Consider the following 576,716-nt stretch of genomic DNA (forward strand, 5'->3'; position numbering starts at 1 on the left):
TTCGTCCAATCTATTCCCAGCATACCCTCTTTCCATCGCAGGATATATCTTCCTCTTTGAGCCCAAGTGTTGGACTTGGCCCTTCTGGCAGGTTCACCCCTGAACTTTTTTTGCTTTTATTGGTGACTTGGTGATAGTGGTTTTTGGTTTCTGCGCACTTTCCCTGTGTGCCAGGGTAAAGTGCGTGCGCACTCTGAGTGCATGTGGTGAGATAGGCCTGCCGTCCCATAGGAATGCATGGGGAATGTATGCATCCCTGGTAGTTCCTGATGCGTGGGGTGTGCATGGTCGAGTCTGGTATGTACAGATTCGTGTGGTTAAATGCTGCGCACTGATGCGTGCGGCGTGCGTGTAGCTAGTATGGAAGTGCCACTTCTAGAAGTGGGCACTTCGGTGTGCAGTGTAAAATGTGTGCCTTGTCGTGTGATTGGCTGGCTGAGGTCATGTGACGGGCTAGGGATTCCCCAGAGTCAGGAGGAGTCACCCGGTGGTGAATAGGGAGATTAGCATGCTGATGGCTGGGGAGGAGTGCACCTTGGACCTGAATAGGGCAGGGCTTTCCCCACACAATGCTGGCTCCGCCCCCTGTGGTGCGACTGACGACCCTAGCCCTGCCAGTGAATAGAGTGAGGGGCTGAGCACATCAAGGGTGCTCCCCAACCAGCTGCGACTGGTTTTCCCCCTCACCCTGAACCAAGAACAAAGGGCTTTACTGTATAAAAATGGGGCTGTGTCCCCACAGAACTGTTCACTTCCAGGATCCTGAGGGGGGCCTGCTGCTGCTGGAGGCCAGGAGGAACCGCCACTTGGGACTGCCTTCCTGCCCTGGAGGGCCCAGTGAGCTGGCCCCTGGCCCAGCCTTGTCCCCCTGCCTACCTTCCTAGAAAATTGGCTGGACTTTGTGCCTATTCTCTCCTGCGCCCCTGGAAGCGCTCTTTGTTTCACTTATAGCGCTAGGAGCGCTTTAATTGTGGCCAGCAGCGCGGAGCTTCAGCTGATAGCGAGGGAACCCCGACGTAGGGATTCCCTGCTATTTTTCCACGTTGCGGGTGCCCACCCCGCTTATTGCCGTGCACTTCGCGGGTGCCTACCCCGCTTATTTGAGTATTTAATTAGCGGGTGCCCACCCCGCTCTTGGTGCCGCATTTTTGTGGAGAATTCAAGTCGCCGGTGCCCACCCCGCGACTTAAAAACTACCTTGAAAATCACCGCTGCGGCCCCGTTCGGCCGGACAGGAAGTCAGGCAGTGTTCGTGGTGACGTGGGCGGGGCCTCGTCCTAATCCAGGAAGTCGACGGGAGCCTACCCCGCGCTTCCCAGGAGAGCTCCTGTGAAAGTGAGCCCGACAGCAGGAGGAAGCAGAGACCGAGGCTCAGCGGGAGCCTACCCCGCCTACCGGAGGAGAAGAGAGCCGGTGAGTGGGGGCCGCGTGGGACAGAGCGCCTGACGCTCCAACGTAGGGGCAGCAGGGTGAAAGAGTCCCCCGTGTGGGACTCCGACGTCTGGGGGCCTTTGTGATTGGGAGCCTGCGAGGCTCCAAGGCTCTAGGGGGCAGTTCATTTGGTTCTTGAGCCCCGAGAGGGCTCCACCGGAGGTGGGGGCATTTCTGTCGTGCCGGCAGGCACCAGGGCAGTGCAAGTGTCGGGCGGCCCCGGAAGGCAGCGGGCCGCCCCAACGTGTCCCCGAGCCCCGAGCGGGACTCCAACGGTTACGTGTGGCATTCCTTTGCTGTTACGAGCGGCCCCGGAAGGCAGTGGGCCGCTCCAACGCAGGGCACATTATTGATCAGAGCCGGCGAGGCTCAGGGCATTTCGTGTTGCAAAGCCCAGAGGGGCTCAGGGGGCCACAAGTGGTGCATATTTAGAGTCCAGGAGAGGCTCCAACCCCTGCCATATTGTTTAAGAAGGCACAGTGGTGCCCCAGCATCTCTCCAGTTGCCCAGCACTTAGTGGGCAACTGCTACGTGTAGGTTGTGCTTTGTGCGCCCTGGTTTGCGCAGCCTGCGCAGGCGCGCCCTGACTCTGCTGGACATAGGGCGTCCTTGCCCCTACAAGGCCAGTTGGCCTAGGGACTGCCACAGGTGGTGGCTTATGTGAGTTCTTGCGCAGTTGTGTTTCCCTGCACCTCTGAATGTGTTTTTATGCGTCATGTGTTTTCCTTCCCTACACCTGAATGTGATGCATCATGTGTAACGTTCTATTACCCCTACAGGTATTGTGATACTTAGGTGGTTGTTTGTTTTCTCCTAGTACAGGTGGTGCTAGTGAGGTCCTAGTTCCCTGCGTGACATTTTCCTAAGGTGGTTAGGGTTGCGTAGGTGGTACTTACCTGTTACCAGTAATTACTGGTTGTGTGCTACATTTGCTATTTTGTACTACAGTATTATTCCTATGTTCTAAAAGTGCTAATTCCTGACAGTGGTCCATGTGGCCCTGTCCCCTGTACATATAATCCCTTGTAAATTCTGCCCGTGCCTGTTGGCACATTGTAAAGTGTGTGTTTTATCTAATGTGTTTTGGTATAATATAAAGGCTATTTTTGTAGAATACCTTGTAGTTTCCTTTGTGGTGGGCCTTGGGTGTTGTTGCTGGGTGCGCGCGCAAACGCTTTACACATTGCCTCAGAGATAAGCCTGACTGCTCGTGCCAAGCTACCAAGGGGGTGAGCAGGGGTTATCTTTGGCGTGTACCTTCCTTGCCCTGACTAGAGTGGTGGTTTCTGCCTGGCTTTGGCGCAAGCCCTAGCCAACCAGAAATCCCATTTCTAACACCAAGTATAAGAACCAATCGCATCTTTGGGTTAACAACAACAACATTCCATAACTGATAGATTGGAATATGAGTCATGCCACTCGATAACCACATGAGACATAAGAAGTGATTAGGTACCACAATATACTCAATAAAATTTGACAAGGTCTTTCCTTTTAGGTGTACCAGCTAATCATGAAAACACTCAGAACAATGATACTTCTCATTTGCATCAGAAAATCCTGGAGTTATTATCCCCTGATAATCCTTTTTACCATTACCTGCCACTGACCTAGGGATTACTTAACCAACCTCTCCGCTACAGTACACTGAGGGCTTTCTATTAGCAGCCTCACTTTCACATTGAAATCTAATCATAATACTCACCTTGAGGTAGCCATCCTTGAGCAGAGTGCCGTATATATGATCTAAAGATTCTGTTAGAGCAATCAGACGTGGTGAAATATATGCCTCTGAAAAAAATGACGAGAACTATTAATTTAAGAAGAAGGATTCCATACCCAATCCAAACTCAATAGAAAGAAAAAGACTAGGATAATGTTTAATAGAACAGTGAACACAGGAATACAAATGAATACAAATTAAGCAATACAAATGCCAGTAGAATGTTTAGTGGATGCTCCCCATATACATAAAATGACTGAGATTACATGGTTGTTGCAAACTAATACTTTCTGATTACTTAATAAAGGAGACCCAATAAATTCCATATAGCGTCACCTTTAAGCCACTGACATAGAAAAGGAATTGTGCTAACTGAGTTACTGGAGTCTCTCCCCTTCTCCTGGGTCACAGCAAAAGTGCCAAAACAAAGACTACTCCATCCATTATTGTATTCCTTCTGAAATCCATATGGTTAAAGAATGCTCAGGTTCCTCTAGAACATCTGTAGGCAAAGTAGCATATAGAACATTTATCAATACCTCCCCATTACATCAATCATTAGCATTTAGAGTAGTTAAAGTATCAAACCTTTTCTGTTAAATACATTTTTGCACCTCTTGTACCAAACCCACTCCCAATGCATTGTCAGCATTCCGTCTATCATTTGTTTGCTGTAACACTTTTTGCCCTAAGTAGGATGGGTATGCCCGGACGTGGGTCCCTTGCTCACTGTGCCACTGGATTCAAGCTAGCCTGGCTGACGAAGGGTGACATACCGTGAAACCGGTCCCAGGATGCTTTATTCCGGTCCAGGGAGGACCTGGCCGGGCAGATCGGTCTGGACTGTTCCCATGGGGCACAGGGTAAAGACTGATTTGCATATGGCTGGGTCCAAACTGGGGTGGCGTAGTGGGCAAAAGAACGATGGATTGAACCCAGATCTTTTGACTGGGGGAGAATGTTTGCATTGTCAGAATTCCGTCCATCATTTGTTTGCTATAACACTTTTCGCCCAAAGTGGGATGGGTTTGCCCGGACGTGGGTCCCTTGCTCACTGTGCCACTGGATTCAAGCTAGCCTGGCTGAAGAAGGGTGACATACCCTGAAACCGGTCCCAGGATGCTTGTTTCCGATCCAGGGAGGACCCGGCCTGGCAGTTCGGTCTGGACTGTTCCCATGGGGCACATGGTCAAGACTGATTTGCATATGGCTGGGTCCAAACTGGGGTGACATATTGGGCAAAAGAATGATGGGTTTAACCCAGATCTTTTGACTAGGGGAGAATGTTTGCATTGTCAGCATTCTGTTCATCATTTGTTTGCTGTAACACTTTTCACCCTAAGTGGGATGGGTCTGCCCAGACATGGGTCCCTTGCTCACTGTGCCACTGGATTAAAGCTAGCCTGGCTGAAGAATAGTGACATACCCTGAATCCAGTCTCAGGATGCTTGTTTCCGGTCCAGGGAGGACCTGGCCTGCCAATTCAGTCTGGACTGTTCCCATGGGGCACAGGGTCAAGAAAGATTTGCATATGGCTGGGTCCAAACTGGGTTGGTGTAGTGGGCAAAAGAGCGATGGATTTAACCCAGATCTTTTGACTGGGGGAGAATGTTTGCATTGTCAGCATTTGGTCCATCATCGTTTGCTGTAACTCTAGTCTAACATTCTACTTGTGCACAGTGACAAGACAGTCTCTAAGTAAATTGGAATCACCTCAGCACATTAAGTGTGAGGAAAGAGGCAAACCACTTTACAGTTTATGTTAGATTAGTTGGTGGAGAGAAAATAAAAATGGCAGTCATTCCCTCTTCATGATGTCAACTGTGAGGCTGTAGAAACCCTAGAAGAGGTTTAAAAAAGATCCTGAGAGAAGTATTCCCTTTCAATTCTGTATTTATCTTGCAACATTTACTGCCTCTTAAAGACAGAGGTCATATGTCAAGCTATGTCTTTTGACAAGTTGTTGCTTATGCTCTTTAACATGGGGGTTGGTGTTAACAAACTCCTCTCACTTTGCAGTCCTGGAAAGGAAAGGAAAGTGAATCTTGCTGGGGTAGATGGAGTGTTAAAAGAACGTCTGTAGCATGTCATTTCTTTGTAACGCACACCAAAATGTAAATACCTGTCAATGAAAAGTACTTAGGAAAGCAAAACGTTAAGCCCATTGTTTTTTTAATTCTGAAGTGTTATGGAAACAAAGATTTAAATAGGATTTTTTAAAAAACAAAACACTTTACTTGGTGGTGCACCAATGATAAATATTCACTGAAACATGCTTGCTTTTATCACATTATCTTTTGAGTGCAATATAGTGTTATCAAAAATACAATATTTTGGAAAGAGATAACGTCCCAAAGGTGTGATAAAACATGTTTATCTCAGCACTTCAGTTACAGTCATCCAAACCCTGGCAGGCATCCACTTTAATTGAGATTCTCAAATCTCCTACGTGTACTTGGAACTCTGCCAGTGCTTAACTTCTAATGAAAACATAACACTATGGGGCTTATTACGATGTTGGTTGGAATTGCCTCCGACCGACACCGTCCCGGCCTCGGGACCGACTGACCTGAGGTCGCCCGTTCCGACCGCCTGATTACAGTGCGGCCGAACACTGTTTGGTTGGATACTCACTTTTCTCTATGGGAGCTTGTGTTACGGCCGTAAACTGGCCATAATACAGGCTCCTATGGAGTAATGGGTGTGTGTGTAAAACCCTGCATCCTGTGGCAGGCATTGCATGGTGCCTGCCACATGGTTCAGGGATTTACAGGGGGGCACCCTAGGTACCCCCTCAGCCACCAACCGTAGGCCACAGAGGCAAGGGGGCACTGCTAGGGGCCCTCAAATTTGCTTGCTGACAGCCTTTCTGTGTTGAAAAGGCCAGCATGGAACACTGTCCATTGGGGATTCCGACTCGGTTCCAACCGTCTGGATGACTCTGAGTGCCGGTCGGAACCAAGTCGGAATGGCCGGCCGGTTTACGTTCTGACCACCAACATCATAATCGGGCGGTCAGACCGCAAACTGATCGTGTCGGTCGTAAAGCCTACGATCGCGTAATCTGCCCCTAAATGTCTGTGCAAATTTAGTGGCCATTTTAATGGAAAATGTACTGTCGGGGAATGATGTGGGTCACCATACAGTGTTTTAGTTACATTAAAAAATTGCCTGTCTAATGTCTAGGCCTGGGTGTAGTTCGCGGAGTTTTGCTACGCAGGACTCTGCGAAGTTACAAAAAACTCCTCAAAGTTCTGCGAGTGGCGGAGTGCAGTGCGAACTGCAGTTTGTGCTGGTATTCCTGCCTCTCGGGTAGAAAGTCTACCCAAACAGCAGCTCGCGCTTGCGAACATACAGTTCGCTATTGCGAACTTACCGTTTGCAATCGAGAGCGGGGAAAAAACTCCGCTGCACATCGCAAAGCAGAGTTTTCCGCACTCCGCGAGCTCCGCAGAGTGCGGAGTGCAGAAAACTCTGCAAACTCCACGAACAGAGCGAAGTTCACCGCCCAGGCCTACTAATGTCCGTTAAAGGTAGGTGGATAATGAAAATGTGTTGCTTTAATAATTGAGTCATGGTTCTAAAAAGTTTGGGAAGCACTGCTCAGGGGAACCACCTAGACACCCTTCTGTCCAATTGAGTTATAGAATTAGTAATCTTTTATGGGGATCCCAGAGTAAGAACGGTACAGACCCCTTAGTTTGAAGGACCAAACCAGGTAACACACTGGGCTATTCGAATGTCACACCTGTTGATAATTTTCATTTGTGTATCACAGCATAACCAACAAAGCATCATATTCAACAGAGACAGCATATCTTCAGTATAGTTACTTGGTAAATGGGGAAAGTTCTTAAGAATGACTACAAATAGTGTTGCTTATGAAGGAAGAGAGTGAACAGAAGCCAAGGGCCAATTAAAACAGAATTCTTCAGTATATCACACCTATCAATGGTTGAGCTCAACATACATTTCATCCCCAGTATCGTTATAACACCAGAAAAAATAACCCATGCATCCACCATGATCATATCTGCATTTTCCTCCACTTTTAAACCAATTTATCAATCTTTCATAAAACAATCCAGTTTAATCTTAATGATGAAATTCCATTAAAAATACTGCTTTCAGTGACTCTGGGATTAACAATAAAGTTCCTTGGTTCAACACTCTATCAGTGGCCTGTAATGAAGAATTGGTACATAAAATCTTTTCATTCAAACACCAACACCTTTAGACATAACATCCTGAATGTAGGCCTCAGAAATAACAATATGATTTGATTATTTTATAGCTACTATACCAGGCACTTTATTACTCATTATTGGAGCCCCACTATGGGCACTAGATACAAAGCTGACAGAGGTGGGTAGTGGATGTGGTGGTGGGCACCAAGATTGAATATTTAACATAAAAGTTTACAAAATCAATCAAATGTTTTCAATTGAATCATATAATTTAGTTACAGATGTCAATGTCAATCCTGGATTACGAATGGAACCTGCAAAATGTGTCCCAACCCAGTCACTCAGGTATACATCATACATGGTGAATATCAAAACACAACTATCCTTTTTATATATGCCCAACTAGCAAATAAATAAAGCAGCACTCACTACGACTAGGCCTGGGCAGAAATGGTGGGAGAGTTTCATTCTGCGGAATTTTTCAGAATTACATTAAAATTCTACAGAATTCTGAGTAATTCCGTGGTGGGGCAGAGGGCACGCTGCAGACACATAAACAATAGATCCCAGCATGACACAGTGAATTCAGTGTCAGTAAAAACATGCAGGCTCATGTGGCATGGTTTGCTAGCACTGTCAGCACTGCAAACCCAAAAGAAGGGCCTCCCGCCACCCCGGTCCATCACAAAGGGAGGGAATTAGCCCTACAAGTTAACCAATAATGGACATATGTCCTATGCTTGTTTCCATAACGGTAGACTTGGCTACACAGGACAGATCCCGAGCAGTCAAATATGCTCTGTTTGTACAAACGTCTCTAGATGCCACTCAATAGAGAAGCAGTAACTTTTCCAGTGCTGACTGACCCGGGGGGATCATGGCGGGTCCTCACGTGATAGTGACAGAGGCTGTGCCACCATCTTTTCCTTCTTTCTTCACGGAGGCGCCATTTTGATTTTGTGAAGCATGCAGACTAAATACCAGCAACAATTACACAACCCTGACATCACCCTATCCGCACTCCCTATTGGACAATCTGTCAGAGTTCTTTGTTGTGATTGGACAAGCTTCCTGTGTGCATGCTCCAGATATATGTTAGTACCGAGATATTTACAGCCCTCTTGCTACCCACCTGCCTCTCGTCTTGCCAGAATTTGAAATCTCTCCACTACAGATTTTATGATGGTAGATATTCAAATTAAGATTTGTGAGTTTAATCAGTTTGGTGAAAAAGTAATAGAAATGGGCAAATGGAATTTAAATCTATCTGAAAATGGAATAGAACATCTAGTGGAATAAAAGGCACCACAATACTTTCTGCTAAAGAGACACATATCTGAGCCCAGCCTCATTAGCGAGTAATCCCCTAGGCCAGCACCTCAACTGCTTGGAGGCCAATATTCCACAGCAGCAATAAAATATTAAAAATAAATCTAAGCACTGCTCGAGCCAGAGTAAGCAACTTGTATTGTGTGGACCCTGTCTGACCCTGTGAGGCAGAGACATAGCTGCTAATTCATCACTTAGAGCTCCACCGCTACCTCCTGTTCCACTGGCCCCTCCCCTCAGCCCAGACTAGGTGACTCAGAGACCACAAGATGCTAACAGAGATAAACACCCCAGATAAGAACATTTTCCACATAATCACAAAAAAACAGCAGCTCCACTTCCCCCTGCAGTTCCCTCAACCTTGCAGCTAGTGGACAGTTTGGGTAGAGGCAGGGCAATGGGGCAGAGTTAGGGGAGAAATGAGAAGAGGAGTAGTCAGAGTAGTGAGTGGAAGTAGCAGGAGAGATATGCAGAGTAGGACCCAAGAAAGTGTGGGAAGAAAGGTAAGGTCTTGCAGGGCGGATTTTTAATTCCACCGTCAGGCGGAGTGGCAGAATCCTTTTGTAATTCCATGCTACATGAGTAACTCAGAATTACTATATTCCTCCAATTCCGCAGGCGGCATTAAAAATCCAGCCCACCCCTAACTACGACCTTTTAAACCACATAAAATGTAAAACAAATAACTATTACCCCCAAAAAGTAATCATAGACTTTGAGCAAGCCATTATTCGAACCATTCTACAAATATACCCCCACACAGCCATACAAGGCTGTTACTATCATTTTAATCAAAGTATATGGAGACGCCACCAGAAAGCTGCACTAAATGTAGAATATGCCACAAGCAACCAATTGGCCTTTGAAATAAAAAATTATAGCACTAGCCTATGTCCTTGTCACAGACGTTGCCAATCACTGCAATTTACTAATAGAAAGCCCTTTCAACCAACAAAATAAATACAAACTTAGTTCCCTAATGGACTATTTCAAAGACACTTGAGTTGGCAATGCAGATGTCAACACAAATTTCAAATACCATGGTTGAATGTATATGACAGCACCTTGGCACAGGAAGACCAAACAAAGAACGCAGTGGAAGAATGGCACAACGCCTTCCAATCCACACTGGCAGAACTCAACCTACACTATACAAATGTATAGAAGCATTGCAAAAGGAGCAAAGCTACCAAGAACTATGAATAAAAAATCTCTCAGCCAAATTGCCCCATAACTTTGCAAACCAACAAAAAAGAATGTATGACATGCTACAATTTAAAGTCAAACTCTTCATAAATAACACAGGAGTAGATTACTTAAAAATCATAGACGAAAGCATATTATAAAATAAATTTTAACCTACCTAAGACCTCAAAAATGAAGAAACTCTAAACCAACACACCAATTCTTATTTTTAATAATAAATATCATATTTTCTTAGATCAGTCATACATTTATTTAAAATCCCAATGTTAATAAAGACTGATATAATACAAAGATATATATAAATATTTTTTTTTAAATGTAACCTTCACCAAAGAAGATAGTTAAAAGCAAAGTCAAACTCAGTTAATCACATAAAATACTTACAACACATAATCCAAACAATTCCACATAAAAATCACATAAATCTGACATAAATGATATATCAAATTTTCCACCCAAAATAAATGAAAGAACTAAAATTCACTGTTCTGTAGCTGCAGATCTTTTTCTGCCTCCACTTGATAAAAAATAGTAATACACCAAAAATGAGGTGAATAATAACCCCAAATCCTCCCAAAAATGCAAAAATTTAATGAATGGAATAGAAGTCCCTTGAAGCAATGCAAAGTATCTAGGTTCCATAAAAAATCCAAAAACTGTTTTAAAAAAAGAAATTCTCAAGAAACCCCCCCCCCCAAAAAAAAACAAAAAAACATTGGCTTATTATAAACCAAAATGTGATTTCCTTTAAAAACTGAAAAAAGGCGTAGTTACCAAATGCTCATAAAACACATTTGTAGACAAAAACATGTAAAGGTACTTTTTAAAAAAACCCTCAAAACACTTCCATTTCCAAAAATACATATACATAACAGTTAATCATCAAAATATAACAAAAATCACACAATTTAACATAGCAGAGTGATACAATACTAAAACAGTGTACAAAATGGAAAATTACAAACTAGTGAAAAACACCAACAATAATATATCCAGATATACAACAAACCCACAAGCAACACTATAACTAATTTTTAGACCTCCTAATAACCCCCCACACAAACCCCTATAAAAATCCTTAATAAAAGGACTTACCCGTTCTGACAAATAGCAGCATCTTACAGCAAACTGGTTCCGGAAACATAGACTAAAGATAACACAAATAGATTACAAACTAGATGATAGCGGAAATAAATAGCAGCTAAATGAAACTATGAAAAGTTACACCCCTCTAGCAATGAATGTAAAGTATTGTAAATATGTTGAATAAATGAATAAAAAAATGTAAACAATTATTAAGCATGTAAAACATATCAAACAATGTTATAAACAATGCTGAAAAAATTGTATAGACTAATCAAACATGTTAAAATAATGTTGAAAAAATGTATATAGAAACAAATGTATATAAATATGATTTACCTGTTTTTGTATTATGAAAAAATAATACAGAATGTTTTATTTACTTAACTTTATGTTTTATTTTTACTTGACGTTTATATGATTAAAATGTGAAACTATACAATGAACAAAAATGGAAAAATGTATGAGGTGTCTTTATTATACAAAGCAGTGCAATTAATAATATTATTGATTACAATGAACATTTCTTTCCATATGTCATATTTCCAACAATGATAATAAAATAACACTAAGGATTTCTACTACAAACAAATACAAGTAAAATAAATGCTTTTTTGAATCAAATTATAACATTAAATGATCACACACCAACATAAATCATTAAAAAAAATGTTAGACACTAAACAGGTGATATTTACTATTCACCACTCTAATCTAAACCAATTTGGGGGACGATGCTTGACACTAATGGGGTAACATATACTATTCACACTACCGTCTACACCAATTTAGGGAATGCATTCAACACTAAAGGGGTGGCGTTTACTATTCCCACTCCAATCTAAACGAATTTGGGGAGGGATGTTTGGCACTAGAGGGGTGCCATTTACTTTTCCCACTCCAATCTAAACCAATTTGGGGAAGGTGTTGGACACCAAAGGGGTGACATTTACCATTCCCACTTCATTATAACCATATTGAGGGAAGGTGTTGGATACTGAAGGGGTGACATTTACTAGTCCTATTCCAATTTAAACTAATGTATGGAAGGCATTGGACACTAACGGGGTGACTTTTACTATTCCCACTCCAATCTAACCATATTGGGGGATGGTGTTGAACCATAAAGAGGTAACATTTGCTATCCCCACTCCAATCTAAACCAATTTGCGGAAGGTGTTGGATGCTAAAAGGATGACATTTACTATTCTCAATCCAATCCAAACCAATTTAAGTAAGGCATTGGTTACTAAAGGGGTGACTTTTCTATTCCCACTCCAATCTAAAGCGATCTGAGGGAAGATGTTGGACACTAGAGGGGTTACATTCACTATTGTCACTCAAAAATTAACTAATTTGGGGAAGGCTTTGTAAAATAAATTAGTGACATTCATTATTCCCTCTCCAATATTTACCAATTTGAGAAAGGTGTTGAACACGAAATGTGTTAAATTTACTATTCCCACTCCAATCTAGAGCAATTTGGGGAAGGCCAGGACACTGAAGGAGTAACATTTAATATTCCCACTCAAATCTAAACCAATTTCAGGAAGGCGTGGACACTAAAGGGGTGCCATTTACTATTCCCACTCCTAATTTAATCAATTTGGGGAAGGCGTGGACAATAAAGTGATGACATTTACTATTCCCACTCCAATCTAAACCAATTTGGGGAAGGTGATGAACACTAAAGGGGTGACATTTACTATTATCACTCGAATCAAAACCAATTTGGAGAAGGCGCTGGACACTAAAGGGTTGTCATTTACTGTTCCCACTCCAATCTAGACCAATTTGGTGTGAAGATGTTGGATACTAAATTGGTGACATTTACCATTTCCTCTCCAATATTAACCAATTTGGGGAAGGTGTTGGATACTAAAGGGGTTGAATTTACTATTACCAATCCAATCTACAGCAATTTGGGGAAGGTGTTGGACACTAAAGAGGTGACATTTACTATTCCCACTCTACTCTAAACCAATTTCAGGAAGGCGTGGACACGAAAGGGTTGATACTTACTATTCCCACTTCAATGTAACCATATTTGTGGAAGATGTTGGACACTAAAGGGGTGACATTTATATTTCCTACTCCAATCTAAACCAATTTAGGGAAGGTGTTGGGCACTAATGGGGTGATATTTGCTATTCTAAATCCAATCAAAACCAATTTAAGGGAGGCGTTGGCCACTAAAGGGGTGACGTTTCTATTCCCACTCCAACCTAAACCGATCTGAAGGAAGATGTTGGACACTAGAGGGGTTACAATTACTATTCCCACTCCAAAATTATCCAATTTTGGGAAGGCGTTGTACAATAAATTATTGACATATACTATTCCCTCTCCAATATTAACCAATTTGGGGAAGGTGTTGAACACTAAAGGGGTTAGATTTACTATTCCCACTCCAATCTAGAGCAATATGGGTAGGGTGTTGGTCACTAAAGTGGTAATATTTACTTTTCTCACCCGAATCTAGAGCAATTTGGGGAAGGTGTGGACACTAAAGGGGTGACATTTACTATTCCCACTCTAATCTAAACCAATTTCAGGAAGGCGTGGACACTAAAGGGGTGCAATTTACTATTCTCACTCCTAAATTAATCAATTTGGGGAAGGCATGGACAATAAAGTGGTGACATTTACTATTCCTACTCCAATCTAAACCAATTTGGGGAAGGTGTTGAACACTAAAAGGGTGACATTTACAATTATCACTCAAATCTAAACCAATTTGGAGAAGGCGCTGGACACTAAAGGGGTTTCATTTACTGTTCCCACTCCAATCTAGACCAATTTGGTGGGAAGATGTTGGACACTTAATTGGTGACATTTACCATTTCCTCTCCAATATTAACCAATTTGGGGAAGGTGTTGGATACTAAAGGGGTTAAATGTACTATTCCCAATCTAATCTCCAGCAATTTGGGGAAGGTGTTGGACACTGATGGGGTGACATTTACTATTCCCACTCTAAACTAAACCAATTTCAAGAAGGCGTGGACACTAAAGGGGTGACATTTACTATTCCCACTCCAATATAACCATATATGTGGAAGATGGTGGACACTAAAGGGGTGACATTTATATTTCCTACTCTAATCTAAACCAATTTGGGGAAGGTGTTGGACAGTAAAGGGGTGACATTTACTATTCCCACTCCAATCTACCCATACTGGGGGAAGGTGTTGGGCATGAAAGGGGTGACATTTACTATTTCCACTCGAATATAAACCTATTTAAAGAAGTTGTTGGATGCTAAAGCAGTGAAATCTACAATATTCACTTTAAAATAAAACATTTGGCAAAACAGATTACAAAATTAAAATATTTCATTTACAATCAATTCTCTATATTCACACATAATTGTTTTTATGTAAAACTAACCAAAATGTTTATATTCATGTTTAAATTTTAAATTATAAAATGAATATTTTAATTACAATTAACAATTATTATATTGTTGAAAATGTTTACTACTTTCATAAATTTTAAACATTAAAATAAAAATACTAACATAATGCAAAATGAACAGTTATACATGTAGATAATACATAAATACGTTTTAAAATATTAAACAATTAACTTAAAATGTAAAATCAATTTTTAAAACCAGAAATAATAGTTTTATACAATTTTGAATATTTTTAACTAATGTAAAAAAGGTAAATATAAAAAAAATTCTATTACACGTTATTAAAATATTTAACGTGTTCAATATTTTATAATATTTAATGTATTCTTATTTAGAAAAATGTATACCATTACTGTATATCTTAAATAACATCAAATTAAAATATATTAATAAATTAATATAATAAAATACATCCACAAATTCTAAATTTGTATCTTGCATTTCTTCAAACTTTTTAGTCTAAAATTTTAATTTAAATCATACTCTTTTTTTAAATCTACCATCCATTGTTCCCTAAAAACCCAATATCCCACTACTAAAAATAAATAACCAACAATGAATTATATATTTGAATACAGCTAAAAATACAAATGTACAGAATTTCATATGTAAAAAATTATCATACTAAAAAACAAGTAAAAAGGGCATGTGGACATCCCTAGACAAGATACTGGACCCATACAAGCCGCCATGAACAGCCACGACAAAAGGTAGACAAGAGGTTCACAGCCTCACTCCCAACTAGTTTCACAACTCCTCCGAGAGACTATCATTCTCCAGGTGTGCTTCCCTCTTTCCTTCCCATCTTGATCTCCCACTTTTTCCCCCTCTCACTCCCTCCTTCTCCTTTCTCTAGGACAGTAGATAGGGGGGCAACCTTGCAGAAATTGTGTTAACCAACTATACCAGCAACATAACCAGGTGGGGCAGCTACCCTATACCAAGAAAGCGATGATTGGTCATGTTTTATGTTTTGTGTTGGTACGTATAAAAATACCAATAAAAACATTTGTAAAAAACAAAAAAAGCAGTCAAATACAATAGATACTAATTACCACTTTAAACGATAATTCATACAGCAATATTTTTTTATCAATATTTTTTCCAACAATATTAAAAAAAACAGTAGAAACAATATTTTTCCTTTGATATGCCTGTGTACGATATTTTTGATGTCCTAATATTCTTGACACAATAGTTTTGTATCACAATATTTTTTGCTGATATTTTGTCCAAACACCTGCAGCTGTGCCATTGCTGTAGCCTTTATCCTTTTTTTTTTTAGGTCTGGCACAGTGACAGCTTTGGCTTTCACCAACCACATGCTCTCCAAAAAATGTACAGAAAGACATACATATGTGCATAGAGGGGCTTTCAGTAAACCCTCTTTATCCACTGGTCTGTTTTAGAGTTAATCACATTTTGCTTCCACCCACCATACTGTACAGTATAGGGCACTGGGTCAGCTCCCTTCAGCTATTGAGTGAGCCACGCCATTTTACTCTTGCATATGAGCACATTCACCGAAAAAGTAATCAACTTCAGTGCAAAATTCGATAGGCCAATAACTGCTTTCAATCCTACTTTCATTACTTGTTTTTTTTCGATTCATTTTTTAGATGAATCGTTTTTTTATTTTTTTTTATTTTTTTTCAACCGTATGAATATCATGTATAGATGGCTGTATTTTTACTTTTTATTACTTTTACATTTTTTATGCTTACTGCATATGTTTTCAAAGAATAAAAAAATGCAGACCAGACCCATTGGCTTTGCCATTGCTTGTGTATATTGAGGTTGCCATTTTAATTTACACCCAGTCTGCAAATACCACAGTTGTGGCAAATTGTAGTTTGATTTATAGGCCTCATATTTTGTGTCACCTGAATCCCAAAATGGCAATATAGGACCATTTTGCACAGGGTGTCCTTATTGTATTTTCAAATTATAGGCTTATTTTGTAAGGTGATGTATAATATTTCATTGTGACTAAAGAATTGTATTATTGAACTTATGTGTGTATAATTTGCAACAGACCACTAAGACTTCTCACAAAACCAGGAAAGGTTCTGTAGAGTTCAGTTTATCTTTTTTGTAATCTGTGCTGCTGTGGGAATATTATTGGAAATTTATACTGAACCAACTCGCAGACAGAAGAGAATCATTCCCTTTCTTTATTAAAGTGTTCTTCGGGGGGCTTTGTTTCCAATTCCGTCGGCTTGTTGTTATTGATTGCTTAAAAGTCAATCAGGCACCATAGTTCACCGTTTTAATAGCCTGCAAGAAAGCCCTGGAAACCATCCTCACGTGTGCTGTTTTTCACTGCATGCCCGAAATATGGAAACCACAGTGATGTCGCGTTTAACGACGAGGCGCAAGAGTTATTGGGCCCCATAGGTCCAGGCGTTAAAAGGTAATTTGTTTTAATGAAAAACAGCTCATTTTATGGCTAGCTTTTCTCTGCAGTGTGTTTTAATTTCACAGAGATGTACTTCCACAAAAGCAGACAACCCAACCCCTTGTACAAATTAAATAGCGTGCATTAAAACTTCAGATGTGTTGGTGGGCTTTGAACTCTCGTGCCGCGCTATATTGCTGAAAGATTGCGGCTCTGTGCACTACGTCTGGCTGGATGGTTGTAACACTTCAAAGCAGCATTTTTATTCCTTATTGATTTTCCACGGCAATACCTCCAGCTCCTCACCAATGTTCTGCTATTTTTCTCTCTGAGTCTATTGATTAATCGTTTGGAATGCTATTAAATATCTAAGAAAACATTCTCGGATCTTAGCCTGGCTGTTTCAGTGGCCTAACCTGTGCACACACGACAGAGGAGGAAGAATGGAACACAGGATGTACATGTTTCATAGTATACATTGGGCGAGAGGTATAGTAAAATAAAAAACACGAAAGGAATATTTTTATAATACAGCTACATAGCGCAGCCCCCCGCGAGGCTGCGCTGCGCGACAGGGAGGGAACAGGAGAGCGCCATATATTAGCGCCGTAGCGTTAGGGTGTGTGCATGAGTGTAGCATAGGTTTTGTACAGGAAGGATACCCTTCCTGTACAAAATACTATGCTAGGCACGATGCAAAGCTTTACCCACTTTGCACACGTGCTGCACAGTGCAGCACGCATGCAAAGTCGGAAAAGGAAGGAGAAATGAAAGCATTTGTCCTTCCTTGCGCCTTGTTGAAAAGGTCGCAGTTTTATCACCCTAAACCCAATCTACTGTTTGGAAAAATTGGGTTTATTGTGAGAAACCCTGGGACGATGCATGGGAACGCAGATGCTCTACCCTTGGTACGCCCCCATGGCGCAAAGTAATACGAAGCAGTGCAATGCGTTGCTTTGCATTACTTTTACATTATTTCCGTTTGTTTAGCGCTGGGAAGAAAATTAGGAAAAAGAGATTTTGCGTCGTTTTGCGTCACTTTTGTGACGCAAATATAGTGCAAAATCTTAGTAAATCTCCCCCTTAGATCTTAGTGCTCAGCTAAATTTTGATACCTGTACACAGTTTGTAGGGATCAGAATCATGAATAATCCAGTAATAAATGAACCATTAAATTTCAGCAGCTCTAACCTTCCAGAATTAACAGGGGATAAAATGGTCCATAAGACCGATACAAGCGGAAATAGGTGCAATAAGTACTGAGGAGCTCATTTATGAGTCCTTGCGTCACTTTTGCGCTGCCGGTGCGTCACTTTTTGTGACGCATCAGCGGCGTAAAAACTGGACCTTGTTGCACCATATTTACAAAGTGACGCATCTAGGTAGATGCGTCACTTTGTAAACCCCTGCGCTACATTATACCTGCGTCAGGTATAATGTATGCAGGGTGGACGTTCCCACGTAAGTAAGCATCGTAGAAGTAACACAGTGAAATCTACGAGATTTCACTGCGCCACTTCTAGGGTGCAAATGCGTCAATATCTTGCGCCTGCCTCACAGCAGGCATAGGACTGACGCAGGCCCTTTCACATGGGGCTTGCCCCATGTGAAAGGACACATTGCTGAAGTTGCGTCACTTTTGTGACACACTCCAGCAATGCGTCACTTTTGCGCCTACAGATACGTCAGAAATACTGACGTATCTGTGACTCCTTGCGACATGATGCGTCATACCGTAAATATGACGCACCATTGGAGTCGCAGGGAGGGCGCAGTGAAAAGTGACGCATCACTGTTTTCACGCAGTGATGCGTCACTTTTCATAAATGAGGTCCTGAATGTCTACTGTAATTCCCATTTTTTGTGTGTCAACTCGGAATGCCAGGTATTTACCACGCACCATAATTAGAGCACCCCGTTATATATGTATTTTTCCCCCCAAAATCTGAACCACTCACAATCAGGGCCTAAGATGATATTTATTTAAATGGGCTATATGATGGAGATGGACCATTGCAAACCTGATGTAAACATGCTCATGTACAGTAAATACCTGCGTTCGGGCCAACATTGAAACGTCTACACATCGCTGTATCAAAGTTTCACTAGAGTACTGTGGGTAATTTTCAGAATTATGCCTAAAACTACAGAACTAGTTTGGCATTAAGGATCCCTCCGTTGACTACAATTGACAAATGCTGCTTTTCTCTCAATTCCAGCCATGATCTGTGTCAGGGGTACCACTACCCGCCACAACTGAGCAATTGCATTTGAATGCAATATTAAATTTTTGGGAATGAATTTAAGGAAAATAGAATTAGAATAACAAATAGGAAATGGAGAATTACAATCAGCTATCCAAAGTAATACATCTACTCTTTCTGTCAATACAAGGCTGAATAGGGTGGGTGTATACCCCACATGGTTCATGTCATTACCCCAGTGTAAGGCATTTGCGACAGGTGGTAAACCTTTCCCACTCCGAGTTTTGAACTGGAAAATGAGGCATAACATACCTCATTGGTTTTTAATACACCAAATTATGCATTCTTTGTCTTTTTTTCTGGATCTTTTTCCCCAGATACATTTTTGCTGGTTAACCATTCTGGAATCTATAAGGGGACAAGTACAAGGGTGTGATAATTATCACATAAGTCATAAGCGTATTCCATGTGCAAGCCCTTGTTTGCACAGGGACCGGAATTTAGCCCTTATCCCACTTGAATTATATGTATGTTGGGAATTGAGTTATTATACGAGATTGGTTTCCAATATAATTAGAATTACAACATTGTTTCCTGCTCAGAAAGTCGAGTAGACACTTTCTCTTCAATGTCAATGGACCACTTAATTGCACCCATTTTAATTCTTTGACTACAGATTACATCCCCAAATATTTTTTTTATCACATTCTTAGTTCACAGCTCTCATCCAGAGGTATAAACGTATGGTACCTGACCATTTATAATTTTTCTTTTCACAAACAAATTGTTTAGTTATGTGTTATTATTTGCATAATTATTTGTACTATATTGTTCCATATTCTTATGCTTTATTATGTTTTAAATAAACTCACTGTTAAACTTTTAAAAATAAAATAAGTCTCAACTTATTATCATCAAACTCAGGTCTTAACGAAGAGTCTGCTGGGCTCTTACCTTATTCTGACCACCACATAAATCACTTAAGATCTTACTAAAATCAAGCAGGTCGAATTTACTCTCAATTAACTCCTTCTTCCTGATCGAAAAAGGCTCTGGCTGATGTTTGACTTCGGCCTCCTTTACCATATTGCAACTTCCTTTTTAGGACCTTGTTAGTCTGTAGCCGATCCCCCCCACTTCCATTCCGCCTCTTCTCCCCAAGCCTGTGATGCCCACCATGCTCGTAGCTGATAATATTTCAATCTAGAGATCATACCCTCTTTAAGTGCTGCCAGCTTCTCCCAGCCCATTAGTCCTGTCCCATCCTTAAGATCTCTCCAGCAATTCACACCTGCTTGTTTCAGGGGCTGGCTAAGGTAAACTTTCAGGCAATCAGGGATCCCAGGGGAATCCCAAATTTGAGGCGAATGCAGAACAGTATGGGAAATTGAAAATGCTCTTAACACACACCCATGTCTTTAATGCAGCCATAAGCACTTTCAGTTAAGTTTCTTAAAATACTTGGGGTCTCCATATTTGCACAGTAAATGGTGGTGTCCCACCTCCTCTAACATAGCCTCAAATGTTGAGTTGTCTGGCACATTCAGTGACATCCAAATGTTCTTAAACTGATAGGCAAGGCAATAGAACTGGAAGTCAGGGACAATCCTCGTGCCAACAGTTTCCTCCTAAACTTCTTCCACAACAACCTAGCTTCTGTGATCCTCTGTATCCCTGGTCAGATTTTTCTTCAATCTGGAAAAAAAATCATTGAATTCACCATGCCAGTATCACAGATTATTTTAGGTCTTGGTGGATATGTCTAACAGGGGTTTGAAAGATGTTCTGGCATTTTAAGGCTGAGGTTAGCATTTGTAAAAAATACCATCATTCTATTTGTTCCTTCTATGCTTTCTTTTATTTCTGCACTTTAGTTTTGGACTCTATTGAAGCCATAAGCCTATTTATCAGTCTATTGCTCTTGTGCTTCTGTAAAACAAGTACCTATTTTCCCCATGTACAAACAACACCAGTAACATGAGCAAGGTCTGCTCAATAGGTGAGTGTATGAAGACGCTAAAATTCCACCTTTATGGAGGTGTGGTATCCTGAAAGATGGTTACCACTGATTTGTGCTCCTAGGCATGTCTCGTTGAATTCCACTTATCCTGCATCAACAAGCCATAGTTTATTATGGTTTTATTATGAAATTGTGACATGGCCGGGATGACTGCTTTTGTCACAGTTGACAAGACTACTAAATATGAGTTGCTTGGTTCCTATACAAGTTGCTTACCTTTGTGAATCACCTTGGAGACTCCTGCAAGTGTAGCCCATATGCTAGTGTTTGCACACAGAGATTAACTAAGTCACTGAAAGCAGGATGGTTCTTAAATTATCAGATATGATCATCAGCGAATAAAGGACAAGAGACACCAAGAAAGAAGAATGGAATTCTGTACATTTACCCTTCAACAACTATTAACTATAGTCCCCTGTTTGCAAATGCTCCCCTAGGATACCCAAACTCTCCGTCCATGTATACCTTATCTGTGGAGCTTGTAGTGTGTGGGGCAGTCAAAGAAAGCCTAAAAATGTAATAGGTAGCTCTTAGGGTGATATCGACATAGCCCGAGGCAAGGAACGCTTGCTACCATTGGTGTTTATTTACCTCCTTTGCTTTGCTAGTGGTCACTAAAACTCTCCTTTCATGTACTACCTTAGCTGTGGAGCTTGTAGTGTGTGGTGCAGTCAAAGTAGGCCCAAAAAATGCAATAGGGAGCTCCTTGTGTGATATCGACATAACCCCAGACAGCAAATGCTTGCCACCATTGGTGGTTCCTTCCTCCTTTGCTTTTGCTAGTAGTCTGTGCTGGATGTCCGAGCATCATTGTCCTGGTTCCCAAGACAATGTCGTGGTATCCCGTACCAAGAGGGGATCAAGATCTTCCTTCTCACTCTTAGACATAGGTGTGATGGATATTGTTAAAAAATGGGTTCCTGGTTGGCCAAGATATATATCCAAGCCAGGTAGAACCCACCACTCAAGAGAAGGTAAGTCAGATACACCCTAAATGAACCTGTGCTCACACTCTGGTGGAGGCAATGTGTAAAGTATTTGTGTAACACATTAATTACAGTAACAGTGACAACATCACAAAAAGACTCAACACCATGTTTAGAAAATCAAAAAATATGTATTTCATTAAAATAAGACTAAAATGAAAAAAATCCAATTAGCACTTGTTAAGATATCGGTATTTCAAGTATGCAGATTAGTACAATGTTGGAAGCGCCTGTGCGTTTCTATTTAGGTTGTCACTGTAGTTTTCGTGGGATTACAACGATCCCCGTTGCGGATCGACAGATGGACTTCTTAGTCACTGGAGCACGAAAAGCAGTGATCCACATGTCTGAGGGATTGTTCTGATTGTACAAAAGGCAAAAACTCAGGCTGCTCACAAGAGACCTTGCTCGGTCCCTTGCGCCCATGCCTCACTTCTGGAGCATGCGGGGGTGACGGCCCCTCTGTTCAGGCCTGTGCCACCAGAGGTTTCATCTAACAAAAAGGAGCCATGGTGTCAGCCTCATGGGACCAATCTTGGCAGTCTTATAATCAAACGGCACTTGTCAGCAGTAGCGGCTCATAGTGGGAGTGCTGCGGGGTGGTAGGGCGGGGCGGGGCGGGGGAAGGACAGGATGGGGCGTAGTAAACTCTGGCAAACGGCCGACCGGATGTAAGTACATAAATAAATAAACAAAATGAATTACATTGCGTGCGCTGCAACACAAATGGCGCAATTGGCGTACCGATTCAAGTACAAGTATCAGCTCCTCCCCCCCAATCTACCTTTTGAAAGACCATCAGCTCCCTTTATGTGACTGTCTAGCGGGAATGCACAAAGCCCAGCTGTCACCTTAACCCTATGTGTATTCAGAGACAGGCAGATGTACAGAATAGTTTAAGTAAGAAAATGATAACTTTTTAAAAGTGGGATTTTCAGACTTACAATTTAAAATCCCACTTCACCATAATTTGTGATTTTAAACTGTGAGTCCAGAGACAACAAACACCAAATATCTATCTTTTCCCAGTTACAAATTACACTTAAAAAATGCTGTAAGCCAATTCCGATATTAACCTATGGGAGAGATAGGCCTTGCAGTATTGAAAAATGAATTTAGCAGTTTGTCACTACCAGGACATGTTATACTCAAATGTACATGTTCTACATTTTATATACACTGGACCCTACACATAGGGCTGTCTATGGCCTCCCTAAGGTGTGACTTATTTGTAATAAAAGGGAAGGTTAACTTACCAGGTCAAAATGGCAGTTTAAAACTGCACACTCAGGCTCTGCAGTGGCAGGCCTAAGCCATGTTTAAAGGGCTACTGAAGTGGGTGGCACACACAGTGCTGAAGGCCCACTAGTAGCATTTAATTCACAAGCCATGGACACATATAGTGTGCTGTACTAGGGACTGATAAGTACATTAAGTATGCCAATTGTAGATAAGCCAATGCTACCATGTTTCAAGTACAGAGTGTATACACTTTAGCACTGGTTAGCAGTGGTAAAGTGCCCAGAGTCTTAGAGCCAACAAAAACAGATTCAGCCAAAAAAGGAGAAGGAAAGCAAAATGTTTGGGCGGGTGACCGATACTGAAAGGGCTGTTTGAACAGATATGTTTACACTTAAAGTCTAATTGATCATATGAAAAGCATTGACATTTTGCTGGATTGCTCATTTTGCCAAGGGATTCCACTTTACGTCTGCTGCTTGGGGCGTTCCTTCCTTTTGCAGTGGCAAGTTCAGCATTAATGTTTAATTCTAAATTGTACCGCTGAAAAATTCACGGATGACTAACACCTAATGTGGTACCTTTTGCAAATATAGCTCTCTTTGACTTAGCCGCCAGTTATTTCTTACTGCCCAAACAGCTTAGGTCACATAATTCAACAAGATGTCCACAGGCGAACCGTATCATCCTCAATCACCACTCTACGTAATGAGAAATCCTACAAGAAGGGCAAATTGATTTCTTATATGGAATACCTTGATTAAGTAACAAAGCTCAACATCTCGACACCCCTAAAAATGTATATAAAAAACTGAAAGTCTCAGTAGGATCCTTGATACTAGATGCAGACACAAACCTATACTTAAAAACTCAGTGCCATATTTATGACCCGGTTTGCATTTCTCTTGCACCACACAACGTGGTGCAAGAGCGAACTAAACCGTAAGTCAAATTTTCGAAGCCATGGAAAATCACTATGCGTGGCTTTGAGTGACTCCAAAAATCTGGAGTAATGCAACGCAGTGCAAATTACTGTGTTGGTTTACTCTGCCCTGGGTAGGCAATCCATGGGCACTGCACGGGTGTTTCCATGCAACTCCCATGGTTTGTGATGCATTCCCTGATTTACAAGACCTTGTATACCTGGGAATGCGCCAAAAAGATACGCCTCCCCAGAATAGGCATAAGGAGAAATATCTTTCATTCTCCTCGTTAGTTCCTCTTTCGATGTGTGCTGCATTCTGTAGCACACATCGAAAAAGGAAAAAGCCTTTCAGGAGGAAGGTGCCCCTGCTGCATAAAAACAATTTGCCTTCAACACAAGCACCCTTGCATCATGGTTCAGTGGTGCTTCCATTGGTGCTAGGCTGCCAAAATGGCATCGGCGCAAGGAAAAAGGGCAGAAATGCGCCATATTGGATAAATATAGCACATTCCTGACTTTTCCCTGTGACGCAGGGCAGCACAGCAAGGTGACTTTCTGCGCTGCCCGGCGCCACAAACTTCAGAAATATGGCCCTCACTCTTTTAGGAAAGCACTACAATATCCACGTTCTACTGAATACATGCTCCAAAAAACTGGAAGTCCATCCCACCTGCATCAGAAATGCTGGTGCTTTCTATATTTTTCAAGAAAATTCTCCTTAAAAAGGCAGTACCTGAACTTTTCACTCCCTGATCGATTTCATATCCAGTGTTGAACCACTTACTATTCTTGTCTCTAGCACACACATTCAAAGAACGATGATATAATTCTATTATTCTTTAACCCTGGAAATTACCCCACTATTACTGTGGTAACTGTACTGTGAATAAAATCACATTCCAGATGACGTGTTGCTAGTGAGAACTGCTGAATCTATAAGTTTATAGAATCGAACTGTTAGTGGAAAAATGAGACATTAAGTTGTAAACTGCATTTAAATAGTACAAAAGGTGATGATATTGTTAAAAGTTACATTAATCTAATAAGCAAAAAATAAAAAAATATATTGTAAACTGCTGTTTTGATAGACAAATATATATGTTTTGCGTGTATGAATGTAAAACCTAGCTTGCTGTAAGCGCAGATCTCTGAAACCCACTTGATGACATAGCATAAACATAACCTATCTGTAAAGTGGGCATTCACACATGTACTAGGTCTCTTGGCACTGAAATAACAGATATTTACTGTTACACAACTCAATGATACACATGTTATAAACCTCAGAAGGATGAAAGGCTGACTGAAAAACCTGCTGGGATTCACACCTATGACCATGAAGTAAAGCATTTTTCCACTGTGCCATGGACCTGGTTTTATATATAGTTTTCCTACTGCTTGTGAGTGCTTTCTAGGTAGTCTGCTTGTATGATTTCTATAGGGTCTCATAGTCGTGGCAGACTCATGGTCGTGGAGCTCTCCGACTGGCATCTGGTTGGTGGGCGAGCTTAGAGTCCATAGATGGAAGGGTGTTGTTTGTGGTTTGGCCTCTATGGGATAAAGAGTGAGTTGCTTGATGTTTGTTCAGCTGGCTGCAAGCATGGCATGTTGTTTGTTGCTGAACATAAACATGGGATGCTGCCGGAGAGTATGTCCTTAGAACTCCATTCACACTCCTGGTAAAGGCCCTCCACGTATGTATCTCATTTTATTACACCAGCCCTAGGAAGCACTCACCTCTGCCCACGGGGCACTAGACACCTACTAGGAGACAAACTACGGGGCTTATTTATGAGAGCCCTGTGTCACTTTTGCACAATGTAAAGTGGTACACGCTTGATGCAGGTCTCTCAATCTGATTTATGAAGCCATGCAAAGCATCTCTGCGTGGATTTGCATTGCCTCATAAGTCTTGAGCAGCACAAATCACTGCATCACCTTACTCTGCACCTGGTAGGAGTTCCATGGATGGTGTGGTCGGTTTTCCGACACAACACCCATGGATTTTGACTCTGCCCCAGATTTACAAAATCATGTAAACCGGTGGAAATGCCAAATCCGTACGCCTGCTGAGGTGAGGCGTAACAAGGAGAAATACATTCTTCTAATTTTTTCCTCTTCCTATGTTTGCTGCATTCTGCTCTACACATAGAAAAACACCTTTTAGGATTGTTTTTGTGCAGGAAGATACGCCTTCCTGCACAAAAACATTCCTGCACCCTTACACCATGCCTGAGTTGGAGCCAATGCAGAGAGAAAGGACATGAATGTATTGTATTGCCTAAATACAGTACATCCCTGCACTTTCACTTTGGCATAGGGCAGTGCAGCAGGGTGACAGGAGTACGCTGCCTTATGCCAAAATCCCATAAATAAGCCCCTATGTCCCAAGAGAAGGGATGAGAACAAGAGGAAGTTGTTGCAGGAAGGTGTAATTAATTGTAAAAGGGGAATAAAAGACGTTAGGGCAGGCGATAAAGATGGTAAAGCACTGGGGAGTCATATGATGATCATGGGGGGGATTGAGACAGGTGGAGAGTGTGAGACTGAAAAAGAAGGTAGCAGAATGAGAAGAAATACATGATTTAATAAGACAGTAAAGAATATGAAAAAAATATGATGGAATAGGAGGCAAGAGAGGTAATAAAGCAAGCAACTGAGGGAGGATATATACTGGGATAGAGAGGGATTGAAGAGCAGGGAAAGAAAGAGAAATATAGGGTGCAGAGAGATGACATAACCTTGTACAGAGAAGATGATAGAGCATGGGTCATAGAGAGATGATGCAGCAATACTAAAGTAAAGGAGAACAAAAAGATACACAAACTGGGAGTGAGAGATTGAGATTACATAGCAGGGAAGGAGAGATGACAGAGCCTGGAACAAATGGAGAATGTAGAGAACCTCCTTGGGTCAGGATATGTGATAAATATATAGTCTGATTGTTCTATGTGTGTTTTATGTGTGTTATATATTTATTAATTAAAGAGTCACACTGCCACACAACAAACACAAATAAGGCAAGTGTGCAGTATTTGAGTCAAAAATTGATCACCCAAGAAAATATTGCACACTGGAAAAGAATGCTGACTTGTAGCCCTCATTTGGTGCCGTTAATTGTAACATTGTGGGTTTTTCGCAATATGTAATATGTATGTGTATGTATGTGCACGCGTCAGATACTAGGCGAGTGTGTGTATTGTATGTGTATGACTGAGAGTATTTGTGACAGTGTAGACCTCTATTTACGAATGACCCACATTCCTCTCTGGACATACCCATTTCCCAGTATGTAGTTTTTGTGTTGTAGATATTATAATAAACTAAACAACCCATCCCCCTAACAAATCACCAACCAACTATATCCCAACCACCCCCCTCCCCCCAGACTCAGTTCTACATTTTTATATGCTTCTGTCAGTCGGCATAGCAATACATATCAGTTATTAACACAATACCAGCAAGTAATTCCAGTAACATGTTATAGTAATACCGCATCCGCATCTCTCCCTCCAGTACGTTGTGTTGGCAGTATTGAGAAGCTTACATCACCCATTCTAGGATGACTGTATGTCTGTTGCTATAAATTCCTCTAACATCACATTCCATCCCATCGGGATAGGTTTCTTTCACAATCCCCTATGTTCCTCCCGCTGTAGCTCCACATTCCCTGCTTTACCCCACCTAATAACTTTGTTGTACCAGTCTAACACTGATGGCGCTTTTGCGGCCTTCCATCTCATGCTTATTTTTACTTAGCTAGTATCAATGCCAAAATTGCAAATCTATGTGTGGGGCTTCCCTTCTTGCATCTAGGATTTAATCCCAGTATGAAATATTCTAACAGCTCTCTCTCTCCCCCCGGGGTAACATCCCTTAATATTGTTTGCACTGCTGTCCAGTAATGTGCCAGTGGTGGGCAAGCCCATAACATATGTAGTAAAGTTACATTTGAGGTACGACATCAGGGTCATACTTCCACCGTAGCTGGAAACATCAGACTTAGTTTGTGGGGGGTCAAATAGGCACGATGTGCTATCATGAGCTGAATAAATTTCAACTTTGGGTTTCGCGATACCTTCCTCGGGTATTCCATTATAATTCCCCGCTCTTTATCAGTCAGCTCACAGCCTATTTCAATGTTCCATTTATCATGGGTTGTGTGTAGTGATACTGCAGCATGCGTTTGAATCTCCTGATACAACCACCTGGTCAAATGACTACCATTACCCATTAAATATTGTATGTGGACCAGCTCGTGCGTCGGGGGTTCTGTCCCTTCTGGGGCACATGTGGTCCGCACATATCTTGTAATATTCACATGGAGAAGAAATAATGTATTTGGGACTCCCTGTTCCCTCACAAATGTGTCGTGATTCATTAAGGTGTTATCCTTAAATAACATTCCCACCGTGCTTACTCCCGCTTCCACCCAGGCGGATATACGCTGTAATGTTACTGTCTCTAGTGGCAGAGGGAGTCCTAGTAGGGGAATATTGGGGGCAAATGGAATCAGCACCTTTGTATAGCTCCTTCTCCAGTACATCAATGCAATGTTTAACAATGGAGTCACAACCAATGATAGCCTGCTGTTGGGTAACAGAAGCGTGTGAAGCATCCCCCTTTCCCATTCGTGCCAAGACATGGCAATCTCTTGCAGATTACGGCCTGCGATCCAGTACGCAAGCCATTGCAATTGTCCTGCACAGCAGTATGCCTTTAAGTCTGGGACTCCCAACCCCCCATGCTTGGTATCTCATTGGAGTTTTGATAAGCCTATTCGTCTACGTCCCGCCCCTCACATCAATTCCACTAGTTGGGTATCTAGCGTTTTAAACACATGTGCTGGGATGATGATGGGTAGATTTGTGAAGTAATAGAGTAGCCTGGGGAGCATTACCATTTTGGCAATAGCTACCTTTCCCGCCACAGACAGCGGCAAGGATGTCCAGAATTTTACTTGCGCTTTAAGTGCTGTAATTGCCCGGGTTCTGTCCAAAGGTGACTGTCGCTGTTTGAAAAACGTCCATTGGCCAAAGCATAATGGATCAACCTGCGTAGTGTCTGGGGAAACATATGCATAAGATTTGGTCTCATTGATAGAGAGCCCTGACAGCGATTGGAATTTATTGAATATTGTGGGGATTGGTTCATGATCGCCTTTAAGATTAGTAAAATATAATATTAAGTCATCCGCATACGCCGACATAATGTGCGCGTCGTGTCCCAGTTGTATTCCCTTATGTTCCGCTATCGTGTGGATTTTGATAGAGACTGGTTCTAGAGCTAGAATAAATAGCATAGGTGAGAGCGGGCATCCTTGCCAAGTACCTCGTGCTAAAGTGTATTGCTGTGAAATATGAGCACCTGTACGTGCACGTGGGAACTTAAGGTATGTTTAACTTTACTAATGTATGTAAAATATTTCAACATAATCATAGGATGTAGTCATTTTCTTTGCTAATAGTTCAAAAATAGTTGTAATAGGTTGGTCAATAAACAAATGTAACCATATTTACTGCATATTTATGTTCAATGAATTGTGAATAGTTAATAATATTGTAACGTGCATCTATTCAGATTCTCGTACAACTTAGTTTGACCTTAGGCCTTCGCTGAACATGTTTGCTTTAAACATTGCTACTATGCTGATGTGTCTCCTCTGCATGTGGGCTTTGTTCCTCATTAGCTACAGAAAAGGCTTATTGTCGTGTATGAAATTGACTGTGAGGCCAGAGAAAAGAGAGGAGGAGGATGATCATGAAAGGGACCTTCTGCACTTGGCATACCAGGAAGATGCAACATTCAAGGACAGAAAATGTGTGACTAATTTGTGTGAAGAAGGGAATTCAGGTGTGCGGACTCCCCTCACATGTGGTTACGGGACTGGCTACTGATGGTGGGAATGAGATATGGCTGTTCTGAAACCTTTGATTGCAGAGCCGGACTGGGAACTGAAACCGTCCCTGGCAAACATATCGGTCGGCCCCCCTGGGGGGGCTGAGGGGGTGCGACTGAGCTGTTTGCAAGGGCCTGTTTCAGCCGATTTTGTTACAGGGGGTGGATATTGCCGGCCCCGGTAACAAAAACGGCCACCCAGGGCCCCAAAACTGGCCCTCACCCTGGCGGCCCACCAGGAAAACACCCGGTGCCTGCTACGGCCAGTCCGGCCCTGTTCGATTGTATTTTTTATTGGTGTTTCATTGCTAGTTATGGCAGACTTTAGTCAGACTTAGGGAGCGAGCACTTCTCTCACCCTGTCAGGTTATCCTGAGAGGAAAGCTTTATGCTGAAACTTTTCCTTCAAACTTCTACCGAAGATCAGAATGATGCTGACACCTTCTATGCTTCTCTTTAGAAATCCCCTGCTTGTTTACGAAGCTGAGAATAGAAAGAGAAAGAGAAAGTTTGTGTATGGAGCACCTGTTTGGATAGTTTGCTTCCTTTATATCGTGGCTGTTTCTATAATGTAGTTTATTATACCGAGACTTCGAATATGGGACCATTTTAACGGTTTATTTCCTAACTCTTTGCAAAATTGCTTACCTATGTTTCGACACTTACTTAAATAATCCTTTAAAGTTGACAACTGTTTGGCAGTCTGAAGTGAAGAACCAACGCAGGTAAGTTGTAACTTCTTTATTCACAAGAAAGAATACTGCATCCTCAGCTTGCAAGAGAAGCCAGGTCAACCCTTCTGAAGTGCCAGCCTCATCAACATTCCAAGGCTGCCTTCATGGCAGGGTTCTAGAACTATACCAAAGTGAGAACAAGGGAGGGGGTGAGGAATATACCAAGTGGCTAAATTACAACACAGTCATTATTGTAAAGCCATATTGGTTTCACTGAAGTGAAATGTATCTCCAATGTTATCTCCTCCAAAACGCCTCACGTCAACAATCAAAGGCCCATTCAGCCAGTGGGGGATATTATTTGATGATTTTACTAAAAGACTGAGGTGTAGGTATCACCGCTTCCTCAGCCATAAAATCTGCTGTTATAGTATAGCATATTTTATAGGCCACCATGGCATGTCTTTGATGGAACATTGCAACATTATGCAGTCATGCTGTTAAACAAAAAATACCAAGCACATATTTAGACAAGGCAGAAAACTTTCCTTAGACAGTATAAATTCTCATTCCACCATGTCATACATTTACATATAAAAATCTGCATTTGATTTAAGACTTGAGAACTATCGCATTTAAAATGCATGTGGGTGCTGTGGCATAGCAAGGGTGGCGTGGCTACGTCATAGCAGTGAATTATTAGAATTAGAATCTAGCTGTGAGAAAATGGATTGCTGTTTGGGTAGGGGTGAAACCCTTGCCAAGCAGCAAACATCTTCTCAGGGTGAAGTAACCAGCAAGTCTTACATTAACCTGTGCTCAACTTTCGGTTTCTTGACACAGAGCAGTCATGCTGAACTGAGGCAATTTGTAAAGTATTTGTGCAATTCTATAAACTGTAACTCTGTTAAAACACACCACAAAAGGAGCCCACAACAGTATCAGAAAAATAAAGTGATTTTTACTCAATAAAACAAGACCAAAGCAACAAAAATCCAATTAGAATAACAGGAGAGACTGCATTTTAAAATTTCTAGAGAAAAGTGTGCCACAATGCGTGATGCAGAGACTGTTGGTTGGACTAGTTGTTCCGGACCAGGACAAAGTCACAAGTGTATGCCGTCTGCAATGGACCGTGGGCCGGCTAGAGGGACCCATTTAGGCCCGCTGAACAAGAAGCACCTTAAATCCTGGTTTGAGGATCATTGCATGGGTCCATGTTGAAGATGTGTTGCACAGCCGAAGCAATGTGTCAGTTCCGAGATGTGGTGATGTTGCAGGCGAAGTCCTATTGCATCATCGTCGAGGATCCTGTCGACAGCAGCTTGTGATGTGATGTCCTGAATCTGAGATGCATCACTCATTCGGTGTGATGAATTGGTTCCGAGGACATACGAGGCTGTGATGCGGAGACGGCATTGAGACTGCCATTCATTCACAAGAGATGCGAGGTCCTGCACCAAGGGTGCTTTGTGCAACAGCGGTTCCGAAGGCGATGCAGGCTGCGGCAGTAATGTGAGTCAATTACGACAGGTCCAATCCACACAGCAGCAGAGATGCGTCAGTTCTGCTCGGAATTGCGCTGTGCAGCAGAGGAGAGGCACAGAGTGTGTTGGTTCACAGAGGCTGGTAAAGCATCATAAGCCTACTTCTGAGAGTCCAGGATAGGGTGGCACCACTTAGGTGCAATAGCCTACATAGCTTAGATGTGCCAGCGGATGCGTGCAGCGGACGTGCCGTTGGCGTGCCAAAGGCTCGCCTAAGGCAAGCCCGTCAGCGCCCGTCCACGCCCGGATGGGTCCAGGGGCCAGAGCCCCTCCCGGTTGGACACCCCATCATAGATTGAAATACACATATAATTAATTGATGAGTTTGATGCCACCTATTAAAGATGCATGTAAGCAAAACATTCATGGAGATAAGGAGACACTTACATGTGGAAACTGCAGTAAGGACTTCACACCTATGGTAACTAATATTCAACAGGGGGGAAAATTGTCCTTCCTCCTGCTGAATTGTCAGTCCCTAGCTAAACATAAACATGAAATCCATGATATATTGAAGGGAGAAAAGCCCAATGGCATGTTCAAAACGTGGCTTAGCGATAGCTCTACCCCAGATATCCCGAAGGCTATGGGATAGCAAAACAGGATTGGGTTGGACAAAGAGGGGGGGGGGCTGCAATAATCTATAAATCACCAATGAAATGCTACATGAAGGAAGCCCACCTAGAAAAATGTGAGGGAATCTTTTTTACGCTCTGCATAGCTGATAATAACACTATAGCTGGCTTTTTAATTTATCGCCCAGAAACACAATTTATTACTAGCCTATGGGAAAAAGTAATACACACAGCGATACATCACAATAAACTCCTCATTCCTTCTTCAACATACACTTTAATGAAACTGAGAAATTAGAGGTACAAATTGTTTGCAAAGACCTCATGATGTTTAACTCAGCAGAAAAAGTTAACGCTCCAACACATCAAGATCCAATTTTTACGAATATAACTGACATTGAGGTGGGAGCATCTTGGCCAGTCCCCTGGTCTGACCACCACATAATTCCTTTTCATATTCCACTCCTGGCTCTACTAGTCAGTAATCCTAAACAGACATTAACCCGTAGGAAATGGGATAACTTTAATTCAAATTCGTTTACACAGGCACTACTAAAAAATGAGCCCAATTTGGATAAGGACATCAATTTAGCCAACAGACAAGTGGGAACTTGGATAAGAGAAGCACTGAATGAAGTAGCACCATGGACCACTAAAAATACCAGGACTGTGAAGGCTTCAGCACCATGGTTTACTGAAACCTTAATGAAGGCAAAACAAAGTGTAAACAGTTGGAACGTAGATTGCGTAAGAATTACTGTACTAAAATGAAAGGGGAGTATAAACAAGAGCATAAAATGTATTACACATTGATAAAGAAAACTCGCTGTGATTTCTATGCTGGAAAAATTTAAATGGCTAAAAACTCCTCAAAAGAAATGTTTACCATACTAAAATCCCTACAGTCAGCAGATAGACTTACGGAGCCCCCCTTTACATCAGTGGAGTCCTGCAATGGAATCGTCAATTTCTTTGCAGAGATAGTGGCAAAGACCTATGATACCTTCCATATGGAAGCACTTCACGGCATATGCACCAAAGGCACTGCGGACACATTAGTTAAAGGAGTAACCTTAGATGAATTTAGAGTGCTAGAGCCAGATTAGATGAGGAAGCAAGCTAATGGAATCAAATCTGGCTCCCTGCGGGACCCAGCATGCCCCAAAATTCTGTTACCGGGAGAGTTGTGCCACTCATATCGGAACTAATCTCCCACTCCTTCCAATCAGGAGAAGTCCCCTATGAATGGAAGCAGGGCATGGTCCGCCCACTAAGGAAAAAACCGCAAATAGATCATGAGGTACTAGAGAACCTATGTCCCATTTTGCTCCTACCTTATTTTGCAAAAATTGCAGAAAAAGTTGTTAAAACACAGCTCACTAGCCACAGCGACAGCAATGCCCTACTGCACTACTCACAATCAGGATTCCAAGCTCCACACTCCACTGAAACTGCTCTACTCCTGGCCACAGAAACCCTAAGACAGCGGGCAGACGGAGGACATACAGCGGCACTGATCCTGCTAGACCTCAGTGCAGCATTTGATACCGCCTCCCATGGTCTCCTTCTCCAGAGATTGGAGTCATGCGGGGTTAAGGGTATGGCCCTTAGATGGATGAGATCCTTCCTGACGTCAAGGGCTTTCCAGGTCATACAAAACACTTTTACATCTAAGAGATCTCCCCTACTACAAGGAGTTCCTCAGGGCTCAATATTGAGCCCCACATTGTCTAATCTATATATGGGTCAACTCGCCAGTAGTATAGTGGAAGGTCACATGGTGTCCATTGTATCGTATGCTGACAACACTCAGCTTATCGTCACACTATCCCAAAGCCCGGAACGCACTGCCCACCAATTCTCCCAATGCATGGAGGAGGTAACAGCATTGATGGCAAATCACTGCCTAAAACACAATGGCAGTAAATCAGAGGTGATAATAGTGGGAGGGGCACCATCTGTCTGGGCATCTGCATTGTGGCCTGAGACACTTGGCCAACTCCAAACCCCTAAAGCAAAAGTCAAAAACCTTGGAGTATGGCTTGACTCCAACCTCACATATGAGAGTCAAATTCGGAAAGTAACAGGTAAATGTTTCAGAACGCTGACAATCTTGATGAAGGTCCTTGACCTGCTACCAGTCAAGGCCAGAAAAACCATAGTACATGCCGTGGTCACTTCTTAGATTGACTATGGCAATGTTCTGTACTTAGGCGCCTCCTAAAAAAGGCTAATGAAGCTACAATCTATTTAAAACTCAGCTGCCCGCCTTGTGCTGAATCTCCCTAAAAGATCATCTCACGCTTGCAAGGTTATCTGCAAGGTTGTCTGCGTTGTGGTGAGCATAGCGTTTGAGCAGGAGGGGGTCTCTTCCTATTCAAAACCAATGCTGAAAGACAATGTCCACTTAAAATGTGTGCTACATTATGCAAAGAAGATAAAGAGCAATAAAAACACTTCTCCTCTTTAGAACAGCCTTAGGAAGGACTTCCGGTTGTGTTTCAGAGTACGCACGGACAGCGAGGAGCGAGAGTCGGCTGGATTCTCGGATTGCCATGGCAGCAGATTCTCGGATTGCCGCGGCTGGTTTTTTGGCTGGTTCGCGGCTCCTGCTAACAGTGGATGACCATCGCCGACGTTGATAGCAAATGCGCCGCTAGCACACCGACAGTAAATACCCCCCACCCCGGCTCCCTGGGCCCCTGGCTTCCATCCCTGTAAGCCGCAACAGTATTCTACTGCTGTTTTGGCACAGTGATAGTTTTAAGGCAGAGTTCTGAAGCAGAGACTACATTTCCTGGATTTATCCGACCAAAGGGCCGCAGCTGATTGTGGGCTGTAAGCCGATCATCACGGACTATAGGCGGACCAGTGAGTGCTTCAGTTGGCAGTAAGCACTGGGGCCAGAGGGAACAGCGAGCACACCACCATTAGTTGGCGGTTGCTAAGAGTGTGCACGGGCGGGGGCGGTCCCACGGAAGCGGCCCTGCTAGGTAGGGTGTGGCTTGTGGTAGCCTGAAGGCCCGCTCGTCTGGTTTCCTTTAGGGTGAACTGGCCAAATACAACAGCCAGGGGCAGCCTTGGGTGCCTGGAGCAGTCTGGGGCAGGACCAGGCCAGGCCAGAAACCACAAATAGCGGGGCTGTGTAGTATACTGCTCTGTACCCCGAAAACCCACGGCAGCGGGAGAGGCTGGAGCTAGGAACTTGGTTCAACTGGCACAGTTGTCACACTTTTCCATATTGTTGCGCATCTAGTGCTGGGCTTCGGTCCTGGCAGCAACCCGCAGCTCAGGCACCGGCACATGGATTAACGTGGATGCTGGGGGACATTTCAAAGTAAACCCTAGGCAACCCAAGAAGACTTTAATCACGGGCCCAGGGGGGAGGGCAAACGCTAGCATCAGTCAGGAGGTGTGCTCCGCTCTGTTACCCCTTAGTATTTCTAGATGCCAGTGAATAAGAAGAAGAACAAGCCTAAGAAATAGAGTACTTCGCTCAAAGAGAAACTGTTACATGATAAGGAACTAGACCCGGCAGAGGCCGAATATATAATACTTACTCAAGGGAGGATAACAAGATGTATAGCTACCCTACAATCACAAGCATTAAACAACTGTGACATCTCCCACCAAGGGCTCATTACTCATTTCTTCCAGGCCTCCGGTGGTCCAACAGACATAACAGATACACCGGCTAGCCCCTCGTTAGGGGAGAAAGGCAAGGCTGTGTCCCCTCTTACATCGTCAGGTCCCACAGGGGACAGAAAGGTTTGGAGTGGCGCTCATACCAGAGAGCTTGCCGCCATCCAGATAACAGGAAGCCCTGTGAATACCTCAACACTCATAGCTAAGGCCAAAAGTCCAATATGGATCACAGCAAAAATTCACCAATGGCCGACAGAGGAGGAGGAGGACAAGGCCAAAGAGACCAAGGTGGGGTTTGTGGCTAACCTCTTGACAAACACAGAGATTAGATCTGCTTCAACAGCGACAGCCCGGAAGGACTGTCAGGCCAACTCTCCAGTTATGGAAGATGCAACTACCTCCTTCTTGCAAAAACTAAAGCTGACCATCGAAAGAACGTCACATGCCACCCTAATAAATCTGGGAAAGAACTTGGAAGCGAGAATGCTCCAAACAGAGGGCAGAAGTCCGATGGGACAAGAAGCCCAGCATTATGCTCAGCAATATGCAACGGAAGCAGTAACTCACAAAGAGTTAATCTTGTCAGCATTGAGGGAAACCCAGGACACAATTGTCAGGGTCCTCTTATGGCAGTCCACCAAAATGGAAGTACTAATTGATTTACTTCAGTCAATTGCACAGCACTTGGTGCGCCAAGATGACAAGCTGGCTAAAACAGAGGCTTCTCTTGATACTCATAAAGCCAACTCATCTCGCACCAATTCCTATGCTAACATTATCGACAAGTGGGCAGGCCTACCTGCAGTTCTAAAGGACATCTTGGCATTAGCCAGGGGTCACAGGGAAATGACTATTTTAGAACAAAGTACCCCAACATCATCAGGGGGAGATTGGGAAACTAGACAACTTAATACTTCATCTCCCTGAAGAGATCAAAGCAATCAAGGATAAACAGGCAGGGCCAAGTAACAGGAGTGATAAGAACACCATTGAAGCTCTTGGGAACGAGGACAATGAGGCCCACTTGCGTGACACAACAACCCAAGTCCCCAAGAAGAAGCAGCCCAGGTGGCAAACGTGGAAGGAGATGTGGCAGGGGCGGAAGCCCCACTGCTAAGGAGGGCCAAGAAGAAGCTGAAGAAACAATAGAATAAAAACAAAACTACACAAAGAAGATCACTACTAGTAACAACACCGAACCTTGGCGGCAAGGAGACTACCAACAACTCAAAACAACTCTTTCCTATTTTTAACCTCAGATAGACAACTACATTTAAAACGACAAGTGCGGTATACATCAGGACAGAGGAGGATCAAAGCTGACAGAACTCTCCTCCAGAGGAGTGCCCACAATTACCACGACAAATAACAGTGAAGACCCGAGAAGAGGCCATCTGGCAGCCCACACCTCAGGAGATTGCTACACCATCCCTGGCTCAGAGCCTCAATACAGCGCGATGCAACATTCCATTACTAATCATACTGTGCAGTATGCCGATCAATTACGGGCGGGTCAGCCTAAATGGGCAGCAGCTAGACTCCCGGCAAGTGATGCCACCAATAATCAACCGAATCTGAACCTCCCGAGGCTCGCTCCATGGAATGACATCACGACCTTGTGCACCCTCAAGAACAATGATCAACCAATTTATGAGGTGCTGCCCACCGCCAGATATAATGCCAAAGGCTCCTATGATACTTTGAATTGGTCTAACATCTTACGGCTCCTGGGTCACCTTGACGCTTTGGCAACGATCACCTCAGACAACATAGAGTGGGTTGAGTTCAGAAGTCTGGAGAGGGATTCCACCATAGTCGGCTTTACTCAACAGCAAGTTCAACAGGCCGTCCTTGGTGAAGCCCCACGGCTTGCAGAATGGGGAATCGAAGTAACTGCACTTAGCATGCCAAAATAACCTCACATTCTTATACCCAAACACGTTCAGGGGAAATCCACATCAATCCTCAAAGGCACTATGGATAAAAACTTAGGTGAGAGAGAGAAGACCGGTCGACCAAGAACCCCAATAAAAATGCATATCACGCACAAGGATTCACACCGCATAGTGCAGCCGCCTCAGCACGAGCAGGCCCACAAGGTGGAGTCTTTGCAACAGCGTTCCTAACCAAAGAAACGAGAACGGCAGTAGAGGAAGTCCAACCCCATGTAAACTAACCCACATTTCATGGAACATCACCAGGCTAAGTACAAACCTCAAGGATAAGGTTACACAAGACTATCTCGCAAAGGGGGACATTTTGTGCTTCCAGGAGACCTGAGCCAAGTCAAATACCCCAACATTTTCCGAACATCACAAACCTGCTACTAAAAATAACATCTTTGGTTGTCCGTCTAGTGGTGTTTCCATATTCCTAAATCATGCACACAAATTCAAAATGACAGTCATAGAAGTAGAAATACCAGACCTCCAAGTTATTACAATCGAAGTGCTGAGAAATGGACAACAGCCCCAGTTTCTACTATTAATTAATTGTTACATTAATCGAACAAAACTTTAAACTCAACTGGCTTTGGAATCCTTCATTAGCATCTTGGAAGATATGCTCATAAGATTTGAAAAAACGCACTGTGATAATTGCGGGAGATTTCAGCACGAGGGGTCTATAGCAAGTCCCAGTGTCATTTAGCTGTGGGAATAAGTCTTCAATTGTTGCCCTCCCTTCTCAAAAACTTCAAGCTTCATTCCAACCATGAAATAAAAAAAAGCAGTTGTCCCGCTTGGAGCCCACTGCCGACTGTATCTACTATAAATTACATTTTAATTAAAAAAGAGGAGGCACTCAAACTAAGTAATTTCTCAGTGGATGACAGAGATGAAAGCGACCATAAGCCACTTCGTGCCAACTTCAATCTGGCCCCGGAATCAGCGGATGTCCTGGAATCCCACTGTGGACACGTGAACATATTACTCCAAGACTGTAGGGGAAGCCCAACATAAAGAAAAGTCAGCTCATTTAGAAAACTCATTAAGACTATTCCCAATTGAACATACAGGGAAAGTCTCAGGTAATAGTTACACTAAGTCCTAAGTCTCGTGACGAGGTAACCGTGGGTTGTCCAAATTATATAGCTATTACCGGTAAATCCCTCAATCAGATTCCTAACAGAATATAACAGGAATCCATAGGTATAGGCAAGCCTAGCATCGAGGGTTGAAATGGAGAATATCTACATAAACAGTTACCAAGTTTTAGTAATATTCCATTGAATTTCCTCATTAAGGCCATGTTTCACACTGTCAAAAGTAAAAATCCAGAAAGTCTCTCTCCTTTTGCGCAGGGTTTCCATAGGGACCCCTGCTTGGCCCTTCACTTTCTCCAGAATGCACCATTTAATGTCTTGTTCAGTGTGATGTTGAGTACAAAAGTGTTGAACAAGAGGAGCAGAGGCCTTACAAGTACGGATCGCAGATTTATGTTCGCTAAAACGTACCCTGAACTCACGTGCTGTTTCTCCTATGTAAGCTAGATTACAAGGACATAGGAGGATATAAATGATGTTACGACTTCTACAGTTTGTGAGATCTTTCAATTTGGTAGTATGTCCCTGATACACAAATACGTCTGTAACCAAAGCAGTGTTACAAGCGTGACAGGAACCACAGGTATGGTTTCCCATTATGGCTGGTAGACCCGTTAGGGTAGTTTGACGCATAGTGTTGTTTAAGCTTGATCGTGTATGTACTAATATATCGCGAAGATTGCGATTTCTGCGGTAGGCTACCAAAGGTTGCTCTAGCTGAGTTTCAGCCGTGTCAGTATTCAAGATTTTCCAATTTTTTGGGATGATGTTTTTAATCTTGAAATTAAGGGGGGAGTGATTGATCACACATACCACTTGTTCTTTAGGGGTGCGTTTGGTTCCCTCCAATAAGGCATCACGATTATAATACTTAGCCCTCTTGTATGCGTGACACACTAATCTCTTTGGATAACCTCTTGCTAAGAGTCTTGATCTAAGGGCATCACCATGAGCATGAAAGTCCAGCATGTTAGTACAATTTCTTCTTACCCGTAGGAACTCTCCGAATGGAATAGAGTCCTTTTGGATGTTAGGGTGATAGCTCTGGTACTGTAGAATCGTATTCTTAGCAGTTGGTTTCCTGAATAAACTGACCTCTAGGAAATGATTAGATCCCGAAATCAGGATGTCCAGGAATTCCACAGAATGGACACTACTCTTTACTGTAAACTTCAAATTATCCATCGCTTGCATTCAACCATAAGATGTATTCATTCAGAGATTCATTGTCACCCTTCCAAATAAAAAAAATATCGTCAATGAAGCGTCTCCAACTCTCTACATTGTCAGAGAAGGGGGCCGCCTCATTGAACACATGCTTCATTTCCCATTCACCCATATAGGTGTTGGCAACGCTAGGAGCAACCGAAGCACCCATGCTGGTGCACTTAACTTGTTGGTATAGGGAACCCTCAAATTCAAAAAAATTATTCAAAAGGACAATTTCCAAGCAATTTAAGATGAAGTTATCTGGTCTGTCCTCTGGAAACCTCTGAAGTAAGGAGGAAACAGATTGCAACGCTTGACATTGAGGTATGTTGGTGTACAAGGCCTCGATGTCAAGCGTTACTAGAATTTCAGTCATGGGATTGAATGGTCTACCTTCAAGTTTGCTGATGACATCACCAGTGTCGCGATCAAAAGAAGCATACGTCTGGGTGAGAGGACAAAGGAAGGAATCTACATACTTAGAAAGGGGTTCAGTGCTAGAGCCTATAGTTGATATAATAGGCCGCATAGGTGGATTATGAATATCCTTATGAGTTTTAGGAAGCCCATAGAGAGCAGCGGTCTTCGGACAGGTTTTGTTTAGAAACAGGTATTCCTGCTGACAGATGTCACCAACCTCCAATGCTCTAGTTGTTAATTCTTGAATTGTCTTTTTGAGATGGTGTAGCTCTCTGGGATGCGATTTTTTATAGTGTTGGGGAACAGCTAGCATATTAAGGATTTTTTTATCATAGTCACTCTTATCCATAACGACTATTCCACCACCTTTGTCACATGGTTTCACAATAAGATTGGTGTTAGATTTGATCTTCTGCAAGGCATTATTTTCTACATATGGTGGGTGTTTGGTGCATCCTTAGGTGAAGAACGACATCGAGTACATAAAGGATTCAAATGGACCGCTAACCTAAGCACCAACCTCTTGGAGGACGTAGTCGGAAGGGAAGTGGCATTCCAGACTCAGCAATCTAGGGACATCATTGAACTCTGGGAAACGCTGATACTGGACTTACAACGCTACCTGGGAAATGCCAACGGACCAAATAGGAACCATAACCCTATGGAATCTGTGCAGGAATATAGAGCACCAAAATGCCTGAAAAAACGCAAACATGAGCTCAAAAATTGAGCCCCTCTGTCACAGTCGACCTCAATCTCGGCCCTGTGAACCGCATATAAAAAATTAAAAAAAAAAGTGTAGGAGCTGAAGAGATCCCGCATGGAAAGGAACTGGCTCAAAGTGTTCTCAATAATCAAAGGAAAAGTTAATGGCAAGCTATGGAGCTTTATTAACAGCCTGAGCTCCCGTAGCCTGCCCAAAGAAAGTAACATTGCGGGTAGTGTATGAGAACAGTATGTGAAGAGGCTGTATGCAGCCGCATCGACCAAGGAGGGCCCTTCCAGCTCAGAGTGGGCCCAGGCCGCAGCAACAGTTAACAAGCCACAGAAGGTGCAGGGAGAACCCATAGCGCCCACTGAGTTCGATGTATATACAGTGGGTGAGACCGCTAGGACCATCAAGGTTACTAGAACCAACCGGGGCCATAGGACCAGACGGTATTCCAGCCCAAGTCTTTAAATCAGCTCCAGCATTTTTTGCATCTACCGTTACTTAACAGTTCCACAATCTTGTAAAGGTTCTATTATGTTTCCATTATACAAGAAGGGTGATCATTCGAACCCTGCTAATTACAGGCTCATAGCCCTGCTTGACATTGAAACAAAGATCTACGCCCGCCTATTATTAAGGGACCTAGGAGACTGGGTGGATAAGAACGGCATCCTCACGTCCTATCAAACTGGCTTCAGGGCAAACAGCTCCACTATGGACATCTTAGCGCTATCCTACCTCTTGAAGCAAGCGATAAAGAGCAACAAGCTGCCCCTGTTTTGCTGCTTTATGGACTACTCCACAGCCTTCGACAGAGTTAATCGTGGACAGCTATGGGCAAAGCTTGAAGCCTAGGGGATCCAGACCTCCCCTTTAAAAGCCATAAAAGCCCTCTATGAGGGGACAAGGGTCGGGGTCAAACTAAGCCCAACACCAGTAACCTCAAGAATTGACACTAACACCAAGCTAAAGCAGGGTTGTGTTTTGGCCCCTCTATTATTTATTCTGTACACAGCAGACTTGGGGCCCGCTCTGAAAGGTGCTTGCTTAGTACCTCCAAGATTGGGTCACATGACCTTGGGCACCCTCCAATATGCAGATGACACAGTGATTATGGATCACACTAGGGTGGGGCTCAAAAGAACAATAAAATGTCTGGCAGTATACAATCACGAAAATAGTCTGCAAATCAACGAAAATAAAACAAATATAATCATCTTTGGTAAATACCCCCATAAAAAGCAAGCAACATGGTCCATTGGCGGGCATTTAGAACATCTACTGCCTATAACTATTTGGGGGTATGGTTAACAGAGCGGGCCACAGCATCGAAACATATAAGGGAGCTAAGGCCGAGAATTAACAAAATAATTCTGGCGCTTAGACAACTAAGCTATTGCTAGCAAGTCCATCGATAGAGCCCATGTTGACTGTACTCAGGGCCAAACTAATGCCCGCAATTACTTACGGTCACTTAGTCTTTCCAGGCGCCCTAACAAAAGTTATCAACGCAGCTCAGGTAAAAGCAGACAAAACAGTGCTGCAGGTGTCCAGACATGCTAGAAACACAAGGTTAAGGCTGGAAATAGGCCTAAACAGACCGGATTTGGTTCTTCAGGGGGACCCAATAAAATATTACATCAGAGCATTGAAAGCTCCAGAAAAGAATCTTAAACACTCTTTAAAGCTTATCTTTAGGACAGAGGGTTCCCCGTGGCACGTTAAGCTGGACCAAGCTATACATCGCTTAAAAATAGAGGCAGGGAGCATGTCCATCCATGAAATCCCTTTTTCTGCTTGGGCTAAAGCCGTGAAGCACCAAGTTCAGACTCTCTCCTTCTAACTGGATTGATCCTCACTCCGGTAAGATCCTTTCACATTATCGCTAAACAACTCATACACCCCCGGGAAAGCTCAACCTTACATGTGCGATGCTCTCTCAGCTCAAGCTAGAAGGAAAATCCATTTTTTTCACCTCACCACCCTCAGGATTTTGGACTTCAACCCCAAATGGGCGAGAAAAGACAATATTGTCTCTTACCGGCTATGCAATTACCACAGGGAATCCTGGCTACACCTTTTATGCTGCAGCCAAAAACTAGCTGAGGACCTTCGTCGTCTGTTATGCCCAGCCCTAGAGGAAAAGGGCCTGAGAAGAACATGCAGGGATGCTTCGGACTGGTGCTTTTCAGAAACAACTACCTGCCTACTTGCTAGAGTCGGCAAGTTCACTCATCAAATAAGAATAGCACTTGACCCCCAGCAACAGGTTGCAGACCCCAGGGCTTCAACTTCCCAGTAAACAAATCAGCTGGCGCACCCACCTTGGTGGAAGTTATCCAACTTAGGAGCCAGCAGCGTCTTCGAAGGGGGTTCAATTAGAACTGGTAAAAATGACTGATGAATTCTATGTAAACAGGGATTTTTACAGGACTAAGTAAACAGTGGGGTGAACAGGAGTGTCTTCATAATTTTAACTCATTCTAACATAGTCTCTTTTAGGGACATACTTCTAAAAACTGCTCCCATGCAGGCATGGTGCACTCTATTTTATCTATTTAATGTGTTTTACTGTAAAGATTTTAAGTAATCGTATGGTTGATAAAGAATTAATGTTACTTAGGAAGGTACATAATTTTAGGGCAAATCCATGTCTACCAGTCTTTGTAGATAGAAATTTGCATAAAATACCATGGGAGGATGTGGGGCTCCCATGCAGCACCTATGGAATGCCTACTTGATTCAAAGTAACAAAAGGCAGCACATTGCACTGCATTGCGTTACTCGGGTTACAAATCAAAGTGAATTGATTTTTTGCTTTGGATTGTAAATATCAACACTTTGTATCAACTCTGTTTTTAAAAAAAAGTAGAGCAAACCTCATGCAAAGTGTTTGTAAACCTGGGCCGTAGTCACAAGATAAAAACGTTGCCTGTGACAACTTGCTTGGTGTATCCAACTCATGCCTCATTGCGATTGGCCTGAAATTGCGCTTAGGAGCTGTTCAGCTGCGAACATTGACTGTTAATTGGTGCTTTTCTTATTCTTGGCACTATTTTTGCCCTAAAACTTTAAAATTCATATCTCCAGGTCCCTTTATTGGATCTTTAATCACCTTTTCTCATTTTCTTTTATTGAAATGTTATCTATTTTTCATATTTGGTTGTAAGATTATAATTGTATTTTTTGTATGTTTTACTTTTCATCTCTTTTGGTACTGCTAAATACTTAACACATTTTTCTTAAATTGTGTCTGTTTTCTCTTCATGATAGCTATGAGAGGTTGTGCTTAGTTTAATTATTGAACCTGTGGACGTATTACTTGAGAAGAAGCCACATCCTCCCCCACTGTTAATGCATTTGTTTGGACTGGTGCTCAGTAGTCGGATTCAGGTGTGTTAGAATCTGACCCTTAATTTTAAAAGTCAAAATCGAAAATCCCAAAGTGCTGACAGTAAAAATTGATTTGAAATTTTATTTGCCTTAAGGTCTTTGATAAAGTTATGCCCAATTATATTTAGAAAGAAAAATCCTTCACTGTTCCTGTCTTCAGAAAAAATAGAGTATCAATCCAGCGCACATTCAAGCACCCTATGTAATGAATCCATACACGCAATTTGTCAAATTAAATGGGCTATAACCTTATAGGTGATATTACTAGCTTAGTCTTAAATGGACAGACTACTACATTGACTACTACATTCAGGGAAAGAGGCTGAGGTGATGAAGATGTCCAGGACTTTCTTGAGCTCGCTGCCAATCATCTTGCTCCAGAGGTTAAAGCTGTGATGTGGGCAGAGGTCAGTTGCTGCTCCTGAGTGAACAGAATTCATGAGGGCGATTGCGGCTTGGGTTGTGAGAGGGTCCCAGTGGGTGAGCAGGTGTTCAGGTTTTGTGTTCATGGATGGGAGACCACTGACGTTGTAGGGGGCCGTGGGTTGGGGTGATGTTTTCATCGATGAGAGAGATCTTGTCATGAAAGACGTCCATGAGGGTGTCACACAGTTCGTGGGAGAGGTGATGTCATTTACGGTGGCCGTGGGATTAGAGAACTCCTTCACAATGGCAAAGAACTCCTTGCTGCGGTGAGAGCTGGCTGCTATGCGGTCCATGAGTGTGTTCCTCTTTCTTCTTTTATCAGGTGGTGGTACTGCTTGAGTACTGTTTTGAAGGTAGTGAAATCTCCTGTTTCTTTGCTTGTCTGCTTCCTTCCCAGTTAACTGCATTTGCTCTGCGGGACGACTGTGTTGACTCATTCTTATCTTCACTGGGAGAAATTCTTCCCTGCCTCCACTGGGTCATATGTTATGTCTGGGAGGTGGGAGTTGAGAGCGTTGTTCCAATTATTTTCTGAAACCTTTTTCCAATCTCCGCGCATGGAGTTGAGGGACACAGTGCCCGTGTTGGCAGGACCTGAGAGGGTGAAGTGGAATCTGTAGTGGCCGTCCAGGTGAGTTGTGTGACATGGTCGTACATGACTCTGTCGCAGGACGTAAAGATGGGGTCGAGCATGGATCATGAAATGTGGGTGGGGGGAGTGACCGGTTGTTTGAGGCTGATATTGTTCATACTTTCTAGGATGTTGGTTGTGTTGGTGTCGCTGGGGTCATTGAGGTGGAAGTTGAAATCCCCAAAAGAATGTAGGGCTTGGAGTCGATGGCGATCAGGGAGATGATGTCTGTGATGGTGCTGCAGAAGTCCGGGGCGTGGTCATTTTGGTCGTCAGGTGAGGATGCATCTGATGGTACTTTTTGCATCTGTTTGGAGTTGGGAGTTGAGGTGCTCCATTATCAGAGTTGGTTCATCCTGGGAGGCTGTGCAGCTTATGGCATCATTATAGATGATGACAATACCTGTTCCTTGTTTGTTTGTTCAGTCCTGGTGTGTTATCTTTCAGTTTTCGAGGGTGCTGATGGTGATGTCTGGTTAGGAGGCAGGGTTCAGCCAGGTTTCCGTGAATAGGATGATATCCTGGGTGAGAGATACAATCCAGTCCCAGATCGCAGTGGTGTACTTTCTGTGTGATCATGCATTTAGTAGAATGCACTGGAGTTGTGCCGTGGAGGTCGCGGTTGGAGATGTTGACGTGGTCATGTATGCAGTGTCTCTAGTGTTGTTGGTTACGCCAGTGAGCAGGTGAAGCAAGAGTGTCGTTAAGAGAACGGCTCTCTGGAGGTGCATGGAGATGTGCAGCAGCAGTGGTTGTTGTCAATGTGTCCGGGTGTAGTGCTTGGATCTCATCGGAAGCACAGCAGTGTGAGGGGGGAGAACCAGGGTTCCTAGCGCTGCACGTGGTCAAGGTGCAGATGGGTGCAGACAGCCTTGCTTTTGGCGCATCCCCTTGACTGTGTGGCAGAAACCTGTGCATCGCTTGATGCCTCTCGACTCCGGCACCTGTCTTCGTAACTGACTCATTGCCTTCACTGTGTGGAGAATATCGTAGTTTGGTCACTGTGCCGCACGTCTGTCCTGTAGCCGGGCTGTGCTTCCACAAGGTCAGCCCAAACTTTGACTTTGCCCTGGTTCGGCATGACCTAAAGTAGCCTTATTAGCGCCCTTGCTTCTAATGGCTTTACTGCATTTATTCTTTTGTCATTTCTGTCTTGTTTTGTTTATAATATAATAATCTATTTTTATAAACTGGTGTGGAGTCTTTTTGTGGTGCATTCTTTGTGTTACTGTGCGCGTGTGTTGCACATATACTTTACACCTTGCCGCTTTAGATAAGCCTGCCTGCTCTGTGCCAGAGGGTGAGCATAGGCTGTCTTTTTTTGTGTATCTAGCTTTTCTCATCTAGAATTTTGGCTTCTGCTTGGGCAGGGTGCATACCTTGGCCCAGGGCCGGCTCTAGGGCGGTGCGATCGGTGCCACCGCACCGGGCGCTGACTTGGGGTGGGGGCGTCATGTTCATCTTTTTAAAAGCAGCTGATGCCGCGTACATAATAAGCAGTTTTCCAGCATCAATAAAAATGACAACTCCGGTGATTAATATTCTGCCTGGAGAGACCGGAGCTTTATCTAGTGAGAGATTCGACTCCTTCATAGCGCAGAGGGTTTATATGCCTGCTGCAAAGAACGTGTCCCATTCACATCACTAAATGCAGATAATATAAATAAATCAATGGGTTACCGCTTTTGTCAGAGATCCTTTTGTTATTTTCAGTTTATAAGTTAAAATCCTAATAGTGAGCTATTAACTGCCACCAAAGAGCTTCTTGCAAACAGCAAGGAAATATTAGAGCTATATATTTTTTGCCCAGTCTTTCATTGTCCTAATATTTCAAAAGGGGTTCATTTGGGTAGAATTCAATTCTTATTATTAAAGAAAACCCCTAATAATGGTGGTACATTTTAAATTCTGAATTTGTGCTTTTTCAGTCCAATCACTCTTAAACTATACTGCCTACCAGTCACTGCCGGCTCCTGCATGAGGGCGTAGGGGGCGGAGCCCCACCAGTCTCCAGAGGACGGAGAAGGAGATTGACAGGTCTGAGGCTGCGGCACTTACACTGTCCATTCTGGTAGCAGTGCAGCACAGCCCTGTACATACACACGCTGCGCATGCGAGGTGGACGACTTCAATACTGCCCAAATCCCGCATGTGCAGTGTGCGTCTGTGAGGCAGTGGTGAGGGCAAGCAGGCGCTACTTAGTGCAGCAGTTTTTGCAGAGGCCACCCCCAAAGGGTGCCTCGAGGGCCGGCGCCATAACGGCCGCCTGAGCCATGAGGAACGGATCCAGTTTGCGCTGGTTAGCGCCGCTGGGAATCGCCACGCGGCGAAAAGCGCCTAAGGCCCTCTCCTCCCCCTCCCCAAGAACAAAGGGTAGAAGGAAAGGGGGAGGGGGATATAAGGCGACGCTCCCCCTGGGGCAGCTCACCTTTTGCTTCAGGGAGCTGGGGGAGCGGCACCCACAGTTTTTGAATGCGTGGCATGGCGGCCAAGGCTGCCCACGTGAGGTATGGAACCGAGTTTGAGTCTCGGTGGCGGCAGAAAGTTATTTTGGCAAGTTCATCGGTCCGCCACGGCGCTGCACTCCCCAGCCTCCAAGGATCGAGCCATCCTCCACTGTGGTTACCCCCACTGACTACCAGGAGGCAGAACACCCGGAAATTGGAGGGCCACGGCGAAAAGGGGGCTGGCGGCTCGATGTATGACCCCCAGTTCGCCCAGACATCGGAGCTCGGGACCGGAGGCCGATGCACTACCGACCCCCCAGCTCTCCCAGACATCGTTAGAGGAGGATATCAGCTCCGGCTATGAACCGGGCGAACCTGGACAGCAGCGGTGGCAAGGTGGGTTTGTGCGCTAGCTGCAACAAGGCAGGAGCGGGCGCAGACAGGGGTAGGGAATCCTGGAAAGTACTGTAGAGTTGGGCGGCTGCTTGGATCAGGCCCATCTACGCTAGGCAACTAATGCGCATGGTCCATTTGGGGCGGGGAATAGCCTGGGGTCAGCTGTAGGTTCTGGCCAGTCGAAGAACGAACGCTGAACTATGCAATGCTGGCAGATCGCAACTGCTTGGGTTTTAATTGCATTTGAAGGTGGCTGGCAGGATAGCTCAGCGAGTAAACGCCAGAGATGGCGACCACGTCAATGAAAACGTGCACGATTTATTGAATAGTGTGAGGGGCCCACAACTTTGCAAAATTACTGGTAGTACAATGGGATATATAAAAACAATATTTTAAAGGGGTTTAAACTCCCTGGAGCACAAAACACGTAGCGCTCAAGTTTTTGAGAATTGGAGAGGGACTGAGAATGGCCACGAGGATAGAAGGTAGAATAGTAAAACCCGTGCGCGCTATACATATCCCGGAGAAAGAGGCAATTACGCACCATCGTGTTGCAGCTTCGCAAGTTGAGTCGGAGTACTTTAGCGTAAAATGCCGCGACTCGAAAGCAAAAGGGGACGCAGTCGTTAGTACCCGTATCTCACTATAGAATGGGTCCATCTCAAGAGTGTTAACATCTACGGGTGGGGAAGTTGCCTAACGGCTAGGGCAGGGGATCTCGCATCGGGGAACGGGTCTCGAGTAGCTGGGCAAATCACTTCATATTCCCATGCCTAACAAAGAATGACCCCAGCATGAAACACAACCGGGGCTCATGTAAAGCGCTCTGGTAGCTTGACAGATTGACAGGTCTGAGGCTGCGGCACTTACACTGTCCATTCTGGTAGCAGTGCAGCACAGCCCTGTACATACACACGCTGCGCATGCGAGGTGGACGACTTCAATACTGCCCAAATCCCGCATGTGCAGTGTGCGTCTGTGAGGCAGTGGTGAGGTCAAGCAGGCGCTACTTAGTGCAGCAGTTTTGCCAGTACTTTGGTCGAATACGCGGCTCGACCGGATCTATAACGTAACTCATAACATCCTTCGAGGATCCCGCCTCCTCCTGTGACTGGCTGACCCTTGTTACTGTCAGCCTATGAGAATAGGAGGCGGGATTTCCAACACTGCTTCCTTCGGTCTTTGCTGGGTTCCTATTTCCCTCCTTCCTTCAACGAGCTGCATCTGGGCCCCTGAGACACCTATGGGAGAAACCCCGTGTCCCTGACCAAGTTGAAACCGGTGAGTACAAGTGCGCCTTGCCTTGTTTTTCAACGGCCGCCACTGCGGCAAGAACAAATGGCTGAGTTGTCCCTACTGGGCTTGAAATCTGCCCTACAGGTGACACATAGACCTCTGTAGGAAACATATTAACCCCCTGAGCTATCTTGCCAGCGCCTTGCTGCATCAACTGTGTCCTCAGCGGCAGCCCACTTTCGGGTGTAAGTTAAAGCTGGCTGGCGTCCACTTCCAGAAGCAAAGGTGGCTTCGGTTTTCATGACCCTGCCAGAGTAGCGGTGCTCTTTTCAGAACATCACCCTCTGATGTATTCAACCATGACTGTACCAGCCTAGAGCCTGGGTGGCTCCCCGATCACCGCCTGCACCCTCGTCGTGTCCCACCGGCTCCCGTGACACACTCGCTTTATAGCCACGGTACAGAGGAGCTGCGGATTAACCGCAGCCTTTGATTTCCTCCTTTGGGTCCTTGAAACCCGATAGGCTGAGCGCACAGCCAGAACTCCCACGAAAGTTCCCATAAACCCCGAGTGTTTTTTAATGTTTTTGTCTCGGTCATGGGCGTAGGAAGTGTGGGGGACGCGGGGGATATATCCCCCCCCCCCGATTTTGGAGTGGGGGGGACACGGGGGACAAGGGTGGGGGGACGAGGGGACAAAGGAATTTCCCCTCTCCCTTCTGTTATCGCAGGGCCATTAGCACGCGAAAGCGCTACCTAATGGCCCTGCACTTGACCTGCCTGGAGTCAGAGGCCACCTGCCCTCTGCCATTTGTTATGCTGCAGGAAGGCTCAGCCGTTCTGGGAAGGGCAGAGAATGGAGAAAAAATAAACGCTGTCTCTTTTCCTTCATGACAAGGACCGTGTCCACTACTCCTGATCTGCCTCTGGCGGCTGCCCTCCTCTCTTTATTCCTCCATCTCTTTCTGTCTCTGTCTCGCTCCTGCTTACGTGCTGATTTCAAGAGGCAGCTCTTAAGGTACTCTCTCTTGCCTCTCCTTTACTTTATTTGTTCCCCTGTGAAATTGATCCAAAAAAGGCAACACTTTGGCTGTAAATGTCCTCATTTTCTGACCGTTTTCTATTGAAAAGAAAAACCTCGGAATGGAGAGAAATAATAGTTAAATACCTAAAAAAAGCAATACAGAGTGGACAGCAGACAGGCCAGACTGTTATTTACACCCACACACATTAGCGCCACTTTACAGAGTTTGCCAGCGAAAGCGCTACTTTCTTTTTATCTTCTTTCTTTGAACAACATTGTTTTCCCAGGGTGGGTCAGTGCGCCATTCCTAAAGGGACTGCAATACCTGGTTGATGGGTAGAGTGGAAACGTTTAATATGATCGTTTTCAACTTTTTAATTATTTTAGCTTATAAAATGCGGCTCTGTGTTTGGGGATGTGGTCTTTTTTAAACCAAACTGCATACATTTTGAAAGGATATAAGAAATGGACATTGAAAGGGGTCCCTTCCTGGTCCTGTAGCCATGTCTGGAACTTTTCAGGCAAAATCACTTACTGATTTCTGAATAATGAGTTTAAAACCGTTAAAGTAACCATGTTTTTTTCTGATTACAGTTCATATGCTTTGCTTATTCTTGCATTCCCTATGAGTGTTTGCTTTTTCCAGGGTGTTATTCATTTTTTTTCAGGCAGCATTTTACTGTTGTCTAGTGCATAATTTGAATTTAGTCGCAGCACAATTGAGTTGTGCTGAAGGCAGTGCGAGTTTCTCTCAGTGGGGCAGTATGGTGTTCAGTGTGGGAGAGAATGTGGTACTCTGGCCAGAGCTGCTGAATTTGGAACTGGAGAACCATGTTCAGACCTTCATGACCAGTTCACCATACCACACTCCCGACAGAGCTTATTCCGATGCTACACCTTAGAAGGCCCGATAGACCTTGGAAGCCCAGGTGTCTTAGCACCCGCAGATGGACCTGTCCACCACAATCCATACTGCAGTTCACTTCCAGTCTTACGGGCAGGCATATGAAGAAGCACATCCTAGATCAACAGTGAATCTGTCACTGAGGTCACAAGACCCTTGAGGCCAGTCCACCTCACCCATTGGTACCTCCATTGGCCTTTTTCCAGCACTAGCAGTGCAACTTGCCAGGGGTTGGCAATGTAGGATTTGCATGCACACCAAACTTAGGGGGTGATTATAATGGCAGTGGGACCGCCACGTCACCCCGTCGGTGGCGGTCCCACTGCCATTGGTGACTGCATCACAGCCCGCCATATTACAATGGCGGGTGGTTACCTGGCGGTCGGAAAGACCAACCACCACGCACCCGACGGGCTTCTTGAGCCCGCCGGTGTGGTGGAGGGGCTCGTGGTTCCTACAATGCTGGTGGTGCCTACCATGTACCGCAGCAGGGATTACGATGTCCCTTACCCGCCAGCTTATCAATGGCGGTTCACCTGCCATGGAAATGCTGGCGAAAGGGACATTGGGGGCCCGTAGCAGGCCCCTTTACCCCTGGCCCTCAGACATGGGTCCTGGGGGGCATCTATGATGCCCCACAACATATCACTGCACCATGTGGCAGGCACCGATATATTTAACATGTTCCTTTTTTTTTTACTTTGCGGCGGATGATGCAGCCAGCAGCACCTGCTGCAATGTAAAAGATAGGCACTGCAAACACCGTAGTGGCAGTCGCATTGTAATGCCTATCGTGGGGCCTCCACCTTGAAGGCCAGCGGTCCCATTCCCCGATTCGATGGCGGTGGTACTGAAGTCCGCCTGCCATCGTAGTCAGCCCCTAAGTTTGCATTTTATGAATATGATTCAGCGGGAAATAAATTGATGTTTGCAATTTAATTGACTTTGGTTGGCCTCTTATCTATGAGATTTCCCTGTTGAATGTGCCTTTACATTATACATTTTTGGTTGTATGAATTGATTGCATACTACACTCTCCTACAGGTATTAATTTGAGTGTCATTAAGTGTGTCTGGGACCAATTGTTTTCTTAGGAATTGTTTTCTTTACTAACCTTTGCAAAGGGCCCTAAACTTCACAGCAACACAAGTCACATTTCTTTTAGTAATTTGGGATCCGTTTAAGCTACAAAATTGTTTTGGAGGAAATCATTAGATTATGCAGCAGATGATGTATTATGTGGCAAATATGATACAGCCATAGTTAAGTGGAAAACATTTTTCCATTTAATTTTGCCCCAACATTGTAGTTGATCAATTTGTAAGTTGCCCAAACCCAAAAGTCGAGTTTGGGCACAATTTGCATTTTAAAAGCAGCCCTATAACACAGGGCTACTTTTAAACTGACCTCAGGCTTCAGCAGTGCACACATGCAAGCGCAGAAAGGGCTGCTGGCCTCTAAACTGCCATGCCCTATTATATTCTAGGGACTTAAAAGTAGTTCTAATCCCCCTGCCCTTTTATGTACTAGGGCCTTATAGGAGAGGTCATGCCAATCATAGGGGTACCCTAACCCATAGTGCACCCTAGTGTATGTAGGTGTTTTCACTGTATTTTTAAGTGCCTCTTTCAGAATAGCACTGGCTGTTTAGGCAGAGGCCAGGGTCAGTCAGTCAGGTACCACCAGTACCAGTCAGCAAAAAGTTGGGGAGTGCCCAGGGCGGCTTTGCAACACTAGAGAAACACAAACTCAGAATTTAAAACACAACACCATGGTTGGGGGGTTCTCTTCAATAAACAGAATTGATTTCTATCCTAATGAACCCATTTTCCAACATTAGGATAGGGAAAGACTGGGGAAAAATCATAGCGTTCTAATCTATACAGTGAAGTTTTTATGCAGCTCTTTGATGACGGTTAATAGCTCACTGTTCAATGTTAGGATTTTAATTTATAAACTTCAAATACTAAAAGAATATCTCAGACAAAAGCAGTAACTCACTGACCTATTGAATTAAAACTTTCACTAGACAAGCCTTCGATCTCTCTCCAAAAAAGAACATTAATCACCAAAGTTATCTTCACATTTTTATTGTTGCCTGAAAAATTGCTGGAGACCAGGAGTGCAGCAGCAGGTACTTTTCAAACCATAATGCACTTGCAAACATGACGCCCCCACCCTAAGTCAGCGACCTTTGTTTGCTTTGTGCATTAAGATGCAAGATTCATATATATGTTTTTTTTAAACATTTGGTCTCATTACTATATGAATGTAAATAACAATAAAGCATACATGCAAACTGTGACTACATGCGTGCTTTTCTCAATATTTCACTTCGAAAGTATGCGATTGTATTTGTTTAACGGGCGGTGATTTGTATAGGGTCACTGGAAAGTGCACAAGGTTGTCCCTGTCCCCCCCAGAATTTTAGTGTCTCCTACGCCCCTGGTGTCGGTGTTCCAGCATCATTCACAGTGTTCCCATCATGTTTATAAGGATACACACGAAGGTACGAAATAGCATCAAGATAGCTCAGTGAGTTCAGGTGCCGTTGCAGAGCTGCTGTGTAACAGTGACTTTGCAGCATAGAGCTTCATAGCGCTTCAGCTTAAACTTCTAGTTTCTAAGCGCTGTAAATTACAGATGATGCGAGTAGTACCGCATCTATTGAATATATTAAAACATCCATTAGCAAGAGTTAATATCGCCCTCTATTCGGAAGCAAATTGTTAACTTCTAATTAGAGGCTATTTTCGGTGAGATCCCAGACCCTGAAGACCAAGTTGTGTAATTATGGGCGGGAATATGATATGTCGGGCTCTCGGGCCAACCCTGTCTGTTTGGGCTGTGAATGCCTCTCTGGTTTCAGAAAGGACAGAACTCTCTGTGCTATTAATTGGGGACAGAAGCCAGCAGGGTACCAACAGATCCAAGCCACCCCATGGGTCGGTTATTATTAAGCCGTAATGTCATGGAAACAGTCCATTGTCACCCCGTGCTTTATATATTACCTAAAACTGCTCTTTAACGGTTGCTATAGCTAAATGGAGAATAATATGAGAAAATTGTTCTTACAGAACTTCATTCTGCATATAGGCATTTATCATGCATTTTCCTCAAGGAAATATTAGCAGAGCTCGCCTGGTGAAATTTATGTGCATGAAAACTGCAGTTGGGGAAAGGTCGGTAATGACTGCAAAATTCCAAATGCCGATATAAGAAGTGATAAGAGATGACGTCTATTTATGAACTGAATAACCCACTTGTTTTCGGGCCCTTAACATAAACGAGAATGAAAACAGACAACAGCCTAGCACAACTGGATCGAACCACGGGCCCGTTCAATAGGGCATGAGGCTAGTCCATACACTTGGCCCAAAAGTAGAAACGACTGCATGAAACAGCTCCTTGACAACAGCTTTTTACCATATACAGCACTGGAGCGTTAGAGGCCTGGCGCCTCATCATCCGCCTTCCATGACTGCCAAATTTAAAGTGTGCGGGGATAAACGGAACGCCCCTCTACTTTCAAAATTCACCGGCCGCCCCTGCTACCAGTATGGATGAAATGTGACTCATACTCTTTGTAGGCCTCTGTCTTATGTTATATTTCCTATACACTGATTTACACACCGATGATTGATTGTCTCTGTGCAATGTGTGTGTGATGTAAAGTGTATGCTGACATCTTAAACTTTTATGAGTGGCGATATAACTAAATAAATCTAAGAGACAGTGGTTATGGAGACTTGAGGGCCACTGTCAATGGTGGTTGTGAGGGAATCCGTAGTGGAGGTGGTCATTTGGGGGGGAGGGGCGCCAACCATTGTCGCATAGGGCGCCACTAATGCTAAAGCCAGCCCCGCCTTTGCCAACCAGAAACCCAATTTCTAACACCAACCATGACAATTACACTGACTTTTCATTACCTCCAATTTGCTCCTGGTTGTGGCCATGGTCGATGTAATGGTCAGGTATATGGTGTGATCAGTCTGTGTAATGGGGGCCAAAGTCATGGCACACAAACTAATAGGGCAATCTTATTTTCCTTGACCAAAAGACTGTACTGTTCTCCATTTTCAATTAGAATTGTAGGTGAATTTTATTTTCCATGCGCGGACTGTTCTTACAAAATTTAGACTGATCAATATTCTATTTTCCCTAGCTTAGTTAATATTTTTCTCAGTTCCTATTCCTGTATTTTTTCTTTTAAATAGGCGTGTGGATGAAAAATGTTGGGTGAAGAAAAGGTTAGAGACAAATGGAAAAATTAGCAAAATAAAAGAAACAAAGAAAACAATGAGGCCTTTTAAAATTACCAGTAGACTGAATGCAAATTCGTGTTGCTGTGTGGGCGTAAAGCAATTATCATTTTTATCTCGTTATCTAGTTCAGTTATGCAATTTCCTATCCTCCTCAAATTTAATCTAAAGCACTTCACAGAGAGTTTTTTTTAAATTAATTGACATTTCTCACAAGGTCCAAGGATCTGAAATGAGCATAAATAATGATTTATATTCCAAATATGACACACACGAAATACTGTCACAGTAGCTAACACCTTCAGTGTTGTGATCTAAATCTTCAGAGACAGGGGGTTGTATAGGAAGTTGTGCTTGGAATCAGAATTATGATCAGTTATAAACCTCAAGTTCATGACCTAAAGGATCAAAAACCCAAGGTTCAGTTGCTTTGGCACTTGGCTCAAAGAATTGTGTGATCCTAAATTCACAACATCTCCTTGTACTTCAAACTGTTAATATGTATACACATTTGCAATGTAACTATTTAAAATAAGATGAATATTGGTTGCTGTTTATTAGCGTCCCAATTATTTTTCCCACACCCCTCCCCGTGACATGCTGGTTTCTCTAATTCAGCCTGAAGTTGGCTCTACCTCGGCTGCTCCCCGAAATAATACACATAGGCCCATATTTATCAAGGTTTTCTGTCACCGTTAGGCCACACAAGGGGGCACACGGGCGACACAAAATCTAAATGAGATTTATCAAGTCATCAAAGACCACCTTACGTGGCCCTGCGTGGCTTGCTAATTTTAGGGAACTACAAGGCAGCCCAAATCACTGCCCTGCACTAATATGCCCCAAACAGGCGTTGCATGGATGGAGTGTGAGTGTTTCCATGCCCCCACCCCTGGATTTTGGGGCCTTCCCAGATTTACCATTAGGGACAGACCTGGGAATGCGTAAAAATGCTACGCCTCCCCAGGCGAAGGCTTATGAGCAGAAATATCTTTATTCCTCCTCGCTTTTTCCTCTATGTGTGCTGCAGCACACATAACAAGAGAAACATGCCTCTCAGGACTGTGTTTGTGCAGGAAGGTGTCCCTTCCTTACAAAAACAATCCTGCTACATCGCAGGCACCCTTGCACCATCATGCAAAGGTACTTGAGTTGATGCTACGCAGCTTAAAATGAGCCTGTGCTAGTAAAGGACAGGAATGTGCAGTATAATGCTAAATATGGCACATTCCTGCCATTTCACGCAGCGCAGCACGGCACAGCACAGCAAGGTGCCTTGCTGCGTTGCTCTGTGGTAAAGATTGCTAAATCTGCCCCATAATGTTTGAGGTTCCCCAACTGCTACAAAATATTCTCTGCTAATGCTTTAGGCTGCTCCTTTGTAATATGTCTGAACTATCTCAAACGCCTCCTGTCAGAACCCCCTGCAGTATGAAAATAGAAATACAGCACTAGTGTGTATTCATTTATAATGTACTCTATATCATAACAATATATTAGTAATTCACATATCAGCCGAGCATTGATAGCAATGCACAGTGAAAGAACAATGCAATTTTTATGACACCATCTGCCAGGTCTAAGCACCAGTGGCAGCCAGTGCAGGTAAGTGTGTTGGGATGGTGAGGCAGGGCCGGGCGGGTGTGGGGGGAAGTCGACAGACAGAATAGGGAAAAAATATATATATCCTAGTCTGTCATCTGTCGACTTCCCCCCGCATCGCCCAGCCCCGCACCACACCACCCCACCCCACCACGCTCATGTGCACCGGCCGCGACTGCTAAGCACAAGATTATTCCCAAAATCGACAGTGTTGCAGCTTTTCTCAATAAAACAGGGCTCAAGCACTTAGGAAATAAAATGTAGCCTGTCCAGTGCAGTTATTGGAATTCCAAAAAGAGTTTCAATTGAGTATGAAAGTAGAAATATTCTAACCACTGTGTTATATCCTGCTTATGTTATCATTTCTATCCCTGGTTACCTATCTCCTAGCTTCTCAGGCAGTGTGAGTGCTGAGGTTGGAATGTTGGTGTGACTGTGATGCTTGGAATGCTTGGGTGACTGTGTGGATGAGTGGTGACAGTTGGAAGATGAGCTGACCAGCTGGCAGGCTGCTCCTGGTGGGGCTGGAGAAAAAGGAACCCCAGGCTAATGGACTTGTATTTGTACATAATTACTATCCTGCAACTAGAAGTCAATAAAGAAACTTACCAAACTCATCTTGGCTACTTGTGGTAAGATACAACATATTTTTGGCGACGACAAAACTTACAAAACTCATCTTGGCTACGTGTGGTAAGATACAACACACTGCCTCTTCTAAAAAGAAAAAAAAAACAAGATGTCATTCTCAGGAAGTGCTGACCTTGATACTAGTAAAATTGAAATATAGCCAACAGAGCGACTAGTGTGTCCGATTAGAGGGGCTTTTTTGGGTAAGGTAAGGTACGACACGAGATATAAAAGATGGATAAGTTACTGTAAATACAGTTCCTAAAAAGCTAGAGAAAACAGAAACCGAACTGAGCCATGCATGTAAGCTGTTGTCCCAAAAAAGTGAACTCACATGAGTATGGATTATACCCTAGGTGATTAACATTAATAAAAACATCTTAATTCACATGCGAAGTATAGGAAAAAGGTACACAAACTTATAGAGACGGAGAGATATTTCCAGGTTCCTTTATCCGGTTGGCTGTGAGAAGCCTTGCAGTCTGGACTCGTAGCTACTTCGAACTACAATTCTGTTCTTCCACAGACCATTGGTCTTTCTATACTTCCGCTCAGTTGAATATTCCAGTTCTTCTGGGGTATTCCTATTGGCCAGATAGGCAATTAGCCACATAGACAGGTGTCTAAGCTATGTCACTCTTATAGGGAATTTATTTTCTAATCAACCACTTTAATAGCGTTTGTTTTAAAAATGGGTCTCACATAATTAAAATCACTATACTTGTTTTGGAATATTGACTCAAAGCAAGGACATTGACAGACTCCATCTTCACTCCAGATTGGGGTTTATAATTCTGACAGTTCACAGATTGAGCGGTATTGTCTTTTTCCACCCTATGTGGTGGGGCATCAAATATAGCAGGCCATCTAGAGTTTTCTCGAAGTGATCCCTATTTCTTCATCAGACATGCAGTTCCTAATTGACTAACAGCCGGGTGACGCTCCACAGGTAAACAAGAGCAACGGCCAGCCAACCACTAGGTTACAGTCTTTCATGCAACAAAACGTCCACCATATTTGTGTGGTCCTCCAGATGCATATTTTATTTTTCCTGAGCTGATCCACCATACAAGGTGTAGCAGATGCATGCAAGGGAAATCCCTCCTACGTGGTGGGAGAAAGCCCCTAAACAATAGGTAGCCCTGTTCAGAGTCCTCCGCTCTGCCCGGGGAGTGTGCGGAGATTTGCCTCCTCCTCTGCACACTCCGCAGCGTAGCGGAGTTGGCCAGCCCCCGCCTCCAACTCCCTCTATTATTAACAATAAATTACACAACTAATATGTACATTTCTGCTAATTCTTGCTAAAACTGCGCATGCGCGAGCGACCGCGCAGTTTTTACAAGAAATAGCAGAAACGTCGATGAAGAAGAGGAGGGCAGCCTGGGGATGCTGCAGTTTAGGTAATTGGTTTAAATGTACTTATTTACTCATTAGTTGTGTAATTTATTGTTAATAATAAAGGGGGGTGGAGGCGGGTGCTATGCCCAGGGTTAACAATAGGGCCTTAGTGTTTGCATTTTCAGAACAAAAAAAACCTGAATTATCGGTTTGTCTCTGAAAAAAAGAAAAAGACTAAGGTGCCGACTAAAAAAACACTTGCGCCACTATCATCCATTTTGCCAAAAGTACTCCCACTGCTCTAGTGGATACACTTTTGGCACATAGATGGGCACTAGACATACAAAGATCTCTCACTACTGCAGAGTAATTTCTCTGTCAGTTGGAGAGGGGCAGAAATAAAGACCTCCACAGATATAGCAGGTTATAGGCCCACCTGTGAGGTTCTAAATGACCCCAATAGCACATTTACTAAATAAAAACGTATCACTAGACAGACTTAATCATTCTGAGATTTATTGTGAATGTATGTATGTATGTATAGAATTTGTAAAGCGCAGGAATCACCCCCGCAGGGGTATCTCCGCGCTAGCATAGAAAACAGAGCAGACTGGCACATATTTCCATAACTAAAGCGTTGAATAATTCCGTCTTCAGAAGTTTTCTGAAGCGCATGAAGCTAGAACTTTCACAAAGCTCCTCTGGCAGGGAATTCCAATGTTTTGGGGCCAAGAAGGCAACTGTTTTGCCTCCAGTTCGAATTTTCTTAAAACAAGGGACCACCAGTAGCCCTTTGCCGTCCGATCTAAGACACCGGTTCGGGCAATACAGTTTAAACTTATCCGCCATATAACTCGGGCATTTGCCAAAAACGGCTCTGTGGGCAAAGCAGCAGAGCTTAAACTTCATTCTCTGGCGAATAGGTAGCCAATGAAGAGACTTCAATAATGGCCCAGGGGTGGTACGAGGTGGTTTATTAAGAAATAGGCGTGCGGCCATATTTTGAACGATATGTAATCTACTAAGAAGGGCCTCATTCGCAGAGTCCAGTAAGGCATTACAATAGTCGAGGCGACCTATAATCAGAATCTGAACTAGGGTTCTACATACTGCGAGGGGCAGCCAAATGAACACTCTGCGCATCACCTAATTTGCAGGACCAAGTGAATATGGAAAAGTTTGTACACATTCTCAAATTAAGGTCTCAAATTAGACATTGAGGGAATGAGGCAGTAACCTCCCCCCTACAGTGTTGTGTCAATTGATCCTATTGTGACAATAACCAAACTGGGCAAGATATGAGGTTTTGAAGATGGTGTGGTCCAACAAGGAGAGGAGGGTCAATAGAATGCCTTCAGAATGGGGCTGATTTGATCATATTTCTTCAGGCCCTAGATAAGATGTGCTGTATTGTGTCAGATGCTCTTATGGGTTGTCAGTGTAGAGTCAAGAAGGTGGCACAGTAGGGTGTTACACCATCCAGATGCAGGAGTCCATGTCCATGGTCTTCAACTCTAGTTCTGAAGTCACTTCATAAAATAAATAGTTTCACTTTTTTTAAAAAAAGAGAGCTGGTAAAAATGCGTCTTTACAATATGTTTCTTGAGGGTGATGTTGGTGTGCAGAATAAATCCAAGTGACCTTGTATTTGGTGAATGGTGGGGTTCAACGCCATCAAGGTTCATGTCATTAAGCCAGGTTCATACTATTTCTTTCTTATTGTTCTTGGTAAATAACAGGAATTATGTCTTGCTTGGGTTAAGGATCAGGTAAGCACTGGACATCCAGGTTAGGTTGAGGTGCAGGCACATTTGAGGCTTTTAGATGTTTAAAGCAGGGAAGTCTTTCAAGTACAAATATGCATTTTTGGCATTTTGGTGAATCTTGATTCTGGTAATTGTGAGTAGAGCCTCAAGGGGATCAAAACAGATGTTGAAGATGACAGACAACAACATGGAACCCAGAGGGACTCTTACAGTGACAGGAATCTTTTTTGACCGGGAGACCCTCATCTGAACAAACTTTGAAATGTAGGAGGAGAACTAGTGAATCCCTATTGAGACACTCCAGGGCGTGGATGAGTGTGAGATGCTTGACGTGTGTCAAAGGCAACTAAGAGGTCTAACAATGTAGGGAGCAGGCGCCATCTTCATATGGGGTCATGAGGGCATTTTATATGACATGTACGGAAAGTGGTCTCCATGGTCTCCATGGTCTCCAAGCTGAAGTACGATTGATTGCAATGGAAGAAATGGTTAGCAATAGTAGGATCTAAGAGTTGAATGTAGACTGTTATGTCATGCCTATTTGTACAGTGCACCTAAGGTACCCAAGCACTTGAGCAGGTGTGTATGTGGGTATCCCCCCAGAGAAATTCAAAGAGCCAGGTCTTCAACTTCTTGCGTGAAGAGGAGTCTCTGATGTGTTGTCAAAGGCCTTTTCATGTTTTTGATGTGATGTATGGAAATGAACAACCTCTTGTTCTCCTCTATGAATGCATGGCATGTGTTCAAGTTAGTGTGAGACTGAGTGTAGGTGTCGGGTAGGCTGGTGAAAATGTATGCCGTTATTGAGGTATGCTGGATCAGTGTTGTATAAGGCCTTGTATGTGAGCGTGGGGAGTTTGAATTGGTTACATTTGAGAATGGAGAGCCAGTGGAGCTCTCTGAGGTGGGTTTGGTGTGGGAGGTCGAGTTTGAGTCATGTGGTGGAATTCTGGATAGGCTGGAGTCTATGTATGAGCTGCTTGGAGATTCCGGCATACAGTGCCATAGTTGAGTCTGCTAGTGATGAGTGCTTGTGTGACAGCACGCCTGGTGTAGCAGCCTCTTGAAAATATTTCATAGGATGTGGAAGCAAGCGATGCTCACAGTGTTGACTTGTGCTGTCATGTTGAGTTTGTCGTAGGATGATTACCATATGCCTGGCTTGGTCGGTGGGTGTAGGTCCTAGATCCGTCAGCCACCAGGTGGCATCCAATGGGGTGGTCTTGTTTCCTAAGACAAGTACCAGTATTAGGGAGGAACAGGATATTCTCTCTCATGGGCAAAGGAGCTTGGCCATGGTACATTGGATCCTCGAACACTACCAACATATTGCTACCCAGAAGATGGTGCATTAGATACGATGTAATGAGAAATTGGGTTGTTGGTTGAGGTAGTTGAAACCCTATAAAGCAACAGTCACAATCCTTGTCAAGGGGAACCACAAAAGTCACTGCTTAAACCTCTGGTAGTTTGGAATAAAAGCAGACATGCTTAACTTAGAGGCAATGTGTAAAGTATTTATGCAGCACACAAACAATCATAACGTGAAAACACCATTGAAGACAAATACCTCACCAATTCAGAAACATAGGGTAAAATTCAATATTTACTTGACACTAAAATGACAGAAATCCAATCTGTAGAACCGGAGATATGCCATTTCAGAGATTTAAGGTCAATATAGTGCCTCAAAGCACTACTTTTGGTTATCTGGATATGCGAAATTGAGTGAAAGTCATCAGTTTAGGCAGACCGCAATGGAGCGCAGGACACCTACAGGGACCAGGGTAGTCCCGCTGAAAAAGTTACAGTGAGGAACAGGGAAAGCGTCACAGATGGTCGTCGCTGTAGTGCAAAGAGCAGGCAAAGGTGTCGGGCATCTGCTGTAGCGCGAAGATCCTGTCAGGTGTGGCAGATGGTCTCTGCTGCTGCTGCACATTGGCAGTCACCATCGGCTGTCCATGTTGTAGCACAAAGTGGAGATCTTTCATTAGTCATCCCTAGCAGTCGCTGTCGTACAAAGAGTCAGGTCCACCAGAGCTTCTCGTTGGTCATCACAAGGTCTCAGCACTAACGGGCACATTAGCAGTCGTGAAGACCCAAAAATTCAGTATTCATCTTTCTTCTTCAGAAGAGTGCACTTTGATGCCAACAAAGAGCTCAGGACCTTGGGAGTCGCGTCAAGGGGATCATTGACTCACTCTTGCAAAGGATTGGAGGGGAGGAGCTGTCACCTACCACACTTGCACTTCAAAGGAGCTGCCTCAGCACACACACAAGAGCTTCACACCAGCCTTTTATGACTTCCAGACATCATAGGACCAGGGCAGGAAGGAAAGAAATACCACAAGCATGCACTGGGGTAGTCTAGAAATTTCTCAAACTTCAAAGCAGGCATCGGGTATAAATATTGGACCTTCAGACCAACTCTTTAGTAAATTACTGGACCTGTGGATACTACAGAAGAAGGACTGCCAGACCACTGTCCTGTTGCCTAAGACCTGCCCTGCTGTCTGAGATAAAGACTCGACTTGCACCCTTCATTCCAGGTTGAAGGGACTCCAAAGGTCAGCTGACTAACCTCCTGTTCTGAGCTGCAGGGACACAACAACCTCCAGAGACCTCCCTGCTCCTACTCAAATGAACCTGCTGCACTAGGCCAGCGTGGACCTGCAACTGGACCTGCAGAAGCACTGCTCACCTCTGCTTGAGTGAGTTCCTTATCCCCAAGATGTGCCTCCCAGGTCCTGGACCCTTGGTGTGGCATGAGTTTCCTCCTTGAAGAAAAGGAAAGAACTTTGTAGTGAGGAGGTCGACGCAGGTAAGATATATTTAAGGATGTTTTATTCAAGCAGGTAACATGTTGAATAGTTCCAGTATAACAGGTAGTTGAGTTGTGAAGGAGAACCCCACCAGGAGCAGCCTGACTGCTGCTCAGCCCATGTCCAACTGTCACTTCACCTCTCTGTGTCCCAACATTCCGAGGCACATCATGACTCCAACATTCTATTGGGCACAGAGCACAGGCACTGGCTGAGCAGGAGGTGAAAAATACATTTCATTACAAATGCAGGATACTACAAACTTGAAGTTTTGTGCTCTATGACACCATGTATGGGCCTGTTCCCTCCAAGATCTTGCCACTTGCACTGACCACAAATGAGAAGCTCTGGTGAAACTAACTCTTCGCACTACAGTGACTGCCAGCATCGACCCGCAAAGCAAGACCTGCACTTTGAGCTACAGCATTGACAGCCCGTGGTGACAACCAATGCGGAGCTCTGGCCATGACCATCCGAGATGCCCGACCTTTTGCCACGCTTAAACCTTCCTTATTAATACATGAAAGTCACCCCATGGTAGGTCCTAAACATCTCATTGGGCAGTGTGTGTTGTATTTATAAAGATGGCTAGGCTTACCTCTCATATAGGATAACACTAGGGTTACATCATCACATTTATTAAGGTAGGAATTTCATGTTTGGTGTCTGAGGAATTGTAACTTAAAATCCCCTTTAATGGTAAAGTCAGATTTTAACTAGTGTAGCCTAGAAGTACTAATGTCTCGGACTCAATGAGCACTGCCATGTGAATATATCATTCAACATAATACAATTTCACATTCTTTTTTTTTTCATATTTTGTACTTTTTATTTTTAAATCGTGTTCTTGGTTATCCTTCTGTGTGATTTTAGCCAAGATATTCCCTTGTCTCTATACTAATACAGAGACCATTCCTTTAACTTCAAATCACATTTATTATATACAATTCAAATTATAACAACAATCAATTATTGTGTTGTTCTCAATTCAAAAAGCGATTTGTTCACAACAAAATCTTTACATGTTCTTTGAACCAAGTGTGAACATGCAAGCAATGACTTTGTGAACAGTTACGACACCACTGAATTTTAAAAGATTTTAAAACCATCCTGGCTGAACTTCCTACGCCTAATTGACCATGCAAAGAATGACTTTGTAAACAGATACTGTAATTCAGGATTTTAAAAGATTTTGAAAGCCATCCTGGCCATCTTGCTCACGCTTGAAAATAATGATAGACCCTTGTGAAAAAATACTCAGAAAGCAGAAAATCACTATGCCCCAAACAAGTATCTGCTGGGAGATCACGCAGTACATGCTATTGTGCAGTGAGCTGGTAAACAGAAATATGTGAATTCCAATGCCCCTGGCTGACTTACTGATTACTACATACCTCAGAAAAATACCTTGAGGTCTGTGCTGAAACAAACTAACAATAAGCAACATTACTACCACGTATCCCAAGAATCGAGCTAGTCCTCTGTGACTCCAAAAATAAATTAAACATACCTTACTCAAAGCGACCTCTGTAAAGGCTTTGAGAAGTTTACTATGGTAACTGTGCCTCCCTGTAATGCAAAACAAAGTATAAACCTTAAGTATATCTGTGCACTCTGTATTCATAGTAGAAAATATGCCTCAACATATACCCTTGTATCGCATACCTGTCTCCCTTGTCAAGATGCCTCTATCTCGTTTTCCTGTCTGTAACCACAACCCCTGCGTTCAATTTAAATGCCAGCTCTGCCTTGCATGTTGCTTTTATATGCAAATTCGAATTTGGATTTAAAGGTACTGCCAAAGTAGTAGTCTATCTTCTTTGTACATATAGGTCACCCCTAAGGTCTCACCTAGGTGCTCCAGATGTAGGATGCCATGTAACTATACTCAGGGACATTATAAAATATGTTTTAAAATCCCTGGTGAGAGAAAGATGCCATTTCGTTGTTTCCCATTGTAGAAGATTAGCTCAATAGGCCAACATTGGAATATTTTATTTAAACATGAATATTGATAGGAATGAGCTATAAATGTCTTTTAATTACTTAAAATGATAATGATGCTAAAACCAACAAGTTGCCACTGTTAGATTTATTTATAATAACTATCACAGGAAATAAGTTATTCAACTTTCTTTTCTGTAAGCCAAGATCCAGTTACCCAGCTGCCCTTTCCTGAGTGGCTAGCCTCTGCCAGGCTGAGCCAAGCTGTCTCAATGAGGTGCAAAGTGCCATGCTAGAGAGACAACAGGAGGGAGTGGAGTAGCCAAACTGGTCTTTGAAGGGAGAATGAAACTTTAGGACAAAACAGGCTCCCCCTCACAATCTGCAGCCCCAACCACACAGGAGCCCCTGTAATTAGATTAGTGAGAAGGCTGGAAGGGAAGTGTTAGGAAATCTTAGCAATGCCAATAGGTTGTCTTAGCCTGATCTAACCTCCAAGCAGAGACTTTATCCATGTTGGATTTTCAAAGACAAGTGCTTTCTGGGACAAGAATATGCCACACTTTGGAGGCAGTGGTCACACACCTGGGTGGCATCCCGTTGGTCAAGGGTGCCTCCCTGCTTGACACCATGGACCACTGCATTAATATGACAACTCAAATCGGCTGACTGAATCTACAGGGGAAAGAAGGACTGCCCTGCTGAAAACCTGATCTGCATTCCAAAGAATGGCACCCTGAAGGACTGCACTTCTGCACACTTTGAACTACAACCCTAAGGACTTTGCCTTGCTTCAAGAAGGATTAAATAGTAGACTCCCTGCAAACTACAGGTTAACTGAGCTCACCTGCATCATCTCCGCCAAGACGTCTCAATCCTGGAGTCCATCCAGTGTACTTTTAAGGATTTGGCCAAGTGTATTGCAGTCCTTACATCCCAAGGATTATTGTAGGCCTTCTAGTCCCTTGGATTGGTGTTCATGACACTTTGAACCCACAAGAGTAACGTCAGGAAGACGTTCAAGAAATTTGGAGATGTTTGGAGCAACACTAGGTGCATTGTGGGAGTTTTAGTCCTAGACCCCAAAGAGCTAATCAGGGCTTCTGGAACCTTGGATTTGTGTTGTGGACACTTTCCTGCATCAAGACACACTTCTGGAAGTCAGTGTAAACAACTCCTGACTTTGTCCTGGTCCAGCACGACCTTTTTAACTCTTTGAGCGCTAGTCGCTTCTGAGCACTAGTTTTACCTTTAATCTTTAAAAATTCATATCTCTGGTTCCCTACATTGGATTTTTGTTGTTTGGTGTCTATTGTTCATAAAAATATAAACAATTTTGAGAAATTGGTGTTGTATTTTTATTGTGTATTACTTATTTAATGTATTGGTGTTTTAAATGCTTTACACACACCTGTCTGCTCGTTGCCAGCTACCAAGAATTGAGCAAGGGAATAATTTATTGGGACTTTTACTGAACCTTTTATTGTGCTTGTGGCATTATTACTAGTGGTAAGTCACTATTAATAAACCACTTTCCAACACACTTCAAAAGGGCCACCAGGTATAAATATAGGACCCTGGGAATCACTCTTCAGTTCACTTTTAGACTTGCGAAGGATTCCCAGAGGACTACCCTATTGACCGTGTCCTGCTGTGTACTTCAGAGGAATTCCTAATTGCACCAAGAGGAACGCGCTGCTGAATCCTGCCCTGTGCCCTCAGAGGACTGCCCTGCTACTGGACACCTGTTTTCCTGATTGAACTCAAGACTTCCACAGTGACTCTGAGGGCTAGTTATCTGGCCTCCTGATCAGAGCCTCAGGGACAGGAAAGACCCCAACCATCTTGGACCAGCACCTGGACCATGCCTGAGTGAGTTCTGACACTCCAAGTGGTGCCCCTCCTGTTCTGGAGACTTGGAAGTGGTGCCAAATGTGCCCAGATAGCTCAAATCCAAAACTTGGGACTTGGAAAATGTTCTACCACAAGTGCTCTGAGAACCAAGGGGAGACTGGGACCTACCTGCTAGCTGTTCCACAAAAGCTGCATCACTGATTGGCCTGACTTCATAGGAGCTGCGGCTACGTTCTTCTCCACAGCAGCAATCCCGTTTCGGTGACTCATTGCAAATGGGTACCCGGTGTCATGTAGCCCTCATCGGCTACAGCCAGCAGTCTTGTCCTGCTGGACATTTTCGATTTCCCCCAAAAAAGACTAAATCCAAATTTGGAATTCTTTACTGCGTGTTTGTCCTGCGGTCGTCCCCCCAATGGCGTCTCCTCCTGGTACACCGTTGGCTGCCTTGCCCCACTGAACTGTGCCTTCTGAGACATTTTTCTTTAAATGTATTTCCAAGTCTGCTGGTAACCAGAGAACAGGTCTATTCCACTGTGTGTATCTGAACTGCACCCCACTGTCGTCTGCCATAACTTTCGACTTGGCCCACGCCTTGCACACCTCGATTTCATGGTCTAGACTTCACTCAAACCGTTGAAAACTCATGATTCCGGTTCTACTGATTGGATTTTTGTTGTTTTGGTGTCAAATAATTTATTGTTCAAGTCATCACTCTCTTGCATCTGGTTAGTAGTAATGCCCTGTTCCACGGCCGTCCAGGCTCTATACCTGCTTTGCTTGAAGTCCTCGTACATGCCACAACACATCTCACCCTTGCTGGCCTGCAGTCATCTTCAAAACCAGCTGCATTAGTTACAAAACCATCGCAGCCAGCACTCCCATTTATCTTGCAGACAAGTTCAACACCCCAGGTGGTTTTTAGCAAACCTGCAGCCAGGACACCATTTTTTAAAAATGTTTTATTTTAGAGGTTTTATATAGCGCTGGCTGGACCCAGAGGTGTCAGAGCGCTTTACACGGGTAAGAAGGTGTGAACTGTATGAAACAATCATTCAACAGCATATAGAACCAACATGTTAACAAACTAGAAACAGCTTGAATTTACCTAAAGTAAATACACCGATAAAAAGAGCGGGGGCTATATACATAAGTGAAACAAGGAAGTGGGAGATCAGCTTTCGTATGGTGGTATGGGAAGGGGAAGGGCATGAAGGGCAGCAGGGGGTAGGCGGTTGGATAGGAGATAGGGAGGAGGGAAGAAAAGGGGGAACATTTGGTAGGAGGGGGGATAGTGGGAGAGGACTATGAGAGGGAGAGGATGAGAGAAGTGGGTAAGGGGGAAAGCTGAGCCAGTAGAATGTGGTGGAGGGGGAGACTGCAAACTAACAAACAAAAAAAGCAGCAGGCATTTTATATCTAAACATCTAACTTAGTAGCAGCATCCCTGTATCCATCAGGACCTCCCCAGCACTGCTCCAGTTTAGGAAACCCTTGGACATTCACCTCTTGAAAAAACACCATGGCCCCAATTACGATTATGGCGGTCCAAGAACCTCCAGAATCACGGTGGCACAGTGGTGGTGGTGGTCCAGCCACTGCCGCACCAGTGGTCCAATGGCTCTATTATGACTTGGGCGGTCGGACTGCCATGGGACTGCTGCCGCCGTCAGGGAAACACAGCTCCCTGTCGGTAGTGCGGTGGTCCTGAAGGCGCAATATGCTTCGTGGGAGGGCCGTGGTCCTGACAAGCATATTAAAGTTCCCTCTCCACCACAGTTTTCATTGCAGGTCCTCTGCCATGAAAACCGTGGCAGAGAGGAAACAAAGGGGGCCCTACTGGGCCCTCTGGTGTCTAACGCCATGTGGATGCACACTATGGGAACAACATGTGCCCCCCGTGTACATGCACCCCAGCTCCTGCACGGCATGGACGTTACAGTCCATGCCGTGCAGGAACCTTGTGTGGCGTTCTCATTTTGGGTGCCTTTTTCAAAGACATTGCCGCCTTTGAAAGAGGCACTGCCAGGGGACTGTCACGCCGCCCACCCACCAGACCTCTTTTAGGTTGTAATCTGGCTGGTGGGCGGCAGCGACTCTTGACAGTATGGACATGTGGCGGTGGAGTGCCACCCGCACCGCCAAAAGTGGTAATCAAGTCCTGTATCACGATGTGTTACCCACCCATAACCCAGCCACCTTTCCTATCACATAATGACTTTATACTGGTCTTTGACCCTGTACATCTCTCTGATGACCTTTGGCTGGGTTCGCAGTATAGAAATACCGTTTGCATACACATCCTATACGTACTGTATGCAAATATTCCAAGGCAATATGATTTTGTCTGTATAGTGTGGACATTGCCTGTCTATCGAGTGAAGCTCGCGCCACAAAAGGATGGACAGTGACAGGAAAGAAAGACGAGGCGTTAACACGCTCCACTCGCAGAAAGATGCATGTCATTAAAAAATGTTTATTGGATGACTGATTCCCCTGACAGAAAAAAACCCTTTTTCATTTACAGGGGTGCTGCTTTCGCGTGGCTTCCGACTCCTGAGATTCCGTAACAACGCGGTGGGTGTGTATCAGCAAGTGTTCAAATTCACATCCTACACTTTGTTTTATCCATTCCCTCGTTGGAAGGCTTGCACATGCTGCGAGCTCGCTGCGTGCTTTGTGAATTATATTTACATATGTCTCATGTTCGCAGTTTGCTGCCAAACGACTGGGCGTGTCCCATTTCTTGCTTGCCACTTCCATGGCACTTTAATTTCAATAATTCAATTGAAAAGAAGTATCAAGAAACCAATCCGATAAATATTGAAAAGTTTCAGTTTAATAAAACAACATTAGTTTCTGTTAACGTGACAGATGTGAATGCCAAACACTTTCCTGGCATTCCTCGGTGCTTGTGTGGTATGACGTGCTGCGCATCTTTAACGCTCAGCCGCCTCACTAGATAGCACTTTTCATAATTTAGTACATTTCAAATATAAAAGGTTTAGCCTACAACGCAGGCACAATCATTTTCACAGCTCAGAATTTTGTTCTAGGCTATTTCTTTGCTATCTTTCGTAAATACAATCTGACAAGAACTGACATTGACCTTTCATGTTTTCATACAGGGCAATTACAGCGCGCATTAGTCATCTCAGCAAAGTTAACATTTAGCGGTTCTAACCCAATCTCGCAGCCATAGAGCGCGATTTAGCCGAAATTGCTCGTGGAATAATGTACACGGCAGCATCTATTTTCGGTCTGGCGCGCCTCGTGAAGCTACTGTAAATCAGTGTTCTTGTTTTTTTCATATATCACTTATAATGTTTTTCATAATGCAGCTTGAAAGCTCCTATTTTCAGATTGGTATGCGAATGGTATTTCTTCTATTTCCTGTTCCTGTTTACTATTGCACATGAGTGGCATTGCATTCATGGAAAATGTGTCCTTCGCAATTTTGGTCACAGCTAAAAAACAAGCATTTGCAATGCAATAGGTCTCGCATTTACGCAAATTTAAGCTATTGGCATTGTAAATAACAATGCGTTTTATTTGTTTAAAAAAAACAAAATAGAAAAAAAAAACATTGTCATTTACAATGCCAATAGCTGAAACTCGCGTAAATGCAAGACCTGTTGCATTGCAAATGCTTGTTTTTAATATGCCGTCACGTCTGGCTCCTGGTTTGAACATGGTGCGGTGGTGAGATCACTGCTGGATGTGGCAAGGGGTATTGGCTCTCTTGAGTAGAGATGTCCGAGCAGGCCCAAAGCTGCTTGTTCCAAGATGGCAGTAGAGGTGACCCTGCCCCAGCTGCACAGTCCATAGGACACCAGCCCTCTTGTAGGATGGCTACAGCGGGTGGACACTGCTGGTGGAAGCTGCAGGTTGTCGTGTGGCAGAATGGTGGTCAGTGGTGACGGATGCCACTTTTGAGCTGCAACAAGCAGTGACATTTGAAGAATGAAACCTTGAGAGGTCGTACATAGCAACAGCTGGCGCAGCTGCGCAAACTACAGCACAGCAGCTGCGAATGTGCTGAAACGTCATCACAATATTGTGCGGCAGCCACATGCACTTACTTGTAGGTGCCACATGAAATAATTCTCTTCTGCTCTTTTTACCCACTCGGGGATCGTTCCCTTCCGTTCCATTGCTTCCACAGCGCGACGGTTCTTTCTAGGGTTTTCTGACCGCATACGTACATACTACAAAGTGAAGACGTAAGCCCCTTCACTCGACCTTCTGCTGAACTGATTGAACATAGCGTCCCCCTCTGTAACCGGCTGTAATTGTAATTGCATTTATATTGCGCTTACTACCCCTGACAAGGCGTCGAAGCCCTTTTTTGGCGAGTTACACGTGACTCCAGGACCCATAAAGGATTAGTGTTCAATTAGTATAGTGAAATATGAAACTAATTAAAGTGGTGGATAGGTTAGTCAGTTGTGGCTCTGGTGACCTTGGTGCCTGAAGGTCAGTATCACAGCCCACACAGCATCACATTCATAGTGAACACAATGAGGCAAGCATTGACATTTAGGCGATCATGTGCCGCTGTCCATGTGAAATCAAAAATCATGACTTGTGAAAAAAGTTTGAGCTATTGGCATAGCGAATCTTTTTTTTTTCCGGGCCGATGTCCCATTAATATATGTATGAGAACCGATCACAAAGATTGCTCACGCTGTGCCAGTCAGTGGCGCGTGCAGGCCCTCTGGGAGAACCAGGAGATTGTCTGGCAGGCTGATTGATGCCTGTCAAAGGCCTGCGGGGCTGCGGAAAGCCAGTTGAATGCTACAGTCTGTCACAGGGCTTTCTCTGCACCAGTGCTCCGACCCTGCTGGCTGAATCTGGAGTCAAGGTATCACCGCCGCCGGCCCGATTCGGCGCGAAAACCGGAAGTCAGGCAGCGTCATGCCTGTCGTGGGGCGGGACTTCCGCGGGAAGACCGTGCCCACGGAGTGGCTGGCCGAGAGTAGAAGTGGTGACGCGGGGCTTCCATGCCTGAGCGAGAGCCCCGCGGTGGCGGCAGAAGTAATGAGAAGCCCTGTGTCAGAAGTGGCGGCAGAGGCCGCCGATGCAAGTGCGGGGCTCCCATGAGTGAGGGAAGCCCCGCGTGTTCCAGGTCATGTGAGGCGGAGGAGATTAGACCAGGGGAGTCCTGAGACAGAGCCTGTAGCAGCCACAAAAGAGCCCGGTGAGTGGGGCTCAGTTGTACCGTGGGGGCTGGTGCGTGTGTTTGTTGTTCAGTGATCGAGTACGCGTGCACTGGCTGGGGGCGGCTGGTTGTGTTTGTTGGCGCAGTTACTGCATGCAGCTGGCTTGCGTGAACGGAAGGGGGACAGGAGATGTGCACACCTCGTGGCTGTACGTGCGCCTGCACCAACTCAAATCCGCCAAAGCCTGCGCGTGCCCATCTCCTGTCCCACTTCCGAGGCAAGTCAGCAACAATAGATCTCGCTGGCGACAGCAGCGCTTCGCGCTGCGTTCGCCAGGCGAGACCTAAAAAGACAAGCTTTAGCAAAGAGGATGGGTCGGGCATTGATGGGCCAAAGGATGTAAACGATGGTATTGCCAATTGCTTGTTGTACATCTGTTTGATGCACAAATGCTGTTAAAGCCTATCCTGCTGGCTTTGCAAGTTTTTTGGGGAAAAAAGTAGCAAAAAGATGGCTTTCTTTACTGAAAGTATATAGGAGATAAGAAATTGAATGTAACACAAATTATAACAACTTTAAGTTATTATCATTTTATGCTTCCTGCTGATTTGTGGGCAGGCGAGGGAGTGGGGCTGTTCTGCTCTCGGAGAAGGGCAGGGGTAGATTGGTTTGCCTACTCCTAAGTGCGCAATCACTGTTTGGTCGGCACTCCCGGGCTGCCCAAAACAGTCATGCGCACTTTTCCTGTTCTCCATGCAGGGTAAATTACAGCCTGCGTGGAGAACATGCCCATCCCTCCAGCCACTGGCTGAGCACCATATCACGGGGCTCAGACCAATCACAATGCTGCATTGCAGAATTGTGATTGGCCAGGGGAGCCTGGATGTGCTTCCTTTTGCTGAAGGCGGACACAGGAGAGTAAGAGCAGGGACGCGGGACCCGGCGGCAAGGTAAGTTAATTAAAAACATTTTGTTTTTTAGATTGCCTACAACCCCCCTGCACTACTTCCCCATGCGATTCCCCAGCCCTGTACGCGCCCGCACCGCCCCCCACGAGCCATGCCTTCTGCCACTGAATGTAGTGAGTGTGTGATGGATGAGTGTAGTTTTCAGATGTAAAATAACTCCTCATGCGTTTCAATGGGAGCATGTTTTTGAAGGCAGAATAAGTGAAGGAGGGTAATACCCCCATGGGTGGAGCCAAACTCACTCTATGTATATTTTAATGCTTTTGTAACCATCTGTCTTCCAGCTGAACTGTCAAGCCAGGCCTATAAACAAAACTGAAAAAGACCACGAATCACCATATTATGGCTACTGAATCAACCAAACACGTCTATTCCTGCCTATTTCACAGGGTTTCTGCTAACAAGTCTGACTTTGCTGCACCCCAAAGCACCTGGCGACTACCTTTATGGAACATCGTATATAATAACATTTATTAAATATGTACCAAAACCAAGTACACTAGTATTTTTTTTTAAATGTATTAACTAATTAAATATTTTAAAAGTACGTTTTAGTAATTGTATTAGATTCATCAACAATTTATTTTGAGTAGATGCAATTTAGCGAGGCCAGGATTATTTGAACCATGAGTCAATTGGTGCATTTTAAAATAATGTTCTGCATTACCATTATATTGCTTTTTTATAGGGGAGTTGTTTCGGTCACTTTTGCATAAGAATGGCTGAAGGCTTCCACTCAATTCAAGCAACAAACACGGTAGAAAGACTCCCTGCTTATAGCACAGTTTTTTTGTTTGTTTCATGTAGCAGGAGCTTGACCCCAAAGGTATCAGAGCGCTTTACATGAGCACCTGTTGCGTTACAGATGGTCACATTCATTTTGCTGGGCACGGGGAGAATAAGGGATATGCCCAGAATCACAGGATGTTGAGTGTCCCTGCCAGACTGGAACACAGATTTTCAGCTTTGAGATCGACCACTCTAGCCGCTAGGCCCACATCCTCTCCCCATTGAAGGGTGAAGTGCACAAGCGACCTGTTCTCAGGTACATGCTAAACATGTAGTAAAAGTGATATACATTGGATCTTCTACACTTAGGGGCAGATTTATGACGTCTGGCGCATCTCTGCTAATCAGCAGAGATGCGCCTGAAGAGTTGCGACGCATCTGCCCACCCGTGCGCCACCATTGATGCGCCGCATTTACAATGCGGCGCACCATGGCACTTGGATGGGCAGATGCGTGACGCATCTCCTGTCGGAAAGGCGGCGCATTGCTAGAGTTGCTTCGCAAGCGCGAAGCAGCTCCAGCAAGGCTCGGGGGTGCTCTATCCCTTACATGCTGCGTCAATCCTTACGCCTGCTTCAAGCAGGCGCAGGGTTTTGACGCAGCATGGCCTTAAAAGTGACTGAGTGAAATCTTGTAGATTTCACTCAACCACATTTAGGAGGCGTTCCTGCGCCGGAACGCCCCCCCTGCTCCAGAACGCTTACATGTGGCGCAGGGCTTTACAACGTGACGCATCTGCCAGATGCGTCCCGTTGTAAATACCCCGCAGCATGGCGCAGGATTTGCGCCGCCGCTGCGTCACAAAAGTGACGCAACGGCAGCGTAAATGAGGCGCAAGGGGCTCATAAATCTGCCCCATAGAATCACTGAAGCAGTCACTAAGCTCTAAATATATATACACAGGGAATTGCGAAATATGTAAAATGTATCACAGTTTCCCGTGAAATGTGGACTTTGTCATCACAATGCCCCCGAACAACTTTGCAGACCTTTAACATTGTCTGAGCTATTGGGATTATGTGGAATGGAGGACCAAATAATGCAGCAAGTTTTTCTAAATCATGCAGCAAAATGTAAATTATGTGGCACATTTCTGGAAGTATAATTTTCATTAGGTTTTGGTGCTAAGAAGATTTTTGGTGAATTCTGCCTATTTTTGAATATACGTGGCAAATTGGCAGATGTAAATGCAAATTTATGTGGTAAATGTTGCAATCACATAAATCCTCTGGCCCTCACTGTTGTCCATTATTTTTAAATCAACAATTAATTCATGAAAGGTTAGTCTAAATATTCTAATTGCAATCAGTACCAATGCAATTCCACTGACTCTCACCTTCACCCTATGCTTTAATAAAAATATATACCAGGAAGGAAAATAAAAACGAAACATTCTAATTCCATTTGGTGTCTAGTGTTAGATGCTCTTTGAAGCAAAACAGTTTTTCCAACTAACTACCCCCAAAATAAACAAGCACTATAGAAAAAATACATAACAGAACCACATGCATTATGGTCATATAGTGTCCCTTCTTTGATGTCAACATTGGTCTTTAATTGAGGAATCTTACATGACTTCCAGTGTTACGAATTGAGTGACACAGTGAATGAAAAAAAAAAATATTGATTTGGCAGACTTCTGTATCTAAAGTAAGTATGAATTGAATACTTGAATAACCTTATTCCTTTTGTATTCAATGAATGCGGAAGTAACACTGTATTTAAGTGTGAACGATTTGCAATGTGGCTTGTCGCGAACAAGACTCGGACAAGCCGAGACTCATTGATCGCACCTTTTGCCTAATAAATCAACTTAACAAGCTGACGGACTGCTGATCTTCTTTGTGAGGGAAGTGAAGAGGCTCGTAGCATATATATATATAATTATATCTATATACACAACTGAGGCACACACTACAAGACCCACAAACCAACGTGGACTCATTTGAGTCACCCATTGGAGGGCTCATATTTTTAAGTGGGAGGTGCGGCCTCTATGCCAAAATGACTGTCGCGCCTCTGAAGAGTGCAATGAGCACGAAACGCATCAGGCGTGAATCGACAGGCATGCTGTAAACTGGATCCGCCCGCCGATCCGGCTTTTACCTCATGAAGGTTGCTGCAGTGGATGTCAGAGTGCGTCTCCACAGGTGGGAATCTTGGAGACTTTGATTTTTACGCGGCCTCCCAGCCACAGGAGATGCACCACCCGGAAAGTTGGAGCCACGGAGCTCCGAATCACGGAGTCTCAATGTGGAGGCACCCATGGAGTATTGACAAGCTGGATGTGCGAGTGGAGGCCCATTGGTGGGCTTGAAACGTCTCAGACAGCGGCACACAACTGAGGCACACACTACAAGACCCACAAACCAACACGGACTCATTCGAGTCGCCCATTGGAGGGCTCATATTTTTAAGTGGGAGGTGTGGCCTCTATGCCAAAATGACTGTCGCGCCTCCTAAGAGTGAAATGGTCACGAAACGCATCAGACGTGAATCGACAGACATGCTGTAAACTGGATCCGCCCGCCGATCCAGCTTTTACCTCATGAAGGTTGCTGCAGTGGATGTCAGAGTGCATCTCCACAGGTGGAAACCTTGGAGCTTTGATTTTTACGCGGCCTCCCACCGCAGGAGATGCACCAGCCGGAAATTTGGGGCCACGGAGCTCCGAATCACGGAGTCTCAATGTGGAGGCATCCATGGAGGATTGACAAGCTGGATGTGCGAGTTGAGGCCCATTGGTGGGCTCGAAACGTCTCAGACAGCAGTACACAACTGAGGCACACACTACAAGACCCACAAACCAATGCGGACTCATTCGAGTCGCCTATTGGAGGGCTCATATTTTTAAGTGGGAGGTGTGGCCTCTACCCCAAAATGACTGTCGCCACTCCTAAGAGTGAAATGGGCACAAAACGCTTCAGGCGTGAATCGACGGGCATGCTGTAAACTGGATCCGCCCGCCGATCCAGCTTTTACCTCATGAAGGTTGCTGCAGTGGATGTCAGAGTGCGTCTCCGAAGGTGGGAACCTTGGAGCTTTCATTTTTACGCAGCCTCCCAGCCACGGGAGATGCACCACCTGGACATTTGGGGCCGTTGAGCTTCGAATCACGGAGTCTCAATGTGGAGGTATCCATGGAGGATTGACAAGCCGGATGTGTGAGTGGAGGCCCATTGGTGGGCTTGAAATGTCTCAGACAGCGGCACACAACTGAGGCACACACTACAAGACCCACAAACCAACGCGGACTCATTCGAGTCGCCCATTGGAGGGCTCATATTTTTAAGTGGGAGGTGTGGCCTCTATGCCAAAATGACTGTCGCGCCTCCTAAGAGTGAAATGGACACGAAACGCATCAGACGTGAATCGACAGGCATGCTGTAAACTGGATCCGCCCGCCAATCCAGCTTTTACCTCATGAAGGTTGCTGCACTGGATGTCAGAGTGCATCTGCACAGGTGGAAACCTTGGAGCTTTCATTTTTATGCGGCCTCCCACCGCAGGAGATGCACCACCCGGAAATTTGGGGCCACGGAGCTCCGAATCACGGAGTCTCAATGTGGAGGCATCCATGGAGGATTGACAAGCTGGATGTGCGAGTGGAGGCCCATTGGTGGGCTTGAAACGTCTCAGACAGCAGCACACAACTGAGGCACACACTACAAGACCCACAAACCAATGCAGACTCATTTGAGTCGCCTATTGAAGGGTTCATATTTTTAAGTGGGAGGTGTGGCCTCTACCCCAAAATGACTGTCGCCACTCCTAAGAGTGAAATGGGCACGAAAAGCTTCAGGCGTGAATCGACAGGCATGCTGTAAACTGGATCCAACTGCCGATCCAGCTTTTACCTCATGAAGGTTGCTGCAGTGGATGTCAGAGTGCGTCTCCGAAGGTGGGAACCTTGGAGCTTTCATTTTTACGCGGCCTCCCAGCCGTGGAAGATGCACCACCTGGACATTTGGGGCCATGGAGCGCCGAATCACGGAGTCTCAATGTGGAGGCATCCATGGAGGATTGACAAGCCGGATGTGTGAGTGGTGGCCCATTGGTGGGCTTGAAATGTCTCAGACAGCGGCACACAACTGAGGCACACACTACAAGACCCACAAACCAACGCGGACTCATTCGAGTCGCCCATTGGAGGGCTCATATTTTTAAGTGGGAGGTGTGGCCTCTATGCCAAAATGACTGTCGCGCCTCCTAAGAGTGAAATGGACACGAAACGCATCAGACGTGAATCGACAGGCATGCTGTAAACTGGATCCGCCCGCCAATCCAGCTTTTACCTCATGAAGGTTGCTGCACTGGATGTCAGAGTGCATCTGCACAGGTGGAAACCTTGGAGCTTTCATTTTTATGCGGCCTCCCACCGCAGGAGATGCACCACCCGGAAATTTGGGGCCACGGAGCTCCGAATCACGGAGTCTCAATGTGGAGGCATCCATGGAGGATTGACAAGCTGGATGTGCGAGTGGAGGCCCATTGGTGGGCTTGAAACGTCTCAGACAGCAGCACACAACTGAGGCACACACTACAAGACCCACAAACCAATGCAGACTCATTTGAGTCGCCTATTGAAGGGTTCATATTTTTAAGTGGGAGGTGTGGCTTCTACCCCAAAATGACTGTCGCCACTCCTAAGAGTGAAATGGGCACGAAATGCTTCAGGCGTGAATCGACAGGCATGCTGTAAACTGGATCCAACCGCCGATCCAGCTTTTACCTCATGAAGGTTGCTGCAGTGGATGTCAGAGTGCGTCTCCGAAGGTGGGAACCTTGGAGCTTTCATTTTTACGCGGCCTCCCAGCCGTGGAAGATGCACCACCTGGACATTTGGGGCCATGGAGCGCCGAATCACGGAGTCTCAATGTGGAGGCATCCATGGAGGATTGACAAGCCGGATGTGCGAGTGGAGGCCCATTGGTGGGCTTGAAACGTCTCAGACAGCGGCACACAACTGAGGCACACACTACAAGACCCACAAACCAACGCAGACTCATTTGAGTCGCACATTGGAGGGCTCATGTTTTTAGGTGGGAGGTGTGGCCTCTATGCCAAAATGACTGTTGTGCCTCTGAAGAGTGCAATGAACACGAAATGCATCAGGCGTGAATCGACAGGCATGCTGTAAATTGGATCCGTTCGCTGATCCGGCTTTTACCTCATGAAGGTTGCTGCAGTGGAAGTCAGAGTGCGTCTCCACAGGTGGGAACCTTGGAGCTTTGATTTTTACGCGGCCTCCCAGCCGAGGGAGATGCACCACCTCAAAATTTGGGGCCACGGAGCTCCTAATCATGGAGTCTCAATGTGGAGGCATCCATGGAGGAGTGATAAGCCGGATGTGCGAGTGGAGGCCCATTGGTGGGATTGAAACATCTCAGACAGCGGCACACAACTGAGGCACACAGGTGGGAACCTTGGAGCTTCAGACATGAATCGACAGGCATGCTGTAAACTGGATCCACCCGCAGATCCAGCTTTTACCTCATGAAGGTTGCTGCACTGGATGTCAGAGTGCATCTGCACAGGTGGAAACCTTGGAGCTTTTATTTTTACGCGGCCTCCCACCGCAGGAGATGCACCACCTGGAAATTTGGGGCCACGGAGCTCCAAATCACGGAGTCTCAATGTGGAGGCATCCATGGAGGAGTGATAAGCCGGATGTGCGAGTGGAGGCCCATTGGTGGGATTGAAACATCTCAGACAGAAGCACACAACTGAGGCACACAGGTGAGAACCTTGGAGCTTTGAGATATATATATATATATATAAAATTCACTTAAAAAAGCATAGGTTTCACACATGTTATAGTTAGCTGGACATTTCACTCGTGAAAAACCATTGAAATTCCCCCGTTATAGTCAGTGCAGGCAACTATAACTCACGTGACCGCAATCCTCTGCTGATGACATCAGATATTACATCACTGTATTTAGACACTTATTTACCCATGTCTTCTTCCATTAATTTTTAGCTATACATATATTACAAATATTTTTTTTTCAGAAAGACACATATGTCATCAGTGATGTAATATCTGACGTCATCAGCAGAGGATTGCGGTCGCGTGAGTTATAGTTGCCTGCACTGACTATAACGGGGGAATTTCAATGGTTTTTCACGAGTGAAATGTCCAGCTAACTATAACATGTGTGAAACCTATGCTTTTTTAAGTGAATTTTATATATATATATATATATCTCAAAGCTCCAAGGTTCTCACCTGTGTGCCTCAGTTGTGTGCTTCTGTCTGAGATGTTTCAATCCCACCAATAACGGGGGAATTTCAATGGTTTTTCACGAGTGAAATGTCCAGCTAACTATAACATGTGTGAAACCTATGGTTTTTTAAGTGAATTTGCAAGGTTTTTTAAATGCTAATTCCTAACTATAACGTGTGTGAAACCTATGGTTTTTTCAGTGAATTTGTACGGTTTTTTAAATGCTAAGTTATGTATTTATTTAATTTTTATTTTTAAGGTTTTTCACCGTGCGCGTACCGCACTGTGGCTGTGGGCGCGCGGTGCTTCGCGCACCCACGTTACGCAGTTCGCGGAATTTTTCCGTTTCCACCGTACGCGCACGCTACGCGTACTCCGCGATTTTTCGCAAAAAAGTTAAAGGAAATTTTGCACCTTGGGGGTCCTTCTGGGACCCCCTGACTAAGGCTAGGGGTCAGGAACTGTCCACCCTGCCCCCTTTTCACGTTCTCCACCTTTGTTTTTCACCCCCTCAGACTGCGAGAGACAAAATGGCGGCCGACACTTCCTGGTTTCGACCGATTCGAATGTTTACTAAGATCTAACAACCAATCAGAATCGCGCTCGCGCACGGCAGCGTGCACGTACGGTAAGTTTTACCGTACGCGCACGGTGCGCGCTTATAGATATATATATGCTTTCAAATGCTATTTTCTCAGGAAATACTGAACAGATTTACACCAGACCTGCAAAAGGCACATCCCTGACCTGAGGACTACCTCTCTGCCAAATTTCAAGTAATTCTGTTCAGCCGTTCGGGCTGTAGCTTGGACTAAAGGTCCAATGGAAAAATGCATGGGGAAAACGTGTTTTGAGACCCCCCCTTTTTCTCAGCCCCCGCTTGACGAATCCCCCCTAGACTTTCAGGGAAGGAGCAGAGCGGAGCGCCCCACCTATTTTGAAAATTTCGCGAGGATTTGTCAATCGGCGCCAAAGTTATTCCAAATAGAATGTTGCGGATTTCCTATGGAAACACGATCCTAACTATAACTATCTACTGGCGACCGCCAGTAGACAATATATATATATATATATATATATATATATATATATATATATATATTACCTACTGGCGGTCGCCAGTAGGTAGTTATAGTTAGGACCACGTTTCCATAGGAAATCCGCAACATTCTATTTTAAATAACTTTAGCGCCGGTTGACGAATCCTCGCGAATTTTTCAAAATAGGTGGGGCGCTACGCTCCGCTCCTACCCTGAAAGTCTCGGGGGGATTCGTCAAGCGGGGGCTGAGATAAAAGGGGGGTCCCAAAACGCGTTTTTCCCATGCATTTTTCCATAGCAACTTTAGACACAGCTACAGCCCGAACGGCTGAACAGAATCACTTGAAATTTGGCAGAGAGGTAGTCCTCAGGTCAAGGAAGTGCCTTTTGTAGGTTTGGTGTAAATCTGTTCAGTAGATTCTGAGAAAATAGCCTTTAAATCAATATATATATCTGAGCCAGCTTACGGTGCGCTTACGGTGCGCTTACCGTACGCGTACGGTGACGTGCGCGAGCGCGATTCTGATTGGCTCTTAGATCTTAGTAAACATTCGAATCGGTCGAAACCAGGAAGCGGCGTCCGCCATTTTGTGTATTTCACTCAGAAAAAAAAGGGTGATATCTTGAAAAGGGGGCAAGGAAGAGAGTTACAGACCCCCTAACATTTGTAAGGGGGTCAAAGAAGGACAGAAAAGTACAAAGAAAACATTTATTGATTTTAAAAAAAATCACGGGGTACGCGTACGGTAAGCTCAACGTACGCGTACGGTAGAAAAAAAATTAAAAAAAAGAAATGAAATGCAGATTTAAGAGTTTAGATATTAGGGGGCTCTAAAAAGAGCCGTTGTGTTTATGAAGTGATTTTTTAGTGGTACCTACAAGTAAGTACCGATGCAGAGTCTAAGGTTCAAGAGGAAGACTCTGTTCCCTTCATCAGTGAAGTGTACACCATCTCCTCTATAAATGTCTTGCATGTCGTAACGCAAGTTGTTGTGGTAAATGGAACCCATACCATAGTCACGGAGGAAAGCAGAAACAGATTTGTTGACGTGCTTTCTTGCTTTGTCAATCTGCGGACAAAAATGATTGGACCAGTTCCATTTTTGCCTTTGGCATATGTTAGAAAACACAAAGGCAGTTTTAGGGAAAAGTGAAAACAGTTGTGCAAAGGTGTCCTTCATAAGCATTTCCAGACCTACCCCAGTCAAAGTGCCTAGGTCATTGCCACCACAGTGCAATATTATGAGGTCAGGGTGTTGGATTTGCATGAAGGATTTCACCAATGGCATCAATTGGTGCCACTTTAACCCTCTCTGACCAATCCATTTAATGTCTACATTTGGCAAAGCAAGGTCTCTCACCATATCTGTTTTCTCTGCATACTTTTCACTCCAGAAGACATAGCTGTGCCCTACAATCCACACTGTGAACATCTTCAAAGGAGAAGTGGATGCACTCAGGAGGTGTAATTCAGTAGAATGGTAAAAAGAAATGAAAGACAGTTTGGAAATGGAGGCATACATATTTTTTTTATTAAAAAAAAACTGATTGGCTGTTTCATACCATTCTAGAATAAAAACTAGGCTGTATGTGTAAATTTATAGAAGCATGTTTTGTATTGGTACAGAAAAATGTGTTACTAAAGAACAGTACTTTGGATTTGCTGTTAGGTTTGAAAAGTCAAGCACTCCTGGTCTTTGGAAATGAAACATTGTGTTGCGAACTTCTGACCTAACTCCACACAGCAGTGTTCCATGAGCTGTTGCTATGGTAGCAGGCAGAAGTCAAGTTGGGGGAAGGGTACTAGGCAGAAGTCAAGTTGGGGGAAGGGTACTTTTGGAAAAGGTTTGGTTTTCAACCAATAGAAATGTGTGATTACATTTGAAAAAAAGGGGGAAGCACTGAGATTTGAAATTAACATGTATATGTGTGGAAAAAGAGAGGGAAAGTTTGCCATTATCTGGTTCTGCTGAGAGGAGAGAGGTGTAAAGAACAGAGATCCTGGCTCTGAAAATCTGCTGTTTGAGTGCCACATTTCTTTCACAACTAACTAATTTTAAAGGTGAGTTTAGAGTTTGAGAGGGGATGTATATGGTAAATTAAGAAATTAATAATAGAATTGGAATTCCTTTTGTTGAAGTTGTGTTTATTATTTTCTGTTTTGGGAGAAATTTAAATGTGAGGAACATGTAAAATAATATGGACTATGTTTTCACGATAAATTAAGGTGTACTGGTAAAAATAAGGAATACTTTAAGGGTTTGAGGTTGCACTCAGTAATGCAAATACATACAGCATCAGTAAGGCTGGTTGCCCTTGCTGGAGTGTAGGCAGTCACCCAGGTTACACATGGTCCTGGTTTGAAAAAGCAGTTTGGACATGTGCTGTTTTCAGAATCTGAAAAGTGGATTCAAAATGTGTCAGTCTGTAAAAGTGTTTATCACTTGCCAAAAAAAAGAGTAGTAAGTGTGCTTTCAAATTGGCAAAGAAACTTCGTTTTGTGACTAATGTGAAAACATGACTCTGTGTGCAAATAGGAATTACAGGCAGAGATTTATTGCGTATTGCTCTGGAGATTTCACATTTGCATTAGATGGAAAGGGGGAGCCATTTTTTTGTGCAGAAGCAGACTCTTAGCACACACCCAGCTGCTTATCCTGTGGAATCATGCACAGTATTCACAACCGAGTGGGGTTTGAGGTTTCAGTCAGTAATGCAAATACATTCAGCATCACTAAGGATGGTTGCCCTTGCTGGAGTGTAGTCAGTCACCCAGGTTACACATGGTGCTGGTCTGAAAAAGCAGTTTGGACATGTGCTTTTTTAAGAATCTGAAAAGTGGATTCAAAATGTGTCAGTCTGTAAAAGTACTTATCACTTGCCAAAAAAAAAGAGTAGTAAGTGTGCTTTCAAATTGGCAAAGAAATTTCGTTTTGTGAATAATGTGAAAACATGACTCTGTGTGCAAATAGGAATTACAGGCAGATATTTATTGCGTATTGTTCTGGTGATTTTACATTTGCATTAGATGGAAAGGGGGAGCCATTTTTTTGTGCAGAAGCAGACTCTTAGCACACACCCAGCTGCTTATCCTGTGGAATCATGCACAGTATTCACAACCGAGTGGGGTTTGAGGTTTCAGTCAGTAATGCAAATACATTCAGCATCACTAAGGCTGGTTGCCCTTGCTGGAGTGTAGTCAGTCACCCAGGTTACACATGGTGCTGGTCTGAAAAAGCAGTTTGGACATGTGCTTTTTTAAGAATCTGAAAAGTGGATTCAAAATGTGTCAGTCTGTAAAAGTGTTTATCACTTGCCACAAAAAAGAGTAGTAAGTGTGCTTTCAAAATGGCAAAGAAATTTCGTTTTGTGACTAATGTGAAAACATGACTCTGTGTGTAAATAGGAATTACAGGCAGAGATTTATTGCGTATTGCTCTGGAGATTTTACATTTGCATTAGATGGAAAGGGGGAGCCATTTTTTTGTGCAGAAGCAGACTCTTAGCACACACCCAGCTGTTTATCATGTGGAATCATGCACAGTATTCACAACCGAGTGGGGTTTGAGGTTTCAGTCAGTAATGCAAATACATTCAGCATCACTAAGGCTGGTTGCCCTTGCTGGAGTGTAGTCAGTCACCCAGGTTACACATGGTGCTGGTCTGAAAAAGCAGTTTGGACATGTGCTTTTTTAAGAATCTGAAAAGTGGATTCAAAATGTGTCAGTCTGTAAAAGTGTTTATCACTTGCCACAAAAAAGAGTAGTAAGTGTGCTTTCAAAATGGCAAAGAAATTTCGTTTTGTGACTAATGTGAAAACATGACTCTGTGTGCAAATAGGAATTACAGGCAGAGATTTATTGCGTATTGATCTGGAGATTTCACATTTGTATTAGATGGAAAGGGGGAGCCATTTTTTTGTGCAGAAGCAGACTCTTAGCATACACCCAGCTGCTTATCCTGTGGAATCATGCACAGTATTCACAACCGAGTGGGGTTTGAGGTTTCAGTCAGTAATGCAAATACATTCAGCATCACTAATGCTGGTTGCCCTTGCTGGAGTGTAGTCAGTCACCCAGGTTACACATGGTGCTGGTCTGAAAAAGCAGTTTGGACATGTGCTTTTTTAAGAATCTGAAAAGTGGATTCAAAATGTGTCAGTCTGTAAAAGTACTTATCACTTGCCAAAAAAAATAGTAGTAAGTGTGCTTTCAAATTGGCAAAGAAATTTCGTTTTCTGACTAATGTGAAAACATGACTCTGTGTGCAAATAGGAATTACAGGCAGAGATTTATTGCGTATTGTTCTGGTGATTTTACATTTGCATTAGATGGAAAGGGGGAGCCATTTTTTTGTGCAGAAGCAGACTCTTAGCACACACCCAGCTGCTTATCCTGTGGAATCATGCACAGTATTCACAACCGAGTGGGGTTTGAGGTTTCAGTCAGTAATGCAAATACATTCAGCATCACTAAGGCTGGTTGCCCTTGCTGGAGTGTAGTCAGTCACCCAGGTTACACATGGTGCTGGTCTGAAAAAGCAGTTTGGACATGTGCTTTTTTAAGAATCTGAAAAGTGGATTCAAAATGTGTCAGTCTGTAAAAGTACTTATCACTTGCCTAAAAAGTAGTAGAAAGTATGCTTTGCAGTTGGCAAAGAAATTTCGATTTCTGCCTAATTTCAAAGCATGACTTTGTGTGCACACAGGAATTGTTTTTAGATATTTAATTTGTGAAGGTGTTATTGTGATTTTCATTTATAGGAAAGGGGTTTATAGTATTTTAAGATTTCTAAAGATCATAAAAAATGTAGTAATATATTTAAATAAAATAAAGGAATTTGTTTTTAGTTTTTTTCAGGTATTGCTGAAGAGCAGTGAACAAAATTTAAGATGCCTACAAAATCCAGACTAAAGAAAGACCACAAAAAAACCTATATTTGAAGACAACTGGAGGACCTAAGTTAGTTGGAGATGCTCATGTTGGGAAAAAGAAAAAATCTTCTGGTAAGCAGACAAAAGATTTTTTAAAGAGCATATTCAAAAAAAGGAAAAATGTACAAAATGTCTGTACTGGAAAGAATGTTTTCAATAGAAAAAAACAGGAAAAAATTGAGAATTTAGTTAATGCAAATCTACCTTCTGCAACAATAAAGATTAACTTAAACAGAAAAACAGCGTTTAAAGAGATACGTAGAAAAATGTTTCAGAGAAGAGTTATGTCCAATTTGATAAAGGATGTGAAGAAATATAAGCAAAAGGCAAAATATTACAAGAGAAAAAAAGAAATTGAAGCCATTGCAGCAAAGGCATTAGAATTAAAAGGGAAACTATTAATTTTAATTTTGAATAGGATGCGCACATTAGATAAAATGGTTAATGTACTGAAATCACAAAGCAAAAGGAAAAGAGTAGTGAACCGAACAAACTTTTGTAAAGTGTTTTTAGGAAAATGGATGCATAGTTCAAGTAGTGAACCTTTTTTTAATGAAGAGAGCTATTTTCAAAGTAATAGTTTGCTGCATGTAGTTGACACCAGAGGTCGTGCTTATGAAGTGAAAAATGGTTGCATAATGGAGAAGGAGATAATGGTTCCAAGAGATGAGGTACAAGTGATGGCGGATGAGGCTATGGGGAGACGTCCTAAAGCCCCAGTGTACACTTGGAATTGTAGTAGTATTTGCACTGTGCGTCAGGAATCTATTGATAAATTTCGTGAGTTTCTAAGAGAATATAGTAAAAAAAGTGTAAAACAGAAGATTAAGGTGCTTCAAAGTCTAGATCCATGCAGAGTGAGAGAGAATACTGGTTTGCAGGGTCATTCTCTGGCTTGTCTATCTAGAAAAGTGTGTAATAGTGTTTTCCATCATTTTAGGATGCTGGCTGTTCATCATACTGAAATGAGAAAGTTTGTGAGACGGTTGTATTTTGCTAAAAGTCCAGCAATAAAGTTAGATGAATTGAATAGGGCTCTGTTCCGTGGATCGGTATCAGATGTAGAGAAGGTTGTTGATGAAATTCAGTTTTGTTACTTTGGTCCTGAACAAAACAGTGCAGAAAAGGACACAGTAAATGAGGAAGAAGTGGAAGAGAATGTAGAACCCTCTGTAAGTAAGACATTTAATGATCACATAACAAAATTTGCAATAATCTCTAATGAAAGACCAAATATTACTTGTATTTGTTGCCGCAGAACTCATTATAGAAAACAAACTAGGAATGTTGATCTCTACAGAAAGAGTGAAAATGAAGATAATTATAAGTGGAAGGATTTTGCCACATATATATTTCTAGAAAATTGTTTTGAATTGGGTGAAGATCAGCGTATTTGTAAATACTGTTACAACAAGTTAGAGGAAAATAGAATGCCGACCAGAGCTGTACATAATAATTTAGAATTGGATGCTATTCCTGCTGAACTTTCTGAATTAAATACATATGAGTCTATACTTATTCAATGTGTTCATCCGTTCCAGACCATAGTACGTATGGAGCCCAAAACTGGTAAATTACTTCCTTCAGATTTACTGAGAGGTTTAAAAGGTAGAGTGGTGTATTTGCCCTTGGATTTGAAAAAAAATATGGAAACTATTGATGCGGATACTTTGGAAACTGAACCATTAGTTATTCTGGTTAATGGTGTACCTACAAAGAATAAGAAGATTTGGCAGGAGCTGGCAGATGTACGGAAAGTACAAAGAGCAAATTTGTATTTGAAAAGGAATAACAAATGGTATGAAACAATTAATATAGAAGAAGAAGAAGAAAATTTGCAAGAAGACACCGAAACACCAACTGGACAAATTGAAAAAGTGGACAAGTCAAAGGAAGAAGAAATTTATGAACATTTTAGCATACATCCTCTTCATTCAAAAGAAGTTATGGGAGACAATATTGATCTGTTTCAGATGAAGAAAGCAAAAGGAACTCCCGTGAGTGTATGGGAGGAGAGCTTGGAAGCTCGATGTTTTCCCCAGCTGTTTCCTAAAGGAAAAGGAGGACGATACGATGAACGTCCAGAACAGATTCCAGCTTCTGAGTATCGGACTACAAGACTATATGCTGAAGATCCCAGATTTCGACAAAGTATTCCTTATTTGTTCCATCTTTTATTTGAAAGCGACTTGTCTGCACTATCTTATGCAGTAAATCACATTTTAAAAAGTGGAGTACATTTACAAAATGTGTCTGCTAAGGATTTTATGGAGAAAGTGCAGCACCGAGATGATCATTTGGAAACACAACTGATCAATCTGATGGCTTGTCAGCGTGGGACAAATGAATATTGGTACCGACGCCATGGTGAATTAAAATGCATGTTACGGAATTTAGGAACACCAACATGGTTCCTTACCCTAAGCTGTGCTGAGTACGCTTGGGATGATTTACTGGAGTTTCCACGAGAGGCAAAATCAAACATTAAAAACATCGAATACAAGACAGCAGAAGAACTGTGCTCATTGGATCCGGTTAATGTTTGCAGATATTTCAATCATAGATTTGAGGCTATGATGTCCTTCATCTGCAATAAAAAAAATCCACCTCTAGGAGAAGTAGTGGATTTCTTTTGGAGAAAAGAGTACCAGGCAAGAGGTGCTCCTCATATTCATATGCTGTTGTGGATCAAGGATGCCCCAAAGTTTGGAACAGATACTGATGAAGCAGTGTTATCTTACATTGAAGAATATGCAACATGTGCTATACCAAAAAGCACAGAAGAGAAAAAGTTAAAGGAGCAAGTTTTACGTTTCCAAAGTCATCGGTGTGGAAAATACTGTCGACGGAAATACAAGAGCAAAGATAAATACTACACTAAATGTCGATTTGGATTTCCTAGACCTGTTCTTTCAAATGGAAGAGTAAACAGTTTTATGTCATCTGTGAGACATACTATCACAAGAAAATCACCTAAGAATACCTACAACCTAAAAAGAAAAGAAGAATCAAAAAATATAAATGACTACAACCCAGTCATTTTATCCATGTGGAATGCTAACATGGATATACAGTATGTAGCTGACAATTCCATTGCTGTTGCTCGATATGTAACGTCTTACATTACTAAATCTGAAAAAACTGAATTGAAAGAAATGTGGGAAGAGATTTCTCACGAGAAGACTGTCAGTAAGAAGCTGTACAGTTTCAGTTTAAAGATGTTATCGCATCGAGAAATTGGATCCTACGAATGTTCAGATAGGTTATCTTCTGCAAGTCTCTACTCGAAATCAAGAAGAATAATTTGGGCAAGTTTAGGCCTTGCAGCAATGAGAAATCGGGTACTGAAATCTGTTGGAGAAATTGAATATTTGGCCGAGAATGACCCAGAAAGTACAGATATTTTGAAATCAAACATGTTGGACACATATTATCCCAAGAGAAGTCAACATCTGGAGAACATGTGTCTCTATGAAGTGCTGCAGAACTACATTTATTCACGGAAAGCCGCAGAAGACATCAAAAATGGAAAATATAAAGTCATTGGTGAGGAAGGATGTTTGGTGAAGCAAACAAAAGGAAGTTTGATAAATCACCGGAAGCTGAGTTGCGACACTACTGACAAAAAGGAATTTTACTACTTGGCTCTTTTACAGCTGTTTAAACTATGGCGTACAGAGGATGAACTACTGGGAGAATTTCAAAGCTATGAAGATTCATTTAATGCTTGCAAAGACAGCATACAATGCAGTACATTCACAACTTATCTGCAAATGTTAAATGAAGAAATTGAACAGGAAACTACAATTGCAGCAGAAGTAGCTAGAGACAGTTCTCAGGACAGCCAAAGTTCAGGAACACTCAGTCAAGATCCCCTAGGACAACCAATCGTTGAAAATGAAGCATCAATAGCCATGAATGAAGTGGAAACGGCTATGAATCAAGCTCAAGAAGAATTTATAGACTTACAAAATTTGGAAAGACAACTGAACGAAGAGCAGCAACAAATTTATGAAGAGATCAGAAACAAAATTGATCACGGATTTCTACATGAAAAAAAAGAGTGCTCATGCACATCATTTCATCCAATCAGGATGTATGTAAGCGGACAAGCTGGAACTGGAAAAAGTTTCCTAATAAAAGTCATCAGAAGCTACCTACAGCAAAAAACGGATTCTACTTTGTCTTGTGTGGTTACTGCTCCAACTGGGTTAGCAGCATATAACATAAAAGGAATCACCTTACATCGTTTGCTAATGTTACCAGTGGAGCATGAGAACAAAATACAATACAACAAGCTAACTGGAGAAGCATGCTTGGAAGTTTCAAGAGTATTGAAGAAGATGCAAGTTCTCATTATTGATGAGGTGAGCATGGTGTCAAACTTAATGCTTGCCTTTGTGCATTTAAGAATGCAGCAAATTCTAAGGACAGACTATGACGTGTTATTTGGTGGAAAACATGTCATAGTTTTTGGGGATCTTCTACAGCTTACTCCAGTTAAAGGACAACCAGTGTTTAATACTGTGACACATGAAGACACAAAGAAGTCAATGGGAAGCATCGGTAATGCAAATATTTGGTCGTTCTTTGAGTACAAGGAACTTACTACTAATATGAGGCAAGCAAACGATGAAGAATATGGAAGTATTCTGAAAGATATCAGGATTGGACTACTCACAGAAGTTGGCAAAAAAGCCTTACAGAGTCGGCTGCTACATAATTTATTTCCAAAGGAAGAAATAGTTGCAGAGAAGATATACAAGAACATTGCAGAAAAGAAAAGTGTCATCTGCTTAATGCCCACTCTACGTGAATGCTCAATATTCAATGAGGAGCTTTTAAAATTGGAAAAGGAAGATATCAGGAAATTGGAAGCAGTGGACAAAATTGAAGATGGAAGAATTACTATCACATTAACAGGCACACTGAAAAATAAATTGGATTCACTAGAGAAGAACATTTCCAAAACAGCTGGATTAGAAAAAAATCTATATGTTTGCATGAACTGTAGAGTATTTTTAAGGAGAAATTTGGATGTTGAAAAGGGTTTAGTTAATGGAGCTATGGGAAGAGTTGTGGGTTTTATTAATTATCAGAAAAAAGATGGAATTGAATGTTTAAAAATAAAATTTCATCAGATAGAAGAAGTTAAAGATATTTGTCGTTGTTCAGTTCGTTTCATGCTTGTGAAAGACTTGTATGTACGTAGGAAGCTGTTTCCGTTTTCTCTAGCATATGCTGTAACTATTCACAAGTCTCAAGGATTGACTGTAGATTGTGCTTTTGTGAACGTTGGTTCAACTGTGTTCAAAGAAGGTATGGCTTATGTAGCTTTGTCACAAGTGAAAACATTATCTGGTTTATTCATGATAGACTTTGATGACTCAAAAGTTAGTGCTGATACAAATTGTGTAAAGGAGTATAATAGATTAAGAAGAACCTATGCTCCTCATTTAGGTCAGTATCCTGTGTTGGAGAAACGTGTAGTTTCTCGTAAAAGGAGAAATGAGAATATCTGTAATGAAGATGTAGAGAGGAGGAAAAAAAAGAGGAGTGATGTAATTGCAAGCAAAAAGAAAAAGGAAAATGAAGAACAGGTTGTTGGATGTCATTTTGAAAATAGCTCTGGTGTCAACTGCTACGCTAATGTAGTGCTGAATGTTGCATTTTATCTGGAAAGTGTGCAAGAGCAGATAATAGTAAATCAGGGAAAAAGATTCTGTTCTGAGTTGAGTCTCCTTTTTCAAAAGCTAACTAATGATAAAACTCAAATAGAAAGTGCTACTGAAATTAGAAAACTTTTAGATGTATGTTCAGGACGAACACAGTTTTCTCAAAATGTACAGCAAGACGCACAGGAATTCTTGATGTTTTTTCTTCAGGTACTGGAAGAAGAAGGGGTTCCCATTGAAAATTTGTTTGGTCTCTCTTATAAATGGGAACATAGTTGTGAAAACTGTTACAATATATGTGGCTCTAATGTTGATTCTGAAAGGTTTATTTATTTAACATTGCCAGAAAGTAAAACAGTCACTTTTGCTAAATTAGTTAAAGATGCTAATCATAGCATGGAATGCAGTGAGTGTAAATCTGAAATGTTTTCAACGTTAATTTTAAAGGAATACGGACAATATGTAATTTTAATGATGCAACGCTGTAAAGCTGATGGTTCAAAATTAGATACTTTAATAAAGAAGTTTACAGGACAGCAATTATCAATTTCAGGAAAAACTTTTGTAACAGTTGCAATAATTTTCCATGAAGGACCTACTGTAACTTCTGGACATTACACAGTTTATCTTAAATGTGAAAAAGGCTGGACACTGTGTAATGATTCCCAATTGTTTTTCAAGCAACGTTTGCCTTTTGATTTAGCAAATTCCTATCTAATCTTCCTGAAACCTAAATTTTAGAGAGATTTGGCAACATCTGTACAAAACAATTTTACCATTTTATTGGATTACCATTGGAATTTAAAAAAAAAATGATTTTACAAATTATCATTTGGCCTAATGGAAAGGTAACCAATTGTAATGTGGACTTTTTCAATTTTTTATGAAACTTTGGAAAACCAAAAATTTAGACAAAATCGGTAACATCTGCACAATTTTAATTTTGGAATGTTATTGGATTGCCATTGGAAATTTATTCTAAAAAGATTTTTAAAATTACTATTTGGCCATGCGGAAAGGTAAACAATTCTATTGTGGACTTATTTAATTATTAATTAATCTTTCGGAAACCAAAATGTTACAGACAATCGGTGAGATCTGTACAATTTAAACTTTACAATTTTATTGGATTACCATTGGAAATTTAATAAAAAAAGAATTTTAAAATTACTATTTGGCCTAAAGGAAATGGAACCAGATATATTGTGGAGTTATTTGAGATATATTTTTGAGAATATACTTCTGAAACAAAAATGTCAGACGGTATTTTAAAGAAATAAGTATTGATATTAGATGATATTTTTTAAGAATATTATGCATTTCTATAAAGTTATGTTTCTGCAAAAAGAGATTGTGGGCTTTTTTAAAACAATCTTTGAGATTGTTAATTTTTTTTTTGCCCGCTGTTAAATGATGAATGCAATTGCTTTCACAATTTATAGTGAAATGCAATATATTCTGAAAACAGCAAAAAAAAGGCAAATTTTTTTGGGGGAAAATATGTAAATATGTGTACTGTATTATAAAATGTTTTATTAAATATTAATATTTTTTTCTTTTTTTCAGATTGAGATAGAAAATTTTCGAAAACTAGAACCATTTTTAAAGGAATTAAAAATAAATTTAAATTAATAAATAATTTTTTGAGTGGGTATGGTAAGTCAAAAATGTCATGGTCCCTTTTTTCCACTTCACCACAATCACATTTTCAGTTTTTCATTGTAGTCTCTCAAGGACCTTGTAATGTGATAATTGATTTTTAGTGTTTTTTAAAAAAAAAAAAAAAAAAAACGCGTACCGTACGCGTACAGTAAAAAAATAAATAAAAAAAGTTTAAAAAAATATATTAAAAAAAGTTAAAAGGTTAGGTTGGCTCTTAAAAGAGCCGTTGTGTTCATGCAGGGACAGAGGAAAGAAAGAGTGGGAATATTAGTCTCTACAACAAATGTGCTGATCTATTAAATTGTTCACTAGGGCAACACTGGTCTCCCTGTGAGCATTTAGATCATGACAAGTGGCGCACCGGACTAAAACCCTCGAAAACCGATGGTTGATTTCCAGAGGACGAGAAAAAGGAGATGCTCCCCCCACAGATGAAGGGCTCAGCTGACCTGCCGAAGATGGACTCGGCACTGCAGATGATGGACCAGGCTGAGCTGCTGTGGATGTGCTTGGTTGACTTACTGAAGGGTTACCTTCAGTATGTCGAGCAAATGTCCTACCGTGTACATCTTGAAGGTGTCTCAACATGGTGTGATTCCCGAAGGAATACTTCTTGTTGAGATTCCCTCTTGAAAGTACACGGCCACAAAGCTTACAAGTCACTAAGGGTGCATTTACCTTTTTCTTGCCCTCTGGAAAAGAAAAATACTCCCATATGAAAGAGCTCTTTTGTTTCCTCCTTCTCTGCCTCAAGGTAGTGCTGCTAGCCTCACTCTCAGAAGAGTTCTGCTGTTCTGCCATCGTATCACAAAGGCAACTCAGCTCCTTCTTCTAAGGGATCACAAGCAGAAATGAGGGGAATGGGTGTGGTGTAGGAGAGTTCTAGAACTGAAAGTAGTTTCAACCAATCAAAAGTTGTGTTTCATGATCACATGACCCACCGTGCACGTACGTTACGCTTACGGTGCGCTTACGGTGCGCTTACGGCAAAAGTACGCATGCGCATAAAAAAGACACGCGCTCGCGCGCATGCGCAAAACAGGCACGCCCCTTCACTTCCGCGTAACAAGCGCGTGCAGCGTACGCGTTACGCGCTGCGCGCGCGCGACGTACGTCTACGCAAATTGCGTAAATGAACGCAAACAGCGTAGAAATCTAACGTAATGAAAGCAAGACGTGCGCTTACCGTACGCGCACGTTAAAATTTTTTTTTTTTTTTTTTAAAAACCCAATATGTTATACTAATAAATCTTACCTGTTTATTTTATAAAAATGGTTAAAAAAAACAAATTGTAGAATTTTTAAAATTTAACCATAGACTTTAAAAAAGGATAGAAAATTTAAAAAAAAATATGTAAAAAAAAAATGAAAAAAGAAAAAAAAAAAAAAAAAGAAAAAAAAAAGCATTTAAAAAACCTTGCAAATTCAGTGAAAAAAAATATGGGTTTCACACACGTTATAGATAGGAATTAGCATTTAAAAAACCTTGCAAATTCACTGAAAAAACTATGGGTTTCACACACGTTATAGTTAGGAATTAGCATTTAAAAAACCTTAGAAATTCAATGAAAAAACCAAAGGTTTCACACATGTTATAGTTAGCTGGACATTTCACTCGTAAAAAACCAATGAAATTTCCCCGTTATAGTTAGTTCAGCTAACTATAACTCGCGTGCCCGCAATGCACTACTGATGACGTCACATATTACATCACTCATGACATGGTCACTGACATCACTCATGACATCACTGATGACATCTCAAATGACATCACTGATGACATCACTGATGACATCATCCTTGTGATAGAGTGGCAGACCTCCTCTTCCCCTAATATAACCTTTGATACACACATAAAAAAATAGAAACTAAAATTTTCAAAACAATGGACATACCAATATCAGTTACAACAACCTATTCAGTAATTCTAAGAACCACATACACATCCACTCATTCACCAACAGTCCTATACAGTCACTCATACATGTACTCACTCATCATATGTACTCACACACCTATACATCCTGTTACACAATGCCACTCATCCATAGAGTTACTCACAAATAGTCACTCATGCTAATAAAGAAACAAACATACATTTATTAGCTTATACAGTTATACACACACCACTACACTTACTTACTACTGAAACTTACAGTCTAGTCTAAAAAACAATCACTTATAGAAACACATACTTATTCATACAGGAACTCTTTCAATCTCTCACTCTCACATATACTCACTTATATACACCAATAGTCACATATACTAGTTTAATAGATATGTAGTTACTCATAAAGACACTATTGAGACAGTCATTCACTCACTAACACACCCATACACACACTCATCCACCCATACAGTCCTGCACACATGTTGTCTTCAACACATACAAAGAGTGAGTCACTCATTCATGCACCAATGCACTACGTAATACCCCCCACCGAACCATACAGACACTCAGACTGATACTTAAAAAAAGAACAATTAACCTATATAGATACCCATGAAGCTACTCACCAACCCATGCAGCCACTTATACACAAAGTGAGAGACTGATACAGATATTTTCATATTTAAACATTACTCAGTAAGCCATGTATTCACTATGATACACTTAATCAGTCAGTTACACAAAAAAAAATTCCCAAAAAAAGCATCCATTTAGACACTTATATACCCATTTATTCTTCCATTGACCTTGAGATATACATAAATATAAAACATATTTAATTTTCAGAAAAACACACATTCACTGGATGATGTCATCAGTGACGTCATCAGTGATGTCATTTGAGATGTCATCAGTGATGTCATGAGTGATGTCAGTGACCATGTCATGAGTGATGTAATATGTGACGTCATCAGTAGTGCATTGCGGGCGCGCGAGTTATAGTTAGCTGAACTAACTATAACGGGGAAATTTCATTGGCTTTTTTACGAGTGAAATGTCCAGCTAACTATAACATGTGTGAAACCTTTGGTTTTTTCATTGAATAGAAATATATATATATGCCCAAGCAATCCGTCGCAGTACTCCACTTCACAGATGCTGCATAAGAGACGGTACGGACCCAGATTTTCGTGCTAAATATTTTATTTCATTTAAACCGGCACTGCCGCCATGACGCGTTTCGGCTTCAAAGAAGCCTTGATCACATGGCGCCCAGAGGAGTGACCATAGAATTTAAAGTGCCAGTGCAACAATCATGTGATTATGGGTACATAGAAATCGACAAAATACTTCGAAGTTTTACAAATGTGCAAATTACTGTTTTTCTTTGTGCAAAATTGCATACATTGACGAAGAATACCTCAAGAACCTAGATTATAGGTCTAAGTACATCTACAATAAAAGTTGACTAGTGCAAATATTGTTTTATAGATGTGCAAAATGCCGCTCTTGTTTGTGCAAATTCGCATTGGTTAAAATACCTGTCTATTGACTTCATAAACACGTTTAAAAACCAGACCTTCAGAAGCCTAGACATTTGTATATTGCTATCCTGAATGTACATTGCATATGTGCAAATGACTGCAAATTATGTGCAAAGTTGCAAGGATTTAAAACAGTGTCTATTAAAATTCAAAAACACGTTAAAATCAATCCTTTGTCGTTGCTTGAAAGAAAATTTGAGACCACAATGGTCAATCAGCCAACCATAGAATGCACATAAAGACTTAAATGCAGATTAACATTCAATATTAACAACAATCATATCAATTTATGTTGTGTTGTGTCATCGTTATTGACAAAAAATGTTAGTCTTTGTGGACAAACCGGTGAGATGGACACCTCAAATTAATGAGGATGCCTGAAAACAATGTAGCTGCAATCCAGCCCAAGTGGGCTATCATGTTGTATCCCACTTGACCAATCGCCATGTGTTAAACATGCCATCCACCTAGGCGTCCCTATTCCAATGCATTCTATATGTGGTACCCGTATATTCTATATGGTAATATTAAATAGAATATGTGTCTTTTGCATGTTTCAGAGATTGCAGTATGCAATTCAGCCACTCATTTGATAAATCGTTGTCGAAAGAACCCATAATTTCAAAATTTCAAAATAAGTGTAAATGTGTAAAAATCTATTTATACAAGTTTAAAAACTATATACTAACTCACTTACTACATAAAACACAACAAGTTGTTAGAATTTAAATAGCAGAGGAGGTGGTTGAAACTCATCTAAAAGTTGTTGTTTAAATCAAGAATCAAGAATCAATTACTACAGAAAGCATGTATAATCCCTTTATAAACAAGTGTAGAGATCTTCACTGGAATTGAGCCCATTGAGCACTTTGGAATCCAACTCCAGGATATATCTGGTCTCTAATTTTCTAAGAATTGCCTCACGGTTGCCACCTCGTCTCAGTGGTAGCACCGTATCGATCACGTAATAACTGAGGTGGTCAAGACAGTTATTATGGCATTCTTTGAAATGGCGGGCGACAGGATACGCCGCATCACTGTTGTTAATTGCCCGTATGTGCTGGAGTATCCGTTTGTGGACCTGCTATTTGGTACTCCCCACATATTGCAGGCCAAATGAACACTCCAGCACATAAACGGCGTATTCTGTTTTACAAGTTAATCTTTTCGAAATGGTGGTAGGAGTTTCACTGAGTGGACTGATAAAAGTAGTTTTATTTTTGCCATATTTGCAAGCTTTGCATACAGCACACTTGCGAAAGCCTTTTATATCTTGCAGCCATGTTCTAGAAGCTATTATTTCAGGGCTACTCTTGACCAACATGTCGCTCATGGAGCGTGCCTTACTAAATGTAATAGCAGGTTTTTTAGGACAGGATTCCCCTATGACTGGGTCATTGCATACAACTACCCAGTTCTTGTTAATTAACTTACGCAAGGCCAAATGTTGCCTGTTGTAAGTTAAGATCAACATGGGTGGATCATTGTTGGTATTACAATTGTCACTGGGTTGAATGGACTTTTTAGGCGCAAGGGCTTCTGTTCTTGAAATTATCTTAGTCTTATTCATTGCCCTCTCAAGAACATTCCTAGAATATCCCCTAATCAGGAATCTTTTCATACTCTCAGTCTGTGCTAGTGAACATTCTGACTCAACACTGCAGATTCCTTTGATTCGCAGCATTTCCCCATAGGGAATGCTGCGAATCAGATGTTCAGGGTGGTGGCTGGATGCATGGAGTATTGTGTTGCCTGCTGTTGGCTTATGGTGTAGAGTAGTTTCCAAATTACCATGATTAGTGTAAACCTCTACATCTAGGAAGTTGACTCTTTCCTTGCTTACATGTGCGACAAAATGCAAATTAAGCTCATTGTTGTTAATATCGTCTATGAACGTCAAGGCATCTTGTGCATTACCTTTCCACACAAGGAATAAATCATCTATGTAGCGATACCATCTGATTACATTGTTGGCCATCACATTCGCAAATTTGTTGTTGAGGACTTGCTCCTCCCAAAGGCCCATATGCAGACAGGCATAACTTGGAAGCAAGCCCCCATCACAATTCCTCTCATCTGTTGATAAAGCTGATTGTTGAATAAAAAGAAGTTATTGGTCAAGCAAAATAAAATCATATTCAACAACATCCTGTTATGAGTCAACATGCATAATGGTCTTTTGCTCAAGAAATAGTCCACTGCCTTGATGCCGTCACGATGATGGATGCTTGCTAGTATACAGCGTGCTTACATCGAAGGTGATAAGAAGATAATTGTCTTGCCACACAATGTCATGGACCTTCCGTAAAAAATCACTATTATCTTGTTTGTATGATGCCAGGTGTTTAACGTGTTCTTGCAGAAAAAACTCCACATATCTGGACGTGTTCTCTAGGATGCTGTTACGGGCTGAAATTATCGGCCGCCCAAGAGGTTTGTTGGCATCCTTGTGTATTTTCGGGATGAAGTAAATGACCGGGATCACTGGATAATCATTTTTTAAAAACTCAAATTCATCCCCACTGAGTAAACCAGCACATTTCCATCCTACCAGCTTGATATAGAAGTCACTATATATATATATATTCTACAACTCAGCAGCCTTTCTGCAACTGTAAAAACAGAGAGCACACTCGAATAATTTCCTCGCCGGTGTTTATTGTGCAGACTCCCCCCCCTCCTCTGACAAACGCGTTTCACCTTTCGGCTTTCTCCCAAAAAAAAAATATATATATGTGTATATATATGTATTTTATCTACTGGCGGTCGGCAGTAGATAGTTATAGTTAGGACCGTGTTTCCATAGGAAATCTCAAAATTCTATTTTGAATAACTTTGGCGCCGGTTGATGAATCCTCGCAAAATTTTCAAAACTAATGGGGCGCTCTGTTCAGCTCCTACCCTGAAAGTCTCGGGGTGATTCGTCAAGCAGGGGCCGAGAAAAAAGGGGGGTCCCAAAACGAGTTTTCCCCATGCATTTTTCCATAGGACCTTTAGACACAGCTACAGCCCGAACGGCTGAACAGAATTACTTGAAATTTGGCAGAGAGGTAGCCATAAGGTCAAGGAAGTGCCTTTTGCAGGTCTGGTGTAAATCTGTTCAGTATTTCCTGAGAAAATAGCATTTAAAAGCATATAAATATCTATACGCGCGCAGGGTGCGCGCACCGTGCGCACACCGTGCGAGCACCCTAACGTGCGCGAGCGTAATTCTGATTGGTGGTTACATGTTAGTCAACGTTCGAATCGGTCGAAATCAGGAAGTGTCGGCCGCCATTTTGTTTGTTTTCAGTGCGAGAGTGAAAAAGGAAGGTGGCGAACGTGAAAAGGGGGCAGTGTAGAGAGTTCCTGACCCCCTAGCCTTTGTCAGGGGGTCCCTGAAGGACCCCGAAGGCAAAAAAATATATATTTTTTTTTTTTAAATCGCGGGGGTGCGTGCACCGTGCGTGCATGGTGAAAACCAAAAAAAAAAAAAATAATTTTTAATACGTAGTTTATTGTAAAATAAATATATAAAAAAAATAATAATACATAAATAAATTAGCATTTAAAAAACCGTACAAATTCACTGAAAAAACCATAGGTTTCACACACGTTATAGTTAGGAATTAGCATTTAAAAAACCTTGCAAATTCACTTAAAAAACCAAAGGTTTCACACATGTTATAGTTAGGTGGATATTTCACTCGTAAAAAACCAATGAAATTCCCCTGTTATAGTTAGTTCAGATAACTATAACTCGTGCGACCGCCACTCTATCACAAGGATGATGTCATCAGTGATGTCATGAGTGATGCCACTGACCATGTCATGAGTGATGTAATATGTGACGTCATCAGCAGTGGATTGCGGGCGCGCGAGTTATAGTTATCAGAACTAACTATAACGGGGGAATTTCATTGGTTTTTTACGAGTGAAATATCCACCTAACTATAACATGTGTGAAACCTATGGTTTTTTAAGTGAATATATATATATATATATTTCAACACACAGTCTTTGTCAAAAAGTCATACACTTGAAAATGGGCGGTCATGTCTTTTAATATATATATAGCGCAGCGCAATTAAGGGGACCCGCCCTAACGAGTCACAAACATGGAGGAGTTCGAGGGATCGAATAGTGCTTGTTACGCTGCGGCCACGGGAGGGAGATCATTCAGCCGGAATTGGACCGTGACTGCACGGTGAGGCGCGCAGCATTGTTGCGCTGCTTCCTGGATGCGCCTGCAACGGAGGCTGCAGAAGGCGTAGGACACTGAAGGAAGGTCTGTTTAGTCCCAAGGGATTAGGTTTTGGACACTGGTAGCCTCTTCCAGCATCCATCCAGAGGGATGCTGGACCTTGCAGTTCTCAGTTCGTCACCAATGGGGAAGATGCATGAGGCATAAAAGAAGGACTGTAACCGGCACCAGAACATAGAGATTTGGCATCTGAGGAAGGAAGTAATCCGAAACATGTCATGCCAACACCTATTAATCCTACTTATGGTGAGCCGCTGTGTCCCCTGTTGTCCTTTAAGGAGGCGACGTTCTTTGGATATATATATATATATGTATATATATATATATATATAAAAAATATAAAACCAAAGATTACAGAAAATGTATAGTTAGGTTCAGATTTTACACACATCAAACCATAGAAATTCAGCCATTATAGTTAGAGTTATCGCAAGAAACTATAACTTGCGCACCTCACCATGCAGTTTTCTCAAAAGTAATTTGACAGCAAATATTGCACTGATATCAATGCTGACATAAAAGATGTCATGGGTGATGTAATATGTGGGGTAATTAGCAGTGCGTGGCAAGGCACGAGTTATAGTTACCTTAGGACATGAGTTGTAGTTTCTTGAGATAACTCTAACTATAACTGCTGAATTTCTATGATCCTATGTGTGAAAAATCTTTGTTTTTTTTTGTAAATTTCGAAGATTTTTTAAAATCTATTTCCTAACTATAGAGTCCCAGAAACCATTGTTTTTTTCAGTTTATTTCTACGGTTTTGTAATTCTATTTCTTAACTATAACATCCCTGTAACCCTTGGTTTTTTCAGTAACATACTCACATGTACAAACACATTCACAAACATTGTTATGTGCACATACCCATTTAACATACGCATAGGTACATTTCAGGAAAGTGCCCCTATTTGCATGGTTGCCCCCCTTTTTGCCAAACTGTTGATGTACTTTGACTGAGTGTGCCCTGGGTTCCCAACAACCAGGTACCCAGGGCCTATGTTCTTTCCCTAAACTGCACTGATGCAAAACCTAATTGGCACTCTTTGGTCACATGTAAGTTCTTTGTAACTGGTACCATAGGTTGTCAAGGATACTGCGACTACGGAAGGCCTCTAAGGGCTGCAGCACTTATTGTGCCACCCTTAGAGGACCTGTACCTTTACACACACATACACAAGTTAGTAATGCCATTTAGAGTATATGGTGCTGGGAGTTTGTCATTACAAACTCCACAGCACCTTGATGGCTTTACTAAAAACTACGAAGTTTGGTATCAAACTTCTAAACAAATTAAACCCACACTGATGCCAGTGTGGGTTTTTAATGAAAAATGCACTCAGAGGGCATCATAGAGATGCCCCCCGAAAAATGACCTATCTCTAGTGTCCTGGCTTTGTAGCTGCTCACCAGCTGCCACCACAAGACATGTTTCTGGACCTCTTGGTCAAGAGCCTGCCGCTCTCGGTGTCCTGAAACAATGCACATCCTGGGACGAGGTGCCAAGCCTCCTCCCCCAAGATGGGCAGGGTCTACGAAGGGGAAGCTTCAAAGGTTAGCCACCTTTGTCTTTTTATCTAGGAGATGTCTCAGTGTGATATCTAGGCATATCACACTGATTTGCAAAAGTAACTCGAAAAGTAATCTAAGAATTAATGTACATTGTAATCTACAAAGTAACTGAAAAGTAATTCTGATTAATGACTTACCTGTAAATCAACCAAATGCATTTGAACCTGAATTCAACTGAAATTTACTGCATAAATCTTGCAAAGTATTATTTCACTTACCTGCACCAGGCTTGGCTCTAGAAATAAAACAACTAAATAATATTTTTATACAAACAAAATTGGTCTGAGTTCAGTCTTTGAGTGTGTGACATCATTTCTTAACTGAGCGTGTACAATAAATGCTTAACTCTACCCTCTGATAATGCCTTACTGCTCGCCCACACCACCACAAATAGAGAGTAAGGTACTTTTACCTCTGCCTTCTTTTGGGGTTCCACTGGACTCTGTGTACACTATACCGTACTTTGGTATAGTATATACAAAGTCATCTTCTTACATACATTACACATAAGCGCAGAAATTAAATTCACAAACGCACACTTGAACATATTTGATCATGTGTAAAAAACACATGTAAATAGACTGAGAATCAAAAGGATGCACCATGAAAGTGTTTGTGCAATGTGTTTGTTTCTGGGGTAGCAAAGTACAGCCCTTCCATTTGATTTCAGCCCGTATCGTGATGTACTTAACAATTTGCGGCTGAAATGGAACTAAATCTCCTTGGGAGCACTCGGGCTAATGCCAACTGTTTCACATGACTGTGGTATCTGTAGAATACATTTAATACATTGCATGAAACAGAGTGTCCTACTGAACCTTTAAATGTTTCAAACACTTCTAAGGTTCCTACTCGCCCCAAGTAAACATATTATAACAAAAATCCAAGATAAAATTGCAGTGCATTGAGCTCTTAAAGTATGAGTGTTCATGTCTAGCACTGAGCTGGCGTGAGTGGCTGACCGGCACAATATTCAGACTTTCAAAGCTTCACAGGCTCCTTGACATAGTAGTTTCTTCCAAGTCAACCCTGGTCATAGATCTTTGTAGTAGCTGAGAGGAAGAGTGTTTAACAACAATTTAAGTCACAAAGTACAGTATGATCCTTAGGACCACAATCAGTAACTTGAAGTCAAAAAGGTTTATTACAAACTCAAAGCCAGACTGATATATATCAATCTCAAAAACATAGTATAAAAGTATAAAATAACTAAAGGGAGACCAGAGCATCTTACAATATTGGTCGCAACAGCAAAAAAAACATATAAGGATCTCAGTTGCCGGGATACAGAAAATAAAGAAAAGGATTTTATTTTTTTATTTATTTGAGTTTTATATAGCACTGGCTAGACCCGGAGGTATCAGAGTGCTTTACATGAGAAAGTTACATTAGTTACAAGTTACACAATGTTACAAATGATACATCAATTACGAGTTATATCTGTTGGTTGGTGGCGTGTGGAAGAGAAAGGGGAGATGTGTAAAAGGGTCACGAGGCAGGAGATACGGCCGAGAGACAAAGGGAAAGTCTGTCCAATGTCCGGCTGGGTAGGTGGCGGCCGAGGGTAAAGTCCACAGCCCATCTCCACTATAGCTATCAAGGTAGCTCCACCGGACATCAGCCAAAATGTTAAGTCTCAACGGTCGGTGGCAAGATTCACGGGTTCAATGTCATGATGGGTGAGCCAGAGGGGGTTGGAAGCTGGGGTAAATGAGCGAGGTCTGGTCGGTGTCCACTGTAGGTGCTGTCATATTCATACCCTCTGAACGGCATGGACGTCACCCACCGCTACTCAGCTCAACTTGATGACTAGCCAAATTATTTTGATCTTTCTCCCCATACATGCAAAAGGTTTGTAGCATCTACTAAACCCTACACTAACCTAAGAATAGGGAAAACCATATTTAATCAAGGAAGCAAAAAAGTTGTCAGCATCCGAACTTCTGTAAAAGTTGTATAGGTAAGGAGTCTTGTATAGCATGAAGCCACAATATCAGAGATGACAACAGAGGTATGTACCTCTCCAAGACTAAAGGGAATCTGACTAACCCCAAGGTGGATTCCCTAAGTAAAATGTACAAAGAACATTCGAGAAATATGACCTCATACATATCATAGTACTTTTCCAGTTCCCAAGAAAGAAATTGGCGCCTTGAACACTACCATATTCCAGTCTCTACTTCCAATGCGTCCTCGGATTCCTCACTTCGTCTAATAGTACTTACCTGTAACACTCCCTTTGTTCGTCATTAAAATCATTTGACCTTGTCAGTTCTTCCTTGCTTCACTATCTTCGAAACACAATGTGCTTTTCACTAACTAACAAATGCCTTTGGTCTGCACCTGTAGAGGAGAAACACATGCAGGAAAACAACTTTCACATTAATGTTAGATGTCTCGACTTTAAGCTTAAGTCCCACAGTGGTGTTAAATTAACATTTCTCATTAAATGCATATTAGCTCTACAACCTACACATAATCCAATAAATGAAATCTTTTATAAAGGAATCAACTATGTTATACTGTGCTCTTATACGTGGCACAATATACCAATACAAGAAAACATTAAACACCTATGATTCATTTTCACTAATCCCTGACAAATGCACTGTATTAAATGCATTTTAGCACACCACCTTAAAATCTAGACCTATAGAACATTAATATCAGCAATCCAGATGTTTTTGAAAAGGAAAAACGTTAATATGTACACACATAACACATGATATGACATGAACACATGACCCAACACCTGCGAGACCTCCACTGGCTCCCCATTGAGAAGAGAGTAACCTTCAAGCTACTCACCCATGCCTACAAATCCCTCCATGACATTGGACCCAAATACCTCAACGAAAGAATCTCTTTCCACACACCCAAAAGACACTTCCGCTCCGCCAGCCTCGCCCTAGCAACTACCCTGGTTATCCGCAGATCCAGAGCAGGGGGAAGAGCCTTCCCGTTAGTCCCGGCCAAAACCTAGAACAAACTTCCAGTCAACATCAGATGCTCCCCCACCCTGCACACCTTCAGGAGGAGCCTCAAAACCAGGCTCTCCAACTGACCCGGAGCTGCTTCTCCACAGTGCCTTGAGACCCTCATGTGTAAGCAGCGCGCTTAAAAGCCCCTGATTGATTGATTGACATATGTGTCAAAAGACACAGTAGATGCACGTCTATGCCTTTGGTGCACCACATCTCTTTAGTATTAATGTGTCACATGAGTCCCTAAGGCCAAATGTAAATATATATGTGGCCTAGCCAAATGTAAAATGATGGAGCCAAAATGATGCTACTCCAATCTAAAATCTAATTTTAAGAATCGGTGCTAGCCTTCCCATCTCCTGCTCTGCAGCCCCCCACAGGCCACTGAAATTTGGATTCCCTGCTTACTGAAGAAAGTCTGAGCCAAAGTGAATTGAGCCTAAAAGATCCTTTTCAACTAAGTGCTCAACTAGGTGAAATGGCCCCTCCCTGTATACAAAAAAGCCCTGCGATTATTTGCCGAGGCACCCAATACACATTGTGACACGAGACAAGATAATGTGACGTCTGCTGAAAAAATGGGTCCGTTTTATGCTCTGTAAATATTAGCAATGATAAAAGGCAGTCAATTTAACATTTATAACGGTCCTGTTCCTTCTCAAATCTATGGGTTGTCTGCAGTAGCAAAAAACAAAGTTCTATTTAAAATTAAAAACACAAATATTGGGGCAGATTTGTGTTCCCTGGCGCATCCCTGCAAATCAGCATGGATGCGCCAGGAAAGATGCGTCACGCAAGTTTGCCCTTGCGCCACCGCAGATGCGCCACATTTACAATGCGGTGCATCGTGGCGCAAGGACAAGCAGATGCGTGACGTATCTGCCGGCGTAAGGTTGGCGCAGTGCTGAAGTTGTGTCGCAAGCGCGACGCAACTTCAGCACTGTTCCAACCTACCCCATACCTAACATGGTGCGTCAAGCCTTACGCCTGCTTCAAGCAGGCGCAGGGTTTTGACGCATCAGCGTTGGGAAAGTGACTCAGTGAAATCTTATAGATTTCACTGAGTCACTTTTCAGGGGCGTTCCTGCGACAGAACGCCCCCCCTGCGTGGAAACGCCCACATGAAACCTGACGCAGGTTTCATGTGGCGCAAGGCTTTACACCGTGACGCATCTCCATAGATGCGTCACGATGTAAATAGGGCGCAACGTGGCGCAGGGTTTACGCCACCGCTGCGTCTCAAAAGTGACGCAACGGTGGCGTAAAAGTGGCGCAACTCCAACATAGATCTGCCCCATTGTATCTAAATAAAACCTAGCAATATAGAAAAATTGCAATTCGGTGTGCTATCAGCCTAACAAAATGTCCAATATTTAAACTCGTACTGGATAAAACAGTTGTTTGTTGAATCTAAACAGATCAAAAGAAACTTTTATTTGAACAACTGTTTTATTTTAAGTTGCCAAGCTACCTTATTGCTGAAAGGAAACCTCAAGGGAGTCCTTTTAATATTGGTGCAATGGAAATGGAAGAGTTTGCTTATAAAGGCCATACAAACCATGGGCTAAATGAGTATGGGCCAGATGTAGGTAAATGCATTTTTGCAATTCCTTAATAGCAATTTATAGGGAGTCGCTATTAAGGACTCGCAAAATGCCATGTAGGTAGAAATCGCAATATTTTTGGCGATTCCTTAATATTCCTTCATTGCGAATCGCAAATTGCGATTGGCAATCAAGGAATACCTTCCCATTCATTCCTATGGGCCTAGAGGCCCATAGGAATGAATGGGAATTGCGCACGCAATTTGCAACTACCCAATAGGTACTCGCAAATTGCTTGCGCAATTTCAAGGGTGCAAGGGTTCCAGAGGGACACCCTGTTGCACCCCTGAAATGTGCATGTGTGCACATGTGGCGCACATACATGCCCTAAGGGCATGAATGTGTGCCACATGGCACTTTTAAAAAAGCAAAAAAGTGCTTTTTGAAAGGAAATCGCTAATTACCACCAACTTGAAGTTAGTGGTAATAAGCGATTTCTTAAGGCTAAATTGCACTTTCATTTGTGTTACTTACATTGCATTTAAGGAATTGCAATTTGCGATTCCTTAAATGCAATCGCAAAATAGGGAATTGCAAATTTATTATTACTTATTTTGCAAGGGGCTCATTGTGTGCTACATTGCACACTGCTAGTTTGCGAGTGCAAATTGGCTTCCTACATCTGGCCCTAAATTATCTACTCTGCAAACTTACAAACATTAAGTTAGAGTGTGTGCAGTGTGTGCCATCTCACTTGCTAAATTGGTCAAATTTGCCCTCATGGCAAAGGGTATTTAACGAGGCAGTGTGGAAAGGGAACCTGTCACTAATTATGGTAAGCAGAGCGTTGCAGCCAGCCATGGATCACAACATTGTAATGCTGTGTGCATAGTGAGGGTTTCTTCTTGCATGCGTGCTAACAGAAGAGTGCTGAAAGACACTAATAGTGAAGTTTGCAGAAACTTGCAATTTACATCATTTGTCTGAGCAAAGTAGGGTTGAGGGGGTCATGCATGGCTCCAATGCATAAAACACCCTCCTGCTGGCAGAGGCCGCTGATCAGAGCCCAGGATCAAATGATTGTGTTCGACCCTTGCATGGTGGAGAGAGCCTTCCAGCGTTAGGGCCTTTGATTCATAAATATTGTTTTGGGGGTCATCTGGTCGCGGCCTTTGTGCCCACTTCACCACCCCGACAAAGGTTTATTTGCCCGGCAAGGAGTCGGTAAAAGGGACACAGGCTCTGTGTACACTGCAAATCCTGTGACTGGAGCAACACTGGCTGCAAGTCACTGCAGACATACTTTAGGAAAGGGAGGCGATCCCCTACATCTATCTCGTGTTTATGATAAATTAACCCCCAAATACATTCATAAATACACCTCCGGAGACCTGGCCCACCTGGGGGTCATATACACAAAGAAGTGCGGGGGTCAGTGCTTTTTTTTCCCAGTTTTACTGCAGATTCGGGGAACCTCCACGAAATTGCGGAAAAAGTTAAAAACATATTTTCGGCCCCCAGGGGATCCCTGTGGGACATCACCACCAGGCACAGGGGGTCATGGTATCACTACCCTGCCCTGTTGTGTTTTTTAAAAAGTTTTTGGGGGGGACTCTGAATATTTTTTGGTTTGTTTATAATGCCAATACCATTTGAAGAATATGCAAAAACCTTCATAATCGGGGCCCTAGCGGCACTTTTGCACCACTGTAGCCTCATTTTGTTTGACCCTCCGCTGGCGGAGTGTGCCACAGCATATTTACAAGGCCACGCAAAGCCACTTTCCATGGCTTTCCATGGCCTTGTAAATATGTGCCCCTTTCAAGCATAACACTGTATTCCCAGATTTAAAAGCAATCATAAATCTGGGAATGCGTCAGAATCCTATGCCTCCCCAGGGCAGGCGTAGAGGTTGTGCAACGAGGAAAAATATCTTTATTTCTTCTCATTTTTTCCTCTTTCCATGCCTGCTGCATCTGCAGCAGGCATGGAAAGAGGAAAATGCCATCAATTATTGTTTTTGTGCTGCAAGGTGTCCCTTTCTGCACAAAAACAATTATCCCCGCAACGCAGGCACCCATGCAACATGATGCAAGGGTGTCTATGTTGGCGCACGGCTGCTGTTTGTGAGCCGGTGCAGGGAAGAAGGACAGGAATGCACTGTATCTTGTAGATATGGTGCACTCCTTCCCTTTTTTTACGCGCGGCAGAGCAGCAGGAAGACCTGCTCCGCTGCCGTGTGTAAAAAGTTTATAGATGAGGTCCTCAAGGCCCCAAGAGTGACTGGGGTGATAGCATGTCACATTTTGTGAAGAGCAGCATGAGGGGAAAAAGGTGGGGAGGATAAAATATTTGCATTTTTAATGTTATCAACCCTAGGAAACTTTGGACTCCACTGAAGCATAAATGCTGAATTTACATTTACAATGCGGTGCACCATGGCACAAGGATAAGGCAATATGTGTCGCATCCTGTGGCATAAGGGCGGCGCATTGCTGGAATCGTGTCGCAAGTGCGACGCAGCTCCAGCAATGCTCAGGGGCGCCCTATGCCTAACATGGTGTGTCACTCCTTACGCCTGCTTCAAGCAGGCGCAGGGTTTTGACGTAGCATGGACGTAAAAGTGACTCAGTGAAATCTTGTAGATTTCACTGCGTCACTTTTACGAGGCTTTCCTGTGACGGAACGCCCACCCTGCACCGGAACGCCCACATGGAACCTAATGCAGGTTTTACATGGTGCAGGGCTTTACAACATGACGCATCTCCCTAGATGCGTCATGTTGCAAAATAAGGCGCAACGTGGCGCTTGGTTTACACCGCTGCTACGTCACAGAAGTGACGCAACAGCAGCGTAAATTTGGCGCATGGAGTTTGTAAATCTCCCCCCTGTGCACATGTGCAGACCAAAACTGCGTAGTAGTACCGTAGTAGACCTGCTTTGAGAGGGAAAAACTCTCACGCATGCGCAAGAAGAACTAATGCGTGGTCATGAGGTACCATAAGCCCGGCATGTGCTTGCTTGAAACTAAAGGAATGATGTTGCCACTAATGCTTTTGCTCAGAAAAACAAAACTAATATGGGATAGAGTAGAAGTGGGTGGTGAACAGTGAAAATTACATAAGTATGGAATTAATGTTTGTTTATGGTTCTTTTATCAATAGTGTGCATTTGGCCTGACAAACCATGACATTGGAAAAAGATGGCGTCGAATGATCATGAAGTTGCGCATGCCCGAAGAGTGCAGGAGGGTGACCTGCTGGCCAAGGTCCTGAATGGCTGCCAAAGAGCAAGGACAGTTCATGGGCAAAGGAAGACATGTATCCCTTGTCCATTGAGCCTGTGTTAAAAAAGTTATTAAAATTGTAAAACACCCTATATGGAAATTAGGTTATGAATGAGCTAAAGAGGAGGGTTTACAGAACAAAAATAACTTTATAAAATTGCCTATGTCAGCATAGTATTTGTGAACCACCCTTGCCCTGTCCAATCACATACCGAATTTCACCAATAATTGCAACTTATGAGGGTGGGACATACAGAAAAGAAGACTATAACTAGAGTAACTTAAGGGTAATTGCTGCTGCTGTGTACCGATGATGACGACTGATGTAAGTTAGCACGCACGGATTCGAGAGAGAGAGATACGAGAGGCTGCAGATGAAGAATTGCTGCTGATGAGGATAAGAGAGAGCAGACTGGGAAGATTCATACCTGAATGACAACCCAAATAGATTGAAGATTCCGGAAGAATACCGAGGAGGGAGAGAGTGTGAGAGAGGGATGCAGCCCTGTTCATCTGGTTTATAGAGGAGTTTAGTAAGTATTGTCCTGTCCTGATCCTGTCCGGTAGTCTTTGTCTCCTGATCCTCTATCAGGTGACCTCCACCAGCCCTTTTTGTCCAGAGAGTTGTTTTTCCAGTTATCCTTCATGGGTAATCAATATTCTGTCTCAATTTGCATATCACTTTGCAAATGTATGATTTATTATGCCTTTTGTCTCTACATCTATCCACTCTTAATGCACTGAATTGGTGAATGAGTCTGTGATATTGAATATATTTTGTGAAATTAATTTTTCTCTCCCATGAAAGTTGATGGAGTTTGCACTGTGATTCTGTACTAATGAGCTTTCATTTATTTGACTGAGATTTAGATAAAATTAATTGAATCTTACCCAGAGTTTGTGGTTATTTCACTGAAGTTTAGAGATTAGTTAGGTAATCGTTTATATCACCATCAACTAAAACATCTAATGGTCAAGGGACCAGAGGACATTTGTTGATTTATGAAAGATTAGTTATATATCGATTACAGAAGGCTAACTAATCTGAATTTAAGTGAATTACAAAACTTGACCACCCAGCGGAACCAACCAGAGAAAGAAGTGTATTATGTATGGGGCCCACTTGAAATGATTTGAGTCGTGAAGTGTTGGTTTTGTCTTTGGCCTTTCCGCTGGATCAGGGGCACTATCTACATATCCTGGGCAGTGGCGGCTCGCCGAGGGAATGCTGCGGGGCAGTGAGGCGGGGGAGGGGCTGTGTGGGGGGTAGTGGAGTCCGACATACTAAGGACAGGAGTAAGGTAAGTAAATAAATAAATAAAACAATTTACCTTGCGCACGCAGCAGCGCCGAGTTGGTGATGCAGCGCGCGCAAGATAAATTGTTTTATTTATTTAATTACTTACCTTACTCCTGTCCGTCGTATGTCGGAATCCACTACACCCAACCCTCCCCTTCGCCCACCCTGCCCCACTGCCCCGCAGCACGCCCTTGGTGAGCCTCCACTGATCCTGGGGAGGATGTGTTGGGTAGGTCCAAGAGAGGTAAATGCTGCTGTGGGATTTGTGGATCCAAATAAGGGGATGTGGATCTGCGAATCTGTAGGTTAGTCTGTACGTTTTGTTAAAATGTCGATATCCTTTCTCATTTTTTTTTTATAAATTCTAAAACAATGTTTAAACACAAAGACAATTTCACAGTGCAACTATGAGCGGCAAAGATCTTAAATGGGCTCCAGATTTGATGGTATTTATTTTTTTAACATTTACATCTTATCAGTATTTATCCATTTTTTATTTTGTGTTCTGTGAATAAATGAAGTTGTAAATTGGTATATTTCCACATTTATTTAACTAATAAACTTGCACTCATACTTTAACGCCTTTCATGTTTTAGCAAATTGGGCACCGAAATATATCATAACAATAAACCCACAGGTAAATATTAGCATTATACTATAAATGGATGCTGACATATGTCGTTATTTAAGGAAATCTCACCCTTTTTTTTAAATCCCCATGCCATCTATCTGCTCAGCTGTTAGCCTTGAATTGATGAACTACAGTATGAAAAGTCTCTTAAAAGAAGCCCAATTTTCAGTATTTTTCAATTTTTTTAATTACATACAAACAGGAAGCACATTGTTTTCTGTCTGTATTTATCCTTAAAAGTCCGTAAAAACTGAATCTCAATCATAACCAGGGCCACTGGAATTTTGCCGCAGTGGAGGGCCAAATTATGTGGCAGAGTTGAGTAAATTATGCAGCAAGAAAATTCAAATTATGCGGCACATTTTGTGATAGTATTACTTCAGTATTTTGTCAATTGTAAACTTGCTAACACTGCCTGAGCATTAGTTGTACCTCTTAAGTGGCAGTTTAAAATCCAAATACAACAATAAGCAACAGAAAGGTGACCAGTCCAAATTTGCAAAGGGCCTTCCACTGAGCAGTGTCACTTGTCACTGTGGTTTTAGTAACTTTTGAACCGTTTGAGCAAGAGACAAATGTTTTTGTTACAATCTGCATATTATGCGGCAGATGATGAATTATGTGGCAAATGCGCCAAATCTGTAATTATGGAAAATCGCCCCAGAATTACATAATTCCAGTGGCCCTGATCATAACAGACAGGGGGAATACAGAGGCTGGATCAAGACTTGGCAATAGGACAGACCCATTGCCGAGAGCCTACAGTCCATGCTAAAGGTACATGCGGCATGTTTGGGGGTACAGGAGCTGGTGCATTACCTGACCTCCAGCCAGACACTGTTTTTCGAGCACATACAGTTTGCACCCTGGAGATAGGTCTGTTCCACATCAAACAGCTAAAATTCAATTATTCCTTTAATTACGAGAGTTGTAGCTGTAGAATTAAAGAGAGGTTGTGAGGCGAACTGAAATATATATGACATAAAATGAGAAACGTGAAAATACCGCCGGCTTAGAGAGTGCAGAGAGCATTTCATTTTAAATATCCATGATCATGGGCGAAATGGCTACTTAGATTTTCTTCAGGGAAAGAGTTTTTAAAGAAAATGTAAAAGCGTTACAGCTTTACAAGGGCTGCCGAAACACTAATGGGCTGCTGATATATTAATATGTTAAGTACTGTTTAAGTGGTATATGCAAACTGCAGAAGTTCATTTGAAAGCCAAGGGGACTTTTGGAATATTTGTCACCAGTATGCCCGAATTGGTTATTTTTATGCTACTGTAGGCTCCTACAGAGGAATATTAGCTACAAAGTAAAGTACTGCACCGAATAAATCATGCATGAGAGTAGGCTTTTAGAGTTTTAATAACTTTTCGATTTAATTTGAAAACGTGTGTTAGAACGGATACACTCAGCCCTTGTTTCTTGTAAATCCCTTTTAATGTACTCCTCAACAACCAAAGCATGTCAACTTTATAATGTTATTATTTATCACATCTTCTAAATACGTCCTTTATTCACAATTATAGCCTGAAAAATAGTGTTGTATAGAATTTCAAAGCTATAAAGTGCATTTGCTATCCTGAAAATACAAATGGTTTCCTTTGGATCAAATGAAGGCATCTCACTCCTCCTGCTTTCTGAATTTATTTTTGCTGGCATTAGGACTTTACAATTGCTAGCCATGCTAAAATTAGCCAACACCTGTTTGGCACATTTGTAAGTCCCTAGTATATGGTGCTGAACATTTCCAAGGCCTGTAAATTAAATGCTACTTGTGGGCCAGCAGTGCCTGATGTGCCACCCACTAAAGTAGCTTTTTAAAACCTGTTTCAGCCTGCCACTTTAACTGGTAGTACAGTTTTAAACTGCCATTTTGACCTGGCAAAATAAATATGTTGCCAGTCCTAACTGAGACTTTTTATACAAATAGGTAACCCCTAAAATAAGCCCTAATACCACATAGGGCAGTGTGCATAGTATTTAAAAAGTAGGACATTTGTACTAAACGTTTATATTTCCTGCCTGTAAAAAACCTCCTGAACTTTACTTCACTGTTGAGAGGTCTATCTCTCCCATTGACTAAAGCTGGGTTACCTTATTATGTTTAATATGTAATAACTTTGGATTGGGTGCAGATAGAAATGTAAAGTTTAGACTCAAATAAATTGCAATTTGAAATCCTCTTTATTGGTGAAGTTCGATATAAAGTCACAGTTGTGAAAATGGGACTTTTGGAAAAATTGCATGTTCTTGTTCTATATAACACCAAGGGAGAAAAAGAGGCTGAGAAGGGCGCACGCCTGCCTCTCAGGTAACTATAACACACAATAATGTTGTGGTGTCCTTGTGTTGGGAGCATCTGGGGGAAAATACCAGAACCAATTCAGATGGGTCTGTTGTTTTTAAAAAAAAAAAAGGATGCTTGGTGTCTTCTACTAAATATGGCAATTCAGAGAATTGGACAAGGTGGGATGACTCATGTAACATGACAAGCTTCATCATAGGCCACCTCATCCCACCCTGGTAAGGTGATACTACTAAGGTGGACTCAACCATGGGTTAGGCTATCCCAAGGGAGTCCTTAGATATATATATATATTTTTTTCTGGATAGCATGGGTCCAGTTGCTAACTAAAAATATCTCAGGGTATACCACAAAAGTATCCTTTTATTTGCATGGTACCCTGGGTATGATTAACAAAAAACATTGGGTAATGGTTGGTAATGGCAAGGTATAGATGTGGAGCTCCTCCCCAGATGAAAGGTGAAATCCCGAAGTTTGGGCACTTCACAAAGTGAATGGGCCCCTTTACCACGACACTTCATGCTACAGCAGCAGGCAGTGACAATCGACAACGCAAGATCTGCACTTTGCACTACAGCAACAGCAGTTCACTTTGACCAACTATGCGAAGCTCCAGCAATGACCATCCATGGCGCCCAACATGCTGTGCGTGCTAGAGCGATAACAGTCAGCGCCACTTTGACCTTCTCTTCCCACTACAGCAACGACCATCTGTGAAGCTGTCCCTCCTCCTCACGGCCTTCCCCACTGCAAAGGGAATTCTTTGCGCCGAACTTTGAGAAGGTAACTCTTTCAGCAGGACTCACCCTGTCCCTGTATCCGGCTCACGCTCCATTGCGGGTGGCCTGGAATTCTGATTTTTCACACAGTCTGGCATGTCTAGATGACTGCGAGTGGCCCTTTGTGCTTTTAGGCACTATATTTACTAAAAAAAATTAAATTACCTGTCACACTTTCTACTGATGGGATTATTGGTGTTATTGTATGATTATTTTTATTAAAATGTACTTTATTTTTCTAAATAGGCTTTGGATTTTTACTTTAGTGTTGAGTTTCTGTTTTATTACTGTTTGCGTGCTACATAAATCCATTACACACTGCCACTAAATTAAGCATGACTGCTTTGTGCCAAACTACCAGAGAAGTTAATTTAGTGACTTATGTGGTTTACCTAACAAGGATTATGTTTTTATTTACCTTGCGATATATAGGACAGTATATTTGACAACAATCACCTCGAGCCCCGAACCCACTTCAAGACATTTAGCTCACAGCATATGAAGAGTACTCATGTCTTTTCAGTCATGAAATATGTGGCCTAGTCTCCCCAGACTTTACTATGGTTTTCGGGGCACCCCCTAGCATTATGTACATAGCATTTAGTGTTGGCGCAGTAGCCCAATCCGCATGACCATGAATCCATTGTGGGCTGTTTCTCAGCCCTCCATTGGCAGGCAATGTCTTTTTTTGTCAGGATGAGGCCTATTGCTATCAGCCAGTATCTACTACACTGCCAGCACTCGTCCATGAGCCTCAACAGGATTATTTTGGGCTCTGTAGCTCCGGTCGTCCAACGAGGTGGGAGCGAATATTACATATGGTGCACCAATATGTTTTTATAGGCGGCACTGCCAGATTGTTTGGTGAAACGCTCCTAAATGTTTTTGCAGCGTAGGCAGAGTGGGTTTAGGGCATTGTTAATTTTGTGCAGCTTAGTAGGGCTGAAGTAAACACTATGTAGGTATTTCAGTTGTATAGGCCTGATATCACTACCACCCTCAGGGACATCTTGGCTTCACCCAGTCTTCCTCCTTTAGTTTGCCCATGTCTTGTTCCCATTGTTCACTCAGTGCTGTCAAGGGGGTCTGGGGTATTGTTGACAAGAGAGCGGTAAATCTTAGAGATGCCTTTGCCCCCTATCTGGGTAATTGTGATATGTGATCAAGTAGGATGCAGTCCAGGGCTGCCTGCAGACTGTCTCAGTGTCATTCCAGGACATGCTTAAGATGTAGGTATCAATAGAATTGCTAATTGTACATGTCATACAAGTCTACAAGGTATTGTAATGTGCAGAGGCACTGCCCTCTCGGATGCCGCCTACTTTTGAAATACCGATGGTATCCCAGGTGCAGAAGCCCTGCAAGGTGGCCATGTTGCAGAGCCAACTGCCAAACTACAGTGGTGTCTCCCTGGCCGGGGTCCCCCATGGCAGGGAATCCCCAGTAGTCTCCCTTAATGCCATTGCATTGTGTAGACGTTGTAGACAGTGACGTGTGCTATGTTGTGGCATAAAGCTGTTCTGGTCTGGGTTTAAAACCAAACAAATCATTTTATGCAGCCTGTCTCAAAGACCTTGGTGAAGTCTTTCGTCTCCTGGTTGGTCAGGGAGATGAGCCTGTAAGACATACATTGGTCCTTCGGCTTACCAGGCTTTAGGGTCATCGAGATGGTGGTCCACTGCAAGTTGTGAGGTATTTGCCCCGTTTTGGTGTCTCGGGGTATAGCCCCAGTAGAAAAAGAGTCAGTTGTGAGTCACAAATTTTGTAGAATTTGAGTGGTTACCTGTTAGGGCCTGGGGCATTCCTTGTCGGGGGGGACTGAATAGCTGTCTGCAGTTCCTCCTCAGTGAGGGGTAATCCAGTGCTCGACAGCGAGGTCCAACAGTCTGGGTACTATCCTGTCATCCACAATTGGGTGGACAGGTTCTGCGTGAGTCAAGGGAGGTTCTGCATAGAAGTTGGAATAGTAGTCTGCAAATGCGTGGTCTATGGCCCAATGTTCAGTCACGCTGTCATGTGTAGGTATTTGGATAAGCGGTACTAGCTTAGTTCTATGTCTCTATTCGCAAGCCAGTATTGGAGCTTGCAAGCTTTGTCCCCTATGCCATAGGTCTTCTATTGGGTGGCTGCATCTGAGAGGGCGGCCGACTCCAGGAGCTGATGACTCAGGGTCAGGCGCAACATGTCAAGTGTGTGCTGCGTGTATGTGCCCGGTAGGTCCCTCCTTCCTCTCACCGCCTTGGCAATTCCCTTTTCGAGTGCTGTGATTTCTATATGTTTCTGTCACTTGTCCTCAGTTTAGAGTGAAATAATCTGGATTATCGTGCCCTTTTAATTTTATTGTTGAGGCCGTTTACACCCCATGAAAGGATTTGAAAGGTGTTGTTTGAGTGTGCCATTGGGCTTAGGTGAAGCAATGTGAGGCAATCAGTGTGACCCATCCAGCTCATCCTCTTTGTTCCTGCTTGCTGTTCTCGATTTTCAGCAGCCTGCATTACCATTCCAAACTCACCCACTTTTTTGGGTAGGGTGCTGTTTTAGAGGAAATGTGAAAATAATGTGACAGACAAGCCCAAAAACTCCCCTTCTCAACAGAGGTGGCTGGCACAGGTAAGGGCGGTGAGGCGGGGCTAGGCACGGCAGGGGATGAAGCCGACAGACGATGGAATAGATATTACTTTTTTTTTAAAATATACCTATTCCATCGTCTGTCGACTTCTGACCCCTCCCGCCCCGTTCCTGCCTCGCCTCACCGTCTCACCGCACTTACCTGTGCCGGCCCCGGCTGCTTCTCAATTTACAAAGTAGTATGGAGGAATGCTGATGTGGTTTTGGGGCTCACAGGAGATTTAAAGTAGCATGAATGCAGTCTGCCATTGCAGCCCAACCTCAGGGTTGCTTACAACTGGAATTTTCTGTTGCTTGTGGAAGTGGTTGGGCTCTGCCATGGCTTCACCTCTAATGCAGACGGGCGTCATTAGCTAAAAATGGTTACATGTATCTACGGAATTCTGTTCAATGCTGCACAAAATTCAACCTTTATATATCAGACAATTTGTTACAACTTATGGTAAAGCTGCTCCAAGACTGGCATGTCATGTCTCACACATTTATTACCTGATGTATTTTCTGTCCTGTCTTAACTCAACACCTGCTACTGTAATTCGATAAATCGTGTTATGCTAGTAAATTAATTTGATTTGCAATTGATGTGTTGATTTAACAGCTCTGCTATGAGTTCTCTGAAAAATGCCTAACTAGAATAATCTGTATTCATTTCACTGCACTGGTATTTCTCTTTCAGTACCCTTATAACCATACCATACAGTGTCTTAAAATTATGAGAAACAGGTTTAGAATTAAAAAATAAATCACGTCCCAGAAAATGATGTATTTATTCATTAGTACCGTGAACCTATAAAACGTTTTGGGCACGCATCAGAGTTCCACCATGAATTAATGAATCAGACTTAGGAATATATAGGTGTATTTTATTGAACATTTCAAATTTCCCTCCAGAATCAGAGCGGAAAATGGAACAAAAAGGTGTCTTTCTGAAAAATACTATCTCATTGGTCACAAAAGTTAACGAGGACATTGAGTGCAGTGCACCGAGTTTACACCCAAAGGACATGCTGGAAGCGGCCAGAAACACACTGAACACCTTATAATTGCTTCCTCTCAGCAAATGAAGTATGCATAGAAACTGAGCAAAAAACACAGGGAAAAATAATGAATGTATTTTTTTCGAAGCCCGCCTAATTGGCTAAAACTTTCACATTGAATGAATTCCTAATAACTTGGTGTAGTCTTTTCAAATTAGGGATTGATTGTGTTTCTTTTTCGCTTCAGATTTTCCACTGCATGTCGAATATTTTTAGTTATGCAGCTGTTAATTTAATGAGCATAGCGATGTTGACTCATTTAATCTTGCATGGGTTTTCCAGAGAGTTAGAAAAGTTGAACTATGAAACTTCTGCCACAACCTCTGCTTATTACAAGGATGATTGCTTGCAAATATAAGGCATGAAGAATTTAGGTAAACAAGCGTTATGGGTTGTTTAACCTCCTCTCCCAGATGGACCAGGGAGATGACATCACTCACCTTCCAACTCTCTTATTCAGAGCTCTGTTGCTTTGCAGCTAATTTTGTTCTTTATAAATTCCTTACATATATTAGGCCGGTAATTAAAAACATTCAGAAATTTGCAACCACAAATTTCCAAATTTGCATGGGTGCAGATTTCTCCCTGGATTCCCAAATCCTTTTTAAAGATTACTTCAGGGAAGCTTTGGGTGACATAAGTTTCTAAGCGTAACCTAGAGACACCTTGTGAATTTGCTTTTCACATACACAGCTATACAAGCCTACATATTTTCTCCACAAGGACAATATCGTTCCCTGGAGGAAGTTTCTTACCCTAAACCCATCCAGTTGAGGGTGGACCCCTTCATTTCCCCACCCTCGAAACAGGGACACCTTTGGTCTTGACAATAATACGTCACCAACCATTTCCAGGCTGAGAAGGGGTGCAAAAAGGGTTTGTTAATACTCACAAATGCGAAAGCTTGAGGTTGTTTACAAACTAAATGGTAATTTTGTTCCTGTAAGACCTACTTTCCATCACGTTTTGTGTGTTTGATAGCCTAATAAACCCTGGTGTTTTATTAATGCACTCTCATGTTTGTGTTAGGCATATAGAGAGCAGATTGTGATTTAATGGATGGGGCCTGTGCTGTGCAAGCTTTTAAAGGTGGCTTCAGCATAGGGAGTTCAAGATACATTTAAGGGGTTAGCTGACTTCTGTGACCTCTTTTGAGTGGCCTATATATGTTATCTGTCCCTGTAGAAGGTGTCTCAAATGCTTTTTTCTCCTGCAACCCCATAATGTATTTGTTAATTTGTGCATAACATTTGCAGGTAATAAAGGACTTTTGCTTTGAAAAGTAAAAGTGCTGTCTGGACTGTGGTTTGTTAAGAGTTTTTGTCACATTGCTGAGTTCTGGGTCTCTAACCCTAAGCACCCTCCTTGAGAAAGTCTTTCACAGGTCCTCCATGGACACTGAGAGCTAGGGTGACCAGATTCTCAAAATAAAAAACGGGGACAGGTCATAGACATAGAAGTAGGACTATGGTTTGCAGTAACCATCGACATAAAAGTAGGACTATTTGACAGCTGTCATAGACATAGAAAAAGGACTACAATGACAGCTCCCTTCACAGACCGAGATGAAGCATTACAGATGACAAATCTGAGGTCTTTTATTGGCATTAACCATTAATTCCATTTAAACAGACTTTGCCTCAACATTTGCTATAGTAGGTGACCACCCTTGCCTTGAAATTCCAAGTATGTTTTCTTATTAAATAAGTATATATATATATATATATATATATATATATATATATATATATATATATATATATATATATATATATCAATAGTGCACTCTCCACGCTTCCACCTTGCTTTTGCTTTCCAGCGGGAAAAAGGAGAAACGGACCCTCACGGCTCAGGCAGGAAGATATTTTATTCAATGAACTCCCCCTGTGCGACGCGTTTCGAGCACTGAGTGCCCTTGATCACACAAAGAGCGTTACGTCCGCCATTATTTTTAAATGTTGCATCGTGAATCACATGACCATCACCAACAGACATAGTAGAAATACTTCGCTAAATACAGCATTCATTGTTACGAGGTAGATGTCACATTCATTTGGTGAATCAATTGATTTGTTGTGGTTGCTTGTTAACATTTCTAAACTGCATAAATGCATTGTTATGAGGCATATCTTAGCAGGTTATATAAATATATAAATACTTTAAAAGATATGTATAAAATATTTGTATAAATAATTTTTATAAAACCACTTCAAATTACATCATAGGGCTTTGCTACTTGTAAACATAATCAATAAATATGTAAACAAACTACTGTGCAAAATATGGCAAGATGTGCAAACTTTGCAAAATTAAATTGCCCCTATCCCTACTGTTGTGCACCAATATGCTTCCTTCTTTCACACAACTTTATTTCTGCATAAATGCTTGACAAATTTAACCTCGTTAATCAACTTATTATAGCGGATTTCGAATTTCTAATCATTGTCTGATTTTGCTTCTTCCAGCTATTGTCTAAACAGTGAGTTGATAAATGAAATGGTATAGTATACCATTCCATCAAAAATTAGAAAATCTTAATTTATTATTGTTTTTTTATTATTTTTATTTTTTGTATTCATTATTATTTTTTTATATATCTTTTTGTGCGTGTAATCAAAAAACTATTTATTTCTATATACCCTTAATGTGCCAAACAAGTATCATATAAAATACAAGAATTTTTTTTTTAAATTGGAGTGAAAAGATTATTATTACGGGGAAGGATATTGCAGTGCTTGACTTCTTAAATGCTAAAAAGATAAACGAATAAATGAATAAGTGAAAAGTATACCTATCTTGATTTGTGGCTCATTGGTATACTTGGTACTGATCTAGTTATCTTAATCAATTTGAACTCAACGCAGCAAGGTTTTCTATTCATTAATATATTGTTACACCGATGTCTCATTTATACACCACTTATAGATAGTTGTACATGTCTTCAGTGGTGTTTAACCCATTAGGACTTTTACTGTCCAGTTCTAAAATCATGCGCGTTTCTAGTTTTCTTAAGAGCTTCTCTCTTTTGCCTCCCCTTTGCAGGGGGCTTACTGCATTGATGACATAGTATGAGAGACAACTCAACTCATTATTGTGAACAGATCTAAAATGTCTAGCGACTGGATACGCACTGTCATTGTTCACGATTGCCCTGAGATGCTGCAAAATTCTAACGTGCACCTGCAGCTTAGTGCTACCCACATAACGTAAGCCACAAGTGCACGTCAAAACATATACAGCATACTCAGTCTTACATCCAAAACTGCCTTCAATCGCGACAAGGGCATCGGAAAAAGGGGTTTTATAAGGAATTTGCAGGCGCGGCATGATAAGCATTTATGGAAACCTGCTTTGGGTTTGAGCCATGTATTGGCCGTACTGAGTTCCGGACTTGCTTTTACTAGTTCACTTCTCATAGATCTAGATTTCCTATACGTGATGGTAGGTAACTCAGGTAATCTACTGCCTAGAACCCCATCTGTGAGTATAATAGGCCAATTCTTTTTAATGATTGATTTTACTCTCCTCTCTTGTTTACTAAATGTAGTAATCAAGCGTGGACTCTCTTCTTCATTAATAACAATTAGTTCTTTAGGAGCTAGTAGGGATTCCCTGGGTCTATCATCTGTCTTCTTCAGAGCTCTTGAGAGGGTAGAATCACTATAGTCTTACTATCATGTCTTTAGAACACTTCTCATATTCCTGTTGGGAGCTACAGATACGTTTAAGTCTTAGTAGCTCACCAAATGGAATGCTCTCGATCAAGTGTCTGGGATGTTTGCTACTAGCGTGAAGTATACTGTTCCCAGCTGTAGCTTTTCTAAACAATGTAGTTTCTAGTGTACGATTGTTAATTGATACTTGTACATCCAAAAAGTCTACTTTATCTCTGCTAATGTTGGATGTAAAATTAAGATTACTAGAATTGTTGTTTAGTGTGTCGATAAACTCTTGTGCACTTGCCTCATCACCATCCCATATACAAAAAACATCATCAATAAATCTCAGCCAATGATGGACATGGTGTATACTAGGTATTTTCCTCAGGACTTGTTCTTCCCACCAGCCAACATGCAAGCATGCATAGCTGGGGGAGAAACAAGATCCCATAGCCACGCCCCTTTCTTGTTTCCAGGTAGCTTTGTCAAACATGAAGAAATTATTATTAAGGCACCAGGCAGTCAGTTCACATAGCATTTTGTTGTGACTATAATATTCACACGGTCTTTTGTTCAAAAAATGACTGACAGCTTTTAGTCCTGCTGCATGTTCGATGCTGGTGTATAGCGATTCAATATCTAATGTTAATAGACACCAGCCGTCTTCCCATTGAATGGTATTTATCCTATTTAAAAAGTCCCCAGGATCTCTCACATAACTGGGTAAACTTTTGACAAAGTCCTGTAAGTAAAAATCAATGTACTGGGAGATGTGTTCACTAACACTGTTGATTGCAGATATTATTGGTCTTCCAGGTGTTGGGGAGATCATTTTATGGATTTTAGGTATTAAATACAAGATAGGAATCACTGGGTGCTCAATATGGAGATAGTCAAATTCAGCTGACGAAATCAAACCTTGTCTTTTATATTGGCACAGTAATTTTTTAATTATTTATTTTGCCTCTTGTACTCAGTTCTATTGGATTTGTGGTAACATTGTTCATCATTTAGTTGTCTCATTGCCTCTTTGATATAGTCTTTTTTGGGCCATAGAACAATGTTTCCTCCCTTATCGGATTTATTAATGATCACCTCTTGGTTGTTGCCCAATTTCTTCATCAAATTTACATACTGTGTTAGGTTGTAGTTTTTCTTGCGATGATGTTGTTTATTGGCTGTCCGATTCAATTTTTTCAGATCTTCAATTACGCATTCATGAAAAATGTCTATTGCATCTTTAGGCATGATAGGAATAAACGTACTTTTTGATTTGAAGGGACTCTCGCCTGCTCCTTTTTGGGATATGTTGATTCTCTGCAATCGATCCTGAGTACTGGTTTCATCTATGTCATCTACTGGTGACATGTTAGTGGATGAAGCTCCCAAATCATGAAGAGTTAGAAGAAATTTGGCATCTGATGCTGGAACGTCTGAGCATAAGGTATTGCTGTTTTGATTTTCCATTCCCTTATTGCTGTTGGTGTTGCCCGCTTTAATGGTGAAAAACTTTTTAAGTTTAACTTTCCTAATGAAGCAAAAAATGTCCACCCTGGTGCTGGCATAGTTAAATGAACTCTCGGGGCAAAAATTGAGGCCTAGAGCAAGAAGTTGTTTTTCTGCTGCTGTTAACGTAATGTCAGACAGATTTGTAATAGTTAAATCAATTACCGCTTCCTTATATATATATATATATTAGGATTTTTAACTGTGAACAATAAAGAAATTTACACAATTGAAGAGGAGTTTGTGCTCTCTTGTTTTTGCCGCGAGGAAGTGAACGAGTGCATCGATATCGAGTTTGATATATTATATATATAGAACCTGTAGTCAAAATCAGATACTGCTGTTTGTAGAATACTCCTCCCTGTAAAAGCACTTCCCCTACATTCAGCAGAGTTGACTGAAATATAAAAAAGTTTGTTTTATTTAAAAAAAACTTTCACATTTAAAGACATTCTTGATTGAAGAATTATATACACAGGGTAAAAAAGTAGGACCAAGCTGAAAGACAGCTAAAAATGCAGTTTGATGTAAAAGGCCTATTGTTGCATTGCACAGTACTTATCTGAAGAATGGATTTGCTGCAGCACCATTTTGTCTTGCATTAACCGATTGTGGAACTCACTGCAGCTTTGTTCAAAGTTGACCCTTGTGATCAACAAGGATTTTAGAGTCTCCAGTTTCATTCAGTCCACGTGTTATTCATAATGGAAAACATTCTTTCCACTGGAGCATTAGTTCCTGGCTGACATAATGCAAACTGGACCATCAGGCCAATGTTCTGAAATGTGATATTATGAGTTTGGAAATGGGTGAATATTTCCACCCACCGATCATCTGCAGTCTTCTTCTGGTGATTCCATGCGGCAAGTCTATCTGCTGTGTATTTTCGTACACAGGTGATTTCGCTCCATTTCATCCATCTCAAATGTGCTTGATACAGATTGTACAAATAACAGAGACATTTCAACATTATCCCTGACACGAACAGCATCAATAAGGATCCAGGAAAAAGAGTTCAAGTCAGAAAGAAATGCCCCCCATTCTTCCAAGTAATCAATACTGCTATTGTAGAAAGCACATACAGAGTTACAGATTTTTGTTTCTGTGAGAGTCCTTGTTCTTTGAGGGATTTAAGAAGATCCTTCACCCTAAGGCCCATGAAGCAGGCATCTCTCCTTTCCTTCAATTTCCCTATAAATTTTGTCATTTGTCTTGCAATAGCTATGGCATTTGCATTTTGCTTTTCCATCTCCTTTATTGTGTCACTAAAATGAGCCAGTTGGTTGAGCAAAAACCAGAGCCAGATTTCAGCAAGAGGGTTTTCGAAAAACATGACAATTGCTGTTGGGGGATTTGCTTGGGACAAAAAATATGAACTTAGGGCTGGGAACAGTTTTAGCACCCTGTCAACTGCAGGCAGTAGGGAAAGCCAGCGAGTGTTGCTAGTACTTAGGAGTCGTTGATAATCTATATCAACAAACTCACAAAATTCTTTCATTTGTTCAGTTCGGACAGTGTAAATGTGGAAATATTTGTACAATTTTAACATAAAAGATTCGATGTCCATTGGCAGCCCATCAGCAGTGGTTTGCACTGCATTATGGACAATGTGTGCTGCACAACCTATCCCAAGTACTTTATTATGAGGAATAGCTTCCTTAAGCTTGCAGAAAACATTGTTCTTTCCAGCTCTAACCTTTCCCCAAAAGTTTGTATTAGTATTATCTGCACAAACCCAACTTCTTTTTCAAGCATATTACACTTTTGAAGGGCATGGTACAGTTGTTCAAAGAGTATTGCAGATGTTTCACCAGGAACGGAGGCAAACTCTAATATTTTCATCTTAACACCATCAAAATACTTGAAATACCTAATCACAATTGGTATCAATTTATCTTCTTTCCTATTGGAAGCATCAATAGACACAGATATACAAGCAATGCTACTCAAGTCAGAAGTAAGGTCAATCATTGCGAGAGGAGTGAGTACTTTTGTAATTAAGGCTTCAGTCTTGGTGCGAGCACAGCAAAACTTTTCATCATACAGTTTCCGAATCAATGCTGATGTACAGTCCATTGACCGAAAACTGTGGTTATGTTTAGCAAGATGATATGCTAATGTACCTTCAGCAGCAGCCCTACTGAGTTCAGCATGTCCAGGGGTTGCCTTACCCAAAAAAGTGGTAATGTTGCTGTTGCTGCTTGAAGATTCGACCCAGAACTTGTGTTTTTTTGTCTGTACGTGCTCCTTTATATTAGACTTTCCACCATGGCCAATGGAGAATGCAGATTTGCAGATCTTGCAGAACAGGTTGGCATTACTGTTCCCGACCTTGCTCAGAAAGTGGAAAGATCTTTGCATCTTCTCGCTGACGGAACACTGTCGCTTAGGCATCTCTCCGGTAGGTAGCTAGCTATCCTTTCTGTGTTTTAATATGGAGAAGAAAAAAACAGTCATGTAACTATGACGCATACTGACAAAAAACTATATCCATGTTTCATATAAAAAAAAGTTACGTTTACACACATAACATACACATTCTTCTTTTCAAAATATCCATAATTAAGCTCCAGGGACAAAATAGTGCCCGTAAGTTGAAAAATACTTGCGGCAATGTCTTGAACTTTGAAGATAAAAATCAGCCTGAAAAATGTCCAAGAAGTAATTTTTACCATTTTGCCAGTTGTGTGATCATCCGTGCCAATTGAAGATTCTGGTATCAAACACCACAGTGCAGTAAAGTGTTGCCAACTTAGAAGCTCAGTTTATGATTGGAAAAAGTATTTTGGGATGTTACTATTGTTCAATTTGTTAATTAGTTGAGGTATCAGCGATTCATTTGATGGTTTAAGGAGAAGCAGTCAAATCAGACAATTGATTCCCACCTAATATACTGGTGTTACATGAGAAAAATATTGCAGATCCAAGTACAAAAGAAAAGGGCATGTTGAAGCTTTCTTTTAGGCTGAGGAACGCCATGCTGCTTGAGCTTTTGGGTGTTTTGAGTAACCAAATTTTGAAAAAGCTTAACGTAATTCGCTCGCTTTAAGGCAGAGGAGGGTCACACTGGAATCTTGCTGCAGGGAGTAAACGCAGGGTCATGCCGGTCACAGGTGGTTCTAACCACCTGTTGTGACGATGGCTGGCACAATGATGTAGGTGGCACTGCATTAGGGTGACCAGACGTCCCGGTTTTCCCTGGACAATCCCCATTTTTGGAGAAGTGTCCCCGTGTCCCCACACTTTTCTTCAAGTGAATCAAATGTCCCGGTTAAACACAGAAATGTCCCGGTTTTTCATTATTGTTCCGGTTGAGCATGCATGCGTATGTTCGCTTTGCACTGCTTACGGCATGTGACGTCACTGAGGTGAGCGCTGTAGCATGAAGGGAAATCCTTTGAAGAGAGACATTTTCTCTCGGGATTTCCCTTCTCTTTGTAAACGCAGCGCCACCTACGTCATTGTTGCAGCCATCGTCACAACAGCTGGTTAGAACCACCTGTGACCGGCATGACCCTGCTTTTACCGCCTGCAGCAAGATTCCAGTGCGACCCTGCTCTGCCTTAAGGCGAGCGAGGGACTACACCAGAATCCAGCAGCAGCCTCGTGACGCTTCTCCAGCCCTACCAGCACCGTCGGGACCCTGCCTCCGCATCACAGTTGCCTCAGCCATTCTGAAGCCACACAAGACTTGCCCTTCCAGCCTGCAAGCCTGCAACGTCGTGAGTATTTTAATTGCTGTTTTTTGTATTTCTGTTACCTGTTTCCGTGGGTTCTCCAGCGGGAACTTCATCCTCCCTTTTGGCGCTTGGAAAATAAAGGTAGGGCAGGCCAAAAAACACAACCTTGACCTTCTCGGCGCTGCCTGCAGTCCAACATGAATTGGGGAGGGGCAGAGAGGGGGCTGCTGCTGCTCGATTGATGGGTGGGTGGAGAGCGGCTGTGTCTGCTGCCAGAGGTGTGGCACAGTTCTTGTGGTCAGTACTAAGGTACCTAAGCCGAGCCCTCGGGGAGTTGTGTGGCGAGAGAGGTGGGGTGACGAAGATCTGTCGGGGTCTGGGCTGGGATGGAGAGCAGAGCTCTGCCCACCGTGCAGCAACACCTATAGACTGTACACTCTGTTTTTATTGTTGTTTTAGTGGTGATGTATTTTTTTCCTAAAAAAATGGTAGGTATTGTTAGATGAGATTATATTCTCACATATTATCACATGACAGCTCATTCTTTGGTTTGTGATGGAAGAGTGCCTGGAAGCCCAACATGACTTCAAGGCCGTACTACTGAGAGCTATGCAATTAGCATAGAATAACATAATAAAAGATGACAATATATAAACTAAAAAAGGACAGGGTGTCACAGATGTTCTAGTGATTGAAACCTGGAATGCTTTACACGTTGGTGGTATTACTGAGAGGATACAACGTGTTCATTTATTGGACTGTGTCTTATTTTCTATAACATGCCTGGTGTAATGTTAATAATGCTGCAAACCAGCAAGAATCTGACGATTCTGTTGACAGATGCACCACACCGCGGATAGCTGCCTCTCTTGGAAGTGTGCAGGCATCCTTCAGCGCAGCTATTATTGTGCTATCTCTGGGAGACTTCCTCGCTGCCTGCGATGCCAGTCTGGATGGCCTTGCACCTTGCCCTTTTGAGGTCAGTCCAAGCCCAGAGCAAGAAAGGAATGTTCTGCTCACGGCCAGAAGGGATGACAAAGACAGAAGCCCTTTTGTGCAGGTCAGACGTGGCATAGTTGTGGTCTCTTCTTGAGTGCCTTTCAAACTGGAACACCATAACTATCCTCACTTGGGATGTGCCTGCAGTTCTTTTCCTTGACAGCACACATTAACCTTTCTGGGGTTTATTTCAAACTGGCCCCCATTCATACTGTAAATAGTGAGCTAGAGAACACCTCTGTTTTGATCCGAATAAGGATTCGCTCGAGCAAGTTGGAAATCTGTCAGCCGTCAATGTTTAGGTCTCTCCATATTTTTCATTTAAATTTTTCCATATATGTTCTTTTCAATTTTGAATCCTATTATGTAAAATTGACAAATTATTCACTGTTGCTTATGACCTCGGTAATGCCACTTTTAACCCAGTAAACAAATCAGTACCAATGTATGTATGTAGGGACTTGTGCTTTAGTTCTGACATTTGTTGCAGTGCAAACAACAGGATTCACTGCTACCCTATTTCAGTGGTGTTCATTGCTATAAACTCAAAAGGATGAAATGCTCTATAATTTTTCCTGGGATTCGTACCTGTGACCTGCAAATTACAAGCCATAGCCATACACACTCAATCAGTGAGGTGTCTGCACGGCATTACAAAGTGACTGATTCTGTGCAACACTGACAATAAGAGCTGAGTTTTCCTTGCAGGACACTGTCTAAAACTGTGATACTCAAAGTATTGCCCAGTGGGCTCTTGCGGATTCCTGCCCTCTACATGTTGTCTCCTGGTGAACCGCATCATTGGGCTGCTGTTCCCTTGAGAGAGCACTAACGTTCAGAAAGCTGTTCACTAAAGGGGCAAGCATAACTGGAGTAAAAGGAAAGAAGCAAATACAGTGTCCTGTAACACTTAACTTTAGGAACACATTCATTCTTAAAGACATCTTGCAACAAATGTGCAAAAATGGGATTTAGGGCCATATGTAGGTAGCATAACATTTACCGATTCATAAATACCGAATTTTACCGATTCGGTATTTATGAATCGGTAAATAGTATGTAGGTAATTATTCGGTAATCATTACCGATTCGGTAAATATCGGTATTTATGAATCGGTATTTACCGAATCGGTAATAATGCATCCCTTCCCATTGATTCCTATGGGCCTGGAGGCCCATAGGAATGAATGGGAAGCCAGTTACTATTACCGATTACTATTACCGATTCGGTAAATACCAAATCGGTAATAGGGGAGGCATTATCATGGGTGGCAGGGTGTCACATCGACACCCTGATTCGTGCATGTGTGCACATGTGGCGCACATACATGCCCAAATTGCACAAAAATGCTTTTTTAAAGGTATTCGTCATTTACCATCAACTTGTAGATGGTGGTAAATAACGAATCCAGACACCAATTATGCACTCACTTGAGTGCCCCCCTACATAGCATTTCTGGATTCGGTATTTACCAAATCGGTATTTTACCGATTTCTTAAAATTCCGATTCGGTAAATACCGAATCCAGAAATCAGCCACCTACATCTCAAGTGCTTCAATACCGGTCGGTAATGGGATATTTACCGAATTTTGGCCGTTACCGACCGGCATTTGGCTTCCTACATATGGCCCAAAGTCTCTACAAGCATCCCAAAAAGTGTATTTCATGAACACGCAGAAGCGTTTCACCTTAGTACATCAGATTATACCACTAAATTGAGAAGAATATTTTGAAAGTGATAGTTTTCGAACAATACCAATAAAGAACTAAGAGGGAAGTCAATTGTCATGTGGACCCCTCTGGGTCGCCTGGGTTGTTATTATGCATGGACGACATTGTATTTCATAAGTCAACTATGTAGTACTTCACACACCTGGCAAGGAGCTATGAAACTCAACAACCCCCACAAATACAACATCCTCTACCTAGGTTACCATATTCTTACTGCTTCAGCACCTCGGCACGCTAAGCCGTAGTCATGTTGAAGTCCTTGCAGCCATTTCAGAACATAAAGTCTGTTGCAGAATGTTCCAGAATCCTGAAAAAAGTATGGGTTAGCATAGGCAATGCACATTGTTGTTACAGGAAGTGATGTCATAGGAGAATCTATCTATCTATCTATCTATCTATCTATCTATCTATCTATCTATCTATATACACACACACACATACACACATATATACACATATACTAGTTGTCATGTTGTGAAAGGTAGATGTATAGTACTATAGATAGCGGTGAATGACACACTATGCAAATGCAATTTAAAAATGATATGTGTCAATGTGTTCTCTGTGCCATTGTGCGGCATGTCTGGTTACATGTCCCTGTGCCATCTTATGGACATTTGGAGCTCTGGGCAAGACATATTATGGGGCCTCCTGTTCAGGACATCCTTCCACCCAACTTCAGCTACTTCAAGCCTTCATGATGCCAAACAATATTGCATTACATATAGCTTTTTCAAAATTCGGTTACTCAAAACACCCAAAAGCTCAAGCAGAATGGCGTTCCTCAGCCTAAAAGAAAGCTTCAACATGTCCTTTCCTTTTTTACTTGGATCTGCAATATTTTTCTCATGTAACACCAGTATATTAGGTGGGAATCAATTGTCTGATTTGACTGCTTCTCCTTAAACCATCAAATGAATCGCTGATACCTCAACTAATTAACAAATTGAACAATAGTAACATCCCAAAATACTTTTTCCAATCATAAACTGAGCTTCTAAGTTGGCAACACTTTACTGCACTGTGGTATTTGATACCAGAATCTTCAATTGGCAAGGATGATCAGACAACTGGCAAAATGGTAAAAATGACTTCTTGGACATTTTTTAGCTGATTTTTATCTTCAAAGTTCAAGACATTGCCGCAAGTATTTTTCAACTTACGGGCACTATTTTGTGCATGGAGCTTCATTATGGATATTTTGAAAAGAAGAATGTGTATGTTATGTGTGTAAACGTAACTTTTTTTTATATGAAACATGGATATAGTTTTTTGTCAGTATGCGTCATAGTTACATGACTTTTTTTTTTCTTCTCCATATTAAAACACAGAAAGGATAGCCAGCTACCTACCGGAGAGATGCCTAAGCGACAGTGTTCTGTCAGCGAGGAGATGCAATGATCTTTCCACTTTCTGAGCAAGGTCGGGAACAGTAATGCCAACGTGTTCTGCAAGATCTGCAAATCTACATTCTCCATTGGCCATGGTGGAAAGTCTAATATAAAGGAGCACATACAGACACACAAACACGTTCTGGGCCGAATCTTCAAGCAGCAGCAGCAACATTACCACTTTTTTGGGTAAGGCAACCCCTGGACATGCTGAACTCAGTAGGGCTACTGCTGAAGGTACATTAGCATATCATCTTGCTAAACATAACCACATTTTTCGGTCAATGGACTGTACATCAGCATTGATTCGGAAACTGTATGATGAAAGGTTTTGCTGTGCTCGCACCAAGACTGAAGCCTTAATTACAAAAGTACTCACTCCTCTCGCAATGATTGACCTTAATTCTGACTTGAGTAGCATTGCTTGTATATCTGTGTCTATTGATGCTTCCAATAGGAAAGAAGTGAAATTGATACCAATTGTGATTAGGTATTTCAAGTATTTTGAGGGTGTTAAGATGAAAATTTTAGAGTTTACCTCCGTTCCTGGTGAAACATCTGCAATACTCTTTGTAGTTGGGTTTTGTGCATATAATACTAATACAAACTTTGGGGGAAAGGTTAGAGCCGGAAAGAACAATGTTTTCTACAAGCTTAAGGAAGCTATTCCTCATAATAAAGTACTTGGGATAGGTTGTGCAGCACACATTGTCCATAATGCAGTGCAAACCACTGCTGATGGGCTGCCAATGGACATAGAATCGTTTATGTTAAAATTGTACAAATATTTCCACATTTACACTGTCCGAATTGAACAACTGAAAGAATTTTGTGAGTTTGTTGATATAGATTATCAACGACTCCTAAGTACTAGCAACACTCGCTGGCTTTGCCTACTGCCTGCAGTTGACAGGGTGCTAAAACTGTTCCCAGCCCAACGTTTATATTTTTTGTCCCAAGAAAATCCCCCAACAGCAATTGTCATGTTTTTCGGAAACCCTCTATTGCTGAAATCTGGCTCTGGTTTTTGCACAACCAACTGGTTCTTTTTAGTGACACAATAAAGGAGATGGAAAAGCAAAATGCAAATGCCATAGATATTGCAAGACAAATGACAAACTGTATAGGGAAATTGAAGGAAAGGAGAGATGCCTACTTCATGGGCCTTAGAGTGAAGGATTTTTACCCTGTGTATATAATTCTTCAATCAAGAATGTCTTTAAATGTGAAAGTTTTTTTTAAATAAAGCAAACATTATTTATATTTCAGTCAACTCTGCTGAATGTAGGGGGAGTGCTTTACGGGGAAGAGTATTCTACAAACAGCAGTATCTGATTTTGACCACTACAGTATGTATATATATAATATCTCAAACTCGATAGCGATGCACTTGTTCACTTCCTCGTGGCAAAAACAAGAGAGCACAAACTCCTCTTCAAATTGTGCGATTTTCTTTATTGTTCACAGTTAACAGTCCTAAGATATATATATATTTATATATATATACTTATTTAATAAGAAAACATACTTGGAATTTCAAGGTAAGGGTGGTCACCTACTATAGCAAATGTTGAGGCAAAGTCTGTTTAAATGAAATTAATGGTTGCTGCCAATAAAAGACCTTGGATTTGTCGTCTGTAATGCTTCATCTCGGTCTGTGGAGGGAGCTATCATTGTAGTCCTTTTTCTATGTCTATGACAGCTGTCAAATAGTTCTACTTTTATGTCGATGGTTACTGCAAACCGTAGTCCTACTTCTATATCTATGACCTGTCCCCGTTTTTTGTTTTGAGAATCTGGTCAGCCTACGCTGCATGTACAAAGAGAAGGGAAATCCCGAGAGACAATGTCTCTCTTCAAAGGATTTCCCTTCCTGCTACAGCGCTCACCTCAGTGATGCCACACGCCCTAAGCAGTGCAAAGAGAGCATGCACGCGCATGCTCAACTGGAATAATAATGAAAAACCGGGACATTTCTGTGTTTAACCCGGACACTGTTCGAAAACCGGGACTTTTGATTCACTTGGAGAAAAGTGTCGGGACACAGGGACACTTCTCCAAAAACGGGGACCGTCCAGGGAAAACTGGGACATCTGGTCACCCTACTGAGAGCCAAATGTTAAAAGGGGTGCTTGGTTCTCAGTCTGGGGGGTCCGCAGAATGTGGGGCCCGCAGGACATTCGATGCCAAAGACCCAGACGGTACAGCTGGAACCCAGTACCTTCTGACTTGCCTAGGACCCACCCACCCGGATTTCTCACAAAACCCAAAACATGAATCTGTGCATTTATGTTACGAATACAATGTTCCACCAACGTCAGTATATAAAATTGAGGTGCTGTACCAACATTACACCTCCACAGAGGCGTAACAAAACATGGGGGGGGTCTGCAAAGTGCATGGAGGGCCCCCCATGCTCCAGAACCAGTCAGGAGCTCTCAGGTACACCAATGCACAGTGCCAGAGGGGGCCCCCTGGAGCTCGGGTCACCCCGCACCGCACAGACTGCGGGGGCTATTGTTACGCATCTGTACTTCCAATGTTCTAATCTAGGCAAAACACCACCTCACACAGCACAAAGAGATGCCCTTTTGCGATAAAAAACTACTGCAGTTTGGCACTGCAAGGCAATACACAGGGCTCTATAAATAAATCTAACTAACTATAAACACACATGTGAAAGATGAGGCTTATGTGAAATCCATAGGTTCTGTTGGGAAATTAAGCATGCGAAACTGTGAAAACTGTGGTCTAGAAATTCGCTAACAAAGTCATCATTTATACATTAATAATATCTAAAGATAGTATGCGTAGGAAGAACCTTTGGTCTATGGTATTTTAAAATTGCTAAATTATGCGTTTTCCGGCATTGCAAAATGTACAGGGGAATGTGGCAAGGGCACATGACTAAAAAACATAAAATCTTAAAATAAGCCTGTTCAAGCAAACCCTGGCGAGCTTACCTGAACTCCTCTATAAAGGGAGCAATCTTGTAATTCATAAGAAAATGAGATTCAATCGATTGGAAAGATACCTTCACTTAAAAATTCCCTGACTGTTCCAAAGGGACTCTTGTTGAGGAAAAGCCATTTATTGAGCTTAAGAGACTGCTGGGGAATTTAAGTCCCAAAGCTTCAATTTTCTACATAACTGTATTATCAATATCTTTTCTTGTTGGGCCTGAAATTACTGGCACAGTATAACAGTTTCTGAAACGGAGAAAATCTTCCATTTATGAAAGATTGTAAACAAATATTTGAGATTGGTGTGAACCAGATGAGTATATATAACATGTGCACCCTGATTGCAAGTATGAGGAAGCAAAATTAACACGTTTTTATGTGTTCAATTTACTCTGCCTGATTATGAGTTGTTATGTATTACCAAACCTGGGTTTACCGGTTGTGGGTGATCTGCATTTTCCGGCCAGAGTGGCAGCAAAGCTTCATTTCACTTTTTTGCAGACAAGGGGGATATAATTTTCCCCTGCAAGAAAAATGCACCCACAGGGCCACGCAGATACTTACCACCTGCTCACTAGACGAGATAAATGTATTTGGAAAGACACAATGAAATGGCATACTCTGTGTGGTTTTCTGACCCGAAAACTCCGTTCCACACAACACATTCCCCATTTCACCGGGTCCAACTCGTAATTGCAGGGTACTGGGATGAGATTACAAGGCACTAGTGGTAAAATGTCATGCTATCTAACTGTAGCCTCGGTACCATGCAAGTTTTGTACTCACTTTTGTACTCACTTGTGCTACTTGTTTATTAATAACTACTGATGATGGCTGTGTGACAGTGTTGCATAGACTTTGAAATGGGGTTGATTTAGAATGTGATTCACAGATCTCTAGCTAGACCACAGCCATGCACGTAAGAGTGGCGGAGGGGTTAGGCTGACTGGGGCCGAGTGGGGGGGATTTCGACGGATAATGATGAGGGAAAATTAATTATTTATTCAATTTACCCTTGTCATAATCCGTTGAAATCGCCCTCACCCAGCCCCACCGCTCTTACCCAGCGGTGTCACTAGAGTTGGTGTCACCCTGTGCGGGAATCATTGTGTTACCCCATGAGTCCACGATGGACCTCCTCCGAGTCCCCTTGTTGGGTCACTCTAAGAGCATTCACCTCAGTAGTAGCCCCGCCTAAAAAGCCACACAGTTTCATTTTGTCAACATTTGCATTTTTGCTTACCCGAATCATGGGCCTGCTGTCCCACTGCCTCCGGGTGTGCGGGTGTGTGGGTGGTACTCCAGGGTGGTGGTGCACTGTGCACAGCTCATTCTCCCGCCCGGCAAGGCTCGCGGTGCAGCCCATCAGCAACTCCCATCCCAGCCCCTTCATCTGCCTGTGAGAATTAGTTCTGCTGACCAGATACAATTTGCGGACTCCTCATCCTCGTCGGCCCTGGAATCTTTCCCAGCTCAGCCTGGCCATCAATAAATGCAGCCTCGGGGCCCGGCCTTCCAGTCCGTTGCCTTCTGTCAGGTGCGCACAGACAGAGGAAGACCTCTCGCGCTTGTAGTGGTGGGTGTGAGCAGTGGGCTGATGAAAACGGCGGGTCCGGGAGTGGCCACGTCACATGAGTGACGTTTTGAACGTCGTCAACGTCCGGACGCCGAGTGCGGCCATGTGTTGTTATTACCCTACTCTTTGTGAATTGGCCCCAAAACATCTAAAACGGGGATAAAATTGCAACATTTGGGGAATATTCATGTACAATTAACAAGGACTGTGCCCCCATTCCACTATTTCTTATCAGGAGTTGGATTTTTCGAGCAGATTGACAAAGGCATGTAAGAGAACCAAAACAAACTGAAATATTACCCAGCCATTTAGTGCCTTTCACTCATATTAAACTAAAATATTTCAATATGGCTTGGCAGTTCGGGCTGGACTGTTCCCATGAGGCACAGGGTCAGACTGTTTTGCATATGGCCATGTCTGAACTGGGGTGGTGGAGTGAGCTAAAGAATTATGATGGATTAAACCCAGATCAGTTGACTGGGGGTGAGTGTTTGATTTGCTCAAACACTCCGTCCATCATCCCCTTTGGTATCGCTTTATTCGCCCTAAGTTGGCAGGGTATGTCCAGACGTGGATCCCTTGCTCACTTTGCCACTGGATTCAAGATAGCCTGGCTGATGAGGGTTATGAACCCGAAACCGGTCCCAGAATGCTTGTTTCCGGTCCAGGGAAGACATGGCTTGGCAGTTTGGGCTGGACTGTTCCCATGAGGCACAGGGTCAGGCTGATTTGCATATGGCCATGTCTGAACTGGGGTGGTGGGGTGAGCTAAAGAATGATGATGGATTAAACCCAGATCAGTTGACTGGGGGTGAGTGTTTGATTTGCTCAAATGCTCCGTCCATCATCCCCTTTGGTATCCCTTTGTTCGCCCTAAGTTGGCAGGGTATGTCCAGACGCGGATCCCTTGCTCACGTTGCCACTGGATTCAAGATAGCCTGGCTGATGAGGGTTATGAACCCGAAACCGGTCCCAGGATGCTTGTTTCCGGTCCAGGGAAGACATGGCTTGGCAGTTCGGGCTGGACTGTTCCCATGAGGCACAGGGGCAGACTGTAGGCATATGGCCATGTCTGAACTGGGGTGGTGGAGTGAGCTAAAGAATGATGATGGATTAAACCCAGATCAGTTGACTGGGGGTGAGTGTTTGATTTGCTCAAACGCTCCGTCCATCATCCCCTTTGGTATCGCTTTGTTCGCCCTAAGTTGGCAGGGTATGTCCAGACGTGGATCCCTTGCTCACTTTGCCACTGGATTCAAGATAGCCTGGCTGATGAGGGTTATGAACCCGAAACTGGTCCCAGGATGCTTGTTTCCGGTCCAGGGAAGACATGGCTTGGCAGTTCGGGCTGGACTGTTTCCATGAGGCACAGGGTCAGAATGATTTGCATATGGCCATGTCTGAACTGGGGTGGTCGAGTGAGCTAAAGAATGATGATGGATTAAGCCCAGATCAGTTGACTGGGGGTGAGTGTTTGATATGCTCAAACGCTCCGTCCATCATCCCCTTTGGTAACGACTCCAACATGGCGGCAGAAAGCTATGAGAACTGGATTAGATCAGCCATTAATTGATTGGCTCCAGGAAGAACTGTCAAACAGCTTAGGAATAAACCCTCTGCTGCATGGTACAGCTCCGAGCTGAAAACCTTAAAATCCACATGCAGATGCTTAGAACATGCATGGAGGGTGAACTACAGTTCTTAGCTAAAAAGAACTATAACCAAGCACTAACTGATTATAAAGCAGCTATTATCAGCTCTAAAAAGATCTTTTATACTAGCAAAATAGAGGGTGCCAAAAATTCCCCTGGAGAACTCTTTAAGACTGTCACTGCAACAGGGCAATATATTTGCCTTGGATCAAGTGCTCTGTGACAAAATGGCCACTCTCTTTCATTCAAAGGTTCAAATGATATATCAGCAACTAGAGAGTCAGAGCTTTGACCCTCCCTCCCCTCAGGCCACACTCACAGAAGACGTAGCATCTATCACCTGCCACTTGACCAGTTTCTCCCCCTTTACAGTCGACATAGTAAATGACCTATTAATGGCAATCATGTTGGGTTCCCCAATTAACCCGTGCCCGCCGGACATCATTCATGGTGCCTCGAACAAAGTCAGTGCATTACTTGCCCCCCTCCTAAACAATAATATCAGTACTGGTGTCTTCCTGACTTCCTGGAAGAAAGCTTGTATCCGACTCATCTTAAAGAAACACTCCCTTGTTCCTCTCAAAGTTACACACTACCGCCGGATCTCCTGCCTACCTCTAGGAGCCAAAGTTTTGGAAAGAGCTACGAATTCAGAGCTCACGGACTACCTAATTACCAATAACCTTTTAGACTCAACACAACATGGCTTTCGATTGGGCCACTGCACTGAGTCTGCACTAATCATGGCCACTGAGGAAATACAATGGCAAATTGACACGGGTGCCAGGTCTATCCTGATCCTACTTGACTTGTCAGCTGGGTTTGACACAGTTAATCACACTGTACTTACGCGACGGCTGGAGGCAGTAGGAATTGGAGACACCGCGCTCACCCTTCTCACCTCTCTCCTCTCAGCTAGAGCACAGAGGGTGTGCTGGGACACCCTAGAATCGGGCATATCTTACCTCCCCGGGGGAGTGCCACAAGGGTCACCACTCTCTCCAACGTTGTTTAACATTTATGTGACCCCACTGGCCAAACTAATCAGGGATCAAGGCTTCTCGCTAGTATCGTATGCTGACAATGCTCAAATTATTGTCTCCATCTCATCAACCGCTAATTTGGTGGTGGGCAGATTCCATAACTGTCTTGGCCACAGAATGAAATGGATGCGTAGGAAAAATTTTAAATTAAAAATGGATAAGACCGAGGTCATTACATTTGGAAATGATCCTCCTATTTGGAACCAATTATGGTGGACAGCAGTGGCAGGAGTCTGTCTTATGCAAAACCAACAGTTGATGGACAGAATGTAGAACAATGTCATACATTCACCCCAGTACAGAGATCTGGGCCTAAATCCATCGCTTTTTTGCTCACCATGCCATTCCAGTTTGAACCCAGCCATATGCAAATCAGTCTTGACCCTGTGCCTCATGGGAACAGTCCAGCCCGAACTTCCAAGCCAGGTCCGCCCTGGACTGGAACCAAGCATCCTAGGACCGGTTTCGGGGTTTCACCCCTCTTCAGCCAGGATAGCTTGATTCCAGTGGCATGGAGAGCACGGGACTCACGTCTGAGCATACCCGTCCCACTCGAGGTGACAAATGCAAAAACAACAGTTGATGGACAGAATGCAGAACAATGTCATACATTCACCCCAGTACAGAGATCCAGGCCCAAATTCATTGTTTTTTTGCTCACCATGCCATTCCAGTTTGAACCCAGCCATATGCAAATTAGTCTTGACCCTGTGCCTCATGGGAAAAGTCCAGCCCGAACTGCCAAGCCAGGTCCGCCCTGGACTGGAACCAAGCATCCTAGGACCGGTTTCGGGGTTTCACCCTTCTTCAGCCAGGACAGCTTGATTCCAGTGGCATGGAGAGCACGGGACTCACGTCTGAGCATACCCGTCCCACTCGGGGTGACAAATGAAAAAACAACAGTTGATGGACAGAATGCAGAACAATGTCATACATTCACCCCTGTACAGAGATATGGGCCTAAATCCATTGTTTTTTTGCTCACCATGCCATTCCAGTTTGAACCCAGCCATATGCAAATCAGTCTTGACCCTGTGCCTCATGGGAACAGTCCAGCCCGAACTGCCAAGCCAGGTCCGCCCTGGACTGGAACCAAGCATCCTAGGACTAGTTTCGGGGTTTCACCCTTCTTCAGGCAGGATATCTTGATTCCAGTGGCATGGAGAGCACGGGAGTTGATTTGCATATGGCCATGTCAGAACTGGGGTGGCATGGTGAGCAAAATAACGATGGATTAAACCCAGATCTGTGACTGGGGGTGAATGTTTTGCCAATGTGCAACATTCCGTCCATCATCTTGTGTATTTAGGAGTCTGTCTTATCCCTGCAACCAAAATGAGAATCCTTGTTTTTTTCTGTGATGACCAGCTCAACTTTTCAGGGCAGATCAAACAGGTGAAATCAGCTTGCTATTTCCTTTTAAAAATGCTACGTAAAATTCTACCGTTTCTACCTATGGAGTTGAGGAAAATGGTTGTGGTGGCTCTTCCCGCCTAGACTAGTGTAACACCTTGTACTTAGGCGTTGATAAACGCCAGCTGTCTACTCTGCAATCCCTACAGAATGCGGCAGCACGTACCCTGCTAAATATTCCGAAATATAATCAGTTTCTGGAACCATTAGAAATCTTCACTGGCTTCCAGTTAAGCAGCGAACTGAGTTTAAGACATTATGCCTAGTTCATAAAGACCAATATGGCTGTTAAGATCTGCCAATGAAGCTCTGGTTGACGTTCCAAGAGTTAAGAAGACCAGATGGGAAGGCAGATGTCTCTCATTTCTGGCATCTAAACTCTGGAATGAGCTTCCACTCCACCTTAGGCTTTCAGCCCAGTTTAGGAGCCAGGTTAAAACCTGGCTTTTCCCTTCAAAGTAGTGACCAAGCACCACCGACTTCTGTGCCTTCTTGCAATCTCCAGCACCAATCTGCCACGGCATTTGTGCGCTTTTTAAGCCCTTTCCTTACTTACTAACAGTAGATAAAGTGTTGGATGAAAAAAATAATTACATTTACTATTCCAACTCCAGTGAGAACAACAGTAGGGAAAGTGTTGGATAGTGTATGGGGAAAAATGACTATTCCCACTCCAAACAGTGCAACAGTAGGGAAAGTGTTGGATAGCGAAGGGGGAAACAATTACTATCCCCCCTCCAAAGAGTGCAACAGTAGGGAAAGTGTTGGATAGTGGAGGGGTAAAAATTACAATCCCTACTCCAATTGAGAGCAACAGTAGGGAAAGTGTTGGATAGCGGAGGGGTAAACATTACTATTCCCACTCCAAACAGTGCAACAGTAGGGAAAGTGTTGGATAGCAGAGGGGTAAAAATAACTATTCCCACTCCAAACAGTGCAACAGTAGGGAAAGTTTTGGATAGCGGAGGGGTAAAAATGACTATTCCCGCTCCAGTGAGAGCAACAGTAGGGAAAGTGTTGGATAGCGAAGGGGAAAGAAATTGCTTTTTTTTCTGCCCACTATTGCCCCCCCCCCACACCCAAATAGGCAATGAAGGTTACTGGCGCTTCCTATTTAATTACATCTTTTCCAAAATTAACATAATTAATAATCAATTAAAAAAATATTATTAAATAAAAACACTAATAAACGTTAATTGACAACACACACTTTAACTCTATGATATCCATAACACTCACCTAAATTAAACGCTAAAATAATAAAACACAATTAAAACTTGTTTATAAATTAAAAACTATTACTATTAGCAAATAATAATACATTAATTAAAATGTATTTAATACCCACCCTTGCCCCTTGAAAAGTAAAAACAACAGACAAAAATGTAACAATTACCCAAAATACATATCAAATAACATTAACACCAGTATATTAATTAATTAAATACAAATTACTTCCCACCCTTTACTCCTATGAACACTAAAACAAACACCTACCATTAATTACACAATTACCATACTTACTTACCAATCAATGAATTAAAATTAACAGCCAAATATTAATTCATCAATTAAAAATAAATTACTTACTACCCTTAACACCACAACACACCTAAAATAATTGCACAATTATCATAATTAATTACCAATTAATTAATTAAAATTAACTAACTGACAATTATCAATTAATTAATTTAAAATAAATCACTTCCCACCCTTATCACATATAAACACCACAAGACCCACCAAAGATAAATACACAAATACCGTAATTAATTACCAATTAATTAATTTTAAATGAATTAACAATCAATTATTAATAAAATAGTAATAAATTACTTTACACATTAACACTATACCATCTCAAACATTTAATAAATAAAAAATAATCAATACATTTAATATAATTAAATTACTTCCCACCCTATTCCCCTATAAACGCACAGCCCGCTACAGAACTAAAAACGCAAAATTCAAATTAAAACGAAATTAATAACTACTAAAAATGTAACACATATATTAGATATACAAACAATTCTTATACAAAAATCATACAACACATACATATGAAATATGTACTAAAATACATAACATTAACAAATTAACAATATTTTTAACACACATATTTTTGCAAATGACATTAAACACTTCGATATTTTTAACATCGATATTACTTACATAAAACCGATATTCTTGACCACAAGAATCTGTATGTCGATATTTCTGACCCACAATATTTGCAACTCGATATTAGTGCAACTCGATATTTTTGAATCGATATTCTGCCTCTGCACCGAGATTTTGTGGATCAGATGATTCATTTCGTGCTAAGAAAATAGTGCTGAATGCAACAGAACATGAACCGCATCAGCTACTCACACCCACTAAAGTTGTTGTTCCTGTGCTCCTGCAGTAGGATTTGTATGCCAAATTGCTCAAAAGAGTAGCACGAACATTTCAAAATTACTCAGATTACTCTGGTGTAGTCAAAATTTGCCCAGGCCTAATAGTAGGTGCTTCTGTCAGAAGCCTCAAAAGTGAGTTGGGAAATCAATATTTTCAGAGCACTGAAACACATTTGTGTAACTATCAATGAACCAAATTGGAAAACGTTTGGTTCCTCTGGGGTGTACATATCCACCATATCATGTAGAACTGAGTCATCTGTAAATTGCATCAATTTTTAAATGAATGAAGGGTGAAAACCATTTGACTATCTACAATACTTAATACCTTCCAGATTGGGCCAGGGAAATCACAGGACAACATTTCTCAGGCAGATCCCTGTTACTCTTCTGCTGATTCCTGAATGCTACTTACCAAACTATAAGCTAAGACAAAGAGGAAAATATTATCAAGCAAATGTAACTTGCGGGGATAACAGAAGTATGAGTCCTATTGTATTATGTCCCTTTTCTTTGATAACAGAGCAGTCTAAAGTAACCAAATAGATATGTAGAAAACTTGAAGAAACACAGTAGAAACTTGAATCACCTACAATCACCCCCCCCCCCCCCAAAGAGAAGCAAAGATACAGCAGTCAATCAGTGTTATGGGAATACAAAAACTAACATCTTAATAAGCTGTTACTTGGTTGGATAGAAGGGTGGAAGAGTTTATCCTGAAGACCCCTTAAGTTTTGCTTCCTGTAAGACTTAAGAAGTTCCTTAAAACAACAGAGAGATAAATAGATAAATATACTAGAACTAAGCGTGAATGTGAAGAGGGCGCTCCCCTAAATTCATACTATGCCGTCATCTGAATAAGTTTGCAAACATTAGGAGTCAGTGAATACTAATCCGATCAAACTTGTCTTAACTGTATTCTTGTCTTTCTTACGAATGTAACTATTAATGAACTTCCTTTGTACAATTCTCAGCAGAGAAATACATATGTGCTTTCTTACTGGTTTCCTAATCTTTGGCTGAGTGCCCTCTGGCTACTCTGTACAAAATCCTACCTGAGAGTTTGAGAGAGGGGCATATAGTACGGGGGTGCTGCCTGGAACAATGCTTCTAACAGGAAGAGACATGATGGCTGTTTTTCCAGAAACCAAGCACAAGACAAGATTAGACCTCTTTGCTTGGAACAATATTTCCAAAGTAAAGATCCTGTGGCTGGTTGGCAGCCATATAATGGTGATTCATCTACTGGTTGACTGCTTATACATATCAGATGCTAATTAGTAAGAGGTTGGCTCAAAGGAAAGCAGTGAGCATGAGGTCATCTATTAATCTGAACCACCAAAATGCCAAATGCTCCCTGTTAGAAATTGGGTTTCAGATTGGCAGAGGTATGCACCTTGTCCAAACAGGAGCCACTACCCTAGTCAGGGTAAGTCACAACACACCCTAAATTATCCTATGCTCATCCTCTGGTAGCTTGGCACAGACCAGTCAGGCTTAACTTAAGAGACAATGTATAAAGTATTTGTGCAATACTTCAAACAGTAACACAGTGAAAACACCACAAAAAGACTCCACACCAGGTTTGAAAACTAGAACTTATATTTATAAAAAAACCAAGACCAAAATGACATAAATCCAATAGGTAGAACTTGAGATTTGAATGTTTCAAGAATAAGCTATAAAATAGCGCTTATAAGCAATAAGTGCATATTTGGGATATCTGGTCACGCTGGGTCGGGGCAAGTCAAAAGTTCAGGCCAACTGTGATTGAGCAAGGGCTAGATACAGGGATACACTTAGGCTTGCTGAACAAAAGTACCTTGAGCTTGGCTGTGTCGATGTCAAAGATAAGGGGTGCAGCTGAAGCGATGCGTTGGTGTTCCCCACGCAGTTGGGTTGAAGCATCGATTTCTCCGTGCAGCAGCAGTGATGCATCCGTTCGGAAGGCGAAGCGCCGGGTCTGAGATGCAAGGGTTCAGATGTTGATGTGCCAGGTTTCACCACGCAGTAGAGGTGTTATGTCAATCTTCAGCATGCAATGGTGGCGATGCGTTGCTTCTGTAGTGGCGGTTCCGAAGGCAATGCGCTGGTTTCGAGGGCAATGCGCCAGTTCTGTTCCCACAACAGCAGAGATGCATCGATTCTGCTCATGCCACAGAGGATGTGTTGGTTCTGCTGTTAGGCCCCCTTCCTGGGGTCCAGGACTGGGGTGGCACCACTTAGAAGGGCAAACTCACAGATTGTAGAGTTCAGGTGTAAGAGCAGGATGGTTGAGAGTCTTTTATGTACCCGAGACTTCAAATCAGGAGGCAAACCAGCCAGCCCTTGAAATCCCTCTGGGTTCAAGCAATGCAGGTCCAGTCCTTCTCACCCAGGCTGGGGAACAGCAGGCAGCAGGGCAGCACAGCAAGGCAAGAGTTCAGCAAAGCAGCAGTCCAGCAGTGACAGTCCTTCAGCAGTGCAGTCCTTCTTCCTGGCTGAGTCTTCACAGGTCCAGAAGTGTACTGAAATCATGGCGTCAGAGGACCAGTACTTATACTCAGTTGTGCCTTTGAAGTGGCGGAGACTTCAAAGAAGGGTCTTTATAGTGCACAGAGGTCCTCCCTTCCAGCCCTGGCTCCAGACGCTCTACAGGGGGGTATGGAGCCCTCTGTGTGGGGACAGGACACAGCCTATCAGGTGTGAGTGTGAGGCTAGCTCCTCTGTCCCATTTACCATAATGGCCCATCAAGACACTCCTAAGCTCCCTTTGTGTGTGGCTGTCTAGAGGGAGTACACAAAGCCCAGCTATCACCCAACCCAGATTGAACAGAGACAACCAGCAGGCACCAAATCACTGAAGTAGGAAAATGCCTACTTTCTAAAAGTGGCATTTTCCGAATTGCAATTTGAAATCTGATTTCACCATAAGTTGTGATTATAAATTGTGAGCCCATAGAGACCAGACTTGAAAAATCCATCTCTTCACTTTTGGGATTTACACTTAAAAGATGCAGTAAGGTAATCCTAATGTTATCATATTGAATAGATAGGCCTTGCAGTAGTGAAAAACGAATTTGGGAGGCTCTCACTACCAGGGCATGTAAAACTTAAAACTACATGTCCAGACTTTTAGATACATTTCACCCTGCCATCTGGGTTACCCAGGGCCGTGGTTAGGGGTGACATGTGTATAAAAAGGTATGGTTTAGGCCTGGCAAAAGGGTTGGTTTGCCAGGTCGACATGGCAGTGTAAACTGCACACATAAGCTCTGCAGTGACATATGGTTAAAGGGGCTACTTAAGTCAGTGGCACAATCCACACTTCATGCCCACTAGTAGCATTTAAAATATAGGACGTGGGTACAAAGTGTATCACAATACTAGGGAGTTATAAGTAAATAAATTAATGAACCAATATTGCCATGTTTAGAGGAGGGAGCACAAGCACTTTAGCACTGGTTAGCAGCGGTAAGGTGCACAGAGACCCAAAGCCAGCAAAAAAGATTTCAGAAAAGTGTAGGAGGTAGGCAAAATGTTAGGGGGAAGACCACCCTAAGGCTGTCAGGTCTAACACTCCCATCGAGCCTGCAGCCAAATGTAAAGAAAGTCACTCTTCCAGAGGCTTTTGTCATCAACCTAAGTAACCAGAGTCTACTCCAAAAATAAAACATACAGGGATTCTTGTCATACAAGAACATGGCAGAACATACCTAGTTCAATGAGAGCATAGTACTGGCACAAACCGACAAAAGGGCAGAGGGAGCTCCTGTTTTGCCTGCCTGCATTTTTACATGTGAACCAACCCAAAGCTCCAGTACCAAGTTACGATGTCTAAAGTGTAGGAGAACAAAGTCATTAGAGCAAGAAACTCAACTCCTGTCCTTGTGTATTCTAATTTTGTATCCATTTTTCCTACCTGCTGCTTAACAGCTTCAAAAGTAGAAATTAGAGATCCAGGATTGGTAGATCTTCTTAGCAGGCTTTCTTTTGTTAGACTTGCGGAACATTTTAATTATGCCGTAGAAAATCACATAATTGCCAAATTTAGAAACACAAGGGGGCAGATTTACAAGAACGTGACGCATCTGTGAAGATGCGTCACTTTCTCTGCGCCAATTTGAGAAACCCTTGCGCCACTATGGATGTGCCGTATTTATAATACGGCGCACCATGGCGCAAGGATTGACAGATGCGTCAGAAATTCTCACGCATCTGTTGACGCAAAAGTCACGCATTGCTGGAGTTGTGTCGCAAGCACGACGCGACTCCAGCAATGCAGGGGGATGCCTATCCTCATGTACTGCCTCACTCCAAGAATTTGACGCAGTGGTGTCCTAGAAGTGGCGCAGTGAAATCTTGTAGATTTCGCTGCTTCACTTCTACAAGGCATTTTTGCGTTGGAACGCCCACCCTGCATACATTATACCTGACACAGGTATAATGTGACGCAGGGCTTAACAACGTGGCGCATCTCCCTAGATGTGTCACGTTGTAAATGGGCCGCATTTTTACGCTGCTGCTGCGTCACAAAAAGTGACACAACTGCGTCGCAAAAATGACGCAAGGGGCTTGTAAATCTACCCCAAGGTTTGTGAAATTTCTTCAAATTTTGCATAGTTTTAGTTTAAAGATTAATTTATGAAGAAAATGTTTTGCCAAGATAGATTTTATGCTCGAATAAAACTGCATCTGCAATCTCACTAGATTTTGCACATGTAATAAAAATCATCACAAACCACGCTTCACGCTTAAAGTGTAAAGTCACACAACATTATACAATTTCACTTGATTTTATGCAACTATCTCCTATTATTCTTCCATCAGGCTACGAGGCACAAACTTGTCTTTCAGCCGTGTCGAAGAAAACCCCGTGCATGCCAGCTGAACCTCATGCTCTTACTCATAATGACGTGCAGTTAGTGGTAACTTTGAGCCGGTGGTTGCAGGTGGGGCCCAATGTGACTAATTTGTGGGTTCTGTCATTTATTTTTCCTCATCGGACTTTGACTCAGGGAGAGAGAGGGGAAAACACACAAGGAGGAGAGAAGGAGGAAGACAAAGACAGAAAACCCATGACAAATTGAGAGAAGCAGGAAATGGCTGCTGGTGGATAAAATAGTCATGAGGTGACTACACAGCCTGGGATTCATCACCCTCACATTCAGTTGTGCCAGCCGCAAGATTGTTTGCAAATCTTTGGGCCCAGGCACTAGTTCTTTTACAAGTTGAGCACTCTGTGTAGTGTATATCGAGGATGGCTTCCAGTGCCTCCTAACCATTGGTACCGATAGAATCCACATAGCACGGGACGATACATGAAGTCAAAGAGAAGGACCTAGAGACTGCTCTATTGCAGCTTGTGACAGAAGCAGTCTTGAAACATACACATCACTCCAAGGAGGTCTTGCATTACATGCCATTTTATCTGCTGTATCCCATAACCTTTATACAATTATCTTTCTGGCCAACTGGAAAGAAAGTGAATACCTTTCAGATGGGGCCAGAACAACTGATAAGGGAAAATTCTTTGCCAGTCTTACCAGGAGAAACCTCTGAAGAAGTGTTTGGCCCACAGGAACATGTAAAGCCTGTGGGTAGGGTGGTGGACATGTACTTGTGTGCTGTATGCCATTGAGGGTGCAAATGTAATCTTGGTCTTCCATTTATACACTCCATACTGACGTAAATGGCAGAATCCACTGAGCATTCTGGATCCAGTAGCCAGGTGCCATGTGGTGATTTTCCCAGGGGAGAGATAGCCTGGAAGAACAGTTGCTTCCTCTCTTGTGTGGCCTGGATGCTCTGGTGCACCTGCTTACTGATGAATATCTGGGACGAGCCCATGCACGCCCCAACTTTCATGCCACAATTCACATATCCAGCATCCATTCATGTAATGACTAGCAATCTTTGAGTCTAGGACAGATGCTAATTACCAAAGGCAGACTCAGGAGTTCTGGTTGTGTTCCCATTTCCATGATTGCCCTCAACCTCCACCTGTAGATGCTGTAACACATGTCTGGTCATTACCAAGAGGAAGGTCTGCCTTTCTTCAAGGACATAGGCCCAAATTCCATTGGCTCCAGTCCTGCAGTTGACCAAGGAGTAGCTTACAAAAACATGCCAGTCTGAAACGGGGAAAAGCAGTGACTACACGTACATGGAAACAGTGTTGTTTGTAGTACAATGTTAAGTAATAAGGCATGGCCAAGCCAGTACCACTCTCCACAGAGATTAACAAAAAGCAAGAGGAGCGTTGGCTAATACCTTCCTTTTTTTACTTCATCCAAGCTAGCTGAGAGATGTACTTGAGGGTAAAGTCTTTTTTTTTTTTGTTTGTTATGCTTTGGCAATAAGATGCCTGCCTGGGAAAAAGGACACACCTCCTTAAATAAAACATGTAATCAGGATGAAGATGCAGATACAGCCCATGCATTTGCTCTGTGTAGTTCTTAGTCATTAACTGCTAGTTGTTTTATTTGGCAACAACAACAATCTTATGGAGCTACCTTGAAACTTGCCAAATTGAAGCAGTAATTATTAAATCATCTTTGTAAAACCTTATACAGGTGCTTTCTGGGTGGTGTGTTTGCCTCTTACCAGGGGAGGAGCTGTGGTAGCATATGGATGAAATAGGGCAAATATGTTATAAACATCATGCCTGTATTGCCAGCTCACCAGGCAATACTTATTGACAGAAAAAGGTTAACTGATTCTCCCTAGGGTACCCTTGCCTTACAGGTTGTTAGATTAGAACAGATGCAATACACCACAAAAATACAAACGTAACTGCACACTACTGCAATCATTGTAACCAGTAAGATCCTAACTGTGAATCTAAAATGACATGACTGATTGACAGTAAATACTGAACACCTTGACAAGAATGTGAATTCATAAAGATCAAATACCGGGTACCACCCAAGACAAACACATATGCATTTGGCAGGAACATAGTGGCTCTTATTACTTTGACCCATCAGGGACAAAATGAATTGCAAACCCATCCAGACTACAGCTTAAGCCGAAGTACAGGAGTCAAATGCTTATTTCACATTTACCTAAATGAGCCATCATCATTGCCTCAGTGCCTTGAATTTTAGGAGATTTTCTCCTCATTTTTTATGGTTTTGGGCTGGTGACCTTCTGTTTTTGGAGTAGTGACCTTTTGAGCAAGCTCATCTTGTCTGCAAGGCGCTCCCTGTTTGGGGACAATGGTCAAAATGACTCAGGTTTGTTTGATCTTAAAACTGGTGTTTTTGTCTAATCTTTAAATAGAGTTTCAGAATAATTTAAGCATGTCCATCCATTCCATTATTGTGGTATAGGTGGGGCGCCATAAAGGGTGGCATGTTCCAATTGATGGTCCCTTCTCCACTGTGCCATAGGGATTTAGCGGCTTATTTACAAGAAGCTTGCGCTGCGAATGCGTAAACATTTTTGACACATTGGCAGTGCTGTCAGTACTCCATATTTACTAAGTGACGCATCTTGAAGGATGTGTCACTTTTTGGAGTCCTGCCTCAAAAGGAACCTGCATCAGAACTGCCTGTGCCATATAAGAATTAATATATGCAAGGTAGGCGTTCCATTGCAATTTCCTCCATAAAACAGACATATAGATATTTACTAGTTTTTATAAAAATTAAGCATCACCGGCTTGAGTCGTGCAGAGGCCCAATAGCATTAAAATTCCTGGGCCTCTGAAACCCATGTGTAGGAAATGATGTATTGACATTGGTACATAAAGAGATGCCAGAGAGAATAGTGTGCCAAGCACAACTACACCAAGGAGGTGCTCATTTTGCAGCTGGGAGTCTCACGGAGACAATGACCACAACCACCACCACCTCATCCACCCACCCCTTTCTCCCCTCACCACCACAAAGGCAAAACATGAGAAGGGATCGCGTTTATTACCAGTGGACTACACTAATTGATCTCAGAGAGGACGAGGTCATCACTTGCTACCGTTTCAGGAGGGAGTCCATTGTCCAACTGCTACACCAGATAGTGCCAAGGCTCCAGGAACAAACTCCCAGGGCCACCAACACCCCTCACCTGGTGAAGATTATGGCTGTCCTACACATCCTACTGATCACAAAAGCCAGAGTGGCAGAAATCTCCCAGCCATCTGTCCTGGCGTTTCTGTCCTGAATGACATCATCCGCCTAACAACACAGAACCTCCTCTTCCCCAACACACAACAACTGCAGCTGGAGATCAAGCGAGGCTTCTATGCCATCACCGGTAACCCACAGGTGTTGGTTGCCATGGACTGCACACATGTTCAACTGGTTCCCCCTGCAGCAACATACCATTTCTACATAAACTGGAAGCACACCTACTCCATCAATGTCCCGGCCATCGTCGGAGTGTGTTCACCAATGTGCTAGTCAAATACCCAGGGAGTTTACATGACGCATACATCTTCAGGCACTCCATCATAAATGAACACTTCCAGAATAACCAATATGGGAATGGCCTACCTGTAGGTAAGCACAACTCAAGTACCAAACAGACCCACAAAAGGTCAGAAATGGATTACATATTACCAATCCCTGTGTCTGTCAGAGCAGATCAGCCCGTAAGTATGAGGGGTGTGTCACATACATGGGCCATGCATCATACCACATGTTTCAAGGAAACCCACAACTCACACATATCAACACACCTGAAAGTCATCAACATAGAATAACATCCGACCTGGAAAGACACCACAGTGTACTCAAAACACCAATGCCAAAATGAATCCCCCATAGTTATGAGAATAAATATAAGGCAAGGATCACCACCATGGGAATCCTCCACTTGTGACCTGGTGCTTGCCCTGTCCAGGGTTTTCTGCCCCTGAAGTGGAATTTCAAGGTCCTTGCTGCCCTTGATATTTTTATACCGGCACTCCCCATGTGCCTGTACGCCTTGGCAACGTGCCATATATGTCGGTATCTCTCCAAGCGGATCCAATAGGATTTTTCCTGCTCAGGGGTCATGCTGTCTTTTGGAGAGGACGGCAATATGTATCAGACCCCCCTGAATTTGTCCAAATTGACATCAATTACATGCATGAATTACTATTAGCAGCACAAGTGCCATGTTCTGCCCAAAAATGACATCTATGGAACAAATTGTGACCAACCGTCATGAGAAGCATGTACTTCCCCTAAAGTACTGAGGTTGTAGGTACAGGAAATGGCAGTGTCAGGCCTCATGAAAAAATACCCATGTGCATATGAAGACAGATTCTGAACAATGATGTTGTATGAACATTTAATGGTACACATGGTCCATCTAGGTATTCCCTGGGGATTATCATGCAACATGAAAGAGGGTAAAATCTATGGGCAATCAAATATGTGAAATGGGGGCTGTGTAACAAGTACACCTATTGTGCCTCAGCAATGCTTGACTGTTATGGCATATACACAAGGCCACATACATAGCAGCGTAGATTGACTCTGTGCCAGGTGTTGAAGCAAATGCAAATTGTTTGCGCCTTGTAAAAAACTGTGGACATTATAGATCAGCAAATTTAGGCCTTTCCTCCAACTTATTGGCCCTCACCAGTTCAAATTACTTGTTTTTATTGTTTAGAGTTTTAGCATAGGTTAGGAAAGGTTTGGAATAGTGGTAGGTTAGGTTAGTTTTACTGTTTTTATAGCGTTTATTGCTATTTCTGGTGGGGATATGGGTGGGTAGGTTGTTAAGTGGATGAGGGGCAATGTTTAGTATGTGTTTTTAAAAAAAAATCAAAAATATACCAACAAATATATATTTGTTTAGGTTTTAATGTTTAGGTAGTTGTGTATATGTGTATAGGTGTAGTTCCTATTTGTCCCATGTGCAAATATGTTTTAAGGGTGGTGGGGTAGTTGATGTTTAGACTATAAAATCAAAAATAAAACTCCATTTGGCTTGCAAATGCAATTTCAATCTCACTCAACTCCTTTACTCGGTCTCATTACAACATACTTCTCATTCACCCCCGATAGCATTAAGGTCAATACGACAACTGTATGTTTTTATAAACAATGCTTTTCGTTTCATTATCTCATTTGTATATATCCAATCTCCTTTCTTGATCAATAATTTAAAATGTCAACAATACAATGTCTCGATCCTAAACACAGGATGCACCACATTCTCTATTGCAAATTATAAAAATAGAAAAACACATAGACATACACAGGGCAATTACAACAGAGAATCACCTAAGTATTTTATGCTAACCAATCCTTTTAAGATCATTGTCCACATCACAGAGTGTCATGAAACATTAGTATCTACTGTGTTCCTCAGTGTTTTCAAGATTTGGTTTTAAATATGAATCATCGCGTTTCGGTGGGCACCCCATATTCAAGGCCACCTTCTTCAGAATAAATACATTTTTCCCAAAGTCTAATTAAAAACAGTATCGCCTTATAGGTATCCACAGTGTGGCAATCCAGAGAATACGTTTCTGCTCTAAATCACATAGAATTTGTTTTATTAAGTCCAGTCCTATATTATTTCTCAATCTTGTCTGGAGATCAGGTTTTTTCTTTGGTAAATATTAAAAACCTTCCAGGAGGATGCTTATCTTACATACTCTAATTCCCATTGGATCAGTTTGATTGGGTCCAATCTCATATTATTTCTTCATTTTGTGTGAATGTCAACTTTTATTCTTTGTTCAATAGTGAAAGCCTTCTACTTCACAAACTTGGCAGCCACCCTCCTCCCCTCATTCATGTCTAATGCAGAACCTCACGCTTATCGAGATGCGTACGTCATCCTCCTTCAATTTTGTGTTGCCGTTGTTTAACATGTCTGTTGTGGTATATGTGTAGATTGGGATAAGTTATGGTTAGGTAGGTAAGGTAAGTATTAAGATAGGATAGTGTAGGCAAGTTAGCATAGGTTAATATAATCATAGATAAGGATAGTTAGTGTAGATTATATATTTTTAGATTTTAAGATTTTTATGGTGTGTTCAATAAATATTCTTTTGCACTTTCACAACTGCTTACATACTTACTGCATGGCATTTGTCACAACTGCTTAGGTTGGGCTAAGAACATGCTGTAGGATTTTTTGCCAGTGTTTGTAAACATGTGTTACTAGTTGGGGCACCTAAGAAGTCAATCATGTAAAGTCTGCAATGGAGTCACTTAAGGGATCTTCAAATGTGATTGTGCACTGTAAGTGTCACTCTTGCTGTGAATGGACACACAACCCAACACGGGTATTAACCTACTGTTGCCCTGCGTGTGTATACATGATGCTTCATATTTTGGATGGACGATTAATTAAAACGTTTGTGACTGATTTAGGATGTGGTTGGTGCCACACTGATAGCAGCCACTTACATACTCTCCCTAGCACCATTTTGTTGTCACTGTTATTTGCTGGCTAGTATGCATGGAAGTATCCCCCACCTAGGCAGAAATTACATTCAGTCTTACCATTGAGTGATTGCTAATTGTAGCACTTCTTGCATGTGATCTTGGTTAAATACTTGCTAGTTTAGATGCACATTGAGATCACATAAACTATTTTGGATGGCCTGTGCAGATTTACCCCTGTGACAATGAACAATTTCCTTTATATGTTAGGTAGTGTCTTTAATGTCAGCACATCCACCATTGTCTACTTAGTCCAATCATGACCAGAAATATTACACGCTTGTTCCGGTAAGTGGTTTTAATGACACGTGAGCCAAAGAGAAAGGAGCAAGTGGCAACCTCAACATAGTTTGTGAGCCATTGGATGTCCAGACAGAGTCAGTGGGGGATACATGTCATGGGACATGTGGGTTAGAGGAGTGTTCCAGTGAGGAGCAGGACCACATTTTCATTAGGGAAGATAGGCCACATAGACAGCCCACAAATAGTTGAGAGCAGCATGTGGGAAAGCAAAGGGAGGACAGTACCAGTTGCAAAGTACATTGGCATGGCTATAAGCACAGCTAAAAGGGAAACTGGCCATGGGGCACAGCAAAATTTTACTGGACAGTTTTTGGGAGGAAAGGGGGGAAGTCCACATCTTCGTTCTCGGATGTGAGTGGTGCCTCCTGTGAGGGGTGTGTTGTTGGTGCTGGTGGCAAAGGTGGCGCACATACATCAGGGGCTGAAGATGTGGATTCCCTGTCCCCAGTAGCATTTCTTTGTGCCAACAAGTAAGGCAACACAGCACTAAGAAGGGCCTGTTGGTTTGCCAGCACAGCAACAACGTTGCGGTGTAATGCACCCATTGTTTCTATGTAGGATCCTGCTTCCACTCCATGGGTCCAGGATGTTGTGTATCACCCCAAGATGGTTGGCCACCTGATTGGTGCTACATCGGCATGGCAGTTGTTCATGCCTCTGCCATATGACACCAGCGGTATCAGTCAGTGACTGTTCCAATCCATGGAGTGGAGGATCGGTGACTCTTATGGCCTCTGAGGTGCCCTTATTGGGAGTGAGTCACCTGCAGACTCTCTCTAGGGTGTCAGCCACCATCTCTATCCTCACCTGCACCGCATCTACCAGCTCCTGCTGGACTCCTACCACACGACTTTGGAATTCAACTTGGGGTCCTCGGTGTCCAGGTCTGGCTGGGGGTTGGATGGTGGTGTTTGTTGGGTGATAGGCGGATACTCTGGAGATGGTGCGACGCTTTCGGCCCTTCTTGTAACCGGAGATGGTGTCCAAATGGAGTACATGATTTCCTGGAGGGTGTTTTGGTCGAGGATTGGTAGCATGTCATTGTCAGCAGAATGCTCATCCAGGAGAAGCAGCGGGCCAGGAGTTGTCGGTACATCCTCTGCAATTAAATAGATATATGTTGTTGTTAATTTATGTTAGATGGTGACATGAGTAATCTGATTGACATTCCCACTTCCTACTAATTCGCTGTCAATCAACATTGATGCTTAGGACATCTGTTCCTCATAGGATTAGAGACCAAGTTGCAGTGTAGTTGCCTTTTATATGGCAGTATCTCTGAATTGTTCTCATAGCCGCTGTGTGACAGGGCTGACCCGTCATGTCATGAAACACTACTGTGCACATTGCTCCCAGTCCCCAGAGTGCCTGCATTCCCTGTGACCAGTACTCAGCCCACGGCTCCTGTGAAGGTGAAGTGGGTTTGCTCATGAATTAGTTATGATCCTGCAGTCTGCCTTTCACACAGTACACCACGGCACTCTGCCTTGTTGTGCTGTCTTGCATGCACATTGTGCTTTCATGTGGGCACAGGTTTAGTTTTTCACACAAATCCTTTACAACACTACCCAGCTTCCAACCATGCTACACAACAGGAATGTGTGAGGGACTGTACTTATCATGTGTTTCCTATTTGTGTATACTCATGTGATTTCATAGCACACACATTTAGCTAAATTTTTGTGGACAGAAGGATCTGTGTAGCGGCTCTGAGGGGATGGGCCCATCAAACTAGGTAGATTGCTAACATAGACACTCAGCCCATTTCATCATTGAGTGAACAGGTTATCTGCAAAGGTTTACACATCTTTTTACTGAGACCCCCTCACTTGTACGGGTATATGCCTTCTCTGCCAAGCCTGATTTTGTGCCAGGCAAATGATGGTCGGATATGAATTTACCTTGAAAAAATGAAAAGACAAGAGAAGTTTGGCAAAACAGGAGCAAGTAGGTTTAATTAAACGCAGCGCCCAGGAGAGCATTGACAGAGCCATGTCTGAAGACAATCTTAATGTACAGTAGTTTTGGTCGATCATATATACAGTTCGTGAGGTACAATAACATGATTTCACATTCTTGGAGAGCATGTGGGTTCAGGCCTAGTCATAAATTATATGTACAACCATCTGATAACGGGGACACATGTGGCTCTCGACCTCGGGGAGAGCTAGTGCGGGCCAGTGTGTATGAGTCCAGATGTCCGGCATGGGGAGCACGTAATCACTACGTGTGCTGTGTGTGCTGTGTGTGCTGTGTTCCTAACTACGGGTGGCATCTAACTTTGTGCTATTTTGGGAATGTGAGCATTTGCCGAAAAATATTTTATTGGGGTCAATTTCCTCAGACCAGTTTGTGCTGTAGCTGCCTATCTGTCTGCTCGATCAGAGTTTTCCCTGGTTGTGCGTTTGTCTTCGGGCTGAGTGTAACCACACCTTTGACTTATCAATCGTTGGTCTTGGGTTGGCATCGCAGGGCCTGTCTGACCACATATCTCTGACTTGGGGTTGATGGGGAGGTCATCCTGGGTGAATTCAATGATACAAGTTCATTATTGCGTGTATATAGACCATGGCAGTCATTGATATCATATTTACCGACATTCTCATTATTGCGAATACAGTTGTCATAGCATACATTGACATTGCTTTTCCTGGTTTTGACATTGTTATGCGTGCATTGTTTATGGGGTACATCAACATTGCATTCATTGCTATTGCCGCTGTTGTGCCTACATGTATCATGGTGTACATTAAGATCGAATTCACTGATATTTACACATTGAAATTATTGCCACACACAGATGGAACCCTGATAATATAGTAACTCTTGTGTGCCTACAACACCAACAATATGTGTGACCATATCCAATGGACTGATATGGCTGGCTGTTTTTGTGGGCAGTAGGATGAGCTGAAGCCCACATGGTAGTAGTGCCAGACTTAGTGACATGTAACTAGCCAGGTTTGCCAGACAAGTGGGCCCATCCGCCTCAGCCTCCATCCATCCCTGCCTCCTGCCCATTATGAGGGCAGAATAGTTCATCCAATACCTTGACAGATCCCTGTTTCACATACTACAACATTGACATATGTGGCATGGTGCAACATTTTGCCTTCAGAATCTCGCCTGCCATGTACTCCATCCTCATCCAAGGCTACTTCGCATGTAGGATGTGGTTCCACAATGGTTTCTTCTCTGTCAACCCTTCCCAGTTGCGACACAAGTGTGACATTGTCAGACACTCCAGTCCATGTGTCTTGGTAGGGCTATTTTGCAGTACACATATTACTTTGCTCCTCCTTGCTATGCTATGTCTTCCCTTTTAAACACAGTAGCAGTTCGAAATGCTCAGGCAGAACCTAAAATACACTGCACTACCAGGGGCCCGCCAGGCCCACACACCATCTTTTGTTTCAACACACATGGACCTCTGGTGTGCATCATTTGCATTCACCCCCACACCCAATCCAATTTAGTTAATGACAGGAGTTATGCAGGTCCCTACCATGGGAGCTGACACATGTGTGCTCTCACCTCACACGTAAGAGTCAAGCTGTGTGCAATGTAGTTTCATGCAATTTACTATACACATGACCCTTGGCATGTTTCTGTGTTTACCATTTACATGCCCCACACCAGACCCCCCCCTTAGGTGTGCAGCTTCACCTCCCACAAGCCTATTCCATTCTATTTCTTTAGATGCCATATTTGTGTGCATGGGCCCAAGTTAGACACAGTAGCCTCATGGTGAAAGGTGGCCTGCATCGTAACAGTCGAGATGGGCAGGGTTAATGTGTCAATGCATGATGTATTGTTTCATTCCATGTTTTTTGCTTTGTATTCTGGGACTTCTGGTGACTCATGTTATACATTCCCCTACAAGTGCCAGTATACAAAGGTGAACCTGGACTGGTTCTTCACTTCACACATAGGAGGGAGAAACATGAGGGAGCTTGACTGAGGTGTACCACATGTATCTGGGCAGTGTGACTTACACTTATGTGATGTTTAACAGTACATGACCCAGATTCCTGCCCTATGCCCTGCACACAGCACAGTGGAGCACTAGTGGCTAGCTCACTGTGCTTCACTACCTTACCTTTATTCACAAATTGAGCCTTGTAGAGATTTACCCTGTAGGTCTTGTTGTTCATCGTGGGTTGCACTGTCTTGTCCTAGAATTCCTGCCACTCACCCCTCTAGGATGACAGCCGCCACCCGCTCCTCCTAGGCACACAGCTCCTTCTGTGGCAACAGGCTTCTACCTCCAGTCTGCATGGCTTCCTCCAGTTTGTTCACCAGTTTCTCCTTCATCCTGTGCTTATAGTCATATAAACTTTTTTTTGGTGACTGTCCTTTTGTCTGTGCCACACTGTTGATCTTGACCACTATGGATTACCAAATGGCCTCTTACTTTCCAAATGACTATTTTGAGGTGACAAATAGCTGATGTTGGTGCTCTGCCACCTCAGTGATCAAAATTCAATTCTCCTCCTCACTGAAGCTGCACTTACTCTTCCCCTCCCTCGGAGTCTGTCTGGACATCCTGGCTGGTTCTGGGGTTGTTGGGGTTGTTCTCCTGGCTTCTGCTTTGTTCTCTCTGCTCCACGCAGGCCTGCTGTGAAGAGTGCCAATTTTGTTTTCAAAAGTGTCATTTGTTTATATGTTTTTTGATGCATCACGCAATCAAAAGTGACGTCAGGGTGGTTAGCATCTTTTTACGTTGCCTCATCCTTACGCCGTGGCGTTTATAACTGGTGTAGCGAATTGCAAATCATTTTGATGCATTGCTGAAGCAGCGATGCATCAGTTCTTGTAAATGAGGCCCTTAAACTGCATTTCAATTATTAGTTTCAACTGTCCTGGGCATGATTTTGTCTCTATTTAGAATGGACATGGTCCGCAGGTTTGAGATGGACTGTTCCTATTGGAGAAAGACTGCAGCTGCATTATATATAGTACATGTTATGACAAATTGTTAAATTATTGCTACCGTCAGTTAAAAGTCAACCATGTGCTTCCTCTTCATGAGGTTCCCCTATTTAAGTGAATTTAAAAGGGGAGAAAGGAAGCAAGACATGCACCAGTGGTTAATGGATATGAAATACATACTAACATTTTTTCGGGGAAATTCTTGCCATCACTACCTGATTTCTCTCACAGAAAAGTTATACTCTAAGAAAATTGTTCATGAGGTGGGTCAAAGAAAGTATTGTCCATGTACTGTTTCTAGTGTGCTGTTACGCTGCAACTTGTATGTGTTCAAAATGCCAACCTTCAATAGGATATTGTCAGAAATTATGTTTCTGGTTGATTGGGGTGTGAGCCCTGGTCAAGCAGTAACCACACTCCTAGTCAGGGTGAGGCACCAGCAATTCCCAAATTAATTTGAGCTCACCTTTGGGTAGCTTGTCACAGAGCATTCGGCCTTAACTTGAAGGCAATGTGTAAAGTATTTGTACAACACTTCAAACAGTAAAAACAATGGAAACACCATGCAAAAAGGTCAAACACTGGCTTAGAAAAAGAAAGTATGTTTTAATAAATAAAACAAAACCAGTTTTATTAAATAAAACATAACCAAAACAACCAAAATCCAATCAGGGAAGCAGTAGATATTGAATTTTAAAGATTTTATTTAAAATAGTGCCAAAAAACACAAAGCGTCTACAAGGGATATCTGGTCACGCCAGACTGGGACAAAGTCTCAAGTTCAGGTCAACTGCGATGGAGCACGTGCCGGCTATAGGGACCAGGTTACGCCTGCTGAACAAAGTACCTTAAATCTTTAATGCAGGAGCATTGCGTCGATAAGAGACAATAAGTGTTGCACAGTCGCAGCGATGCATTGGTTGTAAGATGCAATGAAACTGAGGTTTGAGGTCCCGTGCATCGTCGATGAGGATCCCATCAACTGGGGCTTGTGGTGTGAGGTACAGGCTTTTAGGATGCGACATGCAGCTGGGGTGCTGTGTCAGTTCCGATGAGCTGCAATGCGAGGCTGCTGTTGTTGTCAAGCTGCCTTCAACAAGGGATCCCTGGGTCAGAGATGCACTGCACTGTCGACGATACACCGGTTCCAAAGATATGAAGAGCGCTGCAATCCTTTTGAGCCTGGCTCAATCCACGCAACAGCAGCGGTGCGTCAGTTCTGCTTGAGGATGTGCCGCTCAGTGGAAGAGATGCATTGGTTCGGCTAAGGGATGCATCGCTCAGCAGAGAAGATGCATCAGTTCTGCTAGTAAACACCGTAGGCTCACTTCCAAGGGTCCAGGACTAGGGTGGCACCACTTGGCAGGGTAGACTCCTAGATGGTAGAGTCCAGGTGCAGATAGAGTTTGTTGGAAGCCTAGTATGTCCCTGAGGCTTCAGATCAGGAGGACAGCCAACTAGCCCTTGGAGTCACTCTGGGTTCTGGGGTCAGAGATGCAGGTCCAGTCCTTTTCACCCAGGCAAGAGTGCAGCAGGCAGCAGATCAGCACAGATAAGCAGGTTTCCAGCAGAGTAACAGTCCGTTGAGCAGAACAGTGGACCTCCTTCCTGGCAGAGTATCAACAGGTCCAGATGTGTAGTGAAGAGGTGGTGCCTGAGGTCCTTCATTTACACACAGTTGTGCCTTTGAAGTGGGAAGAAGCTTCTAGAGGCATGCCTTTGAAGCGTGTGAATGCCCTGCCTTGCCGGCCTTGGCTTCAGACTAACTACAGGGGGTATGAAGCTCTTTGTGTTGGGACAGTACACAGCCTATTTAGGTGTATGTGAGGCTGTACTCAGCTCCTCTCTCCCATCCTGCCAGGATGGCCCATCAAGTCACACCTAAGCACCGATTGTGTGTGTCTGTCTAGGAGGAATACACAAAGCCCAACTGCTGACTACACCCACTCATGTGACCTGAGACAGGCTGCAGGCACTAAATGGCTAAGGCAAAACATTTCAACTTTGTAAAAAGGGCATTTTCAGAATTGTAATTTAAAATCTGACTTCACCATAAGTTAGGATTTTGAAATAGGATTCCGGAGACACCAAACATTAAGCAGTTATATCTTCACATTTAGAAATTGCACTTATAAAAAGTAATAAGGTAATCCCAATGATATCATATGGGGGATATAGGCCTTGCAGCTTTTTTCTATTACCAGGACATTTAAAGCTTCAACATACATGTATAACTGTTCAAATACAGCACACCCTGCAATTGGAGCTGTCCAGGGCCTACCCTAGGGGTATTAAAAAGGAAGGATTGAATCTGGCAAAGAGTTTATCTTGCCAGGTCGATATGGCAGTTTAAACTGCACACACACACAGGCTTTGCAATGGCAGACCTGAGACATGTTTAAAGGGCTACTTAAGTGTTGCAGGTCCACGAGTAGCATTTAATTTACAGACCCTGTGCACATGTAGTGCACTTTACTAGGGACTTATAAGTGAATTAAATATGCCAATTGAGTATCAGCCAATGTTACCATGTTGTAAAAGAAAGCACAGGCACTTTCGCACTGGTTAGCAGTGGTAAAGTGCACAGAGTCCTAAAGCCAAGAAAAACAAACTCAGCAAAAAATGGAGGAGGAAGGCAAAACATTTTTGTGGGTGACCCTGCAGAGAGGGTCAATCCTGATGTTGTAACTTGAAACAGCAATGTGATTAAGCATTTACCAAAGACTTTAATGCTTTCCCTTACGATCATGTTTTCTCCGTTATGTTGACCGAAGTTTGGACTCCATCTTGTGTTGTCATGCTGCCACGTGTTCGCCACGAGGAGAGTCCGACCTCTGTGTTAGTTGCTCTTGTAATCTGCCCAGTAACAGTCTATAAATAGCCCTTCTGTCCATCTGGCGCATGCCCAGACTTGACCACATCTGTTACTAGTTAGCCTTGCTTGACCATGTGTTCGCGGGCTCAAGGAGTGTGTTGGCTCCGCCCATGTATTGATTCAGTATCGAGAATGACCATAAATGGTAATGTTCTTCGGCCTCATGTTGTATCCACCCACTTATGAGCCCCTCTAATGTGTATAAAAGGGGACCATGTACGCAAGTTCTTTGTGCTACTCTATGCAATACTGAAGAGTGTTGTGTGGATTGTAGGACCACCCTTAAGGGTTAATAAATGCTGGTTTGTACTTTGCAGTTTCCGTGCCAACTTCCTTATAGATTCCGTTACAGGAGAGCGAACCCTTGTGTCTTGCGGGCCTAGCTGGGGCCTGAATTCATCAATTGGCGCCCGTCACGTGGGGCTCATCGGCGACTCGGATGCTCGAAGGACTGGTCGCGACGAAGGTGAGGAGTTTGGCCGGGGACGTGATCACTGCCAGCGGCGTCTTAGCCCTGGCATCCCGAGGTTTTTCTTCCTTCCCTTCCGAGCTGACCGTCTGGGTGGCGCCGGTCATCGACTGAGACCTCTTCTGTCGGTCCTGCCGTGAGAGCCGTTTGGGCGATTGTGGAGCTTGGCAGTTGGAATCTGGACTCTTGATTGGTAAGAACCGTTGTACGGTACTTGCTCCGAGTTTTGAAGCCTGATCTGGCTATTTGAGTTTGATTTGTGATGACTAGTCATATTTTGGGTTTGTCTTTGTGAAAATATATGCGTTGCAACACATATAGGCAGGTAATGTGGAGAGATTTCTCCGGAACTGTGTAAACTTTGAACGGCGCAACGATTAAGTGCCATTTTTATAATATTGCATATTTTGCATTATTTCTGAGCATGCCTGCTTTCAGCGCACTTCGTAAGTGGTGCTGCTGTTTTGGAAACCGGTTGAACATCGAGGAATCTGCTCCAGCTCCCCCAGAGGGGACTCCTAATAGGGATATGTATGTGAAGCATGGTCTTTCTTCCATAATGTACAGCACAGTATGGAGGAAATACACAAAGAAGGATCCTGAGTTGCGATGGCCTTTGTATGGATCGTTTGATATACGTAAGATTGAGTATGTGGAACAGTGTATGTGTAAGCGACGTGCTCGTCAAGATATGTTTGAGTGTGTGCGATTATGGGTGAAGGAAGTGCGTGAGCGAGAGAAGCGTGAGAAAGCGCTGTTTGATAAAGAACAGCGGAAGAATGATCATGTGCGAGCACAGGAAGCGAAGCGTCGGGAGGACAGAGAGCAGACGGACAGACAAGAGAAAGAGCGTAGGCTACAAGTTTCGGGTCAATATGTTGTTCGGCAGCCACTTTATCCTGTCCTTAATAATGCTGATGATGATTTTTATTTGCTAGATCGCTCTCCGCCCCCTTATGTTGGCGCATCCGCTCCGCGGCCGCAAGATTCTGACCCGGCTTCGGGTAAGGTAGACACACGGTCCATGCTGTCGGCCGAGCAGATGGCTGAGCTTCGGCAAATTTCCTTCCGAGCACTTAAGGGCAAGGTATCCATGGAGGAATTATTCCAAACTTGGGGGTCGTGGCAGGAGAGAGATAAAGTGTATTTTCTGGGTCATTTCGCGGATGAAGTGATTGATGCTTTCCGGAAACGTTCCGGTGTCTTTGAGCCTGACGAAGTGTCTTCGGATGCCAAAGCATTGCGTAACGGTGTTTTTTCTCCCCCTAAGGCTCCTGATGCGGCTCGGCGGCTGTTCGCCTTGCGGGACGAGGTGCTGGCCCTCAGAGAAAAAGCGCGCCAACAAACAGAGGAGGAGAAGCAGTCGGATTCGTTTGCAGCAGGGGGCCACCCATCCACCTCCCTGTCAGATAAGGATGACGTAGTGCATGTTAAACCAATGCGAGAGGCGGCGCCTTTGTATGTTCCTCCTAAAGGAGCGGGGACTAGCTCGGACATTAACTCCGCCGATGCTAAGGGATATTTCGTGTATAATTGGGTTTACACTCCGTGGCATAGGGCTGATGTTATGGCATTAAAGAATGCATTGCCTGACCCCCGCAAGAATCCAGCGGCCTTCTACGAAGAAGTCGAGGGGGCCCTGAATTCTTGCATCATGACCTTAACGGATATAGACCTGTTCTTTGGCCTTATCCTACCGCCGGATACGTGGCGATCTGTCCGAAGGGTAGATGATACCGTTGCCTTCAAAGCCCGGTGGTCTGAGCTTGAGGATGAGGACAGGGAGAGGAAGCCCGCACAGAATCCACCCCAGAATATTTTGGACCTCCCTGCTGCTATTGTGGCTAAGTTGAAAACAATTATCCCCCCTAAAAAGATTGACTGGAATATGTTAACTGCATGTAAACAGACAGCTGACGAGTCAGTTGCAGATTTTTTCACGCGCTTCGAAGAAACGTTTCATGACTTTAGTGGCCAGTCGCTTATTGACGAAACGGGCCGCCACCTTTTCGCGGACAAATATGTGGCCAATCTGCTACCGGCGGTTGCGGCCCGTCTAAAAGCGAGCGAGAGTTCTTGGTCCTCCGCGACCCCGACGGCGCTCCTGACTATCGCTCAGTATTATGAGCGTCAGGAGCACGAAGCGAAGGGCCAGGAGGAGAAGAAGTCAAAGGATTTAAAAACGAAGGTGATGTTGGCGCAAGTATATGGCCCGCCCCGACGGGGTAATAATAGAGGAAGGGGAGGATCTTATGGTCCCCCCTCGGGCCGATCTGATTTGAATAGGAACCAGTGTGCGTATTGTAAGCAATCGGGCCATTGGGCCAGGGATTGCCCAGTGTTGCGTGCTTCGCGTCAGGGGCATACTTCGGGTGGCCCGAGAGGTAGAGGGGGTTTCTCGAGTTCTAGAGGGAATTTTAACGATAATGTCCGTTTTGACACTGCTGGGCAGCACCGAGATAGATCAAATGTTTTCGATCGCCAGCATCAGTATCACGTGTCGGAGATTGACCGATCGGGATATCATGATTCTCAGCATGCATAGGAATGCGTTGGATGGGGGTACGAATCAGTTGAGGTGCCGGTCGATCAGACGGGTCCTTATGTATCGGCTGAGGTTTTAGGCTCTACTGATCAGTTCCTAGTGGACACAGGAGCGACACGTAGTGCATTGTCTAGGCACTTGGTTCCGGGGGCTCCCCCATCCGGCTCAATGGTTACATCGGTAGGGTTTGACGGTACGCTCTCCCGAAGCCCTCTTTCACAGCCCCTTACATTTACGGTTGATTCTTTTTCTGCGCCCTGTCCGTTTCTGCTTGCTCCGTACACACCGGATAACATTATGGGCCTTGATATGTTAAAGCATTTTAGGGCTACGATCCGCTGCTCCCCTGAGGGTGTGAGGGTGATCTTAAATGACAACTACCCCCGGTCTGAGCGGATGTGTGCGATATCAGAGGATGCGTTGCTAGCTACCCTCCCTCGCGCTTTATGGGCGACTTCGGACACAGATGTGGGACAAATGGTGATTCCTCCGGTCCACGTTAGTGTCCAGGAGGGGGCGGTGTTACCACGCCTCCCGCAGTATCGTATTTCCCAGGAGGGCGAGGAGGCTCTCATACAGATTGTGCAAGATTTGATCGCAGTGAGAGTAGTGGAAGAAGTTCCCTATAATATCTGTAACAGCCCGATTCTCCCCATTCTGAAAAAGGACACGGATGCTAAGGTCTATCGGTTTATAATTGATTTGAGAGAGGTAAACAAGATCGTGATACCTCAGTACCCAGTGGTTTCCGATATCACGACGTTGCTTACCTTGGTCCCGCCTACGGCGACCATGTTCTCAGTGATTGATTTGAAAAATGCCTTCTTTTCCATTCCCATTCACCCCGATAGTCGATATCTTTTTGGGTTCACTTTAAATAATAGATCTTATCGTTTTTGTAGGATCCCCCAGGGCTACACAGAAAGCCCTAGCATTTACAGTCAGGCTTTGAAACGACAATTGGATTCCTTTGTTCTGCTCGAGGGGGTCGCCCTCATTCAATATGTCGATGACATCTTGCTGGCGGCTGACACCCTGGAGTTGTGTGAGAAAAGCACGTTATCCTTACTTTCCTTTTTAGCATCCCACAATCATAAAGTATCTCGGAAGAAATTGCAATTCTGTAGACCAAAGGTGACGTATTTGGGTCACCTTTTGTCTAAGGAGGGGCGTGCACTCACACCGGATCGTATTCAAGTAATTTTGGACACACCGAGACCATCCACACAGAAGGATGTGCGTGCATTTTTGGGCCTTGTTTCTTTTTGTAGACAGTGGATATTGGGGTTTTCACACATAGCTAAGCCATTGCTAGCTCTCTTGACAAAAGACACGCCTATCCCAATCCCTTGGTCAGATGAGTGTGATGCTGCTTTTCAGCAACTGCAACAGGCCCTTTGTTCAGCACCAGTGTTAGGGACCCCTGATTATGCAAAACCCTTTTCGCTGTATGTGCATGAGAAAGATGGATGTGCATTGTCAGTTTTAGTGCAGATGCACGGCGACAAGCAGCGCCCTTGTGCATATTTTTCGGCCGTACTTGATCCTGTCGCCCGAGCATTACCAGGGTGTTTTCGCTCGGTTGCGGCGACAGCTGTGTCAATACGCCAAAGTGAAGGAATTGTGTTATCCCATAAGCTGTTGGTGTTAGTTCCCCATGCTGTTGATGCCCTGCTTAATCAAACAAAGACGCAGCATTTGACCAGTGCCCGTTTAACGGGATATGAGTTGACGCTCTTGGCTCCTCATATTACGTTGAAAAGGTGCGTAACGTTAAACCCGGCCACATTATTGCCATACCCCGAGACCCAGCCTGAGGCGCGGAAAGCGCATGATTGTATTCTTGTGACTGAGGAACAAACAAAGGGTCGTATTGATCTCCAGGATACGCCCTTTCCAGATGTAGATGGAGAACTGTGGGTAGACGGATCATGCCTGAAGCTACCAGATGGTACGACTTCAGCGGCGTATGCAATAACCACGTTGCAAACGATAGTGGAGACAGCACGCATACCACAGAAGTCAGCTCAAGCAGCGGAACTGATAGCATTAACACGAGCATGTGAGCTCAGTACAGGATTGTGTGTGAATGTTTACACAGATAGCCGCTATGCCTTCGGAGTAGCGCACGACTTCGGCCTACTCTGGAAGGAGAGAGGGTTTTTAACGTCACATGGAGTACAGATAATGCATGGAGAGTTAGTTCATAATCTTTTAACCGCATTGACGTACCCAAAGAAAATTGCCATTGTTAAGTGTAGCGCCCATAGGAAAGTGGTTGATAAAGTTGGAGAAGGGAATGCGTTAGCGGATCGAGTAGCACGGGAGACTGCGATGCAGCCCGGTACTACTGCCATGTATGTAGTGAAGTCACAGGTGGAGAGATGGCATGATGCGAAGGAGGAAGTGCGAGAAATGCAGAGGACCGCTTCTGACAAAGAGCGGGAACAATGGGCTAGCGAGGGAGAACTGGATGACGAGGGTTGCTGGAGAAATAAGCAGATGGATAGATGGAAATTACCCACGGCCTTTGTACAACCTATGGTTCAGATGGCACATGGGCTAGCACATGTTGGAGCTTCCGCAATTGTGAAATTGCTTACCCAAGTCTGGGAGCATCCAAAGATTGCTAGCACGGCAAAGAGGGTGGTGCAGACCTGTATGATCTGCCTAAGGTATAACCCAGGAAAGGGTACTCGAACTCCAGCAGGAGGATTTGCGACACCCACTGCACCCTTCGAGGTTCTGCAGATGGATTACATCCAGCTTGAGCGCTGTAACAATTTGAAGTATGTCCTAGTAGTGGTTTGCGCCTTCAGTAAATGGGTTGAGGCGTACCCTACGAAAGACAATACTGCAATGACTACAGCGAAGCTGCTGCTGAAAGAGTTTTTCCCTCGATACGGCATCTGTAGACTTCTGTGGAGTGATGATGGGCCTCACTTTGTAGCGGATGTTATAACGTATGTCTTGAAGGGCCTAGGCATCACTCAGAAGTTCCACGCCGTGTTTCACCCTCAGTCTGCAGGACTAGTCGAGAAGTATAATGGTACACTGAAGCTTAAGATCGCTAAAATTCAAGCTTCGACGTCTTTGACTTGGCCAGACGCCCTGCCACTGGCGTTACTGTCAATTAGATCAGTACCGCACTCCCGAACTGGCCTTACGCCATACGAAATCGTATTTGGACGCCCAATGAACATTTGGGGTCCACCAAGGCCTAAGGCTGTGTATGATGTACCTTGTGTAATGATGAGCGATTATCTGGCACAGTTAACGGATAACTTGGTTTCTATTCATCAACAGGTCCGAGAGGCGCTCCCTGATCGGTCTACCGGCGAAGGACATGGTCTCCGGCCTGGGGACCATGTCATGGTGAAAGTCTTCGACAGGACAAACAGCTTGGAACCGAGATGGGTGGGCCCTGAGCAGGTCCTCCTCGCGACGAGGACGGCTGTGCGAGTCTCGAACAGGAAGAATTGGATCCATTCCTTGCACTGTCGAAAGGTACCGCCCGGATTGGTGGAGCCGGCCGTGCTGACCGATCAACGAGAAATCCTGGCAGCGGAGGCAGGCCGTGCTGGGGAGCCGAACGACACTGAGGAGCTCTTTCCGGACCACGCGACTCCTGGAGGAAGGCGATATCATCTTCGACCAAGGAAGTGAGTTTCCAGTACCGGGACATGCTGTCAGAACGGCCCTTGGGTTAGTGAAACGGAGAGCCGATGAGGCAAGGGGGGGGGGATCAGCCCTGCATTAGTGTAGTGACACCCGTCTTGGCCCGCTGGTGAAGAAATCAACCGCTGCTCAAGGGGAAGAGTTCTGACAGACCTATTAGTTTCAGGAAGATATCAGGGTATTGTTCTTTTTGACATGGAGAAGAAGAAAATCCTTTGTGCATCGGGGTTCATGCTGACAGTAGCTATGGTTGGGATAGCCACATGGTTTGTGGAGGAGGTAATTCCTGCTCGGAAAACACTTGTGTTGACGACTCCAGTGCCTGCGGAGCACTACTTTTATACATTACCATATCAAGAGTTGAAGCATCGACAGTCCTATTTGAATAACACTTTCATTCAGATGCTGCATCATACCCACGTTGCTACGAACGCTACGAACTGTTGGATATGTGGGATGATGCCAGCCCATCAGAAGAAAGGAGGTACGCCATTCATACCACTTCCTTTCTCTCATAATGGCTCTTGTAGAGCATGGTACACTTTGCTGTTTGCCACTCGGAAACCGACAGTGGGACGATTGCTTTTCAGACTTAATAAAGAATGTCATCAGGATAAAAATGGATATCCGCAAGCGAATGGGACAATTTGGGAATGGGAAGAGTACCGACCAGACAATGAATCCATTCCCTATATCTTCACGAATACCAGAGACACTGTGGGGAAGGACAAATTTGTGATCCAAGTGGCACAAGCTCAAGCGGACCTGTGTGTCCAGAGTGTGGGTTTTATCCCTGTTGGTGTCAGTGATTGTATCACTGTCTTGAACATTGATGGGTTGAATAATAGTACCTTCCTAGCGTCCCATAATACCTACTTTGTGTGTGGAAATAAAGGTTATTACCGTTTGCCTGCGGGGTGGTCTGGGGTATGCTATGTATCATTCCTATTACCTCCTGTATTCCTAGCACCCGCATCTTATCATAAAGATTTGAAATTGTTGAATAATGTGACTGTAAATAGGTATAAACGTACTCTATCGATTGATGATGTGGATCAGACTGATACCAGCTTGCAGCAGTATATTGATTTTAACTTAGGACTGTTTTTCTTTGTTGGAGCCGCTTTGAACAGTAGGAAGATCCGAAGATTAACAAGAGTGGTAGAAGCTGTAACAAATCAGACTGCTGCTGCTCTTGGGAATCTTACGGAAGAGTTACAAATCACTAGGATTGTTGCATTGCAGAATCGTATGGTATTAGATGTAATGTTAGCTGATCGAGGTGGAGCTTGTAAAATTATTGGAAGTAGCTGCTGTGTGTTCATCCCTGATCATACGCCATCAGTTTATAACGCCATTAATAAGCTGCATAAAATAGCAGCTGAAATCCACGCAGAAAACGGCACTTGGTCCTTTTCTGGATGGTTTTGGGCATTGGTTACTGCCTGGGGATGGAAGGTCTTAACTGGTCTCTGTATTATTATAGCAGTTCTGTTCCTTTTTTGTATGTGTGTTCAATGTGGACCATTGTTCTGTTCTGTATGCATTTCATTCTGCATCCCAGATAAGAAAGCTATTGCCGATGTTGCTCATCAGAAGCGTCTGGCTAAAGAGGTTGAAGGAATGATGACCATTGACATATATGATGATTATTCTGGTAAACCGGATGTCTTCAGTAAATGCTGAAAGGGTCGTCTGTTGTAACTTGAAACAGCAATGTGATTAAGCATTTACCAAAGACATTAATGCTTTCCCTTACGATCATGTTTTCTCCGTTATGTTGACCGAAGTTTGGACTCCATCTTGTGTTGTCATGCTGCCACGTGTTCGCCACGAGGAGAGTCCGACCTCTGTGTTAGTTGCTCTTGTAATCTGCCCAGTAACAGTCTATAAATAGCCCTTCTGTCCATCTGGCGCATGCCCAGACTTGACCACATCTGTTACTAGTTAGCCTTGCTTGACCATGTGTTCGCGGGCTCAAGGAGTGTGTTGGCTCCGCCCATGTATTGATTCAGTATCGAGAATGACCATAAATGGTAATGTATCTTCGGCCTCATGTTGTATCCACCCACTTATGAGCCCCTCTAATGTGTATAAAAGGGGACCATGTACGCAAGTTCTTTGTGCTACTCTATGCAATACTGAAGAGTGTTGTGTGGATTGTAGGACCACCCTTAAGGGTTAATAAATGCTGTTTTGTACTTTGCAGTTTCCGTGCCAACTTCCTTATAGATTCCGTTACAGGAGAGCGAACCCTTGTGTCTTGCGGGCCTAGCTGGGGCCTGAATTCATCACTGACATATAATAAGAATCCTTTTATTAGATTGTGCTACTGAATATCAACATCAACAATATTGTGGCATACTAATATCGAGGACAAAATATTGAGGGACATAATATTTAAAGATACATGCATATAGGGAGGTGTAGATTTACTATTCCTAATTTGACATCAATGCAACTTGAAGATATAAGTGCCACGTGGGTACCTATATGTGGAGTTAAGTAAAGAAAAACTAGACTTACCTGTCAACGTTTTATTTTTGATATTCAGTTTTCAATATTCTGTATTCTGTCCCATCGATATTGCTGATTGGATATTCAGGGGGCACACATTATTTGCACGATGAGTAAAGTCTACTCATAGAAAAGGTACACCTAAAACAACATTATATGCCCTCTCTCGCTCAAACCAAAAGTCAATATCTTAGACCATGACATAATGTAATCAGGCTTCCTGATAGACAGTGGGCCCAAACTGCGTGGCTATTTCAGTATGTTACCTTAAAACACTAATAGTGTTTTGCTCAAATGCAGGCTTGTTTTTTGGTTCTCAAAGGTTGGTTTTGCTCTGGTAAAATGTGTTAGGTACATGAATGGGCAGGGGGCGCAAGGAGAGAGGGATGGGTTGTCCTATGAATTTTCGCAAAGTCACACTCATTCACAAACACCATAGGGTATATTTATCCAGGGCTTTGTGTCACCCTTGCACCAAACAAGGGGGCACTAAGCAGCGCAAAACCGTATTGAGATTTACCAAGCCACACTAGGCCACCTTGTGTAGCCCTGTGTAGCTTGGTAAATCTAGAGTAATTCAAGGGATGGAGTGTGGGTGTTCCCATGCATCCACCTATGGATTCGGAAGCCTTTCCCGAGTTACCAATACTGGTACGCCTGGGAAGGCGTCAGAATGTTACGCCTTCTCAGGGGAGGCGTAATATCTTGATTTCCCCTCGCTTATTTCTCTTTCTACTTGTACTGCATTCTGTAGCAAACGTAGAAAGTGTAAAAAGCCTCAAAGGATTGTTTTTGTGCAGAAAGTTGTCCCTTCCTACACAAAACAATCCTGATGTAGCACAAGCACCCTTGAACCATGGTGCAAGGGTTCCTGCGTTGGTGCTAGTCAGCAGTTTGTTTACCAGTACAGGCAGATAGCAGGAATGCACCATATCTTGACAGATGAAGTTTGGGTTAATGGGATCTGAAGCTAAAAACAGCAATAACTACACACACAACATATTATCATGGCTTATGTTGCTTAACAGGTGGCAGAGACTTTGTCAGACTATTCATCCAATATGTGAGTTCAGAGCCAGAATGCTTATTTGAACATTTGCGGGAGGGGTAGGGATGTATATTTTGAAACCATCTCAAATCTCTCTCACAATAATAATGATGATGTAGTAACACATGAATGTGTTCCTAGCTTGCTCGGAATGCAAAAGGAGAATGCTAAATAATAGTAAACAAATAACAGTATTCTGGCACAAAATGAAATATTAATATTTCAGCTGAACTCAAATACCTTTTCCCTGCCCTAAACCCTAAAACCCTACTCCAACGCAACTGCCCCTGCCCCCACCCCTGCCTTAAACCCACAACACTACCCTCTGCGTGACCGCCCAGCCCATTCCCTACCTTAAACCCTAAAACGCTGCCCCCCAAACACCCCCGGCCCCCAGCCCTTTCCCTACCCTAAACCTTAAAACAATAACCCTGCACAACCTCCCCTGCCCCCCAGCACCTAAAATAGTAGCCCTCCACTCCAGGCCCAATGGCCCTTACCTCTCTCCTCGTGGTTCATGCAGGCAGCTCGTCTGAGGGGGCGGTGCACATAATTGTGAGGAAGCGGAAGAGTCTCTCTATTTCCTCTAATGATGTGGATTGCCAAACCGGCTATTTCCATGCATATGCATATATTTTTTTACTACACATATGCCTTTACCATACATACCTTTACAACGAAATTCGCTCTAAAGGCATACGTGGTAAAAGCATATGTGTAGTACAAAAATGCGTAGTAAAGTCCATGCGTTGTAATGCCGCATGCATTATAATGCTTGTGTCGTAATGGCATGCGTGGAAAAAACCACATTGTAATTAATGACTCTTTACCCCCTGGCACATATTCACTTTCAGAGTTCCTGCAAGACATTTTCTGCTTAACCTAATTTCTTTCGACTGCATTTGACAAGATTAGAGTAAATAAAAGCAAAACATTTGCCAAATATGGGTATCAAGTCACAGTATTCTAGAACACTAGTGAAAGCAAAAAAAAACATAAAGTCTTACATTAGACTGAATTGATTTTACATGCCTTTCTTAAACACTTACAACATGGAAGACGTGTACCCTTTTTTAAATTTACTTTCACAATGAAACTACAGTAAGTGTGCTGCATGTCTTCTAGTATGACTATTATCTATAAATCGAGTGCACGTGATTTTAGACAGTAATGCATTGTGAAATATGCATTTTTTCTGAATGTCTAATTAGCCACTCTGCGTGTTGGCCTCAATTTTAGCTTTGCCATTCATAGTAAACATATTGCATTCTACAATTATAGGAAGGTGGCAATAGCCCACTGCAGAAATGTCAAACCTATTGAATTAACCAATGCTTTATTTCTTTGTTATGTCCCAAGTGTTTGAATGACTTACATATTTTGCATGTAGTAGAAAATGTTCTTTACTTCACTGTAAACTGTACAGTGAAAATGGAGATATTGCTTTAAAGAGATGCTTCATTAATGACCCTTCTGGTTTCTTCTGTCTTCAAGTTCCCAATTGTGTGTAGAAATGTAAAACAGACACAAAAAAAACGTGCTTTGAAGAATCTAAAAGGCTTTGCATGTGCCTTTGGGGAAAGAAGAACAAAATGTAATCCTCTTTGAAGGCTGGTGCATTCTATATGTGAGGCATATCAGACGCAATCGCTGCATTACAAAGTACTGCATTTACACATTAGACACAGCCATTCATTCGGTAGCTCACCTCAAGGTTAAACAATCTGCTGATGCCAGAGAAACAAAATGGTTGCTTACAGACTACAATATGAGATAAGAACCACTTTAGAGTCAGTAAAGTGACAGCCCAGCACAGAGAACAGAATCCATGCTGTAACAGCGGTGTGTAAAGTCCTACCATTTTTGGGGGCATTACCTTCTCAGTGTTTTTGTGTTTTCTTCCTAATAGAATATTGCCTACAATTGGGTGTGGGTTTTGGGTCTGTTAAGGAAGAAAGATTGATGGAGCACATTAGAGGTAATAAAATACAGTGTTACCCTTTCATATTTGCCTGATCTCCTGCTTCTACGATTTGTAAATTTAAAGTGGATCCAATAATGCACTCCCTTAAATATAGGTTTGTGCAACTGGAATTCTAAAAGGTTGAATTGCTGTCAGTAAATTTGGAATTTGTATTGCCCTTTGTGACTTCCTTTTTCCTACTTTGCTTTACAAGGATGATTGCCAAACAATATGTTGGAAATGAAATCATGTATGTCTCAGGGGTGGGAAGCAGCAAAGAGGCACTTGAAGACTGAGTCAGCCATCGCTCGATATTTCAAAGGGAGGAAACAAACCGGGAGCCCTCGATGGCGCTGGTGAGTAAAACGGGGCAGCAGGGCGTCCATTTTGTCTTCAGTGCTGGCCACAAATGTTTCTGCTCCTCTCTAACACGGGAAACATTCTTTAGACCGAAGCCAGAATCACGCAGTGCCTTCACAATGCCGGCAATAGAACTGTCGTAACAGAGTCAGAGTGTCAGAGGTAGTACATGCACAACCCACTAACCTGAGCCAGCCAGCAGGAACGATGAGGTATTGATGCCTATCCCTTCCTTCCCTCTCCAGCTCCTGCCCACTGCGACAAAACAGCCTATGCAGTGCACGGGACCCAGCGGGGGAAAACAGGGGAAAGAGGGAAACAGAAACGAAGGGGTAGGGATAGTCGTCTGAGGGTGGTCACGACAGGAACAACAACGGGTCTCCCAAGAAAGGCCTCTAGGGACGAGAAAGTAGACAGGTGTTAAAGGGGAGGACCCAATTCGAACCTTTAGCAACCCCAATCCCTCTGTCCTGGTACTCACTGTGGGTCCCCTGGGTTCTGGCGCCTTTCACAGGTCCCAATACTAGTCGCGCGATCTGAAGACGAAATCCCCTCGGGGAGAGTACTGCTTGGGGCGGTGTCAGAGCGGTGAGAGGACAAGGGAGGGTTTCTATCCCCCTACAATCCGGCGTCTTGTCTCTCACCCTCTCTCACTCAAGCGGTGATGTACCTTGGATGAATCTCCCTCCGGGCTCCAAGCGGTTTCCTCACAGCTCAGGAGTCAAAGGGGAAAAAAGGGGGGTATAACGGGGTCAAAAATCATAGATGGCTCGCTCGCCTCTCTTATGGAGGCGCCTTGAAGACTCAAGGCCTTTCGTAGCGCTCGACCGTTGTTCCGGCACAACGGGAGCGGAGAAATGGAGGTAGGACTCAGCTCCGGGTTCCTGCGTCTCTACGCAGCGTTTGCTGAAGTTCAGAGGGGAGAAATCCGGCGAAGCTTCCGTCGGCTCCTCTAGTTTTTTGGAACGCGGGAAACAATCCAGCAGCGAAGGACAGCGCGCTGGGGCTGTTCTTCGTGAATATCAATCCGGAGCAACGTCGGCGTCTAGGGGACGAGCTTCCTCGTCGGGGCTCTCATTCAAAGGAGTTCAAAACGATTGTCAAGCGCCTCCTAGTGGGGGAGGCGTCCTTTTCTACTTCCGGGATGGGCGCGAGTTCGTCCTCCGCGCCCCAGAGCATTCTGGGTGTTGTAGTTCTGCTGCCCTCGTCGAGTGATCGCGACAGAACCCCCTCTCAAGGACTGCCGTCTCGGCGGTCGACCCGGTTTCCCGGGATGTGTGCTATGGAAGGCTTCCAAGAGGTCTGGGCAGTGGAGATTTTGCGCCGGTTCCCAGGTTCTGTCTTCCACTCCGAAGCCTTTCCAATCCACCAAATATTGGACCCTCCCTCTTATAATACGGGAATCTAGGAGTTCTTGTACTTCGTACTCCTCCTGTCCGTCTATGTCTACTGGAGGTGGTCTCACCGGGAGCCTTGTGTCTGCTGGGCAGGGTTGGAGTAAGGACACGTGGAAGACAGGATGTATACGCCAGGCCTCGGGTAGGGAAAGCTTAATCGCTACAGGATTCACTATTCTCTCGATACTGTACGGGCCTATGTATTTGGGTTTAAGCTTCTCTACCCCCTTCAACTTGAGGTTACGTGTTGATAACCATACTCTATCCCCTACTTTGTACTGAGGTTCTTCCTCCCTCTTTCTGTCTGCGTACCGTTTGTGAGTGGCCTGGGCAGCAGCCAAATTCTGCTTGGCTTCAATCAGTACTGCCTGTAGGTGCATGTGATGTTCTTGGATGCTAGGAAGGTTGGATCGCGCTGGCCAGTCAAAAGGGAGCATGTTGGGATGATAGCCATAAAGGCAAAAGAAGGGAGAACACCCCAAGGTGGAGTGATCCGCGTTATTATACGCGAATTCTGCCATCCAGAGTAATGGGTACCACTGCATAGGATTTTGTAATGTGAAACATCGCAAGTATTGCTCAAGGGTCTGATTTAAGCGTTCTGTTTTTCCATCGGTTTGCGGATGGAAGCTCGTGGAGGTTCGCATATCGATGGAGAGGGTTTCGCAGAGTGCCTTCCAGAATTTGGATGTGAATTGTGACCCTCTATCTGTGATCAAGATACTCGGGATACCATGCGCTTTTATGACATGTTGGAGAAACACTTGAGCAAGGTCAGCAGAGGAAGGGAGTTTCCGCAGCGGGATGAAGTGTCCCATCTTCGTTAAGTGGTCGACCAGTACTAGTATTACGGTGTATCCTTCGCAGGGGGGCATTTCGACGATGAAATCCATCGAGATGGTGTGCCATGGTCGAGGGGGAATAGGGATTGGTCGTAATAACCCCACGGGTCTTGTATGAAGCGCCTTGCTTTGTACACAGATCGAACAGGTTTTTACGTAGTCCTGCGTGTCTTTTCGTAAGGTAGGCCACCAGAAGGATCTTTCGAGGCTCGAAATAGTCTTATTGATGCCTCCATGACCTCCCAGTGGGGCATCGTGTGTCCACTGGAGTACTCGATGTTGAAGACGAGGGTTTGGCACATATAAGGCATGGAAGTGATACAGATAGTCATCCTTTTCATGGCGGTGCTCGGGTTGTTCCTGAATCCAGGTTCGTGCATCCACGTTTGCTACTGCTTCTTTCAGGTCGTCTAGGAATTCCCGTGGGGTGATCAGGGCGATTGCCAGGACTGGCTCCTTTTGATCTGGGATGATCAGCGGAGGTGTTTCATCTTCCGTTCTTGTGCAGCTGTCTGTTTCTTCGGGTCTCGATAAAGCATCGGCCTTCCCATGTTGCGTTCCAGGGCGGTATTTAATAACGAAATCATAATCGGAAAAAAAAGCGACCAGCGCAACTGTCTGGGTGTCAGGGCCTTTGCTGTCGTTAAGAAGAGTAAATTCCGGTGGTCTGTATAAATCTCCACTGTGTGGCGTGCCCCCATGAGGTAATGTCTCCATTCCTCACAGGCTCTTTTGATCGCCAGTAACTCCTTGTCGGTGACAGTATAGTTGGTTTCACAAGGGGTCAGTTTCTTCGAGTAATAGGCAACGGGATGAAGCTGCCCGGTTTCCGGATGCCGTTGCGATAGTACTCCGCCGATGGCATATTGTGATGCGTCGGTTTCGACTACAAACGGTAGGTGGGTGTCTGGATGTCTGAGAATCGGGGCTTGCGTGAACTTGTCCTTCAGGGCCCGGAAGGCTTGGTCGGCGTCCATTCCCCATCGGAAGGGGGTGTTTTTTCGTAAGAGGCTAGATATGGGTTTAATGATCTTGGAGAAGTCTCTTATGAACCGCCGATAGTAATTAGCGAACCCCAAGAATCTCTGGACCGCTTTTACGGTACGAGGGGCCTCCCAGTCAGTAATAGCGCTGACCTTGCCGTGATCCATCTGAAACCCCTGCGCGTTTAAGATGTACCCCAAAAAGGCTACCTCTTCCACATGAAATAAGCATTTCTCTAGTTTGGCGAATAAGGAATGTTGTTGTAGCCTGTCCAGTACTGCCTTCACATGTACTTTATGATCCTCTGGGGTGGTTGAATAGACCAGGATATCGTCTATGTACACCACACAGAACGTCTCCAGGAACCCTCTGAGTACCTCGTCCATAAAAAACTGAAAGGCCGTTGGGGCGTTACACAGCCCAAACGGCATCACCAGGTATTCATACAGGCCGAATTTTGTTCTAAATGCCGTCTTCCACTCATCCCCGCTTTTCACACGTACCAAATGGTAGGCCCCCCGTAAGTCCAATTTCGTGAACCATCGGGCTCCCTTTAGTTGGTCTAGTAGTACCGGAATCAATGGTAGGGGATACCTATTTTTGATCGTAATTCGATTGAGCGCCCTGAAGTCAATACACGGCCGTAGTTCAGCACAATCCTTCTTCGGTATGAAAAAGAGTGGGGACGAAGCGGGGGAGGAGGAGTGCCTGATGAAGCCTGAGGCCAGGTTCTCTGCAAGATACTGTTGGAGGTACTGCGTTTCAGGTTCTGTGAGGGCGTATACTCGACTACAAGGAATTGTGGCCCCTGGAACGAGGTCTATTTGACAGTCGTACGCGCGATGAGGGGGGAGTCGAGTAGCCTTTTGTTTGTCAAAAACAGTAAGGTATTCGTGGTAGATTTCTGGTATGGTAGTGGTACAACAAAACCCTGTTTCCTTACACTCGGACGCCAGAAGGCTTGCTTGAGAGATGCCTGTCTCTCCTTGGCGGATAACTTGGTCCGTGCAATGATTCACACAATGTTCTGATTGCAAGGTGACGGATCGTTCTGCCCACTTAATAACCGGATCATGTAAGGTGAGCCAGGGCATACCCAATATGAGCCGAAAATGAGGTGCATCAATCAGATCGAAACAGATGTATTCGTAGTGCGCAATACCCACTCTCATGAGAAGAGATGCTGTCTGATAGAGGACGGGTCCAGAAGACAGTGCAGTACCATCTACCGCCTTGACTTCTTCTGGGAGCGGCTTCTTCACTGTTGGAACTCCAATGGTTTTCGCATAGCGAATGTCGATATAATTTCCTGTTGCACCGGAATCCAACATAGCCGGTACGTCTAGGGGTGTAGTTGAGGATATCCAGAGAGTAACTCCTACGTTGATATGTGCTACTGCTGGCTGGGTAGTGTTAGCGATGGCAGGGGAGATCACAGCCTGTTTGCTACCCGGTCTGGGGATCTCTTCCAGACTCGGGCTTTCTAGTTTTCCGGCGTCTCTTCTTGATGTACTGCGGATACTTGCATGCGCCCGTTGCCCGTTTTGTCGGTGAGACGGGTTCTGGAACGGCACTCTCTGATGAAGTGTCCACTCTTTCCACAGTAGAGACATAGCTTCATGTTTCTACGTCTTTCTCTTTCCTCGGTAGTCAGGGGTCCTTTTATTCCCCCGTTTTGCATTGGTTCAGTAGTATCCGGGAGTTTCGGGGAGTCAACCTGGGCGACTTTTGGTCGTACGTACGGGAAACGGTTTTCCCCTCTGGTTCGATCACCCTTCCGTTCCAACAGTCTGTGCTCCAATTGGACCGTGAGTGAGATGAATTCCTCGCACGTAGGGGGGAGTTGCACCACTTGGGACAGAACGTCTTTTAACTCTCCTCGCAATCCTTGATAAAAAAGGGAGGTGCGTTTCTCTTGTGGCCAGTCTGTCTCCACCACCAGGCGGTTGAACGAGGTGATGTACGTAAGGAGATCTTGTGATCCCTGTTTCAGGGATATCAATTCTCGGTCCAGTGTTAACATGTGCGATTTGCGGTCGAATAGCTTCCTCATTTCAGCGCAAAAATTAGCAAAGTGATGTAGCACAGGGTCATTTCTTTCCATCAGGGGTATTGTCCAACTGGCTGCGTTACCTCCCATGTAGGACATCATGAACGCTGTTTTTGCCGCTTCATCCTGGAAGACCGCAGGCTTACAGAGAAAGTGTAACCTACATTGGTTTAGGAAGGTTTCGAATTTCTTGGGCTCACCATAGAACCTTTCGGGGGGGGCCAAAGGTATACTCGTACTCTGTAGCACATGTACTGTGGGGACTGAATCTGTGACTGGAGCTGTGCTCCGTAGGGAAAATTCCCCATTCCCTTTTAACTGGCCTGCTTGTTGCGCCATACCTGGAGGAGGCAGCGTCCAGTCTTTAATGTATGGACTCCTGGCCTCAGATCTCCCTTGGCGGGATATTCCAGCTACTTCTCTACGCAGGGTACCTAATTCTGTTCTAAGGTCTCTGTTTTCGGCGCGGGATGCCTGTACCTCAACTTGAAGTGCCGTTAGGCTCTCCACCAGAGAGGTGAGGACAACGTTGGTATCCATCGTTCGGGCTGGGATACTATCTTGGGCTTGACAATCTGTCGTAACAGAGTCAGAGTGTCAGAGGTAGTACATGCACAACCCACTAACCTGAGCCAGCCAGCAGGAACGATGAGGTATTGATGCCTATCCCTTCCTTCCCTCTCCAGCTCCTGCCCACTGCAACAAAACAGCCTATGCAGTGCACGGGACCCAGCGGGGGAAAACAGGGGAAAGAGGGAAACAGAAACGAAGGGGTAGGGATAGTCGTCTGAGGGTGGTCACGACAGGAACAACAACGGGTCTCCCAAGAAAGGCCTCTAGGGACGAGAAAGTAGACAGGTGTTAAAGGGGAGGACCCAATTCGAACCTTTAGCAACCCCAATCCCTCTGTCCTGGTACTCACTGTGGGTCCCCTGGGTTCTGGCGCCTTTCACAGGTCCCAATACTAGTCACGCGATCTGAAGACGAAATCCCCTCGGGGAGAGTACTGCTTGGGGCGGTGTCAGAGCGGTGAGAGGACAAGGGAGGGTTTCTATCCCCCTACAATCCGGCGTCTTGTCTCTCACCCTCTCTCACTCAAGCGGTGATGTACCTTGGATGAATCTCCCTCCGGGCTCCAAGCGGTTTCCTCACAGCTCAGGAGTCAAAGGGGAAAAAAGGGGGGTATAACGGGGTCAAAAATCATAGATGGCTCGCTCGCCTCTCTTATGGAGGCGCCTTGAAGACTCAAGGCCTTTCGTAGCGCTCGACCGTTGTTCCGGCACAACGGGAGCGGAGAAATGGAGGTAGGACTCAGCTCCGGGTTCCTGCGTCTCTACGCAGCGTTTGCTGAAGTTCAGAGGGGAGAAATCCGGCGAAGCTTCCGTCGGCAACTCTAGTTTTTCGGAACGCGGGAAACAATCCAGCAGCGAAGGACAGCGCGCTGGGGCTGTTCTTCGTGAATATCAATCCGGAGCAACGTCGGCGTCTAGGGGACGAGCTTCCTCGTCGGGGCTCTCATTCAAAGGAGTTCAAAACGATTGTCAAGCGCCTCCTAGTGGGGGAGGCGTCCTTTTCTACTTCCGGGATGGGCGCGAGTTCGTCCTCCGCGCCCCAGAGCATTCTGGGTGTTGTAGTTCTGCTGCCCTCGTCGAGTGATCGCGACAAGAACAAACTCTCCGTTAGTACGCATTCATTTAGCACCCAAGTCGTTAAGGGGGCGCATAGGTGGGCACATAGGTGGAGTGGTGTTGGATTTGAAGTCCAACACCTTCCCTACTGTGGCACAGACTGGAGTTGGAATAGTAAATGATACGCCCACCGCCCCCCTAAGGCAAGTTGTGCTAAAGGAGCACATTGTAGCAACGCGTTGGTTCCAAAGCCAGTATGGTAAAAGCATGCGTGCTACACGCATGAGGGATAGAGTCCTACAACCCTCTAACACACAGAGCTCAATTACAGCTTAGCTCCTTCACACCAAGTTGTTGGTGAGAGCTCAGATGTTGGGTATGGAGGAGTTGGATCGAGGGGATGATTAATGGGGTTTGCCTTGGTGGGCAGGTTGGGAATAGAAATTGAAGTGAGAGAAATGAAGGGGGTTGATGAGATGTTAAACACCAACACCAGCATCTACAGCATGTGGTTTTATGATATGCGGATGATGCGGTCCTCATTGCGAGATCTGTTAATGATCTATAACTTTTACTTGATTTATTTATGATCTTTATGCAAGTTCTGGACTTAAGGATAAACTTTTCAAAATCTTTTATTTTGACACCAGATCCAAGTTCTTTTGTATGAAGGTAGCCCAGCTAGTTAAGGTTAAGAGTTTTAATTATCTGGGTATTTGTAGTATCTTGATCTAGAATTTTGGTAACTGGAACATTGCCATGGTGGTAAGTTCCAAGTTCCCCTAAGGAATGTTCATTTGAACAGTTGGTCAGTTGCTGCCTAGTGTGTGCTACCCTACCAGCGGCTCACTGTACATTTTCTCCTACACATAAACATATGTTTGGAAGATACTTCTGTGTCTTTATTCTTCAGATACTACAGTATTCTTTTTGATTCATCAATAAACTGGCCACACCTTCTAACTTTAAAGTCACAGCAGTTTTGTAGAGCAATTGCAGTTTTTTTTTTGATTTGCCCAAAGGTTACAGTATAAGCCAGTGAGAGACCTGATTCAAATTTACATGTCATATAAATATCAAGTATTGTCTATTTATATTTTTGGAAGTCATGGGCTGCTACTCTCAAAATTAAAACAATCGATATTTAATAGCAATTTGCATAGAAATGGCCGATTCACAAAAACTTTTTTCTGATTTGAGAAGATGGGAAAGCAGCACAGTTCCTGCACACACATATTCATAAAGAGAATTAGTGCATGCACAAAATTAGATAATTGGGCGTAAATTGGCTTGTACACATGAATCGTGTCAAAAAATTACATCTTGCTCTCTGGGGCATGTCAAGGGGTGTGTGCAGAGACTAAAACATCCCTTACACCTATAAAGATTTCCTGGGATCTTTTACTGCATATGGTTGTTCTCCTGTAACAATCTTGATTTATCACAGGGCTGCAGCAGTAAAAGTTGATTGAAACAGTTGGCAGTGAATTCTATATTGTATGTGTTATTTAAAACCATTACAATTACTAAAAACAAGGGAACGAAATGCACATGTTAAAACAGTACAATCAACATTCAAAACATATAGTGAACACCACACTGGTTTGCTGATAGAAAGGGGTGGACTCAAAAGTGGTAGTGTAGAGATGAATCAGCAAACTATGGGGTCTATTAGGATGGCGGTCGGATGGCCGCCGCCGGGCTGGCAGTGGCAAACACCGGGCAGGCAGCAGTCATCCGCCTGCTATCGCAACCCAGAAAACCGCCGGTCCCATTAGCATGGCGGTGACGACCACGGCGTTGCGATTTTCCGCCCGCCACATTTCCGCCCATAGCAGTCCGCACGCTTGCCTGGCAGGTGGGGCTGGACCGCTAAAATGGGGCCGGTGCAGGGTCAGGCTCCGCCGGCATGATTATGATGCCAGCGGTAGCCAGCCTTTCCGCGGCGGTGGAACCACTATGAAAAGGCATGCGGAGAATGTCTCTGGGGCCCCATTGCGGCCCCCAATGTGTTTGGGGGGTGTGGGTGCACTGGGCATGGGTACCCCCCTACATGTCCCTGTCCCAGGTGGCAGGCACTGTGCAGTGCCTGCCACGCAGTACAGGGATATGCTGCACACGCTTTTTTGGACATTGCGGCAGTGCTGCTTGTAGCAGCAACCGCCGCAATGGTAAATGCCGCAATCGTACCGCCGCAGATACTAATTGGACCGGCGCTACCATGGTGGTCAGAGTGATTTTCCGACCGCCATCCTCATAGACCCATATGCCTTGAACCAGTCACGATCAGAGTTGCAAAACACTGAAAGACTTCCATGCAATGCGGGTACAATTTGTCTTATCAGCTTGACATAAAAACCATTAAAATCACTATAAAAAGCTCCTGACTGATCAAGGAAGGGTGTGCAAAGTTCTCATAAGTGCTAGGGCAACAGGTATAACAGCAGATTATTCAGCGGAGGCAGAAACCATTATTCATAAAAACAATCACCAGCAGCATTGCGTCACACTAAAATCATTTATTACTTTATCTTAATAGATTGAAATAAATATGTGAAAGACCTATTAGACAGCAGAGAAGATTTCAATACCAATAGGAGTAAAGTCCATTAGATCCGAAAGACACAAACACCATTTAAATCACTCTAAAACGCACAGCTTGTTTATCTGCTGAAATTCACTAGTATCCTGGGCATGCTGATGCATGAAATATAGCAAAAGGTTGTTCATAACAACTGTCAGCATCGAAGATTGAACATTCTAAAATCACTAATCTGTGTACACACACAGCCCTGTGTAAATGCCAGCATTGCTTCAATGGGAGGGAAAATAAATCACAAATGTGGGTGCGATGTTAAACAGAAAATTAGTCATTGAGCTGAAGTGCTAGTGGGCAGAGAGAGCTAGGCTAGGCCTCTTGGGAGGCACCCCAGGGATGAAAACAGAACCCCCCAATGAGCCCCCCCAGACGATTGAGCCTGTTTGATGCAGTGGTAACAAATTTAGTCAGCAAGATATTCAAAACCGCATTGTCTGGATTTAAAGAAGCAATGATGGCCTCCTAGCAAGTGTGAACTCCAGTTTGTTCCACTCCCCCTGAAGCCTGGTTCTATGCTCATCCAACAATGCTGGGCAGAGGCACACAACATGTTCGTGGCGCAGCCCCTACAGGTTGTTCCATCAGTGGGACAGGGCCAACTGACTAGATGTTTCAGGAACGGCGACTCCCCCAGGCTGAGCGCCATAAATCTTGCTTTCAGATGAACAGCATCCATGCAGGTAATATACAACATTGGTTGATGCTGGCTGGTACATATTGATGAATGCCCAGGCATGCCTGCGCTTGGCAAAAAAGGCTCTATCTGAATGGTATAACCAAAAGCAGTCACATTTTCTGATGCCCATTTTAAATGCTAATTGACTCAGATTGCTAGCCCAAAGTTCTTTCACGTTCAATAATTGCTGACAGTCCTTGTGGAACTGATTGCCCATAGCAATGCCTCCAGACAACCAGCCCTGGCCCCCTCAACTCATGACACAGGTTAAGGTAAGCACTGGCATTGGAACCAGCTTCCAACTGGTCAAGAACGCCCAGTTCCAACCTGATTTGGGTGGCAGGTGAGGACTTTGACAGCCGGGAAACCCTTTTACATATCTTTATAATGAGTTTATGCAGCAGACAGAGTAACATTTCACTGCCGACAGTCAATGAAGGGGATATTTTCGCCCTTATGACTTCCAGCAGGGGGTAAAGGTTTGGCCCCAGTAATGATTTTGATAATTTTGATAGAGTCACCTGGAGGGTCAGGGCTTTTGCTTCGACTTTCTGTTGCTTCATGAAAAGCCCCTGGCATCAATATGCACCCCTAGATACTTGTAAGATTGGTCAGACACAATTTTATTTCCATAATAAAGCCAGCCACCTTCCTGATATTTTCTCCTACCAAACTTAACAACCTTTGTTTTCTTCAAAGTCACCTCCAGGTTGTTGGTGGTTTTATAGGTGTGCAATTGGTTAAGCAGCCGTTGAAGGCCTACCCTTGTGAAACTGAACAGGGCAAGATTAGCAGCATGCAGCAGCTTAATGATCCGTGCATCTCTGATTCTTGGAGGGTGACTGTTAGCTTGAAGGATCTCTGATAAATTCACAATGAACAGGTTAAAAAGCCGGGGGGCTAACATGCACCCCTGCTTTAGTCCCCCTGATGCGGAGATTTTCGTGGATAATAGAGCACCATCTCCCAGTTTGATGCAAATCCAAGTCGCAATGTAGCTGAATTATGGCCTCCAAAAGTTTTGGAGGTATTCTCCATTTTTTCAGTTTGGTACTCTGTCAAACGCTGCCTTGAAGTCAACGAAGCAGCAGTGCATCAAGGAATGTCGATCAGTTGCCTTATCCATCAGAACTGATATTGCCAGTAAGTTAGTTAATGTGCCAGATTTTGCTATGAACCCTGTTTGGTTCTGCTCTACCCACAGCCGTAGATCCTCCAGAAGCAAGATGGCATAATAATTAGCTTCTTTATCGAGGAGTGCTATTAGCCTATAGTTATTCAGATCAGATCTTGAGCCTCCTTAATGAATGAGATGGATTATGGCACCACGCCATTGTTCAGGTATTATTGAACTCTGCAGACTGTAGTCAAAGATCCTGGTGAGCTGTCCTGCCCAAAATGTGATATCCTATTTGAAAAGGGCTTAAGGCAGGCCATTGGGCCCAGGTGCCCCATCCGTTCTTGTCATTGATATTACACACTTTAGATGGCTTGTGTGAAAGGACATAACCCTGGCTGGTGAATGCAAGTGGTCTGGCTCTTGGGATGAGGCTTGAGTAGGTATTGCAATAATGGTTTGAGTGCCACTATCTGACAGACAGACTTCCTCCTCATTTGCCAAAAAATGCCTAGCAAGGAAGGATGCCCATTCTGATTCTGTAATGTTTGTACAGCCCAGCCCCCTAGGGACATTTATTTGCCTATTCAACAGGGGCCAAAAATTCCTGGAATTGGGATTCTTGCCAGTGCAAAGGAGTGCTGTCCTGAAATGTTCTAAACGTTTTTGTTTTCTGCAAAGATTGCCTGCTTGTACGTCTTCTGTGCCTGCTTGAATACATTAAGTGGCTCCTTTGCTCCTGGGTTCTTCCAAACACTCCTCAGAGCCTTGTTAGTGGCATTATTTAAGTCCTTAATCATGCTTGAAGTATTGGTTAAATTGGAAGGACCATACTAACAGGCTGGTTGATGGAATTTTGGAAGCAATCGTATGATGAGGCTCGCCCACTCCGTAATCGGAGACCGATTATTGGCCCCAGCTTCAACTAGGTGCTGAATACTTTCAGCCATGACAGTGTCACTGATGGAGTCGCGCCTTTTAAGATCCCTAAGATTCTCAGTGCATGTTCCTCGCCAGGGTAGGATGAGATTAATTGGTCTTTTTGATAATAATCTGTGGATGATGATCTCTCTCTAACCGTGGAACAATATAATCATTTTCTATGAAAGGGAACATTTCCATGTTGTAGATAGTGTAGGAAGGAGCGGATTTCCCATCGGTACTCAACCAATCTGGAGGTGTATCTTGCGAAAACCGGCACTTCAATACTTTTTTGCCCACGCTGTTAAATTGCAAGACCAAGTATTCGCCCAGCTGGCTTCGTGGACATCCACTTGACTTATTTTGTTTGGTGATGTTCTGGGCACTCCCTGGGGCTAACCTCTCATGGTCCTCAGGAAGATCTTGGAAGAGGTTTGTATTAAAGGCCCCTGTGATCAACCAGTCTGCCTGGGGGTTGTCCCTGGCTAAATTCCATACGATTTGTATTAAACAGTTAAGTTTTGACCTCCTCTCCCTTTGACTTTTGGTTGGTAAATGTTAATCAACAAAAGGGAGTGCTGAGGTCTCCAGTTGATGATTTTTATTCCTAACATTCAGCTCTCCAGTAATGTTATTGGATCAATGTTACCTTTTAGCTTAAGTGAGGTGTATATGGATAGCCCGCCTTTTGCTCTCCCGTGCCTGTACTCCCTGAGGGAGTGCTCAATGTTATGCTGTAGTGCTCAATGTAGCCTGTTGTCAGGCACCTCAACTCGGCCCATGTTTCCTGTAGAGCCATGATTTCATGGTTGTTTAAGAACACAATTAGATCTAAGGACTGCAATGTCTGAAGAATGCCGTTTATTTTTCAAAAGCACAGGGATAGCAGAGGGATGCCCGGGAATTGATTTAATAAGAGCGTCTGAGAAATAGAGCTGCAGTCAGCCAGTTCCACATAATACAAACAATGGTTCCATAGGGAAACAATTAATTTCAATCAAAATAAATCAAAAACCACAGCATTTAAGCATCAATTGAATAATCAATATTAAACAAAGGATTACAATTTTAGATACAACGATTTATTCTTTATATTTTCAATTCAGTATCAACTCATTCACAGATAAACAAAATCCTATACAGAGAATGTAAAAAATAACAAAGGGCTGTATATACAATATTTTTTGAAAAACGACGCAGTGACCAAGTGAATAAAGTGACTTAGTGCAATAAGTGAAAGTGTTGGTATTTACAATATATGCACGTATCTCTTAAGTGAAACCAAAATATATACAAAATTTCCTATTATAAAAAGTCCTCAGCTTCCTCGTGGGTATGCAATCAACCTTGTAAAGCACACGTCCTATCCTTTTGTTATAGACAAGGAAATCCAATTAAATAAGGGACTGTGGAACCGTCGACGTTTCGACCCTACATCAAACAATATTTTAAATAGTCATAGCGGGTCTTCTTCAGGACACAGGAGGTATATAACAGCCTAAACAAAATAAATAGGTATGTATGAGTAAGAAATCTCAATGCTGTAGTAAAGACTTTGAAAAAGGGAATATTCCCATGAACTCACCTAAGGTGTAGGTGATGGAACAGATGACCCCACAAGTATCACAGTTGCCACTTGTTGTCAATCAAAGGGGGACTGCCGGGTGACATATATGCGAAGTAATAAGAATGTATCAGAAAAAAGGAATAATTCAGGCCATTAATCCAATAGGAAAATATTCTTTTTGAAGTATTACCGGGGTCGTAAAGGGTCTTTTCTGCATAGGGGTTCCTCTTATTCTAGCAGGTTAATTTCTTCTTTACTCTCTCTTCCTTTATTCTTACTGCTGCACTTGGCGGAACTTTCTCTTGAATACTACAGATGTAAGCCCAATTGGGAACAGTCAATACACTATTCATAACGTGCGATACACAGATAAAACCATTATAGGTTATTGATACCCCAAGTGGTAGCTCACCTGGCTTCAAAGTTGAAACTTTACGTATACCACTTCAAAGATAGATGCAGCCATCAGGACACGATTTCAACTAAAATGCATAAACAATACCTATTTAGTTTTCGCAGATGGTTGTGCAATTTGCATTCCACTTAGGTCTATTTCTGTTAGATAATGGATGACCTCAGCCATATATCACAGATTTCAAGAGCTAACAACCATATTTAGTTTCGCTGATTGGTATGTGATTTGCATTAAACTGCGGTCTATTCTGTTGGATAATGGATAACCTCACTAACAAAACACAATTTTTACAGGAGCTCATGGTTATCTCTATTCCCTAAACCACCTCAGCTACTAAAACCAACATATATCTTATTTAGCAAACATAATAAATTAAAAATATTCACATAATACACAACAAATGACGACTATAAACTGATTTTACTCGGTTATCAAATGCATTTACTCGCAAATAAAGCGACAATCCAATTTATGTCACGCTTTATACGATTTAAAAACACTCCTCAGCTGAAAAACTATGTCATCGACTACATCGACAGTTATCAGTCCATGTATCAGCAAACATCCCCACTATCTACGCATAATACTGAACCCACTAGGCCACAAACTTAAAGGTGGAATACGAAAGGTTGGGGCACCTCGTACCTGATGCTCGTCAAATATTTCTCTCACTCGACGGGTTCAATTCATTAGAAGCAGCAAGCCCGAGACACGCGCGTGCAGCAGCTATATTGCTGCTGTCAACAACCATAGAAACGGGACTATTGCTAGCGATGTCAGCTGACATAGAGACAGCTCTCACGGGGCATGCCGATTCTTCGTGGGTGTGAGATAGCGCACAGTGCTGTAATCAAGATGCTTAGTACTTAAGCACAAGAGAGCAGATATTTGGTTTGTACTGATCTATAGTCTGTTAAACCAAAGCTGCATATTGTTGAAATTTGCACAGCGAATTTATAAAAGCATTCATTTCAGATTATGGGTTCAGCTCATTTATCTCGTATTGAACACCTCTTTTAACCAGATTGAGCAAACAGCCGGATGGTACAATCACAGTAAAAAAGAGCAACTTTACAGATATTAACATTTCCTATACACAGTGTATGACACCAAATAGGTTCACTTAAAACACAGTATATTTCCCAGGTCATTTCCAAAAGTCAATTCAAATTACGTTTTAGAGTGAACAGACAGACCATTGTTGTCAAGCAGTTCGTGAACGAGTCTGAAGGTATTGACATTTCTTGTGCACGGTATATACCACCAATTAGCTCTGCTAAAAAACAAAATATATGCACCAGTTGATTTTCAGAAAGGTTTTTTCATTAGACAGACAGAACATTATTTTAAATAAATGATACTGGTAGGCATACATTAATGCAGGAGTGGAATAAACTTCTTTCAGACAGGCAGTGATTTTAATACGTGTCTGTTGATCTTAGCCAAAGCATAATATGCCTAGTTGTTTATTGGTCTCCTCATTTTCGTTTAATCCTGTCTTTACAGAGTCCAAGCGATGGATCCATCTACATTCCTTATAGTTAAGAATGGACTGTATGTTACCACCTCTCGGGTGCAGCCGCACTTTTTCCACCACTGTCCATCTCAAACTATCTGGTGCATGGTTAGAGCTGAGAAAATGGTCCACCAATGGTGCCCCTTGTGTTTTACATTTGATCCTGCTCATGTGTTGTAAAATTCTGCACTTTATTTTTTGTGTGGTTTGCCCTACATGGATTTTTATCACATGGGCAGTATATTGCGTAAATTACATTATTGCTGTTGCAATTCGTAAATGCAGGTCGTGTGTAACTCCTTGTACCATAAACAAAATCAGGACCTTCTATCGTAGACAGGCAGGCTTTGCAGTTGCCACATTTTTTATGGCCCAAGATCGGTGGTAGCGACAAGTGCAAACGTAAGTCAGGTACAGGGGGACTCTGAAGGTAGGCATTGACTACAGCATCCTTAACACTTCTACCACGCTTGAACGCAAACAGTGGTGGGTCAGTAGTCCCTATTTCTGTTGCTGCCAAGTTCCAATATTTAACTATTGTTTTCTTGATTGCTTGGCTATCTGGGTTAAAGGTGGTGACACATACCATTCTGTCATTCACTTTTTTACTTGGCCTTATCTCTAGTAGAGTTTCTCGTGGACAGTACCACGCTCTCTTTTTTGCTCGTTTCAAGAGGGTACTGGGATAGCCTCTACTCCTTAGTCTTTGTGTTAAGACCATTGCTTCAGCAAAATAGTCTGTTCTCTGAGTACAATTACGGCGCAGTCTAAGAAACTGCCCGTAAGGCAGGTTGTCACGGAGGCTACGAGGGTGATTGGAATTGTATCTGAGAAGAGTATTTCTCTCTATAGGCTTTCTATAGAGCCCAGTAAACAATATACCATCCATGGTTTTCACATTAAGGTCCAAGAAGCTTATGACCTCATTACTTTCACTCATTGTGAATTTTATATCATAAGATCTTTCGTCCAAATCATAAAGACGTCATCGATATATCTTTTCCACATATCGATGCTGTCTCTGTACGGGTTGTTATCACCATACAGATGGTCCCACTCAAACTTATCCATATAGAGATTTGCCAGGGACGGCGCATAGCTCGCACCCATAGCAACGCCCTTGCATTGGAAAAAGTACTGATTCTGGAAAACAAAAAAGTTTTTTGACATTGCAATGTCCAGCATAGCTATTAAAAATTCAGTGGGGACTCTATGGGGAGTTGGTCTTGTATTGAGTACCTCCTTCACTACACCAAGTGCTTCATGCTGAGGAATGCTCGTGTACAGGGAGGACACGTCTAAAGTTACTAAGAGTTGTCTCTCCCTATCAAACGGGTAACCCTCTATAAACTGAATCATATGTGTAGAGTCCCGAACATAAGATTTAGTTTCTATCACAAACGATTGTAAAAAATAGTCGATGTATTGGTTAAGGGGTTCTAATACAGATCCACAACCCGATCTAATACAGATCAACAACCCGATATAATTGGGCGTCCTGGTGGTTTCTCGAGGTTCTTATGGACCTTCGGCAAAGTATAGATTGTTGGAGTTCTAGGGTTTGTTTTCAAGAGAAATTTAGACTCTAAGGTTCTCAAAAAACCCAATTCAAGGCCCTGTGTCACTAGTGAGTCTATCAAAATCTTTATCTCGGATGTTGGGTCCTTATTGATCGGTTGGTAACTATCACGATCATTGAGCTGTCGTTGGATCTCATTGATGTAATCAATCCGGTTTTGTATTACAATTGAGCCACCTTTATCGGCAGCTTTAATAATAATCTGCTCATTGTTCTTGAGAGACAGAAGAGCCGATTTTTCTCCTAGAGAGATATTGTAGGGAACAAATCTAGGTTTGTCTATTATGGACAACACCTCCTGCATTACAATTTGCTCAAAAGCTACAATTTTCTGACTCATAGTCTGTGTTGAGGGTGTAAAAACAGAATCCGGTTTGAAAGGTGTCGCGGCAATCGGCCGAAGACACGGTTCTCTATGTGCAAAGAAATATTTTAATCTGATCTTTCTGAAGAACTGCATAAGTTCAAGTTTGGCCATAAATGGATCCGTTCTTTGGGTGGGAACAAATGACAACCCTTTGGAAAGGATATTAGTTTCTTCTTGCGTTAGACTATAGTTGGAGAGATTGATTATTGGATCACTCTCATTCAAAACCATAGATTCATTGTGGGAATTATTAGAGACTAGAGGGGCTCTAGTATCTTCAACCCGAAGAAGACCATTTGAATGTGGCAAAGCTACACTAGTACAGACAGTGGGTAAGGTGACCAACATTGTGTTCAAAGAGGTCGAGGTTACCAACGGTAAGTCTGACGTCTCGTCGAGATTTCCCCGTGATTCACCTGATCGTAAAATCTCACTTGTTGGTTGCCTCTTTGTGGTGGGGGGTTCCGATCTTCCCTGTGAGTGTACGGTTGTTGATTTCCTCCCCTGCCACGATTCCATCCTCTCTGCCTGGGATACCCCCTTCCTCTGTTGGAACCCCATGGTGCGTCCCCTAAAAAAGACTGCTGTTGGGGACCTTGAGATCTCTGTGCTGTACTTGTCGAGGCTTGCTCAGTTTCCCCTTCAGAATTGCTACCGAAAGAGGAATTGGACAAAGTGGTAAACCTTCGTGGTCCCTGTCTACTACGGTTGGTGAAAAATCCTTGACTGTCCTGTTGGTAGTAATCGTCTGAAATGTATGGATATGTGATCTTTTTGTCGTAATTCTGTATATCCTTCTGCAATTTGTCTGCCTTTTAGTGTAATGTGAATATATGGAATTCAGCAAGTGTTTTTTCTGCTTTTTCCAAAGCTTCTTTAGCATTTGTCAGTGTGTTGTCTCCTACTATTTCCCTTTTAAGGTCATTGATTTCTTGTATTAATTTTTTAGAATAATCCAATGCTGTACCTGGAGCAATTGTTTGAAATAAAACTAAAGCCTTCCCTAAATTTCGGGATGTCAATGAAAATAGCAGGTTCGTTTCTGATTTGGAGACCTTTCGGGATAATGTTAGCCTGCAAATACTTAGTCAGAAAGTGTCCATGCAATCGTGTTCTAATTAATTTCTTTTCCAAACGTTCCAATTTTAACAATTTATCATTTAGAGTCGTGTTGATAACAGACGACTCTACTCCAAAGGCATTTGCTTCCCCTTGTTCAGCTATCAATTTTGCTATATACTCTTCCGTATAGGAAAGAGTATCTGACATATTTTACTAAAACTATGGATAATTCTCAAAAAAACCCTCGCAAGCCAGCGCTTGCACAGGACAGAAAATTAAAGAAACAGGGGTAACCCTATAACCCAAGGAACCTGGGCCTCATCAACATAATACAAACAATGGTTCCATAGGGAAACAATTAATTTCAATCAAAATAAATCAAAAACCACAGCATTTAAGCATCAATTGAATAATCAATATTAAACAAAGGATTACAATTTTAGATACAACGATTTATTCTTTATATTTTCAATTCAGTATCAACTCATTCACAGATAAACAAAATCCTATACAGAAAGCCTATAGAGAGAAATACTCTTCTCAGATACAATTCCAATCACCCTCGTAGCCTCCGTGACAACCTGCCTTACGGGCAGTTTCTTAGACTGCGCCGTAATTGTACTCAGAGAACAGACTATTTTGCTGAAGCAATGGTCTTAACACAAAGACTAAGGAGTAGAGGCTATCCCAGTACCCTCTTGAAACGAGCAAAAAAGAGAGCGTGGTACTGTCCACGAGAAACTCTACTAGAGATAAGGCCAAGTATAAAAGTGAATGACAGAATGGTATGTGTCACCACCTTTAACCCAGATAGCCAAGCAATCAAGAAAACAATAGTTAAATATTGGAACTTGGCAGCAACAGAAATAGGGACTACTGACCCACCACTGTTTGCGTTCAAGCGTGGTAGAAGTGTTAAGGATGCTGTAGTCAATGCCTACCTTCAGAGTCCCCCTGTACCTGACTTACGTTCGCACTTGTCGCTACCACCGATCTTGGGCCATAAAAAATGTGGCAACTGCAAAGCCTGCCTGTCTACGATAGAAGGTCCTGATTTTGTTTATGGTACAAGGAGTTACACACGACCTGCATTTACGAATTGCAACAGCAATAATGTAATTTACGCAATATACTGCCCATGTGATAAAATCTATGTAGGGCAAACCACACAAAAAATAAAGTGCAGAATTTTACAACACATGAGCAGGATCAAATGTAAAACACAAGGGGCACCATTGGTGGACCATTTTCTCAGCTCTAACCATGCACCAGATAGTTTGAGATGGACAGTGGTGGAAAAAGTGCGGCTGCACCCGAGAGGTGGTAACATACAGTCCATTCTTAACTATAAGGAATGTAGATGGCTCCATCGCTTGGACTCTGTAAAGACAGGATTAAACGAAAATGAGGAGACCAATAAACAACTAGGCATATTATGCTTTGGCTAAGATCAACAGACACGTATTAAAATCACTGCCTGTCTGAAAGAAGTTTATTCCACTCCTGCATTAATGTATGCCTACCAGTATCATTTTTTTTTTTTTTTTTTTTCTTCAAAATGAGTGGCAATCTTGTCACAGAATTTCTGCGATGCGACCACCTTGTTGCTCGTGCAGACTGGGCTAGAAAGATCCCTAAAGATATTGAAAAGTGCTTTTGTGCTATTTGGTGCTTGCAGAATAGAATTGACATAAAAGTCTGCTTTGGCCCTAGCAATAGACTCCTTGTATTGGGCCTGTGTTAATTTCAAGTCTTTCTTATCTGACTCTGAGTAGGCCCTCCTCCATTTTCTCTCAGCCTTTTTACATGCTACTCGCAGCAATTTCAACTCCTCATTATACCAGGAGGCAGAGTTTTTTTTCCTGTTCTTAAGTCTTTCTACTGGGGCTAGTACATCGAGGGTTCCAGCTATATAATTACAATAAGTTTGATCATTTTCGCCTACGGAGACAGAAGGGGCAAAAAGATTCTGTTTCGGAGGTGTCAGGTATGTCCTGCTTTTCATTAACTTAGCCCACTCTCTTCCCTTTCAATAAGTTGCCGGCCGGTTATTATTATCCTCTGAACTAGATGTCATAATACCAAAGTGAATTAGAGAGTGGTCGGTCCAGTTGTGAGGCAGTATATCAACCACCTCGGTCTCGGTCTGGTTTGCAAACTAAAGATCTAGGACGTGCCCTCCTAGGTGGGTCGGTTGATGCACCAATTGATGTAAATTAGAGTTCTCGCATGTGTGCCTTAGATCTCTCAAATGATTATCTAGTTTACCGTTATCCCATAGATTAAAATCCTCTAAAACAATCATTCTAGAGTGGGTTAAACTCAGGTCGGTGATGGTATCAAATAGTGCTTGAAATTGAGTGTCTGAACTTGGGGGTCTATAGCAGACCACTCCTGTGAGTAGCCTACCTTTAGCCTCTTGAAGTGAGAAACCCAACAGTTCAACACCTATAACATCATCTACCTGTAGAGGTGCAAAATTCCACTTTTCCTTAAAAATCACCCCGAGCCCCCCCTCCTCTTCCAACAGCCCTCGGTTTATGGAATATTGTATATCTATCTTGGCAAGCAAAGCCCATTTCTACCGAGGAGTCAGGGCTAGTCCAAGTTTCTGTTAAAAAGAGAACGTCCAAATCCATGTTCTCTAATATGTTGGACACCTCTTGGTAGTGCTTTATCAGAGATCTCCTGTTAATCAGCCCACAATTTAAGATCTTTTTATCATACCCCATAACAGCTGGGTATTGACAATTCCCCCCCTCATCCCTCCTACCAATATTAAATAGCTCTTCCCTGGAGTATTTTATCCTGCTTCGGTTTAGGCTGCAACTGACAGCGTGGCTGGCGCTGAGCACGCCCGGAGCGCGGAGCGGCGCAGACGGGCTTGCCTCTGGCGCGCCTGCTGCGTGCTTGCATTGCCTGTCTTAAGTAGGCAGGCAAGTGCTAAAGCCCAACCACTAGAGCGCAACCCTGGAAATGCAGCAAACCTGCACCCAAGATGGCGCTGAGGAGAAGCGGCGATCCCCGATTCCCGCCAAAGCAGCGTGATGGAAAGTGTCAAATTTTATGTGCAGGTAAGCGGAGCAAGTATATATTTTAAAAGTTGAACAGAGTTAGCTAAAAATCAGTGTGGCAATTTTACAATGGAGCAGCTCCTAATATCACAAACGACAGGAGTAAAAACAAACTGCTAACAGTATTACAAAAGTGCTATATCACACATACAACAGTCCGCACATAGTGGTTATCTTCAATCTAGGTCTATCTAATTTTGAAGTACGCAATTGCTGTATGCATTGGTAAGCTTGTTCAGGTGGCGAGAGCTGTGAGTCTTTTTGGGGCCGTGGGGAATATTTTTCATCATCAGACTTGGGCCTAGAGTAAAGAACTGGAAATCAGAAAACTTTGAAAGAAATATGAAAGAAAGAAGAACAGAAAAATGGGAAGACAGTGACAGGAAGAAAGCAGTGGGGTGGTGCAAGAAAGAGGTTTGAGGTGCAATCAAGATTTGGCAGCCTCAGTATTCGGGGCCTCATTTAGGAGAAGTGGCACATTGCTGCGTGAAAGCAGCGTTGCAACACTTCTCAGTGCGCCCTCCATGCGACACCAATGATGCGTCATATTTACAGTATGACGCATCGTGTCGCAGCGAATGACAGATACGTCAGTATTACTGACATATCTGTCGGCTCAAATGTGGCGCATTGCTGGTGTTGTGTCGGAAGCGTACCCCAACTCCAAGAATGTTTCTTTCACATGGGTCAAGCCACATGTGAAAGGGCCTGCGTCACCCTTCGTAAATATGGCGCAACATTTGTGCATTATTTATGCCGCCACTGTGTCACTAAAAGTTACGCAACGGCGATGCAAAATTGACACAGGCCTTCATAAATAAGGCCCTCGCAGTTCAGCAGTGTCAATTTAGAGAAAAATTATTGGACCCCTGCAGTAACATTTTCTTTCCCCATATTAGGCAATGGGCGCCTGTGCGCCCTTTACACCAGATCTGTCCTGGCCCAACATCATCCTGGTCAGAACGAGGGCATTTTATGGGCTCCTTGGCAGTGATGCCAACGCAGGCATAAACAATGGTTTGATCCCTGCACGATATTACCTCACCAGTTGGTATATCCTAGCAAGGAATTAATCTATTTTTCAGGATATTAAAATCATCATTTGAAACATAGATAAAGGCTAAAAGCTATTTAACATAATACATTCAAAAGCGTTCTATTTTCCACTGCAAAATAACGTTGCAACTCTTGAAATATATTTCACCTTCTGTAGTTCGAAAAGTGTATGTTGTACAGGGAATTATTTCCACCCAACAGCCATGTACTGATAATGTGAATGCACATTTTGAATATATATGGTGCCGTTCAAAAATATACATTAAATCAAAAGAAACAGTTAATTGGACAAACACAATGTAATCCAATTTACTTCAAAATATAAAAATGACTTATAACAATGCTCTCACAGTTTCGCTTAGTGTTAAAATTCAATTTATTCAACATCTACAACTCAGGGAATGCAAAGTCACAAATCTGAATTGCTGTAGTTCGGCAACATCATATTTGCTGAGATATTCAAAAGATTCACACATAGAAAATTGAAATGTTGGCTCGCTATTTAATCTAGTTAAAGAGCATGGGAAGAAAATTGCACAGCAACTTTTTATGAGCTTATAAATAAGGAAACATCAGGTACATCTGAAAGAAATCCAGGTGAAAAATAATGCTGTTTCGATTTAGAAGCAGCTACCCAGTTTCCTGCGTAATAAGATCATTGAGTGCAGTGACTTCTTAATTGAAGTCCTGGTTGATGGTAAGAAGTCACTCATAATGCAATTTGAATTATAAAAAAAAATATTGGCTCAGCAGAATTTCATCTTTAAAAATGTTGGGAATTAGGAACCTAAAATGTATGTAGAGATACAGTTGTATGTTATGTAGAGACACAGTTTTATATAAAATTCCATTATACTACTTTTCATAAAGCACAGATGTTAATAGGTACATTGAATTGGACCATAAGAAGTAGAACTAGAGTGAACAAGCAAGTGGAAAGTAAAAACAAATCGGATATGTAGACGATATAAAAAAAAAATTAATAGCCATAGGTATGATGCAATACACCAAAGGCGAGCATATACATAAATACCATTAATCAAATCCAAAAAGAGATACATGGGAGCACAAAGAAAAAAATGAACTTAAACATATCTTAGTAAACATTACTATTACTATTAACAGTAGCGGACACCAACAAAATTCATGTATGACACAAGTTCTAGTCCCACTGAACACTACACCACACCCGTTTACATTTTTGCCAAGAACGTGGACCTCTAACTTTAGCAAGAGCCATCTTCATTTCATAAATTTCCCGGAGTAGGACCCAAAATTCATTAATGCGAGGACATGTTTTTTTAATCCAAGCACGAGCAATGCACAAAAGGGCACTCACAATTAAAATTGATACAAGTACTCCCGTTAAACAACCTCGATCCTGTATTACCCCCAATACAATTTCATTCTCTGTCATCTGAATGTCATGACATTGAGAAAACATGATTAACCTCAGACAAAAATAAACTCAGCCCTGGACAAGTAATACACATACGTCGTAAATCGGAGGCATGCACTTCACACTTTGGACAACATGTTTTAGTTAAGAATAATTGATTCGCCGCCCATGATAAGCTCAGGGGTATAGTACAGCATAAATATAACCCTTTGTTGCTGTAATTTCAAATTAACCGATGCTACTGCTAAATCTATAGTTGCCAAGGATTCCTGTAATTCCTCTTTAGTTATACCAGTTTGAAAAACCTGGCTTAGCTTTGCTGCAATCGGTATGCCGTCATCACTAGCAGTAGCTAAAAGTGTTCGATATACTTTACCAATAAACCCTCGGCCAGAGGTCTGAAAAAGTACAGAGAGCACCTCAGAAGGACTGGGCATATGTGATAAACCCAGACCGCGAGTAAAGTAATCCATGATTTGCAGATACTTAAAAAATGTATTCTGCAGCACCCCATACTCTTCTTTCAAAGCAGCAAACGACCAAAACCCTTGTCCATCAAACAACTGCCGAGCTGTACTATACCCCTGCTTTGCCACCTTCTTCCAATAAGGTCATTGAATATCTTGGATAATATAGGATTACCCCATGCAACTTTGGCAGAAAATATTCCTTAGAGATATCTTGCCATATCTTGACTATGTCTCTAACTACCTTAAATCGAACTCTCTTATAGTAATTGGGGTCGATAGTGTTATATAGCTAAAGCCCTGTGTCCGCACCGCATGGCAATTGATAAGAAAACCAGATCATACCGCTATCGGGTCCCTTAAGCGGACTTTGAATTCGGTTGAAAAACGTGGCCCAAAAGTATAATTTAAAATCTGGGAGCATAAACCAGTCTTGTATATATGACAGCTTAATATACCGTAGGGCTCTCCTTGCACGCCAATAACTCCAGATAAAACTGCATATAGCACTATCTAGGCGCTTAAAAAACGCCAATGGTACCCTGAATGGGATAGTACTAAATAAATACAAAAACTTTGGAAGAATATTCATTTTAACAATGTTACACCTCCCGACTATGAAAATTTGCAATCATTTAACAATGGTTTATAATTGAGCGTAATCACCTCATCTACTTGACTACCAATACAGACTCCTAAGTATGTTGCTGTTTGTGTTATCCCCAAAGAAGCCGGAGCCATGCCTGATTGATAATTCAAAATTGTCTGTGTTTTGTTTAGGTTTAATTTGTAGCCTGAAAATGACCAAAAACGCTGGGCATCTAATGTGAGCCAAACGGTCATTGCACTCTCCTGAATATACTCCATGGCGGTTTGCTGACATAAGCAAGTTGAGTTGTCATACAAGTCAGCATAGAATGACTTAAATTGCTCCACTATATCTTCAGATCTAGTATAGGCTAGCCCGTCAACCCCTTTAATAAGTTTAATACTTGATCTAGCCCTTATATCAGCAATCTGGTTGGCCAACAGTCGCCCAACTCTTTCCCCATTCTCATATTGTTTGGATATGAACTTATGGTAGTTATTTGCTACTTCATCCCTTAGGCTTCTCTTAAGTTTAGCTCTGACGTCTATAACCTGCTGATAGACCTGCTGTTCACTGGGTTCTTTTATAACAATGGCTCCAGCATGCTTTTGCTCCAGATCTAAATAGAGCTTATGTTCTTGTTCCATCAGGCATGCCTCCTGTCGATTCTGTTTTATAATATATTGCAATATGGTCCCTCTAGCAAACGCCTTCATACAGTCCCAAACCATTGCCATTGGCGCCCTGCCCCAGTTATTCTCAATAAAATCCCCCAATGTTCCTTGCATAAATTTCACATATTCTGGATCACTAAGGAGGTGCCTGGAAAAAGAAAATTCCCTCCCTGGCCCTTTAACCCCTGACTTAAAGCGTAATGTCAACATCACAGGATTATGATCAGAGGTGATTTTAGGACATACCTCAATCATTGCTTTTTCTAAAGCAGTATTATTGACAAAAATCATACCTATTCTAGAATGTGTTTTGTGCGGATGCAAAAAAAACGTGTAACCCGGCACCGTAGGGATTAATCTTCTCCAAGCATCCTCTAATTGATGTATGTGAAGAAGTTCCAACATAATGGCCCTAGTCCTGCCCATTCTGACATGGGTTAAAGTGTTAGTAGTGTCTTTCTTTCTATCTAAAATACAATTAAAGTCTCCCATGACAATCAACTCGCCGGCCCATTCCAATAGTTCAGAGCATAGATATCGAAATAAATCAGGATAGTCAGTGTTGGGGCCATAAACCGTACAGACCGTAACCTTATGCCCACAGATTAATAACTGTGTGATTGCCCATCTCCCTTTGGAATCAGCCATTGTGCAAATAGAAATTGATTTCGAAGTACTAACAATCAAATTGTATCCAAGCTGCTTTAGGTATGCTCTATCTTTAAAGGCCAGATGTGTTTCGGAGAGTCCCAATATATGGGGTTTAAATACCCGAAGTTTGCCCATTACAAGGCGGCGCTACCCGGCATTATTGAGCCCAGATACATTTCAACAAATATGCTTTACATCTGATATTTACCCATATTTGTAAAGCCAATCCACTCGTTCCCCCTAATTGCATGTCTCTTTCCCTTGTACGCGACCAGTGCTACCTTAACCAAACTGTGGGTACTAAAACCCCTCCCTTCCTGACCCCCTCTCCACCTGTCACTCTGTAAGATGAACCAATAGTGGCCACCTACCATCCTCTGTCCCTCCCCCACCCACCCAACCCGCCCCCTGTGCCTACGGAAAGGAATCGCCCCCTTCTCTGCTGTCCCAAAATAACAGCATAAGGAGGATGCTCCCTCCACACCCCCCCCCCCACAAGCCCCCGGCCACTGCCCCGCCCGCACCTTCAATAGTATGTGTACCATAACAACTGAAAGAGAAAAAAAACACCCTAAAGCCGTGAAAAAAGGCAAGTTTCATTAGCAATCATAAGCAAGCACCATAAAAGCCCAAGGATCTGAGTTTCCTCCCATCCGGGATGCCAAAGACCCTTAAATTCTGGCGCCGTTGCCGGTTCTCAAGGTCTTCAATCTTTGCTTGAATGATCCCCATTTGAGAATCTTGTGCTTTTGCAAGGTTCACTGTATACGTATTAGCCTCCTCCATGGCAGCAACTTGCTCCTGCAAGTCCGTGACCTCAGAGGAGAGCTGAACAACCTTAGATGTAACATCCATCAATGCTTGCTTTATCTCTCTACTATCAGCTTTGGCCTGTTGATAGTACATCTTGGGTCTCAGCTCTCTGCATTGCTACTGCTTGCATTTTTCTGATGGTTCCTCGCACACTGCCGACTGCTGACCCTTAGACGAAAATTCTGTTTTCAATACAGCAATTGTTAAGGATACCAAGCAAGGAGTATTGCATGAAGCTTTCGGGGGCAAGGAGGCACAGTTTCCGCTGTTTGTACTGCTAGTTCTGTTGGTGATACTGGCAAGCTTATAGAACTGCTATTTGATCCATTAGGTGACCCACCATGATTTTCGGTTCGATTTTCAGAGCCTTCATAGCGAGTTGCCACAACCCCCAGAGTCGCTACTAGTTGCTCTGTACCAGCGTCGACTCCTACTCCAGCTCCTATTACTGATACAGCCGCCACCATGTTGCCAGAATTAGACAGCCTTGAGATGATAGCCTTGACTTCGCCTTGTGTAGCTACCCATTTGCGTAAAGGACTTATTGCAGAGCCAACCTTTGCAGTGCAATCCGCCGCCTCCTTAAGCCGCCCCACTGTGCTGGCTACTTGAAGCTTTGATCCACCACCCTGACCTTTACCTCCTTTGCCAACTCTCGCAACTTTAGGGCCTTTTGCTTTTGTACTTTTCCCCCCCTCTAAGAGATTGGCCTTAAGGCTACTAGAAACCCCTGCATCGTTAGTGCGACTTCTCAGAGTGTAATTTAGAGAATCCAGCCATTTCCCAGTTTCTGTCAGGGGGCTAACCTGGCCATGTCCCAGGTCTCGAATACAGTTCGATGGAACCACATCCAAAGCCTGGTCCCCACTTGTTACAGCAGCAGACTCAATACCTGCCAAACTGCCAAACGACGAGTCGCACAAATCTGCTATTCCATTGCTGACACTGATCCCATTCTCTCTCCCTGTACCTTCATTAAACAATTTATCAGTCTGACTCGTCTGGTTAGTGGGTGCTGCAGGATCTTCCAACAACAAACAGCTCATATCTGAAGCAGCCGATGGCTTTATTGCTAAGTATGGACATAATGTAGAAGCTGCGTGCCCCACCAGATCACTGCCTTGCAACCCCGCAACACAGCCTGCGTTCCTTCCCTTATCTCCTCACAGTCATCACAGTCATGACAGTCAAAAGGTATTTCAGTGATTAACCCACCACTCTTGCTGGTTCCTAGACACTCACCAGCCAAAGGTAGTTGAAACTGACATGGTCTCGCTGCTAAAACATTCTCATGACCGGGGTCCTCCTGAACTGGTGCATTTAGTAGCTCGACCATAGCAAAACCTGGACTGGAATTCTCTGTGCCACAAGACAGAAGCAGTTCCGTAGCCTTCCTAGAATGTAATATTCTCAATATCTGTTTCCCCAGCCGCGGCTGCGAACCAGTCTCATTACCCAAGCCTAGATGAGCACCTTCCAGCAAGGCTTCTCTTCCCACCACCTCGCCTGTGGAATTAGTATCACTGCAGCGCCTTCTGTCTTCCTGACTCCCCACAGCTGCTCCAGTCTCGATGGTTACCTCCGCACAACCTCGCCCCCTGGTATTACGCTGCGGGCCATACTTGCAGTTTTCGTCACCCATGATGATACCGCGCCCTTTGCCTGCCGCCTCGATCTCCAACAGTACGTCCAGGCACGAATGGAAGCGCCTGCGGTTGCTGCTGCATGAGCCACTGCACCGCCCGACCAGCATACACAGCACGCTGCAGATGAGTGATCCAGCACATCAGCTATAAATACCGCTGTCAGCTTCTGATTTAATAAGTTATCTTTAATGGGTTTTGTCTATTAACGTTTGCAGTTTATTTCAGTGAGAACTTGACTCTAGGCATCAAACTGTTTTACATGAGCACCAGGTTACATTACACAAGGTCAGAATTGTTTGCCACACAGACATTAAGTGATATGCCCTGAATGAAAATGGGCTGTTGAGCCAACCTCAGAACTCGAACATGGTTGCCTAGGTCCCAGTTGGTAGTGTAGTGTCCTCCCCAGCCTCCGAACATGTAAATGATTATACAACACACTGAGCTTGGTTTTACACATCTTTAGTCCTTGGCATGTTACCTTTAACCAGGAACTGAACATTCTACATCATCAATTCCCACACCCAAGCACATACTTACATCAATGGTCTCCTGAGTCTGTCAGGAACTAAAAGGGTACCATCATCTCTAACTCACAAGACACACCTCCCACTTTGTTAAATAAAAAGTACAAATAATACATATATACATCATAACTCTTCGATAAGTTGTCTTGGTGCTTGAATCAATCACCCAGATCTTGTCATTTGAGGCTGAAGAGATACAGGGGAAGTGCTCATGAATGGCCCTGGCGACAGAGATACAAGTGCATTTGTTGGGCTCTCAGATTTCTCAGGTGAAGAAGTCTCACTTCAGACATATGGAGTTGGTGACTGTCTAGGCAGGTGCTTGAAATGTGAAGAATCTCACATAATGGATTTTCCAGGACAGTTAGCAGCCACCATGTGTCCTTTACTAGTCACAATCCTCAGTGGGTCAGCAGCATCAAAAGGCGCATCAGACTTGCATTTTCATTTCTGTCTCAGAAGGACTCAATCTTCTTCTGTAAAGACAGTGTTCCTCGCACATCGCAATTTGTCTGTAGAGGTCTTTATCTTGTATTTGTCACATGAATGTGCTTGATGAAGTTCATCATCATCAATAACTCTTTTAGTGGTCCATTGTGGCAACTTGGACTTCATGGCTCTCCCAAACATCAAGGTTGCAGGACTTTCACCAAAGAAGCGTGCTTTTCTGATTCTTGATGTTCAGATGAGTAAGAAAGTCTTTGAATATTGACTGTTGAAAGGTGGGCCATTGTCAGACTTCAGAATTGAAGGAAATCCCCATGTTGCAAAAATAACATCTAGCCTCTCGATTGCATTTTCCGGAGTGGTTGACTAAAGGACTTTTACTAAGGGAAAGCAAGAATACTCATCAATGATTACCATTAGCTGTTGTCCATTGTCAAGTGGTCCAAATGCGTCAACAGCGATTCTATGCCACGCATGCTTTAGAAGATCAGACATGTTCAATGGATCCTTGGTTGTTTTGTGAGATAACAGTTGCACAAATGATGTGCCTTTAAGTCCCTTTCAACTATTTCATCAAGATGAGGAAACCAAACTCAGTCTCAGAGAGCTCATTTAGTGGTGAGAATTTAATGACATTTCCCAAACCTTCTAAGACAATACCTTCTTCAGGAATGGAAAGTTAATATTTCACATTTTTGAATTTCTGATATTCACTGTCATTTGTAAGAGGTCGAATGAGCTGTTTCCAGGATTGATGTGCAATAAAGTCTTTAACTATTAGCATATCACTGTCTGTGCTCCTGGCAGTAATGATTTGTTCCACTGACATATTGACAGGTGTACTGGACTTTACGATGAAGTTAATGTAGGATCCAGTCATTTTGGAAGTGGTACTATGACTCTGTACTGTCACATGTGAAAAGTAGCCACGAGGGTTTTGATTTTTCCCGGGTCGGTGCACAATAGTGTAGTCATATTCCTGCAGTTGCAAACCCCTACCTCTCAATGTGAGGAGGTATCTTGGCTTCATGATCTGTGACCAGGGTGAAATGCTTTTCATATAGAAACATGTGAAAATGTTCACATGCCCACACCACAGCTAGCCTTTCTTTTTCCGATTGTGAATAGGCACGTTCTGTTTGTGACAAACTTCTGCTAGCATAAGGTACAATATGCTTTGAGCATTTGAGTGTCCATTGTGTTGGGCAAGGATCATGTCCAACCCTAGAGGGCTTGTGTCAACAACAACTTCTATATGTAGCTTTGGATCAAAATAAGCCATTTCAGTGGAATTTTCAATTGCATGTTTGATTTTCTTGAAGCTTTGTTCACATTCATTTTTTCAGTCTCTTAATGGGGCACTTACTCTGGCAAAATCACGGGTGTACCTAGATCAGTAGCTGGCCCTGTCAAGAAAAGAGCGTAACATGGTAACATCTTGTGGGGAAAATGTGGCTGACAAAGCCTGTACTTTAGCTAGATCTTAAGTCCTTTCCCCATCAAAGAAAATATGGGCAAAGAATTTTTAGTTTCATTTTGTGGAACTTTTCTGTATTCAAAGTGAGACCTGCATCAGCAAGGAAACACCACACTTGTGGAAGAGCTTTATTATGTTCCTGTCATGTGGCCCAAATACCTATATATCATCACTGTAATTGAAAGCATGCATGACAGGCTGTATTATGTGGCAAATTACATCTTGAAACATTTCTGCAGCTGATGACACGTCGGAACGTAATCTCTTATATCTGAACAAACCAATATGGGTAGAATAGGTAGTAATGTACCTGCAATTTTCTTCAAGATCCAATTGATGATATCCTTTGTTCAGATCAAGGCGAGAGAAGACTTTTTGCACCATTCAGCTGTGTGATCATATCGGCAACGTGTGGACCTGGATGTCATTCTCTTTTAATTGCCTTGTTAGCTTGACACATATCAACACAGATGCTTGCAGCTCCTTCATGGCCCTTGCTAGTTCAAAGCTTGCAGGGAAACTTGGGTATTATTGTGCTGGAACCTGCTGGTGAGGCCGTGAAAGACATACAACGCCACAACATAACACAGAACCTTAAGCCATATCTAACGATAACTCAAAAGGCAGCGACAGCCAGGTACAGAGAAGCACTAAAGACAGCAATAGCCAGGTGCAAGGAAGCGTATGAGGAGAAATAGCCAGATACAGAGAAATGCTAAAGGCAGCGGAAATGCTAAAGTGCCCCCAGGCCTTAATTTGCCCCATGTGATTTTTGGGTATCCTGACTGTACATTTGTACCTGGGGCATTAGCTCACTTGGGCCCTATTCTGGGGCTACAGCCAATAGTTGCGTTGACTTTGATTGCCCACCTGGGCTGGATTTTAAGACAATACTGGCCTTACTTTATCAATTGAATGACTATGATTTTCTTTTGCATACATCCAGTGTGTAGTTTTGTTTTGTTAATTGATGATGTACCCCCCTTGCTATATTACAACCAGGGTTTGTCTACCTCTCTCTTTGCAATCTTCTCTAGGAATGGACCCAAACCCCATTATTTATATGTTACAATTTATGTACAGACTATACTATCTACTTTGAATGTATGTACGTTGGCCCAAAATTAACTGTTATTAACTGACATTTTGTTTTCTTGACTACACTTCAAGATGGCATCCGCAGTCATATTCAAATTGTTTTGTCCTTTGTCAATGCACCATGGCTATTACTTATGTCTGTGTCACTTTTGACTATTACTTGTAATTAAGACACCACCGGTGTCAAAACGTGTTGAGTTTCTTGTGAATAAACCTCACTTTGATATATAAGTGCGCATGATTTTTTTCTGTCATTTGTAGTTATTGTTTTCTTGGATTTATTTGGGCCCCATGGAGGCCGAGAGCACTGTGGGACTTCGGTCCGCCAATATTTACATATATATATATATATATATATATATATATATATATATATATATATATATATATATGTTGTTTACATGGAAAGCACTAGCACTTTGTAAACAGAAAAGGTATATGCACTGGCACTTTAATTGAAATCAAGTGTAAAAGTTTACATTGCTAAGCACTAGCACTTTGTAAACGAATTAAGATAATCGTCGGCACTTGCGACTAGTCGTCTTATAAAAGGTTGAGAAGTTGAGAAATTTCGAGGTTTTGATTTTTGTATATAGAAATCAATCAAGGATAAAGAAACTGCATGTAGAAATAACTGCAAGTGATTCACGCCAATGAAAATGTTATGTTGGAATAACAATTCAAAATGTCATTGTAATGATTGGGTGCCAGGCACTGACATGGAAAGACGTTCCAAAATGGCGGGAGCTTTTGACCTACCGTTCACCATGGTTGATAAAATAATTTGATAGTCCCTCTTTTATGTTTTACATGTCACATGTTTGTTTTAAAAAGAGGAACGAATGACTTTTTCATTATCGTGAACAAGGTGGCGAGAGGCCATCGAAACGCGTTGATATGAAAACTCATCAATAAAAAGCCGAATGGAATAACCCCCTGGGAGTGCAGTGTGGTTTTTGCTGAAAACGACTTGAACCGTATGCTGAATATATATATATATATATATATAGACTCCATCCCCCTTTTCCCATTAAAAAATGGGTCCGACACATGCTCAGTGCTGTTAACTGGGTTTAATGCCAAAATTCAGGCGCTTGTGACAAATGTTGATATAAACGCTGGGCAGATGTGTTTCAGCGTGACGGCTTTCCTCAGTGCCATGTTCCATCAAGTGATTACATTTCTACCTGGGGGGCCGGTTTAACAAGAAGTCACAGTCCAGTCCGATTGGAGTTGACTGTAAGCCCAGCCTCCCCACTCACTTTTGCGCTGCTCCTTCCCGATCCACGCCAAGTTTCCATCCGCTCCACAGTAAGTGAAACTACAATCAATTTTCACTTTAAAAACCAAGTGGCTTCCCAGTCCTGCTGGCCGTGGTTTTTACTTTAACCCATCATTTTATAAGGGAGTAAATTGTGAAAAAAAGTCCCAGCTGGCAAACACCTCTCACAGCAAAATACTGCATCCTCTCTCCCCTTATGGCATTTCAACTCAGGTGAGTGTCCTTTCCATACGGGGGGGAGGGGGGGGGGGCGCCATGCTGTAGTTATATACAATACCAAAGTGAGCTAGTCCTGCACGGAGCTCCAGAACGGGAGGGTGTGCCGGAAAACGGTGCCTGCTTCACTGCTCACACATAGAGTCCAGTCCCCTTTTCCCATTAAAAAACGGGGCCGACACATGTTCAGTGCTGTCAACTGGGTTTAATGCCAAAATTCAAAATTCATGTGCTCGGGATCAATGTTGATTGAAACGCTGGGCAGACGCGTTTCAGCCTGACGGCTTTCCTCAGTGCCATGTTCCATCAAGTGATTGCAATTCCACCTGGGGGGCCGTTTTAACAGGAAGTCACAGTCCACTCTGATTGGAGTTGAGTGTAAGCCCAGCATCCCCACTCTTTTTTGCGCAGGGTCAAGACTGATTTGCATATGGCCAGGTCTACACTGGGGTGGCATGGTGAGCAAACGAATTATGGATTTAACCCAGGTCCAGGGAGGGCCTGGCTTGGCAGTTCGGGCTCGACTGTTCCCATGAGGCACAAGGTCAAGACTGATTTGCATATGGCCAGGTCTAAACTGGGGTGGCATGGTGAGCAAACGAATTATGGATTTAACCCAGGTCTCTTGACTGGGGAAGAATGTTTTGAATTGTTCTGCATTCCGTCCATCAAATGTGTGTCTTTTGCTTTCTCACCCTCAGTGCGCCTGGTATGCCTAGACGTAGGTCCCGGGCTCACTGTGCCACTGGATTCAAGCTATCCTGGCTGAAGAGGGGTGAAACCCCGAAACCGGTCCTAGGATGCTTGTTTCCGGTCCAGGGAGGACCTGGCTTGGCAGGTCGGGCTGGACTGTTCCCATGAGGCACAGGATCAAGACTGATTTGCATATGGCCAGGTCTAAACTGGGGTGGCATGGTGAGCAAAAGAATGATGGATTTAACCCAGATCTCTTGACTGGGGGAGAATGTTTTGATTTGTTCTGCATTCCGTCCATCAAATGTGTGTCTTTTGCTTTCTCGCTCTAAGTGCGCTGGGTATGCCTAGACGTATGTCCCGGGCTCACTGTGCCACTGGATTCAAGCTATCCTGGCTGAAGAGGGTTGAAACCCCAAAACCGGTCCTAGGATGCTTGTTTCCGGTCCAGGGAGGACCTGGCTTGGCAGTTCGGGCTGGACTGTTCCCATGAAGCACAGGGTCAAGACTGATTTGCATATGGCCAGGTCTAAACTGGGGTGGCATGGTGAGCAAAAGAATGGTGGATTTAATCCAGATCTCTTGACTGGGGGAGAATGTTTTGATTTGTTCTGCATTCCGTCCATCAAATGTGTGTCTTTTGCTTTCTCACCCTAAGTGCGCCGGGTATGCCTAGACGTAGGTCCCGGGCTCACTGTGCCACTGGATTCAAGCTATCCTGGCTGAAGAGGGGTGAAACCCCAAAACCGGTCCTAGGATGCTTGTTTCCGGTCCAGGGAGGACCTGGCTTGGCAGTTCGGGCTGGACTGTTCCCATGAGGCACAGGGTCAAGACTGATTTGCATATGGCCAGGTCTAAACTGGGGTGGCATGGTGAGCAAAAGAATGATGGATTTAACCCAGATCTCTTGACTGGGGAGAATGTTTTGATTTGTTCTGCAATCCGTCCATTAAATGTGTGTCTTTAGCTTTCTCACCCTAAGTGCGCCGGGTATGCCTAGACGTAGGTCCCGGGCTCACTGTGCCACTGGATTCAAGCTATCCTGGCTGAAGAGGGGTGAAACCCCAAAACCGGTCCTAGGATGCTTGTTTCCGGTCCAGGGAGGACCTGGCTTGGCAGTTCGGGCTGGACTTTTCCCATGAGGCACAGGATCAAGACTGATTTGCATATGGCCATGTCTTAACTGGGGTGGCGTGGTGTGCAAAATAACGATGGATTAAACCCAGATCTGTGACTGGGGGTGAATGTTTTGCCAATGTGCAACATTCTGTCCATCATCTTGTGTGTTTTGCTGTTCGCCCTATGTGGGAAGGGTATGCCCAGACGTGGGTCCCGTGCTCACTACGCCACTGGAGTCAAGCTATCCTGGCTGAAGATGGGTGAAACCCCAAAACCGGTCCTAGGATGCTTGTTTCCGGTCCAGGGAGGACCTGGCTTGACAGTTCGGGCTGGACTGTTCCCATGAGGCACAGGGTCAAGACTGATTTGCATATGGCCAGGTCTAAACTGGGGTGGCATGGTGAGCAAAAGAATGATGGATTGAACCCAGATCTCTTGACTGGGGGAGATTGTTTTGATTTGTTCTGCATTACGTCCATCAAATGTGTGTCTTTTGCTTTCTCGCCCTAAGTGCGCCGGGTATGCCTAGACGTTGGTCCGGGGCGCACTGTGCCACTGGATTCAAGCTATCCTGGCTGAAGAGGGGTGAAACCCTGAAACCGGTCCTAGGATGCCTGTTTCCGGTCCAGGGAGGACCTGGCTTGGCAGTTCGGGTTGGACTGTTGCCATGAGGCACAGGGTCAAGACTGATTTTCATATGGCCAGGCCTAAACTGGGGTGGCATGGTGAGCAAAACAATGATGGATTTAACCCAGATCTCTTGACTGGGGGAGAATGTTTTGATTTGTTCTGCATTTCGTCCATCAAATGTGTGTCTTTTGCTTTCTCGCCCTAAGTGCGCCGGGTATTCCTAGAAGTAGGTCCCGGGCTCACTGTGCCACTGGATTCAAGCTATCCTGGCTGAAGAGGGGTGAAACCCCAAAACTGGTCCTAGGATGCTTGTTTCCGGTCCAGAGTGGACCTGGCTTGGCAGTTCGGGCTGGACTGTTCCCATGAGGCACAAGGTCAAGACTGATTTGCATATGGCCAGGTGTAAACAGGGGTGGTATGGTGAGCAAAAGAATGATGGATTTAACCCAGATCTCTTGACTAGGGGATAATGTTTTGATTTGTTCTGCATTCTGTCCATCAAATGTGTGTCTTTTGTTTCCTTCCTGATCCATGCCAGGTTTCCATGCGCTCCACAGTAAGTGAAACTACAATACATTTTCACTTAAAAAAACAACTGGCTTCCCAGTCCTGCTGGCCGCGGTTTGCACTTTAACCCATCATTTTATAAGGGAGTAAATTGTGGAAATAAGCCCCAGCTGGCATACACCTCACGCAGCAATATTTATAGGAATCAACTAACAAAACAAACAAAAGTAGATCCATCAAACGCCGGGAGAGGCGAAAGGCAAAACAATGAAGAATTCAAGAAATCGACACGAAAGCCGAAAAAGAATTGGAGACGTTAACGACAGTAACCAGTGAAGACCCCATCAATAATTGAATGGTCATTAATCTAACAGATGTGGTCTTAAACAAAGCGTAAGAGCAGCTTTTAACATTGGGTCTCTCATATTGCCCTGCTGGAACATTCAATTATGCAACAACAAGGATGGACATTTTTAAGAGCATCAGGAAACTTAAGTTGAAAAAATATTTCCTCCAACGTGGCCTAAACAATGAAAACTGATCTAATGCATATGGGATCTCAGGTGGCAAGTCCACCAGGTTGCAGTCTAACCGCGTCCGATTTGCCCTTCCTATCAAAACTGGAAGAATTGGCTAATGAAAACATTGAAAGTTACACTAAACAGTGAAAGTAAAAACACTCAAACAAACACAACGGTCCAAGTGGTTTAAAAAATAACACCATTCAAACCAAAGTCTACCTTCAACCCTATCACTACGAGGCACTCTATTGAAATTTTTCAAGAACAACTGATTACAGGCATCAAGAGACTCAATCATAGAGTGCAAAAAACTTTAAGATCATGCTCTAATAAAAACAAAAATGAACATAAATGCCATGCACTAATGAAGAAATTAAAAGACAATAATGACATCATTATTCGTAGTGCCGATAAAGGGGGCAATGAGCCAACTTTCAAACAAAGACTGCTATCATTGCAGTGCTCATCTCAAACTCAGAAGTACCTACAATGAGTACTATTTGAAGTTAATAGCATGGAGGAATGCAGGTCTACTTTCCTCTCAAGAATACAAATTTCTACGCAATGATAAACCAGTAACCCCAGAATAATACTTCATGCCGAAGATACACAAGAATCCTGCAAAGCCACCAGGCAGGCCTATAAAATCAGCTCGCAACAGTATTCTGGAAAGGACTTCTCAATATGTGGATTACTCCCTGCAAGAATTTGTTCATAGCCTACCCTCATACATAAAAGACACAGGTGATTTTCAATCCAAAATTCAAAAAATCAAATGGCAAAGTGACTACTTACTTATATCAATGGACGTGACTTCACTCTATACGTCCATTCACCATTCTGATGGTATCAAGGCACTAAATCATTATTTGGCTCAAAGACCATCGAACTGCACACAACACAACAAGATGTTAACCAATATGGTGGACTTTTGTTTGAATAATAATATCTTTTTGTTTCAAAATGTGTTGTATTTACAACAACGTGGTGTAGCGATGGGAGCCAGCTTCTCCCCCAGCTATGCCTGTTTACACATGGGCTGGTGGGAGGAGCTGGTTCTACTGAAAGAGTATACCAACATTTTCAATAGCAAGGTTAAAAAATGGCTGAGATTAATAGACGATTTGTTTATAATATGGCATGGTTCGATTAATGAAGCCGAAAAATTTGTCAACGACTTGAATGTCAACGTCCTTAACTTGCAATTTACAGCTTCCATCAGTGCCACTACTGTGAATTTTCTTGATGTACAGTTATACATTAAAAATGGTCAATTAGAAACAAAACTGCACAGGAAATCAACATCAGGCAATGGAATTTTACATGCAGGTAGTGCCCATCCCCAACATTTGATACAGAGCATTCCCTATGGGGAAATGCTACGGATCAAACGAATCTGCAGTCGGGAAGATGAACTCCATCTTTCCCAACAGGCGAGCAGGGAAAGGTTTTTGGCAAGGGGCTATTCACGTAGCTGTATTGACAATGCTATCACTAAATGTATGGCAGTGACCAGAGAGAGCCTTATTAACAAACACTCTAAGGAGAATGTAAATGAAAAAGACACAGAGGAGGCCCCTCCCTTCAGATTTATCTTTGAATACAACAGACAAGAAACAGCGATCAGAAACATCATTAAAAGAAATTGGTCACTCATTAGAGAGGACCCAGTGATTGGCCATTTTCTTCCTAAAAATCCGCTAATAACTTATAGTAGGGCATCCTCTATGAAAGACACTCTAGTAAGAAATGACCCATTTACACCATCAGGGGGTACTTGGCTTTCACAGAGGAAAGGTTTTTTTCCTTGTCGAACTTGCAAAGCGTGCCAACATGGCATTAAAAAATCCACTTACAATACTCCTTTTAGTGAACAAGAAAAGAAGATCAATAAGGCCATGACTTGCAAGTCTGGTCATGTAATCTATGTGCTAGAGTGTCCTTGTGCCCTGCGATATGTAGGAAGCACGATACTACAGGGGCACCAAAGGATACTCCAGCACATCAGGGCAATTAAAAAAAAAGACACAGCCTACCCTGTGGCACGTCACTTCGACGAAGTACACAATGCCAATCCTAAAGATCTCAAATATTGTTTAGTGGACACTATCCCGCCCAATAAAAGAGTGGGGGATAGAGAGAGGAAACTGAGGCAACTTGAAACATGTTACATACTAGACCTCGACACAAAGGCCCCTGGGGGCCTTAATGTAACTGAAGAACTCTACACCTGCCTCTGAAAAAGATAGTTAAAACTGAGTTGAACCTAGGAATCATATAGAAACATATATAATTGAAATGTAATTAAGTCAAACATCTAATCACTGTGATTCTAATTTAAAGAAACCCAAGCAATCGCTTATTCCCTATTATATTTTAAATAGTTTTTTACACAAAGTATTTTGCACATATAACTCATATAGATTTATAAGGGGTGTTTTTTACGTAGATTGAAGGAGGTTGTCACACAAGATATTTGCACATAAACCGAATGCTGAGCAATTTTGCCTAAAAGAAGCATGGTATTCAAAAGAACATACATTGCAAGAATTAATTGCAAAACTGACCGCAATCAGTACTTCGGAGTATAAATCAATACATTAGGATGAATATTAGAAGTACAGTTATATATTCACACTTTAAACATAGATGGCTCCTGTCAGGGTATACCGACAGGAAAACAACTAAATGGGGAAAATATGGTACCCTTCTAGAAAAACATCTATAGCCTTTTTATTGAATATTTACATAAATATTATATATAAATGTTTATAGGGATATTTGTTTATTTGTTTATTTATTTGTATATTTATTCAATATTTATTGTGTGAGTATTTATTATATAAATAATTGTGTGGTCTAACTACATCAGGGTTGAGGCTAAATAGGTATTCAGACCTGGATGTTTCACAAACTCTGCGCATTACATATTTAAATGTAAATTGCTGGTTAGTATCAAACTGTTATGATTATGTTCTAGCTTGCATTATTTGCACAATTTCTTTGCTCTGGCACTCATCACTTTAATGTCCTAAATAAGTTTGTAAAAAAAGGTACAAAAAGAGAGAGTAAAGGTTAGAGAAAAAAAGTAAGAAAAAGAAAAAAACTTGAGGAAATTATGCACAAAGGTATTTAAACCACTCATGTACTGTGTTTTGTGTCATGTGATCAAGGCCCTTGAGGGTTGAAACGCGTCATGCTGGTGGTTGTTTGTTTGGTGAAATAAATTAATCAATCTGCCCCTACACTGTGGTCCGTGCTCCTGTTCCTGTTTCCTGTTTTTTCAAATCGGGGAGAAAGGTCAGAGTTTCAAGGATATATATATATGCGGGATAAGCAAGGGACGCTGCCAGCCGGCAGTCTGTGACTTCACAGAGGTCACTGATTCATTGTAATCAGCCCACGACCCGGCGGACTTGCGCTCATCAGGTTGGAACGTAGTGTGGGGACTCGAGAGGTTGCAAGATTTTATTTAAACTGAACATAGTGTGCCCGACGCTGCAACGCTTCAACCACATTAAGATTCAACTTTTTGTTTCCCCACGTCTCACCTGCCCAGGTATGAAGGTTTCTGGGAGTTGTAGTACGCATTGAAGCTACAGCATGGTGGACGATCAAATGGTTGGGGGAGGTGTCAACTCGTTATGAGGGGAGTGGTGCAGAACTATTTAAAGCTGGGCAGAACTTACCTTCAGTTAGCAGCGGCATCTGAGGAAGGCGTTAAGAAGCCGAAATGCATCATGCCACATCTGCTGTTCAATAAAGAAACCTCGTCAGGAATCCCTGCCTGTGGCCTCTTCCTTCTGCGCCGCCGGAGGTTTTGTTGCATATATATATATATATATATATATATATATATATTCACTTAAAAAACCATAGGTTTCACACATGTTATAGTTAGCTGGGCATTTCCCTCGTAAAAAAACAATGAAATTCCCCCGTTATAGTTAGTGCAGGCAACTATAACTCACGCGACCGCAATCCGCTGCTGATGAAGTAAGATAGTAACCGGCTGCCAATACAATTTAAATAAGCCAAGTGAGTTTCACTTCCTGTGTCACGTGATCATGGACATAGGCAACAGACTAGTAAGGAAGACAAATAACGTGTGATCAAAGAAAACAATCATCGTGACTTTCCTACACGCATCAACAAGTTGCTAAATTGATTGTGCAATATTGCTGTATAAATACAGATCAAACAAACTACATCAATTAGTTCAATTGTAAAATTAGACATTATGTTAAAGCAAATACATATATAAATATATTTACAAATGGACACTGGTACTGGATAAAAAAGTGAACCATAAAAAACACTGTTGATAAATAGGATAAAATATCGCTAATAAGATAGTATCAAATTGGTGCCACATAATCCAGCTATGCACCAGCGTAATCCTGCATAACAGCCTGAATGCTAATAATGATGTAGTTTTAGCCCGATTGTTGTTGTTATGTGTCTACATGCTAGTCTGAACTAAATATAAAAGTGCCAATAAACTATGTGCAAAATATAGCAATTTATCCCCTTTCCTTAAATTCATCTCTTTAGGAAAACGGACTGTCCATTGTGAGTGAAACCCCTAAGATAGTCCCTACAACTTTAAAAAAAGTTAGTTAGGACATGTGCAAAAGAAGCAGAAGCAGCTGAGATTCTATACTGAGTATTAGACACTAACAAAGAATGCGTATAAAGGTAACCAATTGTTTGCTACGAAGAACAAATAAGTTCACATCCAGTGTCTGGAAGGAGTAGATGTCTGAAAAAAAAATATATATATGTATGTATATATAGATACACATAGCTCTAGAGGAAGGTGACTCTAAGACATCAGTGTGCAAACAATTATGAAAAGTGTCGAAAATGTAAAAAGTGTAAAAAATGTAAAAAATGTGTAAAAACTGTAAAAAGTGTAAAAAGTGTAAAAAATGTGTAAGAATGACAGATCTCAAGTTCAGTCGACATAATAATGCAGTATATACCACCACATATTTCTATAAGAAATTGTGTAAATCTTCTGTGGTATTAAGGCCATGTGGTGCTCTACTATCCAATTCCAGAATAATGCGCGATTCTAGTTGTCTAAGTTTCTTTTCTTTGTTACCGCCCCTTCTTAGGGGGGAATCGCATTGATTACAAAGTACGAGAGGCAGTTTAGATCGTTATTGTGTTCTCGTTTGAAATGTCGGGCTACAGGATATGATGGGTCATTGTTGACTATAGCCCGGATATGCTGCAATATTCTGACGTGCACCTGCAGCTTAGTACTTCCCACGTAACGTAAGCCACAGGTGCACGCCAGAACATATACAGCATACTCAGTGCGGCAGTTATAGTTCCCTTGAATGGTGTGTTTTTCTTCTGAGAAGGGAGTGGTGTAATGAGTAGTATTGACACCAAACTTGCACGCACGACACGAAGAACACTTGAAAAAACCTTTCCTTGGTTTAAGCCACGTACCAGTGATACCAATCTCTGGGCAGCTCTTGACTAACTGACTCCTCATGGATTTGGCTCTTCTGAAAGTGATAGTAGGAGTATCGGGGAGGCGTGGTCCAAGAACCCCATCTGTAAGTACAATGGGCCAATTTTTCTTAATAATAGATTTGATTTTCCTCTCCTGTCTACTATAAGTTGTAATAAGCCTAGGGCATGAGTCAACTTCAGTTTCATCAGTAGTTTTAATTGTCTTATGAAACAATGTATCTCTGGGTCTGTCTTGGGATTTAACTAGGGCACGGTTCAGAATTTTGTCGCTGTACCCTCTTTGTCTAAGTCTATGTAGCACATCATGAGTACACTTGTCAAATTGTTCCACCGTACTGCAGATACGTTTAATCCGCAATATTTCCCCAAATGGAATGCTCTCTATTAAGTGCTTGGGATGACTGCTGTTGGCATGTAAGGTGCTGTTGCCTGCTGTGGGCTTTCTAAATAAAGTTGTTTCAAGTTTGTCATTTTCAATCAGCACTCTGACATCTAGAAACTCAATAGTGGATGTACTGATTTGTGAGGTAAAGTGCAAATTCATGCAGTTATGATTAATAGTTGAAATAAAATTAATTGCACTTTCCTCATCTCCTCTCCAAATCAGAAACACATCATCAATAAATCGCAGCCAATGCACTACATGATTATTGACAATTTCTCGATGTTGTTTTTTTAGAACCTGTTCCTCCCACCAGCCAACGTGTAAGCAAGCGTAGCAGGGGGAGAAACAGGATCCCATAGCCACGCCTCTTTGTTGTTTAAAAACGTCATTCCCAAACAAAAAAAAGTTGTTATTGAGACACCAATTAATCAAATTCATCAGCATTCTGTTGTGAAGAAAGAATTCCCCACCCCTAGAGTCAAGGAAATAATTAACAGCATTTAGCCCATCTGTATGATTGATGCTAGTGTATAGCGATTCAATGTCTAAAGCTATCACTAGAAAATTAGTCTCCCACGAAATGCCCTTGATCTTATTCAGGAAATCTCCAGTGTCTTTTATATAACTGGGAAGTTTTCTCACAAAATCTTGTAGAAAGAAGTCAATATACTGGGAAACGTGTTCACTAACACTGTTGATGGCCGAAATGATAGGTCTTCCTGGTACAGGTTGGGTAGTTTTATGCACCTTTGGAATCAAGTACAATGTAGGTAGTACAGGGAAGTCAATATCTAAAAATTTATATTCAGATGCTGAAATCAGACCCTCCCTTTTGTATTGTAGCAGTTGTTTCCTTAATGATTCTTTGGCACGGTTGTATTCTTTAAGATTAGATTTCACGTAGCATTCCTGATTGTTAAGTTGTCTTCTTGCTTCAGTGATATACTCCCTTTTGGGCCAGAGTACAATGTTGCCACCTTTATCAGATGCATTGATAATAATTTCATTGTTGTTACCCAATTTAGTCATGAGTCGGTCATATTGATTGTTCATGAAAGATGCATTCTTTGATTTCTTCTTAGACTGAATATATAGTTTTTTGATATCGTCTATTACACGGTCATGGAATATATCCACAGAATCTTTGGGCATCATAGGAATGAAGGTGCTTTTCGGTTTGAAAGGACTGATTCCAGCTCCAATTTGAGTGATTCCTGCATTATGTAGTCTAGCCTGGGTATTGATACCATCTTCTGTTGCAGGTAGTGTTGTGGATTCCTCATTGCTCAATTCTTGCATAGTTAGAAGAGTTGCCATGTCAACCGCTTGCAATCCCGCATGGCTTCCAAGAGAAGTGTCTTGCGATGTAAGGCATTTGTCCAAACCAGTTTTCACCGTAAAGAATTTTTTTAATTTTAGTTTGCGGATGAAACAAAATATCAATCCTGGTATTGGCGTAATTGAAAGAACTCTCAGGGCAGAAGCTGAGTCCTAGGGATAGAAGCTGTTTCTCTGCTGTAGAAAGTTCGACATTGGATAAATTGATTATGGTTTGTTCTGTTATCGCCTCTTTCTCTGCCATTGTTGTTTTTAGGTCGAGGACTACCGGTCTGCCGAAGGCAGAACCGGAAGTCGGAAGATTTAATGTTTTCTAGAGTGGCTATTTAGCCCGCCTCTCTTTTAGCTTCTCCTCCATTGGCTGGCTTCCTAAACGGAGGCCAGCTATTGGAGGAGAGAGCCGTCCCTCCAAATAGGCTCCGTCTTTTACAGATTCGGGGGCGTGTTTTTTGGTGTTCTTTCCACTTTTTAGCAACGCCCTTTTTAGGCGTGTTTTTCTCTCCTCCTGCCAATGGCAAGAGGAGAGAAAAAGAAACACGCCCCCGAATCTGAAACCGCCACTGCGTTTCTCCGAGGCATTTTTGCTTCGCCTCGGAGAAAGGCAGTGGTGTGCTTGCCTTTTGCTCTGCCTTATTCCTGTGGTCCCAGCGTGTCCAGCGTTCCCAGCGTGTATAGATCATCTCGGGGGCGCCCGAGGGCTTCAGAGCGCGTCTCCCTATGCGTGCATGCCATGGTCTTTGTAGGTGTAATGCTGCAGCCCCCGCATTCATTTTGGGCAGCCCCGCAGGCACCCCCAGGGAACCTTGCAGCCAGCTCAGACTGGATATGTGTGCTGCATTGAATCAATCCATACCCTACTCCCACCGCAGCCTCGCGGAAGAACCATGGCGATCGCGTCCTGTTTTCCTGTAATTAAAGAAAACGCGCCTTTTAATAACCTTGGATGCCAGGCGGTCGTATTTCACGCGCCTCGGCTCCCCTCGCTGCCTCCCTCGGGCAGGAGCTTGTACACCAATGTGAGTTTTGGGTCGGAGACGGCACCGCCTGCTCGAGAGATATGGTTTTTGCACATAAATCTCTGATCTTTGCCTGAATGGCTTCAGCCCCGCATTTCAGATGAAGGTTACGTGCGATATTTACGGCTGGCTCGCCCTCTCATTCTATCATTGCACATCCCCCTGCCCCCACCGTGTGCAGGAGGGCGGTGGGGGAGGGGGTGCTGCTTCAGTTTGTCCTAACGCTGCCAGCCGAGCCGGGTTCCTCCTCATATGGCGAGGCACGAGTGACATAAACCCCAGCCTGTCCAAACACTGTCTTTGATTTGCCAGGAGAGCAGTTGGTCACAAATGTATTTTTTTCCAGGCTTAACCCTGGCGAGAAGAGGCGGCGAGGGAAGGTATTCGCCTTCTCCTGGTCCGGGCTCCGGACCAGGGACCCTTTCATACGATAACCCGACGACCCCCACATCAGCTACCCCCTCACTGTGTGAGCGGGGCGGCGTTGGGTCTATGGGTGCGTTTCTCTCATTCTGCATCTAAATGTTTCCCTGTGTGTGCCTACATGAGGATCTTTGTGCTTTTCTCTTTCTGTACCTGATTATTGTGCGTGTGCGTTTGTTTTTGTGTGACTTCGTTTGTTTTTGTGTGACTTCGTTTCTCTCTCTCTGAATGTGTTTGTGTGACTGCGTGCATTGTTCTCTCTCTGAGTCTGAATGTTTGCGTGTTTGTTCGTTTACATGCGTGCTTGCGTTTTTCTCTCTCTATCTGAATGTTTGTTAGTTTACGTGTGAATGTGTTTGTTTTTCTCTCTCTCTGTTTGAATGTTTGTTAGTTTACACATGTGACAGCGTGCCCTCCCCTCCCTCTGTATTTTAATGTTTCTGTGTGTGTCTGTTTACATGTGTATTTCTCCCGCTCGGTATCTGAATGTTTCTTTGTGTATTCAAGTTTGTATGTCTGTCTATGTGTGTCTTACTGAAACCCTGTAGGTAAACGAAATTAACAGTAGGCGCCAGTACAGCGCGCGCGCACAGGTTCACTTGAACGCGCGAAGCGCCAAAAGATCCGATACTGATTTCTGAGGCCACACAAGGCTCTGGGAGGGGGGGGGGCTTATTTACAAGCCCTTTCCGACGCCGGGGCGTCACTTTTTCGAGATGTTTTAATCCGTTTTCGCCGCATCTGAAAACATACAAACAGGAATGTAAAACTAATTTTAAATGTCATTCTTTCTTTATCCGAGGTAGATGAGGCGAGCGGGGTTACACAGAGGAGCAGCGATATGACAAACAGGCCCGGTGGACAGAATGACGGGCCTCATGGCGCATCTTGCAGGGGTCACAACTCATCCAGCTCAATGCATTGTGGGACTTGTTGTCCTATCGGGAGTACTGGCCAGTAACACCTGGCAATAGGCCTCTCAAAAGAATTCTATGACCTGCAGTCCTACACTTACGCTCTGAGGCTGAAACGTGTAGTTCCCAGAGCACAAGTATCAAGGGCCGGTTTTGCTGGACTTACAGCCACTCAAAATATCTGTATTTTCCGAAGTTCTTCCTTCAATTTCACTCCCTGCACCAGGACATGGCCCACTCAATCGTACAACCCGTTAGCCCCGAGGCCGTTGGGTGCCCGCTTACTCGCAGGGAGGGATGCCTGCACACACGGTCAGAGGCAGGTACCACTGCCCGCCCAGCGCCTTTTCCTCATTTCAACAGCTTCGAGCACCAGGTATGGGGCAGGAGGTGATATGTTTTCTAAAACCGGCTCCCACACTTGACTATACCGTGTGATCGTGAGCGATTAGTAGGGGGGAATGCGGGAGGCCTCGTTGATGCTGTTGGGATTAGAGCAGGCGCGCAACACCCATTGGACTCACAGGGCTTCAGCCCCCCCCCCCCGTTGTGTGTGGCAGCCCGGCTGAGACAGCCTCGCGGGCAGACACAAAGCCATGCCCGAGCACTTCACAGGTCTTTGAAAGAGCATTTGCATGTTAATGAGGCTTCGCTGTTGTTTCACCCCTTCTAAGAGCCCCTGCAGCTCCACTCTGCCTAGATTCAGCCCCCCCCACCCCCGAAATCAGCGCCACTCTGCCTACTGTTTAAAGATTCAGCCCCCCCCCCGAAATTTTTGCTTAGCCCCCCTCCCCCCCCCGAAATTTGGCTCTAGTTGCGCCTCTGGATTAGAGAGACCCGTATGACAGGCTCGACGCTAGCATACAGCTGTAGCGAAGTCATGGTTACCGGAGGCTGTCACTGTTTGATTTTAGGCAGAGCACTTGTACCACCAAGATCAGGTAGCCGGTTGACTCAGGGTTCCACTGTTTAGCCCCAAGGGCACACGTCTCAATCCTAGTGGGGACACGCAGACGTTTATCCCCAGGAGGTCACTAAAATGAGTAAAAATAAACATCTGTTATTTGGTGCCCAGATGTAGATAGAGGGGAGTAGTGATGTATAGAGTTATGTAGTGAGAGAGAGTGAGGTAGATAGAGAGTGAGGTAGTGAAAGAGTGAGTTAGTGAGTGAGAGGTATTTTCTGACGGCAGAACTCTCACTCACTACCTCAATCACTCTCTATCTCACTACCTCACTCTTTATCTACCTCACTCTCTCACTCTCTATTTCAATACCTCACTCTCTCTCACTATCTCACTATCTCACTCTCTCTCTGCTAATGCAATAGGTATCACATATGCAAAAAAAAAGCCAATAGAAATGACAATGCCATTTATTTAGGGATACAAAAATGAATAAAAAAAATAATGAGCAATACCAATAGCTCTACCTATAATATTGCCGAGACCATTGCATTGTAAATGCTTGTTTCTTTTGTGTTGTTTTTCCGGCATCTCCGTCTTGCTTTCCTTCTGGCATTTCTTTTCTTTCGTTTGGTTGATTGTTCCGATTCCTCGGTCTCAACGTGTGGCGCCTGTCGATGACTAAAAAATCAATCTCTTCTCCCAGACTCAAAACACCTCCTTCCATGTTATTGGTCAGAATGTCTCCTTCCGAACCTGAATCGCTAGTTAGGGATTCGCCATCTGTCCCCGAGGCTTCACAATATTTATTCATATCTATGTGGGCGGGTTGAGAAATCTTACCAACACGTTTATCCTCAAAGCGTAGTTTTTTTGCGTGTTCAAACTTTCTCGCAAACGTGTAGATTTGTCCCTGTTGGTAATCCATTAAATCACGGGCGAATTTAAACACTTTGCGTTTCTTAATTTTATCCTCGTGTTTCAAAAGTCTTTTTTTTTCTTTTTTTTTTTAAACGTGTTTTTATTGCAGAATTAAGAATGAGAACTCCATAATAGCGACCTGTGCCCACAAGGTATCTCAGAGCCCCCCCATCATTGTAGTGCTGTACACAGCCATTCAGCCCACATCCCGGAGGCCGGGCGGCACATCGTTACAATCCTCTGAGTATCCTAGCTATCCTGTCACAGAAGAGCTGGTCAACCTCCCAGGTTAATATCTGCTTTTTACCCAACCGCCTCAATCCCCAGCCGTCCGTCCTTATACTGCTACAACACCCCAATAACTCCCCCCCACCCTACCCACCCCCCCATTACTGCTGGCGTGGGCCCCGATCGTGGGGTCTAGCATACTGTTTCTACTGCTATCGGTTGTTCGCCTGTAGCTCCTAGGCCTCGTGGAACCCCGCCCTCCCGGTCTTCCTGCTCTGTGCTCTCCAGCCGGTAGTCCTTCAGAGCCTGTACTATCAGCTCCCATGCCCTCACCCATTCCAATCCCTTCTCATCCCCTGCCCTGGTCGCCTGTCGCCTCCTAAGCACACTCTCACAGCTAGCCCACTTCAGCAACTCAGCCATCCATCTCCCATACGACGGACCCTCCCGGGATTTCCAATGCCATGTAATTTCTCTCTGGGCCAGCATAAGGCCCAAGTCAATGAATTTACTCGTCACTTTTGTCTTCACTGTGTGAGGGAACCAGAGCAATAAACAGGCCGCCATGTCGAACTCCACCTCACGGTCCATGACAGCGTTCAAGAGCTCCCCCACCTCAGCCCAATACGTCCCCAGCCGGGGACACTCCCACAAGAGGTGGTCGAGCTCCGCTCCAAGCTCCTGACATCTCGGGCACGCCGCATCCTGCACCTGAAAATACCGTTTAATCCTTCCCGGGGTCAGATAGGCCCTATGCAGTACGAAGAAGTGTACCTGCTGGAAGCGGGCATTCCTACTCCCCTTCCATGTCCTCCGCATAATATGACTCCACACGGTATCCGGGATGGGTTTGCCTATACTGCCCTCCCACTTCTCCTTTAGTGCCGTAAGCGGCTCCAAACCCTCCCGCAGCAGTCGGGAGTGGATGCAGGTGACCGCCTTGATTCTCCCCGCCGCCATCACCACATACTGGCAGGTCTGAACCACGGCGGGCTCCACTAGTCCCTCCCTCCAGTGCCTTTGTACCGCCGCGCACACCGCCGCGTGCAGCAGGTAACTCCCATCCGGGAGGCTAAACTGTTCCTGCAGCACCCCAAAGGGCGCGAACGCCCCGTCCACATACAGGTCTCCCACCATCTGCAGCCCCAGCTCCTCCCACTCCGCCAACGGTGACCAGTCACCACCATGTGGCAATGCTGCCAGCATCCCCAGCGGGATCTCCGGCGCATACGGGCGTGCCGCCTTCGCTCTCCTAATGCTCCTGTGCCAGCACTGCCGGAGGGTTCTCTCCTCTATGGAGAGGTCTCTCAAGTCCAGCTTCTGTTGCAAGACTATGTAGGATAAAACGTGTCTCTGGATACCGGACTCCCTCTCATGCTCCGGGCCTCTAAATACTTTAGCGACATTTTGCGTTAAAACCTGTAGCTGTGCCGCCAGGTAGTACAATTCAAAATCAGGGACCGCCAATCCTCCATCGAATTTGGGTCGCACCAAAGTAGCCAAGGCCACCCTCCGCCGTCCCCTCCCCCACAGTAAGTCGACAACCAGTGTCCTCAGCTCTGCAAAAACCCGCTGGGGGATCCAGACCGGCAGGGTGCGGAAATAATAAAGCAGCCGTGGCAGGGCCACCATCTTCAACAGCGCCACCCGGCCCAGCACCGACAGCGGTAGGGAGGCCCAAAAGGTCATGCATCCCCTCAGGGCCCGCACACTACGCCCTATGTTACCATCCATCAAGTCCCCGACGTCGCGGTAGATCCGGACCCCCAAGTAGGTGAAGCACGTGGCCTCCCACACCACCTCCACAGTGAGTGGGGATACGATACATCCGCCCTCAGCGGGAAGACACAAGTTTTAGTCCAATTTACCTTGAGGCCCGACAGCCCCCCAAAGCCCGACAGCAACTCCATAGCCCCCCCCCAGGGCTTCCTCTGAATTCTCGAGATACAGCAAGAGATCGTCAGCGTATAACGAAATATAGTGCGTCGTCTCCCCACACCGGACCCCACCATACCTTGACCCCGTCCTCGCCCGCATTGCCAACGGCTCCATCGCCAGGGCAAACAACAGGGGAGACAACGAACAGCCCTGTCTCGTGCCCCTGCGCACCGGATACTCTGAGGAAACCACCGATCCCAGGCGTACTCGGGCCGAAGCAGAGGAATAAAGGACCCTCGTTCACCGCCCAAAACCATCCCCCAGACCCATTCGCTCCAGTACCGCATCAAGGTAGAACCACTCTAAGCAGTCGAAGGCCTTTTCGATATCCACAGATAACACTGCCGGCTTCTGGGTAGGGTCCCAAACACTGTCCATTATGCGGACCAGGCGCCGAATATTCATGGCTGTGCTCCTAGTGGGGATAAATCCAGCTTGGTCCTCATGAACCAACCGGGTCATGTGTGGGAGCAATCTAGTAGCCAGGATGCGACTCAATATTTTATAGTCGACCGTCAGAATGGGCAATGGCCTATACGAAGTCACATCAGAAGGGTCCCTGCCCGGTTTCAGCAGCGGTACCACTAGTGCTTCCCTCATCGACTGGGGCAATCTCCCTAGCGTCAAGGCCTCGGCATAGACCAGCAGGAGCCTGGGCGCCAATACATCTACATATTGCGCATAAAATTCAATCGGCAGGCCATCTACCCCTGGCGTTTTGTTTCTAGCCATGTGCTTGATAGCCACCCTGATTTCCGAGAGCGTGACAGGTCTACCCAGTTCTTTCGCAGTCTCGGCCTCCATCCTCGGGAGATGAGTAGTCTCCAGGAAGTCGGCCATTGGACAGCCCTCCGCCCCCTGCTGGCTCTCATAGAGGCCCGTGTAATACGACCGGAAGCGCTCCAGTACTGCCGTTTGCGTGTAGACTACCTCCCCTGTCTCCGTGCTAATGCTCATTACCGGGCAACCTCTAGGTTCCGGGTTAGCCAGCCGGGCCAGGAGCGTTCCCACCTTATCCCTCTCCGCATGCACTCTGGCAGCTTACAGCTTGTAATCAAAGCACCTCAGCCGCTCCGTCTCAGTCGCAACCAGCTCCTTCGCCTCTAGCAGCCTATCCTGTAGATCCGGTCGCTCAGGCCTGCGCCGCTCCAAGTCCCGCAGCAACCCCTCCGCCTTCGCCAGGTCAGCCAGGACTGTCGTCCGCGCATTCGAAAACCGGCCCATACAAACGCCTCTGGTCACCACCTTCATTGCATCCCATTCAATCGCTCTTGTGGTAGTTGACCCCTCATTCTCCCTAAAGTAGAGTTCAATGCCCTGCAGGACAGCATCACTAAACACCGGATCTTCTAATGTCTCTGGCCGTAGCCTCCACGTCGGAATTGCCGACCTCGGCCTCTGCCACTGCAGCGTCAGCAACAGCGGATTATGATCGGAGACGGTCCTAGTTAAATACTCCGTGTGCGCCATTTTGGGAGCCAGGGAGCCACTACACAGAATGGAGTCTATCCTAACGTGCAGCGCATGTAAAGTGGAAAAAAAGGAATAATCCCTATCGCCAGGATGTTGCTCCCCCACACATCAACCAATCCCCACCTCTCCTGCCAGTCCGCCCTGTGCGCCGCTAACCGGCGCACCGGGGAGTCGGCCAGGGGCGGATGCGACCTATCCAATGCTACATCAGTTATCGAATTAAAGTCCCCTCCTATCAGAATGGGGCCCGCCAGGAAGTGCGCTAGCGATCCCGTCAGGCCAGCAAAGAAGCGCGCCTGGTCCACATTAGGAGCATAGAGACTACACAGTACCACATCCTTGCCATACAACCACCCCTCCACCACCACATATCTACCCTCAGGGTCTACCAACTGATTTGTAGCCTGGAATGGGACCCCCGCTCTCACCCACACCAATACTCCCCTGGCAAACGCCGAGTACGTGGTGCCAAACACCTGGCCATGCCATCTCTCGTGTTTCAAAAGTCTTGCAGCGATTTCTGATCTGGTTTTAGTAATATACTCCTTTAATTCAGACTTGGCCAATTCCTCATTAATATGTTCTATGTCTTTGAGTAATTTTTGTCTGTCAATGGCTGCATATTTGATCAGAATGTTTACAAGATTCATAGAAGCGATCAGATTGCTCTCACCCCATTCCTTGAGCATCTCCGGGTTGGGCTCCTCAAAACTGGGTGCCAATAGAATTCTGAGTCCACGTGGGACTCTACCTGCTTCCTCATATTTGGTCAGGGATTTGTGCTCCCACCATTTGGTAGTCTCACTCCTCATTTTTTTCTCAAGGGTTTTCAATAGGCCTTTAACATCTTTGTCAGCATCAGCAACATTGTCGTTCAGGTTTCTAGTACCTGTGGTTACAATTGGTAAATTTCCAAATAATGCATCTGCTGCTGCTTCTCGTTCTCTGTCTGTATCGGCAGACATACTCTCAAGTGAAGGTAATTTTACAGCGTGGGTGGCGTCCGCCGTCCACGAAAACACTGCCGTTGCTGAATCACCTCCCCACCTGCGCACCAATGCTGAGTAACTCACCCACAGGAACCGCGTAATGGCGCGTCCTCCGACCCGTCCTCCGCCGTCCCGTAGTTGGTGTCACCAATTTCAGCTGCTGCAGGGGGCCGCCGTCAAATATTCCTCTCCGGAATGACTCTGCAAGTGTTGGTTGTATATATATATATATATATGTGTGTATATATATATATATATATATATATATATATATATATATATATATATATATATACTTATATCAAGAATAAACAAAGACTAATCCTCCAAGACCTGGCTTTTCGAGCAGTAGCATCACTCCCCCCCCCCCCTCCAGCGCCTTGAGACCCTCACGGGTAAGTAGTGCGCTTTACAAATGCTGTGATTGATTGATTGATTGGTTATAGTTAGGAAAAGTTTATTTATTCTTTGTATACACAAACATTAGAAATTCTTCTGTTATAGATTTACCTTAAATTTATAATACCTTTCAATTTATATAGCTACAGAGAAAAGTTGAAGTACACAAACATTTACATTTCTAAAATTATACGTATACAATTAATTTCTAATTAACACAAAACTGTGGAAATATTATAACTTGTGCACTTCAATATGCAGTGTATTCTACTCGATAGCCTCGCTACATTAAATATAACTCATGCCTTCTCCATTCACTGCTAATACCCTTTTATATCATATCAGTTAAACTATGCATACAATATTATTTACACTAATAGGTATGACATTGTAAATGGCGTCTTTTGTAAGAACACAGTGCATGGTAGAGTGGAGAGTTATAGCTAAAATTAGTTCCTGGGCACCACCACCAATCAGTAACATTTTACTAGGCAGTACGAGAACAGCATGCGTCTTGCTCACCGCAAGCTTAACCCTGGCTAAACTGGTTGTGGTCCAAGATGAACTCCTGCCAATTACTGAGGTTATGGAGCTAGAGCAGATTCCAAGTGGTTACAGGAGAAAAGCAAATGAAGTTATCCAAGAACAAGCTGTACAAGCAGAGTCAAGAGCACATTTCCCCAAGGGCTTAAGTGAAAAGCATATTACATCACTCAGAGATTTGAGTAGCCTAGCAGGGCTTGGGTTATGAGGCACAACTTGGGCTTTTGCTCAGTGTAGAAATAGAGTTATCATCAGGTTGCTAAAGATATTCAAGTGGTAGAGAGAGGGCTATGAAAAGGAGAAGGAAGGAAGGGAGGGCGGTTTGGGAAGGACAGAGGAAGGGAAGGAAAGAAGGAAAGCAGGAAGGAAGGAAGGAAGGAAGGAAGGAAGGAAGGAAGGAAGGAAGGAAGGAAGGGAGGAAGGAAGGAAGAAAGCAACATATAGGCTGCCTTTGATTTTATTATTTTCAATGTGTATTCTGTAACTCCCCATTGTATACTCGCTGCAATTAACCACATATCGTAAGGAGATTATATGCTTCCCAATGGTAAAATCTGATTAACCATCTGTGAAACAATCAGAGAACATTATCTTGTGGTGAAACAGTGTTAGCCCTCTGTTTATATATGACACGATGATGAATTTCTCCACTGACAGCTGAGGAGTTTATTTGGTTACTCAAATATCATTTCTCCTGTGTGCAATTTAAATGTGACAAAACATAATAGACTATATTAAAATACCTTGTAGCTTGCCTTTGGTAATGGTAAGTGCACTTCAGAATACTCACAAGAGAATAACTCTTATTCGCTTTGAATCATTGTGAGTCATTGAGCATTGCAGGCAACATGCCAAACACAAGATGAGAGGCCCAGTTAACATACTAAGTGGTCCTGATTCACAAAGTCAATTTTGGTCATAAAAGTAAATTTAAGGAATTCTAGGTATCCACAAAAATGACCTAGCATTTGTAGAAGTTAGTTTAAGATTAAGCTGGACTAAATTTAATTCACAATGTGGGGACGGTGTGATTTGCATTAAAGCTTGTGAACCTCCACAAACAAGTGAGTGTGTGAGCAATGGCGTTATGGTGGAGGAGCGTCGCCACACTGGGTGGCACCAAAGTTAAACACTTGTGAAATAAAATGATAATAAACCGATTTTATTATCATTTTATTTTTCTTCTTGATAGTTAGCAGTGTCAGAAATTGGCATCTGGCAGCCTGCGCAGTGTGATCAGCCCAGGCCCAGACCAGCATCAGGCTCGGGAGAGGAGCAATGCAACAGGTAAGTTCTATATTTTTCAAACATTTTGTCTGCATCACCCGCCCCACTGCTTCGGATCCTGGGCAGCCGCCACTGTGAATAACCACAATACCCTCGAAAATGAAAATGTTTGGAGATTTAAACAAGTCACAAACTGAATTAAATACCTTATCAGAGTGTGAAGGGGTGAAATAACCCCAGATTTTGTGAGGATGCAGGGAAATTATTTTTTCCATGCAGAAAAATATTTTTCTCATAAAGAAACATAAACACTGCGGTTTGCACAGCTGCAACGCCTTTCTTAATTGCAGCCTTTTACTACACTTACAATTCTGCATTTGGGTAATTGTACAGTAATGCCAATTACCTCCACACCTCCAATAAATGAACATCTATGACTAGTGCATCATTTTATATAATCTCCTAGAATGATTTGTAAATGGCCAAAAGACATGCCACTGCACCCTTGTACAAGGATAGATTTATAACCATTCGTAGTGAATCAGGACCACACTCTATTTAAGGAAGGCATGCTGAAAGCAAGTCTGTAGCCCACCAATGGATTTGTTAGTGTACTGGTGATGAAATATGTATTTTTCCATCCTTGATCAAAGTTAGTGAAACACATTCACAAAGTCATGTAAGTGAATGTGTAATTGCAAATCAGAAAGGTCCATTCAGATATGTGTATTCAGAAGAAGCTGGTCCCCAGCACGTGCCAGAAGTGCAGACAATTCTGCTCATCAAAAGTACTGCTCAGGTGAAAATGTGGGTGTGTCCAGGGGAAGGATCCTAAAATGGGGAACAGTTCTTCAAAGTGGGAGGGGCTAGGAGAAAACCAAGGAGGGTAATGTAAATACGCAAGCACACTCATAAAAATGTACGTCAAAACCAAATGAAGAAATACTGAAGGCCAGTCGGGCTGGAAGTTATCCAACTCAACATTGAAGTAAGTAACATGCCACAACAAGCCACTCAATGTAATTGAACTGATTCACAAACAATAAATAAGTTCTGAATGACACAGTCTGAATAAAGATAAAAAGTGAACTAAATGTTTACCTAAAAGAACACTGTTACTGGAGTCCTAACATGTGGAATAGCAACAGTCATGAAATAAATCATCCCAAAAAGGAAATCTAAACACATATACATAGCTGTCAAGCCAAGGGGGTGGAGTCGCATTAAGAACCCCTGTTGAATATAGTTCACCAGCTGCACCTCATTAAACAACTAATTGGATGTAGGTCAACACATTTTAAAGCCAGCTATGGTCACAACAACTTTTCCACAATGTTGGCATAGGTGTTTGATGCACCTCTCTTAATCCTGGGGAAAACTATTTGAAAAGGAGTATGAGGACCAACAGACTGAAGACCCCTCTGCTTGGTATCCATGCAGAAGAGATAGCGGGTAGATACTACTTTCCTTCACAAATGATCTTTAATATTGTCAATTAAAGAGAACAGGAACTAACTTCACCAATAGCTTCATTTTATGCCATGTCAAGATACCCACTTCATTCCACATCTGGGATACTGCATAACTCCAGGAGTCAGCATAACCCCATCTAGCATCTCAGTGGCAAGCTTATCCCAGTGCTTGCACCAGGTATTGAGATGCTTCACCACTTGAGTGCCAAAATATCTCAATATTTCACAGTCAATGCAGGGTAGGCAACATATTGCACCACATTTTTATATAATTGCCCATTTTCCATGTTTGCTTGGCTCCATCAAATGAACATGTTGCACTCCAACTACTCTGATAGATGGCACACCATTATCTCTCCATCCGTGTACTAACTATCTAAGATATGAGGGTTCACTTCATTCATTTGTACTTTACCTTGTCTGGTGCAATACATTGCATATTCATTTTCTATACGTTGTTGATTGCACATCAGTTATTTTCTTGGAATTATGGTGTAACGTCACTGCCAGGTAAGTGCAGCAAACACACATACTGTAATATTCACATAGATAAATTACACTTGTGTGTAAGTTACACATGTAACTTTACTCTTTCAATTTTGGATAACTTCACTACCGTTGGCTATTCACAAAATTGCAGACTTACGTGTCTCCATTCCCTGAATAAGGAGGAAAGAAAAAATGTCTACACAAAGTAAAAAAAAATATTTTTATTTTGCAATAATAATTTTAAATGTTATGTATAGAATTAATATAAAGTAATTTAATTGTATTTTAATACAATTTATTGTGACATTAAATATTAAATGAAACTGAGGCCCTAATTATGATGGCTGCCGCCATTGTAATGGGCAGGAGACCGTTTGACAATGAGTTGGCGGTCCCACCTGCCCTATTATGATTAGACAGCCAGCACAGAGGTCGGAAAGTGCTGTTTTCTACTGCGGCTTACGGTGAGGCCCAGGAAAAGGGCTGCAGAAAAGCTGCAGTAGGAAGAAGCACTTTGTGCACATCCATGCACCATGTGGTGCCTGGATGAGTGGTGGGGCCCTACATGTTCCCCCAGGGCCACTTAGCAGTGGGCCATGGGGGGTGGGGGCTCTACTTGGGGCCACCAAAGTCTGTTTCTGACAGCCTTTTCGTGGCAGTCGGACTGCCATGAAAAGGCTGTTTGAAAGAGACATCCTAATCCTTACGGTTGTGCCTGCGCAGGAACCATCTCCATTGAAGGGACAGGATTCCGACCGCTGCCCCAATGGGATCATGGATCTTGTCAGAGGCAGCAGTCTTTCATCCGACTACTGCGATTCGACCGTCAGCATAGCAATGCGGCGGTTGGATGATGGCCTAGATGTCAGACGGACCGTCACTGGCGGCCTGTCAGTGACAGTCCGCCCGACATCGTTATGAGGCCCTAGGTTGGTAAAATACATTATAATTCATGACAAAATCTGTGCAATCTGTTTTTTAACATTCAATTAAATTTGTAACTATTTTAAAAACGTCAATTTAGTTAATCGTTTTTCCCTATATGGTTCACATTTAAATCTCTGCCTTTATTATTTTTAATGGGAGGGTGTTGCAGTACCAGTGCTTGAATTACAGAAGCTCTGAGCTGGTGTACATTTCCTACTGTTTTTTGTCCTTTTTGGCTTTAGTAACTTTAAAAGTGCAGTTTGTGAATAACAAAGAGCACACTCCTAAACCCCTTCTTTTTAAATTTCTTTTTCATGCACAATCTACAATTGTTCTTCACAGAGGCCTAGGGCCTGGCGGCTCAGCAAGCATCGCTGCACAAGCCTGTAAATCATCCACATCCTCAACCCCTTCTTATCCCTCCTTTAATCCCTTCTTACTCCTTTTTAAATCCCACCTGTTTTGCAGTAAGTATGTCCATTTTTCAATCACTCCCTTTGATCCCTCCCACATTTGCTACTAACTAGTAATCTTGCTAGTGTGAGGATCTCCTTATAAAAAAGATAGAAGAGGTGGAGATTTACACTCAAAGTTTTTTAATAGCTTTTTGCAGTTCATTGGTAGCACTATTATAGTAATATTAAATGTACACAAAATGCAGTTTGTGAAAAGGCCCCAAAATGCTCACCACAGTAAAGGCCACCCATTTTGTATTTTGTTCACTGGGTCAAAGACTTTTAAAATGATCCTGCGCGGTAGCCTTCAAAATTGAGTAGCAAACACTTACATGTTTTCTGATCCTATTAGTAACCAGGCATGAACATTTACTACCACTGTCTCAATCCCAAATTAATGTATTGATTTAATGAAAGTAGCTTTGGAAAGTGCTGTGTGCTTCTATTTAGTTATTTCAGAAGACCTGACATTAATAAGAGAAGCACAGTTTCATTGGAGGACTGGAGGGTTAGAGTCCAATTACATAGAGTTAGTTAGTTTGCCTGCTATTCTTTGATTGTGTACCCTGCTCTGTATTGCATTCTGGTGAAGGAAGTTTGAATTGTTTGATTTTTAAACGTTTCCTTAAAGGTTTGTGTTATGTTCAAATTCTCAAGTTAGAGTTACAGGTATTTTCAGAATGTTGACACCAGTCGTGAAGGTGTTGACTCATTAAGACCAGACATAGCAGAGACAGATCATCAAGTTCTATTAGGCTGCAAAGAAAACAGCAAAAACACACTATGGTCATTTTGACACAAAAGGAAATTGTTGGTCATACATTGGCAGCTTTGTAGAGATTTTATAATAAAAAAGCAACGGTTATAAGATGTGGATTAAGGGAAGAAATTGATGATTCTAATAAGGCTTCAAAAGTGATGCACAAAGGTGGTGTCCTATCACTATTTCTGTTCAATATCAACATGAACACCATGAATGAGAGTATGCTGCAGTACCACCAGAAATCAGAACAGGAGGAAAACAGGCAAATATGTTATATTAGGCTGCCTACAAAATAGCTTGTAAATATGGGTTGAATGGGCCCCTTTTTACGGCAATAGACCCATAGCAGGGACTATACAAAAATAAAACTTCATGCATAAGGGTATTGGGTGAGCCTTGAGGGCCCTCAACGATCATGTATTTAAATCTGGAATTACTAATAATTATTGATACTTGGGAGCATAGGAACAAGGAAATTGAGCCACCAGAACATCACTTTTGATGTTCCGATGGCGCAATGCCCTGCACCATATTTTCACTACTTCATTACTTTCATTACCACTTTTTATGGCTTAACGTTGCTTTGTAAATATGGTACCCTCTCACACAGTTATCTTTGTGAAAGGGGCTTGCAATGGGTGTTGCTGTGGTCGTTCCACCACAACACCCATTGCTTTGTGACACTGCCCCAGACTTACACAGATCTGCAAATCTGAGGCAGCAACAAAAACTAACGCCATGCAATAGCAGCCATTAGAATGGCGCAACGAGGAGAAATACTTTAATTTCTCCTGATTTTTCAATGTGTGCTGCAGAATGCGGCACGCATAGAAGTAGCAAATCACCATTATTGACTGTTTATGTGCAGGAAGGGACACTTCTCTGTACATAAAAAATCATTCCCTGCAATGGGGGCACCCTTGCACTCTTGCGCAAGGGTGTCTGTGTTGGCGCTAGGCAGCTATTTTTAGAACCAGTCCTAGTGAAAACACAGGGGTGCATTGTATTGTTGTAAATGCGGCTCATTCCATCTGTTTGAAAATAGCGTAGCGTGGTGCTGCAAAATTTGCCGGGATGTAGCAGTGAACATTCTGTTGCCAAACCTACTTCTAAAACATTTAATCTGATGTTCAAAGACATGCACAAAAGTACTTTGCAAATTTCACAAATGCAATTCTAAAATTTTGGAGGGCAAAGAAGGAGAGATTCCCATTACTGGTGACGCATATGATTATTCACAAATGCTTTGGGACTGCTCCAGTACCTGACAAGAAAGGAATGGTCATTGACTGATGAGTTATAAGGTAACTATTAATTGAGTGTAAGCTGTCAGTTTTGGACCGTTTATACTCTGTGTTTGCAAGGTGCAGGACAGCATGGGGCTCAGACCACCTTGGGGCATATTATCAAGCCAGGCGATAAAATTATCGCCGCTTTAGTGGCAGAAAACTGCCGCTAAAACGGCGATAATGGGCTTGATAATATGCTCTATGGAATTCCAATTGAAGCCCATGTTAGATGTGAAGGACACCTAACATGGGCTTCAATTGGAATTCCATAGAGCATATTATCAAGCCCATTATCGCCGTTTTAGCGGCGGTTTTCAGCCGCTAAAGCGGCGATAATTTTATCGCCTGGCTTGATAATATGCCCCCTTGTGTCCTGACCATTTAACTATGTATACTAGATGCAAACAGGGACAGTATGCCCTATTACAGAAAATATGCTGCCTCCAGGGCAGCAAACTGTTTTTTGCCCTGGAGGCCGCACATTAGAGAAAGGTGGACCAGCAATATGAAGCAGCGGCTCCACTTTTGAAGTGCAGGCAACACCCGGCCTGCTTTACAAAGAGGGACATCAATCTCCCTGCTGGTGTGTGCAATAATTGACTGCAGCTGCCTGCAGGGCAATGGCTGGGGGTTCCATGGGAACCCCTTTGGATCTTGTAGGACTTGGCCTTATGCAAAACTCTAACTGGTCAACACCTCTTTGTAGTACACAGTCAGTGCATGTGCATCCATAATATGGCAGTAATTTAAGATCCCCTTAGGATTGCACTGGCGCTATGTCTGCACCAACATGATCTGGATTATAGAAGGCGATCTGCATGGGCACTTTAGGTAATATGGTCCCTGGATCACATAGCAATAACATAAGTCAAATGTTTCTGATGCAAAACAAACAGCCTGCTTGGCCATCAACAAACAACTATTCATACCTCATCAGGGCTCTGAATTTCTAGTGTTTTCTATTTTAGATGATCTGGGGGTCACAGATAGTAAAAGGCAATACCACCAGGTGTCTAGCGAAACGTGTTGTGAGCCTTTATTATGAATCATTTATTTTTCCATCTAGCTGCCCAGCCTTGGCTTGAAGAATCGCAACTGTATGTGAATTTCTCAGCTGTCATGCATGAAAGAAGAAAGAACTTGAAAAGCCATATGCTGGCCATCAAGCCATATGTATAAACCACAACCATAAGCTAAATCTCAATAAGACAAAAATTTGGTTGTGAGCCAATGCCCAAATTTATGGTTTTCGAACATCTGGTCAAGTAAATTGAACCAATGCCGTTCTCCCACATGGTTGATGTAGAATTAGGGTTAGCTTTTAGGAACTCACTTTGTAACTGCAACTTCAATTTCTTGCAGAAGATAAAACAGATTTGTAGCACATTTGATACCTTTATGAGCAATTTCTTTAGGGTACCTATGCAATAAATATTTACAGAATCACTGTAATAGGCAAGTTTACATATCAAATTAAACTGGTTTCTGTGAATGATTCTAGGCTCAGATTCAGTAGTGTGGCACACGCAGCAATACTTTCTCAAAGAATTTATGTTGTATTTGTTCAACAACTAGCCAAATAGTAATACAATTAGGAAATAAAGAACTGAAGAAGCCAACGCCATGTCTGATATAATAACAATAATAATGATAATAATAATAATAATAAGAAGAAGAAGAAGAAGAAGAAGAAGAACAGCTTTTATGTTCAAACATGGAAACGTTTCTGGAAGTCAAACATCTTCTGTGAGGATAGCCAGAAAGCTGTTGCTTGAAAGGTCTCCAAGGGTTTCATACGTTATGTAAGTGGTTTTTCTGTATCCTTGAACAACTAGCCCAAAAAAATATAGACTAGTAAAAGAAGCACATGTGAAGATGGCAAATGCGTGCTTTTTCAGGTAGGACTAGCAGATTCTCTCATACTCCAGGAGTTAAATGCTTCCTATATCCAAACTTTTTTAACAGTCTTGAGGACGGTCTTTGTTTCTGAACCATAGGTTTACATAACTCTCATTTCTGGTCCACAAGAATTGTCCACTATACCCACATTCAATCTTCCAAGCAGGTAATATTTTCCTCATTCTCAGGATCTTCTATATTCCCTGTTGTTTGAGGTGGGCATTTTGATAGGGGCAAGCAGGAGAAATGCTCAGTTTTAAAAGTTGGAATTCCCCTGTATGGAAAAAGCTCCCCCTTTCTGAGAACCTTCTAAAGGGCATATTATCAACGCCCAGCGATAATTATCGCTGGCCGTACATAGCGATAGAAATATTATCGCTGGCTATCGCTGAATATTATCGCCATGATAACGCTATATTTACAACGCATATAGCTATGGCGATAATATTTCAGCGATAGCGGTGTTTTCAATGGAACATCGCTGGTTTTCCAGCGATGTTCCATTGAAAACAGCGATAACATTGCTGATACGACCCTGTGGTCCTATCAGCATAATCCATCTCCCATTAAAAGTATGCCTTAGTCAGGATTTTAACAGATGTTAAATTCCTGAGTTAAGGCTTATGTAGGGCGATTTTTTTTATTGCTGCACCTCCTTGTTAATATCGCGAAGCTGCCTTCATGGTATTAACATGTATTGTTTTCACAGCCACGCCTTCTTTGCATTTCGTTAACGATGCGAGGCGAGGCTGTGAAAAAACAGGCTCTACGTCAAGGAAACACGCTCTAGCGTGTCCTTGATGATATTGCGATATAATTATCGACGCTTTTCGCCCAAAAACGGACGCTAAAGCGGCAATAATTATATCGCCAGCCCTTGCTAATATGCCCCTAAATGTTATAAAAACATAGAATAGGTTTAAAAGGGCAATCAGGCTTCTCTGGCAGATCAGGAGCCACTTTATCACTGTTGGATACAGGTGTCAAAGTTTGAAGCAAAATACTTCTAGCAGGAGTTTACATCTATACTGAAGGCAACTGTCTCCAATACTTTGGGAGGCAGACAAGTAGAATGATTGGAGCATAAACAGTCCACCACGTCACAAACATAGACAGTGCACACTGTGATAGATTTCATGAGTGCAAATTCTTCTGTTTTTGTTTTCATCTAGGAATACAGCCATAGTTGCTACACTTAAGGGCCGATTCCGATCTCACTTGTAAGGGCTCTGAATGCGGTCCAGCTGGAAAAAGTACAAGCCGTACGCGTGTTTACCGACCAACTCGTACAGCTGTACAAGCAAGCAAGTATGATGCGAGAAACGCTAAATCGCCGACCGACTCGCTTCCGGGTCCAAACCGCTCCGTACGTCTCGTCCGTAAGCAAACCGTGCCGTGCAATGGAGGTGATTTCCGACCGAGCCAGTACGATGCACGATTCGGACAGCTGGATCGAGTGGAGCCTCCGACACGTAAATGCACCGGGAAGCGAACTTCAGGGGTCCGCGCCTTACGAATCAGTCACAGGGGGAGACCCAAGGGTTCCCCCTACACATGCATGTACGGTGCAGATGGCACCAACGTGTACACACTACAGGGGACGCCCTTGTTCACAACGTACCAATTCAGTCAATGGCAGCCCGTGAACGCGTCGTACGACCGGCTCCCATTGACTTCAATGACAGTCCGAGTGACCCGAGTCCGTCAGCATACGGCTGCATCGTACTCGCTCGGTCGGACTCCAGGGGCACGGCTCGATCGGAAAACCCACCGGATCTGACTCGAATGGAGAACTTTCCCAACGAGTTCAGAATCGGCCCCTAAATGTCTTCCAGCCACCAAGCTACATCACTCAAGATCTCTCTTTCTTTGAACAATATATAGAATTGTTCCTTGTATATCTAAAGCAAAGAGGCCTTGACCTGATATCAAAGACCAGACCTATTGACTTTGCCATTGAGTGGTGTAACCCTTGAATTGCCTAGTCGTGTTAGCAAAGAATGATCTTTATTATGGTATCTCTTAAATAAATGAAAACGTTACCATGTTTCCTCAAATTCTGCATAAAAGATTAAGGGCCAGATGTAGGTGGCTAAATACCGGTCGGTAACCCCGAAATTCGGTAAATTTCAGGGTTACCGACTGGTATTTAGCCATTCCTAATGTAGGTGATGATTCTGTAAATACCGAATCGGTATTTTTCAGCACATAAAAGAGTGCTTATGTGCATTAAGAATTCGTTAATTACAACCAACTTCAAGTTGGTGGTAATTAACGTATTCCTTGAAAAATTCACTTTTGATTTTTTTTTTAAGTGCCATGTGGCACACATCCATGCCCTTAGGGCATCTATATGCGCCACATGTGCACACAGGCACATTTCAGGGGTGCAACAGGGTGTCCTTTGGACACCCTGGCACCCTTGAAATACCTCCCGGTATTACCGATTCGGTAATACCGAATCGCTAATACAGAATGGCTTTAGATTCATTCCTATGGGCCTACAAGCCCATAGGAATGAATGGGTAGGTATTCCTTATTACCGAATTGGTATTACCGATTCAGTAATAAGGAATATAAAGGAATCGGTATTTTTTCATTACCTACATAAGAAATACCGTTTTCTTAATACCGAATCGGTAAAATTTGGTATTAAGAATTCGGTATTTGTGGATTACCTACATCTGGCCCTAGGAGTATAATGAACTGCAGATTAGGTGAAAGAAGTGATGAATTGCACGAGGCAGTTGTTGAGTTCACACCTAGGTTGTCTTTGATGGTTGAGTGCAAATGTTTGGAGGTAATTCCACATCTACAACTTATGATACCGAGTGATACAATAATTAGTTGGTGCACAATTAGTGTACCACTCTGAGGTTTGAGCCTCAGAATATGGGAACATTTAACTGTGCATTTCTTTCCCATGATGTGCGCAAACTTGGTTTTCGTGCAATTTGGTTGCACTATTACAATCAAATTTTGACAGGCAAAAGTTGAGCAGTCACATTTTTCAGGTGTGTTGTTGGCACATAACTGTTTGCACTGAATCATAATTTGCCCCAGCATAGAAATGAGGGCCCTAGTCATCTGTAAGTAAGAAGAAAAGATCAAACAATAAAACTCAGTACCACAGACCAGCAGATAATTGAAACGGTATTATGCACTGTGAACAAGAGTAAACCAAGCTCATGTAATTTTTGGATTATTGTGAAAAGGGATTAATATTGAGAATTGGAGCTTTTGTACCCATGGAACTGTAAAATGGACAATGGGTTTTACATTTTGCATAAAGGAGAAATTCTGGATGGGTGCGCTTGGCGAGTGATTGGCAAGGTGGAGAAGAACATCCTGCCATCCGATTGGCTGTATCCCTGCATTCATTCCACCTTGCAATTGGGTTGTAGGCCCCAGGTGACACATTTTTGGTGGAGGAAGATGACCACCGTCTTCTACCAAAGTTTACACATGATCCATGGTTTATTAAGCATTTTTCACATAATCTATTAAGGTTCGAAATGAACGAAGATTTATACTCAAGCTAGAAACCAGGGGCCATATTATCAAGGAACGGCGATAACATTATCGCCGATTTAGCGGCAGGAAACTGCCGCTAAAGCGGCGATAATGGGCTTGATAATATGCTCTTGTGAATTCCCATAGAAGCCCAGGTTCTGGTGTGCAGTTTCCTGCCGCTAAAGCGGCGATAATGTTATTGGCGTTCCTTGATAATATGGCCCTAGATTCTTGCATTTTATCGTTATCTTATCACTGTTCTTATTTGAGTTTGGCTTAGTGTGGAACCATCGGCAGATACATACCCTTTGGAGAGCTATCTGTAATTCCTTGTTCGTCCATGGATTTTCATCGTATTTCCGCACTCTGAGGCATTGTTGTTGATTTTTACCTATACTTGGCAGCCCAACCCGGCTGTCCAAACGGAAGTCAACCACCGTGTTGCCTAGAAACGTCTAGTAATTTTAGAAACATATTAGGTACTGACTGTGAGCACACCATGATTCATCCTAAAGTTGCTTTAGAACTGTGTGCAATAACTGCATTGCCGGATGTTTTGCTTGCTTTGCTTGTTTTTGAAAATCATTGTTATTTTAGTCTTTTAGTTACTTCATTTGTCTATCGAGCACCTTACAAGCATCCAGACTGATTTTCTTCCTTTGAAGTATGAATTTGATTGAACATCTGCCAATGAACCAGAAACCTTGAGAATAGTGAAAGACCTAATGTAATTACTGGGAGATATGAGGGTGTATTTAATTGTATTCTTATTATCAATGTTAAGAAATAACCGAAATGACATCTTTCCTGTACTTTTATTTGCAAGAAATATATTTCTGTAGTTTAAAAAAATATAGTGTATTTAATGGTAGCTTGGTCCATTATTTATTTTACACACCTGTCATATCTGTCTTACATACGCCAGAGCAACAATGCCCCAAACAAAATGAGGTAGCTTTATACCAGCTATCCACGACCACTAGAACCATCATCTAATTATCAGAAAAAATCACCACCCACACATCAAGGCTTTAGTCCTCCTCTAGCGCCCATCATCTCTGCAGAACTTGCAAGCCCAAACTAGGGCCATTCCTCTTCGAAAACCTCCACTCGCCAGGGGGGCACCCTTTAATGTTACTATTGTCTGGCTCGATCATAAGAGACTTTAAAATGGTATTTTAATAATGTGCATTTAGGTGGAATCCATGACCACTGGTCATCAGAATTAACAGCACACTTGTTTCACATACATTTTGCTTTCAATCCATGTGGTTGTTTAATGGTTGATTGGGTTGTTTGTTTGTCATACTCTAGCATTATGGCTTTCTGTGTTGAATGTTGTACATATTTTTTGTGCAAGCCTGTGCCCATTTGGCACCTCTGAAAACAGCACTAGCACTCTCCTCTAGCCTTCAGCTGTGGATTTTAAGTGAAATATTACTCAAGAGCCCTCCCAGTGCTTTCCAGTCAATGTGGTCCATTTTTGCAAAGCTGCAATTCTTCCACTAAAGCAAAGCTTGAAACTATTTGTTTATTCAGACAAATCATTTTCTTAGCTTGATGACTGTTAATTTCTTCTAATCTTCCTTTTTGTTAGTCTCAGACACATGTTTCGCTCTTCGTGAGCTCTTCAGTGAAACACTGCAGTTACTGAGTGCCAAACTTGTTTGCAGCATATTTAAAGATCAGTGCCTTCTTTACTGTTCATCAAGCTGCATGTTGATTTAGGGGGTCATCTCTCTCTGGTGCATACCTTTTGGCACCAGGGATAATTTTATGAAAAAAGACAAAAACGTCCATTTGGCAGCTCTTAAAATAGGACTGGTTATCACCAATAGACTTCAGCTGTGGCGTTGGAGTGAAACATAACTCAGTAAAGAGTTTTGTTTTCACAATTTCTTTCCATTGTTGTAAACCATTAGCCCAATAACTTTGTCAATCAGTAAGTGTGTGCATGGAGCACGTTAGCAATTACTTATACTATTTTACAGACATTAATTGAACTAATTTTGTATATCATTTTTCAACTTTTTGTTATATGAAACACATTATTAGTGTTTCGGTTATGAGGGTCAATGCAAGATATTCATTCCCACACTTCTTCCCCTTTCTCAGAAAGTATTGATTATTAGCCGTTGACAGTGCGATCTGGAACCCCCACTGGTGGTTTGAACCTTGGTAGTTGCTGTATTTTGCGTTGTCATAGAGCTGCTAACATTATGGTGAATGTGTAAGAAAGAGAATTATTAATTTGGGCGGATGTAAGTCCACCAGAAGTAGAAAGTCACTAACCTTTTAGGTCCAGTTAAAGGTAGCAGCAATTTAAACCTGAGTTTGAGTCCTGGTAGCCATAGCACAGTGCAGGCAGGCTTAATTTAAAGAAAATGTGTAAAGAATGTAGTTGTATCAAACAGTAAAAATGTCAAAAATGCAACAGAATAAAAATCCCACTCCAATTCAGAAAAATAGATTAACATTTAATAAACAAAGCAACAAAAAATCTAATACAGAAAACCGGATTAATGATTTTTGGAAGACTTCTTGACAAATAGGGCCATATGTAGGTAGCCCAATACCGGTCGGTAACGGCCGATTTTCGGTAAATATACCGTTACCGACCGGTATTTAGGCTTTTGAGATGTAGGGGGATCATCTGTATTCGGTAATTTACCAAATCGGTAATTTTACTGATTCGGTAAATACCGAATACAGAAATGAGATGTAGGGGGAGTGTGTGGTGGGTGTGGGGATTTGTTATTTACCACCAACTGAAAGTTGGTGGTAAATGATGAATGTCTCTGTTAATGCATTATTTGGCCCTTAAATGTGTGCAATGTGGCAGACACACATGCCCTCAGGGCATGTATGTGTGCCACATGTGCACACATGCAGGAATCAGGGGTGCAACAGGGTGTCAATGTGACACCCTGCCACCCTTGATTGAGCTCCCCCCATTACCGATTCGGTATTTACCGATTCGGTAATGGTAACTGGCTTCCCATTGATTCCTATGGGCCTCCTGGCCCATAGGAATCAATGAGATACAGGTTACCATTACCGAATCGGTAAATACAGATTCTAAAATACCGACACTTACCGAATCGGTATTTTTTTACCTACATTACGTTTACCGATTCATAAATACCGAATTGGTAAAATTCGGTATTTAAGAATCGGTAAATGTAATTTACCTACATAAGGCCCATAGTGTCAAAAAGCACTAAGTGCCAATGACATTCTATGATTATGATCGACCAGGACCTAGGTGCGATTTGAGGTCAGCCACAATGGAGTATGGGTCAGACACACCAAGTGGGTTCATCCCAGTTAGAGATCTTACCTTGGGTCTTAGTTTCTGAAATGGAAGTTAAAGTCCTTCAGCAGGGCACGGTTGGAGGCTGTATCTTAGAAGAGTTCCAAAGGGCCAGATAGCCACAGGGCAAGGTCTAGATGAATCCATTGGTTTGGTTAGGAAAAGCTCTGAGTGGGAAAAAACAAATCCCCCCCCAGAGAAGTCCTTCTGTTGGTCGGATACTTTTCATGCCTTAGCCCGGTCAAGATTTCTGAATACGAATTTAGGGCATAACTAATATTCTGCAGACAAGTTAATGACAGATATCCCATCCACTGAGCTACAACCGGATTGTAGCCAATGGCCCTTTTAATACTGCGGATGGGATATCCGTCAGATGTGTGACTAAATAACCTGTCCACAGAACTCTAAATCAGGCCCTTAGTCTATTTTTTGCAGCACGGAATCCTTCATAGGACAATGTTGAAGGCTGTATCAAATTAGGAAGTTCCACAACACCAGACACCTTCTTGCAAAAGAGGACTGGAACAGATTTCACATTGCACAGATGCTAGAAGAGGGCAAAACCTGTTTTATTTTAGCCCAGTGATGTTCCACCTTGGGTGGATTGGCTTGTGTGGTTGGTCCTGGTCCACCAGAGGTCTGGAAGTCCAAAAACCTTCTATGCCCCTACCTTTTAGAAGTGTTAAGAGAAGTCCAGTTAGACACAGACAAGGGTCCTAACATTTCAGGCGCAGCATGTGGGATCAAGTCTAGGGGTGGGAGGAGTTCACGGAGCTGAACTCCGCATAATTTCGTGTAGTGGCACAAAAACTCAGTGAAATTCCGCAGAGATCTGATGCCCATCCACTACGCACCCTTGGTATATTCAGCAACTCCAACCTTTGATATTGCTGGTTTCCAAGCAAAACCTTGACCGCTGGTACTTATTATTTTACAAATTTAGTGCAGCCTTCAGTTGGCAGGCACTATGCCAGGTATTGAGATAAGCTCCAATCCCCATGTCATTCCGTTCAACGCTTTGGTGGTCACTTTCCTGGGTCGAAAATAAAAGTGGCCTATCGCCCTGCCTTGTCCCTCTACAAGAACGAAAGCTTAGCAACCTGAGGAACCTTGGCTCTGCTGCTGCTGCAATATCCCACTGCTGAAATGATGAAAACTGCCAGGCGCACCACTGGTAAGCTTCTTAAAGTGGTTGTTATTTAACAAACATCGACCTAGAGTGAACGTTTGTAAAAAACGTCCTCTACCGAAGGTTTTATCTTTGTTTGTTAATTAACTCTGGGAGTGCCAAGGGAAGACGCTGACTTTTACAACATAGTTTACATTTAAGTTTTATGGTGAGATCTTACCATCTCAGGCTACCACGACCAGCAGATCCACACCTTCTGCTCAAGCGACACTTGGTCCAGCACTTCAGCTACTCCTACCTCTGCAGCCTTACTCTGAAAAGAGGTTATAGCGCCCTGACACTTTTGAAAAACTTTTTAATGCCTATTGTGCCTTCCACCTTCTAGGAAAGCTGGACTTGCATTTACCACCACTCTGGGGAGCACTGTTAAGCATTACCCAGTTTTATTTGTATTCAAGTTCCCTAACCGCAGAACGATGTAAGTCCGAGTCGCCCTCTCACCGACATTACACAGTACCTGTTACCCCATTCTGTCATGGCTTGCTCTGTCTATGGCAACAAATATGCCCCCACCCAAAGCGCCTTCTTAACTGAACCCAATACCATTAATTAACAGACATCGGTTCTCAACTGACTCACCTTAGTGCAGTAGTCGGAAACATTTTTGATGTCGGCCTGCAGAAGGTTCCCGACGAGGGGCAGCAAGCTGGGTCTGGGTGGGAAGCGGTTCTAACTCCTCTGACGCTTCAAAAATGTCTGCGTTTCCAGGAAGTTGCCTGCAGTTTTTCTTTGACTACCCTCTCTTTGCTGGTCCCAGGCGGATCCAACAGTATGGCTATAATGCTTTCCTGCACAGAATCCTGAAGCCGCTCACATACAGAACGTCTGAAAAGGCATACAGCATGTACATGGCACGCAAAGGGAAAAGCGCATGTCACAGAGGTCTGGCTAATGAAGAGCTAGAATGCTAACTTAGCATTCAGAATGAATCAGTGACGGAAGCCATTATGAATGCGGAGGTTTACCTTGTAGAGTTTGCGTAGAGTACTGGGTGGGCGATGATAAACTCCACCACATGGCAGATGGTTGAGTTTTCTCCAAACTCCATTCTCCAAGCCGAGTGTTGAGTAGCAAAACTCAGCAAACTCTGCCAGTGAAGCAGAGCTTACCGCACACCCCTAGTCAAGACTCACTTCTGCAGAGGCTACCAGCAAGGTCCAGTCCAGGTGCAGTTGCTACTGGCCAGTTGGGCACCTCAAGAAAAATGTCTCTTGCAGCTTGCTGTGGCCTTTTAGCCACACAGGAAGTCAAACAACAAACTCTTGTTGTCCACTTTTTGTTCTGGGAACAAGAGGGAACAGGTGCAGTTCTTCTGGTCTCCTCCCATGTCTCTTATAGCAGGTGAAGTCTTTCTTCTATTTTTCCACAAGTCCAGAAAATGGTCTGACGAAGGTTCTATGGGGTGTCATATTGATGCTCGCACAAGCTAGGAGGAATGACTCCTGGCTCCTCCCTGACTAATGGAATAAATGTGTTAATGGACAACCCTACTCACGTTTGAAGCACGTCTGGTTTGCCCTACTGCAAATAATCCCACACTACAGCTTACCACCCCAAATACAAAATGGGGAAACCCTTCTCTTCTTGTGCAGAGCCTGTGTACAGTCCCCTCCAGATGCTGGGAAGTTAATGCAAATTACACCATATGAGCTTCAAGTAGGGAAAAGTCAACTTTCCAAATGTGACTTTTCCTGAATATTTATTAAAAATCCAACTACACCATTGAATTGAGCTTTTAAAAAAGATTAAAAATAGTTGTTTCTAGCTGGTCCCAAACTAGCGGTAGTGGAATTAATATTTCAATCTATGCGTGTGACAGTCAGAGCCTTCCACTGTGAAAATAGGTTTTGGGGCTTTGTCAAATTCACAACATGATAATATTACATTTCTACATGTCCCACTTTTAAATACCAGGCATACTATCTTCTAGTATACAAGGCCTGCATTTATGAGGGAGGTTTCACTCTGTCAGGAAGGATTGTTTTGTCAGGTCATATTGCAAGTTTATCGTAGTATTTTCTCTGTCACACTAGTAGATAGCAAAATAATGCTGCGGGACACAGGCAACATTTAACTTTCTAAGCCATCATTGTAGTTCTGAACCATACACTATGGCCGTATAGGAAAGTTATATATGCCAGTCTGAGATTAGCTAACTTTTACATGTTTTAGGGGGCAGAGCACACACACTGGGTAGTGTACAACAGAGCCAAAGTATACAGAGTCTAAACTGGCGGACAATGAAGACAGCATTCTCAAGTAAAAAACTGGGCTCACCTCTTCAAAGGGCAGCTAGTGGAGGCATGCGTTCTTTGGCAAGAAGGTAGACGTGCCTTTTCAGACTAGCAAATGTAGAAATATTTCTTTACTGCCAGGAACTGGGCTCACCTCTTCAGACTGGCAGCCAGTGGAAACAGGGCTTCTCTGGAGAGGTCACGCACCTCTTCAGTTTGAAAATTGCTCTTACTATGCAGTTCTGTAACTGTTGCAAATATGTGCCAGTGGAATATTATGCCTGCGGAATTTAACAATAAGGCCTTGACAGCATTGTGACTTGAATTTAGGCTGCCCTGGCCTGGAAATCCTGGAATGTTTTTTGGTTTGATGGTAACAAAGGTCCTTATTTAGATCTTGGCAGAAGGATAAATGTGACGGATATCCCATCCGCAGTATTATGATCTCCATATTATATATTGGCATACTGCGGATGTGATATCCGTCACGCTTCTCACAGAGCATTCCCTTCCGCCAAGATCTAAATCAGGCCCTAAGCCTGGACAACACTTAACACATACATAGTAATATATGTGGTGCCGCTATGGAAGTTATCCGCCTATTGCCTTTAACCCTTGATAAGTAATAGACACGCTGTGCCACCATAATGTCTAGCTTCTCAAATGGCTTTGTCACTGTCTGAATCATGTTTCTGAAGAACTTATTTACCTATTTCCAATCTGGCCCTGCGCCAATTTCCCAATTTTGAGTTTTATAGCGAGAGCTGCTTTCGCATTTTATCTGGTTTCAGCAGTACAAGTCAGGTCTTCAGAACAGCATATCTTATTTGAATGTTCGTGTTTATCTTGCAAATGAGGGAACTCGAGAGGAAGCGAAAGAACATAAGAATATTTACCATGCAAATGGGTTTTATTAATAGTGAAGATGTTTATCTGGACCAGTCTCAAGGTCCCAAATGGCTATGCGCCTCCTCAATGAAAACAGGTTTTCTCTCTCTCTGCAAACAGTAAGATTGTATGATTGCAACAGAAATATTTGCACTTAAGAGCTTGGTAAGATAAAATATTGGGATTAACAGATTGCATTCACTTTCCTCTAATCCCCTTAAGGGATAACATGCAAGTTTAATATGTCTTCCTCGTCAATTTAAATGGAGAAACATTGTTGATTTTTTGCCTCTGCATCTGAAAAAAGGATCTCATTTGACCAATTGTAAGCAGGTGCAAAGACATGTAAACCGGTCACTTTCTTTGAATCCCACATTACTAATTCAGAAATAAACTTGTGTAGTACTACCATAAAATGCAAGTATGAAGAAACAGAACAACACAACAAATTCAATACACTTTTGTGTGTTACTCAATTTTTTACCTCATTTAGTCATATGAAGGTTCATGTAACAAGCTTCAACATAGCTTCAATCTTCGCATTGACATGATGGTTTGGAAGGTTTTTGTAAGGTGGAAAAACCTAATGAAAGTATTTGTGTGTGTGTGTTATATATACATGTCCGTGTGCATGCATATATATATTCACTGAAAAAACCATAGGTTTCACACATGTTATAGTGAGCAGGACATTTCACTCGTGAAAAACCAATGAAATTCCCCCGTTATAGTTAGTGCAGGCAACTATAACTCACGCGACCGCAATCCTCTGCTGATGACGTCAGATATTAAATCACTGTATTTAGACACTTATTTACCCATGTCTTCTTCCATTAATTTTTAGCTATACATATATTACAAATATTTTTTTTTCAGAAAGACACATATGTCATCAGTGATGTAATATTTGATGTAATCAGCAGAGGATTGCGGTCGCCTGAGTTATAGTTGCCTGCACTAACTATAACGGGGGAAATTCATTGGTTTTTCACGACTCAAATGTCCTGCTAACTATAACATGTGTGAAACCTATGGTTTTTTCAGTGAATTTGCAAGGTTTTTTAAATGCTAATTCCTAACTATAACGTGTGTGAAACCTATGGTTTTTTCAGTGAATTTGTACGGTTTTTTAAATGCAAATTTTTTTTTGAGATTTTTGGTGAAAAATAATATCCAACCTATGTATAAAATAATATATGTACTATATCCTGCATTATGGAATGGTTAATTTTTTTAAAAATTAATGTTTACATACAGTTGTACATCCCATTTATTACCTTCTACAACTCTTGAAACTTGTATTTGTTTTTTTTTAATGCATAAGTACGGTGCGCTTACGTGATACGATGCGTGTACGGTAAGCTGACGCTATGCGCTCCGTACGTCATAAGTACGGTGCGCTTACGTGATACGTACGTGACGTACGCGTACACACATGCGCGTTGCACGGAACCAACGTCGCGGTTACGCAGGTGCGTGTAATGCGCGTGCGCGAGTGCGTCCTACGTACACGCTCCGTAAGCGCTCCGTAAGCGCATATTTACATCACGTTTGCGCATGCGTACTTGTTTACGAGCGCGTACCGTAAGCTTACGGAGCGCGCACGGTAGGTCATGGGATCCACAAAGAACACTTTTCATTGGTTGAAACTACTTTCAGTTCCAGAAACTTCCCACACCACACCCATTCCCCTCATTACTGCTTGAGATCCCCTAGGAGAAGGAGCTGAATTGACATTGAGATACAATGGCAGAGCAGCAGCCCTTTTCTGAGATTGAGCCTAGCAGCACCATCATCAGACAGAGAAGGAGGAAACAAAAGGATTCTTTTGTGTGGGAGTATTTTACTTTTCCAGAGGGGCAGAAAAAGGTCAATGCTCCATTGGTCACTTGCAGACTTTGTGACCGTGTTTTATCTAGAGGAGATCCAAGGAAGAAGTATTCCTTTGGAAATCACTCTATGATGAGACACCTTAGGGATAAACATTCCAGGACCTTTGCTCGACACACTGAAGAAAACTCTTCAGTAAGTCACCGGAGCCCAACCTCAGAAGCTCAGCCGAGTACATCATCGGCAGCTCAGCTGAGCCCTTCCTCTGAGGTGGGAGCATCACCTTCTTCAGCTCCTCTGGACATTAACCCTCGATTTCGGAGGGTTTCAATGAGGTGTACAACGTGTTGTGGTCTTATTGTTTTTGGGGAGACCAGTGTTTCCCTTATTAACAATAAGATAGACCAGCACGTTTGTAGACGTTCATAATATTCCCATTCTTTCTTTCCTCTATCCCTGTATTAACACAACGGCTCTTTTAAGAGCCAACCTTACCTCACAATTTTTTTTATTTTTTTTTAAGCTTTCCTTTTTGAAAATTTTTTTTTGCCGTGTGCGTACGGTACGCGTAAATGCGGAATAGTTACGCGAAGTTCTCGGAATTTTTCTCGCGGAATTTTTCCGTTTACGCCGGCGCACGGCGTAAACGGAAAAATTCAATATAAAATTCATTTTTGCCCTTGGGGGTCCTTCTGGGACCCCCTGACAAAGGCTAGGGGGTCAGGAACTGTCCACCCTGCCCCCTTTTCACGTTCTCCACCTTTGTTTTTCACCCCCTCAGACTGCGAGAGACAAAATGGCGGCCGACACTTCCTGGTTTCGACCGATTCGAATGTTTACTAAGATCTAACAACCAATCAGAATCGGGCTCGTGCACGGCGGCGTGCGCGTACGGTAAGCTTACGGTACGCGCTCAGAGCGTGCCTATAGATATATATATTGATTTAAATGCTATTTTCTCAGGAAATACTGAACAGATTTACACAAGACCTTCAAAAGGCACATCCCTGACCTGAGGGCTACCTCTCTGCCAAATTTCAAGTAATTCTGTTCAGCCGTTCGGGCTGTAGCTCGGACTAAAGGTCCTACGGAAAAATGCATGGGGAAAACACGTTTTGGGACCCCCCCTTTTTCTAAGCCCCCGCTTGACGAATTCCCACGAGACTTTTAGGGAAGGAGCGGAGCGGAGCGCCCCACCTATTTTGAGAATTTCGCGAGGATTCGTCAATCGGCGCCAAAGTTATTCCAAATAGAATGTTGCGGATTTCCTATGGAAACACGGTCCTAAGTATAACTATCTACTGGCGACCGCCAGTAGATAATATATATATATATATTATGTATTTGCTTTAAACTTATTGTCTAATTTTGGACAATTGCATCAATGTATGTGGTTTGTTTCCTCTGTATTTATACAGTTAAGATTGTTGTATTGTCGACTACACGATATCTGTCTTTCTTACTAGTCTGTTGCCTATGTCCATAATCATGTGACACAGGAAGTGAAACTCACGTGGCTTATTTAAAATGTATTGGCAGCCTGCTATGAGTGTGTGATCAAGGGTACGGCTGTGCCCGAAACGCGTCACTAAGCGAAGGACAAGAATAATTCTTCCTGCCTGAAATCGGGGTCCGCTCTCCTTTTTTCGCCGCTGCCGCTGCCGCTGCCGCTGCCGCTGCTGCTGTTGTGGTTGAAAGCGGAGGTTCGAGGAGCTCAGCAGTTTCGTATATATATATATATATATATATATATATATATATATATATATATTCACTGACAAAAACAAAGGTTTCAGGGGCGTTATAGTTAGGAATTGGCATTTAAAAAAACCTTAGAAATTCACTAAAAAAAACGTAGGTTTCAGGGGCGTTATATTTAGCTGGACATTTCCCTCATACAAAACCCTAGAAATTCCCCTGTTATACTTAGTTCAGCTAACTATAACTCGTGCCCCCGCAATGCACTGCTGATGATGTCACATATTACATCACTCATGACATGGTCAGTGACATCACAGTAATTTGTTTGCCTTTTTTGCTGTTCTCAGAATATATTGAATTTCACTAAAAATAGTGATTTCAATCGTACTCATCACTTAACAGCGGGCAAAAAAAAAACAATCAGAAAGATTGTTAAAAAAAAAACAACATGCTATTCTCAGCAAAATTCCACAAGATACAAATCACAGATATATAAAATGCTTTCGGCTAACAAAATTTCATACTCAAAAGAGTTCTGTCGTGAGGGGATCCTAACAAGAAATACTCGTACGGCACGGCAAGTATGATGAAACACCAAAGGACCCTTCATCCGAACAATCTTGCACGAGAAGAGTGCAAACGGATGAGAAACACTCCTGCTCCTACGCCTTTCTGAGTTTCTTTTCTTTTTCTGGCATGATTTTACGTTGAAAAACAGTATCTGTAAAAAAGAATCACAAATAAATGTATATTAATAACTTTCAAATTTATACTATTCCATTACTGTACAAACACATTTTATATAAAAACTGACTAAGAAACTATAGCCCTGAACCACAAGTGTGACAATGGTTAAAACACTACATGCATAGTGCATACTGCTTTGAAGCAGTTCATGCCCTAAAGCCTACCTCACTAAAAGACCACATGCTAACTGACTGAATGATTACAGTACTATAAGGAGACACACTGGGTGAGTGACAGGGTGTTTGCTAGAAGTGTATGAATACTGATTGGGGAATTGAAGGTGTGAAAGACAACTGTGTAGGTGATTAGAGGACTGCATCCATAGTGAATAGGCATTTGAAGCAGTCTATGTGCTAAGGCCTGGCTCACTGCATGAGTACTTGGGTACTGACGGAATGATTAAAGTACAGCAAGGAGAGTGCCTGGGTGAATTTATAAGTGGTTGGCTTTTGACACAGTGAATGGATTAGTACTTGGTACTGAATGGGTCACTAGAGGAGTGCAAAGGGAGTGACAGGATGTTTTCTGGACTGTATGGATACTGACTAGGGAATTGAAGGTGTGAAAGACAAGTGTATAGTATGTTAGAAGACTGCATGCATACTGCATAGACATTTGAAGCAGTCTATGTGGTAATGTATGGTTCACAAGATGAGTACTTGGAAACTGACTAAATCATCAGACTACTGCTAGGACAGTGCCGGGGTAAAACTTTTAAATTTTCAGTTCTGGCACAGTGAAGAGAATAGTACATGGTACTGCACTTTAGTGTCAAACTCTGACTCATGTTATCAATGCATAAGCAAAGAATAGCTTCTAAAGCTACTAAAACTTGACAACATGACCGGTTTTAAAACAGTTATCTGTCAGCAAATACACGATGTTACCAAATGGTTCTATCACAATCCTTACCCAAATGCACACAGACTCACAGTGTGATTTTAGACAAGCAACACTATCCTAGGAGTTTACCAAAACTCATTCACTAGTCTAGAAGAGGTAAGGGTACTGCACACAATCTACATATTTAAGTACAGCACATTAGTGTCAAAGCATGACTCATTTAATCAACGCATAAGCAAAGACTGGCTTCTAATGCTACTAAAACTTGACAACATGACATGTTTTAAAAGAGTTATCTGCCAGAAAATACACAAAGTTACCAAATGCTTCTCTCACAGTGGTTCCCAAATGCACACAGACTCACAGTATGATTCTAGACAACAACCACTATACCTAGGAGTTTACCAAAAATCATTCACTACTGTGGAAGTGATAAGGGAACTGCACACAATCTACATATTTCAGGACTGCACATTTGTGTCAAAGCCTAACTCATTTAATCAACGCATAAGCAAAGACTGGCTTCTAATGCTACTAAAACTTGACAACATGGCAGGTTTAAAAAAAGTTATCTGTGAGAAAATACACGATGTTACCAACTGCTTCTCTCACAGTGGTTCCCAAATGCAAACAGACTCACAGTGTGATTCTAGACATGCACCCCTATCCCTAGGAGTTTACCAAAACTCATTCACTACAGTGGAAGTGATAAGGGAACTGCACACAATCTACATATTTCAGGACTGCACTTTTGTGTCAAAGCCTGACTCATTTAATCAAAGCATAAGCAAAAAGTGCCTTATAATGCTACTAAAACTTGACAACAAGACAGGTTTTAAAACAGTTATCTGTCAGCAAATGCACGATGTTACCAAATACTTCTCTCACAGTGGTTTCCAAATGCACATAGACTCACAGTGTGATTATAGACAAGCAACACTATCCCTAGCAGCTTACAAAAACTCATTCACTACTGTGCAAGGGGTAAGGAGACTACACACAATCTACATATTAAAGTACAGCACATTAGTGTCAAAGCATGACTTATTTTATCAAAGCATAAGCAAATTCTGGCTTCTAATGCTACTAAAACTTGACAACATGACAGGTTTTAAAACAGTTATCTGTCAGCAAATACACGATGTTACCAAATGCTTCTCTCACAGTGGTTGCCAAATGCACACATACTCACTGTGTGATTCTAGACAAACAACAATATCCCTTGCACTATACCAAAACACATTTCTTCATCTAGAAGGAGTACTACATTTTAGTATAGAAACATAACTCATTTCACAAATTCATAAACAATGACTGGTTTCTAATTCTACCAAAATATAAAAACAGCACAGTTATCTGTCTGCAAACACATGGAAAACACAAATGCTTATCACAGAATGGTTTCTACATGCACACACACTGTCAATAAGATTGTAGAGAAAAAAAGTACTCCCTACACTTTAGCAGGAGAAATACATTAGTCTGATTAAAATCAACATAGTCTACATACATCCCCTCACAATTAAATAACTGACCTTTCAAGTTGTTTTGTAGATTAAGAAGTATATCAGTCACACACCAGATATCAGTCACACATCAGATTTTCTTATACAGAATCTCTGCACTGTGCACCTCTCAGCAAAAACAAAGAATGGCAAAGTTTCCCTTTCATTTTCCACACATATACATGTAAACATCAAATCACAATCCTTCACACATAAATTCAAAAGCAAACACACATTTCTATTGGTTAAATATTTCTACCCTTTCCAAATGAAATACATTTCAACCCTTCCCCCAATCTGCCTTCTGCCTGTTACCATAGAAACAGGTCATGGAACGCTGTACTGAGCACACAGGTCACAAGTTCAGTACACAATGTTGCTAAACAAGACAGCAAGTGTGCTTGACTTTTCAACATATCAGCTTATCATATATAATGTTCCTTACAATCAGTTTTTGTTAACCAATAAGAATCATGCATTTAAAAAACAGAAATATACACCCTACCTTTCAGTGTAGAAAGTTGTCATACAACCAATGATTTCTTGTCTTTTTTCAATTTTTTTTTCCTTGGATCCGCGCACCCAACGCGAGAGGATCCGTGCACCAAACGTGATAGGATGCGCGCACCCTGCGCGCATTTCGACGTTTTTTTTTATTTTTTAAAAGGGGGCCCCAGGGGGTCCTTCTGAGACCCCTAAGCCCCTCTAGAGGGTCAGAGTATTTCCACTCTGCCCCCTTTCTATGTTTTACACACTTATTCCCCTTGCTTCTTCAGCCTTGCTTCTACCGAGGCAGAAAATGGCCGCCAACAGTTCCTGGTTTCGAATGTAGACAGACACTCGACAGCCAATTAGCATTCAGCGCGCGATCGGGTGGGTGCACGCTTGATTCGGGGAGGGTGTGCTTACGGTGCGGGTAGGGTCCGCGGATCCTCCCCGGCCATAGATATCACTAACTTTTTTACCCTAATTTTCTCAGGAACTAATGAACAGATTCACACAATTTATGCAAAAGGCACGAGTCTGAACTGAGGACTACCTCTTTGCCAAATTTGGTGTCATTCCGTTCAGCGGTGCGGGCTGTAGCTGCGACAACAGATCCTACGGGAAATTGCATGGGGAAAATGCATTTTGGGACCCCCCTTTTTTCTTGGCCCCCGCTTTACGAATCACCACGAAATGTTCAGGGTAGTAGCGGAGCAGAGCTGGCCAAAAGTTTGGAAAATTTCGCGAGGATTCATCAACCGGCGCCAGACTTATTGGGAATAGAATGTTGGGGATTTCCTATGGAAAATAGGTCCTAACTATAACTAACTACTGGCGACCGCCAGTAGATAATATATATATATATATATATATATATATATATATATATATATATATATATATTCACTGAAGAAACCATAGGTTTCAGGGGCGTTATGGTTAGCTGGACTTTTCACTCGTACAAAACCATTGAAATTCCCCCGTTATAGTTAGTTCAGCTAACTATAACTCGCGCGCCCGCAATGCACTGCTGATGACGTCACATATTACATCACTCATGACATGGTCAGTGACATCACTGATGACATGACTGATGACATCTCAAATGACATCACTGGTGATATCACTGATGACATCATCCAGTGAATGTGTGTTTTTCTGAAAATTACATATGTTTTATATGTATATCTCAAGGTTGATGGAAGAATAAATGGGTATATAAGTGTCTAAATGGATAATTTGTTTTTGAAAAATTGATTGTATAACTTACTGATTAAGTGTATCTTAGTGAATACATGGCTTAGTGAGTAATGTTTAACTATGTAAATATCTGTATCAGTCTCTCACTTTGTGTATAAGTGGCTGCATGGGTTGGCGAGTAGCTACATGAGTGTCTATATAGGTTATTAGTTGGTTTTTTGAGTATCAGTATGAGTGTCTGAGTGTCTGTATGGTTCGTGGGGGGTATTACGTAGTGCATAGGTGCATGAATGAGTGACTCACTGTTTGTATGTGTTGAAGACAGCATGTGTGCAGGACTGTATGGGTGGATGAGTGAGTACATGGGTGTGTTAGTGAGTGAATGACCTTCTCAATAGTGTCTTTATGAGTAACTACATATGTTTTAAACTAGTATATGTGACTATTGGTGTATATAAGTCAGTATATGTGAGAGTGAGAGATTGGAAGAGTTCCTGTATGAATAAGTATGTGTTTCTAGAAGTGATTGTTTAAAAGACTAAGTATGTGTAAGTTTCTGTAGAAGTAAGTGTGGTGGTGTGTGTATAACTGTATATGCAAGTAAATGGATGTTTGATTCTTTATTAGCATGAGTGACTATGTGTGTGAGTAACTCTATGGATGAGTGGCATTGTGTAACAGGATGTATAGGTGTATGAGTACATATGATGAGCGAGTACATGTATGAGTGACTGTATAGGACTGTTGGTGAATGAGTGGATGTGTATGTGGATCTTAGAATTACTTAATAGGTTGTTGTAACTGGTATTGGTATGTCCATTGTTTTGAACATTTTAGTTTCTATTTTTGAATGTGTGTATCAAAGGTTATATTAGGGGGAGAGGAGGTCTGCCACTCTATCACAAGGATGATGTCATCAGTGATGTCATGAGTGATGTCATTTGAGATGTCATCAGTGATGTCATGAGTGATGTCACTGACCATGTCATGAGTGATGTAATATGTGACGTCATCAGCAGTGCACTGCGGGCGCGCAAGTTATAGTTAGCTGAACTAACTATAACAGGGGAATTTCAATGGTTTTGTATGAGTGAAAAGTCCAGCTAACTATAACGCCCCTGAAACCTATGGTTTCTTCAGTGAATTTCTAAGGTTTTTTAAATGCTAATTCCTAACTATAACGTGCCTGAAACCTATGTTTTTTTCAGTGAATTTCAAAGGTGTTTTTAAATGCTAATTTCTAACTATGCCTACAGAGATAAGACATGTGAAGAAAGAAGAAAAAACGCACAGAAAGAAAAAAAAGAAATGCAAAAAGAAGTAACAGAAGTCCTCAAAGACGAAGAAAAGTGCAGGAAGAAGGATAACTTGCAGAAATAACAAACAGAAGAGTAGAAAGAAGCCTTGTTGCAAAATCATTGTGTACCCTCAACTTTTTCAGACAGATACTGGTGGTAACTGAGTCTGACTAACCAGTCCTAGAGCCAGTGCTATGTTAAAAGACACTCAGAATACAGTGAAAACACCTACATACTCTAGGGAACACTATGCGTTGGGGTCCCCCTGTGATTAGCATGACCTCCTCTGTAAGCCCCTAGTATATAATAGGGCAGGGGATTAAAACTAACTCTTAATACACGCCACAGGGCGTGTTTGCACACGTCACCTCAGGCCCCGTCCCCTCCCTTCCCCACTGTGTAAACACACCCTCTGGCCGTTTTAAGTTGGGAGATTAAGACCCCTTGAATCCTGAGGGTCCCTAGGGTCCAACTAGCCCACTAGGTACCTCCAGTAAGCGCCACAGAGCTGCGTTGCAGAGAGGTGTAAAAAGTGGCACGGCATGGACCACCTCTCTGCAACGCAGCTCAGTGGCGCTTACTGGAAGCACCTGGTGGGCTAGTTAGCCCCCAGGGGCCCTCAGGATTGAAGGGAAATTATTTCCCCAACTTAAAACGAGCCATTGGGCGTGTTTGCACACTTCACCTCAGGCCCCGTCCCCTCCCTTCCCCACTGTGTAAACACGCCCTGTGGGCGTTTTAAGTTGGGAGATTACGTCCCCTTGAATCCTGAGGGTCCGTAGGGGCAAAATAGCCCACTAGGTACGTCCAATAAGCACCATTGCAGAGAGGTGTAAAAAGGGGCACGGCCTGCACCACCTCTCTGCAACGCAGAGCAGTGGCGCTTACTGGAAGCACCTGGTGGGCTAGTTGGCCCCCAGGGTCCCTCAGGATTGAAAGGGAATTATTTCCCCAACTTAAAATGCGCCACTGGGCGTGTTTGCACACGTCACCTCAGGCCCCGTCCCCTCCCTTCACCACTGTGTAAACACGCCCTGTGGCCATTCTAAGTTGAGAGATTAAGTCCCCTTGAATCCTAAGAGTCCCAAGGGTCAAACTAGCCCACTAGGTACCTTAAGTAAGGTGTGAAAAGGGGCATGGCCTCAGAACACCTGTCTGCAACGCAGCTCCCGGGCGCATGCTTGAGATACCTGTTGGGCTAGTTGGCCCTCAGGGACCCTCAGTATTGAAGGGGAATTAATTCCCCAACTTACAACTGGCCAGGGGCGGATTTACAGAGTGCTGCAAGGAGGGGGCGTGGCCTCCGGTGCGATGCCGGTCTTTTTTTAATTATAAGGACGGCTGTGTGGCCCCCTTCTTTTTCTAATTTATTGGCCCTGGGGACTCCATCCCCAGGGCCTGCATCCTAATTTTTTTTGTTGAACAAAATTAATTTGAAAGGTGGCCGTGTGGCCCCCCACCCAAGGCCTTAATCGTCCCCGGGGACCCCATCCCCCGGGGCCGGCCTTTGTTTTTTATTATTTTAAAAAAATATATATTTATAGAAACACCTAGGACATGCTGGACCAACCGTATGTACCTATCATTATGACGATTTGCGTGATATTCATTAAAAGGCGACTATGCATACAATGAATTCACGTGGAATGTATTTACACCGCTAGTGATCTCTGACGTGTCTGACGTCTTACCGTGCCTAATCGGGGCGCCCCCGCCGGTGAGTACTCTCCAAGTAGACACCCTTGTCGTTTATTTATACAAACATGGGTAGCTATTGACGGGCACATTTAATACACACGCACACCAAGCCATTCAAAGGGGATTCGACAAAAATTCGACCAAACTATGCAAGAAACCCCCTCATGGTTAATAAAACACACATCCACCGCCGAAAGTGTAATACTTTTTATTTTATTCTCTGGAAAGGAGACGAACCTCACTTGAGAGTCACAGAGTGCTCCTGGCTGAGCCCAATGCTGTGTTACACCCACCAGTGCCCGCCGAGTGCCACACACCTCTGTGTTGTATTCCACCAGCTAGTGCATATGCTATGACACTCTCTAGCCCATGTGCACTGTAACACCACCCCGTGAATATGTCATGCCACACTTGCCTTCGCACGGGTTATATTGCCCCATCTAACGTGCCTTCCTCGATGTGTATGTTATAACGCACAGCGCTATGCCATACATATTACAATCTGGGATCCATATCTTTGTCACAGTGCATATGCAACGTTACACTCCCCAGCACATATTTTATATTACAACTTTAGAGACTAGTTAGGTTACACAACACTGCCCTGTGCATATTACACTCCAAGGCGCATATTGCATAGCACGCGCTAGTGCCTGTGCTATCCTGCGCTCTCCAATGAATCTGTCATTGCGCACAATGTATTGCATATTATATTTCACGCCCCGGTTCATTTTATATCACACTTTTTGGTGCATAGTTTATACCATATACTATATCTAGTTTTCATTTTCAATCGTGCTCTCAGGACTATGTTTGATATAACACTGCGTCCACTTACCGTTTTCACGGGCATTGCATTTTGCGATGGGGGGTGGAGAGGGTCAGGGGGTATTTCTGCCAAGTGAGCCCGGAGTCAGAGTCACAAACGTCCTCTTCTTCCTGAATAAAAGTGCGATTATGCTGCATACTTGTTCATATTTTAAGTAGTTCGCACAGACACACATTTTAAAAACAATAAAGTTCTTAATACCCACCTTCTCTGAACAGTTAGCTTGCTGCCCCATCCACCTCCTCCCTATCCTCTGTTGTCTGAATCCATGGACTAGTGTCCTCCCTCCTGCCATGCATGGTCTGATGTGCTGCCACTGCCCTCCATTTAGCATGATGTACCAGTCCACTCCTCCTGCCCTCCATTGCCCAATTCTATGGCCCATCATTGACCTCCTGCTTAGCCTCTGTGCTTAGCTTGCTTCCCCTATTCTCCTTCCCCCTGCTCTCCGATGTCTTTGTGCATGCCCCTGCTCCATCCTTTTTGCCCACCATGTTCCATGGACCTGCCACTCCTATCTACTCTGAGTGTTCTGTTGAGTTGCCACTCCCCTCCCACCTGCCTAGCATTGTCAGATGACTGTAACCTGTCCCTGCCACCTCCACCCTGCCTGTCCACATGCCATGCCCCTATCCCCTTCCTCCTGTCCTGCATGGTCCATTTTACTGCCACACCCTTCTGCCCTCCCTGGTCTGCTGTGCTGCAACTGCTCCACCTGCCTGCCCCAAGCGGTCTGTTGCGAGGCCCCTTCCCCTGAACTCTCTTGTCTATGCACAGGTCCTGATCCTCCCTTCTATCCTCCATGGTCCTTTGTGCATTCTCCTGCACCCTCCTTCTTGCACCATTATAGCCACTGTGCTGCCACTAACCCTCCCGCTTGCCATGCATGGTCTTCTATGCTGCCATGGCCCCTCCCACCTTCCCTGTGTGGTCAGCTAGCTGCCCCTGACTCCCTCCCACCTTCCCTCCATGGTCTGTGTGTATGCCATCATAGTCTCACTGTTGCTCTCTGTCAGACGCCACCAGGGAAGACAATGACGAAGCCGGCGCACGGAACGGAACTACAGCTCCCATGGTTCCGTGCGACGATCGCGTCAATGATGTCATCGCGCACCCGGAAGAACGTTCTTAGAAGAGGAGGAGGAAGCAGCGGGTGCCGGTTACTTCGCCTGCTGTGACGCCGAGTCCCCGATGGTCTGGTAAGGGTGCATATGCACCGCCTTTTGTGTTCCAGTCATTCTTTGAACGCTCAGCAGAAGCGGCATACTCCTGAGCTTTTGTTGGTCATACCGCTATTCCTGATGGCTGGAAACCCGGTACAGGGTCCTTGCGGGAGAGCGGTAAAAGCCCCGTTTTGTGCTCACCAAGCGGACTTGGGGGGGTTTGAAGTGAATACTCCCACCTTGCTTTAAGGTGAACGAAGGGGCGCCCTGAATGCTTCATTGAATCCGCGCTAGCGAAAGAGGGTGGTTGCCCTTGTTACGCTACCCCTTGTATTTTCCTGGAGAGTGTAAGACATATAACAGTGGTACTGGCTTTCAGTGGTGTATGGTGCTTACGTAACTTGAGAGACTGCGCCACACTGGCTGTTGGTATTCTATGTTCTGAGACATATCAGAACCTGGCATTCTTTTTCAAAGAGCACACGCTTGAACAATGTGGAGTTGGAATGTGTGTTTGTCCGGACCTTAAAGAGTATCGTATTCATATGCACTGTATGTTCACGCGCCCATGCCTGGGGGGCCTTCTTGTGTTGTTTTACTACAGGGGAACCTGAGATTCCTCAAGTCAGCTCTGCACCCCTGTAAAGTCCAGAGCAGCATATCTATGGGTAGGTAACGAAGAGGGGGCGGAGAATAACAGGTGATTGGATAAATACAGGAGTTAACCTATTTCTTCCATATCCTTAGATATGAACTGCGCCCTGATAACCTCAATGTGCTGACTAGGAAAACCAAAGCATTTTACTTTCCAGGTAGATAGACCAGGAGAGGAGCAACTGTGGAATTGTAGTTGACTTCAGGCTGTGAGTTATATCAGTGTGTTACTTGATGTTATTTCCTTACAGGTCTCCCTCCCCGCTGTCCCCACCCTTCCCTTCCCCCGCTTGATCACTCCATGGAGTCTGTGTGCTAAATCAGACCGTGGTGGTATCGAGAGGTGGACCATAACAAGCAACATACGACCCTGAGGATCCAAGGCTGCGACACTCTCCATGGTGTGTCTTGTTTCTAGTGCCCATCCTGCCTGACCTCCATGGTAATCTTGCTGCTTCTGCCCTGCCCCCTTGCCCCCAGCCCTCTGTTTCCATGTGCAGACCCCTATTCCCTCCCTCCTGGCTTGTCTGTTCCATTGTAATGCCCCTGATCCGTCCCTCCTGCCCTTTATGGTCTGTTATGCTGCAGCTTTCTTTCATGTCTGTCCATTATGGTCAGTTATCTACCATTGCCTCTTTCACCTCTGTTCTCTGTTGTCCATGTGCATGGTCCTGTCCCCGCCCTATTGCTTTCTATGGATTGTTGTGCTGCACTCCCGCCCCGCATGCCCTGTGTGGTTTATTGTGCTGCTGCAAACCCTGATGCCTGCCCTGTAGGGTCAGTTTGGTGCACCTCTCCATGTCCCTCCTGTCCTCTGTTATCCGAGTCCATGTCCCTACCCCAATTCCTCCTACCTACCATGATCCAATGTACCATACGTGCAAACAGTTTGAACTTGGTAAGAGGGCGATTTTGAAAAAAAACTGGGGTATTGATTTTCCCCTTTGAGTTACATTGAAAAAGAGGAGATTGTAGACAGGAGACAGATCAAATAAAGCCCATTTGAGCTTAAAAACATTGGACGTTTCCTGGCTGAAACGGGTCTGTTGGCATGTATGGTTGTACTACCACTGCCTCTTCCTTCTGCCCACAATGGTCTATTATATTGCCACAGCCTCTATTGCCAGTCCTGTATTGTTGGTGTGTTGCCCCTGCCCCCCTTTCCACTGCCCTCCATAGTATGTTGTGCTACCACTGCCCTTCCTGCCTGCCCAGTGTGGTCAAATTGTTGCCTCTGCACTCTCCTACCTGCCTTCAATTTTCAGACTCCATGCCCCTGGCCTCTGCCTCTCAACAGTATCCCAATGAACAACTAGATTGCTAACATTCTATATTTATTACAAAAGTGTGGAACGCCTGACGTCATCTTGATGTAATCAAAACTGTAATACCTACAGCATTTCCTTTAGAAATTACATATATGAGAGGGTCTTATTTGCATCAAAATTATGGTTAGTGCTCTAAAAAACTAAAATGAGGACATATTTTCTGAGTTTTCAAATAGCGACAAAGAACTTTTAAATTATTTGTAATCTTTATGTTTTTTTATCCAGTTGACCACTTGATTAAATGTTGCACTTAGGGGAGAGGATGTGATGTTACTTTCAGAGCTGCAGACTTTGCAACTGGGGAACTAGGTTGGAGTTTCTGCTTCAGCTCAACATTCTGTGATTCTGGTCAAATCACTTAATCTCCCCATGTCTAGAACCAAAATGAATTTGATCTTGTGTAATGTAACCAATGCTCATGTAAAGCACTCCAATACCTGACAAGTTTTGCACACTTCTGTCATTGGGCTACATGTGGGCTACATCTGGGTGATGTTTGTGCTGCATTTGGGCTCTTTTGTCTCTGGTGGTCATCTTGGAAGATTTATTTGTTATGAAGTTTCCTAATTTCCTCATTTACTGCAGTCTCCTCAGTAGGAAATGCTTTCAGTTTTTTACTTTGATTCCATCAAGAAGGTATTCAGATATGTCAAAAATGTTCCATAAATTCTGAATGTTAGCACTTTAGTTGCTCATTAGATCACTGTAGTAAAGCTACTGCTCATCAAGGAAGTCTGCTGCTGGTATTCAAAGTGCATGTTTCAGTCTGCATGTCAGAATTTATTAATGAAATAGAAGAGGATTTGAGAAGTCAAAATATGCCCTAATTTTTCTTTCTTTAGCACTAATTATAATTTCTATGGCAAAATGAACCCCCTCATTGTGTTCCTTTTTAAATTAAATGTTTTAAGTGTTACCAGTTTATTCCAATCAAGATGGCTTCAGGTGTGCCATACGTTTGTCATAAGTAAGACAGTAAGCACTCTAGTTGTTCTTAAGAACACTCTGGGAAATTCTGTCATTGGGTTACATGTGGGCTACATATGGGTGATATTTGGGCTGCATTGGGGCTCTTTTGTCTCTGGTGGCCATCTTGGGAGACTTGTTTGTTATAAAGGTTCCTAATTTCCTCATTTACTACAGTCTCCTCAGTAGGAAATACTTTCAGTTTTTTACTTTGATTCCATCAAGAAGGCATTCAGATGTGTCACACATTTGCCATAAATTCAGAATGTTAGCACTCTAGTTGCTCATTAGATCACTGTAGTAAAGCTACTGCTCACCAGGGAAGTCTGCTGCTGGTATTGAAAGTGCATGTTTCAGTCTGCATGTCAGAATGTTTTAATGAAATAGAAGAGGATTTGAGAAGTCACTCAAAATGTGCCCTAATTTTTCTATCTGCAGCACTAATCATACTTTCTATGGCAAAATGAACCCCCTCATTTTGTTCCTTTTTAAATTAAATGTTTTAAGATTTACCACTTTATTCCAATCAAGATGGCTTCAGGTTTGCAATATGTTTGTCATAAGTAGGACTGTTAGCGCTCTAGTTGTTCTTTAGAACACTCTGGGAAGCTGCAGTAGAACACAAAGGAATTAACTGACAGTCTCTGCCCTTGTTGGATGTACATGTTTTACTGAGAATGTCAGACTTCATTCTCACATGACTGAGAAAGATAATGTGAATTTACAGAAAATATGCTCTCAGTTTAGCTTATAGATCACCTTCCAAACCTCTGTGGGAAAAGCATGAGAAAATAGTTTTCTCTCAAACATTATTGATGATATCCCAGCAGAAGGCTTTTTCACATGGTAAAATCACCTTAGAACACATCACAATTCCTAAAATGAGTATGGTACCATCAACAAATGATTTATAATGTAACTAAAGTCTTCAAACCTTCTATTAACTGCAATGCTTTTTAATGAGGTGCTATCATGTATATTGGTCCCAAGATGGCTGCCAACACTTCTTAGATGAAGTGCTGACAGCCAATCAGATCTCACGATGAGATGTGTGGTTAGGCTCCGCCCAGATATATATGTGATTTTACTTTAACATTTTTTATTTTTTATTATTGATTTTTCAAAATAACACAGTCATCTTGAACTGCAGGAGTAATCTCGTCCATTGTTGTCATATTTGAACAAACCAAACGAACAACCCCACCTCCCGCCCCCCCATTACTTTAAAACTTTGTTCAATGGTTTTAAACACAGCCATATTTAACATGATTGGACGACACATTTAAGGTTATCAATAGAAAGTAAGCAGACATTACTTTTGATTACACGTTAAGCAGGTCCTGCAATACTCTCTGATCTACCCATCTCCATTTCAACAGTAGGCGACACGCAGGGCTCCCCTCGATATTTATTCCAGTGTAGCCATTTCCTATCCCACTTCTTGGGACACCCCGAGCTTTAAAAACCTCAGTCTCCGCCATCATACATCTGTCCATTTCTTTGGCCCACACGGTGGTGAGTGGTGGGTTCGCTCCCCCCAGCCTCTGGCTAGCTCCCGTTTCACCAGCGTGTATCCCAGTTTTGTGAATTGCTGTTCCGCCTCCGTGAGATCTGTCGCCTCCCACACATTCAACAGTCCCAATTGTGGTGTTACTAGTATTTCCTTCCCCAGAGCCGTACTCATGTGGTTCAAGGCTCCCTCCCAAAGGGCACGTATCTTTGGGCAAGTCCACAGAGTATGGCAAAATGTGGCCTGCTGTCCACAGCCCTTTACACAACGGTTGTCAAGTCTAGTCCCTATTCTCGCCAAAACTGTCCCTGATATGCATGATCGGTGGAGTATCCTAAGCTGAATCAGCCGAAATCTCTGTGTAATAGCCACTTCTCGCGGGGACATGAGTGCCATCTGCCAGTCCTCGTCATCTATAGGACCGATGTCATCTTGCCACCGTTTCCTGAGCTTCGGGAAAGCGTCCGGCAGGTTATTACTCAATTTCTTATAGGTGAGAAATATTGCATTTGAAGTGAGGGGCCCGTCTAGCAAACGATATTCCAAAGGTGATGACTCTGGTACATCTTTAAGGGATGGTGACGCCACCTTCAACGCATGTCTAATCTGTAAATACCTATACACTTCTCCCTGCGCCAGATCATACTGTTTATGGAGTTCACTAAAGGTGAGCATTGTTCCCCTTTTTACCAGATCCCTTACTGCTGATATCCCGATGAGGTCCCATTTATCAAACCCGGGCTGATAGCACAGCATTCCCAGTTTCTGGGTGGTCCACAGCGGTGTAGCCTGCGTGAGAACACCCTTCCATCCCAGCTGGGCAGTGGCCACACGCCAGATTTCCAAAGTGTGTTGGGTGGGTCCAAAGAACCTTCCCCTATTTTTCCTATCCGTAGTGTACAGGGGCCCCAAATATCCGGAGAGGTCCGTTTGGTACCGGTCCAGGGCATAAGCTGGGTCATCTGGGGGGTGATACTGCCAATGATTAACTGTCATCAGTTGTGCCGACCAGTAATAGCACTGTAGGTCCAGTAGTGCTATGCCACCATCGTACCAGCCTTTCGTCAATTTCTGCAGTGCTATTCTAGGGGCCTTCCCATCCCAAAGCAACGTGCGAATCTCCCCTTCAATCGCTCTAAAATATGAGTCCAGGACCCTGTGGGGACAATTGTGTAGTATATAAAGAAAACGAGAAAGGGCCAGCATTTTAAAGAGTGCCACCCTCCCCACCAGTGTTAGGGGCAGAGACCTCCAATGTTTCACATCTGCCCGTAATCGGGCCAGAGGGGGAGCCAAATTGGATCTGTAGAAACAAGCCGGATCTGAAGTGACAAAGATCCCTAAATAACGAAATCCCTACGGTGCAATCTGCCGGAAGGTGAGGGGCTGTACTTCTTAACATAAACAGTACGGACTTGTGCCAATTGATCGCATACCCCGAATGTTTGGCAAAATTTGTGAATATATCCAACACGACCCTAATCAATTTATACGGGGATGCCATGTGTAGCAGTATATCGTCCGCATAAAGGGATATTCGATCTTCCACGTCACCAGCCCATCACAACCCTCGCACCATCACATCTCTACGCACCCAGGGCGCGAGAGGCTCTAGCATAAGAGAGAAAATCAACGGGGAGAGCGGGCACCCCTGTCTGGTGCCTCTTCATAGCTCGAAAGTTCTAGATGTAAAACCATTAACCCTCTCCTGTCCTAACACACCCGTGTACAGAAACTTTACCCAGGCTATAAATGTAGGGCCCAGTCCCACTTTCCCTAGGATCTCGAATAAATACGGCCATTCAATGGAATCAAATGCCTTTGACGCGTCTAAAGACAGCACCGCTGCATCCTCTTCGATTTATTGCCTAAGAGCCATCACATTATGTAACCGCCGTATATTAAGGGCTGTGTTTCTACCTGGCATGAAGCCAGATTGGTCTGGGTGGACCAGCGATGCAATGACTGACACCAGTCTGTTTGCCAAGACTTTAGCCAACACCTTCGTCTCCACATAAGGCGCGAGATTTGCCTATATGAGCCACAATTGTCTGCTGGCTTACCCTGCTTATGAATGACTACTATGGTGGCTAGTCGCTGCTCTATTGGTAGTCTACCCACTTCTAGACTTTCTCCATACATGGCCTTCAAGTTGGGCACGGTCAGAGAGGCAGTGGCCTTCAGAAACTCTACTGGGATGCCGTTAGGCCCCATCGCTTTTCCGGACTTAACCTGCCCCAAGGCCTTAATTATTTCCTCGTTCGAAAGGACTGCCTCCAGGGTCTCCCGTTCCGCCTCCGAGAGGCTCGGCACGTCACTATCCTGGAGGAACTGGCGAGAGTCCTCCACCGTGTATTGGGTAGAGGGGGAGTATACATTTTCAAAATGATCCGCAAACTTCTCTGCTACTTCTTGCGGATGGAACACTACTTCACCTCCCATCGTCGTCAATGTGTGTACCCATCTAGATCCCTGTTCTCGCCTTTCTAACCACGCCAGGGTCCTGCCAGTCCTGTCCCCAAGCTCATAGAGTCTATGTTGGGTAGCATGATGTTTGGTTTCCATGTGCTCCCTAGTTTTTATCCTGTACTCATCTTGTTTCAGTAAGAGTCCGGCAGTGTCCGGCGAGGGGTCTCGTGAATGTTCCCGCTCTAGTTCGAGGAGGTCGGATTCTATCTGGACCAGGAGTTTGCGCTTTTTTGCAATATAACTCATCTTTAGTGACAGAGCTTGCCCCTTAAGGACCGCTTTGTATGCTTCCCAAATTATTTGTGCGGAATCGACTGAGCCCACATTTTCAGTAAAGTAATTCTTCATTTGAGTACAGAGTTTGTTTCTTATATCCGGTATATGTAGGAGCCATGGATTTAGGACAATAGTGGTGCGTGGTTGTCGTTCCCAGTGTGTATACTCCGTCCATACTGGAGAATGGTCTGAGATAACCCTGTAGTGGGCGAAATTGCCTATCGAGGATAGATGAGTAAGGAAATAATCAATGCGTGATAAACTGCCGTGGACACTCGAGTAATACGAGAATAATTTATCAGTTGGGTGAAGTGCCCGACCCACATCCGTCAAACCCATCGCCTTCACAAAATCCGCCATTAGGATGTTTGATTTCTACCTAGACTTCGGTGGGTGCCACCAATAGTGTCATCTAAGGTCATGTTGTAGTCTCCCCCCATTATAAGTGTGCCCTCCCGGAGTCTCGTCAGCCTATTCCCTAGTTCTTCCAAAGCTGCCTTGCCCAGAGCTGGCGGCACATATACAGAGAGTATGTTGATGACTTTACCATCCCACTGGGCCTCTGCCCCCACAAAACGACCCCCTGTATCTACCCATGTCTTATGAACAATAAGGGGCGTATTTTTCCTCACCAATATGGCCGCCCCCCTTGATCCCGTGGTGTAGTCTGCGTGTGCTAAAAGTTTGTATCCCCACCTATTAAGGGCCTTGGATTTCTGACCCACCAGATGCGTTTCTTGCAACAGGACCACATCAGGTGCGTGTCTCTTCAGGTACCGCTGCACTATTCCCCTTTTAATTTTATCCCCTACCCCGTTGACGTTCCAAGACATTACGGAGAGGGTACGGTCTCTATCCTGCCCCATTACCGTGTAGCATACTCAATGTCAATACTCGGATCATCTCTATGTAGGAAAAAGCGTGAACATGTCCACTCAGTATTTGCCGTCCCATGGTCAATACGACTTACCAATACCACATTCAAAGAAATAACATCCCCCAACTCTCAGCCCCCAATCCCTCCCCCATCCCCACCCTTCGAACAACAACACATTGCACCTTCAACCCCTCTTCAATCCCACACCCATCAACAACCTCCCCCCTCCCTGCCCCCCTGCCGTGGATTTAAAACTACCCACCCCCAAACCAGGCAGAGTGCCTCTTTTTCCCCCCCTGAAATGCTAGGAATGCACGGGACGTTCAACTCCCATCCCCACCCGCTCACATCACAGTTAACTAGAAGTTCTTCCCCGCATCCACTGATCACAGAATCCAATTACATTCAAATCACGTCTTATGAATCCCATCGGCCTCAAACCGTGTATCGGGTCCCTTGTAGAAGTCTTGCACCTGATGTGTATAACCCCTCCTACCCTAACCCTCCTACTTGCGCTGTCAGTTGGGCGCCGGCTCTCTCTCAGTGATGCCATGGGTCCTCATTCCTGGTCGTATGGTGAATTTTGGCCGAACTCCTGAACCACCGCCGATGAGTTTTTCCAGTCGGCGAAGGAGTCGCAAGTTATTCAAACTTGGGGATGCCAGTTATTGATCTGACACCTGCTGGGAAAATATCATATCAAATCCGGCGGCCGTGGCGAAGGACATGGGCAATGGAAATGGCGATGAAAGCAATTGGACATTGGGGGCGTGGCCGAGCCGAGCTGCAAGATGGCCGCCGTGTAACGGGGCTCTGCCGGCCGAACACCTAATCCGTCAGCCCATCCGATTGATGCCTTAATTAGTGAGCAGGGAAGATACGGCGGGAGGTGCCTGGACACAGAGGATCCGAATGCTGCTGTTGCGGCCAAAATCTGTGGCAGAGATCCGGCGCTACGGACCATTGGCGAGCCTGCTGATAGTCAGGGCCACGCTGGACGGTGTCCCCCGCTACGCGAGTCCCCGGTCGCGGGCCGAGGACCGGCCTGCGCGGTAGGGGCGCTGCTGACACCGGTGGAGTGGGAGCTGTCCTGCAATCGACACCGAGTGGCTGTGGCGAGGTCCCTGGAGAGCGGTGGACTGAGTTCATTGCCGGGATTGAGGGCGACGTGTGACGGGCTGCCTGGCGGGCTGCTGCGGCCTCGCCGGAGAAGACACGATCTGCGCTGCTGCCTGCACTACCGCTCCTGAGGACGAGGGATGGAGGCTGCGGCGCCCGGTGGGGGCGGCCCGCTCTCTTCCTGCCTGCGAGTGGCATCTGGCTGTCCGATCTCGGGGCCTCGCACCCTCGGTAACGAGAGAGTCTGCCAACCGTGGAGCTGACGGAGTGACGACGGGTGCGGCGCGAGGGGCCGCCCAGGGTGCCTGCCGAGTTGCTGCCCGGTCGAAGTGAGCCTATCGGTGGCGCAAAATCGACGTCGGCCCATGGTCGGGAGGCGCTGACGGTCTGCTGGGCCTTACCGGATGTGTGGAGTTCTACTCGGAGCAGGAGCAGCACTGGGGGAGTGAATCGAGGGCTTGCACGACCAGTGAGCTTGGACAGGGCCTGGGGCCTGCGGTGATCCCTCTGGGCATTCCGCCCCCTCCATTGGGGCCCGTGTGCGGTGGCTCCTCGGAGGCGCCATGGGTAAATCAGAAGCCAAACAGCGGAAGCTCCAATTTGAGAGACAGGTTGCCCGGAACACCGAGACGGAACCGGCGTCCCAGACGGTGGTCCCTGAAACGCAGATGGACCCGGCGCCGGACGAAGATGTCAAAAGTATGTTTCGCGACCTTAAGGGCTGCCTGAAGGAGATTGACGGCAAACTCGACTCCATGGCCCAACGGCTCGACAGCATATCACATAAAGTCGACCAGCATGAGGAGAGAATTGCGGCGGCGGAAGCGCAGATTGCCGACTGTGAACAGAGCCACGGTGATACCCAGGAGAAATTACTTCGCATGGACAGGGTCCTGGAAGTGATACGGGGGCGCAACTAGGATTTAGAAGCCCGCTCCCGCAGAAATAATGTAAGAATTATTGGTATTGCGGAATCCACAAACATTGGCAATATGGAACAATTTGTTGAGGGCATGTTCCGCGACCTGTTCGGAGATGCCCTGTCGGCCATGTTCTTGGTTGAACGTGCACACCGCACGTTGGGACCGCGCCCGGTGCCGGGAGCTCCGCCGAGACCGATCCTTGCCCGAGTCCTAAATTATCGAGACAGAGACACGATATTGCAGCTGGCACGTGAAAAAGGTGAGCTCACTTTCCAAAACATGGCCGTCTCCTTATTTCCGAATTTTACACAAGCTGTGCAGGCTGCGAGGCGTGAATTCCTACCGGCTAAAAAGATCTTCCAGAAGGTGGGGACTAAATATGCCATGCTGTACCCGGCCAAGTTGCGGATCCACCATAAAGGGAAACCAATGGTCTTCACGGATGCAACAGAAGCGCTCAAATATGCGAGGCAGGTGGAGCGGTCGAAACGGGAGCGGCGAGATGAGCAAGAGACTCCTCCGATGGGCCAGTTAAGTGACATTGAGTAGCATAGCACAATATTATGGGTACTTCTCAGTCCTGTGACGTAATGGGACGCCGGACACCGTGACTGTTAAGTATACGACCTGTGGCCGCCTTTGGGTGACCTGTGGCCTGCAGGGGACAGGGGTTGCAGTAAGGAGCTGCGGTGAACAGTTGGACTCGGCACGGAGAACACTTATGGTACTTGGCGGGGATCTGTATGGGGAGTGGTGCAGGGCATCCCCAGCTGTAAGTAGACGGACTGCGTGAGTAGAAGGCAGAACTGTTCAGCCACCCTGTCGCTTTCAGACGGGGGAGTTAGCCGGTGACCCCACGCCCTTGCAGGGATGATTCCCGAGATACTATTGCAGGAAAGTTATTGTGGGGTGGGATGGCGGGGGGGAAGTGTGTCTCAACCTGATTGGGGGGTTGGAGTGGGTGGGGGGGTTATGGTTGTTGTTGGTTTGTTCTATTACACTGCACTATTTCACTACACAACTGAATGGCGATGCGACCCTGCCACGGGCGGAATTTCTGTTGTTATTGACTGGGGGCGTGTTGCGCGGGGGGTCTCTCTGTGGGTCCTGGGAGGGAGACCGCCGATGGCCACGCCGCTGCACAGGACACACACATATGTACATCCCTGACCGCGCTGCGCTGCCTTACATGGAATATTCGTGGTCTCAATGATCACCGCAAGATACGCTTGACCCATGCACATTTGATGCGGCACCAGATTGACATATGTTTCCTACAGGAAACACATCTGACGCAGAGCGCCGGGGAAAGGCTTAGACATGCCCGTTGGGGTGAAATACACTCCTCCGGCTGCTCCAGTTACTCCCGGGGAGTGGCTATTTTAATCCACAGGGGCCTGCCCTGGAAAACATTTAAGGTACATGCCGACTCTGAGGGGCGCTACATAATACTGCTGGGGAAGTTATTCCACATGCAGATCACACTAGTCAACACGTATGGCCCCAACTCGGATGACCCTGGTTTTTTCCGACACGTCTGGCACCTGGCACAGTCACTGGGCGGGGGGGCGTGCATGTGGGGAGGAGATTTTAATGCGGTGCTTTCGCTGGAGCTTGACAGGGAGGGGGCTGCTCGCACACATCACCCGCAAGCGGCAGGTCTTCTCCGTGGCCTCATGGCGGACTATAATTTACTGGACTCGTGGCGTATATTGCATCCCAAAGTAAGGGAAGGCACCTGCTTTACCCCACACAGAGGAGCCTGGTCCCGATTGGATTTCTGGCTCTTAACCTCCCAGGTTCATGCATGGGTGTCTGAAGTTACCCACAGGGCGCGCACCCTCTCTGATCACTCCCCGGTAGAGCTGGCTCTGAACGTCCCAAAACCATACATTACGCCCTTCACTTGGCGATTACCGGCGCAGGCCCTGTCAGATCAGGTGTTTCGGGAATACATACACCAACACATAATCGACTATTTTGAGCTCAATACAGGTTCTGTTACGTCGCTGGGCACCCTGTGGGACGCGTTCAAGGTGGTGATCAGAGGTCAATGCATTGCGGGACAGGCCAAAGTACTGAAGGCCATCAGGGGTACGCTAAGTAAGTTGAAGGACCGCTTGCGTGCCCTGGAGGTGCGATACTGTTCGGACCCCTCGACAACAGCTTTGGCGGAGACACGCACCACACTCACTGAATATCAGACGGAGGCGGATAGGGATCTTAAATTTTTGACTAAACATGCGGTGGCCCGCAGATACGGTGAGGGGGACAGCCCGGGCAGGACGCTCGCCCTCCTGTTGCGATCACAAAGACCTTCCCCCTTCATCTCCTCAGTGGTAACACCGGGAGGTGATACCGTATACTCTCCTCCGGAAATCCTAGATACATTTCGGACTTTTTACAGGGAACTATCTAGTCCCCGGGTAGCGCCTCCGCGGGCGGAGTTGTCTGACTATTTGGATACGATACAGCTCATATGGTTCAATGCGCACCAAAAAGGATACTTCGATCGTCCCTTCGAGGCAGAGGATGTTAGGGAAGCAATAGGGTCCTTAGCGGCCGGTAAAGCGCCAGGGCCGGATGGCCTCCCAGTACAGTTTTACAAGGAATACGCGGATCTCCTGGCCCCCCGACTGTTGGCAGTGTATGCTGAGGCAGTTGAGACAGGTATACTCCCAGAATCGATGAGAGAGGCTGCCATCATTACCCTTTTAAAACCTGACAAAGATGCCCAGCACTGCGACTCCTATAGGCCACTATCTTTAATCAATACTGACGCGAAGATCTTCGCAAAAATGCTCGCAACACGGCTACAGCCGGTGTTGCCACTTATTATACGCCCGGATCAGTCGGGCTTTGTACCGGGCCGCTCAACGTCCCACAACCTTCGCACCCTCTTTGGGGTACTGCACTATTTGGCCCCACACGTTAAGGCCGCGGCGGTGCTGCTGGACGCCACCAAAGCGTTTGACTCCCTGGAGTGGAGGTTCCTGTTTCCTTTGCTGCAGCGAATGGGTGTAAGTGAGGCCTTTATCCGATACATCAGGCTGCTTTATACTAACATCACAGCCAGGGTGAGAGTGAATGGGCATATCTCTGTGCCCTTTGCCATTGGAAGAGGTATGAGGCAGGGCTGCCCCCTATCACCCCTGCTATTCGAAATCGCTACGGAACCCTTGGCCGCCCGCATCAGACAGCATCATGCAGCCAGGGGCATCGGTTTCTCGTCAAGGGCGCTGACCATATCTCTGTATGCGGATGATATTACATTATATGTGTTGGATCCGCAGGAAAATCTTTCCCCTTTGACCAGTGAACTGATGGAGTATGGTCGGCTATCGGGAGTGAGCATAAATTGGGAAAAGTCAGTCATTCTGCCTCTGACGTCCGGGACGCCCCGCTTTACTCCGGACTGCCCGCTGAAGTGGGCAACAGGACCGGTGCGTTACCTGGGGATCTGGATAAGCACGGACATGCAGCAGATATGGGCGGAAAATTATGGGAAGGTGCTGGGTTGGGTAGAGGATAGGGTCAGCCGCTGGAAACATTTGCCCCTTTCGCTGGCGGGCAGACTTGCTGTGGCCAAAATGGTGATCTTGCCTAAACTCCTATATTTATTTGTAAATATCCCGCTGCCCCTGCCTGCCCGTTTTTTGCGGCAAGTGCGCTCGCAGATGGTAGAACTAGCCTGGGGGGGGGAAACAGCCGAGGGTGGCGTGGGAGACCCTCACTCTCCCACAGCGACAGGGAGGTCTGGCGGCACCGGATTTCTCCCTATATGCCTACTGCGCACAGGCACAGTTCCTGCACTATTGGGCGCACCCTACACAATTCAATTCAATTCAATTCAAAAGACCTTTATTCGAATTACTTGAATTCATAAAAGTACAGACATAAAAACAATTCATCATTACAATATACAACACAATATCTCTAAAAAATTTTATAAGGAACTAAAACAACAATCTTTCAAGGATTTTCCATCATATTGCGTACACGGATTATTAGTCTTAAAAAGGTGCTAGTACGAAAAATCAGTTCCTCAGAGTCCAGGGAGAGTAACATTTGACAAGACTCCATAAGAGAAAGGGGTTTGTGTTTTCTAAAATAAGGTGTTAAAAACCAGTTGATATATTTTAAGTAAAATTTACAAAAGAATAAAAAGTGCAACTCATTCTGCTTACTGATGCAATCACAGGGGCACGGGTTACGGTCGATAATTAAATTGTAACCCAAAGGGAAACCCAGCATGAATTTTATGGAACCGGCCCTTAATCGAAATAACAGAGACCTCTCCCAACTAGTCATAGGTAGAGTAAGATAAAGTGGGAGAGGTTGCCTGGGCAGGTCATTCTCAATATATCTAATAACCGTAGCTTTCAATGTTTCCCTTTCCAGCCGTTCTGCCTCATAAAGTGCATATAGTGCTTGTCTGACCTCTACCTTGTCTTGACATCCAATACTGGAGGGATCTACAAAGAGATCACCTTTATTCACAGCGCTTAATGATTTTGAAACTCCCGCTAACCACGGGATTAAAAGCCCATGATCACATTTAAGACAGTCTTTGATTATGTCTTGTGTTAGCGAGGCTGCATTATTCCTCCAAATTCTCAACCAGAATAGAACTGGTCTACTTCTAATGAAATCACAAACGTAAGGGAGGTTTAGCTCTTTGTGGCAGATAAATTCAGAGGACGAAATTGGGGCACCCAAAACTTTTCTGCAAAAACGTGTCTCTTCTCGTTGGATGCCGGGATTTTTTGCAGTAGCCCAAACTTCGGCCCCATAGGTGGCAACAGGAACGCACTGTAATTTAAAAAATTTTAAAATAGCACTGGTTGCACCTAATTTCTTAGGGCGTGGGAGACTCAATATTGAGTTAATGGCCTTCGAGAACTTGCTCGTGGCGTGGGCAGAATGCCCACTCCACGAGTTGTTCGCAGCGAAGGCCACCCCTAGATATATAAAAGAATTTACGGAGTCAAGTTTGTCAGACCCGATATGGATAGTGTTAAGTTTTCGTTTACCAGGTCCGCATGACATAACAAAGGATTTTTTAAAGTTCACACGCAGGTCCAAGCCCTCCATATGATGTACAAAATTTTCCACAAGCACACGGAGGGCATTAGGGGTGCGGCCCATAAGGACCGCATCATCTGCGTATAATAGAACTGGCAAGGGGTGCCCCTGGATAGTTGGGACATCTCTGGTTACTTGTTTTAGGGCCTTTGCTATGCCATTAATATAAACGATGAACAACAGGGGTGCTAAGACGCACCCCTGTCTGACCCCCCTGCCAATTTTTATAGCACCAGAGACTTCTCCTCCTGACCCAATCCTGACTTGTGCCCTAAGATCGGTATGGAGATATGCCAGGAAGTGTACTAAGGGCTCGTCCAATCCATAACTGAGAAGCATTGACCACAGTTTAGATCTGTTTACCAGGTCAAATGCGGATGAAAGATCCATGAAAGCGAGATATATAGGAGAGGATCGGGCAACGGTATACTTATCAATTATTAATTTTAAATTCAAGCATTGTTCGACCGTGCCCACCCCACTCCTAAATCCCATCTGACATGGATCCAATAGGTCAGAATCTTCAACCCACTCTACCACCCTGTTGTAAATAACTCGCCCAAGTATTTTTAGAGTATTGTCTAAAAGCGAAATTGGTCGGTAGTTTGCTGGGTCTGACCTATCGCCCTTTTTATAGATTGGAACAATAATACTAAGGGACCAAGTCTCAGGGATGGATGCTCGTGTCATACTGTTAAAAACGTTATATAAAATTGGTGCCCATAGGTCTGTGCTGTGTTTTATAAAATCTATCGGTAGGCCGTCTGGGCCAGGGGCCTTATTGCCTAGGCTCTCTCTAATGGCTGTCGTCACCTCAGGGAGATCAAACCGTAAGTCTCCCAACTGTTTCAGATCCAAGGTAATTATTTCTTCAGCGGGAGCAGCATAAATGTTGGAGAAGTGGGCTTCCCAGGTAGGGCTAGTTATATTGCAGCCAATAGGGGATACATTTTTACCCATATCGCGCATTTTCCTAACAGCGGGCCAGAATTGCCCGCTGCTCTTTAAGTTGGCGCTATCAACCAGGGCCTCCCACTGTTCCATCAGAAGTGCCGCCTTCCTTTCAGCTATTTTTTGTTTGTAAAATTTCCTAGCTGTTTGTACCTCCGCTGTGTTCCTTGGTTTCGTGGTTAGTGCCCTACGTAATTCCCTATTTGCCATAGAGCAAGCCGAATCGAACCATCTAGGGTCCTTCGTCTCAGGGAGTATAGGGACTAACAAATAATTTTTAATTGCCACGCATAATTTCCCAAAATCGGCGACTATTCTGTGACAATCTTCATCCATTGATAAACAGGAGTTTACCAATGCTAGGTGATCATTCTTCACGTGGTCAAGTAGGGCTTCACAGTCAATTCTCCTCCATTTAAGACGGAGACCGTCACCCGATGGCGTGATATCTCTTGCGCCATTGAATTTAGCGTATATTGGGCTGGGGCCCAAGTACAAGGTGACTGTAAGAGGATTATGATCTCCATATAGGGTCTCTACCACATTTGAGTCAGTAACACAGTCTGTTAAGTGGGGGGATGTGAAAATAAAATCAATCGTTGAATTTGAATCTCTCCCTCTAAACGTGGGGGCGTGGGTCAGTCCTGGGGATTGGCTTGTTTCCATAACATTACTAAGAATGTGGTCGTTTAAAATCTTAACAAGCTCAATACCTCTGCGATCTGCTAGATCGGAGCAGCTTTTGACCTCTACATGGTATTTACTTGAGATTTTTGCATTGAAATCACCCCCAATGAGGATCCCTGACTTCTCGCCTGGGCCTATATTCATATTTGCATCAAGGTGTACCAATAAATTAGAAAGTGCTGCATAATTCCTATTTGGAATTGAATTAAAATCGTTATTATAAAAATTGATTAAATAAATCAAGGTCTTTCGTTTATACTCGAGGACCTGGATATTTGGGTTCCCCAATGATAGTTCCTTAAAAGTACCGCCAGCCAATATTCTGATCCCTATAAAGAGTCCTCCCATTGCTCGGCCATGGGCGGGCTTAGAGGCGGGTACACTAAAACAGTGATAGCCCTCTAGGTACACATTCCCTGTAGCCCAAGTCTCTTGAAACATAATGACATCTTTGCCATCCAATAGCTGGACCCACTGGGGGTCAGACAGTCTTGATTCGATGCCTGCAACATTCCAGCTAAGGATGGACAGATCATAACCACTTTGCCTGCCTAGGTGTTTAACACTGGTGGTCTGCTTGTAATTAGGTTGTGGCATTAATGTTACGTCCTCACATACAGCTCGGGATTTGTCAGTAGTAGGCTGTATGGCCATAGGTTGAAATCGGATAGTATTGAAGAATGTAGTTCCAGGCCCCACTAATATCGGAGATACTAATGTAGTGCTGACACTAGGGGCCGGTAGGTCAGAAGGCCTGCTACAGACAATCTCCACCGATGATGTGTTGATCGAACTTCCAAGAGCGTTGGTAACATTATGGGCCGATAAATTATCCAAAACAGCCCGATTATTCAGTGGCCCATCCAATACAACAGCAGTCAAGGTAGGTAGCTTAAGAGAGCTGCAGGCACCACAATCCACAGCCATTGATTTATCACTAGAAAGTCAATCGACCCCATCCAAGCCATTCAGGCAGTTAAAACGATTAAAATGATTAAAATGGAAGTAGGGCCTGTCTTGCACCTGAAAGTTTGGACGTTGTGCATGATCCCTATACCTATGTCTATGTTCCACCCTCACCCACTCATCTGATGTCGGAGTATGATACATATGGGTTGGGGGGAAGAAGAAGGATACTGGCATGGTCTGAATAGTAGAATCCAATGACCTGTTTATTCCTTTACAAATATGCCGCACAGTGCCCGGATCCTTAAAGCTTGTCAGGATGCAGTCCCCTGTTATAGATTTCCTAGTTTTGCCTAGCCAGGAGACCCTTCTTACCATAATAATCTCACTATTAAAATGGGACGGTAGGGGTCGATTCCAATTCAGCCATTTAATGACCTTATGTTTTAGTGATTTGTAATCCTCGTTCTCCCCTGGTCTTAAGCGGGGAGCACCTGCTAAAACCACCGTTAGACTATTAGCCTCTGGTGGCAGGTCTGGTCTCCGTGGACTTGGTGCCGGCCGACCCGGAGATGGTGGGGGGATACCACCGGCTTCTAAGTTGCCGTCAATGATCCCCAGGTGGGAACTTTGAGAGGCAGAGTTTAATGTCTCTCTGGGCCTATTGGGTGTGTTGCAGCGCGGTACATGGTCTGAAACAGCCATTAGTGGTTGTAGAGGAGGGGCAGTGGTCACTCTCTGGGGGGAGACTTTATTGTTACCCCTCGTACCTCCCTTTTTGGTAAGGTTCCCTGCGGGGGGATAGGGTCCCATATTATTTGATTGCTTGCTAACTATGATGTTCAAATTAGTAAAAGCTGTTTCCAATAAGGTGAGCCTGCTCTCTACTTTTATCAGGCTATCGCTAATGGGCTGTAAAAGAGAACGCAATAGCGATTCTAAGCTCCCTATAGCTGTAAGAGGGTTAGATGTATCAGCCACTGGGGTGCTTAGAATAGGGGCTCTAGTTAAACTAGAGACCTTTGAGAGAAGAGCAGTGGGAACGTTCTCCTTATCCCTCCCAGGTTGGGGTACGAGTGTATGTTTTTTACCGAAATCTAGATGCGTCGGTTTAATTTTCCCCCTGCCCCCCGTTGACTTTTTACTCCGTTTACTCGGTGGGGGCTTGTGCAGCTCTACCTCAACTCTTTGTTTAGGCTTGCATTTCTTGGCTGCGTGCGAGGGTGAGATTTGGGTGACCAGATTAACAAAAGTAGGACAAGTCCCAGAAGGGGTTATATCTGGGGGTTTTCCAGGGGCCAGCTCAGAGGAAGTGGGAATGTCCCGCAATAAGAGAGGAAAATCCTCAGGGGTCAGAGATTTTAAGCTAGGTGGGGGCGTATCATCCTCTTGGGTAGTAGGATACGGGATGATCTCTGGCAGGGGCGTATTCTTCAGGGAATCAATGGAGCGCCGCCGCTCCACCCTGCGTTTCTCCAGTGATGTTTCCTTACCCACATCATCTTTAGTAGGTTTAAAGTACTTGTCCAATGTCCCTGCATTACAGCCCCCTTCTCTGGCAGTCGGTTTGCAAAGTCCTGGGGAGGACATCCTCCTGGACAAGTTGTGTTTTGGCCGAAAGGGATGTGGCCCGGCCCGGCCTCCTTTGGCCCCTGACGGCCACAGACGGCCCGCCCTTTGCCCGGGCTTCTCCCGGCGTCGCCCGCGCGCGTCCCGCGATGCGGGGAGAGCGTCACGCTTTTATGCGCCTCCGGGCGCAAGGCACTCTGGGGGCTGTAGTCTCCGGTCTCCGGCCGCAAGAGCTGGTGATGGCGGCGGGGAGACACACGGAGAAACGAGGAAGTCCCCGGTGGTGGCGTGGGCATCCGCACCCCCAAGGCACGAGAAAAGGCTTCCCAGCAGGTAGGCAGCGCGGGCAGCGTTTAATTTAGGCAAGGTTCCCGCTCTGTTCCTCGAGCGTCGCGCTTTTATGCGCCTCCGGGCGCAAGGCACTCTGGGGGCTGTAGTCTCCGGTCTCCGGCCGCAAGAGCTGGTGATGGCGGCGGGGAGACACACGGAGAAACGAGGAAGTCCCCGGTGGTGGCGTGGGCATCCGCACCCCCAAGGCACGAGAAAAGGCTTCCCAGCAGGTAGGCAGCGCGGGCAGCGTTTAATTTAGGCAAGGTTCCCGCTCTGTTCCTCGAGCGTCGCGCTTTTATGCGCCTCCGGGCGCAAGGCACTCTGGGGGCTGTAGTCTCCGGTCTCCGGCCGCAAGAGCTGGTGATGGCGGCGGGGAGACACACGGAGAAACGAGGAAGTCCCCGGTGGTGGCGTGGGCATCCGCACCCCCAAGGCACGAGAAAAGGCTTCCCAGCAGGTAGGCAGCGCGGGCAGCGTTTAATTTAGGCAAGGTTCCCGCTCTGTTCCTCGAGCGTCGCGCTTTTATGCGCCTCCGGGCGCAAGGCACTCTGGGGGCTGTAGTCTCCGGTCTCCGGCCGCAAGAGCTGGTGATGGCGGCGGGGAGACACACGGAGAAACGAGGAAGTCCCCGGTGGTGGCGTGGGCATCCGCACCCCCAAGGCACGAGAAAAGGCTTCCCAGCAGGTAGGCAGCGCGGGCAGCGTTTAATTTAGGCAAGGTTCCCCTACACCATTTCAGCCGCATGTGGCGATAGAGACGGACAGAGTGGCCCCACTGCCACTCTCTGTGGCGCTATACACGCCACACAAGCGGAGATGCACAGAAATCGACCCGATACGTGCGCTCAGGTGGGCCTGGGATGGGCTGAGACGGAGGGCCGGGCTGGACCTTCTCTACACCAGGTCGGTGCCTCTACGCGGAAACCCGATGTGGCCACCGCTGCAACATATGCAAACCGGGGAGCGGGCGGCGGCGCTGGGTCTTCACACTGGGGGAGATTTGTTCCCGGGAGACACCTTTCTCACGCCGGAGCAGATGTGTGGCGCGGGGGCACCGACGATGCTTGACACACTTCTTTAATGCCAGCTCCGTCACACATGCCAAAAGCTGTTTCCTACATTTCCGGCGCCGCCACCAGATCTACTTGCCCTAGAGAATGTGTTAACTGTGGAGTCAGGGCGCAAACTCGTATCCCGATTGTATGTGCATATGCAAAATAGCCGCCCCGTGGTGCTTCCGGCGGCGCGGGGCAGCTGGGCCGCGGAACTGGATGCCGACATTTCTGATGTGCACTGGGACCTGTGTTGTAAGCTCCTTGAGATCTTATCCCCCAATTACAGGCTCCGCCTGATCCATTTCAAATACATACATATGACGTATCGCACCCCTAGCCGGCTATACCGCATGGGCCTGAGAGAAACAGATAATTGTTGGCGCTGTCATGCGCGCGGAGCTACTTTCTTGCATATGGCGTGGGACTGTCCCGCATTGGCGTCCTTCTGGGCCAGGGTGCTGGAGAAAATATGTGCAATCACTGGCCTACTGATTCCATGCACGCCGCAGGCTGCGCTATTGGGAATTTTACACATGGTCGAACCCAAACACCGTAAGTTGCCAGCGATGCTACTATTGCTGGCCAAACGACAAGTTGCAATGTATTGGGGTGTGGCTCAGTCGCCAAGCCTTAGGGAATGGGTTAAAAGCGCTGTCTATTGCCAGACACAGCTCGCCTTATACTGGGAGCTCTTGCCGATGAGATCGCGACCGAAGGATATATGGGAGCCCTTCACACTCTGGTTGGCGCAAACTCCGCTTCAAGCGCTGTAATTCGACGCTCTCCACTAGGACTGGCTGGTGACGGATGTACTTGAGGTTGATTGTGGGGCACTCTGGCAGGGAACGGAGAGGTGGATCATGTGCGGGAGGGGGAGGATAGTTGGCGGATGTTTCATGCGCGTGTTGCTCCGCAATATTGAGATGGTCTCTCTCAATCCTGTCATTGGCGTTGTGCTGGTGGGGGGTTGTGTCGTCATAACTTGTCATATGTACACAGCAGTGGGTAGTTTTGTGTTAATTTTGTTGCTAAAAATGCAAATAAAAAGAATTAAAAAAAAAAAAAAAGCAATTGGACATTGGCCGAACAGAACATCAGGGCCCCCCAATCGGCCCGGTATAATCCAATGGCTGAAGTGGACACAGTATAATTGTCCGCTCTCATACTGTGTACCATGGACAAGCTTCACAGCATTCAAAAGGCAATGAACGCCGAAACGCGTCTGCTGTTAACAAATAAAGCCTGAAATGAGCCTGTGAGTGCCCCATATCATATCGTAGTTGCTGTGTAGCAAGAGTGAGGTCCCACCCTCACTGAAGGGAGATAGCACCCGCCCTGAGTTCGGAGTTTGGGGTGGGAGTTGTATGGTGAATATATATATATATATATATATATATATGTATATCATCATCATCATCTAATACTTTATTATGGTCATATTATCAAGAATGGCGATAACGTTATCTCCACTTTAGCAGCAGGAAACTGCCTTTAAAGCGGCAATAAGGGGCTTGATAATATGCCCTTGTGAATTCCAATAGAAGCCCAGGTTGATGTCCTTCAGACCAGAACCTGGGCTTCTATTGGAATTCACAAGGGCATATTATCAAGCCCCTTATCGCTGCTTTAGCGGCAGTTTCCTGCCGCTAAAGCAGCAATAATGTTATCGCCATTCTTGATAATATGGCCCTTAGAGTGTTCGATTTATAGTGCATACCAGAATCTGACCAGACCAAATACCACTACCCTATGTGTATCCGTGGCTAATATTCTCATAGCCTCCAAATAGTGACCTGGACCGACCAGTCTGCATAATGTCACAATCCACTTGGTCCTCAGATTTTTGTAGTGAGGGCAGAAAAACAACAGGTTGACTTTTGATTCTGGACAAGCATTACATGCCGGACACTGGTCGTCTACGGACATATTGCTACACCACTTTTTGCAGAATAGTTTAGTTGGCAAGGTTTTAAACACAATATTGTTGTAAATATTTTCCTTGCCAAAGGTGGGACAATTTCATCGATGGTTTGTACGTAAAATAGAGCAAATTTAAAATTAGTAAATTCTTGGGTCAAAGTACCCAACCGTCTGGCCACCGCATTCTCCATAATGCCGTCCCAGTAGATCTTTTTTACCCTGCACTTTGGAATAAGGCCAAGTTTTTCTGGGGAGATCCAGTATTCTTCCATCCTAAGACTCTTCAGTAGAGTCTTCAAATAACTAAACCATGGGATGGAGTTTACCTGGGATCGCTTTAGGAGATCTATTGTCTCTGCTCCGACCACAGGCGGTGCCAGAACATTAGCTGCTTATAGCCCATATTAGTCTGAAGCGTTTTCTGGCCCAGGTCCAGGAATATGGGGACCAGGGGCATGCTAATCGGAAGATTAAGCATTGATCGAATTAACCTGTTTTCTACTGAGACAAGGGAGTTTACATTTCCCATGCCCCACAATTCAGCCCCATTGAGGGTTCCCCCCAGTATTTTAGTATAAATCTCTAGGGCTGGACCCACTTTCCTGGATACTGTTTTTTATGTATCTTACCTAGGTGTGCGGTTTGTTGGATTGAGGATGCTTGTGCCTTTTGGATTTGAGGTGCCCAGCTTAAATTTGTGGTTAAATGAATACCTAAATAATCAAATGCAAAAACTTGCTGGAGGGGACATTCTCCTACGTACATTTGTCTCTTGGATGGCTTGGAGTTCTCCCTCGTGAATATCATATATTTAATTTTCATTTAATACTAGGCCACGTTCCTTACAAAGTTTTATAAAATTATTCAATGGTTGTTGCAGGCCAAGGGGAGATTTGGAAATTAAAAGGGTGTCATCCGCAAAGAGAAAAAGCTGGAACTCTTCGCTCCCCCACGTTTGGGGCATCACATCCATCCATATCCAAGTAACCAATCACACCATTAATAAAAAGGGAGAAAAGCGTGGGCACTAAAACGCATCCTTGTCTCACTCCACAGGTGACAGGGAATTGCTCAGTGAGCTGGTTATCATCCCCCCACCTAACTTGTGCAATGTTTAAGGAGTGCAGTCGTATTAGGATATCTAATAGATTATGTGGAAACCCCATTTCGGCCAACACTCTCCACAGCTTTGCACGCGGACCAAATCAAATGCGGTACGTAAGTCCACAAAGGCTACATATAGTTTGCCACCTCTAATGCTAACCTCCCTCCAATAAATATATAAAAAACTAATAACCTGGTCCAACGTGCTAATGTTCACATTAAAGCCTGCTTGGAAATCGCTCAGAATATGGTGCCCTGAGATCCAATCCTGGACTCGTTGCAACACCTGTTTGGAAAAGATTTTTTGCAATGAATCAATTAAAGTTATAGGCCTATAATTGGCTGGATTGGTTATATTGCCCATCTTAACAATTGTAATAATCTCCATACCTGCTATTATGGCATTTGTGTTCATATAAATATGGGGGGCCCAGACTGTTTGTACAGATCATTAGGGATCCGATCGGGTCCTGGGGCTTTAGTTGCAATACTGGAGCAAATTGCCACCCGGGTTTCTTCCATGGAGAACACAAGGGCCTCCACAGCCTAATCCTGGGTTTTCCCTCTTTCACCTGGGGATTCTTCCAATTCCCAGTCATCTTGTGCATAAAGCGCCCCAAAGTGGGTCACCCAATCCTTAGGCTGGACTGTAAACTCCAGCTTCTGTCCCCTACCATTTAGCCAATAGGTGGCTTGTTTCCAGAAGGATTTCGAATCCTTAGCTAGGGATGCCCTTTGGAGGGTAGTCCAAAGGGAGTCTTCCCAACTCTTCCTGGCTAACTCTAAAGCTATCTTGTAATTTCGGCTCCACATCGTCAGATCTAGGTGGGCATTTGATTTTCCTGCCCAGACAAGATCAGCCTTGGCTTTCCTACAGTCCTGGTTGTACCATGCTGCTTGAATCTGCCTATGCTCATGTTTCTGCTCCCTGTATGGCTTGGCAAATAAGTCCCTGATTTCATCAAAGATAGTTTCATGACTGGTAGACAACTTCCTGATTAGCTTAGCTTTGGGGTATTTGAACAGTTCTTCCACATTCTGACGTATTAAATGTTTCACTAGTTCCAGTGCCTTGGAATGGGGCTCCACCCAGTTTCATCTAATAGTTCTTGTGTTATTCACTATAGAAAGTACAGGTCCTTCTTACCCCAACTATTTCAGCATTGTTGCTACACGGATTCATTAGGGACAATGTCAAGGCGTTGTGATCGCTGTCCAGGTGGTTGACCACTACCATGTCATGTACTAGGCGGCCAGAGTCCTAGTGTGACCAGGCAATAATCAATCCTACTGGCATAACCAGGTCTATTATACGTTACCTCCCCTTTTGGGTCTGTCTTTGTCCTCCCATTGGTGGCTCTCAGGTCATGCTGTAATGAGAAAACCAACACCTGGCTACCTCTCTTAGACCATCTGACTGGGGGAAGATCGACCTGGAGGACCTGCCAGACCTTATCCCAATCCTTGGTCAGGTCTCTAGGAATCATAGTTAATGGCTCAAAGGTACATTTTAGGTCCCCTGTTACCAGGGCTCTCACGCTGTCATCGGATTCAGATAACACCTTGTCTAAAATTCTAATAGTATTGGTATCATCGGAACCCCCATCGACTCTATTGTACACCTGAAAGATCCTAATTTTTAGATCACCACGTATATTTAGATGTAAAGCTAGTCTATATGAACCAGTTTTATTTTTAGGCCTTAAGCATTTCTGACCCAAATTGCCAAGCCTGCCGATGGCCTCCCCTTCTTTTTCCTAGTAGCATTCAGACCATAGGTTGAGAACCCGTTCTGATATGGGGTATGCAAGTATTTTATTGTGCAAATCCACAAAGGAGCCCCACTCAGGGTCAGCTAAACGTTTGGTGATCCCTGCCACATTCCAAACTAAAAATGTAAGATTTGTTGTGCAAGTACTTGAGAGTACGGCTGGAATCAATCTCAACAGTTTCCCCTTGCTCAGCATTTGGGAAACTGTTAACCCACCTCCTTCTCCGCCATTCCTTTACTCACTATTTCTTGACAGAATAACGGGCACCCCTGTATCGTCTGTCAAATTTCTAAGATTTGTCGAGCATGTACTTGTGGGAATACAGCTAGAATTGTTCACAATGATTTCCCCTAGCTCAACATTTGGGAAGCTGTTGATCCCCTCTCCTCCTCCCCCAATCCATTGCACACTACTTCCCGCCGTACTAGCGGGCACCTCCTTTTTTACTACCATTTGTTCAGCCAGCCCTTCCCAAGATTGACCAGGGGGCATCATACATTCATCTGGGTATAACAATCCTCTTCTATACAGTCATACTTATGTGACTGGGCCACTTGTGTTTCTTTGAAACTCCCCTCTCAGTACAGACCCGGCAATCATTGGATCTATTTCTGCCGGAAGTCAGTATCTCATCATAATAGAAGTGATAACTGTGTGTATAGTACGTGAGTCGATTGACATAAGACCATCGACAATGGCCAAAGAGGAAAATGAGACAACAACTACATCCTTAGCTGAGCCCGGGACTGCTACTTGTTTAACATTGATTGTATCTTCTATTATAATTGAGTAGCAGCGCATAGTTTCCCTAAACCAATGAATGACCTTATTTTTGAGTGATTTGCGATCTTCACGACTACCCTTTAGAAATCTAGGGACTTCAGTTAGATATATTTTGTGATTTATGTCCTGCTGAAATCCCATATAGATTTCATTCACTATTTTGCCCATTCCTACTGACTCCCCGGAACCAAACATAAGAGAACACCTATCTGATGGGGGGTTACTTTCTTTGGAACCCCCTATCCTTCTCCCTACCCTGTAGAGGGTGCGGTGCGGGCCTCGACCTATATACATATGAATTACTAGCTGAGTCATTTTTCTTGTGCATGAATTGATTCAGGATGGGCCTAGGCCAAGGGTCGTGATGGATCATGTTTGAACTAAGAGGGATAGGCCTTCCTCTTTCCCCCTCAAGGGGCCCCGAGTCTACGAGTGAAGGATTCTTATAGAGAATAGGTGGATAACAAATATCAACTTCCCTAAAATTTGGGTTATCGATCTTGCCCTTTCCTGCTAGATCTTTGATCTCCTTCCTTAGGACAGTCACCTTTTCTCGCAAAGACTCAATGGTGATTTTTAGAGCCTGAACCAGACCAGCTAGCTCGGAGTTCCCACTGCCTTGGTCAGCCGCCCCACCTACCACTTCCCTATTAGCCCTTTCCATGAGTGCCTCAAATCTATTGTTGCACTCTATTTGGGGTACATATATCTCGTCACTGGTGTCCTGAGTATCGCAAGATTGTGTCACTATCTTTGGGTTTGGCGTTAAACTGGGGGGGGGGGGCAGTTGCAGGTGGAATTTGCAGGTTCAGATTTTTTTTTTACTCAAGGGTACATGGGTTGGGAATTTGATACTAAACTAGGATTGTGGTCAATGCTGAGAGAGTTTTCCACTTGGGCATTCCAAAAGCAAGGTCTCAATCCTATCTATTTACTTATGGCAGATAGCACCAGTGCCCCTCTTTTTTTAACTGGTAGCTCCCCATGATTCTATATGCCCTTATGGGGGGGTAATAGATTGGACAGAGGCTTCTTCTGGACTCCCATCCTACCCAGTTACTAACAACAAATCACTGTATCCAACCAAAATGGTCAAAACCCTCCCTCCCTCCCCCAATTCCCTTGTGAATCCATTAGATACAATTGATCCAGTCTGTCCAATATGTCCAAAGAAGCAATGGTATAGGAACGGTACTAGGATGAGGAACAAAATCCCCACAGTGAGTCCCCCGTAGATACAACATTACCTTTAAAATGTAGAGTTCAATGGGATGGCAGCCAGTCAATCAGGCAGTCCACGTCAACCACTTGTGGCAGAACCTAGGGATATGGCCCTGCCCGGCCTCTTCCTGGCTCTGACAGGCGCAGACAGGCCCACACTTGGCCCGAGCTTTGCCCGAGTGCGGCCCAGGCACGCCCGCGCACTACGGGAGCCCTATGATGAATTTGAGCACCTCCTGGAGCGATACGGATCCGGCGTCAGCCGCAGGACCAAAGGGCAAGTTCGGGGTGGAGTCCCCTTGGCACAAAACAGTCAGGCAGGCAGAGAAGGACAGAGACGGGCTCCCACGCTGCAGGAGCCCTGTGATGAATTTGAGTGCCTCCTGGCGCGAAACGGATCCGGCGTCAGCCGCGGGGCACGTTGGGGGATGGAGTCCCCTTGGTGCAAAACAGGCAGGCAGGCAGGCAGTGAAGGACAGAGACGGGCTCCTGTGCTGCGGGAGCCCTGTGATGAATTTGAGCGCCTCCTGGTGCGAAACGGATCCGTCGTCGGCCGCGGGGCCGCAGGGCTCATTGGGGGATTGAGTCTCCTTGGCACAAAACAGGCAGGCAGGCAGAGGAGGACAGAGAAGGACAGAGATGATGAATTTGAGTGCCTCCTGGCACGAAACGGATCTGGCGTCAGCCGCGGGGCCGCAGGGCACGTTGGGGGATGAGGTCCCCTTGGCACAAAACAGGCAGGCAGGCAGAGAAGGACAGAGACAGGATATTGACATAGGGCTTTCCCTCCTCTAAGCCGTGTATCACACAAACCCCATACAGCATACAACTCCACAATTTATATAGCTAAACAGATATACAAAGAAAGATTACACTGTGGTGTCCACTCTGTAGTTTACAGTTAGGTCAGATTTTCAAGAGGAAGTGTTTTGTTTTGGTAATACGTTGGGCACCATTTAATAAATCATCACAAAACTTTCTATATAAAAAGTTCAGCAACCTCAGATCCTTATTAGAAAGTGTCAGGGTGATGGGTGAATGAGGCGCCTTGAAAAAGGGCATGCCAAAATGCAATTACCCCATACAATTTTCTTAGGGAACATCAGTTATACAAATAGCTGAACAGAATTACACTAAATTTTGCAGAAAGCTAGATCTTTACCCAGAAAGTACACTTTTTGTGATTTGGTGTATATCTGTTTAGCCATTTTGGAGAAATTGAAGTTAAGATAAAGGGAAAATAGAGAAAACTGATTGTCTGGTGCCTCAGGATTCCTGTGGGACCGAGCAATGTGATTGGCTGGCCACAACATGAAGCATAATGTTACAGCTCACATTACAGGGGACTGGGACTCGGTTTTTAATATACCAACATGGAGACACACACATGACAACAATTAAAATAATGTTATTTGTAAACCATTAAAGGCAGTTCTGAAATGAAACAATTTAAAAAAAAAAAATTCTAATCATTTTTAATTTTTTTGTACTTATTTTTGATTTGAGTTCAGCATAAAAAAACAGTGCACCAAAAATCTGAGGGAATGTATGCTTCATATAATTGTACACCATTTATTAATTATTTACACATTTCAAAGGTTGTTCTGGTATGTAGAGTAAACTGAACAGCAGTATGGCAGATGATCCCATGAGTGATGTCATTTGAGATGTTAACAGTGATGTCATAAATGATGTCATTGAATATGGCATGAGTGATGTAACATGTGAGGTAATAAGCAGTGCATGGTGAGGTTGCAAGTTTTAGTTAGGTCTTTAGGTCTCTCTCTTTAGGATAAAACAGTGGTGGGGGGCAGATAATTTATGTGATTGTGTGACTGCAGCATTTACCAAATATTTATGGGTTTACTGCATTTGCTCCAAAATTTGATATAATTTGTAAAGATTGTAGATTTAAGAGAAACAGATAGCTAATCTCCAACTAAAATGGATAAAAAAAATATTGCTGGAAAGTGTGTCACATAATTTGATTTGCTTGCCATATAATTAAGAAAACTGGCCCAAATGCCTTAATCCTCCATGCTGCAAAATCCGAGTAGCCCACACATTGTTAAATCTCTGCTGATTGGTTGGAGGGCTCTCTTTATAATGCTGAAATCGGGATTTCAAAGGGAACTGTGAAATATACTACTGTGTTTTTTAATAATTAAAATTCTCTGTCTGTGTTAAATTGAAAGATGTCTCGTGGACAAGTCGTGTAGAAAACAGGTTATTGGTTTATTCATCAGGTTACAGGTTCAAATATAAGTTACAGGATGATAGTAAGATCCGTAATATGCCCCACCAAGAGCAGTCTTCTTGCTGCTCAGCCCATCCGCTCCAGCTGAATTCTCCTCAAGCACAAACACACTGAACATTACAATGACCTCACCACTGGCAGAGCAGCAATGCAGAGAACAAGAATAGGGAGGATGCATTAACTAACAAGTAGATTATAACACATCTCCCCCCTTATAATGATTAAAGAAAATTAAATGTAAGCAAGATGATAAGACACACATACCAAGGAAAGACAAAAGCAAAAGTTCCATACTCAAAAACAGTGGATAAGTAACACCACTCCCCAAGGCACAACAACATACAAACAGGGCATATTCACAAACCCAAAACAGTATATAACATGTATTATACATAAGAAAAGATGGTATGAACATCCCAAAATATGCATACTTGAACACAACACTAATAGGGGAAAAATCCTCCAAATGAAACTGCACAACTGTAATAGGGGAACACACCTCCCTATAGGGGAACACACCTCCCAATAAAACTGAACGAAACCGTAATAGGGAAACACACCTCCCTATGAAACAGAACAAGCACACCGTAATAGGGGAACATACCTCCCTATAGGGGAAAACGCCTCCCTAAGAAATACCGTAATAGGGGAAAACAACTCCCTATGAAACAGAACAAGCACACTGTAATAGGGGAACAAGCCGTAAAGAACAAAATGTAATAGAGGAACGCAACTCTCTATAGGGGAATACACCTCCCTATGAAACAGAACAAAATGTAATAGGGGAACACACCTCCCTATAGGGGAACACACCTCCCTATGAAACTGAACACAAAAGCTCAGCTCCAGTAAGCGTAAACAGAACCAAGTACAAGCAGAACTCAAATTTAAAGAAACACTGTAAGATGCTTGAAGATCGCACGTTAAGCATATTAAGCATAACATAAAGCATACATTATGCAAACCTACAGTATAAATCAATTATAGGTGAGATAATAACAAATGCACTTTCCACTTTTCAGATAAATGAACACAGTAATAACACGCTGAATTAACATGTAATGTGTACATCAGTGCCACCGCTGATGAGTGGAAGAGATGACACGCTCGTCATCACCAAAGCTCAGGTGGCTGTTAGCATCCAAAGCAGTGTTGTGCAGAGACTCCGTCCTGGTTAGTGTCTCAGAAAGCTTGTAAGAAGTAAACCAAGATATACTGTGTCTTTCTGAAAGACACATCATCCGGTTGTCAGTACCCCGAAGAAAACACCAACTGCAGCGAAAATCAGCACACTTTGAACCTTCTAATCCCACGATGACACAAACTGCAGCTGACTATAACCATGTTCACAAAACTTTATTGATAACGCAGTTGGCAAAAGATGTACTAAGCTGGAAATTGCAAACAACTCTGGAGTACAATGCCAATCACAAGATGGCGGCATGCATAAGTGACACGACGCCGGGTGGCTCCTGGCTTCACCGTGCTCCTAAACGCCCAAGAAGTCTGGAAAGATTGCGAGAGAGCACACGTCAAAAAGGATCGAATGGCGGCATAGCAGAAGACTTTGAAATTGGTAAGCCTGTACGTGCTTTGCACAGCTCATTCGAAGTTTGAATGACTGGCAGCGGTTCAACTGCCATGGTGCAGCAATACCCACGTTTGGCATTTAAATTGGCAAAAAGAAGCAAAATGCCCAGACTCACCGAATGACACACGGCCAGCAGTCTCTGTTTCATAAAACAAGTGTATCAGCTCACAGAGGTGCCGTTTCTTCCCAAACAAGACACTCGCTCCTGCCAATTCCTCTGGGGTGACGAAAATTCATAATCCTCAGCATCCAGTACACTAGTTTCTCTCAACACACCAGGCTAAAAACACACTGTGCGGCACTTGGGAACTAGATCGCAGGTTCAAAGTCAACACCAGCCTCTGAATCTTTAAACAAGTGTGGCGGCACTCAGCGATGCCGATTTTCCCAAAATGATCTCCTTCAACAGGAAGCAAAGGGCAAGCTCCCATACAGGCTGTAGATAATAGCCCATGGGACAGCTCACAGCAGCTGCAGCCACAGAGACAGACAGTGGAAAGGCCTCTTCCTGAAAATCCTCACTTCGCAAACAGCAGGACACAGTCCAAAAATGTCTAGTTACAAGGCATCTGGATGACCACAGACTCCATAGTAACTGTTTGAAGACCGGTAGAAGAAGGTCAAATGCCCTAGGCTGCAGGCTGTCCTGTTGATAAAGGACACTTTGAAGAGAGAGCAAGACATTCCTGTTTCAATGCAGCAGGGTAGAAAAAAGGAAAGTCCAACAGAAACTGGCGCTTACGTGTTTGGGCGACCAATGGAGTGGTCACTGGTGGGGCTCAGGGATGTCAGCTTCCTCAAAATATGCAGCTTGTAATTTCTCATGAAGTTCCTTTTCCTTGAAGTTTCTTTTACTTGAAGTTTCTTTAGGCTTCATAGACCATTATCCATTCAAGTAGCACATGCAGGTTCTTCTCAAATCATCGCCAGTGTTAAATTGAAAGATGTCTCGTGGACAAGTCGTGTAGAAAACAAGTTATTGGTTTATTCATCAGGTTACAGGTTCAAATATAAGTTACAGGATAATAGTAAGATCCATAATATGCCCCACCAGGAGCAGCCTCCTTGCTGCTCAGCCCATCCGCTCCAATTGAATTCTCCTCAAGCACAAATACACTGAACATTCCAATGACATCACCATTGGCTGAGCAGCAAGAGAGAGATCAAGAATAGGGAGGATGCATTAACCAACAAGAAGATTATAACAGTCTATCTATCTATCTATCTATCTATCTATCTATCTATCTATCTATCTATCTATCTATCGCTAGAACAGGGAGCCAGTCGAATGGGACCACCATAGTGGTTTACATACCGTGCAATGATATATAAAATGCTAAAGAATTTATAAAAATGCTCATTTGAAGGACAGTTTTGAGCACCACATTAGCATGAATTCAAAGGTACCAAGAAAAAAGGAAATTACAATACACCTCTAGGTCTTCTGATCAGCTGCTAATGTCACAAAACACTGATCATCCAGGAGTCGCACAGCCACACACAACTATATCCATTAAATGAAACCATTCTCAACTACCCTACATTGGGGAAACTACAGGAGATAGCCTGTGAATCATTGTGGTGCAGCTAAAAATCTCACAATCTTGCCATGTTTTAAAACTTGTTTATGGTCACAGGCTTTACCTTCACTACAGAATTGAATTACATTTACAGATTATGTAAAAGGAACATTACATACTGCACAGATATATTTTTTTCAGGCTTGCTTATTGTGGTCTCAGAGGACCAGATAGAATTACACAGTTTGCATTTGCTCTAGTAATTGCACTGTACGAGGATGAGATTGTGCAATAGCAAGCGCAACCTATTCACTTTGGCCATGATTTTCTTCACCGGTATCTTAGAAAGCTTTCAGATAGGCAAAAGATTAATTTCTTCTAGAATGCATTGTGCCCTAGTCCTGTCTCGGCAGTAGCAGAAACTGACCCCATCCTGAACTAAAGTGAATCATCACTGACTGGAAAATTTACTTAAAGGCTAATTTGCAGTTATCAAACTGGACATTCTGTCCAACATTTCCTCATGTGAGGCTACTGACTTTTCCTTGGCTATGCACCAGATTGAGGAAAAAGGAGCATACAGCAATTAATCCATGATACAATTTTTGCTCAAATAGTAGATATATATATCATTTTGGAAGGAAAGTTCCCAGACAGCTTCAACAGCGATATAGTAATGGACCTATTTAAAAAAACAATTCTGGAGTGGCTGCATAACTACTACAACTTGGCCCACTCAAAGAAAGAATGTGGAAGTTCTCAAAATATCCATATTTGAAAGCCACTCCAGGTACCAATTGGGACCGAAGGAGATGCAGCACCTCAGTTCGATTCTTTCTAGTGCATACAATTAAAATAAATCCCTACATTTTTGTATGACTTCCTAAGCAACTAGCCCAGCTTAGCTCTTGTTGACCCAAGACCCCTGAAGAACCATTCATGCCTGCTTTCTCCATGCTCAAGAGGCCCGGGGGAACATCTATATATGGAGAACCTTCCAATGGATGTGCTGTCGCATAATGGAGGTTGAATGGAAGTGCTACGATCAGGATAATGCAAAAGGAAAATGCAAAAAAGAAAGCAACACAGTTGGAGGTCCTATGCTGCATTATTCATAAGTCAGTGGTTCAGCCCTCCGGCTTGTAATATATTTCCCCCAGACTTTTTGACATAGTGGGAAAGATAACAATAAATAAAGCTTTGCCATTCTGATCCCCAGACTGCCAGGATCGGGGGAATAAATCACATATATCTCCTTGTCCACCAAAAATTTTAAGTTGACTAATATGCTACCTTGCTTTTTTCTAAAAGAATTAAGAGGAATCAAATGTCCAAGTTAAGATGCAACCATCTGTTTTTATCACTGTGCAATTATAAACATATTAGTCAAATTTAACCCCCTTTCATCTTTTCATTTTATATATAGGTTGGCTTTTTTATAATGGTTTATGTGTTTGTCCCACAGTCTGAGATATTGTGCCACGCTGTTTAGACTCTACGTTTGACTAACTGAATCAAGCATACAGTGCAAGGAAGTGCACTTTTCATGTTTTATTTCTAAAGAGAGCTACACTAACTTATACATGTAAGCATGAACATGATTATTAAGAGTTTTTTTCTTTATATAATTATCAATTTGCATGTTTGTTGATTTTGACAATAGATTTTCTACCATTGGTGTTCTGGACTCACATATTTCAAAGTGCTTTTATACATGATAATGAAGAACAAAGCATTTTGACAAAATAAAATATTTGCCCTAGATCACACAATTTAAGCATTTGAGCCCTGACTTATGCAGGTTTTCTAGTTTCATTTTGTACCAGTCAGCCACTAAATGGGTATTTATTTGTCTATCCCTTTTTATGTTAATCCTTTGTTTTTACCCCGTGTGCATTTTTGTGCAGTTTTTCTATAGTCCAAACTGAACTCGAAGGTATTGGAACGCTTTATGTGAACACCAGTAACAGTCATAAGAACACAATAATTTTTTTAAAGCTTGGGGAGATTAAGGGGCACATGCATCAAGCATTTTACCGGTCGCAAACGGGCTGATTCGCAGAATCGGCCTGTTTGCGACCTGTAAAATGCCATTTGCAATGGATCAAGCCCAAAGGCATTCGCAAAACAGGTAATCACAATTTTTGCGATGAACTATTTTGCGAATACAGTTAGGGAATCGTAAATTGCGATTCCCTAACTGCGATGCATTATGCATTCGTAAATTGCGTTTTCGCAAATTGGAATTGCAAATTACCATCAACTTAAAGTTAATGGTAAGTTGAGCTTTCTTTGAAAAATGCACAAACATGCATTTTTCAAAGTGCAATGTGGTGCAAGTGTGCACCACATGTGCATCCTTACCTTTGTTGGGTGTGCATGATGGTGGCCTTTTGTCCCCCTTGCACCCTTGAGATTGCATGAGCAATTTGCAATTACCTATTTGGTAATCGCAAACTGTGAATACTGTCCTATTCATTTCTATGGGCCTCTAGGCCCATAGGAATGAATACAAGCATTGGCATAGCCAATAGGTCTCGCTTTTGGGACCTTATAAGTATTTAGTTATGCAACTGTTGCATAGTTAAACACTTATAAGGTCCCAAAAGCGAGACGTATTGGCTATGCCAATGCTTGTTTTCGTTTGCATTCTGAGATTTGAAGTCTTCTTGCTCCCATTATAAAACTTGGTCTAAAATTGGCGCCAGCTGATCTGCTCAAGCGTGGCCTTGAGCAACTTGAGCTCCAAGCACCTGGGATGCCCAGTAGTACGGTGCCCTGGGAAACGCAGCCCTCTACCAGGGCACCCAGAACCAGCCTCGGACGGAATGTGCATCCTTTCACAGCCAGTCTGCATTCTGTCATCTGTAGCAGCAGGGACGGTGCAGCCATCCATCTGGGCACCCTGGGATGCCCAGTGGTACGGTACCCTGGGAAAGCACAGCCCTCTACCAGGGCACCCAGAACCAGCCTCGGACGGGGGATTAACGGGAACAGTATGGGAAAGGAAATGAGGTGAAAGAGTGGTTCTGGACCGTGCTCAGCTCCCAAGCACACTCCAGTTGTAAGCACTCGGAAGGGCTGCAGTAAGGATAAGGAAGAGCATTCTTCACTTCCTTAACCATTGCAGACGAATAGAATCCATGACCGAAGAACAATGCGCTACATCGTGGCAGAAATTAGCTATGGATTTATTGTCCGTTAGCAGGAAATTAAAGCACTAGGACTGGGTCAGTGTGCAGACAATGGACAAAAGGCTACTTGTCAAGCTAGGAGTTCTAGAAAAATCACCACAATTATGGATTTCTTGTTAATGCCCATCACAGTCACGCCAGCATTTTAGGTAGGAATTTATTTTTGTCCGTTTATTTGGGGTATTTATGTGGCACTAGCCAAATGTTCAAAGGGTCACAGGATTTGTAGTCACATGTGTTAGATGAATAACCCTGTGCTGTGTTCAGAGTGCTTGCGAGAACAATTATAGATCTCACGGAGGTACACAGACTTTCTGGAACATTTGGGAAAGAATCAGTTGTAAGGCGAGTATTAAAAGAGGACGAGCCAATGAGAGGGTGAACTGATGGTGATAAGCTGAGATGACCACACAAGTCGCTTAACAGTCTAGAGGCAAAAACAAAAAGCTTGTGAATTTTTTTCAACTTTTCTTTCGGTCGTTCAGTATCTCAAGTGCAGTGTATTGTGAGGAGACTGACAAACTTGCTGAGCTTGTCTCGTTGACATTTTTTAGGTCTCGCCTGACCCAGCGCATGCGCTGGTCTGGCGAGACTTTTTGAGAGGGCTCCAAAAAGTGCTACCAGGCCAGCCTGGAGGTACAGTGCATGTGCGCGGGCACGCGCGCCTCGCTTTCCCGCGATTACTTTCACTTTCACGGCCGCACGGCCGCTTTGATGTTTGATCGCGATCATTTTCACAGCCGCTTGGCATTGCCAATAGGTCTTGCTTTTGGGACGTTATAAGTATTTAGTTAAGCAACTGTTGCATGGCTAAACACTTCTAAGGTCCCAAAGGCGAGACCTATTGGCTATGCCAATGCTTGTTTTGTTTGCACAGACGGTTTTGTGCATTACGCAGTATGACGAAAATGTGATGTAGTCTGGTAGGGTGAGAAGGCCCAGTAGTTTTGAGTTGGGGTAATAAGGTAAAAGTTTCTTTGATTGCGGAGGAGGCAGGCACCTATGAAAGCACCAACTTTCATTAGGCTAAAATGGTGCAAGGAAAGCCACTCAGCACAGCAGTGGCTCAGCCATGAGGCAGGACAAGATCTTAGTAAGTGAAGCCAATGACAGAATTCAGTACAAGAGGCCATGGGATACAAAGCTTGGGATTGGACAGAGATGTGGGGTTGGACATGTACGTGCTCCTTTGGGGACAGATTATCATTTAGATGGAAGACAACTGGCTTGGCGCCAGTGGTAATAAAAGTAGGATAGTCACTATTGTTCATATTGGAAACTAGACGAAATATGCAACTACCAAAGAGCATGAAATCTTTTTGGTTAAGTTGAGCTTTTGCTAGACGGCACATATCAAAGTTTGGATTGAGTCTGGGCAGCATCTGGATGTTGCGGACCAATGATACAGAGATACAGTTGTGTCAAAAGCATATTCATGGAGAGAAGTCAATGGACAAGCAGGGCTCATGTGCTTTATGTAACAGTTGATCATCATGGCTATGATTATGCTGTTAGCCACTGATGTTGACCAAAAGGGGATCTAGAGAAGTCAATTTAACAAACATATCTGTCAGAAAATAACTGAACCAACCCAAGACAGTGCTGGAGATACCCACAAACAGTAAGATTGTTAGCAGGTGCTAATCAACAGCGATGGAATTCCACAGCTGGGCTGTGCTTTATGTGTGCACTTATGGAAAATTGAAAATCCAGAGGTGGGTTTTAGCAATGGCAACCAGAGAAATAAATTCTAAGAATGCTCCGATAAGGATTTTGTATTTTTTAAGACCAATGTAAGGTGATGGACTAGTACGTACATGAAAACACGAGCAGGTCGGCAGGCATGCAAAGGAGAGGATGAGAATAAGTAGAGTGGTAAACTACAAGGACCATTTGCAGAAGATGTAAAGGTTGCCACAGGAATGAAGAGTGATAACTAATGTAAGATTGTGCTAATATTTGGTATGTGGTCTAAGATGGGGAGACGAGGATAAACCATGATTCTTTGAGAGTAAGTAGGTTGTTTTAAGGTGGATGAGGTGTACCAGGTCTGCTGCATGGTCGTGGGCAAAGCCCGAAACGTTATGTGCGAAGGATGTTCGCTGTGTGCAAAAATGCAGATCAGGTCGCATTACATGGAAACACAATAGATTTAAGGTGGTGCTTAAGGTTGAGTGTTTGTGGTCAGTTTTTGGATTAAGAATTGGGGAGGAGCTGTCAGTGAGGGGGATGATATGAAGCACAGGGCACCTTATCGGCAACAACGAGATGCCAACATAAATTACAAAAGATCCTTCCAGGGACTAGGCTCAATACGCAGTCAAGATAGTGGACAAACCATCATCTGACTGCTACACACTGCCGTAAAGGACAAGCATAGATAGAGTTAACTACGGTGTTTCATATCATCAAGTTACAAGAACTGAAAATGTCCTAATCCCCTTGCACACACACAGTTGCAATTACTGGGATTTACAAAGATTCTTTTCATGGAAATCTCAGAAAAACTTAAGAGGCATTCCAGACAAACACACACCAACTTGAAAAAACTGATATTTTAGGTAGCAAGGAGTATAGAAACACAGTATACTAAAGGTATTCCATAAAACGTACACATGCATACACATGTGGAGGATAGTAAAAGAGGAGAAAGCCAATGCATGGAAATAGTTTAGAAGAAAATTGGTGCTTCAAATGGAGCAATGTGGCTTGGCCACACAGTACCAGGTCTGCCACTAGGGATACAAAAGTCTAGGTCTAGTTGTGCTCGAAACAGTTTTATGGGTGTTCAGCTCTTGAGTAGCTACCATCTATTTAAGACTCATGGGAGTATGTGTTATTTATCTGAAAGTGTAAAACAATATTTTTATGAAACTAGGCTGAGCGGAAATACCAGCCCTTCTAAATGGTACCAAAATAAGTCTTGCACCCTAGACATGAAGTCACTTAGTTCTACCCAACTTTTAGAGAAAGTGCTTGCTCCATTATCCCTCAAAAAAAGGATTGTGCATACAAAGGCTGCCTCCTTTGCGAGTTCTTTGAGTGTGGTCTAAGGAACAAATGATGATGAATCCAATATGCATGGGGCACCTTGCAGGCCCACAAAATTCTTGCGGTTGCAAATCTCCTGGTCCTCAAATGTAGTGGCAAAAATGCAGAAAATAGAGCAAGTGGAGAGGTAAAGACAGCCTCAAAGACTTCTAACTTCACTGTGTACCTGAAGTACCAGTGTTGTGTGCTGTGCCACGACACAAGTTTACATATAGCGATACCCCAATCCAGGCTTTAGAAAACTAAACAACAGCTGCTGCTCGAACTACATCAGAATTAAGGTGGAATTACTATACCCAGAGAGGAGTCACAAAGTAGTAGCGATAGGGCTTTGAGGTGCATAGAATCCCACAAAGCAGAGAAAAAGGATGGTCCTTGTTGGGTCTGTCAGCTGACACACCAAAGTTCAATTGTAGGGTGTAATTCACCTCATGCCTTTGGACACATCTTTGTCGATTACTAAAATGTTAAACTGGCCATGGGATGACTACCATACTCAGAGCACACAGTTGATTACCTTTGTTACTCATATTCTTAAATTTGAGCGGATCAGGGGCACAGATAGACTATGAGTATGTTTTCTGATGTATCTTGTGTGTTCAGTTTCTTAGATTTCTGTCTTCGGTTTGCTCATGGGCGACCCATCCCATGAGAGATGACCAACTTGGTGCATTTTTACTCCAGATTTAAACTGTCTACCTAATTGTGGTTGAAATATTTAGCATCCATCCATTCTGCATCATACCCAATGTGAGTGTCAGCATGCCAACAAAACTGCGGTCTATCGGTGACCTGTGAACTTATTTGCTCCATTAAGAAATATTATTCACCCTAACTTTGCTCTACTATTAAGTAGAAATTTAGATTTCTGACTATGTGAGTCTTAAATGTGATTTATTTTGGTTTATATATCCCCTTTTTATTGTTCTATTTTACTTTTTCTATTTTCACTTATCTGCAGGCCCCCTGAAACTAAAGAAAACGCCCTGAAGAAGGTGGCACCCTATTAAGTGGGTGATTGCACCGAAACGCGCGTCGGCGTGTCCTGTTGTTTTTGATCTGGCGCATCCCCCTTAATTACCCAGCGGTGTCTAACTCCGAGACACCCTCACACTGCGAGGAGATTTTCCCTCCGCCCACCTCTTGTCTCTTATTTTTTTTAAAGAAGAGTAAATGTATGTTTCACACTTTAAGATTGACTGTGTATGAATGTATGGTGTGCCTGACAATATGATTGTTATTTAATTGTACATATACTCTCTCTATTCCCTGATGGGGGCCCATTTTTGATTATTTTGTGTATATATCACTATCAATTATTATATTTTTTGTGCTGTTTATCTCTAATTTATGAGTTATTTGTAGATTCATTAGTTGAACTTTTGTACCAAAAAAAATAAAAAAATAAAACAAAAAAAAAAATAATAAAGATATAAAAATATTATCCCCAACCCCTGATTGCCATTCATGTGTTTGTGTTCTTCTCCCAATGGTGGCTGATTTGGCTGTTTTGATCAGAGAGATCTTTTTGATCCATCTATACACGTCTAGGTAGAGCATTCTCACTTGAGTTGTTGATGTTCTTTTTTTCCCCTTTTGCTCTCCTTATTATCCAAATTGGGGTACCCCTGTTTCTAGTGGACACTCTACCTGACTCCCGCCCACCTCCTCCTCGATACCGCCCCCTCCCCTTCATTACGGCGACCGCTGCGGGGGAGCGCGTGTGTTGACCTGACCTCGGTCTAGGCATCATGCTCCCCGGCAGCTCCGCCAGCCGATCACCGCCTCAGCAGCCCCAGAAGCAGAGTTCGAGCCTCGCGCTCGACTCTGTCACAGGTTTCTGCTTTTTGGGATTTTGCGCTCTGACAAGCGCTTGTGTGTGACATTTGTGTTTTCTTGTGTTATTTTGCTCCACAGTTTCTGCTCCTTGCCTAACTCGCCGCCTCGCGCCTCCCGCCACATAAGCTCCGCGCCCTCCTCTTAGCACCGCCCCTACCTGACTCCCGCCCACCTCCTCCTCGATCCCGCCCCCTCCCCTTCATTACGGTGACTGCTATGCGGTCGCGCCGATGGCGCGCCTAAGGCAAGCCCATCTGCGCCCGTCCGCGCCTGGACCGCGCCCAACGCCAGGGACCCTGGTTCTCCAAGCCTCCACCACTACACCCTCGCCAGCCTCCTTGCACTCAAACCCAACCACCTCGCCCGTCAACACTCAAGAAGCCTTCTCTTGCGCTCACTGCCGAAGCACCTTCTCCATTGACGCCACGTCAGTAGCCAGCAAAGTACTGCCTGCCGCCAAGCCCGCAAAGCCCGCCGACACCACTAACTGCATCCTTCTCAACGCACGATCCCTTCACCGGCACGCCATAGAGATATGGGACTTACTCGACACTCTCGCTCCTGACGTCGCCTTCTTCACGGAGACCTGGACTAACGCAAGCTCCGGACCAGACATCGTCACGGCTATACCAGACGGCTACAAGCTCAAGAGAATTGACCGCCCTAATCGCCTAGGGGGAGGCCTCGTCATCGCTCACAAAACCTCCCTCCAACTCTCCACCTCCAGCCCAAGCAGCGCTCTTCCCAGCATAGAACTCCTCCACTTCCAGATCAACACCAACCCCAGGACAACGCTATGGGACACACTCATCTACAGACCACCAGGACCTCACGCCCAACCCACTACCACCATCACAGAACTCGCCGCATCCCACGCCATCACCTCCATGTACTACATTCTGCTAGGAGATCTAAATTTCCACCTCGAAAACCGCCAGAACCCCGATTCCAACGCACTACTTGACAATCTCACCAACCTGGGACTCAATGAACTGGTAAACACTCCCACCCACATTGCAGGACACACTCTGGACCCCATCTTCGCGGAAGGGTCAAACATCCGGTTCACCCACACCACCCGGCACCCCTGGACAGACCACCACTGCATCCATTTCACTTTCACTACCACGACCGCACCCAAACAAGCCCCGCGCCCGCCTCGACAGAACTGGAGTAAGATCACCGAAGACCTTCTTAACACCACCCTTCTCCACAAACCCCCCTCAGCCACCGCCGACACCGCCGCTGCCAAGGAACTCCACAGGTGGATCACCCGCTGCACCCATAAACTGGCCCCTCTCCAGCAGACAACCACCAAACGCCCTCCTAAGGCTGCCTGGTTCACCACCAAACTCCTAGAGGCCAGACGCACCTGCAGGCACCTCGAGAAAACGTGGAGGAACCAGAAGACCACTGAAGCCCACACTGACCACAAGATCGCCATGAAGAACTACCACCAGCTGATAAGGGACACCAAAAGAACCTTCATCAGGGAAAAAATCAACACCAACTCAGCCAACACAAGGGAACTCTTCAACGTCATCAAGCATTTCACCAAACTCTCATGCGAAGCCTCTGACATCACACCATCCCAAGATCTCTGCAACAAGCTCAGCCACTCCTTCCACCAGAAGATCATGACCCTTTACGACAACTTCAACGAGCCAACGAATGCCTTCACCCCTACGACCACTACCACCTCCAAACTAACCATCACCACCTGGAACCCCGCATCCATCGAACTTATTGCCACCACCATGAAGAAAACTCACTCAGGAGCCTCCACGGACCCCTGCCCCCCGCACATCTTCCACAGAGCCTCCACGGCCATCGCTCCCGAGCTAGCCCACACCATCAACTCCTCCCTGGCCTCCGGTTCCTGCCCCATGGACTGGAAACGCGCGGAAGTGAAGCCCCTCCTCAAATATCCATCGGCCGACCTGACTGACCTCAAGAACTACCGACCCATCTCCCTCCTTCCCTTCGCTGCCAGCTGACAACCTTCATCGAAGATAACTACATCCTTGACCCCTCCCAATCTGGTTTCCGCAGCAACCACAGCACCGAGACAGTCCTGATCGCCGCCACCGACGACATCTGCATGTTGCTCGACCAGGGCCACACCGCAGCGCTCATCCTCCTGAACCTCTCCGCAGCTTTCGACACCGTCTCACACCGCACACTAACCACCAGGCTCCACAACGCGGGAATTCAGGGGTAACGCGGGAATTCAGGGAGACGCCCTCAACTGGATCGGATCCTTCCTCTCCGATAGAACACAGAGGGTCAGGTTCCCCCCTTCCTCTTCAAACCCACCGACATCATCTGCGGAGTTCCCCAAGGATCTTCTCTGAGCCCGACTCTCTTCAACATGTACATGGCCCCCATCGCCGCAATCGTCAGGCAGCACGGGCTCAGCATCGTATCCTACGCTGACGACTCCCAGCTCATCCTCTCCCTCACCAGCAACCCAGAAGACACTAGACTCAGCTTCCAGGAAAGAATGAAAAACTTGGCCACCTGGATGAAGGACAGCTGCCTCAAACTCAACTCCGAAAAAAAACCGAGGTTCTCATCTTCGGACCCCACCCCTCTGCCTGAAGCGACTCCTGTTGGCCTCCCGCCCTGGGACCCCCACCCACCCCAACGGACCACGCTCTGAACCTCGGCATAATCCTCGACTCCTCCCTCTCCATGAACCACCAAATCAACGCTATCTCCTCCACCAGTTTGAACTGCCTCCGGATCCTACGTAAGACCTTCAAGTTGATACCCCAAGACTGCAGAAAGACCGTCACCCACGAACTCATCACCAGCAGGCTCGACTACGGCATCGCCCTCTACGCCGGAATGTCCAAATCCCTTCTACGCAAACTCCAAACCATTCAAAACGCGGCCGCCAGGCTCATCCTAGGGACACCGCGCCACAAACACATGACCCACACCTGCGAGAGCTCCACTGGCACCCCGTCGAGAAGAAGGTCACCTACAAACTACTCACGCACGCCTACAAATCCCTCAACAACATCGGACCCAAATACCTCAACAACCGAATGAGCTTCCACGCACCCAAGCGGAACCTCCGTTCAGCCGACCTCGTGCTAGCAGAGGTCCCACGCATCCACTGGAGCAGAGCTGAAGGGAGAGCTTTCTCATACACCGCAGCCACAGCTTGGAACACTCTCCCAGTAGAAATAAGACGCTCGCCAACCCTTCACACCTTCAGACGGGCTCTCAAGACCTGGCTTTTTGACTGACCGGAGCAGCCCTACCTTTCCCTCCCCCAGCACCTTGAGACCCTCACGGGTGAGTAGCGTGCTTTACCAACCCCTAATTGATTGATTGATTGAATGGGAGCCTGTGTTCCGACCGACAACACAGGCTTCCATTGAAGAAAGGCTTGGTTGCCGAAAACCTTGAACCCGGTGGCGGGCACCCCATGGTGCCAGCCACACTGTGCATGTTTGGAAAGAGGTGACCCATGGGTACCCCCACTGGCCCCAACCAGAGGGGGGCATGTTACGGGCCTCAAAGCCAGATTCTGATAGCCAATCAGTGTCAGAAAAAACAAATCAAAACGTCTGTCCGAATCCGACATCGCAATCACTCGGTCAGAAACGCGGCCCATAGAGCTCTACGAGTCAGCTCCAACCGACTCGGAGTCTCCGAATGCCTTTCAGAACCGATTCAGAATGACTGAACAGTTTCCTTTGCGACCGAGAACATCATAATCGGTCAGTCGGAAATGTGTCCGAATCCGTCGGAAACGCAGGTTCCAAGTCGGATTCGGACAAACCGAATGCCGTTCGGAGCCTTTCCGAACAACATTATACTGAGGCCTTAAGTCATGAGGTCTGCCGGATAAAAGTAATGTATGAAAAACCATCTGGCAGGCGAAGCATCATGCTGAAGAAAGATGTTGGGTTCAGTTATTTGAAATCTGCAAAGAGAGAAATACTTGTACGTTTTTGAAGTAGTTGAATAATAACTGAGGAATAATAGATACACTTGACCAATAAGTTAGTATAATAACAGTTAAATCGTTTTTTTAAGGTTTGTCTCTTAAGAATCCCTTCTTTTTGTGAAAATGACAGCAGTACCATTGTCATTAATACAGAGACTGTTTTTTAGTATTTCAATTTAAGTTTATTATGTTTTGGCTCTCAAAGAGGGCCACATAGAATAAAAACACAATTATACAACAATACTTACAATAAAATCACAGACAAACAGATGAGAAGAAGATACATCATATACACTGGTCTGACAATTGACAGATACTTCTCTATATTTCATTCAATAAATATTTAAAAAACCTTTAAAAAAGTTAAAAACTTTAAAACAGAACATTTCATTTGGAGGACAGTAAAGTGCATGAAAAAAAGTGTTTACATTTAAAATTCCTAGTTGTAAACAAATAGGTTTCAACCATTTATAACGCAATGGGCGTAAAACAGGACAGATAAACAGAACGTGATTACGATCCTGTACAGCATTATGGCAAAGATTACATATAGGAGATATACCATACCATTTAGCTAAAGGTGGATTTAGTGGAAGCAAATCTTGTCTTAACAGGTACCATAACCTACGGACTCTGTGGGGGATATTCCATGTGAGGTATTGTTGTGGCAGCTTTAATAAGTATGTGTTTAAAAGAAGTTGCCTTTCCGATTTTCCTTGTTGGGCAATCATATCCAATTTATAACTGAGCTCCCAAGATGCACTTTTTAATTTAGATTTTAGTTCGGAGGGAGTAAGTAGGAACAGAGTACTTACATCCAGCTCTAACAGAATTACTGCTTCTCTAAAGTTTTTTACTAACAGGGAAAACTCATTGAAATTGCCCAGAAGCTCATTTTTTATGGCCTCCCGTAAGGAATCCTTTTTACCTCTAGCTATACAAGCTACCCACCTTACCAGAGCTATCAGCCCCTGTACCCAACAACTTCTGAGTCCGAACTCCAATCTACATGAGGATACAGAACAAGCTGTATTAATGGAAGTAATTCTTCTTAATATCTTTCCTTCCGTTCTATGTAAAAATCCCCAGTGTTTTAACTCTACTAATTCTAACCCATACAATAAAGTTGCAGGGATCTTTGCCCTAAATACCTCCATAAATAGTGTAAGGTGTCTCTTCCCTGTAGCCTTGTACAAGGAGCATAATCCCATACCATGGGCTAATGCTTTACGCGAGTTATGATCTGTATGGGGTTTCTCACTTAAGTTTGCCGATATTATTTTACCCAAAAAGGTGTAGGTTTTTACCACCTCTAACTTATGTCCGCCTATGGCCCATCCATAATTTACAGACCTACATTTTTTCTTTCCAAAAATACACATGATTTTACTTTTCGAAGCATTAATCTTCATGAAATTTGCTTCTGCAAATTGATTTAATGCACATAAGCGGTTAGACAAGCCCTTCGGAGTTAAATCTAATATGAGGATATCATCTGCATACATTAGAATTGATACAGGAGATCCTCCAATTATCGGGGCTATCCCACCGCACACTGAAATGAAAGATGGGAGGTCTGCCGTATAGAGAGAAAACAATATAGGGGCCAATATGCACCCTTGTTTTAGCCCATTAGGTGAGGGAATAGATTGAGACAAACCTCTTTCTCCACCTTGTAATACCTTACACCACGTGTTCGAGTGGAGGGCTTTTACAAGTTCGAGCAAATATAACGGCATCCCTAAAATAGCGAGTTTTCTCCACAGGGTTGGTCGGTCGACCTTATCAAACGCTGTGGAGAAATCAATGAATGCCGCATATATTCCACCACCGCGAACACGTACATATTTATCGACAATCACCTGTAATGCTGTTAAGTTATCAAGTGTACCATGCTCTTTACGAAATCCAGTTTGTTCCAAAGGTAGGATGTCATTCGCTTCCATCCATTCGGAGATTAAAATCAATAGACATTTTGCAAAAATGTTCCCTATCGAATCTAAAAGAGCAATTAAACGATAGTTCCCAGGGCTATCCCGCTCTCCTTTTTTGAATATCGGGATTAATATACTTCCCCTCCACGAATTAGGGACTGATCTCAATAAAAAGCACGCACGGAATACTGAAAGGAGAATCCTACTCCAGGATGTAACGTCTTGTTTTATTATAGACATGGGCAGCTCATCCGGGCCCATAGCTCCGGACACACTCATACTCTTTATCACCGAAGCGATCATTTTCTCAGATGGGAGCTCTACAATAGGCTGACTATTTAGGCCTAAATCCCAGCTATCCCCCTCTACATTATTAGAAGCATACAAACTAGATATAAATGATATCCAGACATTTTCGGCAATAGAGATAGGGATAGGGGAAGTTCTTACCCCACATCCTTTCCCTATTAGGGTCCAGAATTCTCTAGATTTATTAAAGGTCGATGCCTCTCTTAACCTGATCCAGAGAGAATCTTCTTTTTCTCTTTTTAATTTGATTCTAAGTCTAGCTCGCCTTCTTCTTAATAAGGCTATCTTATACTGATTTTCCTTAGTTCTATTAATGAACTGTTGCCTTACGAGTTTATTTATTTCCTTATTTAGGGGTAATAATAAACTAGGCGGGAGATATGGCTTTTTCGGTTTACTTAATTTCCTAGCTCTCATGGTAAGGGTTTCCTTAAGAGTTTCAAAACATGAAAATTCCCTACCCTGCCAATCATCTAGATCAAGTAAGGTTTGGGCAAGAATATCTTGTACGTCTTTCATAGTGGAAGGGTCCCAGAAACACCTTCCAGACTTGCAATGAATAGAGACACCTTTATTAATTATAGACCATGATTCAGTATCTGGGGGTTTGTAATGAAACTGTTATATTAATCACATTATGATCGCTCAAACCAGATTGAGAGATCACAATGTCCTGAACATAAGAAAATGAATCATAATCCGTAATTACATAGTCCAAGATAGATTCACCCCTAAAGGAATTATGTGTAAACTTAGCCGGAGTGTCAGAGGGCATCCTACCATTTACAATTAAATAATCTACATAGCTAAGTTCTTCAAGTAATATCTTTCCTCTTTTGTTAGTTTTCATTTTACTAGGAAAGATTGCTTGGGGTATATTGTATGCTTCTTCCTTAAATTTATTTCTAAACAAGTCTATACTCGAAGTGGACACTTTACTATTTAGGTCACCCATAAGTAATATATATGGGGGGTGATCGAGCTCCAGTAGTTGTTTAACATAAGAAAACATTCGTTTCAGAACGGTATTAAAAATCTCTTCAGGTGGGATATATGCATTAAGAATTACAAGAGAGGACCGTCTACCTGTGGACAATATATTATTAATAGTAATTGATTGAAAAAGATTACTAGTGTCCTTATAATGGGAAAATTGCCATTGTAATGAGTTTGATAAAAAACAGGCTATTCCTCCTTTCGCGTGCCCTTTTTTTGAGGGTGTGGCAGAGGCCTCAAATACAAAATAATTTTTCCCCCCATAAAGAGAATCTTGTTTCCTGAATACATAGCACATCTGCATTCAGAGAGAACAGATAATCAAACTTCTGAGGACAGTTATGTAATCCTGCTGCATTCCAGGATATGATTTTTAATTGACTGTTAAAGATGTAGAAGCGGTCTTAAGTTGTTCGATGTGTTACTGGATAAAACTCCAGGAAGCCAATTCCAGTGTTAATTATCTTCTGTCATGGAAATAAGAAGATTTTCAGGGGGAGAAGGTACCTGAGAGACCATACGCTTTCCTCTAGAAACCCGTATCTTTAGATCTTTGTTTTGAATAGTTGGGTCTTCTTGCCCAAGTCCCAACTCAGAAGCTCCTTTTCTAAAGAACATATGATTTCCATTATTAATAAAGGGCAGCACATCAATCCCTCTACGTTGAAATGATTCCGCTTGTTGGAGGACAAGATTCGCAATTATTTTTGAACAGAATTTTACCCTTACGCGCGGACCATTTTCAAACCCCATTATTGAAACCAAATCAATGTCGCTTGACAAAATAAGTTTTAAACAATCAATGTCCTTGAAGGAATTCAGCAACCATGATCTGTTCATATTAAGGTCTAAATCAAATAAGGGGAGAAAATCCAGTGACAAAGTATCCACACATGGATTGGGAGTTTTTAGTGTTACAGTAGATGAATTAGTGGTCACATGCGCTAAAGGCCAAAAAGTAGATGCCGATGGATTAAGTGCTATTTTTTCAATAGGCCTATTACTTATAACTTCATCCTTTAGTTCAAGAGGTTCTATCCCACCAGCCTCAGAACAAAGGGGTCCTCCATCCAAGGCGCTGACACCGGGGGGGCCTTCAGCTAGAGGATCGGTGAGGCCACCAACAGCCCCAATAGATGAAGTCTCCTGTATTAAACTATCTAGAGTTTCTATAACATCAGTTACTTCTGTATTTACTTGCTCTTGAAAGATAATTTTCCTCTGTCTTTTCTTCTTATATTTGCGAACAGGTTTCCTATTTTTCCCTTTAATCTTTCTGTTTTTTTCTCTTACTGTCCCAGTAGTCACCACAATACCTCCAGGTTCTTTTTTATCCTGAATAAAAATAGGAAAAAATTTGCTTCCAGCGGTTGGGTTAACCTCTGCCGATTGTTCTTCCTTCAAAATTGGTTCTAATTCTTTCCTCAAAGATGCAGAGATTGGTAAAGTAGAGGTTGTGGGCTCATGAATATCTACTTTTAATACCAACCCCGCAGATACATTTTTTCTTAATGCAGTGTTACTATCAATAACGTTCTGAACAATAGGTTCGATAGGAAAAATAGACCTGTTCACAGCATTTTTGGCAATTAATACTTTCAATATTTCAGTAACTGAATCCATAATATAGTCAGTGCTCCCCACGAATTTATTCAATAAACCTAATATGGAGGTCAGCAGATGCTCAAGTGCTATCAGAGAATCAGAAATTGGTTTTTCATTTTTTATATATTCAGGTGCAGTAAGAGAGCAGATACCTGATAGGTTAAGTTGAGGAGATTTCAAATCGCTCTGCAGTGAAAAAATATCATTAGATGTCATAGAGGGGGTGCTACTATATAGCCGTAATCCTGAAGGCGTTGCTCCGTTTAAGGAAATACAAGGATCAGGCTGTTTCACAACCCTCTCACCCATATAGCGACCACACAATTCTAGATCAATACTAGACGGAATAGAGATTTCTTTTATATCCTCCACCTTCTCTTCTGTAACCTTAGGAGTATTATACTGAAAACCTTTCAAATCTGCCTTCAGTAAGACTGAATTATCTCCTTTGGGAGGATATGCTAGGATGTCTACATCTTTAGTCAAGAGTAAGGTGGGAGAAACTTTTTCCGTAGCTGACCTAGAGTTAGTGTCGAAGGCTGCTTCTATCTGCGGTTCCGTCGTAGTTATTGTCTCATTGTCGGTAGTGACTGGAACTTCCATATATTTATTCTCTGGTTTTTCCCATAGTTTAAACAACTGCATCTGTCCCTTCAATTGTAGACTATGTTCAAAATTATTCCTCAGGGGGTTGGACCTAGTTTTAATACATGATCTCCCCCCTAAGACTCTTCCAGAGCGTAGTTTTTTTGCTGTCATTTTATATCAAGTAAAAGGATAAAAGCAAAAACTAATACACAATAAATAAACCAATGATATACTAAGAATCAACTGTCAATGTTTATATCTGCGACCAGTCAATAGTTGTATAGTTGTATCACCCTCACCGTTTTATCGCCTTCAATAGCTGTAGGGAATGTACATGCTGTGAGCAGCAATATGGAAATGACAGGGCCCTGCCCGGCCAACCTCGGCCACTGAGGGCCACAGAGGGCCCGCCCTTTGCCCAGGCTTAGCCCGGCGTCCGCCCGCGCGCGTCCCGCGACGCGGGAGGTGTACTTGTTTTTATGGGACCTCCGGGCGCGTGATTAGCGTCACCTGCTCCTGGGGCTGGGGATTCTGGGGGCTGAAGTTTTTCTCCTCTCGGCGGCCGCGTAGTCAGCAAAGCGGCGGCGGGAGAAATGAGAGCCAGCAGCAACCACAGGACAAGCAGGGAGAGCAGGTAACTATCTGCAGGGTTCCAATGTTCATAATCAGCTCAGGGCAACACCCGCTCCCCCGGAGGTGTGCTTGTTTTTATGGGACCTCCGGGCGCGTGATTAGCGTCACCTGCTCCTGGGGCTGGGGATTCTGGGGGCTGAAGTTTTTCTCCTCTCGACGGCCGCGTAGTCAGCAAAGCGGCGGCGGGAGAAATGAGAGCCAGCAGCAACCACAGGACAAGCAGGGAGAGCAGGTAACTATCTGCAGGGTTCCAATGTTCATAATCAGCTCAGAGACTGTTTATTACACCATGAGAAGGGCTTTATAAGGAACTGAAGGGTCGACAATAATTTACTTACATTTTCCTTTCTATTATATTTAGCTACACACATCACAGACTCAATGCCGCAGGCGAGGTTCACAGACTTGCAAACCACATTTGATAGTGTTGATCTAGGTCGTCTGTGAGCAAAAGTCGATTATCTGATATAGTCTAGTATTATGCTTTATGCCAAGGCCTGGGTAAGAATAAATCTTGGCCCTATAGTGTTACCACTGGGAAGGTTTAACTTAGAAAGGACCTAAAAGAAGAGGTTTTGCTGGCCTGTGCTATTTAATCAGCATACGACTCACCATGGAGTGGCTTTAAGCAACGCTAATGTGTTGTCTCCAAAAGTTGATGAATGCCTTTATTCATGCTACAATATGCAGACACTGTTATCATGAACTTGACTGCAACTGGATTATAAAGAGCTCTCACAGTGCTGCAAGCATCTTGACTTGCTAACAAGTTTACAATCAACCTACAAACACCTTTTTTTTGTAATGAAGAAGATCTTGCCTCTTTCTGTTTTGTGTATTTGTAAAGTGCACTGTATTCACCTGGTTATCCTTACTAAGTAGGTGTATATGCCTATCCCTACCTTCTGTAGGCTGGTTAAATGAAAAGCCGGGCCTTCAGTTTCTTGCGGAATTCAAGAAGGGAGGAGGAGGCTCTGATGTGGAGAGTGAGATTGTTCCATGGTTTTGGAGCGATGTAAGAAAACACTTGCCCTCCTGATCTGTTTCTGTGTTTGAGTGGGATGTTGGCAAATAGGAGTCCAGCGGAGCAGTGATGTCTGGATGGTTGATAGAATGAGATGCAACAGTTCAGGTAGGTGAGGCCCTGAGTTGTGGAGTGCCTTGAATGTGTGTGTGTGAGGAGTTTGAATTGAGCATGTTTGTTACCCATCATTTTCCCGAAACACACACTTTAGGTATTTCATACATTGTCCAAAGTTACAAGCAACTCTGACTTGATCCCAAACATATACAAGACAATGCACAAGAAAGTATTGATCATTTCCTGCCTGCACATTTTGGAGATTACCAATTTGGCAGTATTTATCTTGGTAGCGTAAGATAAGGCATTTCCGATCTGGTTCACAGACACTGTGTCCATCATACTGATAATGGTAAAGCAGTCTCTTTGTGTAACTTGCAAAGTGCTATCTGATATACCATGTAATCACCTCAACTTCCATCTCTCCACAATACTCCATGTCTCCTTAAAGAGTTAACATTGTGTGTATAGCTTTTAAGATTTTTTAATATTATCTTTTTTATAACAGTTCAGTTAATGTTCACAAGCATTTGTTGGGGGTTCACAAGCTCCAAAGACACTAAAAGAATGAATTACTTTTACAAAAGTTGCTAATCTATTTTTGAACCTTTCAGTGGTCCAAGATATTCACTTAGAGAATAGTGTTGGAAAGACAAGTTCACAGGATTCAAAACATACAATGTGGAATATTACTGTTTATCAGTTTGAAATTTAAGAATGATAAAATACCATTCTTAAATGTTTTCCACCACAACATGTGTATTTGCCACAGTGATCGCAACAAACAGAACTAAAGTGTCAATAAGTCTGGTACTTTAGTAAAAGTATCTCTCTCGAAAGATTGGTCTACTAATGTTGTTTGTGAAGCAGATCTGGCCAACTCCAAAACTTCAGCTCCATGGTTCTTGTGCAGCACAGGCTGTTGATTGAGTGATTGAAATGCTTCATTATTTTCAATAAACTGTTGCCTACAAACTAGAGTTAGCTGCAGATGTATTTTGTGAGGGAGGCTTTTGTTATTTAACGTTAAACGATGTCCTTGATAGTTGAAATAAAACAAATAGTTAATGCATGTGAGGGTAAGAGAAATGAGTACCATAATTTTAATCTCTAACTTTTTGCACAGAAGGCATACCAACAACAATAGTTGTATAGTGTTTGTAGGCTGTTATAATCTTACAATACCTAGAGCTATGCTTCATAACGTTTGTATTGCATACCTTCCATACCTCACTTGACAATGAAAAATATACTGAATAGAAATTTGAGTGAAATAAAGCTATATGTTTCTGAAAGAATGTGAAGCTTAAGGAAAAGGGTCATTGGTACCACTCCAAATCTTCATTACTCATAATGCCAGATCATTATGTTGTGGACGTTGAACATGAGCATCGCGTTCCTACACCTCTCTCAGTTAAAAATATACCTAACACCTGGAACTAAAAAGGGCCACTGAAATGACCATGGAAAATGCAAGAAATACATTGGAAAATAGGCTGGTTTTCGGTCTGTCGGTCTGTCGATATTTTCGCCTGTGGGACTGGGGTAGGCCAGCAATTAGAGAAACTTATAATCTCAAACATATTTGAAAATTAAACAGACTGGAGTGATTGGAGGAGTGGCTTGCAATAATGTCACCACATTTTCCTACCTAGAGGGCCTGCAAATGTTAATATTGAGTTTAAAAGGATTTCTTTCACATTTCTTTGACATACGTTTTACAATCTGTGGGAAACACCATCCAGCATTATCACACCTCTACCAAAATAAACAATACTTCATATGGGGTGGGTGGGCCTATCATTGTTTCCAGCTTGCAAGAAGTTCTGGTGTTTAAAGGCATGGAAACATGAAATAATTGTGATGTGTTTTCCCTACTTTGACATTCGCAGGGCATTATGTGTAATAAAATGGGCTACAATTCACGTGCACTGCTTCACTGTAGATGGCACTGGGTATATCTAGTTTATATATAGTCCCTAGTTAATAGACATTTCCAGACTTAGAAGTTTTCCCTGTGTGTTGGTTGTCCACAAGCCCAAATACTGAAGTCAATCCCTGTGTTAATTCACCTATTAGAAACTTGCCATGATGACTCTTGTGTTGAACCTTACTCAAAGTCATTAAAAACACATGTAAAACAGGTATAGATCAATATTTTGCAGTAAAGTGCTTCTCCATGAAAAAAAATATTTGGAATAATTATTTTAGGGAGCAAATTGCAGAAATGAGGCAAACAGCATGTCAACTTAGTGTCCCAGCCAGTCAGTCAGCTAGCCAGTCAGGGTGAGTGAGGTGGCTTTCTCAGTGATACAAACATTATGATGTGCAGATTTTGCAAATATATGATTGTGGTAGGTTTCCAAACAAACAAAAGATGAAGGAGAAATGCTTGCAAGTAACTTCAACCACTGCTGTTACTCAGTAAACCATTGTAACCCTTCATTTTAACACAATGTGCCCCTCTAGACAAAGGCCCGCCTTATGCTAATCAGAAATGACATGCTTCTCATTGGTACAGTCCATACTGAACTCTCAGACGAGGTCCTCTCCAAAAGAGAACACAAGCAATGCCAGGCCAGTTTCATCCTCATTAGGTCTTGTCAGTGAGGTATAGCTTTGATCCTGTGACACAGCAAGCAAGGGACCCTCCTTTTGGAAACCTTGGCCCCACAGGGAATCATATACAATATGCAAAAGGTGAGGGACGAAGACTTGCAAAATATAAAGTTGCGGTAGAGTGCTGTACAGCCCCAGGGTGATATCTTTTTTTATCCATTTTTGCTTCTTATTCCTCATGTGTCATTTTACCTAAGTGAATCAAATATATGCAATCTATACACATACAATTCATAAATAAAGTAATAAATAACATGATTCATAAGGAAACAAAGGATATAGAAGATTTGAAATAGGCACTTCACACAAATTCTGATTTTGCTGTAAAATAAAGTGTCAGTGTATAAAGTAGAATGTCGTCAGTTTTATAATTAATAATGTCTCTCTTTTCCCCTTAAGGAAACCAAATTAACTTGGACATCTTAACTATTTTAAATTAATCCCCTACCTAAACGGCCTGTGCGTAAGCTCTCATGAAGCTTAGAATCCATTGTAGCTTCAAAAGTTTTCTAAAAAAAAACAAAACAAAATAGTTTGTTCTGTGAACACCTTAATTTTTCTTTATATTTTTTAATATGTCTACATTTTCCTATAGTTTTTGGCATGACAGTATATCAATGACAGAAAACTGGAAGATGATTTTGTTTACATTTTTAGGTAATTAGATTTATCGCTTCTAAATTACCAATAAAGATCAATTCATTGCTCTGTTTAAGTAGGTTAGTCCCTGGAGATATATATCACAATATAGCAGTCACTGGATTAAGTTGAACATTATGATGTAGCACCCTCAAAATAAACTCATAAATTGTCTGCCTCAAGCCCTCTTACTGTGGACAGTTCCAAATCTCATGAGTCCAGCTTCGAATATTTGTATTAGCCCCTGGGGGCATACATCCCAATATATCAGTTACTGTATTAAGCTGAACACTGTGTTATATCACAGTAGAAATGAACTCATAGTTTGTCTGCAACAATCATTCTAACTGTAGACAGTTCCAAATCTCATGAATCCAGCATTCAATATTTGTATTGTAACATATTATACATTTGTCAAAAATTTTAGTTCTGAAATGTTTTACTTTTTCTAGTATAAAATCTAACAGCCAATTACAAAAATAATTTCATATACTTAAAATTGAGCTAAATATGGGATATCATTTATAGGAAGAGAGTTAAGAAATGAATAATTTGTTAGTAAGACAAACACATTTATGTGGTCTTTCTCTTAACTTACTTCTGACATAGTCCCATTGTGCTCTAAAATATTTAATGGATCCCATATTGATGTTACCCAATAGTTTAAGAATGCATCCCTAATTAGGAGCTCACATTCTTCTTCTTACTAGTCTGATACTAAGCTTTACCTCTTTTCTGAATTACTCACAATAAATGCTTTTAAAATATTGAGGGTCACTTGTTAAGTCTATAATAATTTCGTAATTATTGAACTAGCAAATAATTGTTAATGAGGTGTCAATAAGATCTAGGAATATATTGTGTGGTGGAAATCTCATAGCATTCTCGTAAACTGGGTAAATCCAAGGCTCCCTCTATTGTGCTCTTTGGAGATTAGCTATAGGAGTTATGGGTTTATTATTTCACAATCTAAATCTATAAATGACACAGTTATGAAATATCTGTTTAAAATGACAAAGTATGGTGAAAAAGGTAAGCATAAGTAGTAAGAGAATTTAAATTTTCACAAGAGCAATTTTACCTATTACGGTGAGAGGGTGATATTGCCATCTCTCTACAATAGTAACAACTTTAATCGAATTCATGAATGCTGATTCAAAATTATCATTATATAAAACATCTTGCATCTCATTCATTCAAATTCCTAAAAGTCTTATCAGTGATTGTAATATCTTGGGAGGGTCTGCAACAATTGATAAGCACTATCTCTGCTTTGCTCTTATTAAAGCAGTAGTCAAACATTTTAAAAATTGACAACTAAATCAAAACCCATATTGACATCTATTCTGTCTACTGTTAAATATAAAACTACATAATTTCAGGTTTGCTGTTCATTCCAGTCGGAGAGTAAATATCTGAATCTAATTAGAAACGAATTGTAAGAGGTTCCAAGAATAAGTTAGAGAGCGGACACCACTGGTGTGTTACGCTAGTAATTAGGCAGTAAACAAATCATTGTTTTAATTATAATAAGGGTAGTATTTGCTCTTGTTTATTATTCTTGCATTGGCCTCAGTGGTGAAAATGGAAAGGAAGAGTTGCAATGGATTGCAAAATATAATCATGAAGCTCCCTGAGCTTACATATTGTAAATGATTAGAGCTATAGAAGGGAGAGCTACTTGGGAAAAGAGAATTCAGGGTGAGGGAAGGAAGCAAAAACAAAACCCGCCTGCACATTTTCATTGCAGGACGGGCTCCTCACCACTCATATAAATAAAGCAGTGTCTGGGTGATGCCTAATTCTGAGGTGTTCCCTTGGCTAATGAGTTGCTTAACATCAATATTTAGCCTATAACACAACATATATGTACACAAGTATGCTAATTGACTCAACAGATCCTTTAGGAGCGAGACCTTGGCAGAACCAGCACATTTGATGCTGTTGGAGTGGAACATTTCTGTGTCTTAACCTTTGGGTGGAATCATTAATAACCCCCGCCACTGGTCATACGGAACTTTGTTGGTCGAGGAAAAGAAAGTAGGAGCAATCATCTACATCATGAATACATCATTAAAGAATTTTAATTCAGTCAGAGAGTTAGTTTGCGATAAAGGGCTTTATTTTCAAATGTGTCTAGTTTTTCATCTATATATTCATCAGGCATTAATCTTTAGATTTCAGGACCAAAAGTTAAAATAATCCATCAATCCATATTTGATTATAAACAGGGCTGGACTGGGAGCCCAAAGCAGCCCTGGTGAATTTTGTGAGACCATCCCTGTACAATGCATAGTAAGTGCAGTGAGCGAGCCTGACCACTACAAGGAGGGAATGAGGAGGGTTCCCCTCCCAAGAATACCTGGGCACAGAAGCCACATTCTACAATACATTTTTCATTATATATCCAATAGCTTTTGAGCCATAGTAAATTATTACCTTAGAGTGCACCAGAATTCAACAGTCTTTGTTGGGGCTCTTCAATGATTACCTCAATATCACCCTCCAACTGCACCCCTCATCTCTCCATAGGCCCTCTCTCACATGTATTTCATTTGTTTTATGGCACCCCTCATACCAGCCTAGGGTGTTGGAACACTTTATATCACACACAAATACAGAGACAATAAATCATACATGTGTATTGCAAAACACAAGGGGACTACAAGGTGTAGGATTCATGTCATCTACACTGAAAGGTAATTTTTAAAAGTGCTTTGTTTGAAGAAGTATACACCTAGGATTTAGAACATACCACAGTGGCTAGGGGGTGGCTTTACTAATAAAGATTGATTTCTACCCAAGCAAACCCTTCTTAGCTACACCAAGACAAGAACATAACTTTCTAACCTGTACCATGTAGTTTGCATACAACTGTGCTGGATTAATATTGTAACTGATGTACTACTGCACAGTAAGCTATGCACATAAAATACTGTTCTGTGATCTGCATGGTACTCGTCCTATGCAGCAGGCATATTAATCCTTCATGCTACCTTAGATGAGTCAAAACTGCCACTTGACACACCTCCGATCTCTCTCTAGCAGGTACATTAAATCACCAGAGTTATCTTGATATTTCTTATTGTTGCCTGAAGCCTACGGGATATACAAGGAACTCTGCAGAGGTTGCTTTCAAAACTGCTGCGCTGCTACAAAAAACAGCCCCAGTAACAGAATTGGCACCACCTTTCCAGCCTATCAGGAAAACTCCCAATGCCTGATTATAAAATAGAACAAATGATTTATTAAAATCACAGTCAATATAGTAATAATACTACAAGTGTGTTCCATAAAGGAAGCTCCCTATTCTAAATACATTGTTATAATGAGAGAAAAAGATGTCAGTTTTGAAACCCAGTGAAATGTTTTTGCAAATTAGACTGGCTTTGCAAATTAGACTGGAAATTATTCCCAGTGACAAGTAAGCAGACATGTAGAATTTAGCTAAATAGCCTCCCATGCAGGGAAGTCAAATATCAGATACAAGTATCTAGTCAGAAAATCAGGGAAAGGAATTCTGCATTACTCAAGAAACACGTACTAATATGAACACATAAATTCTATGTTGCAGCATTATTTCCTCTTCTTCATCCACCATTTGAATAGAAATAGACTCCTGGGAACACGTTCATTCCCCATCCTCTCACCATAGCATAAAAGTTTTTCAGATATGTGTCCTTTTAGAGCTACAACATGTTTTCTTGCGGGACAAAAACATCTTCCCCTGATTCATTTTTCCTGTTGTTTCATCTTTTTCCTGGTGAGAACCTTGCTATTGGTTGTCTAATACAAAATTGTATCTATTCACTAATTATCAGTAGGTATCTGAAGTTCCAAACATCTGCAGTAGAGAGTAGAAAAACTTCTTGCACAAACACCTTATTTAATGTGAAAAACAGGCCTTTCCGTGTTAATGCATTATTTTCCATTTACCATGGCTTTGACACTTATGCTAAGTTAAATCATCACTTCATTTACGTGCAAGCCTATAACATTTAAATATGGTTACCAACTAAAAATCTTACAGCTAGCATATTTTTATCCAAACATAAGCTTGTGATCTTTATTAATATAAATGTTTTTACTAGCAGATACAATTTGTGGCAACAATGCCTTCAGACAACAGGTATACAGTTTCAAAAAGCAGAATGTTTGTTGGAGAAAACTGGTAAGGAATTCTTAGTAGTCTTATCAAAGAGGAAAAGCAGATGGATATGTAAACTAAAGAACAGACACAAAATAACAGAGATGAGTGACGCAAAGCAGGTGACAAACTAGGAGGGAGCTATACAACAACCAAAGCGTTGCCAAGTACCATCTTGAGAGTTTTGACAATATTCATGGCAACCTAGAGCAGATGTTCTTGCCTCTGTTTGCCCAACCTGGAAGTGATTGTTTCTGGAGTCCTGTATGTGTCTGCTTGAGCAGCCAAAAGCCTGCCCGGCATAAACCCCAACATTTATTGCAAACCTGATAGTCTTTGTTTCTGAATCATATCATATTGCTGACATCTCCCTTCCTTTGTGTTCTCCTGACTGAAAACTTGAAAGTACTACCCCAACCCGAGACAGACTCTCTCTCTTCTCCTTGACAGTTTGTGTGTCAAAATGGCATGGTAGAACCTTAACCTCTTCCATGCTCATGACGTCTCCCGGCCGTCATGAGTCACAATGGGCGTGTGCGGACGACGACCGGGAGACGTCATGACCACGCCCGCGATTGGAATGTCCAGCACTGTGGCGGAATTTGCGCCGCAGTGAAGAGGTTAACTACTCTGGGTGCATGTAGAAAGGTGTCATATTTCCATGACATATTGAAAATATCATACCACTTCGGAGCACCGATATAATGCATGGCCTCCATATGTATCTGGAATCTAGAATTGCCTCAGCCTCTTTTTTCCATGGGCCATCTACTAGCACCAGTGGAGGAATGACTTATCGCAAAAGATCCGGCTGATTTAACTTCAGACACATGTACAACATCATGGATTAGGAAGGTGCCCATATTTGCGGTAATCAGAGGAAAATACCAACTTTGTGGCCTTAACCTCTCAGGATGTGAGGCTTCCACACCCCTGCCAAAGCTGAGCCCTTTTTTGTTGTTTAGGGAAATTTGCACCTAAACCCTCAAACAATTTTTCAACAAACGTTACCCAGGCCTAATGTTCAGGATTCTAAAGATATCAACAGTTTGTTAATCTCCCTTGAGAGAACTGAGAAAGAAGCCAAAATATATCAAATTAAAAAAAATATATGTTTTAAATAGGATTAGGTCGAAAAGGTGCCAGGCAAGTAGGTGTATTTTTTATGTTTTTAAAATATGGCATCAACAAAAGGTTTGCTGTGCTACGAGTACCCACTTCACAGTTTTCTTGACCAAATGCATTTTTACCACAGTTTTTGCATTTTTCTAAGTGGTAGTCAGTATTTTTCAATATTTTATGGTTTCTACATTCTTTGTAGTACAAACAGGTGTGAGACCCATGGCTAAACATAGAAAACCACACATTTCTTAAAAGTATACAAATATCTGAATTCAGCAGGGGGCCAATAGTTGAAATGCAAAAAGAATGAAAATAATTAGGGAAAAAATAGATATTAGTGACAAAGTTTTCATAAGTCTTGAAAAACTCAGAGCAGGTGGATTCAATTTTAGCTCCTGGGGAAGTCCTCTCTGATCAGATACTTTTTGCACCTTTACCCAGTCAAGATTATTACCTTCAGACTAGGTCATTTTGTAGCTCAAAATCCCCTAGCGGGGCAAAGATGCAGTTGTATCTGACAATGAGCTCCCGGAGGATGATACCTTCTCACCGAGGACCCACTGAACAGTATTTGCTGCAGAGGAGAAGCTCCAAGTGGGAGAAACTTGATTCTTCAGCTGCGTGAGGTCACACCTTTGACGGATAGACTGGGGAGTTTTATTTCAGTCCTGCAGTAGTCTTGCAGTCCAAAACGTTTCTAACTCTCAGCTTTATCAGAAGTGATAGGGAAATTCGAATTTGACGCAATCAAGGGTCAGAGGAACGCAGGAACAGCACACAAGGGTTAAGATTCACTTCAGTAGGGTCCGCCAGCAGAGATCATTTCAGGACCAGTTGGTACTGGACGCTTCCAGGAAAACACTGTTCCTTAATATTTATTAAAAATTCAAGTTCCACGTTGGGTTGGGGTATTAATAAATATTTAAAATAGATGTTAGTCATTTGTCTAGCTCATCCATAACTGGGGATAGCAGCATTATTATTTAATATTGCTTGCCAGTTTTCCCCATGGGCCAGTCAGTCTTGCCACAATGAAAATCGATTTTGGGTGCTAGTCACTGTAAGGACATTTAATTTTGACATTTTTATATGCCCTCCTTTAAAATACCTTGCACCCTACAATGTGGGCAACAAGGGCTCTCTGAGGTTGACTTATTAATATTTAAAAGAAAGATTTTCTCCCGTCTGAAAGGATTTATTTTGACAGGTCGACTGCAGAAGCCTGACTGAATTGGTAGGCCTGGATTCATGTTTCCCTAAACACACTCCTCAATGGAACAGTAGTGCTACATTCCATAAGGAGACATTTAAATTTCTATGTCATGCGTTTATTTTGAGTACCATATACTATGAACTTATAGTAAACTGAACTATGATAAAAAGGAGTTAGCCAATTTCAACATGTTTTAGGAGCCAGAACACATGGACTTGTGCCTGGTTAGCAGTCTCCTACCGAAGCAATAGCTGCAAAAGACTTTAAAAAATGGGGAATAGCCTCACAAAAAGAGTACTTTCTCGCAAGTTAAGAAGAAAATCTATTACTTTTTTCATAAATGTGCCTAAAATACTGAGGCAGAGATTTACTAAGAATTAACGACATGTTTGTGTCACAAAAGTGACAAAAACCATTTTGGTCTTTGCTTTGCATTACTTAGAGCCAAGGGGCGCACCATTGGTGGAGCCTGGGGTTTCCAATGCAACCAGCCAAGGTTCCTGACGCTAAACTCTATTTACAAAATAAAGTAAACAGGGTTTAGCATCAGAAAATGGAGCCCTTTTGAAGTAGGTGCAAGGAAGGAGAAATGCTATAATTTCTCCTTCCTTTTCCGACATGGTAAATCTGCCCCCCTGTATCGGAATAGTGGGTGTTAGATCTGGTGTTTCTGGTTGGCAGAGGTATGCACTCTGTTCAATCAGGAACCACCACGTTAGTTAGGGTAAGCTTAATACACACTAACAGACAACTTGTGCTCACCCTTTGGTAGCTTGGCACAGAGCAGGCAGGATTATCCAAACAGTCAATGTGTAAAGTATTTGCGCAACACACACACACACACAGTAACACAATGAAAACACCACAGAAAGATTCCACACAGGTTTAGAAAAATAGAGAATAGTGGTATGAGAAAATCAAGACCCTAATGAAAAAAATCCAATCAGTAGTAGTAGAGATATTAATTTGTAAACAATAAATGCAAACACAGTGCTTTGAATTCAAAAGTGCCAAAAGGTTACTTGAGGTCGCAAGGGACGGGGGTTAATCCAAAGTTCAGGCTGACTGCAATGGAGGGCAGGCCAACTACGATACTCATGCAGGTCCCACTAAAAAGTATCTTGGATGGAGCAAAGCTTCAATGCTGAGGGCTAGATGCGTTGATCTTTTCCACTCAGTCTGCTCGCTGTGTTGTCGTCGAGCACTGCTGAGATAAAAGCAATGCGTTTTCGTCAACCTGCGCAGAGCGTCGTCATTGGGCTGTGCTGGCTGTAGAGTGGCTGTTGTCAAAAAGCCTTCGTGTTAGAGTCAAAGGATGATGCTTTGGTTTCTTTCAGTGCAAAGGTGACGTTGTGTCAGTTTTGTAGCAAAACAGATGCAGAACCTGCTACTGAGGGTTAGGACTAGAGGGGGCACCTCAGGCAAGGGTAGGACACACAGATGGCAGAGGCCAGCAACACCAGCAGGATTGCAGTAAGTTTTTTGTGTCAACGAGACATCATAAAACAGGAGGCAAGCCAGCAAGCCCTTGGAGGCACTCTGTGTCCAAGTAGGTTTCGTCCAGTCTTTGTCCTCAGCAGGGCACAGATCAGCAGGCAACAGGGCAGCTCAGCAAAGCAGAGTAGCAGTTTCTCAGAATAATCAGTCAAGACAAAGCACAGCAGTCTTTACTACAGAAGAGTTCTTCTCAGGTCCAGTAGTGTAGTGATTCGGTAGGGTCAGAGCCCCCAGACTTATACTCAAATGTGCCTTTGCAGTGGGGGTGACTTCAAAGCAGTTACTTTAAGTGCACAGGGCCCCTTTCATCCCACACCTGTCTGACAGACTATCTGTGGGCGGCAATCAGTCCTTTGTGTGGGGACAGGACACATCCTATTCAGAGGTAAGCGTTGGCTCCCTCTTCCCCTTCCTGCCCAGGAAAACTATCAGAATCTAAATGAATGCAGATGAGTCCTCTGCCACACTCACCCTTGTGGCTGCTTGGAGGAGATGCACAAGGTGTAGTGTCACCCACCCCAAACATGTATCCGAGACAGGCTGCAGGCACACAGAGCAAAGTTAGGAGCAGAGAAATGTCCACAATCTAAAACTGGCTTTTCTAAAATAGTAATGTTAAATCTCACTTAGCCACTAAATAGGATTTATCATTACCATTCCAAAGATATGAAACATGGTTCAAATACTCCATTCTAATCAGGAATTATTGATTAACAGTGTATTAAAAAGGTCCAGAGGAGTAGACCTCATCACATTAAAACATTTATTTAGCTGTTTGTCACTTCTAGGACATGCAGACCTTCCCAGTATATGTTCTGCACTTTACTAATACAGCATCTTACCCTTAGGGGTGACTTATGTGTTATAAAAGGGGAGTTTAAGACTTGGTAAGTGGTTTTCAATGCTAAATCAAGTGACAGTAAACTGCACAAACAGGCCTTGTAATCGCAGGGCTGAGATTTGCATAAAAAGGCTACTTGTGTGGGTGGCACTATCAGTGCTGCAGCCCCACAAGTAGCATATAATTGACAGGCCCTGGGTATATGCTATACCACTTTACAAGGGACTTGCAGGTAAATTATAGATGCCAAGCAGGTGTAAACCGAATCATACCATGTTTAGAGGAGAGAGCAATGTACTTTAGCACTGCTCAGAGTCCTAAGGCCAACAAAAAGATGGTCAGAAAAATAGGAGGAGGGAGGTAAAAAGGTTGGGGTGACCTCTCAGAGAGGGTCATTTTCCAACAGTGGGTATTTGTACATGTCAGAATTTGGGCTTGCCTTCCTATCATGTTACTTATAGAGCATTTTGCAAAGATTTTTCTTTACTGCACACTAGATTATATTTGGAAGCTGAAAACAGAGAAACATTTAATAGATAATAGCAGATGTTCTTGTAGGCTATTATCCCAACTTCTTCCTACAAAAGAGTTTCTACACTTGTGTGGCTGGCCCTAATGCCTGTGATAGATAAGGCCCAAAAACAAAAATGGAAACATAATTATTTTGCTTTCAAATTGACCCATTCTTGAGAAGTAGGTAACTGTGGTATTGTGACATGGGCAAGGCTGGCACTTAGGGAAACATGCTAATCCCAGTTATGTATGAAAACTAGGAATGCAGTGGAGTCCAGGATGGTGTGACTTGCATGGGTCCCCTGACATTTTCTTACACACAATCCCCTGAAAGCATTATACTTTGGCTAAAATCACAGATTGTTCTCATATTTTTGGTTGGAAATTTCCAGATACTGTGAGGATCCACAGCATTTTTATCACCCAGCATTCCCACACTTCTAAACTAATTTTTGTGCCTGGGCATCAGCAACAGGATCGACCAAAACTGTTTGAAGTCAATACTATGGGGCAGATTTATGTTCCCTGGCGCATCCCTGCAAATCAGCATGGATGCGCCAGGAATGATGCGTCACGCAAGTTTGCCCTTGCGCCACACATGATGCGCCACATTTACAATGCGGCGCATCATGGCGCAGGAATAAACAGATGCGTGACGTATCCGATGGCGTAAGGTTGGCGCAGTGCTTCAGTTGCGTCGCAAGCGCGACGCAACTCCAGCACTGTTCCAACCTACCCTATCCCTAACATGGTGCGTCAAGCCTTACGCCTGCTTCAAGCAGGCGCAGGGTTTTGGCGCATCAGCGTTGGGAAAGTGACTCAGTCAAATCTTATAGATTTGACTGAGTCACTTTTCAGGGGCGTTCCTGCGACGGAACGCCCCCCCCTTTCTCGACACGCCCACGTGAAACCTGACGCAGGTTTTACGTGGCGCAGGGCTTTACATCGTGACGCATCTCCATAGATGCGTCACGATGTAAATATGGCGCAACATGGCGCAGGGTTTACACCGCCGCTGCGTCACAAAAGTGACGCAACGGCGGCGTAAAAGTGGCGCATCTCCGATATAGATCTGCCCCATTGTCTATAAGTTCTTAGAAGCCCTGTCTTGTAGAAGGAAAGCAGTCCCACTTACAAAAGGGGCAGCAAGTGGGCTGCTGCTTGGTGGCAGACCTCTTGCTGGAACTCCCAACTTCTGGAGTGCCAGTTCACACTGTACAAGCACTTGGTAAGTGGCGTGTACCTTTACCCTCAATCCCATCACCTCCATTGCTCTTCTCATGTTAAAAGATGTCCCTCTCCAAATAAGTTTGACATCCTGCTGTTGGAAAAGTGCCAAATTGTGTTTGACCACGGGCTGTGAAAGTGCATGAGCAAAGTTGGTTGGGAAAGGAGAGCTTTGTTCCACTTAGGTGATGTGAAAGTTTCTAAGGGCCAGATGTAAGACCATTATATTTTGAGAGTCGCAAATTGCGCAAAATTGCGATTTGCAATTTGTGACTCGCGAAACCTAATGTACAACAGTGTCTCAGACACTGTTTGCGATTCCCAATGGGGTCGCAAATTGCATGCCTCATGAATATTTAAGAGGCTGTCGCATATTGCGACCCTATTGGGAATGGCTAGCACTCCCAGGGATGGTGGCCTGCTGGGGTCAGCAGACCACCATGTCTGGAACTTCCTAATATCGAGAGTCGCAAATGCTATTTTGCGAGGCAGTGATTTGCAAAATAGCATTTGTACATGCCTGGAACCTTTTTTGCGGTCGGTAACGGGCCGATCTCTCGTTTTCGGTCGCAAAAAAGGTTTGTACATCTGGCCCCAAATTCTCTAAACGCAAAACCTTTGCTGGGTCTGGGGTTGCTTCTGTTCCTGTTCAGAGGAAACCTGGCCTGGTAGTATGGGCTGGACTGTTCCTATTGGAGCTGAACCTGATTAGGATATTAGTTGGTTCCTTTCATATGTGGCATCATGATGTGAGGGAGGGGCTTTGACCGAAGAGAGGGAAAGTGATGTGAGCACAGAAGACCAACAGGAAAACAAGACACTGAGAGGGAAAAGTGACGACCAGTGAGAAAAAAAGTAGATGCGGACTGTGACTTGACCAGAAAGTGCCAGCGTTGACCAGATGGCTTGTGACAGGAGATGGACCCATGAGAGGAAATGAGAAGACAGAGAACGGGCAGTGAGAAGAGAAATAAACATGATAAGTAAGAGTGTGGCAAAAGAAAGACCCAATCCTGTACCACTTGCTCCCCAGTACAACCCACATTGAAGAAATTTTTTTTTGCCCAACACTATTTGCCCTCCAAAATGTACTGCTCTTTCCACGCAGATCAGAGATTAAGGTGGGCCAACATAAAAACGTTCTGTTCATGGGGGCTCAGCATTTAAAATGTTGAAGTCCACTATTGTGGTCTAACCGACTGAATTAAGGAAACTGAGGCATTCTCTTTAAACTTTGATTTACTCAATTTTTGTTTAATAAAAATGACTGTTTGGATTGAATGGTGAAGCACTCTTTGTAGAGCAAAATGACAAATGAATGGACATTTTTTGGTTTTGTTTTTCATTTTGGTCTTTGTACCATGAATTTAATTGCTTATGCTAAAAATATGATCACACAAAATGACATGTATAAATAGGAAAAGGCATTCTGAAGCACTATTAAGCATGTTTATGAGGCTGTTTTTGTGTTTCTCTTTTTTATGGCTGATACTGATGGTAATGCTTGGATTCTAACCGAATTCACACTATGCTCACAGTGCCTGTTCGAACGTTTTCCCTGCTTGCCTGTCGTCCCTGCTGGCAGTTTTTCTCGGCAGGCGTACCCATGATTTAAAGCCCAGATGCTGAGCAATTTCTGATGCAGAAATTCCCCATAGTGCAACAATTATTGTCTTGGAGGGGCTTATTATCCTCATAGCTCTACGTGAGTAAACATGTGTTCACTTATATGTGTTTATCTAGCAATCCAAACAGAAATTCTACTTGCCCATTAGCTTAACTTTGTTTTTTTCACTTTACTTCCACTATGCCTTTGTCTTTTCATGAACGAGAGGAAACTCCAACAATTTTATTTATTTATTTTTAAATTTTTATATAGTGCTGGCTAGGCCCGGAGGTATATTTCTTTATTCGATCAAAAATATGATCATTTACATCATAAAAGAACAATTCATATGCATATAAACAGTTAAAATTACAGTACCAAGGACGCCATCCACAACCATCATCACCTCATCAGGACTGCCAAGAGGACCTCCTTCAAAGATCGCCTCGACAACAACACACACAATAGCAAGGAGCTCTTCAACATGGTGAAGGAACTTTCCAACCCCAGCTCCAACACCAACGACATCCCGCCATTGCAAGCCCTGTGCGACTCCCTCGCCATTTATTTCACCGCAAGATAGCAGACATCCACGACAGCTTCAACATCCAAACAGCCCAAACAGACATCAACACAACAGACTCTCCTCACACCATCGACCACGACCCCCTGCTAGCCTGGGCCAACGTGAGCCTCGATGACACCATCAAGACCATGAGCACAATCCACTCCGGCTCCCCGTCAGACCCATTCTCGCACCACATCTTCGACAAAGCCAGCAGCTCCATCGCACCCTATCTGCACAACGTCATCAATCTCTCCCTCGAGACCGCGACCTTCCCAGAGAGCTGGAAACATGGCGAGATCAACGCCCTACTCAAAAAACCCAAGGTGGACCTAAGAGACCTCAAGAACTTCCGGCCCATCTCTCTTCTTCCGTTCCTGGCCAAGGTCATCTAGAAGATCGTCAACAGACAGCTAACCCGATACCTTGAAGAAAACAGAATCCTGGACCCTTCCCAGTCAGGGTTCCACAGCAACCACAGCACCAAGACTGCCCTCATCGCTGCCACTGATGACATCAGGACCCTGCTGGACAACGGTGAGACTGCGGCCCTCATCCTCCTGGACCTCTCCGCCTTCGACACCGTCTGCAACCGCACATTATGCGCATGCCTCCATGCCGTAGGGATCTGACACAAGGCTCTGGAATGGAGCACCACCTTCCTCTCTGGCAGAACCCAGAGCGTCCGCCTCCCCCCATTCCGATCCGAAGCCTCCGAGATCATCTGCGGCGTACCCCAGGGATCTTCCCTCAGCCCGACACTGTTCAGCATCTACATGGCCCCGCTCGCACACATCGCCCGACAGCATGATCTCAACATAATCTCCTACGCCGATGACACTCAACTGATCCTCTCCCTCACCAAGGACCCCATCACTGCCAAATCCAACCTCCACGGAGGAATGAAGGCCGTCGCCGACTGGATGGAGATCAGCCGACTGAAGCTGAACACGGACAAGACAGAGGTCCTTATCTTCAGCTCCAAGCCTGGGCCGACTCCTGGTGGCTGACGGCACTGGGGGCAGCCCCGACACCCACCGACCACGCACGCAACCTGGGAATCATCCTCGACCCAACGCTCTCCATGACCAAGCAAATCAACGCCGTCTCCTCCTCCTGCTTCAACACCCTCCGCATGCTTCGCAAGATCTACAGGTGGATCCCAGCAGACACAAGAAGAACAGTCACCCAGGCCCTCGTCAGCAGCAGATTTGACTACGGAGTTTCCAGTTCCAGAGCGGCGGGTCCGCAGCACACGCGCATTACGCTCCAAAATCGGAACTTCCGTTTTCGGGCCGTAAACTCCGAAAATGACCCGGAACACATTATTTCATAAAGGAAATGTTTTACAGGAAGTGGGAGGCAGGAAATACATCACAGGAAATAGTTGGCAGCCATTTTGTATTCATTCTGATCCATCCACAATCAGAAATCAAATCCACTGCCATCCTGCTGTTCTGTTGTGAGAAAAAATGAAATGACAGTGCAGGTGAGAATTATGAATATGTAACAAAAAGGAAAACAGACTATTTAATGACATTTCTGCATGGACAGGGTGGGGCTGACACAACATTAAACCCCAGTTTCACTTTCTCCTACTTTGCATTATGGTACATGTAGTCCATATTGAGTGTTCATTACCAGAGTTGTGTGATGTGTTATGTAACATTGGGGTGGAGCAGTGTGGATATATCACAGACACATGGTGCCTGATTCACCCATGACATCATCACTCACATTGTGGGCCCATCATTTGTGGGGGAGTCAAATCTGTTGAGGGCACAGGCCTGAGAATGCAATGGTTATGGCCTTTTGTGTTTAAGTGACCCATCCTCAAAAGGTCTGGGTAGGTCTCTCAAAACATGTATCTTTTTTCATCGTCATCAATAGATTCTTTAGGGACATCCACTACACTGATCGCTGACATGGGCACATGAGTTGAAGCACGCTCAACCTTTTGACTACTGTCAACAGCTGTGATTTACATGCAGTTAGTGTGGCTTGCAAAGTCGTCTCAGGAAGGAATTTATTGACAAGGTCGTGTATATCCAAGTTTCATCATTGACAACAGACAGCAAACCACATTTTGTCCATGATACTACAGGTTGCTCATGTGAAAAACGTGGCATTGAGCTGATCACGGACTTGCATGCCCTGACCTCGGTTATGTGCAATGGCCCGGTTTCCCAGATTCAGAGCTAGCCACGGTTCCAGTGGTATGTGTAAGCCATGCATTAAAGCAATGTTGTGCAAAACACAACAGGCTAATATGATCTTGCACACGACTTCTGGGGAGTACAGCAGCACACCCCCTGTATGGTTGAGACATCTGAATCGCGACTTCAACAGACCAAAAGTGCGCTCTATGATGGCTCGAGTCCGTATGTGTGCCCTATAGTACCTACGCTGTGGTACAGTGTTTGCACGCCTGTAAGGGGTGAGGAGATGTGGGGAGAGTGCATACCCAGCGTCGCCAGAGGAGTGAAGAAAGGGAAGTTGGTTACATTTCCCTCTTTGATTTGCACAGGACATGATCTATACTTTAGTACATGCAGTATCTGTTGGGCCATGTATGTAGCTTTATGATTCTTATTGTACAATGGTTAATGTTGGGAGGCATTCAGACATTTCAATAACACATTTCCATCATTTTTAATGCTTGGTACTTACCCAGTAGCCACATGTTGCCAAATTCTCCCGCAGCCATCTGCCGGGCAAGAGGTGACATGCGGAATATGAAGCTGTCATGGGTACTGCCTGGGAACACCGCATGCACATTAATGAACTTCCCACTGGCATCACAGACAGCTTGCACGTTGATGGAATACCATTGGTGTCTATTGCAGAAGATGTGTGCAATGCAGCGGGGTGGCTGAAGGGCCACATGGGTACAATCAATTGCACCCAGCACATGTGGGAATTGTGCAATGAGCTAGAAATCTCGTGCTGCCGTTTGTCTTATGGCCAGTGTATGTGGCATTTGTATGTGGCTGTGGGCTCTAGCAGTGATGCATCTCAGTACCTGATGCAGGCACCACGACTGGCTTGTCTGGGATATACCCACATGGTCACTGGAGACCCTTTGGAAAGACCCAGTGGCAAAGAAATGGAGAGCAGAAAGGATCTTGAGATATGCTGGTATTGCATGTGAGCAGCAGGTCACAGAGTCTAGTTCCTGCTCCCACTCACATACCATATCCAAGCTGACTTCTGGAGGGAAACGGTGCCTGGCCCTTACATCTTGGCTGAACATTCCAAATAGGTTGATCCTCTGTCTGAAGATCCTCTCTGCTCTCCTCCTCCTCCTCAAGTAGTTTTGCCACATGGCAAGGGGCAGTGCAATAAACACATTCAGTGACATGTTGAAAGGGTTTGTGTGTATCTGCTCTGCGTTTATTCATGCTGCAGGGCTAGGATTGGCTGCAGCGTGTCCGCTGATGCATGGTGGGGGATGGTAGGCACTTGGACAGGTGTTTACCCTTGGCTAAAATGATCAACGGCCGCAGTTCGTATATTCTGGCCGCGAATCGGAGATTCTGGGCTGTAGGCGGAGATTCCGACCCAGAAGCGGAATTCCCGCTCCGGGTGCGGAAATTTCGGCCCGAGTGCGGAAATAGAGTTAATAGTCGTAAGTCCATTCTGTGAATACCAAAAGTAGTAAGTGCATTCTGTGAATGCCATAAGTAGTAAGTGCATTCTGTGAATACCAAAATGGTAGTCAGTTTAGGATTTTGTCTTAAATTAGTTCTGTGAATCGGGGTCCAGATGCTTTGCCCTAAGCATTGTTGTCCATGAGGATGACAGCGCATTCTAGGAAAGGGCTGTCACCCTATGAAGTCGTCTTCGGGCGCCCTGCTAATGTCTGGGGCATCCCAAGACCCAAACGTTTCTCTGAGATAGAGTACAGTCTTTTGATAGACTATTTGTACCAATTGTCTAAAGACCTTCGTTTTGTTCACCAACAGGTACACTCCACTCTGCAACCAGTACCAGAGGGGCCTGGGCATCGACTACAGCCCGGGGATTATGTAACGGTTTGACATTTTCAGCGCAAGACCTGTCTGGAACCAAGGTGGAAGGGACCTACCCAGGTGCTACTGGCCACCCGAACAGCTGTTAAGTTAGAGGGCTGGAAGCACTGGGTACATGTCTCACACGTTAAAAAGGTGCCCCTGCCGCTCCCATACGACGCCTGGGTCCGGGACGAAATTGCCGACCAGGAAGGTGAGCTGGTGCCTCACTTTATCCCTTTCTCTGATGCCCGGTTGAGAGGGGCACAGACAGACGAGGAGAGTGACGAGGCTTTATTCGAGGCGATTCCCCCTGAGATAAAGGCTGCACCAGATGCTTCAGCTCCTGGTGCACCAACACCTGAGTCTCCAGGCCCAACTGAATGTGAATTCCTGCCTCTGTTTGTGGACGAGGAGGTGCTTGGGCATACTAGGTACGATCTGCGGTCCGACGGAAGGACAGTGTGCCACCAGGGCAATACAGAAGTTAGAGAATGACTTGAGCTTAGGGTGTAGGTACTGTGTCTCTGGTGCCTATTTAGACTAGAGCGAAGAACACTGGTGCACTGCCCTAGGACACTGGACAGGATCGCTGAGGGTATTTGCCCAGGAGGGAGGTTACCCTATCCTGAAAGTAGAAGGATTTGTTTCTCAGTAAGGGCCGTAGTTTGCTTTCCAGCAAGGGCTGTGATCGTGCAGCTCCACCGAGGGAGCGTTTGATGAACAATAGGAGCCTGCCTGTGAGGCTCATAATGGACACAGGAAAGAAGACTACCCCTCTGGTTGGTTGCATTTGTGGTCCCAATTTTGAAAAGTATTTTTAATGTACCCATTTGGTCATGCAAACATGAGAGAGGAGCAGCCTCTAGTGACTTCTCCGATGCCGCAGAATGGTCCTGGGTGGTCTAGCTGGTCTACTGGGAATAGGGTGATGGCGGTGGTATTCATTCTCCTGGTGATGATAACATTATTTGGAGTAGTCTGGTATTTAGAGGAACAACACCCTGTGCATACTTTGATGGGGTCTTGTCCAGTTCCAGCTGAGCACTCGTTCATTACATTGGTCCCACATAAGGAAAGACATAGACAAGCTTACACTCACAATACGTTCATCCCAATGCTTACAGGTCAATAGCACTACTAATGCCACGAAGTGATGGGTATGTGGACTACTCCCCTCAATTATGCATACAAATTATCTACTAATATCGGTGCCCTTGTCCTATTTAGGTAGCGGTTACGCTTGGTTTCAATTTCTATCCATGGTTTATATGCATTACTATGCGGATGTGATGAAAATGACACAGGCTGTTTTAGATTATATAGTGGTACATCAAGGATATACACCTGGGGCAGATGGAAAGGAGGGTACCCTACACCCTGATGCCTGTATGATGTCTTTACAGTCCATGAAAATGTCACCTGGTTACACAATGAAGTACCAGACTTCCAAGGATTCAACGTCACCGAATATTTTAAACGTTTCCAAGAGCAATATTACTGAAGATAAAGCTATGCCCGTTCCCATGATCAATGCAACAGCTAGTTTCTGTGTTCAAGGGTCAGGGAATGTTTCCGTAGGACAGAGTCATTGCAACTATACCTATCAATTGAATACAACTAGTAGTCCACCCTTGTTGACACCCCCGAATGTATACTTCATCTGTGGAGAACAAGCTTATACTTGACTCCCTAGGGGGTGGTCTGGCCAGTGTTATCTCTCCTTCCTCCTGCCTCCTGTTTATCTTGCACCGTCCAACTACCACAAAGATCATAGGTAGTACCTTAAAAATATTTCTGTGCACGGAGTTAAAAGAGTTGTTAATACAGACGATATTAATCAAACAGATACCTCCCTACAGCAATTTACTGGTATAACAAAGGCATTGTACCGTTCTGGGGACCCATGTTTAATAGCTACAACATATGTCACCTTGCCAGAGTAGTTGAGGGAGTCATTAACACCACTGCTGGTATACTGACTAATATCACAGTCGAGCTCCGAGACTCATTTCTCTTCAAAACTGGATGGTTCTAGATGTACTTCTAGCTGACAGGGGTAGAGCATGTCGCGTCATCTGCAGCAGCTGCTGCGTGTACATACCCGATAGTGTCCCGACTGTATATTCTGCCATGCAGAAATTACACAGACTCGCTTCAGAGATCCATCAGGATAATGGTTCATGGTCCCTCACTGGGTGGCTCTGGGGCCTCCTGGCATCATGGGGTTGTAAGATCTTTCTCGTCATGATAGTCATTGCAGGGGTCATCTTTACCTGTTGTTTGTGTATCAACTGTCTCCCAGCCTGCTGTACATATTGAGTAAAGTGACTCCCAGCGACGCTGCTCAAACAGGATAATAAGTACTCCCCCATGATGATGCTAGAAATTCAGTCAATAATGATGATAGATGAGGGAATATTTGAATACTGAATGACGATGTTTATATTTCCATTTGCTTTGAATATGTTTAGCAATATGAACGTTTATGTACTTTTCCTCCTCTCACTTAGAGTTGTAAAGACCCTGCCGTATAGCAATAAAGCTTTTAGCCACATATGCTAAAAGGAGGGTCTGTTTCTCTGCATTCCAATCTCGATGTGTAGCTCGTTAGGAGACGCTGAGACTCGGCACAGTGGCGTTGGAGTACTGATAGTGCACCCATCTGGCAGATGGTAGCTCATCTCTCTGTACCTCCTTTGTTCCTGCCCAGCTCAAGCCTGTAACTTTCCATTTGAGGCGTGGCCGTAGACACCAGATGGGTTTATTATGTATCAGCATGCCCTGTGGCGACAGTCCCCCTCGGCAGACATCTTATGGTGAAGGCCTGACTGGGCTCCTCTGCAGAGTATTTACTGAATAAAGTAAGTTTGTATTCTCTACTGTCTGACCGACTCTTGATTCTTGGGAAGGCATAGCAGGTGGTTGTAGACTACCCGTGTGGCCCTAGGGGGCCCCGTCCTTCAGATGTCTGCCACAGATCTGTTACTGTGTGTCTCATCTGGCGTCTGGTTTGCACTCGTACCCGGGCAATCTACATTAGTGATGTCTGTTGTCTGTGTGGCAATGTAGCTTTGATAGAGCCCCCAAAAGTTTTTGGGCCAACTCCGGGGTTGAAGCAATTCACTGTAAAGTTCTGTCTGCGTGCTGCAGTACACCATGTCCCTGGACCAGCAAGTCATTGTGGGAACTGGACCCCGGCCCAGGCAGCAGCTACTCTACGCCTAGCTAGTAGTAGTCCCATGTCCACAAGCCACCCCACTGCTTTTGTCAAGTTGTTAGAATAGCCTAACGATGCTAACTGAGGGTCTGGGCCCTGGGGCCAATTTCATGGACGTAATATCTCCTAGCGCTTTTAATACCAGTTCCCAGAAATGTGCAATTCCTGGACATAGCCAGGCTAAATGCAACAACCCTGCTGATCTCCTACTACAGCGATCTCAGTCAGCTGATTCCCGGAGCCCATATCTGTGTAGTCGCTCTGGAGTGTAATAGACCATATTCAGGTATTTAAAATGAATTATTCTGTGTCTCCCATTTAAGAATATTCTCTTTGTGCTTTCACAGCAGTATCTCCATTTATCGTAATCCAAGGTCTCCCCCAAGTCTGCCTGCCATTCTAGTCTGGCTTTGGTGTTATGATTTTTCCCAAAATCTTGCTTGATCTTGTATATTTGGGAAACCTTTTTAACTTGTGTGTCTGACTTTATGATATATGTAAGGGCAGTGACGTCAGGCGGCTCTGTTAAATCATTCCCTAGTATGTCTTTCAGAGCCAGTCTCATCCTATGGTATTGGAATCTCAAGAGTAGCGTGCTCTGCTGCTCACCCACGTCTGACCACTCTCTAACTGTGCCGTCTTGAAACATGTCTCCTATTATATAGCCGTATAGCGGTAGCCAGTGGCACCATGCTATTGGCGTCAGTGGGGAATATAGTATAGCACCCGACTGTAGATTAAGTAGCTGCTGCCAGGCATGTGCAACTGCATTTACAGAGTCTAGCACTCCGGTTCTGCGAGAGGGGGGCTTGAATAGGAGTGCCGGCAATGGGAGGGGGGCTGCTACAATCTTTTCAATCTGTATATGGGGAAGTCCAGGTATCTCATGTATCCAGTAGTGGGCATGAGAACTTTGTGTCGCCCTGTAATACAGCTGTAAGTCCGGAGCGCCCAATCCACCTATGTTGGCCGATAATGTGAGTGTACTCCAGCGGACTCTTGCGTGTTTCCCAGCCCTTGCCAGATCAACTAAAAGCAATGTGAGTCTTTTTTAAAAAGGATTTCAGGAGGACCATTGTGATATTAGTGAACAAAAACGGGAATCTAGGGAGAATAACCACCATCATGAGTGATACTCGCCCCGCCAGGGATAGGGGCAGGGGGTTCCAATGTGCAATGTCGTCTTTTAGTTTACTGACTACCCTCCTATAGTTTTCCCGAAAGACCACTTCTGAGTCCGTGTGTATCTTTACTCCCAAGTATCTTACTGGCTTGGTTGTCCATTGTAAGGGGTATTAAGGTTCAAAGGGCTGTGCCGCTGGGGTAAGCGGGAATATAATTGATTTAGGCCAGTTAACCTTGAGTCCCGACAGCTCTCCATATTTAACCACCTCTCGGAGTACAGGCGTCAAGTTTTACTCCGGGTCTCGTATATACAGTAACATATCATCAGCATATGTAGGTATGATTAAATTGTATCTAGGGAAGCGAATGCCCTTCTGGCTACGGTATTCACGGAAAGTGCAGGCTAGTGGTTCCGCTACCAGTGCATATAATAGCAGCGAGAGTGGACATCCCTGGCTGGTGCCTCTGGTTATCATAATGGGGGTAGTGACCTGGTCACCGAGTCTGATTCTCGCTGTAGGTGAATTATTCAAAACTCCTATCATCTGTAAAAACATTTCGCCTAGACCCATCAGCAATAAGACACGTTTCAGAAACACCCACTCCACTGAATCGAATGCTTTTTCCATATCTAAAAAGACCGTAACTGCTTTTGTTTCCTGCCTGTTCTCAGGGTATATGTCAAGTTAAACCCTGGGATAAAATTGGCTTGCTCTTGCGCTACCAGGATCGGGATCAAGGGGGTCAGACGATCTGCTAGAATTTTGGCATATATTTTAGTGTCTACTTTTAATAAGGAAAGTGGGCAGTAGGAGGAGCACTCGGCTGAGGGTTGGTCGGATTTTAGTATGTTCACTATCAGCGCTTCCCTCATCGAGGGGGGTATTCGGCCATCTTCACTCATTTCCTCAAATAGGGTTATTAAATGCAGTATTAGTAGGTCTGTGAACTCATAGTAAAATGGTACAGTCAATCCATCCATACCCTGGGCACTCCCTGTCTTCATACCAGCCAATGCTGCCCTAACTTCATCGGCATCCAGTGGCCTCATTAGGTATTCTCTGTACTCGTCCATCAGCCACGGAAGTTTAATGTACTCCAGGTAGTCCAGGATTTCTGCGTCTCCCGCTGCTACCTTGTTACTGTATAGCATTGAGTAGTACTGTCGGAATCTATTAGCTATCTCAGTCGGTTCAGTGAGCATCTCCCCCTCTTCCGTATTTATTTCTGTCACTACTGTCTTCTCTTTTCTGGACTTTATTAATGAGGCCAATACTGAGCCCGGTCTTCCTCCCTCACCATAAATACGGGCAGTGGCATATTTCCCTAGGTGTTTAATTTCTACATCTGCCATGTCCTGAAATTCCTGTAGCGCCAGATTAAGTTTCTCTTCGGCGCCGCTCTGTGTCCCTGCCACTAATTCATTCTCTAGTGCTTTCAGTCGATCTTCCAAGTCAACTATTCGCTTTCTAATTGCCCGAAGGACCCCTGATTGCTTGGCCATCACAATCCCTCGAATATACACCTTAAATGTATCCCATACTGTCGCAAATTTCTGTACCGATCCTATGATTATGTCGAAGAAACTATCTATGACTTCTGCTATCTCTGCCATAAAGACCGGGTCTAGCAGCGAGTAAGGTAGGAATCGCCAGGTGAAAGGCGGAATCGACTTTAGTGGGCAATCGACAACTATTTGTCTTCATTGCTCAAAGTTGATTTTAGGCTGGGTTTTGTCTACCTTGCCTATGATCAATGTTCCCTCTAATTTATTTCCTGTGTGTGCGGCAGTGGAGGGTCTCTGTGCACTGCAACCATGGCTACGTGCGCCAGGAACTAGACCGCGCGTGTGTGCAGTGCCAAATATCATAAAACATTTACTTAAAAAAGTGAAAAGATGGTGCATTTCCATACATACAGCGCCACATTAAGGGTATTAAAGGAGGTTTGCAAATTGGATAAACACGCCATGACATGAATTGGTCACACAGACATGTACAGGTTTAGAAAAGCACAAGACGCCAACGGTGGTACCATCATAAGATTTTACTAAGTCAGAAACGTCACCTTTCTCTGCTCCGTTCTGCCATAACCCTGATTGTTCACTGCTGTATTCATGTTAATCACAGCCCCTTCATGAGCTGTGATTAACATGAATACTTACACAAAAGCACACAATGTGCCCAGCACTGCGCTTTACTAACAAAACAAACAAGTTCAGTAAGTTTAAAAGCACAGCGTGTACTTTCAGAATAAATTGAAAGTACACGCTGTGTTTTTAAACTTGCTGTACTCTTTTGAGTAAAGCGCAGTGCGGGGCAGATTGTGTGCTTTTATTTAAGTATTCATGTTAATCACAGCTCGTGAAGGGGCTGTGATTAACATGAATACTTAAACTTTTAAACTTACTGAACTTGTTTGCACGCTGGAGGTTACACAAAGATCGCAGTAACAGGACCATCACATTCAACATAGCTCAATGGACACTTCGCAGCACTAAGGAGCAACCGACGGGCTCTGCGGTCAATCACAGTGCGATAGATACCGACATTAACAACATCATTTATGTGCATACCTGCCAAGTGCCACGCATCAGGCGTGGGACTAACGCATTTCAGTGTGGTGACCCACATCACCGCACTGAAATGGAAAGTCACTCATTTTAGGTACAGCGCTTGGCTCGGTAGTTAAGCCGTAGCACTTCTATGCTGAATGAAACTATCGGGGAGCAGTGGTGGTGCCAGCTGATCCCGCCCACCCACTGCGAATCTCGGGTGACACAAGCCAGAGCACCGCTAGGTTACCCGATGTAGGACAGAGTTTGCAGCTGTAAAGTGAATGCGCACTACACAATTGCAGCAGACATTCAAGCACTGAGAGGAGCAGATAACTCCTCCTGACCCCAGAATTGCACAGCGAGGAAGCCTGTGCCCTAAGCAGTTAGAGGAGCGGCACCGAGGGTAGTCCACTTGCTCTCAGATTACAGCTGAACCGTAACCTGTGTAAGAGCTAGTGCACCAGGGACACACAAAAGGGAAATAAGGAGCACAACTACAACACGTCGGATTGAGTACCCCGCTGAGTACGGAGAGGGACAGACAATACTGCCAGCCTACCAAACTATAACGAATAGCAAAATAACACTGGTGGACACAGATACACAGAGTGCGGTGGCTCCCATAGACTGTCTGAGCACTTGCTAGGCCCGAGTGCCATAAACCAGAGAGGTGAGAATACCACGCCGGTGGGCAATAAGTGTAGCAAGCGTACAGACAAACATGCTGCTAGGAACTAACTGAAGAGGAGATCATAGGCACTGTACTTCTATAGTTATTAGTGGTGTCTTACAGGCCAGCTGACCATGCGGAGCTGCCTCGCTCTCTGTCCTGCCGCAACTCCGCTCACTTTGGTTGGTGCCTTTTAGTCGCTGCGCATTGCTTGCTTCTGGGGCCTCCAGTTGCACTCTCCTTGCCCAGCCCACTTGCTTCACAGAGCTACCGGCAGTCTGTTATTGCTCATGTCCTCACCGTTGCGGCCTCAGCTCAGGTAAATATCGGGACATGATTAGTCTGGCTCCACCCACTACCCTTTCTGATTCCACTGTTCAGGGCAAAGGAGGGTGCCTCGCCCCCATCTGGGTCAGCCGTGCAGTCTCCGCCTGCCTCAATCATGCCACAAGTCTTTCAGGGTCCACCAGGGTAGTTGCTCTACACACATTCCGTTCGCACCACACACCTCTCTGTGCCACAGTTTCTTCAAGAGCAGATAGCCGCCGGTCACCCCTGCGTGCCGCCGGCGGTCCACGGGTACTCCGCTTCCTGCAGGGCCTCCGGCTCGTCAGCAACTCAGGTCGTGCCTCCCGCATAGAATTCCGCATAGGTGTTGGCAGGCTGGTCTCATAGCTGAGGAAATGCCCCTCGTAGCGGCAGCCTTTTCAGCAGTCACCAACAAGGCTCCTTGATTCACGGTCCTCCAACGCTGGGATCTTCGCTCGCTCCAGGGCCTCCGCAACGCTAGCATGCTGGGCCCGGGTCTCCACCGCAGCACTTGACCGCCGCTCTTGCACTCCACCTCCGAGGCTGACAAGCAGTTTGATCAGTAGAGTATTCGTTCCTCTACATCAGGGTGGCAGTTCAGGTCAGTTTGCTCAGCGCAGATGAAGGATTAATGTCTGATTTTGCAACGGCAGGGCGGGGCCATCTTGGGCCCAGGCAAGCTCCGCCCCCTTATGCACCCTTTTATTTACCCATACAGCCACATACAAAGTGACTCTGCCATGCAGCCACTCACACAGTCACTCATCCACCCATACAGCCACTAATACAACCACTCACACAGTCACTCACTCACCCATACATATGCTCACATAGTCACTCTGTCACTTCACTCACACACCCATTTATACACTCAGACAGCCACTGATACACACAAACACTCCCATGTAACGACTGACACACCCAATGACCCATACAGCTACAAACACACCTACTCATTTACCCATACAGCCACTCATATACCAGGTCACTCACCCATAGTCACTGACACAGTCACTCACTCACTCAAACAGACAGTCACACAGCCAGTAATTCACCCATACAACTTCTGATATACACACTTGCTCACTCACTCACCCATACAGACAGTCATACATCCAATCAATTACCCATGCAGCCACTCACACATCCACTAACTCACTCATACAGCTACTAACACAGCTAGCCACTCATCTATACAACTACTGACACACACACTCACTCACCGATACCGTCACTCCCACAGTGAGGCACTCACCCATACAGCCACTGACATGACCAGCCACTTACCCATGTACCTCCACACACATTTATTCACTCATCCATACAGTTACTCACAGACCCACTCACTCATACAACTACTAACATTCATTCATGAAACTTTATTTCGGCTATTACGGCCATAAAAGTACATACATATACACAACCACTTAAAATTAATATCGAGAAAGAATACAATGTCGTAAGAACCACTTATTATAAAATAGTACAAGCATAGATAGCAGTAATAATCCCTAAATGGGAAACAGGGGAATCAAATGATAATCATCACTATGGGAAATATAATCAGTGCAACCCAATCATTAAAAATATAAATTAAACTAAAAAGGTTAAAAGGAAATTCACAGCCTATGTTTTTATATAAAACCTAAGTCACAATAGTAGCCAATGAAAAGCAGGTCTTAATAGATCTCATATAAGTTGTTTGATAAAGTATCTACGCTTACAGGCTAGGTTTTTGTCAAAACTAGGGTCACAATAGTTGTCAAGTGGGAGCGGGTATTACTAGTTCTCACATCGATTTTTCAATAGATACCTTCGCTTACACCACATTGCAAAAAGAAACTTAGAAATTGCAACAACAAAAACCGGGTTAGTATCAGATTTTAAAAACCTGTAGGATTCCTTATAATTTATAATACCTAGGTTCCTACACAGTTGAGTAACCCACTTTAACCTTGCCCACTTATATGCCAAGCAGAAGAACAACACATGAATTACAGTTTCCTCCTCTATTAGGCACCCCGGGCAAAGGTGGGTGGTAGCGCCTGTCCATTTGTTGGTAAGTGCATGGAGCGGCAGCGGCCCATATCTTAATTGCAAAAACAGTTTTCTTGCTGTTGGTGGTTGAATAAAATCCAACACCTGCTCCAATTTATATTGCTGTTTTATGTCTAGGACCCATAGGTTAAACTAGAAGAGTTAGCGGTCTGTAAAATGCGCAACAATTTATACTCCTTCAGTACACAAACCAATGATTTTTTTGAAATGGCTGAGCATGACTCCTCCGGTGCGGACCATAGGTCCTCCCTTCCTATCGCACGGAATGAGTCTCTGATAAAGGAGAACCACGGGATACTGCCCGCCCCCAGAGTGGACATTACAGCCTTTAATTCCTCTCTATAATGTCCTAGCTCTGGCATACTCCACAGCCGTGGCCAATAAAGCAGTGGGCGTGAAGCAATTAGGTCTGCAATGGGAAGGATGCCCAAATCCCTCCTTAGTGGCATTAAAGGAGTGCTTTTTTGGGCAAACACAAGATTTGTCTCATAAAATTATTTTCTGTTAAAGTGAGGGCATTAACTAAGCTATGTCCCCAAAGTTCGGCCCCATACATAGTTACCCCCCTAGCTTGAACCTTGTAGATTTCTACAGGCGGGCTTATAACCTTTAGGGCGCAACTCTTATAAACCTTTAGAATCCCCCCGACTGCCTGAATTAGCTTTAAATTAGCTTTATTGATTTGGGGTCCCCACCCCATTTTGTCATTTAGTGTGAGGCCCAAATAATCGAAGATATGAACCCTTTCTAAAGGTCCATCATCCAGTCTTGGGTGCGGACAGTTTATGGAGTCAGAGTGGAAGACCATATATTTTGTTTTCTCAATATTAACTACCAAATTCCTCCTTTTACAGAACCGACTAAATTCCTCTAACACATGCTGCATCCCCATAGGTGATTTCCAGAGGAGCAGGGTGTCGTCCGCAAACATTAGGGCAGGGAATTTGCGGTTGGCTAGTTTTGGGGAGTCAATGTCCTTAACGGCAAGAAGGTCTCCTATTTGCCCATTGAGAAAGAGTGAGAAAAGGGTTGGTGCAAGCACACAACCCTGCCTCACCCCCTTTCCCACAGGGAAAGGAGACGTTAATTTCCCATTCTTGCCGAACCTTACCCTAGCAAATGTTCCCTCGTGGAGGCGTTTAAACTGGTGGCAGAGGTATGGTGGTACTCCCATATCCAGCAAGATTCCCCACAGCTGGTCACGATCCACCATGTCAAACGCCGATTTAAGATCCACAAATGTAAGGTACAGACTACCACCCTCCAAAACTATATGCTTCCAATAGATCAGTTGAAGCCTAAACAACTGATCTATAGTAGATGTCTTACATCTGAAGCCTGCCTGTAAAGGAGTTAAAATATTAAGGTCTTCCATCCATTCCTGGAGTCTTCCCAATAAGACTCTAGCAAAAATCTTTTGAGTTACATCGATGAGGTTGATTGGCCTGTAGTTTGCCGGTTCTATGGGAGACCCTTTTTTATAGATAGGAATGATCTCTGCCCCGGCCCACGTAGGGGGGGGGGGTGACATGCCATAAAGAATGGCATTAAATAATGTCTGGAGGTATGGGGCCCAAACAATCTGTTCATTTCTATACAGGTCCCCGGGGATTCTATCCAGCCCAGGAGCTTTGTTTGGCAGTATTTTGGCTAAGGCAGATAATACCTCAGCCAAGGTACATGGAGGTATATCCCCAAGGGAATCAAAGGTATGACAGCAAACTAATATCCCACTCTCACTAGGTCCATTATAGGGGCTTGAATATAAATCTTTAAAATAAAGACGCCAGGCTTCCTCAGCAATATTAGGCTCGAGGGCAGACCTACCCTCTATTTTCCCGGTGTGTAAATTCCAGACAGCTCTTGTGTCTTTAACGTCCATAGCATTCCTAATGGCATGCCATTTTTCCATTTCCCATTCAGATTTCGCAGCTAAAAGGATTTTTTTTTAAAACATCCTTGCTTCCCTTATTTGCTTGCTATCCCCCCCTCAGGCTTGACAACAGGGCTCTCTACGCATCCCTGCATGACCTATTGTACCAGGGATTTTTATCTCCGCAATAGTTTCTCTTATTGAACTTACTACTATAAAAATAAATCTGCCAGGCATGCAACCATATCAAGGTGAATTTTGCCTAGATCTTCATCGGATTCTAAATTAGCACTGCTTCCAGAGAAAAGACTTGCTTTTTCCAACAAGGGAATAATGCTAGTATACATAGCCGCTATTACTTCTGGAGCTTGGATTATTGATCCCCAGCGTATTCTTCTCCCTCCTTCAACCACTATCAAATTGTCTAGTAGCGGATTTTCCAAGTCTTGCCCTACTTCCACTACATGGCTAACTAGGGTTACGATCAATATATTGTGGTCGCTTTCATCACGGGGGAGGACAGAAAACTTTACAACCTTATGCCAAATTTCAACATTTATTAAAATATAATCAATTATTGTTGCCTGTCCAGTTCTATCGAAGGTGGGATGCGCAGGATTATCGTCAGGGAACCGACCATTACATGCCCTCGAATGAATGGGTGAGGGTAAGAGAGGTTAATTGCAAGACTAGTGGGGTCCACCCCTTTATCGGGTAAGCATTAGACGCAGGAATTGACCATAATGAAACCTCGTCACTATTAACAGGTGTTAACAACCCGCTGAGGGGTTCAAAGTGACAATTAAAATCCCCACCAATTAAAAAATATGCTTCCCCAGACAGTAAATTAAGAAGAACCGCCAAACAATCTAGCGTCGGCGAAGTTTGCCCATGCTTAACTGGGCGAGAATAGACATAGCTTTGGAAGGTTTCTATGGGTGAGAAGAATACATAAAATGTCAGGTGAATGAGTTTCTATTCTCTTCACCATATAACCCAAATGGGTACCTACCCAAATACACAAACCCCCCGACAGTCTACCCCTTGGGCCCTTCACTGCCACTTCACAATATGCTACAAAGCCTACTCTATATAATGGTCTTTCTGCCCAAGTTTCTTGGAATAAGCAAATCTCATGGGAGTCTATGAAATCGCCCCAGTCGGGGAGATCCAATCTGGACATTAGGCCCGCAATATTCCACAACAGGATCCTGGGGCCATGTGATCTTGCTTCCAACTCACTCTCATAGGTCGCCTCATAAAATCCCCTGTTTATGACTTCTGGGGGCTCGCAGTTGTTATCAGCAGTCCCTAATGTTTCGGAGTTTAGTGCCACCTCACTGGTTGTAGCAATATTATTCTTGGGTGCATCTAAGGATTTCCCCACCTCCCCACTGTCGCTAAATTTAGTGGTTTTGCTTGTCTCCTCATTCACCTTCTCATAGCTTAGGGCGGCCTGTTGGTTTGTTACCTCAGCCCCCATACCCAAAGGATAAGTGGCTGAAAGTCAGTGAGGGTCAGTCAATCCACCTGGTCTAAGACACTAAATCTATTGCAGAGGGGGATACTGGATGCAAAACAAATACCATCATTCACTCCTCTATTGAAGGCATTATCTAACTGGGCTCTCCCTTCCCAATTCTTGCCTGGATGTCCAAATTTAACCATGGTGGTTGGGGGAGGATAAAAGTAACTTAAGTCAAAAGACTGAATACCAGTTTTTGTCCTTTGATAGGACCGCCCGCTAAGTCTTTCACTCTTCGACCCACCCAGCTTACTCTACAGGCAAACAAGATTTGACTTTGCACATTCGGCGGGAGAGGTCTATTGTTATTCAGCCAATGAATTCATTTATTTTTTAGTTCATTGTAAGATTCTACACTATCTTTGTCTAGTTCAGGCACCCCGGTCAGTACGACGACATATGGTGAGGAATCAGGGGGTAAATCAATAAATGGCAAAATATGCTTAGACTCACTAGGATTAGATCTTTCCTTTGGTCCTCCAAGCGATTTTTTTGCCAGACCCCCTCCCAAAGCTTTCTGTACTGCTCTTTCACCACGGCGACAACCTGTACTTCGTTGGGCCACTACACCCCTATAGGAGGTAGATCCGGCTACAACACTCCCACTAAGTAAAGCATCCGCTGTGTTAGATGTAATTGAGGTAGGCAATGGGTGTTTGGAGACTACAGAATCCTGAGTTATATTCGTCATCACTTCGTTAGCCTGGGCACTCCTCCCCAGACAACTCTTGATACAATCAAAATTAGTTACTGTAGAATGTTCAAGTTTTAACAATTTATCCTCAATTGATAACAACTTATCGAAAAAAGGCTGCATGGATGAGGTTATGAGGGCTCCTACTTTTAACCAAAATCCAAAAATGTTTTGTGACGAACTACCACAACGCGGCCATTTCCCTGACTAGGACAAGGGACCGGCTAAGCAATCTGGACATTCTATATTCCTGTTGCTTATCGCATGAGGATAGTGTGCTGTTGTACCTAATCACCCTGCTTGTGTAACATGTTTTGTGTATTGATGCTTCAACTCGTCTTTTGTTTATGTATAAAAACTTTACTTACTGTTAAGCGCTCTGATACCCGCAAGGGTCTTGTCCGCGCTCTATAAAACTCTCAAATAATAATAATAATAATAATAATGTATCCGTAAATGAAACAGAAGGTCCAAGCTCCTGAACCGTAGGTGTATTCACAGGTTCCAGACGTATTAGGCTACTACTTTGCTCCAAATCCCAAAATCAAAAAGTCGTTTTCTATGGGTGTGGGCTGCCCCGGAGAATGTGCCAACATTAGTCCCCCCAAAGATGACCTTTTGGAAAATACCGGATCCAGTGAAAGACGGCGCTCGGTTACTGCAATCTCATGCGCCAACACTGACGTTGCTCTTGTTATGAACTGGTCAAGAGTCCCAGTTACAGTAACAGTCCCACCCATTACAGCTTTCTTCCACTTCCCCCTTCCCTTCGCGCACAGACATCGCAAGCTAAGTATAGCACTATAGTTTCCACTAAGTAGCACTCCTCTCATCGGCAGTTAACAAGAGCAATTAAACCGTATGGCTGACCTTGTGTTGCTGGGGATGTCAGAGGCCCAGTCTCGGCTGATCTCCAATGGGCTCAAACGGGCCCGCCCTTGGCCCGGGCTTCGCCGCGCGAACCTATGAGTGTCTTTAAGCGTCTTTAAGCGCCTCCTAGCGCTTCCACGCGATGACTGGCGTCACAGTGGGGGCACTGAAGGTTGTAGTTTTCGGCCCACGTAGTGCTCGTGGGTGGCGGGAGCTTAGCGGGAGCTTGGAAGGAAGCGGCGTTGCAGTCCCCCAAGACTGTATCCAAACACGCCAGTGAATGTCTTCACTTGTCTTCACTGTCCCTTGACTCTTGTTTGCATAGCACTGCACTACACTGCACTGTGGCTTCACCACACTGCTCCTGCAGTGTTCCTACTACTTCAACCACCTTGAGTGGAGCCCTGCGGGGTGTGGGAGCTGCAGCGGCGGTGCTGACCCGGCTGTGGTGCTCATGTAACTAAAGAATTATGTAATGACACCTGTGTGGTAGCTATGTCCTATTCCACAAGTTTGTTTGATAGATGTATTTGATTCATTGTCCTGTAGTTACAACGTAGTTACATGCTGTACTATTAATTGTACATTGTTCTCTCATAAAAACGTCAGCTTTGTTCCTGGCGCGCAATTCTTTTCAAACTTAGAAATTAAGCGTGATAACTGTGGCTGTTTTGCCACATTACCAGTACTGGTCAAAGAAAGGAATAATGCACTCCAGGAACTGTTTCAAAATCTCTTCAATGGTCTTCCTCGTGATTCCGCTCAAGCTCAACTACGAGGACCAGAGACCTCTTTGGGTCTGTTTGAGCAATTCGGCAATGCCGGGTTCGGAATCTCGGTACCTCGGCGTTCAGTAATTGAGCACGGACTGAGGTGAGCAGAACTACCGGTGGCCCCCCTCGGGGAGAACACCCCAGAGGGGGGGCCCAGAGCCTCCCGCCTCGCCGAATGCCAATATCCCCGTTCACCTTTCTCAGTGTTGCTTCACTGGGTCATAGGTCTTGGAAGCGGGGCCATTTCAGGAATCCACCGCTGAGCGTGTCTGCCGAAGCTCGCTCCTAATCCTGGCTTGCCGTGCAGCTCTGCTTCCCTGTTCCGGAACAAAACAGGATTCTTTGTCTGTGACAACTCTGAGCTTTTTCCAGGTGCCTGTCCAGAGGCAGCAGGCAATGACCTGATCGATAAGAAGGCGTCACAGGCAGGAATTATATATAAATGTGTAACTCCAACCAATTTAAATGAATGCTTTCATTTTCACATTCAAAAGTCTTCAAAGTCTTTTGTTGCTCAGGCAACGAGAAAGAATTCAACCAAAAAATGAGTCTTTAAATGTCTGATTCTCTTGCAGGTTTTCAGAGATTAAAATAACTACCAAGCGTCTTACCGCAATAGCTTCTTTCAAATAAATAAACTGGTTACCGCACTTCCGAAGTGTTGTCTAGTAACCTTTGGTTTTCTGTCTTTTCAGAAAATCGGAACTGAAGTTGTCCGGAAGGGTTTCAGTGTCGGACTGCCCGGAAACCGGAAGGAGCGTCGAGAAAGTGGAGGCGAAGAGGAAGAGCTCCTGCGATGAGCTGAGGATACCGAAGAAGAACCAGCTGGAAAGCCGATGACCGGGATTTCAGTGGGCTTCCCGCAGGTGATGTGTCGATAGGTCATATATTGACCGAGGCCGTGTTTTCAAAGTCGTCTTACCATTCCGAGGAAGTGCGGCTCCTTCAGAGCACCGGCTTCTACACACAGCTGCTCGCCAGCCACCCCCCAGGCGTGCACAGTCAAGGCCGCCGGAGAAGCCTCGAGAGAGAGCTCGTAGCTACTGGCGACTCTACAGTGCATATAGGCTGCTTCAGAGAGATGGGTATTGCGGTTCTGGACTCCTGCAGAGTCCGTTTTTCACCTTTCCGTGGCCGAGAAAATGAGTACAACTACTAACATATGCATTCAGTCACCCATACATTCAGTGACACAACTATTCACTCATCCATGCAGCCACACACAACTACTCACTCACCCATACAGCCACTCCTACATGCACTCACCCACCCATACAGACACTCGTACGCCCACTCACTCAGCCATAGCATAGAGTCAGTGACACACCCAATCACCCATACAGCTACTAACATACAAGCTCACTCACCCATATTGGCTCTCACACAGTCAGATATTCACCCATAGAGTCACTAACACAGCCACCCACTCACCCATACAGCTGCTCACACACCTTCTGATTCCCCATACAGCCACTCATGCACCCTCTTACTCACCCATACATCCATTCACATAGCCATTTACCTATACAGCTACTAACACAACCAGTCACTCACCTATACAGCTACTGATACACACTCATTCTGCCATACAGTCACTGACACAGCCAGGCAATCACCCATACAGCCACTGATATACCCAACCATTCACCCACACAACCACTCAATACATGCCTTCACTTACCTATTCAGTGATTTCTATAGTGCGATGTGGGTGTCAGAGCGCTTTACATATTAACCATCTTTCGATATCAGCAGATATCCAATTCTTTTACGTCAAGAGCATGTCCATGTATACCATAGCAATGTCATGTATTCATCCGTACCTAAAACAAAAGTAGTTAGGAGTAGTATACCTCATTAGATTACATTCAAGATCGTCAACTAGTAATTCGATTTAAGAAAAGATCATTCCTGAGCACCTCTGCAACCAGGCTAGTTATAGTATTGTTCTGTTTAACCCAATGTTCGTTATGGGAGAAATTTACCCATCAGAAAGGCCTTAGTTTCTTTTTTAAATCGTGGGGCATGGGTGATTCTTCTGATATTCGGTGGGAGCGATTTCCAAATACTTGGTGCCGCTCCTGTGAATGCTCTATCATACTTTCTTTCTTACCGAAGAACGCTGGTTTCAGTAGAAAATCTTCAGATCCCCTCGAGGGTCTAGTGCCTCTAGACAGCCAGATTTTATGGGCTAGATAGTGTGGCATCTTGTGGTGTACTGCCTTGTGAGTAATGCATACAATTTTAAGCTCTATTCTTGCCTCGTATGGTAGCCAGTTGAGAGCTTTCAGATGTGGCATGATGTGGTCGTATTTTTTTGTTCCCCTTATAAGTCTAGTTGCTGCATTGAGACAAGCTTTTAGGAGAGCTATTGATATTTTAGGGAGTCCTGATAGAGATGCACATCCATATTCAATTCTTGATATGACCAGTGCCTGTATTGCCATTTTCAGATCTCCAGATTCGATGAATGGCTTCATTTTTCTGAGGTAGTTCAGATGAAAACAAGCGTTTTTTGCCGTTGTGTTGATGTGTTCTCGCATGTTTAGCTCTTTGTCCAGTATGATACACAGGGATTTTGTAGAGTCTACTATCATTGAGGTACCGTTTAGTGCTGTGATCATCTTGGTCCATTCTTTGATCTTGGCTGAACTTTTAGGAGGGGAGATCAGAAGGAATTCGTTTTTTTTGTGTGTTTAGTTTAAGGTGATTGTCAGCTAGCCATTCAACTGTTTCCTTTAGTGCTTGGTTCATAGCATTGATCTCTTCCGGCGATGCTATCTTCATATATAGCTGGGTGTCGTCAGCATACATGCGGAAGGAAATGTTCGCCCTATGTAGTACCTCCGTTAATGGTTCGATGTATAGGTTAAATAGTGACGGGGGTAGTGTTGATCCTTGAGGAACCCCTATTTGGATTGGGGATGATGGGGATAGTTTGTTGTCCACCATGAAGCTTAGTGATCTGTTCTCTAGGAAGGAGTAGAACCATTTCAGAACAGTATCCGATAAGCCCATCCTGTTTTCCAGGCGTTCTAATAATTTGGGCTAGCTTACTGTGTCAAATGCCGACGATAGGTCCAGAAGGATCAGGAGACATGTTTCATTACGGTCGAGGACTAGTAGAGCGTCGTCTACTATGTGTAGGATTGCTGTCTCCATACTGTGGTTTGGTCTGAACCCTGATTGGCAATCATTTAGTAATTAGAATTCCACAATGTGTTGATTTAATTGATTGTGAACACATTTTCTAGTACTTTGGCTAGTAGGGGAATGGTTGTTACTGGGCGAAAGTTGTTTGGATCCGATGGGTTCTCCGTAGGTTTCTTTAGGAGAGGGGTAACCTGGCCTGTTTTTAGGCAGTTCGGCATTGATCCTTGTGCAAGCGATTCATTAATTATCTTAGTCCTGATGCGGATGACCATGAGGTTGCAAGAGGGCCAGCATTTTGATGGTAGAGGGTCATTGTAGTGCCTGTTTGGTTTCAGTGATAGTAAGATTTTGTTGATGTCATGTTGATCATATTGTTTGAAGGTTGACAAGTGGGCATTGGTTTAGGGCATTGCTTGTGTCGGGTTACTCCCTTGTTTACTCCTTAGGCTTGATGCTTTTTCCTCGTTATTCTTAAGTTCTCTCTCCAGTGAGATAGTTTTCTCAGTAAAGAATGTTGAAAAATCTTCACAGTTCAGATCTTATTTAGCTGTTAATAGGGAGGATTTGGGGGGATGATGGAGTTTGTCTCCATATTCGTTCTGTTATTCTGAGTTTATGTCTTTCTTCGTTAAGTGATGAGTTGAACCATGGGTTTTTATCTTTGATCTGTATTCTTTTAAGTTTTAAGTTTTAGGTGAGCAATGTCATCAATTATTTTAGACATTGTATAATTGTAGTGGTCTGTAAGCTTGTTAACGTCCGTTAGTTCAGAAGTTGGTTGCAGCTCTTTCTCGCATTACTGTGTTAGAGTCTCAGAGTTCAGGTCTCTGGTGTCTCTCACCCAGTGTTTGGGTTTGAAAGGTTGCCTTATTGCTTTCTTTTTTGTGGCTGGTATTTGGAAAGTGATGACGTGGTGATCAGACCGTCACAGGGAACGATTGATATTGCTTAGATCGTATTTTCTTTGGCGATGACCCAGTCTAATGTGACTTCTTTGGAGTGTGTTTGCAGTGCACAGGCTTGTATTAGTGCATGGTCGTCTAGGAATTCATTAAGAGTGTTGACCTGATTATCTTGGGAGTCATTCCAGTGAAGATTGAAGTCTCCTAGGAAAATATTGTTGGATTGAGGATCTGAGTTAGCTGTAATTATTTCCATTAGTTGGTCTATGAAAGTTAGGTTTCTGCCTTGGGGGTGGTAGAATGTGTGTATTTTGTAAACTTGGTTGTCTGTAAATCTTGCTGAGAGCCCCAGGTATTCACATGAGTCTATCGGAACTGATAACACTTTGGAGATGGTGATGTTTGATCTGTGGATGCAGGCCACTCCTCCTCCTAGTTTGTACAGCCAATCTCTTCTTAGAATGTTATATTTGGGTGGTACCAGCATGTCTAGGCATGGGAGGATGATTCAGAAAGCCATGTTTCAGGTAGAATGGCCACGTCAGACTCTTGATTCATGATTAGGTCTGCAATGTCAGCGGCATGTTTCATTGCTGAGCGGCAGTTGATAAGTAGGCATGAGATCTTTTTTGAAGGGTTCTCTAGATCAGTGTTGGAGTCTGGCCCCTCTGGGCTTAGCGCTGTTTCTTTTAGGTTATTGAGTTTGCTTTTCTTTGATTAGCAGGTGATATTCTGTTGACATTAATTGGGACCACCTGAATCTTCTGGTCGCTTATCTTTCCGGGTAGGTTGAAAGTTGTATCGTAGGAGAGTAGTGGATTTTGGGTTTCAGTGTCCGATAAATATCTATGGAAGCTGCGTGGATGGTAAATCCTATTTGAGAGAGGTAGTGGGGTTTGAGTAACCAGCAACCCCTCACCCTGTTGCTTATTCTTTCTCGATAACTCAGTGCGTGTGTCTTTTGGTAAAAACATATTTAACGTAACTATTTTCTATATGGCTAATTATACTGTGGACAATGTTTTCTCAAAGGTAGGCAACTTATCGATATGCAATTTAAAGTCTCTAAAACATTTACACATTCTTTTTCAATGTGTCCCAGTACTACATTCACATTGCTTGAAGCCTAACAAATACCTGAATCCTGATTCGCATCTAATAATATTTTTCTTCTATCCAAAAGCAGTTAGAACATTCAGTTCTCTATTTGAGAGAAGTTTGGCATATGTGAGCCATGTATTTACCCAAAAAACAGTCTATCATCTTTACTGCAGTAAATGCCTAGAAATCTATCACATTTACTGCAGTTAATGCCTAGAAATCTATCATCTTTACTGCAGTGCATGCCTAGAGAGAATTGCTGCCTTCTAATAATAATATCACTTGGAAACCCACAAGCTTTGGGACCCCAAGCAGGGCAGTTTCTGAGAGGCCACAGTACTGAACTTGGCATCCTTTCCACCATATACAATCTCAGCATGGAAGTTGACAAAGGCAAGGTTAACACTTTAGCTCTGCTGGATGTAGTGACCTCATTAATACCATCGAACATACTTTGCTGATTCACAGGCTAGCCAATATTTGCTGCCAAGATTCTGTCACCAGATAGTTATTTCTTTATCTAAGATTGATCCCATGTACTGGCACTATCCAATGTTTTTGCAGCACACCCACCTTTGAAAATTAGGTACCTCTGGGGCAATTTTATGTCCCCCTTTGTTCATTCTTTACTTACTTCTATTGGCAAAACGTGAGTGAACACTTCTTTAAGCCCACAGATGATACTCAGTTAAGCTTTAGGATCAATCATCTACCCTCAGCTGAAGACCATAACCAACTTTCCTATTCCATTGCTATAGTTCAATAATGGATTATGTCATGTTCTTAAAACTTAACCTGTACAATCAATCAATCAATCAATCATTCAGGAAATTTGTAGAGCGCACTACTCACCCGTGAGGGTCTCAAGGCACTGGGGGGGGGGTGCTGCTACTGCTCAAATAGCCAGGTCTTGAGTAGCCTACTGAAGGTTAGTAGGTCTGGGGTCTGCCATAGGAGGGTGGGGAGGGTGTTCCAGGTCTTGGCGGCGAGGTAGGAGAACAATCTGCCACCGGAGGCCACTCTTCGGATGCGGGGGGACGGTAGCGAGGGCGCGGTTGGCAGAGCGGAGCTGGCAGTTCAGGGAGTAGAATTTTAGTCGTCTGTTGAGGTATGCTGGTCCGGTGTCGTGGAGTGCCTTGTGTGCATGGATGAGGAGCTTGAAGGTGATCCTCTTGTTGACTGGCAGCCAGTGCAGGTCTCTCAGGTGGGGTGTGATGTAGCTGTGTCGAGGGATGTCGAGCATCATGCTGGCAGAGGCGTTCTGTATGCGTTGCAGTCGTTTGAGCAGTTTGGCTGGGGTTCCCGCGTAGAGGGTGTTTCCATAGTCCAGCCTGCTGGTGACGAGGGCCTGGGTGACTGTTCTTCTTGTGTCAGTGGGGATCCACCTGTAGATCTTGTGGAGCATGCGGAGGGTGTTAAAGTAGGAGGATGAGACCGCATTGACTTGCTTGGTTAGCGTTGAGTCAAAGATGAACCCCAGGTTGCGTGCATGGTCGGTGGGTGTCGGTGCTGCTCCCAGGGCGGTCGGCCACCAGGAGTCATCCCAGGCTGAGGGGGTGGAGCCAAGGATGAGGACCTCCATCCTGTCCGAGTTCAGCTTCAGACGGCTGTTCTTCATCCATTCGACGACGGCTTTCATTCCTTCGTGGAGGCTGGTTTTGGCGATGAGGGGGTCCTTGGTGAAGGAGAGGATCAGCTGTGTGTCGTCGGGATAGGAGATGGTGTTGAGGTCGTGCAGTCTGGCGACGTGGGCGAGCGGGCCATGTAGATGTTGAACAAAGTCGGGCTGAGGGATGATCCTTGGGGTACGCCACAGATGATCTTGGAGGCTTCGGAACGGAAGGGGGGGAGATAGGAAGGAGGTGGTCCATTCCAGAGCCTTGTCTCAGATCCCTGCGTTGTGGAGTCGTGTGTGTAGGGTGCAGTGGCAGACAGTATCGAAGGCGACTGATAGGTCCAGGAGGATGGTGTTCATGATTTTGATGGTGTCGTCATTGTTGATGTTGGTCCAGGTGAGCAGGGGGTCACTGTGGGTGGTGACCGTGGGGTCTGAGGTGTTGTTGGCTGTCGTGGTGGTCTGGTTGTCGAAGCTGTTGTGTATGTCGGCGATCTTGCGATGGAAGAAGGTGGCAAGGGAGTTGCACAGGTCTTGCGATGGTGGGATGTCATTGGAGTTGGAGCTGGGGTTGGAGAGTTCCTTCACGATGTTGAAGAGCTCTTTGCTATTGTGTGCGTTGTTGTCAAGGCGGTCCTTGAAGGAGGTCCTTTTGGTGGATCTGATGAGGTGATGGTGTTGGCGCATGGCGGTCTTGTGGGCTGCGTGGTTCTCTGGTGTCTGATCACGGTGCCATTTCTTCTCTAGTTTTCGGCAGGTTTGTTTGGAGGTCTGGAGGTCTGCGGAGAACCAGCTGGAATTCTTGTTGGTGCGTCTGTTGGAGGGTTTCTTGATCGGGGCGAGAGTGTTGGCGAAGTCATTGATCCAACGCCTGAGGTTGCTGACGGCGGTGTCGGGGTCGGTGGCGTCGGCGGGTGGGCTTCGGGCGATGGCGGTGTTTAGCTGGTCTTCGGTGATTTTGCTCCAGCTGCGGCAGGGCATCTGCTGAGAGCGGTGGTGCTTGGTGGGTTCCGGAAGGTGAAGTGGATGCAGCGATGGTCGGTCCAGTGGAGTTCAATGGTGTGGCTGAAGGAGACGTTGGAGCTTGGGGAGAAGATGGGGTCGAGAGTGTGGCCGGCGGAGTGGGTGGGCATTGTCACGAGCTGTCTGAGACCGAGGTTGGCGAGGTTGTCGATCGGGTGGTGGAGTTGGTGTCGTTGTTCTCGAGGTGGAAGTTCAGGTCTCCGAGGAGGATGTAGTCCGTGGAGGCGAGCGCGTGCATGCTGACGAAGTCGACGATGGAGTCGCTTAACTGAGGCCAGGGTCTGGAGGGGTCTGTAGATCAGAGTTCCTCTGAGGGTGGTGTTGGGATCAGTGTGGATCTGGAAGTGCAGGTGTTCGGCAGTGCTGAGGGTGTCGTCGGAGTTGGTCGAGACCTTGAGGGTGGACTTGTGGATGATGGCAATTCCACCTCCTACTCCGTTGGTGCGGTCTCTGCGGGTGATCTTGTAGCTGTCCGGGATGGCTATGGTGATGTTGGGAGCCGAGGAGTCGTTCATCCAGGTCTCTGTCAGGAAGGTGACGTCCGGGGAGGATGTGTTGAGCAGGTCCCAGAGTTCGATGGCGTATTTGCATGCGGAGCGGGTGTTCAGGAGTATGCATCTGAGGTGGTTCCGTCCTGTCTTGGTGGGCGGGTTGGCAGCTCGGAGACTGGTGAAGCTGCAGCTCTGGCAGGAGAAGGGTCCTTTGGTGCACTTCGAGGTGGCCAGGAAGCAGGCGTGCGGTCGTCCAGTGTTGAGTGCGTGAAGGGTGTTGGCGTCGTAGCGGCGTCGGGTGTCCTGTCATTCGCGGGGGCCAGAGGGGCTGGTGGTGGGCGTGGTCCAGGTGCGAACGGGCACAGACGGGCTTGCTTTAGGCGTGCCTTTGGTGCAGACGCGTAGCGGCCGCCTTTATAAGGGGAGGTGAGAGAGAGGAGCAGCTGGGAGGCAGGAGCAGGGTCACGAATGGGCTAGCAGGGGGGCGGGGACTCAGGAGACGCAGCGGCGGGAAAAACAGACAGGCAGAGGATACAGAAGACAAAACATGGGTACAAAACAATGAGCATTGCACCAAAGGGAAAACAGGAAAAATACTGCTAATACCACAACAGAGAGGCAATTACAACAGGCAGGTAGGCAAAGGGGCAGATCGAGCACAGAGCGCTAACAGCTTACCACTGGCCAGGGATGAGGCGCAGGTGGTAGCCTACGGGTGGAGGCGGGCCTAGAACTTCAGGCAGGCAGCGGCAGTGGGCTAAGGGGCACGAACACACAGGTGGTGCTGTGTGGCGTGGGGAGCGACCTGCCTGTAAACTGGACTGAAGTGTTTCTTATTAACAAGAATTCTCCTTCTTGGCACCTTCTGCAGTGGCCTACTTGTAGGGACCCTTGGCCCATTTCTTCTCATCAATTTTGGACTGTAGACACCATCTTGGACGAACATCTTACTCTTAAGCCAAAAATGAGGGCAGTATCCTAGTTCTGTTTTCAACAACTTAAATTGCTCCATAATGTTCTTTGTTTCATTGCCTTCGGTCATGGAAACATCATTTATATTCATATGTAACAGGCTATTAAAGTTTTAAATAAACCTCAATTGGTGCAGAAAGCAACAGATTGGTTTGTTACAGGGATTAGGAAATGGGCACATATTGCCCCATTCTATGTAGACTTCAATGTCTCCATTGAAAAAGCTGGTAACATTTAATTCTCTTATCCTTGTGCACAAACCAGTCCACTTTCCCTTTCCCACACAACTCTCTTCTGAATTCAATTGCTACTTTCTGTCCCACACAACACCTGTCTCCCTGGAACTTCTTCAAGTTACTATACACTGCAAAGCTAAATCCAGAGTATGAGCCTTTTTGCTGGCTGTAGCCGAGCTGTGGTACTCTCTTCATCTCTCACTTAATTCTTGCTTTCTTGTATCATATTTAGAAAGTAAGTTAAAATATGGCCTTTTCCCCTTTCAAAAGGGTTATTTGAACAGGTTGGGCTACAGGTTTCAATTGCAGCACTCAGGTCACAATGGTAGAGCGGTAAAAACCTCAGCACTTAGGCTACAATGGTAGGCCTGTTTTCTTGTGTTTCACTCATGGATGGCATAATAACTGCTGCAGTCCACATGTGGCAATTACCTTTCCATGTCATGGGTGTAGTTTCTACACCACATACTGTGGCCTAATGGGAAAGTTAAATATGCCCATCAGCGATTAGCCAATGTTAAAATGTGTTATGTACAGAGTCAAAATAACTGCAGCATCAGTCCATAAAAAAGGTGGTGATCATGCCAAAAAGGTCACTTTCTCATATTGCTGGGCAAAGATTTTACCTGCCTTCAGATTGACTTAGTCTATGTCCTGGAGACCCAAGATACCCAACAGGTAAAGACATAAAGATGAAACTGGTGAGGGTGCTTCAATGTTGTTTAAATCACTAAGAGCAGGAAAAAGCAGTATTCCCTAACTGCAGAACTCACTTCACTGCTCATGTACTGCGGATTTGCCACCTCATCCCTCATCTTCCTGTTCAGTACAGTGGAGGTGTAAAACTGTTTTAAGTCCCCCTTATCACTAGCTGCTTGAAAATCTCCTTTTGGTCATTCCCGCAGTCCTCAGAACTCAGGGAGTCAGGGCAGACTTCTAGTCGCCAGTCCTCTCTCCAGACATGGTCAAGTCCACAGTGTTCTGCTGGTATCTCTTGCAATCAGGAGTCCATCTACTTTTTGGGCCTCTGTAGCAGGTCACAGTAGGGCATCCAATTAGCTCTTGCAGAGTAGCTCCAGTCCCTGGTTTCCAGCAGTAATCTTTTGATTTGTTTTTCTTTAAGCTTCAAAACAGAGTCTGCTTTCTTTAATATGTTTTTCTCGGACACAGAAATGTTCTAATGAGGTAGTGGCCACGCACTAATCTTATCTTCTGCACTAGCCAGTGATTAGAGAATTCCCCATACATAGTCTTAACTACTTTTTCATAGAGTTCCCACTTCCTTTTTCCCTCAATCAAAGGGCTGTGGCCTTCTTGAAGCTGCAGGAGTCAAGTTACTCATGCCCTTCCAGCCACTCTGCTACGGTGAGCTGTCCTTCTATCTGCCAATGCTAAAATTAGTTTTCTCTCCTTCTTGATAAACAAATACAAATTGTACAGTGGATCTGAGAAGTAGCGGTTGCAGTTCCTGAGAGCCCAATGTAGCATCTCCTCTACAAAGGAAGAGCTTTAAAGCTGCCTGTTGTATAGTCCACTGTTCTTGTCCACCTCCTAGATGGCTAATCCACTGCTAGGTGTCCCATGCTGTAACTACTCCTGCCTTCTTGCTATCACAGGTCAAGGCATTTGTAGTCCCCCAGATGCAGGGTCATTAAAAACCAGCCAATGACGTGTCTTCAGACTCTTCAGCAACATCTGTGTGCATGCAAATGTTAATTACATCAGTTAATTCAAATTTTGCATGATGTGAAATTTCTTTACATTTTCATCATGTGATTTTTATATCCTAGCGCTCACCTCACACAAGTCTTGTGAGGTTCCAGTGGGAAATATTTCACACAAAAAATGTTCTGTGATGTACTGGCTACCCATGGATTTCCTTAAAGGCATAATTTAGCAAAATTGCATTGACATTTCATCAGAAACAAAGTATATGATTTTGCACAACCTTCACAGTGAGACAAGCCAGTTCTAAATAGTTTACACTCAGGTAATTTAAAATACACTTTTCTAAGCTTACCTTTCCATTATATAGTTATGAAAAATCTATTTTCACCATTGAATTAGATTTTGAAAACTAAATGGAACATAACTTTTGTTCACAGCTCTGTAGTTTCCCATACAAAGACCGGAAACAGTGTTTTTATTTAAAACTAGGCCTGTTCATGGAAAATATAGCTTTGTTTTTGTAATTGTTCACTGCGGGCCACACTCGATATCTAGCATGCTTCATCTTTATATATTAGGCACCCAACTCTGAGGGTTTAAAAAGATCACTTTAGGTGTGTATTTGAAAATGGAATAAAATAAAACTTTGTACAAGGCTCAAGCACTTTTCCTTGCCATTTGACACTGTAGCACTTTTAAACTATAAAGCATCCAGAGCACAATAGTGCTCTCTGGAGCCATACATTTTTTAAATATAAGTGAGCATTATAAATTTAAACAGATAAATGTTATGACCTTTAATGGCGCCACTACTGGTGCAATTTTTGCTGCACCTTATGAGAATTTACAGGCAAATTAAGTAAGTAATTGTAAATTCACAGTGTCATAAAACAAACAGAAAAAAGGTCCAGAAAAGGTGAACAATCTGGAGTGACAATGCAGAAAGGCAGATTTCCTACAGTTGGCATCTTGTAACGCTGGGCATGTAAGCCGGTCAGGTAAATCCCCCCACTGTATTGTTAGTTTGTCAATGGTGGAAGTACACTGGTAAATAAAAGGCTCAGCTGCAGATGCCTGCATTTAATGCACAGAGATAGACAACAACACTTCTTTTCATGTAATCTTGTATGTGCTTACTTACATGCTCGAGGACAGGTGCACGCCATATACATATTCCAACCACGTTTGATCAAATAAAAGTGTTATTTGCTAATCTTACCTGGGTGCTTGGGCAGCACTGCACAATTTGGGCCTGCACCCATAAGGTATTATAATGGCATTTGAATGGACACAATACTTTGCGTCACTCAAGCGCTTACCCAAAACCTTAGCAAATAGTCCTTATATGCTTAGTGTAACAATAAAAAAAACTATTTAGATTTTATTTTATATAACTGTTTGATAATTCAGTTGTATCAAAAGTTTGTGTGCCATTAATATAATTTGCAGGGGATGTTTATGAAGAAAATTGCACGGATCCTATGTCATACGTTCAGCAGTATCTTTTTTGATAATTATAATATCAAATATCCTCTTCTTCTGGGCAGGGATTCTCTGGTTGCATCTGCATAACAAACATCATCTGTACACTGCCTTAAGTACATTGCAGTGTTCTACATTGCACAGCCTAATGTGGACATGGCCGCAGGATATTGTTTTTCTTATATAATTACCACTGAAAACATCCCTCAATGTTTGTAAGAAACAACCTCTTTCTGTAATTAAGATTTAAACAAAGACAGTTACCCATGGTAAAATATGCATTTCAAGAAATTGATATGGAAGTGTTGCTGATGGCGGCACTTTTGGAAAAAAATGAACATAAATTAATGTGCCATAATAAATAACAGATGTTTGCCTGCTGCTATTAATATTTAAAAGCAATGTGTGAGGTTTTATTAACTAGAAAAGGAGAACTTTTTACCTCATTTGCATACATTAAACATTCCCCTGCTGTTATGGATATATTTCCCTTCTCTGCTTCAGTAGTTTGATAAAAAAAGATAGAGTTTGTGCTGAAACATTCTAATAGACCTTCTAGATATATAGCATCTTGTTAAAAATTCATGCAGGCCAGAATACTAGAAGGTCAGAAAATGTCTTTGAAATAGTGCCAGGGCTTTTTTTGATAACTCATTCCTGTTTAAAAGGGAAATTCCTCATTAAAAGGACCTGGTGCTTATTAATTTATATTCTTGAGGCAGAATCTGAATATTAAGTGCAGGACGTCTGTTAATCCATTTATTAAATATCAAAGACAGTATGTTTTCAGCATCTATAATTTGATTAATTACCATGGCTTGCACAGTAGAAAGTAGAACAATGCTTAGTGTAATATCCACCTTTTTTTAGATTAGTTTAACTCCAATTCCCAAGCAGTATAATTTTCCTGTGGGTTCTGTCTTCAAGTAGTGCTATAGATCACAGCTAAAAAAGAACATATCATCGCAAGTATAAAACTGCATTACGGTGCAATTTGAGAATACAGTGAACAATAGTTTTCATGACCAAAGTAGTATTAAAAGGGAAAAAAGAAGGGCCGATAGCAAAGTATTTTTATTTTTCTTTAAAACAAAACATATATCAAAGTTGCACCTCATTTCGAGTATAAAATAATTTTGGAAATATTTGCAGATTAATTCCAGGTTCGTTTCTCTTCGTTGATGTTTTGTTCCCAAAGTACTAGGGTTATACTTTAAAATTAACTTGACACAAAAACCTTTCACTTAATACAGTCATTATACTAATTGTCTTAATCCACTAACTGAGAAGGACATCAGACAAGGTAAGAATGGCAGAAAGAGGGATATTCTTTGCCTATATGGGGATATATCGTTCTAGGCGTACTTACCCATCACTTTAACAGCATAGAGGCCTGCATGCTGGGTGTATATATTGGTACATGTGACAGTAATATTCTTTCATTTGGGAATAGTGGTGAATACCAGATTATCCAAAGAGGAAGGGTTAAATGTAAATATATAAAAACCCTGAAATAAAACCTAAAACATGCAATCTTGGGACCAATACAAACCTATTGAATATTGTTATTTATTAGGTGTCAATATCGAACCCATCCTTTCTTCCAGTGCTTATTTTGTAAAAGAAAGAGTGGCGGTGCCCGAAGCTCTGTTCAGAAGCCAGAGGCCGGTGCAACTGAATGTCAGTGCACAGAATGCCAAGGCCGGTAGTGTTGAATGCACTACCAGGCACTCCTTGTCCCTTTTTCTCGCTCTTGCAGGTTCCCACTTTCTGTTGGTGGGGGTTTTGCCATTTTTTTGTCCTTCCTCTTAAGATCTGCTTTTCCCTCTCTTGTATTCACTAAATTATCTGATATGCAAAAATAAGTGTGGGTCCCCAAAAATAAGTGCTGGTGCCCTCCACCGACAACCACAGTTTCAAATTAAGCACTGCTTTCTTCAGTTCTTTATGAACATAAGCATGCATGAGAAGTAATCTATTCAATCTTTAGAATTATTAAGTAGTAACTCACACTGTGCAATAAACCCCCTGCAGGAGTGCACTACATGTTTTTAAACAGCACTTTGTTTCACTTTTCATTTCAGCTGAACATAGGAAATAATGCCCAAATTAATACTCTGATTTTAACTGCCTCAGTCCCCGCACAAGGCCTGCAACATCAATGTAACAATGCATAGATCTTCAATCGGTGGTTGGAGGTGGATAAAGGGAGGTCAACCCAACTCTATTTCTCTAATTAGGGGAAAAACTCTAAGGGCATATCAAGCCGGAAGCAAGACCTCTAACCTCCTGGTCAGGGACCTGCTCTCTCCCTACGCAGCTCTGCTGGTAAGTGCCGCTGCCCTCACTGTTCTGACAGGGGTTCCAGGCTCTGTATTGAGCCTGTATTTCTGCTTGGATGTCTTGTCTTTTAATTACTGTACTGTTACTGTATTGTCTTTGTAGCTGACAGTGAATGTTTAATTTTCGTTTTTCCCCTGTATTATTTGTCCTTTTATTCCTCTCATTGTTCACATCCTGCCCGTTCCCTTCCTGCCGCTGCTGCCTCTGTGGCCCCTCCCCCCTGATGATTCCCCGCTCCAGCCTCCCAGCTGCGTGTCCTTCCCCCCTCCCCTACCTAATGTGGCCGCCTTGTGGCCACGAGCAGCGGGCACGGCACTGGTGCGCCAAAGGTGCGCCAAAGGCAAGCCCATCTGCGCCTGTCCGCGGCCCGACTGCGACCAGCGCCAGGGACCCTGGCTCCCCGACCCTCACCGCTGCAACCCGGCTGCCCTCCTCGCACTCAACACCGGGAGGAACAGCAACTGCCAGCTGTCGTCGCCTATCACCACCCACGGCCAATTCTCCTGCCGACATTCTTTCACCACCCACAGCATTCCTCCAACCGCTGCACCCAGGCCAGACGCCCACATAAATGAAGCTCTGAAATGCATCTTCCTCAAGGTGCGCTCCCTGCACAGACACACCGTAGAAATCTGTGACCTCCGTGACACCCTCTTGCCAGACGTCGCCTTCTTCACGGAAACCTGGACAAACTCCGCCTCAGCCCTCGACATCACCACCGCAATCCCCAAAGACTGCAAGATCCAGAGTAAAGACTGCCCCCACCGCCCAGTAGGAGGTCTCGCCATTGTACACAAGAGCTCCCTCTGACTCTCCATCTCCAGCACGAGCGACACCCTCTCCAACACCGAACACCTCCACTACCAGCTCTGGACCAACCCCAGAACCATGCTCCGAGGCACCCTTGCCTATAGACCCCCCCAGACCCCACGCTCATTTCACCACCACCATTGCCAACCTCATCGCACCCCACGTCATCACCTCCAAAGACTACATACTCATCGGAGACAACCTGGACAACCTCGCCAACCTCAGACTGAAGCACCACCCCCACCCACAAGGCTGGACACATTCCTTACCCCATCTTTGCAAGAGGGACTAACATCCACTTCAGCCACACCTTGCAGCCCCTCAAGACAGACCACCACTGCATACACTTCTCCTTCAGCACCACCACTGCTTGTAAGCTCGCCCCGTGCCTGCCACGAAGGAAATGGAGCAAGATCACAGAAGAGGATCTCAACTCTACCCTTGTCCATGACCCCCCCTCTACCACGACCGACACCAACTCCACTGCCACGGACCTACACCGCTGGATCTCCAGCTGCACAGACAAGCAGGCTTCCCTCCACTGCCCTGACAGACAACGCCCTCTGAAGGCCGCCTGGATCTCCACCAACCTCCAAGAAGCTAGACGCTCATGCCGACGGCTCGAGAAACAATGGAGAAACAGCAAAACCACAGAGGACCAGTTCACATACAAGCACGCTATGACAGATTACCACCAACTCATAAGAACCACCAAGAGGACCTCCATCAGGAACAAAATCCTGACCAACACCACCAACTCAAAGGAACTCTTCAACATCATCCAGCAGTTCACCAAACCTCCCAGCGCAGCCACAGACATCACACTATCCTAGGATATCTGCAACAAACTCAGCTCCTACTTTCACCTAAAAGCCCTCTACTACAATTTCAACAGAGTCCAGAAACCACCCTCCCCTCCATCAATGAAAGGCAGCCCACCATCACCACCTTGACACCGTTCACCACGACGACCATGAAAAACACCCACTCAGGAGCCCCCACGGACCCCTGCCCGCCACACTTTTTCCACAGAGCTGCCACCACCATTGCACCTGATTTCTGCCACACCATCAACGCCACCTTCGAAGCCGGCATCTTCCCCAACGACTGGAAGTTGGCTGAGATGAAGACCGTCCTCAGCAGACCCCACAGACCTGAAAAACTACCGGCCCAGCTCTCTTCTTCCCTTCGCAGCCAAAGTCTCAGAAAAATCTGTCAACACACAACTAACCACCTTCATCGAAGAGAACGCCATACTCGACGCTTCCCAATCCGTATACTGCAGCAACCACAGCACCGAGACCGCCCTCCTCGCCAGCACCGACAACATCCGCATGCTACTCGACCAGGGACACACCGTGGCACTCATCCTGCTAGAGCTCTCCGCTGCCTTCGACACTGTCTCCCACCGCACTCTTGCAACAAGACTCCACGAATTCGGCATACAAGGACTCGCCCTTGACTGGATCCGCTCTTTCCTCACTGGCAGAACCCAATGGATTAGACTCCCACCTTTCTTCTCCAAGCCCACAGAAATCAGCTGCGGAGTACCCCAGAAATTGTCGCTCAACCCCACACTCTTTAATATCTACATGGTCCCCCTCGCCACCATCATCATACAGCATAGGCTCAGCATAGTATCCTATGCTGACGACACCCAGCTCATCCTCTCACTCATGAAGAACCCCGAAGACAACAGACTCAGCTTCCAAGAAGGAAGGAAATATGTTGCTGACTGGATGAGTGACAGCTGCCTAAAACTAAGCTCGGAGAAGACGGAGGTCCTCATCCTTGGACCCTCCCTCTCCATGTTGGGCAGCTCCTGGTGGCCCTCCACCCTTGGAAACCCACCCACCCCAACAAACCACACCTGGAACCTCAGCATCATCCTAGACTCCTCCTTCACCATGACCCACCAGGTAAACGCTGTCGCCTCCACCTGTTTCAACTCCCTCTGCATCCTCCGAAAGACCTTCAAGTGGATGCCACCGGAAGCCAGAAAGACCGTCTGTCACGCCCTCATCACCAGCAGACTGGACTATGGAAACGCCCTCTACGCAGGAATCAACCAATCCCTGCTACAGAAACTCCAGACCATCCAAAACACCACAGACCCAACACCTGCGAGACCTCCACTGGATCCCCGTTGGAAAGAGAGTAACCTTCAAGCTACTCACCCACGCCTACAAATCCCTCCACAACATTGGATCCAAATACCCCAACGAAAGACTCTCTTTCCACGCACCCAAAAGAAACCTCCACCGACCTCGCCTCAACAACGACCCCACACATCTGCAGAACCAGAGCCGGGGAAAGAGCCTTCTCCCACATCCCAGCCAAATTCTGGAACGAACTCCCATTTAACATCAGATGCTCCCCCACCCTGCACACCTTCAGGAAGAGCCTCAAGACCTGGCTTTTCGGCCAACCCTGAGCTGCACCCCTCTCCCCCAGTGCCTTGAGACTCACGGGTGAGTAGTGCGCTTCACAATCCCCTGATTGATTGATTGATTGAAGCCGGTGAGGCATGGCTCATTCACAGAAAAGTCATCATGAAGGCTGGCCAGAATCAAACCTTCGCTGTGGCAGATCTTGGTGCAATTTCAATGTGGTCCAGTCACATCATTATCTTTGGAATACAGTGCAGGGTGTGAGTCCCAAAAGATCCTGTATAAAGCAGTGTGCTAAAGTCCACATGATACACTGATGTGCGGTAAGTTATTCTCCCTAAGATGAAATAGAGAGTGGTGACCTACTATTCTTTGGATGCAGCAGAGTGTGGTTGTTTAGCATTCAGAACAGAGCAAAATGTGATAGTTTGTGGTCCTCAGGCTGCTGTGCACATGGCAAGATTAGTGCCCATAGGATGCAGTAATGTATGGTGGGTTGAAGTCTCTGGGTCCAGTGCTGCATAATGTGCTAGTCTCCCTAGATTGCAGTATGTTATGGTTTAGTTATGTCTGTAATCGGTATTGTGCTGGTGTAGTGTTGCTGAGATGCAGTACAGTACATTTAACATCCCTAAGACCAAGTGTGGTGGGTTATTGTCACCAGAAAAGAACGCAATATGGTGGGTCAGTATTTCTAGGATTCAGTGGGATGACATAGCATGCCTAAAATATTGTGCTTGGTTGCTCCTTAGTGTCCCTTACATCTGCTGTCTTGCTATGTGGGCCAATAATGCCAACATGGACAAGAGAACCCCACACACAATATCATTACACAAATTCATAATGTGCACAATGCAGCCAATTAAATGCTAAGGCATATTATTAAGGTGCAGGATTTTGTCAAATCAGCCATGTCCCTTGCAGGTCAATAATGGACACAAACGTGGGGTTTTCTTCCAACTCACTTTTGCCACTGTGCACATTTTCATTTGCAAAGAACCACTTTATATCTGTGTCAGGGAGCCACTAGTTCAGTAGCAGCTCTCTCGCTATGGCAGAGGAGATTCGGCCTCCCAAAACCCTCAGGAAAGTAAAAGTCAACCAACACTCGTTTTAATTCTCCTTTCCTGCCATCTTGGGGCGGGCCCTGTGGGGTGACTGCAGATGACGGTTTGGCAAGCCCTCTCAGGCCGGCCAAACCGTCATGCTCAGTGAAGCTCTCTCCAACCCCCGCTGCATTGATTGCTCGTGTTGGAGAGAGCAGGCACAGACTCCCAGTCAGTCCTGGAGCACTAATCGAGAGTGCTCAGGCCAATCTCGAAGCTGCTCTCATGCGAGAGCAGCTTCAGGATTGGCCACAGGGCAGACTGGGAGCCTATGCCTGAAGAAGAGGAAACAGCATAGGAGCGTGATTCGGCCAGCTGAAGGTAAGTTTCTTTTATTATTATTGTTTTTTATCCCCCTTCCATTGCAAGTCCTATGCCCCCAAAACCCCCCCAACCGCCTCACCACTCGTAGCAAACACCTGCTGGTACTGCACTTGTTTACTGGCAAGGAGAGCTACAGTTTGTTCAGTCGCCCTACAAAAGTTATTACAGATAAAATGCTAATACAAATGTTCTAGCCCTATCAAAGAAAGCTCTCACAGCTTATTTCAAAGGAAATCTCTGAATTCCTTCAAAAGGTGCTGAATTTTCAAGGACAAATACACATACAATAATGAATATCAAGTTGTGAATGTCAGAATTCAAAGCCCTTATTTTTAAAGAGTATACTTAGATAGACAAGGAGTTTTTCAGTTTCTCTTTTCAGTTGAATGTGTTCTGGTAAACCTTTGAAACAACTTCAGTTTTGTTTATTCTTTTGTCTTAAAACATTTTCTGATTTTTTCTATAGGTAATTTTTAGGTTGTGCGCACCTTTTATAATTTGCGAATGACTGTTGCACTTCCAGTTTTACAACTGTTTCTTAAAGGTTCAGTTGCATTGATGTACTTCATGAAGTACCTATCTACATGGACTTAGATTGGCGAGGAGAAATTTAGAGATGTCCACCGGCCTAGCAGACATCGCTTGCATTTCCAGGAACTGCTGTCACAGTGGTTTCTGCAAATGTGTTAAACATGACAAGTGTCAAATTTTCAGGTTTTTAAAAAAAATTTAAAAACAAGATCTAAAAGCAGGGTTTTCTTTTTGTGACTAAAAACAAATCAATGACCCACTCTCCATGGGAGTTTTCCTGGAGGTGATATGCACAGGGAAAACTTGTCATTTATCCACCCACTCTAAATAGGGCAGCCTTTAAAAAGCAAAGCCTAGACGGCCATTACTCTATAGGCTGTTGGAGTACCTATGTCGGTGGCCGAGACAGAGTAGTCTCTGCCGTCAACATTCTGAACGTTCATCCAACTCTAAATGAGGCAGGCTGACCTTGTTATGTTATGTGAATTTGTATAGTGTGGCTAATTACCCGTGAGGGTATCCAGGCACTGATTAGAGCAGGCCAGAGGGGGTTGGAGGAGATCATTCCTGTTTCGTCTGGAAGAGCCATGTCTTGCGGTGCCTTTGGAAGTCCATGAGGGAGGGTCTGAGTAGTTGTTGAGGTTGTTCCAGGTCTTGGCCGCGATGTATGAGAAGGAGCATCCTCCGCTTCTGTTCTTCTTGATGCAAAGGAGGTGTGCTATGTCTGAAATGGAGATCAAAGGTGTTTGGGGGCTTGGTCAACTTTGAGGATTTGAAGGCCACCTCGAAAGTTGCAGAAAGGTCGAGGAGGATGAGTGTGACTGTTTCTCGTAATTCGAGGATGCTTTTGATGTAATCGATGGCTGCAATGAGAGCTGTCTCTATGTTGTGGTTGGTGCGAAAGCCTGATTGAGAGCTGTCTAGGCGTTGATGGAGTTCTAGAGGATCTATTGGTTGGGTATTGATGACTTTTACAATGACTATAGCTGGAAAAGTCAAGAGTGAGATAGGTCTGTAGCTGCTGAGGGTATTGGTGTCGGCGGTTGGTTTTTTCAATAGGGCATTGACTTCTGCATTTTTCCAGCAAGACAAGAAGGTGGTGGTGGTTATGGAAGTGTTGATGATAGTGGTGAGTGCGGAGATATGGTGGCTCCTCCAAGGTTGCATATGAATTGGGGGCATCGGTCTGAGGGGGTCCTTAGTGGATGGTATTTGTAGTGACTGGCTGGTCATGGTCTAGTGTCACGGTCTAGTGTTTCTATACTGTGTGTTTCCAACAGCCACTCCTTGAGGGCTGGCTTCCACATTCACCCCACACCCATTCATCACAGGTGTCACCAGCCGGGGGCATCTTCCCTGGTCGAGTGCCAGATTCAATAATGCTGTGCCCGTGTCATTATTCATGCTGCATGTGGGCCTAGGACCCAAACTCGTACAATGGCAATGTGCGAGACCTGCCCCACGTATACACTGGTAGCAGCATTGGTTCGTCGTGGGGGAAGTAATGGCCCGAGTGAAGTGCCCCTGCACTCACTGTCAGCACGACTGGGTCTAATACTAGAACACCAGAAGGAAGGGGTGCATGCCCGCTGCCAAACTTTTGCACTGCAGTGAGCCAGCCTGCCGACCTGCCTCGAGAGAAGATGGAACTGAGGAAATGGGTGAGGTGATGCAGACAGCACAGAGTGGCCCACACTGTCGAGGCACGACAGTGATAAAGCTGTGAGGGAGGACCACGTGCTGTCAAGGGACAAAGTGCTGGGACTAGTCCCAACATATACGCCTCGCATGCACAGCAGGTGCCACCCACCAGATAAGCACTATGCAGTGCAGGAGAAGACTGAGGCAGCACCGACCCAGTCCCTTGCACTGGCATCTCCAGTGCAGCAGAGGTTAGACATTTTGGGAGGTGGTTCCCCCCAGCAGGTGAGAGTGGCACAGCCTGCCCAATGCTGCCGTGGTGTGGGGAAAAAGCCCGAAATATACGAGTAGCGGCTCAGCGGCCCACTTCCAGAAAGTATCAAGTCAGCCTGCCCGCACCCATACTGTGACCCCGGTGCATTTGCAGCAACCCACAGGGTTATGCCTCTGCAGACGTACAGAGAGTGAAAATTATGCTGTGTCAAACATGAGTGTCGCTTTCATGCAGTGAGCCAAGGCAAAGCCCCCTTCCCCTTGAATGCTGCCGGCCCCTGTGTGACTCGGAATGACTGCTGCAGCGGAGAAGGAGTAGCGGAAATGCAGCTAGTAGTTTCCCAGCCCCAGCATTAGTTACCTGGGGGCTTATTATCAAGAAACGGCTTTAAAATTATCGCCGCTTTAGCGGCAGAAAACTGCCGCTAAAACGGCAATAATGGGCTTGATAATATGCCTTTGTGAATTCCCATAGAAGCCCATGTTCTGATGTGAACATGGGCTTCTATGGGAATTCTCTGCGGCATATTATCAAGCCCATTATCGGCGCTTTAGCGGCAGTTTTCTGCCGCTAAAGAAGCGATAATTTTATTTCCGTGCTTGATAATATGCCCCCTGGTTTGGAAGTCAGAGGGCTTGAGGATGTGCTGGAGGTCAGCGTGGGGAGGGGCAGCTGCCCTGCAGGGAGTTTCCACTGAGTGTGGAATGACTGCTGCAGCGGAGAAGGAGTAGCGGAAATGCAGCTAGTAGTTTCCCAGCCCCAGCATTAGTTACCTGGGGGCTTATTATCAAGAAACGGCTTTAAAATTATCGCCGCTTTAGCGGCGGAAACCTGCCGCTAAAACGGCAATAATGGGCTTGATAATATGCCTTTGTGAATTCCCATAGAAGCCCATGTTCTGATGTGAACATGGGCTTCTATGGGAATTCTCTGCGGCATATTATCAAGCCCATTATCGCCGCTTTAGCGGCAGTTTTCTGCCGCTAAAGAAGCGATAATTTTAACGCCGTGCTTGATAATATGCCCCCTGGTTTGGAAGTCAGAGGGCTTGAGGATGTGCTGGAGGTCAGCGTGGGGAGGGGCAGCTGCCCTGCAGGGAGTTTCCACTGAGTGTGCTTGCTTGCCAACTGACACATATGGTACGCCGCATGTTAGAGGCATCCAGCCGCTCCAGGCACCTGTTCCAACAACACCCGCGAGGGGTGAAGACACCTCAGCGCTAGGAAGGCTGTATTGTTCTTTGGGAACAGAAGCGCCACCTAGTGGTCACCCGTGTGCACAACATCCATTAGACAATTATGCAGGCAGCCCTCAGCGGGGAAATCACACATGGGAAAGAAGCGACAAGCCGCTTTGCAGCATGATGTTTCGAATAGCCCACAGAGCCCTTTTCACCTCGATCTATTGCCCAATGTACAGAGGGAGTCTCTGCCGAGAGTGCCTGCTTGCCATCTGACACATATCATATGGCACCCCTTAGGTGAGAGGTACCCAGCCAATTCAGGCACCCGTCCCGACAACACCCACAAGGGGTGAAGACACCTCAGCGTCAGAAAGGCTGTCTGGCACCTTGGGAATGGCAGCACCACCTAGTGGTCTCATGTGTGCACAGCTTCCATTAGACAATTATGCATGCAGCCCACTCTGGGGAACTTACACATGGGAAAGAAGCGACAAGCCGTTCTGCAGCACAATGCTGCAAATAGCCCGCAAAGCCCTTCTAACCTCCATCCATTGGCGCAGTACAGATGGCAGCTTTCCCTCTCAGGGAGGGAGCGGTGAACGACACATCATGAGGAAAAGATGCTAGGACCTCTAGATAGTGCTGCAGTGCTGTCTATTGGCCATAGGTGGTTACTGGACCAATTTAAAGAAAATATTTTACAGAGGAATGTACCACTGCACTGAGAAGGCTGCCATGGACCACAGTTACAGTAGTGGCAGCACCCACAGGTATGAACTATTAAAGAATGGAGAGCTGCTAGCCCCAACCAGTGAAAACACAGAAAGCTGCCCTGTATTGGCCAGAGGGCAGAGGATAAAGAGAGTAAATCCCTTAAATCACCCAAGTGTGAGGGAAGTGAGCATTGCGCACCCCAAAGTAGATATCAGCTGCCACCGCAGGAAGGAGAACGGCGCCAGCCACCGAATGACCAGCTACCTGAGATGGCGCCAGGTAAATTTGGCCTGAGTGAAAGTGGCCATCTGCATGTGAGAGACTGTTTGACAGCTCCCTGTAATGAAAGAGTTCTCAGAGGAGGAGAAGAAAGGGAAGGGAACGAGGCTGCACCAGTCGGCCACCTCACACAGAATGGCCACTGTTGGCCCACCAAACGAGTCACATGGAGTGACCAACAATGACAAGCATGCCTGTGCTTCGGCAGGTCCAAGTTCTGAGACTGCATAGTCTCAAGGCCCAAAAACTTCATCCTTGAGAGAAGAAGAGGCGAAAGAAGAAAGGTGACCCTCCATTCAGGGAGTGGAGCACCAAGAAAATCCCTCAGGGAAGGAATAGGACTTGTGAGAGGTCCATGAGCAGAAGATTCACATCCTACAGAGAGGACAGGACACATACAGGGTGATCCCTTTGAAAGGAAAATCACAGCAAGAGACCTGGTCAGGAGACAGAGGAGAATAGAATCAGTCCCAGCATTAGGAAGTGGCCGGGGAGGTTTATGTGAAGGGCAAGTCACATCAAGAGGCCTGGTCAAAAGGAAGAAGAGCGTGACAAGAAGGCACCATGCCACATCTTGATGAGGATGAGAAGAAGATGGTAAAGGAGGAGAAGAGAGTGACACGAGGCCACAGTTCTACATCACAAAGAAGACATGATAGAAGAGGAGAGAATAAGTGTATGAGATTCATCACAAGGAAGACCACTGACAGTCATCAGCAATTGTCATCATTAGTAAGTGCATCACATACATCTCCTAAGGAGCATCACACCATCAGAGTGGAATCGTATGCCTACCCACAACCAGATGTTAACACGGCGTCCCTGGCATCGTGGGAGGCTGGCCAACCAGAACACCTTCTGTTAGACCCAGTGAACCTAAAGCATTCTGAATAGAGCATACTGGACTGATTGTACCATCCACCTTTTGGGTTGCGTGAGAGACTTGGTCATGGTCCTGTTTGGACTTCCTCAGTGACCTCGGTCGGGGGTCGATAAGAGGTTCCAAGTAATCTAGACAGGCCTGTGGCAATCCTGAGTCAAGGACCTCAGCGAAATCCAGTGAGAGGGGAATTCTGACATGAGAGATGCGTCTGCAGCGGCTCCACGACAGGCACCAGGAAGTACTGAGGTCGCGGTCGGAGTCTGGTTATCTAAAGACTAGCAGATGTCTGTGCCCCTAAGTCCTGATGGCAAGAGCACACAGACCCTGAGCCAACCACCCTTGCGGCAGAATGAATGACTTGTATGTGGTCCTGTAGGCAGTTTTCCAGTGGCCACTTCGTGCAGCCTTGTAGACTAACTGCACAGTCCAGACAGTCCCAGGGTAGCCTGATGCAAAGGACTTCAAGGACTTCCTGTGTGAAGGGCTCCTGGCACGAGAGGGATGTCTGAAGCTTATACACCATAAAGTACCAGGAAGCCCAACCGCCGTCGATGAAGACTCTCATCCACTGTACTGTTGTCCTCCGTCTTTGCAGGCTGGCCATCCATAGAGACATGGTGTCTTCAAAGATATCTCTGCAGCGGACTCCACCTCTGCCCCGATGCACCATCCAAGTTGAACTGTGTAAATAGATGCCATCACCGTGAGCCGAGGCGGGACAGAGCAACAGTGCCCAGGTGGACTGTAGCCTCCAGACAGGTGATCAAAAGAGCCGGACTATCTTCACACAGCATTTCGTGCCCAAATTCCCCTGGTTAAACTACAGATGCGTGACATGAAGTCGGGTGCTCCCAGCTGCTACCATTGTGACAGGGTATATTCTTATTCAAACTCTAAATTGGGACCTAAATTTCTCCTTATTTCACATTGAAAGTTTTCAGGATTACATTGGTGTATGCTAAGTGCAGGGATACACATGCTGTTGTTTTATCACTGTATCAATATAACGTGCCTCCTTAATCAAATTATCCATTAGGAATTTCCGGATGGTGGCAACTACATTTATTAAAATTATACGGTTCATCTAACTTGTGAGGAAACAAATAGAATTTGTACATTTGGCAAGATTATGTTTCCTATCTTCATTTTTTAAATTAGTGTTGTATTAAACAGATGTTTTATTGAAATGAATTTCAAAACAAAGCTAAGCAAAATGATTACAATATATACCAAATGACACAGTGTAAGCACATGAGATCTAAAATCACATTTGCAACAATTTCATCATGCACATATTATTCATGAAATATTTTCTATTCTGCTTTTTCCATTTGGTCTCATCGGTTAAAATGTACAGTGTCCTACATTTTACAATTAAGCTGAACTTTCTATACACACACACACACACACAACATGGCCATTCGCTGCTTTTTATGTAAAATAATTTGTGTTAGGTGTGCAAAATCTACCTTAACTTCTGATTTGTTGTGTTTTGTATATTTGACATTCAGTTTTCCTTATTCCAGGTATTTGTTTCATGAAGTTTTCACCCGATGTCTGTGGGATACTGGTTCAAACAGGGAAATCTTTTGCTGATACTGTGAAAAAGACGTGTGCCACTGCAGAGAGACATTTTTTGTTGGACCGGATTGTCCCCATCATTGCTCATGTCTTTTGTATGCCTGTGCATTCAGTATTCATGCAGATGATATAATTTTCCATAATACTTTTGGTTTTTGCAAGAAGTGTGTTGTTACACTAGGAAAGAAACTGCAATGTTCCTCAGATTAAGTGCCTTTTTACGAACCCGTTGTGGCAGTCTGACCAGTGCCACAAAAGTGCAGGCACCACCGGGATTAAGGATCCTGCTGGGCTGGCGGGCTGGAACTGGCTGAATATTCTGGCGGTGCTGCTGCCGGCACCACCGAACATATTACGAGTTGCCTTTTCGTCGCCCTTTTAATGGCAGTGATCCCATCATGAAAAGAGTGGCAGAAAGGTAACAAATGGTGCCCTGAAAGGGTCCTCTTCCGGATTTTGGCCGGGGGTGCATGCAGGGGGGCCACATGTAGTGCCCCCTTTATCTGCACTAGGCCTGGGTGGAGTTTGCGGAGTTCTGCCACGCTTAAGTCTGATAAGTAGCAAAAAACTCAGCCAAGCTACAAGGAGTGCCGTGAGCTGTGGAGGACATTACAGCACGCCGTTTGTGCTGATTTTTAGTGCTGGGTGTTTGTACCGCACTGTAAAATCAGTGCGAATGGCATCACGTGCAGCGCAAGAGGGCGCAGCTTCTACAATACGAACTGAAGGTTTCTCAACGTGAGCGTGGAGTGCAAAAATGCCACAAACTCCGTGAACGGAGCAGACTTCACCCCAAAGGCTTAATCTGCACTCCAACTTCCAGCACGCCTCACCATGCAGGAAGGTGCAGTCTGCGGTCTGACTGCAGGGGTCTGCATTATAGATCTGCTGTGAGCCTTGCAAACCGCTGCAGTCAAACCACCGCAACATCGCCCGCCAACCAGGCTTTAACCCCTTCGATGCGCATGACGGAGCGGTTCCGTCATGCGCATCGGTTGCGCTGTGCGTATGACGGAACCGCTCCGTCATGGCCCCGCCCGCGCAATAGAACCTTCAGCACAGTGGGTTAACTCCAGGGGTTAACTTCTGATCTGGCAGACTGTCGTACCACGGGTTTGGCGGGCCCACAGCACACAGTGGAGAAACGCCGCCACTGTAGGACCATCAAACTCGTAATAAGGCACTATGTCTCTTCGAGTTTATGCTTCACACCAAGAGTTGTGACAAGATTTTTCTACGTTGAAAAAAGTACCATTTATCTTAGACCTAGGCCCTAACTGAGCACTGATGACTGTTAATTCTTCTTCAAAGAAAAAAAGCCCCACTTTTAATATTAATCATATTTGCAGCAAATAATTAGTTGCTCTTCAATGTTAATGGTAGTTTGTCTCAGACTGTCAGTCAGATGCTGCAGATGTGAAAAATGAGTTTGTGTTAAAGAAATGGAGGAGCTGATAACACAAAGACTGCCCATACTTACATTTAAGCCCGGGCAAAAGGGAAATTGCACCAGGGTAAGTTGCAGAATTTCAGGAATCACACATTATGTGTTACATGAAAATCCCCAAATTACACCATTTTGCCACTTTGGGTAATTACACACTGTTCAAGAAACATTTTACCATGAATGCTCATGAACAATACTAATGGCCAGTAAGTGAGCAGCTGTTGTTCATGAGACCTGTGCTTTTCGTGGATTCTTTCTTGGAAAACGCTTTGTGAATTGATGCAAGGACTAATTTCATGCAAAGCATATAGTGGTAAATGAAAGCTTTGTATTTTGTGTAATTACACATACTTTCACTTAACTTTCCAGAAATTTCATGTAATTACACAAACAAATTATGCCCATTTTGCACACCCCTACTTCAATTGCATTCCCAAATGTAATAGAAATTCCCAGGCCACCAGACACCAAAGAGCTACTGCAAACATAGTTCTGTAGCTTCAACCTTTTTTGGGTAGAAGTGTACAGGACTATGTCCATTGGCAGCAAAGTCCCATGAATAGGAATTCAGAAAACAAGCATTGCCAAAGCCAAAAGTTCTCAGAAATGCCCTAGCTATTAGCCTTGTCAATGTGAATGTCTTTTAGCCATGTTGTCTAGCAGCGCATCTGCCGTTGAGCATGGCTGAAAGTTACTGAAAGTCTAGAATCACAGGATGCTGAGCCGACACCGAGTCTCTTTGCCCCCATGTTGACTTCATTCTCCTGCCCCTCCTAACATAAAATAGTGCTATGACTTGGCCCGCAGTGGCAGCATCATAGTGCTTTTTTCAGTGACTTTCAGCCATGTGGGCCACAACCAGCAGGAAAATGCATAATACAAATGCAATCAGCATAGCAGCTAGTCCATAAATCATGAAGGGAGATGTCATCATGAAAAGACAGTAGAGCCTAACCTCCCTCCACTTGGCAAGAAGCAGTATTATTATATATTCGAAGATCTCTGGGTTTTCTCTGCAGACCTCATACCTTAGCGTATAGATGGTAGATCTACATCATAGGGGCTGTCTCGCTCTTCTCCTTGGAAAGGTCCCTCTCCAAGTGTTTGCTACCTATTTGTTTATTCCAGTAAGACCAAAGAGCGTTGTCCCAGACAACAGCTACATCGGTATGTTTTGTCTAGGTGCTAAGGCCTGGCCAAAACAAAATACGAAGGGGCATAGTTGTTCAACCTTGCTCACAATGTTCAGACTAAATCCCAGGAACCTGCAGAGAGTGAACACAGCAATGGGTTCTCATGTGGAAATGGCAATAGAGACAGTTGCAAAACAATAAGGTCTTGTAGTAACGTCTGGAAAGCAGCAGGCAATCTGCAGAGTGCTCATACTAACTTAGAGAATACGACAATGCCCCATAGGCCATGTGACACTACCCAATGCCAAATTTTTGGTGCACGTCCTAAAACACATACCACACACTCACTGATTTTAGAGATACTTGCATAGCTCCAAAGATGGGCGTCTTTCTTACTAACAAGAAAACAGGACTTACTCACTTTGGGAATTTTTTTCCTGTAAATTACAAAGCTACTTTTGGGTCACCCTACTTTAATGAAGACTAAGGGCCTAATTTATATTTTGGAAGATGAGGGATGCCTCCAAAAGACAGTGGTTGTCCTGTCGGCCATTTTAAGTGTGCAATGAAGCCCTGTGCAATCTAAATAGGTTGGATGGGACATGCAAAGCCTTCTAGTGCATAGCCTTCTAGTGCATGTGTGCTCTTATGTGAGCTTTGGTCAAACACCAAGTCAACCAATTTACCTTGGAGCAACCATGGAGCTGCCACTTTGAATGCCATAGGCTGCTTAGAGTTTTGGTCCAGTCCTGACATCATGTCTTCAACAAGGGTGCAGCTAGTAAAGATACGTTTAGGGATAATAGACTGCTCATTTGAGTGGCAAATTAGTAATGGACTTTAATGCAATCAAACCATTTCCTGCATATCAACATTATTTGGATCAATTCGACTCAGAAATTAAAAGAGCACTGTACACAAGATTCAGGTTGGTTACACTGTCAGTTAGGTCTTACACTAGCACTTGGTCTGGTGGAGCTCTGAGCTCAGCCTCCTGCAGCTGTGAGTTGGGGGGTGATGACTCTATTACACATTTTATGTTGCTATGCTCTGTTATGGCTGCAAGCCAGGGCACAGTATCTCCGCCCCCTTTTCATTAGTAACAATATTAGACACTGCAAGGATATTTTGACCTTCTGCATGCGCACTGACATTGATTTAATTTTTAATCAATTATCTTCATATATTTATGCTGTTTGGATGGATAGCAGACCTCTTTTTACAAACAAATGTATTATTTTTTTTACTTGTGTGTTTTAGTACTTTATAAGCCACCTGTACAAGTGACTGGTTGCATGCTTTGCACATTTTAATATTGTATTTTAAATTGTATGCTTTTAGGAAAGGTATCCTTAAAAGCAGAATTATTATTTGTTTTTTAGGGATTTATAAAGCTTTGTATTCTTCATTATCTGTAGTTAATAGATTGAGCACTTTATTACCACACTGCTGCGGTTACTGAAAAGCACTTGACTTTGTTATTTAGTTTACATCTGCGGCCCTGTTATGTATAGGGCACACTTCCCTGGCGCACCTTAAAACCGGTGTGCTGGTCGCAAACAGAGAAAGTGAACCCTAATATTTAGAATTCTCTGCCCCCAGGGCAGCTGCAAAGTTGTGCTGCTCTGGGGGCAGCATATTCAAGTAAAATACAGAGTGACTTTAAAGCAGCTGCTCCTTGTTTCTCTGTGCAGGCGGCAGCCACCTGCACTTTTAAATGAGATTAGAGATCCCCTTGCAGGCGGGTGCAGTCAGTGACTACACCCACATGCAAGGGGATGTCTGAGGGGTCCATGGGACCCACTTTTCCCCCTCCAGAGAGCTGATCTCAGGGGGTGCACTGACAGTGCACCACCTTTTAGGTGGCGCACTGTCGGTGCACCTCCTGAGAGCTTCTTTGCCTCTGCACCAGCATCTGTAATATGGCGCAGAGGGAAAAGGATTTCCTCATTTGTATGCGGCCACGTCCCCATGCAAATAAGGGAATGCCCGCTTGAGAAAGTGCTGGTGCTGTATGTGTGCTAGCGCTTTCAGTATTACAGAAGGGGATGCACAAGCGTCTGCAGCCCCTTCTGTATTTACCAGAGTGCCCCGGGGGCGTACATAGCGGGTGCACATTGCACCCCCGGAGCACTTTGTGTAATACAGCCCCTGGAATTGTTATTTGACTCAGGTAAGTCTAAGCCCAGCTTAATAAATGTATTGAAGCAAAACAATTATATGGTATTGTATTAATTTATATATGTTGCCTTTGTGTTTGTTATAACTCAAGTTTATGTTGTGTATTGTATGTCTTACAGCTGTAAGCTAAAACATGAAATTGAACTAATCAATATACTCTGTGCTCTTTCCCTGTCTATTTATATACTCACACACACACATAACAATGCTCCCAGTCGTATGAATGCATAAAGAGCATAACTTTATTGATTGGTTTAAGAAAAAAACATTATAATTTAAAACACGACTAATTCGTACAATAAAAAAGAAAATGATGTGTATTAGAAACGGAGGTTATAAATTACAAAAAAATAGAGAGATCATTGTTAGCTAATAATGTTCAACTGAAAGGCCTTAAACTGGTTTTCTGATGTTATAGTTTTTAATTCGATTGTTGAGCCTTTTAACTCGGCCGCCATGCTAAAATGAGGAGGGGTTGGGTGCAGTTGTGGCTTCCAGTAGTTTTTACGCTTTGTAAACAAATTTCGTGAGCCCAATGTTCAGCTTGGTGTTGTCTGGATTTAGAGCAGCCATTATTGCCTGACGGCAAGATCGAACTCCCAACCTGATCCATTGTTCCCGCAATAATAACAGTCTGGCCATGAGCATTGCGGGGCATACACAGACGATGTGTTCCATTACTCCAGAGTGATAGCCACACAACCTGCATTCCATACTGCTACCTGGACGGCGCCATTCGGCAGTTGTTTAAAAAGGGCCAGTCACACATCCTCAGAGCTAAAAATGTTTGTTTCCAGTAAAGTGCAAATGTGCTTGATTAGTAGGGCAGCTGAACACCTAGTGTAAAGTTGGAGATTACAGCCCAAGCGTGTTTCCTTTTTGACAGTATTGCCCTGTCTGAGTGAAATGACCACAGTCTAACAGTCTTTTTAATGGCGACCATTAACACCGGGTAAGTGGGATTTGTTACCCAGAGATCTTTTACTCCTAATAACTGTAACCTGTGATGCAGGGGTTGCCGATACTTTTGGCTGGTCTGATTTTTCAGTATTTCTTGCCATAGTCAAGCCTCCAGGGAACCCTCCCGAGCACGGTGCAGTCTATAACAGTTTTATAAACGCTCCGGCCTCTACACCATGGTGATCTTGTAGGCCCAGTTCAAGTCTAACTTGGGCTGGCAAAGCAAATTTTAACAACCGGAATGCTCGTTTAAAGATTTTAATTGTTAGTTTGTTTATTAATGTGCTGTTTGTGCCGTTCGTAATCTCGTGCCCATACGTCAAAGAGTTAATTATCTTAGCCTTCATCTCAGTATGGAAGTTAGGCTGGTGCCAATTAGCTGTTTTGACAGTTTTGTAGCAGCAGCCTCTAACGACAGGGCTATGATTTGTAACGCTTCTTTATGCTTGGTGAATGTACATCCGGTGTCGAGAAAGATGCCCAAGTATTTATAACAGGAGGTTGGTTCTAGCTTTGTGTCGTTGAAATACCACCCTTCTGTTGACCTCTTTTGCTTCCCAAAGGATATTGTTTTGGTTTTTGACAAGTTCAGTTCTAAGCAATTTCTTTCAGTGAAGAGAAGCAGTTCGTCCATTAACCTCTGGAGACCCACTTTTCTATGACTTAACAACATCAAGTCATCGGCGTACATCAAGTTGCAGATGCAGGTTCCATCTAATTGAGTAGGATGGCAATTTACACTGTCCAGTACTGGAGCGGTACAAAAGGGGGTGGTGATGGACGGAGCATCAGAACCAATCAAACACTCACACCCAGTCAACAGATCTGGGTTTGATCCATCACCGTTCTTTAGCCCACTCTGCCACCACAGTTCAGACATGGCCATTTGCAAATCAGGCTGACCCTGTGCCTCATGGGAACAGTCCAGCCCGATCTGCCAAGCCATGCCTTCCCTGGACCGGAAACAAGCTTCCTAGGACCGGTTTCTGGCATTTCAGCTGTCTTCAGCCAGGCTTGCTTGAATCCAGTGGCAAAGTGAGCAAGGGACTCACGTCTGAGCATACCCTGCCAACTTATGGCGATAGGTCAGATATAAACAAATTGAAAAGAAGTGGGGCCAACACGCAGTCTTGTTTGACACCAGTTTCAGTTCGTATCTTACCGGAGACATGGGAGCCTTCACCCAGCTTGATTCTGATCCATGTTTCCGTGTGGAGTTGTACTATGGCGTGTAGAAGAGGCGGGGGTATGCCCCAGGATTTTAATTTCTGCCATAACAGACCCCCGGGCACACGGTCCAAGGCTGCTTTGAAGTCTACAAAGCAACAGTGCAGCTGGGTTTGTTGGACTGTCGCTTTCTCCATCAGGACTGTTAATGCTAACAAATTGGTTGTAGTACCAGAGTTAGCCACAAAGCCGGTCTGATTAAAAGGAAGGCGTGCTGTTATTTCGACCCAGGCCTGCAGCGCTTCCAATAAAATGCTTGCGTAATACTTAGACTCCACGTCGAGAAGTGCAATAATTTGATAATTTTTAGGTTCATTTCTCTTCCCACTTTTGTAGATTGGGTGAATGATTGCACCTCTCCAGGACTCTGGAACGGTGTTATTTAGTCTACAGTAGAGAAACAGGGGATTCGGGTAATCTGACCATAGGTTGACATGGGATTTAAATATGGCCTGGGGGAGACCATTTGAGCCTGGAGCTCCTTCAGCTCTGGCTTTCGTTATGAAGTGCGAGATCTTATTTTTTAAGTCATCTGGTGTCACCATGGTCTTTAACATTATGTCGTTCTTTTTCGCTGATTCCTTATGTGTTGGTTCTTCTGTCACTTTTTTTGCGGGGTGAGTAAAATCAGCTCGTCTCGAGCTCTCCTGTTCCGGAGGTGAGATCATAAAGTTAACTGAACTGAGGGGTTTAGTGTAAACATCTTTTATGTTGGGCTCCCCAAAGTGAAGTGATAAAAACTTACTCCATTCGGCTCCGCTGGTGTTTGCACTACCATAACAACTTCTGCTTTGTGGGCCCCTATTTACGAGGGAGCAGAATTGCTTTGAGTTAGGATTTTTGCTTTCATAAATGAGCTTCAGCTAGAATTGCTACGAGGCCACTTGTTTTTCCCTTCGTATTGAGATCCTAAAAGCTGCTTGGGCTTGCTTATAGTTGTTAAAGTTGTTTTTATTACTGGGGTTCTTCCTTGACAGTCGAAGTGCTCGGTTTCTGTGAGTTTTTAATTTCCTTGTGGCTTTTGAAATAAGAAATTGAAATATTTGTTTTCTCAGGCTCATCCTAAGTGGCATTTCTTTGAGTAGTTGATATATAAGGGAAGTCCAGCCACTGACAACAGGGGTATCTGACTCTAGGGATTGATGCAATAAGGCTCTACCTTTTTCCATCAAAAAAGGAGCCGCGGTGTCCAACCACTTTATCCGCTTTAGGTTCTCTGTATAGCTGCCTGAATGAGTGTGGGTGAGTTTCTGATAGCATGGGGAAGGGGTGAATAATGTTATTATTTGTGCCCGATGATCACTCTCACCTTGTGGTGCGAAGTGATAACTCTCGATCAGAGGCAATGTTTCTCTACTCCCTAAAGTAAAGTCAAAAACGAGTGGGTTTGACCATCTGACCGGGTCCAGGCAGGCGGAATACCAGTTGGGAAACGCCCATTCAGTACGGTAAATCCTATGCTGCTAAACTGCATTACCATGTATTCGCCTAATGTCGAAGGTTTATTTCCTGCAGGAGTCGACTGTGGAGCAAAATGTGAAGGAACATTTGGGGAATCGAGCCCTATGTCTTCAGCAAAATTACAGTAGAGATTGGTGTTAAAATCTCCTGAAATGATGCTGGGTGTGCTGCCGTACTCGCTAAGTAAGTTACAAATGATATTAATCAAACAGTCCGTTTTAGATTTTTTCTTGGTGGTGCAGGGAGAAATATAGACGTTGAGGAGGACTTCCCAGCATAATTCCAGAGAGCCAGTCCTCAAATTTAATCTGTTTGATGCATTGAGATCATTTTGTTGATGCATATATCGTAAGGCCGCCACTCGGTCTACCAAACTTGGACTGTCTTGTGGCAGGTGTCATAAACTCCAAGTAGCCTACTATAGGGATACTTTCTACTGCCCAAGTTTCCTGTAAAAGAAGGATGTCATAATCTTTTAAAAAGTCCAGAGTGGCGGCGGATTGTTTTTCCTGCCCAAATCCGTTAATATTCCAGGAGCATATGTTTAGACCGTAATTAACGGTGGTTGAACAGTTCGGTTTCTGGATATGGCCCCTGACAACCATAACCAATCTGCACCCTCGAAGATCGCTGATTAATTGTAGACTCTGGAGTTACTGTTGGTTAGCTGCTTTTCGTGGACCTCAGTATTGAAAAGGGGGCCACGGTTGTGCTAGAGATACGAGTCTGATTGTTTTCCAGTATTGAAGGGTAGCGAGGAGGGCTTGGCGTTGTGGCTGTTATACCCCACGATTTAAATTGATCTGTTTTTGTCAGAACCAGGTCCCGGGTTGCCGGGGATGCCAGTGTTACTTGCGCTGCTTCACCCGTTTTAGATCCTGTAGTTGGAATAAATTCAATAGCGATGATGTCTCTCGATTGAAGGTGACTTGGGTCTGGAAGTAATTTGAAGAGTCTTAGTATATTCCCTCGATTGAGGATGTCATGAGAGCCTCTGGAGGTGTATTCTGGAATAAGCAGCAGTTTGGTACTTTGGCTGTTACTTGAGTACTCGCAAACCTCATTAGTCGTTACCGGCTTTATTTGCTTTGGTTTTTCTTCAAAGGGCGGCTTCGATGTAAATGTGGCAAGCGATGGAATGGACGATTCGCTATGGTGGGTAATTAGGGGTTTTTTGCTTGTGGCCACCAACTGGTGACAACTTGATAAATTCATGGAGTTCTTACGACCAGACTATGTGACTATACACTGTATGCGCGAGTTGTTGTCCTCAGCAATGGGGAGGCAGGAGAAACTAGCTTCTAAAGCTGGCACCTGGGAAGTTACGGGTCCCTGTTGCCCTACTTCAAGTGCTGACCGCATTATTGGTGATTGGTTGAGTACGGATTTTGCTTGAACTTGTGGCTGCAGGGAGTGCCCCAGGTCTTGAGGTGGCCCTGCCGGTTGACTGGTCCGATGTAGAGATTCTGTCTGTGGGACCAGTTGATACGGTGTTAATTGCCGGCTCGACTGTTCTCCTTCCATCTGTAACGCCGAAGGTACTTTCCGTGGGAGCTCTGAGTTACTTGCTGGGGGGTTACTAACACTTGAGGTTTTAGTTTCAATTGTTTGCTTGTTCCGGCTTTTTCACTGTATTCTTTTTTCCGTTTCAACAGCCGTTGCGTGTTATAATTATTAGATGGCTCGATAGGGATTGATATGCCGTCTGCTGGCTCTGTGGAGTGCGGGGAAAGAGATCGGGTTTGGACTTCCGGGTGAGTTGAACCCTGTACCAGGCTTGGAGCCTGAGGTGGGGGTCTGATGACTCTGACACTGGGGGCTTCTTTATTTCCGTTAGAACTGCTGAGAGAAATTGAGGCAGGGATGATAAGGAGTCGATTATGGGGGAGCAGCAGCATACTGATTGGACCAGTTGGGTTTGGGATTGGGCTTTTGTGATGAGTGAATTAAACGCCTCCAGTTTTTGGTCGATCCCAGCGGTTTACACCGCAAGCGTGTTTAGTAGGTGTACCTGAAGGTCCATCTTGTCCGAGTGGTATGTTAGTGCTGCTGCCGTTGTTCGGAAGGGTTGCAGTAATTGACCATAGATCGTTAGGGTTAGTTGAAGGAGATCTTTCCTGTACTACAGGCTTGTTGGGTTCAGTGATAAAGAACAATAAATCTAAGGAGGTGTGGATTACGTTCTCGTTAGGCCCTTCTAGGTTAACCATTGGATCACCTTGCTCCCCTTGATCGACTTTTGCTAATTAGCTTTCCGACTCTGGCTGCTCTAGATTACTAAAGAGGGCTTGTGAGTAGGTCATGACCTGTGGTATTAAAACTTTGGGGCTCTTTATTTAATAGTCAGATTTAAATGTGGTTGAAGAATTTAATGCGGATGGAGAAAACGGACTTGAGTTTGAAGCTGGTTGAAAGGTTGACAGGTGAACATCTTTGGGAATGATTACATGGGGAGAGGCTTGCTCCGTTTGAACTGTATGCTGAACTGGCAGTTGGAAAAAAGCCTGGTGTGATTGGCTATCGTCTAAGGCTTCTAAGGCTTCTTTGCAAAGGGATTCTGTTATTACTGAAGAACTTGTTAATATCGAGTTGTCAGGCCCTCCAGCGGCCCCATGAATCAGGGGCTGAACCATAATTTGATGTGGCAATATCTCTGTGTCTGCAGGGGGGAGTACCTGCAGCTTGTCCAAAGGGCTGATTTCTTTCTTCCGTGCTATCGCCGGTACTGAAGTCCTGAAGTAGTCCCTTAATGAAGCCTTAATTGTTGTAGGTTTTGAGGGTTCTGGAGAGCCAGGTTTTATCTCTTCAGCGGTCAGATGGGCATGTACAAGCCCTGGGTTGGAAACGATTCTTGAATTTGCAAGTGATTGAAGCTGCGTAGGCACAATTGGGGATTTTACCGGATGTTCGCAGAGATCCTTCTTCTTTGCACCTTTTTTGATGGACCTTGTTGGGGCTTTCCTTACTTGCCCCAATCTCATCCTGGGGATTTTTTATTGGTAAGGGGCTTAGCGTCTTCCTGGTGGTTCCTGATAATTGGTTAAGCAATTGGTCAAGTTGGTTGGTTGATTGATTAATGAAAAATAATATTAATGAGGTTGATTAGTAGGTTAGATTGGTAGGAGCAATTAGTCTTAAGCTTTTGTTGTAGTTATTAGTTATTGGCTTGTTTTACGGATTTTCACCGATTGGTTATTGATTTGTTTTTTGGTTGTAAGCCTGCCGATGCCTGATGATACTTAAGTGGCTGAGTTGCTAGAACAGCTGAACTTCCTTAGAAGACAGCCTGGCGTATGTGACTCCTGCCGCGTCTGCCTTTTCCTTGTCCTTATCCTTTCTGTATATTTGTCGCAGTGCTAGTACTGATGGCCGTTGGCTGCAAACTGTGCAAACTGTGCAGTGGCAGGGTCAATTGGGGGTGTAATTTTTCCGTGTGATTTTTCCATGGCAGATTGGAAGACTCTGGGACCGACGTTGTGGCTTCGGGTTGATGCGTAAGTTATACGTGGATTTTTTAATTTATTTGCAGGTGGTCTTGCAGGTGATTGGTGAAGGTTGTGTGACCAATGGAGAGGGGCTGGGGTGAGCTGGGGTGGGCTTAAGGGGCAAGCGGGGCACTCAGGGCTGAATTGCAGGCTGCAACTGTACTAGACAGGCTGCCTGTGCAAGACACCAAGGGCACACACTCACTGCGGCCGCCTGCTAAAGGGCAGCCGCGCTTGCCACGGACCGTCAGCAGCTAGCTCGGTCCTCCCTGTCTCCCAGTCCCCTACTGTCTCCCTGCCTCCCTGTAGATGATCGTGTTTCTCCAACGGCGATTTTTTCCGGCAGGGAGACAACTGGAGTGAGTGATGAAGGAAGAACGGCGGTGGTTCTAGGTGGGTTGAGGTTTGAGATTAGAGTTTTTGGGGGTTTGAGGGTTTAAGAGTTTTTTGTTTTCTTGTGCACAGGCAAAATAAAGTGGGAGCTGAGGGCGGGGCGAAGGGGGGCACTGTAAGTTCAGCCCAGATTGCCCTCACCCAAACTCCCGGACTTGCTGGCTCCCACTCACTGCCTCACCGTTATCCCCTGGATGTCTCGGATCCGCCGCTTCTCTCAGGGCTGGACTGGCCGTAGCCGGCACCGGGCAATCCCCCGGTGCACCGCATGGGTGGCGGCCGGTTTTGGGCCCCTGGGGGCCGTTTTTGTTACAGGGCCGAATCGGTTATAATGTAACCCAGTGTTTCATTAAGAAACAGATTGCTTTTCTGTAGTGAAAACCGATGTATTTTACTGCCTTTAAATATACAAGCCCTACTTTTTGAATACTAGGCACCCTGCCCTATCGGAATTTAGAGCCTACCTTAGGGGTGACTCATAATTTTGAAAAGGGTGGATTAGGCCTGGCAAAGAGTTTATTTTGCCATGTCTAAATGGCAGTTTCCAACTGCCCACTCAGCCTGCAATGGCAGACCTAAAGATATGTTTTACAGTGCTACATTAGTGGGTGGCACAAGGAGGGCTGCAGTCCATTAGTAGCTTTTATTTACATGACCTGGGAACATATAATATCATATACAAGGGAGATCCAAATAAAGTTATAGCCATATTAATGACCCGGTTTGCATCGCTCTTGCGCAACGCAACGTGGTGCAAGAGGGACACAAACCTTAAGTCAGATTATTTATGCCATGCAAAGCAACTTTGCGCGGCTCTGAGTACCTCCAAAAATCTGAAGTAACCCAATGCAACGTAAATCTCTGTGTTGTGTTGCTCCACTCTAGGCAGACATGCCATGGGCATTGCGTGGGTGTTTCAACACACCTCCCATGGCTTTTCATGCATTCCCAGGTTTCCAAAACCTTGTGAAACTTAGAATGTGCAAAAAGATATGCCTCCCCAGGTGAGGTGTAATAAGGGTAAATGTCTTTATTCCTTCTTGTTACTTCCTCTTTCTATGTGTGCTGCAGAATGTGTAGGAAGGTGTAGGAAGGTGCCCCTGCTGGCTCAAAAACAATCCTGCCTACAACACAGGCACCCTTGCACTATGGTGCAAGGGTGCCTGCATTGGCGCCAGGCTGCCAAAATGGTACCATTGCAAGGAAAAAGGAGAGGAATGTGCAGTATTGGATAATTAAGCCACATTCTTGCCCTTTCCCTGTGATACAGGGCAGTGCATCAAGGTGACTTGATGCACTGCCCTGTGCCACATAATTCATAAATATGCCCCTAAGGGGTGCATTTATGAGAAGCTTGTTGTACCAGTGTTGTGCCACGTATTGTGACACAAAGCAAGCACGAGCCTTAAGTCAAATTTATAAAAACAACGGATGTCCAAAAATGTGTTGTTTTTTAAGAGTTGCATGGTGCAAAAGCTGCACTGAAAGCAGCTGCACCACGCACATTTTATTCTATGCAATGTAGGTGTTTCCATGTACATTCCGACGCTACTGTGACACAGTGGTATTTATGGATTTCCAAACATGTCACACATCTCTGGGAAGCGCGACACAGCCTGAAATGCACCACAGTTGCTGCACATTGGCAAACCAGGCATAGGAAATGACACACTGGCTGTGGTATAAAAACATACACATCACAAAACACGTTGGCCAGCTCAGCTACACCATGGAGGTTGTCATATTGCAACTCAGTGTAGCTTGGGGACCACCGCCACCACGAAGGCAGTGAAAACGGATGGTGCGTGTTTACCAGCAGCACATATCCCTCATTGACTTTAGGGATAAGGAACTCATAAAGTTCTACAGACTCAAAAGGGAGTCCATCATGGAATTGTTGGCTAAGATTTGGCCCACTAACATCTCACCACATGTCAAACTTTTGTCTTTGCTCCACATCATATTTGTTAAGCATTCTGCATTTATCATTCCAACATACAATAACCTATTTCGGCTCAATGAGCCAATTTGACAGGGAAAGACTGATAAGCAGACAGGTCTACGGATGGATAGGTAGGGGGATGAATAGGTGAATAAAGAAGAGGATGAATGTGGAGAACTGAAAAGAGAGACAACGAAAGAGAGGTAAAGAAAGACATATCCAGAAACAGCAAGACAGACATTGAGACACAAAAACAAAATGATGTTCAGGAAGTGGAATGCTGGGGATCTGATGGGAGATAAGAGAGAGAGAAAGAGTGAAAGGGAGGGAGCAAAACAAAGAGATAGAGAGCAAAATATATAGAGAGATCGGACACACATTGAGAACACAGATAAAGTGATTTGCAGGAAGTGAAAAGTTGGGAAGTGATGGATGATAGGAGTGTGAGAGAGAGAGAGAGAGGGAGAGAGAGAGAGAGGGAGAGAGCGAGAGAGAGAGAGAAGCCGATCTAGAGCCAGAGAGTGTTATTGGGGCAAAGAGATAGAGTGATTTCCAGAAAGTAGGAAGTTGGGAAAGTGATGGGATATAGGAGACAGAGATACAATCAAAGAACGAGCAAGTGAGATAGAGAGAGAAAGAAGGAAGGAAAGAGAGAGCGCAAAATAGAAATAGAACAGAGCCAGGGAGAAACACAGTATGAGAAAGAGGAGGAGATATGTGCAGGTGAGAGAAAAACAGGAAGAAAGAAACAGAGTAAGATAGAGAAATAGAACAGTACGCCTTAACATTCATAGTGTGTTTAATGGACTTCTTCATTGGATTGACACTTTCGCGGAGTATCTGAGAGCGTGTTGGGCAACATGTTTTCATTAAGGGGAATTGCACGTACAAATCTGTAAATGAGTCATTTTTTACCGCTACCCAAAACAAGGCTTCCTCCTTGGAGACATTGCGGCGGTAGCGTCGAGTCTGCTCTGAGTAAATAAAGCTTCTGAAATCCATGAGCCTGCTCTTTTCCTCTGCTCTTTGTGCCTAAGACAGTCTGAAACACATCAAGGCCTGCTTTGAGTACCTTAGCTCTGAACTGCTGCTACGCAGCCCCAATGACAAAGATGCAAGAAGAGCGTTGTTTGACTGAAGAACCTTGCTGAACTCGAGAGCGTCTGGAAATTTGGAAACTTGAGACGTGTTCTCATCCCAGAAACAAAAAATAAGCCTGGAATGTACTGGAAATAGAATACGAGTATTTACTTCAGACATAGCTGCCCAATTTATTAATGGCCTAAACGCGCTCTTCATCATAGTCACAATTTTTCATGAAACTGCTCAGAAAACCAGCTGATTTTGGGTAACAGATGCAACTACTGAGTATAATTATACTTTTGATGCAACTGGTGTCCATTTTTGACTAAGCGTGAATGTTAGAATCTGGGTTCTCTGGTTGGCACAGGTAGGTACTTGTGACAAGCAGGGAACCTTTCCTCTAATCAGGGTAAGGGGTTACACTACTAAAACAACCCCTGCTCACCCTCTAGGTAGCTTGGCGCGAGCAGACAAGGCTTATCTCAAAGCGTTATAGGTTAAGCATTTGTGAACACATACAGTAACCTAGTGACAACACTACAAATGGACACCACACAGGTATTTATATTAAAAATAAGGATTCTTTATATAGGATTATCACAAGACCATTAAACGATTAAAAATACACAATACGGGTGCTTAGTTGGTAGAAGATTGCTTAGTTTCTGTTAAGTTCTTAAATGCGACACTTTAAGTCAATGTACCTTAGATGCGACACGCAGGGCAACTAAAGTGTTGCAGCGATGCAGATGCGTTGAAGTTCTTGGTGCAAAAGAAATAAAGACGGGATCTTCCAGATGCGTTACGCTTCTCCAATGTTGCGAGAAGGCTCGACTCGATGCGTCAGCTACAGCGGCGTCACCTTTGGCGAGATGCGACGACAGCGGCCTTGGCAGTGGCACTCTTCTCCGACGTTGCGAGACGCTTCTGCTCGATGCGATGCTGCAGCGGCGACACCCCTTTCTGCGAGATGCGACGACAGCAGCTCCGACGGCGGCACCCTTCTCCATGGATGCGAGGCGCTTTTCTGGTTGCGGTGCAATGCGACAACTACGATGGCTGCAATGGCGACACGCTTCCTCCTCGATGCGAGACTCTTCTCTCGATGCGGTGCAATGCGACAGCTATGATGGCTGCGATGGCGACACGCTTCTTCGGCGTTGCGAGACACTTCCGGAATGATGCGAGACGCTGCCGCTCGATGCGATGCTGCAGCGGCGACACCCTTTGCGAGATGCGGCGACAGCGGCTCCGACGGCGGCACGCTTCTCTTCCTTGCGTCGCGCTTCCAGCTCCTTGTGACACGCAGTCCCTCAGAAGGCCCAACAACAGCAGCAGGCACTTCCAAAAGACTCTGGGGAGCTGGGGGTGAAGTCCACTGGTCCTGGGACTTCGTTCAGTGGGCAAGCTCAGTTCAAGCCCTTGGATATCTTTTTAAAGCACAAGTTGAAGCAAAGTCTTTAGTAGTCTTTCTCCTCTCCTTCAGCAGCAAGGCAACCACTGCAGGCCAATCCCCCAGGTCAGGGACAGTACTCCTCCTACAGCTTTCCCAGTTCCTTCTCCTCTGGCAGAGGTTCTTCTTGTTTCAGCAGGATCTAATTTCTTGGGAGCAGGGTCCCAATACTTATACCCCTAATTCCTTTGTTCCTCTGGGGTTGAGGGGCCTTTGCCCAGTCCAAACCAGTTCTTGAGCACTCTGTTGACATGACTCTGCCTTTCTATTCAGGGCGCAGGGCAGAGACATCAGCCGCTCCGCAGGAGGTGGAGCCAGCATTGTGGTAGCAGAGCACAACCCTATTCAGAGCCCAGGTGTACTCCTCCCACCCATCTGACTGCCAATCTTCCTATTCACCACCAGGCTACCTAGCCCGGCCCCTCTGGGTTTCCCAGCTCACACAACCATACAGGCAGATACACATCATAGCAGAGGCGGGCTGAAATGGTCAGGCAAGCAAATACCAACTTTCTAAAAGTGGTATTTGCAAACACAGAATATTAAAATAAACTTTACTAAAAGATGTATTTTATTATTCTGAGTTCAGGCATACTAAACTCGAATTTCTAACATGTTCCCTGGGTCTGTTAGGATCATAGGATGTAACAATTCTAACAGCCCATTCTGGCCTATGGGGAACAGGTAGCCTTACAATAGTGAAAAACGAAAATGGCTGTAATTCACTATTAGGACATGCCACACACATCAGGGCTTGTCCTACCTTATGCTTACAATGCACCCTGCCCTTGGGCCTACCATATGGGTGACTGATATGAAGTTAAGGGAAGGTTTAGGGACTGGCAAGTGTGTGCACTTACCCAGTCAGCATGACAGTACCAGACTGCACGCAGGTTCTCCAATGGCAGACCTTAGATACATTTTACCAGGACGCTTCTGTGGGTGGCACAACCAGTGATGCAAGCCCACCAGCAGCATTTGTGTTTACAAGCCCTGGGCACTCCTGGTGCACTTTACTGGGGTCTGACAGTAAACCAAATAAGCCAATCATGGAATCCAACCAACATATACATTTTTAAATAGGGAGCACTTGCACTGTGGCACTGGTTGGCAGTGGCACAGTGCTCTGAGCAGCTAACACCAGCAAAACACATGAGGCACAGCGACAAAAAGTGGAAGGGAGACTTACGCCAAGGTGCCAGGTCTAACAGTGAAGCATAGCATAGGATCAGAAAACAGTGCTCAATTCATGCAAATGGCGGGCACTGGTGATAATGGTGGGGACCATGATTTGTTTTTTAATCATCAAACTTTACCGAGAGAAAGGGAAAAAGAAGAGGAGAGAGAGGTTAGAAAACAGTGACAAAGAGAGAAAAAGAATGAAATAAAATGAGTAAGATGATGGAAGACAGTGTCATGAGGTAGAAAAAGAACTAAGGGGCATATTATCAAGGACGGCGTTAAAATTGTCGCCGCTTTACGTTAACACCAGAACATGGGCTGCTATTGGAATTCTCTGCGGCATATTATCAAGCCCATTATCGCTTCTTTTAGCGGAAGTTTCCTGCCGCTAAAGCGGACGGCGATAATTTTAACGCCGTCCTTGATAATATGCCCCTAAGTAGCTTTGAAACAGCATCCATGGCATTTGGTATCCACAGGATCCTGCAGCAAAAACTTTGATAATAATTTTCAGTAAAAAACAAACCTGATGGGTTGAATGCTTGAACTAATCTCAGCAACTCATAATTACTCTTGGCTGGATTGCATTCCAGAGCATGTTGCACTCCATGTCAACTCAGAAAAGAGCCAACCTTCGGGACGCGTGCGCAGCACCTTTTAAGATGGCCACCTGAGCCCGGGGCTCCGCGCGGAGACCGTCGGGGGTTTCCAGCGGTTCCAGTGCCGCTTTCTGTCTTTCAGACGGAGGCTCTTGCTGCAGAACATCCACTGATCATGTGGATGTCTTTTGGACCCGTCTACCTTCGGTTAGCCATATAAAAAGAACTGCAATACCCTCTCCTGCCTTCTGGCTGCCATTTTGTTTTTCACTCCTGACTAGATTTTCCTGTCAGCTATGCTTCAACTGTAAGGTACTGTGTTTGCGCATGGATTTATAGGTCCTATGTTTCCTAATTTTTGAAATCTTGCTCCAGCTTCTTTCAAAAGACTACTTTTTCACGCCACGGGTCATTTTATTCTTTCTTTTGTATTTTTCTTATCAAAAGGAGCATTTATTATAAATCTATCTCTTCAATGTTGCTTTTACTGTATTTCTGGATTTCATGGGCAGATCTAAACAGCTATTACATTTGAGCAAAAAGTCTAATACTGGTATGCCTGCGACGCACTCTGCTCTCTTGGCACCCTCTATGGGTGAGTTGCGTAATCCTCCTAATATGGCTCACTCTAATTCCTCTAGAACAGCTTCTTCATTCAATGTGCCTTCAAAACTGAATTCACCCACTTCTACTAACAAAAGACTTAAACAAGACCCTCCCTCTCCCCTGAAACCTACATCTCCTGTGTCGTTAGACACTGTTCTTGAGGAAATACGTGCTTTACGCCAATTTATAGAGGAAACCAATTCACATCTCCAGGTTTTGGACACTAAATGGTCTACGTTGGATTCCAGGCTTTCCACGGTTGAACAGCACGTGAGTGATCTTCAAGATACTTCTACAAAAATGTCTTCTTAGGAAAAGGAGGTGGTTCGCTTGAGGAAATCTGCTGAAGACCTTGAAAACAGACATAGGCGCAGTAACCTATGCCTGTATGGTCTTCCTGAGGGTAATGAGGGTCACCTCCTTTCTTCCGAAGCTTCTGGACCTCCTTGCTTCTTCCTCTCTAAATATCCAGCATGCTAATAGGTTGGGCCATCGCCTTTCTTCCACTTCTGCTCCTTCAAGACCTTGTGGCATGAGCCTTCTCTTTTTGCAATTCACGGACCTTTCACTTGTTCTAAATGCGGACAAACTTAAGAAGCAATTAATATGGCCTGGAGCAAAGGTGTTCGTATCCCAAGATGTCTCAATAGTAACAGCTAAACGACGGAAGGAATTTCTAGACCTTAGACCAGCTTTACGTTCCATTGGAGCTCGATATGGTTTGCTCCATCCATGCTTATTCAAAGCAACTTTTCAAAATAACACTTCCACTTTTGAAGACCCTGCAGACCTCCGGAAATTTCTTCATTCACATTCCTCGACTACCATGGATACAGCTGGTCCTTCCTCCATAACGTGACTTTTATTTGGAAATGCCACTGATTTTATATGATGCAGTACAACTTGTTTTAACCCTCATTAATTACTTCTTTTGCAGGTTATGATTTTTGTGGATTATATCTGTTATAATTGTTCATGTTCTGTCTTTAATTCTCATTCTTATCACAGATCATTTGGACCCTCTTCATAACCAATCATTTAACCTCGCCTTCCTTTTTGATATCCCGGCGTGGTTCGTCTCCCCTTGTTTAGGTACGCCGTCTTTGTGGTTGTCCCCAGTCCGAGTCAGTCTTTGTTTCCCTTTAGGTATGTTTTTCAGTCATCATTTTTTGTATGACATGTACTGTCTTCCCTTTCTATCTCACTTATTGCTTCCCCTTCTTTTCTTCCCTTTTCTCCTTTCTTTCTTTTTGAAACCGTATTTGATATGTTACTCTATAATTCTCTTTTTTCACATCTCCTCTTTTTTGATGTTGATTGTATATTTCTTGTATTTAACTTGTTTTCTTCCATTCAAGGTTATTTCATGGAATGTTAAATGTTTTGTTGATCCTATAAAGAGGCAGAGAATATTATCTCATCTAGCCTCATATAATCCGAACATAGTTATACTGCAAGAGACTAATTTATCAAAGACAGAGGCTTTGAAGCTTAAAAGGCAGTGGGTAGGTTTAGTCTTGGTGTCTCCTACGACCACTAAGAAGAAGGGGCAACTATTCTGATTCATACACGTTTGAATTCTTCTGTTATTTCTAAAGAAATTGTTTTAGATGGTAGATGGATATTACTTAAGCTGCTCATTAACAATATTTCTCTTACAGTGTCAGGATCCCTAATGCGAGTTTCAAAGCGATGCGCAAGGGGTTAAACTCAAGTGGTGCTACAGGGTTGAACAGGCATCAATGGTCGAGTTGATGGCATGTCCGCAATTCCAAGATGGCCACTAAGGCGCTGGGGTCTGCGGTCTAGTTGTTTGCAAATCCGGAGAGGCTGATGTGACGCGCGCACGCCTGAAGTATTGCGCACTTCACTAAAGACTTTTCCTCAGAGAAGACTGTTTTGCGAGTGTTCCCAGTTTGAAGTGTATTACCCTTGAGTACGAAGTTTTCAGAGAGCCACCCCTTCGTGACCTGTCTCTTAGTCATAGAACCGATACTTACTTGAAGAAAAAAGAAGACGCTTGGAGTTCGCAGTGAAAGACTTACCGGAGTAGAGATAGGAGTTGGCTCGTCTCTTCAGTTTCGATTGAAGATTCAGCTACACCTGACAGAGAACAAGTAGAAAGCTAAGTGAATTACAGGAAAGGTTTTCAGGCATATAAATAATGTCAAGTAATGCCAAAAGACGCAATATCGCTGAAAGTAATTAAAACTTACCGTTGACTGCATTTATAAGTATACTGGGTCCTGTAAAAGAAAAAAGAGAACATTAACGATTTTTTTGTGAAGAGAGTTAGAGTGGTGCAGAATCACAGACAATTAAAAAACTGTAAACTAGGAGGGGAAAGAGATGTGAAGAGAAAGACTTACCAGAGTTATTCCAGCACAGAATAATCCTGAGGAGAGAAAGAGAACAGAGAAAAAAGGGTTAAAAACTCAGGAAGAAATAATCTAGAAGACAAGAGTTATAGAATTTAAAGAACAGAAAAAGAAAAGACGACGTGATAAAAGAGAAAGCCCCCAGTAAACCAACTGCTGGTAGGTTATATATATAAAAAAGGTTATTAGATAAACGCTCAAGGAATAAATAGGTTATAATCAAAAAGTAACTGTTTTACAGATAATTAAAAGACATCCATAACAAGGAAAGAAGAAAACAGAGTTGGTCAGGAAGAGAGGCACGGAGTTCAGGATTTTGGGTAGGTAGCATATCTCAAGGGAAATATAGAAAAGAGATAGGATAGTGTAGAGGAAGGGAAAAAATAAAATTGTTGTGTGTTTAGTTTTCCTTAGGAGTCTTCGGTAGGCAGTGCGAAAGCTGAAGAAGATATCCAGATAGAAAACCAGAAGGTCCAGAACCAGTCTCTTCTTAAAGTTTATTATTTTATCCACTTTCACCCTTCCCCCTCACTAATCAGTTAGCGCCAAAGTATTACTTGGGGCTGAGTGGTTGGAAGTGGGAGTTGGGAAGCTAGCGACTTCTGTTCCTGTGCAAGACAACAGAAACCAGCAAGAAGCTGAAGGTGAGCCCTGACATACAGTTATCAATATCTATGGTCCAACTCAACCGGATTACTCTTTTTGGCCTACTATCACTAAAAAATGCATTCAACATAAAGATTAATTTTTTATTTTAGGAGGTGACTGCAACCAAGTGATTGACCCTTTCACTGATCCACAAACCCAGGTCCGTTTCATCCCCATAAATATCACAAACAGTTTCAAAGTACAATTTCTCAGACAAACCTTGTGGATGCTTGGAGGTTCTGCAATCATGCTAACACAGAGTTTACTTTTTTCTCCCCTCTGCATGGCACTCTATCCCGATTAGATGACATCTTTCTTTCTCCTGCTTAAACACAAAACCTTATTTCCTCCTCTATAGAACCCATTGTCATCTCTGACCATGTCCCAATTGTTGCTGATTTTGATTTGCTCCACTCACAACCTAGGTCTTCCAGATGGCGATTCAAAAACTCTCTTTCGCAAGATCCATTTCTTTCCTCTTCCTTTATCTCTTTTACGGAGGAATTCTTTGCTTTAAATACGTCTCCTAATACCTCTCCTTCGCTACTCAGGGACTCTTTTAAAGCTACAGCACGGGGTTATATTATAGACTTTCTCTCCAGGAAAAAGAAACAATTTCTTCACAAGCAGAAAGTTTTGATAGCTAATATCAAACGTTTAGAGCATCAATTTTATAAATCCTCATCGGAATTGGCTTTGCAGGAACTTGTCCGAGCCAAACTTGACTTTAATAAAATATCAACTGATAATGCTTCGTCCTTTCTTCTCCGTACGAGAGCTCGATATTATGGCGGGCAGAAGAAGGCTGGCAAGCTCCTAGCCAACTATCTTAAATCTCGGAAAGAACGCTTTTTGATAGATTCTATTCAGTCATCAGATGGGAAACTCCTCCTTCAATACCATGAGATCTTAAATGAATTTATGGAATTCTATAAAAATCTATATACCCCAGAGACCTCTTCTCTTCCCTCTTCTATCAATACATATTTTAACCATGTTCCACCTCCATCTCACGTAAACATGGACTTTGCTCCTTTAGAATCTGATCTATCTATCATGGAAATTTCTCACTCCTTGAGTCTTCTTAAGAAAAATAAAACTCTAGGCCCAGATGGTTTACTGCAGAATTTTATTTACATTTTTCAAATCTTCTTTTTCCAAAACTCTTACAGCTATTTCAATACTTTCACACCTCCGGTAAGGCAAAGGGTACTTTTTGAGAAGCCTCAATCTGCTTAATCCATAAAGATGGTCGAGACTCCAAACAGTGTAAAAACTATCGTCCTATTTCCTTAGTTAATGGGACTACAACATTTTTGCCAAGTTTTATGTGCTCCGCCTCGAACCTCTTCTACCGAAACTAATTGGCTTAGAGCAGTGTGGTTTTGTTAAAGGCAGGTTAACATCAGACAACTCTTGTTTATTATTTAATGTTTTGAACAAGGCCTCATCTCTTCCATATCATCTAGCTGCAGTTTCCATCGATACAGAGAATGCTTTTGATAGAGTGAACTGGACCTTTTCATTTAAAGCTCTTCAATGGCATGGTTTCGGTCCTAACTTCATATGTCTGGTTTCTCTATTATACTCAGCTCCTAAAGCTTCTGTTGTAGTTAATGGTCTTGTCTCTCAATTCCTTAATTTACAGCGTGGTGTTCGTCAAAGCTGCCCTCTCTCACCCCTTCTTTTTATTTTAACTCTTGAACCATTTCTGTCTCGTATCCGTCAGAATACTTCCATCTCTGGTTTTGTTTATGGTGATCAACAGTTGAAATCATCAGTTTATGCAGATGACATCTTACTCTTTATTTCCCATCCCAAAACTTCTATCCCTCCTCTTATGCAAGAAATTTCAGACTTCTGCCTTGTTTCGAGATATAAAATAAACTCTGACAAAAACAGAAATCCTCCCATTACCAAATTCTGTTTTAAATACATTTTGATGCTACTGGGTTCTGTTGGAACAGCTCTAAAATGAAATACTTAGGCATTCGGTTCAAAAACTCTATATTGGATTCTGTTAAAATCAATATGAAGGAAGTGTTTGATCGTATCTCTAAACATATCTCCTCTTGGAATCCTTTTTTTCTTTCTTGGTAGGGGAGTCTTGATTCCATCAAAAGGATGATTTCTCCTATTTTACTATGTATTCTCTCTATGATTCCCATTCACATCCCAAACATTTACTTTAGTTAAAAAACTTGATTCCCTTCTTTCAAAATGTTTCTGTCTCACAACTTCGTAAACCTAAATCTGTGGGAGGAGTGAATTTTCCCGACTTTCAATTGTACCAAAAGGCCTTTTGTCTTCGGCTAGCTTCTAAATGGCTCCCTACTGAGGTCTCCCCTTTTACTCCTCTGTGGGTATCAATTGAACATTTCTTACTTGCACCTTTTTCTGTTAAAGAAGTTCTCGCCTTCACAACAATGGTCAATACCACATCTCTTCCGCTGCTTAAACATACTTGTTCTTTGTTAAAACCTCATTGTCAATTGGAAATTTCTTCTAGGGAAGCTTTTCTTCAGTCCCCCCTCTGGTACAATCGTGTTATTACTATTAATAAAATACCTCTTTTTGGGAAATTCTGGAGACTTAAAGGTGGCCTCTTAGGGATATGTTTAATGTTTTGTCCCCATGTTCTTTTCCACAATTTCAGAACACCTTTAACTGCCCACACTTGTTCTTGCACACATTTTCATCTCTTATGGAAATCATCCTTGATGTGTTTTGCTCTCTTCCCTCTATTGAATCTACTCCCACAGTAGATCCACTTCTCAGAGACTAAACTGTGATTCCTAAGGCCTCCTTGATTTATAAACATCTTCTTACTCCTGACGTTACACAAGCTAAATCTAAGATAGAGATTGCATGGGAGGCGGATCTGGAGTGTGACTGGAGCATAGATTTTTTAAACAAACTATGGGCTAGGTCTCTAAAGATCTCTAGATCTGCTTCCACTAATCAATCCCTTTTCTTCCTCTAGCATAGATTATTCTATACATCCTCATCTATAGCTAAGTTTACACATACCAGCGATAAGGATTGTTGGTCCTGTCTCTCCGTTATGGCTGATTTGATGCACCTACTATTTTCTTGTCCTTCTGTCTCTTCCTTTTGGAAAAAAGTTTGGAAACACATCTCAGCTATTTATAACCTACATATTCCTTTATCAAACATTATTCTTTTTACAGGTAGTTTATCGGAATCTTTGGGGTTGTTTTTACATGAAAAGGGTTCATTTGACTTGATGTTGGCTTTAGCTTTCCAGCAAATCACACTTAATTGGAAATGTTCATCTAATCTTTCAGTGAAGTCCTGGTGGAATAATGTTTGTCATTATCATAGATTAGATACTGCATTTGCTTCCTCTGTTAAACCGTATATAAATAAAGATGTATTCTGCTCTTCATTAACCAATTATTTAAATAATATTTCAATGCCTAAAGTACATATTCGTTCTGAGAATTTTCAACCTCCATAAATTATATTTGTCTTTGCCTTCTCCTATATACCATTTTTCCTTGTTATCTTTCACTTTTGTTTTGCATCTTTCATATTTTATTTAACATTTTTGCTTCTTCTGTAATTAATCTACAATCTGCTTTTCTCACTCTTCAATTATAGAGATGTACTATTCTTCCCCTTTTTTCTATCTCTTTCTTCCTCCCCTCCCCATTTTCTTCTCCCTGTGTTATTGATAAAATGAAAACAGCTTTTTACTTTGTTTACTGCCTATTTCTCTACTTCAATTATATTACAGCTATATTGTTTTTCATGGTCTATCTTTTTTTTTGTAACAGTTGTCATAATAAAGCTTTTTAAACACAAAAAAAGAAAAGAGCCAACCATATGAAAATCTATTTTTGTCCTGCTCTAGCCCGTCCTGCCATGCCACGTTCCCTCTAAACAGGAAAACAAACAATGGCAGACCAGTTTCAGCCTTTTTGTGCCTCATCAATAAGAGGCAGCTTGGGTCCTGTGGTACAGTGAGCACAGGACCCGTATCTGAACATGCTCGTAGCACTAAGGGCATTGTAATGAGAAAAAAAATGATATGTTGATTGCTTGAGTCAGTGTAAGCAATTTTTATTTACTCTAGGCCACATTGTAGTCCATCATTCTTTGCCCATCATGCCATCTCAGGCAGTAACCAACTATATGCAAATCACACTATATCCTGCTCCAATAGGAACAGTCCAATTAGACTTGGTCCCTGTGTTCTGTAAACAAATTAAAAAAAATATGCAAGGGGGCTGAGCGAACACACCCAGCCCTAAAAGGGCATGTGGCGGGGTCATAGGCAATACACAACATGGACCACATGCAGAGGCAGCTGTTACAGTAGCTTTTTAATACATATGTCACCTTGTGGTAGGCCCTAAACAGTCCACAGGCCAGGGTGCATTGTACTTATAAAGTAAGACATGTATTTATTAAGGTTTATATGTCCTGGTATTGAAAAATGATTGTTTCAGTACTGTGAGGCCTATGTCTCCCCGAAGTTAACATTGGGTTAGCTAATTACCTTTAATAAGCGCTAACTTTTGATTGGAAACCAGTAGAAATTTCATGTTTGGTCTCTAAAGAATTATGATTTTAAATCGTCTTTATTGATAAAGCCAGAGTTTAAGTTACAATTCTGACAATGCCACTTTTAGAAAGTTCACATTTAGTTTCTTGTCCTAACCATTTGGTGTCTGCAGCCTGGATCCTGGGTCAAATAACTGGGTGCAGGTGGCCGTTGACCTTTGTGTATTTCTCCCAGACATTGAGACAAAGGGGGACTAGGTGTTGGCAGGAGGGGCTATTCTGCGAGGATGGAAGGGGCAGAACTGTTCCCTGCCCCACTTACATTTCAAGGAAGCTCCCTCCAGCCCATTCGCAAAGAACTTGACACCAGATTTTCATCCCCCTGGAACTCTTTGAGCCTGGGCAGGGCGAAACTTTCCAGATTCCGATGTAGAAAAACCTAGAAGTTTCGCCCACTTCAAGGGCTGACACCAGGTATAAAAATGGGACCCTCAGACCAACTATTCAGTACAATCCTGGATCGGTGGCCATGTTTTTCAGATGACTGCCCTGCTGCTCGAGGCCATTCTTGTTTCTCAGAGGACATCCCTTGCTGCTTGAGGCCTGCCTTGTTCCCCAAAGGATTGTCCTACTGTTTGAGGGCTACCTTGTTCTTCAGATGACTGCCTTGCTGCTTGAGGCTTGCCCTGCTCCCTGAAGAGCAATACGGGACCAGCGCCCTTCATCCCAGTCTAATCTGAGTGACTCAAAGGGTCATAGCTGACCTCCTTTTCTGAGCTACAGGAACACAAAAAAACTCAAGAGGTTTGCCCAGCCTACCTGCTACAACTAGTCCTGCCTGGACCTGTAACTGGACCTGCCTGAGCTCTGCTGGCCTCCGTTGGAGTGAGGTCCTGGCCCCAAGTGGTGCCTTCCCACGTCCTGGACCACTGGCTGGCATCAGTTGAGCTCCTCCCATGAAATTCTGTAGTTTTGAACTTTGTGCGCCAACCTTTGAGATGGTAACTTTTTCAGTGGGACTAACCTGAACCATGTAGAAGGCCCACACTCTATCATTGTCGTCCTGAACTTGTGACTTTGTCCCATGCAAGAGCGACCAGATACCCACTGTTATCACTTTCTACTTCTTAGCTCTAATTTTACCTAAACCTTTAAATCTGCATATCTCTGGGTCTCCTAATTGGATTTTTGTCATTGTGTCTCACTTTATTTAATAAATAGTATTTTATTTTTCTAATGGGTGTGGGACATCGCTTGTGTTGTGTTTTCACTTCATTACTGTTTGTATGCTCTTTAAATAATTAACACAGTGCCTCTAAGTCAAGCCTGACTGCTTTTGTGCTAATCTACTAAAGGGCTGAGCACAGGTTAATTTAGTGACTTTTGTGGTTCACCGTTGTGGATGTTACTTGAGTAGGGTTTCTCTCTCTCAACCAATAACCAGATTTCATACTCTGAAGGAGTACAGAATCAATCAATCAGGGAGTTTAAGCATGCAACTCACCCGTGAGGGTCTCAAGGCACTGGAGGGTAGGGGGATGGTAGCAGCTCCGGTCAGTGAAAGAGACAGGTCTTGAGGGTATTCCTGAAGATGTGCAGGGTGGGGGCGCATCTGATGTCGATCAGGAGCTCGTTCCTGGTCTTAGCAGCTATGTAGGAGAAGGTTCTTCCACCCGTTCTTGCTCTGCAGATGCGTTGGAGTTCGACGAGGGTGAGGTCTGCAGATCGGTGGTTCCTCTTGGGCACGTGGAAGGAGATTCAATCATTGAGATATTGGGGTCCGGTGCTATGGAGGCATTTGTAGGCGTGGGTGAGTATCTTGAAGGTTACTCTCTTCTCAATGGGGAGCCAGTGGAGGTTATGCAGGTGTTGGGAGATGTGTTCTTGTCGAGGGATGCCAAGGACGAGTCTGGCTGCAGTGTTCTGTATGGTCTGGAGAGAAAGGAGTACCGAGTACCGAGCGGAAAAAACAACAAGGAAGCATTCTAATTGACTGGTCCCACACAATCGGGACCAGTCCAAGGAGACTGTGATTGGCCGGCTGCAACATAGAAAAAAAATGGTGCGCCCACCATTTTACAACTCAGGGACTCGGTCTATGTGTCCTGAAATTAGACTAAAACAACATATATGGGGACTTTCTAGTCCATGTGGGAGTGTCCTGTTTGGACCCTCTGGGGTCAATGTGTAAAAAAAATGTGTTTATTTGCATCACCATGATCTCATGGTACTTTTGTTGTACTCAGTATGACCCCCCCAAAAATTCGCAGGATTACCACATAATTACCCCAAAATGACCATGGGACAAAAAAAAGTTGTGTGGCTGTCAGTTGGTATTTTGCAATCGTGGGAGGTTGACCAGCGATGGGGGGTTTGCCGCCAATGGAAGATTGGGCTCAGGGAGTCATCACAGACCAGGGTCTGTGCCCCACCACATGACACACACGTCTGAAGACTATGTATGAGAGGGTTGTTCAGTCATGGAGGGTTGGGCATCCAACTCCACGTCGTGCACGTGCAAAGGCAGAAGACTGTGCACAACAGTGGGGGACAGGGATTGATGTCCACGAGGGATTGGGTGCAGTGTCTTGCCACATTGGGATAAGTAGGTATGATTATAAAATCTTACTTCACATTAAAATATAACCCCAGCAATTTGCTGTAAAAAACAAAGGTTAAAGTGGAACTATACATAGGCATGGTAATACCCTACTTTACTTAAAAGAAAACCTTAGAAAGTCACTGAAAAAAGCACAAACTTGTAAGTGCCATTGTAGTTAGAAGAAAATGTCAGTTAACAAATACCATTTTATACATTTTATACTACAAACACTAAAATTACCTAGTTAGAATTATATTATTACCTGAAGTTACTGAAGTTCTTGTGTTCACTTTAACCTTTGCTTTTTTAGGTGTGAATATATTATATATATACATATACATATATGTTACGGATTTCCTATGGAAAATAGGTCCTAACTATAACTACCCACTGGCAACTGCCTGTAGGTAGTATATATATATATATATATACATATGTATATGAAATGCGGCCCACCCAGGTCACGGAGAGCCCTCTCGCGGAAGAGCGGGTCCATTGGAGTCATTTGTACTTCAGTTTATGGAACGATGTGTGTTCAGCTGGGAAATTCCTGTTCTGCGGCACTCCTGAGAGTCACACAGCCCCACTGTGGTGATTACAAATTATTTTGGACTAAGGCAGACGCACTCACCTGTGATTAGTATTGATATGGACTCCAATCACCAGCATGCACTGAGCCGACACGCCCACTGGGTGGAACTTCATAAGCTGGTGCTAACGAGCGGCGGTATCCTGCCTACATTCAAACAGCCAGTACCTGTGACCAAGGGCGCAAGGACGCTCGAAACGCGTAAGGATTTACTGGCACTGTGTATTCTGTGTGCTTGAAAGACTGTTTTAGCAGGGCTGCCCGGCTGAATAAATGATTTTCACACGCCTGTGCGTGGCTCTCCATGTTGGGAACTCTTTTGTTGATGCATATATATATATATATATATATATATATATATATATATATATATATATTGTACAACCCAATTCAAGCGATACTGAAGAGGCGCTGACACCGTGGGAAATCCATCAAGAAAAGTTTTTATTCTTCACACCAAAGCCAAACGCGTTTCGACGGACTTGCCGCCTTGGTCACTGAACACAGGTAAGACATTATTACAGTGCTTAAATACACCTTTGGCTAGTTAACTTTTGGCGGTTAATCATAAACATAGAAAGAGTCACTGCGAGTGTTACTTTAAATCACCAAATGTATGTACAGAGTAATACTGTTTGCGCAAGCATTTAATTTCATTGTCGAACATAAAATGTAAACATTTAAAATATGTGTTTTAGTATAGTTGCATTAACTCGCTAACCAATCAATTGAACCCAAGTGGGTAGTGGCTTCTTGTGACTACAAAATGAAACTTTATACCGCCTTAAGGAAAAACAAGCTAATATTCATCTAGGCTTGTGCCAAAAGTTTAGACCTGTGCTGTAGAAGAGTGAGCAAAAAACACAAAAGAAGTAGTCTTTCAAAATAAACAGGTGAACACACAGTATTGTATTATCTAAATGCTAAATAAACTGTGTTACATTAGTTTCACTTTTATTATTGCAGATGTACACTTAGAGCTTCGTCCGCATTGAGTCCATTTGGAATCTTGCTATTCAGTAGCACAATGTATCTAGATTCGAGTTTGCGCAGAGACAGTAATCTGTTTCCTCCCCGAATGTTTTTTGGAACACTATCTATCACAAAATATGTGAGATCCTCACTTCTACCACTATGTGTAGTGTTTATGTGACGTGCTACAGGGTAAGATGGATCATCAGTATTGATAGCACGTAGGTGTTGCAGGATTCGTACGTGTACTTGATGGATAGTACTACCTACGTATAATTTATTGCAGGTACACTTGAGAACATACACTGCAAATTCTGTTTTGCAGGTGAAATTGCTGCGGATTTCAAAAGGAGTGTGTTTAAAAGGTAAAATAAGGCTGCGGGTGTTGACCCCAAACTTGCACGCCTTACATTTCGCACATTTGTAAAATCCATTTCTTGCTTTGAGCCAATCTGTTTTGGTGTCTAGTCTAGGTGAATTACAAACTAGCTCCTGCCTCATTGATTTTGCTCGTCTAAATGTGATTTGTGGTGGTTTGCTGCATATTTCTCCTATTGTTGGATCACTTCTTACCGCTTGCCAATGTTTAGTGAGTATTCTGCGAATATTTGTGTGATAGATATTGAAACCAGTGATGAGTCTAGGTGGTGTGCTTGCTGGAGGGTCGCCTGGTGGAATGTAAATAGTTTTATCTCTTTTAAGTAGCTTTGATCTTTCCACTGTGGCACATTTGTTTTCTGCTTTATAGAGGATCTCTGGTTTGTACCCCCTGTTGTTAAGCCTGTCAAAGAGTTCTTCTTTAGCTTGGTTAAAACTGTTAGAAGAACTGCAGTTTCTTTTCATCCTCAGACACTCCCCATAGGGAATACTCTCAATCAATTTGCTGGGATGGAAACTGCTGGCATGTAGGATAGAATTCCCTGATGTGCTCTTTCTGTAAGATCGTGTTTCTATGTTGCCTTCTTGTATAAACAGTTCCAAATCTAAAAAATGAATTGACTCTTTGCTGGCAGTACTAGTGAATTTTAAATTTAACTGATTGTTGTTAAGATCTTCAGAAAACTTTAAGGCACTTTGTTCTGTGCCTTCCCACAGGATAAAGATGTCATCTATATACCTGGTGTACAATTTCACATTCTCCTGTATCTCTGATGGGTACTCGACCATGAGTACTCGCTCCTCCCACCAGCCCATATGCAGATTAGCATAGCTGGGGGCGAAGCAAGTACCCATGGCCGTACCTTGAATTTGTTGATAGTGTAGCCTGTCATACAAAAAAACATTGTTGTTTAAACACCACTTGGCCATGTCTAGTAGCATGGCTGTATGTTGGTACAACTCTAATGGCCTTTTGTTCAAGAAAAATTTCATAGCATTCAGACCATCATCATGCCTAATGCTTGTATACAGGCTCTGTACATCAAGTGTCAAGAAAATACAATTATCATTCCACTGTTGATTTTCTATTTTAGTCAAAAAGTCCCCAGTATCTGTGCGTGGCTCTCCATGTTGGGAACTCTTTTGTTGATGTATATATATATATATATATATATATATATATATATATATATATATATATATATATATATATATATATATATATATATATATATATATATATATATATATATATATACATATATATACATATACATATACATATACATATACATATATATATATACATATATACATATATACATATACATATACATATACATATACATATACATATACATATACATATACATATACATATACATATACATATACATACACATACATACATATACAGCAAAACCTCCCTCAGAATGACAGGAAGAGGCCACACGGGGATTCTGGTTCGGAGGCTTTATTGGAACAACAGGTAAGCATGATGCATTTCGGCCGCTAGGGCCTTCCTCAGATGTCGCTGTAGAAAAGGAACACAGTCTCACCCTCGCTTAAATTACTCTTACAGTCCTCTCATTGGTGAGAACAGGCACCATCCCCCAATCATGTGATCACCCACCATGAGCAGCGCTGTAGGCACTGCATCTCCCAAAATGCCTCACTGTTGGGACGGTGTTGTGTGGGGAAATTAAGATGAGTCCATGTGGGTGGGTGTCTCGTAAAGTGAGGCGCTGTGTGCCAAATTGCAGTCCTTAAGCCTCCTTGCTTCTCCGCATACGCTCCAACCCCGAAGGAGCAAGTTCGCTGGGCCGTGAGATGACTATGATTGAGTCAAACTCCATGTGCAGTCACAAGCCACCTCCGGCGGCAGCCCATGCAGAACTCACACTCCGAGGTGGGCTGGTGCCGGTCCAATACCTTGGACGAACAAAACAAAACTGCAGAAGCAGGAACCAGAATGGCAACCAGCCAACTTGATGGAACGGGACCTCTTGACACACCTCTGGCAGACGCGAAATATGCAGCAAAACCTCCCTCAGAAAGACAGGAAGAGGCCACACGGGGAATATGGTTCGGAGGCTTTATTGGAACAACAGGTAAGCATGATGCATTTCGGCCGATAGGGCCTTCCTCAGATGCCGCTGTAGAAAAGGAACACAGTCTCACCCTCGCTTAAATTACTCTTACAGTCCTCTCATTGGTGAGAACAGGCACCATCCCCCAATCATGTGATCACCCACCGTGAGCAGCGCTGTAGGCACTGCATCTCCCAAAATGCCTCACTGTTGGGACAGTGTTGTGTGGGGAAATTAAGATGAGTCCATGTGGGTGGGTGTCTCGTAAAGTGAGGCGCTGTGTGCCAAATTGCAGTCCTTAAGCCTCCTTGCTTCTCCGCATACGCTCCAACCCCGAAGGAGCAAGTTCGCTGGGCCGTGAGATGACTATGATTGAGTCAAACTCCATGTGCAGTCACAAGCCACCTCCGGCGGCAGCCCATGCAGAACTCACACTCCGAGGTGGGCTGGTGCCGGTCCAATACCTTGGACGAACAAAACAAAACTGCAGAAGCAGGAACCAGAATGGCAACCAGCCAACTTGATGGAACGGGACCTCTTGACACGCCTCTGGCAGACGCGAAATATGCAGCAAAACCTCCCTCAGAAAGACAGGAAGAGGCCACACGGGGAATCTGGTTCGGAGGCTTTATTGGAACAACAGGTAAGCATGATGCATTTCGGCCGATAGGTCCTTCCTCAGATGCCGCTGTAGAAAAGGAACACAGTCTCACCCTCGCTTAAATTACTCTTACAGTCCTCTCATTGGTGAGAACAGGCACCATCCCCCAATCATGTGATCACCCACCGTGAGCAGCGCTGTAGGCACTGCATCTCCCAAAATGCCTCACTGTTGGGACGGTGTTGTGTGGGGAAATTAAGATGAGTCCATGTGGGTGTGTGTCTCGTAAAGTGAGGCGCTGTGTGCCAAATTTCAGTCCTTAAGCCTCCTTGCTTCTCCGCATACGCTCCAACCCCGAAGGAGCAAGTTCGCTGGGCCGTGAGATGACTATGATTGAGTCAAACTCCATGTGCAGTCACAAGCCACCTCCGGCGGCAGCCCATGCAGAACTCACACTCCGAGGTGGGCTGGTGCCGGTCCAATACCTTGGACGAACGAAACAAAACTGCAGAAGCAGGAACCAGAATGGCAACCAGCCAACTTGATGGAACGGGACCTCTTGACACGCCTCTGGCAGATGCGAAATATGCAGCAAAACCTCCCTCAGAAAGACAGGAAGAGGCCACACGGGGAATCTGGTTCGGAGGCTTTATTGGAACAACAGGTAAGCATGATGCATTTCGGCCGATAGGGCCTTCCTCAGATGCCGCTGTAGAAAAGGAACACAGTCTCACCCTCGCTTAAATTGCTCTTACAGTCCTCTCATTGGTGAGAACAGGCACCATCCCCCAATCATGTGATCACCCACCGTGAGCAGCGCTGTAGGCACTGCATCTCCCAAAATGCCTCACTGTTGGGACGGTGTTGTGTGGGGAAATTAAGATGAGTCCATGTGGGTGGGTGTCTCGTAAAGTGAGGCGCTGTGTGCCAAATTGCAGTCCTTAAGCCTCCTTGCTTCTCCGCATACGCTCCAACCCCGAAGGAGCAAGATCGCTGGGCCTCGAGATGACTATGATTGAGTCAAACTCCATGTGCAGTCACAAGCCACCTCCGGCGGCAGCCCATGCAGAACTCACACTCCGAGGTGGGCTGGTGCCGGTCCAATACCTTGGACGAACGAAACAAAACTGCAGAAGCAGGAACCAGAATGGCAACCAGCCAACTTGATGGAACGGGACCTCTTGACACGCCTCTGGCAGACGCGAAATATGCAGCAAAACCTCCCTCAGAAAGACAGGAAGAGGCCACACGGGGAATCTGGTTCGGAGGCTTTATTGGAACAACAGGTAAGCATGATGCATTTCGGCCGATAGGGCCTTCCTCAGATGCCGCTGTAGAAAAGGAACACAGTCTCACCCTCGCTTAAATTACTCTTACAGTCCTCTCATTGGTGAGAACAGGCACCATCCCCCAATCATGTATATATATATATATTTATATATTACCTACTGGCAGTTGCCAGTAGGTAGTTATTGTTAGGACCTATTTTCCATAGGAAATTCGCAACATTCTATTCCCAATAACTTTGGCGCCGGTTGATGAATCTTTGCGATATTTTCAAAACTTGTGGGGCGCTCCAGTCCGCTCCTACCTTGAAAGTTTCGGGGTGATTCGTCAAGCGGGGGCTGAGAAAAAAGGGGGGTCCCAAATGTGTTTTCCCCATGCAATTTCCCATAGGAAACTTTAGACACGGCTACAGCCCGAACTGCTGAACGGAATTACACCAAATTTGGCAAAAGGTAGCTCTTGGTTCAGAAAGATCCATTTTTGTTAAATGGTGTAAATCCGTTGAGTAGTTGCTGAGAAAATCAAAATTAAAAAAGTTTCAATATCTATGGCCGTGCAGGATCCGCGCACCCTCCCGATCACGAGCTTTCTGCTAATTGGCTGTCAACACTCCAAACCAGGAAGTGTTGGCAGCCATCTTGTGCCTCCGTAGAACCGAGGCACAAGAAATCAGTAAAAGAAATGCGCAAAACACGAAAAGGGGGCAGGGTAGAAACACCTTGACCCCCTAGGCCTGCTTAAAAACAGCAAAATCAGTGGAGGATCCGCCGATCCGGCCGCAAAAAAAAATACGAAGCGTGGGCTCCCCTGCTTCGTTACTATTTAGCCCCCGGGTGGGTCAAGACCCGGGGGAAATATTTTTAATGTAATGGGGGGCCAGAGGGGCCCCAGCCCCGTGGACTGCCACCCCTGGGGCTGTTCTACAATATGTGTGGCGGGGCTCTTATGGCCCTGGGGACCGCCACCCCCTGGGGCTTCAAACATAAATGGGTGGGGGGCTCAAAGGCCACCCCAAGCCCCAGGGAGCGCCACCCCCGGGGCTTTATGAGAATATTTGCGGGGGGCTCACAGCCCCCCCAGCCCCGGGGACCGCCAACCCATGGGGCTTTGAAAATACATGGGTGGGGGGCTCAAAGGCCCCCCGCAGCCCCGGGGACCGCCACCCCCCAGGGCTTGTGTTTTTTTAAAAATAACCTGTGTGGGGGGGCTCGAGCCTCCCAACACACCCCGGGGACCACGCCCTGCCATAGCAAACTGCTTTGGTTTTTAGAAGAGAGAGCAGGAAACCTGCTCTCTCTTCCAAAAACCAAAGACGATTGCTTTTCCACACGGGGAGCTGATTATAAGCAGCTCCCCATGTGGAAAAGCAATGTCGGCTCCCTAAGGACTTGGGGAGCTGGCGGGACCGTGGGGGGATGGTGTCCCCGGGGCTAGAAGTAGCTCAGGAGGGAGGCCACGCGGCCCCCCTCCTCAAAAATGTATTGACATTTTTTTTTTTTTAAACCAAAGGCCGGCCCCGGGGTATGGGGTCCCCGGGCCATAAGTGGCCTGAGGAGGGGGGCAAAGCATCCAAATCAATTAAAAAAAATATTGGCCATGCCCCGGGGATGAGGTCCCTGGGGCCGATTATGGCCTCGGGAGGGGTGCCACGCGGCCCCTTTCCAAAGTAAAAAAAAAAATAGGGGGCAGGCCCTGGGGGATGGGGTCCCCAGGGCCAATTAATTAGGAAAAGAAGGAGGGGCCCTAAAAAATAATTTTAAAAAAGACCAGCATCACGCAGGAGGCCCCGCCCCCTCCTTGCAGCACTCTGCAAAAGCGCCCCCTGGCGCGTTTTCAGATGGGGAACTCATTCCCCTTGAATACTGGAGGTCCCTGGGGGCCAACTAGCCCACCAGTAACCTCCAGTATGCGCTAGGGAGCTGTGTTGCAGAGAGGTGTTCTGAGGCCACGTTCTTTTTACACCTCTCTGCAACGCAGCTCTGTGGCGCTTAACCTCTTCAGTGCCCATGACGAGATAGTCTCGTCATGGAGCACGGTTGTGCTGTGCCCATGACGAGACTATCTCGTCATGAACCCCGCCCGCTAATGTAACGCCCGGCACAGGGCGGGGAAAGGGCGTGGCACTGAAGGGGTTAATAAAGGTACCTGGTGGACTAGTTGTACCCCAGGGACCCTCAGAAATCAAGGGGAGTTAATCCCCAACTTAAAACGCGCCACGGGGCGTGTTTGCACAGTGGTGAAGAGAGGGGGCAGGGCCTGAGTTGACATGTGTGCAAACACACCCTGTGGCACGGTTTAAGTTGGGGAATTAATTCCTCTTTAATCCTGAGGGTCCTGGGGGCCAACTAGCCCACCAGGTACCTCCAGTAAGTGCCACGGAGCTGCGTTGCAGAGTGTTGTAAAAAGGGGCGTGACCTCTGAACACCTCTCTGCAACGCAGCTCTCTGGTGCATACTGGAGATGCCTGGTGGGCTAGTTGTGAATTAAACTGGACGTTGAGAAACTTGGTTTTGCCTTTCCTTCCTGAGAGCGTACGTATATGTATATATATATATATATATATATATATATATATACATATATATATATATATATATATATATATATATATATTATCTACTGGCGGTCGCCAGTAAATAGTTATAGTTAGGACCATGTTTCCATAGGAAATCTGCAACATTCTATTTGGAATAACTTTGGCGCCGGTTTACGAATCCTCGCGAAATTTTCAAAACTAATGGGGCGCTACGCTCCGCTCCTACCCTGAAAGTCTCGGGGGGATTCGTCAAGCGGGGGCTGAGAAAAAAGGGGGGTCCCAAAACGCGTTTTCCCCATGCATTTTTCCATAGGACCTTTAGACACAGCTACAGCCCGAACGGCTGAACAGAATTACTTGAAATTTGGCAGAGAGGTAGCCATAAAGTCAAGGAAGTGCCTTTTGTAGGTCTGGTGTAAATCTGTTCAGTAGGTCCTGAGAAAATAGCATTTAAATCAATATATATATCTGTAAGCGCGCTCCGTGCGCTTACCGTAAGCTTACCGTACACGTACGGTGACGTGCGCGAGCTCAATTCTGATTGGTGGTTACATGACTGTAAACATTCGAATCGGTCGAAATCAGGAAGTGTCGGCCGCCATTTTCTGTCTCTCGCACTGAGAAACAAAGGTGGAGAACGTGAAACGGGGACAACGAAGAGAGTTGCAGACCCCCTAGTGTTTGTCAGGGGGTCCAAGAAGGACCCAAAAGTCCGAAAAATAAATGTAATAATTTTTTTAAAAAATTGCGGGGTACGCGTACGGTAAGCTTACCGTACGCGCACGGCAAAAAAAAAAAAAAAAAAAAAATAAAGAAGTAACAATCACATTTATTAAATAAATTAAAGGACCCACAAGGGAGAAAAAAACAAATGTTACTGCGTAAAAAAAGGCGAGGCGTGCACGGCATGGACTGCGCAACGTGGGCGCTCGCTGCGCGAAGCGCACCGTGCGCCCACAGCGCGCGCACCGTGCGCGAAGCGCACCGTGCGCGCAGGGTGTGCGCATAGTGAAAAACCAGAAAAAAAAATAAAAAATAAATACATAACTTAGCATTTAAAAAACCGTACAAATTCACTGAAAAAACCATAGGTTTCACACACGTTATAGTTAGGAATTATCATTTACAAAACCTTGCAAATTCACTTAAAAAACCATAGGTTTCACACATGTTATAGTTAGCTGTACATTTCACTCGTAAAAAACCAATGAAATTCCACGTTATAGTTAGATCAGGTAACTATAACTTGCGCGACCGCAATAAACTGCTGATGACGTCACATAGTACATCACTCATAACATGGTCAGTGACATCACTCATGACATCAATGATGACATCTGAAATTACACATTGTGGATTGCGGTCGCGCAAGTTATAGTTACCTGATCTAACTATAACGTGGAATTTCATTGGTTTTTTACGAGTGAAATGTACACCTAACTATAACATGTGTGAAACCTATGGTTTTTTAAGTGAATTTGCAAGGTTTTGTAAATGATAGTTCCTAACTATAACGTGTGTGAAACCTATGGTTTTTTCAGTGAATATATATATATATATATCACTTTTTTTCCACCTACCTTTTCTGCCTTTGGACACCGTGACCCATCACAAATCACTGGTATTCATTCACACATGTACCCCTGAGCTCAAGTATAGTGATTTGATTCATCCTGTCTATTGGTAGTTGTTTCTGAAGCTCATCATCCAACCATTGGTTGCTAAGGATAAACTTGTTAAAAAGTAATGTAACTGAATTAAAACGAATGAGGACAAAAGGACTAAAAACACGAAATAGGTCAATGAGAATAAAAATGTATTACGGACTGAATCAAGATCAACAGCTGTTTTACTTAAATCATTCTGGAGTGGTACTGCAAAATAAGCTAAAACATACAAAATAATTTAAGCGAAACCGGGCAGTTTGCTGGACTGGCAGGAAAAAATTCTAAATATATTCTCCCTGAAGCCTAATAATGTTTTGCTCCCACAAGGTTTAATTATCCGACCAAGCTAGATACCGATTGCACGTGCACCATATTATAAATCGTGTTTTCAACATTCCAAAGTTTTGAGTGAAAGTGAAATTGGATGAGTCATGATTTAACTTGCCTTCTCTAATTTCTACAAAGTGACCAAATCTAATTTTACAGGACTTTTTGCAAATATATTTAAAACCGACAACCTATCTCAAATGCAAGGTTCAAATATGATGTCTACTTGAACAAGGGCATTTTATATGATATAAAAACGAATCGGCACATGACGCAGGAGAAGCATATAAGGACTTTCAACTCTGAGGTATTTATCTCTCTCTATTTGACAGCTTAGTCTCTGCTACGTAACATGGGGATTCCAATTAGCACAGAGTGTAGAGGGAATTTGGATAGGCAGGGGAAAGCTGTGTGGCATTTCTGTTACCCTGTTTTTTAGCACCCCTTGTTTGAAAACATGAAGCCATAATTGTTTAGAATCCCAGAAGTCTGTAGATAAAACGACTCATTCTGTCAGGAAACACAGCAGGGGGAAGCTGTGTGACAATTCTTATTGTCCGGTGACTTTTTTTAAGCAACCCCTGTTATAAAGACATGCAGTCATAATTTGTTAGATTCCCAAAAGCCTGTGAAAAATTACTCATTCTGTCAGGAAACACAACCTGATTCTGAAGAGTTAAGTGGAATTCCCTTTCTTGAAGTGGAAAGGCTGCTGTGTGTTTTTGCATTCCTCTTGTACATCTCACAGGGCGCAGCGGAAGCATATGAGAACTTTCAAACCTAAGGTATTTTTCTTCATTTGACAGCTTAGCCTCCGCTACATATTTAAGAAGACAAGGAAAGTCCTACCAGCAAAGGGTGCAGAGCGAACTTAGATAAACAGGGGAAAGCAGAGTGGCATTTCTAATAGACTGTTTTTCAGCACCCCTTGTTTGAAAACATGCAGCCATAATTTTTGAGAATCCCAGAAGTCTGTCCATATCCAAATATGTATTTGTGCTTATAGTGTTACTACCCAACTGCTTTGTGAGGCGACTGGATATCATATTTGGTTATTAGGCAGCACTTATTTCTTGTTTTCTCTTACATTGAAGTATAACAGTATGGCCAGTGGAAAACCTAATAGAAAGCCTTTGTTTACTCAAGTACTAGGGAACACTCTACCTTTGGGCACTTCTACTACTGTCCCACAAGATACTGCTTCTATGGACCTTATTTTAAAAGAGATCTCTACTGTGGGACAATGATTGGGATCTATGGATGTCAAAATCTCAGATCTCGCGACAGAAATGAAGTATATGAGGATGGACCTAAACTCTTTTCATACCAAAGTGGAAACTCTAGATAAATGAACCACCCTTTTAGAAGAAAGATTAGATAATGCAGAGTGTTTGGGTCCAGATATCTGGCATTTAAAACACAAAGTAATAGATTTGGAAGACAGGGCTCGAAGAATAATGTTCGCTTTTATGGAATTCCAGAAAAAATGGAAATGAATAATGATGTGAAGAGCTTGCTACTAACCTTGATACCGCGGCTACTGAACATATCTTTTGAGCATCCCCTTGAGTTGCAGAGAGCTCACAGGATTCGGTCAAGAACTTCAACTTCAACCCTTGATTCTAGACCTAGACCAATAATTGCGTGTCTCTTGCGTCATGAACAGGTCCGTCAAATACTAACAGCTGCTCGTAAACATGGTCCTTATGACTTAGAAGGCCATAAAGTATTTATTTCTGCAGACTTTTCCACTCAAACCAATGCCAAACGAGAAGCGTTCCTGCAACTTAGGCCAAGACTTCGGAAATGGGTTATTAAGTATGGTCTTTTAGAACCTGCTACAATGTGGATCACAATGGATGGGAAATCAAGAGATTACACAGAGTCTGAAGATCTGGTACGCTTCCTGGACAGTTTAGAGGACCAACACATGGACGTAACACTGCCACCCCTGCCCGAAACAACTATGAACAGTCAACTTCAATTACAGAATGATCCTCAGAACCACCGTACTGGTAGATTACACGTCTGTACCTTTAAGAAACAGTCTGACAGAGATAAAGTGGTCCACTGTGTAGAAGTACTCACACAGGAAAATACCGGAGACAAATCAAGATCACCTCTGAAGTCATCCAAGTCTTTTGATAAAGTATCTGATGCTAAACCTTCCACTGTTGCTTCTTCCAGATAGATGAGTATATATGCATGCTTTGTATTAATATCATTTTATTACTGTTTTACTCCGGTTATTACCGCTGATGTATATGATTCATTTCCTTTTCTCCTACATGTTTGTTCAATACACCATGTATATCTCATACTGTATTTGTATATACAAATCTCCTAGATGGACTTTATAACTCCATGGCTTGGTTCTTTGCATAATCTGTTTACAACGTGTGGTTTTCTCCCCTGTGGAGTCTGCGTCTCGCATTGAGGTTTAGACACACCGACGAAAGATATGCATTGTTTGATCTGTAGTGTTCTTTTCCTTTCTAGCAGGTATGAAGGTGTACTTACACCAACTGAAGTTTAGTATTCACAATATTTTGTGATCATATTTGCACAAATTGGTTTCAGGTTAATTATCCTTTTTTTTTTTCTCTCCCTCACTTCAGTAATTTTCCGTTACCATATTCCCACATCATTTATCAACCTTCCGTTCCCTTTTTATCCTCTTTGATATATTCTTACATAATACAAACATACTCTAACATTTCCAATCAGCATCATGACAACTAGTCCTATGCACATTGTGCCCATCAATGTCAATGGCTTTACTAATAAATCTAAAAGATAGGCCCCCCCTAAAGATAATTAGAGGTCCAAGAGGAGGGGGGAAGAACAACCAAAGAAGAAATCTGAAAAAACTCTATCAGGACCTATATTACTTTAACAGAGACTTATACAAGTTCTCACCTGCTAACCATAATAAATTGATTGAAAATTTAAACAAAATAGAGTATTATTTAATAACCAGTTTTATTTTTTCCACTTTTTTTCAGTTGAGTAAGATCTATTTAGAAAATAACATCCATTATTTTATAAGTACTTCACATACATATTCATTTGGTGATGTACAAAACAGAAAACACTTATTTTTAAATGTACATAACCCCGTCACTAATATAGCACAAAACAAATCTCTCATCATACTCTCAATCATACATCAGTCATACTCATACTATTAAAATAGCAATGAACATTTAGAGGTTTGGCACGGTCCCCCAAAACAATGAAGGGAGAGAGACAGCAATTGGCACAGTTCTTTTCTGATGGTGCTGGGTCTCTTAGGACCTCTCCTCTAGATGGATAGGGTAGGCCTACGCGCGTTTCGGTGGAGAGCCACCTTCTTCAGGGCCACCAACAGGAGGGGCAACAAGCCCTAAAATGGGACGGGGTTTTCTGTAGAAAATTAGATATATCAATTTTAGAATGAGGCAGGAAACACTTTAAACAATACGTTTAGACTTCATAAATCCTAAGTAAATCCACAGTCAATACATCTAGAATCACCTCAAACGTGCTACAAGCCCAACATATTACCAAAATGTATGAAAGGTGAAGAAGAAAACCTTAAAAGCCAACTAAAGAAATGAGAGACCTTCACCTAAAAGTTAACGAAAATGAGGCCTAAAAGTACAAAAAAAGTAATTCTTAAGCAAACTACCTGGATAACAAAGTAAACAGTTAAAATGCTAGTCAAAATAGTGATGTTCAGGAGCAATCTTGTCTGTCTAGTGGACCCAAGGGCAATCAGCGTCTGAGCAAAAAAGTAACAATTATTTGGAATGCATTACATTGCATAAAGCAATAAGTTTTGTTTTCTACGTATAAGGCATAAGGGAGTGCTTACCTTTCGTATTTACGAGAGTAATGAATTTGCTAATCCAAAAGCGTGTGAGAACTTCTTCAGTCAAATGGCTTTACTAATTACATTAAAAGGAAGAAAATTCTTTCCTATTTAGCCACCAACAAAACAGATATTGCTCTCATTCAAGAGACACATCTATCCGGTATAGAATCAGAAAAATTAAAACGAGATTGGGTAGGCCAGATTCTTTACAGCTGCAAACCTCCTTCTCACGTGTCAGGAGATCCTATGTCCCATACTATTACTAGAAAATGTGGTGTAGCCATTCTGATACATAAAACACTGCTATGTCAAATACTACAGTCCTGGTCAGATGGCCAGTTTGTTTTAGCCAAGCTTAAAATTGGTAATAACATATTAGGAGTGGGGTCCATTTATGCCCCTGTTGGAAACAGCTCCTTTTTTCCTTCATCTAAACAGAATTCTAACTGAGATGGGAATTTCCAAAATAGCTCTAGGGGGTGACTAGAATCTTGCCCCAGATGTGATCTTAGACAGAACGGGCCCCCTAGATATGACACATGGCAGAGATAGAGCGATACTGGGAGACATCCATGAAGATCATGGGTTGACTGACATTTGGCGTTTACAACATCCTTCAGACAAGGGGTTTACATATCACTCTGCAGTACATGATTCCTATTCTAGAATAGACTATTTCCTCATTTCACATTCTATCATACCACATGTACTTGATTGTGATATTTTAGAAATTGCACTTTCAGACCATGCGCCTATTAGTCTACAGCTTGATTTGGGTCTGAAACGTCCTTGTAGGAAACCATGGCGTTTAAACATATCCCAATACAAACCACCGACAGAAAAATCACAATTACAATCACATTTGACTACTCATATGCATGCACAGACACATTAGAAGGTGTTTTGTTTGGGAATAGTGGGACTAGTAAAAGTATTTATATAGCGGCTGGGCGAGGTGTCTCAGCGCTTTTCGAGGAGTAGCACGCTACTCCGGAACCCATAAGGATTTGTGGTGAATTAGTGTAGGGACCTCGGAGTTTGAAGGAGGAAGAGCACCTTTTGCACAGCCCCTGGGCATCCAGGACCTGCACAGAGCACTTTGTACCCGGTCCCTCGCGGAGCCCTCATTACCGGCGCTGAGGTCCAGCAGCGCGGGAGACCTCGGAGTTTGAAGGAGGAAGAACACCTTTTGCACAGCCCCTGGGCATCCAGGACCTGCACAGAGCACTTTGTACCCGGTCCCTCGCGGAGACCTCATTAGCGGCGCTGAGGTCCTGCAACGCGGGAGACCTCGGAGTTTGAAGGAGGAAGAGCACCTTTTGCACAGCCCCTGGGCATCCAGGACCTGCACAGAGCACTTTGTACCCAGTCCCTCGCGGAGCCCTCATTACCGGCGCTGAGGTCCCCCAGTGCGGGAGACCTCGGAGTTTGAAGGAGGAAGAGCACCTTTTGCACAGCCCCTGGGCATCCAGGACCTGCACAGAGCACTTTGTACCCGGTCCCTCGCGGAGCCCTCATTACCGGCGCTGAGGTCCCGCAGTGCGGGACGCGCACGGGCTCGGCCCGGGCAAAGACCGGGCCAAGACGGGCCCGTCTTAGCCCGTCATAGCCAGGAGTAGGCTGGGCTGGGCCACAGACTTTGGTTCTCCGTTCTTGGTAATACTAATGTGACAGATAAGCACTTGTTTACATTGGTTCATCTGTTTGATTGAATGTCTGTTGGAAGTATTTCCCTTGATGTGGTCTCGAGGTGTACATCCAACTGATTGTCGTTAGCTATTTATATATTTTATTATTTATTTTAACTATATTCCAACACATTTGGCTTGGTGTTGTTATATATTTAACTGACTCCCTTTATAGCATTGTTATTGCCCCTTTTGCTTCTCCCTCTTTTACTTTGTCATAATGGTGAAAAGAAAAGCTTTAAGTTCACAACCCAAGAAGCAGACGAAATCTGGGGAAGGACCATGTGTTTCTATCCTAAACTATCTAACGGGCGCTATGGGAGCCTTGGAGGAACAAATTGTGTCTGTCGAAGAAGCAATCTCCCGTGATAGCACGGTTGCCACAACTTGCTCGGGGGATCCATTATTAATCCATAACAAGCAAGTAATAGATGATCCCAGTGTCGCTAGTAATGGGTGTGCCTTAAATATCTCAGATCATATTTCTTTTACTGATCAGGATGCTGAGTTTCAGCCACCCACTAAACGACCAAAAAATACAATTTCTACTTCAGATGTAACGGCAGAATTAACATCTAGGGCCAAGGTTACCCTGCAGAAATCTGGTAATAAGGGAACTCATAAACCCCCACCCAAATTGAAAAAAGTGATCCGTGGTGCGGTGTCAACCCCCACCCATGCTTCACCACATCTTAATGTGCTGGCTATACAAACTAAGATTGAGGCAATGGACATGTTCCTCAGAGACTCCCTGAGCAATATTATTACAAGGCTTGGCGCGATTGAAGAAATACTATTTAAATATTCGAAACATTCATTAACCACCGAAGCGCCGTTATCCATCCCTAGTGCTCCTAAACTTAGAACAAATAAGGATCAGGGCAAGCCCTCTTTAAGGTTAGGGAGTACCCAGTCGAATTCAAGACATTCTGACGATCATGCACCTCCTTCCCAGGGTAGTACTACAAGCTATTTACATTCTAGGCAAACAGTGGCTGATTGTCAGGTTGACGATGGTAATCGGCATAATGCCACACTAGCTGTAAACCGAGTTCACACTTCACCTGCCTCTCTGTTGGACCTACCACCTGCTGCTTCGCCATACACAGTCATATTAACCCATGTTCCAAAATTGAGAGATGATTTGCTTGAACCCTGGCAGGTGCTAAGAAACAAGTCCTTAGGTTGGTTGGGATCTAGGGTGGGTGAAACCGATAGGTTGTTCATGGAGTTTAAAATGGCAAGAAGGGTGAGCTGGGTGGGAAGAGACCCCAAAGTTTTTTCAGGTGATTGTGTGGTCCTGAATTTTAAGACTCCCCAATTTGTCCATTGGATTTTGCATAGCATGGATCATCACGCAATGGCTCCAGGTAATATTGGTGTGGTTCCTTTAGGCTTCTTTTATAAGCCCAGTGCCCCGCAACCAAGAGCCTCAACTACAGATTATGGCTATAAATATTCCATCCAAACATATAACCGTTTTGAGCATCTGCCTTCATTAGAAGAGGTAGATTGACACAGTAGATTGGCTAAGCCAGGGGGTAATTTAGCTGAAGATCCTGGGGAAGGGCCATCTACTATGATTCATGAAACCCGTACGGTACAACCTGTAGTCAACTTTATGCAAATCAGTGTTCACAATGCGACCAGGGTGAAGAGAACCTGTAAGGCTTGTATTAGGCATTCCCTCCCTGCTGGTATCGATAGAACTAGCCCTGACCCTATGATGCCCATAACCCCTCCTAAGGTTAAAAATACGACTTTGGGTCTGGAGTCCACTATTGATCCTCAAACCCCCTTGTATTCATTGTCATCGTTAACAACTCTGGGTGCTGGGAGCGGGGGGAATAAGCCAAGAATAGGTCTTGAGGGTCTTCAAATCGTATATTGGAATGTCGCAGGACTAAAATCGAAGATTTCTAATGATTTGTGGTTGGATTGTTTAGGGAATTTTGACATTCTTTGTTTACAAGAAACCTGGTTAGTAGAGACTGCCCATCTGGCAGGATATAGAACTTTCTTTACACCAGCTGTTCCGTCTCCCAGTGGTAGAGCAAAGGGAGGCTTTTGCACTTACATCTCAAATCTTGTGAACTACGATAAATGTAATTTTCTGGATGACCTTTATTATCAAGTCATTGGTCTAACTTGTGATCTACATGTGAAGGTGATCATTGCAACTTTTATAACAACATCCCACAGCATCTACTCACAAGTACTTTGAAATCTCTACTATATGGTTTAGAGAGGTTCCAGGACTCAACGGATAAGGACGTAGTTATCTTGTGGGGGGGTGATTTTAATTTTTCTTTATGCAAACAAATAGGTAAAGGGATATGTGGTCTAACGTACGATCTTAATGACGAAGATTGCCTTCCGCACTTTGCGCATACGGTCCAAGGGGATCTATTTAATGACATATTATTAACATATGACATGGTTTTTTGCAACATGCTAACAACTCCCACGACAGATTTTTCTCCAACTTTTAACGGCCGTGGTGTCTCGTCCACAATAGACTTCATTTTGACGTTCAACAGGCACTCTTCTAGAGTCAAGAAATTCAACACACATGATCTGGCTCTAAGTGACCACTTCCCAATAAGCTTAAGTCTGATGATACAATGCCAAACTACAAAAATGAGGGGTAGCAATATCAATGTAATTAATAATATTAAACTTAGTAGACAGAACGGCTATGCATTAAGCTGGGAACGAGTGAATCACGAAGAACTCCTGAACAAAATAGTTAGAGATTGCTATAGCAACTTTATGTACTGTTTAAAAGAAGAGGGCGATCGTAGCGACACTGTGAAGAACTTTTCCATTATTGCTGCAACCATTAAGTCGGCCCTCTTTGTTGAAACCAATAAATGCAAATCAAGGAAGCCTGGTTGGTTCGATCACTCGTGCACTCAAGCTTATTCTGAGCTGAAGCATGTGCTCCATGCCGAAATCAAAAATTCACTTAACATTAGTAATGCTAGAAGGGAGTACAAAATTGCACTGAAAAACAGGAAACTAGAGTTAAAAAAGTCAATGTGGTTAGCACTACAGGAGGCAGCTTTGTTGAAAGACTCGGCAGCCTTCTGGAAGGCTGTTAATGCTCCTTTTTTAATTAACTCGGACAGAGCCAACATAGAGATTGCAATTTCTGAACACGACTGGATTAGTCATTATACACATCTCTATGACTGCCCAATCGTTGCTTTGGATCCCCTAGAGTCCCAAGTAATTGAGCCACTGCCCCGGGGATTACAAAATCAAATGCATTTGGTCTTCAAGTTAGAGGAAGTAATCGAGGCCATAATGACTAGTCAATGGGGCAAGGCACCAGGCCCGGACGGTATCCCTGCTGATCTTTTTAAATCTAATCTTGAATTATGGGGACCACTTTTAACTTCACTTTTTAATGCATCTTCAGAAAATAGTCTTCCTCCAACCTGGCTCGTCTCCAATTTAGTTCCCATCTTCAAGAAAGGAGACAGAGCCAATCCGGCTTGCTACCGCCCCATCTCCCTGCTAGACTCCTCTATGAAAATTGCCGGTAGAGTTATTTTAAATAAGTTACAAGGCTGGGCCGAGGACCGGGGAATATTATGTGACATCCAGTATGGCTTTCGCAAGGGAATGGGGACTGTGGATCAGAGTATTAATCTAAACCTTTTAATGAATAAATATACGGTGGCTAAAAGGGGTCATTTATATCTAACCTTTGTTGACTTATCATCAGCTTTCGATTGCGTTGTACATGCAAAGTTTAAAATCAAATGCATTTGGTCTTCAAGTTAGAGGAAGTAATCGAGGCCATAATGACTAGTCAATGGGGCAAGGCACCAGGCCCGGACGGTATCCCTGCTGATCTTTTTAAATCTAATCTTGAATTATGGGGACCACTTTTAACTTCACTTTTTAATGCATCTTCAGAAAATAGTCTTCCTCCAACCTGGCTCGTCTCCAATTTAGTTCCCATCTTCAAGAAAGGAGACAGAGCCAATCCGGCTTGCTACCGCCCCATCTCCCTGCTAGACTCCTCTATGAAAATTGCCGGTAGAGTTATTTTAAATAAGTTACAAGGCTGGGCCGAGGACCGGGGAATATTATGTGACATCCAGTATGGCTTTCGCAAGGGAATGTGGACTGTGGATCAGAGTATTAATCTAAACCTTTTAATGAATAAATATACGGTGGCTAAAAGGGGTCATTTATATCTAACCTTTGTTGACTTATCATCAGCTTTCGATTGCGTTGTACATGCAAAGTTATGGGAAATTTTAGACGAGCTCTGCGTCGACATTTTTTTAGTTACTTTTCTTAGACAGCTTTATGCAGGGGCCAAGGCTAGGGTAAGATATGGGGTGGAGGGCCAATGTACAGCTGATTTTAAGATAGGAAAAGGAGTGAGACAGGGTTGTGTCCTCGCTCCCTTCCTTTTTAAGTTATATATTAATGGCCTAGAAAAGTATCTAGTACAAAACTGCAGTGACCTACCCCAAATAGATTCAAGAACCATTCCGGCCCTATTATACGCTGACGATGCCGTGCTAATGGCTCGTACCCCACTTGCCCTACAACGATTAATCACTTCATTCGAGAAATTTGTGTCCAATCTGGGGCTTACTATCAATGTCTCTAAAACCTTTGCTATGACTAGTGGCAGTAGTACTAGCAAACGTTTAAAGACTATGTTTGTGTATGATAAGCCAATAGAATATACCAAATCGTTTGCTTATTTGGGCATTTTATTCGATAATAAATTAAGTTGGCAACTTGCTGTAAAAGCCAGGAGGGCTTTGTTTGCTAGAACTGTGACTGCCCTTCATAACTTTAGCAAGAAACTGGGTAGGAGGCCCCCGTCTGAACTGCTGAAAATTTACAACGCAAAATGTGACTCCGTTGCCACTTATGGCGCAGGTGTTTGGGGGATTGTTGATGTTACCTCCCTGCAGACGATAGAAAACAAATTTTTAAGGTTTTTACTGGCAGTTCCAGAACCTACATCAACCTATATATGTCATGCTGAATTGGGAATTGGTTATCTAGAAGATACTATTAAAATACAACCAATACTTGAATGGCACAGGATTTGGACCTTGGATAACCTGACCTTGAATCGCATTATTATTATAGATCTTTTAAAGTTGGAAGGGGCGCCAAGGATAAGATGGCTAACTTATATTAAATAGTTTTTTTGCAAACTGGACCACTGTGAATTTTATGATGACCATACCGCCTTGTCCCTGATTGCGAGAAAGGACTTGAAAAAATTGTGCTTGGACTATCTAAATGATTGCAGACTGATTACAGAACTGAAGAAGATTTCTGTTCAGGCACATCAGTTGATCTCTGTTCATTCCTCAATACAACCGTATATAACAATTGTTACTGGAGATTTTGACAGGTTTTTGCTAGTCCGTTTCCGCCTGGGAATTATTCATAGGTTATTAAGTTTTCCGGCTTGTAACGACTGGTCTAAATCTCTTTGTAATTGTCCATGTGATGATATATCAACTCAATCTACACTACATTACATGTTGTCTTTTTATGTAAATTCTATACCACTCCCAGGAAAAGATGGATTCTGCCAGTTTTGAAATCTTTTGGTGTGGTGTGCAGTGTCGACCTGCACTTTTAGCCTTACAAATGTTAGACTCAGCCTATGTCGTAGCTTCTGTTTCTGCATTTTTAAAATGTATTTTTAAATCAAGTAATCAATTACTAATGTAGCTATGTTTATTGTCTTTTTATGCAATGTGTATTGCTTTTATGATTAATGATTTTTAATCGAATAAATCTGTATTGATTTGATTTTGACTACTCATATGAAAGACAACAAAGGTTCAGTTTTCATCTCCACAAATGTTATTGGCAGCTGCAAAAGCCACCATTAGGGGGCAAATTATGAGAGATTCTGCCATAGCCAATAAACGTAGACAAGAACAACAGACTATTTTAGAAAATGATATCAAAACCCTGACACATGCTCATTTTACCAATCCAACCGAAGGTCCCATACGTAGATTGGAATAGGCTAAAATGGAGCTTAATACACTATATAATTCGAAAGCAGAATATATGGTATATAGACTTAAGGCTCGAAATTACGAACAAGGAGAAAAAGCCGGTTGTTTACTAGCGGCAGAATTAAAACAGAGAGAAGCTATGACAGCTATTCCAGCTATTTATAATTTTGAAGGTAAGCTAATAACTGAGACTCAGGAAATAGCTAATACATTTGCAGATTATTATGAGAAGTTATATAGCTCAGAGGTTGATGATGATCACCACAAAGATCAGGAATTTTTTGATAAAATAACACTTGCCCGCTTCAATGAACAGGATTGCCTCATACTGGCAGGCGAAATAACAAAAGATGAAATTGCCCAAGCAATCTCTAATCTTCCATACAATAAAGCACCGGGAGAAGATGGTTTCCTGGGGAATTTTACCGTTGGGTAAAACCAGAAGCAATAGACACCCTTTATGGGGCCTATAAAGAAGCAGAGGAAACTGGTAGCCTCTCCTCTCTCACAAATAAAGCTATCATAACGGTCCTTCCCAAACCTGAGAAAGATCCATTATACTGCAGTAACTACCGTCCAATTTCCCTTCTCAATACAGATTCAAAGATATTAGCCACCATTCTCTCCAAAAGACTCAAACAAGTTATCGCTAAACTCATACATAATTCTCAAGTGGGATTCATGCCAGGCAGAAATTCTCATAACCATCTACGCACTTTGGCTCGCATATTCTGACTTTCCAAGGATGAAGGAGAAGACAGAGTAGCCTTATCCTTAGATGCCGTGAAGGCCTTTGACTGTATTAAATGGAGCTATATGTTCCGTGCACTATATAGGCTGGGGTTAGGCAATGAATATATCTCTAAGGTCAAATGGTTATATGAGACACCTTCCGCACAAGTGAATTGTGGTGGTTTCCTTTCAAAATCTTTTTTAGTGCAAAGAGGTACCCGCCAGGGTTGCCCTTTATCGCCCCTTTTGTTCCTTCTTGCACTTGAACTGCTGGCTGCGGCAATAAGACAGTGTTCACAAATAGCAGGCATTCCTACACCAGCAGGGATCTCAAAAATACTTCTTTATGCAGATGACATTTTGCTCACACTTACTGATCTGCCTACTTCGCTCCCTAGACTCATGTCTACCATTTCTCGCTTCTCAATCATTTCTGGCTACAAAGTCAATTGGAATAAGAGTGAAATTCTCCCATTGTCCAGGGGTACAGCTATTTTGGGATTTAATTTTCAATGGAAAGTGGACCGCCTGAAGCATTTAGGTATTTACATCAACACAGGTTTAGAACGTATGATTCAAGATAACTTAGATCCACTTATTGCCAAAACAAAGTCAGAGTATGAAAAATGGTCCCATCTTAACTTGTCTTCTTGGGGTAGAGTACAGGCAGTGAAAATGATTATGGTGCCCCGTTTCACTTATGTTTTAGGTATTTTGCCTTTGACAGTTAAAATATCAATATTGCGAGATATTGACAAAGGTATTAAAACCTTTATTTGGGGATCCCTGAGACCTAGACTTAAAATCTCAAAATTGATTGCTCACAGGCGATATGGGGGGCTTAGTTTACAGTGTATCTAGCATTACTATACAGCCCTCCATTTATCTCAATTGGTTTATCTTTGGCCCAGACGGGATGATCCCCCACTATGGGTTCTCATTGAAAGACAAACTGTACAGACAACTTCAGGTTTGCACATGTTTTACACTCATAAATCACCTGCTTTACAAACTTCCGACCCTATTATTCAATCTATGCTTAAGATGTGGATACATGCCCACAAACTCCTTAAGAGTGACCCAAGACTGCATGGAAAGGCCCCCATATGGCATAACACTGATATTAGAATAGGTAAACAGACTATATCTTGGGATATATGGGAGAGAGCAGGTATTCTAACGTTGGATCACTTACTCACTTTAGAAGGTGAGCTTAAAACCTTTTGAAATGCTTCAGATAGAATTTCAACTTCCTGCCTCCCAAGAGGGGAAATACTTACAACTAAAACAAGCCCTATTTCGTAGACTAGGACCATTTCCTTGGATAGTTGAGGATTCCCCAGTGTTACAATACTTAAAAAGGTGGGGAAAATTCAAAGGCGCAGTCTCTGGATTTTATAATCTCATAGTGCATAAATTACAATCATACCCATTACTTGCACAGCTTCATGTCAAATGGCAAGGGTTAATTACTGTAGCTTATTCCAATGAGGAATGGGAGGATGTTATTATGAACATGGATAAGGGAATCAGAGAGGCCAGAATGAAATTTACTCTTTTCAAAATTCTTCATAACTGGTACTGGTCACCACAAAAACTCAAGTCAGCAGGTTTACTACACCGATCTACCTGTTGGAGGTGCCCACAGGAGGACTGCGATATACTACACATTTTATTCCAATGCCATTTTGAAGGAATATTGGTCTTCCATAACTGTCTCTCTACACAGGGATACACAATTGTCCATTCCTTTAACGGAAAAATTTGTTCTATTACATGATGTTACTGATCTCCCAAATCTCACAAACCATACAAGACGATTGATAGCTATTGCACTCACTGTAGGAAAAATGTGTATATTAAGGCATTGGAGAAGACCACAATGCCCTACACATGATGAATGGCTTATTGAAATGTATAAAATAGCATCATATGAAAAACTCATTTATAGATTGCAGGACAATGTTGGAACTTTCATCCAAATTTGGAAGAAGTATAATATCCGGGGAGAAGATGGCTAACCAATTTATAGGAGCACACAATTTAGACTTATAATTAGCCTGTTAATATTACAAGATACTACCACCATGACCAGCTTTCCTGCTTAAAAAAGATATCGTTGTCTAAGTTAAATATTGCCATTAGCCAAAACCTACACAGTGCTTCCATTTTCTTCTTTTCACCCCCCATGTGCCTCCAAACCCCACCCGGTCTGTCTCCTCCGCCCCTATTTTTACCCAACCCTACCCCCAAAACCTCTTCGAAGTGGTGCCTGCCCCACCCCACGGAGGTAGGAAAGCCTCCCTGCAAAAATGATTGTCATGGAATTGCGCCTACCAGGTTGCCCTGAGAACCCATCTGAGTGGGAGGAGAAAAAGCTATTTTTTTCTCCCTTAGATGTCTCGGACCCATAGTCAGATCTACTGGCACCAATTTCTGCAGAGGAAATCATGTTATGCTTAGACAGCTGTGAGAACGAGAAAGTGGTGGGCAGTGACGGACTTCCTATAAAACTGTATAAAATCTTCTTTTGTGAGCTACAGGGTATTCTGATTAAACTCTTAAATTTAGTTCTAGAGGGGAGCCCTGCGCCTTCTTTTTCAGAGGCAATTGTTATTAGTATTCTGAAAAAGAAACAAACAAGCAGTTTTTCCAGGTTCAATCCGCTCAATAAGTCTTTTTTAACTCAGATTATAAGCTTTATATCAAAGAAATAGCAGCCGAGTTATAGACCACTGCACTGCCTAGACAAATCACAGTAACGTATTAGGAATATTGCCCACCTCAAATGGCCAGCTGCTATATGACCATGGAATAATGAATTTAGAAAAAAGGGGGTATGCCTCTCATACCCCCTTTTTTCAGATTATAAGGTTTTCATGAAAACCTTCGTAATTAGAGTTATGTCGGTAGCTGATTCGTTGATTCACCCTGATTAGAATGGGTTTCTACCAAATAAATCTATGTCAGTAAATACAAGTATTTGATTCAGGCTATTGACATTTATTCAGAATAAGCTTAATACAGCTATTTAAATTTTTGATGCAGAAAACACTTTTGATTTAGTTAGCTGGTAGGCTTTTTCATAATTTGGAGGCCTTCTCTTTCCCCCCTCAATTGTTGATTATGCTCAAGGACCGTTATGAGAAAGCTTCAGCAACGATAATTATAAATTTTATAGAGATGGATAAAATTGAGATTAAAAGTGGAACTAGGCAGGGGTGTCCCTTATCGCCAGTGTTGTTCGCTACCTTAGTTGAATCACTGGCTATTACTATACGCGGGAATGATAATATCTATCCCCCACTTCCCGTTTCTCTAAATTGAAGCTCTATGCTGATGATTTAGTGGTATATCTGAGATCAGAGAAGAATAATATCCTGAATTTTCTCTATAAGAATTAGTGTTTCCCTCAATTAGGAGACATACAATACATAGCAGAAAGACAAATAATTGTATTTAACACCTCCGGGGCTGTCATTCCATTAGAGTTAGGTTTTATGTACATATGTGGGGCATATTCACAAGGAGTTATTGCCACGTTAGCGGCACTTTTCTGCCCGTAATGCGGCAATATTTTTATCCATATAAGCTATTGCTAACAGCCGTTAGTGACAGCTTTCTGGACACATCCAGGATCGCCAACGATGTTAGCGATTACTATTGCTAAGGATATGCAATGTAGGCATTCCTGTGTAAAAACACATGCTAACCCCACTTCGCGATATTCACAACGATCACCCGGAACTGCAATGTGATTAAAAAAACTGCTGCTAAGGTCCGTTAGCTGCTGGGACTTAAGACCAGAAAAAAGAAGGTCTTAAAAATGGTGATAAAGAGTAGTATATAAGGGAGACTCGCCCAGAGCCTCATCTGATGATCCACTAATGCCATGAAGCACCAAGAAGGCCACAACAACCACTGCCACGCCACCTCCCCCAGGACCACTACCGAGGCAGCGCTAAATAAGACAGTGGGTCCATCGCCTCAGCCTCACAGACCTAATGCCAGAGGACGTCATTGCCTACTACAGGCTCAAAAGGACATCCATCCTCCACATCCTGACCCAGATAGCCCACAGGCTGATGGCACCAACACAGCGGATAACCAACATCCCTCCGCAAACAAAGCTGCTGGCTGTGCTGCACATGTTGGCCTCTGGTACCTTCCAACCAACAACTGCCAGAGTTAGAGGAGTCTCACAGCCAGCCCTATCAAAGTTCCTCCCAACTGACTTGGATGCCATCAAGGGTATCAGGTACATGATCCGCAGTCATTGTGGGTGTGCACTGCGATATATTTTATTGTGCATGGGTGCTTGAGGCCCATCTCCCCCGTCTCCCAAGTCCCTGGTTGTTACTCACCCTGTTGGTGTTTTGTCTGGTCATGTTGAGCAGTATCCTGCCCCGGAAGTCCAACCACCATCCTTTCGCTGATGACTGCAACACTTGTTCCTCTAACCCATCCAGCTCCTCCTTTGGCGCTGGACTCCCACCTCCAGTCTGCATTGCTGCTTTCTGATTCGCTGCAAGTTTCTGCTTGGTCTTGCGCTTAGCATCATGCCAGCGCTTTTTGCAGCTGTCCACTGTCCTCCTCAGCTCTCTGACAGCATTCACCTTGGCTGCAATGGACTGCCATATTGCGTTTTATGTGCCCAATGACACTGTGGAGTTGACAAAAAGTTGTTGTTGGTTTTCAGTCACCTCTGCAATCAGGACCTGGTTTTCCTGCTGACTGAACTGGGTCTTCCTCTTCCTCTTCTCCTTGCCCTTCCCCTGGGTCTAAGGCTGGTCCTCCTGGGTGTTTGGAGGGTTGTTGTTGGCTTCTATACTGGGTCCAGTTTCCTCCATGGTTCTTCTCAGTTGTTTCTTTTTTCTTTTTTTTGTGTTTAGGCTGCTTAGCGGGCGTTTTATAGTGTTTTTTCTCGCCAAACGTGAAAAATACAGGCCTGGCGCTAATTAGCGTGTAGTTTCTGATCGTTAATTGGCCCACCGCCACTTTTTTCACGTTAGCTTGAGGATTTTTATCTGCTAATCGTATCGCTGGACTTTTCACCCGGTAGGGGAAACTATCTCCAGTTAGCGGCGTGTTGTGAATACGCCGCTAACACGGCGATAGTTTCCCGTGGTACATGGCGATAAAAAAATGCACGCTAACTGAGGTTAGCTATAGTTTTCACCATTTCTTGAGAATATCTCCCCAGTTTGTTATTTAGCCATCAATGTCGCATCTCATTACGCTGATTTGTCTAAACTTAACTACGCAGCTATGCTTATCAAATTTAGCAATCTTTTTTCTTAAATGGTCTTTTGTTCCCTATCTCAATCATTGGTGCAGCAGCCTTAATTAAAATGTCAATCCTGCCTCTCTTCATTTTCTTATATTCAAACATCCCGATTAAAATTCCAAGGCAATTCTGTTTGGAATTTGATACACTACTACTCAGGTTTGTTTGGAAAGATCTTCAATTGGATAAAGAATATCATGGTCTTGCGCTGGCCAAACTGCAATTGTACTATTTGGCAGGTCTTTTAGACTCCTTTTCCTGACTCAATGATCCGTTTTCTGCCCCAACTTTCGATAATCGTTTAGTTTCTGCCATGTTGAAATATTCTGCTGTCGCTTTTCCAGTTTTTATAGGGATCTCCCATTTACCGAAAAATACAAGCATTGTTTTTTTTTTTTAATGGCATAAGAATGAACTTTATAGAGAATTAAAAGTTCCTGATTGTCATGAATCTCTCTCACTCAAAGATTGTATTTGGCTTAGTTTTCTTAGTTGAGTAAATGTTCTTCTGGAAAAACTTAGCTTAGTTGAGGTTACAAATTTTAAATGTTATGACACATGGAAGACGTGGGACCAACTGGGCCTGGAAGAGGACATGCCAGGAAAAAACAATTTGGTTTAGTTTCTTGAAAATTTTAAAATCTGTTAACGATGTGTTCAGCATCCCTCTCATAGCAGGTTCTAGGCGTTCTAAACATGTTGTTTAGTGTAATATAAAAGGCATTGGCAACATGTTGATCTGAGTGCCGATCACATTCAAATCATTAATAAAGAATTCAGGCTCAGTTTGAGGTGTCAATTTTAGATACCTGATGCTTTTCTCTTGGTGGCTTCTTTTTTAAACTCCCAAGAGTTTGAACAGCTTCTTCCCTACAGTTCGTAGCCGTTGTTTTAGATGCCTTCCAGAGGGAGAGGGAGGGGCCTTCATGAGTTCTTTATTAAATAAGCCTTTTTTAGGGGAATCATTTTACCTTTTTATTTGGCATAATTAGGCATGATTTTGGGCTAAGCTATCTTCCATTATTTGAGTGCAAGCTTTCATAGCAATGTCTGTTGCAGGTTCTTTGATTTTGCAATTCTAATAAAGAGAATTGAGTTACATTTGTTGAATATCTGTATTCTAAAATAATTAATCAATTGAAGAAGTATATTTGTAGATGGAGTAATTCTGATTTTCCTTGAGCAAACCCTTCAGCAAGGCAGCTTGTTTGTTTAACTGTTTGGGTATTCATGTATTTAATTGTTTATGTATCTGCATTTGTATTGTCATTTATAATCATGTATTCTTTGATGGTCCTTATGTTTAGTACAAATAAAAAAAATTAAAAAGACAAGCACTTAAAATACTACATGTTCCCTAACTCCACCAAAATTATTACATTCCTGTTGTGAATTCTGAAATTCAGTCCAGAGTGTGAAATACCTCCACAGTCCCCTAACTGGAATTTTGAACTATTTGCCAAAAAACATCACATCAGATGCTAACTGCAGCAGACTTGAATAAATAGCTCAAGCCATGCAATTTGGTAATGAGCAAATAACACATAGGCAATTTGTAGAACAGCAAAAACCACCCAACTTGTATTCTGGTTTCAGGCACAAACAGGAGTTTGAACCCAAAATGGCATTATCCTCCTGTAGATGTGATCTGACCCTTTAATGCAAGCACTCCAGGATTAGATACTTTTTATTAGACGATCTGAAACAAACGTAGAGCTAGCAAGGCATTAGGACTCAGAGTTGCAGCTATCCCTACTACAGGTGGCAGTGATACATTCTTCAGGATGCAAAGCTGTTTGCTTTCACAAAGTGTAGCACTTTCTCCACTTGCCCGACATGGGGACTTGGGAGGACTAACCCCCAGGCCCCAATGCAGGAAATCAGTAGCAGTGTCCCTCCTCAGCAAACCAAATGACCCTAGCAGAGTCAGGTTCCACTCGAGGGTAGAGTGAGGGAAACATGTTCACAGCTGCTTCACTGACGAGGTGGCTCCTTCATAGGCACTGCCCCAATTGACCTAAGTATTTCTGAGCAATTATACTTAAAACCTACTCTTTTCTTTGATGAGATTCACTGTTCTCCTCTGTTCCTTTGGAAAAGAGCAGTATCTACTATTAAATATAACAAAATAGTTTTTACTAATTTCAAACTAATCTTGGGAAACTATGGATTCAGCAGTTACACAGAAAGGCAACTACCTACAGCAATCATTTGACAATAGCCCTAATCCTAAGCAAGATAACGTTTTCTTTGTATGTAGGGTTTCTTGAATGAGGCCTATGTTGTACCACTTCTCCATGTTGTGTTTCTGATAGTTGGGTGTCATATATTGACTGAAATGCATTATAAAACACGGCCATGAAGGTGCGACACGTATAACTGAACTCCAAGCAGTAGTGTCACAATTTGCAATTGTTGGCTGAGTGTTACCCAATTGCCAGGTTGGCTGATTCATTTAATCTGGACAAGGACATGGTTGGCTTGACAAGCATGGTGACTGGCACAATGCAAGTTCAGCATTTTTCCGCTGTTCTTTAATAGTGGGGGAAAACTGGGGTGGCAGCGTGGTTGAGCTCCCCTACCTCCAGCCAGGACAAGGACAATAGATCTAAATTCCATAGTTAATGGCATATACACTAGACTATGGTGGAGCACTGTGTTATGCTAAAATTGTTAATGCTGCGCTCTATCAGTTTCAAAACGAAGGGATGCGCCATATTTATAAGAATGCGGTGCACACCTGTGTGTTTCCTAGCACCGGCAAGGGGCACCATCCTGCACATTAACAATCTTTACAGGCGATTTGCTGTTTCTATGTGTGCTGCAGAATTCAGCAGTCATGGAATAAGCAAAACATGAGGAGAAATGAAACATTTCTCCTCGTATCGCCTGCTTAAGTCCAGGTATTCTCTGGTGATCTTTTTGGTGCTGCCCTATGCCTTGTAAATATGGGGCAGCATCAAAAAGCAATGGGTGTTGCGGCAGAGCTGCCACTGCAACACCCATTTGCATGCCCCTTTCAAGCTAAATGCTATGTGCCTAGGGGTATTATTTACAAGGCAGATAAAGTGGCTTAACGCCGCCCTGTAAATAAGGCAAAGGACTTAACGCCACCAGAACGTCAGTAAAAATGACATTCGGGTGGCATTAACTCCTTCTAAATATACCCCTTAATCTGTAAATGGTTCTGAAAGAGGGACTCTATCAGATTAATTGCACCAAAGTGACAGGCATTCAGAGGCAGAATTCTCTCGCTTCACCAACAGCCAAGCACAAGCCGGGGAGTAACTTTACTACACTGCCTTCTGATCAGAACTCTGATTACTACTACCAGCAGCCTACTGTCAATGGCCTTGAACTGGTTTGAAACAGGGGGTTCGCTGAACACAGAGCATGCTCCTGTTAGATTAGAAATGTTCTAGTTTGTGCATTGCCTTATGTAAGTTGCAATTCACTGCACCATTTTCTTTGCAGGCACCAGTTTAGGCTGTTCAAAACTGATCTAGTCTGATTCCGAGAAATGCTCCACTATAAGTTTTGTTTCTGCCATGTTAGACTTGTTCCCGTAATTAGCACACTGTACATATTAGCGCATACCTTTCTCACTAGATAGAGGCCCTCTCCCACTAGTCTGGTGACGGGCCTGAATCGACTGCCTTGAAATTGAGATACTTTGTATGATAAAACTGCTAAAACCGTTTTAAAAAATATTTCACTGTTTAGCTGCACCTGTCTGGAAAATTCCACTGTGGGCGTGTTTTAGCCCAGCTACGAAATGTACAAAATGCATCTTTATGTTTGTTGATTTCAGTCCTCTCTGCAACACTCCTAGTGACTGGGCAGATGGGGCTCCGCTCTGAGTGTATATAAATAAAAATGTATTGGTTTGTATTCTCTACTGTCTGACCGACTCTAGTTTGGTATGGAACGCTGAGAGGTGGTCATTAGTGACCGGGCTGACCCTAAACGGGTAACTTCCTTCACTCTTAGTGCAATAAAATCCCTTCCTGAATGAGGGAAGGGCCGCTCTTCTGGAAATCCATAAGGCACAACCACACTTAACCACCCTGGTCCATTGTAAAAAAAACTTGTTCAGCTAAATAACTATATATATTATGGCAACTTCACTGCACTGTACATATTAGATGGTTTTCTAACACAACAGAAATGGTAGTAAAGCAGCTGTCCCATAATGATGAACTTAAGGGCATTATTTTATGTGTAGTACCAACAGTTCAACACATACTTAATTTTTTTCAGGTAGGAGTGCCTGATCAGGTCAAAGGTGTAGACTTCTGCCACACCTTACTTCATTTGCTTTTATCTTTTTTCTTGTTAACATTTTGTTACTCTCCCCTTCTGGTCTGAATTGTGTTGCATTATCCTTGATTTTAATGTGTCAAACCTACCACTCTATATAAAGTCATTTTAGCGTTTGGTTACACTTGCCTTGTGGGTATTGTTGCAACATAAGGCCGTTTATAAATTTTTGGATTAAAACTGCATATTGGAATAAAATAGGGAGGAAAGAAAGAAGAAGTACTTGTCCACTAGTCGAATTAAAACAGAAGCAAACAATAAAGGTGAATTGACAGAAGCCCTACATTCATTAAAATGTCTTCACCCGAACCTTCGCTGTCATTGTCGCATTCCAAAAATAGCCGCTGATTACACTTTCTGAAGGCCTGGGCAGTGTTAATGGATTTGTTAGGACAAAAGGTCATGCTGAGATGTAGGGATGATCAGCAAAAAAAGTGTGAACCTTTTTTTCTGTAGCTCCAATTACCGCAGATATTATAACCCTTAGAAGCTAACATGGTGCATTCACTAATATTTGTAGATTTTTGTAAGATATGGTGAATATGTTCGCTTATCTAAAGCTCTACGTTGAAGTGAAAGTGCTTTGAACAATGTCTGTGCACGTAAACCAATGTATATGCATTATGTGAAGTGACTGGTGCAGTACCTTCAATGAGACAGGATGTGGCCAGAAACAGTAACAATGTAGGTCTCATCCAGTTAATATAAGCTAAAGATAGATGAATATAAAGAAACCCCCAAGAGCAAGCGGACAATATAATAGATGTTCCCCAGGGACACAAAAGATATCAGTGCCCATTTTCTACACCCCAAAAAACTTCTATTTTGCACAACTTATATTACCCCTCATTTGAATGGGGATGATGTCCCGTACAGATGAGGGAACTCCATTGAGCGAACACACTCTCAACTCTCAATAGACACATTGGGGGGGATTTACAAAGATTATGTGCCAGGTTTGCGTCACAAAAGTGATGAAAATTGGCGCAAAATCTTTTTACTAAACTTGGTTAACGCTGAAAATAATGGAAAAGTAATGCAGAGCAGTGCATGGTGCTGCTTTACATTACTTAGCGCCACGGGGGCCTGCCAAGGGTGGAGCATGGGCGTTCCCATGGAACCACCTTAGGTTTGTAACCCTAAACCCAATTTACTAAATAAAGTAGATTGTTTTTAGCGTGAGAAAACTGCGCCCTTTTAAAGTAGACGCAAGGAAGAAGCACGCATGCAAAGTGGGAAAAGCTTTGCGTCTTTTCTAGACATGGTATTTTATATAGGAAGGGTACCCTTCCTGTACAAAACCTATGCTAGACTTACACACACACACCCTAGCGCTATGGCGCTAAGGAGTGTGCGCGGCACACGGTAGCTGTAATCAGCGCTGGCGTAAGGGAAAGGGGAGGAGCAAGCCATATCTTTGAAGATATGGTGCTCTAATGCTCCCTCTCTGTCGCCCAAATGCAGCGCAGACTCGTGTGGGTTGCGCTGTGTTGCGTGACCTTTCGGTAAATCTCCCCCTTTGGGTGTAACAGAGAAAGAAAACACTAAATCTCCATGTTGCATTTTGGAAGGGTCCAGGAGGCTTCTAAGACTCACTACACCTACCTTCGGGAAATCCCTGACAGCTTAAACATCAGTCAGTCCAGATTCAGTGAAGGTCAGAGCAGCATGTTGTCACGTTCAGGCTATCTTTCAGTGTCCCAGGGCACGCACCACCCTGCATCTGTGCTGGGGAAAGCACATATTTTTTGTAATAAGCTTATTGCCCGCACACCTACGACTGACCCAGGACCATCTCACCTCAGGAAACACCTCAAGACCAGGTTATTCGAGCAGTACCAGCATCCCCCCCCTTCAGCGCCTTGAGACCCTCACGGGTGAGTAGCGCGCTCTATAAATGCACTGATTGATTGATTGATTGCTGCACCCGGCACTCCTCCTGAGGGAGCACCCAGCACAGCCTGGGAATGTATGCTGTGTAAGTGTAATATAGTCCCTTGTGTTATCTCCTGTCCAATGGACTTTGTAACTGCCCTAGATGGCAAAACCAGAACAAACCAACACATGGAACACAGGGTACTTTCTCTGCAACACTATTACATCCAAGAGCAGGAGTATCTGCAAATACCCGGACACCTCATGGACAGACACATGACGTAGCACATAGCATGATTCAACATTCTGTCATGTCACTTGTGGACTTAATTATTATTATATTTTTTTTTCTTAAGGAGTTTTATATAGTGCGAACTTGACCCGGTATCGGGTATCAGAACGCTTTACATAGCACCAGTTGGGTTACATGAGGACACGTTCATTTTTGTTAGGCACTGGGGAGATTAAGTGATTTGCCGAGAATCACAGGATGTTCAGTGTCATTGTCGAGACTCAAACCTGGTTCTCCAGATTCAAGGTCGACCGCCCTAGCCGTTAGGCCAACTCCTCTCCCTATTTACTATCTACAACCCTGTTAAGTTTCCTAGGTCCATGTGATAAGCTGCTCCAGTCCAGGCCTTTTCCTTCGGATTCTGGGACTTGCAGTCTTGTGTTTTTTCCCATTATATAACAAGACTACAAGTCCCAGAATTCAAAGGAAAAAAAACTGACCTCGAGCAGCAAATCATGCATGGACCGGGGAAACTTGGCACCTCTGGGGCAGATTTACAAGCCCCTTGCGCCACTTTTGCGTCACTTTTCCCATGTTAAAAATGATGCAAAAGTGGCACAAGGCGTTTGTAAATCTGCCCCTATGTGCCTACAATTAATTTATGCAGGACGCTGTACACAGAAACCACAATAACATTCCAGTTGCAGACTAGCCTCTGCCTAGTTGCTGTTATAAATGCTGAGATTTAAAGGACTAAAGTAGAAATAATTCCAAAACAAATGCAGTGGCACTTTTTTCCTCCTCAGTCCATTAAGAGATACCATCTTCATTTTAAGCATACACAGGCATTCTTATTTTTTTCCCAAAATCGAAAATTCACAGACCAAGGTCATTTGATTTCACACACAGAGCTTTCAGGAACCCGCCAATAAATCAGCTCCAACAAATTACTCAGCAGTAAATAATCCTCCCTCCAAGTGATGGTTTGAACAGAAGAGAGCTGGAGTGATCTGCCGCCAGAGCGAAGCAGCCCAATAAATAAACACACAAGATGGCCGCCTGTCACACGGCGAAAATTACTGAGCGGGCACTGCATCACGCGTCAAAGCACCTTCATCCTTGTGGGCTGCTTTCAATTGATACAAACACTGTACATCACGTACAGTGTTTGTATAATTACAATGAAAGCCTACATGCGTCACATGTACAGTACTTGTGACGCATGTAGGCTTCCATTCTAATTATAAAACTCACATTTCCTTCTGTGCATTTCTTGTTGATACACCTTTGTTAAAACGCTAACAATACACCCCAAGTTTTTTTTACAATCAACGAGCTCTCTACGGAAGGAGTTTTTGATCATTTTTTATAGTATATACATTTTTCATTCTCATCGCTTTTCTCATCTATAAATGTGGGTATATATACACGTGGCATACATTTCGAAACAATAATTGATTAAACTAAACAAAAAAACTTTGTGAATAAAATGCTCTGATAAGTAGTCACTCGGCGGCAAACAATCCAAATCAATTTTACCTTATCAACGTTTTTTTCAAAACATTAACATATGTACACTCTTCCTTGCCCTTATCCTCATCTTATTCTGTGCCACTACACATGTATAGAAGTGACAATCAGCCAAATTTCAATGTAATAGTTCTGAGTACAGTGTAGTAAAGCAGGGTCAAATGTACTCAGGGCCGGTTCTACGGCGGTGCGGCTGGTGCGGCAGCACCGGACGTTGACCTGGGGAGGGGGTTGCTGACCTCAGGGGGGTGGCTTAAAAAGGTTAATTTGTGTAGATATACATTCTTATTAAAAAATCCAGCCTTTACCAGTGCTTTAAAACAAATGTAATGTATGTGAGAAAGGGGCTATGGAGAGATAAGGGGCAGTTTTGCCCAGTGGTAGCCATGGGGGGCGCCAAAACTGTTGCAACGGGCGCCATCAGTGCTAAAGCCGGCACTGAATGTATTCCAGCCCAGCCTTATTGTAAGTCAAGCACAACATATGGCCACCACTGGTACTGCAACACACTCCCATGGAAAACACAGCAGACAGAGAATTAAAATAACATCCCATGTGTAGGAACTTAATATCAAAACCAGTCCAAACTTTCAAATCAAGCAGGCGCTGACTCCGTGGATTAATTGCCAAAGAAAGATACATTTATTCCAAAATGACCCAGACGCGTTTCGGCGGCGGACCGCCTTGCTCACTACATCTGGTTCCTCACTCATCACCATTATATATACATTTTCAAGTTTGACAGGCATATGCTGGTTGGTTGTCACAGCAACTGTGTGGAGGCAACAAACATAGAAGAGTTTACTGCATGAGCATGATGGTGCAAAAACCGGTAAGAATGCAAAAAAGGAAAACAAGTAATATGTATTGTGTACTCTGTCATAATTGGTATATGCTGCACAATTATTACGTTTAAACTGTGCCTACTGTATCTGCGAATAACTCATGCACACATTGAATATTTTATCAAAAATTAAAACTTAAGCTGTGGCAGTGTTTACAAACCCAGAACAGCGAAAAAATCTCTACCACTTTTGCTTCGCAGTCTCGAGGATAAAAATATAAATGACAAACAGGTATAGGCTCATAGTTACATTACTAGGTTACGTACTACTCTCCTGCCTGAACCAGCCGTGTTTGGAATACCAAATGTATTTTAGTGTGCCCAAGGAAATATCCGCTCAAATTCATACATCAAAGACATAGCAATCGGTGTTGCTAAATGGGTAAATGCAAGTGCACTGAGGTGAGATGTATTGAGGCATGATATATGAGGCCTTGTGTTGTCGGTGTCACTTTAGGAGAGTTATGTAGGGTGCTGCCCAAGTGGGCTTAGGTAGCGTGTTGTTTGCCTATGGCCATACGTTAGAAGTATAGGTTTAACTAAGACAGTCTGGGTTCTACTATACGGGTTGTGTGTAAAAATCAGAAAATTCTAAACTGTCAACTGAAACTTAGGAAATCTATCAAGTAGTGAGGACCTGATGCTGCGGAGAGGGTTTTAAGGTGCGGGACAAGCGGCTAGGATATTAGAGATGCACATTTAGAGCCTCGTCTGCATTCATCCCATTCGGGATTTTGGAATCTAGAAGAATTATATATCTGGATTCCAGCCTTCTCAATGATAGTTGTCTATTGCCTCCCCTGATGTTTTTGGGGATGCTGTGGATTACATAGAAGGAGAGGTCCTGTGTTTTTCCAGCGTGGCTTGTGTTCACATGCCTGGCTACGGGATATGTCGGGTCATCGTGGATGTTGGCTCTGAGGTGTTGCAATATCCTAACGTGGGCTGGGTGTATTGTGCTGCCTACGTATCGTTTACCACACGTGCATTGGAGTATGTAAACTGCAAAGTTAGTTTTGCAGGAGTAATTGCCTCTGATTACAAAAGGTGTGTGCCTCAGTGGTAGAGGAGCGGTAGTGGTGCTGATACCGTGTTTTCACGCCTTGCACTTTGAGCACCTATGGAATCCACTTTGGGACTTGAGCCAAGTCGCTCCTTTGTTAGTGGATGGGGCTTTCACTACTAGTTTACTTCGCATGGATTTGGCTTTCCTGAATGTTATTTGCGGTGTCTTACTGCAAGTTGGGCCCAGGATGGGGTCGCTGCGCTCTAGGTGCCAGTGTCTATTGAGTATTTTGCGCAGGTTGGAATGATACGTATTGAACCCCGTGATCAGTCTAGGGGTGTTCCCTGAGGGTGCTTTGCCCTTATTTGTTAGATTGTTTTTGGATGAAAATAGGAGAGCCCTCCTGTTGGCGGTTGCGCATTTCTGCTTTACATTGGCGAGTGGCTTGTTGCTGTAGCCCCTATTTCTGAGTCTCGTTTGATTGCTTAAGTCCCTCGTGTGTGCTGCAATTGCGTGTCATTCTAAGGAACTCAGCGTGGGGTATGCTTTCCTTAAGTTTTGTGGGGTAAAAGCTGTTGGCGTGCAATATAGCATTCCCTGACATGGGCTTTCTATATGTCCTAGTTTGTATCTTGTCATTTTTGACATAAAGTTCAAGATCTAGGAATTTGATGGATGTTTTGCTAGTTGTGCATGTGAATGCTAAGTTCAGGTTATTGTTGTTGATTTCTGTAGCAAATTGATTTGCACTTTCTTCTGTGCCCTGCCACAGTACGAAGATGTCATCTATGAACCTGGTGTAAATTATCACATTATCTGTCATGGCCTTATTTTGTGTGGCCATGAGTACCTGTTCCTCCCACCAGCCCATATGCAAATTCGCATAGCTGGGGGCGAAGCAAGTACCCATGGCCGTTTCCTGTATCTGCTTGTAGTGTAATCTGTCAAAGATAAAGATGTTGTTTTCAAGACACCACTCTGTCATCTGCAGTAGCATCAAAGTATGTTGGTGTAGACTTATAGGTCTTTTTCCTAAGAAGTGTTCAAGGGCCTTCAGACCGTCTGTGTGTCTAATGCTAGTGTACAAGGTCTGCACATCCAATGTCATAAAAACAAAATTAGCATTCCAGTTATAATAATACACTTTTGTTAGAAAGTCCCCAGTATCCTTAATAAAAGCTTGTAGTTCCCGCACATAAGGTTGAAGAAAGTAGTCAATGAATCTACTAGTATTTTCAAAGAGTCCCCCAATGGCGGAGATGATGGGTCTCCAGGGGGGCTGTTCTGCATCTTTATGGATTTTTGGTATAAGATAGAGCTGAGGAGTAATCAGGTAATCATTTTTGAGAAAATCCAGTTCTGGTTTTGATATCAGGCCAGTTCCTCTCCATTGGTATAGTTCTTTGTGGTATTTCTCTTTGATACCTATTTTACTAGTGGGGCTTATACAGTTGTAGCAATCCCGTACTTGCAGCTGTTTGTTTGCTTCTTGGTTGTACATTTGTAATGGCCATAGGACTATGTTTCCACCCTTGTATGACCATCTTACTACAATGTCTGGTCTCAGTTTAATCTTGTTGATCAGATTATTGTACTCTTTTCTTCTGTTGTGATTGTTTTTGATAACTTCCTTAGTACTTGATAAGGATAGATTTGTCAGGTCCTTAATAACATTGTCAGAAAACATATCCAATCCATCTTTTTGCAGCAGGGGAATGGATACTGATTTTGGTCTGAACGGTGTACGCACAGATTGATAAATGTCTAGGTCTGATCTTGCAGCTGCATCCATTGGGGATATTTGACTCAGTAATTCCTCATGTTCTTGGGCCGTGAGATCTTTTACTAGACTCATGTCTGCCACACAGAGCGCTCCTGGTTGCATATTTTCTGTTTCGAGTTCTCTTACATTTTTAGTCATGTTGAAAAAATGTTTTTGCAATTTCAACCTGCGTACAAACTGGTACATGTCTATTTGAGTCTGGTTATAATCAAAGTTGGTATCTATACAGTGGCTTAGTCCAAGCGATAACATTTCTTTCTCTTGCGGGTTTAGCTCCATGTTAGATAGATTTATAACTGTGTTGTCAATGTCCGCACTTTGAATTATCTGCGTCTGTTCCGTCTGTATGGTGCTTTTGTTGTTTTTTGTGAAGTGTTTACCCCATCTCCTGTCCTTTCTGCGCCTTCTTTTTGATTTTGTTGTTTGCTTTTTGGCGCTTCCTGGCGTGATGGGCGCGGACGTAGGCTCATCATGCGCTCCATGCGTAAAAAACGAACTCCTGTACTGGTGTTGGGGCTTTGCGCATTAAGTTCCCACTTCCCGTGCTTTCCAGATCAGATTGTATTTCTGAGCTCCATTCTGATTCACTTTGCTCAGGTGGTTTACCATGATTACTTGTGGATAATTGCTGGTGCCTTATGTTTTCAAATTTCTTCAAAAAAGTGTAGATTCTGCCGATTAGGTAATCATTCCTGTCTCTTTGAAATTTTACCGCTTTCCTTTCTTAGATTATTTGCTCATACTTTGTTACCTTTGTTTGTATGTTATTAAGGGCTTTCCGTATCGCTTCCTGATTTTCAAATGTTTCCAGTTCTCTACAGATCTCATCAATCCTTGCCAGGATTTTTTCTCTGTCGCTTGTTGCATATTTGATTAATATGTTCAGCATGTTTTGGGATGATTGCGCACTGTTATCGGCCCATTCTTGAAGCATTGCGGGGTCCGGATTCTCATACGTTGGTGCTACGAGAATCCTTAACCCTCTTAATATATTTTTAGCGATTTACACTCCCACCACTTTGACACCTCATTTTTACTTAATTTTTCCAGTTCATGTGTGAGTTTTTTAACATCGCTGTGCGCTGGTTCTGCACTCGGACCTTTGGGTTTGGAGGCTGTAGATGCGGTCGAGTCAGCATCGCTAAAGATATCCAGTGCTGCCTCCTCCCGCTCCTTTACCCAGTCCTCAGTCATCTTGGAATATGTGTAATCTCTTTGGAACCCATTGCCCGTATTCAGAGTCTGCGGGACTACCTCTCCCATAAGCCACTTGGAGGACCTTGAAACTGCCACACACTGCACTCACGGGCTTACCTTGAAATCGGATTGCCCTCCAGCGACCACAGAGATCAGGCAGGCCGATTCCGTGCAGGGTGATTAGCGTTCGTATCCCAGGATGACGGCTTCGGGGGGCTCTGTGTTTTTCTTTTTGAAGACAATACCACTCAGATCCCAGCGGCACAGAGCTCTAAAACGAGGAGGGACAGCGTGAAGATTCCTGGAGAATCTTAATATCAAAACCAGTCCAAACTTCTTAATATCAAAACCAGTCCAAACTTTCAAATCAAGCAGGCACTGACTCCGTGGATTAATTGCCACAGAAAGATACATTTATTCAAAAATGACCCAGACACGTTTCGGCGGTGGACCACCTTGCTCACTACATCTGGTTCCTCACTCATCACCATTATATATACATTTTCAAGTTTGACAGGCATGCGCTGGTTGGTTGTCACAGCAACGGTGTGGAGGCAACAAACATAGAAGAGTTTACTGCATGAGCATGATGGTGCAAAAACTGGTAAGAATGCAAAAAAGGATTGTTATATGCTGCACAATTATTTAAACTGTGGCTACTGTATCTGTGAATAACTCATGCACACATTGAATATTTTATCAAAAATTAAAACTTAAGCTGTGTTTACAAACCCAGAACAGCGAAAAAATATATATTCACTGAAAAAACCATAGGTTTCAGGCACGTTATAGTTAGTTGGACATTTCACTCATAGAAAACCATAGAAATTCCCCTGTTATAGTTAGTTGAGCTAACTATAACTCGCGCCCCCGCAATGCTCTGCTGATGACGTCACGTAATGCACTGCTGATGATGTCACATATTACATCATTCATGACATGGTCAGTGACATCACTGATGGCATCACTGATGACATCTCAAATGACATCACTGATGACATCACTGATGACATCACCCAGTGAATGTGTGTTTCTATAAAATGTAAATATGTTTTATATATATATGCCAAGGTGTATTGAAGAATGAATGGGTTTATAAGAGTCAGGATGGATGATTAAGTAGGTGTGTGACTGACTGTATAAGTGAGTGATTAATTGTGTCTTGCTTAATTCATGTGTTAGCGGCTGATACAGACATTCACACAGTTTAGGTTCTCAGTTGGTGTGTAAGCAGTTCGATGGTTTGGTTAGCAACTACATGAGGATCTATATGAGCTATTGATTGCTTGTCTGAGTACCTGTATGGGTGTCTGAGTGTCTGTGTAGGTGGGTGGGGGTGTGACTCTGTCCATAGATGTGTGAGTGGATGATTCACTGGGTATATATGTTCAAGTCTGTATCTGTGAAGGGCTGTATGGCTTGGTGATTGTGTGTATGAGTGTCTTGGTGAGTTAATGGATGCCTCAGTGGTACATGTGTGAGTAACTCCATATATGAATGGCAGTATATATGAGTGTTGGGCTGTATAAATGACTATATGTGAGAGTGAGTGATTGTGAGAGTGCCTGTATGGATCAGTGTGTGCTTGTATTAGTTATTGTGTTAGAGTGTAAGTATGTGTTGGCATATGTTTAAATAAGTGACGTGGTATGTGTATAACTGTACAGGTGAGTAAATAAAAGTGTGATTGATTATTTCCATTACTGACTAGGTGTGTGAATAACTCTATGAATGAGAGGCGGTGGGTGAGTGCCTGTATAGATATGTGACTGGGTATGATAATGCTGTATTGGTGGCTGACTGTATGTATGAGTGACTGAATGGGTGAATGAATGGATGTGTGTGTAGACTTAGGAATTAGTGAGTGGATATGTACTAACTGGCATTGGTGTGTTTATGGTTTCGAATATTATAGTATGTATTTTAGAGTGGGTGTATCAGGTGTTCTATTAGGGTCTGATAAGGTGCATCAGATTTTGACTTGGATGATGTCATCAGTGATGTCATTTGAGATGTCATCAGTGATGTCATCAGTGATGTCACTGACCATGTCATGAATGATGTAATATGTGACGTCATTAGCAGTGCATAGCGGGGGCGTGAGTTATAGTTAGCTCATCTACCTATAACAGGGGAATTTCTATGGATTTCTATGAGTGAAATGTCCAACTAACTATAACATCCCTGAAACCTATGTTTTTTTCAGTGAATTTCAAAGGTTTTTTAAATTGCAATTTCTAACTATAACGTGCCTGAAACCTATGTTTTTTTCTGTGAATTTCTAAGGTTTTTTTAAATGCTAATTTCTAACTATAACATGCCTGAATCCTATGGTTCTTTCAGTGAATTTCAAAGGTTTTTTAAATGCTAATTTCTAATTATAATGTTCATTAAACCTATCTTTTTTTTCAGTGTTTTTTTAATTATCAACCCATTCTCAACTTGGTGAAAACTGCAAATCTCACCACTGTTCCATCGATACCTTACGCCAACAAAATCGCCATAAACGAGAGCCACAAATAACGCTAATGAAATACAAAGTAGGCGTTCCCGTGCCAAAAAAACACGAAACTTCACTTCCACATATTTTCAACAACCTGCCAAATCTGCAATGCGATCCAAAAAGCAGGCGATAAGCAGAGTTAGCAGTAACAAATTAACATCAACCTTTAACTGGTATTAGGAGGTTGACTATCTACTCCGTGAATTGGACCCAACTCACAGCCACATCTAAAGACCAACACGTGATGGAGCTACTGATCATGCAGGTCCAACACGCAACAAGACCAAAACACCCAGCACCACCACCACCAGAACCTCCTCCCCTGCACCAACGCCCTCCCCTCCGCTGACTACATCCTCCTGGGAGACCTCAACTTCCATCTGGAGAACAACAACGACCACAACACCAGCACCCTGCTCGACAACCTCGCCAACCTGGGACTCAAGCAACTGGTGTCCACCCCCACCCACCTCGCCGGACACACACTCGACGCCGTCTTCTCATCCAGCACAGACATCGACTTCAGCCACGCCACAGAGCTTCAATGGACGGACCACAGCTGCGTCCACTTCACCTTCAAGAGAACAACGACCCACCAACACCAGCAACACACCGCCCGCAGAAGCTGGAACAAGATCACAGCAGACCAGCTCGCCACCTCCCTGAGCCAACACCCTCCTGCCAGCTCAGCGAACCCCAGCCAGGCCGCCGATAACATCACGAAGTGGATCAGCAACTGCGCGGACGAACTCGCCCCGCTGAGGACCCCGCCTAGCAGACCCGGCAGCAAGAAGGCCCCATGGTTCACCGACGAACTCAAGAGCTCCAAGAAGAACTGCCGAGCCCTCGAGAAAGTCTGGAAAAGGGATCCGACACCGGACAACAGGACCTCCTACAAACTTGCCACCCGGAAACACCACCAGCTGATCCGCGCCGCCAAGAGAACAGCATTCAAGGACCGGTTGGACAACAACGCACACAACAGCAAGGAACTCTTCAACATCGTGAAAGAGCTTTCCAACCCCAACGCGGGAAACAACGACATCACCCCTTCGCAAGACCTCTGCAACTCCCTGGCTTCATACTTCCACAACAAGATCACGGACATACACAGCAGTTTCAACAACCAACCAACGCACACCACGACCGACCAGCCAGCCCCCCCCACCACCACCCTCCACGCCTGGACCCCGATCAGCACAGAAGACACCATCCGCACGATGAACTCCATCCACTCCGGATCACCAACCGACCCCTGCCCCCTCCACATCTTCAACAAGGCCGACGCTGTCATCGCACCCCACCTGCGAGACATCATCAACACATCCTTCGACACCGCCATCTTCCCCGAGAGCTGGAAACACGCCGAACTCAGCGCTCTACTCAAGAAACCAACAGCGGACCCCACCGACCTCAAGAATTACCGCCCCATCTCGCTTCTCCCGTTTCCAGCCAAAGTCATCGAGAAGACCGTCAACAAGCAGATGGCCGCCTTCCTCGAGACGAACGGATCCCTCGACCCCTCACAGTCCGGCTTCCGAGCCAAACACAGCACCGAGACCGCCCTCATCGCCGCCACCGATGACATCCGAGCCCTGATGGACAATGGAGAAACAGCGGCCCTCATCCTCCTAGACCTCTCCGCGGCATTCGACACGGTCTGCCACCGCACCCTAATACGGCGCCTCAGCAACATCGGAATCCAGGACAAGGCGCTGGAATGGATCATCTCCTTCCTCGACGGAAGAACACAGCGAGTCCGCCTACCACCTTACAAGTCAGAGGCCTCCGAAGTCATCTGCGGCGTCCCCCAAGGATCATCCCTGAGCCCCACCCTCTTCAACGTCTACATGAGCCCCCTCGCGGCCATCGTACGCAAACACCACCTCAGCATCATCTCCTACGCCGACGACACCCAGCTGATCCTCTCCCTGACCAACAACCCCGCCGCCGCCAGAGCCAACCTACACAAAGGGATGAAAGAGGTAGCCGAATGGATGACGACCAGCCGCCTGAAACTGAACTCGGACAAGACGGAGGTCCTCATCCTGGGCTCCTCTCCCTCCGCCTGGGACGACTCCTGGTGGCCTCCCGCCCTGGGCACCGCACCCAAACCGACAGACCATGCACGTAACCTGGGCTTCATCCTGGACTCCTCCCTCTCCATGACCAGGCAAGTCAACAGCGTCTCCTCGGCGTGCTTCAACATCCTACGCATGCTACGGAAGATCTTCTGGTGGATCCCCACAGAGACCAGGAAGACCGTCACCCAGGCCCTCGTCACCAGCCGACTGGACTACGGCAACGCCCTCTACGCCGGGACCACCGCCAAGCTCCAGAAGAGACTCCAGCGGATCCAAAACGCCTCAGCCAGACTCATCCTCGACATCCCACGATCCAGCCACATCTCCGGACATCTGAGAGACCTTCACTGGCTCCCCATCAACAAGAGAATCACCTTCCGCCTCCTCACCCACGCACACAAAGCCCTACACGACCAAGGCCCGAGCTACCTCAACAACCGAGTCAACTTCTACGCTCCCAAACGCCACCTCCGATCAGCCAACCACGCCCTCGCCGCCGTCCCCCGCATCCGCAGAGCAACTACAGGAGGAAGGTCCTTCTCCTACCTGGCCGCCAAGACCTGGAACTCCCTCCCGTCCGACCTGCGCCTGACCCAAGACCACCTCTCCTTCAGGAAGAAGCTGAAGACCTGGCTGTTCGAGCAGTAGCGGCACCCCCCCCCCCCCCCAGCGCCTTGAGACCCTACGGGTATGTAGCGCGCTTTACAAGTTCACTGATTGATTGATACTACCACCAAGGCAGTGCAAAACAGGACAACGGACCTTCCCAAAACACCATGCCCCTCAGCCACACAATAGCTGAATGTTGGGAGATGTGGCAACCAACTATATATGAAGGAGGCAAGTCAACCTTCAACAATAAAGCACACAATGCCAAGTGTAACGCCGATGTGCTTCACAGACCTCACTATGCAAAGCACAAACCTCTCCATGTGGAGATATACTGTTGATACTTGTAGTGTAGTGCACAGTGGACGCAACCATGTTACCTCAGGCAGTGGGGAAGATCTCGGTCATGTAGCTGTGTTGTCCCCCCTGGAAGCGGAAGTGGAGTGGGCTGCTCCAACATACACCACTCCAGCGTAGCAGTATGAATAAATAAGCCAGGCCCTAGGCGTGGTTCCTTTGAGAGAAGACCAACGAGTCTGTCACAGCGGCAGCCCTCACCCTGGCACGTGGCTGCCGCCATAACCGCGGGCCTCCTCGACACAGGTCCCCTGTAAACCCAGCGGCACAGCACTGCAGACTTATGTCTCTACCGACTACTGCCTTTGATCTACACTGTGGACAGCAGCGCTCACAATTCAGATGCAGTGGCGATTGCAGATGTCGCAGTCCAGTTCGCAAGACACTTTGCTTCCAGTGCGGCCCACCCAGACCACACATCATCGCACAGTGCGCACACGCTGTGTGCTTCAGGTGCTACTAACTCACTGCACCATAAATCATCGCCACCTAGCTGTGCGCCCATCCTGACCGCTGCCTCCGCCCTACACTGGGGTTACACGGTTCACAATTCCAGATTAGTAGCGACGCAAATTGTGTAAGACACTATAATGGGTTAAGAAGACCACATGCTCCCAATCTGTGCAGCTCAAGTCAACATCACCTGCCTGTGGGCCTTTGCTGACCCCTGCCTCCGGCCTACACTGTTGAAGACCGACGACACGTGGTGCCAACTAACCCTGTTCAACACAAGCCGATCCCACATGTGTAAGTGTGTCCTGAGTCCTGAATTGCAGCGACCAGAGCACCAGAATCCCTTCGATCAGTGAGGGGTATTTCCATTTGGAAGGCTGGCGACACGTGGTGCCACTGAACCTGCACTATGCAGGCTGGTGGGGCCACCAATGTATGCACGTTACTGTGGGCCCTTGTTCACCGCTACCTCTGGCCTACACTGTGGAAGACTGGCGACAAGTGGTGCCAATAACTGTCTTCAACACAAGCCAATCCCACATGTGGAACCGTGTCCTAAGTCCTGAATGGTAGTGACCCTAACTCCGTGAGCCAACCACAGCACCAGACCCCCTTTGAACAGTGAGACATATTTCCATATGCAACGGCGGCAACACGTGGTACCAATAACTCTGTTCAACACAAGCCGAACAATCCCACATGTGGAACTGTGTCCTGAGTCCTGAATGGCAGTGACCCCAAGTCCATGGCAGCAACCACAGCAGCATACTCCCTCTGATTAGTTAGGCATATTTCCATATGCAACGGCAGCGAGACGTGGTGCCAATAACTCTGTTCAACACAAGCCAAACAATCCCACATGTGGAACTGTGTCCTGAGTCCTGAATGGCAGGGACCCCAAGTCCATGGCAGCGACCACAGCAGCATACTCCCTCTGATTAGTTAGGCATATTTCCATATGCAACGGCGGCGACACGTGGTGCCAATAACTCTGTTCAGCACAAGCCGATCCCACATGTGTAACTGTGCCCTGAGTCCTGAATGGCAGTCACCCCAAGTCCGTGGCAGCGACCATAGCACCACACTCCCTTCGATCAGTGAGGCATATTTCGATATGCAATGCCGGCAACACTTAGTCCCACTAATCCTCTTTAACACAAGCCGATCCCACATGTGTAACTGTGTCCTGAGTCCTGAATAGCAGTCACCCCAAGTCTGTTGCAACGACCACAGCACCACACTCTCTTTGATCAGTGAGGGGTATTTTCATAATGAAATACAGACTCCAGTAGGCAACTAACTATCACAGTCCTACACCGTACATATTATCCTTTTAGTATCCTCGCTTCAAGATTTTTTTTTTATATCAGTTATAGCTTTACTACAATGACCAAATTAATCTTCAAATGCAAACTAACATGGAATAGCAGTATACACTACAGGCAGTACAGCTCGCAATTCCAATTTTAAATGCTAATTTCTAACAAGATTGTACTCAGAAAATACAACACTTCATCAATGTATTCTATACTTATTTCATCTTTTCATCATACGCCTACACTGCACTCAGTAGGGCTCACAATGAAAATTATTTCTACATTCATTAACTACAGAGTCCACTAGGCAAGTAACTATTACAGGCCTCAAATCTACATAATATCCTTTTAGTATCCTTTCTTCTTGAACATTTTTTATACCAGTTATAGCTTCAGTACAATGACCAAATTCATTTTCAAGTACAAATGAACACTTAGTAGTCTACAATGCGGGCAGCAGACCTCACAATTTGAATTTTGGACACGTGGTGCCAACTAACACTGTCCAACAAAAGCAGATCCCACATGTGTAACTGTGTCCTGAGTCCTGAATGGCAGTGACCCCAAGTCCGTGGCAGCGACCACAGCAGCATACTCTTTGATCAGTTAGACATATTTCCATATGCAAGGCCGGCGACTCGTAGTCCCACTAACCCTCTTTAACACAAGCTGATCCCACATGTGTAACTGTGTCCTGAGTCCTGAATAGCAGTCACCCCAAGTCCATGGCAGCCACCACAGCACCAGACTCCCTCTGATCATTGAGGCATATTTCCATATGCAAGGCTGATGACACGTAGTTCCACTAAACATCTTTAACACAAGCCGATCTCACATGTGTAACTGTGTCCCGATTCCTGAATGGCAGTCACCCCAAGTCCGTGGCAGTGACCACCGCCTCAGACTCCCTCTCATCAGTGAGGCATACTTCCATATGCAAGGACAACAGCTCGTGGTGCCACTAACCCTGTTTAACACAAACCGATACCACACGTGTAACTGGGTCCTGAGTCCTGAACGTCAGTGACCCGAACTTCGTAACAGCAACCACAGCATCACACTCCCTTTGATTAGTGAGGGGTATTTGCATATGGAAGGCCAGTGACACGTGGTGCCACTGAACCTCCACTATGCAGGCCGGTGGGGCCACCAACGTATGCATGTGGCTGTGGGCCCTTGCTCACCGCTACCTCTGGCCTACACTATGGTCAGCACGCCTCACAATTCAGATAGAGTCCTGATTCCACATGACGCAGTCCAGTAGCCAAGACACATTGCTCCCAGTGCGGCCCGTCCACACCAAGCATCATCACAGGCTCATACAGTCTCAATACTTCTGGTGCCACTAACCCTCTTTAACACAAGCCGATCCCACATGTGTAACTCTGTCCTGAGACCTGAATGGCAGTGACCCCAAGTCCGTGGCACTGACCACAGCACCACACTCCCTTCGATCAGTGACGCATATTTCGATATGCAATGCCAGCGACACGTAGTCCCACTAACCCTCTTTAACACAAGCCGATCCCACATGTGTAACTGTGTCCTGAGTCCTGAATGGCAGTAACCCCAACTTCGTGGCAGCGACCACAGCACCAGATTGCCTTCAGTCTTATTTGTTGTTCTTTTCTTTAAATACATTTTTTTATATGTAGATCTATACATGACTAAGATTCTTCTTTGTCCAACTGCACAGGGACACTTCCAGGCCCAAGAAGGTTGTTGGGGGTATGATGGTAATGTGGGAAGAGGGTGCGTTACCTGCTGATGTGGGGAGAGGCAGCGTCAAAGGGGTATCTATCACAGAAAGAATTCCGATATGTTTTCACAAATGCCTCGGACAAATGCCAGCTGACGGACTGAATCACAAAATGGTTTTTCAATGCTTATGTAGTGTGAATTATAAACAGTTCGCACCCAGGCTCTCAGAGGGTCAGCTGCAGCCCGTCCGCTCGACTCACAGATGCAGTACTACGAGATGTCTGCGTTATTGTAGCTATCCTTGCCCTGTTCCGTCGTATGCCACGCCACACCACGCCACTGCGATTACGTTCCGACGTTGGCCCCACATAGCTACCTGTCACAGGCGTACTCACTGTTGGTGTGCAGGTCAGTGGTCTAGTTCCCAACATCTCACGGCCAATCCCTCAGGGCAGGTTTGCACACACACCACACCCATCCGGCACATGCGTCACAGGCCATGTGACCACGCGAATATAATAGATCGACAACGTCACATCCTTTATTGCCGGTGCTGACTAGATGGCGGACGCTCCACGTGTCTCAACCATAAAGAGTCTTTGAAAAGTTGCGCAGAAGGTTAGTCGCACCCTGATCTGAATAGCCATCAGGGTCCTACCATCCCATTGACGCGGACGTCAGAGGCACAGGGTTAGTACCACCCAAACCTCATATGGCCCTCAGGGACCTACTACCACGTGCACACACTTGAGTTCCACAGGCTTAGCAGCCCCAAAAGCTGATGTGGTCTCCACCATTGATGATTCAGGACTCAGTGACATGTGTGAGATCTGCCGGGACGTGGAGAAGATGATGTGGTCTCCGCCATTCATGACTCAGGACTCAGCGACATCTGTGAGATCCGCGGAGAAGCTGATGTTGTCTCCACCATTGATCACTCAGGACTCAGTGACATGTGTGAGATCTGCCGGGACGTGGAGAAGATGATGTGGTCTCCACCATTCATGACTCAGGATTCAGCGACATATCTGGGATGCGTGGAGTTTTGACGGGCACATGGAGTGCCCACTGCTGCACATTCCGGAGGCACCAGGTAATTATTTGCTCATGGATGCGCAGCGGCGGCAGTGTCTGTCTCTCTCTCTCTCTCTCTTCCTTCTTTTTCTTCTATCTCTCTAACTCTCTCTCTTCCTTCTCCCTTTCTCACTCCCTTTCTTTCTTTCCCTCTCTTTTTCTCTCTGGCTTTTTTTTCCTTTTCTGTTTCTCTGTTCCTCTCTCCTTTGATATGTCCATTACACACGTCCTTATTTTGTGCTTTATTTTCCAGGCTCTGTCGTCGACATCCATGGTCCCCATAACGTTTTTGGTTGTTCTCTTCACTGCTGTGTGACTCTTTCTTGTTCTTATTACTGTTATTTGATGAAGTCCACCTCCACCATGGTGTTGAATTTTGGGACACTTATCGTGGAAATACTGGTGATGTCTGCAGTTTACGCCAACTTCTGAATGGTGTGTTCGATTTATCTCAACTTTACTTCCATTAAAGTGCTGATAATGAAATTCAGACTAGCCATTCCCGTACAAAAAGACACGAGGTACACCTTTGCGTTTTATTCTAAATACTAAAATCCTGTATTGAATTGCACTGAGGCAGTGGCTGCACTTAAAGTGTACACACAAAATCAATTAAGAACTCTCATTGTATTTATATTGATTGGGAATAGTGCGTCAAGTGCTGGATCTTGACGAGATACACTGCTCAGTTCATATATTGTTCTGCACACGAAAAAAATCACATCGCAACTTTCACACCAACTGCAATGCGAAACAAATTCTGGCGATAAGCCACGTTAGCACCAGGTATTTTACACCTGCTTTCTGCTAATGTTAAGCAGGACGACTACCTGCACCATGAAACAGAACACAGCCAAGAGCCACACCAGAAAACCCGCAGGTGCCATAGAATCAATGAGCATGATGCAGGGATACCCATGAGGGCCACAAGACTCATCACAACAACTCCAGGACCGCTACTGCCCCCCAAACCCGCATCTGAGCAAGTGTGTCCCTGTGGTCATTCTCTTAGCATGATAGGCACGAGCCCTGCAACATCACAGTGTGCTGTCACCTCAGCGTTGGCAGTGAGCCTGGACATGTAGCTACGCAAGCATCCTCCTGCATGCGCAACCGGCATGTGCTGGTCCAGAGTACACAGGTCAGCGCAGGGGTGTGCCTATCCGGCAAGGGGACCAGGGTGTCTCGGACATGCCCGTGTACAGGATGTGCGGTGAGTGTGTCTCTGTGTTCTGGTGTGGCCTGCCACAAAGGCCGCAGCACTCGATGTTGTAAAGTGCCATGCACCACCTCCAAACGGCACTGTAATGGTGTAGTTTGAATGTAGCAGCACATGTGCGAATAGGCATTACAATGGTGTGCCGTACGAGTGCACGAGATACAACAGTGCACCGTAGAAAAGTGTGGGGGCTCGTGGGAGGGAGAAGCAGCTGTTTGGCACTGTAACAGACAGTGAACTCCTCCATGTGCCATGTGCTGGGCATCTCATCCATGATAACCACAGACATCCCACAACACCAACGACTGGCCTTTGTACACATCCTGTATGAATGCAGCGTGGTTTTCACTTCTATGCTCGTTCAGTGATGTGATGTTGGCGGGTTGTGTGACTTGTGCTCCTTGTTGGTGTGTTTCATTTTGCCCATTATTTGCCTATACTTGTGCTGTACTTAATTGTGCATGTGTGCCATTCTGCTCATCTCCCCCAGTCTCCCCACTACCTGCTTCTTCCTCTTCCTGGTGCTGTTGTATCTATAATTTTGTTGCTCCTCACATAAACACATGTAAAGAACAAATTAAAATAGTTCATTGATTCTTTTAGGTTTCAAAACTTCTCTCTATTGGTTTCTTTTTAATTTTACATATAAACCATTTTTTAATATTCAACAACACAAAGAAGTCAGAAGTGCAACGTATTCTATCAACACACTTTCTAGAACATTCTACAACATGTGCAGGTTAAAAGTTCATCAATTTTTTTAAACGTAATGATTTTTTTTGCAACATTTTCACGAACATTTAACGGCACGTGCAGGTTAAAAGTTCATGATTGTTTTAAGTTCGAACAGTGCCTTCCAAATGCAAGTAGCAGCTGTCGTTGAGTTGAGCAAATTTTATCCTATGATATGTACTCCACGTTGAAACTGCTTTTTCTTAACCAATCACAAAGATGCTTTTCCACAAAACGAATGAGTATCCTACTTTTATAAAAGAATGCTTTTCAACTCCCAATCACGTATCATTTTGTATGGCAAAAAAAGTACTTCCCTATCTTTAAACACATCTCTTATTCTACCAAGGAACTGCATGAGCTACAGACATCTTTCCATACCTTCCAACCATACCTTCAAAATGCTAGTGTGGATCGTAGGGCATAGCTATATTTTCAGGTGCAAGAAGTATGCAGAACACAGATCTATTGACTTAGACCTAGGTTTACAAAATGTGGACATTAAATGGTTTGTACAGAGAAGATTGAAGTTGCACCAATTGCTACCTTTGGTTAAAACCTCTTTGCATCTTCCACCCCCTGACCTCATGATTGTGCATTGTGAAACAGAAGAGCCTCTGTTTCCTCACAATGATGGATCGCCTATTTTTTTTTTCAACCTATGTGCTTTTACCATACATACCTTTACAACAAGATTCTTTGTAAAGGCATGCATGGTAAAAGCACATACGTTGTAAAAAAGGCGTAGTAAAGACTACGATTTGTTACAATGCATGTGTGGCAACGCATGGGTTGCAATGGCATGCGGGGAAACAGCCGCAGTGTAATGGCTGTTCTCCATGGAGATGATGTGGTATGCTTTTTAATTTATTTGTACAGTCTCCGAAGAAGAAATCTGTGTGCTTTCCAAGAGCCATCAGGATGTGTATGGAAGTTGGTGTATTTTTGTAGTGTTGAGCTCTGTTTATAGCCCACTCTTGTGTTATTAAACAATTATGTTATGCTTTACCCTTTTATGTTATTCCTTAAGAACTTCTCTATTGGTTTTAATTGTCATGTGACCATAAATAGTGTGTTTCAGATGCTGCAAACTATCCAATTTTCTTTTTAAAAAAAATATTATTGCGCTATATCAGTAACCCACATTTTAGTGCAGCCCTTAATTGTCCTCCTTTGAAAATGAAGTTGGTGGCTAATGGACAATCATCTAACTCTCTAAATATGGGGTTGTCTGCTCCTAATGCTTGTGATTTATATTTTACGATATAATGAATATTTTATATATTTCAATTGGAACCACAGTACTTACTAGATAGTTTCAAGAAGGTACCCTGGTACTCTACAAACTTATAAAATATATATAAATGAATAACAATATTTGTCCCTACCTCTTCAGACTTTCATACAGTGTCTCATGTCAATTGAAAGTGTTCATTGGTCTTTAAACAATATGGCTGCCTTTTTTTTTCTTAGGGCTTCATTAATTCATAGTATTGTACTTTGTCATCACTAATGAACTGCGGAATCCCACAAAAGTACCACAGTATACAGCGGTCCAACATATCACTATGTTTTTGGCCCTTTAAAGATTAAAATTACTGAGGCAATTCTGATCAAATATCAAAAAATATATAGAAAATGCATTGGTGGAAATATATATTTTGGGACATCTCCTTGTTTCCTTACACCCCTTAATGAATCTCCACAAAACTTTGAATTTTTAGCCAATATAGAAAAAGCTAAAACGTCTGCAAAGGTTTTTTGAGATTTGTGAAATGATGCTAAAGTTAATAGCAAGCAAAAATGAGAGGAATTCTTATCTCTGGAATTTCTAACTATAACTAAAGAGTGACTAGCGGCACTCTATAATATGTATATACTGATTTTTGTAAAATTGAATAATTACTTAATTTTAATAAAATAATTATTTTTTTAATGCTTTTAAAATAATAAAAAGTGCTTAAATTAATTAAGTATATAGCTGTTAAACAAGATTACTAAAATAAAAAAATTATAATAAAAATGTCAGTGAGGTTGAGTATTTATTTAAATAATGTTTAAAAAGTAACATTTATGTGTTAAATAAACACGTTTAAATTAACTTATTTTTTAATCAACGTTTAATAAGTTTAGATATTGTGTTGTAACATGTATTTTATAATTTCCATAATGATAATGAATAGTTTACATTTTCTTCATTTATATACCGTAAAATATATAAACCATATAATACACTGAATTTCCTTTACATCTCCATAAGAAGCTTCCTACCATTTTGGAGCAGGTCTCCACCAAAAGACAAAAAGTTACTAGTAGTAACTTTACATTCATACATTATGCAGTGGGTGTCCCTAACATCTCATTTAACAAGAGTGAACACATGCAAGTCTACACATATGTGTAAATTGTAACTCTAAATGGTGAATTGCAAAAACACGGAAGTGTAGGATTAAAAAGCACCTGATTAAATATACATGTTTCTTGCCTTTTTCAATGGGGCCCCATGTATCAGATACAAATAGATTTTGCTGTACCCTACTCTTGAAGTTGTTCTGCCTTAGTCCAGACTGTTGCTCTTTCTGATTCAGGCAAAATCCACAAATGCTCAGTGTAGTGCAAATTCCCTGAGACCCGGATTGTGTTACCTCTTTGCTATTAACACTAATGCTGCTAAATTGCTCAGTGAAAACCCTTGCAGGATCCTGTTTCTTTTAAGAGACATTGACGCTTCAGGTGGATCTATTGCTTACAATTAAGGGAGTGCAAAATTGGCTTAGTTTGGATTTGCCTATTATACAAAATTATGGGCAAATTACGCAAAATTAGACTTAATTACATTAAATGTGAAACAGGCATTTTGCTCTATATTTTAGCACCAAATGTATCCTCGCATAATTTCTTGGCACTAGGATGCACTTAAACAAGAGTATCACATGCAACAGGCATTCGTGTTCTGTTGTTCCTCTGTATCCGTGGTAACTTTTAACAGCAAATTACCTCAAATAAGTCCATTTGCTCAAAAGGTTCACCACAAATGGTGCATAATTAAGCAGAGTGGTGCAATGGCAGAAGGCAAGATTTAACATAACAAGTTTATTGTGAAATCCCTAAAATTATACAAATTACAGTGACATAATTTAAAATTAAATTTCACCCAGACCTATTTACAATACATGAAATATACTTGGACCCTAAAGTGAGTGGATTGATGTTTTCCAACCTCAAACTAAAATCCTGTTTGCAGAGGTTTTAGAATTCAAAGTTGTGTTGTATTTACTCCACCTGCTAGTTACTGGGTGCGATGAATAACTCACCCTTTATTTAAATTTAGGCAGGTCAAATATGCGAAATTAATACTGGAAAAACTGTACACTCACCAGCACCAAGCCTGGAAGGGCATCACTCAAGATGCAAGGTGAATTTTTTTTCCAGGAGGTGCTGCGCTTCAGACTCAGTCCACTAACCAATCTCAGTGAAAATGAAACAAATTCTGACACAAGTTCCTACACCGGAAATTCTCAAACTCAACTGAGAAAAAATCAATAAGTGGTACGCATTAGTCCTAATATCCTTGGCAGAAAAAGCTTTCCTTTACATAGCACACCCCACAATACCGACATTTTACCTCCTCCCCAAAATACATAAAGGCACGTACCCGCCACCTGGTAGAACGATCATAGCGGGTACTTATTCACCATGCTCAAGGCTGAGAGGATATATCGACAAGAAACTACAGGTACTAATGAGGGAGATTCCATCATTCATCCAAGACACCAAAGACATCCTTCTCAAATTACAAGCTATCACGTGGCAACCAGACTTCGTATTAGTGTGCATTGACATCGTCAGTCTCTATACCTCAATTGAATATCGTGATGGAATCACAGCGACACAACAATCCCTTTGGACACAATCAGCTAATTTTCTGGAGACCAATAAAATGGTTCTGAAGATGTTAGATTTCTGCTTGGACAACAACGTATTCAGCTTCAATGGCAACATATACAGGCAGACATGCGGAACCACCATGGGTGGCAAATTTGCGCCACCGTACGCATGCATCTTCATGAGCCACATGGAGAAATTATGGCTCTGAGATCAAGACTTTGTGGAGTTTACAACCCACATTATATTGTGGAGAAGATATATTGACAATATCCTCTGTATTTGGCAGGGTGACATGGCATTACTACAACGATTTCTTGAAAGATTGGATAAAAATCCCCAGGGTATTAAAACCACATACACCTACTCACAGAAGGAGATCAACTTCCTGGACCTGATGCTTTATGTCAAAGATAACACTTTGCAGAGCAAACTCCATAGGAAAGAAACAGCTGCAAATTCTACATTAAGGGCAGATAGCTGCCATCCTTGACACAATGTAAGGAACATCCCGAAGTGGAAGTTATTAAGAACCCACAGAAATTGCAGTGAAGACCAGGTATTCATGGAAAAAGGACAGGAAACAATATCGCGATTGAAACAATGAGGATATGACCACAACACACTTATCAACACACTTACCTCAGTATCTCAAATTGAACGGAAGAATACCCTCCAACCAAAGAGACAGCAGGAGGGCAATACTATGATCTGCTTCATTGTAGACTACCATAATGAACATCACCACATAAGGCAAACCCTGACAGGTCATTGGCATCTTTTACAACACACACCCAGCCTAACTGACCACTTCAAAAACTATCCAGAAATAACCTTCAGAAGAGCACCTAACCTAAAGAGCCTGTTATGCAAATCGTAATTTGAAGATAAAAAGAAGCCTACCACACATTTTTGGACAGACCGCCAGGCTTCCATACATGTAAAAACTGCAGCATCTGCAAATTGAACAATAAGTAAAACCACTAAAGTACCTATGCCTCAAGGAAAACAATTTACCATCATGGAATGGATAGATTGCAACAGTAAATTCACCATCTATGTAATCCTCTGCCCTTGCAATCTACCATACATTGGGAGGACGATCCGACCACTACGGACTCGGAAACAAGAACACTATCGGACTTTTGGAAGAATTGTGCACAGGACCTATATATTTTTGTATACAATAAGACTGAGGTGCAGAACCGGTGGTCAGCCGTGGTGGTGCTTTGTGTTAAGTATTTTCTATTTTGACCGTTCTTGCACTCGTCTAATATATAAATTGTTTGTGACAGTTTTGATACCAATGTCTAAATTTAATGATGGTCGTGAGGAGATGGCATTCAATCTCTTTGGGACGAGTACCTCTAAGGAGACAGTGACTGAGGAAACTACACATAGGACCAGTCTTAAAACCCTGTTTATCAAATTAGAACGCCTCAAAAAAGCGGAATTAAGCAGGTGGTGGGATGGCGTAACCCTCCAACAATATATAGAAAATGGCAAGGTGCCAAGAGGGTTACGCATCCTGATTTTCCCAACCTTTGAGGATCTTAGTGATGCCCTACTTCAGGAATGGGAAGGCAATCTGGAGGGAGCATCACAGGTCATGATGAAAATTTTAGTGAAACATGCGAAGGAAAAGGGGGAAAGGTTGCAGGAGGAGATTGCAGTGATTGAAAAGCAGATTAATGATATGGCTGAGAAAGATCTAGTCGAGAAAAATTACAACATCTTGAAACAGGTTATAGATAATCACCAGACATACCTTAGAGACAAAAAACTCAGAAAGATTAAGAGGGACGACCGAGACTACCGTGATGGTAGAATTTATACTTTTCACAAAAAGTTTGATAATGTGCAAGGGCTTGAGGACAAGAAAAGGAACAGAGATGACAAGGGAGAGAGTGATGATACTGGATCAACTAGCAACATATCTATCTCATCACAAGGGAGTGTTGCATCAACCTCTGTAGCGCAGGACATCCCTTTAGGGGAAGGGGCATCGCCCTTTCAAAAAGAACTTGCGAAATTACGCATCTCCAACAGACTACAACAAAAACAGGAACAGCTAAGATCAGGCGGGGTGGGAGGAGGTCCAAAAGGAAACACCAAGGCTACAATAGGCAAGGGGGATACATCGACCAAGGCCAAAAAGTGAAACATGATTTAATATCTGATGATATTGTTGCTAATGAAGATGAGCATACTCTGAAAATTGTCAATCTTTCCAATAAAATTCTTGATAACAATGAGATCCGTATCCTAAGCAAAGGTTTGAACTTTTGTCCTACTCAATGTGGTGATCTGGTTAACATACATGTGGATCTCTATAAATTTGTTCGAAATCTTAAACTTCGTGACTATTTTTCAAACAAACCACATGAACAAGACACCAATGTAACAACTACTGAGCCTAGCTCTCATACAATAGCGGACATTAAGAATATCCAATGCCTTTTGTCTATTTGTGATGACTGTCCAAGTGATATACCATCTCTGTTGAATGAATTCAATGTTTGTCAAGATGTCCATAATGATAGTGGTTTACGTCCTAAATCCAAATTTGTACCTACATTTGGATACGATCCAAACATTGATATCTTCTACAAAAAAATGACTGAAGAATTCTATGCACTTGAAACACCTAATAAATATAAACCACGTAAAACGCAGAACATTTCCCTTGAAGAAAGACAGGCCCTGCAGCGTCTAAAAGATGATGATACCATAGTGATACGCGAGGCAGATAAAGGGGGAAATGTGGTCATTATGAATCGCACAGACTATCTCAATGAAATCAATAGACAACTAAAGGATAACACATGTTACAGGCAGGTTAAAAATAACCCAATACCTGCCCTTTCCACTATGATCAATTCCATATTGGTCGAGTGGAGGGATATCTCATTACTATCAGAGGATGAATATAGATTCTTAAAGGTTGAATGTCCTTCATTCCCTTGTATATATATTCTACCGAAAATACACAAGGGGGGACAATTCCCCCCAGGAAGACCTATCATTTCGGGAGTTGGTTCACCCACAGAAAAACTCTCACACTTTGTAGATCTTCAAATATGCAAATATGTATTGGATTTACCATCTTACGTAAAGGATAGTAAAGATATTCTTGTCAAACTCAAAGACTTTCAATGGTCTGAGGAATTACTTTTTGTAACATTTGATGTTGAAAGTCTTTATACGTGTATTCATCAAAAATTTGGCCTAATGGCACTACGCTCTTTTTTGGACCGGGAAGGTGCGGAGCGTTACGAACACAACGAGATGGTCATTAAGATGGTCAATATCATACTAATGAACAACTTTTTCCTACATGACAACCAGTGGTATCAGCAGATCAAGGGCGCGGCGATGGGTTCCAGGTTTGCTCCTTCGTATGCCTGCCTCTTTATGGGGTGGTACGAGAAGGAGCATGCCTGGGCCCGATGTGCCTCCCCCTGGACTGAATACATTGTATTCTGGGGGAGGTACATAGACGATATTATCTGTCTCTGGTCCGGTTCTGTTGAAAAATTGGAGCAATACCACACATATCTAAATAATAATGTGTTCAATGTGAAACTGACTATGTCATACCATAAAAGCAGTATGAATTTTCTTGATCTCAACTTTTATGTTGAAAATGACATGATCCAAAGTAAACTCTATAGAAAGGAGACTGCATGCAATTCAGTTCTACATGCCTCTAGTGCCCATGCAAGTTCAGTAATTAAGAACATCCCCTTTGGGGAATTTGTACGCATTAGAAGGAATTGCAGCGAGGAGAACAATTTTCTCTTAAATGTCAGTGAAACCAAAAAAAGATTTCAAACCAGAGGTTACAGTAAGAAGATTCTTGATAATGCTGAAAGAAGAATTTTGTCCTCAACCAGGGATGCAACACTATTGGACAAAAACAAAATTGGTGACAAACCTAACAACATGGCAAGATTTATTACTCAATACACTACACATAGTGATGGTATATTTAGAGCTTTAAGAAAGAATTGGCATCTTTTGACTTCCATTGATGGACTCAAAGATAGCATCTCCTTAATGCCTAGTGTTACATACAAAAAAGGCGTTTCCTTGAGAAATGATTTGTGCCCCAGTTATATTACCTCCCCACAAACAAGTGGTACTTGGCTTCCAAACAAACCTAAAGGATTCTTTGTTTGCGGCAGCTGTAATGTATGCCCCATGGGTAAAAACAAAATCAAAAGCTTCTCATACAACTGCGTACGAACGTTTTACATCAACGAATTTATCAATTGTAATACTACCCATGTTGTATATATCCTGGGATGTGACTGTGACATCATTTACGTGGGTAGTACCATCCGCCCTTTAAAAACACGTATACAAGAACATAGGAGAGCACTAATTAATAATGATACCAGATACCCCATCACTGAACATTACAGGATGAAACATACAGACTGCCCTTCCTCTTTTTGGTTCCATGGAATAGAACATATCCCTGGAGGCAAAAGAGGACAAAATAGAGAGTTGATACTGAGACAATGTGAATCCAAATGGATTTGTCGTCTACGAGCTGCTACCTTGGGACACAATTCTGATACCGAGATGCATTATTTCTTATGATGGTTGAACTAAGTATTATTAGTTTTTTATTTAAGCTGAGCCTCTGTTCTATGTTCGTGACGATACACGGTCATAATCAACATGTGTATTTAATCATTTGGATATGATCTGGGATCAGTTCATATCTGTCCGATGCATCACTTGCATATACATATATTTTTTTGATTTATTTTTCCTTTCTCTGTTTATGTGTGTATGTCCATAGTGCTATTTTCTACTTTCTCACTCCCAGTGTATATCTGGGATGTGGTACAAATAATATATATATATTTCTCTCTATAAAGACATCTATCTTGAAAATATAGGTGGAGACATATTACCTCCAATTAATTAAGATATATATAACAGTCCTTTTTCAGTCCCAAATATATTACCCTTGTCTGGCCCGTATTTCTGCATAAACAACACAGCCTTACTTATACATTACTCAAATACGGCACATTTCGCTCGACTGTATATTACATATGCTTGTATTTGTCAGACGTCCGGTCGAATAATACTATTCCGGTAATAAGATCTGTATTCACACTTGTGATTAAGTATGATTATACCACTTGAATATGGCGCTTCTCGGCCGATTCTACAATATATGTAGCTGTTTTTTCTGATATTTGGCTCACCGGTATTAGCTGGACAATACGTTCCGCTTTGTAATTACGAACAAGTGGGAGCATCTACTCTGGTCTGGTTACATTTTGGACGCGATAGATTTATAATTAATTTTTTCTACTTACGTTATACATTAGTTTTCATTTAATTATTTTTTCTCCTCTGTTTATATATTGGCAGACTGCTAATGCCTTAGTTATTAATTTTGGTATTCTTTGATCATTTATTCCTTCCTTATATATTTAAAGCCGGTTTTTATTTTTTGGTTTTACATTTGCTAATGCCAACTCTACGCCACTCCAATATGGCGCTTTTATTTACAGGCCCTCCGATTTACACCTTGGGAGGCGCGACCTCACTTCCGGCATTAGATTTAAATAGTATTTCCGCGGTAACCTGTGAACACACAGGTGTGCTATTTGATCGCGTTACTCGTTTTGCTGCTTTTCGTATCAGGAAGAGGTAAGCTCTCATTTTGTTTATATTATGCGTCCTTTTTTAATTTTGGTAACTAGATACTCCGTTACAGTTACTCGATATCTAACATTACGGTCAGACTTCTAATAGGGATCGTGGAACTATATGACTTTTTGCCTTGTATCGGGATCAGTAATACTGTGTCCTAACTGTTTCTGGTGATATACATGCTACATGCCTTATGGTTTTTATGCTATGTCAATGGAATAGCATCGCATATGTTTTACAACTTGAATTAATTCTCAATTCGTGACTGTATCTTTTGACCTAGCGCGCACGCGGTGTTTGATTATTTACTAATCTCAAGAAGAATTAACTCTATTTGTGACTACTGGCACTGTGGTCATGCTTATTTCTCATACTTATAGCTTTTTATTTATTTCTATTCGAGTATCATTTTTCTGCTTTCTCACTTATTGCTGTTGTTTACTTTTGTGTATTTTTCCTTCGTTCATCGTTTTCCTTTCATTTTGTTTTAGCGCTCTGAAATGTTTAAATAACATTCAGATTATTGCCACTTGGCGTCATGACTTAATGGACATACTGGCATCCTTTATTATATTTCTCAAGTGAATTTCCAACATTATTTAGGTGAGCTATTATTTGGGATTATTCTCTTGTATGACCATACTAAGGTTAAATAAATTGGATATCTCGTCTCAAATACACGTTGGCATGCTGTACATAATTTGAATCGCTGATAGTATTTTTGGATCAAACATATATAAGTTTATTGCTTATTCACTTTTGTTGATTATTGATAACCATTCTCTTCACGTACCTATGAGTCAAATTTATTGTTTATTTTTACTTCTTATTTCTTGCGGTTTTTCTATTGAAGAACGTTTTTCTTCTTTTTTTCTTGGTTACTGAACTTTCAGATCTTTTGAAAGACATCTGTATGACTCATTGTTATATACATCCTTGAATTCTTTACTGAATTTTATCACAATACCGATCCATTGATCGTGTGGAAACAGATTGATATTTGCGTGAATCCAACTTCGCTAAAGTAGAGGTGAGATCGCTTGTGTTATATATACCTTCCCCAATTTTAACTTTTCTGTTGGGGTATTTCCGATAGGCTGCACACCAATTTAGTTTAAGTTGTTTATATATTCTTGAAAAATATGAATATATAAGTGTTCAAAATAGCTTGGGAATATTCGCAATGAACTTTATTCTTTGAATTAATGGTTGCTATTGTATTTTATACTATTCATGACATTCGTATGTATTTGTATGTTTTTATAGTACAAAGGTTTGATGTATTTTTGTATATATATATATATGTACTGTATGAATATTTGTGTATATATCTATGTCGTTTTGTATGGTCCTATGTGCTTCTTTGTTGTTTACAACATAATGTATGACTATATATATTTTTATATCAATGTAGTTATGTCTTTATATTTGTTTGTTACTTGTTTCAGCCCTGAAGAAGTTCTTGTCTTGTAGAACGAAACGCGTTGGCTGATGTCTGTTTTTAAGAAAATATACAAGGATTAAAGAAACATAATAAGGACTCTTCATATTGTTTTGGACTTCTTACTGGTGCACCTTCCTCTTTCGTTAAAAACATTAATAAGCACAACACTGATCATCGTCTTACAGAACATTTTCATCACATACATCCACACAAGAAAGACTTCACCTTCTTTGGTCTGGAAGTTGTCCATCCAGCCAAAAGAGGGGAAGATTGTGAACTGAACTAAGAAGAAGAGAAAGCAAACTCATTCTCAGGTTCAAGACAGTGACACTGGGACTAAATAAAGATGCAGAATTACATGTATAGCTGGGAGATGTTTGATACACATGCCAATTAATGCCCCCACAAAATGGCACGTATCAACGATGTATAGCCTAAGGGGAAGATATATCTAACATAAACCACAGCATGCCTTTCTCCTCTTTTCCACCTGCAGCTGGGCCACATTATCTCTATGTTTCTGTTTTTTAACTCCTTAAAGGCCTCCAATATGTATTGACATAAATCCCCCACCTAAACTTCCCCCACCCACGTGCAGGCAGGATTCGCATTGAACCTTCAAGATCTGTCTACCCCTGCGGTCTTGCACTTCCTTTTGCCCAGCAACTTAGATTGCAGTTGCAGGCCTTCCACCCATCGCTCCCCGAACATCGACCATTTCCTAAAAGGATACCCGCTTATGACCCGCTTTGTTTGACACAGTACCTCGGGACGATTATAATCATACCCACCTTTCCATCCGATTGTGCCAGTTTCCTCTCCCTCACCGCTGCAGAACTCATACGTACCATTCTGCCCGCAAAATAATTTAGGCAGCTCCGCTATCCCGATAAGTCCACCTCCTTGACCACTACAATATGGCGCCCACACCCATATTCTATGAAGAGACATGACCCTGTCACCCCTGAATTATTACACGGTGACACACGTATAAATGTCACCAACCATCGCAGAATTCAATTGAACTTACTGCCCACATAATAATAATAGAATGCCACCCATTTTTCCGATAAATTTAACCTCCCAATGACCATTACAAAATGGCGCCTACCCTCACAATCAAGGCAGATGCTTGACACCGCCACCCAAAAGTACTACGCGGGGACACACGTTTAAATGCTGTTAATCACCACGTGAGGCACAGATACAACTCTCGATTCAGACAGACCGGTTAGGCATTACGCCCTTATATCGCAAGGTAAGCTCCCCTGGACTCCTGCTATCCCTTTGTTTCTTCTCTACCCTGTCCACTTTGTGAACTTAATCCTTACCCATATTCCCCCAGATTGGCCAGGACCCCTTTTGCTTTCAAAGAGGACACAAGTCTCAAAGAAATTTATTACGTTAAGAACTTACTATCTTATAATGGCTCGAGGCGTGCACCCACTGCTGCCTTAAATCTACCGCTGGCAATATGCAGCGGTGACCCCAAACAGCACCGTAACAGCGCTCCGTATTAGACACCTTCCTCCCACTCACCCACCCCCATACCCGCACGCTAGATCCAATATGCACTTCCCATAATAGGGGACAGGGCGGCACTATCCTCGTCACTGACCTATTAGTGTTATAACTTATGGCACTGAATTGTTATTTAACGTTGTCTTTCTTGAACTAATGAGTCAAATGTCATTTATTTTTTGATCCGGATTGGACCTTTGAACACGATTCACCAACTCATCATGTAAATATACTTTTTCCCTCATTTTCATTTGGTTACACTCTCTGTCACAATATATACATGACCTGTCTCACCACCGTTTCCATTATGCCTCCATTGTTGATCAAAAGGGACCTGAATAATTGATGTTTTGTCTATTTAATTTAACTTTGTTTATCGATTTTGTGATGCTATTTATGTCACCTTCTACCGTCCATACTTGCTCTACCCTTCCCTACCCCGCCCTTCCTTTCCTTTCCAGTAACTAACACCCAACACATCATGCACAAAATCCTCTAAATTCAACTTTGTGCACACGGCACGTCACAACCTTACTCAATATTCCAATGTCTACAACCCTCCCCCCCTCTCCTCCTCCTGTGTCACTATGCGTGCGTAACTTATTTGTCTCTGTCCCTTTCTCTGAAATGTTGATGTGAATACCTATGCCCTCCTTCTGCTTCAACTTATTTCATCACATCATATGTTATACATATATAACTATTCTTATTTAAACATCGTGAATCGCCAACATACAATGATCCACATTGGCGTCTGTTTACATGGCATACCCCCTAATGTTATTGCTTTTATGTAATAAGTAATATAACAGTAAGTAATATAAATGTATTGTTTAGTTAATTAAAACCATAAAAATATAACATTTGTTAACAATGCGTGGTACCAATAAAATCAGTTAAAAAAAAAATGTTATAAAACAGGTACTTTTTTCATTAGGTTTTGAGCCATTCCCTTGTACAAATTGCCAATTTGTCAATAAAATTAGGCTGTTACCTGAGATTAATTCTAGAGTGCCGTCATGCTATTAACTAATGTTAAAACATACACGTTTGCAGTTTAGTTATAGACAATGTAAGTTATGTACAAAAAATTTAAGTTTAAAAAGCGTTTGTAAGCAACAACAGAGAAGTGAGCTGGCAAGTTCTTAGTTCATTCAAAGGATCTTTCTTGTGACTGGGGATGTTGCAAATCTTCCATGCCCCTCAACACAGTCTAAGCTGATTCCAGCATGGGCGCTTGCTGTGACATAATCCCGCTATAAGTAGATGTTGAGACCTTGAAGTCTGACTGAGACAGATCCATGTCCCCTTCAGAGTATGAAAGAGCATTGATGATTTTTTGGTCAGTTACCAAGTTTTTTAGCCGTTTTTGTTCAGCAAGCATTAGAAATTTTACTAGACGACAGTTTAGCTGAGTGTTTTTTGAGATAAAACAGGCTAGTACCGCTTGTCTCCTGGTTCGGATACCCTTTGTGTTGAATGGGTTTTTTAGGAATTTCTGCCGGTCTTGAGCCATATTTTTGCATAGGCAAATTAAGTGTAATATATCACCTTGCTTAGCTTTACACAAGCTGCAGGAGTCTTGCCCTATCAGCCATTGCCATGGCGGAAGATGTTGGGCACAAGGCAGAACTCCCAGTCTGAACCTCATAAAACTCATCTTTACTGCTCTGGAGTACCCCTGATTGAAGTATGTTTGCGGGGACAGTGTCTTATATGTATTTAGAGTCATCCAGTCGTGGGCTCTATTGGAAAAGGTTGCCTTATCTTCTATCAACGACGCTGTTTTAATCACCTTCCAGGCCAGTTTTTTAAAAGCGTAGTATCCAATTTGGGCGTCCCAAAGTTCCTGTAATTTAGTATATTCCAGGGCTGACTGAAGGTAAGCTCTGGCTTGAGACGTATCTCTGTGCTGCAGATCTTGCCACAGCAGACTGTTAAGCATGTGGGACAGAGAGCTTTTGATCTTAAACCAACAGATGATATATGCACCCTGTCTAGCGAGATCTTGTCGCAGGAGCTTGAACTCCAACCTAACCTGGGCTGGAGAGGTGTAGTTCGGAAGACAGAAAAATTGTTTATAGGCTTTGACCTGAAGGATGTCTAGTTGCTTAGCGTCTCTGCCCCGCATTGCTTCACTGCCATATGCGATTGTGGGAAGAAATTTCGCCTGGGCTACCCTTAATAAGGGGGTCAGAAGTGGCCCCGTAAGTTTGTGAGCGAGATTTTTCAGGGTTATGGCCATTAACATGCCCTTTCTTCTTTCCTCCTTCATCTGGGATTTAAACATGCCTCCTTTATCTATTATTACTCCTAAGTATCTATACTCATCTGCCCCATCAATTTTTCTGTTACCAAGGAACCAATTTCTCTGACGTGTCATTTTGTTGTTTTCGATTGTCATCGTCCGTGTTTTTTGCAGATTTATCCTTAGGTTGTTCTCTTCGGCGTAGTTCTGCATCGCCGTCAGGAGGTTCTGTAATCCGACGTGTGTATAGCTAAGCAGGACTACGTTGTCTGCATACATTAAGTGGGACAGTGCAGTCCCGCCTAACCGCGGGGCATGAGAGTTACAGGCATTGAGTACTTTTGGCAGATCGGCCAGATATAGATTAAACAAGGTTGGTGCAAGCACACAGCCCTGTTTCAAGCCTTTTGAGGTGTAATTGTTTTTAGAGATGTGGCTACCATCACCTAGTTTCACCTGCACCCAGGTATTTGTGTGTAAAAGCTTCAGCATATTTACCGTAGGCACTGGTACACCCCATTGATCTAGTTTCCTCCATAGTCTGCCTCTATCCACGCTGTCGAAGGCAGCACTGAAGTCGATATAGCACAGATGTAATGGTTGCTTGGAGGTTTTGGCTGCGTTGATTATTAGGGATAGTGTAAGGATGTTGGTGATGGTACTTGTTGATTTTCGGAACCCAGTCTGATTCCACGGTATAGCAAGGCTAGCCTCTGCCCAGGTTGTTAGATCTTCAAGTATTGTGCCTGAAAAGTATTTAGCCTCATTATCAATTAAAGCTATTAGGCGATAGTTGTTAGGATCAGCCTTGTCCCCTTTTTTGTGGATTGGTGCTATAATTGATCCTTTCCAAAGTTCTGGAATTATTTCCAACCGCCTGATGTCCGTAAATAAAAGGTGGAAAATTTCTGCCCAGGCTTCGGACTTAGCTTTGTAGAATGCCGGGGGAATGCCATTTGGGCCTGGTGCTCCTTCTCTCCTTCCTTTTGCGATTTGCTTTCTTATTGTTACCAAGGGGAGATAGTTGGTGACATCTAGTCGGCTATTTTCGTTGTCTTCAGGATCTTGGTTGCTCGGGTCAATTGAGGTCTGGCTGATATGTTCTTGTGGTATAGAAGTGCTTGTTTGATGATTGACAGATGTTTCAGTGGGGTTGTTGAAGTGGCTTGATAGGTAGTTCATCCATGTTGATTCTGTTATGTTAGACCCAATTCCGGTGTGATATGGACGGATGATTCCGTTAACTGTTTTCCAGAATCGACCACTGTTATTGCATTTTATATCGCTTAGTAGTTTTGCCCAGTGATCATTCTCAGAGTCTCTTTTGATGTGCCATTTCAGTTTCTTCAATTTAGCCCTTTGCTCTTTTAAGTTTATTCGGAGAAAAATATTCCACGTGAGTGCCTTAAGTTGCGCAGAGCTGCGTTTATTGTTTTTTTAAGAGACTTTATCTCTACTCTGTTTTTTTCGAGATATTGTTCTTGTTTCGTGTCGTCTGTAGCTCCCGCTTGTTATTATTTTTTGTTGCTAGTTGACTTGTGAGTGTGTCGGTGAATTTTTCCCAGATTCCTATTTGATTTCCTGGGCTATCAGCTAGTTTATTGAAGAGTTGAATTGCAGCATCAGCTTTGGTAGCTAAATTTGTTTTTGTACATTTAATCTTCCGTAGATTAGAGGTATGAATAATCTCCTGGGTTGCTTCCGACATGATCGTTTTTGATGCTGTGCAGGTTATGTTGAATTCTTGTGGGCGATGGTCACTGTCTCCTTTATCCCCCATTCTGAATCCACCAATGTATTAAAAAAATGCAAGATTTACAAATGTGTAGTCCAAGATTGAACTGATTGTTGAGGAGTAGAATGAGGCTACAGGTGGAATATCGTCTGGGAATCTGCCATTTAGTGCACGCAGGTTTAAATGCTCCAAATCATCTAATAGATGGTTGTTACTTTGATTCTTCTTATTCTGCTGTGGAACGTGTTGTTTAGGGATATTATAAAGACCTGTTTGCAGAACTACCTCATGTCCCTGGGCAGAGCCTATAAAATGTTGATTAAAATCCCCAGTCAAAATTATCAGAGCATTCTCCAGTGCCGTGGAAATTCCTGTCACGTGTTTCACTAATTCTGCGGCGTCTTTTTTTTTGCGTTTGGGATGGATGTATGAGTTTATCCAGATCACCTCCGTTTCTTTATCCTCAATGTGAACTGGAGTTTTCACTGTTATAAATGTATTTGAGTTTAGATCCATCGTTGTTGCTGATGATATGCGGGTTGTTGAAACATAAATGGCCAGCCCACCAGAACTGTGACCAAATCTTCCTAACCTTATTGCTGGTGTAGAGAGGCACGTGTATCCCTCAATTTGTATCGGGGTCGTGAGCCAGGTTTCCTGGAGTAGTATTATATCATGCTCCTTGATGTAATTTAAAAAGTCTGGGTCGGTTATTTTTGCAGCTAGGCCGTTTATGTTCCAGGAACAGATTTTAAGGCCTGTTGTTCCCACTTGTTGCTCTGGTCAATCCTGCTCTGTGTGTCTTTTAATGGTGCGTGATATTGCTTCCATTTTGCGAGCCTGATGTGTTAGAACCCGTGGTTGTGATGGTAATACCTGTTGGTGCCTGTAGTCGTCAATGCTCCTTTGACGAGATCTCCCACGGGCGCCCTTGAGGATACTGGTTGGTGGTGTATCATCTGCTGGTTGACCTGTGCCATTAGCGACTATTAGTGGTTCCGGGTATGCTGGATTTTGAAATGGGAGTATCTCAATACCCCATTTTTTGAAGACATGTAGTTCAGCCAGGATTAGTCTTGCAGTTTTGCTAGAGGTCCATGTTGTTTTTGTTACTTCCATAGGTTGAGGATTGTTGGTGTTTACAAACTCTATGGATATTAAATCCATTGATCTTATCACAGCTAAAGTTGGAATTGCTTTACACAATTTTAAGATGTTGCCACGATTAAGTATATCCTGAGGTCCCCGAGAAACGAATGTTGGATAAAAAACCAAAACTGTTTGCTCTTGCATTGGTTCTTGTGTTTCCGGGTATGATGGGTTTGTTCTGTCTGGTTGATTAGTTTGAAACAGACCACTGATTATAGCTTTGTACTGAGTTTCCCTCTTATTGCTTGTAACCTCTGTTTTATGATTCCCTAAGGGTAGCTCAGGAGTTCTTTGTGTGGGGTTTATGTGTGTAAAACTTCCCCGTCTGGACTGTGCCTTGTTGTCCGTTAGCCTAGAACTGGTGCATTTGTTGGCTTGCTCCTGGTGCTTGTACTCAGTTGGTGTTAGCGCCTGCGTTAGCCTATCAGGCCTAGCTTCCATTCCCTGGGCGTCCCTTTTTTCCCCTTGATTTTGTGTTGGTTTTTGATTATGTTGAGTTAGATTGTCCTGTATAGATGCACGCATAGGACTGGCCTTTGCTTTTGATCGCATGTACTTGTTTTGCGCTGTCCATGGTGAACTATTTTGGTCTGTGCTCTGTTTTTGTTGTTTATTTTGAGTTGTCACCGGATTTTTTATAATTTTTGGGTCAGTTGAGTCACTTTGACTTCCCCCTGCTTCTTGTTGTGAGATTGACGTGGTTATTATTATTATTTTTTTTTTTTTATCACTAAAGGCAACTGTTGACTAAGACTGCGTTCCCCTCAGGGGCTACAGTTTCTTATTCGAGAAGTTCCTACGGTGTTATCTGTGTCAGATGGAATATCAAAGATATTGAAGGAAACGCCTCACTCACATAATGGTGACATGCTTCATCATAGGCGTTACCTCCACACCCAGATGAGATGATACTATCTGGGCGGACTCAACCAAAGATATACTGGGAGTTCTTATATAAGTAGGTCACTGGTTAAGCAGGGGAACCAGATTCTTTATATATACACTAAAAATACCTACAAGTGTACCCCTTCTTGATCCTTTATTCTGAGGCACTTGTGATATCATTAAAAGCCATACGTTGGTTTTTTTTTTAACATTAGTATATTCAAATTTACCCTCTAATAGATGCCAACATGTTTCGGCCCATCCGCAATAGCCCAATCGGGTCTGGGGCCTTCGTCAGGGCGTGGTGTTTTAAAGCCTTATTTAGGGTCCCTGCTGGGGCTTATCACATGTATTTCATACACACCAAAAGTGAGGCCTAATGCACTCACCTGTACTTCTTGTATTCGAACTCCAGTAGAATTTCTATGAGAAGTAAAAACAAGGATATACACTGGAGTGTGTAGTTATATGCTACATATCTTCTGTGCCTATAACGTGCTCTTGATCATTACGATGATATTGAGTGTATAAATGCCACCCGACTCAGTGCTCACTATTAAATTGCTTGTGAATTTTTTTTTATAAATGCCATTTCAACTGTGCTGGCCAACTCAAAAATTACTTACACCACATTCAGTGACATTTAACTCCAATTCCTATGTGCTTTCAGAGGGTCTTCTTTTTGTTTATGAATCATGGTGTTTGTATACCCCTTGATTAAAATAGTTGTAAGTCAAAACCAATTGGAACACATTTAGTACTGGTGGTTTAATATCTGTGTATTTGTGCTCATTTGCAAACCTCTAACGCTGATTTGTGTGCTCTTTATAACACTTTTATTAATAAAGTTTTATTCAATAGGCACACTGGTTGGTAAGTTTTCTCACCTACTGGTGGATGCTACTGAGCATCATGCAGGACTCGTGTGTCAAAGGTGGCGTCCTGTAGTCACACACTAGATGAGACGGTTGTATGACATAATTTCGAAAGACAAAAATTCGACCTACAAAAATATCGCAACAAAAATATCGTGGTCAAGAATATCGACATCCTATCTACAACATGGTAAGTACAAAAATATCGATAATTTAATATCGATGTCAAAAATATCGTAATTCAAAAATATCGTTTTTTTTTTAGTTTAAAAATATATGTAAAATAAACCAAATAATACTTATAAATCAAAGAAACATAATTAAATATATTTTATAATATGTAAAATGTATAATAAATATATATAATTAAATGAAACTTTAATTAAACATATAAATATAATATATAATATATACACTTACTTAATAATTACTTTTAATAATAATTTCTGTAACATATACATTATTAAATATTTATTTAAATTACCAGTACATCTATACACATAAAACAATAACATTAATAAATATTAAATAATTACATATAGCAAATAATAATCAATATTTTTAATTTGAATAATTTTTATTATTAATTATATATTACAATAGCTAAAATATTACAAAACATATTAAATATCAGACACAATAAAACTACTAGTCCAACTTCAACAAAAACAACAGTAAGGAAAATGTTGGATAGCGTAGGGGTAAAAATAACTATTCCAACTCCCGAGGGTGCAACAGTAGGGAAAACATTGGATAGCGTAGGGGTAAAAATTACTATTCCAACTCCAAAGAGTGCAACAGTAGGGAAAGCGTTGGATAGCGTAGGGGTAAAAATTACTATTCCAACTCCAGAGAGTGCAACAGTAGGGAAAGTGTTGGTTAGCGTAATGGTAAAAATTACTATTCCCACTCCAGAGAGTGCAATAGTAGGGAAAGTGTTGGATAGCGTAAGGGTAAAAATTACTATTCCCACTCCAGACAGTGCAACAGTAGGGAAAACGTTGGATAGCGTAGGGGTACAAATAACTATTCCAACTCCAAAGAGTGCAACAGTAGGGAAAACGTTGGATAGCGTAGGGGTAAAAATTACTATTCCCACTCCAGAGAGTGCAATAGTAGGGAAAGTGTTGGGTAGCGTAAGGGTAACATTTACTATTCCCACTCCAGAGAGTGCAATAGTAGGGAAAGTGTTGGATAGCGTAAGGGTAAAAATTACTATTCCCACTCCAGACAGTGCAACAGTAGAGAAAACGTTGGATAGCGTAGGGGTAAAAATAACTATTCCAACTCCAAAGAGTGCAACAGTAGGGAAAACGTTGTATAGCGTAGGGGTAAAAATTACTATTCCAACTCCAGAGAGTGCAATAGTAGGGAAAGTGTTGGATAGCGTAAGGGTAAAATTTACTATTCCCACTCCAGAGAATGCAATAGTAGGGAAAGTGTTGGATAGTGTAAGGGTAAAAATTACTATTCCAACTCCAGAGAGTGCAATAGTAGGGAAAGTGTTGGATAGCGTAAGGGTAAAATTTACTATTCCCACTCCAGACAGTGCAACAGTAGAGAAAAGGTTGGATAGCGTAGGGGTAAAAATTACTATTCCAACTCCAAAGAGTGCAACAGTAGGGAAAGCGCTGGATAGCGTAGGGGTAAAAATTACTATTCCAACTCCAGAGAGTGCAACAGTAGGGAAAGCGCTGGATAGCGTAGGGGTAAAAATTACTATTCCCACTCCAGATAGTAAAACAGTTGGGAAAGCACTAGATAGCATAGTGATTCTATGAACATTATAACCAATTCAATAATTTCTTATAAAAAAATTGCATGTTAACAATGTTTTAAAAAAAAAATTATTATTAAATACCAATTATGTAAAATAAATATTTAAATAAATAAATTTAAATTACATCCCACACTATTCCCCCTTTAACACACAACACACTACACATACAAAATACACAATAGATTTAAATATCAATTTATCTCTTATTTACAATTAATAATACATTCTTTATAATTAATATAGTTATTAATTGACTAATTCATACATATTAACTACGAAATTACAAATATTCACCTATTAATTATTAATTAACAATACATTAATTAGCAATAACAACAAATAAAATACAATAATCAATTATTTATATTTACTATATTTAACTAACTAATAACAATTATTTAATAATAATTACAAATAAATAAAATATATCATTATTTATTTTATTTTAATTACATCCCACCCTATTCCCCTATAAACCCACAACCCACTACACATAAAAATTCACATAATTAATTTAATTATGAATTAATCACTTAATAAAATTAAATCACCAATTAATTACTAATTAACAATTAATTAATTAACTATAACAATAAATAAATATTATTAATAAACTAATTATAATGTATATAATTAACCAAATAATAAAATATTTGTACAATTAATAACTAATTAAAAATTAATTAATCTATTAATCAAATTAATTACCAATTATTAATTAATTACCAATTAATTAATCATAAATACCAATTAAACAATACATATTAATTAATTAATTATAATTACATTACTTCCCACCCTATTCCCCTATAAACCCACAACCCACTACACATAAAAATTCACATAATTAATTTAATTATCAATTAATCACTTAATAAAATTAAATCACCAATTAATTAATTAACAATAACAATAAATAAATATTAATAATAAACTAATTATAATGTATATAATTAACCAATTAATAAAATAATTTTACAATTAATAATTAATTAACAATTAATTAATCAATTAATTACCAATTATTAATTAATTACCAATTAATTAATCATAAATACCAATTAAACAATACATATTAATTCATTAATTATAATTAAATTACTTCCCACCCTATTCCCCTATAAACCCACAACCCGCTCTGATACTAAAACGCTAAATTAAATGTAAAATAATTATTAATCTCTAAACATTTATTTTTAAATATATTAAAATACATTACAATAATCTTTAACATACAAATAAAATACATATTAAATGACATTACACTAAATAAATATCGATATTATTGACATCGAAATTTTTACTTACGATATTACTTACATCGATATGAATTACTTCGATATTATTAACTTCGATATTACTTACCTTGGGATCGATATTCTGTCCATCGATATTCTTGACTTCGATATTCTGTACCTACGATATTAAAAACACGATATTATTGTAGGTCGAAATTTAAAACTCGATATTTTGGCTAAACACCAGATGAGACAAAGGTTGTTTTGTTACTGTCAAAGGTGTGTCTGATACATCCTATTCATATCTGTCCCTATAGGACCGTTCATTTCGAAACCCGGATGTGATTGTGTTTTGTTGCCAAGTTCCCTTGTACGGTAACTAAATTTAACGTGTATTGTACTGACCATCATCTTGTTAAGAATATACTCTTTCCCCTCTAGTCTCCATTATTTAAAACAACGGTCTCTGGTTTAGGCGCGGTATAACCTTTCTGTTTTCTTATACTTCCATACCCGGTAAACCCGATCGTTGAACAATTGTTTGTATGTGTTTACGAGGTTTTTACAAATTTCGATGTTATTCTATCTATTTTTTCATTGTGCGTTTTTAAATGCTAATGGAACCAACACAGCAAAACAAAACCCCGGAAATGGCGCCAAACCGTTACCCAACCCGGTCGTCTGTGCTACGATAAAAAGCCCGTATCTACTTCCCTTGTTCCCCTTATTCAATCTTATGGGTCTATTCCATTTGAGGATGGTCCGTGACTCTATTTTCATTAAAATCCAGATTTAGGGTGTACCTGGAACACGGCTATGACTTACTTCGTCAAGGTACTGCCACCGCTGATACGCCTATTCCACACATCGCCTGCCGTCGAATGCTGACAGATTCAGCCGGGCGTGTTAAATACTGGTGTACTGATTGGTCGCCCGGTATGTCTATCCCATCTCGTATTTCCTCTATCGTTTGTAGGAGGAATTCAGAGCTGTCAGGATGTGTTTACGTTTCATTTTTCGGGGTTATGGGTATTGTAGTTGTTATAGGTTTTGGCTCGTTTTTTGAAAGTTCCGACTTTATTGAAAAAACAATTTTCAATCACTGAGTCTCTAGTCTCCAGGTTTAACTCCCCCTTCATGTAATTCACACTAGGTGCTTAAGATGTAAGACCCCGTTGGTGTAATGGGTGGGATTTCATTCTTAATTAGCTGTGATGTTATATAACATACTCCAAAACGCCTGCAGTAATGAATTAATTCACCGCGATTTTGTGTGTCACTATTAACAAAGAGTTTCGTGTCATCACAATTAGATGTTTCCTAATTAAATCCCCATTGGCGTAAATGGGTTAGGTTTCATTCTCGATTGATTGAGTTGTTGTATAGCATACTCCACCCTGCTTGCTTTACTAAATGCACCCCAGTTTTGATTCACTCATAGCAATCGAATCTGAGCGCACAATATGTTATTCGTTGTTTTACTGACAATTGTGTGTTTGTAAATCCACTGAAACACCTAAGTATAACTTTTGATTTTGATAGTTTAGAATTACGTCAAAGTTGGTTATTATTTGCTCTGGCATGTCTTTGTTTACGTATTTGCAGGCGCACAGTGACGGATTTTGAGTACATTCAGGTTCCGGGAATTGTTCTAAAATATTCGCAGGAGAAAGATCATATGTTGATGGATTGCTTGTGGTGTCTGAAATGATTTCATTGTTGGCGTGACTATCATGCGGATAGACGAAAATGGGGTAGTAGGAAGACGAGCTTTTATCTAACTTTAGATTCCGACCTTTCCTTTTTAGGTTGCGGCGCTGTTTAGCATTTAGTTTTAAATCATCGCCATTTTTAAGGACGGTAGAAGTAGCCTTTGCCTTTGCCTTAGTGACATTGCCCTGCTGTAGAGCTTCTGCCAGACAGTTGGTTTCAGGTCCCTCCGCGTTGTTTGAGACCGCCAACATGTGTTGTGTATTTGTCACAGTTGCTTTTGTTGTTACATTTTTGATCTCTGATAACATGCTATTAAGCATTAAGGGTAAAGTGGATAGTTTTTCAACAACCTGGTCGCAGTTGCATTTGAGATTAGAGGTTGTTTGAGCTCTTATGATCAGGCTGTTTAAGTTACCCAGTTTTTCGTCTGTGCCAGCGGTGAAAACGGCCACAGTGTTCAGGAGTGTTAACTGAATCTCAATTTTTTCTGATTGAAATTGCAAGGCGTTGACGGCTAATTGGATTGTGTTCAGTAAAGAATCCCAAGCGCTGATGTTTTGTGCCTTTGCCGATTCAGAATCGTTGACGATGAGGTTCGTCTGATTTATACTGCTTGGGTTGTTAGAGGAAATTTGGGGGCTGGCCTGCCGTTGCTCAAGTGCGTCTTCTGGATTTGATTGGTAGACCTCCGAGTTGTTGTAGTCCTGCTCATGCTCTTGAGGATCTCATTGTAGTTTGCTTGTATTAGGCAGTGTCGCAGTCGTGGTCATGGTCATCTTTCTTTGCCCAATCAAAGTTGTGTGTATTGGCCCTAGGCCCTCCAGGTCCCAAATCAAAGTTGTGTGTATTGGCCCTAGGCCCTCCAGTTCGTTTCTTGGATGTGAATTTAGGGAGGGCTTTGCTGTTGGATTTCCACTTGGGGTAGCCCTTCCCAGATCATTACCCGTGCTAAGACTGGTGTTAACATCACTGAGATTACCAAAGTATGAGCTGTTGTTTATACTAGTGTGGCCAGTGGTAGTTGCTGCACTCTTTGATTCTTCTTTCTCTCCGGTTGAGGTCTCTGTGGTCACTGTATCGTGTTCATTAACAGAGTATTTGCCGGGACTCACACCATCCTTCTGCGTTGTTTTTGGGGCTTCCACAATTTCTGAGAGTTGTTTAAGTGCTTGAGCCACGGGCTGAGCCCTTAGCGACCCTAGAGACAGCCCTTGGTGGTTCATACTTGCTCTTGGCCTCTTACTCGTTGGCCCTTGGGTCTCTGTTGGTGTGGAAGCAGTGATGTCCAGTTGAGCCGTCATAGGCCCTTCTTGTGGTATAAGGGTGGTTGTCAGTTGTTTAGTTGGTTGATTATCCTGATGTGAATCCTCTTTGTGGACTTGAGCTGAGACGTTAAGTTGCGTAGTCAGCATGGGAGATTGCAATCCTGTGAGTGCGGCGTTGCTAGAGTACAGTGCTGACCCAATGTCTTTTAGGAAGTGAAACTTTGAGTATATCTTGGGCTGGCTGGAACAAGTAGCCTTGGTGGTAATGGTGGTAGTGGGAAAGCACTGCTTCATACCCTTACTAAGCTCTTGCTCTTGCACTGTTTCTATTGCTAGGTCTTGCGCGCGGTCTTGCTCTTGACTCCAGCTGATAAGCGCAGGCACTGAGCTAGGCTGAGCACGGGTTTGCTTTTTTTCTCTCCCCCGCCTGGATTTGGATGGGAGTGGGGGCATCTCGTCCCTTATCCTTCCTGATCTCATTCGGACTGTTGCCACCCCAGTGCTAGAAAAATCCCACTTCATCAGGTAGTCAAGTAGCTACCGCTGGGTTGAACCTCAGACAGACAGGCAGCTAACTATAGGAAGTTTGTATGAGGCTTGTATAGGGCCGAGAGAGCTTGAGGACTGAAGCCGCTAAGCCTCTGAGCCACTGCTGACCCCTGTCACGCTTAGCATGCAATTGACTGCCGTTATAACCCCGCCGCTGTGGACCTCACCGGGGCGTGGGCGTCCAGGGAACCTGGGTCCGAGATGAAAAAACGCGTTCCCACTGGTTTCCCCGGATTTTCCCCAGGCCCCTCCGGGTTTTTTTTGCAGATTGCGGTCACTGGGGGTGATCTCACCTGAGCTGATTGGAAGCGGAGGATCCGCCGGTTCCGTTATTTCGCCGCCAAATTCCTTATAGCGGGAGTACAGACTCCGGGACTCCTATAGCGTTTTTATCACGGTTGCGGTAGCGGTAGTGGTAGCTGCTTTTCCTCTGCTTCTTCCTCCGCTGACTCCGCTGACACCTCCTCTCCTCTTCTCTCAGTTCGCAACTCTGGTATGCCCCGGTCTGCTCTGATTCGGGCCGGCAAGATTGCAAACCAGATTGCAAACCAGAACTGGATTCGCCTCCGATTACTTCCAAATGAGGTATCAAATGCAATAGGAATAGTACGTTAGTAATGAAGGGCAGGCAAACTGTCTCAGGCCGGAGGTATCACGGAGGTAACATGAGCACGGGAGGTGCAGGAAGCAAGGAAGCGAAATCCGGCCAACTGGCGTGTGGGTCTTGCCAGACTGCTGTGCGACGTGTGGCACTCGGCGCGGGATAAACAGTGAATAATGAGGAGCGGGGATGCAGGGGGTATGGGGGGGGCCAAGGCAGGACCAAAGCCGCAGACAGATTTTCGGCGTCCCCCGCTCTTCTCGTGTCCTCCCGCCTGCACCCTCCTGCTCCGCTGTGGCTGTGACTGCTGCTGCGGTCAGTGCGAAACTGTGGCGTCAAGATCTTTGCTTTTATGTGCTTTTGCATTGTTCAATTTCTATTCATTTTTTATTCTTATCTTTCATTATCTATATAATTATTTATATTCTTGTTTGCACCCCAGCATTCTTGATGATGCTCTCTCTCAACTATAATTTTGGATCTACTACTTTTTTCTGTTGTGTGTTTCTGTTATGTGGTATTATACTTTTATGCTGATCATTGTGTTTGAACGTACAGCCCTGAGGAAGCCCCAGGCCGGATGGCCATGTAAAGGGGCGAAACACATGTCGGCTGTCAGTCACTTCTTTACCCACCTTCTCAGAATGAGTGACAACACCTTATATAAACAACTTTCACTATGAATCCGGCTTATTAGAATTTTTTCTGCAATAACACAACTAATTTGACTTTCCCTGACAACCACCTTGGAACTCGTAAATTGTATCCTTCCACTGCATATTTGAGAACACTTTTTTTTTAATTTACTATTGAGTACTGCTTGAGAGTGCACATGTTTCATTGCAAGGTTGACGGTCATGCATGTACTTGTGTCTTGATGCGTGTACAAGCATGCACTTTCCAAAAATAAATAACAAAGCAAATTGCTTATTCTTTTTGAAGCCAAGAATTCCTGGATTTGAGAATATTTGTTATAGATTGGGATCAAAATTGATCCATACCAATAGGGCGAAAGAAAATAAATTTGAGAAGTTTCGACGAATAATTGAAGCAGAAAGCCCACCCACTAACACAGGTGCATTTGAGGATAACAGGCTCTCCAGACTAGGGGCCTGATTAAGAGTTTGGCACAGCAGAGCCGACGCAATGCCGTCTCTGCTGTGCCAAACCTGTGCAAAACCGCCCAAGGACCGCCAACCATATTATGAGTTGGAAATGCACAGCTCGTACTACGGTCAGCGGTTCTTTGCTATTCCCATGGTGGTGCCTGGAAAACAGGCACTGCTATGGGAACAGCAAAAAACATACGGTACGGCATGGGCGTGCATGTCCATGCCATGCTGGAACTTTTGCGGGGGTACAGACACTGGAGTACATTTTGTGCCCCTCTGATTGTATCCCCATGGCAGGGGGTCCATGGGGGCCCTGTAATTCCTGCGCCGCCAGCCATTTCCAGGGCCACAGAACAAGCTGCAGTGTTATTTAGCACTTTTCCACCCAACAACTTAGTGGGCACATTGTAATTGGGTGGTGGGACTGCCAATGCCTTGCCTGCCCCTGCCCACGTCGCTGGCGGTTGGATGCTTGCCGACTGCCATCGTAATGTCCCCTTAAATTCTATTCTTGTTCATCAAAGAAAGATTTCTAAACAATTCTTTTCCTATTTATGTTGTGGACATTTTTGGCAAGTATTTTTCTTCTACTCAATAAAACCTCTGAGTAGCCAGCACAGTTGTGACCTCAGGAATGCCCTTGGTTCCAGATCATAGAAAAATTCTTGTTCATTGAAAAAAAAATGCTATTTTAAAGTTCAAATCAAATGAACTCTCCATTATCAAAATAATATGCCAGGACAGTGACCTACATCATATTTAGGATTCTTTCCCGAGATATTGACCCAGCTGTGTCTTAAAACCCATATAGGCAAACTGCTATCAGTGACTCAGTTTAAAAAGTAGAGGTGAACAAATTCAAGACTTACCTCCCAGGACTAAACTTTCTGCAACACTGTGTGGTAAGAAGTAGAACACCTTAGCATGCGAATGTTTGTAAAATATCAAATATGTTTTATGTATTTAAAATTTAAAATATTTTCTGTTCTCAATACCATGGTGTTGTTCATGTCAGCTTCACTATTGTGGGGTGAAGGAAGCCGTTTGATTTGCAAACAACATTTTAATTTTACTAGTCCTAGAATTGTGTCTATGTTTTTTGTAAATGTTCTACTGTGTGGAGTTTAAAAAAAACCTCAATTGATTGAACCAAAGTGAAGATAGCTGTGCAAATGCCTTACCATAAAATTGAAGATTCTTTTAGTGACTTTCTTTTATTCTTAACTTTTTTTTCCTCTATTTAGAAACACCATGTATGACTTACCACTGCAAGTAAGACCACACCATGACACGAGTCAATCATGAAGGAGTTTTATGCAGTAGTCGTATGGACTATTTTTATTGAGCATCTTCAGAGAAAAAGAGCATGGTAACCTCTAGGAGGACCTATCCACAGGACATTCTGAGGTGGCAATAACATGGTGTGCAGCACTTTACAAAAAATTATACATACATTTGGAAAAAAAAATATGGATATTTTTGTGTGAAAAAATCCCATTCCCTACATCCCAATGTTTGTTTGGGAGTTTCTAACAACATTTTGTGAAAATCCCCTCAAAGGTTATAGCTACAATGTTGTGGTTGTCTGTTACCTTTCTAGTATCCAATCCCCTTCACAACCTCTTGAATATGTGTGCCTGCACTACTAACCCTAAACTTGTAATAGTGCAATATCAGCAAAGAACAGCTGTGAATTCTTTTTTAAAATATATTTGAAACAGTACTTTCCTTACATTGTATTGCCTTTTATATTTTTATCACCGGACTCATTCTGATATCAGAATGCAATTATATATTTTGCAAAATAACCAACTCAGTAATAAGATTACAGATGATGTGTGACACCAGAATGACCCAGGGGTAAGGTGGCTTTTATTTAGTGTCAAGAAATTGAATACCCAAGAACCCAAATACTATTTGTGCTCCAGCAGGAATTTGCAAACCAAACTCTCCCTTCACAGAGGCAGTGGCCCATGTTTCGAGTGCCCTCATTTTTCTGTGAAGTTACTCAGGCTGTTTTAATAAGCCTGTCACAATGAGCAGTGCCTGTCCATCCAAGAAGAAAAATAATAATTTCGTTCACAGGTGAAGGCTAGATGAGCAAGCTAATTGGGTTCTCTAACCTTCAACCATAAATGAAATGTTTCTTAGGTGTGGACTTGAGACAAATTTAGTTGGCTCTACAGTATAATGTAATAAAAAAAATCATAATTACAACTACATACATAGAGGGTATTTGAGTCAGCCCTCTTCTGCCATTGGTGTCTTGAACTCTTATTCACATTTTGCTTTGACCCAGAACAGCCTATACCATGGATGATAGGTCAGCCCACTTCAGTACCAAGCTTGGTGGCCAATACTTTACTTCACCAATGTTTGTTATCTTTACTTTATTCTGCCTTTTTTCGTTCACCCTTGTGTGTTTCAAACTATGGGCCTGATTTAGAATTTGATGGATGTACTCAATTGGACAGGGTATTGTAGGACATCACCTCCCCATCCAGCCATTCTACTGTCTGTCAATGTAGTTATTGCCGCCAGTCCAGCAGGCATTCCTCTACATTGAAAGCTATGCCCACCATGGCGATTTCTTTCAATGTACAAAACATTTGGTGGATGGCCACCCTCAGTTTTGATAGACATCCAACAACCTTTTTCAATTTTTATTTTTTATTTTTCAGACGCAAACTCTCAAAGCAGGAACTTGTTTCAGAAAAACAAAAAGCTAATGACCCGAAACCCTGGAAACTTTCTTCGGGGAAGTAAGGGATTTTTTTTTTCTTTTCCTGTATGTCACCGCCAGACAGACATTACATAGTTCACGCTAAATAAGATAGGCAGTTTAATAGCCTTTCTTCAACTGCCTTTATTCTATTAAGACATCAGAGGAAGTTTTCTGTCGACAGAGCCAGCGGAGGTCTCCATCAATAGAAAACTTAAAGTCCATTCATCTCTAAAGGAGGCAGGTGGACCAATTGTTTGACAGACAGGACACCTAGTCCCCTTTAGGACAGAGTACCCTGTCGTGCTCAACTCCTCCAGCAAACATCCTGCCTTGAAATGAATACAACAGTTGTTGTACAATGATTGGGTTTTACATATTACATATTAGTCTTAATTATGTAGTTTTACATATGATTATCACTTAGCAGATGTAAAACCACGTTTCAAACACACAATGGTAGTTTGGGTGCATCTAAGTTAAAATTGGGTGCACACAAATGTAATAATTGGATACTCTATCTCTGTAATGGTTTAAGGTAAATCTTAGTAACAAGGGGGCAGATTTATGAGCCCCTTGCGCCACTTTTGCGTCACTTTTCCCATGTTAAAAGTGACGCAATAGTGGCGCAAGGGGCTCATAAATCTGCCCCAAGAAGCCTAGAAGGCCTTGGTGAATTTTCATATATCCTACTGAGTTCATGCCATCTGCCAAAGTATGAGTGCAATCTGCATTTAAATCATGTTTACATCTACATGGGGCCAATTTATTTCTTTATTCTTCTGAGGTTAAGAAATTGATTACCTATTGTTTTTTTTATCTTACACACCTTTTAAGTTAGAGGATTTTTTCAGAATGCATGCACAGGCTACTGGAATTGCCACTAGACTTTGCATCAGGTTTCCCTGCCCTAAAAGATCATTTTTTAAATACTGTGAGTGAACATTTCGAATTGTGAAGAACAGCAAGAAAATGTCGATGATATAATATTTACAACATGGAACTCCACTAAGAAGATGTGTACACATGTGAGAGATATCCAATGTACAGCAAATTAGAACACAACAAAGAAGATGAGCTCTACAGGTCAGCAGATGGGAGAAACTGATAAAATATTTACCATAAAATGATTAGGTTGCTTAGCGCTTGCTCACATGATTGACAAGCAGAGTGGTTTTTTTCCTGCACATTAACAACATATTTTCTGAATTAATCTGCTGTCAAATGAGCATCTAAATAGGGATTAATTACATTTTCCACAGCATAACATCTCTTACTAAATTAAATTTGACAAACCTAATATCCCAGATTTGCGATCTCGTTTTAAGTAACAATCCTAGCCTATTGCTATGATAATTGACAAATGCACATTTTCCACTTCACCACTCCAAAAACATATGCATGCTCTGAGTGACCATGCTGCATGTGATATCTGTTATTCTGACTTTGTGTGGGCCGGGTAGATGCTAATGCAGCATGTGTGCTGAGACTGAGGCCTGTCCTTTAGCTCTAAGGTCCAGAGCCCGGTTCTGAGACCTAAATGGGCACACCAAATGTGTCCTCTATCTGTCATGGGACTGCTGCCCTTGTGCTGGGTTTTCCACATGAAACATGAAACTGTAAATAATTATAATACTAGCACTGGACAGACCTGTTTCAGTAACTCAGAAGGAGTGTGGCGCCTACTGTCTTCACTTATGTAAAGTTCCACATACCTACACCTGCGCGCTGACATGCTATCCACATATCGAGAACATGCTTTCAAAATCATGTATTGTAGCAGGACTAGGTGGGCGTTAATGTAAGATTGCTAAGATCACGGGGATCTATTTTGGATTGTCGTTGGTTTTAAAAAGAACAAGGTTTAGGTTGGGGTACATCCTCCCTTACAGTAGAAATATATTTTATGCATTCCTGAGCTGAAAGGTGAAACTCTACACACAAGTGTGGGGAATATTATCAAGACACGGAGTCGAAATTATTGCTGCTTGTAGCGGCAGAAAACTTCAGCTAAAGCGGCGATAATGGGCTTCATAATATGCCGCAGAGAATTCTCATAGAAGCCCATGTTCTGGTGTCAACAAGGGCTTCTATTGGAATTCTCTGCGGCATATTATCAAGCCCATTATCGCCGCTTTAGCAGCAGTTTTCTGCCGCTAAAGCAGCAATAAGTTTAACGCCGTGCTTGATAATATGCCCCTTTGAGAGGATGGAGTCAGGGATGTCTTTAGAAATTCAGTTTGAGCCCTGCAATTTTGTGTAATGGTGAGGAATATGGATGAGTCAGTAGAGTCTGTCAGACAGAAGCTTCTAGGCAGGGCCTGCCCCTTTTGTCTCTCCCTAAGTGCTACTCCAGGAAGTCTGACCACAGGAAGACTGACAGCCAGGAGAAGAGGTTTCCCACATCATCATGTTTATGATATGGGGACTCCTGCCAGGCTGAAGCTTCATCATTAGCTGACATGGGGGCCTTCAGCATGTATAACAATTATGCCTGCACTACTGAAAGAACAAGAAATATACAAACAACTACTCAACCCAATTCCTGAGCACTGACAGTAGGAGTCTCCTGTCTCTGAAATAAGGCCCAAACTACCTAACTTGAGCCCAGTTCCCAGTTATTCAAAATTAGGGATGGGGGTGCTCCACATAGTCCTCAAAGAACTGTTGAGAGGCAGGATGGTGTCTGTTAGACAGTAAGGCCCTAATTAGGATGTCGGTCAGAAGGCTTTCCGACCGACATGCTTGGTTTGAATTCTGAGCGCCGAATTACAATTACGGCGGTCGGAATTCACACCAACTGGTCATTCTGACTGGCTTCTGATGGGCTCAAGGAGCCCGTTGGCCAGTTGGAACCACTTCCTTAATCTCATACGGACAGCGTTTCCTCTATCAGGATTATGATGTTGGTTTCTGACAGGCTTTCCATGTTGGGCTTTCTGACATGGAAAGCCTGTCGGAAAGCAACTTTGGGGTCCCCTAGCAGGATCCTCGTTCTTCAAAGGCCTCCTGTTGGTGGCCTGCCCCCCTGTAAACCCCTGCACTGTGTGATAAGCGCACGGTGCAGGGATTTACAGTGACTCCCTTTTCTCTATGGGAGCTTGTGCTGCGGTCGGTTTCTGACCGCCGCACAATCTCCCATAGGGAAATGGGTGTCTGCGACCATGACATGTACGGTTGCATCATAATTACGGTTTTGGACCACCATCCTGAGGTCAGGCGGTGTCAAACCCGCATGGATGTCAGTCCGACGCAACTCCAACCTACATCCTAACTAGGGACCATGTCTCTCAGATGTGAGGGGACATCACCTGAAGTCTGCGTATCTTGCAGAAAGTGTGGTCAGTGTTTCTGTGACCCAGGACCCTGCCTGACCCACTGAGTGTGACCCCAAAGAGACTGATTGCCAGAGGAAGAATTAGAGCAGCTTATGAACCAAGAAGAGGGACAGTCAACAGTGGTAGAAAAAAGCACCTGTTTTATTTTTTAGTGGAGATGATGTGGTACAATTTTGAATTTATCTGTAATGTCTCCGAAGAAGAAATCGGTCTTGCTTTCCAACAGACATCAAGGTGTGTATGGCCAATTGTGTTATTTTGTAGTATTGGGCTTTGTTTATAGCCCACCTTGTCTTATTAGACAATCATTTTATGCTTTACTTCTTTATGTTATTCCTTAGCAACTTCTCTATTAGGTTTAATTGTCATGTGACCAGATATATGTATGTTCATATTCTGCAAACTAGCCTATTTTCATTCTTTTTTATTTTAGTATCATTGTGCTATAGTAGTAACCTAAATTTTCGTGCAGCCATTATTTGAACTCCTTTGAAAATAAAGTTGTTGGCTAATGGGCAATCTAACTCTCTATTATGGAGTTGTCTGCTTCTTTGCTCCTAATGCTTGTGATTTATATTTTGTGATATATATACTTTTTATATTTCAGTAGGAACCACAGTACTTTCTAGTTTCAAGAAGGTACCTTGGTACTCTACAAACTTAAAAAATATATGAATAAAAATATTTTCCCCTCTCTCTACAGAGTTTCATACAGTGTCTCATGTCAACTGAAAGTGTTCTTTAAACAAAATGGCTGCCTTTTTATTTTGTTAGGGCTTCATTGATAGTCTTGTACTTTGTCACCACTAATGAACTGCAAAATACCACAAAAGTACCATGGCATACCGTGATCCAATATATCACTAAGCTTTTGTCCATTCTAAGTTTAAGACTACTGAACCAATTCAGATCAAATATCAAAAAGGACCTTTTCCACACCATAATCTAAATTGCCGACAAATGTTATGTAAATCCATTAAGCCATTTATGCCACTTTGTACCATGGCATACCGTGATCCAATATATCACTAAGCTTTTGTCCATTCTAAGTTTAAGACTACTGAACCAATTCAGATCAAATATCAAAAAGGACCTTTTCCACACCATAATCTAAATTGCTGACAAATGTTATGTAAATCCATTAAGCCATTTATGCCACTTTGTTTCCTGCAAAAGTCTATGGAAAATACATTGGTGAAAAAACCATATTTTGAGACCCCTCCTTGTTTCTTTATACCCCCTTAATGAATCTCCACGACACTTTGAAGCCTTACCCAATGTAGAGAAAGCAATATGTCTGCAAAGTTTTTGGGAGATTTGTGAAATGATGCTAAAGTTATCAGCAAGCAAAAAGGAGGGGAACTCAGTGCAAGCATGTGGTACACTATGACACCATGTTGACTTGATGGGTGGTGTGGTATGTCTGTCTGTGGGCCTGAACATGCACAATCCTGACAAGTGACAGGCCAAATATAAGAGGAGAAACCCCCAAGGATGCACTCAAAACAAGCCCAGGAACAAGAATAGCCCTAAGTGCATGTGACAGACACACAAGTAATGCACACTACACTTGCAACACACATCTCAATGTATCACAATGCACAAACAAATCACACACAACGACATGCAAATAGAACATCACACACAGAGCATCTGTCAGCTGAAAGAGACAACACAGCCCAAACACTGCACACATCCACAGCAAACATACAACAGATGCACATGCCAATCCATCACATTGCAAACACAGCTGGACATCAGGTGATGCACAACAAGCAAGTACAAGGCAACATACACTCACAGCACTGCATGCACGCCAAGCAGTGTGGGCACACCAAACATACCAGTTATACACAGATATGAGTGCCACACCATGGACCCCTACAACACAAATCACCATAGCACACAGACAACATCATACTCATGAAGGGAAGAAGTACATCAGCAAACATACATACAGCTCACCCATCACCCATAGAGGCACAAGTCTGGGACACCCAGGTGAAAACAACATGACCAGAGGACTGTGCAGCACAAACAGTTCAACTGCATATTAGCAACCATGACTGCTTAACAGTACAAGAAAATCACATATAACCAATTGGGAAACTGTCCTGAGTGGCACATTGGTCCTGTGCACATATAAGCACAACAAAGCATAGTGTAATGAATAAAGTTTTGGGGAGGCACACACACTGGCAACCCAAGGGGACAGCTGACATGAGAGGGAAGTGGTGTGTACGTCTGTAGTGGACATGTCTGGAGTGCACCATACACAAATAGATGGAGTGCTCACTGACAATGTGGCACACACACAGGCATCAGAAACACAGATGGGGGATGGTATACCTCCACATCTCACTTGCCATACTGGAGCCAAAAATGCCTCAAGTGACAGCAATGCCTGAGAAAACACACCCACAATGTCAGTGTGGCTGAGCAGGTCTGCACAGTGAGCACAAACAGTAACAGGACACATGCCTGATCAACAAAACACAACACTGACTTGCTAGTCACACACTCTGCATACTCACAATTGGCACCAATAACAAGTAGGTGTCCCACAGAAGTGCAAGGACACACCAACACACCGCACAGTGCACAACCTACAACTCCCACATGTGCACACAATTACAAGCACAGGGCTGACGAATCCAACTAACAGGCACTGAAATCCAGGTTGACACATGTGTGCAGTTGCCATCGCAGGGGCACACACACATCAACACTACTGACAAAGTCACCCCCTTCACACTGCACACTTCATGACCTCACAAGTGCACACATTGAAATCTACCCATGTGACTGTGATGACTGTCCATCACAAGATGACCATACACCAACACTGCTGGTCACACATCAAGAAAGATCACACAGACATGATGGTACCCTGGCCAGCCTACCTGCAATTCTGTGGATAGAATCCCACTCTGTGCTGGCAGTGCATCCAAACATGGCATGTGTACAATTGAGCTAACATCACCATGGATTGATTAGGATCACATTAGCTCATCACAAACAACCATCATTGCACCCCAAGCCTCAGAGTCAATAAGAACTGAAGTGCCTGTCACCTATGCAAAATCCTGGCAACGTTAAAACAAACATTGGCAATGTCAAAGTGGCATACAGAGCATGTGTCACATTAAAACATACCCACACATAAAACCCTTTATTTACCAAGGACACTGACAAAGCAGACAACAGGAGTAACTGTCTTTATTCACATATTAGACAGATAGGCATCAAAAGTAGACAAGAGCAAGACCAGTGGCCAGTCCAAAGTGCAGAGTAGGTACATGAGAGGCTGCACAGGGAATGGGCAAACACAGCAAGGAACAGCAAGGTCAGTGGCCACTCCAAAGTTCAGAGTAGGTACATGAGAGGCTGCACAGGGAATGGGCAAACACAGCAAGGAACAGTAAGGCCAGTGGCCAGTCCAAAGTGCAGAGTAGGTACATGAGAGGCTTCACAGGGAATGGGCAAACACAGCAAGGCCAGTGGCCAGTCTAAAGTGCAGAGTAGGTACATGAGAGGCTGCACAGGTAATGGGCAAACACAGCAGGGAACATCAAGGCCAGTGGCTAGTCCAAAGTGCAGAGTAGGTACATGAGAGGCTGCACAGGGAATGGGCAAACACAGCAAGGAACAGCAAGGTCAGTGGCCAGTCCAAAGTGCAGAGTAGGTACATAAGAGGCTGCACAGGGAATGGGCAAACACAGCAAGGCCAGTGGCCAGTCCAAAGAGCAGAGTAGGTACATGAGAGGCTGCACAGGTGATAGGCAAACACAGCAAGGAACATCAAGGCCAGTGGCCAGTCCAAAGTGCAGAGTAGCTACATGAGAGGCTGCACAGGGAATGGGCAAACACAGCAAGGAACATCAAGGCCAGTGGCCAGTCCAAAGTGCAGAGTAGGTACATGAGAGGCTGCACAGTGAATGGGCAAACACAGCAAGGCCAGTGGCCAGTCCAAAGTGCAGAGTAGGTACATGAGAGGCTGCACAGGGAATGGGCAAACACAGCAAGGAACATCAAGGCCAGTGGCCAGTCCAAAGTGCAGAGTAGGTACATGTGTGCATTAGTTCTTGTACAGGGAATGGGTGAGACTGTACCATGTCATCATCAGCAACACAGTTAGGTGATAACAATGGGCAGTCCAGGCACCGCTGTGGGAGAGACAGGTGTGTAAGGGGAACTTTGACTCAGACTTGGCTGTCAGTCAGACTGGGAGGTCGCTGAGTGTCGGGCCAGTTGGAGGACTGGACCGGGGAGAGAGAGGCCCAGCTGAGGTAGAGGCATCAGTGGCTTTGGAAGCCAGAGGGCTGCTTTGACCAGGTGGTGTGGTGGCACTTGGAGGTGGAGTCATACTGCAGTGAGACACAGTGTGGAAGGGAGAATGTGGAGGGGGGCCTTTCCACTTCTTGGGGAGTCTAAATGGAGGTTTGTTCTTGGGAGCAGTGGTAGGTGTTGTGGCCACAACAGGCACACTCTCCACCAAAGCTGCACCAGGTGCAGCCGGTGGTCCTCCCTCTGGGGACCTGCTGGATTCAGAGGTACACTTGGCTTGGACTTGCCTTTTCTCCCCCATCACCTGTTGAATAGGTGAACCCCCTACACTGAGCACCTTCCCTGCTTCACAGGGCTCGGGATGGGAGTTGAGGTTGTGGGTGAACCTGCCTTAGCGGGCTTTTCTGTGGACCCTTAGCTGGCACCAGCTTTACAGCAGGAACGGGACCTGACTGCTTTTCTTTGCGAGACGCTTTTGGGACAGGAGAGTCCTTGGCTGGGGATGCCTCTGAGGCATGTGAGCCTGAGGCCTGTTTCTTGGCTTTATGCCCCTGAGTGCCACCTGAAGGGTTTTTGCCTTTGCGCTCTGGGGTGGCTTTGGTTTTTAGAAGGGGGATGGTGTCTGCTCTCTGGCCCACTTGGGCTGCTGCTGTTGTATGCTGTGTGTGCTGTGTCTTGAGCCTGAGGTCTGTGGTGTGTGATCACTATCGTCAGATGTAGCCACTGGCAGGGGGTGGCCAGAGGGACTGGAGCTGGACTCTGAGACTGTGCCAGCTGAATGGCTGCTGTCACTGCGGAGGACAAAGACTGGACAGTCCGGTGTAGCCCACCCACGTCTGAATGAATGCCCTCTATGAAAGCAACTACCTGTGCCAACTTTTTGTCGTGGTCTAGGAAGGCGTTGATGAGAATTGTCTGACCCACACACAGCTGGCGCAAAAGGTCCACAGACTCAACACTGATGGCAGCAGGGGAGACAGGGGCAGGGGCAGCGGTGTCTGGGGGTGAAGGGCACTCTTCCCTTCCTACTGGTGTGAACATGGGCAGCAGTAGTGGAAGTAGCTGGGAGGGTGGGCACTGGTCGCTGTGTGGTGGAAGAGGAGGCAGAGTTTCCGCTCCCTGTGCCCGCCAACATAGATGTGTCATGGCTGGCGTCAGATGACGTTGAGGTTGGTGTCTCTGGCTGTGATTCCTCAAGCAGACTCCTGTCCCCCTCCGAGGCACTGGTCACATCAGTGTCAGTGTGCTCATGTGTAGCAGTCGTGCTTGATGCATCACCACTGGTGTCCGTCCCTTGTCCTTCTGTGCCCATGGTAGATGCTGAAAGAGACAAAGATGTAGGGTCTGTTCAGTGGCATTAACACAAACATCATATGCAAGCAAAGCACTAAAAAGGTTAGATGATATCCCCATGTTGCCCACCACCCTGTGCAGTGACATTGTGCAACCTCAATTCAAAACTCTTTTTGTGTGATAATGCACACATGGCATAAGTGACCCATATGATGACCGCACAGCCAAATAGCCTGCCGGTGGCTCCATGTAACCAGATACACAGATCCCACTGAGCACACCTAGGGCCCTGAGGGGGGGAAATATGTACCTTCCAACATGTTGCCACTGTCACATCTGGAGTGTTACAGCAAACAAATGATGCATGGAATGCTGACAATGCAAACATTCTCCCCTAGTCAAAAAATCTGGGTTAAATCCATCATTTTTTTGCCCACTACGCCACCCCAGTTTGGACCCAGCCATATGCAAAACAGTCTTGACCCTGTGCCCCATGGGAACAGTCCAGACCGAACTGCCAGGCCAGGTCCTCCCTGGACCGGAAGCAAGCATCCTGGGACCGGTTTCAGGGTATGGTATGTCACCCTTCTTCAGCCAGGCTAGCTTGAATCCAGTGGCGCAGTGAGCAAGGGACCCACGTGTGGGCATACCCATCCCACTTAGAGCGAAAAGTGTTACAGCAAACAAATGATGGACGGAATGCTGACAATGCAAACATTCTCCCCCAGTCAAAAGATCTGGGTTAAATCCATCGTTCTTTTGCCCACTACGCCATCCCAGTTTGGACCCAGCCATATGCAAATCAGTCTTGACCCTGTGCCCCATGGGAACAGTCCAGATCGAACTGCTAGGCCAGGTCCTCCCTGGACCGGAAGAAAGCATCCTGGGACCGGTTTCAGGGTATGTCACCCTTCTTCAGCCAGGCTAGCTTGAATCCAGTGGCGCAGTGAGCAAGGGACCCATGTCTGGGCATACCCAGCCCACTTAGGGCGAAAAGTGCTACAGCAAACAAATGATGGATGGAATGCTGACAATGCAAACATTCTCCCCAGTCAAGAGATCTGGGTTAAATCCATCGTTCTTTTGCCCACTACGCCACCCCAGTTTGGACCCAGCCATATGCAAATCAGTCTTGACCCTGTGCCCCATGGGAGCAGTCCAGACCGAACTGCCAGGCCAGGTCCTCCCTGGACCAGAAGCAAGCATCCTGGGACCGGTTTCAGGGTATGTCACCCTTCTTCAGCCAGGCTAGCTTGAATCCAGTGAGACAGTGAGCAAGGGACCCACGTCTGGGCATACCCATCGCACTTAGGGTGAAAAGTGTTACAGCAAACAAATGATGGATGGAATGCTGACAATGCAAACATTCTCCCCCATTCAAAAGATCTGGGTTAAATCCATCATTCTTTTGCCCACTATGCCACCCCAGTTTGGACCCAGCCATATGCAAATCAGTCTTGACCCTGTGCCCCATGGGAACAGTCCAGACCGAACTGCCAGGCCAGGTCCTCCCTGGACCGGAAGAAAGCATCCTGGGACTGGTTACAGGGTATGTCACCCTTCTTCAGCCAAGCTAGCTTGAATCCAGTGGTGCAGTGAGCAAGGGACCCACGTCTGGGCATACCCAGCCCACTTAGGGCGAAAAGTGCTACAGCAAACAAATGATGGATGGAATGCTGACAATGCAAACATTCTCCACAGTCAAAAGATCTGGGTTAAATCCATCGTTCTTTTGCCCACTACGCCACCCTAGTTTGGACCCAGCCATATGCAAATCAGTTTTGACCCTGTGCCCCATGGAAACAGTCCAGCCCAAACTGCCAGGCCAGGTCCTCCCTGGACTGAAAGCAAGCATCCTGGGACCGTTTTCAGGGTATGTCACCCTTCTTCAGCCAGGCAAGCTTGAATCCAGTGGCGCAGTGAGCAAGGTACCCAAGACTGGGCATACCCATCCCACTTAGGGCGAAAAATGTTACAGCAAACAAATGATGGACGGAATGCTGACAATGCAAACATTCTCCCCCAGTCAAAAGATCTGGGTTCAATCCATCGTTCTTTTGCCTACTACACCAGCCCAGTTTGGACCCAGCCATATGCAAATCAGTCTTGGCCCTGTGCCCCATGGGGATAGTCCGGACCGAACTGCCAGGCCAGGTCCTCCCTTGACCGGAAGCAAGCATCCTGGCACTGGTTACAGGGTATGTCACCCTTCTTCAGCCAAGCTAGCTTGAATTCAGTGGCACAGTGAGCAAGGGACCCACATCTGGGCATACCCAGCCCACTTAGGGCGAAAAGTGCTACAGCAAACAAATGATGGATGGAAGGCTGACAATGCAAACATTCTCCCCAGTCAAAAGATCTGGGTTAAATCCATTGTTCTTTTGCCCACTACGCCACCCCAGTTTGGACCCAGCCATATGCAAATCAGTCTTGACCCTGTGCCCCATAGGAACAGTCCAGACAGAACTGCCAGGCCAGGTCCTCCCTGGACCAGAGGCAAGCATCCTGGGACCGGTTTCAGGGTATGTCACCCTTCTTCAGCCAGGCTAGCTGGAATCCAGTGGAGCAGTGAGCAAGGGACCCATGTCTGGGCATACCCATCCCACTTAGGGCAAAAAGTGTTACAGCAAACAAATGATGGACGGAATGCTGACAATGCAAACATTCTCCCCCAGTCAAAAGATCGGGGTTAAATCCACCGTTCTTCTGCCCACTACGCCACCCCAGTTTGGACCCAGCCATATGAAAATCAGTCTTGACCCTGTGCTCCATGGGAACAGTCCAGACCGAACTGCCAGGCCAGGTCCTCCCTGGACCAGAAGCAAGCATCCTGGGACCGGTTTCAGGGTATGTCACCCTTCTTCAGCCAGGCTAGCTTGAATCCAGTGGAGCAGTGAGCAAGGGACCCATGTCTGGGCATAGCCATCCCACTTAGGGTGAAAAGTGTTACATCAAACAAATGATGGACGGAATGCTGACAATGCAAACATTCTCCCCCAGTCAAAAGATCTGGGTTAAATCCATTGTTCTTTTACCCACTATGCCACCCCAGTTTGGACCCAGCCATATGCAAATCAGTCTTGACCCTGTGCCCCATGGGAACAGTCCAGCCCGAACTGCCAGGCCAGGTCCTCCCTGGACCGGAAGCAAGCATCCTGGGACCAGTTTCAGGGTATATTACCCTTCTTCAGCCAGGCAAGCTTGAATCCAGTGGCGCAGTGAGCAAGGGACCCAAGTCTGGGCATACCCATCCCACTTAGGGCGAAAAGTGTTACAGCAAACAAATGATGGACGGAATGCTGACAATGCAAACATTCTCCCCCCAGTCAAAAGATCTGGGTTAAAACCATCGTTCTGTCACATCTCGAGGCAGCAGAACTGGACAACAAAGATACAGACTCCAACATATCAGTCCACAATGGCCATGAGTTCATGTCATCCAACTTGTCGTACTTTGGGGCACAACTACAGTTGCACATTAGTGTCAGATGTGTAGTCCTCCCAATTCTCACGTCAGGCAATGCACACATTGATGAAAGCACACACAGATGATGCACACTGCCGTTCCCTTCCATGGGATGTCCCTGAAAACCCCAATTTAGATGATGCCAGAAGGCCACAACTCCGAATGCATTGTCAAGAGCCATTACACCAGTGACATGAGAAAGTACAGGTAGGGAAAATGCAGGACAGCTGCACCCAACACGGAGGCCACATACAAGCCATTGCATCACACTAGCAACAACACAGAGCCCAGCACTGGCCCAGGCTTGGATCACATACAGCCACTCACAACCAAAGTCACCCTTCCCAGAATACTCACCCCCAAGCTTGCTGCTGATGCTCCTTCAAACGTGCATCCAGCTCAGGCTGTGTCATCGCTAAGATGCAGGCCATTAGAGGTGTCATGCTCCTGCGGGCCAACCTGCCAGTCCAAGGGAGCAGCCCCAGTGTCATCTCTGCCACGTTTTTGCTCAGCCGGCAGATATCATCCCACTTCTTGTGACAGTGCAGTGTGTGCGCTGTCGGTTGAAGACACCCAGAGCCGGCAGCTTGCGTGCAACGGCCCTCCACACGGCCTTACGCTTGATGAATACAAGCCCCAGCTAGGCCCGCAAGAGACAAGGGTTCGCTCTTCTGTAACGAAATCTATAAGGAAGTTGGCACGGAAACTGCAAAGTACAAAAACAACGTTTATTAACCCTTAAGGGTGGTCCTACAATCCACACAACACTCTTCAGTATTGCAAGGAGTAGCACACAGAACTTGCGTACATTGTCCCCTTTTATACACAACAGAGGGGCTCATGAGTGGGTGGATACCACATGAAGTCGAAGAACATTACCATTTAGGGTCATTCTCGATACCAAATCAATACATGGGCGGAGCTAACATACTCCTTGAGCCCGCGAAAACACATGGTCAAGCAAAGCTAATTATAACAGATGTGGTCAAGTCTGGGCATGCGCCAGACGGACAAGGGAGAGCTATTTATAACTGTTGCTAGGCAGATTACAAGAGCAACTAACACAGAGGTCGGACTCTCCTCGTGGTGAGCACGTGGCAGCATGTCAATACAAAATGGAGTCCGGACTTCGGCCAACATAATGGGGAAAACACGATAAAAGGGAAACACTAATGTTTTCAGTAAATGCTTAATCACATTCTGCCTTAATTTACAACAGACGACCCTTTCAGCATTTACTGAAGACATCTGGCCTCCAAGAATAATCATCGTATATGTCAATTATCATCATTCCTTTAACCTCTTTAGCTAGACCCTTCTGGCGGGCAACATCGGCAATAGCTTTCTTATCTGGAATGCAAAATGAAATGCATACGGAACAGCACAATGGTCCACATTGAATACACATACAGAAAAAGAACAGAATTGCTATAATAATGCAGAGACCAGTTAAGACCTTCCATCCCCAGGCAGTAACCAACGCCCAAAACCATCCAGAAAAGGACCAAGTGCCGTTTTCCGTGTGGATTTCAGCTGCTATTTTATGCAGCTTATTAATGGCGTTATAAACGGATGGCATATGATCAGGAATGAACACACAGCAACTACTTCCAATAATTTTACAGGCTCCTCCTCGATCAGCTAGCATCACATCCAATACCATACGATTCTGCAATGCAACAATCCTGGTTATCTGTAATTCTTCCGTAAGATTCCCAAGAGCAGCAGCAGTCTGATTAGTCACAGCTTCTACCACTCTTGTTAATCTTCGGATCTTCCTACTATTCAAAGCGGCTCCAACAAAGAAAAACAGTCCTAAATTAAAATCAATATACTGTTGCAAACTGGTATCAGTTTGATCCACATCATCAATCGATAAAGTTCGTTTATACCTATTTACAGTCACATTATTCAACAATTTCAAGTCTTTATGATACGATGCAGGTGCTAGGAATACAGGAGGTAATAGGAATGATACATAGCATACCCCAGACCACCCAGCCGGCAAACGGTAATAACCTTTATTTCCACATACGAAATAGGTATTATGGGATGCTAGGAAGGTGCTGTTGTTCAGCCCATCGATGTTTAATACGGTTATACAATCACTGACACCAACAGGGATAAAACCCACACTCTGGACACACAGGTCCGCTTGGGCTTGGGCCACTTGGATCACAAATTTTTCCTTCCCCACAGTGTCTCTGGTATTCGTGAAGATATAGGGAATGGATTCATTGTCCGGTCGGTACTCTTCCCATTCCCAAATTGTCCCATTCGCTTGTGGATATCCATTTCTGTCCTGATGACATTCTTTATTAAGTCTGAAAAGCAATCGTCCCACTGTCGGTTTTCGAGTGGCAAACAACAAAGTGTACCATGCTCTACAAGAGCCATTATGAGAGAAAGGGAGTGGTATGAATGGCGTACCTCCTTTCTTCTGATGGGCTGGCATCATCCCACATATCCAACAGTTCGTAGCGTTCGTAGCAACGTGGGTATGATGCAGCATCTGAATGAAAGTGTTATTCAAGTAGGACTGTCGATGCTTCAACTCTTGGTATGGCAATGTGTAAAAGTAGTGCTCCGCAGGCACTGGAGTCGTCAACACAAGTGTCTTTCGAGCAGGAGTTGCCTCCTCCACAAACCATGTGGTTATACCAATGATAGCTACTGTTAGCATGAACCCCAGTGCACAAAGAATTTTCTTCTTCTCCATGTCAAAGGAAAACAATACCCTGGTATCTTCCTGAAACTAAAAAGTCTGTCAGAACTCTTCCCCTTGGGCAGCGGTTGATTTCTTCACCAGCGGGCCAAGACGGGTGTCACTACACTAATGCAGGGCTGATCCCCCCCCCTTGCCTCATCGGCTCTCCGTTTCACTAACCCAAGGGCCGTTCTGACAGTATGTCCCGGTACTGGAAACCTCACTTCCTTGGTCGCAGATGATATCGCCTTCCTCCAGAAGTCGTGTGGTCCGGAAAAAACTCCTCAGTGTCGTTTGGCTCTGCAGCACGGCCTGTCTCTGCTGCTAGGATGTCTCGTTGATCGGTCAGCACGGCAGACTCCACCAATCCGGGCGGTACCTTTCGACAGTGCAAGGAATGGATCCAATTCTTCCTGTTCGAGACTCGCACTGCCGTCCTCGTTGCAAGAAGGACTTGCTCAGGTCCGACCCATCTCGGCTCCAAACTGTTCGATCTGTCGAAAACCTTCAGCATGACATGATCCCCAGGCCGGAGACCATGTCCTTCACCGGTAGACCGATCAGGGAGCGCCTCTCGGACCTGTTGATGAATAGAAACCAAGTTATCCGTTAACTGTGCCAGATAATCACTCATCACCACACAAGGTACATCATACACAGCCTTAGGTCTTGGTGGACCCCAAATGTTCATTGGGCGTCCAAATACAATCTCATAGGGTGTAAGGCCGGTTCGGGAGTGTGGCACCGACCTAATTGACAATAACGCCAGTGGCAAAGCGTCTGGCCAAGTCAAAGACGTTGAAGCTTGAATTTTGGCGATCTTAAGCTTCAGTGTACCATTATATTTCTCGACTAGTCCTGCAGACTGAGGGTGGAACACGGCGTGGAACTTCTGGGTGATGCCTAGGCCCTTCAAGACATACTTTATAACATCTGCTACAAAGTGAGGGCCATTATCACTCCACAGAAGTCTACAGACGCCGTATCGGGGGAAAAACTCTTTCAGCAATAGCTTCGCTGTAGTCATTGCAGTATTGTCTTTCGCAGGGTACGCCTCGACCCATTTACTAAAGGCGCAAACCACTACTAGAACATACTTCAAATTGTTACAGCGCTCAAGCTGGATGTAATCCATCTGCAGAACCTCAAAGGGTGCAGTGGGTGTCGCAAATCCTCCTGCTGGAGTTCGCGTGCCTTTCCCTGGGTTATACTTCAGACAGATCATACAGGTCTGCACCACCCTCTTTGCCGTGCTAGCAATCTCTGGATGCTCCCAGACTTGGGTAAGCAATTTCACAATTGCGGAAGCTCCAACATGTGCTAGCCCATGTGCCATCTGGACCATAGGTTGTACAAAAGCCGTGGGTAATTTCCATCTATCCATCTGCTTATTTCTCCAGCAACCCTCGTCATCCAGTTCTCCTTCGCTAGCCCATTGTTCCCGCTCTTTGTCAGAAGCGGTCTTTTGTATTTCTCGCACTTCCTCCTTCGCATCATGCCATCTCTCCACCTGTGACTTCACTACATACATGGCAGTAGTACCGGGCTGCATCGCAGTCTCCCGTGCTACTCGATCCGCTAACGCATTCCCTTCTCCAACCTTATCAACTACTTTCCTATGGGCACTACACTTAACAATGGCAATTTTCTTTGGGTATGTCAATGCAGTTAAAAGATTGTGGACTAACTCCCCATGCATTATCTGGACCCCATGTGACGTTAAGAACCCTCTCTCCTTCCAGAGTAGGCCGAAATCGTGCACTACTCCGAAGGCATAGCGGCTATCTGTGTAAACATTCACACACAATCCTGTACTAAGCTCACACGCTCGTGTTAACGCTATCAATTCCGCTGCTTGGGCTGATTTCTGTGGTATGCGTGCTGTCTCCACTATCGTCTGTAACGTGGTAATTGCATATGCTGCTGAAGTCGTACCATCTGGTAGCTTCAGGCATGATCCATCTACCCACAACTCTCCATCTACATCTGAAAAGGGCGTATCCTGGAGATCAATACGACCCTTTGTTTGTTCCTCAGTCACAAGAATACAATCATGCGCTTTCTGTGCCTCAGGCTGTGTCTCGGGGTATGGCAACAATGTGGCCGGGTTTAATGTCACGCACCTTTTTAACGTAATGTGAGGAGCTAAAAGCGTCAACTCATATCCCGTTAAACGGGCACTGGTCAAATGCTGCGTCTTTGTTTGATTAAGCAGGGCATCAACAGCGTGGGGAACTAACACCAACAGTTTATGGGACAATACAATTCCTTCACTCTGCCGTATTGACACAGCTGTCGCCGCAACCGAGCGAAAACACCCCGGCAATGCTCGGGCGACAGGATCAAGTACAGCCGAAAAGTATGCACAAGGGCGCTGCTTATCACCATGCATCTGTACTAAAACTGATAATGCACATCCATCTTTCTCATGCACATACAACGAAAAGGGTTTTGCATAATCAGGGGTCCCTAACACTGGTGCTGAACAAAGGGCCTGTCGCAATTGCTGAAAAGCAGCATCACACTCATCTGACCAAGGAATTGGGATAGGCGTATCTTTTGTCAAGAGGGCTAGTAATGGCTTAGCCGTGTGTGAAAACCCCAATATCCACTGTCTACAAAAAGAAACAAGACCCAAAAATGCACGCACATCCTTCTGCGTGGATGGCCTCGGTGTGTCCAAGATTACTTGGATACGATCTGGTGTGAGTGCACGCCCCTCCTTAGACAAAAGGTGACCCAAATAAGTCACCTTTGGTCTACAGAATTGCAATTTCTTCCTAGAGACCTTGTGATTGTGGGAGGCTAAAAAGGAAAGTAGGGATAGCGTGCTTTTCTCGCACAACTCCAGGGTGTCAGCCGCCAACAAGATGTCATCGACATATTGAATGAGGGCGACCCCCTCGAGTAAAACAAAGGAATCCAACTGTCGCTTCAAAGCCTGACTATAGATACTAGGGCTTTCTGTGTAGCCCTGGGGAATTCTACAAAAACGATAAGATCTGTTGTTTAGTGTGAACCCAAAAAGAAATCGGCTATCAGGGTGAATGGGAATAGAAAAGAAGGCATTTTTCAAATCAATCACTGAGAACACGGTCGCCGTAGGCGGGACCAAGGTAAGCAACGTCGTGATATCGGAAACCACCGGGTACTGAGGTATCACGATCTTGTTCACCTCCCTCAAATCAATGATGAACCGATAGACCTTTGCATCCGTGTCCTTTTTCAGAATAGGGAGAATCGGACTGTTACAGATATTATAGGGAACTTCTTCCACTACTCCTACTGCGATCAAATCCTGCACAATCTGTATGAGAGCTTCCTCGCCCTCCTGGGAAATACGATACTGTGGGAGGCGTGGTAGCACCGCCCCCTCCTGGACACTAATGTGGACCGGAGGAATCACCATTTGTCCGACATCTGTGTCCGAAGTCGCCCATAAAGCTTGGGGGAGGGTAGCCAACAACGCATCCTCTGAGATCGTACACATCCGCCCAGATCGGGGGTAGTTGTCATTTAAAATCACCCTCACACCCTCAGGGGAACAACGAATTGTAGCCCTAAAGTACTTTAACATATCAAGGCCCATAATGTTATCCGGTGTGTACGGAGCAAGCAGAAACGGACAAGGCGCAGAAAAACAATCAACTTTAAACGCAAGGGGCTGTGAAAGAGGGCTTCGGGAAAGTGTACCGTCAAACCCTACCGATGTAACTATTGAGCCGGATGGGGGAGCCCCCGGAACCAAGTACCTAGACAATGCACTACGTGTCGCTCCTGTATCCACTAGGAACTGATCAGTAGAACCTAAAACCTCAGCCGATACATAAGGACCCGTCTGATCGACCGGCACCTCAACTGATTCGGACCCCCATCCTACGCATTCCTATGCATGCTGAGAATCGTGATATTCCAATCGATCGCTGTCCGATACATGATACTGGTGCTGGCGATCGAAAACATTTGAGCTATCTCGGTGCTGTCCGGCAGTGTCGAAACGGACATTATCGTTAGAATTCCCTCTAAAGTTCGAGAAGCCCCCTCTACCTCTCTGGCCACCCGGAGTGTGGCCCTGCCGCGAAGCACGCAATGCTGGGCACTCCCTGGCCCAATGGCCCAACTGCTTACAGTACGCACATTGGTTCTTATTCAAATCAGATCGGCCCGAAGGGGGACCATAAGATCCGCCCCTTCCTCTATTATTATTACCCCGGCGGGGCGGGCCATATACTTGTGCTAACATTACTTTGGTTTTGAGATCTTTCGATTTCTTCTCCTCCTGGCCCTTCGCCTCGTGCTCCTGACGCTCATAATACTGAGCGATGGTCAGAAGGGCCGTCGGTGTCGCGGAGGACCAAGAACTCTCACTCGCTTTTAACCGGGCCGCAACTGCCGGCAGCAGATTAGCCACATATTTGTCCGCGAAAAGGTGGCGGCCCGTGTCGTCAGTAAGCGACTGGCCACTAAAATCATGGAACGTTTCTTCGAAGCGCGTGAAGAAATCTGCAACTGACTCATCAACTTTCTGCTTACATGCCGCTAACATATTCCAGTCAATCTTTTTAGGGGGGATTATTGTTTTCAATTTAGCCACAATAGCAGCAGGGAGATCTAGAATATTCTGGGGTGGTTTCTGTGCGGGCTTCCGTTCCCTATCCTCATCCTCAAGCTCAGACCACCGGGCCTTAAAAGCAGCTGCATCATCCACCTTTCGGACAGACCGCCACGTGTCCGGTGGTAGAATAAGGCCAAAGAACAGATCTATATCCGCTAAGGTCATAATGCAAGAATTCAAGGCCCCCTCGACTTCTTCATAGAAGGCCGCTGGATTCTTGCGGGGGTCAGGCAATGCATTCTTTAACGCCATAACATCGGCCCTATGCCAAGGAGTATAAACCCAATTATACACAAAATATCCCCTAGCATCGGCGGAGTTAATGTCCGAGCTAGTCCCTGCTCCTTTCGGAGGGACATACAAAGGTGCCGCCTCTCGCATCGGTTTAGCATGCACTACATTATCCTTATCTGACTGGGAGGTGGATGGGTGGCCCTCTGCCGCAACTGAATCCGACCGCTTCTCCTCCTCCGCTCGTTGGCGTGCTTTCTCTCGAAGGGCCAGCACCTCGTCCCGCAAGGCGAACAGCCGCCGAGCCGCCTCAGGAGCCTTAGAGGGAGAAAAAGCACCGTTACGTATTGCTCTGGCATCCGAAGACACTTCGTCAGGCTCAAAAACATGAGAATATTTTCGGAAAGCATTAATCACTTCATCCGCGAAATGACCCAGAAAATACACTTTATCTCTCTCCTGCCATGGCCCCCAAATTTGAAATAATTCCTCCATGGATACCTTGCCTTTAAGCGCACGGAAGGAAATTTGCCGAAGCTCAGCCATTTGCTCGGCCGGCAGCATGGACCGTGTGTCTACCTTACCCGAAGCCGGGTCAGAATCTTGCGGCCGCGGAGCGGATGCGCCAACATAAGGGGGCGGAGAGCGATCTAGCAAATAAAAATCATCATCAGGATTATTAAGGACAGGATAAAGCGGCTGACGAACAACATATTGACCCGAAACTTGTAGCCTACGCTCTTTCTCTTGTCTGTCCGTTTGCTCTTTATCCTCCCGACGCTTCGCTTCCTGCGCTCGCACATGATCATTCTTTCGCTGCTCCTTATCAAACAGCGCTTTCTCACGTTTCTCTCGCTCACGCACTTCCTTCACCCATAATCGCACACACTCAAACATATCCTGACGAGCACGTCGCTTACACATACACTGTTCCACATACTCAATCTTACGTATATCAAACGATCCATACAAAGGCCATCGCAACTCAGGATCCTTCCTAGTATATTTCCTCCATAACGTGCTGTACATTATGGAAGAAAGACCATGCTTCACGTACATATCCCTATTAGGAGTCCCCTCTGGGGGAGCTGGAGCAGATTCCTCGAGGTTCAACCGGTTATCCAAACAGCAGCACCACTTACGGAGTGCGCTAAAAGCAGGCATGCTAGGAATAATGCAAAATATGCAGTATTATCAAGAAAATTGGCACTTAATCGTTGCGCCGTTCCAAGTTTACACAGCTCCGGAGAAATTTCTCCACATTACCTGCCTATATGTGTTGCAACGCATATATTTTCACAAAGACAAATTCAAAATATGACTAGTCACCATCAATCAAACTCAAATAGCCAGACCAGGCTTCAAAACTCGGAGCAAGTACCGTACAACGGTTCTTACCAATCAAGAGTCCAGGTTCCAACTGCCAAGCTCCACAATCGCCCAAACGGCTCTCACGGCAGGACCGACAGAAGAGGTCTCAGTCGATGACCGGCGCCACCCAGATGGTCAGCTCGGAAGGGAAGGAAGAAAAACCTCGGGATGCCAGGGCTAAGACGCCGCTGGCAGTGATCACGTCCCCGGCCAAACTCCTCACCTTCGTCGCGACCAGTCCTTCGAGCATCCGAGTCGCCGATGAGCCCCACGTGACGGGCGCCAATTGCTGAATACAAGCCCCAGCTAGGCCCGCAAGAGACAAGGGTTCGCTCTTCTGTAATGAAATCTATAAGGAAGTTGGCACGGAAACTGCAAAGTACAAAAACAACGTTTATTAACCCTTAAGGGTGGTCCTACAATCCACACAACACTCTTCAGTATTGCAAGGAGTAGCACACAGAACTTGCGTACATTGTCCCCTTTTATACACAACAGAGGGGCTCATGAGTGGGTGGATACCACATGAAGTCGAAGAACATTACCATTTAGGGTCATTCTCGATACCAAATCAATACATGGGCGGAGCTAACACACTCCTTGAGCCCGCGAAAACACATGGTCAAGCAAAGCTAATTATAACAGATGTGGTCAAGTCTGGGCATGCGCCAGACGGACAAGGGAGAGCTATTTATAACTGTTGCTAGGCAGATTACAAGAGCAACTAACACAGAGGTCGGACTCTCCTCGTGGTGAGCACGTGGCAGCATGTCAATACAAAATGGAGTCCGGACTTCGGCCAACATAATGGGGAAAACACGATAAAAGGGAAACACTAATGTTTTCAGTAAATGCTTAATCACATTCTGCCTTAATTTACAACACGCTGGTGGACTTTAAGCTGCAGGCATGAAAGACAAGATGGTGAAAAATCAGTGACACAGTGTTATGTACCACTATCTCTCAGTACAGGAGCATGATACTAACTCAGCACAACTTCCCAGATATGTCTAGCAGAGACAATACAGCATCTCACATAGTACATTAGCATGGGAGAACCATACAAAAATGCATGCAGGTATGAGGTTGGATACAGTACCTGCACATCTCATACACATGCAGGATGCCGACACAGAAAGCTATGCGTAGACTGCCCTCATTTACTATCCAGTTTGTGGGTGAGCAAGACATACATTACATTGGAAATTATGTTTCGGGGCAGACTCACTGTGTCTAACACTGCGCAGCCCTCAATGTCCTTGCCCTGTGAATGGCTCACTGTGTCATGGAGGTCACATTTAGGGACATGATCTTACAATCTCACGCCCTTCTCACAAGGCCTGTTGTGTGCAATCTACAGGGCTGAGATGGCTCTTTGATGGATAGTCTAGCAGAAAACCCATATGTTTCACTCTGTACATTCAGTGGTGTGTCCTTGCCAGATTGCGTAGTGACTGTACAGGCCAGGTGGGCTTACACTGAGGTCAATCAATCAATCAATCAGAGCATTTATATAGCGCACTACTCACCCGGAGGGTCTCAAGGCGCTTGGGGAGGGGGGGTCCGCTATTGCTCGAACAGCCAGGTCTTGAGCTGCTTCCTGAAGGCGAGGTGGTCTTGGGTCAGGCGGAGGTGGGTCGGGAGGGAGTTCCAGGTCTTGGCGGCCAGGTAGGAGAAGGACCTTCCTCCAGTGGTGGCTCTTCGGATGCGGGGGACGGTCCAACGAGGGTCATCAGAAATGTCACATGAAGGGACAAATTGAGAGCGTAAACAGTGCCTACACATGCCAGTCAGTACACATGCTGGTGGAAATGGAAGGGGCTCTGTACAATAGTACAACAAGCTGCTGTGTCATAGGTGAATTACCACCAAGAGTGTCACCCTCTGGCATTTAAGTCCTGAGCATAATGCTGACCTATACATGATGTCAATTTTGAGTCAGACACACTTCCATCATTACCCTCTGGATATAAACCCTTGGTAAGGCCACAGATGAGCCTGTGAAGAACATCAGGGACCCACACATCCATTCACACAGGCAATTTCTTTCCTGACTCCTGCATAACCGACTTGCTGCGTCACTGTATGGCTGACAAAACAATACATGTTCCTCCAATTTTGATGTGCAGGCAGGGAAACGTGTAAAATAGGCTTAACACCCCTTTCCCCTGGAGACAGCATGCTAGGTAGTGTATGACACCAACCCACACTCTCAGGCACATACTGCAGCAGATCAACTTCATGTGTGCACTCCCTGCACTCTCACTTCCACTCTGAAACACTTACCATGACATCTGGAGCACAATATAGCCTCGCAGACTGTGTGAGCACCTCAAGCACCAGGAACTCCGGCTCCTTGGTGGTGAAGGGACGGGCCCGGATCTTCTGAGTCCTCGCCATCACTGGGTCCAGGAGACAGAAGCAGCAGTAGCTGGTGGTGAGGGGTGTCAGGCAGCAGGCTCTGGAGACAGGAGCAGCAGCAGTTGGTGGTGAGGGGTGTCAGGCAGCAGGCTCTGGAAACAGGAGCAGCAGCAGTTAGTGGTGAGGGGTGTCAGGCAGCAGGCTCTGGAGACAGGAGCAGCAGCAGTTGGTGGTGAGGGGTGTCAGGCAGCAGGCTCTGGAGACAGGAGCAGCAGTTGGTGGTGAGGGGTGTCAGGCAGCAGGCTCTGGCAGCAGTAGAACTGTGTGTAGGAGAGTAGGATCTGCTTCACATGGGTACCCCCACTTTTTGCTGGTGTTTCACTGTTTTTCGACCTTAGTCTGGCTGTGGCCCTGCTAATTAGGACCTCAGCCTAGCTGCTTCCTCTCTAAAATGGTTTCCATGTACATTAGGTACACAAATAATTGGATTCTGTAATGCCTTATAAGCCCCTAGTGTATGGTATACTATGTACCTAGGTCATAGGTACCTTAGAGGCCTACCAGGAGCTGAAGCATGTATTATGCCACCCCTGGGAAGCACTCCAAAATGGCACCACAGGTCTGCTACTGCAGCCTGGGTAAGGGTGTGCTTGCACCCCTTACAGTGGTATAGGCTACCTATATCCACATATATACAGACACATATAAACCTATAAGTCACTCCTACGGCAGTGCTTGGTTTTGTGTGAGAGGGTGCCCAAGCATGAGCTGAGCCCTTCTGCAGCATTAGGAAATACTTCCTTATGGCTGTTCTGTGATGACTTAAGGTAATCTCGCTGTTCTGTTTTTTTGGGGTTAAACAAGCACCCTGTCATGTTTACTAAGTTCATTATTAAAGCCCATCTGATAGAACATAATAGGAATATAGTGCAATACTAATAGAAATGATATGTGTCCTGATAACAAAGGCATAAAGGGCTATGGTGATGGTTATGAAGTTCATTTCAAAAATCCATTGGATTGCACACAACATAAGGAGGATGTAATATTAATAGAAATGACATGTTTCCTGATAACTTAGTCCATATCGATGCTAGTATGAAAACTGACAAAAATCAAAAGGAATGATTAGTTTTTATTGTTTATTTTAGATGTATTTATGAATAGCAATTACAGGAAATAAGTGACAAATGTATGGATGAAATTTTTACATTGATTTGTCCATCCTGATCTATTGTTAACAGGAACAAGTAAACTACGGCAACCAACCAGTGCCTATAACAAGAGGGACGTCATTATTGTCTTGATAAAGATGGACTATTGTTAGAACCATCGAAACGCGTCGACGCTACTATTGAACACAATCCGCACTAACGGCTTCTTCTTTGAGATACACTACAGTCTGACTGTTCCAAAGATTAGCATTTTGAAAATTTTAGAACGAATGTGTTATAATAATGACAAAATCAACTGTCTGTCTTTGTCTCTCTGTGGAGTATATTAGATTACAATAGCAACAAGATAAACACGTAGGGCTGATTATCCAATTTTCCCAAATAGATAGGACTGGATGTTGTGGGTTGCAATTGTTTCTTTCACGAGCCTTTGTATATTTTAAGATGAAAGTATTTTTACAGTGTCTTTTATAATTATAAAAATAAATAATTATTTTTAAACAGTCAAATACACGTTTTTGTTTAATTCAAATTTGTACATGTTCTAACATATGGGCTATAATCCACATTTGTTCTAACTCACATTGTGTCGTTTTCAAGCTTTCTGCCTGGGAATTTCCCTCCTTACTTGTTCTGTGATACAGCCATACAATATACTCTTAAGTGCATTATAACCTCGCGGTAAATGCTAACTTTGGAATGGCTGCATCCAAACATGTCGTGTTTGGTCTCAAACACTTTGGAATACTACTCCCGCCAGTTCTGGCGGCGGGGGTAGCATTCCACCCTTCTAGAGGGAGAGACATTTTCACACTGGCTAAACCCGGTAAGACTTTCCTGAGCCATGGCATCACAAAATGGATGCCTCTGCCACGGACACGGGTCTGGCCTCCTGCTGCTCACCGAAACTCTGGCAGGAGAGGCCTGGACAATAGGTTTCCTGTCGAAGGGAGGTGTAACCACCTCCCCAGACAGGCAGATGTGTATTGGGGCTGGGCGGGAGCACTCTCTGGTGCTTTGAAGTCCTGTACTGGGGGCACGTTTGGTGTCCCTGTGCATAGCCCAGTTCAAACCGGTTGCAGGGGCTACCTGCCCCTGCTCTGGCACGAAACTGGACAAAGGAAATGGGTGTAACCATCCCTCTTCCCTGGCCCACCCATAGAGTTTGTCCATCCCCTAAACTTAGTATAAGTATAGGAATCCAGTCCCTAGGACTTTAGATTACCCTGGACGAAACTCTGCAACATATATCCTGGACCTTTGATGTTCTACTTTAACTAGAAGATGGAAGAAATCTCCCTTGGGGTCAAGGAGTGACTCCCCTGCTTGGCAGGCACGAAAGAAGCAACTGACCTGTCTGCATAGCTGAAGCTCCCACCGGACGCTGAAGTCTTTGCATCACCAGAGGTGGATTTCCTGACTTCCCCGAGGCTACCCTAAGTCCACAGCAAAGCTGAGGCCCGTGGCTATCGCGGGTGACGTGGAACCATGACCCCTGGACACCGTGATCTTTTGCAGCAACACTATCTCCCTGGACATCCTCGAAGTTGTGCTTTGGGTTGTGAGTAGCCCCAGTCTTGAGCACCTCCTGCACGAAGATAGTTGGCCTCCACTCCACGAGTGACCCGTGGGCCGTCTTCAAGTGCGATGGCTCAAGGCTCCTTCACGATCACTAACCCATTGGCTAGAAGGTCCCCACAAAGGCAACTTCTTTTCTACTTGGGCTTTCCTGCTTGCTCCAGACATGCCCTGACTTGCCCTTGTTTGGTTAGTCGCTCAGACCTTGCTGGTCTGCACCGCAGTCCTTTCTCTGAATTCCAGTGACTTGCCGTTGCCAAGGCTTGTTGGGTCCATTCTGGTCGCCGATACCGCAGCACTCGACAGACTTTGTGGCACAGCTCGAATCCAACTCGTGGACTTAGTCGATGCCTCCTGGACCTCGTGGCTGAAGAGTCAAGACACCCATCAACTCACCTGAAGCACCCGACATCTGTGGGCATTGGTCCATCCTGCCCTCGGTCACTGGCTAGTGACCCAGACTCTGTCCCCTCTGCTTTCACGTTCCCTCCATCCTATATCCAGGCTTGGATCTCTTCGGACACTTCTCCTCTTCATGGCAGCAGCAGTTCTTTGCAGGCTCTCATTGAAATCGATGACGCGACCCGACACCAAAAGACACCTATGCACCCGGCTTCCCTGGGTGAGGTAACTTGAGTACTCGGTACTCACGTGGGTGCTTCTTAAGTCCAAAACGGGTTTGGTCCAGACTCGATTAGAAGTGTCCCTAATCTTTAAATTTCCAACCGCGACATTGCCCATAGAAGATAATAGGAACCGCGGTTGTGTTTACACACTGCATACAGCCCCTGTGGGTCCCCTGTGTCACTACCTTGAGTGGTTCCTTGGGGTCCCAGTGATTTTACAGGCTATAGGCCTAGTGTCTATTCCAGTCGTGGTTCTTATACCACTTTTTTGGTATATGGTTTGGTATGCCCCTAGGGCCCAAATGTGTATTTGTGCTATTACTGATGCTTGCTCACTTGTAAACAAAGTACTTCGAACTCCAGTCTCATAAAGAGACTAGAGGGGTGTGTTTTATTTTAAATACATATATTTTGAATATATAACTGGTGTGGTTGTCCTTTCATTTGATCATTCAATAGATTATAGACTGGTAAAACAAGCTGCTTTACATTCCTTCTCCATAGCTACCACTAGGATAGCTTTCGATGAAGGTTGTCTTTAACCTATCACCATAAGGGGTTGTTTGGACTGATACAAGGTGCCCACTAGAACTAGTGGACAGCATATATCAGGCCACCTTCTCACAATGTGAGGCTCTCTACCACACATATATAGCCCCCTGGGGTAGCTTCAGTGGTTCTGGGCTGCTGCAATTGCTGCTCCAGGTCAGCTTTTTTCAAATACATCCAATGACAGGCCCGCGGTGGTGGAACATGCCTACCACAATTTTCAAAATTCCATTAGTCTACCGCGATTGAGGTTCCCATTGGCTGTAAGGGCTTGGGCATTGGCGGTGACACACCGCAGGGGCCAGGCGGTTGCTACCACGGTTGTGCATCTTTCAATTGCATCCAATGACCGGCCCCGCGGTGGCGGAGCCCACCTACCACGATTTTCAAAATTGCATTAGGCCACCGCGATTGCAGTTCCCATTGGCTGTAAGGGCTGGGGCATTGGCGGTGACACACCGAAGAGGCCAGGCAGTCGCTACTGCGATATGGCTGCTTCTATATTTGAGCCAGTGACCGTGATTTGGGTAGCGGAGCATGCCAACTGCCATTTGGTAATACACATACATCTATCACTACCGCGAGTGTGGCTTTTCCATTGGTGGTGACACACCGCTGGGGCCAGGCGGTCGCTACCGCGATATGGCTGCTATACATTGGTGCCAGTGACCGTGATTTGGGTGGCAGAGCATGCCAACTGCCATTTGGCAATGCACATATATCTATCACTACCTAGAGTGTGGCTTTGCCATTGGCAGTGACACACCACTGGGGCCAGGCGGTCGCTACCGTGATATGGCTGCCATACATTTGAGCCAGTGACTGTGATTTGTGTTGCAGATCACTTTGACAGCACCTATGGACACGTCATGCTGTGTGAATGGCCAATGGCCAGTTCTCAACAGTGCACAGTAGACACATGATTCATGGCACAAGATTGTGCACTCAATGCCAATGTAACATTTACCCCACATGCCATGTTGTTGTATATGATTGAAAACATTGGCATGTACTTCCTCACAAGTCTCTTATGATATTGCTGGCCATGTACTCAGAACAGTGTTGTGATGGACTCTCCAATGGGTACACACGTCAATGTGTGAAAGGGCTGAGCAACTCACAATGATGAATGTCTTACTTCACAATGTGCATATTTGACTGTCTACTCTTCTTGGCTCATGCACATACTTGTTTTTTACGCACAGTTTGGGCTCATTGTGTGGTTGATGTGCCCTGTTTGACTTACGCAAGAAGGTGTGGCAGGTACAGCAGCTAGGTAAGAGACAGTAGTGTTGCTGTTTCACACATATGCTGTCAGAGCTATTCTCAGGGCTGCTCATGCAAGATATGGCCATATCCCTTTGGGCATTCACATAGTCAGATATTGTTTGGGAGGTGCTAGCTGTGTGAAAAGTGGGCAGGTGTACGGATGGTGTAGCTCAAGGTGTCCCTACATGTAAGTTGTGCTGTAAGCCAAACTGTGATGCTAGTCATAGTTGGCGTTGTGTCAGTCAAAACGCAAGATGTCGGACACATCTACTGGTGGATTGTATTGACATGTGTCCGCTTTCATCTCACCTAGGAGGAGACCAAATATGCATCGTTCCTTCACAGTGCTGGCAGACATGGAGAATGAGGAGGTCATATGGAATTTCCGTCTGGATCGGCCTACCCTACAATACCTATGTGCTATGTTGGAGCCCCACCTGCTGCCTCGCAGGACATATCCGAGTGCTTTCACACCAACGTCTAAGGTGATGGCGGACCTGCATTTTTTTGCTTCTAGATAATTCCAGTACACGGTGTCCAGCGCAGGTGGGATGTCGCAACCCATGTTCATCATGGTGCTACGTGATGTCCTGTCCGCTATGGTGATCTACAAGGACAGATATATCCATTTCTCCAGGAGGCATGAATTGGCGGCTGTCAAGGGAGATTTTTATGCACTTGGGCACATCCCCAATGTTGTTGGTGCCATTGACTGCACACATGTTGGCCTGGTTCCACCACAGGCGATTGAGCACATCTACAGAAACAGGAAGCATTTCCATTCCATCAATGTGCAAGTGGTGAGCCAGGCGGATATGATCATCACACATCTGTGCCAAATTCCCTGGCTCGGCCCATGACTCGTACATCATGCATAACAGCATTGTGCCACAGCTGATGGATAATCTGCTTCCGGAGCATGCATGGATTGTGGATGAGTATGAAGAGGCAGGTAGCGTGCTGTGTGGGTGACATGCTGTCCTCTGCCACAGGTACATTACAAAGTTGTTCTATTTATCTCACACCTAGGTGATTCTGCATATCCTAACCATCCTTGGTTGCTGAGCCCACTGCGGAATCCCAGGACCCCGGCTGAAGTCCGCTACAATGATGCCCATGGGAGGACACGTCATGTGGTGTAGCGTACTTTCGGTCTCCTGAAGTCACGTGTCCGCCGCCTGGACAAGACCAGAGGTACACTGATGTACTCACCCAAAAAGCTGTTTCAGATTGTAGTTGCATGCTGCATGCTCCACAACCTGGCCTTGCGCAAGGAGATCCCCCTGTTCCTGGATGCTGATGAGCAGCCAAGGCCCCCGCCTGCAAACCAGCCCATGTCCAGTGACGAGGATAGTGGAGAGGAGGAAGGTGTCGACCTGCGTCAACAGCTCATCAACCGCTACTTCACTTGAAGGTGAGTGACAATGTACAACAGAGCCATTGTCTGCTGATGTCATTGTTGGTGGAAAGGTGTATGTGAGCTTTGTGACTGCAGCCTGTTGTTGACTCAGTGCTGGGTGCAAATGTTTCTGAGATAGGGTTAATTGGCACAGATACAGGATGGTTATATCGGTACTGTTGCTCATTGTAATATGTGCAGATTGGAGTACCCTGATGACAAGTGTTGTGTGATGGCTGTGATGCCACCGCCTGACTAGTGAATATTGTTCTGTTGTATTTTCCTAGATCCCTTCAGCCTCTCCTTGCCTACAAACAAGCCGTACTCCAGGTACATTGTAATCATGGTGAAGACTGCACATCCTGTAATAAACATGGAGCAGACACAATGACATGTGTGTGTAAGGAGTGTTTATTTACAATGGATACATGTGACAGGGGAGTGAATATTTACAAAAAGGTGAATAGCCCCTTGGTCGTTTGGCAGGGGGGCCTCTGCTGCAGTGCCTGTGGGGTCTGAGGAGTCCCCTCTCTCCGTGGCCGCAGGGGATGATGTGGACCTGTTATCCTGCGGGCCACCTGAGGGAGGTCAAGGTGTTGGTTGTGCCGCAGGCCTGTCCGTCAGAACCACCACTAGCTGGCCCAAGAGGTCCACAATTTGGCCCATGCGGGTGTCTATGGACCTCAGCATTAGGCAGAGCTCACATGAATCTTCCTCAGCCTGGCCTGTTCATCCCTGGGCCCATTCATAGGCCCCAAGGACTCTGGTGATGTTGTCCAGGGCTTCGGTCCCAGTATCCAGTTGGCTTCAACTCACCCTTGCTCTCCCACCTGCCCTGCTGTCACGGACATGTTGCCTCACCACTGTAGGCATTCACCTCTTCTCCCTGCCCTCCTCAGTTGGTGGGGTGAGGTAGTCATCCTCTGGTGCCGGGAGAGTGTTGCAGGCAGTACTGGTGGTGGTGGTGGTGGTGGTGGTGGAGGCAGCACAAGTCGTTCCCGCAGGGGCAGCCTAGTTGTTGTTGTTGCTGCTGAGGTGGTGAGGGGTCCTGGGATCTGCTGCACCCTGGCACACCAGATGGGCTGGCTTCGAGCTCCGTGTCCTCCAAATCCAGGGAGTCCTCATCCAAATTCCATGTTCCGGGGGTGGAGACTGGCTCTGCAGGTTGATGTTGTTGTCCTCTGCAGTCAGTTGTTGGTCACCTGTGGGATAGAGGGGAAATGGTCATTGACGTACACCCCTCAAGCTTAGTGTTCGATTTATCTTATTTACTGGTTATGCAACACGCAGTTAACTATTTCACACATTGCATGTCTGCACAGTAATGTGCATCATGACATGATTTGGAGGTACAAAGATTAAATTTCCATGGTGTGACATGTCAATGGATACCATGCCCCACATGTAGATTCTGTGATTACGAGGACATTTTGTCATCTGAAAACTGGCGGCAATACAAATTGATGTGAAGTATCTTTGCTGATTACTCTGTCTGTCAGGCGTTACATCTGCACATGTACTAGGCATTGCAATCTCATGCATACCTTTGTCATGTCCTGGGCTTGGATTTATTTGTTCGACATACCATGCTTGTTTTATTTTCATATGGTCCTTCAAGCTCAGCCCCCATGTAACCTACAGATAGCATTCAGTGCTGTGCATGTTTGTGCCCTGATTTGCTATTGGATGGGATTTGGTGAGTCACACTTCTGTTTCTGTGACGGTTACATACGCTTAGCTGCCTGCACACTGTAAGTGGCAATTGAATCTGTGTCAATTTTGGTGAGATGTGAGGGCTGGTGTTGTCCTTTGACTCCATGCTTTTTGAGAGGAATGGCGGGGTGCATGTACTGTCTACTTACCTGTTCTGTTGTCACATTTGGGTGGAATTTGTGACACATCTCTCTGGATGTGTGGTGGAGTGCTCCATCCTGCTCAGGGGTAGGACAGGGGTGCCTGGTGGGAGTTGTAGTGCAGGCCTCACACCCCCAATCAGCCCACCCTGGGAAGATGACTACCTACCTGTTAGGTGAAGGTGAACAATGCAATGGCTGCCACATGCTTCTGGGTGTGTGGAGTGCTCCATCCTGCTCAGGGGTGGGACAGGGGTGCCTGGTGGGAGTTGTAGAGCAGGCTTCCCACCCCCAAACAGCCCTCTTTGTGAAAATGGTTACATACCTGTCAGGTGAAGGTGAACAATGCAATGGCTGCCACATGCATCTGGGTGGGTGGGGAGTGCTCCATCTTGCTAAGCTGGGGAACAGGGGGGGCCTGGTGGGAGTAGTAGTGCAGGCCTCCCACCCCCAATCAGCCCACCCCGGTTAGATGACTACCTACCTGTTAGGTGAAGGTGAACAATGCAATGGCTGCCACATGCTTCTGGGTGTGTGGAGTGCTCCATCCTGCTCAGGGGTGGGACAGGGGTGCCTGGTGGAAGTTATAGTGCAGGCTTCCCACCCCCAAACAGCCCTCTTTGTGAAAATGGTTACATACCTGTCAGGTGAAGGTGAACAATGCAATGGCTGCCACATGCTTCTGGGTGTGGCGGAGTGCTCCATCCTGCTCAGGGGTGGAACAGGGGTGCCTGGTGGGTGTTGTAGATCAGGCCTCTCACTCCCAAACAGCCCTCCTTGTGAAAATGGCTACCTACCCGTTAGGTAAAGGTGAACAATGCAATGGCTGCCACATGCTTCTAGGTGTGGTGGAGTGCTCCATCCTGCTCAGGGGTAGGACGGGGTGCCTGGTGGGAGTTGTAGTGCAGGCCTCCCACCCCCAAACAGCCCTCCTTGTGGAAATGGGTACCTACTTGTTAGGTGAAGGTGAACAATGCAATGGCTGCCACTTGCTTCTAGGTGTGGTGGAGTGCTCCATCCTGCTCAGGGCTGGGACAGGGGTGCCTGGTGGGAGTTGTACTGCAGGCCTCCCACTCCCAAACAGCCCTCCTTGTGAAAATGGCTACCTACTTCTTAGGTGAAGGTGAACAATGCAATGGCTGCCACATGCTTCTGGGTGTGTTTGAGTGCTCCATCCTGCTCAGGAGTGGGACAAGGGGGCCTGTTGGGAGTTGTAGTGCAGGCCTTCCACCCCCTTGTGAAAATGGCTGCCTACCTGTTAGGTGAAGGTGTACAATGCAATGGCTACCACATGCTTCGGGGGGAAGTGCTCCATCCTGCTCAGGGGTAGGACAGGGGTGCCTGTTGGAGTTGTAGTACAGGCCTCCCACCCCCAAACAGACCTCCCTGGTATTATGGCTACCTACCTGTTAGATGAAGGTGAACAATACAATGGCTGCCACATGCTTCTGGGTGTGGTGGAGTGCTCCATCCTGCTCAGGGGTGGGACAAGGGGGCCTGTTGGGAGTTGTGGTGCAGGCCTTCCACCCCCTTGTGAAAATGGCTGCCTACCTGTTAGGTGAAGGTGTACAATGCAATGGCTACCACATGCTTCGGGGGGAAGTGCTCCATCCTGCTCAGGGGTGGGACAGGGGTGCCTGGTGAGAATTGTAGTGCAGGGCTCCCACCCCCAAACAGCCCTCCTTGTGAAAATGGCTACCTACCTGTTAGGTGAAGGTGAACAATGGAATGGCTGCCACATGCTTCTGGGTGTGGTGGAGTGCTCCAACCTGGTCAGGGGTGGGACAGGGGTACCTGGTGTGAGTTGTAGTGCTGGCTGCCTGTACACATGCAACCTGGGAATATTGCAAGCTACCTCTGGGGTGATTTAGATGGAGTGTATGCTACATCCGTGAGACCTGTGTTGGGTATTGTGGTGCATATGAATGGACTTGGGCCTAGAAGCTGTAGCTTTGTAGTTGTGCAAGACAGTACATGGCAGTGTAATGGTTTACATTTGTTTGTCCTTACCAGCCTGCACTCCCCGGCTATTCCTGTGACACTCTCTGGATGCAGTATGGCAACCACCTTCTCCTTCCATGCAGTGAATGTTTTTGGTGGGACGGGAGGGCCACCGCCAGTCCTCTGAGCCAGCTCACGGTTCTTGTTCCTCGTTTCTTTCACAACCCTCTTCAGGTCATGCCACCGATTCATGATTACACTTCTGGAGTGCGGGGTGTTCCCTGCTGCATTGACCTTGTCAACTATCCTTGCCCACATTTGTGCTCTTGTGGCTAATGGTGTCTGTTACACCAGGGTACCACACACTTGTGTTTCTACTCTGATTATCTAATCTACCATGACTGACAACTCACTCTCTGTGAATTTGGGCATTTTCTGTGGTGCCATGGTGTGTGATGTGCTAATGTTTTGAGGTGCAGTTGTGAGGGTGGTGGGGTGGTGTAGGTGATGTGTGTGTGTGTGTTGTTGTGCTGGTGACATATGTGGTGTTTTGCCTATCCAATGTGCTGCAGGGTTTGGTTCCTTCAGTGCTGGAGTAGTGCAAAGGATTCTGGTCAAGGAAGGGGCTGGTTTTATACTCAGCTATGTGGGTGTGTCAAAATGGAGTACTGCTGTCAGGTGTGTTGTCCTGGGATTTGTATTTTTGACGTCGCCATGGGGGTGTGTCATTGGGGTGTGTTAGGTCTTTTGGGGGCAGGGCTAGTTTGCTGTGTGCACTTGGTTTTGGTTTTTTTTGTTGACCGCCATATTGGTCACGGAGCGTCCGCAGCGATGGCTATGCTACAGCCCTTTCGCCGGCTCTCCCATTCATCACTGTTTAAGACCGCGGCGGTCGGAAACAGCGGAACGTCCCACTGTCACATCGGGGGAATCCTAATTTTCCGTGCCGTCTCTCCGCTGGCAGCGGTTTAGTGTGTTTCCGCTGCAAATCCGACTGCCGCGGACAGATATCCACCTGCTCCGCCCGCTACGGGCGGTCTTTGGTGGCCTCGTTCCGCCTCGGTCTGATTTTTTTTTTACGGTTGTTCCTAACTGGACTGCCAGTTTTGCCGCTGTACAGGTGAATGGTTGATTTCTGCAACCATGCCGGTCGGGTGGTTTTACGACTGCCATCCTAATAGACCCCTAAATTTCCTTTACATCCTTATAAGAAGCTCCATACCCTGTTGGAGTAGGTCTCCACCAAAAGATGAAAAGTTACTAGCAGTAACTTTTCACTCATAAATTATGCAGTGGGTGTCCCCACCATCTCATTTAAATAGGGTGAACACATGTAAGTCTACACATATGTATAAATCGTCACTCTGAAATGGTGAATTGAAAAGATGTGGAGAGTTATATCTAGGTGTAGGATTATGAAAACACCTGAGTAAATGTACACATGTTTATTGCCTTTTTTAAATCAAATCCCATGTGTCAGATAAAAATTGATTTGTTTGTGCTCACCTCTGGAAGAGGTTCTGCCTTACTCCTTACTGTTACTGTTCCCGATTCAGCCAAATTCCACAGATACGCAGTGTAGTGCTAATTCTCCGATACCCGGTTTCTGTTATTTCTTTGCCATTAACTCTAATGCTGCTAAATTGGTCAGTGAAAACCCTTGCAGGATTCTGTTTCTTTTAAGAGCCATTCAGGCTTTAGGTAGACCTATTGTTTACAATTAGGGGTGGGCAAAATTGACTTAATTTGGCTTTGCCTATTATACAAAATTATGGGGAAATTACGCAAAATTAAACATAATTGCATTAAATGTGAACCAGTCATTTTGCTCTATATTTTGGCCCCAAATGCAACCGTGCATCTTTTTTTTTAGCGCTTGGATGCAATTAAACAAGAGCAGGAAGAGCAGCAGGCATTTGTGTTCTGTTGTTCCTCGGCATCTATGGTAAATTTTTACAGCAAATGACCACAAATCACTCCATTTGTTCTAAATGTTTATTAGAAATGGTGCATAATTAAGCACAGTGGCGGAAGGCAAAATTTCACTTTAAAAAGCTTAATGTGAAATTCCCATAGTTATATGAATTACACTGAGCTAATTTAAATACAAATTTCCCCTAGACCTATTTACAATACACCACATATACCCAGGCAATGAAAGGGAGTAGATTGATGTTTTCCAACCCCTAATTAAAATATTGTTTGCAGAGGTTCCAGAATTCCAAGTTGTGTTTTATTTACTCCACCCGTTAGCTATTGGGTGCGGTAAATAACTCACCCTTTATTTAAATTTAGGCAGGGTAAATCTGCCCAAATAAAACTGGAAAAACTGTTCACTGTTTTCCATAACATGTGGATTTTGGTGCAGTAAGCATCAAAATCAATATGTTATTCCCCAAAAACTCAGAATATGCGATAGTTCTTCCTACGCCTCGTTGTTAGATTTTTATAGCAGCCGGGCCCCCTTGCTCATAATTGGATGACGTTTTGAGTACCTCAGTTGTCCCCCCTTATTCAGTGTCTTTGCTCTCTATACAGAGTTCTGATTGCATAAGGTGTATCCTTCTACTGCATATTTGAGAACACTTTCTTTTTTTCTTTTTTTACTTTGAGTACTGCTTGAGAGTGCACATGTTTCCTTGCTAATTTCCTCTTCTTCCTCTTTATTCCCCCCTTGTCTTTTTTCACTCAGGCTCCCCCGCTCTACTCTCCATTTTAATTGTGTCTATTAATATAATTTTTGAATGAGGACCTGGTAGGTGCATTCCTTTCATTTTTTGTCAATGTTTATCCAGTAAATGAATGAATGAATGAATGAATGAATGAATGAAGTAGCACTTTGAGCCCATAGCTACCCGGAGGCATCCAAACGCTAAGCGATTAAAAACAACTAAGGCAACGGGGGAGTCATTTAGCGGACGAGCCACGTTATTAGCAGTTTACAAAAGGCCTGATGGTTGGGTTCCTTTCTTAAGTGCAAAGGAAGAGAGTTCCATAGTTTTGCGGCATTGTAGGAAAAAAGTCGACCACCACTTCTGGCCTTCTTAATCCTGGGTACAACGGCCAGATGCAGTTCATCTGAGCCCAGCCGCCTATTAGCCCGATAGGGCTAAGCCATGGAGTAGGAAAGGGGAAATAGTCGACTGCCTCATGACGTATGCATTATTACCAGTCGTGTGCATGCATCATGATGCATACATACACTCCAGTGGCCTTCTTCTTTTATAGGAAACACATTGCAAGGTTGACAGTGCTGTGTGTACTTGTGTCTTGATGTGTGCACAAGTATGCAATTGCAAAAAATAAAAAAAAAAGCAAATTGCTTGCTCTTTTTGGAGCCAAGACGCCTTGGATTTGTAAATATTTGTTATGGATTAAGATCAAAATGTACACATACCAATAGGGAGAAAGAACATACATTTGAGAAGTTTCTACGAATAATTACAGCAGAAAGCCCACCTGTTAACACAGGTGCATTTGGAGATAACAGGCTCTCCGGACTAAATTATTTATTTCATTATACTTTAATTCAGGTTTATCACCATCACTGAGTATGACCACTGAAAATTCCTTCAATGAAAATCACATCATGCTGTGCATAATAAAAACCCTAAATTAAATACATGAATAAGTAATTGGTAATATTTGTTGGTTGTTTTTATGAATATGGTTCTCTAGAGATCCTTTTTGCTAACCCATATATGAGCCGTACTATTTTCATGATAGTTGCTGTGGGCATCATTAAAATACCGGTGGGATTGCCACCAATAGGCCGTTTGGCTGATCGCCGCTTTACAATGCAGGCAGTCACAGCCTTGACTGTCGGAGGATGGACTACCACCTCTGACAAGATATACTGATCCCGATGGGGCAGCGGTTTGAATCGTGATCCTGAATGGAGGTGATGCCTGTTCAGGCACGGCCATCAGGATCACAATGATCCTTTTTGACTGCCTGTTCATGGTGGTTCCATCGGCATGAAAAGGTAGCTGGAAAGATACTTTGGGGCAGCAAGCAGGGCCCCCATGGGCCACTGTAATGTGGCCCTAGAGGCACATATAGAGCCCCCACGTACATTCATGCACCGTGTGCCAGGCAGCACATGGTGCCTGGCACACGGTGCATGAATGTGCACAAGGTGCTCAACAACCCTGCAGCTTGTGCTGTGACCCTTTTCCAGGGCTGCATCACAAACCGCAGTGTTATTGAGCACTTTTCCGCCCATCAGCCTGACGGGCACATTGTATTTGGGTGGTGGAACTGCTGATGTCTTGTCGGGCAGTCTCCTGCCCGCAGCGAGCGTCCGACCACCATCGTAATGTGCCCCTAAATTGTATTCTTGCTCATCAAAAAGAGATTTCGAAACAATTATTTTCCTATGTTGTGAACATTTTTGGAAAGTATTTTTCTTTTACTGAGCAAAACCTCTTAGTAGGCAGCACAGTTTTGATCTCAGGAATGCCATTGGTTCCAGATCATAGAAAAAGTCTTGTTCATTTAAAAAAATGGCCATTTTAAAGTCCAAATTAAATGTACTCTTCATTGTCAAAATATCATGCTAGAACAGTGACCTACATTATATTTAGGATTCTTTACTAAGATATTGACCCACCTGTCTGTTATAACCCATATAGGCAATCTGCTATCAGTGACTCAGTTTAAAAAAACTGAGGTGAACAAATTCAAGACTTACCTTCCAGGACTCAACTTTCTGCAACACTGTGTGGAAAACTTTAGCATGTGGATGTTTGCAAAAATATCAAATGTGTTTTAGGTATTTAAAATGTACAATATTTTTTGTTCTCAATACAATGGTGTCGTTCATGTCAATTTCACTTTTGTGGGGGAAAAGGAAGCAGATTGATTCGCAAACAACATTTTTATTTTACTAGTCCAAGGATTGTGTCCATGACTTTTGTAAATGTTCTCCTGTGTGAAGTTTTAAAAAGCTCAATTGATTGAACAACAATGAAGATAGCTGTGCATATGCCTTACCATAAAATTGAAGATTCTATTAGAGGCGTGCTGCTATTTGAGGAGGAAATGCAGCTCTTCTTTTTCTTTTAGTCTTAAGTGTTTTTCCTCCATTTAAAAACACCATGACTTACCACTCCAAGAAAGACCCCACAATGACATGAGTTCATCATCAAGGAGTTTTATGCATTTGTCGATTAATTATAATGAGCATAGTAACCTCTAGGAGAACCTATCCACAGGGCCTTCTTAGGTGGCAACAGCATGCTGTGCAGCACTTTCCCAAAAATTATAAATACATTTAAAAAACGAAATATGGATTTTTTTGTATGAAAAATCCCATTCCCTACATCCCAATGTTTGTTTGGGAGTTTCTAACAAAATTGTGTGAAACTTCCCTTAAAGCTGATAGTTATAACATTGTGGTTGTCTGTTCCCTTCCTAATTTCCACTCCTCTTCACAGCCTCTTGAATATGTGAGCTTGCACTACTAATCTTAAACGTATAATAGTTCAAAATCGGCAAAGAATGTGAATTATGTTTTAAAATATATTTGAAACAGTAATTTCCTTACATTGTATTGCATTTCATATTTGTATTAGGATTAATTCTGATATCAGAATGCAATTGTAGTAGCAAAATAACCCACACAGTAATAATATCACAGATGATGTGTGACACCAGAATGTTCCAGGCAGTGGCAGCTCGCAGAGGGAGTGCTGCGGGGTGATGGGGCGATGCAGCGAGGGCAAGGTTAATAGTTTTATTTATTCCAGGCCGTCGTATGTCGTATGTCCAACTCCACTACCCCTCGACTCTGCCCCTCCCCCGCCTCACCGCCCCACAGCAGTCCCTCTGCGAGCCGCCACTGGTTCCAGGGGTATGGTGGAATTTATTCAGTGTGATGAAGTTTGATACCCAGGAACCCAAATACTATATGTGCTCCAGCAAGAGTTTGCAAACCAAACTCTCCCTTCACAGAGCCAGTGGCCCATGTTTCGAATGTCCTAATTTTTCTGTGTAGTTACTCTGCCTTAAGAACCTGTTGTACTGAGCAGTGCCTGTCCATCCAAGAAGAAAAAAAATGATTTATTTCAAAGGTGAAGACTAGATGAGCAAGCTAATGGGGTTCTCCAACCTTCAACCATAAATGAAATGGTTTTTAGGTGTGGCCTGGAGACAAACTTAGCTGGCTCTATAGTCTAATGTAATAAAAGCAATCATAATTAAAAATACATACATAGAGGGTATTTGAGTCAGCCCTCTTCTGCCATTGGTGTGTTGAACTCTTATTCACATTTTGCTTTGACCCAGAACAGCCTTTACCATGGATGATAGGTCAGCCCACTTCAGCCATTGTCTCTCTTGCACTGTGAGTTCAAATGCAACTTGAAAGCAGTGCACTTCAGCACCAAGCTTGGTGGCCAATATTTTACTTCGCCAATGTTTGTTTTCTTTACATCCTTCAGCCTTTTTTCGGTCACCCTTGTGTGTTTCAAACTATGCGCCTGATTTAGAATTTGACGGATGTACTCAATTGGACAGGGTATCGTAGGACATCACCTCCCCCATCCAGCCAGTCTACTGTCTGTCAATTTAGTTATTACCGCCAGTCCAGCAGGCATTCCTCTACATTGAAAGCTATGCCCATCATGGCGATTTCTTTCAATGTACAAAACATTTGGTGGACGGCCACCCTCAGTTTTGATAGCCATCCACCTGCCTTTTTACATTTTTATTTTTTATTTTTCAGACTCAAACTCTAAAAGCAGGAACTTGTTTCAGAAAAAACAAAAAGCTAATGACCCCACACGCTGGAAGCTTTCTTCCAGACTGTAGGTTTTTCTTTTTCTTTTCCTGTATCTCAAAGACAAAGACATTACATAGTTCACCCTAAATAAGACAGACAGTTTAATAGCATTTCTTCAACAGCCTTTATTCTATTCAGCGATCAGAGGAAGTTTTCTGTCGACTGAGCCAGCGGAGGTCTCCATCAACCGAAAACTTGCGGTCCATCCATCTCTAAAGGAGGCAGATGAACCACTTGTTTGACGGACAGGACACTAAGTCCCCTTTGCGACAGAGTACCCTGTTGTGCTCAACTCCTTAGGCAGACATCCTGCCTTGAAATTAATACAACAGTTGTAAACTGATCGGGTTTTACATATTACAACTTACTCTTAATGATGTTATTTTACATGTGATTGTCACTTAGCAGATGTAAAACCAAGTTTTAAACCCACAATGGTAGTTTGGGTGTATCTTAGTTGAAATCAGGTGCTCAAAAATGTAATTATTGGATCCCTTATCTCTAAAATAGTTTAAGGTAAATCTTAGCAACAAGAAACCTAGAAGGCCTTGGTGTAATTTCATATAACCCACTGAGTTAATGGTGTCTACTAAAGTATGAGTGCAATATGAATGTAAATCATGTTTAAATCTACATGGGGCCAATTAATTTCTTTATCCTTCTGAGGTTAAGAAATTGATTACCTATTTTCTTTTTCATCTTACATACCTTTTAAGTTAGCATATATTTTCAGAATGCATATACAGACTACTGGAATTGCTACTAGGCCTTAGATCAGGTTTCCCTGCACTAAAAGATCATTTTTTTAAATACAGTGAGTGAACATTTAAAATACGAAGAACGGCAAGAAAATGTCAATGATATAATATTACCGATTTACAACACGGAACTCCACTAATAAAAATGTGCACATATGTTCGAGATATCTAAGGTACTGCAAATTAGAACACAACAAAGAACATGAGCTCTACAGGTCAGCAGATGGGAGAAACAGATCAAATATTTACCATAAATTTATTAGGGTGCTTATCGCTTGCTCACATGATTGACAGGCAGAGTGATCTTTTTCCTGCATATAAACAACATATTTTCTGAATTAATCTACTGTCAAATAAGCATCTAAGTAGGGATTAATTACATTTTCCACAACATAAAATCTCTTACTAAATTACATTTGAGAAACCTAATATCCCAGAATTGCTATCTCATTTCAAGCAGCATTCCTAGGCCATTGCTATGATAATTGACAAATGGCGCATTTTCAACTTCACCACTCCAAAAACCTGTGCAAGCTCTGAGTGACCCTGCTGCATGTGATATCTGGACCTTTTGTGGCCGAGGTCGCATGCTAATTGCAATATGTGTGCTGAGACCGAGGCCTGTCCTTTGACTCTAAGGTCCAGAGCCCGGTTCTGAGACATCAATGGGCACACCAAGTGGACTCCCTTGCTGACATGGAACTACTGCCCTTGTGCTGGGTTTTCCACATTAAACAGTGGTAGTAGCATGCTGTTTTCATAAACCTGGCACTTCACAGACCTTTTTCAGTAACTCAGAAGGAGTGTGGTGCCCATTGTCATTACACATGTAAAGTTCCACTTTTATGAGCTACTTACACCCGAGAGCTGACATCCAGTCCACATATTGAGAACATGTTTTTAAAATCATGTATAGTTGTAGGACTTTGTTGAAGTTAGTGTAAGACTGCTAAGATCAGTGGGATCTATTTTGGATTGCAATTGGTTTTAAAAGGCACAAGAGTTAGATTGGGGTACATCCTACACCATGGCCGGACTGGGAAGAGAAACTACCCTGGCAATTCCACTTGACCGGTCCTCGGTGGGGGGGGGAGGGGGTTGCAGTGAAAAGCTCTAGTTAACTTGCGAGCACCTCTCCCACTTTTATTTTGTTACAGGGGGCCGATATTGCAGCACTGGTGCAAAACCAGCCCCAGTGACATACACCAGCCTCCACAGCCTCAAAACAAGCCTGTCCTACTCACACAGTAGAAATATATTGTCTGCATTCCTGAGTTGAAAGTTGAAACTCTGCACACAGAAGTGTGAGAGGATGGAGTCAGGGATGCCTTTGGAAATTCAATTTGAGCCCTGCCCTTTCATTTAATGGCAAGGAATATGGATGAGTCAGTAGAGTCTGTCGGACAGAAGCTTCTAGGCAGGGCCTGCCCCTTTTGTCTCTCTTCAGGAAGGCTGACAACAGGAAGACTGACAGCCGGGAGCAGAGGTTTCACACATCATCATGCTTATGATATGGGGACTCCTGCCTGGCTGAAGCTTCACCATTAGCTGACATGGGGGCCATCAGCATTTATAAAAATGATGCCTGCACTATTGAAAGAACAAGAAATATAAAAAGCAACTACCAAACCCAGTTCCTGGGCACTGACAGTAGGAGTCACCTGTCCCCAAAATATGTACAACAGTGAGGCCCAAACTGCCCTATTTGGGCCAGTTCTTCACGATAAGGGAAGAGGGTGCTCCATGCAGTACTCAAACAATTGCTGAGATGCTGGATGGTGTCTGTTAGACAGTAAGGGGCATATTATCAAGGTCCGGCGTTAAAATTATCGCTGCTTTATCAGCAGAAAACTGCAGCTAAAACGGCAATAATTGCCTCGATAATATGCCCTTGGGGATTCCAATAGAAGTCCATGTTCTGGTGTCAACATGGGCTTCTATGGGAATTCTCTACGGCATATTATCAAGCCCATTATCGCCGCTTTAGCGGCAGTTTTCTGCCGCTGAAGTGGCGATAATTTTAACGCCGTCCTTGATAATATGCCCCTAAGTCTCCTAGAGGTGAGTGGATATCACTTGAAGTCTCCATTTCTTGCACAAAGGGTGGAAAGTGTCTCTGTGACCCAGGACCCTGCCTGATCCACTGAGAAGAGGGAAAAGTGTGTGTGACCCCAAAGAAGATAACTGCCAGATAAAGTAGCGCAGCTGATGAACCATGAAGAGGGACACTCAGAAATAGTGGACTATTTACAGTAAAGTAACATGACCTGACAAGCATCTGTCCGAAGGTCTCTGGGACCCCAAATGTGTTTGTATTTTTAGGCAACATGAATTAAACAGGGTCATCACACCCTGCCCTTCATGCCCAATCCAGCAACTGCCTCCAGAGGACTTGTGCTGTACTTTTGCACACTGAAATCGGCGACCAGTGCCACTAAGCAGAGGACAGAAGTCAACATCTTGTATTCTATAGACTTCATATAAAATTAACAGGCAGTGCAATTCTTATTCTTGCTCTATTGATACACATACTAATCACTTGTGTGTATCACTTACAAGAGAGCACTGAACACGTTTCTGCTCTTAGGATCCACGCATCACTGTTTTTATTGCTTCTTTTTGTTAAATTTTTTTATTGGTTTTCTGACTTATAAAGAGGTTTTACAAAAACAAATTTCATATAACATTAACAGCAGGTTACTTAAAACAGTACTTAATAGCAAGATAAGATTTCATATAATGACAAAATGCAATGGTACACTAACTTGATGTTTACATAGTATATCAAGTGCCGCTGAGTAAAAAAATGCATTAGAAAGTGCAGTACTGAAAAGTCAATGCTGAATATCATAGTGTAAATCAGGTAACCAAGATTTACCCCTTGCAATTAGATTTAAAGATTTGAGACCAGTTATAAAGTGCATATAGTAAATCTAAACTCAGTACATAACCATAATTCATATCTCGTTAGCAGCAGATGAATCATAACAGTACATGAAAATCAAGATGACAGTAGCATTAAAACCAAATGATTATCCCTGTGAACCCCTCATAGCCTGTCCACTTAAGCATTAGAGCTAAATAGGATATCACATAATATATTTAAGTGCAAGAGTGCGACAACTTGGTACTTACATGATAAATCGGATACAGTTGAGTACAGAAGTACAAATAAAATTACAGTGCTACAAATCCAGTGCTCGTAGTCATAAAATGAGTCAAATTGTACAGAGTAATTTCACTACAATCAAGTTAACCCTAGTTATAAAGTGCATATTTTGGTCAGATCACATACAGCTGGTAATAAAAGAGGGTAGACTATTGCGGATCACCGATAACAACCCATATCCCAATGTTTACAATACTAGAGAAGGTGAAGTAAGATATGACAGTGCAAAAACACATGATGTCAATGTCATCGCAACTAAACCGTTGTCGTAAAGTGCTTCAGTGCAATGAGATTTGTACAGAGTCATGAAGGGAAAGAGTATCCCTATGGATATAGACCAAATGAAGAAGGTCCACCCTATTATCTCCGGGCTCAATGCTAACACCCTACAATTTTTGGTATTGATACTCTGACACTGGTCCATGTCGATGCTCCTCCTTGGTGTCCGAGGAACCGCACAAAATGTGTCTTGATAATCAAGAGTCCCGGCTGTTAAGACTAGTTGCAAGGGTGACATCAGTATTGCAGATGAATTTGAAGTGGTGCCTGAGATGCTGCTCCACCTTGACGACTGAGGAGTTGCACTCCTGAAGGACCCCCCTGATGCCTTTACTGGGCGGCTCGGAACGTGACCCGATACCCACTCTAGGCCCGATTAGCATCGACTTCTACTGGGTCCCGGCCTACCCTGTCTTCACCTAGGACCGAGGCGTTGCGTCTGGCACAGCCTCTCAGCCCCTACCGCTGCCCTACCCTCGAAGACGGCCACTTCCTACCATCTCAAGTACGCTTGGGCCCCTGCCCAATGCTCCAACAGTACGCTCTTTCAAGAACAGCTTCACCATGAAACACATAACGCTGCTGTGATGGGGTTACCCTGCCTCTCCGCCTTTAAGAGGCCAAGTCAGCCACTATAGTCCCCCACACCTTGGTATGTAGAGACCCATCCCCTCTGCTACGTAACTGACCCTTATCGTTCCTTGAGTGACCCACCCGAGCCAGCATGGCAAGTCCTGGCCTGACCGCTACTGGGGAAAATTCATACACTCTGGTTTACCCCCCCAACCTCTTCAAACACTCCATCCTGAAACCTGCATTACAGCGCGGACAACGGCACAGTCATTAATGACCTCATTTCTACTCCAGAAGAACCTCCTCCTGGCGCAAAACCTTTGGTCACCTCTTCAACGTACGTGCAACCAAGAGCATTCCATATGGCACGAAGCTTTCAATAGCGCCCTCCCCAACCCTGCGAGCTGACCTCACCATCACTCTCTTCAAAAACAGCAACATCTTGATCCTAGCCTAAACCAAAAACCTGAATACATTTGCGGACCTTTTTACCTTCCTCAGAACCCATGTGCACAACAATGGCAGGATAACCAACACCAGCCAAACAAGCCTCCGACCAGCCCTTCTAGCGTGGCTAGCCACTCACTAACCACCCCTCTAAGGTTTTCCAACACAGATCATCCTAACCACTCCTCCACGCCTCCCAGCCCTGCCAACACGATCGTCCCTAGGCCTTTGGTCTCCTCCCAGCTGTGACTGGTATGCCTCCAAAGATCAACGATACAGGTCGAGCTAGCCCTTCCAGCCCACAAACCACCCCTCCTAGGGTTCCCAACACAGATCATCCTAACCCCTCTAGCACACCTCTTGGCCATACCATCAGAAAAGCCCCGAGACTGTTGGCCCCCTGACCGCTAGCTCCCCACTTTGACTATGAGACTAGTATGCCTCCAATGACCTACGAGCCCTGACACATGCCAATAGAACTACTCCTGAACCATTGCCCCCCAGCCCTTTAGCACCTCCCTCGTATATGGATTTTGAATCCCTACATTCCAGAGCTGCTAAACTTTTCCATTCGGGATCTAATGAACCTCCTCCACCTCGCAGAACTCTCCTTCGCTAAACTCATGCCCCTGCCAAACTCCACCCCTGCATATCAAAGAGTTCCCTAAACACCCTCCATGCCACCTCTCAGAGGAGGAAACCCTTGCTCATGTCCTCTCCTACAACTTTACCCTTTCCACTCCAAGTCCTCTAGACCTCATGGAAAAGAAAATCCTTTTCCTCCGGGACTACAACGCTGCCCTACTACCCCTTATCCACTTGAAGTGAGTGCCGAACATGCTATCTGCACGGTCACTATCGACCCCAACAGACCAGCTACACTCCGTAACAAAATTGTGGTCAAAAGTAATCTCGCGCCTGTTCACCTGTCCGCCCAGACTCCCGACACTCCTTCCGACCCCTCTCTGTCTGGTCTCTTAATCAACTGCCGATCGGCTTCTAAGCACGCCGCTGATATTGCTGATGTCATCCTGAATAACAATTTCGACTTAGCAATCCTAACAGAATCATGGCTCAACGAATCCTCATGCCTGGACATCCTAGTCCCTCCCAAGTATAACATTGCAAGGCTGGACAGGCAATCTAGCAAGAAAGCAGGAGGCATTGCCTGCATCTACCGCTCTAACCTTCTAGTCACGGAACTCCTGGCGGATACCACTGAATCCTGCGAATACCTCGCCCTCGCTATTTGCAGCAAATCCTACTGTGCAACCTGCACATCTTTTACCAACCCCCCAGGCATGAACGACTACTTCACTGACCACCTCATGGAAATCATCACAGCTAAGATTTCCTTCATCACTAAAGATATTTTCCTTGGTGATTTTAACCTGCACTGGTACGATCCCAAGGATCCACATGTTAACGCCATCAAAGACCTCCTGGCCGATCAAGCCCTGACCCAAACCTGTTCACTCCCAACTCACTCGAAAGGGGTCACTTGATTGGATCATCCCTAAAGAATCAGCAGTCAAGCTTATCTCTATAGACCCATGTGACTGGTCGGACTACCACGCCATCACCTTAATACTACCTGCCACCCACAAGATAAGGGCACCCCAACTGGTGATTCCTAAATGCTGGATCTTGGACACCAAGAACCTAGACAATCGGGAACTAGAAGTTTGCTGTACATCTGACCTCCACCCCCTCGCATATCACAATGGTCAGTGACCTCAACGATCACTACTCTGCAACTATATCGAACATTCTGGATGATCCAGCCCCACTGAAACTGAAAAAAATCTTCAGATCTGAACTAGGGAAGGCCAAGAACAGACCTCGCAATCTCTTCAAACTGGTCAAACACCAATCGAATAAATTGGCCAAAACATTGAAAGAAACCCCCAAGTCCCTAATATCCTCCGAGGAATTCTCCTCCTTCTTTGCTGACAAAATCATAGCCTTAGGAAACGAACTCCTCCTGCCGAAACGTCCCCACAGATTTCACCTAAAAATCAAGCTCACTGGGCCGACTTCAAAGTCTATGACAAAGACTCCATCTCTAAAATTCTATCTACCTTAAACATGAACAACCATTTTAATGACCCGCTCCTCTCCAACTGCCTAGCTGCCGTTGCCCAATCTATTATTCCTAGCTGGACTGCAATAATTAACGTCTCTCTCCAGCAGGGATCGATGCCTGACTCTCTAAAAGCCGGCCAAGTCCTCCCCATTTTTAAAAAGCCGTCGCTAGATCCTGCTTCCCCCAACAACTTCAGACCCATCTCCAACATCACCCTCTTAGCCAAAGTGCTGGAGAAGTGTGTGCAACAACAGCTAAGTCAACACATCAACAACTTCCACCTACTCGATGACTTCCAATCCGGATTTAGACCTGGGCACAGCACTGAAACCACCATGCTCCACATCGTTGATGAAGCCCTCCAAGCCCTTGACCAAGGCAAAACCTGTCTCCTAATCCTCCTAGATCTATCCTCTGCCTTCGACATGGTCAACCATGAAAAACTACTCGAACGCCTCAAACTCAGGATGGGATTGGAAGGCTCTGTTCTAGAATGGTTTAGGTCCTTCCTCCATAACCGATCACAGAGATTCCTAATCAACGGCAACCTATCTGCTCCCTCCCCAGTCACGGTTGGAGTCCCCGAAGGAACAACCCTGCCCCCCACCCTCTTTAACCTTTACCTAGAACCACTTGCCGAAGTAATACGCACTGCCAATATCTCCTACCATATGTATGCTGACGACACTCAGATCTACATCTAAACCTCATCTCTCGAGGAGATCCTCAACCTAAACAAAGCCCTGAAACTGACTGTCCAATGGCTCGCCTCCAATCAACTCAAACTCAATGCAAAGAAAACAGAATTTCTCCTAATTTCCCCTCCTAAAACCAACCCTGAGATGCAAATATGGATCAAGGCTATCTCAGCCTTAAATTGCCCATGACCATTGTGGACTCGGCCAAATCCCTGGGAATCACCCTGGACAGCAACTTGAACATGCAGGACCACATCAACTCAATGGCTAAATCAGCCGGATTCCACCTGAGCTACCTAAGGAAATTGAAACCCCTCCTCGATGCTCCAGACCTAAAAATGGCAGTCCAAGCACTAGTCATCTCTAGACTGGAGTATGGCTGTTCTACCCTCTCAGGTTTATCCAAGATCTTCTTTGCACCTTTAAAAGCCTGCCTCAATGTGGCAGCCAGGCTGCTTACCGGCACAAGGAAATTCGACCACATTTCCCCACATCTGAAAGCTCTGAACTCGCTTCCTCTTGAGGCAAGAATACAGCTTAAACTAGCCTGCATTGCACACAAGGCTTTATACTCAAACTCCCCTGCATATCTTGCACGGAAACTTGTGATTTCTGGAGGAATCAGAAACTCCCGGACCGCCAGAGACCTCCTGCTGCATCCTGCTCGCTTTCGGGAAAAAAGAACTTACAATCGTGCGTTCTCTGGGGCCGCTCCTAGAATATGGAACTCTCTCCCACCCGCCATCTGAAGAATCCCTTCTCTGTCTTATTTAAAAAAGGATACCAAAACCTTCCTTTAGGATAAATTACTTGTTTAAATGTTTCCTTCAACCTCCACTATGACCATGATATATGTCTGGCTATTGGCTCCCTTTGGATTACCTAGTCACCCCACAAGAAACCTGTGGTCTTGTCTTGATTAATTTTAAATGTATTCTGTAAATACGTGTCCTATCTCTTATGTATTCTGCACCCCGCCACCCCCTAATTGATTTTTTTACTCTTGTGATTCTAAGTCTTTTTGTGCAATCCTATGATTCCTGGAAAGCGCTCTGATACCCTAACGGGTCAAGTTTACGCTCTATAAAACACAAAAATAAATAAATAAATAAAATGAAGTGCCTACACTAAATAAAATCTAGCCCTTTCATTTGGGTACCTAGTCATCCCTAGAAAGATAAACATATTTTGGATTTATTTATAAAGTGCGAAATGGCAATAAATGGCAATTATTGCCAATCAAAGTGCAGCAATATAAAGCTGACTGCTTACTGATGCTGGCTTTAATCATGGCACTGGCCCTACCCCGGGTGGTGCCAAAGATATCAAAAAAGAATAGAGTGCTGGAGCTGATAACGAACCACCCCGCCAAAGTGCAAAATTAGTACTTCTCCCTCTACGGGATGGTTTAAAGAGTGTATGCACCACCCCATTCCTGCAGATGTGCTCCCTAGTTGAAGTACTCAATCCACTCAGATAGTGAAGACCAGATCAGAGCTCTGCGTCTTCGGGTCTCTCGGACTTGCATTCATATAAGCCATTTTCCGCATTGTGCATTGCCAGAAATCATGCCCTCCATCCTGAAAAATGGAAAAATAGGACCCTGGATTCTGAGAGGGAAATTCAACATCAAAGGAATTAACCCAAATTAGACCTCTAATTTACAATTTAGTGTAATGATTGCAAGAAAAGTCTTCTTTTTGCATTATCACTCCCTTAATTTTTTGACTGATGCTGCACATGTATGGAATTTTTGAACACCCGGGCGCTGCTGTCCAGAAGCCAGTGTATGTGTTCTGACCTCTAAAAACATGTAGAATTGGCTAATCCCTTATTGGTACCATTAACATAACTATAATTCGTCAGTATATGGTACTCTGCGTACCTACGTAAGGTAAAATTCCACTACTGAACTGCAGCACCTGTTGTGCCATCACCGAAGCCCTGCAGCCCGAGTGTGCAGTTTTAAAAGTGCAAATTCGACCTGGCAAAATAAACCTTTTGCCAGGCCTCAAACCTCCTTTTAAATGCTTCTTCTGAGAAATTGGTTTGTTGATAGACTCGGGTGAGAGCCCTGATCAAGCAAAAGCCACAATCCCTTGCAGGTTGAGCCACAAAAAGTCACAAAATTAACCTGTGCTTACCCATAGGTGGCTTGGCAATGTGTAAAGTATTTAACCAGGGCACAAACAGTAATAAAGTGAAAACACAACATACAAAAAATCCCAAAGTAATTTAGAAAAATTGAGTCGATAAAATACACTTTTTGACAGCAAAATGACAAAAATCCTATCGGGGTTATGAATTTTGAATGTTTTTAGTGTAAAGTATCGCCTAAAAAATCAAAGCGCCAGCGGTGGACATCTAGTCGCATGAGACCAGGTCAAAGTTGAAAAATATGGCCTACTGCGATGGAACACTGGTAGCATACAAGAAGTAGATTGGGCCCGGTCAACACTAACCTTCGTACTTAAAAGAAATTCTGAAATAAAATATCTGAGAAGGTAAAATTCAGTAAGCCAAATCTGCAGGAGGTGTACGAAGAGGGAGCGTCATCGTCGCGTGGCCTTAAGTCGAAGTTGCGATAAAGATTTCTATGTTGGAACTTAATCGGCAAAATGGAAGTTGAAAGTCTCCAGCGGGATGAGGCTGAGGGCTGAAGGACCACTGAAAGGGATTTACTGCTGCGGAGACAAATGTAGTGGGAGAGGTCGCAAAGTCAATCCGACTGTCCAAAGAACAGATGGTAGGTGGTTCTGGTCTCCTCCTGGTTCTCAGAGCAGTTTTTGGCCAAAGGTTTTCAAGTCCTCAGTTTTAGAATTTGGCCATCTGGGAACCTATCGATCCACCACCAAGGGTCCATGACTGGTGGAACCCCTCATGGGGATTAGGACTCACTCTGGCTGGGTCTGGGTGCGGGTTCAAGATAGTGGGAGCCTTTTATGTCCCTGTGGCTCTGAACAGGAGGCCAGCAAATTAGTCCTTGGAGTTACTTCTGGCAATCCTGGGTGCAGGTGAAGATGCAGAACTCAACAACACGGCTGACATCTGAGGGTTCAAGGCAGGTTCCTAGCAGTAAAGCAGTCTTTCCAAGTACAGAGGCAGTCAGGCAGAGTGCGCAGTAGGTCACAGCAGCAGGTAGTCCTCTGAGAGTCCTTTCGCAGGTCCAGTGGTGAACTGAAAAGTGGGTCTGAATATCCTAATTTTCTACCTGGTGTCTTCTTCTGGAAGGTGGAAGAAGCTTCTGGAAAAGTTCTTTAAAGGGTATGCTATTTCATGACTCCCTTGCTCTATCTCTAACGTGTCTGCAGTGACAATACAGGGTTATTAGGACTTTTGTGTAAAGGCAGATACACCCTGTAATCTTGACCTAAAACAGGCTGAAGGCACAAAGGGCTAAAGGCAGGAACATCCCAACTTTCTAAAAGTGGCTTCATCAAAATTGTAATAATAAATCTGACTTTACCATTAAAGATTTATTTATTATTATTTATTTATTAAGGAGTTTTATATAGCGCTAGCCAGACCCGAGGGTATTGGAGCGCTTTACAGCAGATTCAAGCAGGAATCACACAAAAAGGCTTAGGTGTACATATTGGTTCATAAAGCCCAACATGCTGAGCAACATTGAGATAAGGAAGTCCCGAGATAACCTCAATGAGTGCACGATGTCTTGGGCTGAACCTCATTCGTGGGGGGGGAACGAGGTAGGGATCGGAGAGAGGGGAAGAGGAAGGTCTTGGTGAAACATTGTCAGGGGGTTGCAGAGTGTAAGGATGAGCGTTTCAGTGGCGTTTCTCGGTTCGGGAAGACACGGTTGAGGAAGAGGTCTTTTAGGAGTCTTTTGAATTTTACAAAGGAAGGGATAGTCCTTATATCAGCTGGGATGGAGTTACAGATTATGGGCGCGTTTCCAGCAAATGATTGTGTAGCGTTTTTTCATTTACGTGTTTTCATAGGGATGAGGAGTAGGTTGTTGGAGCTCCTGAGGTTTCTTGTCTACCCGGCTTTCTTGAGTTTAGAGGCCAGGTATTCAGGTTTCCCAGTGTGCAAGGTTTTGTGCGTGACCCAGGCAGATCGAAAGCTGGCACGCATTTCGACTGGGAGCCATTTTAGTTCTCTGAGTGTGGGTGATATGTGATCGAATTTCTTAACTCCGGTGACCATTCTGCCAGCAGCATTGAGAGTTGTTTCTTAATGTGTTGGGCCATGGTCAATTTTGGGACTAGGGGGATTCCAAGTGATTTTACAGAGTTAGCCAGGGTGAGATTACCATTGAGAGCATCGATTGCTTTTAGTCATTCTACGATTTGAGGGTTTTCTTCTTTGTTGGAGATGAGGAGGATTTCAGTTTTATCTTGGTTGAGTTTGAGGTGGTTTGGTGATAGCCAGTATTGGACTTCTCTGAGAGTGTTGTTGAGTCTCTGAATGTCGTCAATGGAGGAGGATTCCAGGTAGATCTGGGTCTCATCAGCATACAGGTGGAAGGGGATGTTGGCTTTTTTGAGTAGAGTGGTGAGGGTTGATCTATACAATTTCATAGGTACCAATCACGACATATCAACCTGCTCCCGATTAGGAATTGCAGCTTATTAAATGTAATTAGGAATCCCTAATGGTATCACATTAGAGGGGTAGGGCTCACAGTAGTGAAAAACTAATTTGGGAGTTTTTCACTACTAGGACAGGTAACATTTAAAAGCACATGTCCGCCTTTTTAATCACACAGCACCCTGCCCTATGGGCTGCCGAGGGCCTACCTTAGGGTTGAAATGTGTATGAAAGTTGAGTTTAAGGCTTGGCAAGAAGGATTACATTGACATGGCAGTTTATAACTGCATTCAGGTTGCAATAGCAGGATTGGAACATGCTTTAAAGTGCTACTTAACAGGGTGTCACAATAGGTGCTGCAGGCCCACTGGTAGCATTTAATTTACAGGCCCTGAATATATGGTATACTACTATACAAAGGGCATATAAGTAAATCAAATATGCCAATTAGGTATTTGCCAATTGAACCATGTTTAGGGGAGTGAGCACAAACACTTTAGCTCTGCTTAAGTGTGGTAAAGTGCACAGAGTCCTAAGACCAACAACACTGAATTTCAGCATAATAGGAGGTCAGTAGGAAAAACGTTTGGGGGTATACCCCCCTAAGGCTGACAGGTCTAACACTTATACATCGCCCCTAAGGTAGGTTCTAAATGCCCAGAGGGAAGGGTGCATGGCATTAAAAAGTAGGGCATTGTGTACTTAGATTTTACACGTGGTTGCAGTGCTAAATGTTCAAAGTCATTTTTAGGTCTCGCCTGAGCCAGCGCTTTAGCGCTGCTCTGGCGAGACTTATAGTAAGCGAGTTTTGGAAGTGCAAACAGTGGCTTTGCAGGCCTCCAACTACAGTGCATGTGAGCCGTCCGGGCGCGCGCACCATTTGGAGTCCTGAAACCACTTGTTTGCTTTCACTTTCGCCATGATGGAAACCCTTCGCCAAGCCCTGCCAAACATACCCCGTGCACCTCCTTCCAGATCTTTTCTTGCTAATCACCCGAACGCACTCGGTCAATTTAAAGCAGAGTTGTATTTTTTTATTATAACTGAGAGCAGTCTTTAGTTGTTAATTATCCTTTTGGTTTGCTCCACACACGCTCCGTCCCTGCACCTCCTTCGAGATCGGTTCTTGCTAATCTAGCACTGTTAACACACACGCTCCGGCAGGGCACCTCCTTCCAGATCTGTTATTGCTAATCAAATGCATTTTAGTTTTTGCTTCCGTTTAAACAAAAAAATATATATAACCATTTGGCAGCCTGCGTGCCCGCCTCCACTCCCCCCTCCCACTCGTCACCTTCAGAGCACGCTTGCTTTCAGATTTTTCGCTCATTAGAACAACGGACTCACTAACCTTCCCCCCCCCCCCCCCAAAACAAACGTCTCCTTTCGGACGTGCAGCGAACTCCAGATTACCTCTCAGCACAGTGAGGAAAGAGGCTGAAATGTTTGTTTGGTTTTGTTTTTGAAAAAAAAAAAAAACATTGCATCTGAAACGGGGGCAGCCAGTATGTCCCAAGTGAGAAAACATCACGTGTACCTTAACCTTTTGGCATATTTCACACAATGGATTAGTGCCCAACAGGTTTCCAATAAAGACTACGTGCCACACACACATTATTGACATTTTGCAGGAATGTCTCTTTACGCGAATTCGAAGCACTCTGTGATTGCTTGGCATGCACTTTCTCAACTTTTGTTTAGGTTTGTAAAGCCTTAGCCACGCTTACAGCGGCACTCGCATGGCATTCTCCCCTCCCCCCCCCCCCCCCCCTCATCTCTCAGATGCTTCAACCCCTCCCTCAGGCGCCACAGATATCGAAACCAGACCGAGCCTTTAGGCTTGGTTAATGGCCCATTCGCAAGTGTCGGAATTACAGACAACAGGGGCGCCTGGAGAGAAAAAAATAAACGCAAACATCCTTCCAATTGCAGTTTCCTGTTCTGCTGACAACACAGGATACAGTGGCCAGATAGAAGTCTTTAAAAAAATACATGACTGCTCTGAGAAAATGTTTTATAACAGTTACGAGATTTTTCGTGGAGCATGCTCAATGTTTGTCGTTTACAAGTTCATTACTAAAGAAAAGTTGGTTGTAGGAAACTCAACAGGAAAACCATTTGGCCCGCCTTAAAACTACTTTTTTATTAATTGTTATGCACTCTTTCGCTCATTATCCATTTCATACCATTACACAGGATGCAAGGTAAGAAATTGAACAACGGCCGTAGATTTCTACACAATTAGTTCAGCTGCTTCTAGAGTTGCTGTGCTGTTCGAGGCACTATGTGGGGTACCCTTATTGGATGTGAGTCTACATTGATGTTAGAGCAAATACAACGAGCCTTTATGCACTCAGACCGCTATAGATAACAAAGTAGGACCCTTGCAGCCCCCGTTTACATGTAGCCAAGAGCGACCTTATGTTTGCTGAGATGCAAATCACCAGAACGCACTCGGACAATTTAAATCAGAGTTGTATTTTTATTATAAATGAGAGCAGTCTTTAATTGGTATTTTTGCTCTGGGTTTGCTCCACTAACGCTCCGTCAGTGCACCTCCTTCCAGATCTGTTCTGGGGAATCTATCACTGCTACCTCACACGCTCCGTCAGTGCACCTCTTTCAAGATTATTTTGGGCTCATCTATCACTGTTACCTCACACGCACCGTCAGTGCACATCCGCACAGATCTGTCCTTGCAAATTTGTCACTGTTACCACACAAGCTCCGTCAGTGCACCTCCTTCAACATCTGTTCTTGCTAATAGATCACTGTTACCACACACGCTCCGTCAGTGCAACTCCTTCCACATCTGCTCTTGCTAATCTATCACTGTTACATCACACGCTCCGTCAGGGCACCTCCTTCCAAATCTGTTGTGGGGAATCGATCGCCGTGATGGAAACCCTTCGACAAGCCCTGCCAAACATACCCCGTGCAACTCCTTCCAGATGTGTTCTTGCTAATCACCCGAACGCAATCGGACAATTTAAAGCAGAGTTGTCTTTTTTTATTATAACTGAGAGCAGTCTTTAGTTGTTGAGTTTCCTTTTGGTTTGCTCCACACACGCTCCCTCCCTGCACCTCCTTCGAGATCGGTTCTTGATAATGTAGCACTGTTAACACACACGCTCCGTCAGGGCACTTCCTTCCTAATCTGTTATTGCTAATCAAATGCGTTTTATTTTTTGATTCCGTTTAAACAAAAAAAAGTATAACTATTTGACAGCCTGCGTGCCCGCCTCCACTCCCCCCTCCCACTCCCTCTTCGTCAGCTTCAGAGCACGCTTGCTTTCAGATTTTTCGCTCATTAGAATGACTGACTCACTCGCCTACCCCCCCCCCCCCCCAAAAACCAAGCGTCTCCTTTCGGACGTGCAGCGAACTCCAGATTACTTCTCAGCACAGTGACGAAAGAGGCTGAAATGTTTGTTTGGTTTTGTTTTGGACCAAAAAAAAAAACCTTGCATCAGAAACGGGGGCAGTTTGTATGTCCCAAGTGAGAAAACATCACGTGTACCTTAACCTTTTGGCATATTTCACACAATGGATTAGTGCCCAACAGGTTTCCAATAAAGACTACGTGCCACACACACATTATTGACATCTTGCAGGAATGTATCTTTACGCGAATTCGAAGCACTCTGTGATTGCTTGGCATGCACTTTCTCAACTTTTGTTTATGTTTGTAAAGCCTTAGCCACGCTTACTGCGGCCCTCGCATGGCCTTCTCCCCCCCCCCCCCCCCCCCCCTTATCTCTCAGATGCTAAAACCCCTCTCTTCCTGCAGGGAAAAACACGATCACACAACAGACATCAGGCGCCACTGATATCGAAACCAGACCGAGCCTTTACGGTTGGTTAATGGCCCATTCGCAAGTGTCGCAATTACAGACAACAGGGGCGCCCTGAGGGGAAAAAAAAACGCAAACATCCTTCCAATTGCAGTTTCATGTTCTGCTGACAACACAGGATACAGTGGCCAGATAGAAGTCTTTACAAATGTACATGCCTGCTCTGAGAAAATGTTTTATAACAGTTACGAGATTTTTCGTGGAGCACTCCAGAGAGTGCTCAATGTTTGCCGTTTAAAAGTTCATTACTAAAGAAAAGTTGGTTGTAGGAAAAACGACAGGAAAGCCATTTGGGGCGCATTAAAACTATTTTTTTACTAATTGTTAGGCACTCTTTCACTCATTATCCATTTCATACCATTACACAGGATGCAAGGTAAGAAATTGAACAACGGCCGTAGATTTCTACACGATTAGTTCAGCTGCTTCTAGAGTTGCTGTGCTGTTCGAGGCACTATGTGGGGTACCCTTATTGGATGTGAGTCTACATTGATGTTAGAGCAAATACAACGAGCCTTTATGCACTCAGGCCGCTATAGATAACAAAGTAGGACCCTTGCAGCACCCGTTTACATGTAGCCAAGAGCGACCTTATGTTTGCTGAGATGCAAATCACCCGAACGCACTCGGTCAATTTAAAGCAGAGTTGTATTTTTATTATAACTGAGAGCAGTCTTTAATTGGGATTTTTGCTCTGGGTTTGCTCCACTAACGCTCCGTCAGTGCACCTCCTTCCAGATCTGTTCTTGCTATTCGATCATTGTTACCACACACGCTCCGTCAGTGCACCTCAGTCCAGATATGTTGTGGCAAATCTATCACTGTTACCTCGCACGCTGTGTCAGTGCACCGCATTACAGATCTGTTCTTGGTTATCGATCACTGTTACCACACACGCTCCGTCAGGGCACCTCAGGCCAGATCTGTTGTTGCGAATCGAACACTGTTACCTCACACGCTATGTCAGTGCACCTCTTTCAAAACTCCTTACAGACCGGTTCTTGCTAATCTATCACTGTTACCTCACACGCTGCATCACTGCACCTCCTTCCAGATCGGTTCTGGGTAATCTATCGTTGTTACCACACACGCTCCATCAGTGCACCTCCTTCCAAATATGTTCTTGGTAATCTATCAATGCTACCACACACGCGCCGTCAGTGCACCTCATTCAAGATCACTCTTGCTAATAGATCACTGTTACCACACACGCTCCGTCAGTGCACATCCTGCCAGATCTGTTCTTGCGAATATAACACTGTTACCACACACGCTCCGTCAGTGCACCTCATTCAAGATCACTTCTTGATAATCTATCTTTGTTACCACACACGATCCGTCAGTGCACCTCCTTCCGCATGCCACACACTGCTGCACGCCGGGCAATAATACACAAAACAATAATGCACGCCACACACTACTGCACGCCACACACTACTGTACGCCGCACACTGCTACACACCACACACTGCTGCACAATCCTGCATTAATCACTGCTGCATGCTGCACGGCACTGATGCACGCAGCACACTGATGCACAACGCACACTGCTGCACGCCGCACACTGCTGCATGCAAATGCACGGCACACAATACTGCATGCCTCACACTGCTACACGGAACACTGTGGGACGCCACACAATGCTGCACGCCGCACACTGCTGCACACCACCCACTGCTGCACGCCGCACAATGCTACACAAAAAAATGCATCACAGGACACACTGCTGCATGGCACACAGTGCTGCACCCCACACACTGCTGCACGCCGCACACTGCTGCATTACTCACTGCTACATGCAACACGACACAGCTGCACGCCACACACTGCTGCACGCCGCACACTGCTGCATTACTCACTGCTACATGCAACACGACACAGCTGAACGCCACACACTGCTACGCACCGCACAGTGCTGCACGCCGCTGCACGCCACACACTGCTGCATTACTCACTGCTGCATGCAGAATAACACTGCTGCACGCAGCACAATGCTGCACGCAGAACACTGCTGCATACCACACACTGCTGCACGCCTCACACTGCTGCACGCCTCACACTGCTGCATGCCTCACACTGCTGCACGCATCATACTGCTGCATGCCAAACACTGCTGCACGCCGCACACTGCTGCACCCGAGCAGAATGCTGCACGACACACACTGCTGCACTCCACACACTGCTGCATGCCACACACTGGTGCATGCCAAACACTGGTGCATGCCACACACTGGTGCATGCCACACACTGCTGCACGCCGCGCAATAATACACAAAACAATAATGCACGCCACACACTACTGCACGCCACACACTACTGGACGCCGCACACTGCTACACACCACATACTGCTGCACACTGCTGCATTACTCACTGCTACATGCAACACGACACAGCTGCACGCCACACACTGCTACGCACCGCACACTGCTGCACGCCGCTGCACGCCACACAGGGCTGCATGCCTCATACTGCTACAGAAAACAATGCTGCATGCCAATCACTGCTGCATGCCACACACTGCTGCATGGCACACACTGCTGCACGCCGCACACTGCTGCACGCCACGCTCTGCTGCACGCCTCACACTGCTGCACGCCGCACACTAATTTGATACAAGTTTACGCTACTGCCATTGAAAATAACTATGCATTTTATTTGTAATAAAACCAAAACATAAAATAAAAAGGAATTATAATTTTACAATGCCAATAGCTCAAACTCTTACAAATGCGAGACCTATTGCATTGCAAATGCTTGTTTACTGTGGCAAGGCTAGCTCTCCCACAGGAAAGCACTGGAGTACATTATAACATCTTATAATACATAATTTCAGTTTGGGATTGGCTATAATAGTGGGCCACTAACTCAAAATAATAGGAATTTAAAACCCAATCTGATGTTAAGTTGTATTTTAATTACTATTTTAAAGAAACCACTTTTAGAAAGATGGCATCTTTCTGCATAAAGTCTCCAGTGGTCCATTCAGAGATACTCCCCAACCATCATTTAGCAACCTGCTGGAAGGTGTTAATTGATCTCAGGAAAGGGAACAAAAGGGCCTTATTTGGGAGGATGTGTGACCTCCTGACAGGATGCCTGAAGGATGTTCCCCTAACTGCACAAGCTTCAAAGGGGCATCTCCTGTCACAGGCAGATGTAACTCACATCTAGGTCTGGCTCTGCACTTGTCCAAGTAGCTAGAGTGGCACCAATCCCAGTGGGGCAAAAACACTTCTACTGGTTTTGCAGCAGGAGTTCCTCGTTTATCTAGACAAACCTCAGGGGTGTGCCTAGAGCTCTGAACATAGGAAGAAAGATTCTGCCTTGTTAATTTTTGCAGAGTAGAGCACTGTGGTATTCTTTATGGCCAACTCCTGAGGAAACAGTGTCAAAGTAAGTAGGGTTGCCCCTGGGAAATATTGGTTAGAGAGTCCCAACCAACCCAAGCAGGTGCAAGGCATAACATTGGTACCCCTGGGTACCATATTCAGAACATATCTGGACATGTGGAAGGCAGAAGAAGGACTGTAGTTGCTAAACCCATTGGACTACAGAAAGTTGACTGTGCCTACTGTTACCTGTAGAGAGAGACCCCAAGTCCTGGACCTGCTCCCACATGTTTCTGGACAGAAGAGTGCACTCCAAGAGTTAGTTGGCTAGCCTCCTGCCAATCTCAAGTAACACATAATCTGCAAGGAGCCCAAGGCTCTGCTGAGCCCAACTGACCAATTTCAACACAATTTGCCCTAGGCTTACCTGTTGGATTCTGGGAGATTGAGTCCTAATCCCTAAAAGATTCTGGACCCTTTTTTTTTTTTTAACTTTATTTTCAGTTTTACCACAACAGCAATTTCAGTTACATTCAGATCGCGTAAACTTTCACATTTGGAACTTAAATGCAGCATATATACAACATTTGGCAGCTGCAATTTCCCTGTTCGCCTTTTAACACCATACAATCGTGAAATCTGTCCATACATTATTGTTATGACATCAGAGAAGAAAAAAAGCAAAAAGAATAATAGCAACACAAATAATATAAAAATCCCCATCAAACCAGAGTCCACAGGCCCACAGTATTATTCAAGGTGTCAGACTTTCCACATGACTATAATCTAGGAGGCTGATATAGCATTGCGATGTAAATTAGCAAACAATTTGTTCTGCTTACATTCACTCCATTCCAGTTCTAGCCAACTCTTCCTGGGGATCTGTGGCTCCAGCTTTGCTCAACAAATATTGTTTGTACGGGCCCTATATGTCTTTGGGTGTGTATCGGGCAGGCATGAGTGCATTATAATTGTCAGAGTGGAGCAATATGCCAAATCGTTTTCCCAATCATCAATTATGGGCAAAGGGCCCCTCATCCATCTCATGGCAACTCTTCTCTTTGCTAGTAATCGGGTGATGACTGCGAGTTTTCGTAACCCCTTCGGGATCTCCTTCACATAACCCAACAGAGCTACAAGAGGCACTTCTGGCAATTCAACCACAAGTATTTCTGAAAGGATCTGAAATACTTTATGCCAAAAGGAACGTATACCCGGACAAGTCCACGCCAGATGTAGAAATGTAGCGTGGCTAGTAGAACATCTTGGGCAAGCATCGTCATCACGTCAGAGATTGTTAGAGAGAGAGCGGCCCGTGACAAAGCCAGTCTGCTCCTGACCAACCATCTTGGGCAGTAAAGGGGCCAGTCTGTTAGCTAACACTTTTGCAAACAGCTTTGCATCGGTATTTAACAATGAAAGCGGCCTATACGAAGAGCAGAGGTCTGGAGTTTTCCCAGGCTTGAGTAATGTAACTATAGTGGATTCTCTCATGGACGGTGGCATGGTGCCTGTTTTAACCATTTCCTCAAACAAATTAACCAAATGAGGAAGCAGTTTGTCAAGGAAAGCCTTGAAAAATGCAACAGTTAGACCATCAGCCCCCGGGGTATTTTCTCCAGGCATGCTCTTCAGCGCAGCTGTGATTTCTGTGGGTCTCAAGGGACCTATCAACCGTTCCCTGTCCCCATTAGTCAGCCAAGACATGGCAATATACTCTAAATATTCCTCATCCGACTCAGAGGACATGTTGGGCCGTGAAGTGTAAAGCGTTGTGTAGTAGTCTGCAAAAGCGTCTAAAATGGCTGGCATACCATGTACCAGAGTCTGTTCTGAGCTATATATCTGCGACATGTGATTATCCCCCCTGGGAGGTCTCACCTGCGCAGCCAGTGTGGCGCTCTGCCTATCCCTTTCCGCATTTGATCTGGCCATGGCATATTTTCCCAGATGCTTAACCTTGTCTTCCGCTAGCTCCTGAAATTTACTTAGTTGTGTGCAGATCTGGGCCAATGCCTGCGGGTCACCTGTCTCTAAGTGGACATGTTCCAACAACCTCAGAGTATCTTCTGTGGATGCCAACTGAGCACGAATAGATCTGAGAACCCCAGCGTGTTTGGAGATTGTTATCCCTCTTATATACAATTTAAAAGCTTCCTACACAGCTCCCATGGAGTCCACACTCCCCAAGTTTGTTGAAAAGTACTCATCTATGGCAGCTCCCAGCTCTGCACTAAAGACCGAATCCAGCAGAGAATATTGTGGGAAACCCAGGATCTATAAGTAGAGCCCCTTACTGGCAGCTTCATTGTGAGGCATAGTGGGGAGTGATCCGATAATGTTCTGGACATATGTATGCAATCTCTAACTGAAGTGAGCAGTGTCAGCGAGGGGAACCAATAATCTATTTGCGTATGAATGTCATGCGCTGCTGAATAATGCGTATGCTCCCTTCCAAAGGGATTGTGCCGGCGCCATACATCACACATGCCCTTAGCCCAAACAATGTAAGCTATAGCGCGGGCTGCACGTGACAGAGGTCTAGAGGCCCCCCTAGACCGGTACAATTCCAAGTCTTCTATACAATTGATGTCTCCTCCCTACAATATGGGCATGTCTGCATAGTTTTTAATCTTGGAATGTATAATGTGGTAGAACTGGGGATCAACATGGTTGGGACCATACACCCCTACCAGCAGCAATGTTAAATGCTCCTTGCGGCATTTCTCTATTACATATCTGCCATTGGGGTCCAAATCAATAGGCTGTACCTGTACGACACAGTTCTTGTGTGTCCACATGAGTACACGTCTAGCGTGTCATGTAAACCCTACAGCTGTACACTGCCCCTTCATTCATTGTTGCGTTAGCAAGCCTGACTTTGGGGGAAGATGGGTCTCCTGTAGAATGGCTACATCAACCTGGTGTCTATACAAGTACGCTACCACTTTGCGTATTTTTCGTTGGTCATTTAGGCCTTGGACGTTCCACGAAAGGAAACATAGCACTACAGGAAGATTGCTAGCGCCTGGGTAATTTGTAGTTACCTGGACTCAAGAGTACATACACTGCGTATCTGAATGCAATTAGAGAATAACGACTTTGTCAATATAACAGTTGCATCTTAGTAACATCCCCAACACCCACCCTCCCAACCCCCCACCCAACCATATCAAAATAAGTAGATATAGCATTCCCTTAGCCCACCCACCCCAATACCAATTCCTTTCTGCCAACAGGGCAGCAAACCCCAACATGAAACCGTACACTCGGTGGTGATGGCCACCGGCCCCCAGCATGTAATAGGGCAAGCCAGCACCACCCAAATCATAAAGAACCTTCAAGACATATTCCTTTCTGAAAGATCTGTAAGCAAGCCATAGTCAGTGATATTCTGTTACTACCAACATTATTTCGACAGACGCATCCCCACAGACAACACAACAAACAGCGGTCAATGTGAGGAACATTCAAGACGGTGAGGAAGATGAGGAGGCATCTTCCGGGTCACCATTAGTTTCTGCAGATGTTCTGTCGCCCTCCACTGTCATGGGCGGGGGGGACCCCCTCTCGCCTTATCCGTACCAAATTTCTTGAGGTGTTTTTGCAGAGCACTTGGGTCAGTATAAAGTCTAGTTTTCCCATCCAAGGAGACCTTTAAGCGAGCAGGATAGAGCATCGCATAGTCCAACTGAAGCTCTCTGAGTTTACGTTTGACCGGTCCAAACTTCTACCTGGCCTCCTGGACCATGGGGGTGAAATCTGGGAAGAGGGACAGTTCTGATCCTTCATATGGGAGCAATTTTAGCTCTCTTGCGCACCTCAGAGCAGCATCCCTGTCTCTATAATTTACCAGGCGAATGAGAACCGGTCTTGGAGGGGCTCCCGGTGGTCTACTTGGGCCCAGCGAGCGGTGTGCCTGCTCCACAATGAACACCGCAGAGAATGTATTGCGCCCCAACAACTGCACTAGCAGCTTCTCCATAAACTGCTCGATGGGACCCGTAGCAGTCGATTCTGCCAGGCCCAACAAGCGCACATTATTTCTTCGCGAGCGTGCCTCCAAGTCTTCAGCCTTATCCTTCAGAGATGATACCAACTTCTCCATCTGACGCTGCGTGGCCCCCATTTCGGTCTGTGCATCCTCAGCATCGGAGATCCTGTGCTCTGCCAGATCAATACGCTCCGAGTGTTTATACACTCTTTCAGACATCCTGTCTAGTCGGTATGCCAAAGAGTCTATTTTAGCATCTATGGAGGTTAAGCTGCACTGCATTGCCCCAAGAATCTGGCGTATATCTCCCTCTGGTACAGCGGCATCATCAGAACCAGCGGAATTGCTCTGTTCTTGCTCATCCTCCCTGAGTCTCGTGGACTTACGGTGTTCAAATGAATTTTAGGCTGTGTTTTATCTGTGCGCCCCATGGCTGCTGCAAAGTAAAGGTGGGTAGCTGTGTCCTTATATCGCGCTGTGGCACTCAATACTGAAGCACAAGATGGCCGCCGCTTCTGACTACTGAAGGCAGATGAGGGAATTTCCACCAGGCAGGCCCCAAGGATGATATATACTGTTTCTTAACCGTAGTGAGACTTTTTCACGGGGCTCCCAGCTACCGCTACACCTCTTGCACTGCCCCCTCACTGCCACCTCATATGTAGATTCCCCCTTGGGCCCTCCGCAGATGCCAGTGAAAGACACCCGCTCTTGGAAGCTCCGCCGATATTCTCAGGCCAACTGGTCGTAATAGCTCCCGGGGCCCTCTGATGACCGCCTACATTCGCAGCGCACACTGCATGATCCTCAGCACAGCCTCACCTCATATAGGTTGCAACGGCAGCATCCCGACCTGAGTGGGTCAAGGCGGGCGGGGACTCCCGTGCAGGCGCCGGTCCACAATGTCACAACACAGTGCCACGCTTCGCCCCTGGCCTCACCTCCGCTCCGTGCCCAAAGCCGCCGGAGTGCTCGGGAAACCTTGCCGCCGTCCACTCCTCCCGTCGCCGAAGCATGGATGTGCCACGGCCGCCCTGTCATCCACCGGTCTCGCGGCAGGAGGGACGCCGCACGCAGCAGTGCCAACAGGTGCGAGGGGTGAATACACCAGACAGCGGACCGGCAGCTACAGGTCCAATTCAGCGGAAGGCAGACCTCTGCACAGCGTGCACGGCTCCGGCTCAAACTTTCGCCAGGGATACAGTGGACAACCAGTCGTCACTGATGGCTACGATTACCACCTATGTTGTCTCGGTGGTGCGACTTTTGAAAGGATAATATGAGCGGCTGTCGGAGGACGCTCTCGCTGTAGCCATCTTTGACCCAGGCAGACCACGCCCCCGATTCTGGACCCTTGACTGGTGTTTAAGGGGATTCTCTCCCAATCAAGAACTGCAAATCTTGACACATTTTCCTAACATTTTTGAACCAGAGGCTACCACTGGACCCCCGCTGAGCCACAGTTGCTGACATCACATCACCGGTTAGATTCAGCTTGTTGGTTTGCCCTGCTGAAAGAAGTTGACTTCCAGAAACTTTCGATCCAACAAAGAAGGATTATGCTGGGTGCGCCATTAAGGAGTAGCCAACTGCCGACGACATCCTAGAGGGCACAGACTTCGAACTTTGCACTCTCTGAACTTTCCCACCATTGATGCTGGGAGCCTTGAACTTCCCACTTAAGACGAGGCTCAACCGAGGTGCTGCACTCCGGATGGCCAACAATGAAGAACCTTCCTTTGGATCCAGCTGACAACCCGACCCACTGACAGATTGGTTAACAAGGATTACCTCCAAGAAAAAGGCTCAGTCAGAAGGTAGATTTTTCACAGGTTGGAATCTGTTCCCTGGATTTGGTGCATACTCCATCATAGCTAGTCTTAACTTTTGTCTTTGACTCGGTCTAGCGTGACCAGATACCTGCAGCTGACACTTTGCACATTTAGGCTCTAGAAACAACTAAAATGTTGAAAATTATATTTCTGGTTCCCTACATCTGATTTTTTTCGTTTTGGTGTCTATTTGAAGATTACAATTTACTCTGTTTTTAGAAATTGGGGTGGGATTTTAATTGTATAATATTTTCTATTTTTAAAACTGTTTTGGTACTGATAAATACTTTACACATTATTCCTAAATAAAGCCTGACAGCTCTGTACTACAGCCACCAATCACAGCGTAGTACCATTATTACTTGAAGAAGACTACCTTGTACTTCAACTAATAACTCACTTTCTCACAAGATTCGAATGCAGCAACCAGAGACACGTGTGTATTCATAATGCATGCATTCACTGAGGGGAAGATCCTGCAGTTACAGTTTGACCACATAATTCTATGAACAAAATACTGGTGGAGCAGGTCTGAAGCACAGACAACATTATCCCGAACTTTGACCCTTTAGGTGTCTCCTACATGAATTCTCTTTTTAATATATGCTTCACTTCTTTTCTGAAATCCACCACTTTGTATATTTCAAGTTCTAAAAATTCTGAAATATTTCTGCTAGAATATTTGAACTCATATGTCCCTTAAAGGTGCGGAGGTGTCATCCTACTCTAAAGCTTGAAGCTACGGCACATATGTCTTTTTTATCAATTGATTTTAATATATGTATTAGTAGCAAACAAGTAAAAGCTCAAAATTCAGTACATTAGAAAAAAGTTTGCATTGTAAAATACATGAGAGATTTCTCAAAGTTGCTCAGATGATCAAGTAACATGATTTATAAAAGGGTTGCAACCATCAGCAGCATAGTATGCGACAGTAATAACTCTTTTATGATATTATTGCTTTATCCTAGCTGCTAAAATGAATCTCGCAGATGGAAATTGTGAATTAATGTTAATCACTCTTGTGTCACAGCCCTTTAAAGCAATTAATTGAAATATGAATCTAGGAGATAGAAAAAAAATCATTACTTGATAATGAATTTCATCCTCTACTCCAGATTTTTTTCAGTCGTTTTATGTAAGTCAGAAGAATATTATTAGATTTGATGGAATTAATGCATTTTATACACAATTACCTGTTGTCTTGTTTTGAATTTCTATGACTATGTCAAGAGTATTGTAGAATAGCACAAGCTCAACAGCAATATTCAGAACTACTTTACCTGTAAGCTGAAAAAGAAAGACAAAGTTAGAGAACATTTTACAGTTATATGCTTAAAAGACTGATTAATTGTCTGATTAATGAACCAATTCTGCATGCATATGAATCTTAAATTTAAAGGAATTGTAACTGTAGCATTGTCAATATTAACACAGGTAACACTGGTGTTTGTTGCAACTCTATTCCATTAAAAGCCAGTGCAATTTAGCACCCTTCATTAGTCAGACTAATCTATGAGTCTAGGCACACTTAGGCCTTAGAGGGAGTGCTCGAAAAGCCAGGTCTTCAGCTTATAGTGGAATTCAAGAAGTGAGGAAGAGGCTCGTATGTGTAGCAGTAGGTCATTCCATGCTTTAAGTTGGTACCTTGCATTGCTCTGTGTTGGCAAGGTGTTCCATGGATGGAGCATGGGTGTTTCCACACATCTACCCATGGTTTTTGGTGCATTCGCAGATTTACTAAGACTTGTAAGCCTGGGAATGCATCAAAATGTTAAGCTTTCCCAAGTGGGGTGTAACAACGAGAAATATGTTTATTTTTCCTCATTATTTCCTCTTTCTATCTGTGCTGCATTTTGCGACACACTTAAAAAGAAGAAAATGCCTCCGAGGATTGTTTTTGTTTGGGAAGGTGACCTTTCCTGCGTGAAAACAATCCTGCCTGTAATGCAGACACCCTTGTACAATGGCACATGGGTGCCTATGTGGGCACTTGGCAACTACAAATGCACCATCACAGGAATGTAGCATATATGTGGTGCATTCCTGCACTCTGCAGTTGGTGTAGCACAGCAAGTTGGCGCAGCACAGCAAGTTGAAACAGCACAGCAAGTTGTCCTGCTTCATTGAGTTGCGCCAAATGTTGATGAATCTGAACATAAATTATCCTGTGCTTAACAAGCAATCAAGTGAAAAACAACACAAGAAAAATCCCACATCACCTTAGAAACATAGAGAAAATGTTAATTAATAACTTCACATCAAAACAAATTAAATCCAATCACTAGAACCAGAGTTATGATATTTTCAGTTTTTTAGTGAAAAAAAATTCCTGAGTGATCCAGCGTCAAACGCTGGAATCTAGTTGCACAAGACTGGGACAAGGTCGAAAGTTATGGCCGAATGTGATGGAGTGCGGTTCAGGTACACAAGGTGCAATGGGTCTGGTCTTGCTTTACCGTTGGACTTAGAAGAATTTTTGAAGAAAAATGTCTGAAAAGGTGAAGCAGGGCAAGTCAACTGGCGCTGGCTGAAAAGGAGTCATCATTGTCTGGGAACCGCTGGAGTAAGTTGAGGTACAAAAAAGTCTACCTTCTGACTCAGGACCTGATTTAGATCTCGGAGGACCGGTTAGTCCATTACAACGGTGACGGATATCCCATCCACCAAGATATAATTCCCATACGATATAATGGGGTGGATATTTCGGTGGACAGGATATCTATGTTTGTGACGAAGTTACTCGTCCGTCGAGATTTAAATCAGGCCCCTAGTGTTGAACATCTCCAGTGAGCGACGAACTTGGAGGCTGTAGTTGAAGAGGGCTTCAGGAGATGCGATCCACTTCTGGAGAGGAGCTCCTAAACAGAGTTTGCTGCTGGCAGAGAAGAACTTAGCGGGAGCTACCGCAGAGTCAGGCTGACAGGCGATGCACCTTGGGGGGATCAGTGAGCAGGTAAACCAGGTCTCCTCTGGGTTCTCAGAGCACTTTTTGGTGGAAACCTTTCCATATCCCATATTTCTGTTTTTCTCTGTTTGGAAACCCATAGCACAACTTCCAAGGGTCCAAGAGGGTAGCGGTACCACTTGGAAGGTAGCAGTCACTTCAGGCAGGGTCCAGGTGTTGGTTTAAGGTTGATGCAGCTTTTGCTGCCCCTGGAGCTCAGAACAAGAAGTCAGTCAACTAGCCCTTGGTCTCAATCAGCAGATCTGTCCTCTGAAGTACAAGGCGATCCTTCTGAGGTCCTACGCAGATCCAGGAGCAAACCGAAGAGATGGCCTGAGGGCCCAATATCACCTGGTGCCAGCATTTGAAGTAAGAGAAACTTCAAGGCCCTTTAACATCTGGGTTTAGGAAACTTCCTCCCTTCCCCTGTCCAAGCTCCAAGAGGTCTAGGGAGACAAAAGACCGGTGTGAAGTTCTTTTTTGGGTACTGAGGCAGCTTCTTTGAAACCTAAGTGGGACAGGGAACAACTCTGCCTCAAACATCTTGGCAAGATGGCCCATTCTGCCAACATCTAATTCCCCTTTGTCTCACTATGTAGGACGAATACATAAAGGTTAGCTGCCATGCTAATCACAGACATATGACCCAGGGCACAGGCTGCAGGCACCAGATGATTAGGACAAGAATATGCCATCTGTTTCAGAATTGTGACTTATAATCCGTAAAAGACAGTTTAAAATTACAATTCCTTGAGACCAAACATGATATTTCAACCAATGTCCAATCACAAAATAGTTTTTATTAAATGTAATAAGGTAATGTTATCCTATGGGAGAGGTAGCCCTCACATTAGTGAAACAAGATCGAGGAGTGCTGCATGTCCATTGGTAGCATTTAATTTACAGACCCAGGGCACATGTTGCACCACTGTATGGGGGACTTATATGTAAATGAAATGTGCCAATTGGGTGCAAGTCAATTTTGCCATATTTAGAGGTGTGAGCACAAGCACTGTAGCACTGGTTAGCAGTGGTAAAGTGCACAGAGTCCTAAGGCTAAAAAAATTGATTTCAGCAAACAAGAGAGGAGAAAGAAAAATGTTTCGGGGAAGCCTAACCTACGGACTGTCAGGTCTAACACTGCCACAATTGCTTTACATGATAAACCCAGAAAAGAGACAGTAGTTCACATTTCTCCATAAGGACATGTTTGCTGCACCCCTCCATGTCACAGGATAGGTCCTGGACCTAACAATGTCAGGGGTTGGCCTTTGCCTCTATGGCCACAGAAGAATAGGATGATGCCTGGCCCAAAATTAAAGTCAGCATACCAGATTCACATGCAATTAGGCACTCAGGGCAGGGGAAAATGTTGCTATACCATTCAGGGGCATTCCTGTCCTGAAATTCACCATCTATCAATCAGTCAATCAATCAGGGATTTGTAAAGCATGCTATTCACCTGTGAGGGTCTCAAGGCGCAGGAGTGGAGGGGTTTCGGGCAGCTCTCGCTCATACAAAGAGCCAGATCTTGAGGCTCTTCCTAAATGCTTGCAGTGTATGGGTTTGTCTGATGCTGAGGGGGAGTTCATTTCAGGTAATGGCCCCGATGTAGGAGAAAGATCTTCCTCCTGTTCCAGCTCTGTGGATGTGTGGAATTTTGGCCAGGGCAAGGTCAGAGGAGCGGAGGTTCCTCTTCGGGGAGTAGAAGGAGATTCTTTTGTTGAGGTATTGTGGTCTGGTGTTGTCGAGTGCTTTGTAGGTGAGTGTGAGTAGTTTGAAAGTCACTCTTTTGTCGACAGGGAGCAACTGGAGGTCTCATAGGTGCTGAGTTGTGTGTTCTTGTCATGGGATACTGAGGACAAGTCTGGCTACGATGTTCAGGATGGTCTGGAGTTTGCGGAGTAGAGATGTGTTGTGTCCGGCGTAGAGGGCGTTCCCGTAGGTCAGTCTGCTGGTTATGAGTGCGTGGGTGACGGTCTTTCTGGATTGGGGGGGGGAACAGTGGACTCAGTAGCTCATTAGTATATAACATTTCACATGTGAAACTAACTGAAAACATCACAAATGGCACTACTAATGAGTTCACATGTCATTTTGCCATTGATACTATCCTTGAAATGACTAGGCACATCAAAAATCATCACCTATGGTCAGCCTTTCCACCAATCCCCCATGTGTACACAAATCATTGTGCACAGACTTCAGTTGTTTGTAGCTAGAGTTGAACACAGGGGCTAGACTTTGGACAGGCAATGTAAATAACCATTTCATGAACATAGCCCACTGTTCGACTGAAATTCTTTCCAAAGATATTACTGAAAATGAAATAGTAGGGGCGTGATTACAAGTGCCCCATTAAATTGCAATCACTGTCCAAAATTCTATGAGTCAGCCTGCTGGTATTTAATAGGGCAAAAAACTCTACTATTTACTGGCCATTTAAATGTTGGTGTGTAAAGGCCAACATCTGCATGTTACTCCCAGTTACTGAGAAAAAAACTTAGAATAGCTGCTATTTATCACACACAATAAATTCCGTACGGCAGGATGTCATTTTATTGGGCACAATTAATCCTCCTACCCTCCAGGGCACTCATGATCAGGCCCAAAATGGGTTAAATAATATGTTATACCCGAGTTATGCATTGTGGTTACTGGACAGTGCTGAGGAAGGAGTTGAGTTATTCCTCTACCCTCAAGTCTGTTCAAGTCTGGGATCAGTACCTTTACACAATGGGATTTGTTTTATAATATTTGTACCAAATTTTAGCAAAGAAAAGCACTGACTCACCATTCCCAGTATAATCAAGTGTCCTCATACAGTTCTAAGATTTGCCTGAGAAAAACAACAAGAAAGATTAAGAATGGTTTGAAATGTGTTCACAGTTATGCATGGCCACACTACAATAACACTTTACATTTTCCCAATGCATACAGGATAATAACTATTAGCAAAGGGGCCTACAGTACGAATTATATTATCTTGCCCATTTGTCTGTGACTGCTGGCATTCTTTCAGAAGAATAAATTCACAGTGTCGAGGCGAAATTTTCTTTTACTTACATGCCAGATGGCTATAGAACATTCTAACACATAATTTATTTTATTTTCTCTTGGTAAGCAAGGGACAACAAAAATGTACAATTTATTTAAATGGAAAACAATGAAAAGGTGTTTACATTCCAGAGAGCAGGCAGCACACGCACAGGTTCAACATAACAATCACTCACACTCATTCATGCACATGCGCACATCACCCACATACACCAACCCCACAGCCCCCCCTTTACACCTTCGGAGCACACAGTTTACCTCAACATGGTTCATCGGTGGTATTAGCCTTTCTGCGGGTGGTGTGGGATATTGCGGTGGCTTGCAACAGGGAGCAGTGCATAATTTGAGCTGGTGGTTTCCAGTGCTCAGCACTAGTACCGAACTGCCAGCAGCAGGGCCTATGATAGTCTACCACATGGTGGCACTGTCTGGCTAATTTAGGTATGAGCAAAACAACAGCAGTTTATTAGTTCAATTTACATTTACAATGACTAATACCTGCCTCTCATGCCATTCTTATAGCTTTGGGGGCCTGTAATAGTCCAATTGTCACGGTTAGTAGCTGTGTTTGTACTGTCATTGGCAACTGGCAGGGGCAATGTGTGGTGCAAACTGCAATGGCCTCCCGATTATAGCCCCGGCACTTATTCTTTTACAAATTAAGCACTGAACAGAAGTCGAAACTTGTTTTCCCAGGTAAATGAAAAGTTATCAGTTTAAAACAGGGAAGGGGCGATTTATAATTTCATCACATTAAATCTGAATAATTGCACCTTTACTCTGGATTAGGTAATAATTACAGCTACCATTAAGATGCAAATAATTTCATCACATTAAAGTTGAACAATTGCAGCTTTGTTCTGGATTAGGTAATTAATTATTACAGCTACCATTAAGTTGCAGGTTGTGTATTTGAATCTCAAACTGGGTGAGATCATTTTCATTCTTTCAAAGAGGGTAAAATGCGCAACACTAAATCAGGTAAAATTATTCCCCAATTATTCACCTGCATTTCAAAGGATCCAAATTAAAAATTCATGCAACAGCCCTTGAGCCATCTGAAATAATAAGCATAATAATAACACAGCATTGTCAAATCGCATTCATAAAAGAGATGACTCAGCTTTTCATCATTCTTAAGTAAATAAAACAAGAACAAGGTTACAATATCAGCTAAAAGGAAACACATTCAGAGACAGCTGAGTTGTTTTGCAGAGATACAAATATGCCACGCAGTTTGCAAGCAGATCTCTGCAGAAGAAAGCTCTCAGCCCACTCAAGTGTTCTACTGGGCTGAAAACCAGCATTTAATTGTGTTGTGTTTATTTGGCGCAGCATTCAAGAGCAGAATATTCCAGGGCATTTAATGAAAGCTATTTTGCAAGTCTGAATTTGACAGAATATACTCCAGAGAAAAATAGCTCTGACCTTTATGTGAATTTCCTGCAGGTCCCATTCAGCCAGGGAGTAATTGTCATAACCATTTTCAACAGACCCTCTGAAAACTTGTGAACATCCAAAAAGCAAATGTCTCTGAAAATTCATCCTGAACTGTGTTTATTCCAAATCGGGTGTTTACCTGAGCGACAGATGCAGACTGGTTTGAGTAAAATGCACTTGTGGCAAATCTAAGCAAAGTGTTTTACACAATCTGTAGTTTCCACCAAACCCAATGGATTCACTGCGAGCCTTAAATCTGTGCACATGAAAGAACTGATGTTGGACATCTTTTGCTCATGGATCAACATAAAAACATTAAAAATGCACATAACACAATTTATACATCCATCAAGCGCAGAGGGATGCAAAATTATTTAAACTCTGATTTCAAACAAAAACAATTTAGGGCCTCATTATGATGGCGGTCGGACGAGCATCCGATCGGCATAGTGTTGGAAAAAGGACTGCCAGTTAAAGGAGTCGGCAGTCCCGCTTCCCATATTACGATTAAACCACCTTCACAGTAGTCAGAAAGTGTATTTTTCTATTGCAGCTTGTGCTGCGACAGCAGCACAAGCTGCAATAGGAAATATACACTTTTTAAACATCCATGAACCGTGTGGCAGGCACCATGCCATGCCTGCCACACAATGCATAGATGTTTAGGTGCCCTCCAGGGCTCATAGCTACAGGCCACTCGGGGCAGGGGCCCTGCTAGTGGACCCAAAAAACCATTTTCCCCACACTTTTCATGGCTGAAGATCCAACAACAAAAGGTTCTGGGAAAATTGCATCGTAATCCCCATGACGGTGTCTGAGCAGGCACCACTTCCATTTTGGGGAATACGATCCACCCCGCCGCTCTGACTGGCTCCTTGAGCCTGTCGTAGGTGGAGCAAATTCCACCCATAGGCATCGGTCTGACTGCCTGTATCATAATACGGCGGTCAAACTGATGCCTCACATGTCTGGCAGACCGCCACCAACGAGCTGTCAGATGGCCTTCTGCCCAAAATTGTAATAAGGTCCTTAGTTTCAGGAGGGGTACAATATATTTTCAATTGCCTCAGTTTCCAACCCTTTCATGAGAATTTCTTTGTTTACATTATCTCTTGCAATTGTGCTCAGAATACTAGTATTATTCAGCGTGCACTTCATTCAGCCTAAACACAATTAGTATTTTAGCTAAATGTGTGGGTCAGGAAACAGTACTTTGCCATGTGCACTCATGGCCCTCAACCCCTTATAATTGTGTAGCCTTTAAATATTTTCAGGATTCATATATAATAATATATAGGCAAATATCATTTAAAACTAGCAACAGATTCTGTGCAAACAAGTTCATTGTGTAATTATATGTCAATGTATATATCCTTAGGAAATTAACCACCAAAAGAACCACAGTGAAATTAGGGCCATATAGAAGACTTCTAGAATTTCACTGTACATTTTTAATACACAAATTAATGAAATCTGGGCTATGGTAGAGATGTCTTAGAAAATGCAGTTTATGTCATAGTCAATCTTTAATCAACAGTATCGGCTACAAAACAGTGATTATTGAATTGGTTTCTAATTTAAGAAATTGTTGCTTAGTTATTTTCTATTATTCGCAATAAACCTCCAAACCTGGACAAATTTCAGGACAATTTTACTTTTGTGTTAAAGGCAAACCTGACAATTTTCCAACTAAACACAGGGGGCCAGTTTCACCCAAAATTTGCTATAAGTCAGTGAACATACTCTTGTAATACTTGCGGCCTTTTCGGAGTGTAGAGACCCAGTTCACAAGGTTTTGCTATGAGTAAGTATGACTTACTCTGATAGTACTCCCAGATAACTCCTGAATCCCAGGAGAAAGATGACATTATTCCTGGATACTCCTGTTTTACTCCTGGAATTCAAAACTGACCCAGGATTATTATAATGCTAGGCAAAGGACAAATATTTGTGAATGAGGTTCAGGGGCCTTTTAATTAAATACATTAAATGCTGATATGAGAGTATAATGGGCCCAAAATGTAATCATTATTATTCAATCTTATCAATTTACCATCCCTTACAGCGTCAAGCCCAGTTCCTGCACCAATTTTCTTCTCAACAGGTGATGAACTTTGGATACTGTAATTTGGAATCAGGGGCTACTTCTTCGAAAATCAGAATCACATTAACAGTTTAAGTTCAGTCAATGTTGAGAGTTTGGAAGAGTTTAAAAACCTTTATTCTCATTAATAAGATTTTTTATTATTTTATTCAAACTAGGCAAGTAATCAAGTAAGTATACAGACATCTCATAAAAATGTTTTTTTAGAATAAACTGTCAAATGATACATAAAGCACATTCCATAAAGAAATAAAACCCTATTCTAAAGATAAGGACAGGAATTTCAGAGTTAGTAGAAGTCATCAAGAGTTCAAGTTAAAAGGAAAAGAGTGAGATCAAGGAGCATAAAGCTCAAAGCCAAATCAAAACAGCAGAACTTCCCATAAAGAGTAGTTTATGAAGCTCATCCCAGTCTAAGTAATGTGAGCAAATGGTCATGCAGCTGCCGTAGAAATCTGTAAAATAAAGCACAAAGATAAGTAAGGCTGAACCAGAGCAGCAGTAGCCCCTTGCGGAGCAACAAACAAATGGGACAGGAAAAGCTTTCAGAGAACCATTGAAACTAACTAGGAACATGCACTATTAGAACATTGGAATGTGGAGCACTCCATTGTAGAGAATGGAGTGCTCCGTGCTTCTACGGGCCGGTAAAGGCCCGTAGAGCAACATTCGAATGTTTTACAAAAGCCTCTCGAAGCTCGAGGGGATTTAAATCTCCTCGAGCTTTGAGAAGCCTTTGTTTAATTTGTTAGAACATTCTGCCCTCTAGTGGCAGAATGTTCTAATAGCCTTATAGCCCTTCGTAGCAGGGCTATACCACTATTAAAGTCCCGCTGCTTTTGTTAAAGTCCCTCGCCGTCGGCTCGGGCCTTTAACGCTACAGAGGCAATTTAATAGCCGGTATAGCCCGCTACGGCGGGCTATAAGGCACTAATATAAAAGACATGAAAATATATTACAAACTTTGTAGCAGGCTTCTTTCTCTTTGGACCATTCGACTGGCAGCACTCATTGGTGAGCGGGTTTAGCTCTTCCTTTCCCACCAAATAACATGCAGCTTGTAATTGATTTTCACAAGTTAGTTACAAACATTCTTACATAGTTAACTGGAAACATAAGCCTCAGTCCCATAGGCATTTGAACACAGATCAGTCTTCTAGATTTAAAATATTTCACTGCGATAACAATGAACTATACTGAAAGAGATGCCATCCCTGCAAAGTCATTGTTTGGTAATACATTTCATTTAACACAAACAAGAATTGTTGCAAATGAACCATTATTCTATCCTGTGTGACATGAGAAAACAGAAAGTCCTTGTCACTTACAAATAAAATGATGCTTATGAAAAGTAATACATGCGTTCAATCAGAACACTCTGCTATTATGTCAACCACTTCTAAGCAATATCACTTTAAGGTCAAGCTTTCTCGAATACGTTTCGCACATTTCAGCAATAGAAGGTTACATTTTTGTTTAAATGGAACTGGCTTCTTAGTGTTTTCTATGGCCTATACAAATAGCTATGACTGCCTATTGCAGTTTAGCACATTTTAAATGCTTGTCATTTCAGCTTTGAATTTTACATTAATTGTTGCATAATTGGCTGCTAAGCTCAATAATTTGCATTTTAGTTTTTAGACCGTATCACTGGTTTTGAACTACTGTCTATATGGGATGTATTACTCCAGTTTGATAAACATTGGATATTCAAGGATTAACAAAATGCGCTAGTAGGATTTCAGACTTGAGTTTTAGCCCCATACAAAAGAGACATCAAATACATCTGAGGTATTCTACAGGGACCATAAGAGCACTCTAAAAGTCAACTTTCAAACCCCTAAGTACAATGTACAAAGCAGCTGCTTGAAGATCCAACTCCACCCTGAAGGCCTATAAAATCCCTTTGTAAATAAGCTTACTTCTGCATGACATTAATCCTTATTGTTTGTTAAACCTTTTTAGAACAAGGATAGAGGGTTCCACCCTTAAAATATTTCTCCTACTAAATATTTGCCAAATAGGCTTGATAGCTAAATATTCATATTATACATTGCTTTTTGATCGAGTCACACATAATTTAAAAAACATTATGTGTTCTATTTAAATAAATGACAGCACTCTTTGCAGCATCCATTTTGATTTGTTTCCTAGATCATCAAGGAAGTGCTGCCATCAGTGGTAGATGTGAAGTACATATTTGTATTAGGGTTACTGTCTCCTAACCAGGGGATATAATACACGGATGTAACATTCAGACCACCTCACTGAGTCCTCTTTACTCAGTGTAGGAAGGAAGTTTCTAGCATGTTGAAACCTCCAGCTTTTTAGGTTTTTATGTCATACAGCTGTGCAACTGGGGTAAGAGGCTTTGAGCAAGCGGTGCATGAACATGTATGCATGCTTAGTCTTCCCAAAAAAGAAGTGTAAAAATAGGACCTTGATACACAGCACATAAAACCTCTGCAAAAGTTATTCTTCAATACCTCACATGCAACGTCCATGTCAGCTATTAAAAACCAGAGAGGATAACAATTCTATATAAGTTCATTCTTGTCTTTAATACACCAATTCTTTCTCATACAATATATTGCGATAGTTTATCTACCCTCTGATATGTGTTTTGCAAGGCTTCTAAACCTTTAAGGAAATAAGTATGACTGTAGAGTCTTAAATTAACTGACCCATCTATCAGAAGCTATTGCTGGTCATTCTTGTGGTTTGTATTTAACTCCTTAATAAGTGAAATCAATGTTTATTCAGAACTTGTCAACGTCTACATTTGAATTAGGCCTAGGAAGAATTTCAATGACGCCTGAGTATTTGGGGTAATTTTGGTGATTCCGCATTACTCTTTGATGTGTGACTACAGATATTAATGCAATAACTCCTGCTTATGTCATTATGAGTAATTTGGAAGCAACAAACCTACTGGAAAACCACATTTAGCGAGTGCGAGTAGCCGCTTGCTATTCATGTTCTGCTGTATTTAACACTATTTGTTAGCGCAAAATGCATCTTCACGCCCTTTTGGAAGAGAAGGTGTATTTTATACTTAGAAAATATTGCAAAATGCTGGTAGTACATTGAGGTTAATCCTACCCAAAGGGCACATTTAGGGGGCATGAGTTGCTGCTCATGCTCGCTATTTGTGTTCTGTTGCATTTAGCATTGTTTCTTAGTGAAAAACACATCCTCACATCCATTTTAGATCTGATGGGGTATTTATTTTAGATCTGATGGGGTATTTGCAAAACTGCATCTTATGATAAATAGGCCCACGTAAACCCCAAAAAGTCATCTTTTTGAGGTAATTCCAGATATCGAATGTCCATTTGATATATTCCTTATTATCCCACCTAGTTGAGATTTTTGTAAAAATTTCCAGTGTCTTTTCACCTGAAATTGTTTAAGTTCACAACACCACCGTCTTAAATCCAAAACTAGATCCTCATTAGCGCATTATATTAACAGGGATAATACCTTATAAAAAATGACCAATAATATTAAATGACTGCATAAACAAATATTTGGATCTTTTAATAGATGGTTCTATATTTGCCTAGTTTGCCATTGGTGCTGGGCTGGTCACGGTGAGTGATCCTGGATTGGGACCCCCTCCAGACCTTGCATTCACCCGATCCTGCCTCACGGCCCGCCCGCTGCCTGGCATGGGTGGATGCACCTGCCAGACCACAAGGGGCCTCCCTGTGGGTTGCCTGCACCCAGCATCAGCCCCACTCTACCCACACATGCCTGATGCATACATCCTTGTGAATGACATCATGGATTGGACCTAGGGACAGCTGTTGCCTTTGTGCATTGCCCTTGTGCATTAACAGGCCCGCGCAATTATTTATTCGCCTGGGGGGTCCATGGGGTGGCTGCTTTATCTACATGCCGCGATCTGGAGTTCTCTCTGTGGCTGCCCTGTCATGGGTTAAGGTGACCCCAAGCAGCGCAAATTCACATTTGACCAGCCTAGTGTGGCAAATCGCCAGGACCCTTCATACAACATGGATGACGACCAGGACTCAGCGGCTCGCTCAAACCACTATGGAGGGGGTGGCCTCCATCTTCGCCAAGCTGTGCACCGCATTCTGCACCATTGATGCACGTTTCAGTACCCTCACTTCCCACCTGGACCACATGGGCAAGCGACTTGAGAGGCACGGCACCCGTCTTGACGCTGCTGAGGAGCATATATCCATGGTAGAAGATTCCACTGCCTCCTTAACCAAACACCTAGAGAGGGGTGAGTGGCTCCTGAAGAAAATCGCTATTAAAAATGAGGACTTGGAGGCGTGTTTTTGGTGCAACAACATTCGCATTGTTGGCCTGGTTGAGACCACCAGCATAGGCCGGCCGGAGTAGTTTGTGACAACTATATTGGTGGAACTATTTGGCACCTACCACTTCTCTCCCATGTTCGTTGTGGAGAAGATGCACAGGTCCCTGGGACACCGTCCGCCGCCCGGGTCCTGTGATCGCATGCCTCCTGAACTACAGGGACCAGGATGCAGTGCTTTGTCAGGCCCAAGCGTGCTTGTCATAAATTTATTGATGCTAAGACGCAGCTCCGGTAGCACCAGATTAAATATAGCATGCTCAATCCCACCTGACTCCCTCTGGTATGTGACCGCAAACATCAGCTCTTCAACAACCCAGCTGATGTCCTCGTATTCTGTAAAAAGTTGGGACCGGGTGTCTCTTCCTCGGGCCACCCAGACGAGACAGCCCCTCTCAAGATGACGAAATTCCAGCAAGTGCTGACCTCTTCAAGCCTGGTTCAGCACCTGTGCCCAGACTGACTTGCAATCATGCTGTTACTAACTCTGGCTCACCATGATCCCTCCTGGTGCTATGCAACAACTGTATGACTCTTATGGAACTTATGGAAATCTCATAAACTTTTCCTTTCAATATGGGCACCTGGATCCGCAGCATTGCCTGCTCCCCTAGGATGACTCCAAATGGTTTATTGTTGTGAGTTTTCTTGGGATTCGCTAGGACTCCTATTCCTAGTGTGTGGGGGGTTGTTCTTAAGGGATTGTACTTTGGTTCTCTATGCACCTCTGGGCCTTTTTCTACCCCCATTCTTCCTTCTCCTTCCCATGATGAGACAGTACGAAATGCTCCTAACCCTGACGGTACCCGCTGAGTGGACAAACTCTATTCCACTCCTTTTCCAATAGGTGACACTGCGTGAACTGTCGATATGACTTTCCTTCCCTGGAATGTCTGGGGCTCAAATAACCCTCGCAAAAGCAAACTGGTCCTATCATATCTCAACTAACATGGCACAAAATCGCATTTCTACAGGAAACACTACTTCCCTCAGACATCCCCGGTCTTTGCAGCATCTTGGTGCCCCCACTGATTCTTCGCTAACTACAGCTCCTTTTCCAGAGGGGTATGCATACTTATCCATAAATCTCTCTACACACCAATCCACCATGACAGACACACAAGGCTGTTACATCTTAGTGACGGGGACCATGTTGCTTTCCTAAATCTTTATGCCCCGAACACTGACGGCCCCCCCTTCTAGCAATCATTAACAACCCTCCTAGACAGCTCTGATACAGACATCGCCCTGGTGGGTGGGGACTTCAAACTCCTCCTGGACCACTCTATAGACTTTTCCAGCACCATCCCGTGCTGAAAACCAGGTTCTTTGTGCACAAAACCGGGTTCTTTGCACGCTTTTCAGAACATGGTACACACACACTCTCTACGTGATGTCTGGTGCACGCATCATCCGACTACTCTGGATAACACATTTATTCAGCTCCACACTCTGTCTGGACCAGAGTTGATTACTGGCTCATCTTGGTGGTCGGCGGCCCTTGGCTACAGGATATCCGAGTACTACCACATACATTATCAGACCATGCCCCGGTCCAACTGTCACTTGCTCTTCCCTATGGTTGTGGCTGGGAGCCCCATTGGTCCTTCCCATCGACTTCCCTTTGACTGCATTGCTGGACCCTGTTTTCCACTCGGAGCTCCGGGACGCGGTTGTGGAATATTTCCATCTGAATGCGGGATCCATCCCGCAATATGCCAGCCTTTGGGATGCATTAAAGGCCTACAATCAGACAGGGGTGCTCTGCGACATCCGCAATAATCTGTCCCAAGTAGAGACTGTACTCAAACACATTAATGAAAAGAATGCCCCTTTGTCTACTCCTACTGCCCTCCAGGAGCGCTCAGTCCTGTTGGAGGAGTTCCGTGACTTCGGAGACCGAGAGGTTACTCTACTGTGCAACCACATTACGGCGCAGAGATGTGGTGAGGGTGAGTGTCCTGGTCAGATGCTTCTCTGCCTCCTGTGCCCCCCAATCAAGCCCCGGATGTATTGTGGCCTTGGAACTTGAAGATGGCACCCTTCTATCATCCCCGGCGGCCATCTTCACCGAAGTGATCTCTTACTATGCATCATTCTACACATTTCGTCTCACTCCTGAGTCTACAACCCGCTGGAAGTACTTGGATGCGATAGCCATGGTTTGGCTCTCCGACTGCCGATCCTGGTTCCTGAGCGAGACAGTCTTGGCTGAAGAGATAGCACAGGCGATCGACTCGCTAGATGGCTCAAAGGCCCCTTGGCTAGAAGGCCTGACCGGAGCCTTTTACAAGGCATATAAAACTACTCTGATCCCACATTTCTTACCCTCTTCCATGTGGAGGCTGTAATTTCCCTTCTACTGAAACCTGGGAAGGACCCTAAGCGCTTCATACAGACCTCTCTCTCTTATCAATTTCGACAGTAAAATCTTGGCCAAGGCTCTGGCTAATGGCCTGTCCTTATTACTGGAAACAATACTGTCACCGGTACAGACTGGTTTTATACTGCACCGTTCCACCTCCTTAAATATATGCACTGTCTTCTCAGTTTTGAATTGCATATTCCCTGATACCCCAGTGAGTGTTGCCCTACTCGACGAGAAGAAGGCCTCCGACTCCCTGGAGAGACCTTTGCTCCTAGATATTGTGCAGAAACTTGGAATTTCTAAACAATTCATGTCCCTTATCTCTTTATTATATTCTAAACCGACGGCTCTCATTTGCATTAATGGCGCCCACATGGACACTTTCAGCATCTCCTGGGGCACAAGGCAGGGTTGCCCACTCTTGCCCCTGTTATTCATCATAGCTATGGACCCCCTGGCATGTACCTCCAAGGGCGCCATATGCATTACAGTTTGCAATTTACCACGGGGCCACTCCTTATGGCTATGTACACATACAATATTCTTCTCTTCAACCGGCACCCTGCCTCAAACTTATCTCCCATTGTCCAAGAAGGGACCCACTTTGGAGAGCTTCCGGCCTCACCATCAACTGGTCTAAATCTGAACTATTCCCACTTACCTGTGTCACCATGCCACCTACTTGTGCTTATCCCTTTCATTGGTCTGCTGACACCAGCAGGTGTCTAGGGGTGATTTTGTATAGGAGCAGAGAACATGTCATCTGGCTGAATTACGGGCCAGCTATCGAAAGATTCACTGCCAACATTGACCTCTGGATAGGTCATAAAAATGCTAGTCCTCCCACAGTTTATTTACCTCTTCATTAGTATTTCTACACCCTTTACTAAGGGTGGGTGTCAAATTCCGTTCCGCTCGCGGAATTGCGATATTTTGACATTTCCGCTTTCCGCGGAGAGCCCGAAAATGCCCAAATTTCCGCTATTTGCCGTGTTGCGAAGATTTATTTCATGTTCGCGCTTTGAAAATGCGTTCTTGCGCACGCGATCACCTTACCAGGATCCCTGAGTTCGCCGACAAGTTTTCCAATCCGTTCGCGTGCTCCATGAGATGTTGATAGCCGGTCGCGCTATCCCGTGAGAGTTCATTCTCCTCGCCATCAGACACTGCGAGAGTCTGTGATTGCGAACACGTCATTTTCCACCACGAGAGAGAGCGTGAGGTCGCAAACATGTCAATCTCCACCGTGACAAAGAGCATGAGATTGCGAACACGTCATTTTTGACGTGCCATCGACATCCGGAGGAAGTGTGGTGAAGGTCGCGATCGCGAACACGCCAAATTTTCGATTTGGAGAAAAATATTAACTCTAGCTGCATAAAACCTTCTCTAAATGATGATTTGGATGGAAAAAACTCCTCTGAATGATATTTGGCTGTCCTTTTTTGTGCAAGGAGTCCTTTTAAAAAAAAAAAACTTTTGGGGGGAAAGAGAGGAAGTGCCACAGAGTCTCCAACTTCCTGTTCCTGTCCATCAGGCTCCTCCCAGTGCTTTGTCCATCTCCTGTTCATTCTGCCTTTGGATTTCAGCTGGAAGGATCACTCTTTGTGTCTGCTGCATCATTATTATTGGATTTGAGGACTTTTGAATTTAATATTTTACAAGTAAGTTGGTGTTATGTCTGTTTGATTGGGGGCTTTGCAGTTGCTGCAACGCCAATTTTGGTACTTATCATTCTTTTTTTTAAATTGTTGGTGGTAGCCAGTAGGCCCAGAGCTAGTCATGGGTGGGTGCATGATGAAGCAACTGTTCCTTTGGTGTGTGTTGAATGTTTTTCAAACATCATTTAGGGCATGGATGGCATTGGATTGAGTTGGAAAATGTGTTTTTTGGGGCGTATTTCTGTTTTTGGGGTGTGTTAAAGAAATGCCTTTGTTGTGTGTGCCTGGTGTGTTGGTGTGCACCCAGCACACCTTGGTTTGCCCTGTGGATTTTCGTTTTTGCATTTTATTGCATTAAAAAGGCATAGCAGTGTGGTTTAGCATGCATCTTGTGCCTGGCTTCTTTATAGGCCTTTTGGTAGTTCATTGTTTCCCAGCCCTCCAGCTTGTTGCTTGTGATTTGCGAGTATCCATGTGGCTGGGGGCCTTTTCTGGTTTGAGTTATTAGTTTGCTGCTTTTGCCAAATATAGGCCTGCATGGTATTCCTTTGTGGCCTAGGCTTCTTGTTGTGGGCCTGGCCATGAGGCTGACAGCCATTTTGAAGGCAGGCAGTGTGTTTTTTGCAATAGGCCTGCATTCTCTGTCTTCTGTTTCTTGTAGTTGGGTGGGCCTGGCCATGTGGCTGGCGGCCATTTTGAAGCCTAGGCCTGCAAGCTTGTGTGGCCTTGTCTGCCTACAGGTCTGCCTTCATCCAGTAGGCTCAGAGCAGGTAGCCACAAGTGCATTAAACAAGTGTTTATCTGTGTGTTGTGTCGAATTTAAACATCATTTAGGGCATGGATGGCATTGGATTGAGTTGGAAAATGTGTTTTTTGGGGGGTATTTCTGTTTTTGGGGGTGTGTTAAAGAAATGCCTTTGTTGTGTGTGCCTGGTGTGTTGGTGTGCACCCTGCAGACCTTGTTTTGCCCTGTGGATTTTCGTTTTTG

The 576,716-nt window shown here is 43.9% G+C and overlaps 1 protein-coding gene across 3 annotated transcripts; it reads right to left on the reverse strand.

The window, feature by feature from the left end:
- Nucleotides 1–154,957: 154,957 nt before the first annotated feature.
- On the reverse strand, nt 154,958–484,324 carry LOC146786019 (uncharacterized). Of its 3 annotated transcripts, XR_014970838.1 has the most exons (6): nt 484,252–484,324; nt 483,554–483,604; nt 400,328–400,353; nt 400,175–400,204; nt 400,004–400,061; nt 154,958–157,549 (listed from the first exon to the last, which is right to left on the reverse strand). XR_014970838.1 is itself a non-coding variant. In XM_085635418.1 (4 exons), exon 4 carries the CDS (start codon nt 448,016–448,018, stop codon nt 446,417–446,419), a length of 1,602 nt encoding a protein of 533 aa, XP_085491544.1. In that variant the 5' UTR covers nt 448,019–449,207; nt 480,421–480,536; nt 483,554–483,604; nt 484,252–484,315; the 3' UTR covers nt 444,722–446,416. The 3 variants fall into 3 exon arrangements, 2 of the variants coding, with proteins under 2 accessions (XP_085491544.1, XP_085491543.1); XM_085635418.1 differs by lacking the exons at nt 154,958–157,549; nt 400,004–400,061; nt 400,175–400,204; nt 400,328–400,353 and adding exons at nt 444,722–449,207; nt 480,421–480,536 and having other exon boundaries at nt 484,252–484,315; XM_085635417.1 differs by lacking the exons at nt 154,958–157,549; nt 400,004–400,061; nt 400,175–400,204; nt 400,328–400,353 and adding an exon at nt 444,722–449,207 and having other exon boundaries at nt 484,252–484,303.
- Between the last annotated feature and the right edge of the window lie 92,392 nt (nt 484,325–576,716).

This window comes from Triturus cristatus, chromosome 11, assembly GCF_964204655.1.
Source record: "Triturus cristatus chromosome 11, aTriCri1.1, whole genome shotgun sequence".
NCBI lineage: Eukaryota > Metazoa > Chordata > Amphibia > Caudata > Salamandridae > Triturus > Triturus cristatus.

Bases quoted from the DNA above. Each gene is read 5' to 3' on its own strand.
- LOC146786019 (XM_085635418.1), bottom strand. From the start codon at position 448,018: ATGGAGCTAAACCCGCAAGAGAAAGAAATGTTATCGCTTGGACTAAGC.